At 40.2% G+C, this 483,557-nt stretch overlaps 8 protein-coding genes and 7 long non-coding RNA genes across 36 annotated transcripts; 8 read left to right on the top strand and 7 right to left on the bottom strand.

The window, feature by feature from the left end:
• Positions 1 to 38,099: 38,099 nt before the first annotated feature.
• Positions 38,100 to 46,287, bottom strand: LOC137236707 (uncharacterized). Its single transcript, XR_010948593.1, has 4 exons — positions 46,090 to 46,287; positions 45,727 to 45,963; positions 45,541 to 45,668; positions 38,100 to 38,521 (listed from the first exon to the last, which is right to left on the bottom strand). It is a non-coding gene; the product is annotated as an uncharacterized lncRNA (long non-coding RNA).
• Positions 46,288 to 46,625: 338 nt separating this feature from the next.
• LOC137236706 (uncharacterized) lies at positions 46,626 to 54,202 on the bottom strand. Its single transcript, XR_010948591.1, has 3 exons — positions 53,981 to 54,202; positions 48,386 to 48,566; positions 46,626 to 48,315 (listed from the first exon to the last, which is right to left on the bottom strand). It is a non-coding gene; the product is annotated as an uncharacterized lncRNA (long non-coding RNA).
• A 5,363-nt stretch (positions 54,203 to 59,565) lies between these two features.
• Positions 59,566 to 69,872, top strand: LOC137236705 (uncharacterized). 2 transcript variants are annotated; one of them, XR_010948590.1, is made up of 5 exons: positions 59,566 to 59,901; positions 60,297 to 60,470; positions 60,547 to 60,772; positions 67,914 to 68,094; positions 68,165 to 69,872. It is a non-coding gene; the product is annotated as an uncharacterized lncRNA (long non-coding RNA). The 2 variants fall into 2 exon arrangements; XR_010948589.1 differs by having other exon boundaries at positions 60,543 to 60,772.
• A 425-nt stretch (positions 69,873 to 70,297) lies between these two features.
• On the top strand, positions 70,298 to 71,251 carry LOC137237321 (uncharacterized). 3 transcript variants are annotated; one of them, XR_010948903.1, is made up of 3 exons: positions 70,298 to 70,561; positions 70,692 to 70,823; positions 70,886 to 71,251. It is a non-coding gene; the product is annotated as an uncharacterized lncRNA (long non-coding RNA). The 3 variants fall into 3 exon arrangements; XR_010948902.1 differs by having other exon boundaries at positions 70,667 to 70,823; XR_010948901.1 differs by having other exon boundaries at positions 70,298 to 70,609; positions 70,667 to 70,823.
• A 4,458-nt stretch (positions 71,252 to 75,709) lies between these two features.
• On the top strand, positions 75,710 to 102,823 carry LOC137236703 (beta-catenin-like protein 1). Its single transcript, XM_067759637.1, has 6 exons — positions 75,710 to 75,911; positions 76,023 to 76,091; positions 76,162 to 76,714; positions 76,834 to 77,702; positions 100,450 to 100,645; positions 100,892 to 102,823. Exons 2-6 carry the CDS (start codon positions 76,062 to 76,064, stop codon positions 100,978 to 100,980), a joined length of 1,737 nt encoding a protein of 578 aa, XP_067615738.1. The 5' UTR covers positions 75,710 to 75,911; positions 76,023 to 76,061; the 3' UTR covers positions 100,981 to 102,823.
• On the bottom strand, positions 102,355 to 298,274 carry ScsbetaA (Succinyl-coenzyme A synthetase beta subunit, ADP-forming). The gene is made up of 7 exons (XM_067759638.1): positions 298,018 to 298,274; positions 296,408 to 296,511; positions 192,550 to 192,702; positions 192,309 to 192,471; positions 133,919 to 134,183; positions 103,455 to 103,879; positions 102,355 to 103,402 (listed from the first exon to the last, which is right to left on the bottom strand). The coding sequence occupies exons 1-7, from the start codon at positions 298,081 to 298,083 to the stop codon at positions 103,229 to 103,231; spliced, it is 1,350 nt and encodes a 449-aa protein (XP_067615739.1). The 5' UTR covers positions 298,084 to 298,274; the 3' UTR covers positions 102,355 to 103,228.
• Positions 298,275 to 300,992: 2,718 nt separating this feature from the next.
• On the top strand, positions 300,993 to 362,109 carry LOC137237552 (uncharacterized). The gene is made up of 9 exons (XM_067761313.1): positions 300,993 to 301,037; positions 301,164 to 301,397; positions 357,244 to 357,470; positions 357,531 to 357,747; positions 357,820 to 358,160; positions 358,214 to 358,501; positions 358,561 to 358,739; positions 358,795 to 358,928; positions 360,568 to 362,109. The coding sequence occupies exons 1-5, from the start codon at positions 300,993 to 300,995 to the stop codon at positions 358,129 to 358,131; spliced, it is 1,035 nt and encodes a 344-aa protein (XP_067617414.1). The 3' UTR covers positions 358,132 to 358,160; positions 358,214 to 358,501; positions 358,561 to 358,739; positions 358,795 to 358,928; positions 360,568 to 362,109.
• On the top strand, positions 301,413 to 302,310 carry LOC137236700 (uncharacterized). Its single transcript, XR_010948579.1, has 3 exons — positions 301,413 to 301,445; positions 301,503 to 301,659; positions 301,722 to 302,310. It is a non-coding gene; the product is annotated as an uncharacterized lncRNA (long non-coding RNA).
• Positions 334,674 to 352,440, bottom strand: LOC137236701 (uncharacterized). 9 transcript variants are annotated; one of them, XR_010948584.1, is made up of 7 exons: positions 352,180 to 352,440; positions 351,833 to 352,029; positions 351,728 to 351,787; positions 351,104 to 351,236; positions 350,808 to 351,031; positions 338,569 to 342,165; positions 334,675 to 338,498 (listed from the first exon to the last, which is right to left on the bottom strand). It is a non-coding gene; the product is annotated as an uncharacterized lncRNA (long non-coding RNA). The 9 variants fall into 9 exon arrangements; XR_010948588.1 differs by having other exon boundaries at positions 334,674 to 338,498; positions 338,569 to 341,336; positions 341,394 to 342,165; positions 351,104 to 352,029; XR_010948582.1 differs by having other exon boundaries at positions 334,674 to 338,498; positions 351,104 to 351,787.
• Positions 362,110 to 362,570: 461 nt separating the features above from the next.
• On the top strand, positions 362,571 to 364,859 carry LOC137236699 (serendipity locus protein beta-like). Its single transcript, XM_067759635.1, has one exon. It carries the CDS (start codon positions 362,650 to 362,652, stop codon positions 363,964 to 363,966), a length of 1,317 nt encoding a protein of 438 aa, XP_067615736.1. The 5' UTR covers positions 362,571 to 362,649; the 3' UTR covers positions 363,967 to 364,859.
• A 6,292-nt stretch (positions 364,860 to 371,151) lies between these two features.
• Alg-2 (Apoptosis-linked gene-2) lies at positions 371,152 to 373,996 on the bottom strand. Its single transcript, XM_067759634.1, has 4 exons — positions 373,871 to 373,996; positions 372,259 to 372,376; positions 371,830 to 372,205; positions 371,152 to 371,778 (listed from the first exon to the last, which is right to left on the bottom strand). Exons 2-4 carry the CDS (start codon positions 372,312 to 372,314, stop codon positions 371,677 to 371,679), a joined length of 534 nt encoding a protein of 177 aa, XP_067615735.1. The 5' UTR covers positions 372,315 to 372,376; positions 373,871 to 373,996; the 3' UTR covers positions 371,152 to 371,676.
• Positions 373,997 to 425,922: 51,926 nt separating this feature from the next.
• On the bottom strand, positions 425,923 to 426,378 carry LOC137237314 (uncharacterized). The gene is made up of 3 exons (XR_010948900.1): positions 426,236 to 426,378; positions 426,047 to 426,171; positions 425,923 to 425,994 (listed from the first exon to the last, which is right to left on the bottom strand). It is a non-coding gene; the product is annotated as an uncharacterized lncRNA (long non-coding RNA).
• Positions 426,379 to 444,587: 18,209 nt separating this feature from the next.
• Positions 444,588 to 446,029, top strand: LOC137237306 (serendipity locus protein delta-like). Its single transcript, XM_067760784.1, has one exon. It carries the CDS (start codon positions 444,760 to 444,762, stop codon positions 445,948 to 445,950), a length of 1,191 nt encoding a protein of 396 aa, XP_067616885.1. The 5' UTR covers positions 444,588 to 444,759; the 3' UTR covers positions 445,951 to 446,029.
• An 11,466-nt stretch (positions 446,030 to 457,495) lies between these two features.
• On the top strand, positions 457,496 to 465,994 carry LOC137236692 (tRNA (guanine(26)-N(2))-dimethyltransferase-like). Of its 11 annotated transcripts, none has more exons than XM_067759628.1 (9): positions 457,501 to 458,299; positions 458,356 to 458,796; positions 458,865 to 459,213; positions 459,283 to 459,451; positions 459,931 to 460,166; positions 460,480 to 460,645; positions 460,708 to 461,684; positions 463,813 to 464,197; positions 464,257 to 465,994. In XM_067759628.1, the coding sequence occupies exons 2-4, from the start codon at positions 458,744 to 458,746 to the stop codon at positions 459,316 to 459,318; spliced, it is 438 nt and encodes a 145-aa protein (XP_067615729.1). In that variant the 5' UTR covers positions 457,501 to 458,299; positions 458,356 to 458,743; the 3' UTR covers positions 459,319 to 459,451; positions 459,931 to 460,166; positions 460,480 to 460,645; positions 460,708 to 461,684; positions 463,813 to 464,197; positions 464,257 to 465,994. The 11 variants fall into 11 exon arrangements, with proteins under 11 accessions (XP_067615734.1, XP_067615732.1, XP_067615733.1 ...); XM_067759627.1 differs by having other exon boundaries at positions 459,931 to 460,406; XM_067759626.1 differs by having other exon boundaries at positions 457,506 to 458,299; positions 459,931 to 460,406.
• Positions 465,995 to 478,258: 12,264 nt separating this feature from the next.
• On the bottom strand, positions 478,259 to 479,669 carry RpL32 (Ribosomal protein L32). The gene is made up of 3 exons (XM_067759589.1): positions 479,613 to 479,669; positions 478,689 to 478,788; positions 478,259 to 478,628 (listed from the first exon to the last, which is right to left on the bottom strand). Exons 2-3 carry the CDS (start codon positions 478,779 to 478,781, stop codon positions 478,317 to 478,319), a joined length of 405 nt encoding a protein of 134 aa, XP_067615690.1. The 5' UTR covers positions 478,782 to 478,788; positions 479,613 to 479,669; the 3' UTR covers positions 478,259 to 478,316.
• Positions 479,670 to 483,557: the final 3,888 nt, after the last annotated feature.

The following is a 483,557-nucleotide window of genomic DNA, read 5'->3' as shown; positions in this document are numbered from 1 at the left end:
GGCATTAAATATGCAGCATGTGCAGCTATCAGGCTGAGGAAACTGACCACATGGTCGCACTGCAAACATACTGAAATTCTCGACAGATTCTGCATACCAGAATGGACAGATTTCTGCAAACCACATATCAACTTTAACAATGGATACGAAATATTAATCGCTGAGAGGGAACAGTGGGTGAATGACCCTGATTGGCCCGCTAACAGCATTCAGATCTACACACATGGATCTAAACTGTATAACAGGGTCGGATGGGGTGCCTATTCGGAATGATTGGAGATACAAAGATCGTTTCGCCTTCCGGATCACTGTAGCGTATTTCAGGCCGAGGGTGCGGCCATACAAGACGCTGTGGACTGCCTTAGGGAGAAGACAGTCTCTCAGAAGCACATTTATATTTTCTCAGACAGTCAAGCAGCACTGAAAGCCCTTCACTCTGTCACAGCTAATTCTGAAACTGCACTAGGCTGTCGCAGATCACTTAACGTGATGGCTGAACAGTTTACTCTGCATCTGGTATGGGTTCCGGGACATAAGGGCATACCAGGTAATGAGATGGCGGATGAGCTTGCAAGAAAGGGTACCTCCCTTCCACTTTCGCCATCCTGGAAGAGGTTGGGCATGCCGCTCTCCACCTGCAAGCTCAAGATGAAGGAGGCTCTACTGATGGAAGCGGGAGCCAGGTGGAAGCATTATGATAGATGCCACACGGCAAAACACACATGGCCGGAATGGAATGAGAAGAGATCGCGAGAGCTTCTCACCCTCCGTAAGAGAGATATTTCCTTAGTTGTAGGTCTTCTTACGGGTCATGTTTGTATTGGACCGCATGCGGAAAGGAGGAAAAGTCCCTAACAGAAATGATTACGGAAGGGTCCCAAAATGATCCGGAAAAAACCCCGATGGGATCCCGCACGGATCCAGAAATGATGCCGGAAAAGTAACACAAAAATCCCGAAATAATTCCTACGGCATCCAGGACGGATCCAGAAATGATCTCGGAAGGGTCCCCAAATGATCCCGTATTAGTCACGAAAAAGTCCCGAAATGACCCCGACGGGATACTGGACGGATTCCGAAAACCATCTAGAAATTATCCCGATATAGTCCCGAAGAAGCCCCGAAATGACCCTGACGGGATCTCGAACGGATCCCTAAATGACCCTGACGGGATCCCGGACAGATGCCGAGTTCCATCCAGAAATGATCTTGGAAGGGTCCCAAAATTATTCCGAAATAGTCTCGGAAAAGTCCAGGACGGATCCCGAAAACCATCTAAAAATGATACCGAAGAAGCCCCGAAATCACCCTGACGGGATCTCGAACGGATCTCTAAATGAACCGGAAGGGATCCCGGAAAGGTCCCCAAATCCATCCAAAATTGATCTTGGAAGGATCCCAAAATGATCCCGAAATAGTCTCGGAAAAGTCCAGAAATTACGCTGACGGGATCCCGGACGAATCCTGAAAACCATCCTTAAATGATCCCGAAAAGTCCCAAAATGATCCCGAAAGAGTCCCAAAATTACCCCGACGGGATCCCGGACGTATACCGAAAACCATCCAGAAATGATGCCGGAAGATACTCCAAATGATCCCGAAATGGCCCCGACGGGATGCCGAACGGATCCCGAAAGCCCTCCAGAAATGATGCTGGAAAGGTCCTCAAATGATCCTCTAATAGTCCCAAAATGACCCTGACGGGATCCCGGACGAATTCCGAAAACCTTCCAGAATTGATGCCGAGAGGGCCTCAAATGATCCCGTATTAGTCGAGAAAAAGTTCCGAAATTACAATGATGCCGGAAAGGTCCCCAAATGATCCCCTAATAGTCCCGAAATAACCCTGACAGGATCCCGGACGGGTGCCGAAAACCATTTAGAAATGATGCGGGAAGGTACCCCAAATGATCCCGAAAAAGTCCTGAAATGACCCCAACGGGATCCCGCACGAATCCCGAAAACCATCCAGAAATGATGCCCAAAGGGACCCCAAATGATCTCGAAAGAGTCCCAAAATGACCCCGACGGGATCCCGGACGTACACCGAAAACCATCCAGAAATGATGCCGGAAGATACCCCAAATGATCCCGAAATAGTCCCGAAATGACCCCGACGGTATCCCGGACGGACCCCGAAAACCATCCAGAAATGATGCCGGAAGGGACCCCAAATTATCCCGAAAAAGTCCCGAAATGACCCCGAAGGGATCCCGGACGAATCCCGAAAAACATCCAGAAATGCTGCCGGAAGATACCCCAAATGATCCCGAAATAGCCCCGAAATGGCCGCGCCGGGATCCCGGACGGATCCCGAACACCATCCAGAATTGATGCTGGAGGGGACCAAAAATGACCCCGAAAAATTCCCGTAATGATCCCGGACACCATCAAGAATTTTTCTCTCAAAGGTACGCAAATGATCCCGAAAATACCCTGACGGGATGCCGGAAGAATCCCTAAACCCATCCAGAAATATTGCCGGAAGGGTCCCCAAATGATCCCGGAATAGTCCCGAAAATGTCCCAAAATAACCCCAGCTGGATCCCGGACGGATCCCGAAAACTATACAGAAATGATCCCCGAAGGGACCCCAAATGATACCGAAAAAGTCCCGAAATAACCCTGACTGTATCTCGGACGGATCCCGGATACCATCCAGAAATGGTGCCGAAAGGGTCCCCAAATGGTGCCATACTAATCGCGAAAAAGTTCCGAAATTAAACCGACGGGATCCCGGACGGATGCCGAAAACCATCTAGAAATGTTGCCGGAAGGTGCACAAAATGATCCCGAAAAAGTCCCGAAATGACCCCGACGGGATCCCGGACGAATCCCGAAAACCCTGCAGAAATGATGCCAGAAGGGACCCCAAATTATCCCGAAAAAGTCCCGAAATTACCCGGACGGATACCGAAACCATCCAGATATGATGCCGGAAAGGTCCTCAAATGATCCCCTAATAGTCCCGAAATGACCCTGACGTGATCCCGGACGGATTCCCAAAACCGTGCAGAAATGATGCCGAAAGGGTGCCCAAATGAACCCGTATTAGTCGAGAAAAAGTCCCGAAATGACCCCGATGGGATCCCGAGACCCATCTAAAATGATGCCGGAAGGTACACCAAATGATCCCGAAATAGCCCCAAAATTACCCCGACGGGATTCCGGACGGATCCCGAAAACCATCCAGAATTGATGCTGGAGGGGACCAAAAATGACCCCGAAAAAGTCCCGTAATGATCCCGGACACCATCAAGAATTTTTCTCTCAAAGGTACGCAAATTATCTCGAAAATACCACGATGGGATGCCGGCCGAATACCGAAACCCATCCAGAAATGATGCCGGAAGGGTCCCCAAATGGTTGCGAAATAGTCCCGAAAATGGCCCAAAATAACCCCGACGGGATCCCGGAAGGTTCCCAAAATAATCTCGAAATAGTCCCGGAAAAGTCCCGAAATTACCCCGGCGTGATCCCGGACGGATCCCGAAAACCATGCAGACATGATCCCGGAAGGGTTTCGATATGACCCTAACGGGATTAAAAATAAGGTTAAGATAATTATAAAACCATATTAATAAGGCAGCAGGCGCGTTGGAGCGAATGAAGAGTTACATAGAAACATACAGGTAAAGCTAATAAAAGCGTGCTAATGAAAACAATTGATGGAGAGCGGATGGCGGGAGGGGAAGGAGAGGACCACTGATAGTTTTTCCAAAATAGTTTAGATCTCGATCTATATGTGCCAGATACCAAAAACTATTGATTTAGGAGAAAATTTATATTGAGTTATAAGAATTTATAGATTTTACACCAGAGGGGGAGAGAAGGGGGGAGGGGGCGTAGGGTGTCACTGGTCACTTTGTAAGCCCTCGACTTATTTGGCACATTGAGTCTGTAATATTGGTGAAGGCCAGTATACGTAAATTTATAATGTGTAAAAATTATTAAAAAGTAATTGTTCGAAGGGGTCGTGGGACCCCTACCCCCTTTCCATGTTCGAAAAAAATTTCGCTAGTAGACTATTGTCTGTGTCCCAAATTTCATCAAAATCCGTGTAGCCGTTCTGGCGTGATTCAGTCACAAAGACGAAAAAATACACTAATTATATTATAACTGTTCCTAGGGGGCGGGGACCTCCACCCTGTTGAAAAATATATAGCTAGTAGATCCTTCTAGACGATTGGCTATATGTGTGCCATGTGTTTCATCCAAATCTGTCTAGCCGTTCTTGCGTGATTGAGGCACAAAGACAAACGTCTGGACATCCAAACATACAAACATCCAAACTTTCCCATTTATAATATAACTAGCGTTTACCCGCGGCCCCGTCCGCAAGGAGAAAATAAAATATATGTGCTATTCACGTTAGCCTGCCTATCAAGTTATCTGTTTAAACATTATTTTTGTCTAATGTATTTTATTTTTGTAATTTAGTAAAAAAAAGAACTAAATGAGAAGATAAGCTGAAAGGCACGCTTTCATGAATAGTACAATACAGTTCTTTCGATTTAAAAAAATACATTTTGTTTTTAAATTAAATTAACTGATATGAAAGGGGTGAAAGAATTACTACTCATAGAACAAAGGTGTGAAACTACAATTAGCTAAAACTAAAGAGAATTTTTTAGATGAAAATAGTGTTGCTTTTTCGGGTTTTAGTTGATTAAAATATTACAAAAAGTGTAATTATAGTTATAACAGTTCCTTACACTATTATAGAACGAAAAAGCTGTGTTAGATTGAAGATAAAACATACCGAATTTTAATTACGAATAATTAGCAGCAAATCCACGGCCATAAAAGCTCATAATTTAAAAAGGCATGTGTGCTGAACTACCGGTTGCGAAGGGACCTAAAATGATCCCGGAAGGGTCCCTAGATGATACTAAAATTCCAGGACAGATCCCGCAAATCATCCAGAAATTAACCAGGATAGGTCCCAAAATGATTGAGAAAAAGTCCCGAAAAAGTCCCGAAATTACCCTTATTGGTTCCCGTACAGATCCCGAAAATCATCCAGAAATGATACCGAAAGGCTCCCCAAATCATCCCGTATTAGTCCCGACAAAGTACAGGAATGGCCCCGACGGGATTCCGGAGGAATCCCTAAAACCATCCAGAAATGATGCCGGACGGGACCCCAAATGATCTCGAAGAAGTCTTGAAATTACCCCGACGGTATCCCAAAACCACCCAGAAACGATTTCGGAGGGGACCCCAAAAAATCCCGAAAAAGTCCCGAAATGACCCCGACGGGATCCTGGACGGATACCGAAAACCATCTAGAAATGATGCCGGTAGGTACCCCAAAATGATCCCGAAATTGTCCCAAAATGACCCCGACGGGATCCCGGACGGATCCCGAAAACCATCCAGAAATGATGCCGGTAGGTACCCCAAATGATCCCGAAAAAGTCCCAAAATGACCCCGACGGGATCCCGGACGAATCCCGAAAACCATCCAGAAATGATGCCGGAAGGGACCCCAAAAAATCCCGAAAAAGTCCCGAAATGACCCCGACGGGATCCTGGACGGATACCGAAAACCATCTAGAAATGATGCCGGTAGGTACCCCAAAATGATCCCGAAATTGTCCCAAAATGACCCCGACGGGATCCCAGACGGATCCTGAAAACCATCCAGAAATGATGCCGGAAGGGAACCCAAATGATCCCGAAAAAGTCTCAAAATTATCCCGGGGGGATCCCTAAAACCATCCAGAAATGATGCCGGACGGGACCCCAAATGATCTCGAAGAAGTCCTGAAATTACCCCGACTGTATCCCCAAAACCACCCAGAAATGATGCCGGAAGGGACCCCAAAAAATCCCGAAAAAGTCCCGAAATTACCCCGACGGGATCCTGGACGGATCCCGAAAACTATCTAGAAATGATGCCGGAAGGTACCCCAAATGATCCGGAAAAGTCCAAACATGACCCCGACGGGTCCCGGACGAATCCCGAAAACCATCCAGAATGCCGGAAGGGACCCCAAATGATGCCGAAAAAGTCGCGAAATGACCCCGACGGGATCCCGGACGGATACCGAAAACCATCCACATAGGATGCCGGAAAGGTCCTCAAATTATCCCCTGATAGTCCCGAAATGACCCTGACGGGATCCCTGACGGATTCCGGAAATCATCCAGAAATGATGCTATAGTTTAGATAAAACTATTTATTTTCAATAATTTATTTAAACTTTATTTACTTTAAAAGATATTTTTGATGACTAAAATATTTTCATTTTTTTGATAATAAAAAAATAACTAATATAATAAGAATAAATTTAAAATATAACAAGTATATTTGTTATAAGTAGATAACTCTACATATACTCCCCCTCCAGTGAAACGAAATTTTTTAAATGTTAATAATTTTGTGTTGATTGCGTAAAAAGTTTATGTTAGTATTGATGTAAGTACTCAATCTTTTGATGATTCGATGTACTTGATAGCTTATTTTATTTATTATGTTTAGTTATTGTATTAATATTTTATGTATATTAATATTTGGTTGTGTTATTGTTATGTTGTTGAGGTTAAAAATAACTTAATAGCTGTTTGTTAAATATTGTTAATTATAATTATGTTTTTCATGAACCTAGAATGAGGTTGAATTATAGTAGATGGCTACTTTGTTTGCACAATTACTCAAAAATTAAAAACTTGTATTATGCAGAATGTATGTTCAATATATAATTGTACTCTGCATAATGTATGTCCCAGTTGGTGATAAGGAATGAAAAGTTGATTCCTTAATTCGTTTGAGGGTGATATGAAATTGTCATATGATTTTAATTTCAATATGAAAGAATTGATATATGTCAATAAAAATTATTTTAAGAAATCTTTTGTGATTTTTTAAAATAGATTATAGTAATTAGTTTGAGTTTAAAAATTTAAATTTATTTCTTTGCTCTTTTTTTTGTTTTTTTGAATTGAAAATGAGGTTTGTTAAATATGAATTTACTTGTATTGTGAAGTTTGTATGTCTGTTGCAAAATTTCTTAAATGTGTTAATGATATATATTTTTGATTATAAACTGGAGAAAAAGTGTACATAATTAATATAAATAATAAATTGACTATTGTTTTAAACCAATTAAAATACATTTTTAAGTAATGTAACATTAGTATTATAAATGGAATTATTTTGTTTAGATAAAATTTTTGTTTCATAATATAACAAAAGATTGAAGAAACAAACTTTTAAAAATAAAATATAAATATTAGTTGTCGAAATATATAAAACTTTGAACAATATAGTTCACCAAATAGTCAGGTCATTCATTATACTGATACTATTAATTTTATGTGTTACATTTATTTTGATATTTTTTAAATTTTAATAAAGTTGAATTTTCAAAAAAAAATTGCTGTATTTTATATGACTAGTTTAGTAGAATATTAGTGACAATTAAAAAATAAATGTGGTCGTAGACTAAAAGAAATGGTAAATTCGTAATGCCAAACATATATATATATATTTAATTTTTGATTTAAGTATCTATATGATTGATACGATTATCACTGGCTAATAGGATTTCAAGATTTTTTTGTTTCATCGAGGCAGCTTTGTATGTGATCAAAACGATTATTGTATATTTTCAACTCCCGTAACGTATTCAGACACCCAATTCTTTCGGCAGATCAGAAAGTTGATTGCATGACAAATTCAGCAAAGTAAGGCGTGTAAATAGAGACACAAATGCTGGTATTTTAGTTAGTTGATTCTTAGCAAACACCAAATCACTAGCACAGTCCTTTTGAAGTTGAAACGATTCAGGCAATGTATCTTATCATGAATTATTGATAGATATTGTATTGTAATAGTAGATATTTTAATTTTATAATTGTTCACTATTGTATTAAAAATTTAAAGATTCTTGTTCAAATAATTTACTGCATATAAACTATTCTGTAAATAATAGTCTTTATTTTAGTCAAAATTCTTTTATATGTTTTTACAGTTAATTTAAGTCCAAATTCGTTCTACAAGTATGCACGTTCAAATAATTTTAGGTCCGTTGGTAGGATCGCCAATATAGTTTAGATAAAACTATTTATTTTCAATAATTTATTTAAACTTTATTTACTTTAAAAGATATTTTTGATGACTAAAATATTTTCATTTTTTTGATAATAAAAAAATAACTAATATAATAAGAATAAATTTAAAATATAACAAGTATATTTGTTATAAGTAGATAACTCTACAGATGCCGAAATGGTTCCTAAATTATCCCGTATTATTCGAGAAAAAGTCCCGAAATTACCCCGATGGGATAACGGACGGATCCCGAAAACCATGTATAAATGATGCCGGAAGGTGCACCAAATGATCCCGAAATAGTCCCGAAACTACCCCAACGGGATCCCAGAGGGATCCCTAAAACCATCCAGAAATGATGCCGGAAGTGACCCCAAATTATCTCGAAGAAGTCCTGAAATTACCCCGACGGTATCCCCAAAACCACTCAGAAATGATGCCGGAAGGGACCCCAAAAAATCCCGAAAAAGTCCCGAAATGACCCCGACGGGATCCAGGACGGATACCGAAAACCATTCAGAAATAATGCCGGTAGGTACCCCAAACTGATCCCGAAATAGTCCCAAAATGACCCCGTCGGGATCCCGAGCGGATCCCCAAAACTATCCAGAAATGATGCCGGAAAGTTCTTCAAATGATCCCCTAATAATCTCGAAATCACCCTGACGGAATCCAGCACGGATCCCGCAAACCATCCAGAAATGATGCTGAAAGGATTCCCAAATTATCCCGTATTAGCCGAGAAAAAGTTCTGAAATGACCCCGACGGGATAACGGACGGATCCCGAAAACCATGTATAAATTATGCCGGAAGGTGCACCAAATGATCCCGAAATAGTCCCGAAATTACCCCGAGGGGATCCCGGACGGATCCCGAAAACCATCCAGAAATGATGCCGGAAGGGACCCCAAATGTTCCCGAAAAAGTCCCGATATGAACGCGACGGGATCCCGGGCGGATACCAAAAACCATCCAGATGTGATCCCGGTAGGTACCCCAAATGATCCGGAAATAGTCCCGAAATTACCCTGTCGAGAGCCCCGACGGATCCAGGAAACTATGCAGAAATGATGCCGGAGAGGTCCTCAAATGATCCCCTAAGAGTCCCGAAATGATCCCTCGCGGATCCCGGAAGGATCCCGAAAACCATCCAGTAACGATGCCGAAAGGGTCCCCAAATAATCCCGTATTAGTAGAGAAAAAGGTCCGAAATTACCAAAACGGGATCCCCGACGGATACCGAAATCCATCCAGAAATGATGCTGGAAGGGACCCCAAATGATCCCGTATTAGTCGAGAAAAAGTCGCGAAATGACCCCGACGAGATCCCGGACGGATCCCGAAAACCATCCAGAAATGATGGCGGAAGGGACCCAAAATTACCCCGAAAAAGTCCTGTAATGATCCCGGAAACCATCAAGAATTTATCTCTCAAAGGTACGCAAATGATCCCGAAAATACCCCGACTGGATGCCGTACGGATCCCGAAACCCATCCAGAAATGTTGCCGGAAAGGTCCCTAAATGTTTGCGAAAAAGTCCCGAAATAGTCCCGAAAATATCCCAAAATAACCCTGACGGGATCCCGGACGGATCCCGAAAACTATACAGAAATAATCCCGGAAGGGTCCCAAAATTATCCCGAAATAGTACCGAAAAAGTCCCGAAATTACCCCGGCGGGATCCCGGACGGATCCCGAAATCCATCCAAAAATGATCCCGGAAGGGTCTCGATATGACCCCAACGGGATTACAAATAAGGCGAAGCTAATTGTAGAACCATTTTAATAAGGCAGCAGGTGCGTTGTAGCGAATGAAGAGTTACAAAGAAACATGGAGGTAAAGCTAATAACAGCGTGCTAATAAAAACAATTGATGGGGGCGGATGGCGGGAGGAAAAGTACCGCTGCTCGTTTTTCCAAAATTGTTTAGATCTCGATCATTATGTGCCAGATACCAAAAACTATTGATTTAGGAGAAAATTTATATTGAGTTATAACAATTTATAGATTTTACACCAGAGGAGTAGAAGGGGGGGGGGGGGGGGGGGAGCGGAGGGTGTCACTGCTCACTTTGTAAGCCCTCGACTTATTTGACCCATTGAATCTGTGATATTGGTGAAGGCCAGTATACGTAAAGTTATAATGTGTAAAAATAATTAAAAAGTAATAACTCGAAGGGGTCGTGGGACTCCCACCCCTCTTTCCATGTTCGAAAAAAATTTCGCTAGTAGACTACTGTCTGTGTCCCAAATTTCATCAAAATCCGTGTAGCCGTTCTGGCGTTATTTAGTCGCAAATACTAAAGAATATAATAATTAAATTATAACTGTTCGTAGGGGGCGGGGACCTCCCCCTTTTGAAAAATATATAGCTAGTAGATCCTTCTAGACAATTGGCTATATGTGTGCCAAATTTCATCCAAATCCGTCCAGCCGTTCTTGCGTGATTGAGTCACAAAAACAAACGTCTCGACAAACATGCAAACATTCAAACATCTAAACATCCAAACATCCAAACTTTGCCATTTATAATATACTAGCCTTTACCCGCGGCCCCGTCCGCAACTAGAAATTTAAATATATGGCCTATTCGCGTTAGCCTACTTATCAAGTTATATGTTTAAAAATTTTTTTTTTGTCTAATGCATTTTATTTTTGTAATTGAGTAAAAAAAAAGAACTAAATGAGTTGATAACCTGATAGCATCCCAATGATCCCGAAATTATCCAGAAAAGCTACGAAATGATCCCCACGCTATCGCGGACGGCTCCCGAACCCATCCAGAAATGCCCCGGAAGGGTCTCCAAAAGTTCCCGAATAGTCCCAAAAAAACCAGAAATGACAACCACACGATTCTAGACGTATCCAGAGAACCACACAGAAATGATCCTGAAGGTGTTCCAAAATGATCCCGAAAAGGTTACGAAATGACCATGACGGGCTCCCGGGCGGATCTCAAAAACCATCCAGAAAATATCCAGGAAGGGTCCCTAAATTATCCCGACATACTCCAGAAAAAGTTCCGAAATGGCTCCGAGGGGATCCACGACGGATCGCGAAAACCATACAGAAATGAACCCGGAAGGGTCCCAAATTGATCCCGAAATAGTCCGGAAATGACCCAAATGGGATCCCGCACAGATCCAGAAAAGATCCCGGAAGGGTCCAAAACCTATCCCGGAAAAGTAACAAAAAATCCCGAAATGGCTCCTACGGCATCGCGGACGGATCCAGAAATGATCTCGGAAGGGTCCCCAAATGATCCCAAAATGGTCCCGAAACGACCCTGATGGATCCGGCAAACCATCAAGAAATTATGCCGGGAGGGTCCCCAAATGATCCCGAAATAATACAGAAAAAGTCACGAAACGACCCCTAGAGGATCCTCAAATGATCCCGTATTAGCCCCGAAAAGGTCCCGTAATAACCCCGACGGGATCCCGAACAAATCCCGAAAACCATCCAGAAATAATGCCGGAAGGGATCCCAAATTATTCCGACAAAGTCCCGCATTGATTCCGACGGGATCCCGAACGGATACCGAAAATCATCCAGAAGTGATGCCGGAGGGGTCCTCAAATGATCACCTGATAGTCCCGAAATTAGCCCTAAGGGGCCCTTTACGGATACCGAAACCATCCAGAAACGATCCCGATATAGTCCCGAAGAAGTCCCGAAATGACCCTGACGGGATCTCGAACGCATCCATGAATGACCCTGACGGGATCCCCATCAGATCCCGAATCCATCCAGAAATGATCTTGGGAGGGACCCCAAATGATCCCGAAAAAGTCCCGCAATGAATCCGACGGGATCCTGAACGGATACCGAAAACCATCCAGAAGTGCTGCCGGAAAGGTCCTCAAATGATCACCTAATAGTCCCCAAAATGACCCTGACGGCATCCCGGACTGATCCCGAAATCCATCCAGAAATGATCTTTGGAAGGTCCCAAAATTATCCCGAAATAGTCTCGGAAAAGTCCAGAAATTGCCCTGACTGGTTCCCGGACGAATCCTGAAAGCCATCCTTAAATGATCCCGAAAAAGTCCCGAAATGACCCTGACGGGACCCCGAAAGGATCCCGAAAACTATCCAGAAATGATGTCGGAAAGGTCCTCAAATGATCTCCTAATAGTTCCGAAGACACTGACGGAATCCCGAACGGATCCCGATAACTATCTAGAAATGATGCCGAAAGGGCCCGCAAATGATCCTGTATTAGTCGAGAAAAAGTCCCGAAATGACCCTGACGGGATGCCGGATGAATCCCAAAAACCATCCAGAAATGATGCCGGAAGGGACCCGAAATGATCCCGAAAAAGTCCCGCAATTATTCCGTCGGGATCCGAAACGGATACCGAAAACCATGTAGAAGTGATGCTGGAAAGGTCCTCAAATGATCACCTAATAGTCCCAAAATGACCCTGACGGCATCCCGGAGAGATCCCAAAATCCATCCAGAAATGATCTTGGGAGGGTCCCAAAATGATCCCGAAATAGTCTCGGAAAAGTCCAGAAATTACCCTGACGGGATCCCGGACGAATCCTGAAAACCAATCTTAAATGTTGCCGAAAAAGTCCCGAAATGACCCTGATGGGACCCCGAAAGGATCCCGAAAACTATCCAGAAATTATGCCGGAAAGGTCCTCAAATGATCTTCTAATAGTTCCGAAAAGACCCTGACGGGAACTATCCAGAAATGATACAGAAGGGGCCCGCAAATGATCCCGTATTAGTCGAGAAAAAGTCCCGAAATGACCTCGATGGGATCCCGGACGAATCCCAAAAACCATCCAGAAATGCCGGTAGGTATCCCAAATGATCCCGAAATAGTCCCGAAATGACCTCGTCGGCATCCCGGACGGATCCCGAAAGTTATCCAGAAATGATGCCGGAAAGGTCCCCAAATGATCCCCTAATAGTCCCGATATTACCCTGATGGGATCCCGGACGGATCCCGAAAACCATGCCGAAAGGGTTCCCAAATGATCCCAAATGATCGCGAAAAAGTCCCGAAATGACCCCGACGGGATCCCGAAAACCATCCAGAAATGATGCCGGAAGAGCCCCCAAATGATCCCAAATGATCGCGAAATAATCCCGAAATGATTCCGGAATAGTCCCGAAAATGATCCCAAATGATCGCGAAATAATCCCGAAATGATTCCGGAATAGTCCCGAAAATGTCCCAAAATAACCCCGACGGGATCCCGGACGGATCCCGAAAACTATACAGAAATGATCCCGGAAGTGTCCCAAAATGATCCCGAAATAGTCCCGAAAAAGTCCCGAAATTACCCCGGCGGGATCCCGGACCGATCCCGAAAACCGTCCAGAAATGACCCCGCAAGGGTCTCCATATGAGGTGAAGCTAATTATAAAGCCATGTTAATAAGGCAGCAGGCGTAGGAGCGAATGAAAAGTTACATAGAAACATACAGGTAAAGCTAATAAAAGCGTGCTAATAAAAACAATTTAAGGAGGGCGGATGGCGGGAGTAAAAGGAGAGGACCACTGATCGTTCCTCCAAAATTGTCTAGATCTCGATCTGTATGTGCCAGATACCAAAAACTATTGATTTAGGTGAAAATTTATATTGAGTTATAACAATTTATAGATTTTACACCAGAGTGGGAGATAAAGGGGGGGGGGGGGGGGCGGAGGGTGTCACTGCTTAATTTGTAAGCCCTCGACTTATTTGACCCCTTGAGTCTGTGATATTGGTGAAGGCCAGTATACGTAAAGTTATAATGTGTAAAAATTATTAAAAAGTAATTGCTCGAAGAGGTCGTGGGACGCCCACCCCTCTTTCCATGTTCGAAAAAAATTTCGCTAGTAGACTACTGTCTGTGTCCCAAATTTCATCAAAATCCGTGTAGCCATTCTGGCGTGATTCAGCCGCAAAACAAAAAAATATAATAATTAAATTATAACTGTTCCTAGGGGGCGGGGACCACGCCCCTTTTCAAAAATATATAGCTAGTAGATCCTTCTAGACTATTGGCTATATGTGTGCAAAATTTCATCCAAATCGGTCCTGCCGTTCTTGCGTGATTGAGTCACAAAGGCAAACGTCTGGACAAACATCCAAACATCCAAACATCTTCACATCCAAACTTTGCCATTTATAATATATATATTAGATATTAGATTAGATATTAGATTGTAACGAATTTGCTGCAAATTCCTCTTATTTGTCCTTTTGCTAGGTTCGTATCGCTAAACTGTTGAATAAAAAACTCCAATATTGAATAATGGAAAAATGGCCTTTATTAAAATACTTCACAATAACACTCAAACTGTGCAACGAATAGCTGAATAACCAAACTGATAGCTCAAATGAAACTCCACTATTCAAAATAATACTGCTATTGCTCGCTAGATATCGTCTTAGTCGTAACTGCTTGACAACTCAAATCAAACTCTTGGCCGCCAGATCGCGTGCTTAATCAAACTGATCGATAGCTCAACTCAAACTGAATTACTTTTTACTCGCTTGTGCCGCTTTTATAGTTTACGCTGCATACATCTAGGCTCTTCTATTTCCAGAACTTACCAACTATTTCGAGTGTTTATAGTTCTCATATAGTTTCTACTTGTTTACAATTTTCTACTTTTCAGCGTCTCTCAGATATATGTGAGTTTGTAGTTTACAGTCTCTCGCACACACATAGGCGTATAAGTAAATGCATTTGTGTGTGACATATCTCGGCTGCCTTATATATGTGTATACATGATTTGATTATTGACGTAAACACTACTTAGCATGGCCTTAGTGATGGTATAGCTTAGTGATGCTAATATCCGCCCACCTAAGTCTGATCGTCCCGATCAGACAAATCTCCCGATCTAACTGCCGCTAGCAACTCCAAATGTACCACTCTTCTAATCCGTGGTTTCCCAGTGGTTTGTATGCGGTAGATGGTATCACTGATCTTCTTCACAACTTTGTACGGGCCTTCCCAACTGCACCGAAATTTGGCTGGAACACCTTTCCACCGGTGAGGGTTGCTTAACAGTACCAAATCTCCCGCCAAGAAACCTTCCGAATTAAAGTTCTTGTCATGCCAGTGTTTCATCTTACTACTCGTTACCCTGGGCCGTTCCTTCACACTCTGTTGTTTGGTCAATGAACCACTTCGTAGAGCTTGCGCTGGACGGATTTGCTTTGCATAATCGGTATCGTTCCCATATTTCACAACAGTAGTGTGCTCCGGCTTGAAACTACCCTCGCATTCTTTCTCGGAAATTCGTTGCTTCGTTTTCCTGCGTCTTTTAGGTTTTGTCAATGCCAGTGTTTCTCTCGCAGGTACTTTTGATTTTGATTTATTTGGCCCATTCGATTTATCAACCTTTGCCTTTGACTTTCGTGGTCTTTGTCGAGTCTTTTCCACCAGTACCCGATTACTGCTGAACCCTTTTTCCAAACTAAAGTTAAGTGGTATGTCCTGATTCTTATAGCGCATAATTTTTCTCCACATATCGATCCTGACGTCATGGTCAACCAAGAAGTCTACTCCCAATATGACTTCATAAACGATCTCCGCCACAACGAATTTGTGTAGAACCATGACTTTTCCAATTAATACCTCACATACCACTTCGCCTTCGACTTGATTATACTCGCCTGTGACCGTACGCAACCTCGCTCCAGGTAATGACTTTACTCTCCTGTAGACCAAATCAGATCGGAACAAGGAATGAGATGCCCCCGTATCTACAGTCAGTACACGCTCTTTACCATCCACATTCCCTCTGATGGTAAGACTGCTTGATTTCCTTCCAATCTGCGACACAGATATCACAGGACATTCAATAGCCGGGGCAACTTTTCGTTCTTTACATCCGACACGCTCTTGCTCATTTCCGCCAGCTTTGCGTTTACGGCCACCCACATTGTTGGAACTATTAGGACCAAGATCGCAATGACGTGCAATGTGACCTGGGTTGCCGCACTTGAAACATTTAATAACTCCGGCATTTTTCTGTTGTGATCCCTTCAGTGCTTCCAAAATTGTTTCTACCCAGTCTGGTCTCTCCACTTCCACACGATGAGCTTTGTATGCTGGTTTACTCAATAGTGAGGCCGTTTCCTGAGTCAATGCATGTGATACCGTTTCAGCAAATGTCAGCTTTGGGTTTGCGTATGTAGCTCGCTTCGTTTCCACGTCCCGTATGCCATTTATGAAACTCTGGATTTTTACCCTCTCGGTGTATTCCACGGGTGCGTACGCATTTGCGAGATGAGCTAACCTTTCAACATCCGAGGCAAACTCCTGCAAAGTCTCATTCGCTCTTTGGTGACGGTTTTGCAACTCAATTTGGAATATCTGTTTCCTATGCTCGCTTCCATAACGTCGTTCTACAGCAGCCATCAATGTTTCATAACTGTTCCGTTCGTACTCTGGAATCTTCTGTAAGATTTCCGCTGCAGGCCCTTTCAATGCCACGAACAGTGCAGCAACTTTATCTTTCGCATTCCAGTTGTTAACTGCTGCGGTCTTCTCAAAATGTAGCTTGAAGACCTGGAAAGGAACAGAACCGTCAAATGATGGTGTTTTACCTTTGGATTGCTTGCTGAAACAGCTGGGCGGTTTAGTTGTAACTGCTCCATACGACCTTTTAACGCTTCTATTTCGGTATCAATTTTGTCCTCGAGTTGTAAACTTTTTGCATCCTGCTCTTCCAGTTTCACAAAGAGCTGCGATGATACCTGTTCAGAAATTTGTGCCGACATTTCAGATATACGTGCCTCTTGCGCTTCCAGTTGAGATGCCAAATATGTCTTCTGTTCTTCCAGTTGTGATGTTATACGGGTTTCCTGCGATTCCAGTTGGGATACCATATATGTCTTCTGTTCTTCCAGTTGTGAAGAAATTTGTTTCCTGTGCTTCAATCTTCGATGTTATGCGTGTCTCTTGGGATTCCATCTGTGATGACATTGTCGATGTTTGAGCAGATATTGCAGCCAAAATCATGTTCAAGTCTGTGCTCGTAACTGTCTGCGATGTTTCGTTTTTCTCTTCAATTTTTGTTACTTCCTCGCCATCAAGATGAAAGTCATACTCTTCCACATCAATTCCTTCCGCTTCCATTGCCTCTCGTAGCTGTGCCTGAAGTTCAAGTTTAACGCCGCTTGTATTCAATCCACGGCTCTCCAACTCCTTCTTTAGTTGCTGGATCTTCAATTCACTGAACTTTGCCATGTCCTTGTTGTCCTCTGGAATTTATTCAACAATTCCTCTTCTGACACCAATTGTAACGAATTTGCTGTAAATTCCTCTTATTTGCCCTTTTGGTAGGTTCGTATCGCTAAACTGTTGAATAAATAACTCCAATATTGGATAATGGAAAAATGGCCTTTATTAAAATACTTCACAATAACATTCAAACTGTGCAACGAATAGCTTAATAACCAAACTGATAGCTCAAATGAAACTCCACTATTCAAAATAATACTGCTATTGCTCGCTAGATATCGTCTTAGTCGTAACTGCTTGACAACTCAAATCAAACTCTTGGCCGCCAGATCGCGTGCTTAATCAAACTGATTGATAGCTCAACTCAAACTGAATTACTTTTTACTCGCTTGTGCCGCTTTTATAGTTTACGCTGCATACATCTAGGCTGTTCTATTTCCAGAACTTACCAACTATTTCGAGTGTTTATAGTTCTCATATAGTTTCTACTTGTTTACAATTTTCTACTTTTCAGCGTCTCTCAGATATATGTGAGTTTGTAGTTTACAGCATTGTTTACTATATAGTTTGGCAGCTTAAGTAGAGGTTATGTTGCGAATAGAGTGGAAGGCAGTGGACTAGGCAGTCGAATGTCATATAATGAAGGAATGGTGTTCGGAGATTTTTCAAAGTTAAAAAAAAATGATAAAGGCTTTAATATAAATAAAACTATTGTTTTAATAACAACAAAAACCCCATATATATTCTGTATACATAAATTTGTAAGGATTATCTCACTTTAAAATTTGAATTAAATAATCTAAAGTTTTGTTTTGAAACTGAGTCGAGAACTGTGCGTGTGAATGTGCGAATTTTCACCGATCAGCTGTTAGTTGCGCTACTTGGTAAAATTTACAATGGTTTACAGTCTCTCGCACACACATAGGCGTATAAGTAAATGCATCTGTGTGTGACATATCTCGGCTGCCTTATATATGTGTATACATGATTTGATTATTGACGTAAACACTGCTTAGCATGGCCTTAGTGATGGTATAGCTTAGTGTTGCTAATATCCGTGACAATATATTTGATATTAGATTAGATTAGACTAGTCTTTACCCGCGGTCCGTCCTCAAGGAGGAAATAAGATATATGGGCTATTCACGTTAGCCTGGGCCCGTATTACGTGTTACGATCCGTGATCGAAACTCATTTTTTAAATCACAATAGCTCTTGAAAGGTGGATCGGATTAATGGCATATCTGAACTAGCGACAAATAGTACTCGTTAGATCCATTCTTTGTTATAATTTTCAAAAAAAGTTTGACAGTTGCATAGTTATTGCTTGAGTCAAAATGGTTTCCAGTCACTGATCGTAACACGTAATACGGGCCCTGCTTATCAAGTTATCTGTTTAAAAATTATTTTTTTCAATGTATTGTTACGAATATTAGCAACACTAAGGGGTACTGTCATCTCTAAGCGATACTAAGCAGTGACTTGTATGCACATCAATAGATCAATCATTACGTCTCCACATATGTACGTACATGCAGCGGACAAGAGACGCACAAACCCATGCAAATATCTTATCTGAGATGCTCCCAAAAGTATGCAATTATAATTGTGGAAGTGTCGCTCACAAATACACACGCATATGAGAAGCTATACACGTGCATCTGTAGTTATAATTATATAGCAGTAAATAAGTAAATTCTGGAAGAGCCTAGAAGTATGCAAACGAGAAATCACAGAGTATAAAAGGCCGCAACAGTAGAGGCGCGACAATCAGTTTCATTTAAGCAAGCTATTGGTTGTGAAGTATGTCAGGGGTGGGTGTTCCCCGCGTTGGGCGTACCTTGTCCCGCTCGAGGGATGTTAGAGGGTATAAAAGGGCCTAAAGCCGGAGGCCGCTCTCAAGGGTGTCAACGAAGTTCACCTGAAAGACAGAAGAAAAGTACCCTAAACTAAAAAGTTCTTATAGGCAGGGTGTAATTTATGTATGTATACTTCCCGTAAACTCAACAGTCCAGGGTTCCAACACCTCGCCTCCTAGTTCCGCACTGAAAAAGTAAAAAGAACAAGAAAATAATTTAAATTAGTTTGGGCATAAAAAGCGAAATCACTTATATAAGTGCACAAGTTTTTTCTGTTGGGTAAACAAACCCTCAAAAGTACAACAACCACATGCAAATTGCCCACCTCCACTATAAATAATCTTAATTAAAATTTCCATATTTATTACCTTTTATCACCAATCCTGAGGCTTTTGGTCGTTGATGGACGATGTCAGTAGTCAATCACTACTCCATACTAGTGATGGACGATATGGCGAATTTGAGCTATCAGTGAAAATAGATATGGCTATTTTTGAATATCGGCTATTTTTTATAGCTATAGCGATCGCTTTATTTCAACAAGCGATTCCATACAGAAGAGCGATTTTGAGCTATCAGTGAATATAGGTATGGCTATTTTTTACAGCTATGGCTATTTTTTACAGCTATGGCGATCGCTTTAATTTATCTTTAATAAGCGAATCTGCAATTATTTGTATACTTGCATATAAAAAATGAATGTTTAAGTCTTTTTACCAGAGTAGATTAAATGTTATACATTAATTTATACTAAATTAAATTTTATTAGAATATATGAACCAAAATTGGAATAAAAAGAAAAAAGTATGTACCTTTAATTGTAAACTAATGTAATGTGAAATTCTAATTTTCTGAGATGTTATGATATATATTATTAACTGGCTGACGACAATATGTTCAGACTCGTATTACACTCAATGAGATGAAACTAGCTGAAATATATGTAAATGCATCTTTGTTTTATAAATTTTGTTAATTGAAAATGCTTTGATTTTTAAATGTAAGATGAATCAACCCGAAATAAATCTGTATATGTAACACCATAAAAACATGATTTATTTACTATATTATACTACACCGATGTATTCAGAAATACTCCGTATGAATTTATTCTGAAAGTTGTATTTGGCTGCATAAATTTGTACAGTAAAGTGAATCAATTTTTAATGAAAAATACAGAGGAAAAATATAGCAAATTCTTCAAACTAGTATAAAAATATTCTTTAGCAGAAAATTAGCCACCCACTGCAGTGCCCTAGAAATTAGCCGGAGAATTCAACCATATACAAACCATATGACAAATCTTGAATTGCGTTCTCCCAAAAACCTTAAATTATGAGTTAATCTGTTTACAATAAGACGAGTGATATATGTTTCTATAATTCTTTTATTTTACCATCAAAAACACAAATTTTATAAAACTGTTACCGGCGACTGCCTAGAAGTATGAACTTATGAATAACACAGGCAATCAATCTTAGGCCAAGTCTAAAGACCCGTGTCTATTTGGCGTCACATAGTGTAATTAAAAACAAAAAAATTCAGTCATTCCATTTCTTTTATACAATTCATGAAATTAAAGGTTTAAAATTAACTTATATTGCTTGTTTAATATTTTGACAAATATTAATTATTTTATTATAAATACTTAAATTTTATAATTTATTTAATAAAAAAAAAAAAAAAAAGCAATATGGGCAATCCCCGATTATTAAAAATCATAAATACTTAAATATAAAATCAAAATATAACGAATTTTATATTTTATGATTGGCGTTTAAAAAGATAAGCATTTTAGCCTTTTCATCATCTAAGCGCATTCTTCTCTCGCTTAAAATAAGGCCGGCTTGAGAAAAAAGTCTTTCACAGGGAACCGATGTTCCTAAACACCCCAACTTTTCGCGAGCTATAGGAGATAGATTGGGATACTTGTAATTGTTTTTCTGCCACCATAAAAAAGGATCAGCTTTTCGTGCAATTACAGTTTCTTCTATATACCTCTGCACTTCGATAATTGCTCTTGAATGAGTTGTGCCTTGCGGTCTCTTTGATCTTTGCGTTGATTATTTTTGAATTCGATCTTTCGCTTGTCTGTAAAAATTACCCAAACCACGTGGCTGCTTTTCTAGCCGACTTCACAATGTCGTCGTTCTAGTTGTTGCACAAGTTTGCTTTGTTCCGTTCGCTGTTTCGGAAAGTAAAGCACACAGATGAGCAATGATGAACGATATCTCACTATCGATGATTGCATCGCTGCTATTAGTATTAGAATTTCATGCTGAAGGAAAATCGCCAATCGCTGCAATCGCTATAATCGCTATTGGCGATATTCTGCCAGAGGTGATTGTCATTCAAAAGAATCGAATGAAGGAAAATAGCCAATCACTGATATATTTGGATTGCAATAGCTATAGCTATTAGCGATTTGTCAATAGCGGCGATGCAATCACCAATAGCGAAATATCGAGCCATCACTACTCCATACCGCCATTTCCTTTGGGATATTCGGGTCTTCGCGCTATGGGACCATGCGAGTGAAGTGGCTTCTTTCGAGCCGCCCCAGACGCACAACGTAGTGCCTATAAAGGGTACTGAAGGGACTCGTTGCCTTCTTTCATAAAAATAACACTCGCGCACTAAAAGTATTTAATTTAAACGTCAAATTTATTTTTTTTCGTCGCGGACTTTAACTTGCACTCACGATGCAAAAAGGTAAACAAACGAGAAACGTCAAATTAAAGATAATAGCAAAATTCCCAATATGGGGAAATTTGTAAAAGCTTTTCGATGGAGGGTTGCCGGACCGCAGCGAAAGGGATGATGAAGGAAAATAGGATCAGTCCAGGAAAAGGATGGATATAGGGATATAGGGTAAAGAAAGTGCGATTAAGATTGGAAAGGAGGACAATAGGAAACGGTATGTAGAACCGGCGTTGCTGTTGGGTTCTGCTGGTATATATAGGGCATAACAGTGATAGAAGAAAAGAATAATTCTAACTGTGGGCACGTACACATCGTTAGTGCGCTGTGAAAATTGTTTGTAATAACCGATGTATAGAAAGTAAAATTTCAAAAATTCACGCCAACCCAATTTTCCCAATTTCTGTCAATAAATTTTTGCTAAAAATTCTGACCCAGCACATTGCGTGTATAGGAGCAGATTTCTATGAAAAGTATTCACGTCCTTAATTTTTCGTACATTATTTAATTTTTTCCTTATAACTTTCTTTTTTGACATACATACATGCATTTGCTTTTGTAGCAATGTAATCCACCTAATCTATGAGGCGTGAATGCCAACTTGGCGCTCAGGCACACCATTGTACCTTATGGTAAATTGTACCTTTTTGTTCCGCTAGCTGGGATACCTTCTCCCATAACGAAAGCTCTGCCGAGCACAGGGAAATTCTTCAAGCCGACACACTAGTATTCACCAAACCATGCTATAATTTTCACCCATAATTCGTTCAAGAAACATTGCCATTAAACTATTGCGTGCCGGAAGCCCAGCGAACAAACTACATTTGGAACCTCATTTGATTATATGTAAATTTATATGTTTTATGTATATTTCGTTTAGTTATAAGATTTGTATTTGATTATGTTGTCAAAATATTAAATTTTTGAATATTAATTCGTGGCGGACGTCCACGCGTCAACCGAAACGTTTACTCAAATATACCGTTTTTTTTTGTAAATAGCGGCGAGAAAGCCCATCCCCTAGGAGTCCCTTGACCACCAAAGAGAGCTCTTTTAGGTAGGATAGGACCCTGGTAGGTAATATAAAATTTTGTGCTCATATTGAGCGGTTCTAATGTTTGGTTTTTGGTAGCGGTGGCGGGAAGTCCCGAAGTAATTTGCGGAATTAATAATAATTAATAAATTTAGAAATGATTTCGTGTAAGCCGAATTAGGCAAAGTAAAAATTTCCAAGAAATTCCATGCCTTACTAATATATGCAAGAGAAAGTTTTTATATGAAATAATTACATGCGGCTGAGTCCAACATAAAGTCTAATTTTTTTTTGTCTTGTTAAACATTACATGTAAATCATACATCGAAAGTAAAGTTTAAGATATTTTTTTTCACAAGTTTGTCTAGACATTATATGTAGGCATGTATTTACCTATATTTTATTGAATTAAATATGTTACATTGAAATTAGAAAAAATTTAAATATGGTGTGCTAAATTAACAGAGTGGGGAGGGGAAGCTGAACGAAGGGTAGGTGGTTTGGAACGGAGTGGAGCAAAGGTAAGATAAGGAGACCTGCAGAGCGATGGAAAGCGAGCGGTCCAAGGAAGGGTGGGCTTCTTGTGAGGTGAGGTGAGAGAGGAAATGATTAATATGATTGTGACATCCGCCCTGCAGCAAGGTGGAAAAAGGGTTCAGAACCGCGACTCCATGTACTGAGCTAGCTGGGGCAATTCCACCTTGATCGCGCAAAGGGGCGGATCCACAAATGTACGTGTACGTGACAATCTTATTAATAATGGCGCCCAATCAAAAACATATAGAGGGGCCGCCATATTTTATTAATATGGCGCCCGAACAAAATGTTTTTCTTTTAGTGACAACATTAGCGCGGGTTGAAATTGGCGCCCACGCATGAGTTAAAATGTAAATCTGATTACCGAGATCTAGTCAGCGAAATAGTGTTCAAAGCTCATTTTTTTGTACAAATTATATTTCAACCCCAAGCTAATGTACAATAGTTGCAGTCATTAAACCAAACGGTTCTGTCTTTATGTGACCATCTTTCCTATTCGGTGCCTTGTCTATGGTGTTAGATCCAAAAAGTCAATTGCACCGATAGTGGAGGTTGGGATCATAAGGACAGATCCCACCAGTAGCCCATAAGATGACATAGCTAAACAATTTATGGTAAGCTATAAGCATTTGAATAATTTTTAATTTACAATTAACTTAATTCCTTTTTTTAATACCAGTTGCGGAGCTGTCCTTATGTAACCATCTCCCCTATTCGGTGACTTGTCCATGGTGTTAGATCCAAAATCAATTGCACCGATGGTCGGGGTTGGAATCATAAGGACAGTCTCTATCAATAATCTCAGGATGGCATAGCCAAACAAGTTATGCGAGGCTATAAGCATCATACATAAATGTTTATATTGTTTTTAAAATCGATTTCGATTTTTTTTCTCAACGCAAAAGACAATTTTTTTTTGATTTACAATGAATAGAAGTCCTTATAGTGCATTCGTATAAGACGCTTCTTATTGAAAATATAGCACTTATGGCCACAAGAAAGCTTCTATGCAATGCGTGTGTAGCATAAGTTGTTAGACATAATTAGTCAGATTTTTTTATTTTTTTTTTTTTACATAGATAATGTCTCACCTCACCACAGGAACGTTTACCGTTGCTCCAAGGATTCTTAACCAGTACAAATTTTTTTTTTCATGCCTGAAAGGTAATCTGAACCCCCCCCTCCCCCCACAATTATATACTGAATTTAGTTAAATTATACAACAAAAAAAAAAATTTTTTTTTTACATTCCGAGATTTTGAAAACAAACCAAAAATATATATACAACAAAATTGGGTCCCTAAAAGGAACAAAGTGTGCAAACCGTAGATCGAGTCCATATAATCCCGTTTTAGAAACAGGCACGAAACCATGGTTCCGATGAATATCTCCTACTCGAAGCATCCAAGCGAAAACGACTCTGCTTTTATTGATCTTTCGGGTCGGATAGGAGGGGGTAACCAAACTGCTGCCGGCGCATCGGGCGGGGAAATGAGAAAAGAAAATTCTAGGACTTCACCAGCAAAGCCAGCCAGCAACACAGGTGCCATTCCAAAGCCCCCGAAAGAATCCCAATCTACACAGCCTTTGACAGCCCCACCATCTACCTTAGCCTTTCCAAAACCCATTGCATCTAATAATAGTGAACCCAACAGGCAAGCTAAAGACAAGCAATATGATCTGCGCAACGACATAGTGCCCATGGTAAGGGAAATGATGGCCGAAGCAAAAAATGTCATCTTAACAGAAATCCGCGATACCTTTCCGGTAGTAGACGCAACGGGTCGAGGGGTACGCGAAGGGTTAGAGTTTTCGGGGGTTAACAATAATAACAATAGGTCGCGCAACCGTAATAAAAGAAGAAGGCACAACTCCAGCATTGAATCTCTCGAATCCAGGCGCTCTAAAAACGATTTAACAATTAACGAAAATTCCCACTACTTTGCCATGAGTAGACACAATAATGTGAACATACCCCATACAGCAACATATGCATTTCCGCCGCGTAACGATCAGCCACCAATTCGTCAAACCCCAAGTGCAGTAGAGGTATACCCGCAGCTATCTCGGGAGGACATCGTGGACAATCGGAGCGAGAGAGTAGGAAATATGGCGGATCAGACCTCAAAGTCGAAAAGTGGGGGATTAACTACCAAGGACATCGCGATGCAATGTCGGTTGAAGACTTCCTGTTTCGTTTGGAGTACTTGAGGGAACAGTACGGGTGCTCATGGGCAGATATAATACGCGATTTTCACAAGTTGTTGATTGGCGAAGCCCGCGAGTGGTATTGGCTATATATCCGTTCTCATGGTAGAGTGACTGGCCAAGTTTGCAGATGGCTCTTCGACGAAAGTTTGCCTCTCAACAAACAGACTTTGAAATTTTAAGGGAGTTAACCGAGAGAAAGCAAAGGGCGGGTGAAAGCATAGATGCCTACTTCCATGTTGTTGGCACGCTTCGTTCGCGACTGCGGAATCCAATTCCGGAATATGAAATTGTGCGCTTAGTAAAAGGTAACTTGCGCGAATCTTTGGCCAAGTTGGTATACCCTATGTCAACATATTCATTGGACCAGTTGAGAATGGATTGCAAAGAAGCCGAAAGATGTTTCCCGCGACGCGAACGGCCGCATGCCGATAACTATATGCCACGTCCACAAATCGAGGAGATCTGCGAGTTCGAATACCAAGAGGCGTTCACTCCCGGTGATGAGGATCAAGTCGCCGTGGAGGAGATACGTCAGCAGTCTTTGCCAAAAACAGGCAATAAGCCGAAGAAACGTATTATGTTGGAACTGTGGAGCCGATGGCCACTTTTTCACAGAGTGCATGTCACTCCAACGGCGAATCTTTTGCTACAAATGCGGGAAGCTGGACGTGATAACCCCGAAATGCCCCTTATGTAACAAAGCGGGAAACGGATCCCGGAGCGCGGTTGTGACGGGGGAATCGCGTGCCACACAAACCTCGCCAAAGTAGATGCGTCGACCAACACATCAACAGACGACGAAAATACATTCAATAAGGAAATTTGCATTTTTAAAAATAACACAGAAACTAGAAGACCACCAAAGGCCGCAAGGGAGAGCACACCATCATATGAGGAGAGATATAGGAAGTACCTCGAAAAGCGAGAAAGGATTTTCGCAGAAAGTATAGTGATGGGTCGCAGAGGAGTTTCACGGAGAATACAAAAAGCAAGGCAACGATTTCGTCAACGAAAACTTCTACGACAAAAATTCGTGGCCTCCGTCAAAAAAATAAGTAAGTCAGACCCGCGTGTCTACGCGGATATAGAAATCATGGGCTTTCAAACACGAGGTTTGCTGGACACTGGCGCATCAGTCTGTATTTTGGGAAGAGGGTGTAGGGAATTCGTTGATAAAATAGGGGTGCCGATTGAAAGATATGTGTCCTCTGTCAAAACAGCTGGCGGCCGGAGGCACAACGTTTTAGGAAAAATTACTACTTTTGTAAAATTTAATCAATTAGAACAAAAAGTTACATTCTTTTTATGCCCGTACCTAGAGCAAAATATCTACCTGGGAATAGATTTTTGGCGTACTTTTCAGTTAGCGCCGGAAGTGGTGGCTGCAGATGAAATTGATTTAAATAAATTAGAACAGGAAATGGTTTCAGCGGAAGACAAAAATGAACGGCGCGTTTTACATAGCCTAACATCGGAACAGAAACAGCGCTTAGAAGAAGTTGTTAGCGGTTTCAGAACTTTTGAGAAACACGGGTTAGGACGTACCAATTTAGAGAAACATACAATTAAGCTGGTTGATAAAGCGGTACCCGTAAAAGAGCGGCATTATCCTCTGTCACCGGCAATGTAGGCAATTGTGTATGAGGAGGTGGACAAAATGTTAGAGTTGGGAGTGATAGAAGAAAGTGACAGCCCTTGGAGTAACAGAACGACAGTTGTGCGCAAACCGGGCAAGAATCGCATTTGCTTGGATGCGCGTAAATTAAACGCCGTAACCGTGAAGGATGCGTACCCCTTATAAAATATCGAGGGCATCATTATCCGTATCGACGACACCCACTTTATAAGCAGTGTCGACTTAAAATTTGCCTTCTGGCAAATTGAGTTAGACGACAGTAGTAAGCCATATACCGCCTTTACAGTGCCCGGTCGTCCTCTCTACCAATTCGTCACCATGCCATTCGGGTTATGTAACGCTGCCCAGAGGTTATGCCGACTCATGGACCGGGTTATACCACAAAAGTTGAAATCGAATGTTTTCATTTATTTGGATGATTTACTAATCATCACGCCAGATTTCGATTCGCATTTGCGAATCTTAAAAGAAGTCGTCACTTGCTTAAAAGACGCAAATTTAACAATTGGATGGAGCAAGTCTAAATTTTGTTTTAAGGAGTTACCTTATCTTGGCTTCATAGTAGGAGGAGGGATGTTGAAAACAGACCCGGAAAAGATTAAGGCCATACAAAATATCCCTGTTCCCAAAACAGTTAAACAAGTTCGTAGTTTTCTAGGCACGGCCGGATGGCATAGGCGGTTTATAAAAGATTTCGCCACCATGGCAGCGCCGCTAACCGACTCTTTGAAAAAGGGAAGAAAATTTGAGATGTCAGACGAAGCAATAGAAGCATTCAATGGTTTAAAGAGAGCCCTGACAAGCGCTCCGGTTCTGAAACATCCGGATTTTTCCAAACGATTTTGGGTACAGTGTGATGCATCTGATTATGGTCTAGGTGCTGTTTTATATGAGAAAGAATGTGATGGTGGTGAAAAACCAATGGCGTATTTTTCTCAAAAATTCAATGAATGTCAGCGAAAGTACAGCACCACAGAAAAGGAATGCCTTGCAGCAGTAATGGCAGTCAAGAAATGTTGGCCTTATATCGATCTGATGCCATTTACAGTGGTGATAGATCACGCCAGTTTAAAATGGTTGATGTCTTTAAAAGATCTAAATGGCAGATTAGCTAGGTGGTCTCTACAATTGCAAGCGTTTGATTTTGAGATCGAGCACCGTAAAGGATCGGAGAATATTGTCGCCGATACTCTATCACGCTGGATAGAGGAAATAACGAACTCACCAATAGCTAATATAGACACCACGGAGTTTGAATCAGAAGGGTATTTAGAACTAATTAAGAAGATTGAAAGCAATAAGGAGCGGCTTCCCGACTTGAAGGTAGAGGATGGGATGGTTTTTAAGAAATTTTTGACCAAAGGACATTGAACTTGAGGAAAATGAATGTAAGCTTTGGGTCCCTGAAGCACTGACGTCAACTATCATAGAGAACGCCCACTGTCCAGAGATAGCTGCACATGGGGGTATGGAAAAAACACTACATCGCATACGGAGGCTGTGTTACTGGCCTAATATGGTGGTGCAGGTTCGGAACTTCGTGAGGGAATGTCTAACGCGATTTTAAAACCAGGGATTGGGAAAGAGATGGTTACTGTCCGTCCTTTTCAGAAGATATATATAGATTTTTTGGGGAAGTATCCTAGATCAAAGCGCGGAAATTGTTTCATTTTTATTGTAGTCGATCATTTTTCGAAATTTATTTTTTTGAAAGCGATGCGTGAAGCAACCGTAGGTAATGTGGTTAAGTTTATAACCGAAGAGATTTTTCACAAATTTGGCGTTCCGGAAATCATAGATTCAGATAACGGAAAACAATTCGTATCGAAACAATTCTCGGAATTGTTAGAATCATATGGTGTCATACACCTAAAGACCGCCTATTATGCGCCGCAGGCGAATGCTGCTGAACGCGCAAATCAATCGGTACTAGCCGCCATTAGATCATATCTCGAAAATGATCATAGGGATTGGGATTTGTACCTTATTGAAATAGAGTGCTCCCTGCGTAGCGCTGTACATTCGGCCACGGGAGTTTCACCATATTTTGCCCTGTTCGGACAGAACATGTTTACCAATGGTGCAGACTACGCATTGGCGAAGAAATTGGATTGCCTAACGGACAACGAATTGTTCATTTTAGATCCTAGCGATAAAATGAGACTAATGCGCGAGAAAATAAAAGAAAACCTACACGAGTCGTATGAAACAAACGCGGCACGATACAATACCAGAGTCCGCGAAACACGATTTACCCCCGGGCAAGAAGTCTACAAACGCAATTTTATCCTAAGCGATTTCAAACAGAATATAAACGCGAAATTCTGTCGAAAATTTACGAAATGTCGCGTTACTAAGGCTTTGGGTAATAACATGTACCTACTCGAAACCTTGGCAGGAAAGGGTCTAGGGGCATGGCACGCGAAGGACATTAAATACTAAATAACCCGATGATAAATAACTTAATACTAATTAGCTTAATACTAAAGGAATTAATACTACATAACTTAGTGTTAAATAACTTAAAACTACATAATTTTATACTCAATAACTTAATACTATATTGCCGCTTGGTGACCTGAAAATAACACAAAATGTAATTAACTTTACACAAAGATATTCCATTACTTGCGGAATACCATCTCGTCGATGAGGGTCAAGTCGGCGGGGGAGGGAACTGCCAAAGAGGAACTGCCGAAGTTTACCTAGAGAGAATACAAAAGAGAATAGTTCGTATACACATATTTAAATTTTGTCTTCCCGAAATAGCAAGGCGAATAAATCGCATTAGCATATGCCCGGCTCAGCTCTCGAGGCAGGAGACGTTGTCAGGGGTGGGTGTTCCCCGCGTTGGGCGTACCTTGTCCCGCTCGAGGGATGTTAGAGGGTATAAAAGGGCCTAAAGCCGGAGGCCGCTCTCAAGGGTGTCAACGAAGTTCACCTGAAAAAGACAGAAGAAAAGTACCCTAAAGTAAAAAGTTCTTATAGGCAGGGTGTAATTTATGTATGTATACTTCCCGTAAACTCAACAGTCCAGGGTTCCAACACCTCGCCTCCTACGCATCCTAGTTTCCGCACTGAAAAAGTAAAAAGAACAAGAATATAATTTAAATTAGTTTAGGCATAAAAAGCGAAATCACTTACATAAGTGCACAAGTTTTTTCTGTTGGGTAAACAAACCCTCAAAAGTACAGCAACCACATGCAAATTGCCCACCTCCACTATAAATATTCTTAATTAAAATTTTCATATTTATTACCTCTTATCACCAATCCTGAGGCTTTTGGTCGTTGATGGACGATGTCAGTAGTCAATCACTACTCCATACCGCCATTTCCTTTGGGATATTCGGGTCTTCGAGCCGCCCCAGACGCACAACGTAGTGCCTATAAAGGGTACTGAAGGGACTCGTTGCCTTCTTTCATAAAAATAACACTCGCGCACTAAAAGTATTTAATTTAAACGTCAAATTTATTTTTTTTGGTCGCGGACTTTAACTTGCACTCACGATGCAAAAAGGTAAACAAACGAGAAACGTCAAATTAAAGATAATAGCAAAATTCCCAATATGGGGAAATTTGTAAAAGCTTTTCGATGGAGGGTTGCCGGACCGCAGCGAAAGGGATGATGAAGGAAAATAGGATCAGTCCTGAAAAAGGATGGATATAGGGATATAGGGTAAAGAAAATGCGATTAAGATTGGAAAGGAGGACAATAGGAAACGGTATGTAGAACCGGTGTTGCTGTTGGATTCTGCTGGTATATATAGGGCATAACAGTGATAGAAGAAAAGAATAATTCTAACTGTGGGCACGTACACATCGTGAGTGCGCTGTGAAAATTTTTTGTAATAACCGATGTATAGAAAGTAAAAATTTTTCCCTGTGCGCGTAAGGTCTAGTAAAGACCAAAGTCGGAATTTCTAAAATTTTTGTTCGTGCTGTCGGGCAGAATGTCCATAAACCGAAATTAAGCGCTCGTATAATTTAAATTTTAATACCCGTGCAGCCAGTAAACTAGAGGAGACCATAAGTTCCGGATTTTAATGGTGGTAAATCATCAACTTTAAGATGGTAAGTCAATCTGAACCCAAAATCCGTTTTTCTTAGGCCCTTTTCAATTATCCTTTTTTTTTTGTATTGGCTTCGCGCTTTGGTGGTGATTCACGCCAACCCAATTTTCCCAATTTCTGTCAATAAATTTTTGCTAAAAATTCTGACCCAGCACATTGCGTGTATAGGTGCAGATTTCTATGAAAAGCAAAATTCGATTCACGTCCTTAATTTTTCGTACATTATTTAATTTTTTCCTTATAACTTTCTTTTTTGACATACATACATGCATTTGCTTTTGTAGCAATGTAATCCACCTAATCTATGAGGCGTGAATGCCAACTTGGCGCTCAGGCACACCATTGTACCTTATGGTAAATTGTACCTTTTTGTTCCGCTAGCTGGGATACCTTCTCCCATAACGAAAGCTCTGCCGAGCACAGGGAGATTCTTCAAGCCGACACACTAGTATTCACCAAACCATGCTATAATTTTCACCCATAATTCGTTCAAGAAACATTGCCATTAAACTATTGCGTGCCGGAAGCCCAGCGAACAAACTACATTTGGAACCTCATTTGATTATATGTAAATTTATATGTTTTATGTATATTTCGTTTAGTTATAAGATTTGTATTTGATTATATTGTCAAAATATTAAATTTTTGAATATTAATTCGTGGCGGACGTCCACGCGTCAACCCAAACGTTTACTCAAATATACCGTTTTTTTTTGTAAATAGCGGCGAGAAAGCCCAGCCTCTAGGAGTCCCTTGACCACCAAAGAGAGCTCTTTAAGGTAGGATAGGACCCTGGTAGGTAATATAAAATTTTGTGCTCATATTGAGCGGTTCTAATGTTTTGTTTTTGGTAGCGATGGCGGGAAGTCCCGAAGTAATTTGCGGAATTAATAATAATTAATAAATTTAGAAATGATTTCGTGTAAGCCGAATTAGGCAAAGTAAAAATTTCCAAGAAATTCCATGCCTTACTAATATATGCAAGAGAAAGTTTTTATATGAAATAATTACATGCGGCTGAGTCCAACATAAAGTCCAATTTTTTTTTGTCTTGTTAAACATTACATGTAAATCATACATCGAAAGTAAAGTTTAAGATATTTTTTTTCACAAGTTTGTCTAGACATTATATGTAGGCATGTATTTACCTATATTTTATTGAATTAAATATGTTACATTGAAATTAGAAAAAATTTAAATATGGTGTGCTAAATTAACAGAGTGGGGAGGGGGAAGATGAACGAAGGGTAGGTGGTTTGGAACGGAGTGGAGCAAAGGTAAGATAAGGGGACTTGCAGATCGATGGAAAGCGAGCGGTCCAAGGAAGGGTGGGCTTCTTGTGGGGTGAGGTGAGAGAGGAAAATGATTAATATGATTGTGACGTCCGCCCTGCAGCAAGGTGGAAAAAGGGTTCAGAACCGCGACTCCATGTACTGAGCTAGCTGGGGCAATTCCACCTTGATCGCGCAAAGGGGCGGATCCACAAATGTACGTGTACGTGAGAAGTACTTTAATAAAGGCCATTTTGCATTATTAAATATTGGAGTTATTTATTTAACGGTTTAGCGATACGAACGTTAGTAGAAGGTTGCGAATAAGAGGATTTGCAGTAAATTCGTTACAGTATTTTATTTTTGTAATAGAGTAAACAAAAATAACTAAATGAGCTGATTACTGAAAGGCACGCTGACGTGAATAGTTTTTTCGAATTAAAAAATAAATTTTGTTCCTGAGTTAAATTAATTGATATGACAGGGGTGAAGGAATCTATTCATAGAACAAAGCATGATACAAAAAATGGAGGTAGTTCCATTTAGTGTGACGTTAGCCACTTGACTTTTGATGACAATTTCACCAAAAACAAGCTACCAGATTGAAAAATGTTACGAATTTTTCTAATTTTGATGGATTTAATATTAACGAATACGACTGAATTACTTTCATAGTTATTTTAAATAAAAAAGAAAAAACAATGAGCGCCAAGCCTTGGAAATATTTTAATACCAAATATCAGCCTAGAAAAGAAGGTTTTTAATGAGTTTTCGAGCTCCCGAAATTTGTTTTGGTGGAAGAAACATGGATCGAAGTATGCACAGCAAGGGAATATAGCCCGTACGTTCCCAAGGCCGTCGATTCTATGTACCGGAGCGACTCGGGATTTTCCCGACCAAGGACTGCCATTTCATTGTAACCCCATTTAATTTGTTGCGTCCCTCCCACAAATTGTTCTCCTCCCAGCAGCTCCTTGCAGCGGAACTGCTCCATATTCTCTTGCTCCAGGAAGGTATCGAACCCAATCCGGGTCCGTCTCCTGACCCCGGTCCTGAGAAATGGTTTTGCTGCATCTGCCGGAAAAGAATATTTTTAGGACGGGCATACTCTTGTTAGTGTGTCTCGTGTAAGGGATGGTTGCATCGGACAGGTTGTTCTGGGCTAGACCCCAAAACCAGACGTCCACGTAACTTCCATAAATCTTTTGTGGCTCATTGCTGTTCACGTCCTAGGACGTCCCGTAGTCTGCGCTTTAGCGCCCCCCGCTACCTTCCAACAGCCCCGCTGCTCAGCAAGCCACAACAAGTACCCGCTGTTGCTCGCGCCCCACGGCGCCACCAACTCACACGGCTGCTCCCACTCATACCTAAAATCTCCGTAGTAGAGCCGGGAGCAATGCCGAGCATTAGCCCCTGCCCCCGTCTTCTTCCCCCCTCTTTTCCGACAGCAATTGTGTAGGTCAGGGAAACAGACTCTTAGTCCCTACCTCCCTTTGCACCGTTTGCCAGTACAGAATATATACGTTTGCGGCATCCGCCCAGTGCAGCTCCTGCCATGGACGGTGCCACTTTCCTAGATGTTCTGGTCTCCGCGACGGCAACCCCCCGACGGGTTTCATTGCGCCATGTTGCCAGGCCGCATACCCAAATACACCGGGTACCCCAATGCCTACCCAAGGACGTCTAGTCCCAGGGCCTCAACGGTAATCGCGTTCTGGCCTTCCACAACCCAGGCGTAGTCACCCGTCACTTACTCCCAGAGTGACGAAGTCTCCCCCTATGCACTTCAGAAGTCTGCAGTTAAACTGTAATGGATTAACTGGGAAGATCACGGAGATAGTCGACTTCATGAAGCGCACAACATCCGCATTGCTGCGATTCAAGAGACTAAACTCACAGCAAGATCTGCATTGCAGACCTGTTCTTGGTATAATGTCCACAGAAAAGATCGCGAGAGCGGAAATGGAGGCGGCCTCGCGTTTATCATACACCACACTGTGCAATATCATATATTTAATCCCAACATCGACCGCAGGGACAGTGTCTTAGAACGTCAAGGATTTGCTGTCCGGTCGAGCGATGCAAATCTAGAAATCATCAACATCTACATCCCTCCTGTCACCTGTTGCCCTAGTGCATACCGCCTTGATATCAGCGGCGTACTCAATGGAAACAATCGCATTATCTTAGGCGATTTCAATGCCCATCACGATCTATGGCATTCAAACTTGCGGGTGGACAGTAGGGGTGAGATGTTAGCGGATCAAATAGAAGAAACGACGTTCTGCACTAAAAACGGAGACGCCCCCACACGTATGGTAGGAAGCTGTCACAGCTGTCACGGATATTTCAATCGTGAGCGCAGAACTCGTAAACTGCGTCAACTGGCAGCCGATGGTAACATTGGCATCCGACCACCTGCCTATACTTATTTCGCTCGAGCGTCCCGCCGACTTCGTCGTCGCAGAAAAACGCATTTTCATTAACTTTAAAAAAGGAAAGTGGGATGAATACAAATCCTTTACAGACAACTGCTTTGCTGCCCTCCCTATCCCAACTGATGCCCGCCAAGGGGTCATTGAATCCGCCTCGGCTCGTTTCATTCCCGCCGTTAGAATTCTCGAAATTCGGCGCCACTTCCCGGCAGAGGCCGCAAGTTTAGCGAGAGAACGTGACCTTATAAGACAGCTCGATCCATCAGCACCCATATAAATTGCGGTTTAAATCAAAACCCCCACCATAGAACAGTACTCGTAGCGCTAGACCTATCAAAAGCTTTTGATACGGTCAACCATGGCTCGTTGCTGCACGACCTGGAAGGTTCTACCCTTTCCCCATGTCTTAAAAGGTGGACCGCAAATTATCTGGGTGGTCATTGTTGTTGTTGTTTTTGGTGGTCGGCAGGCATCGGTGCAATTCAGAAAAGAAATATCAAAGCCAAGAAGAATTAAACAAGGGGTGCCTCAGGGTGGTGTCCTATCCCCACTTTTGTTTAATTTTTACATATCAAAACTACCTTCGCCACCAGAAGGAGTTACTATCGCTTCTTACGCCGATGACTGCACAATAATGGCCACAGGCACGGGCCCAAAGATCGATGAGCTTTGCAACAGAATAAACGGCTACCTCCCTGATCTCTCCAGTTTTTTCGCCCGCGAAACCTGGCATTATCACCGACTAAATCATCCGCGACCCTATTTACAACTTGGACGTCCCAAATGTCGACAATTTTGAACATCCACGTCGATGGCACTACGCTACCGACTGTCCTACACCCCAAAATCTTGGGTGTGACGTTTGACAGGGTCTACATTTTGTGAGCACGCAGCCGCAATTGTTCCGAAAATCCAGAGCCGTAATAAAATCCTCAAATCCCTTGCTGGCAGTACTTGGGGAAAAGACAAAGAAACGCTTATTACCACATACAAAGCAATTGGCCAGCCGTTTGCGTGCTACGCGTCCCCTAAATGGTCGCCAAGCCTAAAAACTACCCACTGGAAGAAGCGACAGGCCTGCCAAAATACTGCGCTCAGAACCGCCACGGGCTGTCTTCTTATGTACCCAGAACAACATCTACATAATGAGTCGAGAATACTCCCCATCAGGGAGAGAAATGAGATGCTAACCAAACAGTTCCTGTTGAATACCGAGAAACCTGGGCATCCCAACAGACATCTGATTGATGAGCCAACACCGCCTAGGGACTTAAGGAGTCATCTTGGTAAGCATTTTGAGGAAATACGGCACCTGAGAACTCAGCCGTATGAAGCAAACACAAGCAGGTCCTTGGTGAACTCCACAAACAGGCGTCGGACCTTTATGCCGGGAATTGCCCGGTGAATCCAGTACTCGGGGAACAGTACCCAAAACTTGCGGAAGAGGAACGCACACTCCCCAGGGAAACGCGGGTCACTCTGGCTCAACTTCGTTCTGGATACTGTAACAGGTTAAACTCTTACATATCCAGAATCAACCTCGACATACAAAATGTATGCCCCGCTTGCAATGTGTCCCCACATAACACCAACCATCTCTTTAATTGTAATGTGGAACCAACGCTCCTAACACCCCTTTCATTATGGTCCACCCCTGTCGAAACAGCAAGTTTCCTTGGACTCGCGTTAGAGGATATTGATGACAATTTGTGATCGGTCGCAGCTATTAGGTGGGTCGAAACATTGCTACAACAACAACAACAGCCCGTACGTTTGCACAGAACAAACATACACGTTGATCAATTGCTTGCTCAAAGGTCCTTATAAACCGACACCGCAATTTCTTGATAAATTGGCCACAGGTCCACATTTTTTATTTTTTTTATTTATTGTATAATTCAAGCGTTGCGCTTTAGGAGGAAATCGTTAGTTCTTTTTTTAGGGAGAACATTACCCTGTAGCTCTGCAGGTTAGCTACTAATTATGAGAGTGTTTTTGCCCGTTGTACCGGAGGTCACCTTGGGGCAACCCCGCCTATACACATTCTGTGCCCTTTTAGCATTGAAATAGATGTGCAGACTTTGGAGGTACAACTTTTCTCAACATGCCTTGAGAAATATTCACTGTAGGGGCATGATGCTTAGCTGTAGAGGCCATGCTAGAACAATAGGATTTTTCATGTATTTTTTTCTGACTAGGGATCAAGCTGCCATAAAGATATGAGTCATTAACCAATGCATGAGTCATTATCCACTATTTTTCAATAAAATTGCATGTTTTACTGTATTCTCAATTGATATGTATGCACATAAATCGTGCTAAAGCATATTATTATTGTCTCAGATAACCATTGCGTTTTCATCCCAAAGGAATTTTCCATCCCGAAAAACCACAATTTCGCCTTAAACAGTAACGGTATGGCAACGCTTCTGGCAAAACAACAAACATTATGAAACTTCAGAAATCCCCAAATACGTCAAAAAATTTTGAGTGGAACTACCTTCTTTTTTGTATCATGGAACAAAGGAGTGAAACTACAATTAGCTAAAAAAACCAAAGAGAATTTTTTAGATGAAAATAGTGTTGCTTTTTTAAATACAATAAGAGCCGTCACTCGTTATTTTTTTGCCATTTACTCGATGTATACTGAGAGGTAGTCGCTACTTTTTTTTGGGGGAGATGTTTATAAATGTCTTCTATACATTTTCGTGGGGTATTTGTGTTTATTTTTCGACTGTATTTAATTAACTTATTTAATTCTCTTTCCAAAAATCACAGTTGCACAAGGGGCCTACACGGCATGGATAAATGCGAGACAATTAAAAATGTCCCTCTCAGAAAACATTCGGCATCAATTTTTTCAATTTCCAGCGAGATACTCGCCACAAAATAACGAGTGACGGCTCTTATTGTATTTATCCTCTTTGATTAGGTATGTTTTTGTTTTCGCTAACCAAAACATACGCAACAACAACCCGGGTAACTGGCTTGCCGGTTACCCGTACCGGTTACCTTCTGTCAAATCGCTTTTTGGATGAATGAAACACGGCCTTTTTGTTTAAATAATATTTAATTATTAATAATTCATATTTAGAATGTTTTTTACAATTTAAATTATTTCCTTATTACTCTAGTAAACTTTACATATGTGTATAATGATATGTACAAGCTATATAAATACATTAACGTCTATTTATAGTCGTGCCCTTTTTGAAACCTTTTTTCGAAGCTCAGAGTGATGCGGCTCAATTTGCCCTGCGCTGGTGGTGTCATTCAACATCAGTTTGCAGAGCAATATGAGTAGGTATAATACCGGTGATGTTGAGCCTTTGGTCTTGACCCTTTCCCATAATATACTTGTTAGGGCCTTATATGTCGTACTAAAAAGTCGGATGGATAGTTGTCGCAGTTTTCGTGTAATTTGAGCAAATGTATGTTCTTCTTACAGCCACAGCTTGAATATTTGGGATATTGCTATGCGCACATCGTCAAAATCAAATTAACTAGAATGAGAAAGAAACTAATATCAGTAAGGATAGATTAAAAGTTTTTAATATATGTAACCCGAAAAGTTTTCTATAAATAGGGCTCTAAAATTAGGTATTTGCTGAGAGGCCAATGGCACAAGGGACTCAAGGAGATTTCAGATAACCAGAATCAAGAGTACCCGAAGATATTTTGCTATTGCATTTATAGAGAACATAAAATTATACCAAGGGATAATTGATTGATGTTACGAAGTAAATTAGACGTGCTACAAAAACAAATAAATGCAGATGACTGTTTAATAAATTATCTGAAGTCCTTGAATGGATATTCAATTTGAAAAGGGCAGAGTACTGCTAAAACTGCTTTCCCCGAGTAACCCGGGAACGAATTGATATGACTACGCCTATCCTTCTTTAGCAGCAGGGTCGAGCACCAGTTCCGTGTTGGACATGAAAATAAACGTTTGGTTGTCTCCAAGTTGAAAATATGCTAGTACAGAATATACTTGTTTGATGCACCACCGAAAGGATTCAAGGGCTGCTAGCGCTATTTATAGCTTCTCTTTTCTGTTTCTTTAGTAGAACAGGCTCTGGCGACCCCAGGTTTCTGATGGAACTAGGGGGTGGTCGGGATGGCCAAGAAAGTTCAATGTGGCCATGTTAAATCGCTCGCGAGATGGTCGGGATTGCTTCTCAATGGTGCTTGTTACCGGAACGGATCAGATCTATATCTGGCAAAGGATCATCAACATCGATAAAACTTGAACCTTCTATATTATCCCACCCTATCCCACGCGTGGGCTACGCGTCACCCATATGGTCGCCAAGCCTAAAAATTACCCACTGGAAGAAACTACAGGCCTGCCAAAATACTGCACTCAGAACTGCCACGGGCTGTCTTCTTATGTCCCCAGAACACCATCTACATAATGAGGCGAGAATACTCCCCATCAGGGAGAGAAATAAGATGCTAACCAAACAGGTCCTGTTGAATACCCAGAAACCTGGGCATCCCAACAGGCATCTGATTGATGAGCCAAGACCGCCTAGGGACTTAAGGAGTCATCTCCGTAAGCATTTTGAGGAATGCACCTGAGAACTCAGCCGTATAAAGCAAAAAAACACAAGCAGGTCCTTGGTGAACTCCATAAACAGGCGTCGGACTTTTATGCCGGGAATTGCCCGGTGAATCCAGTACTCAGGGAACAGTACTCAAAAATTGCTGAAGAGGAACGCATACTCCCCAGGGAAACGCGAGTCACTCTGGCTCAACTTCGTTCTGGATACTGTAACAGGTTAAACTCTTACATATCCAGAATCAACCCAGAGATACAATATGTATGCCCCGCTTGCAATGTGTCCCCACATGACACCAACCATCTCTTTAATTGTAATGTGGAACCAACGCCTCTAACACCCCTTTCATTATGGTCCACCCCTGTCGAAACAGCAAGTTTCCTTGGACTCCCGTTAGAGGATATTGATGACAATTTGTGATCGGTCGCAGCTATTAGGTGGGGCGAAACATTGCTACAACAACAACAACAACAAGGCGCTTAAGTTACATTGTGCGCTGAGCTGAATCTTCAGCGCGGATACTCCAAAAAAACAATTGTCAAACTCAGTCAGACAGTCAGGCCCCACTAAAAGCAATTGCGGCGTTCGAAATAAATTCAGCATTGGTCCTTGAGTGCATAGAAAAGCTGAATCAATTAGGAGCACCCAAAGTAGTACTGTTGGCCTGGGTCCTAGGCCACAGGGGAACAGAGGGTAATGAGCAGGCGGACAACCTGGACAGGGAGGCAGCAACTGCACGACCCATCGATTCCGAGCCGTTCCTACCTGTTGGCTCACATGTGCATTTATTAGTAGAAGAGAGGGAAAGAGAAAATAACTGTACTGTTGTTGTTGTTGTAGCAATGATCGCCCCACCTAATAGCCGCGACCGATCACAAATTGTCATCAATATCCTCTAACGGGAGTCCAAGGAAACTTACCGTTTCAACAGGGGTGGACCATAAGGAAAGGGGTGTTAGAGGCGTTGGTTCCACATTACAATTAAAGAGATGGTTGGTGTCATGTGGGGACACATTGCAAGCGGGGCATACATTTTGTATGTCGGGGTTGATTCTGGATAGGTAAGAGTTTAACCTGTTACAGTATCCAGAACGAAGTTGAGCAAGAGTGACACGCGTTTCCCTGGGGAGTATGCGTTCCTCTTCCGCGAGTTTTGGATACTTTTCTTTAAGTACTGGATTCGCCGGGAAATTCCCGGCATAAAGGTCCAACGCCTGTTTATGGAGTTCACCAAAGACCTGCTTGTGTTTTTTCGCTTCATACGGCTGGGTTCTCAGGTGCCGTATTTCCTCAAAATGCTTACGAAGATGACTCCTTAAGCCCCTAGGAGGTGTTGGTTCATCAATCAGATGTCTGTTGGGAAGCCCAGGTTTCTGGGTATTCAACAGGAACTGTTTGGTCAGCATCTCATTTCTCTCCCTGATGGGGAGTATTCTCGCCTCATTATGCAGATGGTGTTGTGGGGACATAAGAAGACAGCCCGTGGCGATTCTGAGGGCAGTATTTTGGCAGGCCTGTAATTTCTTCCAGTGGGTAATTTTTAGGCTTGGCGACCATATGGGTGACGCGTAGCACGTAATCGGCTGGCTAATTGCTTTGTATGTGGTCATGAGCGTTTCTTTATCTTTTCCCCAGGTACTGCCAGCGAGGGATTTGAAGATTTTGTTACGGCTCTGAATTCTCGGAACAATTGCGGCTGCGTGCTCACCAAAATCTAGATCCTGATCAAACGTCACACCCAAGATTTTGGGTGTAGGACAGTCGGTAGCGTAGTGCCATCGACGTGGATGTTCAAAATGGTCGACATTTGGGACGTCCATGTTGTAAATAAGGTCGCGGAAGGTTTGGTCGGTGATAATTCCAGGTTTCGCAAGGCGAAAAAACTGGAGAGATCAGGGAGGTAGCTGTTTATTTTATTGCATAGCGCATCGATCTTCGGGCCTGGGCCTGTGGCCATTATAGTGCAGTCATCGGCGTAGGAAACGATTGTGACTCCTTCCAGTGGTGAAGGTAGTTTAGATATGTAGAAATTAAATAAAAGTCGGGATAGGACACCACCCTGTGGCACCCCTTGTTTAATTCTCCTTGGTTTTGATGTTTCGTTTCTAAATTGCACCGATGCCTGCCGACCATCCACATAATTTGCGGTCCACCTTTTAAGACATGGGAGAAGGGTAGACCCTTCCAGGTCTTGCAGTAACGAGCCATGGTTGACCGTATCAAAAGCTTTTGATAGGTCTAGCGCTACGAGTACTGTTCTATGATGGGGGCATCTATTTAAACCGCAATTTATCTGGGTGCTGATGGCATTTAGCGCGGTGGTGGTGCTATGGAGTTTTCTGAAGCCATGCTTATAGCAGGCTAGCTGCAAATTTGCTTTGAAGTAGGGGAGCAAAATGGCTTCAAGTGGCAGGCTAGCTGCAAATTTGCTTTGAAGTAGGGGAGCAAAATCGCTTCAAGCGTATTGGCTAATGGCGATAGGAGAGATATCGGGCGATATGACTCTCCTATGTTAGCTGGTTTTCCAGGCTTTAGTACCGGGACCACCTTGGCCATTTTACATTTTTCGGGTATGACAGAGGTGGAAAGAGACAGGTTGAAGACATGTGCTAAATATTTGCAACCCTCTTTCCCTAGGCTTTTAAGCATCGGCATGGCTACGCCGTCTGGGCCCACTGCTTTGGATGGTTTAGTATGACCGATGGCATCCACAACCTCTTTGGCGGTGATGGTAATTGGTGACGCGCTGAATTTATGTTTATGTGCGTGTCTGTTGGCCCTCCGTCTATCTTTGTCGACCGTAGAATGCATTATATATTGTCGGCAGAAAGCACTCGCGCATTTTTTCGTATCCGACAGCACTTTGTCGCAAAAGGCGATGGAAACTTTGTCATTGTGCCTAGACGGATTCGATAGGAACTTTACAGTGGACCAAAGTTTACCCACACCGGCAGAGAGGTTACAACCGCTTTGGTGCTGCTCCCATTTCCACAAGCAATCTGATGCGTTGGTTTATATCCCTTATTTGGGGGTTGCCGGGATCGAGCTGTCTTATAAGGTCACGTTCTCTCGCTAAACTTGCGGCCTCCGCCGGGAAGTGGGCCGAATTTCGGGAATTCTACCGGCGGGAATGAAACGAGCCGAGGCGGATTCAATGAACTTGCGGAAAACACGCTCTCCTTGGCTGGCATCAGTTGGGATAGGGAGGGCAGCAAAGCGGTTGTCTGTAAAGGATTTGTATTCGTCCCACTTTCCTTTTTTAAAGTTATTCAAAGTGCGTTTTTCTGTGACGATGAAGTCGGCGCAACGCTCGAGCGAAATAAGTATAGGCAGGTGGTCGGATGCCAATGTTACCATCGGCTGCCAGTTGACGCAGTTTACGAGTTCTGCGCTAACGATTGAAATATCCGGCGAACTGTGAAAGCTTCCTACCATACGTGTGGGGCGTCTCCGTTTATTGTGCAGAACGTCGTTTCTTCTATTTGATCCGCCAACATCTCACCCCTACTGTCCGCCCGCAAGTTTGAATGCCATAGATCATGATGGGCATTGAAATCGCCTAAGATGATGCGATTGTTGCCAGTGAGTAAGGCCCTGATATTAGGGCGGTATCCACTGGGGCAACAGGTGGCAGGAGGAATGTAGATGTTGATGATTTCTAGGTTTGCATCGCCTGACCGGACAGATAGGCCTTGACGTTCTAAGACATTGTCCCTGCGGTCGATGCCAGGATCAAATATATAATATTGCACAGAGTGGTGTATGATAAACGCGAGGCCGCCTCCACTTCCGCTCTCGCCGTCTTTCCTGTGGACATTATACCCACAGCAGCTCTGAAATGCAGATCTTGCTGTGAGTTTAGTCTCTTGAATCGCAGCAATGCGGATGTTGTGCCGCTTCATGAAATCGACTATCTCCGTAATCTTCCCAGTTAGTCCATTACAGTTTAACTGCAGAATTCTGAAGTGCATAAGGGGAGACGCCGCCACTCTGGGGGTAAGAGCCTGGACGCAATTGCTGTTGTGGTCCTGGGACTGGGCGTCCTTGGGCAAGCATGGCGACCTGGCAACATGGCGCGATGAAACCCGTCGGGGGGTTGCCGTCGCGGAGACCAGAACATCTAGGAAAGTGGCACCACCCAAGGCAGGAGCTGCATTGGGCGGATGTCGCAAACCTATATATTCTGTGCTGGCAGACGGTGCAAACGGAGGTAGGGACTAAGAATCTGTTTCCCTGACCTGCACGATTGCTGCCCGAAAAGAGGGGGGGGGGGGGGGGGAAGACGGGGGCAGGGGCTGATGCTCAGCATTGCTACCAACTCTACTACGAAGGTAGTAGTTATGAGTGGTACCAGCTGTTTGAGTTGTTGGCGCCGTGGGGCTTGTTGTGGCTTGCTGAGCAGCGTGGCTGCTGGAAGGTAGGGGGGGGGGGGGGGGGGCGCTTAGGCATAGACTACGGTACGCTATTGGGCGTGAAGAGCAAGGAACCACAAAAGATTTATAAAAGTTACGTGGACGTCGGGTTTTGGGATCAAGCCCAGAACAACCTGTCCGATGCAACCATCCCTTGCACGAGACACACTGAACAGACTATGACGTCCTAAAAAGATTCTTTTCCGGCAGATGCAGCAAAACCATTTCTCAGGACCGGGGTCAGGAGACGGACCTGGATTGGATTCGATGCCTCCCCGGAGTAAGAGAGTATGGAGCAGTCCTGCTGCAAGGAGCTGCTGGGAGGATGACAATTTGTGGGAGGGACGTAACAAATTAAATGGGGTCACACTGAAATGACAGTCCTTGGTCGGGCAAAATCCCGATTCGCTCCGGTACATAGAACCGACTGCCTTGGGAAGCGAAAGAACTGTACTGTTAGGCCTTAGAAACCTAACTGTACTGTCAGGAGGTTATAGCACAAATCGTTACAGGGAAATAATAGGCCTCTCGAAGGAAAACCAAAGAATCCTAACAGTTATTTTACAGGACATTGTAGAACTGAACGTATGCAGAAACTGGGCATACTATGGAATAGTACATGCTGATTTTGTGACCCATATCCTCCTAGAATGCGACGCAATCTCAAGACGTAGGGCTAAGTTTATGGGCCCACCATGGCCAGATCATTTCCACATTCAATCCCTCAAGCCAAGAGAACTTCTAGGGTCCATCAAGGAAGTAGGCTTGGATGAGGTGCTGTGAAGGAGATGAGGGCTTAATAGACGAGTGGTTGTTGTTGTTGTTATACAGTGCTTCGCCCTATCCAATAGGTGCGACCAATCTCAAATTGTCATCAATGTCTCTAACGGGAGTCCAAGGAAACTGCTGTTTCAACAGGGGTGGACCATAATGAGACGTGTTAGAGGCGTTGGTTCGACAATACAGATGAAAAGATGGTTAGTGTCATGTGGGGCCACATTGCAAGCGGGACATACATATTGTATGACGGGTTGATTCTGAATAGGTAAGAGTTTAACCTGTTACAGTATCCAGATCGAAGTTGAGCTAGAGTGACTCGCGTTTCCCTAGGGAGAGTGCGTTCCTCTTCTGGGAGTTCTTGGTATTTTCTTTAAGAACTAGATTCGCCGGGCAATTCCCGGCATAGAGGTTCGACGCCTGTTTGTGGATATTACTGAGGACCTGCTCGTTCTCTTTGGCACCACTCTGGATTTTCGGTACAATTGCGGTTGCATGCTCTCCAAAATGAAGATCCTGATCGAACTTCATACCCACATTTTCCTTGACTTGGACAATTAAGTTAATTATTAATAAAGTTTTAATTGTTCTACAGTCGAATAGTCGAGGAAACGATCTTCACTAAAAAACTAATCGTGACATTAATTAATTCTTAGTCCCAAAATAGGTTAAGTGTTTATGTTGCTAAAAAATAAAAAAAAATAAAAATATATGCAACTTTTTTACTTTCACCAACGATATGCATATGCGATAGATGTTTGGACTCACCAGTCAGTTGTTAGTATAACATCACCATCTGAAATTTTCTCTTGTGCAGAGTGACTAATAGCTTCGGCCGCTTTTCCAATTTGATTTTCTACGTACGTATTAATGAACCGGCATACATTCTCTTTCAACTGTAAATACAAGTATAATAATCACGTTATACTAATAAAAACAGATATCTAGGCTTACATCAGATTCCCATTGATCAGTTGGCACATAGTGTACTTATGCACAATGAGTTGGCAGCTGTGTCAATATATTCGGTCGACAGTTTTGTAAATGTTCAACACAATTTTTTTTTTTTATGAATGCGTGTTCTTCACTCCTGAAGACCTTATTATGATGATTAGTTCTTATACTACACAATCGCAAAAATTTTGAAGGCAGCTACATATCTTTTTTTATTTCGAATTTAAAACTTATCGCCTGCATAATATGGCGGTATGGTCGAGAAGGTTGGTAATAGTCTAGTTGAGGGGTCGACTGCTTTTGACACCTCTCTCGATATTTTTGGTAGCGTATTAGCAGTCGACCCCTCAACTAGACTATTACCAGAAGGTTTAATATGCTCATGCTAATCTTTCCCGAGATGGTTGGGCTGGTATAGCTATCATAGCTATAGCTATCATCCGGTGGCAAAATCCTGAGCCAGATAAATAATTTTGCATGTAAATGCAACAACAACGATTTGAGCCAGATAAATCCAGATATAAGTCTAGTTCAATTTGTGAGCCAGATAATTTCTCTACAAGTCAGGTACCCGTTACCTAATCGATTACTTAATCGTTACCAATAACTTGGTCACCAATTATCGCCTTAATGACTTGTACATTGCTGTCGGGAAAAAGGTAACGCATGCGCTCTCTCAAAATAGTGTACGTGTGACCCGCTTTCTCGCTCTTACCTATCGTGTTTTCAACATTCCTTCTCGCTCGATGTTGTTTACATTTTTAAGTTACTTCATTAGGTATGTTTTCGTTATCGCTAACCAAAACTATTCAACAACAACAACACGGGTAACTGGCCTATCGGTTACCCGTATCGGTTACCTTCTGTCAAATCGCTTTTTCTATGAATGAAACGCGTCCTTTATGTTCAGATAATATTTAATTATAAATTATTCATATATACAATGTTTTTTTACAATTTAAATTATTCCCTTATTACTCTAGTGAACTTTACATATATGAATTTTTATATTTATAAACTATATAAATACATTAACGTCTATTCATAGTCGTTCCCTTTCCGAAACCTTGTTTTGAAGTTCTTATTTTTCATATTAGTTTGGTAGGTATAGTAACATCAGACGTAGCGAAATTAGGAAGCATGTCAGGAGTATCATCAGAATCCAAAGAAGCATGGTGATTCATTTCGTCACCTCCGTTTTCTCCCATATCCGGATTCATTCCATACTAGTCATTATAAATAGCTTGTAGATGCCACATAGGTGTAACCATACCCTCAAGATCTTTCCGTTCAAATCTTGTGGTGTAAAATGAGCAAACTTTTCATAAACATGTACACGTAAACTTGTATTTGTTCTAAATTGTTCACCACATTCTAAACATAGAAAAGATGTTCTTTCATCCACTGATTTCTCATGTTCCTTTATTAAGTGTTTGCGTAAATACCATTGTGATTACAATATGGACAAACAGTCAATTCTAAACTTTTCGTTGTTACATCAATTGTTTCAGCGTGTTGTACACGTAAATGAAAATTCATACTTGAATGTATTTTCGTCTTCCAATCGCATAAGTTACATTTTAAATAATAACTATTAGGCATATGAGAAATCTCATGGTCCAATATCTTTTTGAAGCTTGGTGTAGCTGCTAGAATATCACAAAATTTACATTTTGCACCACGTTCGTTATATATAAATTGTAAATGTTCTGGTTTCTCTACACGATGCATAAAGTTTAGATGCTTTTTCCAACAATGTGGTGAATTTAATTGAAATACATACATTGGGCATTGTCTCATGAAAAATTTTCCATAAATATACTGAGCCTCTTTGTGTAGGCTCTTTTCTTAACATCTAATTCTGGTCGTACCGGATATGACAGTTTTGCTTCAGGTTATAATCCATACACATACTATTTTCATATTCTGTTTCATAATTTTCATCTTTTTCAACATTGGACTTTGCATCTACATTATTATCATCATCGTCATTTTTTGATAACTCTGTTTTAAGCTTCATATTTATCAAAGGTTCATCTTCCTTAGTTATAGAATTAGAAACATTGTCACCTTCGGTTAAGTTTTTATCAAGTTTAGCTTTTTTCCTAGGTTTAAATTCTTTACTATCCGTACTAGAATTAATACCATCATCTACATTTTTCGTGGTCTGTTTGAGTTTTTAAATTTGCCAATGGTTCGCCTTTATCATTATTAGAATCAGAATGGCCTTGGCCATCTTCAACGTGTTGCAAAGTAGGCGACATATGTTGGTGTTGATGTTTGCGCATATTGCGGATATGTTGGTGGTTCACTAGTCATTAATTGTTTAGAAGTTTCAACTTGTTGCGATTGTTGTTGTTGTTGCTGGCTGATGATGTGGTGTTAGCGTTTGTTGTACAATTTATTCGGGTGATTGCACATATTGCTGGTGTTGTTATGGTGCTGGAAAACCTTCCGATATTGAAAGTCCTTGATTAGTGTAATCCCCACGTAGTGAACTACTCCTGTGACCGCGTCCGCGGTAACTATTACATCTGAAGGCGCTTAAGTTACAGGCATAGCTGACATCGCTTATATAACAGGTTGACTCTATAGTAAAAACCAAAACAAAATATTAGAATCAGTGTTTATGAATAACATATTTAAAATAAGCTCTTACAACAACGTGATCGGTGGCTACATCCCCGTGAAAGTAGTGTGGTGTTCCTCCTTGTATAAACGTAGGTACTGGATGTGCTCAACCGTGCAGTTTTCTTCTAATTTGAGCAAATGTATGTTCTTACAGCCACAGCTGGAATATTTGGGATATTTCTATCCTCACATCGTCAAAATCAAATTACCTAGAATGAAAAAGAAACTCATATCAGTAAGAATATATTAAAAGTTTTTAATATAAGCCGAAAAGTGTTCCATAAATAGGGCTTCACACATAGCTCTTTTCTGAGAGGCAAAAGGCAAAAGGCACAAGAGAAATTTCAGATAACTAGAATCAGGACCTGGTAAAGTAACTTCAAATGAACCTCCACCATGCCTATGCATCTTCCGTTGGCAGGGGTACCCAAAGATACTTTGCTTTAGTCGCAACTACTTCGTATGCGCATTTCTCTGTGCTTCCTTTCGGCATGCATCAATTTCGTCATTACTATAAAGGCCATCTTGCTCACAGCAATCCAACAATCTATTTGTCCGCAAATTCGTGGAACTAAATTCCTAATGGAAGGTTCCTCTCCAAAAACTCTGTTTACAGACGGTCTTTCGCCGTGAAAACGAGGGCAGTGAAACATTACATGTTCTGCGCTTTCCAATTCGGATGGACAGCTTGGATAGAAAGGATGCTCCTCTACCCCACGCTTATGTAGATATTCCTTGAAGCCACCGTGCCCGCTCAATATCTGTGTGAGATGGTAATTTATTTCGCCTTGTTTTTGCTTGTACCATTACGCTATATTCCGGACTAGCATGAAGGTCCAGCGCTCTTTTCTCGAATCTTCCCACCGTTCTTGCCAACTAACTATTGTGCGTGACCTTGCGCTTTTCTTAGCATCTTCAGATGGTCGGCTGAATCCATTGCCATACAGATCGGCCATTTCACCTGAGATTAGATCTACTGGGATTTTCCTGGATAAAACTGGATCGCGTCGTGGGAACAGCACATGCTATTCGTATAGCAGTAATGCGGTAGGCTGCTAGTATAACTTTTTGGTGGACCATTTTAGATCTGTGCCATACTGGTGCTGCATATAATATTATAGAGCTGGTTACGTTGGATAATAGCTGACGGGTAGCTTCGCTTGGGCCGCCGATGTTGGGCATTATTCGCGTTAGGGTTCCACTAACTCCCTGAAGTGCTCCCTAAAAGTTAGTTTTGAGTCAATGATTACTCCCTAGATATTTCAAGGAGGGTTTTGAATTTATTTGATAATCTCCTATGGTGAGTTGGTCATCCACAGTCCGCTTTGAGCTCATCAGAACCACTTCTGTCTTATTGCTAGCCATCTCCAGCCACGTGTTCGTCAACCATTCCTTTATTCTTCCCACGGCGTCATTACATAATGCTTGGAGCAGATCAAGTTTTTTGGCCACTGCTACTACGACAATATCATCTGCATAGCCAACAATATCCGTGCCTCCGGGAAGGTCGATTTGTAGCACCCCGCCATACATCGCATTCCAAAGAGTTGGACCTAGAACAGATCCCTGAGGGACACCGCCCGTGGTGTTGTGCTTTCTTAGTCTCTCATCTGTATCAAAAGGGAGTACCTTGTCGGTTAGATAGCTACAAATTATTCGGAGCAGGTACGGAACTTGTCTTGGGACACCCAAAGTGCACTCACGCTTCTCATGGCTCCAGCGGGTTAGCGGCTTCCTAGAACTTAAGCCACTTGCTGCTTCTAGATCTGACAGCTGTCAGCTGGAGTCTTAGCTCGGCAAGCGCAGGGCACGAGCACAGAACGTAATCGATCGTTTCCTCCTCCAACCCACACTTCCTACATCTGCTATCATTGACCAAGCCTAATTTAAAGGCATGTGGCGCCAGAAAGCAGTGTCCAGTAAGAATACCCGTCATGAGTCTAGTCTACAGTTTAATGATAATGAAAATATAAGAATCAGTGTTTATGAATAACATATTTTAATTAATCTCTTACAACAACCTGATCCGTGGCTACATCGCCATGTAGGTAGTGTGGTGTTCCACCTTGTATAAACGTAGGTACTGTATGTGCTCAACCGTGCAAATTGACATTAGCAGTAATATTATTTACATAAACATAGCATGATATTTGTGCAGGCCTCAATATAGCATACATTGGTTCAGTTCGGTGTGCACCAGCCACTGGTACAAACACTTTTGAATGCATAGCTTTCATATAGGATGGATGTCCAGCAGTGCTCCGGTTGTGCCAATATGTAATGGGCTGCTCCGTGTCTTGGTACGGCTGTATAGGTATAGGCGGGTGCAATGTATTACTAGTCTGCTCAAGATCGTATGGTACATATATGGCTCGAAGACGCCAGAGGGGATTGGAGCCAGAGTTTTTGGGCTCAGAACCAAAATATCAGTAACTCTAAAAGCGCATCCGAGCATTTTCGAGCGGAAGTATTCGCCATAAGTTAGTGCGCTAAGCTGAACCTTCAGCGCTGATACCCCAATGAAACAATTGCCATACTCAGTCAGGCTGTTGTTGTTGTTGTTGTTGTAGCGATTAGGTTACTCCCCGAAGGCTTTGGGGAGTGTTATCGATGTGATGGTCCTTTGTCGGATACAGATCCGATACGCTCCGGTAACACAGCACCATTAAGGTGCTGGCCCGACCATCTCGGGAACGATTTATATGGCCACATTGAACCTTCAGGCCATCCCTCCCTCCCCACCCCCAAGTTCCATGAGGAGCTTGGGGTCGCCAGAGCCTCGTCTGTTAGTGAAACGGGATTCGCGTCTCTCCCACAAATTGTCAACCTCCCAGCAGATCCTTGCAGCGGGTCTGCGCCATACTCTCCTCTTCCGGGAAGGTATCGACCCCAATCCGGGTCCTTCTCCTGACCCCAGTACTGAGAAATGGGTTTGCTGCGTTTGTCGGTAAAGAATCTTTTTAGGACGGTCATATATATAAGGGCCTGAAATATTTCAATGAACTTCCTAATCACATAAAAAGTAGTAATAACTTCAATACTTTTAAAAAAAGTTTATTGGAGCTTTGTAAAACTCTTCCAATAAGATAAAGTTTTTTCTTTTATTTTTTTTACATGATATACCGATACTGGAGCGCGAAAAGGGAATGGTAATATTGGTAGCAGCAAAATACAATGCATCCGGCCCTAAGGAAAAGAAAATCGGTTGCCACCTGTAACTCCAGACAATTCCAACAACTAATTTCGCTGGAATTCGGTATTTCCAGCTGGTATTTACTGTTGCTGATCGGAATCACTCGCTATCCGACAGCATTAATATAACAATAAAATTATATAATGTGTAACAAAAATAAAGAAAATAAGGCCAAATAAAAGTTGCAGCGGGGGGGATTGGAAACACGCCCTTTTCAACCTCCCATTATATGTTGAGATGTGCTAATCGGAATCTTCATGCATTCCGACAGCGTCTTTAATAAACAAAGTTGAGGGGTTATTTTCAATTTCCAACATCCAAAGACATGTTTAGCTGCATTGATCGGAGACTAATACATTCCGACAGCTTAAAATACACATATAATTGAAAAATATAAGTTCCAAATTTTGTTGCCTTAAGCTGGGAGCACTGGAGGATTGGAAACGTCGTAATGAGTGGCTCCCAGACTCGTCCCTTTAATGTCACGCTAGTAAATATGCTGATCGGAATCACATGGCATTCCAACAGCATATTCAATAGAAATAAGTGATTATAACAATGAATTGTACTTAGTAGTTTAAGTTTTAGGCCTAAACAGCCGTAATAATAAATAAATTAAATTAAAAAAATAAATACTCTTGTCAGTGTTTCACGTGCAAGGGATGGTTGCATCGGACAGGTTGCTCTGGGCTAGATTCCAAAATCCAGCGTCCTCGTAACTTTTATAAATCTTTTGTGGCTCTTGTTGTTCACGGCCTCATTACATTATGAGGAAATACGGCACCTGAGAACACAGCCGTATGAAGCTAAAAAACACAAGCATATCTTCAGTGAACTCCACAAACAGGCGTCGGACCTCTATGCCGGTGATTCCTGTACTCAAAGAACAAAACTAGCAGAGGAGGAACGCACTCTCCCTAGGGAAACGAGAGTAGTCACTCTAGCTCAACTTCGAGCTGGATAACGTAACAGGTTAAACTCTTACCTATCCAGAATCAACCCCGACATACAAAACATTGTCCTGCTTGTAATGTGTCCCCACATGTCACCAACCATCTCTTTAACTGTATTGTGGAACAAACGCCTCTAACACTCCTCTCATTATGGTGCACCCCTGTTGATACAGAAAGTTTCTTTGGACTCCCGTTAGGGGACATTGATGACAATTTGTGATCGCTCGCACCTATTGGATGGGGCGAAGCACTGCTTCTACAACAATAGCAGGCGGACAACACGGAAAGAGAGGCAGCAACTGCATGACCCATCGATCCAGAGCCGTTCCTGCCAGTTAGCCCACAGGGGCACTTATTAGCAGAAGGGAGGGAAAAGAGAGAACACTGGCGCAATATGCCAGGCCTGAGTCAATCTAAGTTACTGTTAGGGGTTACAGCAAAACTCGAATTAGGGCATTAATAGGCCTCTCAAAAAGATAACCTAAGAACCCTAACGGCTATTCTTTCAAGACACTGTAGACTGAACAGTCAAATGCAAAAGCTGGGTATGTTGTTGTTGTTGTTGTTGTAGCGACTAGGTTACTCTCCGAAGGCTTTGGGGAGTGTTATCGATGTGATGGTCCTTTGTCGGACACATTTCCGATACGCTCCGGTAACGCAGCACCATTAAGGTGCTGGCCCGACCATCTCGGGAACGATTTATATGGCCACATTAAACCTTCGGGCCATCCCTCCCTCCCCACCCCCAAGTTCCATGAGGAAGCTGGGTATAATATCGAGCAACACATACCGATTTTGTGATGGATCAGCAGACGGTGGACCATATCCTTCTATATTGCGGCGCAATTTCAAGACGTAGGGCTAAGTTTATGGGCTCACCATGGCCAGAGCATTCCCACATTTAATCACTCTAGCAAGAACACTGCTGGGGTTCATCAAGGAAGTCGGCTAGGATGAGGTGCTGTGAAGGAGATGTGCAAGTCACTGTGCAATCTTCAATAAATTATCTATCTATCTACGTTCCGGTAACAAGCACCATTGTGGTACTAGCCCCACCATCTCGGGAACTATTGACATGATCGCAATGCGAAAGTCTGCTAAAATGTACCATTCTCCATGGAATGCTCGATATATAACTTTCCATGTTTTGAAACAGTGATGAAAAGAGCAAAATTTACAAAAATTTTAACTGGCTGTGGGTAGTAAGGTGTTGATGTCCTCTCTTAACGCAATGTAATGACAACTGCGATGCAGGGAAAATGACAAAAATCTTGCAAATCTACTGATAATAATTAATTTATGCCTCCCCTTCTATGCAGTTCTATGTATACATACATATGTATTTTTCTCTTCATACGCTAATTAAAAAAATTAATTGGTTTTCTCATGAACTTCGAACTCTGTCGTATTTGCATTCTTCAGTTGATTATCAACAAAAGCATGACAAATTATTTAATATGGTAGCCAATTTACTTACCCTTTCTGGTGCGATGATTCCTGGACAATCGGGCCTGACTAGACGCGATTTTTTTTGCCTTAAGAGAGCGTGCTTAACGCGAACCATATCATGTTATGGCACACCTTTGGTGATGCAAAAAATCAAAGCCATTTCTGCTTCTAATGCTTCTGGGATAGCAGCAGCAGCTCCCGGTGGCGCCACACAAATAACAGTTACATGCCGATCAGTTGCCTTTTTTGCTCCGGCTTCCTATTCAATTTTAATTCACATTACATTATCTACTAATGCAATTTTTAATCACTACAAATCAATATAAATTGCCGAAGCAAATACTGGCAAACCAAGATGCGTAGTTCCACCCTTTTTTAGGGAAATACATCCAACCAGTTTGGTACCGTATTCCAAAGCATGTTGCTTGTAAAGTACCTTGTATCCTTGGCAAACGACACGTGAATCTGCATTTAGTTGTAGATTTCCTCTGATTTTGGCATATTCTGAGCTGAATCGGAACCCGGCGGAGATGCTATCTATTAGAATAATATAACATTTTTTTTATTATTTAAAAATGCACATACGTATGAATGAAAATCAGAAGGTAAATAATGTTGTTGTAGCGATAAGGACACTCCCCGTTATCGACTTTGTTGGTCCTTTGCCGGATGCAGATCGGGTACGTTCCGGGAACCATTATGGTATTAGCCCGACCATATCGGGAGCGATTTAGTTGACATCAAACCTTGTAGGCCATCCCGTCGACTCTATACAACTTAATATGGTAACGAATTAAAAGACGGTGCACCACCTAATTTTTATCAAAAATTATCAAACGTGGAATCAAAAGGCGCGCCTCCATCTCCATTTTTATTATTATTTGATATTTTTAAATTAGGTGTACCGTCTTGTAAAACGTTACCCTTAATATTATTTTGGGCGAAGGCCGCCAACGCAAAAAGATGGTCTCTGCAGCAAAATTTTTAATTTCCGTCACATGTCACAACTAAAATTAACTTAATGTTATTTTGGGCGAAGGCCGCCAACGCAAAAAGGTGTTCTCTGCAACAAAATTTTTAATTTTGGTCACATGTCACGCTGATCAAGCGAGAAGTCGAGAGGAAAGGACGTGTTTAAGATCGCTCGTTGAATTTTGTTTGCAAAAATGGTGAAACGCTTTGAATAATTATTAAAAGTGACAAATATGTGAGATAGAGACTCTGTAAGATCAGTTCACTTTTAATTTAACAAAATCTAATATCAATAACGATTCAAAACCTAGTGAAATACCATATAAATATTTAAAAATTTTATACCGGTGAGAAAGTGACTCAAGTCTAGCGGTTAGAAACGCATACATATGCATATATAATTACAAATTAACACAAAACGAAAACGGCATAGTGAAAACGATAGCAAAGGCAATATGTCTGAAAGCGAAAATAAGTGTGACAAGTGCAAACTTGCAATTCGCGGGGAGACGGGAATTAGATGTGTGGGTGTGTGTGCGAAAGTATACCACTCGGCAGCAAAATGTTCCGGCTTGGATAGCTATAAAGCTACTGTAATAGGAACACATCCAATGGTGAATCAAATCAAGCTGAAGTAGTGGGGAGGGAGAATGAGAAATTTTGTAGTGAAATAAAAACAATAGTAAAGGAGAAAAACGATGGGATACCACAACAAACATATGCAAATATTCTAAGAACGGGTGAAAATAAAAACACAGCTAGGGCCGTTCCAGAGCTTAAGAAACGGGCTCCTATTATTGTTAAACCGAAGGCAAAACAAACTAGTGAAAGAACAAGGCAAGATCTAAATAATAAAATTAACCCTAACGAGCTAAAGATAACAGACATTAAAGCGGGCCAGAATGGTATTATGGTGATCGATAGTATTAATGAAGATGAAAGAAATAAGATTAAACAAATTATGGATAAAAAAATAAGTGATGAATATGAAATAAAGATACCACGTGACTATAAACCAAAATTATTTATAACAGGCATGCAGTTTGAAAAGAATAGAGATGACCTGATCGAGTGTCTAAGAAAGCAAAACAAATGCCTAGAACAGGGTGAAATAAAAATTATTAAGCAATATAATGTTAAAACTAGCAACAAAAACTATTACAACGCAATATTGGAGGTGGACGAGGAAATGTTTACTAATGCTTTAAAATTGGATAAGCTCAACGTAGGATGGGAAAGGTGCAAAGTTTACGATGGCGTTGATGTGACAACGTGTTTCAAATGCAGAGGATACAATCACAAGGCAACTGAATGCAAAAACGAGGAAGTTTGTACCAAATGCTTGGGTAAGCATAAGACCATTGAATGTAATGAACAACCAGCAAACAAGTGTATAAACTGCATAAAGGCAAATGAGAAGTTAAATCTAGGACTAGATGTCAATCACTCGTGCAATAGCAGACAGTGCCCAGTCTACCTAAAGCACTTGAATGCAAAAAAACAAAGGCTAGGATACTAGCAGCGAACACCCAACGCACTGATAAGCCCGCCACAATTCAATGAGATACCGCTGAAGAAAATTCGATACAAAGAAAGACTGCAGACTAGACACAATGAACTTAAGTGCATATACTTGAATATTAACAGCATAGTATCAAACAAATGTGAACTGGAAGTGTTGGCTGAAGTACATACACCAAGTATCATATTATGTTCGGAAACGTGTACAACGAAAGATGTTGAAGACAGCGAATTAGAAATAGCATCGTATAATATGGTTAGATGCGACTCGCACAGCAGGCATACAGGAGGAGTACTAGTGTATGTTCACAGGACAGTGGAGATAAATGTAATTTATAATGCTAGTGTCAATATGAACTTATGGTGCATTATAATAAAATTGAAAAAGGTCGATAAAAAGTGGCAAATATGGGTTCTGTATCATTCACCAAGCACAAGTGATGCAGCGTTTATCGAGTACCTAAATGAAATATTAATCGATAAATTTGAAAGAAGTAAATGTAATATACTAATCGGGGATTTTAATATAAACATGAACTACATATCAACATATAGTACAAAATTGAATGAGATATTTTCTGTGATGGGTATGACCCAAAAAGTAGAATTTAATACTCGAATTACAGATGCAAGTGCATCTAAAATTGATTTATTATATTCAAATTCAGATGAAATACAGTGCAATAATTTGCCTGCATACAAAATTTCAGATCACGAAACAATAATGTTCAATATTAAAACGTCTAAATCACACCAGATGAGAATGACCAAGAAAATCACAGCTTGGGATAAATATAATAGTGAAATCTTAATAAGCATCTTGAGATCATGTAACTTCAACATAAATGAAAACCTACTAATTGATGAGAAAGTCGAATTAGTGAACAACATAATAATGCAAGCTATGGAAAGTTTAACGTATGAAAAAGAAGTTCATATCAAGCTTATGAATAAATGGTACGACAGAGAACTGGCGCAAATGAATAAATGCAAATATAATAATTATAAGCTTGCGATACAAACAGGTGATTGGAACGAATATAAAAATATAAATCGTATCTACAAAAAGCTAGTAAAAATAAAGAAAGTTAAATATATGGAAAATAAAGTCGAAATGAATGAAAATAACGCCAGAGAAATGTGGAAACATCTTAAGCAAGCGGTTTGCTTAACGAGAGATAACGAAGGGATTAAAAAGGCGATAATAGATGGTATGATGGTAGAAAATGAAACTGAGCTGGCAAATGGTCTAAATAGGTTCTTTATAAATAGCGTAATAGAAATTAATAACATCATAGAACCTTGCCGTATAGCACTAAGTGATGTACAAGTCAATTCTAGATTAAAGTTTGCCAAAATAACAACAGATGAAGTTATTAATATTCTGAAAGAGTTCAAATATAAAATAGGCGGCAGAAAACTTATATCTGATGGAGTACTTAAAGACTGTATATCGTATACAGGATATTTCTACGCACAAATAATCAATAACAGCCTAGAAGAGGGTCTTGTACCAGAAAAGTGGAAAACGTCAACGGTGATACCAGTGGAAAAAGTTAAAAAGACAGTAAAACCTGAAGAACTTAGACCCATAAACACCCTGCCTAGTGATTGTAAAATACTTGAAGCTTATGTTAAGAACCAGTTAACGAAATACCTTGAAGATAATAATATACTAGCCCACCAGCAGTCAGGCTTTAGAAAGAAACATTCATGTGAGACAGCTCTTAATTTGGTGATACATGACTGGAAAGAAGAGTTAAATAAAAAAAAAGTGGTTGTTTCAGTCTTCCTAGACCTCAAACGAGCTTTTGAAACAGTGGATAGGGAGATCTTAATCAAAAAAATGGAACGTATTGGTATAACTGGTATAGAACTTGACTGGTTTCGCAGCTATTTGAAGCAGAGGAGACAGAAAACGGTTATAAATACCGTGATGTCTGATGAATTGGAAGTACCCATAGGGTTACCACAAGGCTCAGTTTTGGCACCGATACTGTTCTTAATTTATATTAATGATATAGTTAACGCTATTGAAGGTTGTGAAATTAAACTATTCGCTGATGATGCATTAATAATGATTAGTGAGAATAATATTAATTCTGCACTTTCTAAAATACAACATGAACTGAATAACCTGTATAAATGGTTGTGCGGAAATAGACTGAAACTTAATATAAATAAAACGAAATTTATGATAATAACAAGGAGGAACGTTAATGGGGATATAATTGGTTTAAAAATAAATGATGAAAGCATACAAAAAGTTGACAGTATAAAATATTTGGGAATTATAATTGATAACAAACTCAAGTTTGAAGAACATATAAACTACACAGTCCAGAAAGTTGCGAAAAAAATTGGGGTTATGCAGAGAACATCCAAATATATTCAAAAAAAGTACAAAATAATTATATATAAGTCCATTATAGAACCGCACTTTGTAAACTGCCCATCTATTCTATTCATTGTGTCAGACAAAGAAATAGATAAACTTCAAAAGATGCAAAACAGATGTATGAGATTTATTCTTAAAAAACCTAGAGATACTCGTACGGCTGATATGCTGAGAAGTTTGAACTGGTTAAGTGTAAAGCAAAAGATTTTTTTTCACGCTATGAAGTTTATATTTAATATTAAAAGTGAAAATGTACCTGAATATCTAAGTAAAAACGTAGTATTAGTTAAGCAAACACATAACATTAATACAAGGAATAAACACAATTTCAAACTGCCTTTATTCAGAACTGAAATAGATCAGCAAAATATTTTTTATAAAGGTCTAAAAAGTTTCAATGAACTGCCTATAGATATAAAAAGTTGTAATGAAATCGGGGCTTTTAAAGCAAAACTTTATGAATATTGTAAAACCTTAGCAATAAGATAGTAAATTGTAATATAATTTAATTTATGAATTAGGCTTTTTTGCCGTAATAAATAAATGAAATGAAATGAAATGAAATGAAAGCACAAGATATTTTTCGTTGTAAACAATGCTATTTTTTCTCCGTTTCAATGTTTTCCGGAATAATTAATGAACTGTCATTTCGATGACAGCATGAAACGTCGATGTGTCAGTGGAGAGCGAAAAAAGCTATGAATGTCCCTACAAGACGGAGGTAACCAGTTCACCCACACATTCAAAGCTTTTTTCGCTCTCCACTAACACATCGACGTTTCATGCTGTCATCGAAATGACAGTTCATTAATCATTCCGGAAAAATTGAAACGCAAAAAAAATATAAATTGTTTACAACGAAAAATATCTTGTGCTTTTAGTTGTGATATGTGACGGAAATTAAAAATTTTGTTGCAGAGAACACCTTTTTGCGTTGGCGACCTTCGCCCAAAATAACATTAAGTTAATTTGAGTTGTGACATGTGACGGAAATTAAGAATATTGCTGCAGAGACCATCTTTTTGCGTTGGCGGCCTTCGCCCAAAATAATATTAAGGGTAAAGTTTTACAAGACGGTACACCACCTAATTTAAAAATATCAAATAATAATAAAAACGGAGTTCGAGGCGCGCCTTTTCATTCCACGTTTGATAATTTTTGATAAAAATTGGGTGGTGCACCGTCTTTTAAATCGTTACCATATTAAGTTGTATAGAATCGACGGGATGGCCTACAAGGTTTTATGTCAACTAAATCGCTCCCGATATGGTCGGGCTAGTACCTTAATGGTTCCCGGAACGTACCCGATCTGCATCCGGCAAAGGACCACCAAAGTCGATAACGGGGAGTGTCCTTATCGCTACAACAACAACAACATTATTTACTTTCTGATTTTCATTCATACGTATGTGCATTTTTAAATAATAAAAAAAATGTTATATTATTCTAATAGATAGCATCTCCGCCGGGTTGCGATTCAGCTCAGAATATGCCAAAATCAAAGGAAATCTACAAAAACAAGGTACTTTACAAGCAACATGCTTTGGAATACGGTACCGAACTGGTTGGATGTATTTCCCTAAAAAAGGGTGGAACTACGCATCTTGGATTGCCAGTATTTGCTTCGGTAATTTATATTGATTTGTAGTGATTAAAAATTGCAATAGTAGATAATGTAATGTGAATTAAAATTGAATAGGTAGCCGGAGCAAAAAAGGCAACTGATCGGCCTTCAACTGTTATTTATGTGGTGCCACCGGGAGCTGCTGCTGCTATCCTAGAAGCATTAGAAGCAGAAATGTCTTTAATTTTTTGCATCACCAAAGTTGTGCCATAACATGATAGGGTTCGCGTTAAGCACGCTCTCTTAAGGCAAAAAAATCGCGTCTAGTCAGGCCCGATTGTCCAGGAATCATCGCACCAGAAAGGGTAAGTAAATTGGCTACCATATTAAATATATAAGCAACATGTATGAATTTTTTAGTGATATGCCCCTATTACCGTTTACAACTCAACTTAGTTGGGTTGTAATTAAAACAACTCAACTTTAAGACAACTCAACTCCTGTTTGGTATTACGAATTACAACTTATTTCAGTTGAAATTGAATTGAGTTGCCAACTTGAGAAAGTGATGATTTGACAGATAAATAAACAGCTGATCAATTTGTGGCAGATATTTAAGCATTTTCAAATGTGATTTTTTTATTAATATTATATGAAATCTATTTTATAATGACAAAAATGTTGGTGATTGACATTTCGCGAATACGGAAAACATTCGCGTGATCATTCCAATCCCTTGGAACTACCAAGCACCAGGTAAGAAAATGTTTAAGTGACAAACAAATAATGAGTTTCATATGAAGTTATTTTGCAGATTTGAAAGGAAGCATTTTACTCAGTACCAAACAAAATTAAGGACCATTTCCGCATACGCGTTCGTATTTTAAAATTATGCGCCATACTCCGATTCCTTGCTGACGACAGCTATCAAATATGATGTGGAAATGATTTTGGTGTTGGACTGGTTTTAGATATTATTGAGGAGAATATTTGTGTGAAGTAGATTAAAACCCAAACAGAAAAAACTGTATTTTACTCAAATAGGATTCCCAGGAGTAGTGATAAGTATCAATGGGACTCGCATATTTATTTCACCTATTTTGGCTGCATCCGAACTGCGGCCAGCCTCGTCCAACTAAAGTCAAAAAGTTATTCAATGTAATTCGTTTAAACGTTGTTTTTTCTAGAAATGTGTACAAAATTGTTGATTATTGTTTGATTAAAAAAGGTTTAACTACCGGCTTTAAATTTTTTGCTTTTTTTTGGTAACGTTTTATAAGCCCGTGCACCATCTAACTCTTATCAAAGGTGGTATCAAAAGACGGGTTTCCATCTCCGTTTTTAGGATTCGAGAGCGGAAATTAAAAATTTTATTTCTTTTGAAAGATATTTACAAAGACCCACAAAATGGCCCGAGAGGGTACGAAATATGAGGCCCGTTCCACAGTTTTTTTTGCACAGAACATCTTTTTGCGTTGGCGGCCTTTGGCCGCGATTCGTAAAAATAACTCTGGTTGGGTCCAACACCTTTCTGCATAGCTGTGTACAAAAAATCTGGCAAAATACAACAACCACATGAAATTAGATTTTATTAGAAAAACAATTTTTAATTTTTGTGGTAATTCTTTACGACAGCATGACACTGCTAATACGTGTCCAAAAATATCGAGAGAGGTATTAAACGATGCCTCTTGGCATCAGTATTAATAATCCGAAGGCGGAAAATAAAAATTTTAACTCCTTCAAAAGATATTAAACAAAACCCGAAAAAAGACAACAACATTACAACAACCACATGAAAATCGCCAACTTCAACTACAAATATCTCCGGACAAGAGATAAAATGTTTCTTTTCCGCCTTCGGATTATTGTTCTCGAGATTAATACGCGTCTCGATATTTTTGGACGCGTATTAGCAGTGCCATGCTGTCGCAAAGAATTACAATTTTTGTTTTCGGATTCTTAAATCGGAGGTGGAAACGTGTCTTTTGATATCAACTTTGAACATCTTTGTTAAAAATTAGGTGGTGAACCGTCTTCTAAAACGTAACATTTTTTCAAAACAACTGCAAAATTGCATGAGACAACTGCTAGTAAGCAGTTGTAAGATTTTGACGTCTTTGACAACTACACCAACACAAGGTTGTAAACGGCAATGCCACAAAAAGTTGTAAGACTAGACAACTCAACCGAATTTTTTTTTGACAGGTTGAGTTGTAATCTGTAATACCAAATTACGAAATTTCAACTCAACCAGAGTTGAGTTGTAAACGGTAATAGGGGCAATAATTTGTCATGCTTTTGTTGATAATCAACTGAAGAATGCAAATACGACAGAGTTCGAAGTTCATGTGAAAACCAATTAATTTTTTTAATTAGCATTTGGAGAGAAAATTACATATGTATGTATGCATAGAACTGCATAGAAGGGGAGGAAAAATGAATTATTATCAGTAGATTTGCAAGATTTTTGTCATTTTCCCTGCATCGCAGTTGTCATTACATTGCGTTAAGAGAGGACATCAACACCTTACTACCCACAGCCAGTTAAAATTATTGTAAATTTTGCTCTTTTCATCACTGTTTCAAAACGTGGAAAGTTATATATCGAGCATTCCATGGAGAATGGTGCATTTTAGCAGACTTTCGCATTGCCGGCATTATTAATATTCAATCCCTAGAAGGTTTAATGTAGTCATATCAATAGTTCCCGAGATGGTGGGGCTAGTACCACAATGGTGCTTGTTATCGGAACGTAGATAGATAGATCATTTATTGAGGATTGCACAGTGACTTGCACATCTCCTTCACAGCACCTCATCCTAGCCGACTTCCTTGATGAACCCCAGCAGTGTTCTTTGCTTGAGGGATTAAATGTGGGAATGCTCTGGCCATGGTGAGCCCATAAACTTAGCCCTACGTCTTGAAATTGCGCCGCAATCTAGAAGGATATGGTCCACCGTCTGCTGATCCATCACAAAATCGGTATGTGTTGTTCGATAATATACCCAGCTTTTGCATGTGACTGTTCAGTCTACAGTGTCTTGTAAGAATAGCCGTTGGGGTTCTTAGGTTATCTTTTTGAGAGGCCTATTAATGCCCTATATCGAGTTGTGGTGTAACCCCCTAACAGTAACTTAGATTGACTCAGGCCTGGCATATTGCGCCAGTGTTCTCTCTTTTCCCTCCCTTCTGCTAATAAATGCCCCTGTGGGCCAACTGGCAGGAACGGCTCGGGATCGATGGGTCATGCAGTTGCTGCCTCTCTTTCCGTGTTGTCCGCCTGTTGTTGTTGTAGTAGCAGTGCTTCGCCCCATCCAATAGGTGCGACCGATCACAAATTGTCATCAATGTCCTCTAACGGGAGTCCAAAGAAACTTTCTGTTTCAACAGGGGTGGGCCATAATGAGAGGAGTGTTAGAGGCGTTGGTTGCACAATACAGTTAAAGAGGTGGTTGGTGACATGTGGGGACACATTACAAGCAGGACAATGTTTTGTATGTCGGGGTTGATTCTGGATAGGTAAGAGTTTAACCTGTTACGTTATCCAGCTCGAAGTTGGGCTAGAGTGACTACTCTCGTTTCCCTAGGGAGAGTGCGTTCCTCCTCTGCTAGTTTTGTTCTTTGAGTACAGGAATCACCGGCATAGAGGTCCGACGCCTGTTTGTGGAGTTCACTGAAGACATGCTTGTGTTTTTTAGCTTCATACGGCTGTGTTCTCAGGTGCCGTATTTCCTCATAATGTAATGAGGCCGTGAACAACAAGAGCCACAAAAGATTTATAAAAGTTACGAGGACGCTGGATTTTGGAATCTAGCCCAGAGCAACCTGTCCGATGCAACCATCCCTTGCACGTGAAACACTGACAAGAGTATTTATTTTTTTAATTTAATTTATTTATTTTAATAATCGGGGATTGCCCATATTGCCTTTTTAAATGTATGAAAACATTTATTTGAAGCAATTTTTTAATTTTATAATTTATTTTAATAAAAAAAAAAGGCTTTGAAGAGATTTACAAGGTATAATCGAAACAACTGTCGCCTTGTCCGTCCTGATGTCACGTTGTTTAAATTTTTCCCAAATTATTAAAATTAATTTATTTATTATTACGGCTGTTTAGGCCCAAAACTTAAACTACTAAGTACAATTCATTGTTATAATCACTTATTTCTATTGAATATGCTGTTGGAATGCCATGTGATTCCGATCAGCATATTTACTAGCGTGACAGAGGGACGAGTCTGGGAGCCACTCATTAAAGGAAGGTTGGAAAGGACGCGTTTCCAATCCTCCAGTGCTCCCAGCTTAAGGCAACAAAATTTGGAACTTATATTTTTCAATTATATGTGTATTTTAAGCTTTCGGAATGTATTAGTCTCCGATCAATGCAGCTAAACATGTCTTTGGATGTTGGAAATTGAAAATAAGTGTATCCAATCACCCCTCAACTTTGTTTAGTAAAGACGCTGTCGGAATGCATGAAGATTCCGATTAGCACAGCTCAACATATAATGGGAGGTTGAAAAGGACGTGTTTCCAATCCCCCTTGCTCCAACTTTTATTTGGCCTTATTTTCGTTATTTTTGTTACACATTATATAATTTTATTGTTATATTTATGCTGTCGGAATGCGAATGATTCCGATCAGCAACAGTAAATACCAGCTGGAAATACCGAATTCCAGCGAAATTAGTTGTTGGAACTGTCTGGAATTACAGGTGGCGACCGATTTTCTTTTCCTTAGGGCCGGATGCATTGTATTTTGCTGCTACCATTATTACCATTCCCTTTTCGCGCTCCAGTATCGGTATATCATGTAAAAAAATAAAAGAAAAAAAACTATCTTATTGGAAGGGTTTTACAATGCTCCAACAAACTTTTTTTAAAAGTATTGAAGTTATTACTACTTTTTATGTGATTAGGAAGTTCATTGAAATATTGCAGGCCCTTATATATATGACCGTCCTAAAAAGATTCTTTTCCGGCAAACGCAGCAAACCCATTTCTCAGTACTGGGGTCAGGAGAAGGACCCGGATTGGGGTCGATACCTTCCCGGAAGAGGAGAGTATGGCGCAGACCCGCTGCAAGGATCTGCTGGGGGGTTGACAATTTGTGGGAGAGACGCAACAAATTAAACATGGAGTCCGCCTGCTCATTGCCCTCCACTCCCCTGTGGCCTAGGACCCAGGCCAACAGTACTACGTTGTGTGCTCCTAATTGATTCAGCTTTTCTACGCACTGAAGGACAAGTGCTGACTTTATTTCGAACGCCGCAAGTGCCTTTAGTGGAACCTGACTGCCTGACTGAGTATGACAATTGTTTCTTTGGGGTATCAGCGCTGAAGGTTCAGCTTAGCGCACTAACTTATGGCGAATACTTCCGCTCGAAAATGCTCGGATGTGCTTTTAGAGTTACTGATATTTTGGTTCTGGGTCCGAAAACTCTGGCTCCAATCCCCTCTGGCGTCTTCGAGCCATCTATGTACCTTCCGATCTTGAGCCTAGTAATACATTGCACCCGCCTATACCTATACAGCCGTACCAAGAGACGGAGCAGCCCATTACATATTGGCACAACCGGAGCACTGCTGGACATCCATCCTATATGAAAGCTATGCATTCAAAAGTGTTTGTACCAGTGGCTGGTGCACACCGAACTGGACCAATGTATGCTATATTGAGGCCTGCACAAATACCAAGCTATGTTTATGTAAATAATGTTACTGCTAATGTCAATTTGCACGATTGAGCACATACAGTACCTACGTTTATACAAGGTGGAACACCACACTACCTACATGGCGATGTAGCCACCGATCAGGTTGTTGTAAGAGATTAATTAAAATATGTTATTCATAAACACTGATTCTTATATTTTTATTATCATTAAACTGTAGACTAGACTCATGACGGGTATTCTTACTGGACACTGCCTTCTGGCGTCACATGCCTTTAAATTAGGCTTGGTCAGTGATAGCAGATGTAGGAAGTGCGAGTTGGAGGAGGAAACGATCGATTTCATTCTGTGCTCGTGCCCTGCGCTTGCCGGGCTAAGACTCCAGCTGACAGATATCAGATCTAGAAGCAGCAAGTGGCTTAAGTTCTAGGAAGCCGCTAACCCGCTGGAGCCATGAGAAGCGTGGGTGCACTTTGGGTGTCCCAAGACAAGTTCCGTACCTGCTCCGAATAATTTGATAGATAGATAGATTAGATATGGATCTGTTCTAGGTCCAACTCTTTGGAATGCGGTGTATGGCGGGGTGCTACAAAACCACCTTCCCGGAGGCACGGAAATTGTCGGCTATGCAGATGATATTGTCGTAGTAGCAGTGGCCAAGAAACTTGATCTGCTCCAAGCATTATGTAATGACGCCATGGGAAGAATAGAGGAATGGTTGACGAACACGGGGCTGGAGATGGCTAGCAATAAGACAGAAGTGGTTCTGATGAGCTCAAAGCGGACTGTGGAGATTTTCAAATAAATTCAAAGCCCTCCTTGAAATATCTAGGAGTAATCATTGACTCAAAACTAACTTTAGGGAGCACTTCAGGGCGGTGGGGGACAACGTTTCTAGAGTTAGTGGAACCCTAACGCGAATAATGCCCAACATCGGCGGCCCAAGCGAAGCTACCCGTCAGCGATTATCCAACGTAACCAGCTCTATAATATTATATGCAGCACCAGTATGGCACAGATCTTAAATGCAGCACCAGTATGGCACAGATCTAAAATGGTCCACCAAAAAGATATACTAGCAGCCTACCGCATTACTGCTATACGAATAGCATGTGCTGTTCCGACGACGCGATCCATGTTTTATCCAAGAAAATCCCAGTAGATCTACTCTCAGGTGAAATGGCCGATCTGTATGGCATTGGATTCAGCCGACCATCTGAAGATGCTAAGAAAAGCGCAAGGTCACGAACAATAGTTAGGTGGCAAGAACGGCGGGAAGATTCGAGAAAAGAGCGTTGAACCTTCATGCTAGTCCGGAATATAGCGGAATGGTACGAGCGAAAACACGGCAAACTAAATTACCATCTCACACAGATATTGAGCGCGCACGGTGGCTTGAAGGAATATCTACATAAGCGTGGGATAGAGGAGGATCCTTTCTGTCCAAGCAGTCCGTCCGAATTGGAAGGCGCAGAACATGTAATATTTCACTGCCCTCGTTTTCACGGCGAAAGACTGTCTGTAAACAGAGTTTTTGGATAGGAACTTTCCATTAGGAATTTAGTTCAACGAATTTGCGGACAAATAGATTGTTGGATTGCTGTGAGCAAGATGGCCTTTATAGTAATGACGAAATTGATGATGCATGCCGAAAGGGAGCGTAGAGAAATGCGCATACGAAGTAGTGGCGACTAAATCGCCTTGAAATTTCTCTTGTGCCTTTGGAAAAGAGCTATGTGTGGAGCCCTATCTATGGAACACTTTTCGGCTTATATTAAAAACTTTTAATCTATTCTTACTGATATGAGTTTCTTTTTCATTCTAGGTAATTTGATTTTGACGATGTGAGGATAGAAATATCCCAAATATTCCAGCTGTGGCTGTAAGAACATACATTTGCTCAAATTAGAAGAAAACTGCACGGTTGAGCACATCCGGTATCTACGTTTATACAAGGAGGAACACCACACTACTTTCACGGGGATGTAGCCACCGATCACGTTGTTGTAAGAGCTTATTTTAAATATGTTATTCATAAACACTGATTCTAATATTTTGTTTTGGTTTTTACTTTAGAGTCAACCTGTTATATAAGCGATGTCAGCTATGCCTGTAACTTAAGCGCCTTCAGATGTAATAGTTACCGCGGACGCGGTCACAGGAGTAGTTCACTACGTGGGGATTACACTAATCAAGGACTTTCAATATCGGAAGGATTCCAGCACTATAACACACCAACAATATGTGCAATCACCCGAATAAATTGTACAACAAACGTTAACACCACATCATCAGCCAGCAACAACAACAACAAACGCAACAAGTTGAAACTTCTAAACAATTAATGACTAGTGAACCACCAACATATCCGCAATATGCGCAAACATCAACACCAACATGTGTCGCCTACTTTGCAACACGGTGAAGATGGCCAAGGCCATTCGGATTCTAATACTGATAAAGGCGAACCATTGGCAAATTTAAAAACTCAAACAGACCACGAAAAATGTTGATGATGGTATTAATTCTAGTACGGATAGTAAAGAATTTAAACCTAGGAAAAAAGCTAAACTTGATAAAAACTTAACCGAAGATGACAATGTTTCTAATTCTAATACTAAGGAAGATGAACCTTTTATAAATATGAAGCTTAAAACAGAGTTATCAAAAAATGACGATGATGATAATGATGTTGATGCAAAGTCCAATGTTGAAAATGATGAAAATTATGAAACAGAATCTGAAAATAGTATGAGTGTGGATTATAACCTGAAGCAAAACTGTCATTTTTTTTTTTTTTTAAACTGTCATATCCTGTACGACCAGAATTAGATGTTAAGAAAAGAGCCTACATAAAGAGGCTCAGTATATTTATGGAAAATTTATCATGAGACAATGCCCAATGTATGTATTTCAATTAAATTCAGCACATTGTTGGAAAAAGCATCTAAACTTTATGCATCGTGTAGATAAACCAGAACATTTACAATTTAAATATAACGAACGTGGTGCAAAATGTAAATTTTGTGTTATTCAAGCAGCTACACCAAGCTTCAACAAATTATTGGACCATGAGATTTCTCATATGCCTAATAGTCATTATTTAAAATGTAAATTATGCGATTGGAAGACGAAAATACATTCAAGTATGAATTTTTATTTACGTGTACAACACGCTGAAACAATTGATGTAACAACGAAAAGTTTAGAATTGAATGTTTGTCCATATTGTAATCACAATGGTATTTACGCAAACACTTAATACATCTTTTCTATGTTTAGAATGTGGTGAATAATTTAGAACAAATACAAGTTTACGTGTACACCACAAGATTTGAACGGAAATATCTTGAGGGTATGGTTACACCTATGTGGCATCTACAAGATATTTATAATTACTAGTATGGAATGAATCCGGATATGGAAGAAAACGGAGGTGACGAAATGAATCACCATGCTTCTTTGGATTCTGGTGATACTCCTGACATGCTTCCTAATTTCCCTACGTCTGATGTTACTATACCTACCAAACTAATATGACTGCAAACTGATGAGCAACACTACCAGCGCAGGAAAAATAAGAACTTCAAAACAAGGTTTCGGAAAGGGCACGACTATGAATAGACGTTAATGTATTTATATAGTTTATAAATATAAAAATTCACATATGTAAAGTTCGCTAGAGTAATAAGGCAATAATTTAAATTCTAAAAAAACATTGTATATATGAATAATTTATAATTAAATATTATCTGAACATAAAGGACGCGTTTCATTCATAGAAAAAGCGATTTGACAGAAGGTAACCGATACGGGTAACCGATAGGCCAGTTACCCGTGTTGTTGTTGTTGCATATGTTTTGGTTAGCGATAACGAAAACATAACTGATGAAGTAACTTAAAAATGTAAATAACATCGAGCGAGAAGGAATATCGAAAACACAATAGGTAAGAGCGAGAAAGAGAGTCACACGTACACTATTTTGAGAGAGCGCATGCGTTACCTTTTTCACGACAGCAATGTAAAAGTCATTAAGACGATACCCAGCAAAAATCTAGTGACCAAAGATGGCGACCAACAACAAAATATCCCACATTGTTCCACAATTGTTAGTATGGCAGAATGAGATGGCCTAATTGAAATGCCCGATACATATATGCTTGCCTTTTCTTACATGCTATGTACCCCCAAATACGTCACAAAAATTTTCTGCGAATCAGCCATTCCGTTTACCATAGTTGCACGCAACATCAATTGATAATCTTCCAAAAATTGTATGCATAAATTGTACAGATAATTTGCAAGCAGCATATAATTTCAAACAAGTAAATTGTACAGATAATTTGCAGGCAGCATATAATTTCAAACAAGTAGCTCGTCGTTCAGATGAAGAATTTAAGAAATTGTCGGCTACGCAGAAAGTGGAGACAAAATTAATTTATGCTTCTGCTGAGACTTCTAATGCTTTGCAGGTAAGTTTGCTAAGGAATTTGGACTCAGATGATTATCAAGAATCAATGGTATTTTTGAATATTTTAAATTGTGTTTCATAACTTAAATTGGTGGTTTTCATTTAGAAATCATATATCTTTATGCTGAAAGGTGCATCATTAGACATTATTGGAGTAATGAGAAAACTTTTCTCTGACAACGTTCTTTTCAATTTTAACTGGGACGGAGTACAGGGCAAACGATCTTTATCTAAACTGAAACTCGTGAACAGCGTACTTTTTGGTAGTGTAATTTAAATAGTTTTAAAATGTTATTACTAACATTGTCCATTCCTATTAATTTAGACGTTTTCAAACTGCAAGGCAGGATCGACTTCGAAGACAGCATGAGACGGTGTTTAACGCTGAGCCACAATCGGCATAAACAAAGGCGGTATCTGACCCATAAATCCAGCTCTGAAACAGCATAAACCTACCTACAACAAACGAACAAGACACACTGAAATAATCTTGATTAAAAATTATATAAGAACCTAATAATTCTTTTTTTCCTACGTTCCTATTCTAAGCTTTTTATGCTCTTATTAAAATAATATTCAACAATCGCACAAAGTTTGCGAAGATTCTTAAAGCAATTTAAATGCAATGTATAACAAAAAAGTATTTTGACTATAAATATTTGTGATGAACTTAACTGAAATAATTCTAAGTTTTTTCTTACGTTACTAAGCTTTTTATGCTCTAATTAAAATAATATTCAACAATCGCACAAAGGTTGCAAAGATTTTGAAGGCAATTTAAATGCAATGTATAACAAAAAAGTATTTTCACTATAAATATTTGTGATGAACTTAACTGAAATAATTCTAAGTTTTTTCCTACGTTACTAAGCTTTTTATGCTCTAATTAAAATAATATTCAACAATCGCACAAAGTTTGCAAAGAATTTTAAAGCAATTTAATTGCAACGAATTTGTCAATAATTTTTAACCAAAAATTTATAAACTAGATGTATAAGAAAAAAGTATTTTGAATATAAATATTTGTGATGAACTTAACTGAAATAATTCTAAGTTTTTTCCTACGTTACTAAGCTTTTTATGCTCTAATTAAAATAAAATTCAACAATCGCACAAAGTTTGCGAAGATTTTTAAAGCAATTTAAATGCAATGTATAAGAAAAAAGTATTTTGACTATAAATATTTGTGATGAACTTAACTGAAATAATTCTAAGTTTTTTCCTACGTTACTAAGCTTTTTATGCTCTAATTAAAATAATACTCGAATTTCAGAACCTGCCTGAATATTCAACAATCGCACAAAGTTTGCAAAGATTTTTAAAGCAATCTAATTGCAACGAATTTGTCAATAATTTTTAACCAAAATTTATAAAATAGATGTATAACAAAAAAATATTTTGAATATAAATAATTGCTGATGAATTTAACTGACAGTACCAATACCATCAACTAAATAGTCCTTATAAATATTGTAATCACATAATTCAAAACAAAAAATTACTATGAGTACCTACGTTTATTATTGCAAAATCACGAAGAAAGAAAATTGCATGAAGTACATTCAATCTAAAATTATGCCACAGAATGCATATGTCGCATTTTAAACTAAAAAATATGAAAACTTAAAAAAATTTCAGATCGGTATTTAAGTGTAAATCGATCCATGAAAGCATCGTGAAATAACTTTTTTTTTGGTAGTTAACGTTATCGTTTAGCCTGGTTTTGTTACCAATTTTGTTATTTTCGTGGTATAAATCAACATTCAACACAAATCTTCTCTGATTATGAGTTGAAATACTTTTTGGTTTAGGTTGTGATATGTAAAATTACATATTTTTGTACACAGTTCTAAAATGTAAAGGGAAAAAATTTATATTTGTGTATTAATTGAATTATTAAAAAGATATTGTTATATTAATGATATAGAGAAGCGCCAATACGAATGTAAGTGGTTTCAAACCACTGGTAGGCAATTCACCAATTTAACTGTCAAAAAAATGTTAAATTGTTCATTTTATGTAAAAAAAATTTGAAAGTTGCAATTGAAGTTCTGAAAGCTCGGAAATTTCAATTGGAGTTCAAATAATTACAATTGAAGTTCACAATTTTCAATAGAAGTTCAGTAAATTATAATTGAAGCTCAGGAATTTCAACTGCAGTTCAGCAAATTACAACTGAAGTTCAGAAAATAACAATTTAAGTTCAATTATAATTTTCTGAACTACAAACAGAAATTTTGAACTTCAATTTTAATTTTCTGAACTACAAATTGAAATTCTGAGCTTGAATTTAATTTTCTGAACTTGAATTGAAATTTTTGAACTTTAATTGTAACTTTCGAACCTCAATTGCAGCTTTCTGAACTAAAATAAAAAAGTTATAGCATTAAAATTGGCGAATTACAAGTCAACTTACCCAAATTGTGAATTGCCTACTCACGATTTGATGGTTTACTGCAACAAATAGTTCTGTTAGTTCTTTTCTTTTGTTTTCTATATCATTAATTAATTTATTTAAGTTTCCCTTAACTTTGTATGCATACAATCGCATACAATCGCATACAATAAAATTTGTATTTATGGGTCACCAACAAGACTGAAAAACTATTCCTTAAGACTTATAGTTAATAATTTACAACTATTATAAATAATGTAATATATTGTAAAAATGTTTAATAAAAGAAATGTTAATAGATTTGAATTAAAGAAATATTTTATTTATATAGCAGTATAATCCAAGTAAAAAAACGGTCATAACACTAGTCAAAAGACGGTCATATTAACGTAAAAATACTCGTAAAGTTACAGGTATATAACTCAAAAAATGATTGCCAGAACGTGAATGTAAGAACAGTACAGCACTATAGTTTGTTTACTTTTCGATAACCTAAAACCGTATATGTGTGAGCAGTATGGACAATCACATAAATAGGTACGACGGAATGGACTGGTCACAAATGTTACTGCTGCCCTGTACAAATGCTACTTAGCGATTTACGTGTTCCATCGACACAGCTGTTAGTCATTTTCCTAGTCAATTTACGGGCACATTTTTGCTGGGTAATTGGTGAACAAGTTATTGATGACGATTAAGTAATCGATTAGGGAACGGGTACCTGTCTTGTAGGGGTGTGAGTGAACTGCCCTACAAGAACACTGACTATCATATGACTATCATCTGATTGTCAGCAATGTCAACCTAACGATCAGCGCCTCATACAAACTTTCTATCACAAACTTAAGGGGGTTTGCGCAAATGTGATGTAAACAACTGTGTACGTGTGAGTTTTTGTCTCCTTCATATACACCAACATGGCCTACTGATTAAGTATATAGCCGTACTGCTCACTCTCATTCCTTTTCCTGGATCAGTGCTGACACTCTAACTATCAAAAAGTGTCATAAATGATTGTTTACTGTAGATATCAGGTTTGACTGTTATACTATCATAAATGACCATTGTTATATTCCGCCAAAAATTAAACAATGCTTTTTGCTTTTTATTTACTTTATTTCATTACGTTTTTAATTTTGTACGTGATAAAAGCATACGTGTTTCTTATTTGTTTAAAATAAATAGTTTTATATATGTATATTATATTATAATTTAAATAGTTTTATAAGAATTCGAGTTCAAAATGTTCAATTTAAATTCAGAAAATAACAAAACAACAGAAGAGCGCTTTCCTTATGCGGAAACACACTTAAAAATGAATCACCACTAACCACTATTATTTTTCGCGTATCAATTTTTTGAGTGCGCCCCATACATTCCGCCATCTTTTGGTATTTTTTAATATTATTTTCGATTTTTCTTTTCTTTTAGCATGGAGCTTTGAAATGCTCTCTTTTTCATTTTTTAAACTTATTTTTTATATGGTTTTCGTCGGTTGAAAATGGCGGAATTTAAAAAATAACAAAACAACCGTGATAATCATTTGATTGTCATAGTGTCAGTAGTGACAACATGATTAAATCGGATAATCTGTTCTCGCATACATAAAATTCCGTTGAGAATTATGTATCTGTCTCATATGCATTATGGTATCTGCTGTATGTTCTTTTGTTCTGTACCAGGTGTCCGAAGCCTTCCCAGTTTCAGTCCTTTTTCATGATTATAGGCTGTCGTTGGGAACATGCGGACATGTGTGAGCGAACAAAGGAACATACATAAATTTGAGTATCAATGTTTACGTCATCGCAGGATCAGCATTGTCAATTACAAGTGTGAGTGTATTAGTAAAACTATCAGCGTTTCTTGTAGGGTGTTTACCTCCGTCTTGTAGGGTTGTTAATTACTTCTTTTTAGGTCGGCAGCGTGGCCTTTAATATACCTACTTTTTCAAAAATAGATGTCGCTGCTCAGCCTTTCGACGTATAAGTTGAATGAAAAACAGCGGCGACATCTGCCTATCACATTTCATGTGTGCGAAAATTTCACAACATCTGCTTCTCAAGTCTCTCAAGAGCATTCCCGTGAGAATTGAGCGTGAACTGGAGCTGTAAAACTCACTGAAAGACGGCATATGTGTCTTTGTTTCACCATCTACACTAAAGGTGGGGCCCCATTAGGCTGCTCTACGCAGCACTGCACTGCACTACAAACTATTTTTTGCATGTATTCTTATGAGGCAATTCACACCTAGCGTCAGCAGCACTGCGCGACCCGGCACAGCGCGGCAAATTTGATCAACTAGGCAAAAAAGCCGCGTTGGGAAGTGTCGCGCAGTGCTGCTGCCGCTAGGTGTGAATTGCCCAATAAGAATACATGCAAAGAATTTGGCACCATCTTTTTTCAATCTGGGCAAACGAGTGTGGAACTCTCCTTCCTCATATCTTTGACCCATAGCCACGACCTTTTTCTTTTCCTTTCCTCTTCTTCGCACAAAAATGAAATAATTACACCTTCAAAAACTGTGTCGTCCATTTTGCAAACAAAAATAAACACAAACTTTTGCCGCAATGTATCGCTCGATTGCCGCTAAATGTGAATTGCCAAAATATGTCGCTCTGTGAGGCGCCGCTGCCGCTACGTGTCGCGCAGCGTAATGTGCGCGTACCTTAATTCAATGTGTTCTATGTGTGTCCACAATTCATCGCAACTGATTCAGCTATATGTTATACTCTATGGCCATCAGAGGGTTGTGTCTCCGCTTTTCGGTACACCATGTGCTGTAGCTGTAGTTATTTAACCACTGCCGCTAGATGGGTCTCCTAAGCATTATCTAAGCGAGGATAGGCGTTTTTTTCACTCGCAAACGTAAACGTATACGCGTGTGAAAAAAACACGGATATTGACATTTTCTTACTACACGCAAATTTGGATCACAACGCTGTTGTTGCATTTGCATGTAAGAATTCTAACCATATCTTCTGGTTCACGCGTTATTGGAACGTACTAATGTATAAAATTTATTTAAACGCTTCTGTATGAAAAACTGCTTATGTGACGGGGCTTTTAGAAGTCACAATTTTCACAACATAAAAATATAAACATAAACATGGATGTCGGTGAGCTACTTTCTTTTAAGGTAAATATTTATAAATTTTAATATTGTGAAAATAAAATAAAAAATAATTCTTCATCACAATGCGTAACAGCCGGAGCAAACTCCCAAGCGACCACATGAAGATGATGATGATTTCTTCACAAATACTTCTGAAGAAAAAAGTTCCAGAGATTCAAAAAGAGATGAAAAAATAAAACGGATGCGTCGCATTGAGCAGGCCAAAGAATCTGCTGACATAGGAAGGCCTGGTCTTCCCTCTCTGGATGCCTTTTTTGGCCCCGAACTTACCGAAGAGGAGCGTATGAACATATTAAATTATGTGGAAAATGAAGATGTTGAAGGAGATGCACTTGATGATGTAGGCCTTAAAAAGCTATTGCTTGTTTTTGAAAAACGTATTCTAAAAAATCAAGAAATGCGAATTAAATATCCCGATAATCCGGAAAAATTTATGGAATCAGAAGTTGATCTACATTCAGTTATACAAGAGTTGAAGGGCGTGGCAACAGTACCGGATCTTTATCCTGTGCTTGTAGAATTGCATGGTATTCCGAGTATATTAGAGTTACTTGCACATCCTAATACAGACATTGCTGTCGCAATTATTGACCTTCTACAAGAAGTCACCGACGTCGATATATTAGGCAAGCACAACAAAAAACAACTAAATAAATAATAAATAATTAAAAAACAACAACAACAAATTATCATACTAACATACATGTGTACTTTTATACTATTTTTTTTTTTTTTTTCGTTATAGGTGAAACCAGTGATGGCGCGGAAGTATTAATTGAAGCTTTACGTAAACAGCAGGTTTGTGCACTTTTGGTACAAAATATGGAACGATTTAACGAAGAAATAAAGGAAGAAACAGATGGTGTTCACAATTCGTTAGCAATTGTGGAAAACCTAACAGAAATTAATAGTGACATCGTTCGAGAAGCAGCAGAGCAAGGATTACTGGCTTGGTTGTTAAAAAGGCTAAAACAAAAGTCACCATTTGATGCGAATAAACTGTATTGCAGTGAAATTTTGTCAATACTTATCCAAACAAACAACGATAATCGTCTCACGCTTGGTACACTGGATGGTATTGATGTTTTATTACAACAATTAGCTATATATAAACGACATGATCCATCAACTACAGAGGAGAAAGAATATATGGAAAACTTATTTAACTGTCTTTGCTCCGCCCTAATGGCTAAGGAGAATCGCGAGCGTTTCTTAAAAGGCGAAGGTCTACAACTTATGAATCTAATGCTAAGAGAAAAGAAAATGTCACGAAACGGTTCACTAAAAGTGCTAGATCATGCCATGTCTGGACCAGATGGGCGTGAAAATTGTAATAAATTCGTCGATATACTCGGGTTACGTACAATTTTTCCATTGTTTATGAAAACTCCCAAAAGGAATAAGCAACGTTTGTTGTCAGCAGACGAACATGAAGAGCATGTTTGTTCTGTGATTGCTTCGATGATCAGAAATTGCAAAGGTGCTCAAAGACAAAGATTGCTTTCAAAATTTACTGAAAATGATCATGAAAAAGTTGACCGTCTGCTAGAATTACATTTAAAGTACTGGGATAAAGTTGAAGCTGTAGACCGAGAGATTGATCAGCAAGACAAGGTACGTCCATATAGATTGCTTTAAAATATCAGCAGACCAATTCTAAATATTCTCGCCGAATTTTGTTCTCGCGGTTTTTTTTATTCCCTCGGAAAAATTCCTACAATTCTTTTCTCCTAGGGAGAAGAAAAATTGGGGAATAGGAATTTCGAATTTTCGAAGTCAGCTGTTTTGTCAATTGAAATTTCGTTGCGCATTTCTTATTTTGTTTAAAAAATTGAAAAGTTTAATTATTGTTGCGAATTTGTTTGAAATTAAGAAATAAGGTATAAACAATGCACATTATTGCATTTCATGTGGTATTCACTGAAATGAGTAATGAATTGGTGCCACAGCAACATCAACAGAGGAGCATAAGAAGAAGACGACGGGATAACAAATCCGCCGGAGTTGCCTGCTTTCATTCTGCAAAGCAATTTTCTGGCGGCCACGTCGAGTTGAGTTTGCCTTTCGCCATATGTCAAAATCTAATTAAGCCTTCGGTAATAGTCTAGTTGAGGGGTCGACTGCTAATACGCTACCAAAAATATCGAGAGAGGTGTCAAACGACGCGTCTTGACATCAGTATTAATAATCCGAAGGCGGAAAATAAAAATTTTAACGCGTTCAAAAGTTATTAACGAAAACCCGAAAAAAGACCCGCAGGTACCTCCGAAACCGGGGGTCGGATCCATAGTATTTTTGCGCAGAACATCTTTCTGCCTTGGCGGCCTTCGGCCACGCTTATAAAAAATAACCCTGGGCTACGCCATGCCAAGTCTGGGTGTGTAGTATAACCGTGGCTACCACCACGGTGATGCACAATTTTTTTTGTGGGTACGAACACAACAACAACCACATGGAAATCGCCAACTTCAACTGCAAATATCTCCGGACAGAGATAACAATAAACAACAAAAATTCGGATTATTGTTCTCGAGATTAATACGCCTCTTTTGACACATCACTTGATATTTTTGGTAGCGTATTAGCAGTCGACCCCTCAACTAGACTATTACCAAGCCTTCTTAAAAAATCCTTGCGCAATTTCTGGATGGCTGCATTAAATAAACAAAGAGCTCTTCCGTTGCTTATGATATATTTTTCGACTTAAAATAAAGAATATTGTGGTTGTTGTTGTATTAACAGTGAGAATATTGTGGTAGAATGTAAATACATATTTTAGCACAAATTTGTACAAATAAGTGTTCTTTCTTAAAAGAACCAATTTCCTTTAACTATTTTGATGCATTCCCTTTAATTTAACTAGTGAAAAAACTCCTATGAAATGGCAAAGAAATCTCCCTCACATTCATAATACCTACTTTTCTCCAATAACCGGTTTCCGCTTTTTCGAACATTGTTCAGAATAGGAGGAAAGGGAGAAGTGAAAAAACTCACAAGGAATTTTTATTTAGAATACGAGAAACGGGAGAAGGGAAAAAACTCGCACGGAATTTTCGTTTAGAATTGGGCTGCAGATAATACTCCGAACTAAGCCCACAAATCACTAAGTAGGTTGCTGAATTGGGCTTCGACTTTAATCAGACCAATTCTAAATATTCTCACGGAATTTTGTTCTCGCGGATTTTTTTATTCCCACGGAAAAATTCCTCCAATTCTTTTCTCCTAGGGAGAAGAATAATTGGGGAATAGGAATTTCGAAGTCAGCTGTTTTGTCAATTGAAATTTCGTTGCGCATTTCTTATTTTGTTTAAAAAATAGAAAAGTTAATTATTGTTGCGAATTTGTTTGAAATTAAGATATAAAATATAAACAATGCATAGTATTGCATTTTATGTGGTATTCACTGAAATGAGTAATGAATTGGTGCCACAGCAACATCAACAGAGGAGCATAAGAAGAAGAAGACGGCGGGATAACACAAATCCGCCGGAGTTGCCTGCTTTCATTCAGCAATACTATTTTCTGGCGGCCAAGTCGAGTTGAGTTCGCCTTTCGCCATATGCCAAAATCTATTTCAACCTTCTTAAAAATCCTTGCGCAATTTCTGGATGGCTGCATCAAATATACGAAGAGCTCTTCCGTTGCTTATGAAATACTTTTCGCCTTAAAATAAAGAATATTACGGTTGTTGTTGTATTAACAGTGAGAATATTGTAGAATGTAAATACATATTTTAGCACAAATTTGTACAAATAAGTGTTCTTTCTTAAAAGAACCAATTTCCTTTAACTATTTTTATACATTCCCTATAATTTAACAAGTGAAAAAACTCCTTTGAAATGGCAGAGAAATCTCCCTCTCCCTCACATTCATAATACCTACTTTTCTCCCATAACCGGTTTCCGCTTTTTCGAACATTGTTCAGAATAGGAGGAAAGGGAGAAGTGAAAAAACTCACAAGGAATTTTTATTAAGAATACGAGGAATGGGAGAAGGGGAAAAACTCGCACGGAATTTTCGTTTAGAATTGGGCTGAATATACATAATTGCTGTAGTAACTCTGTGAAATAGAAAAAGGTAGATAATACGGGTACTGCAGCTTACTATGGGAAGATATGATACGTGGTAGGGGCGCTACTTTACCGCAGCAGTCCCCAAAGAATTGAAACGATCACGCAACCATACGTTGGATAAAAAGATTAGTTCTTTCGGGGTTGGGAATAGGAAGCTGATGTTGTTGTAGCAGTGCTTCGCCCATCCAATAGGTTTACCACTCATAAATTGTCATCAATATCCTCTAACGGGAGTCCAAGGAAACTTGCAGTTTCAGCAAGGTTGGACCAGAGTAAGAGGGGTGTTAGAGGCATTGGTTCCACATTCCAATTAAAGATATTCGGTAGCGTAATGCCATCGACGTGGATGTCCAATTCTTGGTTTAGATGTTACCTTCCTAAATTGCGCCGATGCCTGCCAACCAGAGAGGTAATTTGAGGTCCACCTTTTGAGACTTGGAGGACCTTTCCAAGTACTGCAGTAACGTGCCTTGGTTAACTGTATCGAAAGCTTTTGCAAGGTCTAATGCTACGAGTACTGTTCTGTGGTGGGGTTTGTGCTTCAATCCGCAATTCATCTGCGTGTTGATGGCACTCAACGCGGTGGTAGTGCTATGTAGTTTTTGAAAGCCATGCTGATGATTGACAAGACGCAAGTTTGCAGTAAAGTAGGGAAGCAGGATGGCTTCGAGTGTCTTGGCTACTGGCGATAGGAGAGATATCGGACAATAAGATTCTCGTTTGTTGGCTGGTTTCCCAGGTTTAAGTAGCAGTACCACCCGGTCCATAGTAAGCTGAACCCCACTAAACCTGGGTATTGGGAGCTTTTTTTGTGGTATTGACACCATGCGAACAGCGCAAAGGCCGGTGTCAACTCAGTATAACACCAAGGGAATTTTTAATGCTACCTAGCATTGAGTTGGTGGCGTTACATACGCCATTAAGTCGAATGATATTTGTGTGTCAGACATGAGTTGAGTGCTATTGGCGCTACTGGCGGCCCTGAGTTGATGACGGTAACTGCTGGTAATACAGCTTGTGAACTTGAGAAAGCATTAATCGCCTGAGTTATATGTTATTAGTTGTGATTTTAACTATTGCGTAGCACTTTTTTATATTGTTACCAGACGATGCATTGCCGGTAAGTAAGGCTTTGAATCAGATAAAATCTGCGATAGTAAAAGGCAGAGCTAGTTTTGAGTTATAACCGAATAGAGCTGTTAATAGATTAAATAGCTGTTAACACAACAGCTGACAATAATGTCTCTTAAAGCTTTTAGCAGTCATAGGGGAAATAAGCTGAAGTGTTGCCAGCACATAAGGGGTATGTACTAGTCTGGCGTTAATGGCGCCATACTGCGCCATGGTTTCACGAAATAGTGAGTAAGCACCAGTAACTCCACCCTCGGTGTCATCTCAGTAACTCAACACTGCGCAGAGTTACACAGCCATAATCTCCACAAGGGCCAAGTCGGAGGACACTACGCTTGCTGGAGCTGCAGAACCCGATCATACTGTCATGGGATTGGTAGTTACTTCGCGTATCGTGGCCTACATAGGTCTCCGCTATATCCTAAAAATCAACAAGGAACATTGTCATGGAAAAAGAGCAGTACTTATTTGAGTCTAGGAACAGACGCTTCCCACGACAGCCGGTTCTAGATACCTGAGCTGTCATTTCAGTGTTATCCCATTTAATTGTATTGTCAGTGTCACGTTCAAAGAATGATTGCCCACCGCGTTAGGTTAGGTTAGGTTGAACTGGCTGACTGATTGAGTCCGTAGTGTTACCAAAAGTTTGTTTTTAACGAGCAGACTGAAAAACCCTATCAAAAAGCAGGACCTATGTTCAGGGCCGTAGAGAGAAAATCGGGGCCCGGGACTAAACAATTTACGGGCCCCTATAAAAATCCACTAATACATTTCATTAACTTGAAAAAATTACGTCTCATTCATGAATCATTATTGATAGATTACATAAAAAAAAATTTTTGCCACATCAACTAAATGATTTTTGGACTAAGAGCTGACAATAAAATTAACACAGAATATTTATTATTTATACTGTTTTATTGGTTGATGGGTCGACTGCTAATACTCTACCAAAAATATCAAGAGAGGTGTCAAACGATGCGTCTTGACATCAGTATTAATAGTCCGAAGGCGGAAAATAAAAATTTTAGCTCGTTCAAAAGATATTAACGAAAAACCGAAAAAAGACCCACGGGTACCTCCGAATCTGGGGGTGGGATCCATAGTATTTTTGCGCAGAACACCTTTCTGCGTTGGCGGCCTTCGGCCGCGCTTATAAAAAATAACCCTGGGCTACGCCATGCCAAGTCCGGGTGTGTGGTATAACCGTGGCTACCGCCACGGCGATGCACAATTTTTTTGTGGGTACAACACAACAACAACCACATGAAAATCGCCAACTTCAACTGCAAATATCTCCGGACAGAGATACAATTTTTCTTTTCCGCCTTCGGATTGTTCTCGAGATTAATACTCGTCTTTTGACACCTCTCTCGATATTTTTGGTAGCGTATTAGCAGTCGACCCCTCAACTAGACTTTTACCTTTTAATGTAACGTAGAAATAAAATTCTTTTTTAACAGCCACATATATTTTCAAATAATCTTTTTTTTTATTTGGGGTTAACACCCCGGGCAAAGCAACATCAAAATTTTACAAATAAGGTTTTTCAATTAGAAGAAAATTTTTCTAAGCGGGTGTATTTCTGCCATGAAAAGCCCTCTGCGAAAACTCATCTGCCTTGCAGATGCCGTTCGGAGTCGGCATAAGACATGTAGGTCCCGTCCGGCCAATTTGTAGGGAAAATCAAGAGGAGCACGATGCAAATTGGAGAGAAGCTCGGCCTTAGATATCTTCGGAGGTTATCGCGCCTTACATTTATTTTTATTTATTTAGATGGCATTTAGCAATTCCAATGGTGACAGACCTTTATCAAAATTTGCTTCGTAAATGTGTTTCAAGTGAATTATTTCGTATTCTAAGCTTTGAGAAATGTCCGACTTGTATTTTTCGACAAATTTTGCTGCGCTCACCCGAACCACAGTTTCATCCATGTCTTCAAATTGCCACAAAAAGGAAAACGTCTCGCTCAAATTTCTCATAGCTGCAAACCGTTCAGTAATGCCAGTGATTACCGAATCAACGATCTCCAGGAATGTATTGTTTTTAAAATCCGACTATGTATGAATCATCCGTAATCACCTCATTTAAATTATCTTCAGAATGTCTTTTGGGGTTTCTCTTTCGAATGTCCGGAAGCTTTGGAGAGATGTTCAATTGAATAGCAACTGTTTTGCATTCGTTTAAAATTGTTTCCCATTGGTTCCTGATCAACTTCAAATCAGCTAATAAGGCATCTAGATGTCGGACCTCAACATCTATGGTGGCGTATCTAGCTTGGAGGGCCACGTTTCTTTCATTAGTGGTAGTCAGTATTTTGAACCAAGTTGAGATCAGCGATTTTCTGACCAGTTTTTTTGATTACAATTCACGAAAGCCAAAAACCGTTCTTGAATTGTAAAATTTGTTGCTTTCGAATTGAAATAGAGTTAGCGCAAAATGAACGTAGGTAACGTGACTAGCATCAGGCATAACATCAACGATAATAGCAAAATACTTGGCTTTCTTGTCTTGATCTAATATAGTTTCCTTCACGTGCTTTGCACAAATTTCTATAAACTCGTTCTGAATATCTGGGGAAAGATAGTGAACTTGTAAAAATTTGTGCTGCTGTTGTGAAATCCTAACTTTCTCCAAATGATCTCTAAGTATCGGATCATAATGGCTTATGAGATCTTAGATGCCCAAAAAAATGTCCATCGCTTCGATCACCAAGATATACACCTTCGCCTTTGAAAGCTTGGCCTCTCTCATCCAAAAATAATATAGTGTCCAAAATTCTATATAAAATTTCTTTCCACTTTTGGGTTTCAGTGATTGGCTGTTCATTGGTAAGTGTATCAATTGTAGCCTCCTTTTGAATTAGATTTTGTAAAAATCGCCATTGAATATAACATTTAATGTGATCTTGAGTATTTTCGTGTACTGGCAGTTTAACGTATAGCTTCTTTCACACCTGCAATTTCGAATATCTGCCAGGACAACAAATTTTAGGTCGATTTAAAGTATTGGTGCTTAACAGACGACATGGTAGGCAATAAAAAGCATTGCTACTGGCACTCCACACCAACCAGTCACGCTCCACTTTCTCTCCATTTGGCAAGATTCTGTTTAACAACGAGGTAGGAAATGCCTCGTCATTACAATCACGTGGAAAAATAACAGGATACTTTTGATGACCTTGACGAATTATTTTGTTGACTTCTTCAGATCGAAAAAAACTCATTATTCACGGTACCGATATCGAAGTCGTTTAAATAATCTGGACTTTGATACAAGTTGGTGGTATTGTTGGAAAACTTTTTGAAAATTATGCTGTACTATAGCACTCAACAGCTTTCATTTGATATCCATATTGTATAAACATATTCTAGGGGTACCCGGGTCCACGTTGTGGCCTATATCTCGAGACCCTAGTCACCCAGGGGTATGAAAATTATCCTGTACTATAGCACTCATCAACAGCTTTCATTTGATATCCATATTGTATAAACACATTCTAGGGGTACCCGGGTCCACGTTTGGATTTCAAGACCCTAGGCACGTAGCGAAAAAAGGTAGACTTTGGCCGATTCTCAGACCTACCCAATATGCTCACAAAATTTCATGAGAATCGGTTCGGCCGTTTCGGAAGAGTTAAGCCTCTAAAACCGTGACAGAAGAATTTTATATATTAGATTGAATTTTTTCTAAAAAAAAAATCATAACTCAAGAATGGCTAAACCGATTTGGGATTTCAAAATCAACTAACCATCATCTCTCCTTGTATCTTTCCTGGCAATCTTTCTATCCGTTCTCGAGTTATGAATCAAAATGTACACTTCTTTTTATATATATAGATAATCAGCCCAATTCTAAACGAAAATTCCCTGCGAGTTTTTTCCCTTCTCCCATTCCTCGTATTCTAAATAAAAATTTCTTGTGAGTTTTTTCACTTCTCCCTTTCCTCCTATTCTGAACAATGTTGGAAAAAGCGGAAACCGGTTATGGGAGAAAAGTAGGTATTATGAACGAGAGGGAGAGGGAGATTTCTCTGCCATTTCATAGGAGTTTTTTCACTAGTTAAATTAAAGGGAATGCATCAAAATGGTTAAAGGAAATTGGTTATTTTAAGAAAGAACACTTATTTGTACAAATTTGTGCTAAAATATGTATTTACATTCTACCACAGTATTCTCACTGTTAATACAACAACAACCACAATATTCTTTATTTTAAGTCGAAAAGTATATCATAAGCAACGGAAGAGATCTTCGCATATTGGATGCAGCAATCCAGAAATTGGGCAAGGATTTTTTAAGAAGGCTTAAATAGATTTTGGCATATGGCGAAAGGGGAACTCAACTCGACTTGACCGCCAGAAAATTGCTTTGCAGAATGAATGCAGGCAACTCCGGCGGATTTGTGTTATCCCGCCGGTCTTCTTCTTATGCTCCTCTGTTGATGTTGCTGTGGCACCAATTCATTACTCATTTCAGTGAATACCACATGAAATGCAATAATGTGCATTGTTTATACCTTATTTCTTAATTTCAAACAAATTGGCAACAATAATTAAACTTTACAATTTTTGAAACAAAATAAGAAATGCGCAACGAAATTTCAATTGACAAAACAGCTGACTTCGAAAATTCGAAATTCCTATTCCCCAATTATTCTTCTCCCTAGGAGAGAAGAATTGGATGAATTTTTCGGCGGGAATAAAAAAATCCGCGAGAACAAAATTCCGCGAGAATATTTAGAATTGGTCTGAATATCTTGTAATAACAAAATCACTTTTGCAAATGCTTAAATTTTCGCCACAAATTGATCAGCTGTTCATTTATCTGTCAAATCATCACTTTCTGAAGTTGGCAGCACCAATTCAACTTCAACTGAAATAAGTTGTAATTCGTAATACCAAACAGGAGTTGAGTTGTCTGAAAGTTGAGTTGTTTTAATTACAACCCAACTAAGTTGAGTTGTATACCGTAATAGGGGCATAGATTTTGGCAACCAATTTGACAGTTCAAAATCTATTGAGCTAAAAATACGATCCAACCTAATGTGGATCGTAGAATTTATTGTGAATTGAAAATAAATTACGTTCCGTTTGATATCGTATGTTATAATCCCATTTAGTTTATACGTTTGACGTATCAGGTAATTTGCTTTCGTATAGTTGCCGATCCGTGATCGTATGATACGATTCGGGCCCAGCATAAACAATTTAAGCGTATATTTCGCACGTTTTATTGATTAATAAATTGAATCACTGAATTGAACACCTCACAGCTTAAAAACACGTATGTCTTCTTCAACAACTTTCACAAAATTTGTGTGTATACGTATTGTCAGTTTGTGTTCGAATGAAAGTGGAACGAACCGTATACGTTCAGTCACTCGTCACGTATATTGCGATTCAAAATTACGTTCACGTAGGTCATAATCCGAAAATAATGTTTTTACTTGACGAGTTATACGATCACGGATGTTACGATATGGCCCGTTTTATTGGCTGGTTGATGTCCTCGTGAAAGTAAAAGCCGACCTCACCGCCATCCAGGGAAGAAACAAAATTAGAAATCGTGACATTTACTGGAGAGCCCAAGTGAACCCGTGCGACACGGGCGAGCAGTGGGATCATATCTTTAAGGCAGTTCGTAAAGCCTTGAAGGAAAGGATTGGTTATCGGCGACCACGAAAAACAACTGGTTCTATGAAGATGCAGCGTTGCACCGAAAGGAAAATATGCTCCCTACAGGGCTACGTTAAAAGCGAGAGCAACAAGGAGAGTGCGAACGCTACCGCGAGTTAAAGGGAAGCGAGACGACCTTACAGGAAGAAAAAAGCAGAGGTAGAAAGGCGTGAGTGTGAGGAGTTTGAGCAGCTAGCCACCAGGAATAACACCGCAAATTTTATCAAAGGAGTTCGGCAACATACGTAAGGTTTAAAATCCGGGTCAAATTCCTGTAAGAACGAAAACGGCGACCTTGTGCCCTATATCCAGAGTGTACTTAAGTTATGGAAGGAACACTTCTCTGCTATCCTAAATGGAGACAACGGTGAACTGCCTAGGGATGATGAATCGATCCCGCAATCAGTGATTATGGAATTAATGTCCCTCACCTGATTATCACGAAGTCAGGATATCAATAACCAGATTTAAAAACAAGGCCGCGGGCGCTAATAGACTGCCTGCGGAGGTATTCAAATACGGCAGCGTTGGTAGTAGTTGGTAAGTTGCCACAGCTTTGCAAAATATGGCCAGACGATTGCATGCCTGACGATTAAAATCTAAGTGTCCTTTCCCTAGTTCACAAGATGGGGGATGCTGCAAACTGCGCGTATATGCAGCTATATCTGAATTTGTTTCCGCAAAACTTAAACTTATACTGTGCAAAATGACATTGAGTAACACCATCGGCTCTCAGAATTGGGAAGGACCTCTCCGAACCGTTCGAAACTAAACGAGGTTTCAGCCAGGGTGAACCCTCATAGTGAAATTTCTTTAATTTGATGCCAGAGGAAATAATACGAGCTTCAGAACTTAAGCCCTCTGGAACATTATTCTCTAAAAGCATGCAATCACTGGCGTATGCTGACGACATTGATATCTTCGCCTTGAAATCTTGTATCTCTATCCGGAGATATTTGCAGTTAAAGTTGGCAATTTTCATGTGATTGTTGTACTGTTTTGTGCACTGAAAATTATTTTGTGTACAAAGGGATTTTGCACGCATTTAATTTTGATCCCACCTTATTGGTGGACCGGCCAGGGTAATTTTTTATAAGCTCGGCCGAAGGCCGCCAACGCAACCCGGCTCATTTTTCGGTTGTTCGTCAATATCTTTTGAACGAGCTAAAATTTTTATTTCCGCCTTCGAATTCCCACACAGCATTTAGGTGATTCAATTTTGAATTTCCCTACAAATCAATACAATTTGATTACTCTTTCTGACTAAATAATGAGTTATCATACAATTGAACAAAAGAAATATTCAAATATGAATACTTTTGATGATCAAAAACTGAAAAGCATTTTTCGATCACTTTTCGGAATCATTTTTCAAGTCCTTTAATTACTAAGTTTTAATATTTCATAAAAACCAACAAAAAGAATAATCAAATATGCTTACCTTTGATGATCAAAAACCGAATATAGCTTTTCAATCACATTTTGGAATCATATATGAATCAAATGTGTTTACCTTAGGTGATCAAAAATTTATAACCATTTTTCATTCAGCTTTCTGAATCTTTTAAGAATATATATCTTGACTGAATAATGAATTTTATACTTGTTGAAATTTTACTTTTCATTAAAAATTTTATTTTTTCACATACACATATTTGTTCAATCATGAAGCTAAGAAAAAATATACATTTATTTTTATTTATTTAGATGGCATTTAGCAATTCCAATGGTGACAGACCTTTATCAAAATTTGCTTCGTAAATGTGTTTCAAGTGAATTATTTCGTATTCTAAGCTTTGAGAAATGTCCGACTTGTATTTTTCGACAAATTTTGCTGCGCTCACCCGAACCACAGTTTCATCCATGTCTTCAAATTGCCACAAAAAGGAAAACGTCTCGCTCAAATTTCTCATAGCTGCAAACCGTTCAGTAATGCCAGTGATTACCGAATCAACGATCTCCAGGAATGTATTGTTTTTAAAATCCGACTATGTATGAATCATCCGTAATCACCTCATTTAAATTATCTTCAGAATGTCTTTTGGGGTTTCTCTTTCGAATGTCCGGAAGCTTTGGAGAGATGTTCAATTGAATAGCAACTGTTTTGCATTCGTTTAAAATTGTTTCCCATTGGTTCCTGATCAACTTCAAATCAGCTAATAAGGCATCTAGATGTCGGACCTCAACATCTATGGTGGCGTATCTAGCTTGGAGGGCCACGTTTCTTTCATTAGTGGTAGTCAGTATTTTGAACCAAGTTGAGATCAGCGATTTTCTGACCAGTTTTTTTGATTACAATTCACGAAAGCCAAAAACCGTTCTTGAATTGTAAAATTTGTTGCTTTCGAATTGAAATAGAGTTAGCGCAAAATGAACGTAGGTAACGTGACTAGCATCAGGCATAACATCAACGATAATAGCAAAATACTTGGCTTTCTTGTCTTGATCTAATATAGTTTCCTTCACGTGCTTTGCACAAATTTCTATAAACTCGTTCTGAATATCTGGGGAAAGATAGTGAACTTGTAAAAATTTGTGCTGCTGTTGTGAAATCCTAACTTTCTCCAAATGATCTCTAAGTATCGGATCATAATGGCTTATGAGATCTTAGATGCCCAAAAAAATGTCCATCGCTTCGATCACCAAGATATACACCTTCGCCTTTGAAAGCTTGGCCTCTCTCATCCAAAAATAATATAGTGTCCAAAATTCTATATAAAATTTCTTTCCACTTTTGGGTTTCAGTGATTGGCTGTTCATTGGTAAGTGTATCAATTGTAGCCTCCTTTTGAATTAGATTTTGTAAAAATCGCCATTGAATATAACATTTAATGTGATCTTGAGTATTTTCGTGTACTGGCAGTTTAACGTATAGCTTCTTTCACACCTGCAATTTCGAATATCTGCCAGGACAACAAATTTTAGGTCGATTTAAAGTATTGGTGCTTAACAGACGACATGGTAGGCAATAAAAAGCATTGCTACTGGCACTCCACACCAACCAGTCACGCTCCACTTTCTCTCCATTTGGCAAGATTCTGTTTAACAACGAGGTAGGAAATGCCTCGTCATTACAATCACGTGGAAAAATAACAGGATACTTTTGATGACCTTGACGAATTATTTTGTTGACTTCTTCAGATCGAAAAAAACTCATTATTCACGGTACCGATATCGAAGTCGTTTAAATAATCTGGACTTTGATACAAGTTGGTGGTATTGTTGGAAAACTTTTTGAAAATTATGCTGTACTATAGCACTCAACAGCTTTCATTTGATATCCATATTGTATAAACATATTCTAGGGGTACCCGGGTCCACGTTGTGGCCTATATCTCGAGACCCTAGTCACCCAGGGGTATGAAAATTATCCTGTACTATAGCACTCATCAACAGCTTTCATTTGATATCCATATTGTATAAACACATTCTAGGGGTACCCGGGTCCACGTTTGGATTTCAAGACCCTAGGCACGTAGCGAAAAAAGGTAGACTTTGGCCGATTCTCAGACCTACCCAATATGCTCACAAAATTTCATGAGAATCGGTTCGGCCGTTTCGGAAGAGTTAAGCCTCTAAAACCGTGACAGAAGAATTTTATATATTAGATTGAATTTTTTCTAAAAAAAAAATCATAACTCAAGAATGGCTAAACCGATTTGGGATTTCAAAATCAACTAACCATCATCTCTCCTTGTATCTTTCCTGGCAATCTTTCTATCCGTTCTCGAGTTATGAATCAAAATGTACACTTCTTTTTATATATATAGATAATCAGCCCAATTCTAAACGAAAATTCCCTGCGAGTTTTTTCCCTTCTCCCATTCCTCGTATTCTAAATAAAAATTTCTTGTGAGTTTTTTCACTTCTCCCTTTCCTCCTATTCTGAACAATGTTGGAAAAAGCGGAAACCGGTTATGGGAGAAAAGTAGGTATTATGAACGAGAGGGAGAGGGAGATTTCTCTGCCATTTCATAGGAGTTTTTTCACTAGTTAAATTAAAGGGAATGCATCAAAATGGTTAAAGGAAATTGGTTATTTTAAGAAAGAACCCTTATTTGTACAAATTTGTGCTAAAATATGTATTTACATTCTACCACAGTATTCTCACTGTTAATACAACAACAACCACAATATTCTTTATTTTAAGTCGAAAAGTATATCATAAGCAACGGAAGAGATCTTCGCATATTGGATGCAGCAATCCAGAAATTGGGCAAGGATTTTTTAAGAAGGCTTAAATAGATTTTGGCATATGGCGAAAGGGGAACTCAACTCGACTTGACCGCCAGAAAATTGCTTTGCAGAATGAATGCAGGCAACTCCGGCGGATTTGTGTTATCCCGCCGGTCTTCTTCTTATGCTCCTCTGTTGATGTTGCTGTGGCACCAATTCATTACTCATTTCAGTGAATACCACATGAAATGCAATAATGTGCATTGTTTATACCTTATTTCTTAATTTCAAACAAATTGGCAACAATAATTAAACTTTACAATTTTTGAAACAAAATAAGAAATGCGCAACGAAATTTCAATTGACAAAACAGCTGACTTCGAAAATTCGAAATTCCTATTCCCCAATTATTCTTCTCCCTAGGAGAGAAGAATTGGATGAATTTTTCGGCGGGAATAAAAAAATCCGCGAGAACAAAATTCCGCGAGAATATTTAGAATTGGTCTGAATATCTTGTAATAACAAAATCACTTTTGCAAATGCTTAAATTTTCGCCACAAATTGATCAGCTGTTCATTTATCTGTCAAATCATCACTTTCTGAAGTTGGCAGCACCAATTCAACTTCAACTGAAATAAGTTGTAATTCGTAATACCAAACAGGAGTTGAGTTGTCTGAAAGTTGAGTTGTTTTAATTACAACCCAACTAAGTTGAGTTGTATACCGTAATAGGGGCATAGATTTTGGCAACCAATTTGACAGTTCAAAATCTATTGAGCTAAAAATACGATCCAACCTAATGTGGATCGTAGAATTTATTGTGAATTGAAAATAAATTACGTTCCGTTTGATATCGTATGTTATAATCCCATTTAGTTTATACGTTTGACGTATCAGGTAATTTGCTTTCGTATAGTTGCCGATCCGTGATCGTATGATACGATTCGGGCCCAGCATAAACAATTTAAGCGTATATTTCGCACGTTTTATTGATTAATAAATTGAATCACTGAATTGAACACCTCACAGCTTAAAAACACGTATGTCTTCTTCAACAACTTTCACAAAATTTGTGTGTATACGTATTGTCAGTTTGTGTTCGAATGAAAGTGGAACGAACCGTATACGTTCAGTCACTCGTCACGTATATTGCGATTCAAAATTACGTTCACGTAGGTCATAATCCGAAAATAATGTTTTTACTTGACGAGTTATACGATCACGGATGTTACGATATGGCCCGTTTTATTGGCTGGTTGATGTCCTCGTGAAAGTAAAAGCCGACCTCACCGCCATCCAGGGAAGAAACAAAATTAGAAATCGTGACATTTACTGGAGAGCCCAAGTGAACCCGTGCGACACGGGCGAGCAGTGGGATCATATCTTTAAGGCAGTTCGTAAAGCCTTGAAGGAAAGGATTGGTTATCGGCGACCACGAAAAACAACTGGTTCTATGAAGATGCAGCGTTGCACCGAAAGGAAAATATGCTCCCTACAGGGCTACGTTAAAAGCGAGAGCAACAAGGAGAGTGCGAACGCTACCGCGAGTTAAAGGGAAGCGAGACGACCTTACAGGAAGAAAAAAGCAGAGGTAGAAAGGCGTGAGTGTGAGGAGTTTGAGCAGCTAGCCACCAGGAATAACACCGCAAATTTTATCAAAGGAGTTCGGCAACATACGTAAGGTTTAAAATCCGGGTCAAATTCCTGTAAGAACGAAAACGGCGACCTTGTGCCCTATATCCAGAGTGTACTTAAGTTATGGAAGGAACACTTCTCTGCTATCCTAAATGGAGACAACGGTGAACTGCCTAGGGATGATGAATCGATCCCGCAATCAGTGATTATGGAATTAATGTCCCTCACCTGATTATCACGAAGTCAGGATATCAATAACCAGATTTAAAAACAAGGCCGCGGGCGCTAATAGACTGCCTGCGGAGGTATTCAAATACGGCAGCGTTGGTAGTAGTTGGTAAGTTGCCACAGCTTTGCAAAATATGGCCAGACGATTGCATGCCTGACGATTAAAATCTAAGTGTCCTTTCCCTAGTTCACAAGATGGGGGATGCTGCAAACTGCGCGTATATGCAGCTATATCTGAATTTGTTTCCGCAAAACTTAAACTTATACTGTGCAAAATGACATTGAGTAACACCATCGGCTCTCAGAATTGGGAAGGACCTCTCCGAACCGTTCGAAACTAAACGAGGTTTCAGCCAGGGTGAACCCTCATAGTGAAATTTCTTTAATTTGATGCCAGAGGAAATAATACGAGCTTCAGAACTTAAGCCCTCTGGAACATTATTCTCTAAAAGCATGCAATCACTGGCGTATGCTGACGACATTGATATCTTCGCCTTGAAATCTTGTATCTCTATCCGGAGATATTTGCAGTTAAAGTTGGCAATTTTCATGTGATTGTTGTACTGTTTTGTGCACTGAAAATTATTTTGTGTACAAAGGGATTTTGCACGCATTTAATTTTGATCCCACCTTATTGGTGGACCGGCCAGGGTAATTTTTTATAAGCTCGGCCGAAGGCCGCCAACGCAACCCGGCTCATTTTTCGGTTGTTCGTCAATATCTTTTGAACGAGCTAAAATTTTTATTTCCGCCTTCGAATTCCCACACAGCATTTAGGTGATTCAATTTTGAATTTCCCTACATATCAATACAATTTGATTACTCTTTCTGACTAAATAATGAGTTATCATACAATTGAACAAAAGAAATATTCAAATATGAATACTTTTGATGATCAAAAACTGAAAAGCATTTTTCGATCACTTTTCGGAATCATTTTTCAAGTCCTTTAATTACTAAGTTTTAATATTTCATAAAAACCAACAAAAAGAATAATCAAATATGCTTACCTTTGATGATCAAAAACCGAATATAGCTTTTCAATCACATTTTGGAATCATATATGAATCAAATGTGTTTACCTTAGGTGATCAAAAATTTATAACCATTTTTCATTCAGCTTTCTGAATCTTTTAAGAATATATATCTTGACTGAATAATGAATTTTATACTTGTTGAAATTTTACTTTTCATTAAAAATTTTATTTTTTCACATACACATATTTGTTCAATCATGAAGCTAAGAAAAAATATATAAAAATTTTATTATTTATGCAAAAGATATTCTTCAAGACAAAAATAATGTAATGTTATTCGTGAACGAATATTTCCGCAACCATTTCTTCCCTTCAGCTCCCCAGAAAATACATAATGATTGGTCAATACATATGTAGGTTGTGAGCTATTTGAACCCCAGGTAAGTGAAACTATCTTGACATACCTGGATACGGCTCCAACATCCCGTATCGTATCCGTATTTTAAGACGCAGACGATAATGCTGATGTTGGATGTTGTAGTCGCAGGTGTATATCGGTCAAGTTTGTTTGCGAGTTAGCTGTGGTTCGAATAGCTCACTTTCGCATGCTTTCTTCCCCTGGTGAAATAAGATTATTATGTAGTATCCCATTTTGAATGAGATATGAAGAATAAATGCATTATAATGTCATTCAAAAATGATTCAAAAATCTCAACCAAAACGATTGAAATATATTCACGAATATGATCAGAAAATGACTGTGAAAAGCAGTCAAATAATACTCTAAAACTATTAAAGCTCAATTTTAAAATAATATCAAATATGAATAAAAAGCGTTTCGAAATAGGAATCATAAATGATTATTCAAGAATAATCACATTTATGGTACATTTTTCTCCCGACGATACGTTAATTTTCGAACAGAAAATGCTTTTAAATTTGAACGTTTTTAATCATCTTGGGGTATGATATTTCAATATTTTTTGTTCAAAATTTTCAAAAAATGCTGGCTGGGTTATTGTTATCGAGGTAAACACGCGTCTTTTGACAGTTCTCTCGATATTTTTGGGCGCATATTAAAAGTCAACCTTCTGTTAGATTGAAGAACGCTTCATCTCAGAATGCTTTTCATTAACTCCCTCTTATGACAAAATGCACTGAACTTATGCTCATATAGTGAGTTTTTGAAACAAACTTTGAGATAGTGCATTTTTGAATAAAATTCTAACGTACGGCATTCTTCAAACAATTTCTGAAAGAATGACCAAACGAACGTAACTTTATCAATTCACGAAATAATCAGTAGAAAATGAATTATTTCCCCAAAAACATTTGGCATTTACAAATATATTATCACTACTAATATACTACCAAAGATACTTTTCTACTTCAATTTTCACTGAAGGGAAGTGGATTATTCCCCGTTTTCCTTACTTCGTAAAAGCAACCCGTCCAGACTTTTCAATTTGGGAGTCTCAAAGATCTGTCATCATTGGAGAACAAACCTATAGTAATTGAATCATGTGTGTGTTTGTATGAGATGGATTCAAGTGAATTACACCAAAGTTCATTTTCTTGGTTTGAAGAAGATAAGAAATTTAAATATAAGTATGTTCAATTTTGAACAAAAGAACAAGATACGGCTATAAGAAAGTTTTTGTTTGGGGTAAATTCAAAATTTTTGGAGGGGGTCCAACCCCACACTCTCCCTTCGCCTATACTCACTGAAGCGGGGTAAGGCATACGAACATATAAACTTGGTTTGAATGAAATATATTAATTTTTCAGTGAGTTATTAATTTTTCGCGTCTAAATCATGCAAAAATGCCACTGTGTGGCGGTGCTATGTAAGTTTTTAAGGCCATGCTGGTGGTTGGCAATCCGCAGGTTTCTGGTGAAATAAGGAAACGGGACTGCTGGTTGTTGTAGCAGTGCTTGGCCCCATCCAATAGGCGCAACCGATCACAAATAGCCATCAATATCCTCAAACGGGAGTCCAAGGAAACTTGCAGGTTCAACAGGGGTGGACCATAGTGAGAGGGGTGTTCAGGCGTTCGAGGTGTTCGAGGCGTTGGTCCCACATTACAGTCGAAGAGATGGTTGGTGTCATGTGGGGGACATACATTTTGTATGTCGGGGTTGATTCTAGATAGGTAAGAGTTAAACCTACCCAAATCGGAGTTGAGCTCGAGTGGCGCGCTTTTCGCTGTGGAAAGTGCGCTCCTCTTCTGCGAGTTCTGGGTATTTTTCTTTAAGAACTGGATTCGCCGGACAATTCCTGGCATAGAGGTCCGACGCCTGTTTGTGGATATCACTGAGGACCTGCTGGTGCTTTTTTGCTTCATACGACTGTGTTCTCAGGTGCCGTATTTCGTCATAATGCTTACGAAGATGAGCCCTTAAGCCCCTGGGAAGTGTGGCCTCATCAATCAGATGTCTGTTGGCATGCCCAGATTTCTGGGTTTTCAACAGAAACTGTTTGTTCAGCATTTCATTCCTCGCAAATGGGTAGTACTCTCGCCTCATTGTGTAGGAAGTGTTCGAGGACATAAGAAGACAGCCCGTAGCTGTTCTAAGGACGGCTTAATGTATGTTGGCTCCTTGGTTAGCTGTTTCCCAGGCTTTAGTAGGGGTACCACCTCCGTTTTTTTCCATTTATCAGAACAGATACCACGAAAAGAGGAGTCGTATCGATGTTAATAAGCCATTGCCGGTACGTTTCGAAAACTAGCACCACCATAGTACTAGACAGATCATTTCTATAACGATTTGATGAAAACAGGGCGGGATGCACACGTTTTATTGTAAACAGATGAAATGCAAAATCTAATTTTTCTGGAAAAGTCCAAAATATATTTACTTCTTAAGATGGCGGACAAAGTAGAACTACCTTTCACGTTTTAACACTGAAATAAAACACATCTGGTGTGCTAAATCGTAGCATTCCTTTTGAGGTCATTTAAAGGTCCGATATGAATGCATTTATGACACCTCATAAACAGCCTGTTTTTAGCACTTATCGGACTCCAAAAACACTAGGTCATTAAAAAATAATGTGGCAAATATTAGCAGTTACGATACGCCACTATTCTGCTAGTAAATAAATGCACAACAACGCAAAACAAGCATCCCCACATACATGTAATCAGCAGGCAAGAGTGCATCACATTACTCACGCATATACAAACAACTATACGAGAGGGCTGTTCGTCTAAATTCTGGACCCTGGGATAAATAGGCAAACAAGGCTACTGAAAGTATAAAGGCAGTATAGGCTGAGAAATAATCAGTCAGTTTAATTTTTAACGTTGTTAGCGAAATACGCGAGTAGTTTAATTGTGAAGTTGCATTGTTTTCTGGCTTATACCTCATAATGCTAATCATTAGGGCAACCGGAAACATGCCTCAAGAAGATTGTTTTAAGCGCTTAAAATATGCAAAAAAAATACAAAATTATGCCTTAATATGCACGAAAAATATAGAAACTAGCATAAATATGAACTATTAAAAACCACGCTTCACTCAAATGCATTTAAAAATATTAACACCTTCAGTTACTTTCAACAAAAATACTATATTGAATTTTATTCAGGAAGGTACAAAAACAGGTTAAAACAAAATATTTAGACAAATTTTAAAAATAATTGATTGCCTGTTATCGCAGAATATATTCTTAAACATAGAAAAGGGCCTGTCCAAATCTATGCTGGTATTAGGCGCGAACTTGAAAGGCAGAGATTTCAGTGATGGTATATTTTTCAAGCGGTTGAATTGAATTACCAGATTCAATGTGGCTTGCAATACTTTTTAAAACGGCAATCCCCTTGTTCTTGTTAAGAACCAAATTAAGCTTATCGCTTACATGTCAAAAATTTACAGCACTAATTTTATCTTCAGTTTTCACAGCAATGAACTTGCTTCTAATTTCGAAATAGATTCTGGCAAAAAATTGTAGTTACTGTAGATAAATAAAAATTGTAGTTACTGTAGATAAATAAAATCTGGCTAAGTAGTTTGTAATTGCTCAACAAATCCTGTGCTTCCTTAACTGCCTGTGAATCTAGACAATCAAGGGCGTTAATGATTTGACTTATGATATCGAAGTTTTGGGCTTAGTAGCTGACGGCATCCCCCACCGTGTTATTATTGGGCGTGGAGGAAGCGGTAGATTTGGAGCTACCTCTTTAAGTATTCCTAAACTAGTCGGAGATTTTAGAAACATTTTCTTTGCATTAGAAATAAAACGATCAACCAAAAGATGCTGATCTCGTATTTTCTCACAAACTCGATGAAGCCCATGAGCCACACAAGTTACGTGCGTAGTCTTAGGGAAAAAAATTCAATCGCCTTAGCTGCTTTTTTCATGTATGGTGCTGTATCTGTTACCAGTACCAACATCTTGTTCCTGTCGTAATCCACGCCCAAAATCCTTACAGAGTCGCCGAACAGCTTTGCTATAGAACTGTGGTCTGCCTTTTCCAAAAGCGCGGTGCTTAGCAAAAAACGTTTACTAGACATATGTTCGTTACAATCTAACACTCCTATTATGACATTGGCAATGTACCTGCCTAAAAAGTATCAGTGGTCTCGTCAATTGACAACCAAATATAATGGTTGTTTACCATTATCATCATTTATTGTTGACGAAAACAAACTTTAAATATTTTCCCGTCAAGTAGTTCCGCAAGGCGTTTTAAAATTGGTGTATTTATACAAAAAAAAAAAAGCTTAAAAATATTTGTGTCTCACTTTGTAGAGTGGAATATCAGCAGCTAAAAGTGCTTCGCACAAATCTTTATTAACACTGCCAAGCGGTAAGATTTCTTGCACGAACTGTTGCGTAGTGTCTCCAGGTTTTGGGAACCTTTTCGCCCCATTAATATGAGAAGCTGCTTGCAAATGCTGTTTAATAGAAAACAACTTAGTTTTACAATACGTTAGTGTATATAGCTGAAACTAGTAGGAATGGTATATGTAAATCCCAGTTCTAACTTAAACTTATTTTTTCCTTGTTAACTTCTAAAAGCTGATTTAACTTTCAACCTCGATAGTAGATAGTCCTGTATAACCTTGCGCAGCGTTGCGATGTTGCGCTTATACCGAGAGCAGCTTACTGGTGCTTATACACTATTTTGCAACAACAGTCACGCCAGTAACCCTAAAAATATTTGAAATGCAATCGCGAATAACGTTTCAAAAGCCAATCGAAATGTAACTTGACTTCTTGCAGATTATTTCTCATATCACTCTTTTATTTCTTTTTTTTTTTTTAATAATTATGTACCTGTGATATTATCACAGTGTAAAGATGTATGCCTATGATTTTATTTCTTTTTCTAACCTTGCGCATAAGTTTGTTTCAGCACCCGTTGTTTTTAAAATTTTTTTATGTAACAGGTCTTCCTTTAAGTCGAGTCTTGTAGGGTTTTTTCGTTTAATGTTTACTATGGTGATTTAATGCAAATGCATAACTTTCTGATCTCATATGAAATTAATGAAGTGCCTTATTGTAAACCTTCACAAGTAGCGCAACTCACAGCTGATTGCTCAAAATTAACACACACATAAACATCACTAAACTAAACTAAATCACCATGTTACGAAAAACTCTTAAGAAATTTTCAAGTTAAATATTAAGCAGATATAAACTTTGCCAATTTTGGAATGTATAGCATTTATAACACCTTATTTGGAGTAATTAAATGGAAGTTTTAGTTTATATTCAAGTATTTAATAATTTTTTTACTTATCTGTTATTTATACAAAGATTGAAGGTATATGGTGCAATGCAATTCTGTTCTTCCTGCTAGTCTTCATAATCTGAATTTAAGCTGAACAATGAATTATATTACTTATGCCGCAAATAAGCATTTATTTTTGAAATATGTAAAAAAATGCTTTTATTGCAAAATATACCGAAATATGCTCTTTTTTAAAAATAGCATTCCTATATTATATATTTCGTGATAGAGCATACGATAATAAACATGCTTGAGCATATTTTTGGTTACCCTGCTCATCATATTACAGTCCCAAAGGAATCATATGAAAGTGCAAAACCGCCTATAAATTTTGAAACAAAAAATTTCCCTATTTAGAGGCTATTATTTATTACATTGAACCCGTTCCCACCAAGTTATATTCTTTAAATATTTTAATAAACTATAAACTACCTCTAATGAGAATAAAAAAGTAAATCGTTATAGCGAGAGCATCAAACTTTTGATATTTATATTGCGAAATTTGCTATAAAGAAATGTATGTGCGGTTTTGCATTTTTACTGAAGTTAATCATATTTTTGAGGTTCAAATTTTTCACATATTTATTTTTACCATACCAGTGTCTTTAAGTCATAGGAAAGTTCAGTAAAAGAGCTCAACTTTAGTTGACGGGAAGATTTATTAGCTATAAGCGCCGTTTTGCTTGTACTGATACCTTTATTAATATTTTGGTTCTTTTTCAGAACCCTGACTCTGATGAAGATGAAGAAGCTGAAAACAACTATATAAAACGATTGACCGGCGGCCTTTTCACTCTGCAGCGAATCGACTATATAATTTTAGAAGTTTCCGCCACTGCCGATTCGGTGAAACAACGGGTTGTACAGATTTTAAACTTACGTGGTGCATCTATGAAAACCATCAGGAATGTTATGAGAGGTTCGATTGTAAATAATCGGATTGTCCCTTTTTCATCCAGAAATTTTCTTCTAAAGCTCTTCTATAAGAATACTTTTTTTGTAGTCCTCCGAAATTTATTTTTAAATATTATTTATCTTTCAAAATTCTGGACTTACTTGCGCAAATTTTGTTGAATTATTCGTAACAAAATCGGATGAATAGGGACATCTAAATAATTGCAAATATACCAACCGTTATACAAATAATAAGTAATATTATTTATAGAATACGCTGGGAATTTAGGTGACGATGGTGACGTTGATTGGAAGGAACAAGAGCAGTCTCATATTGTTTCACTGATTGATCGATTTTAACATAAGCATAAATTAAAATTAAATTTCATATTTATCTGGATTATTTGGTAATATTTTGTACAGAGCGCATAAGTGCTTATTTAATTTGCGAAGAATAATACATACAAAATAAAAACTTCACTGAAAATTTTTTGAAAAGGAAATATAAATATGATATTGAATATTCCGTTCAATTTTCTTTCTTGTTATCGCAAGTAATCTTTTTCTTGGGTTTACATAAGATACCATAGCCACCGCCGTTACCTCCTTTTGGGTCAGTTGTTTTGCTATTTATGAATTTAAATAAATAAAGGTTAAATTGAATATTTGTAGGTTCAGGGGATTTGAAAAAATTTAATTTAAAAACATACACTGATTTATGTTTACAACAGCTTTCGAGTTTAATAATAGAACAAACAAGATGCTTTAATCTATCTGAAGAAGAAAGCTAATTATTATATTAATTTGTTGTCTTCAAGACCAACTTTATTATTTTTGTAAAATGTATATTTTACAAGTTATATTATATTAAATATTTATACATAGAAAACGAGTAAATTAGAAAAAACGAAGTTCATAGACCGTATACCCGACTATTTCAAACCCATGACGGTTTATCATCACCGATTCACACATTGAAGGCTTGACGTTTTAACGCATCAGGCCATCAATGCACTTTGCATGTTTCTATTTATAATTCGTTTTCTACTCTTTGTTGTTTATATTCTTTACCACCGTCAATTGAGTGCGCCAATCAGGTGCTATTATCTCTTTAGACGAGGATTTTTGTTGCAGCCCACATGGTTTTCCTTCAAGCTCTTGCTTTTGTTATGATTCCAGGGTGCTTGCGTTAAAACGTCAAGCCTTCAATGTGTGGATCGCTTATGATAAACCGTCATGGGTTTTGAAATACTCGGCTATACGGTCTATGAACTATGTTTTTTCTAATTTACTCGTTTTCTATGTATAATTATTTAATATAATATAACTTGTAAAATATACATTTTACAAAAATAATAAAGTTGGTCTTGAAGACAACAAATTAATATAATAATTAATTATTTACAGACCAATAAAACCAAAACATAACATTATATAATTTCAGAAGAAGCCAACGATAAACAAAAATTACCTAAAACAATTATAAAATAACATTATATAATTTCAGAAGAAGCCAACGATAAACAAAAATTAACTAAAACAATTTTAAAATAATAGCATAACAATATACAAGTATACATAAATTGTATATTCATACTTTGGTGATATACTGTCAAAATAAAAACAAAGCTGCATCAGTTCGAAAGGATATATCACGTTTTATTGTAAACTGATGCATAAAAATAGCGGAAGTCTTTGCATATTTATTTTATAAATTTTGGTTATTGAAAATGCTTTGATTTTTGAATGAACATCACATAAATCTGTATTCCTTTATTAAAAAACTTATTTTTCTCTCATTTTTAATACTAAACAGATGTATTCAGAATTACTCCGTATGAACTTACTATGGGAGTTGTATTTGGCTGAATAGTTTTTTTTTTTGCAAGTGATCGAATTGTAAGCGAAAAATCTATGGCAAAAATAAAGCAAATTGTTCAATGTTAAACGAATTTTTTTAAACAATATGTTGAACTAATGATTGAAATTCGTCCTATAACCTTTAAAATTGGCAACTCTATCAGTGCCCTTGAAATTTGCCAGGGTAAGCTACTATCTAAAATGTCCAAACTTTAATTGCTTTTTTCTAAAAAAAAAATCGAAATTTTGCGCTACATCTGTTCACAATAAAACGTAAAAAAAAAATTCGAAGAAAAAACTAACTACCATGATTGCCAAACAAAATAATTCAAATAACAATAAATCATCGTTGAAGTTCTGAAACGTTTAACTATTTCGCATATTTTAACTTAAAAGTCGATTAAAATGTATATGTATTTAAAACCCATTGGTATGTAAGGCATACAAAGCTTCTAAATGTTGTGTAATTGTTGATAGTAATGCTATATTGTTTTATGTTTATATGCGCAAGAGAGATAAATGTCAGGCATTATGTACATCTGTATATACTAAGTAATTTGACGTTCTATTATATTACTTTTATGCAATAACTATTGGGATATTTACGTAGGCTTAATTATCATTTTATCTGGTACTATGGTTACATTTCGCCACAAGGAAAACAAAATATACTAGAAAGAAATAATTTTTAGCCAGATAAATTGATGACTAGCCTGAAGCGAATTCCCCATTTAATTATGTATGTTATCTACTTCACACTGTCAGGAATTTCAAAGCTGACATCCATATTCATTTCACGAGCCAAATGTACGATTTGTGCTAAATGTACCGACAAATTGGCTGCCTCGTCCAAATCATGTCGAGGTATAATCCTTAAACCAGATTGACGAATTAGTTCCCGCGCTTCATTGACATTTGTGCCCTAAAAATAAAAATAATTAAAAAATGAATAAAAAACAAAGTTTTTCACTTACCTGTAACCTAACCACAATTGGCATTTTCATATTCAAATCTTTGGCAGCGGCAATAATTCCCTCTGCAATAACATCACAACGCATAATACCACCGAAGATGTTAACTAAAATACAGTGAACTTTCGGATCGGCAGTAATAATCTTGAAGGCCTCTTTCACAGCCTGTGCAGTAGCACCACCACCGACATCAAGGAAATTAGCTGGGTCCCCACCATATAGCTTTATAATATCCATGGTAGCCATTGCTAAGCCAGCACCATTCACCATACAACCAATAGTACCATCTAAAGCAATGTAGTTTAGATCATATTTTGCTGCTTCTACTTCTTTAGGATCCTCCTGTGTCCAATCACGCAAAGCAAATAATTCCTTCTGACGAAATTCAGCATTGTCATCAAATCGGAATTTAGCATCCAACGCGAAAACTAGTATAGACAGTTTGAATATTAGCTAAGTACAGCTTTTTTGATGAAAAAGAACACTCAAAAAAGTTATAATAAAATATACAAAAGCGCTATATATAAACATATGCACATACAAGAATATTATATAGCGGCACATACGCAAAGGATAGTGTCGTAACCGAATTCCGATTTACAGACCACCTTTTTCAATCTACTAACAATATCCTGCGTTCTTTCACGTATGTAAACTCATCGGCTGGTATAATAGCACAATACTGGAAAATCTTCAGGTTTGTAAATTTTTTGCAAAGTGCTAATCCTGCTCCGTTAGAGTGGCGCATGAATCGAGACAATTAGAAAATGTATATGGAATAAAATTTGAAATGTGGATCCCCTAGGGAAATCTTACGTAGTTTTGAGTGAGCGTTAAACATTTTAGAAATAGGTGACAAGCCAATATAAAAGTAATATGAATTTCCAAAATGCGAGTCTATTTCACTAAAATTAATGATTTTTCGTTAAATGTACTCCAATATATCAGTCTGTAAAGAGCATTGTAGTACTAGGCAGTGCCATGCCGTTAATAGGAATCGGTCAAATTCTCAACACGTCCGTAAATATTTGAACCAGCTATCCAATATTTGGGCTAGAGATTGTGTATGTGTGGGAGTTGTGGCGAGGGGTAGGAGTGGGAATGGAATAGATGGTGGGTGTAAGAGAAGAAAAGAGCCTTTTTTAAATGTAGGGAACAGAGAACTGCAAAAATCACAATTTTCTTGATTTAATCAAACACTAAACTTGCATTCACATTCTATCATGCGAATTAACTCATAATTGAATAAACTCAGCATATGTCTTTACTAGACTCCGTTAGCATGATTGCGATCGAATGACCGAACAGGTTTTGCGTACGACTGTATTGATCAAACGAAGGCAAGCGGAGAATAAAATCAAAGCACGAGAATTAGTATCGTTTAGTTCGGCAAACAAACAGAATCGTAAGCAATGTTTATATGTAGCTTGCCGCCGTGCCGTAAGGGCAGAAGAATCATGCAAATATTCAGACGCATGGAGTTTTCATATTTGCCTTTTCATTCCGATGAATGTAATCGCTTTTGAGGCAAACGAGCAAAGGCCTGAATTGATTATATTCACGCATGCAATAAGTTGGTTGATTTTAAATCAATGTCGATTATGTTCGTTTAAGCAAGTTGGATAATTGCACACGATCATGTTGCCGAATGTAATCGAACGTTGGTGTGTTCGATTTTTGCTGTTCTCTGGTAGGGAAGCCAATTTTTGAAAAGACAATCCCTGCCGGTTATACCAAGCAATAAAACTATAAACCTTGCTTTTCGCACACGTAAGGCAGTTAACCAACCAATGTAAACAATTAATTAAAGTCTGAAATACGTTTAAAATTTCAAGTCCCACATAGAAGACCTTTCCCCGCCTTTTGTTGTATTGTCTATGTGTTACGTTTCAAATTTATTTGCTCGCAAGTTTTCCCTCCCCTTTTGTATTATTTTTTAAAACACCTCGATCCGTAAGCCAGCCAGTGACACTGTTTTTAAAGGATCCCTGTGGTCTCTGAAAGGAGTTTAAAATTTCAAAGCCCCCATTTTTCCAGGAAATTACACAAAAATCTATTTAGGGATTCTTAATCTCCACCTAGCGGAATTATTATTTCCTTTTGTTGCACTGCCTTGATTCATATTACTATTTTTAAGGCTTCTTTTTGCAGCTCAACGGGAAGTTTCTTAAAACTTTATCGTATAATATATAATCAGGTTTGTTATGCAATTGCTAAATATCTTCTCGCCTCGGTTGGCAGCTATCGGAAATATCCTCCTAATTTAATGCATTTCCATTGGGTTCGCAGCCACGTACCAGGTTTTAAGTTTTCAACATAAGGGAAGGCTTCCGGAAAATGTATCGCAAGATTCCATCCGACCCCGAAGTTGAAGCTCCGTGCTACACCTAGCGTTTTTTTTTGCCACATGTGTTAAACTGTTAAAAACCGATCCCAAAATTAAAAATGACCTAATTAATATCTCGACTTTAGCACCACCTTGCGGAAAATTTTCCTCCTTTTGTTACATTAGCCGTGTTTCGTTTTGCGCATGTAAAAAAACGCCTATTCTCGCTTAGATAATGCTTAGGAGACCCATCTAGCGGCTGTGGTTAAACAACTAGCTACAGCAACAGGGTGTACCGAAAAGCGGAGACGCAACGCTCTGATGGCCATAGGGTATAACATATAGCTGAATCAGTTGCGATGAATTGTGGACACACATAGAATACATAGAATTAGTGTAGAGGGTGAAACAAAGACACATATTTCAGTTACATCTGAGTATAATGCGTATTGAAATTTAGTAGGACAAAATTTATGCGCAACAATTTCAGAGGTGTATTTATAGTTTGTCGCTTAGCAGTCAATATAAAGTTTAAGCGTAAACGGATATACGCGTGTTAAAAAACACGGCTATTGTCACGGTGTCTTGAACTGAATGTATGCTTTCAAGCTCAATGAGAAGTTACTTGAAAATTGATTGCAAGATTCTACACGCTCTGAATGAAATTTGTTAATATCTCGATCCCTACCCCATCTAACTGGTATCAAAGAGGATAAATATAATAAGAGCCATCAGTCTGCTACGAGTGGCGAGTAACTCGCTGGAAATTAAAAAAATTGATGCCTAATGTTTTCCAAGAGGGACATTTTCAATTGTCTCGCATTTATCCATGCCGTGTAAGCACCTTATGCAAATGTGATTTTTGGAAAGAGAATTAATTAATTAATTAAATACAGTGGGAAAAATAAACACAAATACCCCACGAAAATGTGTAGAAGACATTTATGCACATCTCGCCCGAAAACAACCTACAACTACCATAATGAAAACATCATCAAGATTCCAATTTTGCATCAGTGAGCTGCAATTATTCATCTTTTAAGGTTATTAGTGGACTAACCAAAAAAAAGAGTATTAGTGCGTACACAAACAAAGAATATTTAGCACTTATATCCACTAAAACACATTTACATAGTCATGCTTCGTAAAATGAATAACCGCTCATAAACCACGAAGCAGTTCAGTACTCAATTGTCTTATTGAGCAAGAAAGTCAACTGTGTTATACGAAAACATTAATTGGAATAAGTAAGACTAACAGTGCAATAAAATGAATATAGTCATATCAGTCTTCTGACGCTAGCAACACAACGATGTACACGAAACTAAACTTAATACAGCGCTAAAGAAAAACAGCGCTAAAGAAAAACCGATAATAAACGAACTATACAGTGTATTACACACGAAATCAACGTGCTACTGAGTTAAAGCGACTATGATTTCAGTTTATACTCAACAATGTCATATATGTATGGGACATATCGCTCATTTACTTCAATAGTGTCATAACTCAAAAAACAAAATTTTCCAGGAGAGCCATTCAAAGATTTTAACTGCCATATGTTGCGCATATAAAGGCACATTTTCATTTTTATAGCACGTGGTAAATTTTTAACTGGTCACAAAGATTTTTTTATACAACATAGATCATGATGTTGGGTACGTTCATATATTATTAACTCAAAAGTCGTGTTTTTTGAGTTATGACACTATTGAAGTAAATGAGCGATATGTGTTGCGGGGCACTCGTATGTATGTATTTTCTATTTTATGTGCTAATCACTCATAGTATTTTTCTGTACTTGACTAAGTACACATTTAGACACAATTTGTTGGCTCATGACTAAATGCACTAATTTTATTAGTACTCAAAGCAGATCTCTGTTTTGCACTATAAATTTGCGGACAAACATGAAACCGACCTTACATAAAGAAGTTAAAATGGACGTATCAAACAATCAAATATATTAATTTTATATCAAAAGTTAAACGTAATAAGCACTTAAATTAAAGACTTTTTTAGTTTCTTAATTAAATGGCTGTGTGAAGTCGTTAAAAGGCTTTGTGTAAATAATAAGTAAAATACATATTTATGTTTGGAAAAGAGCTAACTACATTCAAAAAGATATAGAATATAGAATTGAAGAGTTGCGCGCAAAAAAGGAACTTCTATAAAAAATAAGCTTTCAGATATTCTAGTATGAAACATCTGAAGTACTACAACACTTATGTAATATTTAAAAAATTTCTAATGCAAAATAAATTGGAGAGATATTACCTCTTTGCATATGTAGAAGCAATAGTGATTTGATGTATGTATTTTTAGGTATCCCATTCCCTGCACTGAGGGAAATACCTTGGCCGCTGTGTCGAGCTCGCTATTGACACCGAGGTGTTTCATGCAATATCCATTTGGAATGAGCATGTTATCTTATTTTATGTGTATCCTATAAGGAGTCAGTTCGCACATCATCAATCCCATTTTGATAGTCTTATTTAAATATTAGTTCAACAACTTTATATTGAAAACGCCTAAGTATACAAGAAGCAAGCCCATGGACGTGGTAACAATATTTAAAAAAATGCAAGGCGCGATAACCTCCGAAGAGATTTTAGGTCGAGCTTCTCTTTCAATTTGCCGGAATGAATGTTTTAAGCCGACTCCGAACGGCTTCTTCAAGGCAGATGAGTGTTCACTGACAAGCTTTTCATGGCAGGAATACACTCCGAGTGCTTGCCAAACACTACCGAGGGGCGACCCCGCTTAGAAAAATTTTCTTCTAACTGAAAAAACTTGCTTGTGTTGCTTTGCGCGGGGCGTGAACCCAGGAACTTCGGTGTGGATGGCGTTTGTGCTATACAACTGTCAAATTTAATATCGGTCACAGAATTTTATATATTTCCAGACTGCATCAGAGTTCAATCAGAAACAGTTTGTCTGCCGATATTATACTGTGGCAAATTTTGACATGACCAGGCTAGTTAATAATCAAGCAACAACAAAAATATGAAGCAGCCATGTCCACATTAAAGCTAGCAACACATTCATAAAAGGCAACGAAGAGATACTCACAAACACATGTAATCATCAGCCGAAGTAGTTACTCACACATACACCCGCATATGGCTACAAGATAAACATAAACTACAAATATACATGTACATTTGTGGTAACCAAGCAGAAGATACAAAAGAAGTTCTGGAAGGCGAAACGTCTAGGCCTTAGGAGAAATATGCAAACGAAGCAACGGAGAATATAAAGCAGCGCAAGCTGAGTAATCAGTATTCAGTTTTGATTTAAACACGCTATTGGTTGTGAAGTATAAATGTGAAGGACTACGCCCAAAGTAATCTAAACAAAGATCAGTTTTCAATACTGAATATTGGAGTGATTTATTCAACAGTTTAGCGATTCGAACGTTAACAGAAGGTATCAAATAAGCGGAATTTCCCTAAATTCGTTACAATACCATCAATATAAAGTACATTTGAAATATTTTCGGTACAATGATTATATCAAAATATTGGATATTTAAAAAATTTCATACATAACTTAGAATAGTATCTTGACCCAAGGAATATTTTTATTGGAAGACAGAAATATTTTTTGAAAGCGTTAACTTTACAAATGCTCAACGTAGAACTGATATTTGTTAACTAATTTCTCGTATGTACATAGTTAACCCTCCGATTAGTGAGAAGGTCCCTAGGGACCTTTTTGCCTGTTCAAACTGAAATTACTTCTACTTCGGCCACACACACCCCCCCCCCCCCCCCCCCCCTGGTTATTCTGTATTCCAAGAGTATTTCGTTGCGCATCTTTTGGAGTTATTGAGGTTTTAGTGAGAATAGTACGCGGACGTGTGAATAGGTCCGTATGGACCTTGTACTGAATTTCACTAATAAATGCATGTTTTTGGGCATCATTATAATTTGTTTATTGTTTCAACACATAATTTACAAAGACATTAGAGATGATGATAAAAACAAAAAATTCTAAGAAAAATTCGAAGACATGAACTTTATTGATTTCAAGGAAAGGCACAATATTCTAATTTTATACTACTAGCAATAAACCAGTTCTTAGAATTTTTCGTTTTTATCATCATCCCTAATGTCTTTGAGTTCAGGTAGACGTACGAAAGAGTATAAAAGAAGTTGTAGTTTCGTAAACCAAATCAGTCAAAGTTTAGACAGCGAAGAGTAAAATCGCGTGTGATAGATAAATATGGCAGATGCAAGTAATTTGGACGTTGCTGAAATGGTTGTACGCCGTAGTAGACGTTACCAGCAAATGACTGCGGATGAAAGGCGTGCAGTTGATAGTAGATTTGCTGATTTTATGGACGAAGACATGGATGAAGAAATTGATATTGCTGCAATTGATAATTATGAAGTTGAGGATGATGAAGATCGCACATACCAACCTGCTGAAGAGTCAGATGCCGAAACTGAAGGATACGTCGAGCTAAATGAAGATACTGATGACGAAGATGATGAAGAGGAAGAAAGTGATGGACAGGAAACGAATGAAAGTTACTATATTGGTAAAGATGGCACCCAATGGATTAAAAAAGCACCACCAACATCACGCATTCGTAATCATAACGTGGTTGACTTCATAAGAAAGAAACCAGGACCAACAGGAAATATACACGACCCCTATACAATAAAGCGTTCAATCATGACACAGGAAATAATACACTTAGTGCTATGTGAAACAAATCGTAAAGGCAGGGAGGTTACAGCTGCATGGAATTTGGCGAATCCCACGAAGACAAAGGAGTGGAAGCCAGTGACAGTGAAAGAGTTTGACGCCTTTGTAGCTATTCTTTTGTATGCTGGACTCACAAGATCAAACCATGAACCAGCTATGGAATTATGGGCCACGACGCGTTGCCCAATATACAAAGCTGCGTTGTCGTACGATCGCTTCATGTGTATAAAGCAATTTATTCGATTCGACAATGGAAATACTCGACAACAACGAGTCATCAACAGCAAAACTGCGGCTATTGACGATATTTGGCAAATGTTGCAACATAACTTGGCAGCAGCTTACACTCCTCATGAAGCACTAACAGTTGATGAGCAGTTGTTCCCTTACAGAGGCCGCACCGCCTTCACACAATACATTCCGTCAAAGCCAGCTAAGTATGGTTTGAAAGTATGGTGGTTATGCGACTCACAGAGTTATTATCCTGTAAAGGGAATGATATATTCTGGAAAACTGGCAAACCAACAACGGGAGATAAACCAAGGGCAGAACGTAGTGCAGGATGTTGTGGAAAAATATTTAGATGCTGGCCGTACTATATACGCGGATAATTTCTTTACTACTCTTGACTTGGCGCGTATTTTGATGAGGAGGAAGACCGCATATGTTGGTACAGTGCGCTACAACAAAACATTCATTCCACAGGAGTTCAAGAATAACCCGAAGCGCACCATCAATAGTACATTATTTGGGTTCAACGAAGGGGATATAGCGTTATGCTCATACGTGCCGAAAAAAAATAAAGTGGTGCTCTCCACAATGCACTACACCTGCCGCGTTGACGAGCAAACCGAGAATCGGAAGCCCTATGTCACATTAGATTACAACGCCAACAAATGCGGCGTTGATACCATGGATCAAATGCTAGGCGCTTATAGCTTATAGTTTTATAATATGCTGGACGTCGCTGCATTGGCTGCTTTTACGATTTACAACGAAATGAAGCCTATAAAAAGGAGTGACAGACGGCGGTCGTTCTTGTTACTGCTAACGAAACAATTGGCCACACCAAATATCGAAGAACGTGCCCTGAACAACCATATAACCTCATATCCAAGGATACGCAATGCGATGGAAGCATTCGATGTCAGGGTAAGAAAAACATCTTCAAATTCAAGAATATAATACATATTTTTTTGTTTTTTATTTTTCTTTTCATTTCAGGTATTACCAAGACCGATGGAAGGCAATGCACCGTCGTTTGCGGCTAGGTCAAGTAGACCGACATGTCGCCTTTGCCGTTCTGAGTACGGGCGGCAGCGGAAAACGCGGGCATACTGCTTCGGCTGCGACAACGCTGTTTGCGGAGAACATATCACACTTTTACATCGCTTCAACACTTGCGCACAGGGCGGGGGACGAGAAGTGCACGCTCAACAACAATAATTTTTAAACTTTTTTATAATAGTCTTAAGAAAATTCAAGCAAAAAAAAAATTTTAAAAATTGAAAAAATAATTTTTGTATGTAGAATTTAGTTATAAACAATAAAAACAAAAAAAAATCAAAAAAAAATTTTTATATGAAAAAAAAAAACACGATTTACAAAAAAAGGTCCATAGGGACCTTTTCACACGGCCGTGAGGCACAGAATTGTCACTCATCGGAGGGTTAAATGTGACCAAAATTCCATTACTACACAGTTGAAACTTTTAAGACTTTTCAATGGTTAATCTGAGAGCTGTGGTTAGATTCAATAAAGGTGAGTTTCCAAATGTACATGTTTCTCTAAAACAAATTATATGGAAAAGTGTTCCTTTCCAAACTTGGACTTACTGAATCTAGGCAATAGATGGGAAAATTGAAGCGTAAGGGTGTATTGGTAAACAGTGGAACAAAGAATTAAATTTCTGCATCATTAAAAAAATTGGAACACCCAAGTATTGGAAACATTTTTTTTTTTTTAACGTTAGGACTGATTTTACGATAAAATTGATGCAACCGAGCTCTGGAGAAATTTAGTTTAAATATAAGATTTTTATGTAAATAAAATTGAACTTGTTTGGATTGCGGCACGTGTTTTCCTCTAAGTTTTTTTGTCAAAACAAATATTTATATAAGGCTTTTTGTTAAAATTAAAGTGTGTGTGACATTGTACTTTACGAAAGCAGACTAATCCCAGAGATGTAGAAACGTATTACCTAAAAATACACTTTATTTTTGTTTGTGCAATCTTTTGTTATTTTTAACATATACATATTTAGGCAATTCGCAAAGTTTTCTTTTCGTTTAAAAAAAAAATTGTAGGAAACCATGGAAGCAACCTGGAATTTAAGATTTTACAACGAATTCGACACACTTGTGAGTTGCCGAATTGTTGGCAAAGAATACACAAGTTTGGTCCATTTCTTTGAGATTTGGTCCTTTTTTTCGATGAATTTTGGTCCCTAATGAAAACATGGTGTGGCAACCGTGCTCATGAGATCTGTTAAATAGGTTGTAACTGAAATAAAAATTATTTTTGCGTCTTTATGTATGTGGCTCTGGGCGATTTAATTGCAACTCCTGTATACGACCTCTCAAAGCATCCACCTCGGCTTCGATTTTTTCCTCAAACTGCGTTATTTTCTCGTCCATACGCGCTTCGAGTTTTGATGATATACGCGCCTCTTGTGCTTCGAGTTGTACTGTTATGCGTGCCTCTTGCTCTTTTAGTTGTGTTTCCATCTTTGATGTTATACGTGTCTCCTGTGATTCCAGTTGGGATGCTATACTTGTCTTCTGTTCTGCCAGTTGAGATGTTATATTTCTCTTTTATTCTTCCAGTTGAGATGACATTTCGGTTGATATTTGTTTCAAAACTGCTAGTATCGCGTTAGTGTCAACATTTGCGAATGGATTCGGAGTCTCTATCTTCTCTATTTTAGTCGCTGGCTCTTCCACATCAGGATAAAAGACATACTCGTCTACATTAATTCCTTCCAACTTCAATACCTCTCCTAGCCGTGCTTGAAATTCGATCTTATTGCCGGTTGTATTCAATCCACGGCTCTCCAACTCCTTCTTCAGTTGCTGGATCCTCAATTCACTCAACTTTGCCATGTCCAAGTTGTATTCGCAATCTTCGGAATTTATTCAACAATTCCTATTCTGACACCAATTGTAACGAATTTAGTGCAATTCCTTTTATTTACAACCTTCTGCTAACGTTCGAATCACTAAACTGTTGAATAAATAACTCCAATATTCGATAATGCAAAATGGTCGTTATTAGACTACTTTCAAAATAACACTTCTATTGCTCGACAGATAGCGTGTTTAAATCAAACTGATTTTCGTGCCTCAACTGTTGCTGGTTTTATAGTGTTTGGTTTCCTTGTTGACATATTTCTAGGCGGTTCTATTCTAGAATTTACTAGTTAGTAAGCAGCTATAAAATTACCAACTATAACTACGTTTATAGCTTCTCATGTGCGCGTGTATATGTGAGTGTTACTTGCACAAATTATTGCCTACTTTTAAGCGCATCTCAGATAAGATATATGCATGTGTTTGTGCGTTTTCTCTCCGCTGCATGTACGTACATATGCGTACACATAATGATTGATTCGTTTATTTAGATACAAGTGACTGCCTGCTTTATTGTTGTTGTGGCTTCATTTACTTAGCATCAGACTAGTGATGTATCACTTAGTGTCGCTAATATTCGTCACAGTAACATTTAATATATAATGAAGTAGCATTCGTTGCGTGCAGACGTGTTTTTGATCGCTCCGTGTATCTATCTATTTTGCAACGCTTAAGTGTATAAGCTGTCATATAGAATTCGTGAGAGAAGATTTTATCTCATGTGATATCTGTGTTAATAATAAAGTACATTTATTATGTGTTAAATTAAATAATTCTGCAGCAAATCTTTTAAAATCAAACGCGAATCTAATGTTTAAATGTGACAATTGCGTGAATAGCACAATAACAATATGCCTCTCAGAGTTTAATAAAGTATGCTCATCATTGGCAGAAATCCAACAAATATTTGTTAGTGCCAATAACAATCATATTTCTATGGCAAAAAGATTGTGACAACAGCAATGCAATGAAAACGCGTTCTCGTGGTAAGTTCGTTGACTCGCCCAACTGCATTTCGCCTAATATACGAAATTTTAACAAGTGTACGAAAACTACACAACCAACACAAGGTGCTGCTGCTAGCGTCGCTAGTAAATCAAATGGTGATGCTGCTGAGTTATCATCGTGTTTATCTTCTTCTGTTTCGCACACCGAAACAACGGCTAAACGTTCCGTCACTGATGCTGAGCTTTCGCCTGCTAAGCCGGCTAAACGTTTGCCTTCTTATGCTTCGGTTTGTAATCAAGCAAATAATAACATCGATTCAAATGATAATTGTGATCGCCCTCTTGTACAAAATTCTGCTCTCGCTGGCAACAACAATTTTACGTCGTCTTCTAAAATTGTCGAACCAACTGATGCATGTGTTGTTATTGCAAACGATAATAACAATCCTAGTGATGTTGAAAATATTAAAACTGCTGATACTCGTACCGAGAACACTACCAACGAAAATGAGTCGCAACCTGCTCGTCAGAAGGTAGCTGCTGCAAAAAATAAATCTTACGATAAACATGTTCACATTGTTGGCTCAAATGCAAATTCTGAACTTTGTGTTGCCGCCACAACTAAGCGGCTGTACATTTCTTCTTGTTCGCCATCAGTCACGGAAAATGATATAATTGAATATGTTTCCAAACATTCTGGGATACAGAAAGTGTTGCTTTCATGCCACAGTCTTATTAAGAATGTTACTGCCGTGGAATCACTAAAACGAATCACCTTTAAACTAGGTGTTCCTGAATCCTGGTTCAACAGTATGCTCAAACCTGAGCTTTGGCCTGCTGGTGTGGCTGTTTGCCCTTTTCGGGTCCGCCAAAAACCGGTTCTTCTGAAATCGTAACCATTGAATCTAACGTGGGTATTCTTAGACCTATTGAGTTAAAATCTAAATATACGCTTTATTATCACAATGTAAGTGGAATGCGTACGAAATCATCGCAATTATATAGTAATGTCATTTCACATGAATATGATATAATAGCTTTGACGGAGACGTGGTTGACTGAAAAATTTTCATATAATGAGTTTTTGGAAAATTATTATTATGTATATCGTAATGATCGTTGCTCTAACGCCACCGGGCTTGAAAGGGGTGGTGGTGTCCTAATTGCGGTTAGATCTGATCTATGTAGTAGACAAATTAATATTGTTACGAATATTAGCAAAACTAAGGGGTGCTGCTATCTCTAAGCCGATGCTAAACAGTGATATCATCCACATCCATAGATGAATCATTATGTATCTACATAAACGAAACAATAATTGCGTCTACACATATGTACCATGTACGTATACGAGCAGCGGAGAAGCAATGCACAAACACATGCATATATCTTATCTGAATTGCTCACAATATAGGGCAATAATTTGTGCAAGTATCACTCAAATGAGAAGTTATAAACGTAGTTGTGGCTGGCGATTTTGTAGCTGAAACGAACTAGTAAGTTCTGGAATGGAAAAGCCTGGAAGTATGCAATGAGAAATCAAAAAGTATAAAAGGCGCGACAGTAGAGGCGAAGAGTGAGTTTCATTTGAGCTATCAATCAGTTTGGTTTAAGCAAGCTGCAGTTGCGAATTATAAGTGTTATTGTGGAGTATTTTAATAAAGGCCATTTTGCATTATTGAATAGTGGAGTTATTTATTCAACAGTTTAGTGATTCGAACCTTGGTAGAGGATTGCGAACAAGGGGAATTGCAGTAAAATCGTTATAATTGGCCTCAGAAGAGGAATTGTTGAATAAATTCCAGAGGACAACAAGGATATGGCAAAGTTCAGTGAATTGAAGATCCAGCAACTGAAGGAGGAGTTGGAGAGCCGTGGATTGAATACAACCGGCATTAAACTCGAACTTCAGGCACGACTACGAGAGGCTATGGAAGCAGAAGGAATTAACGTGGAAGAGTATGTCTTTCATCTTGATGTGAACGAGACAACAAAAATTGAAAAGAAAAATGAAACTTCGCAGACAGTCACGAGCACAGATTTGAACATGATTTTAGCTGCAATATCTGCTCAAACATCGACAATGGCATCCCAACTAGAATCCCAGGAGAACCGTATAACATCCAAGATGGAAGAACAGAAGACACATATTGCAGAAATGTCGTCAGAAATAACATCGAAGATTGAAGCACAAGAAACGCGTATTTCAGAAATGACGTCACAAATGTCATCTCAACTGGCAGAACAGAAGACAAGTATAGCATCCCAACTGGAATCGCAAGAGACACGTATAACATCCAAGATAGAAGAACAAGAGGAGCGCTTATCATTGCAGGTGGAACAAATGTCTTCGCAGTTAGAAGCACAGGAAGCAAGGGTAACATCAAAGCTGGAAGCGCAGGATGCAAAAATCGCTCAATTTCAGGCAGAAGTCGATGATTTGAAGGGTCGTATGGAGCAGTTACAACTAAATCGCCCAGCTGTTTCAGCGAGTAATCCAAAGGTAAAAACACCATCCTTTGACGGTTCTGTTCCTTTCCAGGTCTTTAAGCTACGGTTTGATAATACCGCGGCAGTGAACAACTGGAATGCGGAAGATAAAGTTGCTGCACTCTTCGTAGCATTGAAAGGACCTGCTGCCGAAATCTTACAGACTATTCCAGAGTACGAGCGGAACAGTTATGAAACATTGATGGCCGCTGACGAGAGACGTTACGGAAGCGAGCATAGAAAACACGATATTCCAAATTGAGTTGCAAAACTGTCACCAAAGAGCGAATGAGACTTTGCAGGAGTTTGCCTCGGATGTTGAAAGGTTGGCACATTTGGCAAATGCGGGCGCACCCGTGGAGTACACCGAGAGGGTAAAAATCCAGAGTTTTATAAATGGCATACGGGACGTAGAAACGAAGCGAGCGACATATGCAAACCCAAAACCCACATTCGCAGAAACGGTATCCCATGCACTGACTCAAGAAACAGCATTGCTTCTGTGTAAGCCAGTTTTCAAAGCACGCCGTGTGGAGGTAGAAAGGCCAGAGTGGGTAGACGTAATATTGGAGGCGCTGAAAGGATCGCAAAAGCGGAGTGAAAAAGTTATCAAATGCTTCAAATGCGGGAAGCCCGGTCACATTGCACGTCATTGCGATCTTGGTCCTGGTAGTTCCAACTTGGGTGGCCGTAAACGCAAAGCTGGAGGAGATGAGCAAGAGCGTGCCAGATGGAAAAATCGAGAGCTAGCTCCAGCTATTGAATGTCCTGTGATATCTGTGTCGCAAATTGGAAGGAAATCAAGCAGTCTTACCGTCAGAGGGAATGTGGATGGCAAGGAGCGTGTACTGACTGTAGATACGGGCGTATCTTATTCCTTGATTCGATCTGATTTAGTCAACAGGAGAGTAAAACCGTTACCTGGAGCAAGGTTGCGAACGGTCACAGGCGAGTATAACCAAGTCCAGGGAGAAGTAATATGTGAAGTCCTAATTGGGAAGGACACGGTTCTACACAAATTCGTTGTGGCGAAGATCGTTGAAGAAGTCATATTGGGAGTGGACTTCTTGGTTGACCATGACATCAGGATCGATATGCAGATAAGGGTGATGCGTTATGAGAACCAGGATATACCACTTAACTTCAAGTTGGAGAAAGGGTTCAGTAGTAATCGAGTAATGGTGGAGAAGACTCGACAGAGGCCACGAAAGTCAAAAGAAAAGGTTGATGGATCCAATGGGCCAAATAAAGCGATTAAAAGTACCTGCGAGAAAAAGACCGGCATCGACAAACCCTAATGGACGCACTAAAACGACTGAAAGAATTTTTCAGAAAGAATGCAAGGGTGGTTTCAAGCCAGCGCGCACTACTGTTGTGAAACGTCCAGACGATAATGATGATGCAAAGTCAATCCGTCAAGTGCAAGCTCTGCGAAGAAGTTCACTGGCCAAACAACAGAGTGCGAGGGAACGATCAAGAATAATGAGTAGTAAGATGAAACGCAGGTACAATGAGAACAAAAATTCGGAAGGTTTCTTGGAGGGAGATATGGTACTGTTATACAACCCTCACCGGCGGAAAGGTGTTCCATCCAAGATTCGGCGCAGTTGGGAAGGAGATGCTAGCGGCGTTTAGATCGGGAGATTTGTCTGGTCGGGACGATCAGACTTAGGTGGAGGGCAGTGTTACGAATATTAGCAAAACTAAGGGGTGCTGCTATCTCTAAGCCGATGCTAAAAAGTGATATCATGCACATCCATAGATGAATCATTATGTATCTATATAAACGAAACAATAATTGCGTCTACACATATGTACCATGTACGTATACGTGCAGCGGAGAAGCAATGCACAAACACATGCATATATCTTATCTGAATTGCTCACAAGAGAGGGCAATAATTTGTGCAAGTATCACTCAAATGAGAAGTTATAAACGTAGTTGTGGCTGGCGATTTTGTAGCTGAAACGAACTAGTAAGGGAGTTTGATCGTGACTCCGTAGCGAACAACACGTATTCGGATATAGTTCTTCTCGTTGCCTTGTGCAAAAATAGAAAATTTAATTATTTAATATCGTAATCATTGTTTCAAAAGTTGCAATAGTGGTTTAAAACCGGCGGAAATAGTGAGGCATAATTATGTGCGAGCGCAATGCGCTTGACTCTTTGCTAAATAAAATAATAAATACTGCAAATAATCACTTATCAAGAAAAAGAAGAAATGATAGTGTGACAGAAAACACGATGTCAAAAAATTGCAAAAACAATTACTATGCAATACTAGATGAAGATCTGGAAGAGTGTAATGATGCATTCCAAAAATTTCAACAATATGTGTATACCACCAAATTAAACAAAAACTGCGAAGAAACACGAGCTGATACTCAAAACAACGACTGTAACCCATCAACTAGCGCAGCAGCAGCCGAAGCTGCACCTGCAAGTGTAAATAACAAAAATGAAGCAAAAACAATTACAAATTCAAAAAACAAAAGCAATATTAAAAACATTCCACATATTAATACATTTGATGTAGAATCAAAACAAATAATTGAGCTGATCAAAGATGGTTTAAAGATAAAAAATGTTAAAATAAAAGAACACAACCAAAATAAAATATCGATTTACTTAACAAATCTCGAAGACTATAAAAGAGTTCGCGGATATCTTGAAAAATCCAATGTGAAATACTATTCATACACACCCAAATGTTTAAAAACTAAAACATACTTGCTGAAAGGCTTGAATGGAAATACCAAATGTGAAGAAATTTTTAATGAGCTTTGTCAATATCAAAAGGATAATCTTAAAATACTTAAAGTAAGTCAATTTACTACCTATATTCATGGTTCAAGTAAGCGCCCACAGCAACGTGAATGAATTAAAGGCCATTAAATGTATACTATACCATTGTATCAAATGGGAACATTTACGCAGACCCGAGATTCCACAATGTAGGAATTGCCAAAACTTTTTCCATAGCGCTGCCAATTGCAATATGGCAGCCAGGTGCGTGAAATGTAGTGGGCAGCACAACAGCAAAGAATGCCCTTCTCCTGGACGAGACTCTGCAGAAAAACCAAATTCTTACTGCGTACTATGCAAGAAGCATAGACACCCAGCATCCTACAAAGGCTGTGAGCGTTATAAAGAGCTACAGCATAAAATGAGATTGAGAAAACAAAGTTTAGCTACGGCTAAAACTACCCACACAACCAACTCTATGCAAACGCAGCTAGAGTAGCGCAGGTCAATTTTGACACTCCCAATAACCAAAACCTACAAAACTCATTTCTAGTAGAACTAAAAAATACAATATTATCTCTAAGTAAACAAATTACAAACCTTCAGAAACAATTAGAATTGCAGACTGCCAGAGTCGATGCAATTTGTGGCTTAATGGACTCTGTATGAGCGTTAGGCCCTCACAAACTTTGAATAAATATAATTTAAACATTATTTCTCTTAATGTTAACTCACTTATAAATTTAAGCAGAAGACTAGACTTAAGTAAATTTTTAAAGGAGAGAAATCCAGATATATTATTACTCAACGAAACTTAGTTAAACCCGAAACATAAACTAAAGTTTCTTGGGTACAACTTAACAAGGAAAGATAGGTTGGTAGGCATGAGAGGTGGTGGAACAGCGATACTTATCAAATATAACATAAAGTTTACGAAAGTTTTTAATCATAAAATTGATAGGTTAACAGTCTTGAGAAACTTTCAAAATTAAAATACACATGCCTCCAAATAACATTTTGTATATAATAGCAGCATATTATCCGTCGGGGAATAATAACGACGCATTTAAAACGGAACTAAATACAGTTTTCGAAGCTCTAAATCTTGAACAACCTAATCATTACTACATACTAGCAGGGCACCTTAATAGCAAGCATACGGACTGGGGAAATGCACAAGAAAATCCTAAAGGCAAATCACTTAGAAATTGGCTTATGTCAAATGAGATAAAATACCGATGCAACCTGTACGCTTCCGTATCTCCTTCATACTTTAGATCTAACTCGTTTTTAGACATCTGTATTGCCGATAACAGATTAGACATACAAAAAGACAACGGCACGGTTAACTGTCTAAGATGCTTTAACTATGACAGCGACCATAACGCCATAGAAATAATTGCACGCAGAGACAGCACGAGCTTCTTTACATTGCTGGATAACTCCGTTATAAAAACGTTGGATTATAAAAAAACCCACTGGAAAAAATTCAAAAACACCCTAAGTTCAGAACTGCAAAACCAAGCTCGGACACCAGACAATAGGAACTTGAAAAACGTTGAAATCGACCATCACTTAGACATACTAAACAAAATAATTCTAACCGCCATAGAAAGGAATGTGCCAAAAAGAAGATCTGGCAGCATCACTAACACACTGGCAAACACACCGATTTTAAAATCTCTACTTTTAGAAAAAAGTAGAACTTTACCATTATAAAAAATTATAACCGCCTACAAGTACATTGCTCTTATAGTGCTATACAACAAGAAAAAGCTAGACTAAAACTAATAAAGAAGCTAATTCAGGACAACATCAAAATTCATATAAATAAGCAACTCGAATTCAAACTATCTTATATCAAGACTGACGATCCCTCTCAAATGTCTTCTATTAAAAAATCATTTCTTCCAAATCAGAGTGAACCATCAGTCACCTTTGTATTCCCTTTACTTCATCCCCACTGATACAAGAAGCGGGACTAGATTGTAACTTAACTGAGAAGAACCTCACAACTAACAGATATAGTTGATATAATTGGCGTTCATCTTGAATCAATTCACTCTTTAAAAGAAAACAATCCTGACAATCTAATCCATTCACAGGTTGAAGAATGCTTCAATGAGTTTTTAAAGACTAAAACATTATTTGATAGCATCGAGGTAACCAAAACAACATTTAGCGCAGAAAAAAGGGCAAATAACCTTACCGAAGAACAAACCGAATGATTCTTCATTCCTACTAATGACCTCTCAGATGTATTTGCGAATTTGAAGGGAAAACTGTCATCAGGTTTAGATCAAATACCAAATATCATCCTAAAAAATCTTCCAACAGATATAATTCTAGAATATTGTACGCTTTTCAACAATGTGTTGAACAATGCATACTCCCCACCTATTTGGAAAACCGCCAAAACAATAGTTATACCCAAAAAGAACAAAGACAAAAACAGTCTTAAAAATCTTCGTCCGATCAGTTTGCTTCCAAACATTAGTAAAGTATTCGAGGCTGTCATAAATATAAATATCAATAGAATTATTGAACACAATGACTTAATAAGCCCCAAACAATTTGGTTTTAAATATGGACACTCAACTACTCATGCCATCAGCTTTCTCGTTTCCGAAATAAACTGGAACTGGAATAAAAAACACGTCACAGGAGCTTGCTTCCTGGACATAGAAAAGGCTTTCGATAAAGTGTGGATAAAAGGACTTATAACAAAACTCATTGGTTATAAATTTCCCCTTTAGTTAATAATATTAATTTATAACATGCTTTCTAATAGAAAATTCTCGGTATATACAAACGATATAAAAAGTACACGAGAATTTAATATAATAAATGGCCTACAGCAAGGTACTGTAAATGCCCCTCTTCTTTTTAACATCTACATACTAGACTTGCTGGATAAAATAGACAACATTATAGCCTTTGCCGATGATGTTGTAATTTATCACTCAGACAGTTCTATTGCTAATATAAACACAAATCTGCAAATCAAATATAATACTGTTGAAGAATATACAATAGATTGGCAACTCAAAATAAATGCCAACAAATGTGAAACTGTTCTGTTTCGCCCCCCTATCAAAAAATGCAACTCAAATATTAAAAAATACTGGAAAAGATTCAAAATTATGTCTAACGAATCTAACTGTATAATTAAACAATCCGATAGAGTTAAATATCTCGGCATATATCTAGATAAATTTTTGTATTATAACGACCACATTAACCACCAAATAAAGAAAACCACTAGGGCGTTCCATGCTTATAAAAAAATGTTCTCCACTAAATTTTTGGATAACAGGCTAAAAACGATCATGTATCAATCACTTTTAAGACCTATACTTACGTACGGATGTCCGATTTGGTATAACATGTCACCATCATACATGGAAAGAATGAGAAAATTTGAACGGAAATTCTGAGATCTTGCACCTCCTTGTATAGATCAGCAAGCAGTAACTATACCAAATACATATCAAATGTGAAGGTTTATAGTATAGCAAAAGTACCTAGAATTGACTGTCATATAATAAATCTGACAAGAAGACACATAATACGCTGTCTTGACAAGGCCAATAACACCTTGATAAGTGCACCCTTTTACGAAAGCGAAGAATACTTTTCGTTAACTGTAAAAAATGGATTTATACCCCCAGAATCATTCCTTTACCTTGACAGGAATGGATTTATACAAAATCAAGATCACATACCGATCATTTACCGTTTTTTAGAAGAGCCAACGTAAAAGCAGTGACCTCAAAAACACTTAACGCAGAAAACAAACGTTTTGATACATACGTTTCTGTCAGAGACAAATTAGAAGCAGCTGCCATCATAAAGCAATGCTGGTGGCTAAACAATATATAACCACAAACACTAACTCATGCCGGACATCCGACATAACTTTACCTTACTATCATTTTATCTTTTCCCATAAATAGCTAATCAGGCATTGTTTTTACATGTTTTTTCCTTTGCAATATAATTATAAAGGACCTAAAAAGCTTTAAGTTAAAGCAGTAACATTTAAATTGTATAAATTAATAAAATGTTATATTATATCAATATGAAGACCGTCAAGTACATGAGAACTCGTCTAGAGTCATTGTATAACTACATTAAACAAGACAACTGAAACTATTGTTTATTTTAGTATCTAAGCTCATGAATATTAAATAAATAAATATTATTAAAAAAAAAAAAAAAAAAACGAACTAGTAAGTTCTGGAATGGAAAAGCCTGGAAGTATGCAATGAGAAATCAAAAAGTATAAAAGGCGCGAGAGTAGAGGCGAAGAGTGAGTTTCATTTGAGCTATCAATCAGTTTGGTTTAAGCAAGCTACAGTTGCGAATTATAAGTGTTATTGTGAAATATTTTAATAAAGGCCATTTTGCATTATTGAATAGTGGAGTTATTTATTCAACAGTTTATTGATTCGAACCTTGGTAGAGGATTGTGAACAAGGGGAACTGCAGTAAAACCGTTACAATATTGATTATTATAACGGTGACATGGAACAAATTTGTATATGCGTTACGCTTACTAGTAATAAAAAATAATTCTTCTATTGTCCTATATTCCACCAAGTAGTGCCATTGCTATGTATCAGAAGCATATGGTTAATTTAAGTCGAGTTATCAATAATGCTAATCCGTCTGATGAAATTATATATTTAGGCGATTTCAATTTAAGTAATATATCTTGGTCTAATGATTGTAATACTTTACCTTCAAATATTAAATCCGACATCGATATGCTAGTTGTTAGCACCTTATTTTTATACGGTCTGAAACAATATAGCTCTCAACCAAATAAGAATGGTAGGTTCTTAGATCTAGTTTTTGGATCTGCTGATTTAAAAATATCATGCATTGAGTGTCCATTTCCAATTTTGGAAAATAGTTTTCACCATAGTGATTTGGCTATAAATTTTGATTTTTATGATTTTTATAAAAAACCTGCCGAATCTACATTAGAATATAATTATTTCAAGGCCGATCGTGTGGCGATAAACGAGTTCTTCGTAGCTACTGATTGGACCTTTCTTAACTTCTCCGGAAACCCCGAAGCCTCCTATGAAATTTTTAGGAGGAGGCTTTTACTAGCCCATTCGAGTTTCGTACTTCTAAAAAGTAAGGTCTTATTGAATAGGCCACCCTGGTTTAATCTAAAACTAAATAATCTTAAAAATAGAAAAAATAAAGCTTTTAAAAAACATAGGAAGAGATGTAAAGAAATTGATCGACTTAGCTATATAAGGCTTAAAAAGCAATTCGATTTCCTTAATAAGTGCCTTTTTAAGTTATATATGCTTAAACTCGAATCAAAACTAAAGTCAAAGCCGTCCAGTTTCTGGTCGGTTATTAACTCCAAAAGAAAAACCAATGGCTTTCCAACGACTATGGAGTATGATGGCGAAGAGTCCAGTAATCCACAGGATGCCTGCAACTTATTTGCTAAATCATTCCAAAAAGTGTATTCAAAGTTTACCTCTTCACCTTATCCTATATTTCACTCTGGGTACCAATGCCAATTTCTAATTTCGTTGTTACAGCAGATGATGTTCTTCTGTCAATCTCTAAATTGACAAGTAGTGCAAAATCAGATACTGAGGGGTTTTATCCGATATTTTTCAAAATATGCGCAAACTCCATTGCAGAACCCTTAGCTCATCTCTTTCAAAATTGCGGAATTTTTTTGGACTCGTGGAAATTATGCTCCATAAATCCCATATTTAAGTCTGGTAACCGCAATGAAATTTGCAACTACATACCGATTGTTAAACAGAGTACTCTGGCAAAAATATTCGCCCACGTACTTCAACGTAAATTGTTCGATTACGTAGGCAAGGCTATAGTGGAGTGTCAGCATGGATTTTTCCCAGGTAGGTCTACTTCCACAAATTTAGCTTTAGTTACTAATCAAATTGTGGGTGCTTTAGAGAACTCTGAGCAACTTGACGTCATATACACTGACTTCTCGAAAGCATTCGACAAGGTTGATCATACTATCCTTCCTAGTACGCAAGTTAGCCAAGTATGGAATCAATGGAAACTTGTTGAAATTATTCACGAGTTTTCTATCGAACAGAAAGCTCTATGTGGCAATTGGAGCCGACAAGTCATCTCTACATATAAACGCCTGGTCAGGCGCTCCGCAGGGTACCCATTGTGGCCCTCTATTATTCTTAATTTTCATAAATGATTTGCCCCAGCAATTCAAATTCGCAAAATTTTTGATGTTTGCGGACGATGTCAAACTATTTCTGACGATTCTTAATAGCTCTGACTGCACTAACTTGCAATCTGATCTGGACTCTTTTGCCGGTTGGTGCGCAGACAATAATTTGTTTTTAAATACAAACAAATGCTGCGTTGTGTCTTATTCCAAAAAAACAACTGCGTCATATTTTAACTACAAACTAAATGCTGAATCTCTTATTCGTTGTCAAGAGATTAAAGATTTGGGTGTCATTTTTGACTCCAAACTCTCTTTTTCCAGTCATATTGACTTAATTGTTGCAAAGTCCTTTGCAATGGTTGGGTCCATTAGACAAAATACCAGTGACTTTAAGGACCCTATGACGTTGAAGGCACTTTATATCTCCTTGGTCAAAAGTCGCCTTGAATATTGTTCAATAATATGGAATCCTTTTTATGAAAATTGAAAGAGTTCAAAAAGTTTTTACGAAAATTGCTTTACAGATGCTTCACTGGCCAGACGGTCTCCCATCGTATACCAGCAGGCGCAAATTGCTTGGTCTTCAGGCTTTGCACGTCAGAAGAACTTGTATCTCACTAATGCTTGCCTATAATGTAATAAACTTGAGCATAAATTGCTCCGATTTATCTAATTTGTTCATTCCATATATTCCACTGCGTGAGCTTGGGCATAATAGATTGTTCATCGAAATAACTCATAAAACGAATTATCCTATGAATGAACCTATAACTAGGACTATACATCTAGCAAATCGATTCAGTAATGTTCTTAATTTTAATAACAGCTTATATAAGTTTAAGCTTGAATTGTTTTCTATTTTTAACTAGTCTGTAAGAAAGCATGTACTTTTAGACTGAATGAATTAAATAAATAAATAAATAAATAATACTCTAAAAACTAATAATAATGAAATTTGGATGTTTTTGTGTAAACGTTCTTCTGATGATTCTTCCGCGTTGTTCGTTGAGTTTAAGTATCTGTCATTAGCCCAAAACGGGTTGCCGTCATGCAGAAAAGTGAGCATGTTGCCACAGTAGCCCCCCAGGAGTGACTTCGATGCACCTGAGAAGTCACGGATCGTTGCACAGCCGACTTCTGCAGTATGTGCGCGGTATATTTGGACTCCTGGAGTTGCTCGTTGATGGCACTACGGTTGAGTTACTTGTGCCATTCGTATTCTGATTTTCTGCTTCAATAAATGCAGGCTTAAGCCTTTCTGTAGATACTGTGGTTGCCGACGTCAATCTTGAATACATAGTCCGATATGCGCTCGAGCACTTCATATGGACATCGATACGGTTGTTCAAGTGGTTTTTTTACTTCGTCTACTCGTACGAACACATTAGTACAACTTTGAAGACTAGAATGTTTGAATGCTCGAGATCTATTGTGATGCGCGGTAGGTGACGACCGGACTGTACGTATGAAGTTTCGAAATTCTTCGACAAAATGTTGTGGCTTAGGCCCCATTTGGACCTCGATGAAGAATACCCCTGGTAACCGGAGTGTTGTTCCGTAAAGCAAATCCGCTGTACTGGCTTTAATGTCGTCTTTGAAACTTGTGCGTAGACCGAGCAACACCACTGGCAGTACATTTACCCAGTTTGATGAGGTGTGGCACCGTATTGCCGCTTTGAGGGACCTATGCCAACGCTCGACCAGACCATTCGATGCTGGGTGAAAACCTGTCGTTCGAATTCGGTTGCATCATATTAGTTGCGTGAATGCGTTAAAGAATTTTGACTCGAATTGAGATCCTCGATCACTGGTAACAGTAGCTGGTGCTCCGAAGCGGCTTACCCAGCCGGCGAAAAATGCTTTTGCTACTGTATCGGTATAGATGTCTTTTAGCGGTATTGCTTCGGGCCAACGGGTGAAGCGATCGATTATCGTCAGGCAGTATATGTATCCGTCGCAAAATGGCATGATTATGATGTCGACGTGAACGTGTTTGAAACGCTCACTCGGTACCTCGATGTGTTACGGAATGTTTCTTTCATAACGGTGTACCTTGCTACGTTGGCATTCCAAACATGTACGGACCCACCGCATACTGTCACGATTTATATGCGGCCACGCGTATTGTTGACTTACGAGCTTTTGTGTGGCTCGTCCATTGGGGTGCGAGATGTTTTGAATTAGGTCGAACACCTTTCGTCGAAGTGACGAGGGTATGAACGTCCTTACCTTGCCCGTCGATACGTCACAGTACAACTCGGCATCTGAATCATCAATTTTGAGTTTGCGTAGTTTCAGAGATGTTGAACTTGAACGTAGCAGATGGTGTAGTTCCTGATCGTTATGTTGTTCGTCTTCGATCTCTCTTGCTGATATGCTCACAGGGAGGTTTATGGTATTAATCCGCGACAGCGCATCGGATGCCGTGTTTTTATGTCCCGGTGTATGTACTATCGTGCTGGTAAACTGACTGATATACTGAAGTTGACGTTGTTGCCGGGGCGAAGCCTTATCAGAGTTTTGATCTAACGCAAATGAGAGTGGGCGATGGTCGGTAATAACTGTGACTTTTCGGCCCTCTAACAGATGTTTAAAGAATTGTATGCCTTTGAAGATAGCTAATAGTTCGCGATCGTAGGCGCTGTAGTTTCGTTCAGTCTTACTGAGTTTAGCCGTATAGAACCCTAAAGGTTGTATCATACCTTTGATAGATTGGTCCAGTGCCGCCCTATTGCCTGATCAGATGCATCGCAGCGAAGAGTTAAAGCAGCCTCCATTGCTGGGTATGCCAGCTGGACGGCATCTTTCAACGCCAGTTTACAGTCATCAAAGGCTTTTGATGTTGTTTCATTCCATCCCACCGGACGTTTGTCGTCCCGCGGTGAGGGCGATTAGTGGAGCCTGAATTTCCGAAGCTCGAGGAATGTTTAGCCTATAAAAGTTCCATGAGCCTAAAAAAAGCCGAAGCTCAGCAAATGTTTGTGGTTTCGGGTAGTTTCGCATTGCTTCTATGCGCTGAGTGGTTGGCTCAAGTCCTGCTCTGTCGATTGTATGTCCGAGGTAGACCACCTCTTGTTGTGCGAACGAACACATGTTGACATGAATTGAAAGGCCGTCCTGTCTGCGGCGGTCGAACACCATTCTTAGGTGTTTTTTGTGTTCCTCCATGGACTTATATGCTATCAAGATATCGTCGATGTAAGTATGACAAAACTGCAAGTCTCGAAATATCGAATCCATTAATCTTTGAAATGACTGTGCAGCGTTACATAAGCCGAATGTCATTATGTTGAATTCGAAGAGGCCGAAAGGTGTTATTACCGCTGTTTTCGGTCGGTCTTCAGGTGCTACTGGAATCTGGTAGTATGCTTGCGTGAGATCCAGTGTTGTGAACACACTGCAGCCATGCAGTAAGTATGTGAAGTCTCAGAGATGCGGAATGGGATACCTGTCGGGCACTGTGACTCTGTTTAGTCGTCGATAGTCACCACAAGCGCGCCAATTTCCTTTTTTTTCGCATGAGATGGAGTGGGCTTGTTTTAACATACTGTCGAATTCTTTTTTTGCTGCTGCTAATTTTTCTCCAGCGAGCCGACGCGCCCTCTCTGCGACGGGTGTACCCTGTGTAGTTATGTGGTGCTTTACGCTATGCTTAGGATTAGTCGGTTTGGTGATTCCCTCGAACTCCTGGAGGACGCATTCCACATAACTGTTATAAGTGGCGGATGTAACGTGTGCGGCCGTCATTTCTTGCATTGATGCTTGAGGTCGTGGAGACTGTGACCTAGTAACGTTTGAGTTAGAGTGCACCAGCCTCCGATTGCGTAGATCGACGAGCAGGTTGTTATGTTTGATAAAGTCGGCACCTAATATGGGATGCGCAACGTCTGCAACTGTGAATTACCACTTGAAAGCTTGGCCCAGACCAATGTCGAGCATTAGTTGGCGTAAGCCGTAAGTTTTTATTATAGACCCATTTTCTGCAAAGAGAGTGAAATCAGTTTTCTTTAAATTCTTTGGAATATTATTGAGAACTCCCCGGGGTAGCACCGAAATGTCGGCGCCGGTGTCGATGAGACGATTTTTTAAATCGGTTGTTTGTAGACGCGAATTGAACGGGCCGTCAGCTCTGCCTACGAAGATGACCGACGGCCTTGTTAGTTTAAATTGCTTTTGCGGAAATTACAGGGTTGTCGGCACTTCTTTGCTTGGGCACCGAATCGTGTGTGATAATAGCACATGTCCTTTCCCATCTCTCTCGCCTTTTCATCTTTTGTTGTTTTTACCGCCGTTGTGAGCGCTTGTACCTGAGCAGTTAATTCTTCGATATTATGTGCAAAGAATTTATGTGCTTCGTTGTATGCTACTGACCGTCAGCTGTTGGGGCCCCACTTTGGTAGTCACTGACATTATGTTGTTTTGCACCTCATAAATTGTGTCTGCTGCGAATTTGTGCTATTTCGAGTGCGGCCCCGACTTGTATAAACCATATTGCACAATTGCCTTTCCAGAAGGGGGGTAATTTAACTGCACGAGTGGCTGCACCGGGGCTTTCGCTGAATGCTGAACCAAATTCTGAAACACTTGAAGATGTGGTTGCCGTGTTTTCTGTGCTCGAATTTTGTGTTTGCGTGCTCATTTTGAGTTTGGGGTCACCAATGTAGTGTACTTGATTCTATCTATACTACTGTAGTCACGTTAGATTATACGTTTAAGAAAATTTATTACATAAATAATACTCCTACAACTAATAAATGAAATTTAGTTAAAAATTGAGATGTTGTTGCTGAAACGTGTTGCGCATCGTTCGTTGCTTTTAAGAATCTGTCATTAGCCCAAAACGGGTTGCCGTCATGCAGAAAAGTGAGCATGTTGCCACAAATGAAACACAACAACGACATCTACCTATCACAGTTCATGTGTACAAAAATATCACGACCTCTGCTTCTCAAGTTTCCCAATGATCCAGACCATTCCCGTGAGAACTGATCGTGATACGGAGCTAGAAACACACACGATAATGACTAATAACGAACAATAGGGTTTACTAATTGCTATTAGTTTTGAGCTTAAGACGGATGCCCACTAAATCTAACCCAACTAAATATTATGCAGCCACTTAGTTGGCACGTATGCCTGAAGTATTCATAGTTGCGGATGGTCGCACCATAGATTTCCCTCAGTGTGGGTAAAAAAGAATAAATGTTAAATTTTACCGATAAGCTTATCATACTCCCCATGAGTTACTTCTACAATTATTGTAAAACAAAGCAGAAAAACTAGAATTTTTGATGTCACGAAGTCAGTTTAATGCCGGGTTTTCAGTGCGACATGACTAGAGTTTAACCTTGCCACTTTGTTCGATAACATAGAATTTTGCTGATCATCACAACCTAAGCGGAAGACGTGGCAGGGTTAAACTCTAGTCAACTTTATTTTAACTGAGTTTAAACTGCGTGGACATAAATATGGGCCTGTTCTTTCTATTGAGCCGTTTTACGTAAAAAGGGAAAATCGACCCTTGACGCCTTTAAGAACGCAACTCTTCAATTATGTACACATAAAAATATTTAAGAGTACTACTTACAGGAGCCTGTGGGTGTTTTTGGCATAAATTAACGTACGATAAAACATGGTAGAATAAATAAAATATTGATAGGATTAGCACATAGTTAAATTTTAAATCTGAATTAAATGATGAAGTAATATTTTTAAATAGTTGTGTTGGTATTGATTTTAACGGTAGGTTAATAAAAAAATATTGTGTTATCTTAATCTAATGGCGTTTTCTATTCTGTAAATAATGTTCCATTTTCTTGGGTCTTTTACGTTTAGGTGTTTATTTTACAAAAGAAAGGTGTTTATTTAACCAAAATATATGACGCCATTATCCACATGTTCAGCCATTGCACAGATCGTCAGGCCATTTTGTTCAAAAGTTACAATGTAAGAGGCTAAAATATTTTCCAGATGAGAAAATGCCATAAGAAATATGTACAGTGTTCACAAAAACAACAGCGGAGAATCCATAAAGCCAAAGCCATTTACAGTTATAGCTAATTATACTGCACACTTTACTGTTCCTAAGCACCATTATAACGTTAGGTATATATGCATGGGCGGAAATGAATATTAAATACTTGTACGCAGTATGTTAATTGCGGCCATGATATAGAAACCTGTTCATAAAAATAAAAGCTTATTTTACGATAATTTCGTAAATAAGCTAATGATATAAAAAATAATTACAAGCCGCGATAACTTCCGAAGAGATTTTGAGCCGAGCTTCTATCCAACTTTTTTGAATTGAAAACACTTCTCAAAATTTTCGGTTACTCAAAGGATGGAGCTTGCCACAGCGAACGTTGATTGGCCGATAACGAATTGGCGCAATATTATGTGGGGCCACGGTATTGCAACAGGTATTGTTTGGATCTAGAGGACGCCGCGAATCCGTAAGAAGACCACTGAATACATACTACATTCGTAAGTACATTCTAAAGATCGTGAAACATAGTGGTGCTTCCAACATGGTTGTTGTTGTTGTTGTAGCGATAAGGACAATCCCCGAAGGCCTGGGTGAGTGTTATCGAGTTGATGATCCTTTGCCGGGTGCAGATCCGGTACGTTCTGGTGCCAAACCCGACCATCTCGGGAACGATTTGTTATGACCACATGCGACCTTCTAGGCCATACCGCCCTCCCACCCCCTAGATCCACGAGGAGTTCGGGGTCGCCAGAGCTTCGGCTGTTAAAGAAACAGAATTCGCCACGGATAGGTGAGGATGACAATTGGGTTTGTAGAAGCTATGTATTGCGCTGGCAACCTGAAACGGCTGCGCTACACAAACCCCATGAATTCGGTATTTTAGTCGCCGCTTACGACAGGCATACCTACCACGGGTATATTCTAACCCCAAACCCTCTGGGGGACTTCCAACAAGGTCTTGGCTCGTTTCTCATTCTACGGTTCGGGATCGATTTACGAAATTTGGGGAGTCATGGATACATTTTTTGATGTATATTGGAACGATTTTCCGTCATCCCTTGCCAAATTTGGTTTCGGGACAAACCGGTTTCGGTGTTGTGCCATCATCAGTGTCGATTTTCGTTCATACTGTGGCGAATTTTATGATCACTAGGCTGTTAGTAAATAATCACGCAACAACAAAAACATTAAAGCGAGCCACACATGTGTACATGAACACATCAATCATCATTTGCACACATATATAGAAGGCAGCGAAGAGATATTTCACGCACACACTTGTGGTCATTTAAACACGCTGTTATGAAGTACGTGATATTGAAGTATAATTGTACTACTCCCAAGTAGACCATATTGCAATACCGAATATTGGAGTGATTTATTCAACAGTTTAGCGATTCGAACGTTAGCAGATGGTGTGGAATAAACGGAATTTCTCAAAATTCGTTACAATACGTACATTTTTTAAATATGGATATCGTTAAGGGTAATATGCCTTACACTTTACTTTTATTCACTGCAAGTGAAGCGCTGCTATTTTTGTGAACACGAATATTAATATTAAGGTGACACGGATCCTTGAGACGAGGAAATATTAAATGTCACATAGCTACAAAAACTATTAATTTCAAGTTATGGTTTTCTAATGCCAATATTTTGCACAATTGTTTAGTTAAGTTTGTGATACGTTTTATATTTATAGCTTTGATATGTAATTTGGTTTTAAATTTTACAGAGCTGTCTGAAAGTAAAAACATAGCAGACAGTAAGCTCCATAGCATACAATATCACTTATAATTCAGCTAATATAAATTCGCAGTTGATATTTTTAACTTTATGTTCTACCTATCCTGTAAAAGCGTATTATTATTGGTTACATTAAAATTTCTGTTATGTCTAGATTTGCATTAACTATGTATATATACTTACACCCTTCGAGAGCATCCTCAGCATAAGGATTGATTTCGATAAGCAAAGCATCTTTCTTTACAAACAATTGATACATATTCATCAGCATCTTTACAGTTTCCTCTTGAAATTCACCCAAGCCAACAGATTCAACGACTTTAGTGGCTTGGTCAGGCGTTAACCCAATCTTAATATCGATGGGTTCGTAAACAATAGCATCAGGATTTTCGGCAGCAACTTCCTCAATATTTACACCACCTTGCGATGAAGCAATAATAACCGGACCCTTAATTAAAGATTTTTTATTTTAAAATTACTGAATTAATTATATCAACAAACATATCAAAATGAATTAAAATTATTATTTATTTTTTTTTTTGTATAAGCCTTACATTCCATTCACAGTTACTACTTATAAACGAAATCTCTCCGGAAAATAAGAATGAAATACTTAATTTCAAATATCGCACGCTTTATTGTAAACCGATATTATCCAATTTTTTTTTTTTTTTTGGAAAACGTAAGCTTTAATTTTTTCATAGAGTTCCGTTATAAAAATAGAATAAAAAGGTAAATATATCCGCTGTGTTTGTCTTTTTAAGTATTCTTTAAATGTCAGCATAATATTCAGTTAGTTATCACGGCGGCCACCGTGGTGTGATGGTAGCGTGCTCCGCCTACCACACCGTATGCCCTGGGTTCACACCCCGGACAAAACAACATCAAAATTTTAGAAATAAGGTTTTGCAATTAGAAGAAAATTTTTCTAAGCGGGGTCGCCCCTCGGCAGTGTTTGGCAAGCGCTCCGGGTGTATTTCTGCCATGAAAAGCTCTCAGTGGAAACTCATCTGCCTTGCAGATGCCGTTCGAAGTCGGCATAAAACATGTAGGTCCCGTCCGGCCAATTTGTAGGGAAAATCAAGAGGACGACGCAAATTGGAAGAGAAGCTCGGCCTTAGATCTCTTCGGAGGTTATCGCGCCTTACATTTATTTTTTTTATGTTCGTACTATCTCGGGTACTCCCCTTCACTTAGGGGTTATCTTTGACTCCTCGTTCTCTTTCAATAACCATATAACTATGTAATTTCAAGCGCGTATGCTTCCTTAGGTTTCGTGAGGCGTAATAGCACCAACTTCTCAGATCCCTATACCTTGAAATTGCTTTACTCATCGTTTCTTCGTTCCAAACTGGAATATGCTGCATTTATTTGGAGGCCTTATCACAAGTTTGCAATCGACAGGATTGAGCGAGTACAAACGATCTTCCTAAAATCCTTACCTTCGTTCCAAACTGGAATATGCTGCATTTATTTGGAGGCCTTATCACAAGTTTGCAATCGACATGATTGAGCGAGTACAAAAGATCTTCCTAAAATCCTTACATTTTTTAGACCCAGTCGCTTCTTATCATTCCCACTTGCTGCTAATTAATTTGAAACCATTAGAACTCAGGTCAACCCTTTCCTTGTCTTTCATTTTCGGAGTTTACTGCACGCGATTCATTTGCTTATTCTAAAGAGATCTCTTCGTTCTCATAACCCCTTCAGTGGCGTAACTATAGAATTGGGGGCCCCAGTCAGATTCTTACTAGGGGACCCTTACTAGGAAAATTTTTTGAATCATTTTATTTTTTCCTACTCCGCCCCAGCATTTTCAATAATTAACAAATTTGCAAGTCGCTTGACAGAACTGAGTCTTTTAATTTGTTTTTTGAGACATGATCGAAGAGATAACAACTGTTCAGGAAATTTGACGCCGATGTCTTCAGCATAAGTATCCGCAAGTATCACAACTTCCCTGTGCAGTTCTTGGTCCGTCATTTTTGTCATTTCCTTAGGTTGGAGTACTCGAAAACTTTTGATCACGTTCTTCAAACTTTCAAACCGAACTTTCAAATGATATCGAGACATCCATGGAAAATATTTACACGTAATCGTGCCTCTCCATCAGACAGTCTTTCGTCCTGGCACACTTCTTCGAAATATTTCTTGGTTTTCTTGATCCGCTTGTTCTGAAAAGCAACCTTGACTTTCCAATCCGCACTTATTTTGATGGCCTGTGATTTTGCTCCCTCGTAGTCATTTCGGATTCTGGTAGTTCTTGATACGCTTGCGCGAGTAAAACATTTGCTTGAGAAAGGTCGACATCTGGCTTTTGGAGAGATTTGTAACCAGGTTTGTTGTTGTCTGAACTTTTGTGTGCAAAATGACTTGAAAAACGAATTCGAAATTTTCCATCACTTGGCGTAGATAGGTTGCTTCATTTCGCTCGGTTTTCGAATTGCTGATAAGGATGATTTGGGACAGCGCCTTCAAAATATCACTATACCTGAATCGAACAGCTTGTAAAAAATCGTTTCGGGATCACCATCGAGTTGGACAGAGTCGTTTCAGTTTCAACGAAGAATTTTCGGAAAAAAAGTCGATAATAACTCCCATCTTTTTTATACTGTTCGCGAAAAAAACGCTCAATTGTTTCCCAGAATTTTTGGACTTCAGGTATTGCACCCATCGAGGCATCATTGAGAACAAAGTTTAGTCTATGTTCTGCACAATGAACATAATGATCTTTCCAAGTTCTAAGCATCAATCATTAAATTTGATTCGTTCTAGTTCCACCGAGCACCAGGCAACCTTACTACCTGAATCGAGTCGAAGAAAAGATCCACCAAAATAGTCCTTATAGCAGGCGACTGCTAACCTTCTTCTTTCATTCCAAGTCACATATATGCAACAACAAGGATTCTTCATGCAAATTTGTTTTTGTTAGATATTTGTCACTACTCACCTGATATTCAGTGTCACAAACTTCCTGAGCTTGAGCAAAAACAGTAAAAAAAGATTGTCAAGAATGAAACATGCTCATATGAAATTGCGCGAAAATTTGAAAAGAAGAACACTATAGAAATATAATATTAAGCTGGCAACGAATATTTATAACGAAAAAAACCAACATTTTAATTTTTTCATATTGAACATTTTTCTGATATAAAGATGAAAACAATTTTTTTTCTCTTGCCACTTTTGGGGGCCCCCTAGTGCTCTGGCCCCGGTTTCTGAGACCGGTAAGACTGATGGTAGTTACGCCACTGAACCCCTTTTATATTAAACATAAGTCTACAAACTATGCGATAAATGCTCCATTGTCGCACTCTCTACGTGAATTTAATTTAGCTTATACAATAGTAATTTGATAGCTGGTTGGCTCATCTCTACAGCAACAACATACCTTTGTTCAGACTGTCAAAATGTGCGTATTGGTATTACCACAGAGGATAAATATAATAAAAGACGTCACTCGTTACTTTGCGTAATGTTATTCGTTAGGGTACTCCCAGGTTTTTTTTTGGCGAGATGTGCATAAATGTCTTCTATACATTTCGTGGGGTATTTGTGTTTATTTTTCCAACTTTATTTAATTAATTAATTCTCTTTCCAAAAATAACATTTGCATAAGGTGCCTACACGGCATGGATAAATGCGAGACAATTAAAAATGTCCCTCACAGAAAACATTAGACATCAATTTTTTTTATTTCCAGCGAGTTACTCGCCACTCTTAGCAGACTGGTGGCTCTTATTTATTTGTCTACTTTGGTATTACGAGAATGGAATGGAATGAAAACATAAAGCTTTGAAATTTTTGTGTGTTGTAAGAAAATGTGTTCAATGTTTTGGTTTCATTTTGAGTTTGCCCTCTTCTTTTGACAATCCCTACTCCAGTGAAATGAAAAAAAATAAAATCAGCTGATAAGGTGAGCCAGCCATATAGTTGAGCCATGCGTAACTGACGTTTAAATCTACTCAATAAACACAATTTACAAGGTTGCATTTGCAGTTTGAAACAATTTATTACGCAATTTTTTTTAAATTGCCACTGGATCAGAAATTCCAATTTTTTTTCTGCACCAGAGACGCCATTATGAAATTCCTATGTAAAACCACGCCCTGATTCCGAAAATCAAGGTTACTTTTAATTCTATGGTAATGTTTTGAGATATTTACGAATTACCTGTTTTTCAAGTAAAAAGAAAATTCGGTCCACTTAATCATATATATCTCAAGAACGAATTGAGCAATTCCAAAGCTTTTAAAAGGTAATAAAATTTGCTATAAAGTGTGCATGCAACACTTTTTGCTAGGCCCTGCAGATTCTAAGATAACGAACCATCATTACGGATTTTTTAAATTTTTTTTGTAATAATATAAACAAATTTGTACTTTGTGTGGAAGGATCTCGGAAACTTTTTATTTTTTTGCAGATTTTTTTTCTCTCTAAGCTCTGTTGTATTACAAAAAAAATAAGCTTTCATTCATCAAAATCGATGGACTAAAACAAAAGTTATAAGAATTCAAATAAATATATCCATTTAATACTTAAGTACCCTACTGGTACATATGTGTTAGTATTCGTATATCAGTTAGTTAACAGGTAGATTTTCGAAGGGTTATTAGATACAAAAAACTGTTAGTGTCGTTTTCTCAAACCTAGGTACATTTCAAGCAAGAGCATATTTTTAAGGCAGGCAGTGTTTTCTTTGTAGAACTAGGGAACCTTTTTGTTTAGGTAGGCTTGAGTTTTTACTTGATCTAAGTATAAATAACTAGCCTTTACCCGCGGCCCCGTCCGCAAGAGATAATAAAATATATGAGCTATTCACGTGAGCCTGCTTATCAAGTTATCTGTTTAAATTATTTTTGTCAATGTATTTTTTTTTTTTGTAACAGAGTAAAACAAATAACTAAATGAGCTGATAACCTAAAAGGCACGCTTACGTGAATAGTACGTTCAGTTTTTTCGAATTAAAAAAATACGTTTTGTTTTTAAGTTAAATTAATTGATATAACAGGGGTGAAGGAATTACTATTCATAGAACAAAGGAGTGAAACTAAAATTAGCTAAAACGAAAGAAAATTTTTTGGATGAAAATAGTGTTACTTTTTCGGGTATTTAAAAAAAAAAAATAAATAAATAAATGTAAGGCGCGATAACCTCCGAAGATATCTAAGGCCGAGCTTCTCTTCCAATTTGCGTCGTGCTCCTCTTGATTTCCCCTACATATTGGCTGGACCGGACCTACATGTTTTATACCGACTCCGAACGGCATCTGCAAGGCAGATGAGTTTTCACTGAGAGCTTTTCATGGCAGAAATACACCGGAGCGCTTGCCAAACACTGCCGAGGGGCGACTCCGCTTAGAAAAATTTTCTTCTAATTGAAAAATCTTATTTCTAAAATTTTGATGTTGCTTTGCCCGGGGTTTGAACCCAGGGCATACGGTGTGGTAGGCGGAGCACGCTTTCATCACACCACGGTGGTCGCGGGTATTTAGTTGGCTAAAATTTTACAAATAGTGTAATTATAGTTATTATAGTTACCGGATTATTTTAAAAAAATCCAAAATACACAGAACGAAAAACATACCGAATTTTAATTACGAATAATTTGCAGCGAATCCATGGCGATGAAAGCTCACAATTTAAAAAGGCATGTGTGCTGAACTACCGGTTTCAAAGAGTCCTTAAATGATCCCGGAAGGGTCTCAAAATGATAACAAAATCGTCCCGAAATGATCCCGAAAACCATCCAGAAATGAACCCTGAAGGGTCTCCAAATGATCCCGAAATGACCCTGACGGAATCCAGTCCCGAAAAGTTTATTTATTTATTTAGTTAGTCTATGAACAAAAGATTCTTACAGACTAATATCAATTAACAATGAAAAATAAAAACTAAGACTAAAAACCTAGAATATAGTATTTAGAATCTTAGAATAAACACTTTTCGAAAATGAATAATCAAATTGGATAGAACTCGAGATTAAATTAAACTCAATCAGGGCTCGCACAAGAGGAGCATTACGTGAATAATCAGTTATATAATTAACGCCATAAAAAGGTAGAAAGCTACGAAGATTACGCTGAGGTATGTTAAAATTAATTGTCTCCAAAAGAAAAGAGCAGTCAATGTCGCCACTGAAAATATTATGAACAAAAGAAAGCGAGAGAACCGTTCGACTGGCTCCCAAAGTTTTTAAATTTATCAAAAGCAGGAGAGATTCATAAGATGGAATTGGTTCATCAAAATTCAAAGAGTGTAAAGCATATTTGAGAAAAACTTGTTGGACCCGTTCAATCCTGTTAACGTAGTTTTTGTGTCTTGGCCTCCATATAAAAGCAGCGTATTCCAATTTAGAACGAACAAACGCCGTGTACAACAACTTGAGAGTATAAGGGTCACAAAAATTTGAACTATTGCGCCTAACAAATCCAAATACTGAATAAGCTTTCGAAATAATGTGACTAATATGTCTATTGAAAGAGAAGTTACTAAAAAAATTTACACCAAGATCTTTAATTTCATCCAAACTTTGTAATAGTGAATGGAAAATGTGATACGATGCCAGCAAGATATTACGAGTTTTCGCATAAGTGACTTTAAAACACTTTTTGATATTTAAAGAAAGCTGAGAATTAAAGCACCATACTTCTAAGCTATCAAAGTCTTTCTGAAGCTTAACAGCATCATCCGGTTTTGCAATTTTCGAAAATACCTTTAAATCATCGGCATAGAGTAAGAACTCAGCAAAATTGAAGCAGCTGCTTATATCATTAATAAACAAAACAAACAGTAGTGGGCCTAGTATACTTCCTTGAGGAACCCCAGAACAGGCGAAGAATGGTTCAGAAGAAGTGCCGTCAACTGTTACCACACAATTTGTGTTACATAAATAAGACTGGATCCATTTCAAAAAAACTGAATGAAAACCTAAACGAGAAAGCTTATAGATCAATAAGGAATGTGAAACTTTATCGAAAGCTTTTGAGAAATCAGTGTAAACGCAGTCCACTTGAAGTCCCGAAGAGAAAGAAGCAATACAATACTCACTGAATACTACAAGATTCGAAACCGTAGATCGGTTTGAGACAAAGCCATGCTGGTTTGGCGAAATCAGACTCTTACATACAAAGTACATTTTGTCCTTAACGATAGTTTCAAAAAGCTTCGAAACCGTAGAAAGCTTTGAAATGGGTCTATAATTACAGACATCGTTCTTACAGCCTCCTTTAAGAATAGGACTAATAGAAGTAAATTTTCAATCATCAGCGAAAACTCCAGTTGACAATGACAAATTGAAAATTAGTTTAAAAGGCACAACTAAAGCAGGACAATTCTTGAATAGTAGAACTGAAAGTCCATCAGAGTCCGTTTTCGCAGATGGTTTAAGTTTATTAATGCCAGTAATAACATCTTTAGAAGAGAGGCTAAGAGAACCAAAACTGTAAGTAGATTTGCAGTTATAGTTCCAGCTAGGCGGAAGATTGTCATCGTCAACAACAAAATTTGAACTGAAAAAATCTGCAAACAAATTGGCCACCTTAAATGGGGTGCTAGCAAACTGCTTATCGTAAAATACAGCCGAAGGTATAGAAGAGTTCGACTTTTTAGACTTAATAAACTGCCAGAAGGCTTTTGGATTTGATTTAATATTCTCCTCCATTCCAAGAATATAGTTTCTGTACAAAAATTTATCTAAACAATTGAAATCTTTGGAGTATTGTTGATATTTGATAAAATAGGTTTGATTACCAGATGATTTAAATTTCTTGAAGAATTTATTTCTTATGTTCTTTAACTTTTTCAAGTTAATGTTATACCACGGAAGTTTGTAAGGCCTTTTCTTTACAGCCGGTATATTTTTTAAAATAAAGTCGGATTAGAGTTTTAAAAGTATGACAGCAACTAGAAGCATTAGGGCAGGATGATAGAATATCCCAGTCGTAATCCATTAAAGAAGCGTCGATTTTGTCATAATCGCAAGCTGCAAAATTAAAAGATACTTTTTCTTCAGGAACCCATGACGAGAATTCATAAAATTTAAAAGTAACGATCAAAGGCACATGGTGCTTATCGCAAGATGATATTGGAGAAAGGCATTCAGCTATATTAAATATCAAATTATCACTAATAAAAATTAGATCTAGAGTATGTAATAGAAATAGGCTGCAATGACCAAAATTTGTTTTAGTGCAAGTCAAAGGACGCTTCGCTAATCTTCTTAGCTTCTTCAGGGGCAGACTGCATTTATTAAATAATAGTATAATACACCACAAACAACAATGTTGAACATGAAACATGAAAATAGAAAATTATAGAACTTAAAATTGAAGAACTTTTTTTTCAATTTTAAGTTCTATAATTTTCTATTTTCATGTTTCATGTTTAACATTGTTGTTTGTGCTGTATTATACTATTATTTAATAAATGCAGTCTGCCCCTGAAGAAGCTAAGAAGATTAGCAAAACGTAGGGCTTGAATAGTGGAGTCCTTTGACTTGCACTAAAGCAAATTTTGGTCGTTGCAGCCTATTTCTATTACATACATATACAAAAAGTATTGATCAGCTTAATCAAATCTTAGATCTAGAGTTTTATCCAACTTGTTTACAAAACTATTGGCTTGTATCAAATTCAGACTTAAAAGACTATCAATGAAATAAGATTCATGACCAGAGTTAACGTTCAATGGCGTAAGACCTGATCTTGAAAAGCTACCAGACCAACTAACATTACTTAGGTTAAAGTCACCCAAGATACATATTTGATTATCACTTAACTTATTTACGACTATAGATGTAATATTGTCAGCATGTAGACAATAGAGAAAATCTCCACTATTTGGCGGAATATATGAAACCGCAAAAAATAATGATCCATGTGTTGATGTACTCTTTACAGAAACACACAGTTGATTAATTAGAGAATCATCATTCTCAAGTGATACTAAATAAGCTTGGTATTTACGTTGAACCGCGATGAGGACACCACCACCTCTTGCTAAACCCGTTTTTGTCATATCTCTATCCTTACGATAAACATTATATAGGTTGGCATCAAAAAATTCCTCATCAAAAAAATTTGAATTAAGCCAGGTCTCAACAAAGATAAATACATCATAATCAAAATCCGTGTAGCCGTTCTGGCGTGATTCAGTCACAAAGACGAAAATATATAATAATTAAATTATAACTGTTCCTAGGGGGCGGAGACTTCCTCCCTTTTGGAAAATATATAGCTAGTAGTTCCTTCTAGACTATTGGCTATATGCGTACCAAATTTCATCCAAATCCGTCCAGCCGTTTTTGCGTGATTGAGGCACAAAGACAAACGTCTGGACATGCAAACATCCAAATTTTCCCATTTATAATATACTAGCCTTTACCCGCGGCCCCGTCCGCAAGGAGAAAATAAAATACATATATGTGCTATTCACCTTAGCCTGCTTATCAAGTTATCTGTTTAAAAATTATTTTTGTCTAATGTATTTTGTTTTTGTAATTTAGTAAAAAAAAAAGAACTAAATTAGAAGATAAGCTGAAAGGCACGCTTTCATGAATAGTACAATACAGTTTTTTCGAATAAAAAAAAATACATTTTGTTTTTAAATTAAATTAACTGATATGAGAGGGGTGACAGAATTACTACTCATAGAACAAAGGAGTGAAACTACAATTAGTTAAAACCAAAGAGAATTTTTTAGATGAAAATAGTTTTGCTTTTTCGGTTATTTAGTTGGTTAAAATATTACAAAAAGTGCAATTATAGTTATAACAGTTCGTTACACGATTCATTTAAAAAACTCAAAAATAGAACGAAAAAGCTGCGTTAGATTGAAGATAAAACATACCGAATTTTAATTACGAATAATTAGCAGCAAATCCACGGCCATAAAAGCTCATAATTTAAAAAGGCATGTGTGCAGAACTGCCGGTTGCGAAGAGACCTAAAATAATCCCTAATGACCTAAAAGGGTTCCAAGATGATAATAAAATTCCCGGACAGATCCCGAAAATCATCCAGAAATTAACCAGGAGGGGCCCCAAAATGATTCCGAAATAGTCCCGAAATATTCGTGAAATGACCCTGACGGGATCCAGAAAACCATCTAGAATTGATCTATGAAGGGTCCGCAAATGATTGCGAAATAGTCCGGAAGGGTCCCGAAAAAACTCCGGCGGAATCCCGGACAGATCGCGTAAATCATACAGAAATTATCCCTCAAGGGGCACAAAATGATCCCGAAATAATCCAGAAAAAAGTCCCGAAATAGTCCCGAAATAACTCCGACGGGATCCCGGACAGATCCCGAAAAGGATCCAGAAATTATCCCGGAGGGGTCCCAAAATGATCCTGACGGGATCCTGCAGGAATCTCGAAAATCATCCAGAAATTATCCCTGAAGTATCTATCCTCAAATGATCCCGAAATACTCCCAAAAAAGAACCAAAATGTTTTTGGCGGAACCCGTTATACCCCTGAAAAAGTTCCGAAAGTACGCTGACGGGATTCCGTATGGATCCCGAAAAATACATCCAGAATTGATCTCTGAAGGGTCGGCAAATTATCCTGAAATAGTCCGGAATAGTCCTGAAAAGCTCAGACGGGATCCCGGACAGATCGCGAAAATCATTCATTCATTCATTATCCCGGAGGGGTCCCAAAATGATTCCGAAAAAGTCCCGAAATTACCCTGACGGGATCCCGGGCGGAATCCCGAAATACTTCCGGAAACGATGCCGAGAGAGTCCTCAATTGATACCGAAATAATACAGAAAAAGTCACTAAATGACCCCTAAAGGGTCCCCAAACGATCCCGAAAAAGTCCCGAAATAACTCCGACGGGATCCCGGACAGATCCCGAAAATCATGCAGAAATTATCAAGGAGGGGTCCCAAAATGATTCCGAAATAGTCCCGAAATGACACTTACGGGATTCCGGACGGATCCCAAAATAGTTCGGAATAGTCCCGAAATGACACTCACGGGATCTCGGACGGATCCCGAAAACCATCCAGAATTGAACTCTAAAGGGCTGCAAATTATTCCAAAATAGTCCAGAAAAAGTCCAGAAAAAACTCCGACAGGATCCCGGACGAATCCCGAATATCATTCAGAAACTATCCCGAAATGGTCCCAAAATGATCCCGAAAAAGTCCCGAAATTACCCTGATCCCGAACGGATCCCGAAAACTATCTAGAAATGATGCCGGAAAGGTCCTCAAATGAAAAACATCCAGAAATGATGCCGAAAGGGTCCCCAAATGATCCCGTATCAGTCGAGAAAAAGTCCCGAAATTACCCCAACGGGATCCCGGACGAATCCCGAAAACCATCCAGAAATGATGCCGGAAGGGACCCCAAATGATCCCGAAAAAGTCCCAAAATGACCCTGACGAGATCCCGGGCGGATACCGAAAACTATCCAGAAATGATGCCGGAAAGGTCCTCAAATGATCCCCTAATAGTCCCGAAATTACCCTGACGGGATCCCGGACGGATCCCGAAAACCATCCAGGAATGATGCCGAAAGGGTCCCCAAATGATCCCGTATTAGTCGAGAAAAAGTCCCGAAATGACCCCGACGGGATCCCGTACGAATCCCAAAAACCATCCAGAAATGATGCCGGAAGGGACCCCAAATGATCCCGAAAAAGTCCCAAAATGATCCCGAAAAAGTCCCAAAATGACCCCTGAATGACCTGAAAACCATCCCCAAATGATCCCGTATCAGTCGAGAAAAAGTCCCGAAATTACCCCAACGGGATCGCGGACGAATCCCGAAAACCATCCAGAAATGATGCCGGAAGGGACCCCAAATGATCCCGAAAAAGTCCCAAAATGACCCTGACGAGATCCCGGGCGGATACCGAAAACTATCCAGAAATGATGCCGGAAAGGTCCTCAAATGATCCCCTAATAGTCCCGAAATTACCCCGACGGGATCCCGGACGGATCCCGAAAACCATCCAGGAATGATGCCGAAAGGTCCCCAAATGATCCCGTATTAGTCGAGAAAAAGTCCCGAAATGATCCCGGACGGATACCGAAAACCATTCAGATGTGATCCCCGTAGGTAACCCAAATGATCCCGAAATAGTCCCGAAATGACCCCGTCGAGATCCCCTACGAATCTCGGAAACTATGCAGAATTGATGCCGGAAAGGTCTTCAAATGATACCCTAATAGTCCCGAAATGATCCCGAAAACCAACCAGAAATGATGCCGAAAGGGTCCCCAAACAATCCCGCATTAGCCGAGAAAAAGTACCGAAATTACCCTGACGGGATCCCGGACGGATCCCGAAAACCATCCAGAAATGATGCCGAAAGAGGGTCCCAAATGATCCCGTATTAGTCGAGAAAAAGTCCCGAAATGACCCAGAGGGTATCCCAGACGAACCCCGGAAACTATGCAGAAATGATCCCGAAATAATCCCGAAATTACCCCGTCGAGATTCCCGACGGATTCCGGAAACTATGTAAAAATGATGCCGGAAAAGTCTTCAAATGATCACCTAATAGTCCCGAAATGATCCCGGACGGATCCCGAAAACCATCCAGAAATTATGCCGAAAGGGTCCCCAAATAATCCCGTATTGATCGACAAAAAGTCTCGAAATGACTCCGACGGGATCCCCGACGGATCCCGGAAACTATGCAGAAGTGATGACGGAAAGGTCCTCAAATGATCCCCTAACAGTCCCGAAATGATCCCGGGCGGATCCCGGACGGATCCCGAAAACCATCCAGAAATGATGCCGAAATGGTCCACAAATAATCCCATATTAGTCGAGAAGAAGTTTTGAAATGACCCCGACGGGATCCCCGACGCATCCCGAAAACCTTCCAGAAATGATGCCGGAAGGGACCGCAAATGATCCCGAAAAAGTCCCAAAATGACCCCGACGGGATCCCGGACGGATCCCGAAAACTATCCAGAAATGATGCCGGAAAGGTCCTCAAATGAAAAACATCCAGAAATGATGCCGAAAGGGTCCCCAAATGATCCCGTATTAGTCGCGAAAAAGTCCAGAAATTACCCCGACGGGATCCCGGACGGTTCCCGAAAGCCATCCAGAAATGATGCCGAAAGGGACCCCAAATGATCCCGAAAAAGTCTCGAAATGAACCCGACGGGATCCCGGACGGATCCCGAAAACCATCCAGATATGATACCGGAGAGGTCCTCAAATGATCCTTTAATAGTCCCGAAATGACCTTGACGGGATCCCGGGCGGATCCCGAAAACCATCCAGAAATAATGGCGAAAGGTTCCCAAATGATCCCGTATTAATCGAGTAAAAGTCCCGATTACCCCGACGGGATCCCGGACGGATCCCGAAAACCATCTAGAAATGATGCCGGAAGGTACGCCAAATGATCCGGAAATAGTCCCGAAATTACCCAGAAATGATCCCGGGCGGATCCCGAAAACCATCCAGAAATGATGCCGGAAGGGACCCCACGTGATCCCAAAAAAGTCCCGAAATGATCCCCACGGGATCCCGGGCGGATCACGAAAACCATCCAGAAATGATGGCGAAAGGTTCCCAAATGATCCCGTATTAATCGAGTAAAAGTCCCGAAATGACCCGACGGGATCCCGGACGGATCCCGAAAACCATCCAGAAATGATGCTGAAAGGATCCCAAATGATCCCGGAATGACCCCGACGGGATCCCTGACGGATCCCGAAAACCATCGCAAATGATCCCGAAATGACCCCGACGGGACCCCGAAAACCATATAGAAATGATGCCGGAGGGTACCCCAAATGATGCCGAAATAGTCCCGAAATGACACCGACGGGATCCCGAACGGATCCCGAAAAGCATCCAGAAATGATGCCGAAAGGGTCGCCAAATGATCCCGTGTTAGTCGGGAAGAGTTACAAAATGACCCCGACGCGATCCCGGACGGATCCCGAAAAGCATTCAGAAATGATGCCGGAAGATACTCCTAATGATCCCAAAATAGCCCCGACGGGATCCCGGACGGATCCCTAAAACCATCCAGGAATGATTACGGAAAGGACCCCAAATGACCCCGATAAAGTCCCGTAGTGATCCCAGAAACCATAAAGAATTTATCTCTCAAAGGTACGCAAATAATCCCGAAAAAACTCCGACGGGATGCCGGACGGATCACGAAACCCATCCAGAAACGATGCCGGAGGAGTCCCCAAATGATCGCGAAATAGTCCTGAAATTATACCGGAATAGTCCCAAAAATGTCCCAAATTAACCCCGAAGGGATCCCGGAAGGATCCCGAAAACCATTCAGAAATTATGCGGAAAGGGTCTCCAAATGATCCCGTATTAGTCGAGAAAAAGTTACAAAATGACCCCGGCGGGATCCCCGACGGATCCCGAAAACCATCCAGAAATGATCCCGGAAGGGTCTCGATATGACCCTAACGGGATTACAAATAAGGTGAAGCTAATTATAAAATCATGTTAATAAGGCAGCAGGCGCGTTGGAGCGAATGAAGAGTTACATAGAAACATTCAGGTAAAGCTAATAAAAGCGGGGCAATACAAACAATTGAGGGAGGGCGGATGGCAGGCGGAGAAGGAGAGGACCCCTGATCGTTTTTCCAAAATTTTTTTAGATCTCGATCTGTATGAGCCAGACAACAAAAATTATTGATTTACCAGAAAATTGACATTGAGTTGTAACAATTTATAGATTTTGCACCAGAGCGGTAGAGGAGGGGGGAGGGTGGTTTCACTGCTCATTTTGTAAGCCCTCGACTTATTTGACCCATTGAGTTTGTAATATTGGTGAAGGTCAGTATACGTTAAGTTATACTGTGTAAAAATTATTAAAAAGTAATTATTCGAAGGGGTCGTGGGACCTCCGCCCCCCTTTCCATGTTCGAAAAAAATTTCGCCAGTAGAGTATTGTCTGTGTTCCCAATTTCATCAAAATCCGTCAAGCCGTTCTGGCGTGATTCAGTCACATATACGAAAAAATAGAATAATTAAATTATAACTGTTCCTAGGGGGTGGGAACCTCTCCGCTTTTCAAAAAAATATAGCTAGTAGATCCTTCTAGACTATTGACTATATGTGTGCCAAATTTAATCCAAATCCGTCCAGCCGTTCTTGCGTGATTGAGTCACAAATACAAACGTCTGGACAAACATACAAACATCCAAACTTTCCCATTTATAATATATACTAGCCTTTACCCGCGGCCCCGTCCGCAAGGAGAAAATAAAATATATGTGCTATTCACGTTAGCCTGCTTATCAACATATCTGTTTAAAAATTATTTTTGTCTAATTTATTTTATTTTTGTAATTTAGTAAAAAAAAAAGAAGTAAGTGAGAAGATAAGCTGAAAGACACGCTTTCATGAATAGTACAATACAGTTTTTTTCGAATTAAAAAAAAATACATTTTGTTTTAAATTAAATTAACCGACCCTCCCATGGTGAAAGAATTACTACTCATAGAACAAAGGAGTGAAACTACAATTAGCTAAAACCAAACAGAATTTTGTAGATGAAAATAGTGTTGCTTTTTCGGGTATTTAGTTGGTTAAAATATTACAAAAAGTATAATTATAGTTATAACAGTTCGTTACACGATTCATTTAAAAAACTCAAAAATAGAACGAAAAAGCTGTGTTAGATTGAAGATAAAACATACGGAATTTTAATTACGAATAATTAGCAGCAAATCTACGGTCATAAAAGCTCATAATTTAAAAAGGCATGTGTGCTGAACTACCGGTTGCGAAAAAACCTAAAATGATCCCGGAAGGGTCCCAAGATAAAATTCCCGGACAGATCCCGAAAATCATCCAGATATTAACGAGGAGGGGTCCCAAAATGATTCCGAAATAGTCCCGAAAAGTCGTGAAATAACCCTGATGGGATCCCGAACTGATCCCAAAACCCATCCCGAAATGATGCCGAGAGGGTCCCCATATGATCCCGTAATAATACAGAAAAAGTTACGAAGTGACCCCTGAAAGGTCCCCAAATGGTCGCTAAACGATTCCGTATTAGTATCGAAAAAGTACCGAAATGACCCAACGGGTTTCCAAACGGATACCGGAAACCATCCAGAAATGATACCGAAAGGCCCCCAAAATGATCCCGCATTAGTCCCGAAAAAGTACAGGAATATCCCCGACGGGATTTCTGACGGATCCGGAAAACCATCCAGAAATTATGCCGGAATGGACACCAAATGATCCCGAAAAAGTCCTGAAATCGCCCCGATGGGATCCCGAACGGATCCCGAAAACCATCCAGAAATGATGCCGAAAGGCTCCCCAAATGATCCCGTGTTAGTCCCGAAAAAGCACAGGAATAGCCCCGACGGGATTCCTGACGGATCCGGAAAACCATCCAGAAATTATGCCGGAAGGGACACCAAAAGATCCCCAAAAAGTCCCGGAATTACCCCGACGGGATCCCAGACGGTTCCCGAAAACCATCCAGAAATGATGGCGAAAGGGTCTCCAAATGATACCGTATTAGTCCCGAAAGTCTCGAAATTACCCCGACGGGATCCCGGACGGATCCGCAAAACCATCTTGAAATAATGCCGGAGCGTGCCCCAAATTATCCCGAAAAAGTCCCGAAATGACCCCGATGGGATCCCGGACGGATCCCGAAAACCATCCAGAAATGATGGCGAAAGGGTCCCCAAATGATCCCGTATTAATCCCAAAAAAGTCTCGAAATGACCCCGACGGGATCCCGAAAGGATCGCGAAAACTATCCAGAAATGAAGCCGGAAAGGTCCCCAAATGATCCCCTAATAATCCCGAAATTACCCTGCTGGGATCCCGAAAACCATCCAGAAATGATGTAGAAAGGCTCCCCAAATGATCCCGTATTAGTCCAGAAAGTACAGGAATGTCCCAGAAGGGTTCCCAAACTGATACCGGAAACCATCCAGAAATGATACAGAAAGGCTCCCCAAATGATCCCGTATTAGTCCCGAAAAAGTACAGGAATAGCCCCGACGGTATTCCTGACGGATCCCGAAAACCATCCAGAAATTATGCCGGAATGGACACCAAATGATCCCGAAATGGACCCGATGGGATCCCGAACGGATCCCGAAAACCATCCAGAATTGATACCGAAAGGCTCCCCAAATGATCCCGTATTAGTCCCGAAAAAGTATAGGAATAGCCCCGACGGGATTCCTGACGGATCCGGAAAACCATCCAGAAATTATGGCGGAAGGGACCCCAAATGATCCCGAAAAAGTCCCGAAATGACCCCGGTGGGATCCCGAACGGATCCCGAAAACCATCCAGAAATGATGCCGAAAGGCTCCCCAAATGATCCCGTATTAGTCCCGAAAAAGTGCAGGAATGGCCCCGACGGGTTCCCAAACGGATACCGGAAACCATCCAGAAATGATACCGAAAGGCTCCCCAAATTATCCCGTATTAGTCCCGAAAAAGTGCAGGAATAGCCCCGACGGGATTCCTGACGGATCCGGAAAACCATCCAGAAATTATGCCGGAAGGGACCCCAAATGATCCCAAAAATGTCTCGAAATGATCCCGACGGGATCCCGGACGCATCCCGAAAACCAACCAGAAATGATGCCGAAAGGGTCTCCAAATGATCCCGTATTAGTCGCGAAAAAGTCCCGAAATGACCCCGACGGAATCCCGGACGGATCCCGAAAACCATCCAGAAATGATGGCGAAAGGGTCCCCAAATGTTCCCGTATTAGTCGGGGAAAGGTCTCGAAATGACACCGACGGCATCCCAGACGGATCCCGAATACCATCCAGAAATGATGGCGGAATGGTCTCCAAATGATCCCGTATTAGTCGCGAAAAAGTTCCGAAATGACCCCGATGGGATCCCGGACGGATCCCGAAAACCATCCAGAAATGATGCTGGAAGGAACCCCAAATGATCCCGAAAAAGTCCCGAAATGACCCCGATGGGATCCCGGACGGATCCCGAAAACCATCCAGAAATGATGGCGAAAGGGTCTCCAAATGATCCCGTATTAGTCCCGAAATGACCTCGATGGGATCCCGGACGGATCCCGAAAACTATCCAGAAATGATACCGGAAAGGTTCCCAAATAGTCCCGAAATGACCCTGACGGGATCCCGAAAACCATCTAGAAATGATGGCGAAAGGGTCTCCCAAATGATCCCGTATTAGTCGCGAAAAAGTCCCGAAATTACCTCGGGGATCCCGAAAACCATCCAGAAATGATGCATGCCGGAAGGGACCCCAAAAGATCAAGAAAAAGTCCCGAAATGACCCCGACGGGATCCCGGACGGATACCGAAAACCATCCAGAAATGATGCCGGTAGGTACCCCAAATGATCCCGAAATAGTCCTAAAATGACTCCGTCCGCATCCTGGACGGATCCCTTAAACTATCCACTATGATGCCCGAAAGGTCCTCAAATGATCCCCTAATAGTCCCGAAATGGCTCTGACGGGACCCCGGACGAATCCCGAAAACCATCCAGAAATGATGCCGAAAGGGCACCCAAATGATCCCGTATTAGACGAGAAAAATTCCCGAAATGACCCCGACGGGATCCCGGACGGATCTCGAAAACCATACAGAAATGATGGCGGAAGATACCCCAAATGATCCCTAAATAGCCCCAAAATGGCCGCGAAGGGATCCCGGACGGATCCCGAAAACCATTCAGAAATGATGCCGCAAGGGACCAACAATAACCCCGAAAAAGTCCCGTAATGATCCCGAAAACCATCAAGAATTTATCTCCCAAAAGTACGCAAATGATCCCGAAAATACCCCGACAGGATCCCGGACGGAGCCCGAAAACTATACAGAAATTATCCCGGAAGGGTCCCAAAATGATCCCGAAATAGTCCCGAAAAAGTCCCGAAATGACTCCGGCGGGATCCCGGACGGATCCCGAAAACCATCCAGAAATGATCCCGGAAGGGTCTCGATATGACCCTAACGGGATTACAAATAAGGTGAAGGTAATTATAAAAACATGTTAAAAAGGCAGCAGGAGCGTTGGAGCGAATGAAAAGTTACAAAGAAACATACAGGTAAAGCTAATAAAAGCGTGCTAATGAAAACAATTGAAGGAGGGCGGATGGCGGGAGGAGACGGAGAGCACCACCGGTCGTTTTTCCAAATTGTTTAGATCTCGATCTGTATGAGCCAGATACCAAAAATTATACATTTAGAAGAACATTTATATTGAGTTATAACAAATTATAGATTTTACACCAGAGGGGGAGATAAAGGGGGGGGCGGAGGGTGTCACTGCTTACTTTGTAAGCCCTCGACTTATTTCACCCCTTGAGTCTGTGATATTGGTGAAGGCCAGTATACGTAAAGTTATAATGTGTAAAAATTATTAAAAAGTAATTGCTCGAAGGGGTCGTGGGACCCCCACCCCTCTTTCCATGTTCGAAAAAAATTTCGCTAGTAGACTACTGTCTTTGTCCCAAATTTCATCAAAATCCGTGTAGCCATTCTGGCGTGATTCAGTCGCAAAGACGAAAATATATAATAATTAAATTATAACTGTTCCTAGGGGGCGGTGACCACGTCCCTTTTGAAAAATATATAGCTAGTAAATCCTTCTAGACGATTGGCTATATGTGTGCAAAATTTCATCCAAATCGGTCCAGCCGTTCTTGCGTGATTGAGTCACAAAGACAAACGTCTGGACAAACATACAAACATCCAAACTTTCCCATTTATAATATATACTAGCCTTTACCCGCGGCCCCGTCCGCAAGGAGAAAATAAAATATATGTGCTATTCACGTTAGCCTGCTTATCAACATATCTGTTTAAAAATTATTTTTGTCTAATTTATTTTATTTTTGTAATTTAGTAAAAAAAAAGAAGTAAGTGAGAAGATAAGCTGAAAGACACGCTTTCATGAATAGTACAATACAGTTTTTTTCGAATTAAAAAAAATACATTTTGTTTTAAATTAAATTAACTGATATGGGAGGGGTGAAAGAATTACTACTCATAGAACAAAGGAGTGAAACTACAATTAGCTAAAACCAAAGAGAATTTTGTAGATGAAAATAGTGTTGCTTTTTCGGGTATTTAGTTGGTTAAAATATTACAAAAAGTATAATTATAGTTATAACAGTTCGTTACACGATTCATTTAAAAAACTCAAAAATAGAACGAAAAAGCTGTGTTAGATTGAAGATAAAACATACGGAATTTTAATTACGAATAATTAGCAGCAAATCTACGGTCATAAAAGCTCATAATTTAAAAAGGCATGTGTGCTGAACTACCGGTTGCGAAAAAACCTAAAATGATCCCGGAAGGGTCCCAAGATAAAATTCCCGGACAGATCCCGAAAATCATCCAGATATTAACGAGGAGGGGTCCCAAAATGATTCCGAAATAGTCCCGAAAAGTCGTGAAATAACCCTGATGGGATCCCGAACTGATCCCAAAACCCATCCCGAAATGATGCCGAGAGGGTCCCCATATGATCCCGTAATAATACAGAAAAAGTTACGAAGTGACCCCTGAAAGGTCCCCAAATGGTCGCTAAACGATTCCGTATTAGTATCGAAAAAGTACCGAAATGACCCAACGGGTTCCCAAACGGATACCGGAAACCATCCAGAAATGATACCGAAAGGCCCCCAAAATGATCCCGCATTAGTCCCGAAAAAGTACAGGAATATCCCCGACGGGATTTCTGACGGATCCGGAAAACCATCCAGAAATTATGCCGGAATCGACACCAAATGATCCCGAAAAAGTCCTGAAATCGCCCCGATGGGATCCCGAACGGATCCCGAAAACCATCCAGAAATGATGCCGAAAGGCTCCCCAAATGATCCCGTGTTAGTCCCGAAAAAGCACAGGAATAGCCCCGACGGGATTCCTGACGGATCCGGAAAACTATCCAGAAATTATGCCGGAAGGGACACCAAAAGATCCCCAAAAAGTCCCGGAATTACCCCGACGGGATCCCAGACGGATCCGCAAAACCATCTTGAAATAATGCCGGAGCGTGCCCCAAATTATCCCGAAAAAGTCCCGAAATGACCCCGATGGGATCCCGGACGGATCCCGAAAACCATCCAGAAATGATGGCGAAAGGGTCCCCAAATGATCCCGTATTAATCCCAAAAAAGTCTCGAAATGACCCCGACGGGATCCCGAAAGGATCGCGAAAACTATCCAGAAATGAAGCCGGAAAGGTCCCCAAATGATCCCCTAATAATCCCGAAATTACCCTGCTGGGATCCCGAAAACCATCCAGAAATGATGTAGAAAGGCTCCCCAAATGATCCCGTATTAGTCCAGAAAGTACAGGAATGTCCCAGAAGGGTTCCCAAACGGATACCGGAAACCATCCAGAAATGATACAGAAAGGCTCCCCAAATGATCCCGTATTAGTCCCGAAAAAGTACAGGAATAGCCCCGACGGTATTCCTGACGGATCCGGAAAACCATCCAGAAATTATGCCGGAAGGGACCCCAAATGATCCCGAAAATGTCTCGAAATGATCCCGACGGGATCCCGGACGCATCCCGAAAACCAACCAGAAATGATGCCGAAAGGGTCTCCAAATGATCCCGTATTAGTCGCGAAAAAGTCCCTAAATGACCCCGACGGAATCCCGGACGGATCCCGAAAACCATCCAGAAATGATGGCGAAAGGGTCCCCAAATGTTCCCGTATTAGTCGGGGAAAGGTCTCGAAATGACACCGACGGCATCCCAGACGGATCCCGAATACCATCCAGAAATGATGGCGAAATGGTCTCCAAATGATCCCGTATTAGTCGCGAAAAAGTTCCGAAATGACCCCGATGGGATCCCGGACGGATCCCGAAAACCATCCAGAAATGATGGCGAAAGGGTCTCCAAATGATCCCGTATTAGTCCCGAAATGACCTCGATGGGATCCCGGACGGATCCCGAAAACTATCCAGAAATGATACCGGAAAGGTTCCCAAATAGTCCCGAAATGACCCTGACGGGATCCCGAAAACCATCTAGAAATGATGGCGAAAGGGTCTCCCAAATGATCCCGTATTAGTCGCGAAAAAGTCCCGAAATTACCCCGGGGATCCCAAAAACCATCCAGAAATGATGCATGCCGGAAGGGACCCCAAAAGATCAAGAAAAAGTCCCGAAATGACCCCGACGGGATCCCGGACGGATACCGAAAACCATTCAGAAATGATGCCGCAAGGGACCAACAATAACCCCGAAAAAGTCCCGTAATGATCCCGAAAACCATCAAGAATTTATCTCCCAAAAGTACGCAAATGATCCCGAAAATACCCCGACAGGATCCCGGACGGAGCCCGAAAACTATACAGAAATTATCCCGGAAGGGTCCCAAAATGATCCCGAAATAGTCCCGAAAAAGTCCCGAAATGACTCCGGCGGGATCCCGGACGGATCCCGAAAACCATCCAGAAATGATCCCGGAAGGGTCTCGATATGACCCTAACGGGATTACAAATAAGGTGAAGGTAATTATAAAAACATGTTAAAAAGGCAGCAGGAGCGTTGGAGCGAATGAAAAGTTACAAAGAAACATACAGGTAAAGCTAATAAAAGCGTGCTAATGAAAACAATTGAAGGAGGGCGGATGGCGGGAGGAGACGGAGAGCACCACCGGTCGTTTTTCCAAATTGTTTAGATCTCGATCTGTATGAGCCAGATACCAAAAATTATACATTTAGAAGAACATTTATATTGAGTTATAACAAATTATAGATTTTACACCAGAGGGGGAGATAAAGGGGGGGGGGGGGGCGGAGGGTGTCACTGCTTACTTTGTAAGCCCTCGACTTATTTCACCCCTTGAGTCTGTGATATTGGTGAAGGCCAGTATACGTAAAGTTATAATGTGTAAAAATTATTAAAAAGTAATTGCTCGAAGGGGTCGTGGGACCCCCACCCCTCTTTCCATGTTCGAAAAAAATTTCGCTAGTAGACTACTGTCTTTGTCCCAAATTTCATCAAAATCCGTGTAGCCATTCTGGCGTGATTCAGTCGCAAAGACGAAAATATATAATAATTAAATTATAACTGTTCCTAAGGGGCGGTGACCACGTCCCTTTTGAAAAATATATAGCTAGTAGATCCTTCTAGACGATTGGCTATATGTGTGCAAAATTTCATCCAAATCGGTCCAGCCGTTCTTGCGTGATTGAGTCACAAAGACAAACGTCTGGACAAACATACAAACATCCAAACTTTCCCATTTATAATATACTAGCCATTACCCGCGGCCCCGTCCGCAAGGAAAATTTTAAATATATGGGCTATTCGCGTTAGCCTGCTTATTATCTGTTTAGAATTTTGTTTTCTGTCTAATGCATTTTATTTTTGTAATTGAGTAAAAAAAAGAACTTTATGAGTTGATAACCTGATAGGATCCCAAAATGATCCCGAAATTATCCAGAAAAAGCTTCGAAATGACCCCAACGCTATCGCGAACGGATCCCGAAAACCATCCAGAAATGCCCCGAAAGGGTCTCCAAAAGTTCCCCGAATAGTCCCAAAAAAACCCGAAATGAGAGCGACACGATTGTAGACGTATCCAGAGAACCACATAGAAATGATCCCTGAAGGTGTTCCAAAATGATCCCGAAAAGGTTCCGAAATGACCCTGACGGGCTCCCGGGCGGATCTCAAAAACCATCCAGAAAATATCCAGGAAGGGTCCCTAAATTATCCCGACTAACTCCAGAAAAAGTTCCGAAATGGCTCCGAGGGGATCCACGATGGATCGCGAAAACCATACAGAAATGATTCCGGAAGGATTCCAAAATGATCCCTGACCCCGACGGTATGCCGGACGAATCCCAAAAACCATCCAGAAATGATGTCGGAAGGGACCCCAATGATCCCGAAAAAGTCCCGCAATTATTCCGACGGGAATCTGGACGTATACCGAAAGCCATCCAGAAGTGATGCCGGAACGGTCCTCAAATGCTCACCTAATAGTCCCAAAATGACCCTGAGGGCATCCCGGACAAATCCCGAAATCCATCCAGAAATGATCTTGGGAAGGTCCCAAAATGATCCCGAAATAGTCTCGGAAAAGTCCAGAAATTGCCCTGACGGGTTCCCGGACGAATCCTGAAAGCCATCCTTAAATGATCCCGAAAAAGCCCCGAAATGACCCTGACGGGATCCCGAAAGGATTCCAAAAACTATCCAGAAATGATGCCGGAAAGGTCCTCAAATGATCCCCTAATAGTTCCGAAATTACCGTGAAGGGATCCCGAACGGATCCCGACAACTATCGAGAAATTATGCCGAAAGGGTCCGCAAATGATCCCGTATTAGTCGAGAAAAAGTCCCGAAATGACGCCGACGGGATCCCGGACGAATCCCAAAAACCATCCAGAAATGATGCCGGTAGGTATCCCAAATGATCCCGAAATAATCCCGAAATGACCTCGTCGGCATCCCGGACGGATACCGAAAATTATCCAGAAAATCACCCAGAAATTATGCCGGAGGGGTCCCAAAATGATTCCGAAATAGTCCCGAAAAAGTCCCGAAATGACCTTGAGGGGATCCCAGACCGATACCGAAAACCATCCAGAATTGATCTCTAAAGGGTCCGCAATTTATCCCAGATAAAGTCGCGAAAAAACTACGAAGGGATCCCGAACAGATCCCGAAAATCATAGAGAAATTATCCCGGAAGGGTCCCAAAATGATCCCGAAATAGTCCCGAAAAGGCGCGAAATAACCCTGACGGGATCCCGGACGGATCCCGAAAACCACCCAGAAATTATCTTTAAGGGCAACTGACCCCGAAATAGTAGTGAAAAAGTCCCGAAATTACCCCGACGGTATCCCGAAAACCATCCAGAAGTTATCCCTAAAGGATCCCCAAATGATCCAAGAACAGTCTCGAAATTCCCTGACATTTTCCCGAAAAAGTAAAAAAATAAACCCGACGGGATCTCGGACGGATCCCGAAAACGATCCAGAAATGATGCCGGAAGGGACCCCAAATGATCCCGAAAAATTCCCGAAATTCCCCCGATGGGATCCCGGACGGATCCCGGATCATCCAGAAATGATGCCGGTTGGTACCCCAAAATGATCCCGAAATAGGCCAGAAATGACCCCGTCGGGATCCCGGACGGATCCCCAAAAGTATACAGAAATGATGCTGGAAGGTGAAATGATCCCCTTAAAGAAAGATGAAAAATGAAATGATCCCCTTATAGTTCCGAAATGATCCTGACGGGATTCCCGACGGATCCCGGAAACTATCCAGAAATGATGCCGGAAAGGTTCCCAAGTTATCCCCAAATAGTCCCGAAATTACCCTGACGGTATCCCGGACGGATCACGAAAACCATCCGGAAATGATGGCGAAAGGGTCCCCAAATGATCCCGCATTAGTCGCGGGTTCCGAAATGACCCTGACGGGATCCCCGAAGGATCCCGGAAACTATCCAGAAATGATGCCGGAAAGGTTCCCAAGTTATCCCCAAATAGTCCCGAAATTACCCTGACGGTATCCCGGACGGATACCGAAAACCATCTAGAAAAGTGGCCGGAAGATACCCCAAATGATCCGGAAAAAGTCCTGAAATGATCCAGACGGGATCCCGGACGAATCCCGAAAACTATCCGTCTAGGTACCCCAAATGATCCCGAAATAGTCCCGAAATGACCCCGCCGGGATCACGGGCGGATCCCGAAAAAGTCCTGAAATGACCCCGACGGGATCCCGTACGGATCCCGAAAATCATCCAGAAATGATGAAGGTAGGTACCCAAATGATCCCGAAATAGTCCCGAAATGATCCCGACGGGATCCCGGACGGATCCCGAAAACCAACCAGAAATGATGCCGATAGGTACCCCAAATGGTCCCGATATGACCCCGTCGGGATCCCGAACGGATCCATAAAACTATCCAGAAATGATGCCAGAAAGGTCCCCAAATAACCCCCTAATAGTCCCGAAATTACGCCGACGGAATCCCGGACGGATCCGGAAACCATCCAGAAATGATGCCGGAGGAGACCCCAAATGATCCCGCTAAAGTCCCAAAATGACTCCGACAGGGTCCCGGACGGATCCCGTAAACCATCCAGAAATGATGCCGGTAGGTACCCCAAATGGTCCCGATATGACCCCGTCGGGATCCCGAACGGATCCCTAAAACTATCCAGAAATGATGCCGAAAGGGTCCCCAAATGATCCTGTATTAGTCGAGAAAAAGTTCCGAAATGACTCCGACGGGATCCCGGACGGATCTCGAAAACCATCTAGAATTGATACCGGAAGGTACCCCAAATGATGCCGAAATAGTCCCGAAATGACATCGACTGCATCCCGGACGGATCCCGAAAACCATCTAGAAATGATGCCGGAAGAGACCCCAAATGATCCCGCAAAGATCCCAAAATGACCCCGACAGGATCCCGGACGGATCCCGAAAACCATCCAGAAATGATGCCGGAGGAGACCCCAAATGATCCCGCTAAAGTCCCAAAATGACCCCGACAGGGTCCCGGACGGATCCCGCAAACCATCCAGAAATGATGCCGGAAGAGACCCCAAATGATCCCGCAAAAGTCCCAAAATGACCCCGACAGGATCCCGGACGGATCCCGTAAACCATCCAGAAATGATGTCGGAAGAGACCCCAAATGATCCTGTATTAGTCGAGAAAAAATTCCGAAATGACTCCGACGGGATCCCGGACGGATCCCGAAAACCATCTAGAATTGATACCGGAAGGTACCCCAAATGATGCCGAAATAGTCCCGAAATGACATCGACGGGATCCCGGATGGATCCCGAAAACCATCCAGAAATGATGCCGGAGGAGACCCCAAATGATCCCGCTAAAGTCCCAAAATGACCCCGACAGGGTCCCGGGCGGATCCCGTAAACCATCCAGAAATGATGCCGGAAGAGACCCCAAATGATCCCGCAAAAGTCCCAAAATGACCCCGACAGGATCCCGGACGGATCCCGTAAACCATCCAGAAATGATGCCGGAAGAGACCCCAAATGATCCCGCAAAAGTCCCAAAATGACCCCGACAGGATCCCGGACGGATCCCGTAAACCATCCAGAAATGATGTCGGAAGAGACCCCAAATGATCCCGCAAAAGTCCCAAAATGACCCCGACGCGATCCCGGACGGATCCCGAAAACCATCCAGAAATGATGCCGGGAGAGACCCCAAATGATCCCGCAAAAGTCCCAAAATGACCCCGACAGGATCCCGGACGGATCCCGTAAACCATCCAGAAATGATTCCGGAGGAGACCCCAAATGATCCCGCTAAAGTCCAAAAATGACCCCGACAGGATCCCGGACGGATCCCGTAAACCATCCAGAAATTATGCCGGAGGAGACCCCAAATGATCCCGCAAAAGTCTCAAAATGACCCCGACAGGATCCCGGACGGATCCCGAAAACCATCCAGAAATGATGCTGGAAGAGACCCCAAATGATCCCGCAAAAGTCCCAAAATGACCCCGACAGGATCCCGGACAGATCCCGTAAACCATCCAGAAATGATGCCGGAAGAGACCACAAATGATCCCCCAAAAGTCCCAAAATGACGCCGACGGGATCCCGGACGGATCCCGTAAACCATCCAGAAATGATGCCGAAAGGTTCCCCAAATGATCCTGTATTAGTCGAGAAAAAGTTCCGAAATGACCCCGACGACCTAATGATCCCGAAATAGCCCCGAAATGGTCCCGACGGGATCCTGGACGGATCCCTAAAACCATCCAGGAATGATTACGGAAAGGACCCAAACTGACCCCGAAAAAGTCCCGTAATGATCCCGGAAACCATCAAGAATTTATCTCTCGAAGGTACGCAAATGATCCCGAAAGTACCCCGACGGGATCCCGGACGGATCCCGAAAACCATCCAGAAATTATGCCGCAAGGGTCCCCAAATGATCGCGAAATAGTCCCGAAATGATTCCGGAATAGTCCCGAAAATGTCCCTAAATAACCCCGACGGGATCCCGGACGGATCCCGAAAACTATACAGAAATGATCCCGGAAGGGTCCCAAAATGATCCCGAAATAGTCCCGAAAAAGTCCCGAAATTACCCCGGCGTAATCCCGGACCGATCCCGAAAACCATCCAGAAATGATCCCGGAGGGTCTCGATATGACCCTTACGGGATTACAAATAAGGTGAAGCTAATTATAAAACCATGTTAATAAGGCAGCAGGCGCATTGGAGTGAATAAAAAGTTACATAGAAACATACAGGTAAAGCTAATAAAAGCGTGCTAATAAAAACAATTGATGGAGGGCGGATGGCGGGAGTAGAGGAGAGGACCACTGATCGTTCCTCCAAAATTGTCTAGATCTCGTTCTGTATGTACCAGATACCAAAAACTATTGATTTAGGAGAAAATTTATATTGAGTTATAACAATTTATAGATTTTACACCAGAGGGGAAGATAAAGGGGGGGGGGGGGGGGGCGGAGGGTATCACTGCTTACTTTGTAAGCCCTCGACTTATTTGACCCCTTGAGTCTGTGATATTGGTGAAGGCCAGTATACGTAAAGTTATAATGTGTAAAAATTATTGAAAAATAATTTCTCGAAGGGGTCGTTGGACCCCCACCCCTCTTTCCATATTCGAAAAAAATTTCGCTAGTAGACTACTGTCTGTGTCCCAAATTTCATCAAAATCCGTGTAGCCATTCTGGCGTGATTCAGTCGCAAAGACGAAAAAATATAATAATTAAATTATGACTGTTCCTAGGGGGCGGGGACCACGCCCCTTTTCAAAAATATATAGTTAGTAGATCCTTCTAGACTATTGGCTATACGTGTGCAAAATTTCATCTAAATCGGTCCAGCCGTTCTTGCGTGATTGAGTCACAAAGACAAACGTCTGGACAAACATCCAAACATCCAAACATCCAAACATCTTCACATCCAAACTTTGCCATTTATAATATATATTAGATACTAGCCTTTACCCGCGGCCCCGTCCGCAAGGAGAAAATAAAATATATGTGCTATTCACGTTAGCCTGCTTATCAACATATCTGTTTAAAAATTATTTTTGTCTAATTTATTTTATTTTTGTAATTTAGTAAAAAAAAAGAAGTAAGTGAGAAGATAAGCTGAAAGACACGCTTTCATGAATAGTACAATACAGTTTTTTTCGAATTAAAAAAAAAATACATTTTGTTTTAAATTAAATTAACTGATATGGGAGGGGTGAAAGAATTACTACTCATAGAACAAAGGAGTGAAACTACAATTAGCTAAAACCAAAGAGAATTTTGTAGATGAAAATAGTGTTGCTTTTTCGGGTATTTAGTTGGTTAAAATATTACAAAAAGTATAATTATAGTTATAACAGTTCGTTACACGATTCATTTAAAAAACTCAAAAATAGAACGAAAAAGCTGTGTTAGATTGAAGATAAAACATACGGAATTTTAATTACGAATAATTAGCAGCAAATCTACGGTCATAAAAGCTCATAATTTAAAAAGGCATGTGTGCTGAACTACCGGTTGCGAAAAAACCTAAAATGATCCCGGAAGGGTCCCAAGATAAAATTCCCGGACAGATCCCGAAAATCATCCAGATATTAACGAGGAGGGGTCCCAAAATGATTCCGAAATAGTCCCGAAAAGTCGTGAAATAACCCTGATGGGATCCCGAACTGATCCCAAAACCCATCCCGAAATGATGCCGAGAGGGTCCCCATATGATCCCGTAATAATACAGAAAAAGTTACGAAGTGACCCCTGAAAGGTCCCCAAATGGTCGCTAAACGATTCCGTATTAGTATCGAAAAAGTACCGAAATGACCCAACGGGTTCCCAAACGGATACCGGAAACCATCCAGAAATGATACCGAAAGGCCCCCAAAATGATCCCGCATTAGTCCCGAAAAAGTACAGGAATATCCCCGACGGGATTTCTGACGGATCCGGAAAACCATCCAGAAATTATGCCGGAATCGACACCAAATGATCCCGAAAAAGTCCTGAAATCGCCCCGATGGGATCCCGAACGGATCCCGAAAACCATCCAGAAATGATGCCGAAAGGCTCCCCAAATGATCCCGTGTTAGTCCCGAAAAAGCACAGGAATAGCCCCGACGGGATTCCTGACGGATCCGGAAAACCATCCAGAAATTATGCCGGAAGGGACACCAAAAGATCCCCAAAAAGTCCCGGAATTACCCCGACGGGATCCCAGACGGATCCGCAAAACCATCTTGAAATAATGCCGGAGCGTGCCCCAAATTATCCCGAAAAAGTCCCGAAATGACCCCGATGGGATCCCGGACGGATCCCGAAAACCATCCAGAAATGATGGCGAAAGGGTCCCCAAATGATCCCGTATTAATCCCAAAAAAGTCTCGAAATGACCCCGACGGGATCCCGAAAGGATCGCGAAAACTATCCAGAAATGAAGCCGGAAAGGTCCCCAAATGATCCCCTAATAATCCCGAAATTACCCTGCTGGGATCCCGAAAACCATCCAGAAATGATGTAGAAAGGCTCCCCAAATGATCCCGTATTAGTCCAGAAAGTACAGGAATGTCCCAGAAGGGTTCCCAAACGGATACCGGAAACCATCCAGAAATGATACAGAAAGGCTCCCCAAATGATCCCGTATTAGTCCCGAAAAAGTACAGGAATAGCCCCGACGGTATTCCTGACGGATCCGGAAAACCATCCAGAAATTATGCCGGAAGGGACCCCAAATGATCCCGAAAATGTCTCGAAATGATCCCGACGGGATCCCGGACGCATCCCGAAAACCAACCAGAAATGATGCCGAAAGGGTCTCCAAATGATCCCGTATTAGTCGCGAAAAAGTCCCTAAATGACCCCGACGGAATCCCGGACGGATCCCGAAAACCATCCAGAAATGATGGCGAAAGGGTCCCCAAATGTTCCCGTATTAGTCGGGGAAAGGTCTCGAAATGACACCGACGGCATCCCAGACGGATCCCGAATACCATCCAGAAATGATGGCGAAATGGTCTCCAAATGATCCCGTATTAGTCGCGAAAAAGTTCCGAAATGACCCCGATGGGATCCCGGACGGATCCCGAAAACCATCCAGAAATGATGGCGAAAGGGTCTCCAAATGATCCCGTATTAGTCCCGAAATGACCTCGATGGGATCCCGGACGGATCCCGAAAACTATCCAGAAATGATACCGGAAAGGTTCCCAAATAGTCCCGAAATGACCCTGACGGGATCCCGAAAACCATCTAGAAATGATGGCGAAAGGGTCTCCCAAATGATCCCGTATTAGTCGCGAAAAAGTCCCGAAATTACCCCGGGGATCCCAAAAACCATCCAGAAATGATGCATGCCGGAAGGGACCCCAAAAGATCAAGAAAAAGTCCCGAAATGACCCCGACGGGATCCCGGACGGATACCGAACACCATCCAGAAATGATGCCGGTAGGTACCCCAAATGATCCCGAAATAGTCCTAAAATGACTCCGTCCGCATCCTGGACGGATCCCTTAAACTATCCACTATGATGCCCGAAAGGTCCTCAAATGATCCCCTAATAGTCCCGAAATGGCTCTGACGGGACCCCGGACGAATCCCGAAAACCATCCAGAAATGATGCCGAAAGGGCACCCAAATGATCCCGTATTAGACGAGAAAAATTCCCGAAATGACCCCGACGGGATCCCGGACGGATCTCGAAAACCATACAGAAATGATGGCGGAAGATACCCCAAATGATCCCTAAATAGCCCCAAAATGGCCGCGAAGGGATCCCGGACGGATCCCGAAAACCATTTAGAAATGATGCCGCAAGGGACCAACAATAACCCCGAAAAAGTCCCGTAATGATCCCGAAAACCATCAAGAATTTATCTCCCAAAAGTACGCAAATGATCCCGAAAATACCCCGACAGGATCCCGGACGGAGCCCGAAAACTATACAGAAATTATCCCGGAAGGGTTCCAAAATGATCCCGAAATAGTCCCGAAAAAGTCCCGAAATGACTCCGGCGGGATCCCGGACGGATCCCGAAAACCATCCAGAAATGATCCCGGAAGGGTCTCGATATGACCCTAACGGGATTACAAATAAGGTGAAGGTAATTATAAAAACATGTTAAAAAGGCAGCAGGAGCGTTGGAGCGAATGAAAAGTTACAAAGAAACATACAGGTAAAGCTAATAAAAGCGTGCTAATGAAAACAATTGAAGGAGGGCGGATGGCGGGAGGAGACGGAGAGCACCACCGGTCGTTTTTCCAAATTGTTTAGATCTCGATCTGTATGAGCCAGATACCAAAAATTATACATTTAGAAGAACATTTATATTGAGTTATAACAAATTATAGATTTTACACCAGAGGGGCAGATAAAGGGGGGGGGGGGCGGAGGGTGTCACTGCTTACTTTGTAAGCCCTCGACTTATTTCACCCCTTGAGTCTGTGATATTGGTGAAGGCCAGTATACGTAAAGTTATAATGTGTAAAAATTATTAAAAAGTAATTGCTCGAAGGGGTCGTGGGACCCCCACCCCTCTTTCCATGTTCGAAAAAAATTTCGCTAGTAGACTACTGTCTTTGTCCCAAATTTCATCAAAATCCGTGTAGCCATTCTGGCGTGATTCAGTCGCAAAGACGAAAAAATATAATAATTAAATTATAACTGTTCCTAGGGGGCGGCGACCACGTCCCTTTTGAAAAATATATAGCTAGTAGATCCTTCTAGACGATTGGCTATATGTGTGCAAAATTTCATCCAAATCGGTCCAGCCGTTCTTGCGTGATTGAGTCACAAAGACAAACGTCTGGACAAACATCCAAGCATCCAAACATCCAAACATCTAAACATCCAAACATCCAAACTTTGCCATTTATAATATACTAGCCTTTACCCGCTGCCCCGTCCGCAAGGAGAAAATTAAATATATGGGATATTCACGTTAGCCTGCTTATCAAGTTATCTGTTTAAAAAGATGTTTCTGTCCAATACATTTTATTTTTGTAATTGAGTAAAAAAAGAACTAAATGAGCTGATAACCTGACAGGATCCCCAAATGATCCCGAAATTATCCAGAAAAATCCACGAACTGACCCCGACGCTATCGCGGACAGATCCCGAAAACCATTTAGAAATGCCACGGAAGGGTCTCCAAAAGTTCCCGGAATAGTCCCAAAAAACCCGCAATGACAACGACACGATTCTAGACTTATCCAGAGAACCACAAAGAAATGATGCCTGAAGGGTACCAAAATGATCACGAAATAGTCCCGAAAAAGTTCCGAAATTACCCTGACGGGCTCCCGGACGGTTCTCAAAAACCATCTAGAAAATATCCAGGAAGGGTCCTTAGGGGATCCACGACGGATCGCGAAAACCATACAGAAATGATTCCGGAAGGGTCCCAAAATGATCCCGTATTAGTCCCGAAAAAGTCCTGAAATGACCCGACGAGATCCCAGACGGATTCTGAAAACTATCCAAAAATGATGCCGGAAAGGTCCTCAAATGATCCCCTAATAATCCCGAAATGACCCTGACGGGATCTCGAACGGACTCCTAAATGACCCTGACGGGATCCCGGACAGATCTCGAAATCCATCCAGAAATGATCTTGGAAACCCAAAATAATCCCGAAACAATATCTGAAAAGTCCAGAAATTACCCCGACGGGATCTCTCACGGATCCCAAAAACTATCCAGAAATGATGCCGGAATGTCCTCAAATGATCCCCTAATAGTTCCGAAATGACCGAAAACCATCCAGAAAGTATGCCGGAAGGGACCCCAAATGATCCCGAATACCATACAGAAATGATGCCGGAAAATACCCCAAATGATCCCCAAATAGTACCAAAAAAGTTCCGAAATGACTCGGAAGGGATCCCGGACGGATCCCGAAAACCATCCAGAAATTATGCCGAAAGGGTCCCCTAATGATCCGATACCAGTCGATAAAAAGTCCCGAAATAACCCCGACGGGATCCCGGACGGATCCTCAAAATCATATAGAAATGATGCCGGAAGGTACCCCAAATGATCCCGAAATAGTCCCGAAATGACCCTGGCAGGATTCCGTACGGATCCCGAAAACCATTCAGAAATGATGCCGAAAGGCTCCCCTAATTATCCCGTATTAGTCCCGAAAAAGTCCCGAAATGACCCCGACGGGATTCCTGACGGATCCCGAAAAGCATCCAGAAATAATGCCGAAAGGGTCCGCAAATCATCCCGTATTAGTCAAGAAAAAGTCCTGAATTGACCCCGTCGGGATCCCGGATGGATCCCGAAAACTATCCAGAAATGATGCCGGAAGGTATCCCGAAATAGTCCCGAAATGACCCTGACGGGATCCCGGACGGATCCCTAAAACCATCTAGAAATTGTGCCGGAAGGTACCACAAATGATCCCGAAATAGTACCGAAATGACCCCGACGGGATCCCGAAAACCATCTAGAGATGATGCCGGAAGGTACCCCAAATGATCCCGAAATAGTCCCGAAATGACCCCGACGGGATACCGGACGGATCCCGAAAACCATCTAGAAATGATGCCGGAAGGTACCCCAAATGATCCCGAAATAGTCCCGAAATGACCCCGACGGGATCCCGGACGGATCCCGAAAACCATCCAGAAATGATGCCGAAAGCGTCCCCAAATGATCCCGTATTAGTCGAGAAAAAGTCCCGAAATGACCCCGACGGGTTCCGGACGGATCCCGAAAACCATCCAGAAATGATGCCGAAAGGGTCCTCAAATGATCCCGTATAAGTCGAGAAAAAGTCCCGAAATGACCCCGACGGGATCCCGGACGGATCCCGAAAACCATAGAGAAATGATGCCGAAAGGGTCCCCAAATGATCCCGTATTAGTCGAGAAAGGGCCCCGAAATGACCCTGACAGGATCCGGACGGAACCCGAAAACCATCCAGAAATGATGCCGAAAGGGTCCTCAAATGATCCCGTATCAGTCGAGAAAAAGTCCAGAAATGACCCCGACGGGACCCGGACGGATCCCGAAAACCATCCAGAAATGATGCCGAAAGGGTCCTCAAATGATCCCGTATAAGTCGAGAAAAAGTCCCGAAATGACCCCGACGGGATCCCGGACGGATCCCGAAAACCATAGAGAAATGATGCCGAAAGGGTCCCCAAAAGATCCCGTATAAGTCGAGAAAAAGTCCCGAAATGACCCCGACGGGATCCCGGACGGATCCCGAAAACCATAGAGAAATGATGCCGAAAGGGTCCCCAAATGATCCCGTATTAGTCGAGAAAGGGCCCCGAAATGACCCTGACAGGATCCGGACGGAACCCGAAAACCATCCAGAAATGATGCCGAAAGGCTCCCCAAATGATCCCGTCTTAGTCGAGAAAAAGTTTCGAAATGACCCCGACGGGATCCCGGACGGATCCCGAAACCCGTCCAGAAATGATGCCCGAAAGGTCCCCAAATGATCGCGAAATAGTCCCGAAATGATCCCGGAATAGTCCCGAAAATGTCCCAAAATAATCCCGACGGAATCCCGGACGGATCCCGAAAACTATACACAAATGATCCCGGAAGGGTCCCAAAATAATCCCGGAATAGTCCCGAAAAAGTCCAGAAATGACCCCGGCGGGATCGCGGACGGATCCCGAAAACCATCCAGAAATGATCCCTGAAGGGTCTCGATATGACCCAAACGGGATTACAAATAGGTTGAAGATAATTATAAAACCATGTTAATAAGGCAACAGGCGCGTTGGAGCGAATGAAGAGTTACAAAGAAACATACAGGTAAAGCTAATAAAAGCGTGCTAATAAAAACAATTGAAGGAGGGCGGATGGCGGGAGGAGGAGAGTACCACTGATCGTTTTTCCAAAATTGTTTAGATCTCGATCTGTATGAGGCAGATACCAAAAATTATTGATTTTAGGACAAAATTTACATTGAGTTATAACAATTTATAGATTTTGCACGAGAGGAGAAAGGAGGGGGGGGTGTATCACTGCTCACTTTGTAAGCCCTCGACTTACTTCTCCCATTGAGTTTGTAATATTGGTGAAGGTCAGTATACGTAAAGTTATAATGTGTAAAAATTGTTAAAAAGTAATTATTCGAAGGGGTCATGGGACACCCTTTCCATGTTCGAAAAAAATTTCGCCAGTAGCCTATTATCTCTGTCCCAAATTTCATCAAAATCCGTGAAGCCGTTCTGGTGTGATTCAGTCGCAAAGACAAAAAAATATAATAATTAAATTATAGGGTTCGGAGACCACGCCCATTTTGAAAAATATATAGCTAGTAGATCCTTCTAGACTATTGGCTATATGCATGCCAAATTTCATACAAATCCGTCCAGCCGTTCTTGCGTGATTGAGTCACAAAGACAAACGTCTGGACAAACATCCAAACATCCAAACATCTAAACATCCAAACTTTTCCATTTATAATATATACTAGCCTTTACCCGCGGCCCCGACCGCAAGGAGAAAATGAAATATGTGGGCTATTCACGTTAGCCTGCTTATAAAGTTATCTGTTTAAAATTTTTTTTCTGTCTAATGCATTTTATTTTTGTAATTGAGTAAAAAAAAGAACTTTATGAGCTGATAACCTGATAGGATCCCAAAATGATAACGAAATTATCCAGAAAAAGCCACGAAATGACCCCGACGCTATCGCGGACGGATCCCGAAAACCATCCAGAAACGCCCCGGAAGTGTTTACAAAAGTTCCCGAAGTAGTCCCAAAAAAACCCGAAATGACAACGACACGATTCTAGACTTATCCAGATAACCACACAGAAATGATGCCTGAAGGGTACCAAATTTATCCCGAAATAGTCCCGAAAAAGTTCCGAAACTACCCTGACGGGCTCCCATACGGATCTCAGAAACCATCCAGAAAATATCCAGGAAGGGTCCCTAAATTATCCCGACTAACCATCCAGAAGTGATGCCGAAAAGGTCCTCAAATGATCACCTAATAGTCCCAAAATGACCCTGACGGCATCCCGGACAGATCCCGAAATCCATCCAGAAATGATCTTGGGAGGGTCCCAAAATTATCACGAAATAGTCTGGGAAAAGTCCAGAAATTACCCTGACGGATACCGGACGAATCCTGAAAACCAATCTTAAATGATGCCGAAAAAGTCCCGAAATGACCCTGATGGGACCCGGAAAGGATCCCGAAAACTAACCAGAAATGATGCCGGAAAGGTCCTCAAATGATCTCCCAATAGTTCCGAAAAGACCCTGACGGGATCCCGAACGGATCCCGACAACTATCCAGAAATGATACCGAAAGGGCCCGCAAGTGATCCCGTATTAGTCGAGAAAAAGTCCCGAAATGACCCCGACGGGATGCCGGACGAATCCCAAAAACCATCCAGAAATGATTTTGGAAGGGACCCCAATGATCCCGAAAAAGTCCCGCAATTATTCCGACGGGAATCTGAACGGATACCGAAAACCATCCAGAAGTGATGCCGGAACGGTCCTCAAATTCTCACCTAATAGTCCCAAAATGACCCTGAGGGCATCCCGGACAAATCCCGAAATCCATCCAGAAATGATCTTGGGAAGGTCCCAAAATGATCCCGAAATAGTCTCGGAAAAGTCCAGAAATTACCCTGACGGGTTCCCGGACGAATCCTGAAATGATTCCGAAAAAGCCCCGAAATGACCCTGACGGGATCCCGAAAGGATTCCAAAAACTATCCAGAAATGATGCCGGAAAGGTCCTCAAATGATCCCCTAATAGTTCCGAAATGACCGTGACGGGATCCCGAACGGATCCCGACAACTATCCAGAAATTATGCCGAAAGGGTCCGCAAATGATCCCGTATTAGTCGAGAAAAAGGTCCGAAATGACCCCGACGGGATCCCGGACGAATCCCAAAAACCATCCAGAAATGATGCCGGTAGGTATCCCAAATGATCCCGAAATAATCCCGAAATGACCTCGTCGGCATCCCGGACGGATACCGAAAATTATCCAGAAATGATGCCGGAAAGGTCCACAAATGATCCCCTAATAGTCCCCAAATGACCCCGACGAGATCCCGCACGGATCCCGAAAACCATCCAGAAATGATGCCGGAAGAGCCCCAAATGATCCCGAAAAAGTCCCCAAATGACCCCGACATACTCCAGAAAAGGTTCCGAAATGGGTCTGAGGGAATCAACGACGGATCGCGAAAACCATACAGAAATGATTCCGGAAGGATCCCAAAATGATCCCGAAATAGTCCGGAAATGACCCAGATGGGATCCCGCACAGATCCAGAAATGATCCCGAAAGGGTCCAAAAACTATCCCGGAAAAGTAACAAAAAATCCCGAAATGGCTCCTACGGCATCCCGGACGGATCCAGAAATGATCTCGGAAGGGTCCCCAAATGATCCCAAAATGGTCCCGAAATGACCCTGATGGATCCGGCAAACCATCAAGAAATTATGCCGGAAGCGTCCCCAAATGATCCCGAAATAAAACAGAAAAAGTCACGAAACGACCCCTAGAGGATCCCCAAATGATCCCGTATTAGCCCCAAAAAAGTCCCAAAATGACCCTGACGGGATCCCGAAAGGATTCCGAAAACAATACAGAAATGATGCCGGAAAGGTCCTCAAATGATCCCCTAATAGTCCCGAAATGACCGTGACGGGATCCCGACAACTATCCAGAAATGATGCCGAAAGGGTCCGCAAATGATCCCGTATTAGTCGAAAAAAAGTCCCGAAAGGACCACGACGGGATCCCGGACGAATCCCAAAAACCATCCAGAAATGATGCCGGTAGTTATCCCAAATGATCCCGAAATAGTCCCGAAATGATCTCGTCGGCATCCCGGACGGATCCCGAAAATTATCCAGAAATGATGCCGGAAAGGTTCCCAAATGATCCCCTAATAGTCCCGAAATTACCCTAATGGGATCCCGGACGGATCCCGAAAACCATCCAGAAATGATGCCGAAAGGGTTCCCAAATGATCCCGTATTAGTCGCGAAAAAGTCCCGAAATGACCCCGACGGGATCCCGGACGGATCCCGAAAACCATCCAGAAATGATGCCGAAAGGGTTCCCAAATGATCCCGTATTAGTCGCGAAAAAGTCCCGAAATGACCCCGACGGGATCCCGGACGGATCCCGAAAACCATCCAGAAATGATGCCGGATGAGCCCCAAAATGATCCCGAAAAAGTCCCCAAATGACCCCGACGAGATCCCGGACGGATCCCGAAAACCATCCAGAAATGATGCCGGAAGAGCCCTCAAATGATCCCGAAAAAGTCCCCATATGACCCCGACGAGATCCCGCACGGATGCCGAAAACCATCCAGAAATGATGCCGGAAGGGTCCCCAAATGATCGCGAAATAGTCCCGAAATGATTCCGGAATAGTCCCGAAAATGTTCCAAAATAACCCCGACGGGATCCCGGACGGATCCCGTAAACTATACAGAAATGATCTCGGAAGGGTCCCAAAATGATCCCGAAATAGTCCCGAAAAAGTCCCGAAATTACCCGGGCGTAATCCCGGACCGATCCCGAAAACCATCCAGAAATGGTCCCGGAAGGGTCTCGATATGACCCTTACGGGATTACAAATAAGGTGAAGCTAATTATAAAACCATGTTAATAAGGCAGCAGGCGCATTGGAGCGAATAAAAAGTTAGATAGAAACATACAGGTAAAGCTAATAAAAGCGTGCTAATAAAAACAATTGATGGAGGGCGGATGGCGAGAGTAGAGGAGAGGACCACTGATCGTTCCTCCAAAATTGTCTAGATCTCGTTCTGTATGTACCAGATACCAAAAACTATTGATTTAGGAGAAAATTTAGATTGAGTTATAACAATTTATGGATTTTACACCAGAGGGGGAGATAAAGGGGGGCGGGCGGAGGGTGTCACTGCTTACTTTGTAAGCCCTCGACTTATTTGACCCCTTGAGTCTGTGATATTGGTGAAGGCCAGTATACGTAAAGTTATAATGTGTAAAAATTATGAAAAATAATTTCTCGAAGGGTCGTGGGACCCCCACCCCTCTTTCCATGTTCGAAAAAAATTTCGCTAGTAGACTACTGTCTGTGTCCCAAATTTCATCAAAATCCGTGTAGCCATTCTGGCGTGATTCAGACGCAAAGACGAAAAAATATAAAATTAAATTATAACTGTTCCTAGGGGGCGGGGACCACGCCCCTTTTGAAAAATATATAGCTAGTAGATCCTTCTAGACTATTGGCTATATGTGTGCAAAATTTCATCCAAATCGGTCCAGCCGTTCTTGCGTTATTGAGTCACAAAGACAAACGTCTGGACAAACATCCAAACATCCAAACATCCAAACATCCAAACATCCAAACATCTAAACATCCAAACATCCAAACATCTTAACATCCAAACTTTCCCATTTATAATATATATTAGATTAGATATATTAGATTAGATATATATTAGAATTAGATATTAGATATAAGATAGTACATGCGCCTTGTTCCTTCATAATATCTGCAAGGCTCGCCGGATACTGTTCGGTTTATAATTGCAGTTTATAACCCGTCATTTACTTAAAAATATAATATGAGAATAAAGGGCGCGAGAGTTTCGAGTGTACAAATGATCCAGATATGTTCTGTTTCATCTGCAGTCAATTTATCGTTAAAAGGATGCGACGTGTGTTTTCAAATCCTTTGAAAATTACATTCTATAAGTGTTTTGGAATGGAATAAAAATTTGGAATTTGCTCCCTTTTAATGCATAGCTGACTAATTTCTGAAATTATCTATTTAGGCGACATATGAAATTTATTACACCAATGAAGTGGAGGGAACCAACTTGCCATTCAACGGACTGCCATATTTGTACTAAAAAAGTACTTGTGGTTGGAAAGTCAAGAAAAGTAACCTATGCGAGCGTATCTACAGTGTCATTACCAGAACTAAATTCAACGGAAGCTACATTGCCAGAATCAAATTTAACTTTAGTTCCGGATCCAGTTTCATTGTCAACAGCAGTATCGTATTACGCGGCATCATGTTGTACTGGATTTCAAACGGAAAACGAAAGAAACTCTTTGTCACAAGCACAACTCAATGATTGGATAGGGGATTTGGAATTGTCAAAGGAAAAGGCCGAAATACACGCCTCTCGTATGCAACAATTTAAATTTGTTTCATCCGATGTTAAGGTAACATATTATAGAACTCGTCACGAACAATTTTCCAAGTACTATACGAAGGAGGACAGTGTTTGTTACTGCAAAGACATTGCTGGTCAATTCAAAAGAGTTGCTATTGTTCATAGACGGTAATAAATTAAGTTTAAAGGCCGTATTATTGCATATTGGCAACCAAAATCCATCTATCCCGATCGCGCATGCAGTAAATACGAAGGAAACGTATGAGATAATGCAAAAAGTGCTCAAATTAATCAAATACGAAGAACATGATTGGAAAATATGTGCCGATCTTAAAGTCGTTGGAATGCTGTTGCTTTCTATGCAAATGGGATAGCCGAGCTCGCATAAAATACTCCCCACTTATAAAGAAGGAAAAAATAATTCTATGTGCGCTCCACATCAAGCTCGGCCTTAACAAAAACTTTGTCAAGGCTTTGGACAAAGAAGGCGAAACTTTTTATCATTTAAAGACAATCTTTCCAGAGTTCAGAAGCAAAAATAAAGGAAGAGATTTTTGTGGGACCGCAAATAATGAAAATGATGACCAATAACCATTTCAAAGAACTATTGTCACCAGTGCAAGCAGCGTGGGATTCTTTTGAAAAGGTCGTTACTTCTTTTAAGGCAAACACAAAAGTCTTAACTACGAGATGATAGTGAACGACTTAATCAAAAACTATGCGGAAATGGGTAAATAAAGAAACATATTTAAGACCGTTTTCTCAGTTAACTTTAAAACCTATCTGCCCGATAAACAAAAAATTTGTATGAAATTTTTTAAATTTACATGAGAATATATAGCCCTAAATCTGAATTCATCGTCCAGTTTCGAACAAACAAGAACGAGAAAGATGTAAACAAAAAATTTGTTCTGAATTGAAAGATAAATCCAGCCTCAGAAAATTATATACTAATGTGTCACTTATGTATTTATCTAATATACTTTTTGATTTTCTTTCAGGAATAAATATGTCTTTAAAAATTCATTTTCTACACTCCCATTTAAATTTTTTCCCACAAAATCTTGGCGACGAAAGTGACGAGCATGGCGAAAGGTTTCACCAGCAAATGAAAATGATTGAAAGTCGGTATCAAGGATTCTGGGATGTAGCTATGATGGGTGACTACTGTTGGTTTCTTATAAGAGAAACCGATCCTAATCTAAATAAGCGTCAAAACAAAACTCATAACTTTTTCAATTATAAAATAAGATCATAGAGTTAAGATAGAATCATATGTACATATGCTATTATTTGTAGGGTACTTAAGTTTTACCATATAGATATATTTATTTGAATGCTTATAACTTTTGTATTAGTTCATCGATTTTCTTAAATGAAAGCTTATTTTTTTTTTGTAATAAAACAGAGCTTAAAGAAAAATCTGCAAAAAAATAAAAAGTTTCCGAGATCCTTCCTCGCAAAGTACAAATTTTTTTCTATTTTTAAATTGAAAAAATCCGTAATGATTGTTCGTTAGATTTGAATCTGCAGGGCCTACCTTTTAAAAGCTTCAAACCATTTTGGAATTACTCAATTCGTTCTGGAGATATATATGATTAAGTGGACCAAATTTTCTTTTTTTTTTTTTTTTGAAAAAAAACGGTAATTCGTAAATATCTCAAAAACGTTACCATAGAATTAAGATTTTCGGAATCAGGGGATGATTTTACATAGGAATTTCATAATGGCGTCTCTGGTTCATTCTGGCTGTAAACAAGTGTAATTATTACTATTTATTATATAACAAATTGCGCAATAAATTGCCCAAATGGTATAAATTGCAAATTTGGTGTATATAGTATAAAATATTAAAGTTTAGATTTGAGTTAGTTTGCAATAAAACGTGTGATATATGTATTAAGAAACAGTATATATCGCTCGCAGCATATTTTTGGACAACGCTGTAATAGGAAAAGTCACAAATCAGAAGTTTGCTGCGTATACCTGCGAAAACACTCTCACTACGGCAGGCAACTTGTCAATGGTGTAAAGGCTTAGACGAACTCCATAGCGTCCGACTATGTGGCTGAGTGGTTTAGGGGTTGCATCTACGCCGTTTCGCCTCATGGGAGGGCGGTGACCAAGGACTGCCAGTCCGCTAACCGAGGGTGTTATGCAGACCGTGCCTATTGGATGATTTGCAGCCAGGGGACATATTCGGGTGTTTTCCAACGGAGCCTTACCGATAACGGGCCACCTTGGGAATTATTGATGGCCTTACCACAGTAAGGGCGCTACTGCGGCAGACGGTTCTTTACCGATATTTAACACTGGACCGCTGAGCCTGCCTTGTCGGGAAAGTGGTCGTACGACCGAGATAAACGACTCAAGATTTTATTGCAAAAACGAGGATGAGAGATGGCGGAATCGCAAGCGAAGGAGGACAAAAACACAATAAGCGATGAGTCCGATTTGGGAAGCGAGAGTCAATGAGCTCCGTGATGGAAAAGCATAGCCCCAGGCGGTTAAGGGGCTTATCACTACAACAACAACAAATGGACTTAGAATATACCCGCGACAGGTATGCCTGTCGTAAGAGGCGACTATAATGCTCAAATTATTCAAGGGGTTGTGTAGCGCAACCCTTCCAAGGAGTTCCAAACTTTATTTATAGTTTCTCCAACCCAATTGACACCTCACCTACCCGTGACAAATCGAGTTTCTCTGGCGAGTATCTTATTCGCTACAACAACAACAAAAACAGCATGGAAAAGCATACAAATGTACACGGATAATAATAATAATAATAATAACTGAACTGCCTTCGACGTCCCCAGCAGGTTAGGGGGTTAGAATGTATCCGCGGTAGGTATGCCTGTCGTAAGAGGCGACTAAAATACCAGATTCAAGGGGTTGTGTAGCGCAACCTTTTCAGGTTGCCAGCGCAATATATTACTTCTCCAAACGCAATTGTCAACCTCACCTTCGAGCGGCGTTTCACTAACAGACTCTGGCGACCCCAAGCTCCTCATGGAACTAGGGGGTGCGGAGGGAGGGATGAGCTGAAGGTTTAATGTGGTCATATAAATCGTTCCCGAGATGGTCGGGCTAGTACCTTAATGGTGCTTTGTTACCGGAACGTACCGGATCTATATCCGGCAAAGGACCATCAACGTCGATAACACTCCCCTTCGGGGAGTGTCTTTATCGTTAATACAACAACAACAACAACCACGGAAGTGGGAGATAAGCCAAAGAGAGATAACGCTAAGACACAGTTTTTCTCGGAGGTGCCAAAGGGAGGTAAGCCTTAGACTCCGGCTGCTCCCGAGAAGATGAGTTATGCGACAAAGCAGTCCCTGACTGTGACGCTGGTTAATCGTAACAATCCTTTCGGACAGTTGCCTACTGAAAGTTGGAGATCTGTAGAAAGGGAGCTTATTAGCTCAATGCTCAAGACGATACGGGAAGAGCCAAGTAAGCCATCGCGAGCTAGCGGTGCCTGGATGAAGTTGCTCCAAACCTCCAAAAGCAAGGCACAAATCCGCGGTTTGATGTGGTGCATAAAGCGCTGACCAGTACGGTACCAAAAGTTTAAGTATGGATACAATGTGTGATGAAGTTGGAGAATACGCTGCGACTCCTGCAGTAAGAATTCGAGTATACCGACACAGCATTAGAAGGTACTTACTGTATATCAGCCTGTGGACGAGGGTTAGTACTACATCTCCTAATAAACAAGCAGGCGCTGGATATATTGTACACGCAGCTTTGCAAAATGTCCTGGGGTATAAGAAAAATATAGTGGGCGAAGTCGAACAGGACTAAGAAAGCCTTAAAGCAAGGGGGCAGGTGAAGGACGCAGACGACATGACGTGTTAAGAAGTCCCGAGGATAACAATAGCAATATGCAAGAAACGAGGACCTAGAAAGCCTAAAACCAAAAGGACAAGAGGAAGACGTAGACGTCTACGATGGTGTTGTAGAGGGACAAACAATCCAATTGTGATGCGAGTCTTACAGATAAATCTCCAACACAGTAAAGGGCCAATTATACTTACATAGCATAGCAGGGCACAGCAACATTGCTCTCACAAACAATATCTGTTCAATGGGATTTGCGTGTACGTGATTAGACTACGCAGTGCATTGCATTGCATTGCATGGAAGTCTGTTGAATTTTGATTTCCATGTATGCGCTATGCGCACGGCTCTCTCACTCTTCGTGCTGTTAACATTGTTATTGCAGAGTGGAAAAATGAGCATTACCCCACTCAGCATTTAGACGTTTAAATTTTCAATTTCCCTACATATAAATACAATTTGATTACTCTTCCTGACTAAATAATGAGTTATCATACAATTGAACAAAAGAAATAATCAAATATAAATACTTTTGATGATCAAAAACTGAAAAGCATTTTTCGATCACTTTTTGGAATCATTTTTGAAGTCCTTTTATGATTAAATTTTAATATTTCATAAAAACCAACAAAAAAATAATCAAATATGCTTACCTTTGATGATCAAAATCTGAATATAGTTTTTCAATCACATTTTGCAATCATTTTTGAATCAAATGTGTTTACTGAATAATTTTCTTCCGATCAGTATGACATATGTGGAGATTAAGTTTCCTTTAAGCTATTCTGATCTATTTCGTTGTAGTGCGAATAAAAACAAGGTTTATTCCACCTTACGGCCCAACGTTTCGCCAAATTTCCTTGGCATCATCAGGGCGTGATATTCTATTTATTATTGTATAAAATAAAAACAACAAGAAATGCAAAAAGTTACAATACTAAAATTTTTAAATGCTTATGAATATACATACATATATCCACAGACAAAACTCAGCGAAACAGATGACCAAATACAACATACTTCTGAAAATCAACTTACTTTAGATGTGGCGGTAGACAAAATTAAAAGATGAAAATAAATAAAATTTACAAAAATGACACCACTAATTACATGTACAGACCAATTCTAAATATTCTCGCGGAATTTTGTTCTCGCGGATTTTTTTATTCCCGCGGAAAAATTCCTCCAATTCTGTTCTCCTAGGGAGAACAATAATTGGGGAGTAGGAATTTCGAATTTTCGAAGTCAGCTGTTTTGTCAATTGAAATTTCGTTGCACATTTCTTATTTTGTTTAAAAAATTGAAAAGTTTAATTATTGTTGCAAATTTGTTGGAAATTAAGAAATAAAATATAAACAATGCCAGTATTTATTGCATTTCATGTGGTATTCACTGAAATGAGTAATGAATTGGTGCCACAGCAACATCAACAGCGGAACATAACACAAATCTGCCGGAGTTGCCTGCTTTCATTCAGCAAAGCAATTTTCTGGCGGCCAAGTTGAGTTGAATTCGTCCTTCGTCATATGCCAAAATCTATTTAAGTCTTATTAAAAAATACTTGCGCAATTTATGGATGGCTGCATCAAATATGTATACCAAGAGCTCTACCGTTGCTTATGATATACTTTTCGACTTAAAATAAAGAATATTGTGGTTGTAGTTGTTGTCGTATTAACAGTGAGAATATTGTGGTAGAATGTAAATACATATTTTAGCACAAATTTGTACAAATAAGTGTTCTTTCTTAAAAGAACCAATTTCCTTTAACTATTTTGATGCATTCCCTTTAATTTAACAAGTGAAAAAACTCCTATGAAATGGCAGAGAAATCTCCCTCTCCCTCACATTCATAATACCTACTTTTCTCCCATAACCGGTTTCCGCTTTTTCGAACATTGTTCAGAATAGGAGGAAAGGGAGAAGTGAAAAAACTCACAAGGAATTTTTATTTAGAATACGAGGAATGGGAGAAAGGAAAAAATTCGCACGGAATTTTGGTTTAGAATTGGGCTGATAAAATCGATACCATCGAGTTGTGGTATACTTTGTCACATTAAACACTATAAACATAATAAATAAGTTGCGGCAATATTGTCAGTATCTTCCTTCCTGTTGATTGTCTTTTCTCTATTTTGCGGTACTCGTAGGCTCTCTAAAGTGTATTGTTTTCTTTCTCTCATTTCTTTATCTATCTATCGCGCCTGCAAAGTCAGCTCTGTGATTATTTGTTATTGCATGCTGCGCTAATGCTGTGCTTTGTTTTTGTTTTCGTATATCGGCTTCATGTTCAGATAGTCGCGTACCTAAAGCTCGTTTGGTCGTCCCGATGTACACTTTGTTGCATTTTTCTTCGTCGTTTCCTTTGCATTGTATTTGATACACTACGTTGCTTTGTTGTTGGAGATCTACAGGGCTTTTTGTTTTTGTAAAGCAAGTCGCCAAAGTGCAATTTGATTTAAAAGCCAATGTCTTGTTTGATGTTTTTATAAGATCTCGCGCGAAGTTTTCTGTGAGCCTAGGTATATATGTGACACTGAAGTATTGCTTTGTTTGGTTTTTCTTGCCTGTGTGTGTTGTTTGAAGTCTAGTATTTTTGATGTCCATTTGTTTTTGCATGATTAGGCTTGATATCAAGTAGTCGGGGTAATTATTCTTTCTAAGTGTCATTTTGATTTTTCTTATATTAGCGTCGTGAAATGTTTGATGGCTGATTGTCAATATTTTGCTTATTAGGTTCTTGGCATTATTTATTTTATATTTTAAAGGTTGCGATGAAAAATAATTTATTAGGCCCCAAGAAGCAGTTGGTTTGGAATACCAATCTAATATTAAAACGTTGTTATTTCTATATATTCGGGTGTATAAGAAAGGGATACTGCCGTTTTCTTCTTTTTCTATGGTAAATTTTAATTTGTTGTGGTATTTGTTCAATGTATTTAAAATTATATTTGCGTCTTTTCTTTTGATTATGGCCAATATGTCATCAACGTATTTTATAAGGAACTTTATTTGTATGTTGTGTTGTTTTTGGAGTTCTGTGAGAGTGTAGTTAAGTAAATCGTCCATGACTATATCTGCGATGGTTGGAGAGAGGGGGTTGCCCATCGGCATTCCATGTGTTTTTGTGTATTGATGGCTGATTGTCAATATTTTGCTTATTAGGTTCTTGGCATTATTTATTTTATATTTTAAAGGTTGCGATGAAAAATAATTTATTAGGCCCCAAGAAGCAGTTGGTTTGGAATACCAATCTAATATTAAAACGTTGTTATTTCTATATATTCGGGTGTCTAAGAAAGGGATACTGCCGTTTTCTTCTTTTTCTATGGTAAATTTTAATTTGTTGTGGTATTTGTTCAATGTATTTAAAATTATATTTGCGTCTTTTCTTTTGATTATGGCCAATATGTCATCAACGTATTTTATAAGGAACTTTATTTGTATGTTGTGTTGTTTTTGGAGTTCTGTGAGAGTGTAGTTAAGTAAATCGTCCATGACTATATCTGCGATGGTTGGAGAGAGGGGGTTGCCCATCGGCATTCCATGTGTTTTTGTGTATATTTTGTCGTTGCAGGTGAAATAGTTGTTGTCTTTGAGACAGAAGTCCAGAGCATTCTTGAACTTGCTTCTGGTTATGCTCGTATTCTTTTCTACATCTTCCCATTTTTGCATTATTATTTTGGATGATAAATTTGTAGGTATATTAGTAAACAAAGAGACGACATCAAAAGACACTAACATATCTACATCACATACATTCAAGCTGTTCAATCTTTCCTTAAAGTTCAGTGAATTTTTAACATTGTATTCAGCCGAAATTAGTTGTTGTAGAATTCTTCCGATGAGTGTGGACAAATGGTAACATGGAACATTGGTGGACGAGACAATTGGACGTAATGGACATTCAGGTTTATGGATTTTTGGTAATCCATATAACCGGGGGAAGTTGCTGCTGAGCTGGTCAATTGTTGTTTTTTCCTTTATGCTTATGTGTTTGCCTTTCCAAAGCTCCTGTACTATGTTATTGTTTTTTCTCTGTAGTGTATTTGTCGGGTCACTTCTTATTGCTTTGTAAGTATTCTTGTCTCCTAGTAATTTGTCCATTTTCATATTGTAGTCATTTTTGTAGAGAACGACTGTTTTGTTACCCTTGTCAGCGTCTGTTACGACTATGTCCTCTTTGTGTGTTTTTAGAAAAACCTTTGTTTTGTTGCATGTTTCTAGTATAAATTTTTCTATCGGAGTATGTTTGATGTTTCGTTTAAATTCTGTGATTCTGTTACTTAATTTATTTCTTGCTAATTCTTTTTCATTTTGGTTTTCTAGGGTTTCAAATACTTGTTCCATTTCGACTATTGTGTGCACGGGTGAAGTTATTTTTTGTTGTTGGTACTGTAAATTTTTTACCTAGCGCAGCATGCAATAACAAATAATCACAGAGCTGACTTTGCAGGCGCGAAAGTTTTAGATAAAGAAATGAGACAAAGAAAACGATACACTTTAGAGAGCATACGAATACTGCAAAATAGAGAAAAGACAATCAACAGGAAGGAAGATACTGACAATTTTGCCGCAGCTTATTTATTATGTTTATAGTGTTTAATGTGACAAAGTGTACCACAACTCGATGGTATCGATTTTATATGTAATTAAAAAAATAAAAATAAATGTAAGGCGCGATAACCTCCGAAGAGATCTAAGGCCGAGCTTCTCTTCCAATTTGCGTCGTGCTCCTCTTGATTTTTCCCTACAAATTGGCCGGACGGGACCTACATGTTTTATGCCGACTCCGAACGGCATCTGCAAGGCAGATGAGTTTTCACTGAGAGCTTTTCATGGCAGAAATACAATCGGAGCGCTTGCAGAGGGGCGACCCCGCTTAGAAAAAATTTCTTCTAATTGAAAAATCTTATTTCTAAAATTTTGATGTTGCTTTGCCCGGGAGTTGAACCCAGGGCATACGGTGTGATAGGCGGAGCACGCTACCATCACACCACGGTGGCCGCCAATATGTAATTAATGGTGTAATTTTTGTAAATTTTATTTATTTTCATCTTGTAATTTTGTCTACCGCCAAATCTAAAGTAAGTTGATTTTCAGAAGTATGTTGTATTTGGTCATCTGTTTCGCTGAGTTTTGTCTGTGGGTATATGTATAAAATTTTAGTCTTGTAACTTTTTGCATTTCTTGTTGTTTTTATTTTATACAATAATAAATAGAATATCACGCCCCTGATGATGCCAAGGAAATTTGGCGAAACTTTGGGCCGTAAGTTTGTTTTTATTCGCACTACAACGAAATAGATCAGAATAGCTTAAAGGAAACTTAATCTCCACAAATGTGTTTACTTTAGGTGAACAAAAATTTATAATCATTTTTCAATCAGCTTTCTGAATGTTTTCTGACTATATTTGTTGAATGAATAATGAGTTTTATACTTGTTAAAACTTTACTTTTCACTGAAAATCTTATTTTTTCACATACACACATTTTTTCAATCATGAAGTTCAGAAAAAATATGTATATAAAATTTTTATTTTAAAAATATTTTTATTTGCCTTCAAATATTATAATTTAATAAATTTCGATGAGATCGAGGCAGTTTAAAAAATTTAAACACAGTTTAAATGTTTGTATTTCTAATTTTATTTGGTCGATATTTCGATCTCATTCTGATTATCGGTAAAACATATTCAATTGTTTCCTGAATATGATCTCAGAATGAGATGGAAATATCGACCAAATAAAATTAGAAATACAAACATTTAAACTGTGTTTCAATTTTTTAAACTGCCTCGAGCTCATCAAAATTTAATAAATTATAAAATTTTTATTATTAAGACATTCTTCAAGACAATGTAATGCAAATGCTGCTCGTGCCCGAAGATTTCCCCAACCATTTCTCCACCTTCGGCTTCCCAGAAAATACATAATAGTTGGACAATACAAAAGTTGTGAGCTATTTTACCAGGTAAGTAAAACTCTCTTGACATATGTACCTGGATATGTCTTCAACATCCCGTGCCGTATCGTATTTTAAGATATTGACGATCATACCTGATGTTGGATGTTGTAGTCGCAGGTGTATATAGGTCAATTTTGGTTCAAATAGCTCACTTCCGCATGCTTTCTTCACCTGTTGAAATAAGATTATTATGTAGTATCTATTTGGAATGAGATATGAAGAATAAATGGATCATAATCGCATTCAAAAATTATTCAAAAATCTCAACCAAAACGATTGAAATATATTCACGAATATGATCAGAAAATGACTCTGAAAAGTAGTCAAATATTACTCTAAAACAATTGAAGCTCAATTTTACAATGATATCAAATATGAACAAAAAGCGTTTCGAAATATGAATCATAAATGATTATTCAAAAATAATCACATTTATGGTACATTTTTCTCCGACGATATGTTAATTTTCGAACAGAAAATGCTTTTAAATTTGAACGTTTTTAATCATTTTGGGGTATGATATTTGAATATTTTTTGAAAATTTTGATCAAAAAATATTTAAATATCATACCCCAAACGTTCAAATTTAAACGCATTTTCTGTTCGAAAATTAACGTATCGTCGGGAGAAAAATGTACCATAAATGTGATTATTCTTGAATAATTATTTAAGATTCCTATTTCGAAACGCGTTTTATTCACATTTGATATCATTGTAAAATTGAGCTTTAATAGTTTTAGAGTAATATTTGACTGCTTTTCACGGACAATTTCTGATCATATTCGTGAATATATTTCAATCGTTTTGGTTGAGATTTTTGAACGTCATTATAATGTATTTACTCTTCATATCTCATTCAAAATAGGATACTACATAATAATCTTAATTCATCAGGGGAAGAAAGCATGCGAAAGTGAGCTACTCGAACCACAGCTAACTCGCAAACAAACTTGACCGATATACACCTGCGACTACAATATCCAACATCAGCATTATCGTCTGCATCTTAAAATGCGGATACGATACGGGATGTTGAAGCCGTATCCATGTATTTAAAGATAGTTTCACTTACCTGGGGTTCAAATAGCTCACAACCTATGTATTGACAATCATTATGTGTTTTCTGGGAAGCTGAAGGGGAGAAATGGTTGGGGAAATCTTCGTTCATGAGCAGCATTACATTACTTTTGTCTTGAAGAATATCTTTTGCATAAATAATAAAATTTTTATATATTTTTTCTTAGCTTCATGATTGAAAAAATATGTGTATGTGAAAAAAATAAAATTTTTAATGAAAAGTAAAATTTCAACAAGTATAAAATTCATTATTCAGTCAACAAATATATTCATAAAAGATTCAGAAAGCTGATTGAAAAATGATTTTAAATTTTTGATCACCTAAAGTAAACACATTTGATTCAAATATGATTCCAAAGTGTGATTGAAAAACTATATTCAGTTTTTGATCATCAAAGGTAAGCATATTTGATTATTCTTTTTGTTGGTTTTTATGAAATATTAAAATTTAGTCATTAAAGGACTTCAGAAATTATTCCAAAAATCGATCGAAAAATGCTTTTTAGTTTTTCATCATCAAAAGTATTTATATTTGATTATTTCTTTTGTTCAATTGTATGATAACTCATTATTTAGTCAGAGAGAGTAATCAAATTTTATTGATATGTAGGGAAATTCAAAACTGAATCATCTAAATGCTGAGTGGGGAGTAAAACATATTGCTTACTAGTGTTTGTGTATATTTTACATACTACTTTTATTTGTATGTGCGGTTGCCCTTGTCAGCGATAGTCTATGTACGCTACGTAAAGTATAATCAGCTTTTTGTTTCACATGCAATGCACATGTATGCAATGCACTGCGAACTCCTCTTCCTTGAGGAGGGTTCGTTCGACGTGGCGCTAATCTAGGAGCCATGGCTCTCATCGGGAGGAAGGGTTTCTGGGCTGAGCGCACGCGGATTTGACGTTTATTACGCCCAGTCAGAAGAAAGGGTGCCAGCTGCAGTATTGGTAAGGAAACAGCAGCATTCATATATACCTAACTCCAACTGAGGACCTCGCAGTGTTAGCCGTATGGCCTAGAAGGCTCGTGTGGTTATATTAAATCGGTTCCGAGATGGTCGGGCTGGTACCTTAATAGTGCTTGCTACCGCAACGTACCCGATATACATATATCCAGCAAAGGACCATAAACATCGCCGCGGGTATATTCTAAGCCCCTAACCCGCTGGGATACAGGCTCAGTACAGCTCAGGGCAGCTTGAGAACAGACCATACGGAAATAGTAGTATAGCATTACTAGATACCTGATCCCGTTGCGCTTCGAGGCGATCTTAGAGCACGGATGATTCTTAAATAGTGGAAGGTGTAGGGTCTGCGGTATGTTGTTGTTGTATTAAGTGGGGTCTGCGGTATAGTGTGCTGATCCGGAAATAAACAGATCGTACAAGCTTCCAGACCATTGTATCGTTTACCAGGCGGAATTAGTAGCCTTAACCAAAGCAGTAGAAACGCTGAAAGAAAATAGTGTGACGAATATTAGTAACACTAAGTGATACTCACATCATTCATCTGATACTAAGTAAATAAAGCCACAACAACAATAAAGCAAGCTGCCACACTTGTATGTACGTAAACAAATTAATCATCATGTACACACATACATACAAGCAGCAGAGAGATACTCACATCATCAGCTATTACTTCGCTCACATATACACACGCATATGGTTACACACTACAAATACACGGCGTATGGCTGGTGACCAGGTAGAGGATTCTAGAAGAAACGTCTAGACATTTGGGCAGAGAGTATAAAAGCAGCAGAAACTGAGTAGTACGTAATCAGTTTGATTTAAGCACGCTATCAGTTGCGAAGTATACGTGTTATTGTGAATTACTTTCAAAGTAGTCTAATAAAGACCATCTTGCATTTTTGAATATTGGAATTATTTATTCAACAATTTAGCGATAGGAACGTTAGTAGAAGGTGTAAAATAAGAGGAGGTTCCTTAAATTGGTTACAATAGCTTAAAATAGCAGCCGCGTCAACGTTTATTCGCATAACACAGCATTTTATAGTGTGCTAGAATGTAAGCATCCCTGGAAAAAATCGGGATAGGGCGAAGCATACATCTATATTGGGTCCCAGGGCATATGGGAATAGATAGAATGAAAAAGCGGGTGAGCTAGCTGAAAAAGGCGCATCCGTCGTTCTCCGTAGGCGTCCCAAATAGAATGGTTGAGATTAAGAAAAGGCGACAGTTGCAAATGATCGACCAGGCGAGAAAGGCGTGGACCCAAGCGCGGGGCTTTAATGCGTCGAAGATCATGTGTAAGTCCCACAACCTTAAGACTAACAAAGCTACCCCTATCATTAAAAAGAGAGGGCACCGTAGACTCATTACAGGTATTCTGACTGGACACTCCCTTCTGGCGTCATACATCTTTAAATTAAGCTTGGTCAATGATGTTAAAAGAGCGGGTTGGAGAAGGAAACGTTTTGTGCTCTTGCTCTGCGCTTGCCAGGCTAAGGCATCAGCTATTAGGAGTGCTACAGCTGTTAGATCTAGAGGCAGCAGGCGGCAAAGATCCTAGAAAGTTCTTTTATAACTGGGACTTGGTTTTTGATATGGTTTTTCAGTTTCAGCTGCCAGACCATTGTAGCGTTTACCAGGCGGAAGTAGTAGCCTTAACCAAAGCAGTAGAAACGCCGAAAGAAAATAGTGTGACGAATATTAGTAACACTAAGTGATACTCACATCACTAATCTGATACTAAGTAAATAAAGCCACAACAACAATAAAGCAAGCTGCCACACTTGTATGTACGTAAACAAATTAATCATCATGTACACACATACATACAAGCAGCAGAGAGATACGCACAAACGCATGTCATCATCAGCTATTACTTCGCTCACATATACACACTCATATGGTTACACACTACAAATACACGGCGCATGGCTGGTGACCAGGTAGAGGGTTCTAGAAGAAACGTCTAGACATTCGGGCAGAGAGTATAAAAGCAGCAGAAACTGAGAAGTCCGTAATCAGTTTGATTTAAGCACGCTATCAGTTGCGAAGTAGAAGTGTTATTGTGAATTACTTTCAAAGTAGTCTAATAAAGACCATCTTGCATTTTTGAATATTGGAGTTAATTATTCAACAATTTAGCGACACGAACGTTAGGAGAAGGTGTAAAATAAGAGGAGGTTCCTTAAATTCGTTACAATAGCTTAAAATAGCAGCCGCGTCAACTTTTATTCGCTTAGCACAGCATTTTAAAGTGTGCTAGAATGTAAGCATCCCTGGAAAAAATCGGGATAGGGCGAAGCATACATCTATATTGGGTCCCAGGACATACGGGAATAGATAGAATGAAAAAGCGGGTGAGCTAGCTGAAAAAGGCGCATCCCTCGTTCTACGTAGGCATCCCAATTAGAATGGGTGAGATTAAGAAAAGGCGACAGTTGCAAATGATCGACCAAGCAGGAAAGGCGTGGACCCAAGCGCGGGGCTTTAATGCGTCGAAGATCATGTGTAAGTCCCACAACCTTAAGACTAACAAAGTTACCCCTATCATTAAAAGAGAGGGCACCGTAATTTTACCACAATAATTCGTCAAGTAAAATTCACGTTAACTGATTTTCAGGAGTATCATAAACCCTGTTAAAGCTTAACAGGGACAAAAATACGCCTTTTTTGCATATTTGGCAGGAGCTGCATTGGGCCGATGTCGCAAACATATATATTCTGTGCTGGCAAACCGGGGTAGGGACTAAGAGTCTGTTTCCCTGACCTACACGATTGCTGCCGGTAAAGAAGGGGGGGGGGGGGGGGGAGAAGACGGGGCAGGGGCTGATGCTCGGCATTGCTACCGACTCTACTACGGAGATAGTAGTTATGAGTGATAGCAGCCGTTTGAGTTGTTGGCGCCGTGGGGCGCGAGCAGCAGCGGGTACTTGTTGTGGCTTGCTGAGAAGCGGAATGTAGTGGGGGGGGGGGGGGGGGGGGCGCTAAGGCTTAGACTACGGGACGCCCTTGGGCGTGAACAGCAAGGAGCCACAAAAGATTTATAAAAGTTACGTGGACGTCGGGTTTTGGCATCAAGCCCTGAACAACCTGTCCGATGCAAACATCCCTTGTACGAGACACACTGATCAGAGTATGACTGTCCTAAAAAGATTCTTTTCCGGCAGATGCAGCAAAACCATTTCTCAGGACCGGGGTCAGGAGATGGACCCGGATTGGGTTCGATACCTTCCCGGAGCAAAAGAATATTGAGCAGTCCCGCTGCAAGGAGCTGCTGGGAGGATGCCAATTTATGGGAGGCACGTAACAAATTAAATGGGGTTACACTCGCTCCGGTACATAGAACCGACTGCCTTGGGAAGGTGGTCCCGCTACTAAAGCCTGGGAAACCAGCTAACATAGGAGAGTCATATCGCCCGATATCTCTCCTATCCCCAGTAGCCAAGGCGTTTGAAGCCTTTTCGCTCCCCTACTTCAAAGCAAATTTGCAGCTAGCCTGTCATCAGCATGGCGTTAGAAAACTCCATAGCACCACCACCGCGCTAAATGCAATTAGCACCCAGATAAATTGTGGTTTAAATCAGAAGCTCCACCATAGAACAGTACTCGTCGCGCTAGACCTATCAAAAGCTTTTGATACGGTCAACCATGGCACGTTACTGCAAGACCTGGAAGGGTCTACCCTTCCCCCATGTCTCAAAAGGTGGACCGCAAATTATCTGGGTGGTTGGCAGGCATCGGTGCAATTCAGAAACGAAACATCAAAGAAGAAGAATTAAACAAGCGGTGCCACAGGGTGGTGTCCTATCCCCACTTTTAATTTCTACATATCCAAACTACCTTCGCCACCGGAAGGAGTTACTATCCTTTCTTACGCCGATGACTGCACAATAATGGCCACAGGCCCGGCCCCACAGATCGATGAGCTTTGCAAGATAATAAACGGCTACCTCCCTGATCTCTCCAGTTTTTTCGCCTCGCGAAACCTGGCATTATCACCGACTAAATCATCCGCAACCTTATTTACAACTTGGACGTCCCAAATGTCGACCATTTTGAACATCCATGTCGATGGCACTACGCCATCAGGATCTACATTTTGGTGAGCATGCAGCCTCAATGGTACCGAAAATCCAGAGCCGTAATAAAATCCTCAAATCTCTTGCTGGCAGTACTTGGGGAAAAGATGAAACGCTCATTACTACTTGCAAAGCAATTGGCCATCCGATTGCATGCTACGTGTCCATTATATGGTCGCCAAGCCTTAAAACTACTCACTGGAAGAAGCTACAAGCCTGCCAAAATACTGCTCTCAGAATCGCAACAGTGTAACGGCGCCCTAAACTCAAACACACCACATCAAACATGCATCAGCTGTTCATGTACGAGTTGACCGAATGCAACCCAGCGATTGGTTGGCTCGGCAATGATAATTTGAGACTTTGCTACAAGTGGTTGTGCCTAAGAAGATAATTTTACAATATAAGTTGGAAAACATTAAAGATAGATATTTAAATAAACTTTTAAATAAAGTTAAGTATTTTTAAGAAGCCGATTTGTGTATTAATACCACTTTGGAGATTTCAATAAATGCATATACTACAATGTGCTAAAACGGGCTGTCTTCTTATGTCCCCAGAGCATCATCTACATAATGAGGCGCGAATACTCCCTATCAGGGAGAGAAATGAGATGCTAACCTGGGCATCCCAACAGGTATCTTATTGATGAGCCAACACCGCCTAGGGGGTTAAGGAGTCATCTTCGTTAGCATTATGAGGAAATACGGCACCTGAGAACTCAGCCGTATGAAGCCAAAAACCACAAGCAGGTCCTCAGTGAACTCCAGAAACAGGCGTCGAACCTTTATGCCGGGAATTGCCCGGTGAATCCAGTACTCAAAGAACAAAACCAGAACCAGAACCCAAAACTTGCGAAAGAGGAACGCACACTCCCCAGGGAAACACGAGTCACTCTAGCTCAACTTCGATCTGGATACTGTAACAGGTTAAAATCTTACCTATCCAGAATCAACCCCGACATACAAAATGTATGCCCCGCTTGCAATGTGCCACCACATTACACCAACCATCTCTTTAATTGTAATGTGGAACCAACGCCTCTAACACCCCTCTCATTATGGTCCACCCCTGTTGAAACAGCAAGTTTCCTTGGACTTCCGTTAGAGGATATTGATGACAATTTGTGATCGGCCGCACCTATTGGATGGGGCGAAGCACTACTACAACAACAACGGCGCGCATGTCCGTAGTTTTTTAATTGTATAGAAATATTAAAAACAACAACACTGTGTAGCTAAATGCTTAGCGTAGCGTGCCTTAAACGTACTGATGATTAAGGCAACGTTCGAAATGGATCTATCATCTGCGAAGCTATGGTAGGTGTCTGAAAATTACAATCTTCTATTCCAATTAATAATTTTTCAATTACAGAAAAATTGAAAAAAACAGTAATTATCAAATAAATTATTGTTATAGGCCTTGAGCTCGAATTCGAACTAGGTAGATTTTTAATTAAAAACCCATATTATCACCATTTCTAAATAAGATAAAATAAAAAAAGATTAAATACAAACATTAAATGCGCGCTCCATCATAACGGCAAAATAGAATTCACGGCGTGGAAATTTTCGCTCGGCAACCATAACAGAATTACAAATGCGACCGGCTGCCCCTGTCTGTTTGGTAACTAAGAGTTGATTTACCATTTTATTGGCAATTTCTTGTGCTTCATCGGGTCTGTATTTGATTAGAATGTTTAATGATTTAAACTTTATTTTTGTATAGATGTAAATTTTGAGTTCATATCTTACTTACGTATTGACAATACGCACACCACCTTTCAAACCATTCTTGAAATGACCTTTACCTCGTCCTCCAGCTAGAACTTGAGCTTTCAGTACAAGATTGTTCGTGTTCAGTTTCTGGGCTATCTCCTTAGCTTCTTGGCCCGATTTCGCGACGCCAAATCTTAAACAATAAAATAAAATTAAATTAAATACTTACTAAATGTCATATTACTTTTAGTTAGAGTGTGTATAGTTGACAATAAAAATACGATTTGAATGAATCATTTACCATGTTGATTTCATATAATAAAAAACTTTTCGAACCGTCTTGAAAACTGTGCACGGTGGTCCCCGACAAACTTTAATTCTGACCAAAGCTGGGCAAATTCAATTCCATTACATTACCCATTACATTACTCAGTAATTGGGTAAAGAAATCAATTCCTTTCCTCCACAGCAAAGGAATTGATTACATATTAATTCCTCAAAAAAAATACCAAAAGCAATTTCGTTCGAGCCTCAATCGAGTACAAAAAATTTTTTGTTTGTAATTGAAAAAAAGAAAATACTTTGCGCAATTGTAATTTCTTTCCCAGTACTTTCGAAAGGAATGGGAAATGTAATCGAAATTTCTTTCATTTATATTACAAGAAATGGAAAAAGTACTTTCGAATTTCCCATTCCATTTCATTCCTCAAAGGAATTGCGAAAGTAATTGAAAAACTAAAAGTTAGTCTGTGTACAAGAACTTACTCCTGTTGATGTGGGTGACTTTTTTACCGCAGACGAGCATACTCTTGCCAGTGTTTCACGTGTAAGAGATGGTTGCATCGTCCCGGTTAATCTGGGTGACAACCCAACGTTCGCCATCCCCGTAATTTCTAAAAAACTTTTGTGGCTCCCTGCTGTTCGCGTCCAACGGCTCACGCTCGAGCGTACCTCCGCCACCTTTTAGCAGCAATGCTGCTCAGCAGGCCACATCAACCGCTCGCTGTTTCTAGCGAGCGAACGCCGCCTCCAGCTAACACGGCGGCTCCAACCCAACACTACAATCTACGTAGCTAGAAGCAATGCTGAGCACCTCTTGGATTCGCTTCCAAAGGCCGTCGGTTCTATGTACCGAAGCGACTCGGGATTTTTCCCGAACAAGGACTGCCATTTCAGTGTAACCCCATTTAATTTGTTGCGTCCCTCCCACAAATTGTCATCCTCCCAGCGGCTCTTTGCAGCGGGACTGCTCCATATTCTCTTGCTCCGGGAAGGTATCGAACCCAATCCGGGTCCTTCTCCTGACCCCGGTCCTGAGGTTTTGCTGCATCTGCCGGAAAAAAATATTTTTAGGACGGTCATACTCTTGTCAGTGTGTCTCGTGTAAGGGATGGTTGTATCGGACAGGTTGTTCTGGGCTAGATCCCAAAACCAGACGTCCACCTAACTTCTATAAATCTTTTGTGGCTCCTTGCTGTCCACGCCCTAGGACGTCACGTAGTCTGCGCCTTAGCGCCCCCCCCCCCCCCCCTACATTACAGCAGCCCCGCTGCCTAGCAAGCTACAACAAGTACCCGCTGCTGCTCGCGCACCACGGCGCCACCAACTCAGACGGCTGCTCCTACAATCTCCGTAGTAGAGTCGGGAGCAATGCCTAGCATCAGCCCCTGCCCCCGTCTTCTCCCCCCCCCCCCCCCCCTCTTTTACGGCAGCAAATTGTGTAGGTCAGGAAGACAGACTCTTAGTCCCTACCTCCTTTTGCACCGTTTGCCAGCACAGAATATATACGTTTGCGACATCCGCCCAATGCAGCCCCTGCCATGGACGGTGCCACTTTCCTAGATGTTCTGGTCTCCGCGACGGCAACCTCCCGACGGGTTTCATGTTGCCAGGCCGCATACCCAAATACACCGGGTACCCCAATGCTTACCCAAGGACGTCCAGTCCCAGGGCCACAACAGCAGTCGCGTCCCGGCCTTCCACAACCCAGGCATAGTCACCCGTCACTTACTCCCAGAGCATTGCTGCGATTCAAGAGACTAAACTCACAGCAAGATCTGCATTGCAGACCTGTTCTAATGTCCACAGAAAAGATCGTGAGAGCAGAAATGGAGGCGGCATCGCGTTTATCATACACCACTCTGTGCAATATCGTATATTTGATCATGTTGCCAGGCCGCATACCCAAATACACCGGGTACCCCAATGCTTACCCAAGGACGTCCAGTCCCAGGGCCACAACAGCAGTCGCGTCCCGGCCTTCCACAACCCAGGCATAGTCACCCGTCACTTACTCCCAGAGCATTGCTGCGATTCAAGATACTAAACTCACAGCAAGATCTGCATTGCAGACCTGTTCTAATGTCCACAGAAAAGATCGTGAGAGCAGAAATGGAGGCGGCATCGCGTTTATCACACACCAATCTGTGCAATATCGTATATTTGATCTCGACATCGACCGCAGGGACAGTGTCTTAGAACGTCAAGGCTTATCTGTCCGGTCAGGTGATGCAAAACTAGAAATCATCAACATCTACATTCCCCCTGCCACCTGCTGCCACAGTGGATACCGCGCCTTACTCACTGGCAACATTCGCATTATCTTAGGCGACTTCAATGCCTATCACGATCTATGGCAATCAAACTTGCGGGTGGACAGTAGGGGTGAGATGTTGACGGATCAAATAGAAGAAACGACATTCTGCACAATAAACGGAGACGCCCCACACGTATGGTAGGAAGCTTTCACAGTTCGCCGGATATTTCAATCGTGAGCGCAGAACTCGTAAACTGCGTCAACTGGCAGCCGATGGTAACATTGGCATCCGACCACCTGCCTATACTTATTTCGCTCGAGCGTTCCGCCGACTTCATCGTCACAGAAAAACGCACTTTCATAAACTTTAAAAAAGGAAAGTGGGACGAATACAAATCCTTTACAGACAACCGCTTTGCTGCCCTCCCTATCCCAACTGATGCCAGCCAAGAGGAGCGTGTTTTACGCAAGGTCATTGAATCCGCCTCGGCTCGTTTCATTCCCGCCGGTAGAATTCCTGAAATTCGGCCCACTTCCCGGCGGAGGCCGCAAGTTTAGCGAGAGAACGTGACCTTATAAGACAGCTCGATCCCGGCGACCCCCAAATAAGGGATATAAACCAACGCATCAGATTGCTTGTGGATGAACACAAGCGGACGAAATGGGAGGAACACCTAAGCAGTTGTAACCTCTCTGCCGGTGTAGGTAAACTTTGATCTACCGTAAAGTCCCTATCGAATCCGTCTAGGCATAAAGTTTCCATCGCCTTTGGCGATAAAGTGCTGTCGGATACGAAAAAATGCGCGAGTGCTTTCTGCCGACAATATATAATGCATTCTACGCTCGACAAAGATAGACGGAGGGCCTGCAGACACGCACATAAACATAAATTAAGCGCGTCACCAATTACCATCACCGCCAAAGAGGTTGAGGATGCCATCGGTCATGCTAAATCATCCAAAGCAGTGGGCCCAGACGGCATAGCCATGCCGATGCTTAAAAGCCTAGGGAAAGAGGGTTTCAAATATTTAGCACATGTCTTCAACCTGTCTCTTTCCACCTCTGTCATACCCGAAAAATGGAAAATGGCCAAGGTGGTCCCGCTACTAAAGCCTGGGAAACCAGCTAACATAGGAGAGTCATATCACCCGATATCTCTCCTATCGCCATTAGCCAAGACGCTTGAAGCCATTTTGCTCCCCTACTTCAAAGCAAATTTGCAGCTAGCCTGCCATTAGCATGGCTTCAGAAAACTCCATAGCACCCCCTCCGCGCTAAATGCCATCAGCACCCAGATAAATTGCGGTTTAAATCAAAACCCCCACCATAGAACAGTACTCGTTGCGCTAGACCTATCAAAAGCTTTTGATACGGTCAACCATGGCACGTAACTGCAAGACCTGGAAGGGTCTACCCTTCCCCCATGTCTTAAAAGGTGGACCGCAAATTATCTGGGTGGTCGGCAGGCATCGGTGCAATATATAAATGAAACATCAAAACCAAGAAGAATTAAACAGGGGGTGCCACAGGGTGGTGTCCTATCCCCACTTTTGTTTAATTTCTACATATCTAAGCTACCGTTGTTGTTGTTGTAGCGATTAGGTTACTCCCCGAAGGCTTTGGGGAGTGTTATCGATGTGATGGTCCTTTGTCGGATACAGATCCGATACGCTCCGGTAACACAGCACCATTAGGGTGCTGGCCCGACCATATCGGGAACGATTTATATGGCCACATTGAACCTTCAGGCCATCCCTCCCTCCCACCCCAAGCTCCATGAGGAGCTTGGGGTCGCCAGAGCCTCGTCTGTTAGTGAAACGGGATTCGCCGCTCGAAGGTGAGGTTGACAATTGGGTTGGAGAAGCTATATGTTGCGCTACACAACCCCTTGAATTGCAAAAGTTAATTTTCTAAGCTACCGTCGCCACCAGGAGTTACTATCGTTTCCTACACCGCCGTCGTGAATGTAGTCAGCCCTATTTGCTTTCGACAGTTGCTATACTTGTAGTTCAAAACTCTTTCAATTTTAATAAAGTTTATTGAAATAATAGCATTCTTGCTTAAGACTAATTTTACACAAGTTCTTTGGCATTAGATTTAGATTTAAATATTAAGATTGATATTTTAGGCTGTGCATATAATAAAATCACGTCCGATCGTCTCAAGTGTTTTTTAGAACTGTTCTTTCGGTAGAATTCAATCGTCCGTTCGTTAGTTGGCGTTGGTTAAACTTTCGTTTAGTGTCAGAGTCGCTGTCTGTCAGAGTCGCTTAAGGCTTGGTTTCCTCCAAAACCGGTACCGCTAAGTTGCGACCGCTAAAGAGCGGCCGGTATACTCACCATTTCTAGCGGCAACACTTTGTTGGAAGCTACGAACTGTTACGGCAGACGAGTTGCAAAAGTTAATTTTACATTTTTGCATGGTTTTTTTAGTTTTTTTATAATTTTTCTTTTAATAAACTCACAAGAAAATAATTTCAATTCAAAGATGTTAGTTATTTTATAAATAATTTGAAATATTTGACAAAATATTCACCGCTTTGACAATAGCGGTGGGAAAAACGGTGATGAACGAGTTTCTACCGTCATGACGGCAGGGTTGTTTTATGCCCGGCCGCTATATTACGTTACGATGAACTTCACCGTCATCTTAGTTTCCACATAATTACTTTTGGTGCAATATTTTTGACAACGTACTCTACCGCTATGTAACGGCCGCTATATAGCGGCACCGCTTTTTAGAAAACCAAGCCTTTAAAGTTAAGGCCGCGGTACAATGACATTTTTCATATAGATGCGTTTAACACAAGCTTATGCATTACAATAACATCGCCACAATCAACCAAGTTGTTGCGTTTGTAAATATGAAGGAACTTCAGACTTGGCAATTTAAGTTTATTACGCCTTGCGCATTCACATAAAAAATTTCGCTAAGCACTGTTATAATAAACATTCTCCCTATACGACAAAAATTCTTGCTAACATATTTTGTGTCGTATTCGATTGTTATATTGCAGTTTTAAATTGCGAAAAATGTTAGAAAATTTACCAACCAGTGGGAAAAATAATTTCACTTGCAAAGTGTGCTGTGATCTCAATGCTTATAGGTTATGTTGAGCTTTCCCAACCTGTTAAATCCTCTATAGCATTGAGCGTCTTGGAGGGCGCCGCCTCCAAATCTTCGCCAACTTGGTTGCTTTAAACAGGGTTAACGTGTCGGACGTTTTCGTTCCGTGTAAATTAAAATCGAAAGACACAACTTGATTTAATTTTAAAGAACTCTCTTTATTACCACAATCTTAACGATTAGCAAAAAACACAACCGAAGTTAAAGTATGCGAATATTGGAATGTCTATATCATTTTTTATCTCAGTGACGTCAGCCGTAGCTGCATTTGACATTCGCGTTGCCAACTGCCCGCGCCTGTCAAATGCAACTAAAGCTGCATGCACATAGCTTATATTATTTTAACGGATGTAAAGGTTAGTTTATCCTTACATCATGCTTCCTTACAAAAAAAGAATGAATTTGGCAAATGGATCGATCACATTTCATTTGTCACATTCATCTTTTTATGTTATCAATTGTTTCGAACGAACGATTATTAGGATGCACCTTCCTTTTTTGTAATTCGTTAGTTCGGACCAATTTTATGGCTAAGTAAACTTTCTTTTAGTATCTAACATTATATTGTGGTCTGTGTTTTTTTTTTTATGTCTGTTTTCTTTATATAATACAGTTTGTTTATGAATTTTCATTTTATTAAATTTATATTGAAAAAATAAACTACATGTTAAAAAATGGTTTTAAATATAGATTTTTGTTCTGCCTTATTGGCTGTATGCATGTTTCTTTTTTTTTCTTTTGTACATAAATCAATTTACTGGAATGCATATACATTATTCTATACATTTATTGTCGTTAACATTACATTGCATTAGTGTTTGTGGTTTTTTTTTTGTTGTTTTAATAGTTTTTTTGCCTTCTTGGCTATTTAACAATTCTTGCTATTTATGTTAGCAATAAAAATATTAGAAAATTTTGGATTTTCTACGTTGGTATAAAATATTACTCTACTTTTATAAGTCGATTTTTGTGTACTTCTTTTTCTTTTTTTGTAACTTCATCGAAAATAATTACGTTAGGTTCGTTAATTTTCGTTATAATAAACGGACCTAGATAAATATTTTCGTGTTTATGATGTGGTTCTTTCTGTAGAAGTACTTTATCTCCGGTTTTTACAATTAAAGGTCGTGCCGTTTTATCGTACAGATTTTTACTTTGTAACTTATTTTTATTTATTAGATTTTGTGCCATTTTGTGCGTTTTCTGCATCCTAAACTTAACTTCTTTGGCATAGATTTCGACGTTATAGATCGGGTCAATTTTTTCTTTACTTAATTCATTAGGCAAAGTTGCATTTTTCCCAAAGACTAACTCGTAAGGCGAAAATTGGTTGTCGAAAACTGTGCTGGTCGTAGTATTGTGTAGGAAAGTAAAGTATTTTAAATAAACATCCCAATCAGAAAAAGTATCTTGTAAATATGCACGTAAGTATTCATTAAAAACTCTATGATTACGATCAATCGTGCCAACAGTTTCATGATGGTATGCAGTTGAAAAATTATGTTGAATATTTAAAAGTTTAGTTAATTCTTCAAATAATTCATTTTTAAATTCAGTACCTAAAAATCTGATTTTATGGCATTCATTGTGCCGTAAGTTAAAATGAATCCTTCAAAAATTGCTGAAGCGATTGTTATTGCCGATTTGTCTGGTACAGCGACTGTTACCAGATATTTAGTCATGTCGCAAATCATGGTAAGTGCGAACTTGTTACCATATTTGGATTCGGGTAAGGGTCCTATTTTGTCAATTACTAGTATATCGAATGGTTTACAAGGAGTTGGTGTTAAAACAAGTTTTTCTTTTGTTTTAGGTTTAACCTTGTTTAAGAGACAATCTTTACAATTTTTGATATATTTAGATATATCACGAGTCATGTTCTTCTAATAAAATTTTGTTCGCAATTTTGCGTAAAGTCTTTTCATTCCGCAATGTCCACCAGAAATGGGATCATTATGGTAAATTTTCATAAGTTTTAATTTTGTATCTTCATCTGTTACTGTCTCCACTGGATCTGTTAATATAATTTCTAATGATTTTAAAATTTTATTTCCAATATTTTTGAAATTTGTAATAGTATAATGTTCGAACATAATATCGCTTTTAGGCCATTCAATTTGCTTAATCTTGTGTTTGCCGGCTTCTGATTCAAGCCTCGAAAGTAATTTCTCTAAAGTCATTATTTCGTTAACAAGCTCAAAACTAAGTAACTCGTGTTTCTTATGTTTAATATGCGCAAAAATTCTTAAATTTGTTGTTTTATTATTTTTATCGTACGTAATTGCAAATCTTATTCGTGGAACTTTTTTCGAAAAATTAAATGAAAATTTGTCGTAGACATGTAAAGTAATTTGTTTTTCGTTGTTTTTGTCTGTTTTCCTATGTAAATTTTTGTCGTTTGCCTTTTTTGTCATGGCTCTTGTCTGTAATGCCAAAATTTGTTTGTTAGCTTCTTTAATCTCATCGATTGTTATACGCGATAGTGCATCAGCACAAACGTTTGATTTACCTTTTATGTATACAATAGTAAAGTTATATTCAGAAAGTTCCAGTCTTATTCTTGAAAGTTTTGAAGATGGTTCTTTCATGTTGAATAAGTGTACTAGAGGTCTATGATCTGACTTTACAATAAAATGGGTACCATACACATATGATCAAAATTGCTTTATTGCGAAGTAAATAGTTAAAAGTTCTAATTCTATAATGGGTTTTTTCTGTTCGGCTTTATTAAATGCTTTAGAAGCGAAACAAATTGGTAGATCACTACCTTGTTGTTCTTGACTCAAAATGGCGCCACATCCAGTTGTGGAAGCAATAATGTAATAATGAATTGTTTAGTAAAATCTGGATATTGAAGTAATTTTGGTGAAAGCAACGCTGCTTTCAAAGATAAAAACGCTCTTTCGCACTCTACATCCCATACAAATTCAACTCTTTTTCTGCTTAATCGATTTAGAGGCGCTGCCAGAGACGCAAAATTAGGTATAAATCGTCTGTAATAGTTTGCAAACGCGACGAATCGTCGTACCGCGTCTTTATCAGTCGGTTTCGTATACTTTTTAACTGCGTTTCTTTTAGAGTCGTCTGGCAACAAACCTTTGGCTGAACATTTGTGACCTAAAAATGTAACTTCCGGTCGTAAAAAGTTGCATTTATTTGGGTTAAGTTTGAGATTAAAAGACCTACAAGTATCGAAAACTTTTGAAAGATTTTTAATATGGTGTGCTTCACTACAACCTATGACGATAATATCGTCGACGTACAAAAATGCGACATTGGGTGGTATACCCGAAAAAGCTATTGTCATCATTCGTGAGAATGAATTTGGTGCTATATTTAAGCCGAATGGAAGCACTTTCCATCTAAATGCGCCACGGTCAGTGCTGAAAGACGTAATGTCACGAGAGTCAGGATGCAATTTGATGAAATCCTGAAAAAAGATCTAATGTGGAAAAATATTTTGCTCTACCGAGATTGTCTAAAATATCGTCAACTCTAGCTAGTGGAAATTTATCAGCAATGAGTTTTTTGTTTACTGCGCGAAAATCTACGCACATACGATATGCTTTTTGACTATTTGTATCTTTCTTTGGGACTACAATCAAAGGACTATTGTAATTCGAATAACTGGGTTCATCAAATCATTGTCTAACAATTTATTTACTTGGCGATTTATTTCTTCGCGTTGAGAGTATGCCAATCTATAGTTTTTAACATATACCGGTTCGTTGTCTGTCAGTCTTAATTTTTGCTCGTAAAAGTTATTTAAAGTCATTTTGTCCGTGTCAAGAGCGAAAATGTCGGCATAATCTATGCAAAGGTCAATTAGTTTACTTTGAGAATGTTGAGGTATTTGATTTTTGAAAATTGAAATAAGTTTTTTCGTTCGTTTCTCTTCTGTTTCTGTCTTGTTAATTGTATAAACATTATAATTTGAAAGTTTTTCTGTCCGAATACTTTTTCTTTTGACATACTTTATATCATCCGTGGTATTTATGACTTTAATTATTGGGTTACTGGGGGTTAAGATACTTGGCTTGGATATCATACCTGGTTCCAGGCTCTGGATCAGGGACTGGTATCAGTCTTAGACCGGCCATAGTGACGAATTGTCACACGTGATTGGTTGTCACGTCCTGCACGAGGTGCCCCTGCTTCTACTAATAATGGCGGATCTAGAGAGGACAACTCGATAAAACCCGAACCCCTGAGTCATTGTGCCGACCTCAGGGGTGGGAGGACCCTGTTAAGGGTCAAGATCGGTACTCAACGGTGACGAACTGGATTGTTAGGGACTTGATTTTGACTATGGATAGGAATTGATGACTTTGGGCTAGTAGGTGCAGTATTCTGCCACCTTAGTAGGTCGGGGTGAAACCCTATCGAAATGGCTGGTAGGTTAATGCTGCACCTGCCCACGTCCCAATAAACCGTGGCGGGCCTCAAGGTACGTTCCGGCTCCGTCGCCGTTACGTTGGTGGTGCAGGTGCTGTTGAAGATTTTCCCGCTTTGCGTCCGGTCTGGCTCTGAACGCATTACCCATAAGGTAATGCGTCAACCCTCGCGTGGCCTTCCTGCGTAGCATAGATAACCACGGGACCGTTGAAGGGCGACTACACAATCGGCTCCGGATAGCGGCCTTGAGGGGGGACTTCTTAGAATGGACACGAAAACGAACAAAAAGGAGGGTAGGAGTGACGGCGAAGGTCGTCATGGTGCGAGGGACGCGACAGGTGCGGAGAGTGCTCTGAAGCAGGTCGCTACCAGCCGGGAAAGCTCCCGGCGGGTCAAAAGGGCTGATCAGACAGATCAGCGCAGGGGTTTGGTTTCAAACCCCGTAGGTACGGGTAGTTCGGGTAGTGGAGGGGTGTCGAAACCGACACCCAATGCAGGCCCATATGGGGCTGTGACAGGGAAAGGCAGAGGTCCGGCGAATGCGACGGACCAGCCCTGTACTAGTAAGGAAGCCCTGTCGCGAGGAGCTTTCCCAACGGGAGCCGTGGGGTCGAAGCCTGCCGGGAACGGTAGGCGATCGACGCCGCGTAGGAAAGCTCTGGGTGATCGGCGCCTAGCTGAGAAGATCCTGGAGCGCTACGGCGGAAGGGATGCAGCTCAGATTTCTGAGAAGCATTCCCGGACGCTGGAGTGGGCCAGGAGCGTCGTAGCTTGCGACGACCACACACCGGTGTCGAACGATGCGGGTGAGCAGCAGGGTTTGGGGGCTATGAAGCGGCAAAGGTCGGATGAGCGGAATGCCTCAACGACAAAAAGGGCCCGAGGAGGTGGGGACGCAATTTCGTTTAGCGAAATCGCTAAACGAGCGGGCTCCATCACCCTCGGGGTCCTGGATAGGAGTAGGGAGGATGGTGCCATCTCCCGAGAGGAGTGGCCGTGGGTCGCCAGCGCCATATCAGCGGCCTATATGACCGCTGTTATGGAGAGCCCAGGTACACGGCCATGCTTCGAATACTCGGGGTGGTATCATGGATTTAGACTGATTACTTGTGCTGACGAGCGGTCGGCCTGTATCTTTAAGAAGATAATTTCTTTGGTTGGGGAGGTCTGGAGGGGAGCCAGACTCGAGGGATCTCCCCCTTCGACCGAGGGCTCGGGTATGGTTGCCTGCCGGGCCATCTCAGCCGGAGAAAATACTTGAATTAATGCATTACTGCAACCCGAACCTTCCGACGCATAACTGGAGGGTCCTCAGAGTAGAGGAGGCTGTTGGGCCACGTCGGCAAGTGCTGATTCTGCTAAACGCAGAGTCCACCGGTCCTCTCTCTGACACGAGGGGGGTTATCTCCTATGGCCTCGAGCGTGTGGTTCTCAAAATCTACCACGCCGATTCCAGGGGAGATGGTTCCTCTCCCCCAGAGACTGTTCGGGAGGTGGAGGCGTCCGCAGGGGAGCCAGTACCCATGGTTGTGGATGCTGACCCCGCTAATTTGGGCAGCGAAAGCACTGTTGACGTCCCGTCAATAGCGGGATCTATCATCAGTGCTAGTCGTCTGGCTGATAGGGCAGAGGAAGAGCTCCTAGCCTCCGAGGGCGAATCATCGATGGCGGGATCCGTCATCAGTGTAAGTCGTCTGTTTGGGGGGAGGAGGATCTCCTAGTCTCCGAGGGCGAAGCCGCCAAGGATGGGGTCAGAAGAAGGGTGGTGTTGATGGAAATCCGTCAAATCAATTTCAGCATTCTAAGGCGGCTTCCGCAAACTTGTTGCTCTGTCTTGAGAAAGGCGGAGTGGATATAGTACTTGTCCAGGAGCCAAGGCTGAGTAGTAACGGCGGAAAAATTTCTGGATTAAGGACGGGAAAATTCAACACCTTGGTGCATGAGGAGACAGGTAGGCCTAAATCCTTTGTGCTTATTAAAAAGGAATTTAAAGCTTTTATTCTCTCTAATTTCAGCAATGCTGGCGTAACCACGGTCTGCCTCGAACGAGGTAGTAACGAATTGTGGGTGGTCTCAGCGTATATACCCCATTGTGACGTAACGGGACCACCGCCTGTGATACTGGGCGAAATAATCGCTGAAGCAAGGCGGAGAGGTGTTGGCGTAATCATAGGTGCCGATGCTAATGCACACCATAGCATATGGGGGAGCTCGGATACGAGCACCAGAGGTGAGTCGTTATTTACTTTTATTGTAGATGAGGTACTTTGTATATGTAATAGGGGAAATGACCCGACTTTTATTACTGCGGTAAGGGAGGAGGTCCTGGACCTCACCCTGGTTAGCAGAGAACTGGAAGATCGGATATCTGGCTGGAGGGTTCTCAACGAGCACTCTTTCTCTGATCACCGATATATTCAGTTCTCGGTGAATGAAGAACGTCCCGGTAAAATATCTTTTAGGAACCCTAAAAGTACCAACTGGGACTTGTATTGTAGGAAGTTGGGAGAGCTATTGCCTGAGGCGCCTATCGTTGGTTCGGACCTGTCCGAATCTGAAATAGACGGTCTGGTGGAAAACTTCACCTTGGCAAGCAATAGCGCCTTTCAACAGTCCTGCCCACTGAAAACTTACAGGGGGAAGGGCAAGCCGCCCTGGTGGTCTGATTCCCTTGACGACCTAAGAGCGTCCAGTAGGCGGCTCTTTAACAGACCCAGGAGGAGTAAACTACCCTCGGACTGGGAGCTCTAAGAGTCTGGGGATTTATAAATATGAAATAAGGATAGCCAAGCGAGATTCATGGCGAAGCTTCTGCGAAAAGGTAGAGGGCTGCAATGAATCCGCGAGGCTTAGAAAAATACTCTCTAGGAATCCCGCCCCTCGGGGGTATCCGAGAGATGATGGTGGGGACTGGTCGATGAGTAGCGAGGAATCCCTGAGACTTTTACTGGACAATCATTTTCCCGATGTCCCAGTTGCGCAGGGATCTTCGCTTTCGTTGTCGGCGGTTGCTGGCCATGCAGAAATGCCTGCCATCCCACTACGGGAAAGTCAAATATCCTGGGCTATAAATTCGTTCAAGCCCTATAAGTCACCCGGCCCGGATGGCATCATTCCTGCGCAACTTCAAAGGTCTTTAGGATTTCCTGCCGCTGGTTGGCCATCATCTACACTAACTGCCTCAGGCTTAACTATATCCCTAAGTCGTGGCACACGGTTAGGGTCATCTTCATTCCGAAGGCCGGCAGGAGCTCTCATGTGTCACCTAAGGATTTCAGGCCAATCAGTCTCTCGTCGTTTCTTCTTAAGACGTTTGAGCTGATTGACCTGTACCTACGGGAATTGTCACAGCGGAGTGGGGAGGGGCCATAATTAGGAGGAAGGTGTGCAGGGGCACGCCACAGGGGGGTGTCCTATCTCCTCTGCTCTGGGTTGTGGTAGTCAACGAGCTTCTTGTGGAGCTGGAAGCCAATGGTTGTCGGGTGGTTGCCTATGCAGATGACCTCGCTATCCTAGTCAGGGGCAAATTTCTGGGCACCCTGCGCGATGTTCTGCAGGGCTACCTGGATACTGTGGCTAGGTGGGCTGAATCATGTGGATTGGCGGTCAACCCGGGAAAAACATAATTGGTTCTTTTTACAAGGAGATATAAGATACCCGACTTCAGAACTTCTTCGATTGGAGGGGTACCGTTGGTACTTACTGACAGGGTTAAATATTTGGGAATTGTTCTGGACAAGAAGCTGTCCTGGAGGCTTAATGTGGAAGATAGCGCCAGGAAGGCCGCGGTTGCCTTGTACTGCTGCAGGGGGGCTATCGGAAAGAGATGGGGGCTCTCGCCAGGAGTAGTACACTGGCTTTATGAGATGGTGGTCAAACCGATTCTGCTCTATGGGTGCTGGTCTGGTGGAAAGCACTGGACACGGCGAGCACATCCAAAATGTTGGTGTCAGTGCAACGGACGGCGCTTATCGGTATCAGTGGCGCTATGAGAACAACACCTACCTTGGCACTGAATGTCATGCTGAATATACATCCAGTAGATATTGCGGGAAAGGCAGCCGCGGCCCGGTCGTTGGTCAGGCTTCGTGATATGGGTTATATGCTTTCTGATTTCGGACACTCTAGCCTTCTTACTAGTTTCGACTTTATCCCGGACAGGACGGACTATTGCATGCCGGTGGCCGCTCCCTATAGAACCTTCACCCCAGTCATTCCCCCGAGGGAGGAGTGGAGAAGAGGAATTATCTGGGGCATGGGACCGGTTAACTTGTTCACGGATGGGTCGAAGTTGGACAGAAAGGTTGGCGGGGGGGTCTTTTGTCAAGAGCTAAATGTAAGCCGCAAGTTTAAGTTGGCTGATCACTGCAGTGTATTCCAAGCGGAAGTTGCCTGCGATTAAGGATGCGGTGGATGAAAGCTATCCAGCGCTACTACGGTTAGGGAATTTAACATCTACTCTGATAGCCAAGCGGCTATAAAGGCCTTGAGCCCAACTACAGTGCGATCGAGGGTGGTCTGGGAGTGCCTGACCTCACTTGCGATTGCATCGAATTATTTTACAATTAAGATTATCTGGGTCCCGGGCCATAGTGATATTCCGGGTAACTGTCAAGCGGATCTCTTAGCCCGAATCGGTACAACTGAACCGGATGAAGATGACTGTAGGGATTTCGGGATTCCGCTAGCCACCTGTGGATTGCTCTTCCATAGCTGGGCCTCGAGTCAGCTTAGCAAACGTTGCGCGGACACTACGTCTTGCAGGATATCAAGATCTTTCTGGCCGAAAGTGGATGGCAGGAGGTCTGCTGAAATAATTGGGTTCACTAAGGCTCACCTATCAATGGTCATTGGGGTTTTGACAGGGCACTGTCCCATGGGTATCCATGCGGTACGTCTCAATATATTGGAAACTCCATCCTGCTGCAGCTGTATGGAGGATGATGAGGTGGAATCACCAAATCACTTTATGCTTGACTGCCCAGCTTTTGCCAGAACTAGGCGAAAGAATTTCGGTCGTGACTCACTTGGATCTCCCGAGGAGCTATCCAAGGTTGAGATCGGGATCATTCGGAACTTTATCGTTGCTACCCAACGATTCTCTAAGTAGTTATATCTACGTCACCGTTAGTTTAGTTTATTATATGTGGTATCACAACGGACCGTCATGATGTCCAAGTGAGCTTCCCCTATCAGGGAACCTACCACCCAACGTAACCTAACCTACTGGAATTAACAATGCACCTAGCTGTGATAACACCTTTTTCAATTTCCTGCGAGTCCACGAAAAGTGGTTCGGGTGAATCTCCTAAATCAAAAAGTCTGAATATTTCACATATTGGCGGAATGATACAACTGTCGCTTTCTGTTCCGTGCAGGATTGGTATCGCAACTTTTTCATTACCTACCCAAAAGGTAATACTATTTCTTTCATAGTTAATAATGCATTTGTTAATTTTCAGAAAATCTTTACCCAGTATGCCATCGGATGGAATATTAAAGTCTTCATTTACTACATGTAAAGTATGTTTAACAGAAAAGTTAGAAAAATTTAAATTTACGGTAATTTTACCTAAAGTCGAAACTGAATTGGAAGTGACACCGGTAATGTTAATAACGTCGTTCGTATTTAAGGAAATATTTCTGGCTAAACATGATATCTTTATTAAATAAATGTCCGCTTGAGTGTCTACTAGGAAAGAACAAAATTTGTGTGACTCGTTAAGTTGTAATTCTATGAAATCAGAGTAATTTAAATTTAAACAATAGATGGCTATTGGTGAGGGAAGTTCGCTTACTCGCTTAATTCGTCCTCCCTCAGTGTTCGCTCCTGAGGGGTGTAGCATTATACGTCATACCCACTGTAATGTAGCATTATGCTTCATACCCACTGTAACTCACTTGCAATAATACTCATCATAAACTCCAAATATATTTTAGTAATAATCATATTACAATATTGTCCAACATAAATTATTGAACTAACCCAGACGGTTAACCAACATCAATGGAATGCCGAATATGAGACCCATTTCCATTCACAGCTAATAAATTTTGAGTATACATACAAACATACAACCCATTGTGGGAAGATACCAAAACACTCAAATTGATCTGCTGACGTTGCTAAACAACATGTACAAACCTACATGTATGGCGCCATGCATACAAAGACTGTATACAAACGTACATGTATGCATACTCCATTTCCTATGTACTTATTTTTAGTTATTAGTATTAAGATATTTATGAATGTATAGGTTAAGTCAATTACTATAAAAGACAAGAATTTATTTAATAAAGCGGAAGATTTAATGTCGCACCATCAAACGTGCAACGGCTTTTAATTCCTAATACTTCATGGCGATCCTGCCAGGAGTCGAACCTGGAATCTTCTGAAAATGAAAAAATTCGATAGGAAAATAAGATCAAAGAAATAGCTGGAAAATATGAAATTATGGAAAAAAAAAGAACATTTAAAAATACGAAAATTTTTTTTTGCACCCACTGTACCTTCCACTTATCCATTAATGGAGCCACTACCAATACATAACTGGCCGCTCTTCCATCAGCAACCCCTCTATTTTTTATGCAATCTGTAATAAATTTACCTTATTATGAATGAAAAATGTCAATCAAAAAAAAAAAAAATCTTTTCCTTGAATAATATGCGGAATTAGTTTGATAAAATAAAATAAATACATTCATTTATTGCCTACGTCTAATAAGGCCATATTTTTACATATTAGGAAAATAGTTTACTTTAACCCCAATAGATTAGAAATTATTAATAGCAAAATTTCTTTTTCTCTAACCCTAGGTAGATAAATAATAAAAATTATTCAATAACTTATTTACATAGAAAAAATTCGATAGGAAAATATTTTGCATAAGTAATAGTAGGAACTATAAAAATAATTTAGAAAATAATGATAGGAACAATAAAGATAAGGATATAGTAGTCCATACATTCATAACTTAAAGTAAAGAATCGTTCCAATTTACGCAATTTGTAAAAACATGCCGATTTTTAAGTGAGTCGACGCTCTTAAAGACCGGCTATGCAAAAACAAATTAAAAAAATTCTCTATATGTAAAAACTCAAAATTTTTTTTTTTTTTTGAAAAAAGAACTATACAAAAAAATATATATATGTAAAATGTAAACATTTTTGAAAAAAAAGAGGATATGCACTAAAATATAACAATAAAAATAGCAAGGTCAGCAAATCGAAAACAAATCAAACAACCTCTTTCACTACAATATCAAGTAACAATAAAATATCAAAATCATTGAAAATATGACAAAGAGTCTTATACAATTGTTCACAAAACAATTATATAACATGGTGTAGCATTATACGTCGTACCCACTGTAATGTAGCATTATGCTTCATACCCACTGTAACACACTTGCAATAATACTCATCATAAACTCCAAATATATTTTAGTAATAATCATATTACAATATTGTCCAACATAAATTATTGAACTAACCCAGACGGTTAACCAACATCAATGGAATGCCGAATATGAGACCCATTTCCATTCACAGCTAATAAATTTTGAGTATACATACAAACATACAACCCATTGTGGGAAAATACCAAAACACTCAAATTGATCTGCTGACGTTGCTAAACAACATGTACAAACCTACATGTATGGAGCCATGCATACAAAACTACATGTATACAAAGACTGTATGCATACTCCATTTCCTATGTACTTATTTTTAGTTATTAGTATTAAGATATTTATGAATGTATAGGTTAAGTCAATTACTATAAAAGACAAGAATTTATTTAATAAAGCGGAAGATTTAATGTCGCACCATCAAACGTGCAACGTCTTTTAATTCCTAATACTGCTGTTTGTATTTGAATTGGAATTTGGACTTATATTATTATTGTTGTTATTTTGGTATCTATTTCTGTTATCATAGCGATATCTCTGATTACACTGGACCACGAATTTCAACTTTTTCTCTTTACCAGAAACGCCGTTATGAAATTCGTATGTAAAACCACCCCCTTATTTTGAAAATTGAGTTCATTTTTGATTCTATGGTACCGTTTTTGAGATATTTTCAATTTACCGTTATTCGAAAAAACCAAAAAGATGGCTCCCTTTAATTACGTATATCTCACGAAGGTGTTAAGCAATTGCAAAATGGAACACAGAATCGGAAAGACGATAAAATTTGCTATAAATGCATCATACATTGTTTTTTGCTCAACCAGATAGTTTTCGAGATATTAGCTTATCATTTCATATCTTTGTTTTTTTTTTATGAAAAAATATGAAAAAAATTACTTTTTGCGAGGGCAGCATTCCAAAACCACAACTTTTTTCCAAATATTTTTTATTTACGTAAAGCTCTGTTTAATTAGAAAGCTATCATCGAAGAAAATCGATGCAAAACTACGTAAGTTATAAGCGATCAAATAAAAATACCTAGGTTGCGCAATTTCAACGTATACCTCAAAACGTATGTATGGTATAAAGAAGAGTGAAATATCTAGCTATGCTCTGTTTCTATTTAGTTAAAAGTTCAATTTATGAATGAAATTACCCATATTTTTAACTTTTTTTTTTTAATTTATTTATGTTTGTACTATATTCTAACAATCTTTATCTTAATTTTATTTTACTATGTAGTCGAAATAATTATGTGTTCGACTTTGACGCTTATTCAGTTTAGGATCGGTTTCTCTTATGAGAAACCAGCAGTAATCATCCATCGTTGCGACGTCCCAGAATCCTTGATATCGATTTTCAATTAATTTCATTTGCTGATGATGATTGCCAGTTCGTCACTTTCGTCGCCAAGATTTGCCGGAAAAAAGCTCAAATGTGAGTGCAGAAAGTGAATTTTTAACGACATATTTACGCCTGGAAAGAAAATATTAGTTAGGTAAACAAGTTATAGAATTTTGGGAAATTAATTTTAATAGGCCTTTAATATTTACCCATTTTCGCATAATTATAGATTAAGTCATTCACTATCTGCTCGTTGTTAGGGCTTTTGTGTCTACCGAGAAAAGAAGCAACGACCTTTTCAAAGGAGTCCCACGCTGCTGCCTCAACTGATGAGAGTAGTCCTTTGAATTGATTATTGTTGATCAACTTTTTTATTTGTGGTCCGACAAAAATACCTTCCTTTATCTTGGCTTGAGAAATATCTGGAAAAATTGTTTTCAAATAGTCGAATGCTTCGCCTTCTTTGTCCAAAGCCTTAACAAAGTTTTTAATGAGACCGAGCTTGATGTGTAAGGGTGGAAGTATGATTTTCTCTTTCTTGACAAGAGGGGTGTATTTGATGTTATCCACACCAACGGTAAACTCGACTCTTTCCGGCCAATCCTTTCTGACGTAGTGGTCCTTACGAGCTCGGCTATCCCACTTGCAGAGGAAGCAGCAGTGCTTGGTGTAGCCACTTTGTAGACCGCATAGCATTGCAATGACTTTGAGATCAGAACATATTTTCCATTCATGCTCTTCATATCTGATAAATTTGAGTAGTTTTTGCATTTCCTCGTAGGATTCCTTTGTATTTACTGCATGTGCGATCGGGATAGAAGGCTTTTTGTTACCAATATGCAATAATACAGCCTTCAAACTCAGTTTATTGCTGTCTATGAACAATCGCCACTATTTTGAATCATATATTTGACCAAACTCTTTGAATAAACCAGGAATGTCGTTGCAGTAGCATATACTGTCTTTCTTGGTAAATGGTTCGTGACGAGTTCTACAATATATCACCTTAACATCGGATGACACAAATTTAAATTGTTGCATACGAGAAGTGTGGATCTCGGCCTTTTCCTTGGATAGTTCCAAATCTCTTATCCAATCATTAAGTTGTGCTTGTGACAGAACGTTTCTCTCGTTTCCCATGCGAAATTCAGTACAACTTGATTCCCCGCACTCAGATATTACTGTTGACAATGGAACTGGATCCGCAACTGCCGTTGAATGTAGTACTGGTAATGTCACTGTAGGTACGCTGGCATAGGTTACTCTTCTTGATCTTCCAACGCCAAGTACTTTTGTTTGACAAATATAACACTCTATTGAATGGCAAGTAGGTTCTCTCCATATCATTGGTGTATCAAATTTTATTTGTTGTCCTGATTCCGACTGAATCAATTCTACTCGACACGATGTACACAGTGTTCGGTGTCCATGGTTTTTCAGCATTTTTAGGCTCAATGCCAAAATACTTGGAGTATAAAGTTTTGATATGATCTGAGAACACTCGTCGTCGCCTTATGATAGTATATTGGCCACACATGAAACAGAACATATCTGGATTGTTATTACACTCAAATTCTCGCGTCCTTTTACTCATTTTTTTTTTTTTTTTAATAAATCACGGTTTTGTAATTTGACTTATGAACTAAACTATCTCCGGCGAGCCTTGCAGATGTTATGAAGTTTAAAGGCGCATTAACTCATATTTATACTCGGAACAAGAATAAAATTGAAAAAATTAAATCTTACCTAGACAGAAAGGTTCCTTTTTATACGAAGTCGGGAAAAGAAAATACTACCTGCTTTAGATGTAGGCTTTAAAAATTTTCTGTGTTTAATAATTTTGAAAATCTACCTGCATACTTACCCATAAGTGACGGAAATACATGTTTATAACTACATGCCTACAGCAGGTTTCGAACCCAACCACTCTTCCTTTCGATGCAACCACTCTACCTACTATAAAACAATTCGAGTATTAAAAGTACTATTTGATTTATTTAAAGAAAAAGTATTATCATTGCTATGATGTTATTCGTTTATCCGGATAATATCCCATTTGCACTTTATACCTTTTATATATGTATGTATACATACATTGAAGTTGCGCAACCTGGGTATTTTTATTTGATCGCTTATAACTTACGTAGTTTTACATCGATTTTCTTCAGTGATAGCTTATCTTTTTTCTAATTAAACGGAGCTTTATGTAAAGAAAATTTATCTGAAAAAAAAAGTTGTGCTTTTGGAATGCTTCCCTCGCAAAGAGTAATTTTTTTCATATTTTTTCATAAAAAAAAAACAAAAATCTGAAATGATGAGCTAATATCTCGAAAACTATATGGTTGAGAAAAAAAACAATGTATGATGCGTTTATAGAAAATTTTATCGTCTTTCTGATTCTGTAAACTTATTTGCAATTGCTTGACCCGTTCGTGAGATATACGTAATTAAATGGAGCCATCTTTTTGGTTTTTTCGAATAACGGTAAATTGCAAATATCTCAAAAACGGTACCATAGAATCAAAAATGAACTCGATTTTCGAAATCAGGGGGTGGTTTTACATACGAATTTCATAACGGCGTCTCTGGTAAATTTTGCCCGTCGACCAGTGTTATTGTTACCGTTATAGTTACTATTATATGAAAATGAACTATTATTTCTATAACCAGTATACCCGCGGTTTGGGTAAAAACCTCGATAACTACCACGTGGATTTCTGAATGTACTGTTACCACGTGATCGAAAAGCTAGAACCTGACATTCAGTTACTTCGTTGTTTTGTTCTACAATTAATTTTGCTACTACGTCTTTCGGATCAGTAAATGCTGTTGAGGCTAAAATGGTTTTTACTAAATTGGATTTTGTATTTAAACGACACACGTTAACAGTTTGTTCGACTGCCATTTCGTGAGCTTTTACCTGAGTGATCCCTTCAATAATAAGATACCGCTCAAGAGAGTCAGCTAAATCTTCAACTTTTTTGGCAAAATCTGTATAATTGTTACCGTTAACGTGCAACGCTGCAATTCTCCCTGCTACAACTTTCGAGTTGTCTGGTTTGATCCTATTACGTAGGGCTGTTTTAATTTCATTGACTGAAGTTACTTGTGTGTAATTTTGATTTTAAGAACGCTATAAAAGTATCATTTAAATCTGCAGTAGCGAATTGTTCAAGTAATGCAATTTTGTCTATAAAGGAATCAAGTGCTAGAGGATCACCACTGTAGTTTTCTCTAATAGAATTAGCACATGTGTTAATGAAAATTCTCTTTTCCTCAGGTGTCGCCATGATTTGATCGTTAAGATCTGGAGCTGAATTAGCAGAAGGTGAGGCCACGTTTGTACTATTTGGATCGTTAAGATCTGATTTTAAAGTAAAAGAAGTTGAAGTTAGTTTTGCACTACTTGAATCGTTAAGATTTGAATCTAGATTAGAAGTTGAATTTTTAATGGAAGGATTTTCGAAGCCCGGAAAATCTGTTGACAAAGAAAATCTATTTTCCTGGTTTGTGACTTCTTCTGTCGAGGATGAAGCTAAACTTTCGTAGCTTGAGGCTGAATTATCGGAATCGGATTCTGAAGTTTTTTGCACTTGCTTACCACTTCTAAGGTACATATGTAGCTATCAGAATAGCTCAAATAATTCAGTTCAAACTATGAAATTAATGAAGTACTTATTTTAATGTCTGAATTCTTTGAAGCTGAGATGTTGAGGAAAAGACAAATAAATGTTGTATAAGAGAACTGATTTGCAGGTGAATAGCCACTAAGGAAGTATTTAACAATTTATTTGAAGAATTAATTAAAACTGCATTATACTTGTATAGAAAAATCTTTAAGAAGTAATTGAATTTAAACTTTGCACAAAAGTATATAGGTATTAGTTGGTAAAAATCTCAAAATTGTTGTAACTTGTTCAAAAGATCCATTTATATTCACGCGTTGTAGAAAAATTCGTATATTTTCACGGATGCACCGCTTTATGTAAAAAAATCTCACTTGGCTTTTCACGGAACCACCGTTTATATCAAACAAATTTTTAATTGGTTTTTAACGGAACCACCGCATATTTCAAAAAAATTTACTTGGTTTTTAACAACCCACCGTTTATATCAAAAAGTTAATTGGTTTTTTAACAAACCACCGTTTATATAAAAATCCAAAATTTATAAGTTAAATGCAAACGGGCGCACCGCTGCTGTTCAAAAATTTAAAAAAAAAATTTTAGAAATTTATACACACGTAGAAAAACTATATACATATATATACATAAGGCAAAGCTACATCTACATAAATACTTATGACTGCTGCTGCCGGAAACGCTGCCTCTGTCGTAAACGCTGCCGCTGACGTTGCCAATGCCACTGCTGCCGGAGTTGGTTCTGCTGCTAATAGTATTCGTTACCCGGTGGAGTGGTAGTTGATGCCGTTACTGGTGGCATGGGTTGACCGTTAGGACAAATGCATGCAAGTTTTACCATAGTATTATTAGTAATTAGTTTTCTAGTATTATTTCTGTTATTTAGTGTTGAAAATTTTGTATTTAGTTTTTTTTTTGTTTTTTTTTATTATTATTTCCGTAGTATTTAGATTATTGAAGTAGATATTATTTCCGTATGTAATTAATGGTGAACATTTGGATTTTTAGTTTATTGTATTATTAAAGAAATTTCGTATTTGGTTTCTATTTTTATTTCGGTATATAATTAATTTGTAATTACATCTGTATGTAGTATTAGGTTTAGAAAATATTGTATTTGGCTTTCTGGTATTACTTCTGTACGAATTTAATGTAAAAATTTGCGATTTTCCGTATGTATTACAAATTCAAAATTTGGAAATTAATTATTTAGTGTGAAAATGCTTTTATTTTGCATGGGTCCGGTCGACCACGTTAACAACTGAGTTCACCGCAAGAAAATGACACCTTACCTCCACCGGCAAGCCTCACGGTCGCCATGTGATCTCAATGCTTATAGGTTATGTTGAGTTTTTCCCAACCTGTTAAATCTTCTATAGCATTGAGCGTCTTGGAGGGCGCCGCCTCAAAATCTTCGCCAACTTGGTTGCTTTAAACAGGGTTAACGTGTCGGACGTTTTCGTTCCGTGTAAATTAAAATCGAAAGACACAACTTGATTTAATTTTAAAGAACTCTCTTTATTACCACAATCTTAACGATTAGCAAAAAACACAACCGAAGTTAAAGTATGCGAATATTGGAATGTCTATATCATTTTTTATCTCAGTGACGTGAGCCGTAGCTGCATTTGACATTCGCGTTGCCAACTGCCCGCGCCTGTCAAATGCAACTAAAGCTGCATGCACATAGCTTATATTATTTTAACGGATGTGAAGGTTAGTTTATCCTTACAGTGCCAACACCCTTAGCCAAAGAAAATGTCAAATTCTTCTTCTAATGATTTGCTTGGAACAAAATTGGGGAGTTGGCTACTTTTCAATATCAGATGCCGCCAGTGTCGCTCATTCTACCATTTCCATAAAAATACGTGCAATCTACTCATAATGCATAAGCATGTGTTAAACTCATCTATATGAAAAACTGCTTATGTGTCGGAGCTATTATGGTCACTTACGTCAGGGTTGCATTCCCACATACTCTGAAGTGCTCTGCACTTATTTTGGATTCGATAAACAGACTACTACTACTACAACGAAATATTGACATTATTAACTTATTATTATTTTTTATTTTCCCATAATATAGTTTCTTTAGTAGTTATTACCGGCCTTACTGTTGTTGCTTATTAAAAAATTTTATTCTAGCTCTAAGCCACACAAATATAAATATAAAATTTCAAAAAAACCGATTTTGATTTTGCATATACTATATTTATTTTTGTCGATATTTCGACCTCAGTTTGAAGTCATCTTCAGGAACATATGATTGTTGCTTATCAAAACGGTTTTTGAAATTTTGATATATATATTTGTGTGGCCTAAAGCCCAATAAAATTTTTTAATTCCAATAATATAAAATAAATAATCCAGGACTTAGCTTTTTTATCATTATTTTGAATGCATTTTAATCTTTAATTTTAAAAAGATAATTTTATATTCTAAAAAATACAATAAAAATCCGTCTATTTTAACAATTTATTTTAGGATGAATTTTAATCTTTAATTTTAAAAAAGATAATTTTATATTCTAAAAAATACAATATAAATCCGTCTATTTTAACAATTTATTTTAGGATAAATTTTAATCTTTAATTTTAAAAAAGATAATTTTATATTTATTTATATTATTTTATATATGTAATTGCGCGTGGAGTTGATAAAATTCCGAAAGGTTTTACCGCAATTTGATACACACACACGTTTACGAAAAAAGACAACGTACATTGGCCGTATTAGAGTGTATAATTAGTGGTGGATGTCCGACACCAAACGGTACTTCCTAAAACCAAGGCGAACGGAAACTGTTCAAGACAGTGATTCCTTCGATAGTGCAACAAGTTTTAAGGATACAATGGTGAACACGCCAGAGCGGCCAGCTCAAGCCGGCGAGGATCATATATCAGGTATTATTGCAACTTTGAACGCCCTAAGACAATCGGTGGAAGAGCTGAGAAAGAGTACCGTGGAAAGCCAGAGGGGGACATCGCTAGGTTTTGGGAGGATTGTGCCAGCAACACATTCGGCGGTAAAATTGTACGATTTGCCAAATTTTGGCGGCAATGCCTAAGAGTGGCCGCTCTTTCAAGCCGACTTTAATGAAACAACACAAACATTCAGGTACAGCCAGCAGCAAAACTTAATGAGATTGCAAAAATGTTTAGTAGGGCCGGCCAAGGAAGCAGTGGTGTCGATGTTAATACACTCGAACGATGTGCCGAATGTGATGAATGAATTGCAGTTTAGGTTCGGTAGGCCGGACATTTTGGTAAAATGCCAGCTCAGTAAACTACAACAACTCCCGACGATATCCGAACACAAACCAGAGCTTTTGATAACATTTTCAACAAATGTGCGTAACGTTGTATAGTTTATTAAATCTGCGAATTGTCAGCAACACTTGGCGAACGTTTGTTGGTTGGAGCAAATGGTTTGCCAACTACCTCCTTGCAAGCAATTTGACTGGGCAAAGCATGCCACCACATTGACACAACATCCTACCATAGAAGATTTCTCCAAATGGCTTAGTGATTTAGCAAGGATCGTTTGTTTGATGCCGGTGAACAGCGTTAAGTATACTGCTCCAACTAATGCGCGTCGACTCATGCATATTCCAGATGAAAAGCCAGCAGAGCCTAATGCGTGTGTTCATTGTGGTGGTAACCATGTGATATTGAAGTGCGACGATTTCAAAGTTATAGGCGTGCAAGAGAGATGGGATCTGATCAAGAAGCACCGACTGTGTTTCTCCTGTCAGCGCAAAGGTCACAATACGTTAAAGTGTCGATCGAAGAAGTCTTGTGGCGTCCATGGCTGCAAAAAGCATCACAACCAACTTTTACATAACGACGAACAACAACAATCTACATCGCGACAAGTCACTCAGCGAGACGTTAGTAATCAGCCGTTGTTAAATTGTCGTCCCGTACAAGGTCCATCGAAACAACTTTTCAAGATTTTTCCAGTCAATATTTATGGTCCGAATGGCAAGTACAAAGTTTTGACAATGTTCGATGTGGGTTCAGCTATTACAATTATCGAGGAAGATACTGCTAAAATGATCGGGCTCAAGGGTCAACTTCACCCCTTAACTCTCCAGTGGTACAATGATAAGGTCGTAACCGAGGAATCATTTAAGGTAACATTTGAAATTGGAAGCTGTAGTGATAAAAAAGGGTTTTCGTTGCGATACGGTACACAATTTGAATTTACCTCAACAATCTTTTTTTAAAGATAATTTTCGCCATTTGAAGGACTACAGCATTCCGAAACCAGTTTTGTTAATTGGTCTAAATGAAGCACATCTAGGTATCAGTTCCAGCACAGTTCAAGCCGACCACAGTAGTCCGGTAGCCATCAAGACATCATTAGGTTGGGTAGCTTATGGACCGACTAAATTTGTGTCAACTACTGGAGTGCGAGTTCTACACGTACGTGAATGTGACCAACTACACCAACTGTTATCGGAGTACTTTGCCACGAACAACTTCGGTGTCAACACAATGTTATCCAAACTTGAATCTGACGCCAATAAGCAGGCGAACTGCATATTAGACACAACAACGCGGCGATTAGACAATCGTAATGAGGTTGGGCTGTTATGGAAGTCGTTTCCACCCCAACTACCACCCAGTAGAGATATGGCAGAAAAACGTTTGCTATCGGTGGAAAAGAGAATTTGCTCTACGGTACAAACGTGAAATGGTGAAGTATGTGGAAAAGAGTTATGCCAGAAAGCTAAGTGCCGAAGAAAAGACCTTGTCACATGCACACGTATGGTATCTACCACACTTTGCTGTCTTCAATCCGAATAAGCCGTCCAAACTCCGTATAGTATTTGACGCTGCAGCAGTAACCAACAATGTATCGCTCAATTCAGTTTTATTGAAAGGCCCCGAGCAGGCGCAACCATTACTACGTATACTTTTACAATTCAGACAAGGGAAGATCGGCGTGGCAGCCCACATAAGAGAAATGTTTTCGCAAATTAAGCTACGACAGATCGATCAACAAGCGCAGCGGTATTTATGGAGAAATGGAGACCCAAACGAACCGATACAAGATTTTTTGATGACATCGATGATTTTTGCCGCAATTTGCTCCCCTTGTATCGCCGAGCATGTAAAGAACAAAAATTCAAAAAAAGATTTGAAACTAAATTTCCGGAAGCAACAAACACCATAATCAATAATCATTACATCGATGACCTGGTGGCAGGTAGCTATTCAAATTTGTCAACAAATCGTGCATATTAATTTAGAAGCCGGGTTCGAATTGCGTAATTTCATATCAAATCACATTGACGTGGAAAGCGAGCTGAACAAGACACCACTAGTGGCGCGCGAGGCCATTAACATGGAGCGGAGTGAAGCCACCGAAAAGGTTCTCGGGATGTACTGGAACACCCAAACCGACACCTTCGAGTTCCATACAAACTTCCATCGCGTACCACAGCCAGTGCTATCCGGTGCGCGTGCGCCTACAAAAAGAGAACTGCTTAGCATCGTAATGGCGGTATTCGACCCGTTTGGTCTTCTGGCAAATTTTTTAATATCATTGAAAATCATGGTACAAGATACTTGTAAGCAGGGTATCAGTTGAGATGTAGCATTGCCGGCGGAACTAACAGCGGGATGGACACCTTGTTGGAAAGAGTTGCAACGTATCAAGGAATTTCACATCCCGCGGTATTACTCGCCTTACATTTCACGTGGTCTTTAAGTCGAGCTGCATATCTTCGTGGACGCAAGCCAAGTAGCGTTCGCAGCAGTTAGCTACTTCCGAGTGGTACATGAGGATGTAGTGGACGTAGCTTTCATAATGGCCAAAACCCGTACTGCTCCTAAGAGACTAACGTCCATTCCTAGACTGGAGCTGCAGGCAGCAGTGTTGGGTACATGGTTGAGTCAAACGCTATTCAACTATCATCAACTTGAGTTCAGTCGCATTTTGTTTTGGAGTGACTCGAGAGAAAATACAAACCATTTGTGGGTCACCGAGTTGCCCAAATTATAAGCACAACGAATCCTCAACAGTGGCGTTGGGTGCCCACTAAGCACAACCCAGCAGATGCAGCTACACGTCCTCCAAATCCACCTAAGTTTAATGACGACCAGCGTTGGATCAACGGTCCAGACTTTTTGAGGTACGAGGAGCATGGGCCAAGTAACCATTGTAGAGCGTTGAACATTCTTACCCGAAGAATGCCAAGCCAGTCGTCTACTTTATTGTCAGGCAAGTAAAATTTTCATTGATTTTACTAATTTTAATTCATTCTTAAAGATGAAGCGAATAATCGCCTGGGTGTTACGATGCTATTGCTCGTAAAAAACGAACCAACGTTGGCGCACTTACCGTAGCAGAAATCGATGAGGCAGAGAAATGTATTTGTAAGCAAGTGCAGCGAGTGTTTTTGGGAAGGAGATCGCCGATCTTTCGTCCTTACGCCAGCCATCTAAACAGAGCGTAGTGTATAGTCTCTCGCCTTGTCTGGACGCATATGGTATTTTAAGATTGAAAGGTCGCATCGACATAGCAACGTACTTACCATTTGAGGCCCGTCACCCGATTATACTGCCATCGAAACATAGTCTCGGAACTAATCGTTCAATACTATCATGAAAAGGGGCACCATCAGAACATCGCGGTTATAATCAACGAGGTACTAAAAAAGTTCTGAATTCCACATATAAAAACTCTGCACAAAAGAGTACAACGAAAATGTCTCAAATGTATAACCGATAAAGCCAATCCAGTAGCACCATTGATGGGACAGCTTCCTGCCGACCGCGTCACGCCTTACGTACGACCGTTTTCTTATACCGGCGCAGATCTGATTGGACCATTTAATGTCGCGGTAGGGTGGGGTGTCTTCTTCACTGTTTGACCATAAGAGCGGCGCATATTGAGCTAGCTGATGATCTGTCAACGGATTCCCCTCATCGTGTGCCTCCGAAATTTTGTAAATCGTCGTGGTACACCAGTTAGAATACGAAGCGATAACGGCACTAATTTTGTAGGCGCACGAAAGGAGTTGCGAAACTCGGAGCAACTACTTGACACAGACCGTATTCAAGCAGAAGCTACCAAGTATAACATTGAGTGGCTGTTCAATTGTCCAACGAACCCCAGCTCAGGCGGATGCTGGGAAAGGTTAATAAGGATTGTTAAATCCCTGCTGAGCAAAACACTGCGCGAGACAGCACCTAAAGTCGCTACCCTGCAATGTGTAGTCATAGAGGCAGAAAACATAAGCATAAATTCCAGGCCATTGACAGATCTGCCGTTGACACATGAAGACGACGAACCGCTTACGCCCAACCATTTTCTGCTTGGTTGCGTGAACTCAACACAAACACCGCATCCCGTCGATGAAAGAATATGCTTAAGAAAACAGTGGAGGATTGCACAGAACCTCAAAGATCGTATATGGAAGCGGTGGGTTACGGAGTACTTACCACAACTCATATGTCGCACCAAATGGCAAGATAAAACCACCCCACTCCGTGTAAACGATTTGGTCCTGGTCTGCGATGCATCCCAACCACGCAGTCAATGGCAGAAGGGTCGTGTCTTGAAAGTTTCACCAACGGAAGATGGTCAAGTACGAGTAGCAGAGGTGAATACAAGCGGAGGAGTACTGCGTCGCCCAGCCACACGCCTAGCTCGGCTCATGATAAATGGTGAATCCCATGGAGATTCACGGGGGGAGGGGTGTTAGGCACCCTGTGCCATTTCCCTCTATTTCGTTTACTCAACACTTCTGCTCGCCGACAACAGCGAGTAGGTCTGGCTAACTTGCAAAGAAAATTCTAAAAGTCATAGGCAAAAGGTAACCGGCGAAGGCAGACGTACTGATAACACAATCAACAAACGAATTAAAGCAATTCCTTTGCAATAATTGCCAATCAACCATACATTTATATATTTTCAATTCACATAATAAATACAGTAAATTTATATCTTATAATATATATAAATCTTATATATAAAAACAGACGCGTTTCACTAATTTTTACAAAGTGTAGGCTCCATGATGAACTACAGCGAAATTGCAGCACGACAAGTAGTTTTGGCCGCGCTTATATGGGATCGCGACACTGTGCGACATCGGTCCAATACAGTTCATGCCTTTTTCCGATGCCACGTTCATAGATGTTTTGGGCTTAAAAGCGGCAACCGCTCGACCGGCGCATTCGTTTTAGTCGGAAAGATCGCGGAGATAGTTGGCGATATGAAAAAATAATATCCGTATAGCCGCAATTCAAGAAACAAAGCTAACTGCCAGATCGGATCTCCGAACTTGCGATGGCTACAATATTCACAGGAAAGATCGCAAAAGTGGCAATGGTGTTGGCCTTGCCTTTATCACCCATCACACCGTGCCATATAGTCTATTTCAACCCAACATCAGTCGCAGGGACAAAACCTTAGACAGACAAGGTGTAACCATCCGGTCAGGTGATGTTGACCTAGAAATATTTAACATCTAGGTATATTCCTCCTGCCATCTGCTGTCCAAGTGACTATCGCCCTAATATCAACGTGCTACTCAGGGGCGGAAACTGTCTTATTCTTGGCGATTTCAACGCTCACCACGACCTCTGGCATTCCAGCTTGCCAGTTGACACCTGAGGCAGGCAGCTAGCACAGCGAACATACAATACGACTTTCTGCACGATAAACGGCGATGTCCCCACTCGAATTGTAGGTAACTGTCGCATCTCGCCAGACATTTCCACCGTCAGCGCAGGGCTCGTAAACTGCGCCCAATGGCGCACTTCCACTACTACATCCTTGGAAACCAGCTAACGAAGGCGAGTAATATCGACCGATATCACACTTTTCGCCTGTCCCGCTCCCTCATCAAAGCAAATCTTCATCTAGCCACCCACCAACATGGCTTCTGCAAAACGCATAGCATTACTACCACGCTGAACACCATAAACACATGTATACTCTCAGATAGATTGCGGACAAAATCAGGAAAAACATCATCACAGGATGGTGCTCGTGGTACTCGACCTCTCAAAAGCTTTTGACACAGTCAACCACGGCAAGCTACTCCAAGACATAGAAGGCTCCCCCTTGTCTAAAAAGATGGACCGCAAATTGATGACGCAAATATTGGATGTTCACGACGATAGTGTCACGCTACCGACTCTCAGTCACCCAAAGATTTTAGGGGTAACGTTCGGTAATACGCTGACCTTCAAGGTGCATGGCACCGAAGTTGTATCTAAAGTACAAAGCCGGAACAAAATCCTCAAGTCGGTTGCCGCCAGCACCTGGGAAAAAGATAAAGGAACGATGTTAACCACGCACAAAGCAATTGGCTACGCAATGAGCTACGCGTCATCAGTTTGGTCGCCTGGCCTTAAAAACACATACTGGAAAAGGCAAAAGGTCTGTCAAAATGGTCCAATCATGACTGCCACGGAATGTCTCCTTATGACCGCTGAACTAGAGATATACGCCGCCGATAAACGCAGCCGCCGCCGCCGATTTTTGTCGTTTTTCGCACGCCGCCGCTGAATGTCAAAAATATCGGCGCGGCGGCGGCGGTGGCGGCGTCCGGCGCGTTACTATATTTCTACTCGTTTAAGGCTGTTTAGGCCATTTATTGTTCATGTCGAAAATTGGTCGGATATGATCGAAAGTGGTATCAACGGATGCGCATCACTGCAGTTATAAGAAACTAATTGCGAAATGTAACTCTTTCTAACTGTTCAAAAGTTATTTAAAACAAGTAAGGAAGGTTAAGTTCGGGTGTAACCGAACATTACATACTCAGTTTAGAGCTATGGTGGCAACATAAGGGAGAATAACCATGTAGGAAAATGAACCGAGGCTAACCCTGGAATGTGTTTGTATGACATGTGTCAAATGAAAGGTATTAAAGAGTATTTTAAGAGGGAGTCGGCCATAGTTCTATAGGTGGACGCCAGTAGGGTATCGCCATAAAGGTGGATCAGGGTTGACTCTAGAATTTGTTTGTGCGATATGGGTATCAAATGAAAGGCGTTAATGAGTATTTTAAAAGGGAGTGATCCTTATTTCCATAGGTGAACGCCGTTTCGAGATATCGCCATAAAGGTGGACCAGGGGTGACCCTAGAATTTGTTTGTACGATATGGGTATCAAATGAAAGGGGTTAATGAACATTTTAAAAGGGAGTGGGCCTTAGTTCTATAGGTGGACGCCTTTCGAGATATCGCCATAAATGTGGACCAGGGGTGACTCTGTTGTTGTTGTTGTTGTAGCGATTAGGTTACTCCCCGAAGGCTTTGGGGAGTATTATCGATGTGATCCGATACGCTCCGGTAACACAGCACCATTAAGGTGCTGGCCCGACCATCTCGGGAACGATTTATATGGCCACATTGAACCTTCAGGCCATCCCTCCCTCCCCACCCCCAAGTTCCATGAGGAGCTTGGGGTCGCCAGAGCCTCGTCTGTTAGTGAAACGGGATTCGCCGCTCGAAGGTGAGGTTGACAATTGGGTTGGAGAAGCTATATATTGCGCTACACAACCCCTTGAATCCCTCTAGAATGCGTTTGTACAATATTGGTATCAAACGAAAGGTGTTAATGAGTATTTTAAAAGGGAGTGGGTCTTAGTTCTATAGGTGGACGCCTTTTCGAGATATCGCCATAAAGGTGGACCAGGGGTGACCCTAGAATATGTTTGTACGATATGGGTACCAATGAAAGGTGTTAATGAGTATTTTAAAAGGGAGTGATCCTTGGTTCCATAGGTGGACGCCGTTTTGAGATATCGCCATAAAGGTGGACCAGGGGTGACCCTAGAATGTGTTTGTACGATATCGGTATCAAATTAAAGGGGAGTGGTGGTAGTTGTATAGGTGGTCGCCTTTTCGAGATATCGGCATAAAGGTGGACCAGGGGTGACTCTAGAATGCGTTTGTACAATATGGGTATCAAACGAAAGGTGTTAATGAGTATTTTAAAAGGGCGTGGGGCTTAGTTCTATAGGTGGACGCCTTTTCGAGATATCGCCATAAAGGTGGACCAGGGGTGACTCTAGAACGCGTTTGTACAATATGGGTATCAAACGAAAAGTGTTGAGTATTTCAAAAGGGCGTGGGCTTAGTTCTATAGGTGGACGCCTTTTCGAGATATCGCCATAAAGGTGGACCAGGGGTGACCCTAGAATGTGTTTGTACGATATCGGTATCAAATTAAAGGGGAGTGGTGGTAGTTGTATAGGTGCCCGCCTTTTCGAGATATCGGCATAAAGGTGGACCAGGGGTGACTCTAGAATGCGTTTGTACAATATGGGTATCAAACGAAAGGTGTTAATGAGTATTTTAAAAGGGCGTGGGGCTTAGTTCTATAGGTGGACGCCTTTTCGAGATATCGCCATAAAGGTGGACCAGGGGTGACTCTAGAATGTGTTTGTACAATATGACTATCAAACGAAAGGTGTTAATGAGTATTTTAAAAGGGCGTGGCGCTTAGTTCTATAGGTGGACTGGACCAGGGGTGACTCTAGAATGTGTTTGTACGATATGGGTATCAAATTAAAGGTATTAATGAAGTTTTTAAAGGGAGTGGTGGTAGTTGTATAGGTGGTCGCCTTTTCGAGATATCGCCATAAAGGTGGAACAGGGGTGACTCTAGAATGCGTTTGTACAATACGGGTATCAAACGAAAGGTGTTAATGAGTATTTTAAAAGGGCGTGGGGCTTAGTTCTATAGTTGGACGCCTTTTCGAGATATCGCCATAAAGGTGGACCAGGGGTGACTCTAGAATGTGTTTGTAATATGGCTATCAAACGAAAGGTGTTAATGAGTATTTTAAAAGGGTGTGGGGCTTAGTTCTATAGGTGGACGCCTTTTCGAGATATCGCCATAAAGGTGGACCAGGGGTGACCCTAGAATGTGTTTGTACGATATCGGTATCAAATTAAAGGTATTAATGAGGGTTTTAAAAGGGAGTGGTGGTAGTTGTATAGGTGGTCGCCTTTTCGAGATATCGGCATAAAGGTGGACCAGGGGTGACTCTAGAATGCGTTTGTACAATATGGGTATCAAACGAAAGGTGTTAATGAGTATTTTAAAAGGGCGTGGGCTTAGTTCTATAGGTGGACGCCTTTTCGAGATATCGCCATAAAGGTGGACCAGGGGTGACTCTAGAATGTGTTTCTACAATATGGCTATCAAACGAAAGGTGTTAATGAGTATTTTAAAAGGGCGTGGGGCTTAGTTCTATAGGTGGACGCCTTTTCGAGATATCGCCATAAAGGTGGACCAGGGGTGACCCTAGAATGTGTTTGTACGATATCGGTATCAAATTAAAGGCATTAATGAGGGTTTTAAAAGGGAGTGGTGGTGGTTGTATAGGTGGTCGCCTTTTCGAGATATCGGCATAAAGGTGGACCAGGGGTGACTCTAGAATTTGTTTGTACGATATTGGTACCAAATGAAAGGTGTTAATGAGTATTTTAAAAGGGAGTGATCCTTTGTTCAATAGGTGGACGCCGTTTTGAGATATCGCCATAAAGGTGGACCAGGGGTGACCCTAGAATTTGTTTGTACGATATGGGTACCAAATGTAAGGGGTTAATGAGCATTTTAAAAGGGAGTGGGCCTTAGTTCTATAGGTGAACGCCTTTTCGAGATATCGCCATAAAGGTGGACCAGGGGTGACTCTAGAATGCGTTTGTACAATATGGGTATCAAACGAAAAGTGTTAATGAGTATTTCAAAAGGGCGTGGGCTTAGTTCTATAGGTGGACGCCTTTTCGAGATATCGCCATAAAGGTGGACCAGGGGTGACTCTAGAATGTGTTTCTACAATATGGCTATCAAACGAAAGGTGTTAATGAGTATTTTAAAAGGGCGTGGGGCTTAGTTCTATAGGTGGACGCCTTTTCGAGATATCGCCATAAAGGTGGACCAGGGGTGACCCTAGAATGTGTTTGTACGATATCGGTATCAAATTAAAGGTATTAATGAGGGTTTTAAAAGGGAGTGGTGGTAGTTGTATAGGTGGTCGCCTTTTCGAGATATTGGCATAAAGGTGGACCAGGGGTGACTCTAGAATGCGCTTGCACAATATGGGTATCAAACGAAAGGTGTTAATGAGTATTTTAAAAGGAAGTGGGCCTTAGTTCTATAAGTGGACGCCTTTTCGAGATATCGCCATAAAGGTGGACCAGTGGTGACCCTAGAATGTGTTTGTACGATATCGGTATCAAATTAAAGGTGTTGAGGGTTTTAAAAGGGAGTGGTGGTAGTTGTATAGGTGGTCGCCTTTTCGAGATATCGGCATAAAGGTGAACCAGGGGTGACTCTAGAATGCGTTTGTACGATATGGGTATCAAATTAAAGGTATTAATGAGGGTTTTAAAAGGGAGTGGTGGTAGTTGTATAGGTGGTCGCCTTTTCGAGATATCGGCATAAAGGTGGACCAGGGGTGACTCTAGAATGCGTTTGTACAATATGGGTATCAAACGGAAGGTGTTAATGAGTATTTCAAAAGGGCGTGGGGGTTAGTTCTATAGGTGGACGCCTTTTCGAGATATCGCCATAAAGGTGGACCAGGGGTGACCCTAGAATGTGTTTGTACGATATCGGTATCAAATTAAAGGTATTAATGAGGGTTTTAAAAGGGAGTGGTGGTAGTTGTATAGGGTGTCGCCTTTTCGAGATATCGGCATAAAGGTGGACCAGGGGTGACTCTAGAATGCGTTTGTACAATATGGGTATCAAACGAAAGGTATTAATGAGTATTTTAAAAGGGAGTGGGCCTTAGTTCTATAGGTGGACGCCTTCTCGAGATATAGCCATAAAGGTGGACCAGGGGTGACTCTAGAATATTTTTGAACGATATGGGTATCAAATGAAAGGTGTTAATGAGTATTTTAAAAGGGCGTGGGGCTTGTTCTATAGGTGGACGCCTTTTCGAGATATCGCCATAAAGGTGGACCAGGGGTGACCCTAGAATGTGTTTGTACGATATCGGTATCAAATTAAAGGTATTAATGAGGGTTTTAAAAGGGAGTGGTGGTAGTTGTATAGGAGGTCGCCTTTTCGAGATATCGGCATAAAGGTGGACCAGGGGTGACTCTAGAATGCGTTTGTACAATATGGGTATCAAACGAAAGGTGTTAATAAGTATTTCAAAGGGCGTGGGGCTTAGTTCTATAGGTGGACGCCTTTTCGAGATATCGCCATAAAGGTGGACCAGGGGTGACTCTAGAGCCTGTTTGTACGATATTAGTATCAAATTAAAGGTATTAATGAGAGTTTTAAAAGGTAGTGGTGGTAGTTGTATATGTGAAGGCGTTTTCCAGATATCGACCAAAATGTGGACCAGGGTGACCCAGAACATCATCTGTTGGATACCGCTAATTTATTTATATATATAATCCGAGAACAGTATTCTTGCCCAGATTTCAAGGGTTTTTTATTTCGCCCTGCATAACTTTTTCATTTCATTCTACTTAATATGGTAGGTGTCACATCCATTTTACAAAGTTTTTTCTAAAGTTATATATTGCGTCAATGAACTAATCCAAATACCATGTTTCATCCCTTTTTTCGTATTTGGTATAGAATTATGGCAGTTTTTCGTTTTTCGTAATTTTCGATATCGAAAAAGTGGGCGTGGTCATAGTTCGATTTCGGCCATTTTTTACACCAATACAAAGTGAGTTCAGATAAGTACGTGAACTGAGTTTAGTAAAGATATATTGATTTTTGCTCAAGTTATCGTGTTAACGGCCGAGCGGAAGGACAGACGATCGACTGTGTATAAAAACTGGGCGTGGCTTCAACCGATTTCGCCCTTTTTCACAGAAATAAGTTATCGTCCCAAGCCCCTACCAAATTTCACAAGGATTGGTAAATTTTTGTTCGACTTATGGCATTAAAAGAATCCTAGACAAAGGGTGGTGCCACGCCCATTTTGAAATTTTCTTTTATTTTGGCATTTTGTTGCACCATATCATTACTGGAGTTGAATGTTGACATAACTTACTTATATACTGTAAAGATATTTAATTTTTTTTTTTAAATTTGACTTTAAAAAATTTTTTTTTAAGTGGGCGTGGTCGTTCTCCGATTTTGCTAATTTTTATTACGCATACATATAGTAATAGGAGTAACGTTCCTGCCAAATTTCATCATGATATCTTCAACGACTGCCAAATTACATCTTGCAAAACTTTTAAATTACCTTCTTTTAAAAGTGGGCGGTGCCACGCCCATTGTCTAAAATTTTACTAATTTTCTATTCTGCGTCATAAGTTCAACTCACCTACCAAGTTTCATCGCTTTATTCGTCTTTGGTAATGAATTATCGCACTTTTTCGGTTTTTCGAAATTTTCAATATCGAAAAGTTATAGTCCGATATTGTTCATTTTAAATAGCGATCTGAGATGAGTGCTCAGGAACCTACATACCAAATTTCATCAAGATACCTCAAAATTTTCTCAAGTTATCGTGTTAACGGACGGACGGAAGGGCATGGCTCAATCAATTTTTTTTTCAATCCTGATGATTTTGATATATGAAAGTCTATATCTATCTCGATTCCTTTATACCTGTACAACCAGCCGTTATCCAATCAAAGTTAATATACTCTGTGAGCTCTGCTCAACTGAGTGTAAAAACAGACACTTTCAATGCCAGCTTAAGACGGACTTTGCATCACCAAATTCAAAAACAACAAACTAAAAGACACTAAAAGAAAAGTTTGATAATAAATTTTTATGCTCACTTTGCATATTTTTTTCAAAAAATTAATAATGAACAATGAATTCAAATAAAAGGACCCAAGGCGAACATGTTTTCAAGTTGTTAAAAAGAAGCAAATTACCCAAAAAAGGTGCCGATTTTTTAAAGAATTTTATATTGCGATTGGCTGAAAGAATACGCGATCAGTGATGCAAAATCCTTTAGTAGGTTCTAGGGGCAGAAACACTCGTTTGAAATTATTCTTACATCATACTTAAGTTGAGGATATATGTACGTATGAGAAGGATTTTAAAAATCACTTGGGCCTACATTCAAACATCTGTTGTTTATTTGCGAAACAATACAATAGCGTCTGAAATGTTAATTTTGATTTTCACACTTCATCCTTCAACACCCAAGTCTCCCGGTTTCACATTTCCTAAAGTTGGCGGCCCTATCCAAAACTAGTCCCTTGGAGTCAATCACATTGATTATAGCCTGTCAACCAAGTTTAAATATCACCTACACGTTACGGCTCCTTTTACAAATGGGAATACGTAGGAACATATTTTTACCAGATGAGGCTTTGTCCTTCGCAAGAACACTCAAAGTGGTGAAGCAAAATCTTTCCCAAGGCAGTCGAACTAATGACCGTGTGAGCTACTACCCTAAGGTAGTGGACAGTCGAACTAGTCATCCATAATGAGCTTTTATGGCATTAAGGCCGGAAAACAGCAGTTAACATCTTTCAGCTTAAAATCGTTCGACTTTCATTCTAAAATATCGTTTCGATTTAACGAAGACTATTGAAATCAATGTTGTGAACACAAACATCTGCAAACTTTGGTCTACATTTGTAAAATTTTAATTATGTAGATGCTCTGAGGATTATACGATTTTCACCCATGAGTTACGCAATGATATCCACTTGGACTGCTTATGATTTCGAGGCCGGTATCCTTGGCCGAATAGTTACAGCCCAACGTTTCAAGGTGTTTCTCTGGTGTAGCTCGGCAGCATAGCGCGACAAAAACATCCGTTAGAAAGTCTTCGAGGCTACACTTAGAGCTTCTAGGACAGTGAAGTCGCAGTCCTATAGCTTCTGTACTGGCATATTGAGTGAGGGTCAGGAGGCGTGGTAGCGACTGGTGGTCGCGATTGCTAGTGTTCGCACATCGGGAATTCTAGCTCCTAAAAACAGCCGAAAAACTGGAGGCTACCTGTGCCACGAGAGTCATGAGTATTAAAAGACCATTAATAGCAACCGTAAATCGCCTTTGTGAGTGACCGCCAAGGAGCCACAAATGATTTAAAGAAATTTTGTTCGCGACGATTATTAGGAGTTAACCCCAGATAAAACTACGCTTTGCACGAGATATACAGACAAAAGTGTGACCATTTTATGTATCTCTATTTCTTTTCAGCAGACGCAGCAGTGCCAATTCCAAAGACCGAGGGTAGATTCGAAGCCTCTCTGGAGTAAGTGAGCGAGGGACAATCCCTCCGCAAGGAGCTACTCGTGAAAATTTTTGAACAATCTGCGAGATTTTGAGGCGATTATTATGAGATTTTAAATAGAAAGATCAATCTTTTTAAGGTAAGAACACCGGCGCGCCTCCGCGCCGCCGCCAGTATATAATAGAGCCTACACCGCCGCCGCCGATAAAGTGATCGGCGTAAACCTCTACTCTGAACATTACCTTCATAGTGAGGCCAAAATGCTCAACATTAAACAGCATACCAATATGCTGAACAGACAGTTTTTTCTAAATTGTCACAAACCGGGACACCATAGAAAACAACTGCTTGATCAGCCCCGCCTCCAAGAAGGTTAATGAAACGTCTCCATAAGCACTATGATGAGATCCGGCACCTGCAAACACAGACGTTTGATCCAGACAAGCATGAGGAGGCCCTAGGCGAAATCCACACAGTACCGATAAACGCCTTTGCCAGGACACGCCCGGTGAACCCTGTTATCAATTTACAATATCCTACTTTTGCAGAAGAAATCACACTACCAAGGGAGACAGGAGTCACCCTGGCCCAACTTCGTTCTGAATACTGTAGCATATTAAACTCTTACTTGTCCAGAAGCAGCCCCGATTTCTTTAGTTTTTTCGCCTCGCGAAACCTGACCTGGCATTACGCTACCGGCTGTCTTACACCCAAAAATACTGGGTGTGACGTTCTAATGTGATCCACATTTTGGCGAGAATGCATTCGCAATTGTACCTAAAATCCAGAGCCGTAATAAAATCCTCAAATCTCCTGCCGGCAGCTCGTAGGATATGGTCGCCGAGCCTTAAGGATACTCACTGGAAGATAATACAGTCCTGTCAAAACCCCGCTATCAGAACCGCCACGGGCTGTCTTCTTATGTCCTCAGAACAGCACCTACACAGTGAGGCGGGAGTACTCCCCATTAGGGAGACAAATGAAATGCTGAACAAACAGTTTCTGTTGAATACCCAGAAACTTGGGCATCCCAACATACATCTAATTGAAGACGCCCCGCCTCCCAGGGACTTAGGAAGTCATCGCCGCAAGTATTATGAGGAAATACGTCACCTGAAAACTGAGCCGTACGTAGAAGAACACAAAACGGTCCTCAGTGATATCCACAGAAATCCATCAGACCTCTATGCCAGGAACTGCCAGGAATATCCAGGCGAACCCCGGTCTTGAAGATATATTTTTTTTTTTTATTTACTAATCTTGAAATTGTTACTTTTCTTACAGACTAATGACATATATAAAGACTTACGCACTAATTTAACATTTGGATAAGTAACAATTTAAAAGTATTTTCAGAGTAGGAAAAATCCAAAACTGACGAACTTGAGAGCAAGTTAAATCGTTTAAGAGCTCTGGAAAGAGGAGCATTTGCAGCATAATTAGTTCTTGCCAATCCCACAAAAAAATACGCATTATTTCTTAGGCATATATGTGGAATAGCAAGGAGAATACGTTCTAAAAAGTAGGGACAATCAACAGCCCCACGTATTAAATTATAAACAAATATTAAAGAGAGAAAAGCTCTCCTGCAGTTCAGAGTCTTAAGATTGATAAGCAAACATCTGGATTCATAGTGTTACGAATGTTGGCGGCTTTTAGGGGTACTGCCATCTCTAGGCCGATGCTAAGCAGTGACGTGAATTCACATCAATAATTCAATCATTATGTCTGCACATACGCGTGCACGCGGCGGAGAAGCAACGCACAAGCACATACAGATATGTTATCTGAAATGCTCCTAAAGGTATACAATTGTGATTGTGGAAGTGTTGCTCACACATACAAGCGCATGGGGTATGAGAGAAGCTTTAAAAATTATACATCTGTAGTTGTAGCTGAGAAATTTATAGATAACTAGTAAGTTCTGGAATTAGGAAAGCCTAGAAATATGCAACGAGGAGGTCGGACAGTATAAAAGGGCGACAACAGTGGAGGCGAGTAATCAGTTTCATTTAAGCTATCAGTCAGTTTGGTTATTAAGCTAGCTAGTTGCAAAGTGTAAGTGTTATTGTGAAGTACTTTAATAAAGGCCATTTTTCCATTATTCAATATTGGAGTTATTTATTCAACAGTTTAGTGATTCGAACTTAGCAGAGGGTTGCAAATAAGAGGATTTGCAGTAAATTCGTTACAATTGGTGTCAGAAGAGGAATTGTTGAATAAATTCCGAAGACTTCGAATACAACTTGGACATGCGAAAGTTAAGTGAATTGAAGATCCAGCAACTGAAGGAGTTGGAGAGCCGTAGATTGAATACAACCGGCATTAAACTAGAACTTCAGGAACGACTACGAAAGGCAATGGAATTAGAAGAAATTGACGTGGAAGAGTATGACTTTCATCTTGATGGCGAGGAAACAACAAAAATAGAAGAAACACCGCAGGCAGTTACGAGCACAGACTTGAACATGATTTTAGCTGCAATATCTGCTCAAACAACGACAGTGTGATCTCAACTGGCATCGCAGCTGGAATCGCAAGAGACACGTTTAACATCCAAGATGGAAGCACAGGAGGCAAGTATTTCAGAAATGTCATCGCAAATGTCATCTCAAATGGAAGAGCAGAAGACATATATGGCATCCCAGCTGGAATCACATGAGACACGTATTTCAGAAATGTCGACAAAGATTATATCAAAGATGGAAACATAACTGAAAGAGCAAGATGCGCGTATATCATCAAAACTCGAAGCGCGTATGGACGAGAAAATAACGCATTTGAAGAAAAATTCAAGGTAGAGGTGGATGCTTTGAGAGGTCGTATACAGGAATTTCAACTTAATCAGCAGGCTGCTTCAGCGAGTAATACGAAGGTAAAAACTCCATCTTTTGACGGTTCTGTTCCTTTCCAGGTCTTCAAGCTACAGTTTGAGAAGACCGCAGCAGTGAACAACTGGAATGCGGAAGATAAATTTGCTGCACTGTTCGTGGCATTGAAGGGGCCAGCAGCCGAAATCATACAGACGATTCCTGAAGGAGAGCGGTACAGTTATGAAGCAATGATGGCTGCTGTAGAACGACGTTATGGAAGCGAGCATAGAAAACAGATATTCCAAAATGAGTTGCAAAACCGCTACAAAAAAGCAAATGAGACATTGCAGGAACGTAGAAACGAAGCGAGCGACATATGCAAACCCAAAACCCACATTCGCCGAAACGGTTTCACAAGCTCTGATTCAGGAAACAGCGTCGCTTCTGTGTAAGCAAGTTTTCAAAGCACGCCGTGTGGAAGTAGAAAGGCCAGAGTTGGTAGACGCAATATTGAAGGCGCTGAAAGGATCGCAAAAGCGGAGTGAGAGAGTTATCAAATGCTTCAAATGCGGGAAGCCTGGTCAAATTGCACGTCATTGCGATCTTGATCCTATTGGTTGCAACAGCATGAGTGGTCTTAATAACAAACATGGAAGGGATGAGCAAGAGCGAGTAAGATGTAGAGATCGAGAGCTAGCTCCAGCTATTGGTAGAAAATCGAGCAGTCTTACCGTCAGAGGGAATGGATGGCAAAGAACGTGTACTGACTATAGATACGGGCGCATCTCATTCCTTAATCCGATCTGACTTGGTCAACAGGAGAGTAAAACCCTTACCTGGAGCAAGGTTGCGTACGGTCACTGGCGAGTATAATCAAGTCCAGGGAGAAGTGATATGTGAAGTCTTAATTGGAAAGGTCACAGTTCTACACAAATTCGTTGTGGCGGAGATCGTTGATGAAGTCATATTGGGAGTGGACTTCTTAGTTGACCATGACATCAGGATCGACATGCGGAGAAAGATTATGCGCTATAAGAACCAGGATATACCACTTAACTTTAGTTTGGAGAAAGGGTTCAGCAGTAATCGGGTACTGGTTGGGAAGACTCGACAAAGACCACGGAAGTCAAAGGTAAAGGTTGATGAATCGAATGTGCCAAATAAAGCGAAATCAAAAGTACCTGCGAGAGAAACACTGGCATTGACATACCCTAATGGACGCACAAAAACGAAGGAACGAATTTCCCAGAAAGAATGCGAGGGTAGCTTCAAGCCGGAGCGCACTACTGTTGTGAAATGTGGGAATGATACTGATTATGCAAAGCAAATCCGTCAAGCGCAAGCTCTACGAAGTAGTTCATTGGCCAAACAACAGAGTGTGAAGGAACGAACCAGGGTAATGAGTAGTACGATGAAACACAGGTACGATGAGAACAATAATTCGAAAGGTTTCTTGGCGGGAGATTTGGTCCTGTTATACAACCCTCACCGGCGGAAAGGTGTTCCACCCAAATTTCGGTGCAGTTGGGAAGGCCCGTACAAAGTTGTGAAAAAGATCAGTGACACCATCTACCGCATACACACCATTGGGAAACCACGAAGTAGAAGAGTGGTACATTTGGAGATGCTGGCAACGTTTAGATCGAGAGATTTGTCTGATCGGGACGATCAGACTTAGGTGGAGGGCAGTGTTACGAATGTTGGCGGAACTTAGGGGTACTGCCCCTCGCGAAGGGCAGACATCTTGCCGCGATGCGAGGGCTTAGTCGCTGACCACGGGACTATGCCACCCAGTAGGATGCAGGTTCACATGGATCTCCATGGCTGCGGTGGCCTAGTCCTAGGGTGAGCGATGACCAAGATCTGTCCCCTCCCAATCCAGGGTGTTATGCGGCACCGTGCCCATTGGATGGTTTGCAGCCGGGAGGTTAATCTGGCTGTATTTGTACGGAGCCTCTCTGACACCGGGCCGCCTCAGAGAGTAAAAATGGTCTTACCGCGGTAAGGGGCTCTGCTGCGGCGGACGACACTTTTCCCCCTTTCAATAAGGTGACCCTAAGCTGGCCTCGTCTAGCAAGGGGTCGTACGAACAAGATGAACAACAAAAACAAACAAAAAAAAAAACAAAGTAAAAGATAATTCGTGCTCATCCACAGGGAGAAGGATAACAGCATTGGCATCCATACGCCCTAGTGAACGAGGGAGGGCTACCAATGCTACCAACGCTAAAGGGAAGAGCGACTTGGTGGGGGTCGGCAATAGTATGGCGGCGAAGGGAGTTGCGCTGGCAACGGCGAATCCTGACGCGCCCGCTGTTGTCGGACACCGACCAAGCGCCGGAACGGCAACCTTTTTTCCCACGGCTGTGGCAGGGGTCTCTGGACCTGGCCACTCCTAGCCAAGGGAAAACGGGGCCGCAACAGCTACTTTCACCGGGGGAGCGACTGCGTTGGAAACGACGGGTCGGCTCCCCATGGACGACAAGAGGACAACCTCAGTCAGCACAGTCTTAGGTGATCGGACGAGGGCAAGCACCAGTATGGCGGCGAAGGTAGTTGCGCTGGCAACGGCGAACACTGACGCGCCTGCTGATGCTGGGCGCCCGTCTGACGCCGGTATGGCGACTGTTCTCCCCACGGCTGTGACAGGGGTCCCACGATCTGGTCACACTGAGCCAAAGGAGAAAGGAGCCATAATGAAGACATCATCCGGGGGTACGACCGCGAGGGCAACTACGGGTCGGACCCCTTCTCAAGAAGAGTCCCACAAGGGATCGTTCCACAGGAACAAAATAAGGGCTGCAAAAGTCCTGTCAAGGTATGAGGGTGTTCCGCTGGAAACGCTGTCAGAGAACGCCAGGAATTCGGTGGAAAGGGCGCGAGCTCTACTGCCGAATTTTCGGGGTTCTCTGCCAACAAGCGCAACCCCATATAAACGTCAAAGGTCCGATGAGGACATGAAACCACCGCCGAAAAGGTACCAGAATCACCCCGCGGTAGCCAAACCCAGCTTTGCCGAGGTAGCCAAGGGCCGGATCCTTATAGGAATCCTGGACCGAGGGAATGACCGTGGTGCAATCCCTAAAGACCAGTGGCCGTACGTCCGGAATGAAATCGGCAACGCCGTTCTCGACGTGCTGATGGAGTCTCCGGGTAGTCCGCCGCGAGGTTCTGATGCAGGATGGTACCAGGGCCAAATCAAGGTACTCGCTTGCGAGGACGCAAGGTCTGTTGCGCTGTACAAGGCAGCAGCCGCAAAGCTGGGACAACTCTATCCCGGGGCGATTATCGAGGTCGTTGACTGGAAGGACATTCCGGCTCGGCCAAGGGCCAGGGCATGGGTTCCAGCGGTTCCAGCAGAACCTGAGAGAATTCTCAGGATGCTGCAACTGATGAACCCGGCTCTCCCAACGCAGGACTGGAGTGTCATCCAAGTCGAGGATGCTGTAGGACCTAGGAGACAGGTCGTGTTAGCCCTGAATAAGGAAGCTCTCGAGCCCCTTAGACGGAGCAAAGGAAGAGTGTTTTACGGCCTCGGGGAGGTCGTAATTCACGTATACCGTGGGGACGCACAGCGCGCATCCGTTTCGAGTGCCTCTTTGGACACGGACATTGAGGCACCCGAAGTGGAGGCGGAAATCTCCGACGCCGAAAGCCTGGTTTCCGCCACGTCAAATTGCGCAGGGGCTCTGGGCAATTTGTCGATGGAGGATGCTCTGCTGGATTGCGACGGAGAGGATCCCAACATCACGGTGATGGAGGCAGGGGAGTCTGAGCAAGCTCATGCTGAGGTTGCTCCAGATAAACCTGCACAAAAGTAAGGCAGCCTCGGCTGCTCTCATCAGTCGCCTTTCTAAAGGCGACGTCGAAGTGGTCCTTATCCAAGAACCCTGGGTGAACAACTCAAGGATTTGCGGATTGGGGGCCACTGGGTTTAAGCTCATCCGAGCTGCAGATGAAGGTAAAGTGAGAACATGCATTTTAGTAAAGTCTGAGCTAAATATCTTTCTCTTGCCTAATTATAGCAATGGTGACGTCACAGCGGCCAGCTTGGCAAGCGGAGGCACCCAATTAACGCTAGCCTCCGTTTAAATGCCGTACGACGCAGAGGAACCTCCTCCGCAAAAGACGGTAAAGGATCTGGTGGCCGACTCACGCAAAGGCCATCTGCTAATTGGGACAGACGCAAACGCCCACCACGTGCAGTGGGGTAGTTCCGACATAAACACTCGGGGTGAGTCACTTTTTGAGTACCTTTTAACAACTAACCTTGTAGTTTGCAATGTAGGTAATGAACCAACTTTTATTACTAAAAACCGTAGAGAGGTTATTGACCTCACTGTTTGTAGCGAAAGCGTTTATGGGTGGGTTAAAAAATGGCGTGTTCTTGAGGAACATTCCTTTTCAGACCACCGTTATATTGAAGTAATGTTAGAGTTCTTCGTCGATCAGCCCATTGCGAGACGTAACCCACGTAATACAAACTGGGAACTACATAATGAGCTGTTAGCAAGAGAACTACCAGAACTGCCCCCACAAAGCCCCTCATCAACGATGGAGCTAGAGGGTCTGGTAGAAACCTTCACATCGGCTTTCTCAAAAGCCTTAGAACAGGCCTGCCCATTGCCAAAACCGCGCGGTAAGCGTAAACCTCACTGGTGGTCCCATGATCTGGACCTACTTCGTAAATCCTGTAGAGAACAGTTTAACAAAGCCAAATTCTTTGATAACGGGTCACAATGGCTAGAATACAAGGACAAACTAAGAACCTACAAAAAAGTCCTGAGACAAGCGAAGAGAACTTCATGGAGAAACTTCTGCACTGGAGTCGAAAGTGTCGTGGACACATCCAGGCTACGGTGCGTGCTTTCTAAGACGCAAACAGCTATTAGCTTTCTGCGGAGACCGAATGGTACCTGGACCAGCACAGAAGGGGAAACTCTAGAGCTGCTCCTGGATACACATTTCCCGGGAAATATGACCAACGCACCGGAAGTACCTGCAGCAAACCAAGCTGTGAATATACCCATCACTGAGGAGAGAGTGAGGTGGGCAGTCAAAAGTTTTAAACCTTTTAAGGCTGCTGGACCAGACGGGATTGTACCCGCTCAACTTATCTACTCTTTGGAGGTATCAGCCAACTGGCTGCGGCACATATATACCGCTTGTTTGGCTATGAACTATATTCCGTGTGCATGGAGGAGCGCCACGGTCATATTCATTCCTAAGGCAGGCAAAGCCTCTCATTACGATCCGAAGGACTATAGACCTATCAGTCTTTCATCCTTCGTACTCAAGACCCTAGAGAGTTAGCGATTTTCTCACTACAAGCATTGATAGGAATCTCATTTCGGACTATCAACACGCGTACACCAAAGGTAAATCTACGGAGACTGCGCTACACAGCCTAGTCTTTACTATAGAAACATCCTTGTTCGAAAAGGATTATTGTCTTGTGGCCTTCCTAGACATTGAAGGAGCATTCAACAACATAAGTCCAGACGCCATTAACATTGCTTTAACAGGGATTCAAGGGGTTGTGTAGCGCAATATATAGCTTCTCCAACCCAATTGTCAACCTCACCTTCGAGCGGCGAATCCCGTTTCACTAACAGACGAGGCTCTGGCGACCCCAAGCTCCTCATGGAACTTGGGGGTGGGGAGGGAGGGATGGCCTGAAGGTTTAATGTGGCCATATAAATCGTTCCCGAGATGGTCGGGCCAGCACCTTAATGGTGCTGTGTTACCGGAGCGTATCGGATCTGTATCCGACAAAGGACCATCACATCGATAACACTCCCCAAAGCCTTCGGGGAGTAACTAATCGCTACAACAACAACAACAACAACATTGCTTTAACTGATCTGGACGTAAATAGACCCCTAGTGGGACTAATTGATCAACTGCTCAGGGGAAGGAAAGTGCTTTCCTCACTGGGGAAGGTTGAGATAACACGATTTGTCGCAAGGGGCACGCCCCAGGGTGTTGTCCTTTCCCCCTTACTATGGAACCTAACGGTAAACTCGCTATTAAGAGATACTAGTTGGGGGAGCGGGAAGGTCGTGGTATATGCTGATGACCTAGCGATTATCTACAGAGGCAAGTTCCCTCAAACTTTGTGCGACTTGATGCAGGTAGCATTGCGAGAGGTTTCCTTGTGGGCTTCCCGATGTGGACTCAGCGTCAACTCCGATAAAGTAGAGCTTGTCTTATATACCAAACGATACAAAATACCATCGTTGAACCTACCAGAACTAAATGGGGTGCGCCTAAGCCTGGCAGATAAAGCCAAATTTTTAGGCGTAGTTTGAGACAAAAAGCTGAACTGGAAGGACAACGTTATCCAGCGACAAAAGAAAGCGTACATTGCATTATATACGTGTAAAAGAGCCATTGGCAAAAAATGGGGACTCACCCCCAACATATGCAAATGGATTTATACCGCGATTATCAGACCCATACTGCTGTATGGGGTAGTCGTATGGTGGCCAGCCTTGAGCAAGGCGTCAAACCTAAACTTGTTGGGTAAAGTCCACAGATCCAGCATGATAAGCATAAGCGGGGCTCTAAGAACAACGCCTAGCGAAGCTCTTCAGGTCATTCTTGACATCTTTCCACGGGATCTGGCTGGTCATCGAGCAGCGGCAACGTCAGCCCTGCGTCTAAGGGAGTTGTCGTGCTGGAACAACAGGACCACAGGACACTCAAGTATACTAAACAAATAGTTTTCTCCCTCCTAGCACGGATCGCTGTGCGACCACAACAGTTGCGGAAACCCACTTTAAGATAAACATACCCAGCAGGGATGACTGGACGGAGTCGGATAAGTGCCTTGCTATGGGCAACAGCATTTCCATATACACGGACGGCTCCAAGCTAAACGGGGGAGTTGGGGGTGGAGTATACTCAAGGGACCTTGACCTCCAGTTCTCATTCAGACTACCCGACCACTGCAGTGTATTCCAGGCAGAAGTTGCAGCCATAAAGGAAGCCGCAGCTAGGATAGGGACATACATTGTCGGCAAAGAAATTTTTATCTTCAGCGACAGCCAAGCTGCCATAAAATCTCTTGGCTCCCACTCGTTCAATTCTGAACTAGCACTAAACTGTCGCCGATCTCTTCAAGAGATGGCTCAACAGAACCGTGTACACCTCACATGGGTCCCTGGACATAGGGATATCGAGGGAAACTGCATTGCAGATGAACTCGCTAGGCAGGGTACAACCAAGCAGGTTCTTCCTGGACAAGAACGCTTAGGTATGCCCCTGTCCACATGCAAGCTAATGCTAAAAGAGCACATCTACCGTCAAGCCGACGAAAGATGGCTACAAACACCGGGATGTCGAACGTCGAAAGAAACCTGGCCTAAATGGGATCCTAAAAGGTCCCGTCACGTGTACAACCTAAGAAGGGATACAATTTCCACACTTGTGGGGGCACTAACGGGTCATTGCCTCATAGGTAGGCATGCAGAAAGGCTAGGAGCGCCTTATCGTCGTTGCTGTAGGAGTTGTAAAGAAGATGAGGAGGAGGAAACGGTGGTTCACCTCATTTGCAACTGCCCAGCGCTAAGCGGAGCACGGCAGCGCTTTCTGGGAGCTCCATTTCTTGATACTATTAGTCAGGTTGTGGAGCATGACGTCAAGGACCTGGTAGCTTTCATCAGGTCCTCAAAATGGTTCGAAGAGAGGTAACGGTGTTTTTCGTGGTATCACAACGGGCCTAGTACTACTGGCCTAAGTGTGCCCTCGGGCAGCCACCCCAACCTAACCTAACCTAGGGGTACTGCCATCTCTAGGCCGATGCTAAGCAGTGACGTGAATTCACATCAATAATTCAATCATTATGTCTACACATACGCGTGCACGCGGCGGAGAAGGAACGCACAAGCACATGCAGATATCTTATCTGAAATGCTCCTAAAGGTATACAATTGTGATTGTGGAAGTGTCGCTCACACATACAAGCGCATGGGGTATGAGAGAAGCTTTAAAAATTATACATCTGTAGTTGTCGCTGAGAAATTTATAACTAACTAGTAAGTTCTGGAATTAGAAAAGCCTAGAAATATGCAACGAGGAGGTCGGACAGTATAAAAGGGCGACAACAGTGGAGGCGAGTAATCAGTTTCATTTAAGCTATCAGTCAGTTTGGTTATTAAGCAAGCTAGTTGCAAAGTATAAGTGTTATTGTGAAGTACTTTAATAAAGGCCATTTTTCCATTATTCAATATTGGAGTTATTTATTCAACAGTTCAGTGATTCGAACTTAGCAGAGGGTTGCAAATAAGAGGATTTGCAGTAAATTCGTTACAATAGGAAGGAAAAGGAAGATCAAAATGAACGTAGAGCGTACTTAATAAATACTTTTTGAATTATTTCAAGATGATAAATATGACAAGCATAAAACGGCCGCCTAATAAATACGGCATATTCCAATCTCGAACGTACGAAAGTAGTATATAGTGATTTTAAAGTATATGGGTAGTGAAATCAGAACTGAATCGTCGAACAAAAGCCAACATCGAGTAAGCCTTAGCTACTGTAAAGTTTAAATGACTATGAAAAGAAAACTTGGAATCAAGGACCACCCCAAGATGAGTGACCTCGGAAATAGTGCTTAGTTGCGCGCCCCCAATGTGGTAGGAAGTAGGAATGAGTAAACGGGATTTATAAGAGACATGATATCATTTCTTAATATTTAACGCAAGTTTATTATTTTTGCACCAACTGTAATGTAGTTACTAGGTCCTTCTGAAGTTTAATTGAATCGGAGGGGCAAATAATCTTGTTGAAAATCTTCATATCATCTGCATATAGCAGGAAATGCGAAGATTCAAAACAGCTAGCAATATCATTAATGAAAATCACAACAGGAATAGGGCCCAGCATGCTTCCCTGAGGAACGCCTGAAGAAGCTATGACGGGATATGAGGTCACACCATCAACTACCACGGTACAACTACGGTTGGAGATATATGATTTAATCCATTTCAAAAAAACAGAATGAAAACCAAAACGATGTAATTTCGATAGTAGAATACTATGATTAACTTTATCGAAGGCTTTCGAAAATTCGGTATACACGGTATCTACTTGGGCTCGATTAGTAAAAGCGTCGATGCAGTATTCCGAAAACACTACCAGGTTAGACGTGGTTGATCTTCGCGACATGAAACCATGCTATATATTTGCTAAATATTTTTTTCTTTTACAATACATTCGAAATTTTTTGAGACAGTAGATAATTTAGAGATCGGTCTGTAATTAACTATATTGTTTTTATTGCCAGTTTTGAAAATGGGAGTGATAAACGCAATTTTCCATGCATCAGTGAACTCCCCTTGCGCGAGGGATTTATTAAAAAGCATCCATAAGGGGTAGGCGATAGCAGAACAGTTTTTGAAAAGTAGAGACGACAAGCCATCAACATCAGTCTGTGATGACAATTTTACTTGCTGAATCCCCCTTTCAACATCGTCTAAAGTGAGCTCGAGACCACCAAAATTTAACATAGAATCAGTAGGCGGAAACCAATTATTACTCACGCCCGAGTCTGGGTCAAAATTTTAACTAAAAAATCAGCGAAAAGATTCGAAGCATCTGATGAAGTCTGCTTGCTTATCATTGAACAACGCAATGGAGAGAATACTTGAACAGGATTTTATAGACTTAACATAACGCCAGAAAGCTTTGGGATTCAATTTTATATCTGCCTCAAGGTTACGCACATATTTCTTCTTCAAATCCTTGCTCAATGACCTAGGCTCTTTTAAGTACTGCAAATACTTTTCTTTGTGAGAAGACAAGTTTGACTTTTTAAATTTTTTATAAAACTTGTTCCTTAAATTCTTAAGTTTTTTCAACTCTTTAGTAAGCCAAGGAATTTTATAAGCCTTTTTTTGGCTCTCGGGATGTTGTCACTAGAGATAGTGCTTAAATTATTCTTAAATATATCAAAACAACCTGAGACTTCAACCCCAGTAAATAGCAGATCCCAGTCAATATAATCAATTGCCGTATTGACAACATCGACATCGCTGTTTTCTCTTTGAGGAAGGCAGACGTGTGTTTTCTTTTCCTGAGCCTAAGCAAAAACAAAACAGTGAAACGAAAAAATTTCAACCAAATTGAAGACGAAATGTCTTCAAGTAAATTGAGCAAGCTTTTGGATACTAATAGTGATAAAAATGATAACAGAAGAAACTATTGGACGCCCTTACAGGTTCTTGAAAATCAAGAAGATAATATGGAGTACAATGAAAGTGCTATAAACGATAAACCATCAAAAGTAGTGCTTCCGCCTATCAAGGTTTTAGTACAAGATAGTGACTTTGTAAAGAATATTTTGTTACAAAATGGTATATCCGACTTTTTCTTAAAAAAATATCCATTGGTGTTAAAATTCTAAGCGAATCAAGTGAAACATACAACAAAATAAAGGCACTGTTAAAAGAGAAGCCGTGCTAATTTTTTACTCATGATCTTAAAAACTAAAGGTCGTTTAGTGCTGTCCTCTTTGGCCTTGAAAATAAAACCACAGATGAAGTGAAAAATGAACTAAACTCTCTTGGATTCAAGTGCAAAGAAGTTAAGCTTGCTATTAAAACGTATGAGCATTACAAAGACAGTATTTACATTGTTCATTTTGAGCGCGGTTCGGTTAAACTGCACGATCTTAAAAGCAAAGTAAAATCCCTATTTCGTGTTATTGTAAGATGGGACTACCAACGCAAATTGAAAAACAGAATAGTACAACGTCGAAACTGTCAAATGTATGGGCATGGTGAACGTGGATGTTTTGTGAGACCAAATTGCGCAAATTGTGCTGGAAAACACAAAACATCTGAATGTTTCAATGCGAATATAGTGCCATGCGCAAACTGCAACAACCATAAAGCAAGCGACGTTACGTGTCCACCAAGTTTCATCGCTTTAGCCGTATTTGGTAATGAATTATCGCACTTTTTGAATTTTTCGAAATTTTCGATATCGAAAAAGTGGGCGTGGTTATGGTCCGATTTCGTTCATTCGATTAAATAGCGATCTGAGATGAGTGCCCAGGAACCTACATACCAAATTTAATCTAGATACCTCAAAATTTACTCAAGTTATCGTGTCTACGGACGGACGGACGGACATGGCTAAATGAAGTTCTTTTTTCGCCCAGATCATTTTGATATATAGAAGTCTATATCTATCTCGATTAGTTTATGCCGTTACGGATTACCGTTATGCAAACAAAACTAATATACTCTGTGAGCTCTGCTCAGCTGAGTATAACAAGTCTATCAGCATACCTGTCCTGATATATGGCTCTCGGTTTTGAGACATGATGAGATGACCTTTTGGAGTGTTTGAGAGAAAAGGAGAAGAGAAGGGGGTTCAATGATGTGGCTCCGCAGGTGTTCCAGCTCGAAGAGTATTCATATCGACGTCCGTATTTGGGCGCAAAAACCTTCACTGAGTTGGGAGAGGATGTTGAGGGAGTACGAGCGAGGTTTAACGCTTATTGCTCTCAATTTTTGTCAGTTTTCATAAAACAGGAACTGTCATGCTTTGTCACGTAGTTTTCAAATCTCCTAGGCGGTTTAGCGCTAATAATTGATGTTTATGGTCTATTATTAGCATTTTGTTTAAATTGTTATACTCAGTTGAGCAGAGCTCACATAGTATATTAACTTTGATTGGATAACGGTTGGTTGTACAGGTATAAGGGAATCGAGATAGATATAGACTTCCATATATCAAAATCATCAGTATCGAAAAAAAATTTGATTGAGCCATGTCCGTACGTTCGTCCGTCTGTCCGTTAACACGATAACTTGAGTAAATTTTGAGGTATATTGATGAAATTTGGTATGTCGTTCCTGGGCACTCATCTCAGATCGCTATTTAAAATGAACGATATCGGACTATAACCACGCCCACTTTTTCGATATGGAAAATTTCGAAAAACCGAAAAAGTGCGATAATTCATTACCAAAGACGGATAAAGCGTTGAAACTTGGTAGATGAGTTGAACTTATGACGGAGAATAGAAAATTAGTAATATTTTGGACAATGGGCGTGCCACCGCCCACTTTTAAAAGAAGGTAATTTAAAAGTTTTGCAAGCTGTAATTTCGCAGTCGTTGAAGATATCATGATGAAATTTGGCAGAAACGTTACTCCTATTATATGTATGCTTCATAAAAATTTGCAAAATCGCAGAACGATCACGTCCACTTTAAAAAAATTTTTTTTTTAATTCAAATTTTAACAAAATATTTAATATCTTTACAGTATATAACTAAATTATGTCAACATTCAACTCCAGTAATGATATGGTGCAACAAAATACAAAAATAAAAGAAAATTTCAAAATGGACATGATGGCAGATGATGTTCTGGGTCACCCTGGTCCACATTTTGGTCGATATATCGAAAACTCCTTCACATATACAACTACCGCCACAACCTTTTAAAATACTCATTAATACCTTTCATTTGATGCCCATATCGTACATACAAACTCTAGAGTCACCCCTGGTCCACCTTTATAGCGATATCTCGAAAAGGCGTCCACCCATAGAACTAAGGCCCACTCCCTTTTAAAATACTCATTAGCACCTTTCGTTTCACACCCATATTGCACAAACGCATTCTAAAGTCAACCCTGGTCCACCTTTATGGCGATATCTCGAAAAGGCGTCCACCTATAGAACTAAGGGCCACGCCCTTTTAAAATACTTATTATCACCTTTCGTTTGATACCCATATTGTACAAACGCATTCTAGAGTCAACCCTGGTCCACCTTTATAACGATATCTCGAAAAGGAGTCCACCTATAGAACTAAGGCCCACTCCCTTTTAACTCATTAACACTTTTCATTTGATACCCATATCGTACAAACAAATTCTAGAGTCACCCCTGGTCCACCTTTATGGCGATATCTCGAAAAGGCGTCCACCTATAGAACTAAGGCCCACTCCCCTTTAAAATACTCATTAACACCTTTCATTTGATACCCATATCGTACAAACAAATTCTAGAGTCACCCCTGGTCCACCTTTATAGCGATATCTCGAAAAGGCGTCCACCCATAGAATTAAGGCCCCCTCCCTTTTAAAATACCCATTAATACCTTTCCTTTCACACCCATATTGCACAAACGCATTCTAGAGTCACCCCTGGTCTACCTTTATGGCGATATCTCGAAAAGACGTCCACATATAGAACTAAGGCCCACTCCCTTTTAAAATAGTCATTAACACCTTTCATTTGATACCAATATCGTACAAACACAAATTCTAGAGTACCCCTGCTCACCTTTATGGCGATATCTCGAAAAGGAGTCCACTCATAGAACTAAGGCCCACTCCCTTTCCCAAATTAAAGAGAAATATAATCGCCCTCGTGCACTAACACATACTTTGCTGTATAAGAGAAACAATCAAGCAAATTTTGAATTTTCTGATTCACAATTCCCACCTATCTCTGCAAAAGAGCCGATACTAGCAATGAATACAACAACTAAGCCACATGTGCATGGTGCTCTCCTGATGGTGTTGCTGCAGAAACAGCTTGTAACAGCAACTTGTTTACAGAAAATGAAATTACAGAACTTACTTTTAAGCTTATTGCCCCTATTACGGTATACAACTCAACTTAGTTGGGTTGTAATTAAAACAACTCAACTTTCAGACAACTCAACTCCTGTTTGGTATTACGAATTACAACTTATTTAAGTTGAAGTTGAATTGGTGCTGCCATCCTGAGAAAGTGATGATTTGACAGATAAATGAACAGTTGATCAATTTGTGGCGAAAATTTAAGCATTTGCAAAAGTGATTTTCTTATTACAGATATTATATGATATGAAATATATTTTATAATGGCAAAAATGTTGGTGATTAACATGTCGCGAATACGGAAAACATTCGCGTGATCATTCCAATCCCTTGGAACTACCAAGCACCAAGTAAGAAAATGTTTAAGTGACAAATGATGAGCTTCAAATGAAGTTATTTTGCAGATTTGAAAGGAAGTATTTTACTCATTACTACACAAAATTAAGGACCATTTCCAGAAACGCTTTCAAGGGAAGGATTTACCCCTATTTTCAAATTATGCGCCACATTCAGATTCCTTGCTGATGGCAGCTATCAAATATGCTGTGGAAATGATTTTGGTGTTGGACTGGTTATTATTGATGAGCATATTTATGCGAAGTGGATTAAACCCCAAACAGCAAAAATTGTATTTTACTCGAAAACAGGATGCCCAGGAGTAGTGATTAGTATCAATGGGACTCACGTTCGCGTAATTTAACCTATTTTGGCTGCATCCGAACTGCGGTCAGCCTCGTCCAACTTCGGAATGTCGCACCAAAAATTCAAAAAGTTATTCAATGTAATCCTTCGTTTAAACGTTGTTTTTTCTATAAATGTGAACAAAATTGTTGATTATTGCTTGGTTAAAAAATATTTAACTACCGGATTTAAATTTTTTCTTTTTTTTGGTAACGTTTTATGAGCCCGTGCACCATCTAACTCTTATCAAAGGTGGTATCAAAAGACGCGTTCGGATCTCCGTTTTTAGGATTCGAAAGCGGAAATTAAAAATTTTATTTCTGTCGCAAAATATTTACAAAAACCCACAAAATGGCCCAGAGAGGGTCCGAAATATGAGGCCCGATCTACAGTTTTTTTGCACAGAATATCTTTCTACGTTGGCGGCCTTTGGCCGCGATTTGTAAAAATAACCCTGGGTGGGTCCAATGCCTTTCTGCATTAGTGTGTACAAAAAATTTGGCAAAATACAACAACCACATGCAAAATTGAACCGAAATGATATGACAGAAATTAAATTTTTAATTTTTGTTTTCGGATTCTTAAAACGGAGGTCGAAACGTGTCTTTTGATACCAACTTTGAAAATTTTTGTTAAAAATTAGGTGGTAAACCGTCTTGTAAAACGTTACCTTTTTTCAAAACAAATGCAAAATTGTATGAGACAACTGCTAGTAATCAGTTGTTAAAATTTGACGTCTTTGACAACTACACTAACACAAGGTTGTAAACGGTAATGCCACAAAAAGTTGTTAGACTAGACAACTCAACCGACATTTTTTTTGACAGGTTGAGTTGTAATCTGTAATACTAAATTGCGAAATTTCAACTCAACCAGAGTTGAGTTGTAAACGGTAATAGGGGCATAAAAGAATGTAAAACAAAACGAGCAATTTAATGTAATAGCAAAATTAGCGATTAAGTTTGTGTACTCTAATTCTAAATGAGCTACAACAAAACTAAAGGTAATATTTTGGAATTGTCGTAGTAAACGAAATAAATTTATGGAACTTTTTGATTATCTCGTTAAAAATGATATTGATATTTGCTTACTCTCTGAGACGTGGCTTAAATACACAGACAAATTGTATAACCCAAACTATGTTTGTGTACGTAAAGACAGAGAAGCAAATGCAGGTGGCGGTGTTACTATATTAATTAAGACGTGTATTAGTTTTAATATGATACCGCATATAAACACGGAGGTAGTGGAAAATATCGGAATTCAAATTATGTCTTCAGACAATAAAATAATTAAACTGTTCAGTACTTATTTTCCGGGTGGCGCTAATAGCTTGGAACTTAAGAACAAATATAAAAAAGATTTAAGAAAACTTTTCAATATCAGTGGAAATTTCCTATTTTGTGGCGATTTTAATGGTAAACATCGTAATTGGGGATGTATAAGAGCGAATAGCTCGGGTAACATACTAAATGAGTTTACCACATTCTTTCCAATAACAATATCGCATACAAACCAGCCAACGTGTATACCAACATCTAATACCTTTGCCCCCTCAAATTTAGATTTAGTACTCTCAAATATTCCCATGCATTTAACTCAACCAGTAGTTTTGAATGAATTTAATTCAGACCATTTGCCTGTAAAATTTTTACTGAATTTAATTTATTCCTACTGTAAAAACCTTGAAATGGATTACAGTAAAACAAATTGGAGTATTTATCGTCGATCAATCAAAAATGCATTGCACAGCTTACCAACAAATCTCAATGATATTGTCTTAACTGAAGAGGTTGACAAAAATATAGAAGTCTTCTATGATAGTATAAATGTTGCTGTGAGAAGTGCTGTTCCGCTTTAAGTGCCAAAAACAAATTTTTTAAAACTCCCTTATTTTATTATCAATATAATAAGGGTCAGAAATTACCATCGCCGACAGTGGAGTCGATATAGGCAAAAGTCAGACTATGTATGACCTTGTAAAATACTATTCTGCAAAAATTCAAAGTGAGGTTTTCAAATTTAGAAATGAATTGTGGAAAAAGAAGCTTAGCTCGCTCGAAAAAAAAAGCGAACCTTTTTGGAATATTTGCAAATTGCTACGAAAAAAGCACACACAAATACCACTGTTGCATGACCATGATAAAATCGTTTTCCCCGATGATGAAAAGGCAAACCTTCTTGCTTACAAATTTCTCAATAATCATAAAGCGTCTATTCACTTAGGTAAGTCACAGATAGAAGATTTAGTAGCCCAATCAGTAAGTCAAATTGATTCACAGTTTTTGGACACTCCCGAGTCTGAATACGTAACAGAAGAGTATGTTCAAGAACTAATATACCAGGCGCCATTACGAAAATCAGCAGGTCATGATGAAGTCAAAAATATTATGTTAAGGTATCTGCCTAGAGAAGCAGTGCTGTATTTCACGTATATTATAAATTCTTGCCTTAAATTGCAATATTTTCCCAAGACCTGCAAAACATAAAAATTATACCTATTTGGAAGCCAGGTAAACCAAACAATATTTCTGAAAGTTATAGACCTATAAGCCTCCTAAGTTCCCTATCTAAAATTTTTGAAAAAGTCATAAAACACAAATTATGTCTATTTATTGACTTATACCAAATTTTGCCAAATGAGCAATTCGGATTTTAGCAGTATCACAGTACAACGCATCAGGTAAAACGCATATCCAATTATGTAAAAACTAGTTTTGGTGACAGGAAGTCTACTGGTTTAATATTACTTGACATTGAAAAGGCCTCAATCTGGTATGATGGATTGATTCATAAGTTAATCAGCTTTAACTTTCCTCTGCATAACGTAAAGCTAAAAAAAGTTTTTTAGCCAATCGTTATTACAGTGTATGTTTGAATAATGAATACTCTGACTTAATTGAATTACCCGCTGGAGTTCCTCAGGGATCAGTACTTGGCCCCCTGTTATATATTATTTACTGTTCAGATTTTCCACAAGTTGAAAATTGCCAATATGCTATGTACGCTGACGATATTGGTATATTCTATTCGCATGAAATCGGCGATGAAATTGTAGCAAACCTGGACGGTGCAGTACGTAGTATTTCTGACTATATGCATAATTGGAAAATTAAGCTGAATGTTGGAAAAATACAAGCCATCTTTTTCACCAGAAAAAGAAGTCCTTGTTATCTACCTAGCACCAGGTTAAGGCTAGGCACTCATCAAATATCATGGGAGAAATCTGTTAAGTACCAAGAAAAAGTTAATATAGCTATCAAAATGCTATACCCTCTTATTAACAGGAACTCCAATTTGAGCAAGGAAAATAAATTAGTAATACACAATTCCATTTTCCTATCTATAATATTATATGCTTGACCAGCATGGAGCATAACTGCAAACTCGCATATTAAAAAATTGCAAATATGCCAAAACAAAGTTCTCAAAATGATGCTAGGGGCTACCTTAGGATTTTTCCACTAGAAGACTTCATAGCGAGTCGAATGTAAATATGATAAATGAACAAATTCAAAAAATGATTGAACGGTTTAAAATACGCTGTAGTATGTCTGACAATACTTTAATCTCAAATCTTTATAATTAAGGTAGAGTATTTTATGTAAAAATAATCAAACTAGCTTCTAAGATTTATAGCGGAGGTTTTTTCATAGTAGTTTTTTTCCTTCGAAATAGTTACCTATAAAAGTACCAAAAAATGTGTGATAACAAAAAACATGTTGTAGAATTAAAGTTTAGTTACCATATTCTAAAATTATAGATGTAAGATTTTTGTCTACTTAATACAACACAATTGATTGATTAAAACAAAAGTTTGAAAAAGAGTCCTCACAATAAGTATTAAACTCATAAAACTCCAAATGAAGAACAAGCGGTACATGATACAAACCAGGAGTAGACAAAGGGTCGAGGCACTCCTGGATAGAAAAATTTATATCGCTTAAAAAGGTAAGGTCCAAAATTCTATGAAACGTATTATAAAAACTGTTGACTTGACTAAGGTCACATTTTGAAAACCTGTCAATCAAGTATCTTTCAGCAAAAGTATTAGTAGATTTTGGGTAGAGCCCAGGGCCACCGTTTATATTAGACCATTCTAATTTGCTAAGGTTGAAATCTCCGATTACGCAAACGTTTTCGTGATCAGATGCTTAGGCTACAATATTACCAACATGATATTTGTAAAGCAAATCCCCACTAGTTGGCGGTATGTAAGAAGCACAAATTAATAGTTTGGAAGATCCATGTACTGTAATGCACAGCTGATCCAAGAGAGTATCTTCATTGGGTAGTCATGATGTTTGAACGATATTTTCGCTGAACAGCAATTAAGACGCCCCCTTCTCTTGAGAAACCAGTTTTAGAAAAGTCACGATGTTTACGAAAAACACAGTATAATTTCTCATCAAAAAACTCACTATCCAGGAAATTGTCATTTAACCACGATTCAACAAGAACACAGATGTCGTAATTCATATGGGAACTCATAGTATGAAGATCGAAAGACTTCGTCCTGAGGCCTAATACATTTTCATAATAAATTTTAAGATCCTTAGGAAGAATAATATGCGTCTCAGCGCTAACTACCGCACTTGACGAGGTGTCCCGCCCTTTCGAAAAAACCGGAACGGCCGAATTTGAACATTTGTAGGCCAGTTACTAGTATTAACTAATTTATTATAGTAGCAGTGCGGTACGTCAAGTTTAAAGTTAACTTTAATTAGTTCTTTTAAGCTGGTATCTTTTTTGACAAGTGCATAACACACGACAAATTTTTTGTCAATTTCAGCGTGCTTTGAAATATACGCTACAATTTCTGCACTGGTCACATTTAGAGAGAATGATGATAGATGCAGCCGTGTCAATCGGGGGGCAACAAGTAATTTTTGATTTTCACTATATCCAATCACAAGCGACTTACTTAAGGTTATTTATGAACTATGCACAGATTTCGTATTGGGCACTTTTGAAACAGAAGATGTAACCCAGGGATGGACCTATTTTCGGCTCCTAAATCAGTTTTAGTGCCAGCGAGTGCTAGGTGAGACGTTTGTGTGTGTTTGGGGGGTTAGGGGAGTAAAAAAATACATTGCAAATATCGTACGCTTCGTCCCAAACGATATTCATCGCAAGAAGCAAAGATGACTTGATACGAAACATTTGTTTACACTCTCATTTCTTCCGCTCTCACGAGTGATTTATCTGAAATTTGTGTTTGCAACAATCACAAATAAATCCCTCGCGCTATCTGAAACAGGTGCCAGAACAAACAATGTGTCAGCTAAAACCAAAAACGGGCCAAAAATTTCGGTAAACTTTAGTCTACTCTAAAACTGCAGAGATGCGTTCAAAAATTATGGGAGAAAAGATAAAAATACGTGTTTTAGTGTAAATATATTTAGTTCGAAGGCGTAGAGTAAATATTATTTCCCATTCAATAGTTATCACTAAAAACAGGTTTTGTAAATATGAAGTCCCGATGCAAGCAGTTGATTTTGATCACAGAACCTGGAACGTCAGACATGTAAGATAAGGCCGATCCACTAAACTATTAACTATTGTATCCTAGGTCTTATTTACTCCAATTTCAAAAGAATATTTGTTTCCACTGTGAGTTAAATGCGTTACAATATTTGACTAATTAATTTCATCAAAATGCAAATTTTACTTAGATTTGTTTATATTTAACTCTAGCTAGTCGTATTATTGTAAAATCAGTTTAAAGAAATGAATATTTTTCGACTATCATTTTATTAAATGATTGAAACTATAAAATCGCCGAAATGTATATCAAAAATTCCATATTCAGATCTATTCATTTTTGTTTGGAGTGGCATCATTGACAAATGTTATACAAAATGTGCATTTTGACAGCGCTCTCTCGAAACAAAGAGTCGCAAATCCATTCATAAATGCAAGAAGGTTGCGGAAACACTAAAAAACTGAAATGAACATATTCTCTCTCAACCTCGAAAACCAATTCCCAAACTGTGTTGCAATAGTACGAAAACAAAAACATACATTTTTTGGCTAGAAATACGAAAAACGGAATAACCATAGACTGAAGTCGACTTTATGTTAAGCAGCGAATATTGACATACATTTCGCCTTCACATACTTTTAATTATATGCAAGCCGATTTTGCAATATATGTATACATAAAAGTATTTAAAAAAGTATCTTTAAAGTAGTAGCATTAGAGGAAGTAGTAGTAGAAAAACGTACTAATGCACGTTTCGTATACAATCGTGGGAAAGCGAAACCCTTTTCAGACTTGTTGGCAGTGTTGCCGTGAGCCTAGAGAGAAATGTATCAGTTTACAAATAAAAAAGGTACCAATCGCATAAAAAACGACTAATTTTACCAGTTTTGTTATAAACATAACTGCTTTCATTTATAAATTTCAAATTATGGAGGAATTTTCAAATTTCTTCAGCTCACATACATATAACGTTAAATCCACACTGCAAAAATTGTTCGAGCATGTGTTGCATGTGTGTTTAATTTACGGCGACCATTTTTCTAATTTTAAAACTTGCTTTGTTTATGATTTGAATCATAAAGGAACTTAAAATTACAACTGAAAATTCAGTTCGTGTTGTTAATCACAAAAGCGACATTACATATTTGTGGCCTTTAGTGCGAGCGAAGCCGCCGGTAAAGGCTAGTTTATCCTAAATCGCTTAATAATTTGAACATAATAAGATCGGTGGCAGCTCTATTTTCCACATAAATGTATAAGGCCAAATACTCTCTTTATCAATCTTATGTGTGTTTGTATACACGGTTGCCACTTTGGGTCTATTTGGGCCAAATTTGGTCCGCTCCAACCCCGTTTGGTCCGCTGCTCCTTTTTTTTAATTTTAGTCCTTTTTGGGCGAGCCGTCACGATTTTGGTACTTTGATTTGAATTTTTGAATATTTTTACTTACATAACAATACGCAACACTGATACAAAAATTTGCTTGTTTGAACACCCTGTGAATGGCAATCGATTTTCAGTAACTCTCACCAGCAGAGCCGATAACTATTGGCCGGTTTTAAGCCGGAGTCAGCTGTTTATCGTTACGACTGTAAACCAAAACCCAATTGGTTGGCTACGATACGTTTACGACCTTAGCGGCACCAATAATCGATTGCATTGATTCTCATAAGGTTGGTCGAATCAGCTGTTATAAGGTTACCGATACGGTTACCGATAAAGCACCAATGTCTCCAGCTTAACATAGAACGCTTTGTCGTATAGCATTGTGCGTGTCTCGAAGTGGCGTTAGTGCAATACAATTAAAAAATTTAATGTCAGATCCCGAAATAAAAGCGTATATGATGTTTCTCGCATATATTCTTAAAATTATAAATACCTTAAATAAAGAGTCCCAATCAGAAAATGTTCGTCTGCCATTCCTATACCATCAAATTGAAGCACACTTCAAGCTTATCTTGAGCAACTTCATGCATAATGAGTACATAACAAATATTTCGTTGTTTTATAGCTTTTAAACGTTTAAACGGTTAAGCGCCTATTAAATAAGTAAGTAGGTAAGTGGTAGTGAACAGCGGAGGCATTGTTAAATAAAGCGCTGCTAAATATCCAATGTAACCAAATATTATCGAAAAGTAAAGATGTTGCAGGCGCAAACTTCGGTGGAAAGCAGCGGAGCATAACAAAATTCTAGTAGGTCACTTTCACCACACCAAAAACTTTAACATAATTTTTAATAAAATTTAAGCGCACAAATACACTGATTGGACTTTTAGAGAGTAAAAGTTAACATTCTGAACACATTAGCTGAATAAAAAGTGTACAAATAATTGTTAAATAACAAATACAGACAGTGGTAGTTTAACCAAAGAGGATAGATACAATAAGAGCCGTCACTCGTTATTTTTTTTGGCATTTACTCGATGTAAACTGTGAGGTAGTCGCTACTTTTTTTTTGGGCGAGATGTTTATAAATGTCTTCTATACATTTTCATGGGGTATTTGTGTTTATTTTTCCGACTGTATTTAATTAATTATTTAATTCTCTTTCCAAAAAACACGTTTGCATAAAGTGACAACACCGCACGGATAAATGGAAGGCAATTCAAAAATGTCCCTCATAAAACAAAAGTAGCGACTACCTCACTGTTTACATCGAGTAAATGTCTAAAAAATAACGAGTGACGGCTCTTATTATATTTATCCTCTTTGGTTTAACAAATTCTGCTGTGGTAGGTGGTGAATGTGACCTACTAGAATTGTGTGAAGCTTGCTTCACACGATTTTTCGTCCCTGCAACATCTTCTTTTTCGATAATCTTTGATGTAACTAGGCTCTGTTGATGCGCGCCTGTAAATATACCACACAATTTGGATCAAAAAACATGCTTTGTGGATTGCATTCCAAAAGCAATAGATATTTAGCATTGCATTCTCCAAAAAATTATATACGGCTTTGCATTTGCTACGTCATGGCAAATACGCAACCTCAAAAACCGTAGTTTATTTTTGTTGATGCGTTGCAAACATGTGACATAAGTTATATACATATATGACCGATCTCTACGATTTTTTTAGACAAAATTCGAAGCTTCTATCTTTTAAAATGGGGCAGAAATTACGAAAAGTACCAAAAAGTACCCTTATACTCCCTACTTTAGGGAGTTCAGAATTTTGTGTATTTGGTGTTGGAAACGTTGCTACAGCAAATGAAAGCTACGGATCCTGAAAAACTTTTTTTCGTTTTAGATTTTTTTGCATATTTTGCTTTGTTTTGACAGTTGTTAATTATTTGATATTTTAAATTGAAAAAATAAACTACGGGTTTTTATGTTGCGTATTTGCCATGACGTAGCAAATGCATAGCCGTATAATTTTTTGGCGTTTTGTGTAAAACTTCTACACTCCCCTATCGCATGCTTAAAAAATTTTGATTTAAGTGATAAAACTTACTACCTTGAATTAAAAGATATTTTTGTTGGAAGGAAAGCTGAAGTATTTCTTGAAAGCGATAACTTTACAGATGTACAACTTTCGGAAAAAAAAAATATTTCAGATTTTTATATTGAACTCTCAAAGCAAATGCAAAAACGCTTTGATTTTTCTAGATGTGATATACAAGTTTTATGTACAATTACTCCCGACTAGAGGTTTACGCCGATCATTTTATCGGCGGCGGCGGCGTAGGCTCTATTATATACCGGCGGCGGCGGCGTGAGCGGCGCGCCGGCGTACGCCGGTATTCTTACTTTAAAAAGCTTGATTTTTCTATATAAACAAAAAATAATATTTAGGAACATTTTTTTGTATGTATTTAATGAAGTCAACGTATTGACCATTTCGGAAGGATACGGGGTTTTTGCCTCAAGATCTCGCAGACCTTTCAAAAATTTGCAGGAGTAGCTCCTTGCGGAGGGATTGTCCATCTTTAACTCACTCCAGAGGGGCTTCGAACCTAACCCCGGTCTTTGGAATTTGTACCGCTGCGTCTGCTGAAAAGAAATAGAGATAGATAAAATAGCCACACTTGTGTCTGTATATCTCGTGCAAAGCGTAGTTTCACATAGGGTTAAAACCTAATAATCATCGCGAACACAATTTCTTTAAATCATTTGTGGCTCCTTGGCGGTCACGCACAAAGGCGACTTACGATTGCTATTAATGGTCTATAAATACTCATGACTCTCGTTGCACAGGGCGCCTCTAGTTTTTTCGGCTGTTTTCAAGAGCTACAATTCACGATGTGCGAATAGTAGGAGTCCCAACGACCAGTCGCTACCACGCCTCCCGACCCTCCTGACCGAATACTTTCCAACGGATGCTTTTGTCGAGCTATGCTTCCGAGCTATACCAGGGAAGCAACTTGAAACGATAGGGATTCACTATTCGGCCAAGGATGCCGCCCTCGAAATGATAAGCAGTCTAAGTGGATGTCATTGCGGAATGGGTTAAAATCGTATATTCCTCGGCGCACCTCAATAATTAAAATTTTACAAGGACCCTAGATAAGATTTTTAAAATGTAGACCAAAGTTTGCAGACGTTTGTGTTCACAACATTTATTTCAATATTCTTCGTTAAACCAAACCGATATTTTAGAATGAAAGTCGACCGATTTTAAGTTGAAAGATGTTAACTGTGGTTTTCCGGCCTTAGATTTTATATGAGCTCTTTATGGATGACCGCGTAGCTTCAGTTTTCAGACTAGTTCGACTGTCCGTAACGTTAGGGTAGTAGCACACACGGTCATTAGTTCGACTGTCTTGGGAAAGCTTTTACTTCACCACTTTCGGTGTTCTTGCCTCACCTGGTAAATATATGTGCCTTCGTATTTACATTTGTAAAAGGAGCCGTAACGTGTAGGTGATATTTAAACTTGGTTGATAGGCTATAATCAATGTGATTCACTCCGCCAACTTTAGGATATGTGAAACCGGGAGGTTTGGGTGTTGATGGATGAAGTGTGCAAATCAAAATTAACATTTCAGACGCTATTTCATAGTTTCGCCAATAAACAACAGATGTTTGAATGTAAGCCCAAGTGATTTTTCAACCCCTTCTCATACGTACATACATCCTCAACTTAAGTATGACTAAGAATCATTTCAAAGGGGTGTTTATGCCGCCAGAACCTACTAAAAGATTTTGCATCACTGATTTCGCTTATTATTTCAGCCAATCGCAATATAAAATTTTTTTAATCGGCGCATTTTTTGAGTATTTTTTTTTTTTAACAACTTTTAACAACTTGTTCATTATTAATTTTTTGTAAAAAAAATATGCAAAGTGCGCATATAAATTTATTATATAACTTTTCTTTTAGTGTTTTGTTTTAATAACTTGGTAAATTCGTGTTAAGCTGACATCGAAAACGCCTGTTTTTTAAATAACTTTTGAACAGTTAGAAAGAGTTAAATTTCGCAATTAGTTTGTTATAACTGGTAGTGATGCGCATCCGTTGAATCGACTTTCGACCATAACCGAACCATTTTCGACATGAACAACAAATGGCCTAAAGAGTCTTAAACGAGAAAATATAGTATCGCACCGGAAGCCGCCGCCGCCGCGCCGATATTTTTGACATTTGGTGGCGGCGTGCGAAAAACTACCAAAATCGGCGGCGGCGTTTATCGGCGGCGTATATCTCTACTCCCGACAAGGTATTAGCAGAAACCGAAACTTCTATAATACCGTTAATAAATAACTTTTCGTACTTGATAAAGTGTGATCAAGATACCATTGTTACACAATGGAAGCTTTTAAGACTACTAAATTGTGATTTTAAGGCTGATATAGACGTTTTAGCTTTTTGGGAAAAAGTAAGCTTTTATAGAAATGGTATGAACGAAGTGTTTTGAAGAATTTCTTGGTTTTGCATATGATTTATTGAGTCTGGCACATAGTTCGGCGGCCTCAGAGCGAAACTTTTTTGAATTGTCTCTTATTGAAACCAAATTACGTAATATTTTGGAGTTTATTTCAATCAACCACATAATGTTAGCCAAACAACTTTGTACCCAAAACCAAGGTCCTCATTACGTTTGGTCGGTGAAAGACAAAGGCTGGTCCTTGAAAAGTTATACAATGAACGATATAAAACTATTATACGTTTTTTTCGATGTAGTCCAGAATATATTATAAACACTAGAAGACCCGGCAGACGTTGTCCTGCCCTAAATTTGGCCTATCTGCATACATTTTAATTTTTCCGTCTGACTCTGCCCTCCCCCCTCTTCACTTTTTCCTAATCCTTTTATTCACTCCTCCCTCCGTCTTTTTCGCTTCATCTATTTCCATCTTCGTCTCATTCTATCCCTTTCTTAATCTCCTCTCTTTTCTCTTCTCTCAATTTCTTCTCATTCTTCTGCATCCCTTATTGCCTGTCCCAGAGGGTGGTATGTATTTTATTCCAGTCCCAGTCCCACTCCGAGTCTCAGTCCCTGTCCTAATCCCAGTCCCAGTCCGTCTGTGGATAACATATTACTCTGGCACTCATCAACAGCTTTCATTTGATATACATATTGTACAAACACTGTTTAGGCATTCACTTGCCCACGTTTTGGCCTATATCTCGAGATCCTAGTCACCCAGGGGTATGAAAATTACCCTCTACACAACTAAACACTCTCCTGAATTAAAAAAGTCATAGCACCTCTAAATCGCGGGCCCCCTCAGAAACCCTCCCCCCCCCCCCCTCTCGGCGGGCCTGGTGATGTACTATTCTTGATATCATTCGCTATAACATTTTTTATTGATAAGCAGGTTGTTCCAAGCAATTACACGGAACTATATCCGCCACTGCGTATACGTAACATTTTATTATTACGTATAAACAAATAAAAACATTTGCAATAAAATAATGTCACGGATATTAGCATCACTAAGCTATACCATCACTAAGGCGATGCTTAGGCCATGCTAAGCGGTATTTACGTCAATAATCAAATCATGTATACACATATATAAGGCAGCCGAGAGATGTCACACACAGATGCATTTACTTATACGCCTATGTGTGTGCGAGAGACTGTAAACTACAAACTCACATACATCTGAGAGACGCTGAAAAGTAGCCAATTGTAAACAACAGTGCTGCCAGGTTAGCCTTTTCGAGGCTAGATTTAGCCTTTTTTTTGCCTTTAGCCTCGAAATTTTGTGTTTAGCTTCGTGACTTTTTTCTAGCCCTTTTTACTCCGAATGTATTTTTAAAAATTTATAAAATAAAATAATTTCAATAGTTCCTGTGAACACCTAATACCTAATAATATGAGTTCTCTACAAAAGATTAATTCTTTTTCTGCTGAAAATTTGTTGAAAATTTCAAAGCCAGATGTATTTTCTTAATTTGAAAAAGGGAAGTATAGTTATTCTTCAAGTCAAATAGCATTAATAGAGTTGCAGTGGCGAAAACTTATAACTATACAATGGAAAATTGTACACTCCACCATGGAATTTTGGTCGGAAGTCCGAGAACATAAAAATGCATTAAACGAACCTCCTTTTTTAGAACTTGTCGAATTCATATTTAGTTTTTTAGTATTACCACTCAGTAACGCGGAGGTTGAAAGAGTTTTTAGTGGCATGAAAATTCTGAAAACTAAATTAAGGAACAAACTAAAAATTAAAATGCTTAATGCGCTGCTTAATGCTATATGAGAACTATAAACACACGAAATAGTTGGTAAGTTCTGGAAATAGAAGAGCCTAGATGTATGCAGCGTAAACTATAAAAGCGGCGCAAGCGAGTAAGAAGTAATTCAGTTTGATTTGAGTTGTCAAGCAGTTTCGACAAAGACGCTATCTAGCGAGCAAGAGCAGTATTATTTTGAATAGTAGAGTTTCATTTGAGCTATCAATCATTTGGTTATTAAGCAAGCTATTCGTTGCACAGTTTGAGTGTTATTGTGAAGTACTTTAATAAAGGCCATTTTGCATTATTACAAATTGGAGTTATTTATTCAACAGTTTAGTGATTCGAACTTAGCAGAGGATTGCAAATAAGAGGATGTGCAAGCAAATTCGTTACAATAATATTGCGACTATAAACTGAGATATAACATATCCTATCTCTCAAGTTAGATCCAACTACAGACAGGGTGCAAAACAAATTCAAAATCGGTTCAGTAGTTTAGGAGTCCATCGCGGCCAAAAATGTTCTGATGCGTGTTTTTTATATATTAAGATATATGCTTTAAGTTTTTAAATATATACACATACATATGTGTATAAGACTGAAAATTATGCCCATATATGATAAAATGTATTTAATTATCATCATCAATAATTATCATCAATTTTAATTGAAGCACTTTTTGTTTGTTTGCAACGAAGTGTTGTTTTGTACTTTTTAATTTGTTGATTATTACATTTTAAGATGCACACGGGGCTACGCGTCATAGACGTGTATTAGACGCTGCAGGCGAAATCTGCACGCTTTGATGTCGAACACATGTACTTGAATGGAGAGCTGCACACGAGGCGTAAGTTGGATGAAAGCGACACAGCATGAAAGCTTCATGTAGCTAAGCGTATATCAATGTTGGTCGCTGAGCATACGTACGCTTGAAAAAAGGAAGAGCAAGCTGTTTGTTTACATTTTTTTGTATGCAAATTTGTGTAATTAGTTAGAAAATGTTATTTTAGTTAATAAAAGTGCGTGAAAGGTATATTACCAAAGCGTAAAAGAGTGTTCAACACCACAAAAGCTTGGTTAGACAATGTTGAATCGATTAAAAGGCTAAAAAGTGTTGGAAACTAGAAATCACTTCTTTCTCTAGTACGCGGTGGTGTAAAGTTGCCTTTCATAATTTACAAAGGCACGGGGATGCAAACAACTTTTAATACCTATTTTCCTTTGGTTTCGGGGACGGATATACATACCTGAAGAATATTAATTCTTATTTTTTTCAATAATTTTTGTTTTTTGTAGCGACGCTCAAAAGTAGCTTGTTGTGCAGATCTTGAGGCGTAGAGAAATCGTAGCTACATACATGTCATATCTTGTACGCGCCTATGAAGCTACTCCTTGCATCTTGCCTTAATGAAAACAAATTTTGGTCCCTTTTTTTTTGAAATTTGGTCCTTTTTTCGACGAATTTTGGTCCCAAATGAAAACAGGATGTGGCAACCGTGTTTTTATATTATTATCTTCGTGTGTTCTTCGCCCCACATACCTGCACTTGATCGTCCCTCGCAAGTGTTGCCAGGTGATGAAAAAAAAGAAGCTAGATTGGCAAAAAAAAAGGTTAGAAAAAGCTAAATTTATAAAAAAAAGCAGCTAAAAAAAGGCCAGAAATTTTTTTGGTTAATTCATTAAATTTTTTTTTTATATTTTAGTTTACACATTTGAAAATAAAAACTTATAAAAATAACTTCTTGTTTCAAAACATACCAGGCACATTTTCCTTGACTAGCACATGGAATTACTTTAAATGATTGCATATGTGTATATACAAAAAAAAAAATATTACAACTAATTATTTATTATATAAAATATTCCCCGTCTGAAGAATCAGAAGAGCTTAGGTCTGCGTATAAAGTTTGGCTATTTACCATAGATATGAGATCATCGGTAATTTCAAAATCATTACAACATTTAGATAAGCGTTTTAACGAGCATCTAATATTAAGCAGCGCATTAAACATTTTAATTTTTAGTTTGTTCCTTAATTTAGTTTTAAGAATTTTCATGCCACTAAAAATTCTTTCAACCTCCGCGTTATTGAGTGGTAATACTAAAAAACTAAATATGAATTCGACAAGTTCTAAAAAAGGAGGTTCGTTTAATGCATTTTTATGTTCTCGGACTTCGGACCAAAATTCCATGGTGGAGTGTACAATTTTCCATTGTACAGTTATAAGTTTTCGCCACTGCAGCTCTATTAATGCTATTTGACTTGAAGAATAACTACACTTCTCTTTTTCAAAGTAAGAAGATACATCTGGCTTTGAAACTTTCAACGAATTTTCAGCAGAAAAAGAATTAATCTTTTGTAGAGAACTCATATTATTAGGTATTAGGTGTTCACAGGAACTATTGAAATTATTTTATTTTAGAAATTATTAAAAATACATTCGGAGTAAAAAAGGCTAGAAAAAAGTCACGAAGCTAAACCCAAAATTTCGAGGGTAAAGGCAAAAACAAAAGGCTAAATCTAGCCTCGAAAAGGCTAACCTGGCAACACTGTCCCTCACCTAGCACTTAAATGTGCAAAGCGTGCCCGTATGAGCAAAAGGCTCATACGGGCCGTTTTGCCCATCGCTGATGTAGCCGAATTCACTACGTTAGCATTCTCTACCGCATTCAGTTGAGCGGATGGATCAGGAGAGACAGGCATAACTGAGGCAGCAGAAGAGGTAGTCGGCTTCGACGTCAGCTTGCCTTGCGACGAAGCAGGGGCCAAAAGCGAATGCGCATTACCAAGAGAGCGCCGGTCACAGTAGCAAATGTTTGCATATTATTATTTACAGCAGCGACGCCGACAGCGGTATTAGCAACAGAAGCGATTGTAGTGTTAGCTGTAGACGGCGAAGGCAAACTTTGCGTATTTGTAACAGAAATGTCACTATCCACATGAATAGCTCCGTCACATAAGCAAGTTTTCATATAGATGAGTTTAACAGAAGCTTATGCATTATGAGTAGATTGCACGTATTTTTATGGAGAACGGTAGATTGGGCGACACTGGCGCCATCTACTATTGAAAAGTAGTCAACTCCCTAATTTTGTTCCAAGCAAATCATAAGAAGAATTTGACATTTGCTTTGGCTAAGGGTGTTAGCACACTTTGTAAGTGAAATTATTTTTCCCACTGGTTGGTAAATAACATTTTTCACAATTAAAAACTGCAACATAACAATCGAATACGTCACAAAATATGTTAGCATGTATTTTTTTTGTATAGGAAGAATGTTTACAACAGTGCTTCGCGCAATTTTGTATGCGAATGGGCAAGGCGTAATAAACTTCAATTGCCAAGTCTGAAGTTCCTTCATATTTACAAACGCAACATCTTGGTTGAATGTGGCGATGTTATTGGAATGCATTGTTGGGTTTTTTTGAACCAACACTGGATTTTGATGTTTCCAAATTATCACCATCAACAGCAGCAGTAGCTGGTTGAGGTGAGAAATTAACATTTCTCGTTGAGACACTAGCAGAATTTTCACTGCCTTTCACCATCGAGCGAGTAACAATAGTTTTTTTGTTGTTATATGCATTTACATCAGACAAACATCTCTCGCCAACACTCACAGACAATGATTTAAAAAAGCATCACATAAATTATTTAAGTTTGATAAAGTTTCTGCAATTGACTCTTTACTTAATGAAAACCCCAAACACTGGGCAGAACAATTAGAGCAAATTGACATTATTTTGAAATTTGTAAATATCAAAGTTTATTAAAAATTGGCTTCTAAATGGAGAGCAAAAAAACACACGTCCGTTCGCTACAAAACTCAAACTATAATATATATACCCTGAACTCGGAGAAGGGGAATGGGAATATGGAACCAACGCCTCTAACACCCCTCTCTCTCTCTCTGGTCCACCCTTGTTGAAACTGCACGTTTCCTTGAACTCCCGTTAGAGGATATTGATGACAATTTGTAAGTGGTCGCACCTATTGGATGAAGCGAAGCACTGCTACAACATCAATGAACAAAACTGTATACCTAAAGCTATTATCAATGTTTATTTATTTATTTACACGACAATGTGCTGCGAATTTGTAACGTACACGTTTAAAAGAATCCTACCCCTTTTGCACTATCAATACGTAATGCCCCCGCTAGATTAACATTCATGGCACGGTTCTCAACCCTTGTCCACATTGATATTAGGGGCGATGTAAAAATCAACTGTATTCCTTATACGCATGTATAAAATGTAAAAATGATGCTAACATTAAATTTTGGACATATTTTGTAAGATTTCTATGACGTTTGTAAATACAGTCAAATGTTTAGGCCTAAACTTGACTGTACTCTACATATGACCAAACCAAATTTAGTTTAAAATTAAGATAATACCGGTCTACGGGAAATTTTGTGCGCAGAACTGGGTTTAAATTTTAAACTAGAGAAGCAACAATCAATCCCAATATATATTAATATAAACCTTCTTAAAATGTGTAGAAGGTAATATTCTAAAACCTGTCAAGCAGGTACATTACAAATGAATTTCGCAAAAAGTACGAACTGACGTCTCTCATTATTATTATTCTTTGGTACGGTGCTTGGACGTGACGAAATCGGCTGACCGCCCGAGGGAAGAGTTTGCGCAGGTGGGCGGACGCTAATGATAGCTTTGGCTATCCGTTGACGCAGTTGATAAGTCCTGCGCTAACGATGGTAATGTCTTGGCTAGTAATGCGACGGGGGCACGTAGGACGGGGGCGCCAAACAACTTTTGTAGATTATAGTTACGTTCCAATGAAACTTGATCCATATACCGATAAAAATTTAACATGCAAATGCAACAACAACGCTCTGATCCTTATATCTATCTGGATCAATTTCGGATAAACGAGGCGGGTCTGTAGATTTGGTTTTTTGTGGAAAATTTTTGACAACATGCGCTCTGTACTTGGCAGCACTTACAGACAAATGCACTAGAGCATCCGATATTTAACAAATTTCCACTCGACAACCCATACATTTTTACATTAAGTCTGAAATCAAATTATTCCGGCTGTCAAATTATAACATTATATTCATTTTAAATGATAGAAAAACTTTTAATTTTTCCTACAAATTGGCGGGACGGGATCTACTTGTTTTATGCCGATTCCGAACGGCATCTGCAAGGCAGATGAGTTTTCACTGAGAACTTTTCATGGCAGAAATACACTCGGAGTGCTTGCCAATTTAAAATTTTGATGTTGTTTTGCCCAGGACGTGAACACAGGATCTTCGGTGTGGTAGGCGGAGCACGCTACGGCGGACGCATTATGCACAAAGCTCTTGATAAAAGTAAAAATATGGTTTAAAAAGCTTATAACATTAGTTATTAGTTTAATAATTTGTTTGAACTTTTTAAGTAAAATTTTATGGAGCTAATCGGAAACAAGGGTGAAAATAACAGGCACCCTATTATGTGTACACATCAGTTGAGTGCTGTCAACTCTCATGTACTGATCCGGATTGTTTCATCATTGTTTCTCATTGGTACGCCCTAATTATGTGGTCGAAAAAGTCGGCAACTTGTCGTTTGGATACAAGGATACAATATGTCTCAAATGGATACATTTTTAGGCTGGAAGGTTCAATGAAAGTTTGAAAACTGTGATGAAAAAGAAAATTGAGAGCCCTAAAAAATTTCTTTTAGTTTTGGATTTTTTGTCGAAGGTATTGTATATTTTTTCCCCCACATCGTATGAACGAAATACAATTTTTGTGTGGAAGTATTTATAACAAAATGCTTGACAGTCTTTCCAGAAAACTGTTAATATACTAATATTAAATTAGCTACAGCTGCACTAAATTATAGAAGTTCTAACTAAAAATTTCAAATATTTAAGGCAGTTCTTTAAACTTTTATTTATTTTTCTGTATATTTGCAGAAAAGTTTTCCTATATGTACCCTTTTTCCCGACCAAAGTCCGGGGTTTCCTATATAATGTAAACGTATTATAAGGGGACTCCGGACAGTGCACGCGAGAAGGCACTGCAACACATGAGGCCGAGCAAAAAGAACCCATCCGCCTGGAAATCAAGGCGGGGTGAGAGGGAAACGGCAAGAGGCGAGCACGCATCGCACCACCGCGGGTCACATAACCGCGGGAATCAACAAAGAAGCCGTAATGAGAAACAAAGCGCTCCCGCTGGCAAACGGAGAAGAGGTCAGGCACGACGGGAGAACGCAACACAGACCAGGGGACAGAGAGCTTACCCCACACCGTCTACCTCGAGAAGAGCGAATGCTGCCAGCACCTGGTGTATCAACTGCGCAAGGGAGGCCAAAAATCAAGGCTACTCGGATGCCTTAAAGGGCATACGGATGGCGGTGCTTCCAAAGCAATTCCCGGCGGAGGTCTTGAGCCAGGAAGAGCTGACGCGGCTGCAAGACACGATAATGATCGAGGTATCGAAGGGGTGGGCAAAGCAATCTCTGGCTTTCTGCGGCGTATATTTTAGGCCAGGATTACTCCTTGTAGACTGCAAGGATGAGGAAACAGCCGGATAGCTGACTAGAGTCACACCCACTCTACATATGTAGTTGGGAGGACCATGCCCTTATTACGAGGAAAGGGGATGATATACCGCCGACGCATACCGTCACCATGTATCTCCCCAGAAGTAGTGATAAAGAGTTCGCACTTAAACTGCTGAAGGCACAAGACACCTTCTTAAATGTTGGGATGTGGCGTATAATCAGCAGCAGTGCTGAGGAGGGGGGCTTGCTGGTAAACATGGCAATTGACGAGGCATCGTTCACCAAAATAAAGGAAGCTAGTTTTATGAATTTCCATATGTAATGAACACGCACTATTCATATATTTGAATTCAATTATATTTCTTCAATATCAATTCAAAAAACAATATAAACATTTTCACATCAAAAATAACATGAAATATAAAAACTTGAAACTCGATTTTTAAAGAAAAATTAAAGTTTTTAACAATAACAAGTATTTCATAACAACGTGTAGTAAATCCCTACACTACAAATTTTATGAAATTCCAGATATAATGAACACGCACTATTCATATATTTGAATTCAATTATATTTGTTCAATATCAATTCAAAAAACAATATAAAAATTATCACATCAAAAATAACATGAAATATAAAAACTTGAAACTCGATTTTTAAAGAAAAATTAAAGTTTTTAACAATAACAAGTATTTCATAACAATTTATGAAATTCCAGATATAATGAACACGCACTATTCATATATTTGAATTCAATTATATTTGTTCAATATCAATTCAAAAAACAATATAAAAATTTTCACATCAAAAATAACATGAAATATAAAAACTTGAAACTCGATTTTTAAAGAAAAATTAAAGTTTTTAACAATAACAAGTATTTCATAACAACGTGTAGTAAATCCCTACACTACTCCCCTCTTCCAAATTGTTCCATATTTAACAAATTAAATGTAACTCTTTTTGTTTTATCCAAACAACTATATTTACTCGCATCCAAATATGCAGGTTTAATTCTGTCTATAGAAATATTCATGAATTTATTATAATAATTAATTTTGAACCACTTTGGTGTTTTCTCTATTACCTCAAATGGTCCTTCATATGGCTCTTGTAAACCGGTTCTCTTTCTATCAACTCTAACTAATACAAACTTGCAATCATTTAAATCTTTTGGAACATAAACTAGTGAATTTTTATGATGAGATATGTTTGATGCACAATTCTTTAAATTTTGTTTTAATTTTAACAGAACATCAGATGAGTCAAAGTTATTTTCAGATCGAACTACCATTTGCGAAGTCTTAGATTTTCCCCATATACCATCTCTGCAGTTGTAGATTGAATGTCTTCTTTATAGGATGATCGCAAACCCAACAACACTATAGGTAACTCCTCATACCATTCAGCTGCACTTCCACTTGCCATAATTGAAGCTTTAAGTTGCCTATGAAAGCGTTCAACTATTCCATTAGCTTGCGGATGATAAGCAGTGGTTATGATTTTATGACTTCCTAATAGTTTTGAGAGCTCTGTAAAAACCTGCGATGTAAATTGCGCTCCCTGATCAGTTGCAATTGTCAACGGAACTCCAAATCGTGATATATACTCACGAAAGAAAGTTTCTGCCACATTTTTCGCGGAAATATTTTGAAGAGGATATGCTTCCGGCCAACGAGAATTCCTATCTATTAAAGTTAATATAAATCTAAAATCATGTGATGGAGGAAGAGGTCCAACGATATCTAAATGTACATGTTCAAAACGCCCTTTTGGAATTGGTATTTTCGAAACTTGCGATTTTGTATGTCTATAAATTTTACTTTTTTGACAATTAATGCATTCTTTCGCCCACTGGTTTACATCTTTATTCATTCCTGGCCAAAAATATCTATTAGTGATTAACCGGTGTGTTGCTTTAATACCAACGTGGGCTATACCATGTAATTTCTCAAAAACTAATTTTCTTAACACTTGAGGTATATATGGCCTTGTTAAATTAAGTGATGTCTCACACCAAATTTGAATATTTAAAAATGGAACTGATATTAGTTCTAATTTATGTCTACAATTTAGATTTTCTACTAATGATTTTATTTCATCATCTTTTCCTTGTTCAATAAATAACTCTTTTAAATTTACATCAATGGTTTCTAACGTTAAAACTTCGGGTATCCTTGACAACGCATCCGCAACACAGTTTAATTCCCCTTTTATGTATTTAATGTCACTAGTAAATTGAGATATGAACTCCAAATGTCTTGTCTGTCTGGGACTTCGATCTACCTTTGAATTCAATGCAAATGTAAGTGGCTTGTGATCCGTATAAACCGTAAAAGATCTACCTTCCAACCAATGTTTAAAGTGTTTAATAGTTAAATAAATAGCGAGTAACTCTCTATCAAAAGTACTATATTTACATTCAGACGGACTAAGTTTCTTAGAGAAGAAAGCTAACGGTTCTTTAGTATTGTTGATTTCAGCAACAGAGAGAATTGCTTCACTGTTGAAATGTGTTAACAATGTTTTCTTAGCAAAACTCTCTTTTACTTTCTCAAATGCCTGCAATGTTTCATCAGACCAATCAAGTACCTTATCTTTGCTCTTCGATGCCTTTGTTATCATGCTGTGTATTGGGCCTAGCATTTCAGCAAGCTTTGGTATATACCTATGGTAAAAATTAACCATTCCCACAAACTTTTGCATTTGTTTGATTGACATTGGCTGTCCAAAATCAAGAATTGATTGAATTTTCTCCGCTGATGGTTGAATACCTTCAGACGATATGTTGTAACCTAGGAAATTAATTTTGCCTACTCCAAAAACGCACTTAGATGGCTTGATATTCAATCCGTACTTATCTAAACGTTGAAATAGTATATTAAGATGTTGTAAATGTTCTGATTCATCTTTACTAGCTATCAATATGTCGTCCAAATAAACAAATATAAAATCTAAATCGTGTAACACTTCATTTATAAACCTTTGGAATGTTTGCGCTGAATTTCGTAATCCAAAAGGCATTCTGACGAATTCGAACATTCCAAAAGGTGTGGTTATGGCAGTCTTATGAATGTCCTCTTCCGCAACAGGTATCTGATGATAAGCCCTAACCAAATCTATCTTTGAAAATATTGTTTTATTTTTGAATTCAATATGTAAATCATGTATGTGTGGCAAAGGGTATCGATCAGGTACAGTGATTAAATTAATCCTACGATAATCTCCACAAGGACGCCAGTCATTTGCGTCTATTTTAGGTACTAAATGTAATGGCGATGTTCCATGTGATTTAGATGGACGACATATTCCTGATTTTAATAAAAAATCGAATTCAGTCTTTGCTATTTTAAATTTAACAGGATCTAAACGTCTTGGCCTACAAAAAGGTAATATTCCATTCGTTATAATATGATGAACTGTCGAATGATTAACCTTTTTATTATAATCTGGCTCAGAAGTTAAAGAAGGAAAATTTATTAAAAGTTTTGTATATTGATTTTCAACTGAAAATAATTTAGGCAATGAAATATTGCAAAACCCGGATATAGCATCTACAGATAAACTAGTTAGAGGATCTATTAATTTCTTATTCTTTATATCTATTAAAAGTCCATATTTTTCTAAAAAATCTGCACCTATGATCGGTTTTGAAATATCTGCAATAAGAAATACAAACGGAAATTCTCGACCGAGTCCCAAATTAAGTTTTAATAATTTTTTTCCATAAGTCGAAATCATGCTGCCATTAGCAGCCGTTAAAATAATATCTGAAGATTTTTTGTAAATTTTGAATTTAGATGAAGGAAGAACTGAAATCTTAGCACCACTATCTATTAAGAATTTTAGCTTGCTTTCTTTATCTAATACAAACAAGCGACGTGTTGAAAAATTCAAAATGCTGTTGTTAGTCGCTGCAACAACAGCGCTGTTTAGTTTGTTTGACTAGGACCATTTTTCTGGAAAGCACACGGTTCTTCACATTTACGAGCTTTACTGCCGAAACGGTAATGATACTTACATAACCAGTTTTGAGACTTCAATTCAATTATATTTTTTCAATATCAATTCAAAAAACAATATAAAAATTTTCACATCAAAAATAACATGAAATATAAAAACTTGAAACTCGATTTTTAAAGAAAAATTAAAGTTTTTAACAATAACAAGTATTTCATAACAACGTGTAGTAAATCCCTACAGCTAGCTTCAAGGTGAACTACCGGTTCAGCTTCGTCCCGGTCAGACCTTGGAAGCAAAAAGCCCCAACCAGTGGGGAACAAACCCACTTTCCAGGACAAGTCCAGAGCACTGGAAAGCAAATCGAGGAGGCAGCAACATCCAACCAGTGCCCAGCCAGTGTCTCGTCAGCCACAGGTTCAACACCCGGGTTAATCACCGGTCGAGAGCCTACGCAAGCTCCATCAACAGAGGAGCTACTGGAAGGTCTAAACTTAGAAGACCTAGGGTTGGAGGACAGAGGAGAAGAAACCCAGCGGCAGTCCGGTGAAGACGAGCCGTTAAGGCTTCAGCACTGACCGGCCCATACACAAAGGTTGCCAAGATCAACCTGCACCATGCCAAAGCTGCTTCGGCAGTAATAGCACGCAGGTTTGCCTCGGAAGATCTGGGCATAGCACTCATCCAAGAACCTTGGGTGTATAGGGGTCAGGTAGGCGGCCTAAAAGAGAGAAACAATAAGGTAATTCGGGATCTTTCTCAGGAAAGACCAAGAGCGTGTGTAGTGCTTAACAACTCCATTAACTATTTCTGCATTACAGAGTTTATGAGTCAAGATCTCGTAGCAGTTCAGGCGACGATGGTAATACAAGGAGAGTCAACGAACATCGTCTCCGCAGCGGCCTACTTTGCGGGAGACAACTACGAGGTCCCTCCAGAGGGTGTGAAGAAACTGACGGAATATTGCAGATGGGCAAAATTACCGTTGATCATGGGATGCGACGCGAATGCGCACCACGAGGTATGGAATAGCACAGACATCAATTCGAGAGGTGAGTCCGTTCTTGAATTTATTATTAGTAATGACCTATGCATATACAACGTTGGGAATTCACCAACCTTCATCACTAGGTCAAGAGAAGAAGTACTGGACATAACCCTGGGTAACGATCTGGCTGATGAGCTGGTCTCTGGATGGGGGGTTTCCTCTGAAACCTCAATGTCGGGCCATCTTATTATCCATTTCGTCATCGGGGCTATACCCATAGAAGGACCACCAAGGCGAAACCCCAGGAACACAAACTGGGACACGTTCAGGAATATAATACAGGGAAATCTTTCTATTATAGATAGTAGGAACAGAGGAACAAGTTATATGGAATTAGAGACCAGAGTTAATAACTTCAACCGTGTCATTATTGAAGCGTTTAACTCTAGCTGTCGAGAATCCAAGGGCCCAGGAAATAAAACCCCCTGGTGGTCGAGGAAACTCTCGGAAATGAGGAAAACCGTGCACAAACTCTTCAACCAAGCGAGGCGCAGGGGAAACTGGGAGCAATACACAGCGAATCTAACAACATGTAACAAAGAGATTAGAAAAGCTAAAAGAGAGCTTCAGAAAATTTTGCGAGGGTATTTCGGAGGTTCCAGAGGCGGCAAAGCTTCACAAGGCCCTAGCCAAGGACCAAAGGGAGACAGTACTATTGATTCAGCTCCCTGATGGAACCTACTCAAGGACTGAGGAAGAAAGAGCACGTGCCTAGCTTGCAGCGCATTTCCCGGACGCATCCTCGGATACCTCAACAGAGGAGGCTCGGAGAAGAGAGACGATGGCACAGTTAAGTGGGCAGTAAAGTCTTTCCAGAGCTACAAATCTCCGGGAGTGGATGGTATATATCCAGCCTTTCTGCAGCAGGGCAAGGAATTGATCCCACACCTGGTCAGGATTATCAGGGATAGCCTCGCACTGGCATACATCCCGACGGTGTGCAGAAGAGCAAAAGTGGTCTTTATACCTAAGGTGGCTAAAAAGGATTACTCCAGTCCTAAGTCCTTTAGGCCTATAAGCCTGACATCCTTTGCTCTCAAAGCAATGGAGAAGATTGTAGACCACGAGATTAGATCAAAGGCTCTCGATAGAGTGCCACTACATAAAGATCAGCATGCATACAGAACAATCAAGTCGACAGAAACTGCACTGTATCAGCTGTCCGCAGAAATCCAAACTGCGTTCGAGTGCGGGGAGATAACTCTATGCGCATTTTTGGACATAGAGGGGGCTTTCGACAACACGACACACGAAAGTGTGAATCGGGTACTCGAGAGAAGAGAGATACAACGGCCAATCCGTATGTGGATAAACGCCTTATTGCGTACGAGGATTGCAGAAACCCCAAGTGGGGACGGTACAGTAGAGATTAAAACAACGAAAGGATGTCCACAAGGGGGCGTCCTGTCACCTCTGCTGTGGAGCCTGGTAGTAGATGAACTTCTACAGAGGCTCACAGAAAACGGAATCCGATGTCAGGGGTAACCCCAGCGGGTCAGGGGATCAGAATATACCCGCGATAGGTATGCCTGTCGTAAGAGGCGACTAAAATACCAGATTCAAGGGGCTGTGTAGCGCAACCCTTCAGGTTGCCAGCGCAATATATAGCTTCTCCAAACCCAATTGTCAACCTCACCTATCCGCGGCGAATCCTGTTTCACTAACAGACGAGGCTCTGGCTACCCCAAGCTCCTCATGGAACTTGGGGGTGGGGAGGGAGGGAATGGCCTGAAGGTTTAATGAGGCCACATAAATCGTTCCCGAGATGGTCGGGCTAGCACCATAATGGTGCTATGGTACCGGAGCGTACCGGATCTGTATCCGGCAAAGGACCATCACATCGATAACACTCCCCAAAGCCTTCGGGGAGCAACCTTATCGCTACAACAACAACAACATGTCAGGGGTACGCGGATGATATTGTTATCATTGTAAGGGGCAAATTTGAGAGCACCCTTTGCGACATAATGCGCATTGAGGTTAACGAAAGAATGGTATACGGAGGTAGGGCTAAGCATCAACCCTAACAAGACATCCATTGTGCCCTTCACCAGGAAAAGAAAACTGGAAGGGATTAGGCAAATCACAATGGATGGAGTACAGATAGAGTACACGACTGAGGTGAAATACTTGGGAGTCACGTTTGACTCTAAGCTCTTATGGAAGAAACACGTCGACAACACCATATCAAAGGCCACAAGAACAATAATGGTGTGCAGACGTATTGCAGGAAGATCCTGGGGATGCAGCCCAAAGATCCTAAGATGGATGTACACTATAATAATGAGACCTATCATAGTGTACGGAGCAGTTGCGTGGGCATCAAGAACAACCATGGTGACCGTACAAAAATCGCTCACGAAGCTTCAACGCTTAGCGTGTGTCTGCATTACGGGAGCAATGCGAATATGCCCGACGGCAGCAATAGAAGTGCTGCTTGAGTTAACGCTTCTACATATAATAATTGAGCAGGCAGCCAGGAGTACTTTAGTAAACATAGCTAAAGAGGGATTTCTCTACCCGAGAAATGGAAAATGGCCAAGGTGGTCCCGCTACTAAAGCCTGGTAAACCAGCTAACATAGGAGAGTCGTATCGTCCGATATCTCTCCTATCGCCAGTGGCAAAGACGCTCGAAGCCATTTTGCTCCCTTATTTCCAAGCAAATTTGCAGCTAGCCTCTCATCAGCATGGCTTCAGAAAACTCCATAGCACTACCTCCGCGCTAAATGCCATTAGCACCCAGATAAATTGCGGTTTAAATCAAAACCCCCACCATAGAACAGTACTCGTAGCGCTAGACCTATCAAAAGCCTTTGATACGGTCAACCATGGCTCGTTACTGCAAGACCTGGAAGGGTCTACCCTTCCCCCATGTCTTAAAAGGTGGACCGCAAATTATCTGGGTAGTCGGCAGGCATCGGTGCAATTTAGAAACGAAACATTAAAACCAAGGAGAATTAAACAAGGGGTGCCACAGGGTGGTGTCCTATCCCCGCTTTTGTTTAATTTCTACATATCTAAGCTACCTTCACCACCGGAAGGAGTCACAATCGTTTCCTACGCCGATGACTGCACAGTAATGGCCACAGGCCCAGGCCCACAGATCGATGAGCTATGTAATAAAATAAACGGCTACCTCCCTGATCTCTCCAGTTTTTCGCCTCGCGAAACCTGGCATTATCACCGACTAAATCCTCCGCGACCTTATTTACAACATGGACGTCCCAAATGTCGACCATTTTGAACATCCACGTCGATGGCACTACGCTACCGACTGTCCTACACCCCAAAATCTTGGGTGTGACGTTTGATCAGGATCTACATTTTGGTGAGCACGCAGCCGCAATTGTTCCGAGAATTCAGAGCCGTAACAAAATCCTCAAATCCCTTGCTGGCAGTACCTGGGGAAAAGATAAAGAAACGCTCATGACTACATACAAAGCAATTAGCCAGCCGTTTACGTGCTACGCGTCACCCATATGGTCGCCAAGCCTAAAAATCACCCACTGGAAGAAGCTACAGGCCTGCCAAAATACTGCTCTCAGAATTGCCATGGGCTGTCTTCTTATGTCCCCAGAACACCATCTGCATAATGAGGCGAGAATACTCCCCATCAGGGAGAGAAACGAGATGCTGACCAAACAGTTCCTGTTGAATAACCAGAAACCTGGGCATCCCAACAGACATCTGATTGATGAGCCAGCACCGCCTAGGGGCTTAAGGAGTCATCTCCGTAAGCATTTTGAGGAAATACGGCACCTGAGAACCCAGCCGTATGAAGCGGAAAAACACAAGCAGGTCCTTGGTGAACTCCACAAACAGGCGTGGGACCTTTATGCCGGGAATTTCCCGGTGAATCCAGTACTCAAAGAAAAGTATCCAAAACTCGCGGAAGAGGAACGCATACTCCCCAGGGAAACGCGTGTCACTCTGGCTCAACTTCGTTCTGGATACTGTAACAGGTTAAACTCTTACTTATCCAGAATCAACCCCGACATACAAAATGTATGCCCCGCTTGCAATGTGTCCCCACATGACACCAACCATCTCTTTAATTGTAATGTGGAACCAACGCCTCTAACACTCCTTTCCTTATGGGCCACCCCTGTTGAAACAGCAAGTTTCCTTGGACTCCCGTTAGAGGATATTGATGACAATATGTGATCGGTCGCGGCTGTTAGGTGGGGCGAAGCACTGCTACAACAACCACAACAGGGATGTGGAAGAGGCAAAGTGATACAGTCACGGAGCATGGCGAAGCTGTAGGGGCAGATTCCACTTATCCAACTTCCCAGAGATGATACGAGGAAGATAATTAAGTTTGAGAAGCGCTTCAAAATAGAGCTGGGAACAAATGTACGTGGGACACCTCCAGGGTTGAAGATCTTCACCAGGAACACACTATAATATGCTACACTGATGGCTCGAAGACACCGGAGGGCATAGGAGCGGGGATCTTCGGCCCCCGAACCAAAATATCCCTACCACTCGGAAAATATCCGAGCATATTCCAAGCCGAAGTTGTCGCCATAAGCCGGTGTGCAGAGATAAACTTACAGCGGGGATATACCAACGAGAAAATCGCTATACTCAGCGACAGTCAAGCTGCACTCAAGGCATTATCTTCAGTTGAGATTAAATCATCAACAGTCCTTGAGTGTGTGGAGAGGTTAAACAGTCTAGGGGTCAATAACAACATCCGTCTGGCATGGGTACCTGGACACAGGGGAGTAGATGGTGACGAGCGAGCGGACCCCCCAGCGGGTTAGGGGATCAGAATATATCCGCGGTAGGTATACCTGTCGTAAGAGGCGACTAAAGTACCATATTCAAGGGGCTGTGTAGCGCAACCCTTCAGGTTGCCAGCGCAATATATAGCTTCTCCAAACCCAATTGTCAACCTCACCTATCCGCGGCGAATCCTGTTTCACTAACAAACGAGGTTCTGGCGACCCCAAGCTCCTCATGGAATTTGGGGGTAGGGAGGGAGGGAATGGCCTGAAGGTTTAATGTGGCCATATACATCGTTCCCGAGATGGTCGGGCTAGCACCTTAATGGTGCTATGGTACCGGAGCGTACCGGCAAAGGACCATCACATCGATGACACTCCCCAAAGCCTTCGGGGAGCAACCTTATCGCTACAACAACAACAACAACAGCGAGCGGACGAGCTTTTCAGGTTGGCAGCGGCCGGAAAGCCAATAGGACCCGAGCCTATGGTGCCAATAGGGTCACATACAATAAGGGAGGACTTTAGGCAAAAGGAGGCGTGCCTCAGAGAACAACAATGGCGCGAAAGTCCAGGACTTCGGCAGGCAAAGGCACTAATAGGAGGGTACAACTCGAAGCGATATAAGGCTATGATTAACCTCCCAAAAAGTAGCCTTAGGATTTTAACAGGTATACTCACAGGTCACTGTAGGCTAAAGAGCCATATGCATAAATTGGGCATATCAGCTAGTAGCCTCTGTCGATTCTGTGATGTCGAAGATGAGTCTGCAGAACACATTCTGAAGGAATGTGAGGCAGTCGCGAGACGAATACTTAGGATCCTAGGATCATCCAAACTAGAAAATAGTCACATACACTCTCTGAAGCCGAGAACCATTCTGGATTTTCTCAGAGAACTAGGCTTGGATGAAGTGTTGTAAAGAGAATGAGGGCACAATAGACCAATAGGTCGCAGTGCTTAACCTCACAACATCTATCTATCTATCTATGTAAACGTATTATAAGCTTATTTTGTAAGTCTAGTATAAACTTTTTACAGGGTGACCTGTTGTGTACCTTCGGTTGACTGTTTGTGGTCTTCGGATGAACGCCATGTGGCGTTCCCTGCTCGGATATGGCTATCTTGGAGGACGCCGCCTCCATATCGTAGCCATGGCGTAAATTGCCACTAGATCAATAATATTTGCCTATGTGTCGTGGAGGCCGTCTCCGCCACACTTTCACTTCCATTAAAACAAAGCAAGAATTGAATTTAAATTTAAGTTTTAATGATCACTTTATTTTTAAGTAACTTGGAAAGTCTCTATGGAAAAATAGTACTCCGTTTGTCACGGCTGCCGAAAATTATATGATGGCGGTGAAACATGAAAAATGCCGATGTCACTCTTGCATGTCGTTTTTCATGTTTCACCCCACATATATCTTATTCTCTCTTACATACTATATTACAATGTATCATGCCATAATGTGTTGTGTTGTATTCATTTTATGTGTAACATTCACAATTAAATATTATTGTGAGCAACAATGTTGAGATGTTGCCAGATGATTATTAAAAAGTTAAATTGGGGGATTTTATCCTTACATCACCCTTTTTGGGGAAAAGAAGAATTGACAAAGTGATCAATTTTGTCACATTCTTCTTTGGCCATAACTTATAAAAATTGTTGCGAACAAACGAATATATATTTATATTAGGGTGTACCTTCCCTTTTTTTTTTTTCGTTGGTTCGGAACCATTTTTATTAATAATTGAAAAAAAAAGATTTTATACATTGAGTAGTTAGATTTTAGTTAAATTTTATAGTTCATTGTAACTTAAATGAAAGGTATAAATATTAATAAATTTTTTTTTTTTTTTTTTTTTTTTTTTTTAATTTATGACAAAATATGTTGAATGTTTCTCTTTTTTTTGTAAATATTTGTGTTTTACATATTTAATTTAAAGTTTTATATTTTGTATTAGATACTAAATATGTATTTTTTTTTTTTTTTTTTTTTTTTTTTTTTTTACGGACCATTTTATAAAAAGGTTTATTTGAATATACAAATTTTGTGCTTTTTTTTGTTTTTTTTTTTGTTTTAACAATTTTTACGCCTTCGTGGCTGCTTAAATGATAGTAATTAAATTTTGGATTTGCTTTTTAATCAAATTTAAAGTTTAGTGAGACTATTAAGGTAATATTAATTTACTTTACTATGTCGGTTTTTATGTACCACTTTTTCTTTGTTTTTGACTTCATCGAAAATAGTTACGTTGGGTTCGTTAATTTTGGTTATGATGAACGGACCTTGATACATTTTTTCGTGTTTATGATGTGGTTCTTTTTGTAAAAGCACTCTATCTCCGATTTTTACAATTAAAGGTCGTGCCGTTTTATCGTACAAATTTTTACTTTGTAATTTATTTTTGTTAATTAGGTTTTGTGCCATTTTGTGCGTTTTCTGCATCCTAAACTTAACTTCTTTGGCATAGTTTTCGACGTTATAGATCGGGTCAATTTTTTCTTTTGTTAATTCATTAGGCAAAGTTGCCTTTTTTCCAAAAACTAACTCGTAAGGCGAAAATTGATTGTCGAAAACTGTGCTACTCGTAGTGTTGTGTAGGAAGGTAAAATATTTTAAATAAACATCCCAATCAGAAAAAGTATCCTTTAAATATGCACGTAAGTATTCATTAAAAACTCTATGACTACGTTCAATCGTGCCAACAGTTTCATGATGGTATGCAGTTGAAAAATTATGTTGGATATTTAAAAGTTTAGTTAATTCTTCAAATAATTCGTTTTTAAATTCAGTACCTAAATCTGATTTTATGGCATTCATTGTGCCGTAAGTTAAAATGAATCCTTCAAAAATAGCTGAAGCGATTGTTTTTGCCGATTTGTCCGGTACAGCGACTGTTACCAGATATTTAGTCATGTCGCAAATCATGGTAAGTGCGAACTTGTTACCATATTTGGACTCAGGTAGGGGTCCTATTGTGTCAATTACTAGTATATCAAATGGTTTACAAGGAGTTGGTGTTAAAACAAGTTTTTCTTTTGTTTTAGGTTTAACCTTGTTCAACAGACAATCCTTACAATTTTTGATATATTTCGATATATCGCGAGTCATGTTCTTCCAATAAAATTTTGTTCGCAATTTTGCGTAAAGTCTTTTCATTCCGCAATGTCCACCGGAAATGGGATCATTATGGTAAATTTTCATAAGTTTTAATTTTGTATCTTCATCTGTTACTGTCTCCACTGGATCTGTCAGTATAATCTCTAATGATTTTAAAATTTTATTTCCAATATTTTTGAAATTCGTAATTGTATAATGTTCGAACATAATATCGTTTTTAGGCCATTCAATCTGCTTAATTTTGCGTTTGCCGGCTTCTGATTCAAGCCTCGAAAATAATTTCTCTAAAGTCATTATTTCGTTAACAAGCTCAAAACTAAGTAACTCGAGTTTCTTATGTTTAATATGCGCAAAAATTCTTAAATTTGTTGTTTTATTATTTTTATCGTACGTAATTGCAGATCTTATTCGTGGGACTTTTTTCGAAAAATTAAATGAAAATTTGTCGTAGACATGTAAAGTAAGTTGTTTTTCGTCGTTTTTGTCTGTTTTCCTATGTAAATTTTTGTCGTTTGCCTTTTTTGTCATGGCTCTTGTCTGTACTGCCAAAATTTGTTTATTAGCTTCTTTAATCTCATCGATTTTTATACGCGATAGTGCATCAGCACAAACGTTTGATTTACCTTTTATATATACAATAGTAAAGTTATATTCAGATAGTTCCAGTCTTATTCTTGAAAGTTTTGAAGATGGGTCTTTCATGTTGAATAAGTATACTAGAGGTCTATGATCTGATTTTACAATGAAATGGGTACCATACACATATGGTCGAAATTGCTTGATTGCAAAGTAAATAGCTAAAAGCTCTAATTCTATAATAGGTTTTTTCTGTTCTGCTTTATTAAATGCTTTAGAAGCGAAACAAATTGGTAAATCACTACCTTGCTGTTCTTGACTTAAAATAGCGCCACATCCAGTTGTGGAAGCATCAACTGTAATAATGAATTGTTTAGTAAAATCTGGATATTGAAGTAATTTTGGTGAAAGTAACGCTGCTTTCAAAGATAAAAATGCTCTTTCGCACTCTACATCCCATACAAATTCAACTCTTTTTCTGCTTAATCGATTTAAAGGCGCTGCCAGAGACGCAAAATTAGGTATAAACCGTCTGTAATAGTTTGCAAACGCGACGAATCGTCGTACCGCGTCTTTGTCAGTCGGTTTTGTATATTTTTTAATTGCGTTTATCTTAAAGTCGTCTGGCAACAAACCTTTGGCTGAGCATTTATGACCTAAAAATGTAACTTCTGGTCGTAAAAAGTTGCATTTATTTGGGTTAAGTTTGAGATTGAAAGATCTACAAGTATTGAAAACTTTTGAAAGATTTTTAATGTGGTGTGCTTCGCTACACCCTATGACGATAATATCGTCGACGTATAAGAATGCGACATTGGGTGGTATACCCGAAAAAGCTATGGTCATCATTCGCGAAAATGAGTTTGGTGCTATATTTAAGCCGAATGGAAGCACTTTCCATCTAAATGCGCCACGATCAGTGCTGAATGACGTAATGTCACGAGAGTCAGGATGCAAGGGGATTTGATGAAATCCTGAAAAAAGATCTAATGTGGAAAAATATTTTGCTCTACCGAGATTGTCTAAAATATCGTCAACTCTAGCTAGTGGGAATTTATCAGCAATGAGTTTTTTGTTTACTGCGCGAAAATCTACGCACATACGATATGCTTTTTGACCATTAGTATCTTTCTTTGGGACTACAATCAAAGGACTATTGTAATTCGAATAACTGGGTTCAATCAAATCGTTGTCTAATAATTTATTTACTTGGCGATTTATTTCTTCGCGTTGAGAATATGGCAATCTATAATTTTTAACATATACCGGATCGTTGTCTTTCAATCTTAGTTTTTGCTCGTAAAAGTTATTTAAAGTCATTTTGTCCGTGTCAAGAGCGAAAATGTCGGCATAATCTATGCAAAGGTCAATTAATTTACTATGAGCATGTTGAGGTATTTGATTTTTTAAAATCGAAGTTAGTTTTTTCGTACGTTTGTCTTCTGTTTCTGTCTTGTTAATTGTATAAACATTGTAGTTTGAAAGTTTTTCTGTCTGAATACTTTTTCTTTTGACACACTTTATATCATCCGTTGTATTTATAACTTTGATAATTGGGTTACTGGAATTAACAATGCACCTAGCTGTGAAAACACCTTTTTCGATTTCCTGCGAGTCCACGAAAAGTGGCTCGGGTGAATTTCCTAAATCAAAAAGTCTGAATATTTCGCATCTTGGTGGAATGATACAACTGTCGCTTTCTGTTCCGTGTAGGATTGGTATCGCGACTTTTTCATTACCTACCCAAAAGGAAATACTATTTCTTTCATAATTAATAATGCATTTGTTAATTTTCAGAAAATCTTTACCCAGTATGCCATCGGATGGAATATTAAAGTCTTCATTTACTACGTGTAAAGTATGTTTAATGGAAAAGTTTGAAAAATTTAAATTTGCGGTAATTTTACCTAAAGTAGAAACTGAATTAGAAGTGACACCGGTAATGTTAATAATGTCGTTCGTATTTAAGGGAATATTTCTGTCTAGACATGATATTTTTATTAAGGAAATGTCGGCTTGAGTGTCTACTAGGAAAGAACAAAATTTTTGTGACTCGTTTAGTTGTAATTCTATAAAATCAGAGTAATTTAAATTTAAACAATAGATGGCTATTGGTGAGGGAAGTTCGCTTACTCGCTTAAATCGTCCTCCCTCAGTGTTCGCTCCTGAGGGGCACTGGCGTTTAAAGCGCGAACGTTTGCGTTTCGACCTCTACCATTGGCTGATCTCGAATTGCTGTTTCTATTGTTACTATTGTTTGGATTAGAGTTGGTATTTGGACGCGCATTATTATTGTGATTATTTTGATATCTATTTCCGTGATAATTCCTGTATCTTTGATTATTATTACCGTTATAATTACTGTGGTGTGAAAATGAACTGTTATTATTTCTGTAACCAGTATAGCCGCGGTTTGGGTAAAAACCTCGATAACTACCACGTGAATTTCTAAATGTACTGTTACCACGTGATCGAAAAGCTAAAACCTGACGCTCAGTTACTTCGTTGTTTTGTTCTACAATTAATTTTGCTACTACGTCTTTCGGATCAGTAAATGCCGTTGAGGCTAAAATGGTTTTTACTAAATTGGATTTTGCATTTAGACGACACACGTTAACGGTTTGTTCGACTGCCATTTCATGAGCTTTCGTTTGAGTGATCCCTTCAATAATAAGAGACCGCTCAAGTGAGTCAGCTAAATCTTCTACTTTTTTGGCAAAGTCTGTATAGTTATTATCGCTAACGTGCAACGCTGCAATTCTCCCTGCTACAACTTTCGAGTTGTCTGGTTTGATCCTATTACGTAGAGCTGTTTTAATTTCGTTGACTGAAGCTACTTGTGTTGGTATTGCTTCACGAGCTTTACCCTCTAATTTTGATTTCAAGAACGCTATAAAAGTATTGGTTAAATCTGCAGTAGCGAATTGTTCGAGTAATTCAATTTTGTCTATAAAAGAATCAAGTGCTAGTGGATCACCACTGTAGTTTTCTCTAATAGAATTAGCACATGTGTTAATAAAAATTCTCTTTTCCTCTGGAGTTGCCATGATTTGATCGTTAAGATCTGGAGCTGAATTAGCAGAAGATGAGGCCACGTTTGTACTAATTGGATCGTTAAGATCTGGGTTTTCGTTGGAAGAAGGATTAACTAAGTTTGCACTATTTGGGTCGTTAGGATTTTGTTTTAAAGTAGAAGAAGTTAAAATTTCACTATTTGAATCGTTAAGATTTGGAGCTAAATTAGAAGTTGAATTTTTAATGGAAGAATTTTCGAAGCCTGGAAAATCTGTTGATAAAGAAAATCTATTTTCCTGGTTTGTGACTTTTTCGGTCGAAGATGAGGCTAAACTTTCGTAGCTTGAGCCTGATTTGTCTGAATCGGATTCTGAATCTGAAGTTTTTTTCACTTGTCTACCACTTCTAAGGTTGTACATATGAAATTACTAAAGCACTTGCTTGAATGTTGAATTTATATTCGAAGTTAAATTGTTGAGGAAAAAGAGCGAAGAAGAAAAAAGTAAAGAAATATTTAACAATTTAGTAGAGGAACTTAATTGAAACTGCAGTGAATTTTTATGAAAGATCTATGAAAGTAATTGATATTAAAATGGCTCAAAATGATGTATATGAATAGGTAAAAATCTTAAAATGTACTCACGGACGCACCGCTTTATTCAAAAAAATCTCAATTTGGTTTTTCTCGGAACCACCGCATGTAATAAAAAAAAATTTTGGTTTTTAACGGAACCACCGCATGCACCGAAAAATTGATTGGTTTTTCCGAAAACCACTTATGTATTGTCAAAAAAAATCCAAAATTTATATTTAATGAGAAGTTAATTTAGTTGGAATACGGAGATATTTAATATGAAATTTTAATTTTTAATATACATACATATATAATTTTAAAAAAAGTACCCGTAGGCAAAAGAATGTTTAATACATATATGTATACTTATTTTTGTCACTGCGGCTGCTGCGCTGGCCGACCTGAATCGCTGCTGGTGTTGTTGCTGGTGTTGTCTTCGATGTTGTTGTTGTATGCTTAAAGTTGGTGGTGGAGAATTTTGTATGCTTCTGGGTGCCGTTACCTTCGCCGTTATGCGTGGCGTGGTGCGAGTGCCGTTATGAGAATTTATGGAATTTTATAAAATTTTCGTTAGATTTTATTTATTAAATTGTATTTTAGTTTTGTTGAATTTGATTAGTAGAATTGTTTTTGCGGTTAATTAATTTAATGTAGAAAATTTGTATTGTCGGTTTTAAATATGATTTGTAAAATTGAATCGTAGAATTGTTTAAATTTGTACTAGAAGAACATATTTTAGGTTTGTTATATTTTATTTTAAGAAATTATATCGTAGTTTAGTACAATTTAGATAGAAAATTATGTAGGAAATTATATCGTACTTTGGTAGAATTTTATTTTAGAAAATTGTGTATTGAGGTTTTATTGAATTTTAGTTTGGAAATTGCACGGTAGTTTATTAAAAATGTATTTGGAAAATTATGTGTTGAAAATTAGTTGAATTTCATTTAGAAAAATATATCGTAGATTAGTGAAATTTTATTTTAGAAAATTTTAGGTTGAATTTTAGTTAGAAAATTGTGTTGTAGTTTATTGAAAATTTATTTAGAAGATATTTAGTTGAATTTATTTAGAAAATTAAGCCGTAGGTTAGAATTTTAATTAGCAATTTAAGTATTGGAATTTATTAGAAATTGAATTTTTAATTTTGCACGTTTATCGCACCACACACACACTTTTGCCTTCTGTCCACTTGAAAAAAAATTCTCACTCACCACTTCCTAGACGTCCGGCTCGTTCCGATGTTAAAATAAAATGCAAGCCAAGACCGGGCTCCAGCCTCACGGTCGCCATGTTGTGTACCTTCGGTTGACTGTTTGTGGTCTTCGGATGAACGCCATGTGGCGTTCCCTGCTCGGATATGGCTATCTTGGAGGACGCCGCCTCCATATCGTAGCCATGGCGTAAATTGCCACTAGATCAATAATATTTGCCTATGTGTCGTGGAGGCCGTCTCCGCCACACTTTCACTTCCATTAAAACAAAGCAAGAATTGAATTTAAATTTAAGTTTTAATGATCACTTTATTTTTAAGTAACTTGGAAAGTCTCTATGGAAAAATAGTACTCCGTTTGTCACGGCTGCCGAAAATTATATGATGGCGGTGAAACATGAAAAATGCCGATGTCACTCTTGCATGTCGTTTTTCATGTTTCACCCCACATATATCTTATTCTCTCTTACATACTATATTACAATGTATCATGCCATAATGTGTTGTGTTGTATTCATTTTATGTGTAACATTCACAATTAAATATTATTGTGAGCAACAATGTTGAGATGTTGCCAGATGATTATTAAAAAGTTAAATTGGGGGATTTTATCCTTACAGACCCAATAACAATAATCTTCTTATTATTAGTGTTATGCCAATTTCACACAGAGGCTTAAAGAAATATTTAGTCAAGTTTTCTACATTATAGCCCTAATTGAACTCAATCTTCCATAAAAATTCTTAATTATCTCATTATCGCTTTATTGAATGCCCAATAGAGTAAAAAATCCAGTCGGCTCTGCTTGGTGCTTCGAATTTTATTGACAATATAACAAATGACAATCAAAAATAAATTATTTTCAATAATTTACGAAAAAATAGAAAAACACGAAATTCAAAATTTAATTTCCGCTGCATTTGCTGCAAAAGATAATATGGCTTTTTCGAAAATAGGCACATATGTATTTGGTTAGGTGCCACATCTATGGATAGTTCCGCATGCATTTTATTTTGACTGTATTTATAGTTAAGAAGAAAACAGCTGGGGCTGCTGACGGATGTTCGCTTAATGAAGCAAACGCCCCTATATGAAAAGGGAAAACTTAATTATTTCATTAAATAGAATTGTTATTCGATTAAGTTTCTGTGTGAAAACGGTATTAAGTTGGTAAGACTGCAAAATAAAGATTGGAAGATACTTCCGGTACGAGTGACAAAAAGATAAGACGTGCTAATTTCTTAATCATAATATAAGAAATCACAGCCTTTTGTAACTTCAGGTGTGGAGCCAGCAGCACTTGAGTTTCATAAAATATTGCAAATATTCGACCGGACAGAATAAATGGCCTTTCCGACGCCCAGGTGGAGTTTCCATCTTCTGCCATAACGGGTCAGCTTCGCAATTTGTTACGCAGCGTTGTAGGCGAGCCAGTCCCGAAACCTGCTTAGGTGCATGAATCATGTTGCTGCCGCCACCGCCACTGAAAATTCCAATACTGCTGGTGTAGCAAATCTTGACACTGCTGGTACTGAAAATGCCGATACTCCCAATGTTGTAAATACCGACGTTGCCGGTGCTAATGCTGTTGCTGCCGAAAATTCCGAGACTGCCACCACTGTAACCAAAAAGGAAACCATGCTGAACCTACTAACGCCGCACAGTGGCATTTCTGCTTGGTTTAGACGCGAAAAAGTAAAAATTTTCAAGTCATTTTTGTTTAGTTTGAATGCAGTTTGCTTTTAAAATGTCCACAGTATATACCGGTAATTATCATTTATTACAATTATTGTTCATTTATTGAATAATCTGCTGTCAAACTGTGAGTTGGTGATGACGCGCCAAGTAGTACAATTTACAGAAGTGAAATAACGCGTGGTTTAAAATTAAATAAAACTTTGTGGTGAAACAAAAGCTAAAATATTTTTTGGTTATTGAAAGTCTACACATAATTATATTATTTTACAAGTGTTCGAAAGTTTTTTGGTTGAGTATTTTTTTACGAAATTATGAGTTTTTTAATGTGTATTATTTTTGTGCTGAAATATATATAACCGTGAAAATAAAAGCCTGCCAAAGTTTGAACAACGCTGTACCACAATAATTTTAGAACTTCTACAATAATTCAATATTATTGCATATAACTCGAATGATTCTTCATCCCCGTAGGTCCCCCTTTTGATATAATGACGATCACTAAGAGGGAGTTGTATGAGGTGTGGGCTGTAGAACGTGGCCAAAAGCAGAGGGATAAAACCGTTTTAGACCACGTGTGTACTGTTTTAGGAAGGGAGTAAATAGAGACGAAGGATTGTATGATGAATGCTGCAGTAAAGTTCGCATTTTTTATCAAACTTTGTATGAGATGGATTCAAGTGAATTACACCAAAGATAAGAAATTTAAATAAATGTATGTTCAATTGTGAACAAAAGAACAAGATAAGGCTATAAGAAAGTTTTTATTTGGGGTAAAATCAAAATTATTAGAGGGGGCGGTCCAACCCCCCAAACCCTGTGAAAGTCAACGTCGCCTGTACTTCGGCAAAATCGAACAGCATTGCCAATTTATGCGTGATTTCGGCGACATTTTTTAATCATCATGTGCTAATAACCATTTTAAGCTTCTTGCCCTCTGTCGCTGTTTAACCGGCAAAGGGCGTTTGTGAATACAACTACTGCTCTTGGTGACATGATTTTAAAAAGCTAATATTAAAGAGTTTGATTTTACGGCCTGGCGGCACAAAGTTTATGGAATGTTGGCCCAGACGAAGTGGAAAAAGAAGGATGAGACACTACATGGATATGTTTTCAATATGCAGGCATTCGGAAAGCGAGGAAACATTTGACAGGCAGAAGTAATTGACTTTGTAATCGACCTTGCAGGGAACGCCGTATCAAATGTGCACTTATTGCTAACAGCGCGTAGTATTGACGAACTCTAAATGTAACAGTGGTTTTGAAAACCCAGCAAGGTGGCCAGCAGAAAATAGAAGTGAATTCCCAGTGTTTCAATTGTTCACAGTACGGGCATATAAAGCCGAACTACGCATTCCAATAAGGCCAGAAGGTTCCTGTTTTAAGTGCTGGAAAATGTGGCACGATCATAGCGGTTGTCCCAATCCAAAAGTGCTGAAGCATAAGGATGAAGTTTCTGTCGTATCTGTCGAAGGACCTCATTGAAGTGGACGCCTATAATTATGTAAGCATAGTATATAAAATAGATTGTAAAGTACTACCTAATATAGTTTTTACTCTTTTTGATACCGGTAGTCCGAATAGCTTTATTCGAAAATCTGACGTCCCAAAACACCAGACAAACGAGAGAATGGAAAAACCCATTTCTAAGTACAAAGCGATCGAAGGAAATGATTTGGAGATTCTTTGATTTATTAAAGGAAAAAAAAAAACTGTTGAACTTAAATTGTTTTAGATGATGCCTTTGCTAGTTATTTTTGGACGTGATTTTTTACGCCTAATTAATATAAAACTAGTTAAGGTTGAGTTCGAACAGTCAACTAAAATGCAATTTAATGTGAAACCATATTCCGAAGAAATAATCAATTTTGTAAGTGTCCTTAATAAACATGCCGCAATTATAAAAATGTTATGCTGAAATATCGATATTGGTTTGAAACTACTGAAAAACCGCCAGTTAGAATTAAATGGAATAATTTATTAGGCTTATCTCAACAGATCTGTTAAGGTGGAACCGTATAAGTATGAAATGACCAATTTCCCATTCAATTGTTATCTCTTACTCAAAACGAAATGAGGTTCAATCAATGCTTCTGCAACTGTGCTAGTGAGGAAGAAAAATAGTAAGACGTGCGTCGGTAAGATGTGCGTCGATTAGAGGTTAGTTAGGGATAACTATCCTTTGACATTGATCGATGACTGCATTAAATTTCGCATTGCTTTATCGTATCTGGCTTTCATATTGTCACTCATAATATTTGTTCGTTGTCTTACAAGATCGTGTATTTCCCTCATCTCTTCTTCCAAGACACCAGTGGATTTCTTGACATTTTTCTCCGCATCGCCATTTATCTCAAACTTCAAATCAGCTGGCAGTCGAAGGTCATTGCCAAAAATTACCTTTGCGGGAGTTTTGCCCGTTGTCTCATGCACTGCCGATTGATAAGTCATCAAGAATAAGGATATGTGTGTATCCCACTCTTTATGGAATTTGTCCACTACTTTTCTTAAGTGCTCCTCTAAGGTTCTATTGAATCGTTCCACCATATAATCGAACTGAGGACGCAATGCAGTTGTTCGTGTATACCTCTGGCCATTTTCTGAAATAATCCGCGGCTACTAGTAGGAAATGGACCTGCGACATCCATGGCGATCTTTTCAAATGGTTCACCTGAGTTATATTGCTTCATCTGGACAACACTTCGGGTTTTGGGCCCTCTCGCTCTGCTGCAAACCTCGCAACTGGCAATCCACTCAGTGACCGACCGACTGACGGCAACCAAACCAATAGAATCTACAAACCTCCACTAGGACCATTAGGTAGCTCGCTGAGAACGTCTGGAATCCTTTTCCTGGGAAACTCTTCCAGTTTCTTCTTGCATTGACCATCCTCACTCTCCCATATTTGATGCAGGCAACCGGATATCAACTATTCCACTGGGCCCAATATGACTCTCTGCTGATATCTCCCCTTTTTTGGTCTTTCGTTTCGTTCGAGCCATTGAATAACTTGTGACAGATCTGTATTTTCTAGCTGACACTTCCATGTTGTTCCATGTCCCATTCATCCGAACACGTTATAGTCATAAGCCGGACATCTATGATGTTTTTCTTAACCTCAGCTTTCGGATAGTGTTTGCATTCCAAATTACATGGTCTTCGTGACATTGCATCGGCATTCCCATGGGTGCTACCTTTCCGATGCTCAATGGAAAAGTCATAGCTTTGGAGTCCCTCGATCCCCCGTGTCAATTGACCTTCTGGGTTACGGAGCTGCAGGAGCCATTTCAACGCTGCGTGATCTGTCTTGACACTGAATCTCTGCCCGTAGAGGTACTTTTCAGCATGTTTTGTATTTGTTTAATGCACTCTACCAATGCGAACAGCTCTCTCCGTGTAACGCAATAGTTCCTCTCTGGTTCTCCAATTGATCGGCTGTAATATGCAACTACCTTCTCCTGTCCATCGACCAGTTGTGATAAAACGCCTCTCATATCCACTCGCATCTGTATCTAGAATAAACGTTGCTCCTGGAATCGGATATGCCAACATTGGGGCAGTGCACGAACTATTTCAATGTTTGGAAAGTCACTTCTTGCTACTTCTTCGAAAGCTTTATTTTTTGTTGTTGTTGTTGTTGATGTTGTAGCGATTAGGTTACTCCCCGAAGGCTTTGGGGAGTGTTATCCATGTCATGGTCCTTTGTCGGATACAGATCCGATACGCTCCGGTAACACAACACCATTAAGGTGCTGGCCCGACCATCTCGGGAACGATTTATATGGCCGCATTAAACCTTCAGGCCATCCCTCCCTCCCCACCCCAAGTTCCATGAGGAGAAGAACTTCCTCCAAATTCTTAAGATGTTCATCAAAGTTCTTTTCCAATACGATGATGTCGTCAAGGTACACCAAGCATGTTTTCCAAAGTAGTCCTTTCAATACCTGATCCATGAGTCTCTCAAAAGTAGCTGGTACATTACAAAGTCCAAAAGGCATCACTGTAAATTGCCAAAGACCATGTCCGACGCTGAAGGCTGTTTTCTCATTGTCTTCCTCCTTCACATCCACTTGCCAGTAGTCGCTTTTACCCCAGCGGGTTAGGGGGTCAGAATATACCCGCGGTAGGTATGCCTGTCGTAAGAGGCGACTAAAATACCAGATTCAAGGGGCTGTGCAGCGCAACCCTCAGGTTGCCAGCGCAATATATAGCTTCTTCAAACCCAATTGTCAACCTCACCTATCCGCGGCGAATCCTGTTTCATTAACAGACGAGGCTCTGGCGACCCTAAGTTCCTGCTGGAACTTGGGGTTGGGGAGGGAGGGGATGGCCTGAAGGTTTAATGTGGCCACATAAATCGCTCCCGAGATGGTCGGGCTAGCACCTTAATGGTGCTGTGGTACCGGCGCGTACCGGATCTGTATCCGGCAAAGGACCATCACATCGATAACACTCCCCAAAGCCTTCGGGGAGCAACCTTATCGCTACAACAACAACAACAGTAGCCGCTTTTCAAGTCCAATGTGGAAAACCATTTCGTACCAGATAGCGAGTCCAGAGTGTCGTCAATTCTTGGCAATGGGTAGCTATCCTTTTTAGTGACGTCGTTCAACTTGCTGTAGTGCACGCAAAACCTCATTTTTCCGTCCTTCTTTACAAGTTTTGCTCTCTTTCTCTTTCGTTTTTCGCTCTCACTTAAATATTTTCTGGAACTAGAAATTTTAATATCAAATTTGTTTTTTGTTGTTGTAGCGATCCCCGAAGGCCTTGGGGAGTGTTATCGATGTTGATGGTCCTTTGCCAGATGCAGATCCGGAACGACCATCTCGGGAACAATTTGGTATAAATTACCACATGCGACCTTCTAGGCCATACCGCCCTCCCACCCCCTAGATCCATGAGCAGTTCAGGGGCGGCTGTTAATGAAACAGGATTCACCACGGATAGGTGAGGTTACAATTAGGTTGGAGAAGCTATATATTACGCTGGCAACCCCTTGAAAGGGTTGCGCTACACAACCCCTTGAATCTATTTGGTATTTTAGTGGCCTCTTATGACAGCCATACCTACCGCGGATATATTCTAACCCCTGTCTAAGCCTGTTGGGAGGAAATGGCAGCTCTTATATAATTCTTTGGGAAAAAATGTGTGAAAATTGACTTGGAATCGCTTAGTGTTTTCAATTGGTGTCGGGGTAATAATTTCCAATAAGAGGGTACTATTAATAAACGTACAAAAGCCGGCAGAGGTGTCAAAAGACGCGTATTGATCCCTGTATTAATAATCCGAAACCAGAAATAAATTTTTTTTATATCAAAAGATATGAGACAGTAGTCGACCCATGTTGCCTAGCTAAGATTCGGAGTCAAAAAAAATCGGAGCGCTTACGCTTATTTAACAGTCCGAAATGAGTGCATCTTCCGATATGAGCTTTATTACATACATTATGAGAGCCTTAATAGGTGTCCGATTAGATTCCTAAATAGTAGTCCGTCGATACCAATTTAAAAAGGGAACAGGAAGAAACGTGATTATATCGAAAATACACAAAAATTTACGAAGTTGCTTTGTTTTCTGAAGACTCAAATTTTTTATCACATCCGAGATATAAAAGACTCCTATTTTTCACATATTTCGGACTCTTATTATTATTTATTATTATCGAACTTATGAGCGCTCCTAAATAGGAGATCGATCAGACTTCTACTACGCTCATAATTTGTTTCTTATTCCCTCAAACATTCTCGGAGCGCTCATAATTTAGAAACCCGATGAGTCCGAAATATGGGAAATTTATATATATAAAAATCAAATTCTGTGTGTGTATTACCTATGGAAACGTATTTCCCACACTTCAATCATCACCAAATTTTGGCTATAGGTTTCTTCGATCAACGGGAAGGTTTTAGGCTAAAAATAATTTGGATATATAAAAGTGGCGTGGCACCTCCGATACAAATGAAATCTTTGGTACTGCATAACTCTGAAGGTATAAATCCCAGAACATTGAAATTCAGTAAGGAATTATATGAGGTCAATCCCTAAAACCACCAACAAAATGTGGAATTGGGAAAAAGAGGACGTGGCACCTCCCATACAAATGGAATTTATCATACTGCATATACTGGATGTAGTAATGGTAGGATAATGAAAATTGGTAAGGAGCTATATGACGTTAAGTCCTAACACCTTCAGTAAAATGTGGAATTGAGAAAAAAGGGGCTTGGCACCTTCCCTACAAATGGGATTTTTCCGAACGAGCAATCTTAGCTCCCAAATATGATCATGTTAACAAAATCAATGATCGCATCAAAACCAAATTCCTGACGAAGTGGCGAAATATAAATAGATCGACAGATGAAGATCAAATTGTGCATTATCCAATTGAATTTCTAAACTCTTTAGAACCACCTGGAATGCTTGCGCATATATTAACTTTGAAAATTGGCTCACCAATCATGCTTTTTCCGAATTTAGACCCACCAAAATTGTGCAATGGAACCAGACTTTGCGTTAAGAAATTAATGCCGAATGTAATCGAAGCAACAACCATCAGCGGTAAAAGCGAAGATGAAGATGTGCTCATTTCACGGATTCCAATGATTCCTACAGTTTTGCAATTCAATTTTAAGCTCTTACAATTTCCTGTACAGTTTTCCTTGCTTTTGCAATTACAATCAACAAAGCACAAGGACAATCGCTTACTGTTGCAGGATTAAATTTAGACAGTCTGTGCTTTTCCCATGCCAACTATGTGTTGCTTGCTCTAGAGTTGGAACGCCAAAAAATTTGTTTATCTTTGCACCGAACGAAAAAACCAAAAATATTGTGTACCCACATGCATTACAATAAGATACAATAATAAAATGTTCTAAACGAAAATTTCGGCAAATATGCGTACAAAATTCAATTCAATTTACAGAACAATAAACTAAATTATCAACAAACAAAACAGAAAAAATAACGCAAAATTCATTCGATATCGGGCGTTACAACGTACGCCGGGTATAGCAGTATACATATAAGCCTCAGATACATATATGATCATATAATAAGCTTTTATGGATCCGTTATCATGAAATTAGGAAGCCTTGCTGGAAAGTACGATATTTGGAATGGAACCCTTCAAAGTTGGGCCACACCAACGTCAGAGCTAATTTAAGGCATAGGAAGGATACACACAGCAACCGGGGTACACCGCCGAGGCTACTTGTTGTTGCAATGAAAAAAGTCAAAAAATCTTACGATGATTTTTAACATGCGGATACTTAAGAAATTATTAGGTTAAGCATTCATGAAACAAAAAACATCGTTACCAATTTACAAAGGGAACGGGAGAAAACGTTATGATGACATCAACAATAAATTTACACTAAAATGCACAAAGTTGCTGTTTTCTGAAGACTTGGCACAATGCTCAAATTTTCCATCACATTCGAGACATAAGACTCCTATTTTTCACATATTTCAGACTTAATACGATCCCTAACTGGTGAGCGGTCCTAGAATGTTTAGAGGGGTGTAAATTATTACCCAAATATAGTCCTGACAACTTGAAAGCATTTCTATAACTGTATTTCAACTTACTTTGGCGTTGGAATACCTGCTTCATTTAAAAGGGTGTAAGAGACGTGCTCCTGAACATTCAGATTTCTCTTCTGTAGGTTTCCACTAGTAGCAAGCGCGACAATCTAAAATAAATTACAATAAATGCATGGTGTCTATAATACAAAGTAACATGGTGTCTAAAATATAAATTTTACAGGGAGTTTTCCGGGTTGGTTTCTATTGCAAACTTACTATTTTTCCTTTTTGTAGAACTATACTATTTTTTATACAAATTTAGTATGTATGTCTGGAGCTTCCACCCTTTTTGACATAAAATAAAATAAATAGGTAATTCTATACGGGAGTGCTGTCAAAAGACACGTTTTGGACCCAGAATCGCGATTGCGAAAACATATATTAAAAATTTTGCGGTAATTCTATACGACAGCATGACACTGCTATACGCGTCCAAAAATATCGAGATAGGTGTCAAACGACGCGTCTTGACGTCAGTATTAATAATCCGAAACCGGAAAAGAAAAATTTTAAGTCGCTCAAAAGATATTAACGAAAAACCCAAAAATGACCCGCGGGTCCCTCCGAAGCGGGGTGTGGGATCCATAGTATCTTTGCGCAGAACACCTTTCTGCATTGGCGGCCTTCGGCCAAGCTTATAAAAAATTGGTAAAAGTCTAGATGAGGGGTCGGCTGCTAATACGCTACCAAAAATATCGAGAGGGGTCAAAAGACGCGTATTAATCTCGAGAACAATAATCCGAAGGCGGAAAAGAAAAATGTTATCTCTGTCCGGAGATATTTGCAGTTGAAGTTGGCGATTTTCATGTGGTTGCTCTTGTTTGTACCTACAAAAAAAATTGTGCATCATATACCACACACCCGGACTTGGCATGGCGTAGCCCAGGGTTATTTTTTATAAGCGCGGCCGAAGGCCAAAAAATTACCTTTGGTGGGTCCAACACCGGTTTGGAGACCAAAACTATAACCGCCCAAAACACTTATTTTCACAATTTTTTTGTGGGTACCCCACCATTACAACAACATGAAAATCGCCAATTTCAACTGCAAATATCTGCGGACAGAGATAAAAATTTTCTTTTCCGGTTTCGGATTATTAATACTGATGTCAATAGGCGTATTAGCAGTGTCATGCTGTCGTATAGAATTACCAATTTTGCTTCTGTAAAGAGATATTTGCAAAAGAAATGATATTTCATGTGGTTGTTGAACGAAAAATTTTTGGGTAATTTTGTATAACGGCCGAATACCGCCAACGCAGAAAGGTGATGTGTGCAAAAATACTATGGATCATACCCCCGGTCATAGTACAGGTTTACCTGTACTATGCCCCCGGTTTCGGAGAGACCCAGGGTCTTTTTCGTTAATATCGTGTATAAAGAGGGTTATGATATCGTATAGAATTACCAATGAATGTTAGAAGTTTGAAAACCTAGATGCCCAGTTTTAAATTGTTTACTATTATGTCAGCAACATCCAAACGAAAGCTTCCTAAACAAGAGCCCAACCCTGACAAATCACCTCCATAATTTTCCCCACCTTCACCGTGAGAACCTAAAAAACTATAGCAAAATCTCACCATTATGTAAAGAGTTGCAAAAAATTTATCATACCTTGTGTCCAACTTTTGGGTTAACAATTTCCGAGAATAAACCAGTACGAACCAATAAAGAAGCCATTTCGACTGTATTTGCTACTAAAAAATTAAATATTTATTACTAGGCGTTTCTATTAGTAGCAAGATTACAAAGGCAAATATTATTTATTTCCGACAGAAAATTGCTCCAATCTGAGAAAATTGAGTACACAGTAGCTTCGTATAAGATGATTTTTTAAATCATAGTGTACTTATACCAAGTGTGTCAACTAAGCGATAAACGTCAAAACTACAAACAGCCTCGCTCACCTGATGCAAATCTCAGGTCTAGAGTTGCATTTTTGGTACGTAAGAGTACTTCAAGCTGAGTTGCATTTAATAGTTAAATAAAACTTTGTAGTATTTACAGATGTAATAGTTGCATATATTTCCGCGGAAATAAGAATACTAGACTTGTAGCCTGCAACAATGCGGAAACATACGGAAAGCAAAATTTATTTAAATTAGAGTCAAAATATAAAGCGCCACACGTGTAACATGGAAAAATTTCACTTCTAAGGCTGTTTACACAAATGCATAAGGGCAAAATTATAAAAAACGCTTTGGTCACTTCAAAATCATATATGACACTACTTTATTTTTGCTTGGATTTCAAGCTAAAAAAACGAACGAAACTTTATCGGAACTTCAAAACACAAAAAAAATTCTATCATGAAAAAGCGAGGCCACTATTCCCCCATAACTAGCGAGTTTGTCATGTTTTTGTTTATGTTTTACATTTTATTTTTACATTAACATTTTTAACAATAAAATAATGCAAATAACACGCGCAAATTATTTCTTTTTCTAATGGTTCACTTTTTTTACAAGAAACTTGATTGTAATTGTGTTTTTATGCACCAAATTTTCAAAGTAAAAAAAAAAACTTTCATTTGTCTGAAAAAAATAAAGAAAAAACGGCCGAATGTCAAAAAACTTATCGAAAAACAAACTGGCTCGTTTGTTTTTAATTAAAGGTTGTATTTTTCTTATATTTCGTTAGTTTTTCGAAATATAGTTTAGCGTAGGCACGCAACCAAAGCATTTATGTAGATTTTTCGATACTTCGCCCGACAGATGAATTAATGAATGCAACACAACCAAAGCGTCTGTTTAAATCCGCCTTAATTTTTGTAGCTGTGAAAGCCACCTGCAAATATAATGGTGCTGTAATTGCAAACAAATCGAACTCCTATATGACGCTACTTTATTTTTTATGTATTTTTCTTGTATTTTCTCTTATATTTTTTGTCGAGGGAGCCAATAAGGTTTCAATACTAGTGAAAGAATGTGAACTATAATTGAAAAAACTAACGAAATACAAGAAAAATTCAACGTAGTTCATTAAAAACAAACAAGCCTGTTTGTATTTCGATAGGGTTTTTTGACATTAGGCAGTTTTTTCTTTATTTTTTCTGACAAAAGAAAATTTAGTTTTTTGTTTCAAAATTTTGTGCATAAAAACACAATTAAATTCAAAGTGTAAATTGTGTGTGCAAATGAGTTTTCATTAAGTGTACAATTTTCAGTTTTTCATAGTGAACTTGGGTACAGAAATACAAATTAAAAAGTTTTCCACAATAATTTGAAAAACTCTACGTTTTCTCTGCTTTTTACAATTAAAGGAGCAACCCTCCGTAATAAATTAAACTTTTAACGAAAATCAATAACTCTGAACTTAACACTTTTTGCCATGATATAAAATTAAAATGCTGTGGAACAGGAGCAACACTTTTGTGACTACATAAACCCTGTTTCAATCTTTTACGTCTCTGCACAGAACCCTAATTGACCTTTTTCAACCGAAACAACCACTTAAAGCTGGAGACATTGGTGCTTTATCGGTAACCGTATCGGTAACCTTATAACAGCTGATTCGACCAATCTTATGAGAATCAATGCAATCGATTATTGGTGCCGCTAAGGTCGTAACCGTATCGTAGCCAACCAATTGGGTTTTGGTTTACCGTCGTAACGATAAACAGCTGATTACGTTAGGGATACGGATACAGCGATACGATATACGGCACCAATGACTCCAGCTTAAGCGAGTGCCTGTCAGAAAGAAGTCAACACACTTGTACTTGTACAATATGTTTTAAATGTCAAGTTGAGTAGTACTGCCAAGTTTATTTGAGACTGTCATGGTTCAACTATATGGTTGGCTCATCTGTACAATAACAAAAGATGTCTGTTCATTGTCAAAATCTGAGTGTTGGTATTGGCGCGAATGGTATGGAATCGAAACATAAAACTTAGCAGTTTTTGTATGTTTAAGAAAATAGCTACGTTTTTTTTTACTTCTATATACGTTTACGCATAAACTTTATATGGACTGCTAAGCGACAAACTTTAAATACACCCCTGAAATTGCTGCGCATAAAATTTGTCCTACTAAATTTCAATACGCATTATACTCAGATGTAACTGAAATATGTGTCTTTGTTTCACCCTCTACACTAATTCTATGTATTCTATGTGTGTCCACAATTCATCGCAACTGATTCAGCTGTATGTTATACCCTATGGCCATCAGAGGGTTGTGTCTCCGCTTTTCGGTACACCCTGTGCTGTAGCTGTAGTTATTTAACCACTGCCGCTAGATGGGTCTCCTAAGCATTATCTAAGCGAGGATAAGCGTTTTTTTTACGCGCAAACGTAAACGTATACGCGTGTGAAAAAAACACGGCTAATGTTGCCAACGTGTTGGATTCGTTTTGAGTTTGCCATCTCCTTTTGACAATCCCATCGACCATGCAATGAAATAAATAAAATCAGCTGATGAGGTGAGCCGGCCATATAATTGAGCCATGGATAGTGGCCGTGTTTTTTTTCACACGCGTTTACGTTTACGTTTGCGCGTGAAAAAACGCCTATCCTCGCTTAGATAAAGCTTAGGAGACCCATCTAGCGAAGATGGTTAAATACCCAGCAAAAGTCTAGTGACCAAAGATGGCGACCAACAACAAAATATCCCACATTGTTCCACAATTGTTAGTATGGCAGAATGAGATGGCCTAATTGAAATGCCCGATACATATATGCTTGCCTTTTCTTACATGCTATGTACCCTCAAATACGTCACAAAAATTTTCTGCGAATCAGCCATTCCGTTTACCATAGCTGCACGCAACATCAATTGATAATCTTCCAAAAATTGTATGCATAAATTGTACAGATAATTTGCAAGCAGCATATAATTTCAAACAAGTAAATTGTACAGATAATTTGCAGGCAGCATATAATTTCAAACAAGTAGCTCGTCGTTCAGATGAAGAATTTAAGAAATTGTCGGCTACGCAGAAAGTGGAGACAAAATTAATTTATGCTTCTGCTGAGACTTCTAATGCTTTGCAGGTAAGTTTGCTAAGGAATTTAGACTCAGATGATTATCAAGAATCAATGGTATTTTTGAATATTTTTAATTGTGTTTCATAACTTAAATTGGTGGTTTTCATTTAGAAATCATATATCTTTATGCTGAAAGGTGCATCATTAGACATTATTGGAGTAATGAGAAAACTTTTCTCTGACAACGTTCTTTTCAATTTTAACTGGGACGGAGTACAGGGCAAACGATCTTTATCTAAACTGAAACTCGTGAACAGCGTACTTTTTGGTAGTGTAATTTAAATAGTTTTAAAATGTTATTACTAACATTGTCCATTCCTATTAATTTAGACGTTTTCAAACTGCAAGGCAGGATCGACTTCGAAGACAGCATGAGACGGTGTTTAACGCTGAGCCACAATCGGCATAAACAAAGGCGGTATCTGACCCATAAATCCAGCTCTGAAACAGCATAAACCTACCTACAACAAACGAACAAGACACACTGAAATAATCTTGATTAAAAATTATATAAGAACCTAATAATTCTTTTTTTCCTACGTTCCTATTCTAAGCTTTTTATGCTCTTATTAAAATAATATTCAACAATCGCACAAAGTTTGCGAAGATTCTTAAAGCAATTTAAATGCAATGTATAACAAAAAAGTATTTTGACTATAAATATTTGTGATGAACTTAACTGAAATAATTCTAAGTTTTTTCCTACGTTACTAAGCTTTTTATGCTCTAATTAAAATAATATTCAACAATCGCACAAAGGTTGCAAAGATTTTGAAAGCAATTTAAATGCAATGTATAACAAAAAAGTATTTTCACTATAAATATTTGTGATGAACTTAACTGAAATAATTCTAAGTTTTTTCCTACGTTACTAAGCTTTTTATGCTCTAATTAAAATAATATTCAACAATCGCACAAAGTTTGCAAAGAATTTTAAAGCACTTTAATTGCAACGAATTTGTCAATAATTTTTAACCAAAAATTTATAAACTAGATGTATAAGAAAAAAGTATTTTGAATATAAATATTTGTGATGAACTTAACTGAAATAATTCTAAGTTTTTTCCTACGTTACTAAGCTTTTTATGCTCTAATTAAAATAAAATTCAACAATCGCACAAAGTTTGCGAAGATTTTTAAAGCAATTTAAATGCAATGTATAAGAAAAAAGTATTTTGACTATAAATATTTGTGATGAACTTAACTGAAATAATTCTAAGTTTTTTCCTACGTTACTAAGCTTTTTATGCTCTAATTAAAATAATACTCGAATTTCAGAACCTGCCTGAATATTCAACAATCGCACAAAGTTTGCAAAGATTTTTAAAGCAATCTAATTGCAACGAATTTGTCAATAATTTTTAACCAAAATTTATAAAATAGATGTATAACAAAAAAATATTTTGAATATAAATAATTGCTGATGAATTTAACTGACAGTACCAATACCATCAACTAAATAGTCCTTATAAATATTGTAATCACATAATTCAAAACAAAAAATTACTATGAGTACCTACGTTTATTATTGCAAAATCACGAAGAAAGAAAATTGCATGAAGTACATTCAATCTAAAATTATGCCACAGAATGCATATGTCGCATTTTAAACTAAAAAATATGAAAACTTAAAAAAATTTCAGATCGGTATTTAAGTGTAAATCGATCCATGAAAGCATCGTGAATTAACTTTTTTTTTGGTAGTTAACGTTATCGTTTAGCCTGGTTTTGTTACCAATTTTGTTATTTTCGTGGTATAAATCAACATTCAACACAAATCTTCTCTGATTATGAGTTGAAATACTTTTTGGTTTAGGTTGTGATATGTAAAATTACATATTTTTGTACACAGTTCTAAAATGTAAAGGGAAAAAATTAATATTTGTGTATTAATTGAATTATTAAAAAGATATTGTTATATTAATGATATAGAGAAGCGCCAATACGAATGTAAGTGGTTTCAAACCACTGGTAGGCAATTCACCAATTTAACTGTCAAAAAAATGTTAAATTGTTCATTTTATGTAAAAAAAATTTGAAAGTTGCAATTGAAGTTCTGAAAGCTCGGAAATTTCAATTGAAGTTCAAATAATTACAATTGAAGTTCACAATTTTCAATAGAAGTTCAGTAAATTATAATTGAAGCTCAGGAATTTCAACTGCAGTTCAGCAAATTACAACTGAAGTTCAGAAAATAACAATTTAAGTTCAATTATAATTTTCTGAACTACAAACAGAAATTCTGAACTTCAATTTTAATTTTCTGAACTACAAATTGAAATTCTGAGCTTGAATTTAATTTTCTGAACTTGAATTGAAATTTTTGAACTTCAATTGTAACTTTCGAACCTCAATTGCAGCTTTCTGAACTAAAATAAAAAAGTTATAGCATTAAAATTGGCGAATTACAAGTCAACTTACCCAAATTGTGAATTCCCTACTCACGATTTGATGGTTTACTGCAACAAATAGTTCTGTTAGTTCTTTTCTTTTGTTTTCTATATCATTAATTAATTTATTTAAGTTTCCCTTAACTTTGTATGCATACAATCGCATACAATCGCATACAATCGCATACAATAAAATTTGTATTTATGGGTCACCAACAAGACTGAAAAACTATTCCTTAAGACTTATAGTTAATAATTTACAACTATTATAAATAATGTAATATATTGTAAAAATGTTTAATAAAAGAAATGTTAATAGATTTGAATTAAAGAAATATTTTATTTATATAGCAGTATAATCCAAGTAAAAAAAACGGTCATAACACTAGTCAAAAGACGGTCATATTAACGTAAAAATACTCGTAAAGTTACAGGTATATAACTCAAAAAATGATTGCCAGAACGTGAATGTAAGAACAGTACAGCACTATAGTTTGTTTACTTTTCGATAACCTAAAACCGTATATGTGTGAGCAGTATGGACAATCACATAAATAGGTACGACGGAATGGACTGGTCACAAATGTTACTGCTGCCCTGTACAAATGCTACTTAGCGATTTACGTGTTCCATCGACACAGCTGTTAGTCATTTTCCTAGTCAATTTACGGGCACATTTTTGCTGGGCATTTGATATTTTTGATATTTTAAATCATTGATTTAAGAATGCCTTCTCTTCATTCGTTCAATCATTCTTTGCTAAGGAATATGGCTTAAAAGTAAACCCATTCTTCATTCAGTAGTGGAAAAAAAAGAATGCACTCCTTAACTCATTCGAAGAAAGAATGAAGTAATTGAATGAAACGCAAACATTTTTCAACACAGAATAAGAATTCAAATGAATGCAGCCTTTGGTGAGTGTGCACACACTTTTCTAGTACCAATCAATTATGAAAAATGTCGTACATGCATAAAACCCGCCAAATATCACATGGTTGCATTTAATTGAAGCCACTTCAAAATATCACCACAAAAATTTAATTATTGTCCGTGATGATCAGTTTTTCCCATATTTAAATAACAATTAAGTACGAAGAAGTTAACTGGAAAAGTATTCATATTGAAATTTTCCTAAAAATTTTATAACAAAAAAAGCTAATTACAAATATTTCAAAATCTCTGTTCCGAAAATTGTCATCGTTCTAAATGAGTGTTGCCAATGTGCCATATAAAAGGCTTGCATTAAAAAGTACTAGCATACATTTGCACGTCCAAAATTGGTGATTAAACAATTGAAGAAAAGGCAATACATTATAAAAGCTCGTAAGTTCCTCCATATATTCTTCCCAGCGGTATATGGTCAAATGCTGTATCTATACTGGTTTGTGAGTTAATTGCAATAGCAATATCCTATTTATACTATTATATATTATTTATATTCTTCTAAACACAATAGTTTGTAATTACAGCCATTTAAAGTAGGCTCTATAGGTAGTTAGTTGTGACTTTTTTGATAGCAAGGAAATTAACTTTGAATACAAATCTGCTCAAGTAAGATAGAATTCAACCAAAACAATTTTAGTATTTTACCAATGCCGTGCAAATAGGCAGAGAGACTATTCTCAACCACTCGGGTCCTATATTTACCGTCAAACACTGTTAAAATATCAGCTGTAAAAAACTGTAGTCCGATGCAAGAGTTTCTCCCAATGGAACATTTTTTTGAGGCAGGGATGAAGCAAAACGGGGAAGGCGAATCAGGTGAATAGAAAAAGCCTGAATCACCGTAGAACGATGCAATGGAAATAGACATATGTTTATCGAAATTCTCGGAATTATGAAGCTCCAACGAAATCGCCGATGGACCTATGCACTTTGATGTATTTAAATAACTTAAACTCAAGTATCTGCTTTTGTTACATTATCGAAAAAAAATATCCACAATTTACTCTATTTGGTCAATGCTCAATGTGTGCACTTACAAAATCCATTTTACAACAATAGCAAAATAAGTAGTAACATTTTCACATATAGCAAGAAAGCAATAGATTGTCTTTGCGAAGTTTCAGCCAAATTCGACTGTATCTTCATGCCTTTTGAATACTTTATATAATCAAGAGCCCTATAGTTTTATGTAAGCGAGTTATCCGCTAGATTTACCTAAAACGGAAACCAATCAACTCACAAGAGCCAAACATTTTTTGATCTCACACGATTAATTAAAAAAATCAACCCAATTACGAGGTATACAAAATCTGCTATGAAGTACTATTTCTTGTATGTCTTATGTTCGGACACCATGAAAATGATTTAAGACTTTCCTGGTTTATAATTAACTACTTGTTTTCGAAATGGTACCGTCGCAATATACCAGTAAATGCTTCTTTCTTTTCAGTTGCTCTTAAACAAACATAATAATTCATATTCAATAATTATAAGCCGGCGTTAAGCTCATAAATTCTTAAATATTAAACTACTTGAATAATTAGAAGGGGATATTTTTGCTATTGACCAATTTTACGCCTTTTTTGCACCCAACTCCTAAATTGATTTAACATATCTGATGGCAATGAAAGTACACAAAAAATAACTTTGGGGAAAAAGTATTTAGTACTGAATGGAAAAAAAAGTGTGCATTCATTTCAAGTTTACATTCATTAAAATTGGGAATGGTTCTTACATTCACACTCTATATTGAATTATATTTTACCATTCAATAACACACACACTTTAGCTTTGAGTTAAAGTATTTTAAGCTATTCAGGAATGGAGATTTATAATATGCAACAAAAAATCACAAATTTTTAAAAGAATGCTGAGAGAATGCACCCTCAATTGATTCAATCTTTTTACAGCTCTGCCATGGGGTATAACATATCGCTGCAGTTGCGATGAATTGTGGACACACATACGGCCCGATTCTGTGCACTTGAAAAATTTTCAATAAGTTGACAAGTAATCAAGATTTTTATCAAGTTGACAAATATTTCTATTCTGTGCATAACTTGGCAACTTTAAAAGGATCTATGACCTATGCTTTTCACCATATTGTGGTGACCTAAATATAGTAAACCGAAATCAGCTGTTTAGTGCAACAATCGCGAAATGGAATAACGTAAGAATTAAACATTGCTCATTATTTTTTGTAACAAATATTTTAAAATCATGTTTTTTTTCAAGGAAATCAAAAGTGGAACGTGCTACGCATGAGCAATTGGAGCGATATGTCTCATTGTATGCTGCTAACCCCGAAATGGGAATAGGAAAAAATAATCCGCGGGGTTTTTTCAGGATCATTTCGGCATGGCTTTGGAAACTCACTCGGGGTCATTCTGGAGGGTTTTGGGGACTCCATCGGGTCCTCCCGGGGTAATATGGGGGACATTCTGGGATGGTTTTGGGGACTCCATCGGGGTAATTTGGGGGACATTCCGGGATGGTTTTGGGGACTCTCTCGGTCGGGTCCCTCTCGGATGACCACTATATGACTCCGGGACGACGCGATGGAGTCCCCAAAACCATCCCGCAATATCCCCCAAATTACCCGAGGGAGTCCCCAAAATTATTCCGGATTGTCCCCCAAATTACCCCGAGCGGACCCGATGGAGTCCCCAAAACCATCCCGGAATGTGCCTCAAATGACCCTGAGAGAGTCCCAAAAAGATCCCGGAATTATCCCCAAATGACCCCGAGAGAGTCCCCAAAACCATCCCAGAATGCCCCCAAATAACCCCGAGGTAGTCCCCAAAACCATCCCGGAATATTGTACACTATGATATCTGCATAGAAGGGGAGGCATTAATTAATTATTATCAGTAGATTTGCAAGATTTTTGTCATTTTCCCTGCATCGCAGTTGTCATTACATTGCGTTAAGAGAGGACATCAACACCTTACTACCCACAGCCAGTTAAAATTTTTGTAAATTTTGCTCTTTTCATCACTGTTTCAAAACGTGGAAAGTTATATATCGAGCATTCCATGGAGAATGGTACATTTTAGCAGACTTTCGCATTGCCGGCATTATTAATATTCAATCCCTAGAAGGTTTAATGTAGTCATATCAATAGTTCCCGCGTTGGTGGGGCTAGTACCATAATGGTGCTTGTTACCGGAACGTAGATAGATAGATAATTTATTGAGGATTGCACAGTGACTTGCACATCTATGTGGGAATGCTCTGGCCATGGTGAGCCCATAAACTTAGCCCTACGTCTTGAAATTGCGCCGCAATATAGAAGGATATGGTCCACCGTCTGCTGATCCATCACAAAATCGGTATGTGTTGTTCGATATTATACCCAGCTTTTGCATGTGACTGTTCAGTCTACAGTGTCTTGTAAGAATAGCCGTTAGGGTTCTTAGGTTATCTTTTTGAGAGGCCTATTAATGCCCTAATTCGAGTTGTGCTGTAACCCCCTAACAGTAACTTAGATTGACTCAGGCCTGGCATATTGCGCCAGTGTTCTCTCTTTTCCCTCCCTTCTGCTAATAAATGCCCCTGTGGGCCAACTGGCAGGAACGGCTCGCGATCGATGGGTCATGCAGTTGCTGCCTCTCTTTCCGTGTTGTTCGCCTGCTGTTGTTGTAGAAGCAGTGCTTCGCCCCATCCAATAGGTGCGACCGATCACAAATTGTCATCAATGTCCTCTAACGGGAGTCCAAAGAAACTTTCTGTTTCAACAGGGGTGCACCATAATGAGAGGAGTGTTAGACGCGTTGGTTCCACAATACAGTTAAAGAGATGGTTGGTGACATGTGGGGACACATTACAAGCAGGACAATGTTTTGTAGGTCGGGGTTGATTCTGGATAGGTAAGAGTTTAACCTGTTACGTTATCCAGCTCGAAGTTCAGCTAGAGTGACTACTCTCGTTTCACTAGGGAGAGTGCGTTCCTCCTCTGCTAGTTTTGTTCTTTGAGTACAGGAATCACCGGCATAGAGGTCCGACGCCTGTTTGTGGAGTTCACTGAAGACATGCTTGTGTTTTTTAGCTTCAAACGGCTGTGTTCTCAGGTGCCATATTTCCTCATAATGTAATGAGGCCGTGAACAACAAGAGCCACAAAAGATTTATAAAAGTTACGAGGACGCTGGATTTTGGAATCTAGCCCAGAGCAACCTGTCCGATGCAACCATCCCTTGCACGTGAAACACTGACAAGAGTATTTATTTTTTTAATTTAATTTATTTATTATTACGGCTGTTTAGGCCTAAAACTTAAACTAATAAGTACAATTCATTGTTATAATCACTTGTTTCTATTGAATATGCTGTTGGAAGGCCATGTGATTCCGATCAGCATATTTACTAGCGTGACAAAGGGACGAGTCTGGGAGCCACTCATTACGACGTTTCCAATCCTCCAGTGCTCCCAGCTTAAGGCAACCAAATTTGGAACTTATATTTTTCAATTATATGTGTATTTTAAGCTGTCGGAACGTATTAGTCTCCGATCAATGCAGCTAAACATGTCTTTTGATGTTGGAAATTGAAAATAACCCCTCGACTTTGTTTATTAAAGACGCTGTCGGAATGCATGAAGATTCCGATTAGCACAGCTCAACATATAATGGGAGGTTGAAAAGGACGGTTTCCAATCCCCCCTGCTGCAACTTTTATTTGGCCTTATTTTCTTTATTTTTGTTACACATATAATTTTATTGTTATATTAATGCTGTCGGAATGCGCGTGATTCCGATCAGCAACAGTAAATACCAGCTGGAAATCCAGAATTCCAGCGAAATTAGTTGTTGGAACTGTCTGGAGTTACAGGTGGCCATCGATTTTCTTTTCCTTAGGGCCGGATGCATTGTATTTTGCTGCTACCAATATTACCATTCCCTTTTCGCGCTCCAGTATCGATATATCATGTAAAAAAATAAAAGAAAAAAAAACTTTATCTTATTGGAAGGGTTTTACAATGCTCCAATAAACTTTTTTTAAAAGTATTGAAGTTATTACTACTTTTTATGTGATTAGGAAGTTCATTGAAATATTTCAGGCGCTTATATATATGACCGTCCTAAAAAGATTCTTTTCCGACAAACGCAGCAAACCCATTTCTCAGTACTGGGGTCAGGAGAAGGACCCGGATTGGGGTCGATACCTTCCCGGAAGAGGAGAGTATGGCGCAGCCCGCTGCAAGGATCTGCTGGGAAGTTGACAATTTGTGGGAGAGACGCAACAAATTAAACATTGAGTCCGCCTGCTCATTGCCCTCCACTCCCCTGTGGCCGAGGACCCAGGCCAACAGTATTACGTTGTGTGCTCCTAATTGATTCAGCTTTTCTACGCACTGAAGGACCAGTGCTGACTTTATTTCGAACGCCGCAAATGCCTTTAGTGGAACCTGACTGCCTGACTGAGTATGGCAATTGTTTCATTGGGGTATCAGCGCTGAAGGTTCAGCTTAGCGCACTAACTTATGGCGAATACTTCCGCTCGAAAATGCTCGGATGTGCTTTTAGAGTTACTGATATTTTGGTTCTGGGTCCGAAAACTCTGGCTCCAATCCCCTCTTGCGTCTTCGAGCCATCTATGTACCATACGATCTTGAGCAGACTAGTAATACATTGCACCCGCCTATACCTATACAGCCGTACCAAGAGAAGGAGCAGCCCACTACATACTGGCACAACCGGAGCACTGCTGGACATCCATCCTATATGAAAGCTATGCATCCAAAAGTGTTTGTACCAGTGGCTGGTGCACACCGAACTGAACCAATGTATGCTATATTTAGGCCTGCACAAATATCATGCTATGTTTATGTAAATAATATTACTGCTAATGTCAATTTGCACGGTTGGGCACATACAGTACCTACGTTTATACAAGGTGGAACACCACACTACCTACATGGCGATGTAGCCACCGATCAGGTTGTTGTAAGAGATTAATTAAAATATGTTATTCATAAACAATGATTCTTATATTTTCATTATCATTAAACTGTAGACTAGACTCATGACGGGTATTCTTACTGGACACTGCTCTCTGGCGTCACATGCCTTTAAATTAGGCTTGGTCAGTGATAGCAGATGTAGGAAGTGTGGGTTGGAGGAGGAAACGATCGATTACGTTCTGTGCTCGTGCTGACAGCTGTCAGATCTAGAAGCAGCAAGTGGCTTAAGTTCTAGGAAGCCGCTAACCCGCTGGAGCCATGAGAAGCGTGAGTGCACTTTGGGTGTCCCAAGACAAGTTCCGTACCTGCTCCGAATAATTTGTAGCTATCTAAGCGACAAAGAACTCCCTTTTGATACAGATGAGGGACTAAGAAAGCACAACACCACGGGCGGTGTCCCTCAGGGATCTGTTCTAGGTCCAACTCTTTGGAATGCGATGTATGGCGGGGTGCTACAAATCGACCTTCCCGGAGGCACGGAAATTGTCGGCTATGCAGATGATATTGATCTGCTCCAAGCATTATGTAATGACGCCGTGGGAAGAATAAAGGAATGGTTGACGAACACGGGGCTGGAGATGGCTAGCAATAAGACAGAAGTGGTTCTGATGAGCTCAAAGCGGACTGTGGATGAGTTGGTCCTAACCATAGGAGATTATCAAATAAATTCAAAGCCCTCCTTGAAATATCTAGGGAGTAATCATTGACTCAAAACTAACTTTTAGGGAGCACTTCAGGGCGGTGGGTGTGAAAGTTTCTAGAGTTAGTGGAACCCTAACGCGAATAATGCCCAACATCGGCGGCCCAAGCGAACCTACCCGTCAGCTATTATCCAACGTAACCAGCTCTGTAATATTATATGCAGCACCATTATGGCACAGATCTAAAATGGTCAACCAAAAAGTTATACTAGCAGCCAACCGCATTACTGCTATACGAATAGCATGTGCTGTTCCCACGACGCGATCCAGTTTTATCCAGGAAAATCCCAGTAGATCTACTCTCAGGTGAAATGGCCGATCTGTATGGCATTGGATTCAAGGTCACGAATAATAGTTAGGTGGCAAGAACGGTGGGAAGATTCGAGAAAAGAGCGCTGGACCTTCATGCTAGTCCGGAATATAGCGTAATAGTACAAGCAAAAACAAGGCGAACTAAATTACCATCTCACACAGGTATTGAGCGGGCACGGTGGCTTCAAGGAATATCTACATAAGCGTGGGGTAGAGGAGCATCCTTTCTGTCCAAGCTGTCCATCCGAATTGGAAAGCGCAGAACATGTAATGTTTCACTGCCCTCGTTTTCACGGCGAAAGACTGTCTGTAAACAGAGTTTTTGGAGAGGAACCTTCCATTAGGAATTTAGTTCCACGAATTTGCGGACAAATAGATTGTTGGATTGCTGTGAGCAAGATGGCCTTTATAGTAATGACGAAATTGATGCATGCCGAAAGGGAGCGCAGAGAAATGCGCATACGAAGTAGTTGCGACTAAATCCCTTGTTATAATTTTATGTTCTCTATGAATGCAACAGCAAAGTATCTTTGGGTACCCCTGCCAACGAAAGATGCATAGGCATGGTGGAGGTTCATTTGAAGTTACTTTACCAGGTCCTGATTCTAGTTATCTGAAATTTCTCTTGTGCCTTTTGCTTCTCAGAAAAGAACTATGTGTGAAGCCCTATTTATGGAACACTTTTCGGCTTATATTAAAAACTTTTAATCTATTCTTACTGATATGAGTTTCTTTTTCATTCTAGGTAATTTGATTTTGACGATGTGAGGATAGAAATGTCCCAAATATTCCAGCTGTGGCTGTAAGAACATACATTTGCTCAAATTAGAAGAAAACTGCACGGTTGAGCACATCCAGTACCTACGTTTATACAAGGAGGAACACCACACTACTTTCACCGGGATGTAGCCACCGATCACGTTGTTGTAAGAGCTTATTTTAAATAAGTTATTCATAAACACTGATTCTAATATTTTGTTTTGGTTTTTACTATAGAGTCAACCTGTTATATAAGCGATGTCAGCTATGCCTGTAACTTAAGCGCCTTCAGATGTAATAGTTACCGCGGACGCGGTCACAGGAGTAGTTCACTACGTGGGGATTACACTAATCAAGGACTTTCAATATCGGAAGGTTTTCCAGCACCATAACAACACCAACAATATGTGCAATCACCCGAATAAATTGTACAACAAACGTTAACACCACATCATCAGCCAGCAACAACAACAACAATCGCAACAAGTTGAAACTTCTAAACAATTAATGACTAGTGAACCACCAACATATCCGCAATATGCGCAAACATCAACACCAACATATGTCGCCTATTTTGCAACACGGTGAAGATGGCCAAGGCCATTCTGATTCTAATACTGATAAAGGCGAACCATTGGCAAATTTAAAAACTCAAACAGACCACGAAAAATGTACCCTACAAGAAACGCTGATAGTTTTACTAATACAATCACACTTGTAATTGACAATGCTGATCCTGCGATGACGTAAACATTGATACTCAAATTTATGTATGTTCCTTTGTTCGCTCACGAATGTCCGCATGTTCCCAACGACAGCCTATAATCATGAAAAAGGACACAAACTGGGAAAGCTTCGGACACCTGGTACAGAACAAAAGAACATACAGCAGATACCATTATGCATGTGAGACAGATACATAATTCTCAACGGAATTTTATGTATGCGAGAACAGTACATTTGCAGCTAGCCCCTCATCAGCATGGCTTCAGAAAACTCCATAGCACTACCTCCGCGCTAAATGCCATTAGCACCCAGATAAATTGCGGTTTGAATCATCCCCACCATAGAACAGTACTCGTAGCGTTAGACCTATCAAAAGCTTTTGATACGGTCAACCATGGCTCGTTACTGCAAGACCTGGAAGGGTCCACCCTTCCCCCATGTCTTAAAAGGTGGACCGCAAATTATCTGGGTGGTCGGCAGGCATCGGTGCAATTCAGAAACGAAACATCAAAACAAAGGAGAATTAAACAAGGGGTGCCACAGGGTGGTGTCCTATCCCCGCTTTTGTTTAATTTCTACATATCAAAGCTACCTTCACCACCGGAAGGAGTCACAATCGTTTCCTACGCCGATGACTGCACAATAATGGCAGCAGGCCCAGGCCCAAAGATCGATGAGCTATGCAATAAAATAAACGGCTATCTCCCTGATCTCTCCAGTTTTTCGCCTCGCGAAACCTGGCATTGTCACCGACTAAATCTTCCGCGACCTTATTTACAACATGGACGCCCCAAATGTCGACCATATTGAACATCCACGTCGATGGTACTACGCTACCGACTGTCCTACACCCCAAAATCTTGGGTGTGACGTTTGATCAGGATCTACATTTTGGTGCGCACGCAACCGCAATTGTTCCAAGAATTCAGAGCCGTAATAAAATCCTCAAATCCCTTGCTGGCAGTACCTGGGGAAAAGATAAAGAAACGCTCTTGACCACATACAAAGCAATTAGCCAGCCGATTACGTGCTACGCGTCACCCATATGGTCGCCAAGCCTAAAAACCACCCACTGGAAGAAACTACAGGCCTGCCAAAATACTGCTCTCAGAATCGCCACGGGCTGTCTTCTTATGTCCCCAGAACACCATCTGCATAATGAGGCGAGAATACTCCCCAACAGGGAGAGAAATGAGATGCTGACCAAACAGTTTCTGTTGAATACCCAGAAACCTGGGCATCCCAACAGACATCTGATTGACGAACCAGCACCGCCTAGGGGCCTAAGGAGTCATCTCCGTAAGCATTTTGAGGAAATACGGCACCTGAGAACCCAGCCGTATGAAGCGGGAAAACACAAGCAGGTCCTTGGTGAACTCCATAGACAGGCGGCGGACCTTTATGTCGGGAATTGCCCGGTGAATCCAGTACTTGAAGAAAAATATCCATAACTCGCAGAAGAGGAACGCATACTCCCCAGGGAAAAGCGTGTCACTCTTGCTCAACTTCGTTCTGGATACTGTAACAGGTTAAACTCTTACCTATCCAGAATCAACCCCGACATACAAAATGTATGCCCTGCTTGCAATGTGTCCCCACATGACACCAACCATCTCTTTAATTGTAATGTGGAACCAACGCCTCTAACACCCCTTTCCTTATGGTCCACCCCTGTTGAAACGGCAAGTTTCCTTGGACTCCCGTTAGAGGATATTGATGACAATTTGTGATCGGTCGCGCCTATTAGGTGGGGCGAGCATTGCTACAACAACAACAACAACAACTGACTGTCATATGACAATCAAATGATTATCACGGTTGTTTTGTTATTTTTTAAATTCCGCCATTTTCAACCGACGAAAACCTTATAAAAAATTTGTTTAAAAAATGAAAAAGAGAGCATTTCAAAGCTCCATGCTAAAAGAAAAAAATCGAAAATAATATTAAAAGATACCAAAAACTGTCGGAGTGTATGGGGCGCACTCAAAAAATGGATACGCGAAAAATAATAGTGGTTTCCGCATGAGAAAAGCGCTCTTCTGTTGTTTTATTTTCTGAATTTAAATTGAACATTCTGAACTCGAATTCTTATAAAACTATTTATTTTAAACAAATAAGAAACACGTATGCTTTTATTACGTACAAAATTAAAAACGTAATGAAATAAAGTAAATAAAAAGCAAAAAGCATTGTTTCATTTTTGGCGGAATATAACAATGGTCATTTATGATAGTATAACAGTCAAACCCCATATCTACAGTAAACTATCATTTATGACACTTTTTGATAGTTAGAGTGTCAGCACTGATCCAGGAAAAGGAATGAGAGTGAGCAGTATGGCTATATACTTGATCAGTAGGCCATGTTGGTGTGTAAGAAGGAGACAAAAACTCACACGTACACAGTTGTTTACATCACATTTGCGCAAGTCCCCTTAAGTTTGTGATAGAAAGTTTGTATGAGGCCCTGATCGTTAGGTTGACATTGCTGACAATCAGATGATAGTCAGTATTCTTGTAGGGTAGATGATGGTATTAATTCTAGTACGGATAGTAAAGAATTTAAATCTAGGAAAAAAGCTAAACTTGATAAAATCTTAACCGAAGATGACAATGTTTCTAATTCTAATACTAAGGAAGATGAACCTTTGATAAATATGAAGCTTAAAACATGACGATGATGATAATGATGTTGATGCAAAGTCTAATGTTGAAAAAGATGAAAATTATGAAACAGAATATGAAAATAGTATGTGTGTGGATTATAACCTGAAGCAAAACTGTCATATCCGGTACGACCAGAATTAGATGTTAAGAATAGAGCCTACATAAAGAGGCTCAGTATATTTATGGAAAATTTTTCTTGAGACAATGCCCAATGTATGTATTTCAATTAAATTCACCACATTGTTGGAACAAGCATCTAAACTTTATGCATCGTGTAGAGAAACCAGAACATTTACAATTTAAATATAACGAACGTGGTGCAAAATGTAAATTTTGTGATATTCAAGCAGCTACACCAAGCTTCAAAAAATTATTGGACCATGAGATTTCTCGACGGCGGCCACCGTGGTGTGATGGTAGCGTGCTCCGCCTATCACAACGTATGCCCTGGGTTCAACTCCCGGGCAAAGCAACATCAAAATTTTAGAAATAAGATTTTTCAATTAGAAGACAATTTTTCTAAGCGGGGTCGCCCCTCGGTAGTGTCTGGCAAGCGCTCCGATTGTATTTCTGCCATGAAAAGCTCTCAGTGAAAACTCATCTGCCTTGCAGATGCCGTTCGGAGTCGGCATAAAACATGTAGGTCCCGTCCGGCCAATTTGTACGGAAAAATAAAGAGGAGCACGACGCAAATTGGAAGAGAAGCTCGGCCTTAGATCTCTTCGGAGGTTATCGCGCCTTACATTTATTTTTTTTATTTATGAGATTTCTCATATGCCAATAGTTATTATTTAAAATGTAAATTATGCGATTGGAAGACGAAAATACATTCAAATATGAATTTTCATTTACGTGTACAACACGCTGAAACAATTGATGTAACAACGAAAGGTTTAGAATTGACTGTTTGTCCATATTGTAATCACAATGGTATTTACGCAAACACTTAATACAGGAACATGAGAAATCAATCGCTATTTCATAAACATCAACATAAGATCCCTACAAGACAGGTACCCGTTACCTAATCGATTACTTAATCGTTACCAATAACTTGGTCACCAATTATCGTCTTAAGGTGCGTGTACACTTAGCGGCGCGACATGTAGCGGCAGCGGCGCTTCACTTTTTTGCCTATTTGATCAACATTGCCGCTCATGGCCGCGTCGCGTAGTGCTGCTGCCGCTAGGTGTGAATTTTTCCATAAGAATACATGCAAATAATATTTTGAAGCGCAGTGTAGTGCAGCTCAGTGTGGCCTTAGCTTTAATGACTTTTACATTGCTGTCGGGAAAAAGGTAACGCATGCGCTCTCTCAAAATAGTGTACGTGTGACTCGCTTTCTCGCTCTTACCTATTGTGTTTTCGACATTCCTTCTCGCTCGATGTTATTTACATTTTTAAGTTACTTCATTAGGTTTGTTTTCGTTATCGCTAACCAAAACATATGCAACAACAACAACACGGGTAACTGGCCTATCGGTTACCCGTACCGGTTACCTCAAATCGGTCAAATCGCTTTTTCTATGAATGAAACGCGTCCTTTATGTGGTTCAGATAATCTAATCTAATATATATTATAAATGGCAAAGTTTGGATGTTTGGATGTTTAGATGTTTGGATGTTTGGATGTTTGGATGTTTGTCCAGACGTTTGCCTTTGTAACTCAATCACGCAAGAACGGCTGGACCGATTTGGATGAAATTTTGCACAAATATAGCCAATAGTCTAGAAGGATCTACTAGCTATATATTTTTCAAAAGGGGTGTGGTCGCCGCCCCCTAGGAACAGTTATAATTTAATTATTATATTTTTCGTCTTTGCGACTGAATCACGCCAGAATGGCTACACGGATTTTGATGAAATTTGGGACACAGACAGTAGTCTACCAGCGAAATTTTTTCAAACATGGAAAGAGGGGTGGGGGTCCCACGACCCCTTCGAGCGATTACTTTTTAATAATTTTTACACATTATAACTTTACGTATACTGGCCTTCACCAATATCACAGACTCAAGGGGTCAAATAAGTCGAGGGCTTACAAAGTAAGCAGTGACACCCTCCACCGGCCCCCCCCCCCCCTTTATCTCCCACTCTGGTGTAAAGTCTATAAATTGTTATAACTCAATACAGATCGAGATCTAAACAATTTGGAAAAACGACCGGTGGTGCTCTCCGTCTCCTCCCGCCATCCGCCCTCCTTCAATTGTTTTCATTAGCACGCTTTTATTAGCTTTACCTGTATGTTTCTTTGTAACTTTTCATTCGCTCCAACGCTCCTGCTGCCTTTTTAACATGGTTTTATAATTACCTTCACCTTATTTGTAATCCCATTAGGGTCATATCGAGCCCTTCCGGGATCATTTCTGGATGGTTTTCGGGATCCGTCAGGGATCCCGTCGAGGTCATTTCGGGACTATTTCGGGATCATTTTGGGACCCTTCCGGGATAATTACTGTATAGTTTTCGGGCTCCGTCCGGGATTCCGTCGGGGTTATTTTGGGACATTTTCGGGATCATTTCGGGACTATTTTGCGATCATTAGGGGACCCTTCCCTCATCATTTCTGGATGGGTTTCGGAATCCGTCCGGCATCCCGTCGGGGTATTTTCGGGATCATTTGCGTAACTTTGAGAGATAAATTCTTGATGGTTTCCGGGATCATTACGGAACTTTTTCGGGGTTATTGTTGGTCCCTTGCGGCATCATTTCTGGATGGTTTTCGGGATACGTCCGGGATCCCGTCACGGCCATTTCGGGGCTATTTAGGGATCATTTGGGGTATCTTCCTTCATAATTTCTGTGTGGTTTTCGAGATCCGTCCGGGATCCCGCCGGGGTCATTTCGGGAATTTTTCTCGTCTAATACTGGATCATTTGGGTGCCCTTTCGGCATCATTTCTGGATGGTTTTCGGGATCCGTCCGGGATCCCGTCAGGGTCATTTCGAGACTATTAGGGGATCCTTTGATGAACTTTCCGGCATCATTTCTGGATAGTTTTCGGGATCCGTTCGGGATCCCATCGGGGTCATTTCGGGACTAATACGGGATCATTTGGAGACCCTTTCGCCATCATTTCTGGATGGTTTTCGGGATCCGTCCGGGATCCCATCGGGGTCATTTGGAGACCCTTTCGCCATCATTTCTGGATGGTTTTCGGGATCCGTCCGGGATCCCATCGGGGTCATTTTGGGACTTTTTCGGGATCATTTGGGGTCTCTTCCAAGTTCATTTCTGGATGGTTTTCGGGATCCGTCCGGGATCCCATCGGGGTCATTTCGGAACTTTTTCGCGACTAATGCGGGATCTTTTGGAGACCATTTCGCCATCATTTCTGGATGGTTTTCGGGATCCGTCTGGGATCCCGTCGGTGTCATTTCTAAACTTTTCCCCGACTAATACGGGATCATTTGGGGACCCTTTCGCCATCATTTCTGTATGGTTTTCGGGATCCGTCCGGGATTCCGTCGGGGTCATTTCGGGACTTTTTCGCTACTAATACGGGATCATTTGGAGACCCTTTCGGCATAATTTCTGGTTGGTTTTCGGGATCCGTCCGGGATCCCGTCGGGATCATTTCGAGACTTTCGGGATCATTTGGTGTCCCTTCCGGCATAATTTCTGTATGGTTTTCCGGATCCGTCAGGAATCCCGTCGGGGCTATTCCTGTACTTTTTCGGGACTAATACGGGATCATTTTGGGAGCCTTTCGGTATCATTTCTGGATGGTTTCCGGTGTCCGTTTGGGAACCCGTCGGGGCCATTCCTGCACTTTTTCGGGACTAATACGGGATCATTTGGGGAACCTTTCGGTATCATTTCTGGATGGTTTTCGGGATCCGTTCGGGATCCCACCGGGGTCATTTCGGGACTTTTTCGGGATCACTTGGGGTCCCTTCCGGCATAATTTCTGGATGGTTTTCCGGATCCGTCAGGAATCCCGTCGGGGCTATTCCTGTACTTTTTCGGGACTAATACGGGATCATTTGGGGAACCTTTCGGTATCATTTCTGGATGGTTTTCGGGATCCGTTCGGGGTCCCATCGGGGCCATTTCGGGATTTTTTCGGGATCATTTGGTGTCCATTCCGGCATAATTTCTGGATGGTTTTCGGGATCCGTCAGGAATACCCTCGGGACTGTTCCTGTACTTTTTCGGGACTAATACGGGATCATTTGGGGAGCCTTTCTGTATCATTTCTGGATGGTTTCCGGTATCCGTTTGGGAACCCTTCTGGGACATTCCTGTACTTTTTCGGGACTAATACGGGATCATTTGGGGAGCCTTTCGGCATCATTTCTGGATGGTTTTCGGGATCCGTTCGGGATCCCAGCAGGGTAATTTCGGGACTATTAGGGGATCATTTGGGGACCTTTCCGGCTTCATTTCTGGATAGTTTTCGCGATCCTTTCGGGATCCCGTCGTGGTAATTTCAAGACTTTTTCGGGACTAATACGGGATCAGTTGGAGACCCTTTCGCCATCATTACTGGATGGTTTTCGGGATCCGTCCGGGATCCCATCGGGGTCATTTCGGGACTTTTTCGGGATCATTTGGGGTCCCTTCCGGCATCATTTCTGGATGGTTTTCGGGATCCCATCGGGGTCATTTCGGGACTTTTTCGGGATCATTTGAGGTACCTTCCGGCATCATTACAAGATGGTTTTGCGGATCCGTCCGGGATCCCGTCGGGGTCATTTCGGGACTTTTTCGGGACTAATACGGTATCATTTGGAGACCCTTTCGCCATCATTTCTAGATGGTTTTTGGGATCCGTCTGGGATCCCGTCGGGGTAATTCCGGGACTTTTTCGGGATCTTTTGGTGTCCCTTCGGGCATAATTTCTGGATGGTTTTCCGGATCCGTCAGGAATCCCGTCGGGGCTATTCCTGCACTTTTTCGGGACTAACACGGGATCATTTGGGGAGCCTTTCGGCATCATTTCTGGATGGTTTTCGGGATCCGTTCGGGATCCCATCGGGGCCATTTCAGGACTTTTTCGGGATCATTTGGTGTCCATTCCGGCATAATTTCTGGATGGTTTTCCGGATCTGTCAGCAATCCCGTCGGGGCTATTCCTGTACTTTTTCGGGATTAATAAGGGATCATTTGGGGAGCCTTTCGGTATCATTTCTGGATGGTTTCCGGTATTCGTTTGGGAACCCTTCGGGGACATTCCTGTACTTTTTCGGAACTAATACGGGATAATTTGGGGAGCTTTTCGGCATCATTTCTGGATGGTTTTCGGGATCCGTTCGGATCTCAGCAGGGTAATTTCGGGACTATTAGGGGATCATTTGGGGACCTTTCCGGCTTCATTTCTGGATAGTCTTCGCGATCCTTTCGGGATCCTGTCGGGGTCATTTCGGGACTTTTTCGGGACTAATACGGGATAATTTGGAGACCCTTTCGCCATCATTTCTGGATGGTTTTCGGGATCCGTCCGGGATCCCATCGGGGTCATTTCGGGATCATTTGGGGTCCCTTCTGGCATCATTTCTGGATGGTTTTCGGGATCCGTCCGGGATCCCATCGGGGTCATTTCGGGACTTTTTTGGTATCCTTTGGGGTCCCTTCCGGTATCATTTCAAGATGGTTTTGGGGACCCGTCCGGGATCCCGTCGTGGTCATTTCGGGACTTTTTCGGGACTAATACGGGATCATTTGGAGACCCTTTCGCCATCATTTCTGGATGGTTTTCGGGATCCGTCCGGGATGTCGTCGGGGTAATTTCAGGACTTTTTCGGGATCATTTTGGGTACCCTCCGGCATCATTTCAAGATGGTTTTGGGGAGCCGTCCGGGTCTTTTCGGGACTTTTTCGCGACTAATACGGTTGGTTTTCGGGATCCGTCCGGGATCCCGTCGGGGTCATTTCGAGACTTTTCCCCGACTAATACGGGATCATTTGGGGACACTTTCGCCATCATTTCTTGATGGTTTTCGGAATCCGTCCGGGATCCCATCGGGGTCATTTCGGGAATTTTTCGGGATCATTTGGGGTCCCTTCCGGTATCATTTCTGGTTGGTTTTCGGGATCCGTCCGGGATCCCGTCGGGGTCATTTCGGGACTATTTCGGGATCATTTGGGGTTACCGGCATCATTTCTGGTTTGTTTTCGGGATACCGTCGGGGTCATTTGGGGACTTTTTCGGGATCATTTGGAGACCCTTTCGGCATCATTTCTGGATGGTTTTCGGGATCCGTCAGGAATCCCGTCGGGGCTATTCCTGTACTTTTTCGGGACTAATACGGGATCATTTGGGGAGCCTTTCGGTATCATTTCTGGATGGTTTCCGGAATCCGTTTGGGAACCCGTTGGGGTCGTTTCGGTACTTTTTCGATACTAATACGGAATCGTTTAGCGACCATTTGGGGACCTTTCAGGGGTCACTTCGTGACTTTTTCTGTATTATTACGGGATCATATGGGCATCATTTCGGGATGGGTTTTGGGATCAGTTCGGGATCCCATCAGGGTTATTTCACGACTTTTCGGGACTATTTCGGAATCATTTTGGGACCCTTCCTGGTTAATATCTGGATGATTTTCGGGATCTGTCCGGGAATTTTAGTACCATCTTGGGACCCTTCCGGGATCATTTTAGGTATCTTGTTGTTGTTGTTGTAGCGATTATTTACTTCCCGAAGGCTTTGGGGAGTGTTATCGATGTGATGGTCCTTTGTCGGATACAGATCCGATACGCTCCGGTAACACAGCACCATTAAGGTGCTGGCCCGACCATCTCGGGAACGATTTATATGGCCACATTAAGCCTTCAGGCCATCCCTCCCTCCCCACCCCCAAATTCCATGAGGAGCTTGGGGTCGCCAGAGCCTCGTCTGTTATTGAAACGGGATTCGCCGCTCGAAGGTGAGGTTGACAATTGGATTGGAGAAGCTATATATTGCGCTACACAACCCCTTGAATCCCTTTTAGGTCTCTTCGCAACCGGTAGTTCAGCACACATGCCTTTTTAAATTATGAGCTTTTATGGCCGTAGATTTGCTGCTAATTATTCGTAATTAAAATTCCGTATGTTTTATCTTCAATCTAATACAGCTTTTTCGTTCTATTTTTGAGTTTTTTTAAATGAATCGTGTAACGAACTGTTATAACTATAATTACACTTTTTGTAATATTTTAACCAACTAAATACCCGAAAAAGCAACACTATTTTCATATAAAAAATTCTCTTTGGTTTTAGCTAATTGTAGGTTCACTCCTTTGTTCTATGAGTAGTAATTCTTTCACCCCTCCCATATCAGTTAATTTAATTTAAAAACAAAATGTATTTTTTAATTTATTTAATAATTTGGGAAAAATTTAAACAACGTGACATCAGGACGGACAAGGCGACAGCTGTTTCGATTATACCTTGTAAATCTCTTCAAAGCCTTTTCTCCCGGGAGTGGGAGTCGAACTCGCACCCCTACGATAGTTGAAATGGTTGTAAACGCATTCAGCTACGTCATGCCTGTTGTGAAGTCTTTCCCAATTGCCTTCTTTATGCATATTTTAATCTTTTACACATTGCATACTTCGTATGCAATTATGTGTTAAAGCTATGCTTGGTACGGCGGTTTTCAAAGAAACTTTTGGTTTTTGTTGCTGTTTTCGTTCTATTTATAGAACTACAACGAATTAACCAATTTTGTCTTTTTGTATGATTTTTTAATAATCGGGGATTGCCCATATTGCTTTTTTTTAAATGTATGAAAACATTTATTTGAAGCAATTTTTTTAATTTTATAATTTATTTAATAATTTGGGAAAAATTTAAACAACGTGACATCAGGACGGACAAGGCGACAGCTGTTTCGATTATACCTTGTAAATCTCTTCAAAGCCTTTTCTCCCGGGAGTGGGAGTCGAACTCGCACCCCTACGATAGTTGAAATGGTTGTAAACGCATTCAGCTACGTCATGCCTGTTGTGAAGTCTTTCCCAATTGCCTTCTTTATGCATATTTTAATCTTTTACACATTGCATACTTCGTATGCAATTATGTGTTAAAGCTATGCTTGGTACGGCGGTTTTCAAAGAAACTTTTGGTTTTTGTTGCTGTTTTCGTTCTATTTATAGAACTACAACGAATTAACCAATTTTGTCTGTTTGTATGATTTTTTAATAATCGGGGATTGCCCATATTGCTTTTTTTTAAATGTATGAAAACATTTATTTGAAGCAATTTTTTTAATTTTATAATTTATTTAATAATTTGGGAAAAATTTAAACAACGTGACATCAGGACGGACAAGGCGACAGCTGTTTCGATTATACATTGTAAATCTCTTCAAAGCCTTTTCTCCCGGGAGTGGGAGTCGAACTCGCACCCCTACGATAGTAGAATAGCTTTAACACATAATTGCATACGAAGTATGCAATGTGTAAAAGATTAAAATATGCATAAAGAAGGCAATTGGGAAAGACTTCACAACAGGCATGACGTAGCTGAATGCGTTTACAACCATTTCAACTATCGTAGGGGTGCGAGTTCGACTCCCACTCCCGGGAGAAAAGGCTTTGAAGAGATTTACAAGGTATAATCGAAACAGCTGTCGCCTTGTCCGTCCTGATGTCACGTTGTTTAAATTTTTCCCAAATTATTAAATAAATTATAAAATTAAAAAAATTGCTTCAAATAAATGTTTTCATACATTTAAAAAAAAGCAATATGGGCAATCCCCGATTATTAAAAAATCATACAAACAGACAAAATTGGTTAATTCGTTGTAGTTCTATAAATAGAACGAAAACAGCAACAAAAACCAAAAGTTTCTTTGAAAACCGCCGTACCAAGCATAGCTTTAACACATAATTGCATACGAAGTATGCAATGTGTAAAAGATTAAAATATTCATAAAGAAGGCAATTGGGAAAGACTTCACAACAGGCATGACGTAGCTGAATGCGTTTACAACCATTTCAACTATCGTAGGGGTGCGAGTTCGACTCCCACTCCCGGGAGAAAAGGCTTTGAAGAGATTTACAAGGTATAATCGAAACAGCTGTCGCCTTGTCCGTCCTGATGTCACGTTGTTTAAATTTTTCCCAAATTATTAAATAAATTATAAAATTAAAAAAATTGCTTCAAATAAATGTTTTCATACATTTAAAAAAAAGCAATATGGGCAATCCCCGATTATTAAAAAATCATACAAACAGACAAAATTGGTTAATTCGTTGTAGTTCTATAAATAGAACGAAAACAGCAACAAAAACCAAAAGTTTCTTTGAAAACCGCCGTACCAAGCATAGCTTTAACACATAATTGCATACGAAGTATGCAATGTGTAAAAGATTAAAATATGCATAAAGAAGGCAATTGGGAAAGACTTCACAACAGGCATGACGTAGCTGAATGCGTTTACAACCATTTCAACTATCGTAGGGGTGCGAGTTCGACTCCCACTCCCGGGAGAAAAGGCTTTGAAGAGATTTACAAGGTATAATCGAAACAGCTGTCGCCTTGTCCGTCCTGATGTCACGTTGTTTAAATTTTTCCCAAATTATTAAATAAATTATAAAATTAAAAAAATTGCTTCAAATAAATGTTTTCATACATTTAAAAAAAAAGCAATATGGGCAATCCCCGATTATTAAAAAATCATACAAACAGACAAAATTGGTTAATTCGTTGTAGTTCTATAAATAGAACGAAAACAGCAACAAAAACCAAAAGTTTCTTTGAAAACCGCCGTACCAAGCATAGCTTTAACACATAATTGCATACGAAGTATGCAATGTGTAAAAGATTAAAATATGCATAAAGAAGGCAATTGGGAAAGACTTCACAACAGGCATGACGTAGCTGAATGCGTTTACAACCATTTCAACTATCGTAGGGGTGCGAGTTCGACTCCCACTCCCGGGAGAAAAGGCTTTGAAGAGATTTACAAGGTATAATCGAAACAGCTGTCGCCTTGTCCGTCCTGATGTCACGTTGTTTAAATTTTTCCCAAATTATTAAATAAATTATAAAATTAAAAAAATTGCTTCAAATAAATGTTTTCATACATTTAAAAAAAAGCAATATGGGCAATCCCCGATTATTAAAAAATCATACAAACAGACAAAATTGGTTAATTCGTTGTAGTTCTATAAATAGAACGAAAACAGCAACAAAAACCAAAAGTTTCTTTGAAAACCGCCGTACCAAGCATAGCTTTAACACATAATTGCATACGAAGTATGCAATGTGTAAAAGATTAAAATATGCATAAAGAAGGCAATTGGGAAAGACTTCACAACAGGCATGACGTAGCTGAATGCGTTTACAACCATTTCAACTATCGTAGGGGTGCGAGTTCGACTCCCACTCCCGGGAGAAAAGGCTTTGAAGAGATTTACAAGGTATAATCGAAACAGCTGTCTGTCGCCTTGTCCGTCCTGATGTCACGTTGTTTAAATTTTTCCCAAATTATTAAATAAATTATAAAATTAAAAATATTGCTTCAAATAAATGTTTTCATACATTTAAAAAAAAGCAATATGGGCAATCCCCGATTATTAAAAAATCATACAAACAGACAAAATTGGTTAATTCGTTGTAGTTCTATAAATAGAACGAAAACAGCAACAAAAACCAAAAGTTTCTTTGAAAACCGCCGTACCAAGCATAGCTTTAACACATAATTGCATACGAAGTATGCAATGTGTAAAAGATTAAAATATGCATAAAGAAGGCAATTGGGAAAGACTTCACAACAGGCATGACGTAGCTGAATGCGTTTACAACCATTTCAACTATCGTAGGGGTGCGAGTTCGACTCCCACTCCCGGGAGAAAAGGCTTTGAAGAGATTTACAAGGTATAATCGAAACAGCTGTCGCCTTGTCCGTCCTGATGTCACGTTGTTTAAATTTTTCCCAAATTATTAAATAAATTATAAAATTAAAAAAATTGCTTCAAATAAATGTTTTCATACATTTAAAAAAAAGCAATATGGGCAATCCCCGATTATTAAAAAATCATACAAAATGTATTTTTTTTTAATTCGAAAAAAACTTTATTGTACTACTCATGAAAGCGTGCCTTTCAGCTTATCTTCTCACTTTGTTCTTTTTTTTACTAAATTACAAAAATAAAATACGTTAGACAAAAATAATTTTTAAACAGATAAGTTGATAAGCAGGCTAACGTGAATAGCAGATATATTTTATTTTCTCCTTGCGGACGGGGCCGCGGGTAAAGGCTAGTATTTAATTATAAATTATTCATATATACAATGTTTTTTTACAATTTAAATTATTCCCTTATTACTCTAGTGAACTTTACATATATGAATTTTTATATTTATAAACTATATAAATACATTAACGTCTATTCATAGTCGTTCCCTTTCCGAAACCTTGTTTTGAAGTTCTTATTTTTCCTACGCTGGTAGTGTTGCTCATCAGTTTGCAGAGTCATATTAGTTTGGTAGGTATAGTAACATCAGACGTAGCGAAATTAGGAAGCATGTCAGGAGTATCACCAGAATCCAAAGAAGCATGGTGATTCATTTCGTCACCTCCGTTTTCTTTCATATCCGGATTCATTCCATACTAGTCATTATAAATAGCTTGTAGATGCCACATAGGTGTAACCATACCCTCAAGATCTTTCCGTTCAAATCTTGTGGTGTACAATGAGCAAACTTTTCATAAACATGTACACGTAAACTTGTATTTGTTCTAAATTGTTCACCACATTCTAAACATAGAAAAGATGTTCTTACATCCACTGATTTCGAATGTTCCTGTATTAAGTGTTTGCGTAAATACCATTGTGATTACAATATGGACAAACAGTCAATTCTAAACTTTTCGTTGTTACATCAATTGTTTCGGCGTGTTGTACACGTAAATGAAAATTCATACTTGAATGTATTTTCGTCTTCCAATCGCATAATTTACATTTTAAATAATAACTATTAGGCATATGAGAAATCTCATGGTCCAATAATTTTTTGAAGCTTGGTGTAGGTGCTTGAATATCACAAAATTTACATTTTGCACCACGTTCGTTATATTTAAATTGTAAATGTTCTGGTTTCTCTACACGATGCATTAAGTTTAGATGCTTTTTCCAACAATGTGGTGAATTTAATTGAAATACAATGCTGCTTCCAGCTCCACCTACACTGGTGGTGATTCTACCTCCGCCGCTGTGCGTTTGCCAAATGTTGACAATGCGCAACCGAGGCAGGTGACTGCCGTGCCGCCTCGCAGGACAATTTTTGTATCTCGTCTTCATTCTTCGCTTATGGAAAATGATATTATTAAGTATATAGAAGATAAGCTAGACCTTTCACAACCTATTAAAATAGGCGTTTATAAATTTAATTTTAGATATGATAGGGATATTTCATCATTTAAAATATCAGTGCCAGATGCTTATTTTGATAGAGTTCTTGAACATACATTCTGGCCGGAACATTCAGTTGTGCATTTGTTTACAAAAAAACCTAACGCCGCAGGAGCTTCAAAAAACTCAAAAATCCCTGCGGAAACAGTGAAAAAATAACCATCACGTACCAAAATGTTCGTGGCCTAAGATCGAAATTAAGTACCTTTTATCTGAATAGTTTTATTTTTACTTCTCAAGTTATAGCTTTTACTGAAACCTGGTTAAAAGCTGACAATTTTAACTCTGAACTCTTTTCACGTAAATATGTAGTTTATCGGCGTGATCGTGAATCTAGAGCAGGTGGTGTCCTTATTGCTGTTGACTCGACGCTTCCATCTGAGTTGCTGCTATTGGACACCACAAATGACATTGAATTTATAGCAGTAAAGCTTGCGTTGCACAATTTTAGTTTGTTTATCTGCTGCTCATATATACCGCCACGATCGGATATACACGTTTATACATGTCATAGCACTGTTATTTGTAGTTTGTACTCGCAATTGCGAGACAAAGACTGTTCACGGAGTAAGAGAAAGAATATTGTTTTCAAGCAAGCTAAATTTCACGTTATTATTTATTAATTGACAATATAATTAATAGCGCAGCAGGCTTTAAAAATTTTAATTTATCTTCCCTCTCTTCTCTGTTTTTATCAAGTAACGATGACAATTACCAACTCTTGCCCGAATATGACATTCGTTCAGAGTTGCCTGAGAGAAGATAGACTTTTAGGGTTTCCAAGCCTGCATTAAATAAGTACAATGTTTAATATTACAAATGAGTTCAACTAATATCATGTTCACATTAAGTGTTAATTATGGCGGTAACATTCCCCCCCTCGTAAGTAGCCCCGGTGCTTACTAAGCTATTACCGACATCTAACTTGGCTATCTTCGTCGCTGGTCGCTCCATTATCCCTAGAGGGGTCTTTACCGTCACTCGCCGAACTTGTCCGTCTTTGGCTACTATGGTGCTGATTACTCTTCCTTTCGGCCATAAGTTACGAGGGAGAGTTTCGTCGATTACATTAACCACATCATCGATTACTATGGGTGTAGCTTTTTTCAACCACTTGGCTCGCCTGGTCAGTATCGGCGTATACTCCTTCACCCAACGTTGCCAAAAGACGTCTGCAAAGAGTTGCGTTTTGTGTCACCGTTGCCTTAGGTCCATACCGTCGCTGAACGCGGGTTTATGACCATCTGCCGACCCCAATAACATGTGGTTCGGTGTGAGAGCAATATCATCCGACGACTCAAGACTAACGAAAGTAAGCGGTCTCGAGTTTATGATGAATTCTACTTCCATCAGTGCGCATCGCAAGCTTTCGTCATTAAAAGAGTATGAGGGGCATATGCTTCGCAAGATGTTCTTAGTTGTTCGTACGAGACGTTCCCACGCGCCTCCCATGTGGGGTGCGCCTGGTGGATTGAAGCGCCACTTAATACGGTCATATTTCGCTGTAATTCGATCGAAGTCAGTCGTGATCAGTTTTTCTCGGACGAGTTTCTCTGTCGCTTTAAAATTGGTGCCGTTATCGGAAAAGATCTCCGCTGGAGTACCACGACGTGCCATGAAGTTTCTAAGAGCCATAATACAAGAATTTGTATCGAGACTATGAGCGATTTCAAAATGTACTGCCCGGAGTGTCAAGCAAGTATAAAGCACTCCCCATCTTTTCTCCTTATGTCTCCCTACGTTGACAAGCACTGGACCAAAATAATCGACGCCTGTGAATGTGAAGGGTCTAGTAAAACTGGCTAATCTTGCAGCTGGTATCGGCGACATTTGTGGAGGTTCTGGTAAGGCGTTGTTAATTTTGCACCTTTGGCAAGATTTTCGTATTTTATTGTACAATACTCGTAGACGCGGAATACAATATTTGCCTTTAACATTATTAATGACTGTTTCGTGTGCCATATGATGGTTCTTTTCGTGGTAATCTCTAACGATCAAAAACGTTATGTAGCTTTCTCTCGGCAGTACGATGGTATCCGTGTGCTCGTTAATTGAATCTAATCTGCTTCGTATGCGCAGAATACCTTTGTCGTCCACATAAGCGTTAAGCTGATATAATTAGCTTTGCTTGTTCAGCGTGTGACCCGCATACAGTACATTAATTTCCGATGAGTAAATTTCAGCTTGTGCTTGTTTGAACAGAATATTTTCGGCGATCTCAATCATATCTGGTGTAACTTCTTTTGGCATGATGCGCCTTACTCGTCTGGATTTTAACTTGAATATGTACAAGATGAAGGTCGCAACTGCTCTATATAGATTGCGCCACTTTGAAAAATACTCAACATTGAGAGCTATTGGTGCGACTTTATAGTTTACGCATACTCGCTTTCGAAGCTCGGTGGTATCTAATACCTCGCTATGCATATCGGAACTCGGCCACATGCTACTATGTAGAAATAAGAAGTTAGGCCCTTTCAGCCACTGTTTGTCATCGACCGCGCTGTTGATTTTTGTGGCTAGATCGGCTACGTTCAGCTTCGTAGGAACCCAGCGCCACTGTTTGCTGTCGGAACTCTCTAGGATTTCCCCGACGCGATGCATTACAAATTGCTGAAAGCTGCGTGGGTCCATATTAAGCCATTGCAGTACGGTTTTGGAATCTGACCAATACGTGGTGTTTCGGTGTTCAAGCCCACGCATTTTTATTACCTTTTGCGTCAAGCGTACTCCCACTACGGCGGCTTGCAGTTCCAAACGAGGAATAGAGATTGGTTTTAATGGAGCGACTTTACTTTTTGCCGCTATCAATGACACGTCGACGTCGTCTCCTTGGCGTACCCTCACATAGCAAACTGCAGCATAGGCATGTTCGCTGGCATCAACGAACGTATGAATGCCGACGTCGGTAGCGAATTTCAGATTACGTGAGTAGCATCTCGGAATTTCCACCGCTTCAATCAGTGGTAAAAGTTGCCTCCATTTTAACCAGTCTTCGTATAGTGTCTCGGGAAGTTCTTCATCCCACCCAATATTTGCTCGCCAGACTCGTTGGATCAATATTTTTAGCCCCACTGTATAGCGTGCTAACAGCCCCAAGGGATCGAAAACCGACATCAGTACTTGGAGTACTTCCCTTTTAGTTGGAACTACGTCCTGTGTGAACAGATCTCGACGCAGTCGGGTGAACCTGAGAATAAATTTAAAAACGTCAGACTGTGGTTCCCAATACATACCTAGTATTTTTTCGGTATCTCCAAACTGGACTGATGTTTGCACGCCTGGGTTGCCGCCAAGTAGCTTTGCTAGAACAACTACTGAATTTGATGCCCAATTACGTATTTCGAATCCGCCGGCTAGATGGACTTTACGGACTTGTTCCGCTACCTCCAAGGCTGCCTCGTCGTCGTCTGCCGTGTCAATGTAATCGTCGACATAATGCGCATTGTTGATGGCTTCATATGCGCGTGGATATATGTTGCGATACTCCTCTGCATTTTTATTTCGGACATAATGGGCGATACAGGGCCCGCAACTTATGCCGAAAGTCATTGCGCGCATAACGTATACCTTTGTTTGGTTGTTCGACTTATCGTACCACATGAACCGTTGGGCGTGCATGTCTTCATCGCGGATGTTGATTCTGTGAAACATCTCCGCGATGTCACCGCACACGGCCACCTGACCAACTCTGAATGCTAGAAGTACCTCGACAAGTGGTTTTAGTAAATCCGGCCCGGTTAGCAAAAAATCATTTAATGATTTGCCATGAGACTTTGCGGCAGCGTCCCACACAAGTCGCACCTTATTTGGTTTGTTGGGATTAAGAGCTATAAATATTGGTAAATACCAAGTGCGGTCAGGCTTAACTGCCATTTCGTTTTCTGATAGTTGTAGCGCATATCCCTTTCGAATTAGATTGTCTATTTGATCGTTGATTTTATCATACATTTCTGGCTGTCGACTGATTTTTGTTTTTAAACATGTAAGACGGTTGAATGCGTTCGTGTGGCTTTCGGGTAGCGGCTCGTTTTCGTTGCGCCACAAAAGGCCAATTTTAAAACGTCCATCTGTTTTTGTGCAAGTTCGGTCTAGAATTTCCATAGCCTTCTTATCATCATTAGACTGCAGATTGTGTGGTTTTACTGCGTCCAGATTAAAACTGTCTTTAACGACGTCGTTGAGCTCTTGCCACCCACAATCACAGTGATGCATCGTCACGTAGCTCGCTGCATTCGAAGTGCCTTGAACGCACCATCCCAACAAACATTTTGATGCGATAGGTTCGCTTCGCTTGCCTTCGCGTATTTTACGCGGAACAGCAATTTTCCAATTATCGGTGCCGATGAGCAGCATCGGTCGAATGTCCGAATATGACGGAAGAGGAATACCTCTTAGGTGCGAATACTTAGATTGAAGCTCTTCTGCGTTCATGGATTGCTTGGGCAAAGCGATGTTTTCAACCGTATGCACGTCATTGAGCCAATACAGCTTACTACTATTTAGTGCGGAAATTTGAATCGACGCTCGCACTGAATTATTTTCATTACGCGTAGTATTGCTGGTCCATTGCAAACATATCGGCGCTGGAACCCCTTTAACACCGAGCTCTCGGAACATCGACTCGTCTATAAGCGTTACGGAAGACCCTTCGTCAAAAAATGCAAACACTTCGACAGTCTTTCCAGCTGAATGTAGATTTACTGGCATAATACGAAAGTATTGTGTACTATGCTTGCCGCTCTGATGCGTACTTACAACTGCTTCATCATTGGTCTTGTTTTCAGATTTTTGTGTACGATCGCTGTGAAGCAACGGGTGATGTTTTAACATACAGCCATTTACGCCGCACTTCCTTTTTGAAAAACAACTTTTGCGGTGACTTTTGAGACACGTATAACAAGCCTTATTGGCCTTCACCATGTTCCACCTTTCTTTTTCCGATGCGTTTTGAAATTGTGTACAGTGCGCAGCGGAATGGTCCGATGCGCCACACGCAATACATTTCGTGGTCTGCTTTGGTTGAGACTCGATAACGTTGCTTTGAACCTCTTTAGACTGAGTCTTTGATCCGCAGCTGTCGTTGCTACTGTGCGTATTTATTGAGCCCGTTTTGTACATAAACGCTGGTGACACAACTGTTGATGCCGCTTCGGCCATACGATACAACCAATCGCTGAATACCTTGATGGATGGTGAAACATTGTCGCGAGGATACATCGCCCAGTTGAGCTTGTGGTGATTTGGCAATTTGTCTACAAGTTCTTTTACCAGCATGGGGTTGTTTAGATGTGCTTCGAGTTTGCACGTCTCCATTGTCGCGCAGATGTTACGCACCGCGAGTGCAAATTCTATAAGTGACTCAAGTTTATCCTTCGGACCAGGAAGCTTTCGTACCTTGTCGATCATCCTCTCCAAGATATGTTCTGGCCTACCAAAAAACATTTTTAATGTGTTTATGACATCCGGAACCATCGCCGGCAAGAGAAGTTTATCTTTCACCAAATCACGTGCCCGCCCTTTTAGACACCTTTGTAGCCGGAGCATGTTTTCGACATCTGAAAACCCAGCGACAGATGTGCTGTGGTCGAATGTACTTATGAACATCGGCCACTCTTCCGGGTCACCACTGAACGTTGGTAAGTCTTTGGGGATGGCTTGCCTTGCAGCTATTTGAGCACTTGATGGCCCATTGTTTGATGCATGTTGCATCGATGATAAAAAATTCGACGTTGATAACCCAGCGTTGTTCATCTGTGAAAGTATGTTATATTTTTGTTCTATAAATCGTTCCTCGGCGGCTCTTCGAGCATGGCCAGCATGAGCCTTTGTTGATCACCAGGTTCGTTCATAGCATTGCGTGGTACTGCGGTTAATTTTAGTGAGCTAGTATCGCTCTGATTTTCGAGGTTGGCATTAACCGATGTGGTCGCTGGTGCTGGTGTAGCAGCCGATGTTGTTATTGTTGTAGTTGCTGGCTGCATTGCGTTTGCAGAAGTGTGTGGTGCGCCCACACTAGGTGCCTGAGTACAGGAAGCACAACTCCAGTCGCGATCTTGCACGCTAGCGTCTACTCCAGCACATCCGAAATGGAACCATAGTTCGCAGCTGTCGCACTGCACCCAATCCTCAGTACCACTAGCATCTGCCTTTTTTCCGCAGACATTGCAAATGCACATGTTTGATGATGAAGTATATTAAGTTGAGACTCCTGAAATACGACCACGCGTTTACAAGCGTCAAGTCGCAAATGGATCGATTCGCAAACAAAATGTACGCTTTTAAATGCGGATGCTGTTGATTTTGATGGATTTTATTCTTGCGAATGCCTTCGTCGTTGCCGCTTTTTCTCTCAAAGTTTTGGTGGCACGTGCGTTACCGAAGATTTGTCGGTATAGCTAATCCAAGTAATAATCTCCAATCGCAATTAAAATTTTTAAAGAATTGTTCACGGAGTAAGAGAAAGAATATTGTTTTCAAGCAAGCTAAATTTCACGTTATTATTTATTAATTGACAATATAATTAATAGCGCAGCAGGCTTTAAAAATTTTAATTTATCTTCCCTCTCTTCTCTGTTTTTATCAAGTAACGATGACAATTACCAACTCTTGCCCGAATATGACATTCGTTCAGAGTTGCCTGAGAGAAGATAGACTTTTAGGGTTTCCAAGCCTGCATTAAATAAGTACAATGTTTAATATTACAAATGAGTTCAACTAATATCATGTTCACATTAAGTGTTAATTATGGCGGTAACAAAGACCGCCTAGTAGTTCTTGGTGATTTCAATTTATCATCAGTAAATTGGATCAATACCATCTACTCAAATTTTATGACTCCCACTACTCAGCACGAGTTTTTAAATAGCCTGCTAGATACATCTCTTCTCCAAATTAATAATGTTTTAAATTCCAAAAGGAAAATCTTAGACTTAGTTTTTACAGATGACTCTACTCAAATTTTATGACTCCCACTACTCAGCACGAGTTTTTAAATAGCCTGCTAGATACATCTCTTCTCCAAATTAATAATGTTTTAAATTCCAAAAGGAAAATCTTAGACTTAGTTTTTACAGATGACTCTGCGGGTATTACTCTAACCCGAACTCCCCCATTATCCCTTCCTGAAGACCCTCTTCATCCTACGCTTGAGATAGTACTGGATGTTGTTCAACCTGTGATGCTCGATGTTTCTAAGCCCAATTCCCGACCCTGGTCGAGATGTTTTTCAAAGACGAATTTTAGTGAGCTCAATAATTTGATTTCTGCCCATGACTGGTCGAGTCTTTATGCGTGTACAGACGTTGAAACAGCGACTTCCTTGTTTTATAGTTCTCTTGATGCTTTGTTTGAAAGATGTGTCCCCCTTCGTTATTCCAGTACCACCACGGGTAAACCACCCTGGTTCTCAAAGCAACTATTAAGACTTGATAATATTAAATCTAGACTCTATAAGCGTTTCAAAAGATCTGGTAAAGCTATTGATTTATCTAAATATTTAGTGGCGCGCTCCAATTTTCATCGTCTTAACCAGCAGTGTTATAAAGGTTACTTATCATGTTGCAAATTCCAATTTACTAATAATCCGAAACGTTTCTACAGATTTGTTAATTCCAAAAGGAAAATTTCTGGTTTCCCATCTACTTTTATTTATGGGTGCAAAAACGCAAATTCTGATCACGAAATCGATGACTTATTTGCTGAATTCTTTAAATCAACCTATTCATCCCAATGTGTCCAGTCTAATCTTTATCCATATTGCTTGGAAAGTTCTAATAATATTTTAAACCCATTTATTGATAAAGATACTGTTCTTAATAAACTTCTTGCATTGAAACCGATATCTTCGCCGGGTCCAGATGGTGTTCCTAGTTATGTACTTAAGTACTGTCCTGTCAGCTTATCAGAGCCTATCTTTAAATTATTTAAACTGTCTCTGGAATCCGCATCATTCCCATCTATTTGGAAACAATCGTTTATTATACCTTTGCATAAAAAAGGTAGTAGGTCTAATATTGAGAACTACAGAGGCATAGCTAAGCTCTCAGCTATCCCTAAAACTTTTGAGCAGATAATTACATACCAGCTTCAATACTTGTGTAGCTCTTTAATATCACCTTGTCAACATGGTTTTGTTCATCGGAGATCAACTACTACCAACTTGCTTGAATTTACGTCTTTTGTTATGAATGGTTTTTTAGTTTGCAAACAAACAGATGTAATTTACACCGACTTTAGTAAAGCATTTGACTCTGTTAATCACGAGCTCTTAGTTACCAAACTTGATCTTCTGGGTTTTCCAGCGCCTTTATTAAGTTGGATTTCAAGTTATCTTGAAAATAGGACTCAGCGAGTTTTCTTTAACAACAATCTTTCAAAGTCGTTTGATGTAACTTCTGGCGTGCCCCAGGGTAGCCATTTGGGTCCATTACTCTTTAACCTGTTCATTAACGACTTACCAAAGGTTATATTACATTCTAGAGTTTTTATGTATGCAGATGATGTAAAACTTTGTTACACATATCTGCCTTCGAACTTGTTCTGTTTTAATCAGCTTCAGGCCGATCTTGACTCATTTCAAAGCTGGTGTACTGCAAATTTACTTTTTTTGAATTACTCCAAATGTAAGCAAATAACTTTTCACCGTGTGAAGCCGGTCCTATCATCTTATACACTTAACGGCGACCCCTTGGAGCGGATATCTATTGTAACTGATCTAGGAGTTATTTTTGATCCGAAATTAAGTTTTACCACACATATTTCAACCGCTATAAACAAAACAACTGGTGTATTAGGTTTTATCAAACGTTGGGCTAAAGAGTTTGATGACCCTTATTTCACAAAGATCCTTTATACCTCGCTGGTACGTCCTATTCTCGAGTACTGTTCATGTGTCTGGTCTCCGATCTATCAAATCCATGTTGATCGGATCGAGTCGGTCCAGAGACGGTTTTTAATTTTTGCATTACGAGGTCTCAACTGGGAATCAAGTACTCATCTTCCACCATACAGGAATAGACTTCTTCTAATTAATTTGCCATCTCTAGAGAATCGTAGAGTATTACTTGGCGTTATGTTCATTCACAAGCTCATCATTGGTGTGATTGACTCCCCTGACCTAATCAGTCAACTAAATTTTGCGGTTCCTGCTAGGGCGTCCAGGCATTTTGTGCCTTTTCATTTACCTCTATGCCGGCAAAATTTTGCTAGAAACAGTCCCCTGCGCCATTGGTGCTCGCGGTACAATGATTTGTATAACTGCATTGGCTTTGAATGTTCGTTTGCTGCTTTACATACTGCTATACTCTTATGTTTAGCCTGATATTTTAATTTTATTTTTTCTTATACAATGCGATGTCAAATGTTTATAACATACAAATTTTCTATGTACCTTTTTTGAATTTTTTAATTTTAAGAATGGCTCTGTATTTTACATATATATCTGTCTATTACTATAATTAGTCGACCGCTTTGTGTTTGCGTCGACTTTAAATAAATAAATAAATACATTGGGCATTGTCTCATGATAAATTTTCCATAAATATACTGAGCCTCTTTATGTAGGCTCTTTTCTTAACATCTAATTCTGGTCGTACCGGATATGACAGTTTTGCTTCAGGTTATAATCCACACACATACTATTTTCATATTCTGTTTCATAATTTTCATCATTTTCAACATTGGACTTTGCATCAACATCATTATCATCATCGTCATTTTTTGATAACTCTGTTTTAAGCTTCATATTTATCAAAGGTTCATCTTCCTTAGTATTAGAATTAGAAACATTGTCATCTTCGGTTAAGTTTTTATCAAGTTTAGCTTTTTTCCTAGGTTTAAATTCTTTACTATCCGTACTAGAATTAATACCATCATCTACATCTTTCGTGGTCTGTTTGAGTTTTTAAATTTGCGAATGGTTCGCCTTTATCAGTATTAGAATCAGAATGGCCTTGGCCATCTTCACCGTGTTGCAAAGTAGGCGACATATGTTGGTGTTGATGTTTGCGCATATTGCGGATATGTTGGTGGTTCACTAGTCATTAATTGTTTAGAAGTTTCAACTTGTTGCGATTGTTGTTGTTGTTGCTGGCTGATGATGTGGTGTTAACGTTTGTTGTACAATTTATTCGGGTGATTGCACATATTGTTGGTGTTGTTATGGTGCTGGAAAACCTTCCGATATTGAAAGTCCTTGATTAGTGTAATCCCCACGTAGTGAACAACTCCTGTGACCGCGTCCGCGGTAGCTATTAAGTTACAGGCATAGCTGACGTCGCTTATATAACAGGTTGACTCTATAGTAAAAACCAAAACAAAATATTAGAATCAGTGTTTATGAATAACATATTTAAAATAAGCTCTTACAACAACGTGATCGGTGGCTACATCCCCGTGAAAGTAGTGTGGTGTTCCTCCTTGTATAAACGTAGGTACTGGATGTGCTCAACCGTGCAGTTTTCTTCTAATTTGAGCAAATGTATGTTCTTACAGGAGGGTGGGGCCGTGTGTAGAAGTCCACGAAAGTGGGGAAAGCTTCTGACCGCCATCCACCTGGGAATGGCCAGAGCGATTCTTTTGCATGCGGTTCAAGCAGCTCACTACTGCCGGTCGCTTGCGGCCAAGTATCATCTGGGTAGCCGCTAAACACCCGTTTAGCGGTGAGCTAATGTGAGAAGGCGACAACCTGGCTAGGCCACTCTGACATAATCGGTTTAAGGGCTAGCCGGGGGAGATTTCATCGGCAGCGTCTGTACACTTCTGCGGGCGTCTGTCTTGGAGCAAGCGGCTCGCTATATAAGCGTGCCAAGTAATATTTTCACCCCCGCTGAGCGGGTTGTGCGCTGGGCTTGGGACCCGCCACGTAAAACCATACTCCAATGAAATATAACAACAAGCCTCGGATAAATACACTCTCTATTGATGACGACCATGGCAAACGTTTGAAGGACAATGAATTGAGGGCATGCAACTGGAACGTCCGCTCCCTGAATGGGATTGGTGGAGATGCCCGGCTGGTTGATGTCCTCGTCAAAGCAAAATCTGACATCACCGCCATCCAAGAAATGCGTTGGACGAAGCAAGGAAGAAAGAAGATCAAAAATTGTGACATATATTGGAGTGGCCATGCGAATAAGCGCAGTTTCGGCGTCGGATTCGTGGTGGGAGAGAGACTTTGTCACCAAGTGCTGGCGTTCACGCCTGTGGACGAGCGTCTCGCCGCTATTCGAATAAAAGCAAAATTTTTTAATATATCATTCATCTGCGCCCATGCGCCGACAGAGGAGAAAGACGATGAGGTGAAAGACACTTTTTATGAACAATTAGAACGCACATACGAGCGCTGCCCCCGTCATGATATAAAAGTCGTGCTTGGCGACTTTAACGCCAGGGTGGGCAAAGAAGGTGTTTTTGGCCATACAGTCGGAAAGTTCAGCCTACACAATGAAACTTCTCCTAACGGACTGAGGCTGATTGACTTTGCCGGTGCTCGAAACATGGTCATATCAAGCACGAGGTTCATGCATAAAAAGATACATCAAGCTACATGGCTGTCTCCTGATCGAAATACTCGCAATCAGATCGATCACGTTGTGATAGACGGACGGCATGCCTCCAGTGTTTTAGATGTGCGAACGATCCGAGGACCTAACATCGATTCGGACCATTATCTCGTTGCAGCCAAAATACGCACCCGCCTCAACGCGGCTAAAAACAAGGAACAAAAAACACAAGGAAAGCTAGACGTCGAAAAGCTTCAATCACAACAGACTGCCAATGATTTCGCAACTCGACTCTCACACCTGCTCTCTGAGGGCACAACTCATCCTGATGGAATACAGGAGCAGTGGGAGCATATCTCCAAAGCACTTCATACTGCCGCCGAGGAAAAAATTGGTTACCGGCGGCCACGAAAAAACAACTGGTATGATGAAGAATGCCGCGTTGCAACCGAAAGAAAAGACGCTGCCTACAGGGCTACGTTAAAAGCGAGCGCGACAAGAGGAGTGTGTGAACGCTATCGTGAGTTGAAAAGGGAAGCGAGACGCCTTTTCAGGAAGAAAAAAGCAGAAGCAGAAAGGCGTGAGTGCGAGGAGCTTGAGCTGCTAGCCACCAGGAATAACGCCCGAAAATTCTACCAAAAAATACGGCGACAGACGGAAGGTTTTAAGACCGGGGCAAACTCCTGTAGGAATGAAAACGGCGACCTTGTAACTGATGTCCAGAGAGTGCTTAGATTATGGAGGGAACACTTCTCTGCTCTCCTAAATGGAGGCAGCAATTCACCGCGTAGAGATGAAGAACCCGATCCCGCAATCGATGATGATGGTATATATGTCCCCCCGCCCGATTATGACGAAGTTAGAATAGCAATAACCAGATTGAAAAACAAGAAGGCCGTGGGCGCTGATGGATTGCCGGCGGAGCTATTCAAGTTCGGCGGCGAGGAGTTGGTAAGGCGCAAGCAGCAGCTTCTTAGCAAAATATGGGCGGACGAAAGCATGCCCGACGGTTGGAATCTAAGTGTTCTTTGCCCAGTCCACAAGAAGGGGGATACTGCAAAATGCTCCAACTATCGTGGAATCAGCCTTCTTAATATCGCATATAAGGTCCTTTCAAGTGTATTGTGCGAAAGATTGAAGCCCACCGTGAACCGGCTGATTGGACCTTATCAGTGCGGCTTCAGACCTGGTAAATCTACCATGGACCAGATTTTCACAATGCGCCAAATCTTGGAAAAAACCCGTGAAAAGAGAATCGACACACATCACCTCTTCGTCGACTTTAAAGCCGCCTTCGACAGCACGAAAAGGAGCTGCCTATATGCCGCTATGTCTGAATTTGGTTTCCCCGCAAAACTTATACGGCTGTGCAAAATGACGTTGAGCAACACCATCAGCTCAGTCAGAATTGGGAAGGACCTCTCCGAGCCGTTCGAAACTAAACGAGGTTTCAGACAGGGTGACACCCTATCGTGCGATTTCTTTAATTTGATGCTGGAGAAAATTATACTAGCTGCAGAACTTAACCGCACTGGAACAATATACTATAAAAGCGTGCAATTACTGGCATATGCTGATGACATTGATATCATCGGCCTAAACACCCGCGCTGTTAGTTCTGCTTACTCCAAGCTGGAAAAAGAAGCGGTAAAGATGGGTTTGATGGTGAACGAGGACAAAACGAAGTACCTGCTGTAAGCAAAGAGTCAGCGCATATGCGCCTTGGCAACCACGCTACTGTTGGCAGCCATAATTTCGAAATAGTAAAAGACTTCGTTTATTTGGGAACCAGCATCAACACTAGCAACAACATCAGCACTGAAATCCAGCGAAGAATCAATCTTGCCAATAAATGCTACTTTGGACTAGGTAGGCAATTGAAAAGTAAAGTCCTCTCTCGGCGAACGAAAATCATACTCTACAAGTCACTTATCGTACCCGTCCTGCTATATGGGGCAGAAGCATGGACCATGACAACAGCAGATGAAGCGGCTTTGGGAGTGTTCGAGAGAAAAGTTCTTCGAAAGATTTATGGACCTCTACGCGTTGGCGATGGCGAGTACCGAAGAAGATTTAATGATGAGCTGTACGAGCTATACGCAGACATCAACATAGTCCAGCGAATTAAAACGCAGCGGCTGCGCTGGCTAGGCCATGTTATGCGAATGAAAGATGATGCTCCGGCCAAGAAAGTGTTTCTATCGGAACCCGCCTATGGAAGCAGAGGTAGAGGGCGGCCCCCACTCCGTTGGAAGGACCAGGTGGAAAACGATTTAAACTCCCTTGGTGTGACCAATTGGCGCCGGTTGGCGGAGCGAAGGAGCGACTGGCGCGCCTTGTTGGACGGCCATAACCGTTTAGACGGTTAAGCGCCAATTAAGTAAGTAAGTAAGTATGTTCTTACAGCCACAGCTGGAATATTTGGGATATTTCTATCCTCACATCGTCAAAATCAAATTACCTAGAATGAAAAAGAAACTCATATCAGTAAGAATAGATTAAACGTTTTTAATATAAGCCGAAAAGTGTTCCATAAATAGGGCTCAACACATAGCTCTTTTCCAAGGCACAAGAGAAATTTCAGATAACTAGAATCAGGACCTGGTAAAGTAACTTCAAATGAACCTCCACCATGCCTATGCATCTTCCGTTGGCAGGGGTACCCAAAGATACTTTGCTGTTGCATTCATAGAGAACATAAAATTGTAACAAGGGACAATTGATTGATGTTACGAAGTAAATTAATTAGACGTGCTACAATAACAAATAAATACAGATGACTGTTTAATCTATTATGCGAAGTTCTTGAATGGATGTTCAAATTGAAAAGGACAAATTAATGCTAAAATTGCTTTCCCCGACTAACCCGGGAACGAATTGATATGACTACGCATATCCTTCTTTAGCAGCAGTGCCGTGCACTAGTTCTGTTTTGGACAGGAAAATAAACGTTTGGTTGTCTCCAAGTTGATCATATGATACAGAATATACTCGTTTGCTACATCTTATTTTCCCCTGAAAGGTGCATTTGTTGCACCCTGCTGTCTGGCCGCTCACCCAACAACACCAGGCACGACGGAACTTGTCTTTTTTTATTGGACGTTGTGGTAGCGCACTACCCTCAAGTGGCCCAATGAAACCAGGCTAATCTTGTTCACGGGTCCTCACCCCGTGGGACCGCCGTTAGGCATAACGTCACGGGTGGGAAAGGCGATTTAGTTGCCACTACTTCGTATGCGCATTTCTCTGCGCTCCCTTTCGGCATTCATCATCAATTTCGTCATTACTATAAAGGCCATCTTGCTCACAGCAATCCAACAATCTATTTGTCCGCAAATTCGTGGAACTAAATTCCTAATGGAAGGTTCCTCTCCAAAAACTCTGTTTACAGACAGTCTTTCGCCGTGAAAACGAGGGCAGTGAAATATTACATGTTCTGCACTTTCCAATTCGGACGGACAGCTTGGACAGAAAGGATCCTCCTCTATCCCACGCTTATGTAGATATTCCTTGAAGCCACCGTGCCCGCTCAATATCTGAGTGAGATGGTAATTTAGTTTGCCGTGTTTTCGCTCGTACCATTCCGCTATATTCCGGACTAGCATGAAGGTCCAGCGCTCTTTTCTCGAATCTTCCCACCGTTCTTGCCACCTAACTATTGTTCGTGACTTTGCGCTTTTCTTAGCATCTTCAGATGGTCGGCTGAATCCAATGGCATACAGATCGGCCATTTCATTTGAGAGTAGATCTACTGGGATTTTCCTGGCTAAAACATGGATCGCGTCGTCGGAACAGCACATGATATTCGTATAGCAGTAATGCGGTAGGTTGCTAATATATCTTTTTGGTGGACCATTTAAGATCTGTGCCATATTGGTGCTGCATATAATATTATAGAGCTGGTTACGTTGGATAATAGCTGACGGGTAGCTTCGCTTGGGCCGCCGATATTGGGCATTATTCGCGTTAGGGTTCCACTAACTCTAGAAACTTTGTCCCACACCGCCCTGAAGTGCTCCCTAAAATTTAGTTTTGAGTCAATTATTACTCCTAGATATTTCAAGGAGGGCTTTGAATTTATTTGATAATCTCCTATGGTTAGGACCAACCCATCCACAGTCCGCTTTGAGCTCATCAGAACCACTTCTGTCTTATTGCTAGCCATCTCCAGCCCCGTGTTCGTCAACCATTCCTTTATTCTTCCCACGGCGTCATTACATAATGCTTGGAGCAGATCAATATCATCTGCATAGCCGACAATTTCCGTGCCTCCGGGAAGGTCGATTTGTAGCACCCCGCCATACATCGCATTCCAAAGAGTTGGACCTAGAACAGATCCCTGAGGGACACCGCCCGTGGTGTTGTGCTTTCTTAGTCCCTCATCTGTATCAAAAGGGAGTTCTTTGTCGCTTAGATAGCTACAAATTATTCGGAGCAGGTACGGAACTTGTCTTGGGACACCCAAAGTGCACTCACGCTTCTCATGGCTCCAGCGGGTTAGCGGCTTCCTAGAACTTAAGCCACTTGCTGCTTCTAGATCTGACAGCTGTCAGCACGAGCACAGAACGTAATCGATCGTTTCCTCCTCCAACCCACACTTCCTACATCTGCTATCACTGACCAAGCCTAATTTAAAGGCATGTGACGCCAGAGAGCAGTGTCCAGTAAGAATACCCGTCATGAGTCTAGTCTACAGTTTAATGATAATGAAAATACAGTGTTTATGAATAACATATTTTAATTAATATCTTACAACAACCTGATCGGTGGCTACATTGCCATGTAGGTAGTGTGGTGTTCCACCTTGTATAAACGTAGGTACTGTATGTGCTCAACCGTGCAAATTGACATTAGCAGTAACATTATTTACATAAACATAGCTTGGTATTTGTGCAGGCCTCAATATAGCATACATTGGTCCAGTTCGGTGTGCACCAGCCACTGGTACAAACACTTTTGAATGCATAGCTTTCATATAGGATGGATGTCCAGCAGTGCTCCGGTTGTGCCAATATGTAATGGGCTGCTCCGTCTCTTGGTACGGCTGTATAGGTATAGGCGGGTGCAATGTATTACTAGGCTCAAGATCGTAAGATACATAGATGGCTCGAAGACGCCAGAGTTTTCGGACCCAGAACCAAAATATCAGTAACTCTAAAAGCACATCCGAGCATTTTCGAGCGGAAGTATTCGCCATAAGTTAGTGCGCTAAGCTGAACCTTCAGCGCTGATACCCCAAAGAAACAATTGCCATACTCTGTCAGGCAGTCAGGTTCCACTAAAGGCACTTGCGGCGTTCGAAATAAAGTCAGCACTTGTCCTTCAGTGCGTAGAAAAGCTGAATCAATTAGGAGCACACAACGTAGTACTGTTGGCCTGGGTCCTAGGCCACAGGGGAGGGCAATGAGCAGGCGGACTCCATGTTTAATTTGTTGCGTCTCTCCCACAAATTGTCAACCCCCCAGCAGATCCTTGCAGCGGGTCTGCGCCATACTCTCCTCTTCCGGGAAGGTATCGACCCCAATCCGGGTCCTTCTCCTGACCCCAGTACTGAGAAATGGGTTTGCTGCGTTTGCCGGAAAAGAATCTTTTTAGGACGGTCATATATATAAGGGCCTGAAATATTTCAATGAACTTCCTAATCACATAAAACGTAGTAATAACTTCAATACTTTTAAAAAAAGTTTATTGGAGCATTGTAAAACCCTTCCAATAAGATAGTTTTTTTATACTCAGTTGAGCAGAGCTCACAGTGTATATTAAGTTTGATTGGATAACGGTTGGTTGTACATATATAAAGGAATCGAGATAGATATAGACTTCCATATATCAAAATAATCAGGATCGAAAAAAAATTTGATTGAGCCATGTCCGTCCGTCCGTCCGTCCGTCCGTTAACACGATAACTTGAGTAAATTTTGAGGTATCTTGATGAAATTTGGTATGTAGGTTCCTGAGCGCTCATCTCAGATCGCTATTTAAAATGAACGATATCGGACTATAACCACGCCCACTTATTCGATATCGAAAATTTCGAAAAACCGAAAAAGTGCGATAATTCATTACAAAAGACAGATAAAGCGACGAAACTTGGTAGATGAGTTGATCTTATGACGCAGAATAGAAAATTAGTAAAATTTTGGACAACGGGCGTGGCACCGCCCACTTTTAAAAGAAGGTAATTTAAAACTTTTGCAAGCTGTAATTTGGCAGTCGTTGAAGATATAATGATGAAATTTGGCAGGAATGTTACTGCTATTACTGTATGTACGCTTAATAAAAATTAGCAAAATCGGAGAAGGACCACGCCCACTTTTAAAAAAAAATTTTTTTTAAAGTAAGATTTTAACAAAAAATTTAATATCTTTACAGTATATAAGTAAATTATGTCAACATTCAACGCCAGTAATGATATGGTTCAACAAAATACAAAAATGAAAGAAAATTTCAAAATGGGCGTGGCTCCGCCCTTTTTCATTTAATTTCTCTAGGATACTTTTAACGCCATAAGTCGAACAAAAATTAACAAATCCTTTTGAAATTTGGTAGGGGCATAGATTTTATGACGTTAACTGTTTTCTGTGAAAATGGGCGAAATCGGTTGATGCCACACCTAGTTTTTATACACAGTCGTCCGTCTGTCCTTCTGCATGGCCGTTAACACGATAACTTGAGCAAAAATCGACATATCTTTAATGAACTTAGTTCACGTGCTTACTTGAACTCACTTTATCTCGGTATGAAAAATGAACGAAATCCGACTATGACTACGCCCACTTTTTCGATATCGAAAATTACGAAAAATTAAAAAAATGCCATAATTCTATACCAAATACGAAAAAAGGGATGAAACATGGTAAGGTAATTGGATTTTTTTATTGACGCGAAATATAACTTTAGAAAAAACTTTATAAAATGGTTGTGACACCTACCATATTAAGAAGAAGAAAATGAAAAAGTTCTGCAGGGCGAAATAAAAACCCCTTAAAATCTTGGCAGGTACTACATATATAAATAAATTAGCGGTATCCAACAGATGATGTTCTGGGTCACCCTGGTCCACATTTTGGTCTATATCTGGAAAACTCCTTCACATATACAACTACCTCCACTCCCTTTTAAAACTCTCATTAATACCTTTAATTTGATACCCATATCGTGCAAACTCATTCTAGAGTCACCCCTGGTCCACCTTTGTGGCGATATCTCGAAAAGGCGTCCACCTATAGAACTAAGCCCCACGCCCTTTTAAAATACTCATTAACACCTTTCATTTGATACCCATATCGTACAAACATATTCTAAAGTCACCCCTGGTCCACCTTTATGGCGATATCTCGAAAAGGCGAACACCTATAGAACGAAGGCCCACTGCCTTGTAAAAATACTCATTAACACCTTTCATTTGATACCCATATTCCACAAAAGCATTCTAGGGTCACCCCAGCTCCACCGTTATGGCGATATCTCGAAACGGCGTCCTCCTATGGAACTAAGGATTACTCCCTTTTAAAATACTCATTAACACCTTTCTTTTGATACCCATATTGTACAAACAAATTCTAGGGTCACCCCTGGTCCACCTTTATGGCGATATCTCGAAAATGCGACCACCTATACAACAACCACCACTCCCTTTTAAAACCCTCATTAATACCATTAATTTGATACCCATATCGTACAAACACATTCTAGAGTCACCCCTGGTCCACCTTTATGGCGATATTTCGAAACGGCGTCCACCTATAAAACTAAGGCCCACTCCCGTTTAAAATACTCATTAACACCTTTCGTTTGATGCCCGTATTGTACAAACAAATCCTAGGGTCACCCCTGGTCCACCTTTATGGCGATATCTCGAAACGGCGTCCACCTATGGAACTAAGGATTACTCCCTTTTAACATATTCATTAACACCTTTCTTTTGATACCCATATTGTACAAACAAATTCTAGGGTCACCCCTGGTCCACCTTTATGGCGATATCTCGAAACGGCGTCCACCTATGGAACTAAGGATTACTCCCTTTTAAAATACTCATTAACACCTTTCATTTGATACCCATATCGTACAAACGCATTCTAGAGTCACCCCTGGTCCACCTTTATGGCGATATCTTGAAAAGGCGACCACCTATACAACAACCACCACTCCCTTTTAAAACCCTCATTAATACCTTTAATTTGATACCCATATCGTACAAACACATTCTAGAGTCACCCCTGGTCCGCCTTTATGGCGATATTTCGAAACCGGACTCCCTTTTAAAATACTCATTAACACCTTTCGTTTGATGCCCATATTGTACAAACAAATTCTAGGGTCGCCCCTGATCCACCTTTGTGGCGATATCTCGAAACGGCGTCCACCTATGGAACTAAGGATTACTCCCTTTTAAAATACTCATTAACACCTTTCATTTGATACCCATATCGTACAAACGCATTATAGTCACCCCTGGTCCACCTTTATGGCGATATCTCGAAAAGGCAACAACCAAACTCCCTTTTAAAACCCTCATTAATACCTTTAATTTGATACCCATATCGTACAAACGCATTCTAGAGTCAACCCTGATCCACCTTTATGGCTATATCCCTAAATGGAGTCCACCTATAAAACTATGTCCCACTCCCTTATAAACTACTCTTTAATGCCTTTCATTTGATACACATGTCATACAAACACATTCCAGGGTTTCCCTTGGTTCATTTTCCTACATGGTTATTTTCCCTTATGTTGTCACCATAGCTCTCAACTGAGTATGTAATGTTCGGTTACACCCGAACTTAACCTTCCTTACTTGTTTTCTTTTATTTTTTTACATGATATACCGATACTGGAGCGCGAAAAGGGAATGGTAATAATGGTAGCAGCAAAATACAATGCATCCGGCCCTAAGGAAAAGAAAATCGGTCGCCACCTGTAACTCCAGACAGTTCCAACAACTAATTTCGCTGGAATTCGGTATTTCCAGCTGGTATTTACTGTTGCTGATCGGAATCACTCGCATAACAATAAAATTATATAATGTGTAACAAAAATAACGAAAATAAGGCCAAATAAAAGTTGCAGCAGGGGGGATTGAAAACACGTCCTTTTCAACCTCCCATTATATGTTGAGCTGTGCTAATCGGAATATTCATGCATTCCGACAGCGTCTTTAATAAAAAAAAGTCCAAAGACATGTTTAGCTGCACTGATCGGAGAATAATACATTCCGACAGCTTAAAATACACATATAATTGAAAAATATAAGTTCCAAATTTTGTTGCCTTAAGCTGGGAGCACTGGAGGATTGGAAACGTCGTAATGAGTGGCTCCCATACTCGTCCCTTTGTCACGCTAGTAAATATGCTGATCGGAATCACATGGCATTCCAACAGCATATTCAATAGAAATAAGTGATTATAACAATGCATTGTACTTGGTAGTTTAAGTTTTAGGCCTAAACAGCCTAAAATAATAAATAAATTAAATTAAAAAAATAAATACTCTTGTCAGCGTTTCACGTGCAAGGGATGGTTGCATCGGACAGGTTGCTTTTGGCTAGATTCCAAAATCCAGCGTCCTCGTAACTTTTATAAATCTTTTGTGGCCCTTGTTGTTCACGGCCTCATTACATTATGATGAAATACGGCACCTGAGAACACAGCCGTATGAAGCTAAAAAACACAAGCATGTCTTCAGTGAACTCCACAAACAGGCGTCGGACCTCTATGCCGGTGATTCCTGTAATCAAAGAACAAAACTAGCAGAGGAGGAACGCACTCTCCCTAGGGAAACGAGAGTAGTCACTCTAGCTCAACTTCGAGCTGGATAACGTAACAGGTTAAACTCTTACCTATCCAGAATCAACCCCGACATACAAAACATTGTCCTGCTTGTAATGTGTCCCCACATGTCACCAACCATCTCTTTAACTGTATTGTGGAACCAACGCCTCTAACACTCCTCTCATTATGGTCCACCCCTGTTGAAACAGAAAGTTTCTTTGGACTCCCGTTAGAGGACATTGATGACAATTTGTGATCGGTAGCACCTATTGGATGGGGCGAAGCACTGCTTCTACAACAACAGCAGGCGGACAACACGGAAAGAGAGGCAGCAACTGCATGACCCATCGATCCCCAGCCGTTCCTGCCAGTTGGCCCACAGGGGCATTTATTAGCAGAAGGGAGGGAAAAGAGAGAACACTGGCGCAATATGCCAGGCCTGGGTCAATCTAAGTTACTGTCAGGGGGTTACAGCACAACTCGAATTAGGGCATTAATAGGCCTCTCAAAAAGATAACCTACGAACCCTAACGGCTATTCTTACAAGATACTGTAGACTGAACAGTCATATGCAAAAGCTGGGTATAATATCGAACAACACATACCGATTTTGTGATGGATCAGCAGACGGTGGACCATATCCTTCTATATTGCGGCGCAATTTCAAGACGTAGGGCTAAGTTTATGGGCTCACCATGGCCAGAGCATTCCCACATTTAATCACTCAAGCAAAGAACACTGCTGGGGTTCATCAAGGAAGTCGGCTAGGATGAGGTGCTGTGAAGGAGATGTGCAAGTCACTGTGCAATCCTCAATAAATTATCTATCTATCTACGTTCCGGTAACAAGCAATGTTGTGGTACTAGCCCCACCATCTCGGGAACTATTCATATGACTACATTAAACCTTCTAGGGATTGAATATTAATAATGCCGGCAATGCGAAAGTCTGCTAAAATGTACCATTCTCCATGGAATGCTCGATATATAACTTTCCACGATTTGAAACAGTGATGAAAAGAGCAAAATTTACAAAAATTTTAACTGGCTGTGGGTAGTAAGGTGTAGATGTCCTCTCTTAACGCAATGTAATGACAACTGCGATGCAGGGAAAATGACAAAAATCTTGCAAATCTACTGATAATAATTAATGCCTCCCCTTCTATGCAGTTCTATGCATACATACATATGTATTTTTCTCTCCAGACGCTAATTAAAAAAATTAATTGGTTTTCTCATGAACTTCGAACTCTGTCGTATTTGCATTCTTCAGTTGATTATCAACAAAAGCATGACAAATTATTTAATATGGTAGCCAATTTACTTACCCTTTCTGGTGCGATGATTCCTGGACAATCGGGCCTGACTAGACGCGATTTTTTTTGCCTTTGTGCTTAACGCGAACCATATCATGTTATGGCACACCTTTGGTGATGCAAAAAATCAAAGCCATTTCTGCTTCTAATGCTTCTGGGATAGCAGCAGCAGCTCCCGGTGGCGCCACATAAATAACAGTTACATGCCGATCAGTTGCCTTTTTTGCTCCGGCTACCTATTCAATTTTAATTCACCTTACATTATCTACTAATGCAATTTTTAATCACTACAAATCAATATAAATTACCGAAGCAAATACTGGCAAACCAAGATGCGTAGTTCCTCCCTTTTTTAGGGAAATACATCCAACCAGTTGGTTCCGTATTCCAAAGCATGTTGCTTGTATAGTACCTTGTATCCTTGGCAAAGGACACGTGAATCTGCATTTAGTTGTATATTTCGGTAGTAGTGCAGTTTACGGTACCCACCCTAAAGTTGGGCCAAGATTTTCGAGTGAGGTATCAAAAGACGCGTATTAATCTCGAGAACAATAATCCAAAGGCGGAAAAGAAAAATTTTACCTCTGTCCGGAGATATTTGCAGTTGAAGTTGGCGATTTTAATGTGGTTGTTGTTGTGCTTATACCCACAAAAAAAATTGTGCATCGCCGTGGCGGTAGCCACGGCTATACCACACACCCGGACTTGGCATGGCGTAGCCCAGGGTAATTTTTTATAAGCGCGGCCGAAGACCGCCATCGCAGAAAGGTGTTCTGCGCAAAAATACTATGGATCCCACCTCTGGTTTCGGAGGGACCCGGGGTCTTTTTTCGTTTTCGGATTCTTGATCTAGACGTGAATACGCGTCTTCTGATACCTCACTCGAAAATTTTGGCCCAAATTTCGGTGGGTACCGTAAACTGCACTATTACCTAGATTTCCTCTGATTTTGGCATATTCTGAGCTGAATCGCAACCCGGCGGAGATGCTATCTATTAGAATATAACATTTTTTTTATTATTTAAAAATGCACATACGTATGAATGAAAATCAGAAGGTAAATAATGTTGTTGTTGTTGTAGCGATAAGGACACTCCCCGTTATCGACTTTGTTGGCCCTTTGCCGGATGCAGATGGGCTACGTTCCGGGAACCATTAAGGTACTAGCCCGACCATATCGGGAGCGATTTAATTGACATGAAACCTTGTATGCCATCCCGTCCATTCTATACAACTTAATATGGTAACGAATTAAAAGACGGTGCACCACCTAATTTTTATCAAAAATTATCAAACGTGGAATCAAAAGGCGCGCCTCGATCTCCGTTTTTATTATTATTTGATATTTTGAAATTAGGTGGTGTACCGTCTTGTAAAACGTTACCCTTAATATTATTTTGGGCGAAGGCCGCCAACGCAGAAAGATGGTCTCTGCAGCAAAATTTTTAATTTCCGTCACATGTCACAACTAAAATTAACTTAATGTTATTTTGGGCGAAGGCCGCCAACGCAAAAAGATGGTATCTGCAGCAAAATTTTTAATTTCCGTCACATGTCACAACTAAAAGTACAAGATATTTTTCGTTGTAAACAAATATATTTTTTTTGCGTTTCAATGTTTTCCGGAATAATTAATGAACTGTCATTTCGATGACAGCTTGAAACGTCGATGTGTTATGCGGCAGTTACTCACGAACGTACGTAGAAAAAACGTGTCAGCTGACACGACCTATCTTATGAGTGTGCAATGTAAACGAAAACTCACCGACGTGCAACGCCCGTACGTACGTAGCCCGGAACGTAGAAATCAAAACAATTTTGATTTTTTCCGTAAGAACGTGTCAGCTGATCGCTCTCTCACTAGACAGAGTTGCCTAGTAAACTTTTGTGCGCTAATTTTTGACCGTTTGCAGTTTTATGCAAAAACACCTAATAACAGTTTGAAAAATTGTGAAAATAATTCGAAATAATTATGTAAAAGTGCTGATAATAAATATTTAATCTATTTATACTTATTTAATATGTATTCCGGCCTTTTACAATATCAAAAATTTAATTGGAAAAAGTTGATGTTTCCATAAGCATACATGCAAAATGGTCAATGGCAACAGTGCTTATCTGTAAACAATACACACACAAATATGTTATGTACATGTACACAGACGCACACATTGATTCCTACGGGCTTGAGAGTTCGGTCAAACGTGCTTCGTACGACAAACGTCCTTACGTACGGCACACGTCGGTGGGTAACTGCCGCATTAGTGGAGAGCGAAAAAAGCTTTGAATGTGTGAATGAACTGGTTACCACCGTCTTGTAGGGGTGTAACAGTACTTAAGGGCAAATTAATGGTGAGTTATAACCATAAAACTATAACCAGATAAAGCAGCTGATCGAACCTACCTTAAGCGTCAAATACACGACACGAAATTTCCGCGAACATTCCGTTATGTCATGTTTCTGCGACCTTTTCTGTCGTGTATGGTGGTGTTTGCCAGTTCGCGCAAATGTTCGCCAAAAATCAAAATATTTTAATTTTTGGCGAACATTTTCGCGAACTGTTCGTGCGTGTATGGCGAAATAGCTCATAATCGTAGTAATTTCTGAACGGAACAGACGTGCGCGGAAAAGTAAAATGGACAATAAAAAATTTCTGAGTGAATTTATTGAAATGTATAAATCTTTGCCATCTTTGTGGCAAGTAAAAAGCAAAGATTATTGTAATAGAATTAAAAAGAATAATGATTATGCGACTTTAATCTGCCACAGCGAGCAATATTGCTGCAGCACAATTGTTGTCCGTATTCATCGCTGTCTGAAAGAGAACTAATGTTCGGCCAAAAGTTCGTATGGTGTATGGAAAAGCTGCGAACAAGATTGCGGAATGTTCGTGTCGTGTATTTGGTGCTTTATGGAAATCAATGTAATCGATTAATGGTGCCATACCATAACGCTAAGTCGATTACATTGATTTCCATAAGGTAGGTGAGATCAGCTGTTTTATCTGGTTATGGCTTTAGGGTATAAGTCAACATTAATTCGCCCTTTAGGCCGTGTTCACATATGTATAATTTAGTGTACCTTACGCCATAACTTAATGCCATAAGTATGTATTCCTACAATGTTATATTGTATTCCTACACTATGGTTCCATAGTCTGGTGGGAAGCTCTAAGTAAGAGCTACAATCTCATCGGCCTGCAAAAAGTCCAGCGCACTGCGTGTGTTGGTGCCATGGGGGCCGGACGCACTTTCCCCACAGCTGCTTCAGACCCCATTTTGCACTTGCTTCCGATCGACTTGCATATACTTTGTACATCGTCACAAACCGCACTGAGACTCAGGGAGTCTGGGTGTTGGAAGGATACTCAACAAGGGCATAGTAGTATCCTAAAGAAACTTCCGGATGGTACATGTAGTACCGAGACAAATTACTACCCTCGCAAACTGAAATTTGAGTACGGTTGTAATACCGCCATTCCAAGCAGGAACGAGTGGAAGAGAGGGTCGACGACATCCAAAATTGACCCTGACGGCTCCAAGATGGAAATAGGAGTAGGGGCGGGAGTCTGCTCTGAGTCCCTAGATTTGTCTGCATCAATCAGACTCCTTCGCACTGCAGCGTGTTTCAAGCAGAAGTCCTCGCGATTTAGCAAGCCTGCAAATCACTGGAGGGCTTGAACGTAGCTGGTAAAGTTTGCATCCTGTCGGATAGCCAAGCAGCAATAAAAGCGCCTTCCCCGCCGCACATTAACTCAAAATTAGTGTGGGCTTGTAAGCTACTCATATCCCAGTTAACCACCAATCTAGAACTATACGTTATCTGGGTCCCGGGTCATAGGGGGATAGAGGGTAACCCGAAGGCCGACGAGCTGGCACGCAGGGGCTCATCGGAGATGAGCGAGGAAACAACCAGTGTCGAAGTAGGCATACCCTTAGCAGTAGCCAGGGGGAATATCCAAAGCTTCTACTTGAAGAAAGCACAAACAAAGTGGAATATCATCACCACCTGTCCATTATCAAAATCCATTTGGCCAAACTATGATGGAAAGAGCACCAGAAGTCTTCTGAACAAATCCAGGGCCAACACACGCAAACTGATAGCAGTCTGCACCGGTCATTGGGCAGTAGGTACGCATGCGGAAAAGATAGGCATTCCGTATAATGACTACTGCAGAAGCTGCAAAGATCCAAATGCCAGGGAGACAGTAGAACACTTTATGGTAAATGCCCGGCTCTAGCTCGAGCCCTACTAAGGTTTCTTGGAACTCCGTTTATAGAAGACCTTAGAGGTTTATCTGTGATCGCAATCCCGAAAATATTTTTTATTAAGGTCTAAAAAGTTTCAATGAACTGCGTATAGATATAAAAAGTTGTAATGAAATCGTAGCTTTTAAAGCAAAACTTTATGAATATTGTAAAACCTTAGCAAAAAGATAGTAAATTGTAATATAATTTAATTTATGAATTAGGCTTTTTTGCCGTAATAAATAAATGAAATGAAATTAAATGAAAAATATTCTTAATTTTATTTACAACTCTGGCTCGTTGTAGTACATTGACCGTAGCATTCCGTAAGTTTTAGACGAGTTACATGGCATCAAAACGGCTTTAAATAGCTACTTGGGTCGCAGCCATTTCACCTACCTACCTTTATCTTAATCTCGATCATCTTTCGTTAGAACGCCACTATTGTTATTTACTAGTGATGTGGTGCTAGTTATCGCTACACTAATATTCGACATTATCAATAGTGTATCGATATTTTGCAGAGCTCTATGATAAAATATTCGTCATTTTATTTGTACCATAGTGTACAAGTACAAGTGTGTTGACTTATCTGTCAAGCATTCTGACAGGCACTCGCTGGATTCGGAATGACAGCGAATTCAAAATGGATACCATTACCGAATGCTCCGAATGATTGAAAAATTGAAAAAGTCGAGGCGATTGGTAGACAAAAATGTTGTCGTTGAGACCAAACCCTGCAAAAATCGTGTGACCAAAAACGCACACAGCCACACGAATTTTTGACAGGGGTGACGATTTGGAATGAAAAATCCCCCAAATGAAATAGCATGTTGACAAATTTAGCTTTCCCACAAGGTATCGTGCTCTCTCGCACCTATTATTTTTATAGGGATAGCAAAATACGTCATTTTTGCGTTCAAAAAAATCCGCCATTTCTAATTCAGCAGAGACAGCAAAACATTTGGTGGTGGAAAATTTTTTCAATTTTCAGAGTTTTAAGTGTAATATCTCCGGAAAGATTTAAACTTAAGAGGGAGTTCTCCAGATCACAAATATATATATTTTAAAGTGCGCAAACTTATAACTTAAAAGTTATTTGGTGTTAAAGTTTGCAAATTTCTATACAAATTTTATATGTGTATACGTATATATATGTGGCAGAGCACAGCTTTGTAATGTCATCAATAAAATATATATATATATATATATATGCATGTTGCTACAAAAGCGCGATTGATTTAATAAAAACATTTATAATTAGTAAAAACAATGCAAAAATGAAATGTGAAATATACAAAAATGCAATTTAAGTTTATCGTTGCTAATTTATATAGATATGTATGTGGATTAAGGTTTTGAAAGATGTGTAAATTGTAATTTAAAGTGCTATAGGAATTTGCTAAATTTGCAAACTTTAACAACAAATAACTTTTAAATTATAAGTTTGCGCACTTTAAAATATATATATTTGTGATCGGGAGAACTCTTTCATTTGATACCAAGTTTTACCCCGAACTCGGGGGGTGCTATTCTAAAATTTTCCCAGTCTTTAATATACAATGATTTTTGCTGTTTATTTCGACAAACATTTTTGATTTGATTTTTGACGCGACTGGTTACTCTTGGCCGTTTATTAACTAAATTGATAACTTTCAGGATGAAATCCTCAAAGCAGCTGTAATGAAATATGGCAAAAACCAGTGGTCACGTATTGCATCACTGCTGCACCGCAAATCTGTCAAGCAATGTAAGGCACGCTGGTACGAATGGCTTGATCCTAGCATAAAGAAGGCAGAATGGTCACGGGAGGAGGATGAAAAGGTTTTTATTTTGCCAAATTAATGCCAACACAATGGCGTACAATGGCGCCGATTATTTCAGAGGGTTAACTGGCACCAATTGTTCACACCAAATTGTTAGTTACAGGATTCGCCACGGGTAGGTGAGGTTGGCAATCACAACCCCTTGAATCATTTTGGTCGGCAGGTATGCCGCGGATATATTCTTGGCACTTGTTATTGATGGCTTTTATGATGCCACAAACACAACCTGGACAGACGCCAATGCTCAGTCAACCACCCAAGCCGGGTCAACCCCCAATACCCGGACACGTCCGGACGTCCCAGTTATAATGTATGCTAATACAACTAATAATTTACAAATTTGCTGATTATTATTTTTGTGTTATTTTCTTTAGCAACCACCTGCACCTGTTACTGGTAAATATCAACAGCCGCAACAGTATGATCAAGCCCAACGCCGTTTAGATCCCGATCAGATGCCAAATCCGATAAGCATTATCATTGAAAATCAAAATAGCGCTGGTGGTGCTTTTATTATTAATGAACAGGGTTTATTACCACCATTGGTGACCACAAAATATGTGGTAGAAGATCAGGGTAACTCCTCGCCACGTTACGTTAGGTATCGATAATCGAAATTAATGTTTTGTTTGGCAATTACATTGATCTTTCTTCTTTGCAGGTCGTCTTTGTATTGCATACCTGCAACAGCTGATTTATTAAAAACAACAGCTTTGTCCATTACACTTACCGCCTCACCAATGGTACGAACGGAAGAGGGTGAATATGAGCCACCCATTGTAAATTTTGGTGAATTGGGTGCAATTAGATGTAATCGTTGCAAGGCTCATATGCAACTTGTAGATGCTGGTCGTCGTTTCCAATGTCTAATGTGTAAAGTAACAACAGATGGTAAAAAAAAAATCTTTCACTTTTACTTGTGTTCATTGATCAATATTTTTTCTCAACAGTGCCAACTGCATATTTCCAACATTTGGGCCACACCGGACAGCGTGTCGATAAATATGAACGTCCTGAACTTGTATTGGGTACATGAGTATTTGTGTAAAAAATGTTTGGGTACCGATAGCTCTCAAGGTAAACCTCAAGTCATATCCAACATCAATGCCTCGCATTCAATTGTGGACGCTGTACGCACTACATTGGGTTCACGTAGTATGGACAAGCATATTGTTGATTCCAGTGGTAAGGCCACAATTTCAAATGATGGGGCAACAATTATGAAACTATTGGATATTGTGCATCCAGCCGTAAAACTCTAATCGACATCGCCAAATCTCAAGATGCTGAGGTAAGTTTTTTGTTATATTAGAATGTGTAGAATAAAAATTTTTCTCTTATCAGGTCGGCGACGGCACCACTTCAGTAGTACTTTAAGCAGGTGAAATCTTAAAACAAGTTAAACCAAATTTTGAGGAAGGCGTGCATGCACGTATCATCATTAAAGCTATACGTAAAGCATTATAATTATGCATGACCAAAATATGACATGGCTGTACATGTCGAAGCGCCAATCAAAGGAACACCAAAGTGCTTTATTGGAAAAATGCTCTGCCACAGCAATGTCCTCCAATGCCCAAGAGTATCAGAAAATTGTTAATGCTGAATGGCGTCTCCTGTACAATAAACTAGGTAAGTAAGGCGCCAATGTTGTGTTTTCTAAACTACCAATTGGTGATGTTGGTACACAGTATTTTGCAGATCGTGAAATGTTCTTTTGGTGTACCAGAAGAAGATTTGAAACGTACAATGAGAGCTTGTGGTGGTGCTGTTATGACTGAAGCTAATGATATTAATTCAAGTGATTTGGGTCAATGTGATTACTTTGAAGAACGTCAAGTTGGTGGTGAACATTTCAACATTTTCCAAGGTTTGATAGTGGGTTTGACATTAATTTCATTTTTATAGTTTATAATTATTTAAAGGTTGCGTTAATGATAGAACATATACATTGATTTTACGTGGCGGTGCCGAACAATTTTTGGAAGAAACTGAGCTTCGTTACATGATGCTATAATGATTGTGCGGCGTACAATTAAACATGATTCTGTTGTTGCTGGTAAGTCAAAATACAAATTGAAAAAAATGTATAATCTTAAATTGTTAAGTAATATTATGAAAAGATTGTGTCCAACTCCGGAAGAAAAAACTATAAAATTTGTGTCAGTGAAATGATAATTATTGCTTTTGGTTGTAGTTTTGAGGCATCGTCTTCGAGTGCCTTCTGGTCGTATATGCCGTTTCTTTTGCCAACTACCTGTAAGGCGTTAAACTGATCAGTAACGTCGCCGTGGTCTCGTTCAGTGTAATGTGTAATGGCGACCCCAAGTTCCTCGTGTAAATAGGGGGTGGGGCGGGATGGCTTAGGAGGTTTAAAGTGATGATATTAATCGTTCCCGAGATGGTTGTTGTTGTTGTAGCAGTGCGTCGCCCCACCTAATAGCCGCGACCGATCACAAATTGTCATCAATATCCTCTAACGGGAGTCCAAGGAAACTTGCCGTTTCAACAGGGGTGGACCATAAGGAAAGGGGTGTTAGAGGCGTTGGTTCCACATTACAATTAAAGAGATGGATGGTGTCATGTGGGGACACATTGCAAGCGGGGCATACATTTTGTATGTCGGGGTTGATTCTGGATAGGTAAGAGTTTAACCTGTTACAGTATTCAGAACGAAGTTGAGCTAGAGTGACTCGCTTTTCCCTGGGGAGTATGCGGTCCTCTTCCGCAAGTTTTGGGTACTGTTCTTTGAGTACTTCACCGGGCAATTCCTAGCATAAAGGTACGACGCCTGTTTGTGGAGTTCACCATGGACCTGCTTGTTTTTTTGCTTCATACGGCTGAGTTCTCAGGTGTCGTATTTCCTCATAATGCTTACGGAGATTACTCTTTAAGGTCCTAAGTGGTGTTGGATCAACAATCAGATGTCTGTTGGGATGCCCAGGTTTCTGGGTATTCTACAGAAACTGTTTGGTTAGCATTTCATTTCTTTCCCTTATTGGGAGTTTTCTCGCTTCATTGTGCAGGTGGTGTTCCGAGGACATAAGAAGGCAGCCCGTAGCGGTTTTGGGGGCAGCATTTTGGCAGGCCTGTATTTTCTTCCAGTGAGTAACCTTTAGGCTTGGCGACCATATCGGAGACGCGTACCATGCAAACGTCTATTTATATTTACCCCCAGTACTGCCGATTTATCGAATTATATTAAATGTTTGTTACAGCTCTGGGTAATGTCATATGGTCGACATTTGGCGCGGCCATGTTTTAAATAAGGTCACCAATGATTTGGTTGGTGACAATATCAGGTTTCGCGAGGCGACAAAACTGGAGAGATTGGGGAGATAGCTGTTTTTTTTTTTTTATTACAAAGCTCATCGATGTAGGAAACAATAGCATAGGCGTAGAAGCAAAAGTGACTACTTGTGGTAAAGGTAGCTATTGATATGTAGAAGTTAAGCAGAAGTTTGAATATGAGTTTTTTAAGTTATTGCAAAAAAACCGTTGAGGATTTTTATTATCTTACCAGGTACCTTCGTACATGTTTCTATGAATGAAGAATAAAACCTACTCAAACTCAATTTTGACCAGGACAAAGCCGCTGAGACTTCGCTATACTTTAACATACAATACGTTACCCCATTTTAGCACAACTATCATTTTTTGATTTTATTAAATTTTATAAAATGTTTCTTCATCTACAGTTCCATTTCGGTATTGGATGGTAAATATGTGGAAGAAATCTATGCGCGTAAATCGCAACATATTATCTTGGTCGAGCGTTTCTTCAATAGCTCTCTAGTGGTGATAGTGACAGCAGAGAAACCCAACTGTTTACAAATGTTACACTTCAAAAAGAATCAAAATGTCTGCCATTGCGTCTACGGCTCAAATACCCACAGTATATAAATGAATCGAACGCACTTAATTGTCTGCCTAACGGATAGTATACACATTCATCAAATCGAAAATATTGCACCAAACGAACTGGGTCTGAATACTGAAACAGTACACATATTCAAAATCGATGAGAAGGCCGTGATGATGGTATAGGGTACAGCTAAAGCTTTACAAACAGCAAAAATTGCTGGCGCCAAGCAATTGGAAAAGGCAGTGAAGCATTCATCACACTGTACGGATGGTGTAAAGTTAGAAACTGCTGTTGTAACAGCTGCCACCGACACAACGGTCATCTCTACTTCGCCGAGTAACGGCTCGTCCGACTATCTATCGAAGACAGTATAATCATATCTTTTGCCAACACAGGTTAGCGATGTGCTTGCACAGGAAAATATTTCAATTGGAAAACAAAAACCAATTAAGAGAGTTTATTTATTATTAAAGTATTTACTTTTCTTTATATCAACAGTATTAATTTAAGTTGCAATATCACGTACATATATAATAAGGGATGTGATACGATTGCTGTCGGAATTAGATTTGAAACCAATCAATACTCCTGCTAAGGGTTGTAGAATTATTGCTTGAATAATTAGATTTAGAACAATAATAAGTCTGACTTAATTACAAGTCGTACATTTTTAAATTCATCAATTACGACAGCAATCGGATTCTACGACACCTTTGAATATTCTTGATCTGAAAAAAGAGTAAACCTAATCTGAATTTCTACTAAGCTTTAAGTTGTAGATTATTCAAATAATTGGAGTTTTTTCTAAAGCTTAAAATTATTTTCTGCTCGCTTAGAAAAGATTTCAATTGGAAAACAAAAACCAATTAAGAGAGTTTATGTTATTATTAAAGTACTTACTTTTCTTTATATCAATTGTATTAATTTAAGTTGCAATATCACGTACATATATAATAAGGGATGTGATACGATTGCTGTCGGAATTAGATTTGAAACCAATCAATACTCCTGCTATGTGTTGCAGAATTATTGCTTGAATGATTAGATTTAGAACAATAATAAGTCTGACTCAATTACTAGTCGTACATTTTTAAGTTCATCAATTACGACAGCAATCTGATCCACGACACCTTTGAATATTCTTGATCTGAATTTCTACTAAGCTTTAAGTTGTATATTATTCAAATAATTGGAGTTTTTTCTAAAGCTTAATATTATTTTTTTGCTCGCTTAGAAGAGATTGGAAAACAAAAACCAATTAAGCGAGTTTATTTATTATTAAAGTTCTTCTGTTTTATATGAACTGGATTAATATAAGTTCCAATTTCATGTACATATATAATAATATTGAAAATAATAAATATTGAAAATTCAATTTTTTTGGTTCATATTTTATTCATATGGCTGCTCCAGGTAAAGTAAATCTGCAGGTAAAATTCACGTTATATGGCGGTTATATAAATGGTAAAACCGCAGTAAAATTGATTGTCAAATGGCTCGAAAATGTAGAGTGAAATGACGGAAAAATGACCGCCATTTGACGAGCATTGTGACGTGTGTGAGCAGCACAGTGCTATGCTCACATCCTATAAGTGGGAGCGGAATGCACGATCACATTAATAGGAACGAAACGGAAAATTTGGTCACAAAAGTTCATCACGCCCATGCAAACGTGACTATGAATATAACCGCTGCAGAAAGTCACAATGACCGTAAAATGACTAGTAAAATGACGTGGAGCGTTTTTGCAGGGAAAATGCGACTCTAGACCTGAGATTTCCATCAGGTGAGCGAAGCTGTTTGTAGTTTTGACGTTTATCGCTTAGTGAACACACTTGGTATAGGTACACTATGATTTGTACGTTTGGTGAAAAGTAGGCAAAATCCAGTAAGAAATATCTATTACTATTTTAAAATGGCTACACTCCTGACAGAAATAAGTCGGGTAAGATGTTTTCTGTGTCGACGCAAAATTGCAGCACCTCGGGATAAAAAGCACATCGACAATAGTACATGCCCAACATCAAAAAAATCCTTTCGAGAGGTATTGCTTTATTTGGCTAAACACGCTAATTCAGAACTACACATTGCCACAGGCGAATCGGTTTGTTCGTCTTGCCATTTTGAAATAGTAGAATACGACACATATCTTATGAAAGCGCTAAAGAAACAGCGTATTCTTCTAGATTTAATCGACAAGGCCATTACAGGATTTGACTCGGATTTTGAAAATGATATTATTCCAGACACGAGTGCTTTGGATGAGCTTACTGATGACCACTTTTTTGATGATGCAGATGTATCGGACAATGAAATCGAAAGAACCATAGATGATGCTATGGATGATGATGATGATAGGACTGAAGCTATAATTGGTAGACCTCGGAAGGATCGTGAATATAAAATAAAATGCGACTTTTGTGCAATGAAATTTCGTACGAAACAAAATTTGCACAAGCATGTATCCAACGTACATAAAAAATTTACTTGCGAATTGTGTCCCTACAGCCATAGAAATGAAGACTATGTTAAGTTGCATATGAATACTCACGAAGGTAAAAATGAGAATCAATGTCGGGATTGTGGCAAAGAATTTACCTCGAAAATGAGCGTCATTCGTCATATGGAAGCCCATTACGATTCAAGAAAATACCAATGTGACAAATGCGGTCTTTGTTTTTCACAAACGACTGTTTTATACAACCATAAACTTCAGCACGAAGCTGAAGAGCAACCCCTGCAGTGTGACATATGTACTCAGGTATTCAAGACAAAACGTACTTACCGTCGTCATATGATAACTCACCGTGCGGATCGACCACGTTATAGCTGCGATTATTGCTCCAAAACATTTACCGAAAAATATACTCTCAAAATTCATAAACGTACACATCCTGAAGCTGTGGAATCTAGTGAAGTGAAGCAACCGCAACAGCAAATATCATCACAGGAGAATGATGAATCAACATACGCTCCACCGAAAACACCACCGCAAGAATCGAAATTTAATTGTATAATATGTGAACAAGTGTTTACCGTAAAGGATCATCTTAATAAACATATGGAGAAAGAACATGATGTTATCCTGAAGTCTTTGACAATAAACAACTTTACAGAATATGATGAAGTCGACGAAAGCAGCAAGAAGTCGTGCAATATATGCGGACAAATTTTCAGTGCTCAACCAAACTTGGATTATCATTTAAAATACGTTCATACTAATACATTTTAGAGATACTTGCAAAAAGTGGTGCGGCAAATAACTTTTAAAATTGTATTAAGGTATTTTTAGATGTATTACATATGGGAGTTTCCGTATGTATCAACCAAGAGCAAAAAAATTAAGTTTTGCCTAGGATAATTTTATAGATGTCAATTGAAACACTATTAAGGACTGTTCCAAAAAGAAAGTGCACACTTTAATTTGCTTGTAATTCGACGAGTTTGCGACTTTATCATTAAATTTTTTTCTAATGAAAAATAGCATATTTAAACTGCACCTTTTCCAGATTGAAATGAGAAGGGGGTAATTGTATTTCAAAAAAGGTACCAGGATTTTGGAAACTGTCGTTTGGACTTAAGAAATGATAGTTGGCTTTCAGAATATGTTAATAGGAATTCAGAAAGGAATTGAATTTCAAAATTGGATTTCAGAAAGACTAAGCAAATTTCAGAATATGTAAATTGGATTTCAGAAATTTTTAGAAACAAGTTTTTTCAATTAGAATAACATTTTTCTAAGCGAAGTCGCCCCTCGGCAGTGTTTGACAAGCACTCTGAGTGTATTTCTGCTATGGAAAGCTCTCAGTGAAAGTTCATCCGCCTTGCAGATGCCGTTCAGAGTCAGCATAAAACAAGTAGGTCCCGTTCCGCCAATTTGTAGGAAAGATTAAAAAGCACGACGCAAAGTGGGAGAGAAGCTCGGCATTAAATCTCTTCGGAGGTTATGGCGCATTTCGTTTTTTTTTTTAGGTTGATGAATCACCTTTATTATTGCGTTATGATAAGTACCATTCAAGTTATCGATTAATTTAAACTGTTTGATATGTGTGTACAGTTTAAATAATGTGTAATAATATAAGTTAAAATAAGATGTATATATGTAAAAAAATTTTTTGAAAACAATTATTCTCAAACTGTCATATCTCGCATTGCTTCTGCACCTACATTGAAGGCTAAAGCTTATTGGGTTCCTGAGCACAGCCCATTCCTGGTAACTTTTGCTTCGTCCATTTTTCTCTCTAGGTATTGCAGCAGTCGCACCGAAACATTTAGGCCTTGTTTTTAAGGACTTCTTTAAAAATAACGAAGAATTCAAATGGAAAAGGCATTTGCAAAGTATTTTTGAAAAAACAACTGGAAGATGTCGACGCTACTTGGAAACCTCCTCGTTTTATACTTCCCGGATAAAGCGGCCTAATGTGACAACTACAGGTTCTTTCAAAGCCTCTTATTCAAGAATTTCTCCCTGAAAGGAGCTCTAAGATTTGCTATTTAAATTGGTCACACGATCCGTCGAATTATTGAATAGAATAGACCACACCATCAAATAGCGCTGTTCCCGCAGTGATCCGACACAACGTATGAACTCTCTCTTCGGAACAGTTTTTATGTCGGCCTCTACCTTCAGTTAGTTCAACTATGTTTCTTTTTTTGGCAATTGTACCATTTTTGGTTAAGCTCAACAAATCGTCCATAATTTTGAAGTATACTTCTACCAGACCTGTTGTTGTTGTAGCACCCCTCCTAATAGCTCCGACCGATCACAAATTGTCATCCATATCCTCTAACGGGAGTCCAAGGAAACTTGCTGTTTCGACAGGGGTGGACCATAATGAAAGGGGTGTTAGAGGCGTTGGTTCCACATTACAATTAAAAAGATGGATTCAAGGGGTTGTGTAGCGCAATATATAGCTTCTCCAACCAAATTGTCACCCTCACCTTCGAGCGGCGAATCCGTTTCACTAACAGACGAGGCTCTGGCGACCCCAAGCTTCTCATGGAACTTGGGGGTGGGAAGGGAGGGATGGCCTGAAGGTTCAATGTGGCCATATAAATCGTTCCCGAGATGTTTGGGCCAGCACCTTAATGGTGCTGTGTTACCGGAGCGTATCGGATCTGTATCCGACAAAGGACCATCACATCGATAACACTCCCCAAAGCCTTCAGGGAGTAACCTAATCGCTACAACAACAACAGATGGTTGGTGTCATGTGGGGACACATTGCAAGCGGGGCATACATTTTGTATGTCGGGGTTGATTCTTGATATACAAGAGTTTAACCTGTTACAGTATCCAGAACGAAGTTGAGCCGGAGTGACTCGCGTTTCCCTGGGGAGTATGCGTCCCTCTTCCGCAAGTTTTCGGTACTGTTCCCAGAGTACTGGCTTCACCGGGCAATTCCCGGCATAAAGGTCCGGCGCCTGTTTGTGGAGTTCACCAAGGACCTGCTTGTGTTTTTTTGTTTCATACGGCTGAGTTCTCAGGTGCCGTATTTCCTCAAAACGTTTACGGAGATGACTCCTTAAGTCCCTAGGCGGTGCTGGCTCATCAATCAGATGTCTGTTGGGATGCCCAGGTTTCTGGGTATTCAACAAGAACTGTTTGGTTCGCATCTCATTTCTCTCCCTGATGGGGAGTATTCTCGCCTCATTATGTAGATGGTGTTCTGGGGACATAAGAAGACAGCCCGTGGCGGTTCTGAGCGCAGTATTTTGGCAGGCCTGTAGCTTCTTCCAGTGGGTAGTTTTTAGGCTTGGCGACCATATAGGGGACGCGTAGCACGCAAACGGCTGGCCAATTGCTTTGTATGTGGTAATGAGCGTTTCTTTGTCTTTTCCCCAAGTACTGCCAGCAAGAGATTTGAGGATTTTATTACGGCTCTGGATTTTCGGAACAATTGCGGCTGCGTGCTCACCAAAATGTAGATCCTGATCAAACGTCACACCCAAGATTTTGGGGTGTAGGACAGTCGGTAGCGTAGTGCCATCGACGTGGATGTTCAAAATGGTCGACATTTGGGATGTCCAAGTTTTAAATAGGGTCGCGGAGGGTTTAGTCAGTGATGCCAGGTTTCGCGAGGCGTAAATCTGGAGAGATCAGGGAGGTAGCCGTTTGTTCTGTTGCAAAGCTCATCGATCTTTGGGCCCGGGCCTGTGTCCATTATTGTGCAGTCATCGGCGTAAGAAACGATAGTAACTCCTGGTGGCGAAGGTAGTTTTCATATGTAAAAATTAAACAAAAGTGGGGATAGGACACCACCCTGACACACCCCTTGTTTAATTCTTCTTGGATTTGATATTTCGTTTCTGAATTACGCCGATGCCTGCCGACCACTCAGATAATTTGCGGTCCACCTTTTAAGACATGAGGGAAGGGTTGGTTGTTCTACCAGACCTGTTAAATAGTGATTACTAATGGCAATGATTACCCGTTCAATTGATTATTTTCTTTAAAAGCCATTTACAGCCTGATTCTAATGTGGTAACAACTTTCTTCACCACGGCAACTTTCTTCATGTGGTAACTTTTGTGCCCTTTTGGTATTCTGCTCACGAAAGTAGCCGGATAATTGTTTACCCACAAAAGTAGGTGGTTACATCGAAATAACCACACAACAGCTGTTGTCTAGAAAAAGGCAAAACTGAAAAATAAAGAATTGTGAGCGCAAATAAGTAAACATAATAGTAAAAAAGTGTTGCCTCTTGCTATACATTTTTGTTTCCATGTACTTTCACAGTATATATTACAATATAGCTATGTAAAAACGTATGCATGTATGCACATATGTATATACACATCGTCCCGTTTATTCGTTAACATCGTATCTACGAGTGACACATTTTCGGTAAAGCCATGGCTGAACCATACACGGTGGCAGCATGGTGACATACCTACAAACATAAATAAAAATTCCATGTACTTCGTTTTTGTAAATTCGATGGACAAATGTCAAAATCGTACTGCGCCGGAAGTTGATGTATCAAATTAAATAAAAAAAGTTTATATTCAGCTGTCCCATGCTGCCACCTTGTATCGTTCCGCCATGGGTAAAGCGAAGAAAACCAACTTTTAAATTTCACCACAGACACTGGTGAGTTTTTCGGTGATGACAGCGTTTGCACTTTGGACAGAATCGCGAATAAAACAACTGGTAACGATTTTCGATTACAAAATGTTCTGGGTACTATTTTACCGGTAACGCTAAGAATCGGGCCGTTAATGACTACTTGCCATTATTTTCTATTTTTACAGCCTGATTCTAATGTGGTAACAACTTTCTTCACCACGGCAACTTTCTTCATGTGGTAACTTTTGTACCCTTTTGGTATTCTGCCCACGAAAGTAGCCGGATAATTGTTTACCCACTAAAATAGGTGGTAACATCGATGTAACCACACAAAAGCTGTTGTTTAGAAAAAGGCAATACTGAAAAATAAAGAATTGTGAGCGCAAATAAATAAACATAATAGTAAAAAGTGTTGCCTCTTGCTATACATATTTGTTTCCATGTACTTTAACAGTATATATTACAATATAGCTATGTAAAAACGTATGCATGTATGCACATATGTATATACACATCGTCCCGTTTATTCGTTAACATCGTATCTACGAGTGACACATTTTCGGTAAAGCCGTGGCGGAACCATACACGATGGCAGCATGGTGACATGCCTACAAACATAAATAAAAATTCCATGAACTTCGTTTTTGTAAATTCGATGGACAAATGTCAAAATCGTACTGCGCCGGAAGTTGATGTATCAAATTAAATAAAAAAAGTTTATATTCAGCTGTCCCATGCTGTCACTTTGTATTGTTCCGCCATGGGCAAAGCGAAGAAAACCAACTTTTAAATTTCACCACATACACTGGTGAGTTTTTCGGTGATGACAGCGTTACCACTTTGGCCAGAATCGCGAATAAAACAACTGGTAACGATTTTCGGTTACATAATGTTCTGGGTACTATTTTACCGGTAACGCTAAGAATCGGGCCGTTAATGATTACTTTCCAACAGGGTTCACAGAATGTTTGAAATATACATTTTGTTTTTTTTTTTTTCAAATTATTTTTATAGCAAACACTTGCTTCGAATTTTTTGCTCTTATCATTCCAAAATTTTTGAAGGTAATTCTTTACTTTAAATCACAACTGCTAAAACTCGTCCAAAAGTATCGGGAGAGGTGTCAAAAGACGTGCTTTGGACCCAGGACCACGAATCCGAAAGCGGAAATTGAAAATTGTATATTTTCCCAGTTGTTTGGAAACAAAATTAAAAATTTTCATGTGGTTGTTGTAATTTTGATGAATTTGGGTACCCACAAAAAAAGCTGTGGGTAAAAGTGTTTTGTGCGGATATAGTTTTTGTCTCCAAACCGATGTTGGACCCACCCAGGGTAATATTTTAAAAGCGCGGCCGAAGGCGCAAATGCAGAAAGGTGTTCTGGACAAAAATACTATGGATACCACCCCCGGTTTCGGAGCGCTTCGGGGCCATTTTTCGATTTTTTGGAAATATCTTTTGACAGAAATAAAATTTTTCATTTCCGCCTTTCGATTCATGGTCCCGGGTTCCCGGTGTCTTCACACCTCTCCTGATATTTTTGGACGAGTTTTAGCAGTTGTGAGCTAAAGTAAACAATTACCATCTCTTCAATTGTAATGTGCAACCACCGCCTCTAACACCCCTCTCGTTATGGTCCACCGCTGTTGAAACAGCTAGTTTCCAATGAAGCATCCAATGACACACCTTCTAGCTTTGTAAATATATAGCCTGATGTCCCGTATGGAGATTTAGAGGTATTATACAATCTACAAAAAAGTCATACAATTGCAACATACATAACCAGTGGGCAGAAACTGAAGAATTTGGCTTATTATGAGAGGACTCCATTTCATACCAATTTTCTCGAATACTGCAAAGACTAAGAAATCCGTGCATTAGTGGAGATAGCATTGGCAGGTCCCTCTAGTCAGGTGTCTGTTGAGAGAGCCCTCAGTGCTATACCAACTATCCTTACACAACAAAGGGCAAATGTAAGTGGCAACTCAATCAACAATCTCTTAACTATTAAATTGAATGAAAATTTGTCACATCTTGCCCAATTTTAAACAAATTATAGTGTTTATAAATAAAGTCGGGTGACGAAACCAAAATTCAGCCGTACGCTGTGTACATTTTCTTCTCCTTTGGTACTTAAAAATGAAGATAAGTGTTTCTTACATAGCTCACAGGTATGGAACTTGTCATCAAATTGCACATAGCAACACTTTATGATCGCTTTGTGCAGCTGTGAGGTATCGTGACATGGCGCGAACCAAAATACTTGTCGGCAAGCCTTTATCCCAATACAAATCAAGCACCAGAAATGCTCTCATTTACATGAAGACTGTGATAAGAGAGTGATATCAGCCTTTGTTTAAACTAGGAAATCAACGATGTCATGGCATCATATGCTTGTCATAGTATTTTTACGTTTCGCAATTCATTGCAACTGTTTTCAATACTGCAAGTCCAAAACCTAAGGGAGAATTCTGTAATACACACCTCACTTTATAAAGCAAACCACTTATGCCCTTACAGACGCCCATCGTGGTGAATATTTCACTAAAATCCGAATCTCCACACCTTTAGGTTATCGTGTCTCAAAAATTTGTTGCTTATGTTCCTCACGGCGCGGGATCGAGAACGCAATAGTCGGGATTGACCATGCCCTCGCAACACATATGTACATATATCTGCTGAAATACCTACTTATAATAAATAGGGAATGTATAAAAAAAATCATTCAGTTGTATAATGGAATGGGAGCAGAATATTTGTCAAAATCGTGTAGACATAAATGAATGTAAAAAAAAATAGTTTTTTCCGAATTTATAGAATATTTAATTATTCGTCAGTATCAAATGAAAGCAAATGCTTGTTTTAAAATTGATTCGCAGACGGTATAAAAAAATGAAATGAATGAATTTTAATTTTGTATAAGAATTTTTCTGAACCCTGGTTTAATTGCTCTGGGCTTAGATGCTACGTTCCTGAATTGCACCGATGCCTGCCTACCAGACAGCATACTATCGAACAACACATGCCGATTTTGTGATAGATCAGCGGAAACTGCAGACCATATCCCCCTGGATTGTGACGTAATCTCAAGACACAGGGCTAAGTTTATGGGCTCACAATGGCCAGAGCACCATCCCTCAAGCCAAGTGAACTGTTAGGGTTCATCAAGGAGGTCGGCTTGGATAAGGTGTGTGGTGTGAAAGGATGAGGGCATAATAGACCAATGGTCGCGGTGCGATCCTCAACTAATTAGCTATCTAATCCCATGGTTATGCGTCACTATGTATTGTTTCCCATTGTTTGTTCTATTGCGTGTTAACAGGCTTCTAATTAATTAATGTTAGGGGATTCAACGCGTAAAAAGTAATTTTTTTTTATTAAACGGCACGGTGGATACCGCGAAATAATGGTATGGTAGGTAACATGCCTTAAATCTTATTATGCAGCGGTAAAAGCTGTTATCTCCATCCAACAACTTTAATTTTACTGTTATGTGCTGAAATCCTTTATCGTGGCTTTGATGATATGAAATTTTATGTACAGCAATAATCACTAACAAACAGCATTACAAAATATATGTACACATATTATTATTTAAATACCCGCAACATTATATAAAATTTGTGCTATTACACTACACTAATCCGAAAATTGCTAGTGTAATAAGTTACTTAAAAAAGTTGATTTGAAAATTTGGGAATGAATAAAGAGAAACTTCCGGTGTCACATGGGTATTAACAAATGTTTCAGTGAATTTTTTACAGGTGGATATTATGATTTCAAACATTATACTGATATAGCTCTTGCGCTTCTCGCTATGCCGCTTTAGGGATCAATGCTTTAGGACTCTTTCTTAAAATTGGAAATATGTACTCATATTTTCAATGAAAATACCATATTGAGAAATTGCTCATAATTAATCGAAATAACTCCATCCATATCAGTATCGTGCTGTCTGAACGCCGATGTAAGGGTCTAGAAAAGCCGCTCATTAGCAATTACAAAAGAAACTAATTGGACACTCACATATAATACAATGCAACATTGTATAAAATCATCAAAAAGGATGGTTCCTTTTCCGAATCGGTCAAACTTCCTAATAAGAACGTCAATAAGGTTGTCAGACAGGCGATACCCAAAGGAAAATAGTGCAGTTCTCAGCTCTTCTTTATCAATATTTCCAGAGTTATCCCGGTCGAAGGACTGAAAACAGCTTTGCCAATCAGTCACATATTTCCAAAGAGCTCCAAAATCTTGAAATGACACCGTGCCCCGATTTTCACGATCAAACATACCAATCATTAAACGTACTGTTTCTGGGTTAAATGGGCTCCATGTACCGTTAGACAGAGCCAACTGCAGTTCGTCAGCAGATATATGGCCGCTACGATCTTTGTCAACCCTGGAAAAAGTCTAAAGTTTTTAAATACTATTGAAGTATTGGGAAAATCCGACCTTTGGAATACATCCCACAGGAATTGCTGATCAGGCATTGATGCCCTGTACGCCATGCTATGAGCGCCTGTATATAATGAAAGCAGGAACAGTCCTGTTGGTAATTACTTCCGTCAACCTTCAAATGAAAGCACAGCGTGTTGGCTAGTTAAATATTCAACGGCTTGAAAAATATGTGTATTCTACTTCCTATACGACAGCATGACACTGCTAATACGCGTCCAAACATATCGAGAGAGGTGTGAAACGACGCGTATTGACATCAGTATTAATAATCCGAAACCGGAAAAGAAAAATTTTATCTGTTCGGAGATATTTGCAGTTGAATTTCGCGATTTTCATGTGGTTGTTGTAATGTTGGGGTACCCACAAAAAAAATTGTGAACATAAGGGTTTTGCGCGGAAATAGTTTTGGTCTCCAAACCGGTGTTGAACCACCCAGGGTAATTTTTTATAAGCGCAGAAAGGGTAGTAGTGCAGTTTACGATACCCACCCTAAACTTGGGAAGATTTTCGAGTGAGGTATCAAAAGACTCGTGTTAATCTCAAGAACAATAATCCGAAGGCGGAAAAGAAAAATTGTATCTCCGTCCGGTGATATTTGCAGTTGAAGTTGGCGATTTTAATGTGGTTGTTGTTGTGTGTGTACACATAAAAAAAATTGTGCATCAACGTGGCGGTAGCCACGGTTATACCACACACCCGGACTTGGCATGGCGTAGCCCAGGGTTATTTTTTATAAGCGCGGCCGAATGCCTCTAACGTAGAAAGGTGTTCTGCGCAAAAATACTATCGATCCGACCCCCGGTTTCGGAGGTACCCGCTGGTCTTTTTTCGGTTTTTCGTTAATATCTTTTGAACACTTTAAATTTTTATTTTCCGCCTTCGGATTATTAATACTGATGTCAAGACGCGTCGTTTGACACCTCTCTCGATATTTTTGGTAGCGTATTAGCAGTCGATCACTCAACTAGACTATTACCCAACTTTCTACGTTACCGGCCTTCGGCCGCGCTTATAAAAAATAACCCTGGGCTACGCCATGCCAAGTCCGGGTGTGTGGTATAACCGTGGCTACCGCCACGGTGAGGCACAATTTTTTTTGTGGGTACAAACACAACAACAACCACATGGAAATCGCCAACTTCAACTGCAAATATCTCCGGACAGAGATAAAATTTTTCTTTTCCGCCGTCTGATTATTGTTCTCGAGATTAATACGCGTCTTTTGACACCTCCCTCGATATTTTTGGTAGCGTATTCTGCGCAAAAATACTGTGGATCCCACCCCCGGTTTCGGAGGGTCCCGCGGGTATTTTTCGTTAATATCTTTTGAACGGGTAAAAAAAGTTAACTATCAGACTCTTGATCTAGACGTGAATACGCGTCTTTTGATACCTTACTCGAAAATTTTGGCCCAAATTTCGGTGAGTACCGTAAACAGCACTATAACCGCAGAAAGGTATTTTGCGCAAAAAGACTATGCCACCCCCGGTTTCGGAGGGTCATTCGGATTATTAATACTGATGCCAAGACGCGTCGTTTGACACCGCTCTCAATATTTTTGGACGCGTATTAGCTGTGTCATGCTGTAGTATAGAATTACCATTACCCTAATTTATGCACGTTGGAACTTCCAACGTTTAGCAAGCTCTATGTTCAGTAAATCAAGCAAAGCCATACACGTCGTAGAATATACCACTACTTAGTGATACGAATAACTACGAGTGCATACTCGATTACCTTAAAGCTGGAGACATTGGTGCTTTATCGGTAACCGTATCGGTAACCTTTTAACAGCTGATTCGACCAACCTTATGAGAATCAATGCAATCGATTATTGGTGCCGCTAAGGTCGTAACCGTATCGTAGCCAACCAATTGGGTTTTGGTTTACCGTCGTAACGATAAACAGCTGATTACGTTAGGGATACGGATACAGCGATACGACATACGGCACCAATGACTCCGGCTTAAAGGCTCCATTACTGATACTTAGCATAGACTGGACTTGACTTGAGAACTGTCACTTACAGTTCTGTTAAATGAACTTTGCATGTTACTGATTACTCAAAACTTGGCAACACTTAACTCGACTTGGTGCTTCACAAATCACACACAGAAGATTGCGTATTCACGAGTTCAAAATTGCTTCGTTCTGCGCAACTACGTCACACTTGGCTGCTTGAGCGAATGAAAGAAAGAGAAGGAAAAACTAGAGCTAAAGGAAAATGACGTAAAAATTGCACATAAAAAACAGCTCTTCTTTTCTTTACATGCGCAATGCGCAATCTTGTTTGTGTGATTTGTAGTGGTGCTTCCTTAGGTATCATGATGGAATAAGAGAAGGTGGCGCATTGCTCATGTAAACATTAGCTCAGCTGTTTTTTATGAGCAATTTTTACGTCATTTTCCTTTAGCTCTTGTTTTTTCTTACTTTATTTCATTCGCTGAAGCAGTCAAGTGTGACGTCGATGTGCAGAACGAAGTAATTTTTAACTCGTGAATGCATAATCTTCTGAGTTTGATTTGTGCTCAGAAATCACCTATCAAGGTTGCGCATTCGAGAGTTCAAAATTGCTTCGTTCTACTCACCTACGTCATGGTTGACCTTGAGTGAACAGCTTATATGCTGTTCTATAGTTTTTCTTACAAAATGTCTTTTATTTTAATGAATAAATTAATTATTTAACTAAAATTTTTTTACGGTTAAAACAAATGTATAGGAAAAATGTCAACTCTACTAAACAATGTGCGAGATGAGGGAAAAACCTGGAAAGTATTGTAATCCAGCTCTAGTTGTAAAGCTATCGAAGTGGCTTTCCAAGGCAGTCGGCTCTATATACCGGAGCGACTTGGGAATTTTCCCGACCAAGGACTGTCATTTCAGTGTAACCCCATTTAATTTGTTGCGTCCCTTCTATAAATAGTCATCCTCCCAGCAGCTCCTTGCAGCGGGACTGCTCCATATTCTCTTGCTCCGGGAAGGTATCGAATCCAATCCCGGTCCGTCTCCTAACCTCGGTCCTGAGAATTGGTTTTGCTGCGTCTGCCGGAAAAGAATCTTTTTAGGAGGTCATGCTCTTGTCAATGTGTCTAAATATAATAAGATAAATATAATAAGATAAATATAATAAGAGCCGCCACTCGTTATTTTTTAGGCATTTACTCGATGTAAACTGTGAGGTAGTCGCTACTTTTGTTTTATGAGGGACATTTTTGAATTGCCTTCCACTTATCCATGCGGTGTTGTCACTTTATGCAACCGTGTTTTTTGGAAAGAGCATTAAATAATTAATTAAATACAGTCGGAAAAATAAACACAAATACCCCATGAAAATGTATAGAAGACATTTATAAACATCTCGCACAAAAAAAAGTAGCGACTACCTCATAGTTTATCGAGTAAATGCCAAAAAATAACGAGTGACGGCTCTTATTATATTAATCCTCATTGGCTGAGCGTACGTACGCTTGAAAAAAAGGAAGAACAAGATGTTTGTTTACATTTTTTTGTATGCAAATTTGTGTAATTAGTTAAAAAATGTTACTTTAGTTAATAGAAGTGCGTAAAAGGTATATTACCAAAGCGAAAAAGAGTATTAAACACTACAACAGCTTGGTTAGACATTGTTGAAGCGTTTAAAAGGCAAAAAGTGTTGGAAACTAGAAATTACCTTTTTCTCTAATCCGCGGTGGTTTAAAATTGCCTTTTATAATTTACAAAGGCACGGGGATGCAAACAACGTTTAATACTTATTTTCCTTTGGTTTCGGGGACGGATATAGCTGAAGAAATTTAATTTTTTATTTTTTTCAATAATTGTTTGCTTTTTGTAGCGACGCTCGAAAGTAGCTTCGTGTGCAGATCTTGAGGCGTAGAGAAATTGCAGCTATATAGCTATATAATATATCTTGTACGCGTATATGACGTGTAGCCTCGTGTGCACCTTGCCTAAGCAAATAAGTACGTTCCGGAACATCCATACCGAAATCGTGCGGTCTATGAAAAACTGACCCGTGAAAACGAAAAAGGAAATATCGGAGAACATGGTGGAATATCGCGCAACTGGTTGAGGACCAAACAGACTGAATATATATACGCACGCAGAAGAGGCTATAATGGGCTTACTACAGCTTCACACCAGCGTAGATCCACCTGGAGAAGAGCATGGGCTAAATGCAAGTGAGGTCGTCGAGTGTGAAGTTAGCATGAATGACGAGTGATTGGACGATGAGAATACAGAACCTATTGAAGATTTGGAGGTAATGGAGCATAGTGTTGCTGTTGTCGAGGAAAGGCCATTGAAGTGATATTTTTTACCTAGTTTAGAACAGAGTTAAGCTTAGCTTTTAAGTGTTATCAATGAATTTACCAAATATTTTTTTAGTCTAAGTATATACACATGAATTTAAAACGAGGAATATAAGTGCATATATAAAAAAATATATTTACAGGAATAATAGTTTTATATTTCAATAAAACTGATTGACTACAAAGTTCTTAATATTTGATTTCTGATTTCTTCTGCTTCTGAGTTCATGGTTGATTCGATTTCGGCGAGTGTGATATCATGGTCGTGCTCCTCATCTGAAAGTTCTTCTACAGAAATTTCTACTTTGTTAAACATGCAAATATTGTGCAAAGCTGCACACACGTTTTTAACTTTTGTTGCTTTTTCTGGTGTGTAGTGAAGGGCTCTTGCCCGCAACAAGCACCTAAACCTATTTTTTAAGACTCCAATTGTTCGCTCTATGATATTTCTACCTTTCGCATGCTGTGTGTTATAAATACGTTGTGCAGATCCATCTTCAGTATTTCTGAACGGCGTCAGTAAGTATGACTTTAATGCATATCCAGCATCACCTGCACGGGAAAACTTATGTTTTATAGGAATACATTTAATCTGTATGTAAAAAAAAGCATATACCAAGAAGCCAGGTGTTTCGAATACCATCTTGATGTTGCTGTTCTAAATGTGATTTCAATGCCTACATATTAAACACCATAGAATCATGTGTTGCTCCCGGATATTTTGCATTTATGTACCGTATAGTCATGGAATGGTCGCAAACCTTAAAACATATAAAGATAAATATTTATGCATTTACAACCTGAAATTAATACCACATTGGTATACTTACAATCATGGCATTAATGCCGTAGAATCCTTTTCTGTTGTAGTACAAATGTTGTAGTTCTTTTTTGGGAGCAACAATTTTAATATGCATGCCGTAAACACAGCCAATAATCCCTGGAATTCTGCTAATGTTAAAGAAATACAATTTAGCTTGTTGCAGTTCAGCTTCGTCGTAATTGAACTTTATCCATCGTTTACAAAGTGTTACGGTCTGCTGCTACGGTCTACGGCTACGATCCACTTGGGAGCGTGTTCACGCGAACACACCTAGCGATGTGGCGAAAGTTGCGATAAAAAAATATCGAAAAACAAGGAAAAGACAGACCGGCCATCACTAGCAAAAAAGAAAGGCATCGAGTTTCCGGCTGCATACACACGAAGAAAGATAAAAAATTTTTTGGTAAGAAATAAAAATCGAGAAAAATCGCCGAGTTTCCGGCCAGATCGACACCAAAAAATATGATGGTGGTAAAACGTATTTACCCAGTGTGTTTATAAATGATTATTGGAGCTTACAACGTGAACATTTTCCCATCAATGAAACAACGCCAGGATTAGATTTGCATTTAACCTATCAACCATTAGGCATGTTCAAGTGGCAATTGTATGCAGCGCAGCAAATGTAAAAAAATTGGGTGGTAATAAATCTTAACCTAGTGAGGACACTACCGCCGGCGCAAAGGCCAGCACGAAGCTTTATCGCCACCTGGGCCATTTGGTCACCTCGGGCCATAGCGCCAACCGCCACCAACGGTGCCTACTATTACCACGGGCATCACCATCGGTAGTACCTCCCCCAACTCCTTCATAAGCGCAACCACGAGCGCAACAACCATCAGACGTACCACCACACCAGTTGCAACGCACGTAGCGGGGCCACGTACATAGGCTTGCGGCCACTAATGGTAACACCAACAACAGGCGGTACCACCGACCCAAATACTAGCCGCATCTTTATTGGCTGCGTCCATACCGGCAACAATACTACTAGCGCATCCTTATTGGCTGCGTCCATACCGGCAACAACACTACTAGCGCAACCCGTATCAGCTACGACCAGATGGGCTACAATAAACCAGCTGCAATGACGACCACAGGGCAGCGAATATAGGCCTGCAGGCACTCCAATTGCGATAACGAACATCAGCGGTTAAAGCGGTGAGTTCGTTCCACTACTGAACTAAAGTTATGTATTTGTAGCCTTAACCCTATCTTTTAAAATTATAATTTTGACTCCGCAACATTATGTGATGTTAATGTACCACCATACTCGAATTTAGGGCTATCACCCTATTGTAGAATCAAAGCAAATGTGAATACGAATGCAATATGCACAATGACCGGAGGAAATGAAAAGTTAAAAAGAAAAGAAGCAATTCTTATTGTACGTTCAAGTTGTTGCATACTGAAAAGAAATTTTAACCAACACAAACAAAGCATATTTTAATGGTCATAGGTGTGCAATTTATACTGCCTGTGAAACAAAGAAAAAGGTGTTTCAGGTATTAAAATTTGCTTTGCGTTGTGATAGAATTTTACTATTACATTTTTTTTATTGATGCCATCGTGGCGAATATGATTTTGGAGCGAGCAAAAGTGTTGATATTGTTTCGGTAAGGAATAAAATTTTATTGGTAATTCAGGTTCAGTTGCATTATCAGTAAAATGCATTAACTCTATATTGAGAGACGCAAATAACAAGTAATGCGGGTTAGCTTGCGTTATCAAAACAAAACTTTTTGTTGTATACATTTTTTGGTGACTGAGTCGAACTAAACCCGAAACAATACCAACCCTGACTGTTACATGTAAAATAGTTAACGTTTCAACTGAATAAGTAAAACAATTTCTTAATTGTACTATAAGTTTAAAGGGTTAATGTTTTACCTGAACAGGTGAATGACTTCGGTAATTTTTCCATGAATCTAAAAGCTTACGTTTTACTTGAGCTTGTGAAACAATATTTTTTGTGGGGTAGGATTTACCCAAGTTTAGTGCTAGTAGCGTTTATAACTAATTTCCTAGTGCATAGTACATATTACTGTCATTATACTATGTGTAATACCGAAATGATGTTCAGTTAAACTCAAAGTAAGTTTAATACAACAACTATTAATTTTATTAATTTTGTAAGGGGGCCCCAATTATCAGAAGTCGTATCCAAACTGTACAGCCCTAAGATAGATTTGTAAAACAAAAAAAAGAGAAAAGGGCATTTATCCAAATTTCTGAAAAAAAAAGATTTTTTTTATTACATATATAGTATATTTTTATTTTATTACATATATAGCCTTTTTGATTGCCATAAATTAAAAAAAAAAAAAAAATTATTTATAAGCTTAAATATATTCAAAACCCTTGTAGTAAGAAGTAAGAGAAAAAAAGGAGAAAGCTATGTTAGTAGTAATAATGAATTTTGAATAAAAGTTGTTAATAATATGGGAATGCTGGCGTCGCCAATGATTTAGAAGGCATAGGGTAAACCAGGTAAGGGGCCACCGAAATTTAGGTGCGGGTTTTGAGGGTGGGACAAGCACCGGGCGTCGCCCCTCTATATATTCGGCCCTTTTTGTTTTTCACCTTTTTATTTTTACTTTTCAGCTTTTTTTATTTCAGCAGTTAGTAACCGGTCGTTTCCGGTTCGGTTAGTTGTTTTTGCGTTTAGTTTATTTTGAGTTCTTTTTTTTGAATTTGAATTTTTGAATTTTTAAATCTTTGAATGTCAACGGTCTGTCCGTGACATCCGGTTCGGCCGGATGTTGTTTTAGTTTGAATTTATAAGCGTTTTGAGTCGGTCTCTGCGCTTCTGTCAGGGTTTTTGATTTTGACAGCTTTCAGTTTTGATAGGCATGATAGGAACTTTTTTTCTGTTTAAGGCGCAGGAACAGTAAGGTTGGCAAGGACCCGCCCCAGCCGACAATGACTAGCCACTGAGCACCAACACATTATGCCGACCGCCTTCCTTACTGCTTCCCTTGTAAATGCGTTTCCATAACAAAAGAGAGTTTTTCAATACATTTAACACCTATGATAGCACCACAGACACCGTTGGTTGTGCCAGTTGGAATGTATTCTCGTTCGCAATGATCAATTGGTAGGATCCCTGAGCACAAAATCTGAGAAATTTATGATTTAGCTCTTGAGCATTGCTGCAGAAGATTGTCTGTACTGGACAGCAAGTCCATGAAAGCTTCCTTGGACAGCCTGAAATTTTTGATAAATCTATAAACAAAATTTCCATTGTTACACATTCAATAACTTGTTTAAAACGCTACACTTACGCTGCGTAATTCATTTCTAAAGGATTGGAAGCATCCCTCAATAGTTTTCTACTTCTGGCTAATTCCAATATGCTTTCCTCCTCATCTGACGAGTCATCGAACCAAAATTTCGTTGAAGTCTTGTTTTTATATATCAAGGCTTTTTTTGTGTTAATTTTTAGGTTTATTTATATTTTCATTACTTTTTTGCACTTTTGCTTATTTATTTTTTTTTGTTTCACGGCTGATAGAAATAAGCTATTGTGAATAATTGAAACGATCGAAATTCACAATGACGCTAGTCTTCATCGAACACGCGTCATAATACCAAATTAAAATTCGTTCGATGAACTCCCCTACAAGAAACGCTGATAGTTTTACTAATACACTCACACTTGTAATTGACAATGCTGATCCTGCGATGACGTAAACATTGATACTTAAATTTATGTATGTTCCTTTGTTCGCACACGCATGTCCGCATGTACCCAACGACAGCCTATAATCATGAAAAAGGACTCAAACTGGGAAAGCTTCGGACACCTGGTACAGAACAAAAGAACATATAGCAGATACCATTATGCATGTGAGACAGATACATAATTCTCAACGAAATTTTATGTATGCGAGAACAGTTTATCCGATTTAATCATGTTGTCACTACTGACTGTCATATGACAATCAAATGATTATCACGGTTGTTTTGTTATTTTTTAAACTCCGCCATTTTCAACCGACGAAAACCATATAAAAAATAAGTTTAAAAAATGAAAAAGAAAGCATTTCAAATATCCATGCTAAAAGAAAAAAAATCGAAAATAATATTAAAAAATACCAAAAGCTGTCGGAATGTGTGGGGCGCACTCAAAAATTGATACGCGAAAAATAATAGTGGTTTGTGGTGATTCATTTTTAAATGTGTTTCCGCATGAGGAAAGCGCTCTTCTGTTGTTTTGTTATTTTCTGAATTTAAATAGAACATTCTGAACTCGAATTCTTATAAAACTATTTATTTTAAACAAATAAGAAACACGTATGCTTTTATCACGTACAAAATTAAAAAACGTAATGAAATAAAGTAAATAAAAAGCAAAAAGAATTGTTTCATTTTTGGCGGAAGATAACAATGGTCATTTATAATAGTATAACAGTCAAACCTGATATCTACAGTAAACTATCATTTATAACTCTTTTTGATAGTTAGAGTGTCAGCACAGATCCAGGAAAGGAATGAGAGTGAGCAGTACGGCTATATACTTAATCAGTAGGCCATGTCGGTGTATAAGAAGGAGACAAAAACTCACACGTATACAGTTGTTTACATCACATTTGCGCAAGTCCCCTTAAGTTTGTGATAGGCGCTGATCGTTAGGTTGACATTGCTGACAATCAGATGATAGTCAGTATTCTTGTAGGGTCGTTCGACCACAGTCGAAGATCGAATTTTTCTCATAAGAGGGGCCTAAATAAAGACCGTATTGCAAAACTGAATATTGGAGTTATTTTTTCGACAGTTCAGCGATACGAACGTTAGCAGAATGTTTAAAATAAGCGGAAATTCCCAAAATTCGTTACAATTGGTGTCAGAAAAGGGATTGTTGAATAAATTCCGAAGATTTCGAATACAACTTGGACATGGCAAAATTAAGTGAATTAAAGATCCAGCAACTGAAAAAGGAGCTAAAGAACTGTGGATTCAATACAACCGGCAATAAGACCGAACTTCAAGCACGGCTACGAGAGGTTATGGAATCGGAAGGAATTAATGTGGACGAGTATGTATTCCATCTTAATGGGGACGAAATATTAACAATATTGAAAGAGCAGAACGTAAATCCGAATCCAGTCCCAACCGACGAAAATAATTTGATATTGGCTTTGAAACCCATGAAACACGCATAACAGAAAGTATAAAATCTCAACAGGAATCACAGGAGAACCGTATAATATCCAAGATTGAAGTACAAGAGGCACGAATATCCAAAATGTCGGCACAAATTTCAGCACAGGTATCATCGCAGATCTCTGCACAACTGGAAGAGCAAGAAGGATGTATTACTTCGAAGTTGGGGCGTTGCACCTAAATCGCTCAGCAGTTTCAGCGAGTAATACTTACTTAATTGGCGCTTAACCGTCTAAACGGTTATGGCCGTCCAACAAGGCGCGCCAGTCGCTCCTTCGCTCCGCCAACCGGCGCCAATTGGTCACACCAAGGGAGTTTAAATCGTTTTCCACCTGGTCCTTCCAACGGAGTGGGGGCCGCCCTCTACCTCTGCTTCCATAGGCGGGTTCCGATAGAAACACTTTCTTGGCCGGAGCATCATCTTTCATTCGCATAACATGGCCTAGCCAGCGCAGCCGCTGCGTTTTAATTCGCTGGACTATGTTGATGTCTGCGTATAGCTCGTACAGCTCATCATTAAATCTTCTTCGGTACTCGCCATCGCCAACGCGTAGAGGTCCATAAATCTTTCGAAGAACTTTTCTCTCGAACACTCCCAAAGCCGCTTCATCTGCTGTTGTCATGGTCCATGCTTCTGCCCCATATAGCAGGACGGGTACGATAAGTGACTTGTAGAGTATGATTTTCGTTCGCCGAGAGAGGACTTTCCTTTTCAATTGCCTACCTAGTCCAAAGTAGCATTTATTGGCAAGATTGATTCTTCGCTGGATTTCAGTGCTGATGTTGTTGCTAGTGTTGATGCTGGTTCCCAAATAAACGAAGTCTTTTACTATTTCGAAATTATGGCTGCCAACAGTAGCGTGGTTGCCAAGGCGCATATGCGCTGACTCTTTGCTCGATGACAGCAGGTACTTCGTTTTGTCCTCATTCACCATCAAACCCATCTTTACCGCTTCTTTTTCCAGCTTGGAGTAAGCAGAACTAACAGCGCGGGTGTTTAGGCCGATGATATCAATGTCATCAGCATATGCCAGTAATTGCACGCTTTTATAGTATATTGTTCCAGTGCGGTTAAGTTCTGCAGCTAGTATAATTTTCTCCAGCATCAAATTAAAGAAATCGCACGATAGGGGGTCACCCTGTCTGAAACCTCGTTTAGTTTCGAACGGCTCGGAGAGGTCCTTCCCAATTCTGACTGAGCTGATGGTGTTGCTCAACGTCATTTTGCACAGCCGTATAAGTTTTGCGGGGAAACCAAATTCAGACATAGCGGCATATAGGCAGCTCCTTTTCGTGCTGTCGAAGGCGGCTTTAAAGTCGACGAAGAGGTGATGTGTGTCGATTCTCTTTTCACGGGTTTTTTCCAAGATTTGGCGCATTGTGAAAATCTGGTCGATGGTAGATTTACCAGGTCTGAAGCCGCACTGATAAGGTCCAATCAGCCGGTTCACGGTGGGCTTCAATCTTTCGCAAAATACACTTGAAAGTACCTTATATGCGATATTAAGAAGGCTGATTCCACGATAGTTGGTGCATTTTGCAGTATCCCCCTTCCTGTGGACTGGGCAAAGAACACTTAGATTCCAACCGTCGGGCATGCTTTCGTCCGCCCATATTTTGCTAAGAAGCTGCTGCATGCGCCTTACCAACTCCTCGCTGCCGAACTTGAATAGCTCTGCAGGCAATCCATCAGCGCCCACGGCCTTGTTGTTTTTCAATCTGGTTATTGCTATTCTAACTTCGTCATAATCGGGCGGGGGGACATATATTCCATCATCATCGATTGCGAGATCGGGTTCTTCATCTCTGCGCGGTGAATTGCTGCCTCCATTTAGGAGAGCAGAGAAGTGTTCCCTCCATAATCTAAGCACTCTCTGGACATCAGTTACAAGGTCGCCGTTTTCATTCCTACAGGAGTTTGCCCCGGTCTTAAAACCTTCCGTCTGTCGCCGTATTTTTTGGTAGAATTTTCGGGCGTTATTCCTGGTGGCTAGCAGCTCAAGCTCCTCGCACTCACGCCTTTCTGCTTCTGCTTTTTTCTTCCTGAAAAGGCGTCTCGCTTCCCTTTTCAACTCACGATAGCGTTCACACACTCCTCTTGTCGCGCTCGCTTTTAACGTAGCCCTGTAGGCAGCGTCTTTTCTTTCGGTTGCACCGCGGCATTCTTCATCATACCAGTTGTTTTTTCGTGGCCGCCAGTAACCAATTTTTTCCTCGGCGGCGGTACGAAGTGCTTTGGAGATATGCTCCCACTGCTCCTGTATTCCTTCAGGATGAGTTATGCCCTCAGAGAGCAGGTGTGAGAGTCGAGTTGCGAAATCATTGGCAGTCTGTTGTGATTGAAGCTTTTCGATGTCTAGCTTTCCTTGTGTTTTTTGTTCCTTGTTTTTAGCCGCGTTGAGGCGGGTGCGTATTTTGGCTGCAACGAGATAATGGTCCGAATCGATGTTAGGTCCTCGGATCGTGCGCACATCTAAAACACTGGAGGCATGCCGTCCGTCTATCACAACGTGATCGATCTGATTACGAGTATTTCGATCAGGAGACAGCCATGTAGCTTGATGTATCTTTTTATGCATGAACCTCGTGCTTGATATGACCATGTTTCGAGCACCGGCAAAGTCAATCAGCCTCAGTCCGTTAGGAGAAGTTTCATTGTGTAGGCTGAACTTTCCGACTGTAGGGCCAAAAACACCTTCTTTGCCCACCCTGGCGTTAAAGTCGCCAAGCACGACTTTTATATCATGACGGGGGCAGTGCTCGTATGTGCGTTCTAATTGTTCATAAAAAGTGTCTTTCACCTCATCGTCTTTCTCCTCTGTTGGGGCATGGGCGCAGATGAATGATATATTAAAAAATTTTGCTTTTATTCGGATAGCGGCGTGACGCTCGTCCACAGGCGTGTACGCCAGCACTTGGCGACAAAGTCTCTCTCCCACCACGAATCCCACGCCGAAACTGCGCTTATTCGTATGGCCACTCCAATATATGTCACAATTTTTGATCTTTTTTCTTCCTTGCTTCGTCCAACGCATTTCTTGGATGGCGGTGATGTCAGATTTTGCTTTGACGAGGACATCAACCAGCCGGGCATCTGCACCAATCCCATTCAGGGAGCGGACGTTCCAGGTGCATGCCCTCAATTCATTGTCCTTCAAACGTTTGCCATGGTCGTCATCAATAGAGAGTGTATTTATCCGAGGCTTGTTGTTATATTTCATTGGAGTATGGTTTTACGTGGCGGGTCCCAAGCCCAGCGCACAACCCGCTCAGCGGGGTGAAAATATTACTTGGCACGTTTATATAGTGAGCCGCTTGCTCCAAGACAGACGCCCGCTTGCAGCCGCACCTAGAGGTGTACAGACGCTGCCGATGAGATCTCCCCCGGCTAGCCCTTAAACCGATTATGTCAGAGTGGCCTAGCCAGGTTGTCGCCTTCTCACATTAGCTCACCGCTAAACGGGTGTTTAGCGGCTACCCAGAGGATACTTGGCCGCAAGCGACCGGCAGTAGTGAGCTGCTTGAACCGCATGCAAAAGAATCGCTCTGGCCATTCCCAGGTCAATGGCGGTCAGAAGCTTTCCCCACTTTCGTGGACTTCTACACACGGCCCCACCCTCCATCAGCGAGTAATCCATAGGTAAAGACACCATCCTTTGACGGCTCTGTTCCTTTCCAGGTATTTAAGCTTCAATTTGTGAAGGCGTCAGCACTAAACAACTGGAATGCTGAAGATAAAGTTGCTGCACTGTTCGTGGCATTGAAAGGGCCTGCAGCTGAGATCTTACAGACCAAAGTACGAACGGAACAGTTATGAAGCATTGATGGCCGCTGTCGAGAGACGTTATGGAAGCGAGCATAGGAAACAGATGTATCAAATTGAGTTGCAAAACCGCTACCAAAAAGCGAATGAGAATCTCCAGGAGTTTGCCTCGGATGTTGAAAGATTGGCTCATCTAGCAAATGCGGACGCACCCGTGGAATACACCGAGAGGGTAAAAACTCAGAGCTTTATCCACGGAATACGGGATGTTAAAACGAAGCGAGCGACATACGCAAACCCAAAGGCACATTAGCAGAAACGCTTTCAAAGCACGCCGTGTGTAAGTAGAAAAACCAGACTGGGTGAATACAATATTGGAGGCACTGAAAAGATCGCAAAAGCGGAATGAAAGAGTTATCAAATGCTTCAAATGCGGGAAGCCAGGCCACATTGCACGTCAGTGCTGGTCCCAACAGCATGGGTGGTCTTAAGTACAAAGCTGAGAATGGCGCATAAAAATAGTCAAAATAAAATAGATTTTAAATTTAGTTGCAGCTTTTGACATAATTTTCTATGAGCTATCTGTCAAAAAAGCTGCAACTAAATTTAAAACCAATTTTATTTTGACTATGACTATGCGCCAAAAGGATTTATGTTTAGTTGGTGCTTTTTTGACATGACTATAAGCGGAGTCATTGGTGCCGTTTGTCATATCGCTGTAGTCATATCGCTAACGTAACCCTATACGATATATTGTGGTCGATTAATGGTGCCTTAACCTAAAAATCGTGAAAATTTCATAAAAATGAAGAAAATGCAAAAAATTACAAACATATTCCACAAAAAATAAGTCTCTTACTCATAACGTATCCAAAAAAATAAATAAAATCTACAAAAAGTTATTAAACTCACCAACTCAAATATTTATAGGTTGTGGATATGGCGAGAATCCAAAAACCAATTCGATACGGTTACGATCTTAAGGGCGAATTAATGGTGACTTATAACATAAAGCCATAACCAGATAAAACAGCTGATCACACCTACCTTATGGAAATCAATGTAATCGAGTTAGCGTTATGGTCATTGTGAATCAAACTAAGTGTGATATCTTCTGCATAGACGTCAAAATTCCAAAGTGATTGGATCACCTGATTTGTAATTGTCTATCGCTGTCTCATTCTGTATCTCTTTCTGCCACCCGCTGAAGATAGGCGCCGCCATATTGAACACGCTGTCAAAACGCTAAAAAGTAGCCATATTGAACATCCTGTCAGGCAGTTGACAGATAAGATATCACACTTAGTTTGATTCACAATGGTTGTGGTATGGCACCATTACTCGATTACATTGATTTCCATAATACTGTTTTCACACAGAAACTTAATGATCTCATTTCACCTGCTAATGAAATCGTAAATTTTTTGCTTTCACACTGAAGTAACTGTTCGATTAGTATGAAGGAAGAGACAGACAATCATGGCGGAACGATACAAGGTGGGAGCATGGTGACATACCTACAAACAAAAAAAATTCCATGTACTTGTAAATTCGATGGACAAATGTCAAAATCGTACTGCGCCGGTAGATGATGTATCAAATCAAATAAAAAAGGTTATAATCAGCTGTTCGATGCGGCCACCTTGTATCGTTCCGCCATGCAGACAATGACATTTGCTTTGAAAACTAAGAAGCGGAAACGGAAGGGGAACGCTGCCAACAGAGTTGCATTGTGCTTTTGACTTCATTAGGCATTCGATTAGCTACTAATGAAATAATAATAGATTCGAATTTTGTAGAGAAGATTGAGCTCAATAAGCGTCTTAATGTAGAAAACTGACTTTAGTATTCAATAAGCCGTCTGTGTGAAAACAGTATAAGGTAGGTTCGATCAGCTGTTCGTGTTCTTTGCAATACTCGTTGTGAAAATGTAATAAATGTGAGTAAAAAAAATGATATTTTCTGTCAAAAAAACCAAAACAAAATTAATAAAAGTAGTAAATATTTTCAAATTTTCAATAACAAAATAGGAAAATGCCCAGTATTGGCCTTTTGATCTCTTTTAATTCTCATCTAGAATATCAAAGGTAAGTGCATTTATTGCCATTTATTATTTAAATGTTCAATCTAAATTATATAAATAAAAAAAACGTCTCCATATAGAAATCATCTCAGAGTTACTAAGCGTTAACTGCGGGACTCACAAGATCCCTTCACAATGATATCGGAGGAAAGCTTCATTCATTTATGTAGATTTTATGTGCTTTGGGTTTTTTTTAGCACTGGAAGTTTTCAGCGGGCAGTTGGTCAAGGTGCACTGTCTGCTCTATCGCACTCTTCCGTTAGTCGAGTCATAATGGAAGTAACTAAAGCATTTAATAGAGTTCAGCAAAGTCACATTAAATTTCGAAATAGTGGCGAATTTATGGCAACCAAAGCTGACTTCTATCAAATGAATGGTTTTGCTGGAGTTAAAGGACTCATTGATGGGACGCATAGGATAGATAAAAGGGAGAAAAGAGGATAGAGAGAAGGATGAAAATAGGGAGAGGGAGAATGAGAAGTAGAGGGAAAGTAGGGAAATACGAATGGTGAGGAAGAGTGTGGAAGGAGATGGCCTTCGTATGGGGAGGAGTGGAAAAGCATGGAAGGAGAAGAAAAGGATCAGGGGAAGGAAAAGGAGAGAGGAGGGGAGACGGGGAAGACGCTGCGGTATATAGATATGTTGGTAGGTTAAGCGACCTATTGTTCTATTGTGGCCTCATTCTGTTCACAACACCTCGCCCAAACCGAGTTCTCTGAGAAAATCCAGAATGGTTCTCGGCTTCAAAGAGTGTATGTGACTACTTTCTTATTTTGGTGATCCTAGGATCCGAAGTCTGCCTCTCGCGACTGCATCGCATTCCATAGGTCTAACTATAGTAGTGTACATCCATCTTAGGATCTCTGGGCTGCATCCCCAGGATCTTCCTGCAATACGTCTGTATACCATTATTGCACTTGTGGCCTTTGATATGGTGTTGTCGACGTGCTTCCTCCTTAAGAGTTTAGAGTCGAACGTGACTCCCACGCCCCACAGCAGGGGTTACAGGACGCCCCTTCGTTGCCTTCATCTCTACTGTACCGCCCCACTCGAGGTTTCGGCAATCCTCGTACGCAGTAGCGCGTTTATCCACATACGGATTGGACATTGTATCTCTTTTCTCTCGAGTGCCCGATTCACACTTTCGTGGGTCGTGTTGTCGAATATCCCATCTATGTCCAAAAATACGCATAGCGCAACCTCTCCGCATTCGAACGCACTTTGGATTTCTGTAGACAGCTGATACAATGTACAGTTTCTGTCGACCTGCCTGTCCTATATGCATGATGATTTCGATGTAGTGATATTCTATCGAGAGCCTTTGATCTAATCTCGTGGTCTACAATCTTCTCCATTGCTTCCATTCCGTCCATTTTCGACCCGCCCGTGAACAAATAAACCGGTCCCCTTTCCCGGATGAGTCCTCTTCCCCATTCACCATGACTGGGGTGAAGGTTGCACAGGGAGCAGTTATCGGCATACAATAGTCCGTCCTGTCAGGGATAAAGTCGAAGGCTAAGGTGTCCGAAGTCAGAAAGCCCATAGCCCATATCACTAGATATCCTAGAAAATAATAGACAACTTTTTAAAGAATTTGGGCAATTAGTGCGTCTAATTTATTATTAGTTTCTTTTTGGGCATTTAGCATTTCTTTAGCTATATCAAGCCTTCGCCGTTTTATGTCGAATGCCTCTCTTTCAATTTCAAGAAACTGATTCCAATCTGGCGCGCTGCGTGCAGCGCGAACTCTCCTTCTCCGCTCCCTTTCTACTCGATCAAGCTCCTCCGAAGCTTCGGGATCAGGACCACGCCTAACCGAGGTTTGGCCCATGTTAGTCAGGGTTGGATCAGAATTCGCGCTTGATGATGTCGTATTTATAGATACGATTTCTTCGTTGATCTGAAAAGGTATAAAGAAACAATGACATTTACTCATATGTGCAAATTATAAAATAAGCACGTTGGCATGTTTTTATAGACTGCCCTCATCCTCATTCTTATGGCTCTTCCTCTTCTCTATCTTTTTATCTCCCTCCCTCTCATTCTCCTTCCCATTGGCCTCCCCCTCTCCCTCCGCCTTTCCTCTCCACCCCTTTCTTTTCCCTCTTCCTTCCCCTTTTCCTTTCCGTTTTCCCTCCCTTTCCCATTCTCCTTTTCCATTCCGTTTTTGTTCTCCTCTCCTTCCCATTATTTTCGTTTCCTTTTCCCTCCCCTTCTCCTTTCCTTCTCCTTTTCCTTTTCTTCTCCTTTACCTCTCCATCCCCCTCTCCTTCTCTTCCATCTTTTTATCCCTATCCTTCTCATTATCCTTTCCCACGGCCTCCCTCTCGTTCGCCCTCCGGATCTCTTACTCTTCCCCATTTCCTTTTCCCTTTACTTGTTAATTTTCGTTTCCATTCCCTTTTCCTTCTATGCCTTCTTCCTCTCCCTATTCCTATCCTTTTCTACCCTTATTTGTATTCTTCAATCTATTCTTATTCGTATTCCTACCCCTATACAAATTTCTAACCAAAACAAACATTTCTTTCATATATAATATGCTAGCCTTTACCCGCGGCCCCATCCGCAAGGAGAAATTTAAATATATGGGCTATTCGCGTTAGCCTGCTTATCAAGTTATCTGTTTAAAATTTTGTTTTCTGTCTAATGCATTTTATTTTTGTAATTGAGTAAAAAAAAGAACTAAATGAGCTGATAACCTGATAGGATCCCAAATGATCCCGAAATTATCCAGAAAAAGCTACGAAATGACCCCCACGCGCTCGCGGACGGATCCCGAAAACCATTCAGAAATGCCCCGAAAGGGTCTCCAAAAGTTCCCGGAATAGTCCCAAAAAAACCAGAAATGACAACGACACGATTCTAGACGTATCCAGAGAACCACACAGAAATGATCCCTGAAGGTGTTCCAAAATGATCCCGAAAAGTTTCCGAAATAACCATGACGGGCTCACGGGCGGATCTCAAAAACCATCCAGAAAATATCCAGGAAGGGTCCCTAAATTATCCCGACATACTCCAGAAAAAGTTCCGAAATGGCTCCGAGGGGATACACGACGGATCGCGAAAACCATACAGAAATGAACCCGGAAGGGTCCCAAAATGATCCCGAAATAGTCCGGAAATTACCCAAATGGGACCCCGCACAGATCCAGAAATGATCCCGGAAGGGTCCAAAAACCGGAAGGTAACAAAAAATCCCGAAATGGCTCCTACGGCATCCCGGACGGATCCAGAAATGATCTCGGAAGGGTCCCCAAATGATCCCAAAAAGGTCCCGAAATGACCCTGATGGATCCGGCAAACCATCAAGAAATTATGCCGGAAGGGTCCCCAAATGATCCCGAAATAATACAGAAAAAGTCACGAAACGACCCCTAGAGGATCCCCAAATGATCCCGTATTAGCCCCGAGAAGGTCCCGAAATAACCCCGACGGGATCCCGGACAAATCCCGAAAACCATCCAGAAATAATGCCGGAAGGGATCCCAAATGATTCCGAAATAGTCCCGAAATGACCTCGTCGGCATCCCGGACGGATCCCGAAAATTATTCAGAAATGATGCCGGAAAGGTCCCCAAATGATCCCCTAATAGTCCCGAAATTACCCTGAGGGGATCCCGGCCGGATCCCGAAAACCATCCAGAAATGATGCCGGGACCGCATTGATTCCGACGGGATCCCGAACGGATACCGAAAATCATCCAGAAGTGATACCGGAAAGGTCCTCAAATGATCACCTAATAGTCCCAAAAAGATCCTGACGGCATCCCGGACAGATCCCGAAATCCATCCAGAAATGATCTTGGGAGGGTCCCAAAATGATCCCGAAATAGTCTCGGAAAAGTCCATAAATTACCCTGACGGGATCCCGGACGAATCCTGAAAACCAATCTTAAATGTTGCCGAAAAAGCCCCGAAAAGACCCTGATGGGACCCCGAAAGAATCCCGAAAACTATGTAGAAATTATGCCGGAAAGGTCCTCAAATGATCTCCTAATAGTTCCGAAAAGACCCTGACGGGATCCGTTCGGCACAACTATCCAGAAATGATACAGAAACGGCCCGCAAACTAACCCGTATTAGTCGAGTAAAAGTCCCCAAATGACCCCGACGGGATGCCGGACGAATCCCATATACAGAAATGATGCCGGAAGGGACCCCAAATGATCCCGAAAAAGTCCCCCAATTATTCCGACGGGATCCTGAACGGATACCGAAAAGCATGCAGAAGTGATGCCGGAAAGGTCCGCAAATGATCACCTAATAGTCCCAAAAAGATCCTGACGGCATCCCGAACAGATCCCGAAATCCATCCAGAAATGATCTTGGGAGGGTCCCAAAATGATCCCGAAATAGTCTCGGAAAAGTCCATAAATTACCCTGACGGGATCCCGGACGAATCCTGAAAACCAATCTTAAATGTTGCCGAAAAAGCCCCGAAATGACCCTGATGGGACCCCGAAAGAATCCCGAAAACTATCCAGAAATTATGCCGGAAAGGTCCTCAAATGATCTCCTAATAGTTCCGAAAATACCCTCACGGGATCCGTTCGGGACAACTATCCAGAAATGATACAGAAAGGGCCCGCAAATGATCCCGTATTAGTCGAGAAAAGCCCGAAATGACCCCGATGGGATGCCGGACGAATCCCAAAAACCATCCAGAAATGATGCCGGAAGGGACCCCAAATGATCCCGAAAAAGTCCCGCAATTACAACGACGGGATCCTGAACGGATACCGAAAAGCATGCAGAAGTGATGCCGGAAAGGTCCTCAAATGATCACCTAATAGTCCCAAAAAGATCCTGACGGCATCCCGGACAGATCCCGAAATCCATCCAGAAATGATCTTGGGAGGGTCCCAAAATGATCCCGAAATAGTCTCGGAAAAGTCCATAAATTACCCTGACGGGATCCCGGACGAATCCTGAAAACCAATCTTAAATGTTGCCGAAAAAGCCCCGAAATGACCCTGATGGGACCCCGAGAGGATCCCGAAAACTATCCAGAAATTATGCCGGAAAGGTCCTCAAATGATCTCCTAATAGTTCCGAAAAGACCCTGACGGGATCCGTTCGGGACAACTATCCAGAAATGATACAGAAAGGGCCCGCAAACTATCCCGTATTAGTCGAGTAAAAGTCTCGAAATTACCCCGACTGGATGCCGGACGAATCCCATAAACCATACAGAAATGATGCCGGAAGGGACCCCAAATGATCCCGAAAAAGTCCCGCAATTATTCCGACGGGATCCTGAACTGATACCGAAAACCATCCAGAAGTGATGCCGGAAAGGTCCTCAAATGATCACATAATAGTCCCAAAATGACCCTGACGGCATCCCGGGCAGATCCCGAAATCCATCCAGAAATGATCTTGGGAAGGTCCCAAAATGATCCCGAAATAGTCCCGAAATGACCGTGACGGGCTTCCGAAAGGATTCCGAAAACTATCCAGAAATGATGCCGGAAAGGTCCTCAAATGATCCCCTAATAGTCCCGAAATGACCGTGACTTGATCCCGAACGGATCCCGACAACTATCCAGAAATGATGCCGAAAGGGTCCGCAAATGATCCCGTATTAGTCGAGAAAAAGTCCCGAAATGACCTCGACGGGATCCCGGACGACTTCCAAAAACCATCCAGAAATGATGCCGGTAGGTATCCCAAATGATCCCGAAATAGTCCCGAAATGACCTCGTCGGCATCGCGGACGGATCCCGAAAATTATCCAGAAATGATGCCGGAAAGGTCCCCAAATGATCCCCTAATAGTCCCGATATTACCCTGATGGGATCCCGGACGGATCCCGAAAACCATGCCGAAAGGGTTCCCAAATGATCCCGTATTAGCCGCGAAAAAGGGCCGAAATGACCCCGACGGGATCCCGGACGGATCCCGAAAACCATCCAGAAATGATGCCGAAAGGGTTCCCAAATGATCCCGTATTAGTCGCGAAAAAGTCCCGAAATGACCCCGACGGGATGCCGGACGAATCCCGAAGACCATCCAGAAATGATGCCTAAAGGGACCCAAAATAACCCCGAAAAACTCCCGTAAGGATCCCGGCAACCATCAAGAATTTATCTCTCGAAGGTACGCAAATGATCCCGAAAGTACCCCGACGGGATCCCGCACGGATCCCGAAAACCAACCAGAAATGATGCCGGAAGGGTCCCCAAATGATCGCGAAATAATGCCGAAATGATTCCGGAATAGTCCCGAAAATGTCCCAAAATAACCCCGACGGGATCCCGGACGGATCCCGAAAACTATACAGAAATGATCCCGGAAGGGTCCCAAAATGATCCCGAAATAGTCCCGAAATTACCCCGGCCGGATCCCGGACCGATCCCGAAAACCATCCAGAAATGATCCCGGAAGGGTCTCCATATGAGGTGAAGCTAATTATAAAACCATGTTAATAAGGCAGCAGGCGCAGGAGCGAATGAAAAGTTACATAGAAACATACAGGTAAAGCTAATAAAAGCGTGCTAATAAAAACAATTGAAGGAGGGCGGATGGCGGGGGTAAAAGGAGAGGACCACTGATCGTTCCTCCAAAATTGTCTAGATCTCGATCTGTATGTGCCAGATACCAAAAACTATTGATTTAGGAGAAAATTTATAGATTTTACACCAGAGTGGGTGATAAAGGGGGGAAGGGGGTGGAGGGTGTCACTGCTTACTTTGTAGGCCCTCGACTTATTTGACCCCTTGAGTCTGTGATATTGGTGAAGGCCAGTATACGTAAAGTTATAATGTGTAAAAATTATTAAAAAGTAATTGCTCGAAGAGGTCGTGGGACCCCCACCCCTCTTTCCATGTTCGAAAAAAATTTCGCTAGTAGGCTACCGTATGTGTCCCAAATTTCATCAAAATCCGTGTAGCCATTCTGGCGTGATTCAGTCGCAAAGACGAAAAAATATAATAATTAAATTATAACTGTTACTAGGGGCGGGGACCACGCCCCTTTTCAAAAATATATAGCTAGTAGATCCTTCTAGACTATTGGCTATATGTGTGCAAAATTTCATCCAAATCGGTCCAGCCGTTCTTGCGTGATTGAGTCACAAAGGCAAACGTCTGGACAAACATCCAAACATCCAAATATCTAAACATCCAAACTTTCCCATTTATAATATACTAGCCTTTACCTGCGGCCCCGTCCGCAAGGAGAAAATTAAATATATGGGATATTCACGTTAGCCTGCTTATCAAGTTATCTGTTTAAAAAGATGTTTCTGTCTAATACATTTTATTTTTGTAATTGAGTAAAAAAAGAACTAAATGAGCTGATAACGTGATAGGATCCCCAAATGATCCCGAAATTATCCAGAAAAATCCACGAAATGACCCCGACGCTATCGCGGACAGATCCCGAAAACCATCTAGAAATGCCACGGAAGGGTCTCCAAAAGTTCCCGGAATAGTCCCAAAAAACCCGAAATGACAACGACGCGATTCTAGACTTATCCAGAGAACCACAAAGAAATGATGCCTGAAGGGTACCAAAATGATAGTCCCGAAAAAGTTCCGAAATGACCCTGACGGGCTCCCGGACCGTTCTCAAAAACCATCCAGAGAATATCCAGGAAGGGTCCTTAGGGGATCCACGACGGATCGCGAAAACCATACAGAAATGATTCCGGAAGGGTCCCAAAATTATCCCGTATTAGTCCCGAAAAAGTCCTGAAATGACCCCGACGGGATCCCAGACGGATTCCGAAAACTATCACAGAAATGATGCCGGAAAGGTCCTCAAATGATCCCCTAATAGTCCCGAAATGACCCTGAAGGAATCTCGAACGGACTCCTAAATGACCCTGACGGGATCCCGGACAGATCTCGAAATCCATCCAGAAATGATCTTGGAAGGGCCCAAAATAATCCCGAAACTATCTCTGAAAAGTCCAGAAATTACCCCGACGGGATCCCGCACGGATCCTAAAAATTATCCAGAAATGATGCCGGAATGTCCTCAAATGATCCCCTAATAGTCCCGAAATGACCGAAAACCATCCAGAAATTATGCCGGAAGGGACCCCAAATGATCCCGAATGCCATACAGAAATGATGACGGAAAATACCCCAAATGATCCCGAAATAGTCCCGAAAAGGGTTCCGAAATGACCCGGAAGGGATCCCGGACGGATACCGAAAACCATCCAGAAATTATGCCGAAAGGGTCCCCAAATGATCCGATACCAGTCGATAAAAAGTCCCGAAATAACCCCGACGGGATCCCGTACGGATCCAGAAAACCATCTAGAAATGAAGCCGGAAGGTACCCCAAATGATACCGAAATAGTCCCGAAATGACCCTGACGGGATCCCGGACGGATCCCGAAAAACATCTAGCAATGATGACGGAAGCTACCCTAAATGATCCTGTATTAGTTGAGAAAAAGTCCCGAAATTACCACGACGGGATCCCGGACGGATCCAGAAAACCATCTAGAAATGAAGCCGGAAGGTACCCCAAATGATACCGAAATAGTCCCGAAATGACCCTGACGGGATCCCGGACGGATCCCGAAAACCGCCTAGAAATGAAGCCGGTAGGTACCCCAAATGATCCAAAAATAGTACCGAAATGACCCTGACGGGATCCCGGACGGATCCCGAAAACCATCTAGCAATGATGCCGGAAGCTACCCCAAATCATCCCGTATTAGTCGAGAAAAAGTCCCGAAATTACCCCGACGGGATCCCGGACGGATCCAGAAAATCGTCTAGAAATGAAGCCGGAAGGTACCCCAAATGATCCCGAAATAGTCCCGAAATGACCCTGATTGGATCCTGGACGGATCCCGAAAACCATCTAGCAATGATGCCGGAAGGTACCTCAAATGAACCCGTATTAGTCGAGAAAAAGTCCCAAAATTACCCTGAAGGGATCCCGAACGGATCCCGAAAACCATACAGAAATGATGCCGAAAGCGTCCCCAAATGATCCCGTATTACTCGAGAAAGTCCCGAAATGACCCCGACGGGATCCCGGACGGATCCCGAAAACCATCTAGAAATGATGCTGGAAGGTACCCCAAATGATCCAAAAATAGTACCGAAATGACCCTGACGGGATCCCGGACGGATCCCGAAAACCATCTAGCAATGATGCCGGAAGCTACCCCAAATGATCCCGTATTAGTCGAGAAAAAGTCCCGAAATTACCACGACGGGATCCCGGATGGATCCAGAAAATCGTCTAGAAATGAAGCCGGAAGGTACCCCAAATGATCCCGAAATAGTCCCGAAATGACCCTGATTGGATCCTGGACGGATCCAGAAAACCATCTAGAAATGAAGCCGGAAAAGTCCCCAAATGATCCCCTAATAGTCCCGAAATTACCCTGATGGGATCCCGGCCGGATCCCGAAAACCATCCAGAAATGATGCCGGGACCGCATTGATTCCGACGGGATCCCGAACGGATACCGAAAATCATCCAGAAGTGATACCGGAAAGGTCCTCAAATGATCACCTAATAGTCCCAAAAAGATACTGACGGCATCCCGGACAGATCCCGAAATCCATCCAGAAATGATCTTGGGAGGGTCCCAAAATGATCCCGAAATAGTCTCGGAAAAGTCCATAAATTACCCTGACGGGATCCCGGACGAATCCTGAAAACCAATCTTAAATGTTGCCGAAAAAGCCCCGAAATGACCCTGATGGGACCCCGAAAGAATCCCGAAAACTATGTAGATATTATGCCGGAAAGGTCCTCAAATGATCTCCTAATAGTTCCGAAAAGACCCTGACGGGATCCGTTCGGGACAACTATCCAGAAATGATACAGAAACGGCCCGCAAACTAACCCGTATTAGTCGAGTAAAAGCCCGAAATGACCCCGACGGGATGCCGGACGAATCCCATAAACCATACAGAAATGATGCCGGAAGGGACCCCAAATGATCCCGAAAAAGTCCCGCAATTATTCCGACGGGATCCTGAACGGATACCGAAAAGCATGCAGAAGTGATGCCGGAAAGGTCCGCAAATGATCACCTAATAGTCCCAAAAAGATCCTGACGGCATCCCGAACAGATCCCGAAATCCATCCAGAAATGATCTTGGGAGGGTCTCAAAATGATCCCGAAATAGTCTCGGAAAAGTACATAAATTACCCTGACGGGATCCCGGACGAATCCTGAAAACCAATCTTAAATGTTGCCGAAAAAGCCCCGAAATGACCCTGATGGGACCCCGAAAGAATCCCGAAAACTATCCAGAAATTATGCCGGAAAGGTCCTCAAATGATCTCCTAATAGTTCCGAAAAGACCCTGAAGGGATCCGTTCGGGACAACTATCCAGAAACGATACAGAAAGGGCCCGCAAATGATCCCGTATTAGTCGAGAAAAAGTGCCGAAATGACCCCGATGGGATGCCGGACGAATCCCAAAAACCATCCAGAAATGATGCCGGAAGGGACCCCAAATGATCCCGAAAAAGTCCCGCAATTATTCCGACGGGATCCTGAACGGATTTCGAAAAGCATGCAGAAGTGATGCCGGAAAGGTCCTCAAATGATCACTTAATAGTCCCAAAAAGATCCTGACGGCATCCCGGACAAATCCCGAAATCCATGCAGAAATGATCTTGGGAGGGTCCCAAAATGATCCCGAAATAGTCTCGGAAAAGTCCATAAATTACCCTGACAGGATCCCGGACGAATCCTGAAAACCAATCTTAAATGTTGCCGAAAAAGCCACGAAATGACCCTGATGGGACCCCGAAAGAATCCCGAAAACTATCCAGAAATTATGCCGGAAAGGTCCTCAAATGATCTCCTAATAGTTCCGAAAAGACCCTGACGGGATCCGTTCGGGACAACTATCCAGAAATGATACAGAAAGGGCCCGCAAACTATCCCGTATTAGTCGAGTAAAAGTCTCGAAATGACCCCGACGGGATGCCGGACGAATCCCATAAACCATACAGAAATGATGCCGGAAGGGACCCCAAATGATCCCGAAAAAGTCCCGCAATTATTCCGACGGGATCCTGAACTGATACCGAAAACCATCCAGAAGTGATGCCGGAAAGGTCCTCAAATGATCACATAATAGTCCCAAAATGACCCTGACGGCATCCCGGACAGATCCCGAAATCCATCTAGAAATGATCTTGGGAAGGTCCCAAAATGATCCCGAAATAGTCCCGAAATGACCGTGACGGGCTGGATTCCGAAAACTATCCAGAAATGATGCCGGAAAGGTCCTCAAATGATCCCCTAATAGTCCCGAAATGACCGTGACTTGATCCCGAACGGATCCCGACAACTATCCAGAAATGATGCCGAAAGGGTCCGCAACTGATCCCGTATTAGTCGAGAAAAAGTCCCGAAATGACCTCGACGGGATCCCGGACGACTTCCAAAACCATCCAGAAATGATGCCGGTAGGTATCCCAAATGATCCCGAAATAGGCCCGAAATGACCTCGTCGGCATCCCGGACGGATCCCGAAAATTATCAAGAAATGATGCCGGAAAGGTCCCCAAATGATCCCCTAATAGTCCCGATATTACCCTGATGGGATCCCGGACGGATCCCGAAAACCATGCCGAAAGGGTTCCCAAATGATCCCGTATTAGCCGCGAAAAAGGGCCGAAATGACCCCGACGGGATCCCGGACGGATCCCGAAAACCATCCAGAAATGATGCCGAAAGGGTTCCCAAATGATCCCGTATTAGTCGCGAAAAAGTCTCGAAATAACCCCGAGGGGATGCCGGACGAATCCCGAAGACCATCCAGAAATGATGCCTAAAGGGACCCAAAATAACCCCGAAAAAGTCCCGTAATGATCCCGGCAACCATCAAGAATTTATCTCTCGAAGGTACGCAAATGATCCCGAAAGTACCCCGACGGGATCCCGCTCGGATCCCGAAAACCAACCAGAAATGATGCCGGAAGGGTCCCCAAATGATCGCGAAATAATGCCGAAATGATTCCGGAATAGTCCCGAAAATGTCTCAAAATAACCCCGACGGGATCCCGGACGGATCCGAAAACTATACAGAAATGATCCCGGAAGGGTCCCAAAATGATCCCGAAATAGTCCCGAAATTGCCCCGGCCGGATCCAGGACCGATCCCGAAAACCATCCAGAAATGATCCCGGAAGGGTCTCCATATGAGGTGAAGCTAATTATAAAACCATGTTAATAAGGCAGCAGGCGCAGGACCGAATGAAAAGTTACATAGAAACATACAGGTAAAGCTAATAAAAGCGGAGGGCGGATGGCGGGGGTAAAAGGAGAGGACCACTGATCGTTCCTCCAAAATTGTCTAGATCTCGATCTGTATGTGCCAGATACCAAAAACTATTGATTTAGGAGAAAATTTATATTGAGTTATAACAATTTATAGATTTTACACCAAAGTGGGTGATAAAGGGGGGAAGGGGCGGAGGGTGTCACTGCTTACTTTGTAAGCCCTCGACTTATTTGACCCTTTGAGTCTGTGATATTGGTGAAGGCCAGTATACGTAAAGTTATAATGTGTAAAAATTATTAAAAAGTAATTGCTCGAAGGTCGTGGGAACCCCACCCCTCTTTCCATGTTCGAAAAAAATTTCGCTAGTAGGCTACCGTATGTGTCCCAAATTTCATCAAAATCCGTATAGCCATTCTGGCGTGATTCAGTCGCAAAGACGAAAAAATATAATAATTAAATTATAACTGTTCCTAGGGGCGGGGACCACGCCCCTTTTCAAAAATATATAGCTAGTAGATCCTTCTAGACTATTTGCTATATGTGTGCAAAATTTCATCCAAATCGGTCCAGCCGTTCTTGCGTGATTGAGTCACAAAGGCAAACGTCTGGACAAACATCCAAACATCCAAACATCTAAACATCCAAAGTTTCCCATTTATAATATACTAGCCTTTACCCGCGGCCCCGTCCGCAAGGAGAAAATTAAATATATGGGATATTCACGTTAGCCTGCTTATCAAGTTATCTGTTTAAAAAGATGTTTCTGTCTAATACATTTTATTTTTGTAATTGAGTAAAAAAAAGAACTAAATGAGCTGATAACCTGATAGGATCCCCAAATGATCCCGAAATTATCCAGAAAAATCCACGAAATGACCCCGACGCTATCGCGGACAGATCCCGAAAACCATCTAGAAATGCCACAAAAGGGTCTCCAAAAGTTCCCGGAATAGTCCCAAAAAACCCGAAATGACAACGACGCGATTCTAGACTTATCCAGAGAACCACAAAGAAATGATGCCTGAAGGGTACCAAAATGATAGTCCCGAAAAAGTTCCGAAATGACCCTGACGGGCTCCCGGACGGTTCTCAAAAACCATCCAGAAAATATCCAGGATGGGTCCTTAGGGGATCCACGACGGATCGCGAAAACCATACAGAAATGATTCCGGAAGGGTCCCAAAATGATCCCGTATTAGTCCCGAAAAAGTCCTGAAATGACCCCGACGGGATCCCAGACGGATTCCGAAAACTATCCAGAAATGATGCCGGAAAGGTCCTCAAATGATCCCCTAATAGTCCCGAAATGACCCTGACGGGATCTCGAACGGACTCCTAAATGACCCTGACGGGATCCCGGACAGATCTCGAAATCCATCCAGAAATGATCTTGGAAGGGCCCAAAATAAACCCGAAACAATCTCTGAAAAGTCCAGAAATTACGCCGACGGGATCCCGCACGGATCCTAAAATTTATCCAGAAATGATGCCGGAATGTCCTCAAATGATCCCCTAATAGTCCCGAAATGACCGAAAACCATCCAGAAATTATGCCGGAAGGGAACCCATATGATCCCGAATACCATACAGAAATGCTGCCGGAAAATACCCCAAATGATCCCGTATTAGTCGCGAAAAAGTCCCGAAATGACCCCGACGGGATGCCGGACGAATCCCGAAGACCATCCAGAAATGATGCCTAAAGGGACCCAAAATAACCCCGAAAAAGTCCCGTAATGATCCCGGCAACCATCAAGAATTTATCTCTCGAAGGTACGCAAATGATCCCGAAAGTACCCCGACGGGATCCCGCACGGATCCCGAAAACCAACCAGAAATGATGCCGGAAGGGTCCCCAAATGATCGCGAAATAATGCCGAAATGATTCCGGAATAGTCCCGAAAATGTCCCAAAATAACCCCGACGGGATCCCGGACGGATCCGAAAACTATACAGAAATGATCCCGGAAGGGTCCCAAAATGATCCCGAAATAGTCCCGAAATTGCCCCGGCCGGATCCCGGACCGATCCCGAAAACCATCCAGAAATGATCCCGGAAGGGTCTCCATATGAGGTGAAGCTAATTATAAAACCATGTTAATAAGGCAGCAGGCGCAGGACCGAATGAAAAGTTACATAGAAACATACAGGTAAAGCTAATAAAAGCGGAGGGCGGATGGCGGGGGTAAAAGGAGAGGACCACTGATCGTTCCTCCAAAATTGTCTAGATCTCGATCTGTATGTGCCAGATACTAAAAACTATTGATTTAGGAGAAAATTTATATTGAGTTATAACAATTTATAGATTTTACACCAGAGTGGGTGATAAAGGGGGAAGGGGGCGGGGGGTGTCACTGCTTACTTTGTAAGCCCTCGACTTATTTGACCCTTTGAGTCTGTGATATTGGTGAAGGCCAGTATACGTAAAGTTATAATGTGTAAAAATTATTAAAAAGTAATTGCTCGAAGGTCGTGGGATCCCCACCCCTCTTTCCATGTTCGAAAAAAATTTCGCTAGTAGGCTACCGTATGTGTCCCAAATTTCATCAAAATCCGTGTAGCCATTCTGGCGTGATTCAGTCGCAAAGACGAAAAAATATAATAATTAAATTATAACTGTTCCTAGGGGCGGGGACCACGCCCCTTTTCAAAAATATAAAGCTAGTAGATCCTTCTAGACTATTGGCTATATGCGTGCAAAATTTCATCCAAATCGGTCCAGCCGTTCTTGCGTGATTGAGTCACAAAAGCAAACGTCTGGACAAACATCCAAACATCCAAACATCTAAACATCCAAACTTTCCCATTTATATTATACTAGCCTTTACCCGCGGCCCCGTCCGCAAGGAGAAAATTAAATATATGGGATATTCACGTTAGCCTGCTTATCAAGTTATCTGTTTAAAAAGATGTTTCTGTCTAATACATTTTTGTAATTGAGTAAAAAAAGAACTAAATGAGCTGATAACCTGATAGGATCCCCAAATGATCCCGAAATTATCCAGAAAAATCCACGAAATGACCCCGACGCTATCGCGGACAGATCCCGAAAACCATCTAGAAATGCCACAAAAGGGTCTCCAAAAGTTCCCGGAATAGTCCCAAAAAACCCGAAATGACAACGACGCGATTGTAGACTTATCCAGAGAACCACAAAGAAATGATGCCTGAAGGGTACCAAAATGATAGTCCCGAAAAAGTTCCGAAATGACCCTGACGAGCTCCCGGACGGTTCTCAAAAACCATCCAGAAAATATCCAGGAAGGGTCCTTAGGGGATCCACGACGGATCGCGAAAACCATACATAAATGATTCCGGAAGGGTCCCAAAATGATCCCGTATTAGTCCCGAAAAAGTCCTGAAATGACCCCGACGGGATCCCAGACGGATTCCGAAAATTATCCAGAAATGATGCCGGAAAGGTCCTCAAATGATCCCCTAATAGTCCCGAAATGACCCTGACGGGATCTCAAACGGACTCCTAAATGACCCTGACGGGATCCCGGACAGATCTCGAAATCCATCCAGAAATGATCTTGGAAGGGCCCAAAATAATCCCGAAACAATCTCTGAAAAGTCCAGAAATTACCCCGACGGGATCCCGCACGGATCCTAAAAATTATCCAGAAATGATGCCGGAATGTCCTCAAATGATCCCCTAATAGTCCCGAAATGACCGAAAACCATCCAGAAATTATGCCGGAAGGGACCCCAAATGATCCCGAATACCATACAGAAATGATGCCGGAAAATACCCCAAATGATCCCGAAATAGTCCCGAAAGGGTTCCGAAATGACTCGGAAGGGATGCCGGACGGATCCCGAAAACCATCCAGAAGTTATTCCAAAAGGGTCCCCAAATGATCCGATACCAGTCGATAAAAAGTCCCGAAATAACCCCGACGGGATCCCGGACGGATCCCGAAAACCATCTAGAAATGATTCCGGAAGGTACCCCAAATGATCCCGAAATAGTCCCGAAATGACCCCGACGGGATCCCGGACGTATCCCGAAAACCATCCAGAAATGATGCCGAAAGCGTCCCCAAATGATCCCGTATTAGTCGAGAAAAAGTCCCGAAATGACCCCGACGGGTTCCCGGACGGATCCCGAAAAGCATCCAGATATGATGCCGAAAGGGTCCCCAAATGATCCCGTATAAGTCGAGAAAAAGTCCTGAAATGACCAAGACGGGATCCCGGACGGATCCCGAAAACCATCCAGAAATAATGCCGAAAGCGTCCCCAAATGATCCCGTATTAGTCGAGAAAAAGTCCCGAAATGACCCCGACGGGTTCCCGGACGGATCCCGAAAAGCATCCAGATATGATGCCGAAAGGGTCCCCAAATGATCCCGTATAAGTCGAGAAAAAGTCGCGAAATGACCAAGACGGAATCCCGGACGGATCCCGAAAACCATCTAGCAATGATGACGGAAGCTACCCTAAATGATCCTGTATTAGTCGAGAAAAAGTCCCGAAATTACCACGACGGGATCCCGGACGTATCCCGAAAACCATCTAGAAATGATGCCGGAAGGTACCCCAAATGATCCCGAAATAGTCCCGAAATGACCCCGCCGGGATCCCGGACGGATCCCGAAAACCATCCAGAAATGATGCCGAAAGCGTCCCCAAATGATCCCGTATTAGTCGAGAAAAAGTCCCGAAATGACCCCGACGGGTTCCCGGACGGATCCCGAAAAGCATCCAGATATGATGCCGAAAGGGTCCCCAAATGATCCCGTATAAGTCGAGAAAAAGTCCCGAAATGACCAAGACGGGATCCCAGACGGATCCCGAAAACCATCCAGAAATGATGCCGAAAGCGTCCCCAAATGATCCCGTATTAGTCGAGACAAAGTCCCGAAATGACCCCGACGGGATCCCGGACGGATCCCGAAAACCATCTAGAAATGATGCCGGAAGGTACCCCAAATGATTCCGAAATAGTCCCGAAATGACCCCGACGGGATCCCGAATGGATCCCGAAAACCATCCAGAAATGATGCCGAAAGCGTCCCCAAATGATCCCGTATTAGTCGAGAAAAAGTCCCGAAATGGCCCCGACGGGTTCCCGGACGGATCCCGAAAAGCATCCAGATATGATGCCGAAAGGGTCCCCAAATGATCCCGTATAAGTCGAGAAAAAGTCCCGAAATGACCAAGACGGGATCCCGGACGGATCCAGAAAACCATCTAGAAATGAAGCCGGAAGGTACCCCAAATGATACCGAAATAGTCCCGAAATGACCCTGACGGGATCCCGGACGGATCCCGAAAACCATCTAGCAATGATGACGGAAGCTACCCTAAATGATCCTGTATTAGTTGAGAAAAAGTCCCACTATCCCGTATTAGTCGAGTAAAAGTCCCGAAATGACCCCGACGGGATGCCGGACGAATCCCATAAACCATACAGAAATGATGCCGGAAGGGACCCCAAATGATCCCGAAAAAGTCCCGCAATTATTCCGACGGGATCCTGAACTGATACCGAAAACCATCCAGAAGTGATGCCGGAAAGGTCCTCAAATGATCACTTAATAGTCCCAAAATGACCCTGACGGCATCCCGGACAGATCCCGAAATCCATCCAGAAATGATCTTGGGAAGGTCCCAAAATGATCCCGAAATAGTCCCGAAATGACCGTGACGGGATTCCGAAAGGATTCCGAAAACTATCCAGAAATGATGCCGGAAAGGTCCTCAAATGATCCCCTAATAGTCCCGAAATGACCGTGACTTGATTCCGAACGGATCCCGACAACTATCCAGAAATGATGCCGAAAGGGTCCGCAAATGATCCCGTATTAGTCGAGAAAAAGTCCCGAAATGACCTCGACGGGATCCCGGACGACTTCCAAAAACCATCCAGATTTGATGCCGGTAGGTATCCCAAATGATCCCGAAATGACCTCGTGGGCATCCCGGACGGATCCCGAAAATTATCCAGAAATGATGCCGGAAAGGTCCCCAAATGATCCCCTAATAGTCCTGATATTACCCTGATGGGATCCCGGACGGATCCCGAAAACCATGCCGAAAGGGTTCCCAAATGATCCCGTATTAGCCGCGAAAAAGGGCCGAAATGACCCCGACGGGATCCCGGACCGATCCCGAAAACCATCCAGAAATGATCCCGGAAGGGTCTCCATATGAGGTGAAGCTAATTATAAAACCATGTTAATAAGGCAGCAGGCGCAGGAGCGAATGAAAAGTTACATAGAAACATACAGGTAAAGCTAATAAAAGCGTGCTAATAAAAACAATTGAAGGAGGGCGGATGGCGGGGGTAAAAGGAGAGGACCGCTGATCGTTCCTCCAAAATTGTCTAGATCTCGATCTGTATGTGCCAGATACCAAAAACTATTGATTTAGGAGAAAATGTATATTGAGTTATAACAATTTATAGATTTTACACCAGAGTGTGTGATAAAGGGGGGAAGGGGGCGGAGGGTGTCACTGCTTACTTTGTAAGCCCTCGACTTATTTGACCCCTTGAGTCTGTGATATTGGTGAAGGCCAGTATACGTAAAGTTATAATGTGTAAAAATTATTAAAAAGTAATTGCTCGAAGAGGTTGTGGGACCCCCACCCCTCTTTCCATGTTCGAAAAAAATTTCGCTAGTAGGCTACCGTATGTGTCCCAAATTTCATCAAAATCCGTGTAGCCATTCTGGCGTGATTCAGTCGCAAAGACGAAAAAATATAATAATTAAATTATAACTGTTCCTAGGGGCGGGGACCACGCCCCTTTTCAAAAATGTATAGCTAGTAGATCCTTCTAGACTATTGGCTATATGTGTGCAAAATTTCATCAAAATCGGTCCAGCCGTTCTTGCGCGATTGAGTCACAAAGGCAAACGTCTGGACAAACATCCAAACTTTCCCATTTATAATATACTAGCCTTTACCCGCGGCCCCGTCCGCAAGGAGAAAATGAAATATGTGGGCTATTCACGTTAGCCTGCTTATAAAGTTATCTGTTTAAAATTTTTTTTCTGTCTAATGCATTTTATTTTTGTAATTAAGTAAAAAAAAGAACTTTATGAGCTGATAACCTGATAGGATCCCAAAATGATAACGAAATTATCCAGAAAAAGCCACGAAATGACCCCGACGCTATCGCGGACGGATCCCGAAAACCATCCAGAAACGCCCCGGAAGTGTTTCCAAAAGTTCCCGAAGTAGTCCCAAAAAAACCCGAAATGACAACGACACGATTCTAGACTTATCCAGATAACCACACAGAAATGATGCCTGAAGGGTACCAAATTGATCCCGAAATAGTCCCGAAAAAGTTCCGAAATTACCCTGACGGGCTCCCGGACGGATCTCAGAAACCATCCAGAAAATATCCAGGAAGGGTCCCTAAATTATCCCGACTAACTCCAGAAAAAGTTCCGAAATGGCTCCGAGGGGATCCACGATGGATCGCGAAAACCATACAGAAATGATTCCGGAAGGATTCCAAAATGATCCCGAAATAGTCCGGAATTGACCCAGATGGGATCCCGCACAGATCCAGAAATGATCCCGGAAGGGTGCAAAAACTATCCCGGAAAAGTAACAAAAAATCCCGAAATGGCTCCTACGGCATCCCGGACGGATCCAGAAATGATCTCGGAAGGGTCCCCAAATGATCCCAAAATGGTCCCGAAATGACCCTGATGGATCCGGCAAACCATCAAGAAATTATGCCGAAAGGGTCCCAAAATGATCCCGAAATAATACAGAAAAAGTCACGAAACGACCCCTAGAGGATCCCCAAATGATCCCGTATTAGCCCCGAAAAGGTCCCGAAATAACCCCGAGGGGATCCCGGACAAATCCCGAAAACCATCCAGAAATGATGCCGGAAGGAATCCCAAATGATTCCGTAAAAGTCCCGCATTGATTCCGACGGGATCCCGAACGGATACCGAAAATCATCCAGAAGTGACGCCGGAAAGGTCCTCAAATGATCACTTAATAGTCCCGAAATGACCCTTAAGGGGTCATAGACGGATCCCATAAACCATCCAGAAATGATCCCGATATATTCCCGAAGAAGTCCCGAAATGACCCTGACGGGATCTCGAACGTACCCCTAAATGACCCTGACGGGATCCCGGACAGATCCCGAAATCCATCCAGAAATGATCTTGGGAGGGACCCCAAATGATCCCGAAAAAGTCCCGCAATGATTCCGAGGGGATCCTGATCGGATACCGATAACCATCCAGAAGTGATGCCGGAAAGTTCCTCAAATGATCACCTAATACCAAAATGACCCTGACGGCATCACGGACTGATCCCAAAATCCATCCAGAAATGATCTTGGGAAGGTCCCAAAATTATCCCGAAATAGTCTCGGAAAAGTTCAGAAATTACCCTGACGGGTTCCCGGACGAATCCTGAAAGCCATCTCTAAATGATCCCGAAAAAGTCCCGAAATGACCCTGACTGGACCCCGAAAGGATTCCGAAAACTATCCAGAAATGATGCCGGAAATGTCCTCAAATGATCACCTAATAGTTCCGAAAAGACCCTGACGGGATCCCGAACGGATCCCGACAACTATCTAGAAATTATGCCGAAAGGGCCCGCAAATGATCCCGTATTAGTCGAGAAAAAGTCCCGAAATGAACCCGACGGGATGCCGGACGAATCCCAAAAACCAGCCAGAAATGTTGCCGGAAGAGACACCAAATGATCCCGAAAAAGTCCCGCAATAATTCCGACGGGATCCTGAGCGGATACCGAAAACCATCCAGAAGTGATGCCGAAAAGGTCCTCAAATGATCACCTAATAGTCCCAAAATGACCCTGACGGCATCCCGGACAGATCCCGAAATCCATCCAGAAATGATCTTGGGAGGGTCCCAAAATTATCCCGAAATAGTCTGGGAAAAGTCCAGAAATTACCCTGACGGATACCGGACGAATCCTGAAAACCAATCTTAAATCATGCCGAAAAAGTCCCGAAATGACCCTGATGGGACCCGGAAAGGATCCCGAAAACTAACCAGAAATGATGCCGGAAAGGTCCTCAAATGATCTCCCAATAGTTCCGAAAAGACCCTGACGGGATCCCGAACGGATCCCGACAACTATCCAGAAATGATACCGAAAGGGCCCGCAAATGATCCCGTATTAGTCGAGAAAAAGTCCCGAAATGACCCCGACGGGATGCCGGACGAATCCCAAAAACCATCCAGAAATGATTTTGGAAGGGACCCCAATGATCCCGAAAAAGTCCCGCAATTATTCCGACGGGAATCTGAACGGATACCGAAAACCATCCAGAAGTGATGCCGGAACGGTCCTCAAATGCTCACCTAATAGTCCCAACATGACCCTGAGGGCATCCCGGACAAATCCCGAAATCCATCCAGAAATGATCTTGGGAAGGTCCCAAAATGATCCCGAAATAGTCTCGGAAAAGTCCAGAAATTACCCTGACGGGTTCCCGGACGAATCCTGAAAGCCATCCTTAAATGATCCCGAAAAAGCCCCGAAATGACCCTGACGGGATCCCGAAAGGATTCCAAAAACTATCCAGAAATGATGCCGGAAAGGTCCTCAAATGATCCCCTAATAGTTCCGAAATGACCGTGACGGGATCCCGAACGGATCCCGACAACTATCCAGAAATTATGCCGAAAGGGTCCGCAAATGATCCCGTATTAGTCGAGAAAAAGTACCGAAATGACCCCGACGGGATCCCGGACGAATCCCAAAAACCATCCAGAAATGATGCCGGTAGGTATCCCAAATGATCCCGAAATAATGCCGAAATGACCTCGTCGGCATCCCGGACGGATACCCAAAATTATCCAGAAATGATGCCGGAAAGGTCCACAAATGATCCCCTAATAGTCCCGAAATTACCCTGATGGGATCGCGGACGGATCCCGAAAACCATCCAGAAATGATGCCGGAAGAGCCCCCAAATGATCCCGGAAAATCCCCAAATGACCCCGACGATATCCCGGACGGATCCCGAAAACCATCCAGAAATGATGCCGGAAGAGCCCCCAAATGACCCCGACGAGATCCCGCACGGATCCCGAAAACCATCCAGAAATGATGCTGGAAGAGCCCCAAATGATCCCGAAAAAGTCCCCAAATGACCCCGACATACTCCAGAAAAGGTTCCGAAATGGCTCCGAGGGAATCAACGACGGATCGCGAAAACCATACAGAAATCATTCCGGAAGGATCCCAAAATGATCCCCAAATAGTCCGGAAATGACCCAGATGGGATCCCGCACAGATCCAGAAATGATCCCGGAAGGGTCCAAAAACTATCCCGGAAAAGTAACAAAAAATCCCGAAATGGCTCCTACGGCATCCCGGACGGATCCAGAAATGATCTCGGAAGGGTCCCCAAATGATCCCGTATTAGTCGAGAAAAAGTTCCAAAATAACCCCGACGGGATCCCGGACGGATCCCGTAAACTATACAGAAATGATCCCGGAAGGGTCCCAAAATGATCCCGAAATAGTCCCGAAAAAGTCCCGAAATTACCCCGGCGTAATCCCGGACCGATCCCGAAAGCCATCCAGAAATGATCCCGGAAGTGTCTCGATATGACCCTTACGGGATTACAAATAATGTGAAGCTAATTATAAAACCATGTTAATAAGGCAGCAGGCGCATTGGAGCGAATAAAAAGTTAGATAGAAACATACAGGTAAAGCTAATAAAAGCGTGCTAATAAAAACAATTGATGGAGGGCGGATGGCGGGAGTAGAGGAGAGGACCACTGATCGTTCCTCCAAAATTGTCTAGATCTCGTTCTGTATGTACCAGATACCAAAAACTATTGATTTAGGAGAAAATTTAGATTGAGTTATAACAATTTATGGATTTTACACCAGAGGGGTAGATAAATGGGGCGGGCGGAGGGTGTCACTGCTTACTTTGTAAGCCCTCGACTTATTTGACCCCTTGAGTCTGTGATATTGGTGAAGGCCAGTATACGTAAAGTTATAATGTGTAAAAATTATGAAAAATAATTTCTCGAAGGGTCGTGGGGCCCCCACCCCTCTTTCCATGTTCGAAAAAAATTTCGTTAGTAGACTACTGTCTGTGTCCCAAATTTCATCAAAATCCGTGTAGCCATTCTGGCGTGATTCAGTCGCAAAGACGAAAAAATATAATAATTACATTACAACTGTTCCTAGGGGGCGGGGACCACGCCCCTTTTGAAAAATATATAGCTAGTAGATCCTTCTAGACTATTGGCTATATGTGTGCAAAATTTCATCCAAATCGGTTCAGCCGTTCTTGCGTTATTGAGTCACAAAGACAAACGTCTGGACAAACATCCAAACATCCAAACATCCAAACATCTAAACATCCAAACATCCAAACATCTTAACATCCAAACTTTCCCATTTATAATATACTAGCCTTTACCCGCGGCCCCGTCCGCAAGGAGAAATTTAAATATATGGGCTATTCGCGTTAGCCTGCTTATCAAGTTATCTGTTTAAAATTTTGTTTTCTGTCTAATGCATTTTATTTTTGTAATTGAGTAAAAAAAAGAACTAAATGAGCTGATAACCTGATAGGATCCCAAATGATCCCGAAATTATCCAGAAAAAGCTACGAAATGACCCCCACGTTATCGCGGACGGATCCCGAAAACCATCCAGAAATGGCCCGAAAGGGTCTCCAAAAGTTCCCGGAATAGTCCCAAAAAACCAGAAATCACAACGACGCGATTCTAGACGTATCCAGAGAACCACACAGAAATGATCCCTGAAGGTGTTCCAAAATGATCCCGAAAAGGTTCCTAAATGACCATGACTGGCTCCCGGGCGGATCTCAAAAACCATCCAGAAAATATCCAAGAAGGGTCCCTAAATTATCCCGACATACTCCAGAAAAAGTTCCGAAATGGCTCCGAGGGGATCCACGACGGATCGCGAAAACCATACAGAAATGAACCCGGAAGGAAGGGTCCCAAAATGATCCCGAAATAGTCCGGAAATGACCCAAATGGGATCCCGCACAGATCCAGAAATGATCCCGGAAGGGTCCAAAAACTATCCCGGAAAAGTAACAAAAAATTCCGAAATGGCTCCTACGGCATCTCGGACGGATCCAGAAATGATCTCGGAAGGGTCCCCAAATGATCCCAAAATGGTCCCGAAATGACCCTGATGGACCCGGCAAACCATCAAGAAATTATGCCGGAAGGGTCCACAAATGATCCCGAAATAATACATAAAAAGTCACGAAACGACCCCTAGAGGATCCCAAATGATCCCATATTAGCCCCGAAAAGTTCCCGAAATAACCCCGACGGGATCCCGGACAAATCCCGAAAACCATCCAGAAATAATGCCGGAAGGGATCCCAAATGATTCCGACAAAGTCCCGCATTGATTCCGACGGGATCCCGAACGGATACCGAAAATCATCCAGAAGTGATGCCGGAAAGGTCCTCAAATGATCACCTAATAGTCCCGAAATTACCCTTAAGGGGCCCTGGACGGATACCGTAAACCATCCAGAAACGATCCCGATATAGTCCCGAAGAAGTCCCGAAATGACCCTGACGGGATCCCGGACAGATCCCGAAATTCATCCAGAAATGATCTTGGGAGGGACCCCAAATGATCCCGAAAAAGTCCCGCAAGGAAAACCATCCAGAAGAGATGCCGGAAAGGTCCTCAAATGATCACCTAATAGTCCCAAAATGACCCTGACGGCATCCCGGACAGATCCCGAAATCCATCCAGAAATGATCTTGGTAGGGTCCCAAAATGATCCCGAAATAGTCTCGGAAAAGTCCAGAAATTACCCTGACGGGATACCGGACGAATCCTGAAAACCAATCGTAAATGATGCCGAAAAATTCCCGAAATGACCCTGATGGGACCCCGAAAGGATCCCGAAAACTATCCAGAAATGATGTCGGAAAGGTCCTCAAATGATCTCCTAATAGTTCCGAAAAGACACTGACGGGATCCCGAACGGATCCCGACAACTATCTAGAAATGATGCCGAAAGGGCCCGCAAATGATCCCGTATTAGTCGAGAAAAAGTCCCGAAATGACCCCGACGGGATGCCGGATGAATCCCAAAAACCATCCAGAAATGATGCCGGAAGGGACCCCAAATGATCCCGAAAAAGTCGGAAAAGTCCAGAAATTACCCTGACGGGTTCCCGGACGAATCCTGAAAGACATCCTCAAATGATCCCGAAAAAACCCCGAAATGACCCTGACGGAATCCCGAAAGGATTCCGAAAACTATCCAGAAATGATGCCGGAAAGGTTCTCAAATGACCCCCTAATAGTCCCGAAATGACTGTGACGGGATCACGAACGAATACCAAAAACCATCCAGAAATGATGCCGGTAGGTATCCCAAATGATCCCGAAATAATCCCGAAACGACCTCGTCGGCATCCCGGACGGATACCGAAAATTATCCAGAAATGATGCCGGAAAGGTCCACAAATGAGCCCTAATATATCCGAAATTACCCTGATGGGATCCCGGACGGATCCCGAAAACCATCCAGAAATGATGCCGAAGGGGTTACCAAATGATCCCGTATTAGTCGCGAAAAAGTCCCGAAATGACCCCGACGGCATCCCGGACGGATCCCGAAAACCATCCAGAAATGATGCCGGAAGAGCCCCAAATGATCCCGAAAAGGTCCCCAAATGACCCCGACGAGATCCCGGACGGATACCGAAAACCATCCAGAAATGATGCCGGTAGGTATCCCAAATGATCCCGAAATAGTCCCGAAATGACCCCGTCCGGATCCCGGACGGATCCCGAAAACTATCCAGAAATGATGTCGAAAGGGTCCCCAAATGATCCCGCATTAGTCGAGAAAAAGTCCCGAAATGACCCCGACGGCATCCCGGACGGATCCCGAAAACCATCCAGAAATGATGCCGGAAGAGCCCCAAATGATCCCGAAAAGGTCCCCAAATGACCCCGACGAGATCCCGGACGGATACCGAAAACCATCCAGAAATGATGCCGGTAGGTATCCCAAATGATCCCGAAATAGTCCCGAAATGACCCCGTCCGGATCCCGGACGGATCCCGAAAACTATCCAGAAATGATGTCGAAAGGGTCCCCAAATGATCCCGCATTAGTCGAGAAAAAGTCCCGAAATGACCCCGACGGCATCCCGGACGGATCCCGAAAACCATCCAGAAATGATGCCGGAAGAGCCCCAAATGATCCCGAAAAGGTCCCCAAATGACCCCGACGAGATCCCGGACGGATACCGAAAACCATCCAGAAATGATGCCGGAAGAGCCCCAAATGATCCCGAAAAGGTCCCCAAATGACCCCGACGGCATCCCGGACGGATCCCGAAAACCATCCAGAAATGATGCCGGAAGAGCCCCAAATGATCCCGAAAAGGTCCCCAAATGACCCCGACGAGATCCCGGACGGATCCCGAAAACCATACAGAAATGATGCCGGAAGAGCCCCCAAATGATCCCTAAAAAGTCCCCAAATGACCCCGACATACTCCAGAAAAAGTTCCGAAATGGCTCCGAGGGAATCAACGACGGATCGCGAAAACCATACAGAAATGATTCCGGAAGGATCCCAAAATGATCCCGAAATAGTCGGGAAATGACCCAGATGGGATCCCGCACAGATCCAGAAATTATCCCGGAAGGATCCCCAAATGATCCCAAAATGGTCCCGAAATGACCCTGATGGATCCGGCAAACCATCAAGAAATTATGCCGGAAGGGTCCCCAAATGATCCCGAAATAAAACAGAAAAAGTCACGAAACGACCCCTAGGGGATCCCCAAATGATCCCGTATTAGCCCCGAAATAGTCCCAAAATTACCCTGACGGGATCCCGAAAGGATTCCGAAAACAATCCAGAAATGATGCCAGAAAGGTCCTCAAATGATCCCCTAATAGTCCCGAAATGACCGTGACGGGATCCCCACAACTATCCAGAAATGATGCCGAAAGGGTCCGCAAATGATCCCGTATTAGTCGAGAAAAAGTCCCGAAATGACCACGACGGGATCCCGGACGAATCCCAAAAACCATCCAGAAATGATGCCGGTAGGGATCCCAAATGATCCCGAAATAGTCCCGAAATGACCTCGTCGGCATCCCGGACGGATCCCGAAAACTATCCAGAAATGATGCCGGAAGGGTTCCAAAATGATCCCGTATTAGTCGCGAAAAAGTCCCGAAATGACCCCGACGGGATCCCGGACGAATCCCGAAAACTATCCAGAAATGATGCCGGAAGAGCCCCAAAATGATCCCGAAAAAGTCCCGAAATGACCACGACGGGATCCCGGACGGATCCCGAAAACCATCCAGAAATGATGCCGGAAGGGTTCCAAAATGATCCCGTATTAGTCGCGAAAAAGTCCCGAAATGACCCCGACGGGATCCCGGACGGATCCCGAAAACTATCCAGAAATGATGCCGGAAGAGCCCCAATATGATCCCGAAAAAGTCCCGAAATGACCACGACGGGATCCCGGACGGATCCCGAAAACCATCCAGAAATGATGCCGGAAGAGCCCCAAAATGACCCCGAAAAAGTTCCCAAATGACCCCGACGAGATCCCGGACGGATCACGAAAACCATCCAGAAATGATGCCGGAAGAGCCCCCAAATGATCCTGAAAAAGTCCCCAAATGACCCCGACGAGATCCCGGACGGATCCCGAAAACCATCCAGAAATGATGCCGAATGATCCCGTATTAGTCGCGAAAAAGTCCCGAAATGACCCCGACGGGATGCCGGACGAATCCCGAGGACCATCCAGAAATGATGTCTAAAGGGACCCAAACTAACCCCGAAAAAGTCCCGTAATGATCCCGGAAACCATCAAGAATTTATCTCTCGAAGGTACGCAAATGATCCCGAAAGTACCCCGACGGGATCCCGAAAACCATCCAGAAATGATGCCGGAAGGGTTCCAAAATGATCCCGTATTAGTCGCGAAAAAGTCCCGAAATGACCCCGACGGGATCCCGGACGGATCCCGAAAACTATCCAGAAATGATGCCGGAAGAGCCCCAATATGATCCCGAAAAAGTCCCGAAATGACCACGACGGGATCCCGGACGGATCCCGAAAACCATCCAGAAATGATGCCGGAAGAGCCCCAAAATGACCCCGAAAAAGTTCCCAAATGACCCCGACGAGATCCCGGACGGATCACGAAAACCATCCAGAAATGATGCCGGAAGAGCCCCCAAATGATCCTGAAAAAGCCCCCAAATTATCCTGAAAAAGTCCCCAAATGACCCCGACGAGATCCCGGACGGATCCCGAAAACCATCCAGAAATGATGCCGAATGATCCCGTATTAGTCGCGAAAAAGTCCCGAAATGACCCCGACGGGATCCCGGACGAATCCCGAAAACTATCCAGAAATGATGCCGGAAGAGCCCCAATATGATCCCGAAAAAGTCCCGAAATGACCACGACGGGATCCCGGACGGATCCCGAAAACCATCCAGAAATGATGCCGGAAGAGCCCCCAAATGATCCCGAAAAAGTCCCCAAATGACTCCGACGAGATCCCGGACGGATCCCGAAAACCATCCAGAAATGATGCCGAATGATCCCGTATTAGTCGCGAAAAAGTCCCGAAATGACCCCGACGGGATGCCGGACGAATCCCGAGGACCATCCAGAAATGATGTCTAAAGGGACCCAAACTAACCCCGAAAAAGTCCCGTAAGGACCCGGAAACCATCAAGAATTTATCTCTCGAAGGTACGCAAATGATCCCGAAAGTACCCCGACGGGATCCCGGACGGATCCCGAAAACTATACAGAAATGATCCCGGAAGGGTCCCAAAATGATCCCGAAATAGTCCTGAAAAAGTCCCGAAATTACCCCGGCGTAATCCCGGACCGATCCCGAAAACCATCCAGAAATGATCCCGGAAGGGTCTCGATACGACCCTTACGGGATTACAAATAAGGTGAAGCTAATTATAAAACCATGTTAATACGGCAGCAGGCGCATTGGAGCGAATAAAAAGTTACATAGAAACATACAGGTAAAGCTAATAAAAGCGTGCTAATAAAACCAATTGATGGAGGGCGGATGGCGGGAGTAGAGGAGAGGACCACTGATCGTTCCTCCAAAATTGTCTAGATCTCGTTCTGTATGTACCAGATACCAAAAACTATTGATTTAGAAGAAAATTTATATTGAGTTATAACAATTTATAGATTTTACACCAGAGGGGTGATAAAGGGGCGGGCGGAGGGTGTCACTGCTTACTTTGTAAGCCCTCGACTTATTTGACCCCTTGAGTCTGTGATATTGGTGAAGGCCAGTATACGTAAAGTTATAATGTGTAAAAATTATTGAAAAATTATTTCTCGAAGGGGTCGTGGGACCCCCACCCCTCTTTCCATGTTCGTAAAAAATTTCGCTAGTAGACCACTGTCTGTGTCCCAAATTTCATAAAAATCCGTGTAGCCATTCTGGCGTGATTCAGTCGCAAAGACGAAAAAATATAATAATTAAATTATAACTGTTCCTAGGGGGCGGAGACCACGCCCCTTTTGAAAAATATATAGCTAGTAGATCCTTCTAGAATATTGGCTATATGTGTGCAAAATTTCATCCAAATCGGTCCAGCCGTTCTTGCGTTATTGAGTCACAAAGACAAACGTCTGGACAAACATCCAAACATCCAAACATCCAAACATCCAAACATCTTCACATCCAAACTTTCCCATTTATAATATATATTAGATTAGATACTAGCCTTTACCCGCGGCCCCGTCCGCAAGGAGAAAATAAAATATATGTGCTATTCACGTTAGCCTGTTTATCAAGTTGTCTGTTTAAAAATTTTTTCTGTCAATGTATTTTATTTTTTAATACAGTAAAAAAAAGAACTAACTGAGCTGATGGGCACGCTTACATGAATAGTACAATACACTTTTTTCGAATTAAAAAAAATACATTTTGTTTCTAAGTTAAATTAATTGATATGACAGGGGTGAAAGAATTACTACTCATAGAACAAAGGAGTGAAACTACAATTAGCAAAAACCAAAAAGAAGTTTTTAAATAAAAGCAGTGTTGCTTTTTCGGGTATTTAGTTGGTTAAAATATTACAAAAATTTGAATTATAGTTGTAATAGTTCGTTACAGGATTCATTTAAAAATAGAACGAAAAAGCTGTGATATATTAAAGATAAAACATACCGAATTTTAATTACGAATAATTTGCCGTAAATCCACGGCCATGTGTGCTGAATTACCGGTTTCGAAGAGACCTAAAATGATCCCGGAAGTGTCCCTAAATGACACCAAATAGTCACGAAATGATGTCGACGGGATCCTGGACAAATCTCGAAAACTATCCAGAAATGATGCCGGAAGGGTCCCAAAATAATCCCGAAGTAGTCACGAAAAGTCCCGAAGTGACCCTGACGGGATCCCGGACGGATCCCGAAAACCATCCAGATTTGATTCCTGAACGGTCCGCAAATGATCCCGATATAGTCCGAAAAAGCCCCGAAAAAACTCTGACGGGATCCCGGACAAATCCCGAAAATCGCCCAGAAATTATCCCGGAGGAGTCCCAAAATGATTCCGAAATAGTAGTCACGAAAAAGGCCCGAAATGACCCTGACGGGATCCCGAAAACCATCCAGAAATGACTCTGGTGGGATCCCCAAATGATCCCGGAAAAGTCCACAAACCATCCAGAATTGATTTCTGAAGGTTCCGCAAATGATCCCGAAATAGTCCCGAAAGTCACGAAAAACTCAGACCCATCCCGAAAATCATGAAGAAATTATCCTGGAAGGGTCCCAAAATTACCCCGAAATGACTCCGACGGGATCCCGGACAGATCCCGAAAATCATCCAGAACTGAGCTCTGAAACGTCCGCAAATAATCCAGAAATAGTCCGGAAAAAGTCCCGAAAAAACTCCGTCGGGATCCCGGACAGATCCCGAAAATCACCCAGAAATTATGCCGGAGGGGTCCCAAAATGATTCCGAAATAGTCCCGAAAAAGTCCCGAAATGACCTTGAGGGGATCCCAGACCGATACCGAAAACCATCCAGAATTGATCTCTAAAGGGTCCGCAATTTATCCCAGATAAAGTCGCGAAAAAACTACGAAGGGATCCCGAACAGATCCCGAAAATCATAGAGAAATTATCCCGGAAGGGTCCCAAAATGATCCCGAAATAGTCCCGAAAAGGCGCGAAATAACCCTGACGGGATCCCGGACGGATCCCGAAAACCACCCAGAAATGATCTTTAAGGGCAACTGACCCCGAAATAGTCGTGAAAGTCCCGAAATTACCCCGACGGCATCCCGAAAACCATCCAGAAATTATCCCTGAAGGATCCCCAAATGATCCAAGAACAGTCTCGAAATTCCCTGACATTTTCCCGAAAAAGTAAAAAAATAAACCCGACGGGATCTCGGACGGATCCCGAAAACGATCCAGAAATGATGCCGGAAGGGACCCCAAATGATCCTGAAAAATTCCCGAAATTCCCCCGATGGGATCCCGGACGGATCCCGGATCATCCAGAAATGATGCCGGAAGAGAACCCAAGTGATCCCGCAAAAGGCCCAAAATGACCCCGACAGGATCCCGGAAGGATCCCGTAAACCATCCAGAAATGATGCCGGAAGAGACCCCAAATGATCCCGCAAAAGTCCCAAAATGATCCCGACAGGATCCCGGACGGATCCCGAAAACCATACAGAAATGATCCGGAAGAGACCCCAAATGATCCCGCAAAAGTCTCAAAATGACCCCGACAGGATCCCGGACGGATCCCGTAAACCATCCAGAAATGATGCCGGAAGAGACCCCAAATGATCCCGCAAAAGTCCCAAAATGACCCCGACAGGATCCCGGACGGATCCCGTAAACCATCCAGAAATGATGCCGGAAGAGAACCCAAATGATCCCGCAAAAGGCCCAAAATGACCCCGACAGGATCCCGGAAGGATCCCGTAAACCATCCAGAAATGATGCCGGAAGAGACCCCAAATGATCCCGCAAAAGTCCCAAAATGATCCCGACAGGATCCCGGACGGATCCCGAAAACCATACAGAAATGATGCCGGAAGAGACCCCAAATGATCCCGAAAAAGTCTCAAAATGACCCCGACAGGATCCCGGACGGATCCTGTAAACCATCCAGAAATGATGGCCGAAGAGACCCCAAATGATCCCGCAAAAGTCCCAAAATGACCCCGACAGGATCCCGGACGGATCCCGAAAACCATTCAGAAATGATGCCGGAAGAGACCCCAAATGATCCCGCAAAAGTCCCAAAATGACCCCGACAGGATCCCGGACGGATCCCGTAAACCATCCAGAAATGATGCCGGAAGAGAACCCAAATGATCCCGCAAAAGGCCCAAAATGACCCCGACAGGATCCCGGACGGATCCCGTAAACCATCCAGAAATGATGCCGGAAGAGAACCCAAATGATCCCGCAAAAGGCCCAAAATGACCCCGACAGTATCCCGGACGGATCCTGTAAACCATCCAGAAATGATGCCCGAAGAGACCCCAAATGATCCCGCAAAAGTCCCAAAATGACCCCGACAGGATCCCGGAAGGATCCCGTAAACCATTCAGAAATGATGCCGGAAGAGACCCGAAATGATCCCGCAAAAGTCCCAAAATGATCCCGACAGGATCCCGGACGGATCCCGAAAACCATACAGAAATGATGCCGGAAGAGACCCCAAATGAACCCGCAAGTCTCAAAATGACCCCGACAGGATCCCGGACGGATCCCGTAAACCATCCAGAAATGATGCCGGAAGAGAACCCAAATGATCCCGCAAAAGGCCCAAAATGACCCCGACAGGAACCCGAAAGGATCCCGTAAACCATCCAGAAATGATGCCGGAAGAGACCCCAAATGATCCCGCAAAAGTCCCAAAATGATCCCGACAGGATCCCGGACGGATTACAGAAATGATGCCGGAAGAGACCCCAAATGATCCCGCAAAAGTCTCAAAATGACCCCGACAGGATCCCGGACGGATCCTGTAAACCATCCAGAAATGATGCCCGAAGAGACCCCAAATGATCCCGCAAAAGTCCCAAAATGACCCCGACAGGATCCCGGACGGATCCCGAAAACCATTCAGAAATGATGCCGGCAGGTACCCCAAATAATCCCGAAATTGTCCCGAAATGACCCTGACGGGATCGCGGACGGTTTCCGAAAACCATCCAGAAATGATGCCGATAGGGTCCCCAAATGATCCTGTATTAGTCGAGAAAAAATTCCGAAATGACTCCGACGGGATCCCGGACGGATCCCGAAAACCATCTAGAATTGATACCGGAAGGTACCCCAAATGATGCCGAAATAGTCCCGAAATGACATCGACGGGATCCCGGACGGATCCCGAAAACCATCCAGAAATGATGCCGGAGGAGACCCCAAATGATCCCGCTAAAGTCCCAAAATGACCCCGACAGGGTCCCGGACGGATCCCGTAAACCATCCAGAAATGATGGCGGAAGAGACCCCAAATGATCCCGCAAAAGTCCCAAAATGACCCCGACAGGATCCCGGACGGATCCCGTAAACCATCCAGAAATGATGTCGGAAGAGACCCCAAATGATCCCGCAAAAGTCCCAAAATGACCCCGACAGGATCCCGGACGGATCCCGTAAGTCATCCAGAAATGATGCCGGAGGAGACCCCAAATGATCCCGCTAAAGTCCCAAAATTACCCCGACAGGGTCCCGGACGGATCCCGTAAACCATCCAGAAATGATGCCGGAAGAGACCCCAAATGATCCCGCAAAGGTCCCAAAATTACCCCGACAGGATCCCGGACGGATCCCGTAAACCATCCAGAAATGATGCCGGAAGAGACCCCAAATGATCCCGCAAAAGTCCCAAAATGACCCCGACAGGATCCCGGACGGATCCCATAAACCATCCAGAAATGATGCCGGAAGAGACCCCAAATGATCCCGCAAAAGTCCCAAAATGACCCCGACAGGATCCCGGACGGATCCCGTAAACCATCCAGAAATGATGCCGGAGGAGACCCCAAATGATCCCGCAAAAGTCTCAAAATGACCCCGACAGGATCCCGGACGGATCCCGAACACCATCCAGAAATGATGCTGGAAGAGACCCCAAATGATCCCGCAAAAGTCCCAAAATGACCCCGACAGGATCCCGGACGGATCCCGTAAACCATCCAGAAATGATGCCGGAAGAGACCCCAAATGATCCCGCAAAAGTCCCAAAATGACGTCGACGGGATCCCGGACGGATCTCGTAAACCATCCAGAAATGATGCCGAAAGGTTCCCCAAATGATCCTGTGTTAGTCGAGAAAAAGTTCCGAAATGACCCCGACGGGATCCCGAAAACCATCTAGAAATGATGCCGGAAGGTACCCCAAATGATGCCGTAATAGTCCCGAAATGACATCGACGGGATCCCGTACGGATCCCGAAAACCATCCAGAAATGATGCCGGAAGAGACCCCAAATGATCCCGCAAAAGTCCCAAAATGACCCCGACAGGATCCCGGACGGATCCCGTAAACCATCCAGAAATGATGCCGGAGGAGACCCCAAATGATCCCGCAAAAGTCTCAAAATGACCCCGACAGGATCCCGGACGGATCCCGAACACCATCCAGAAATGATGCTGGAAGAGACCCCAAATGATCCCGCAAAAGTCCCAAAATGACCCCGACAGGATCCCGGACGGATCCCGTAAACCATCCAGAAATGATGCCGGAAGAGACCCCAAATGATCCCGCAAAAGTCCCAAAATGACCCCGACAGGATCCCGGACGGATCCCGTAAACCATCCAGAAATGATGCCGGAGGAGACCCCAAATGATCCCGCAAAAGTCTCAAAATGACCCCGACAGGATCCCGGACGGATCCCGAACACCATCCAGAAATGATGCTGGAAGAGACCCCAAATGATCCCGCAAAAGTCCCAAAATGACCCCGACAGGATCCCGGAAGGATCCCGTAAACCATCCAGAAATGATGCCGGAAGAGACCCCAAATGATCCCGCAAAAGTCCCAAAATGATCCCGACAGGATCCCGGACGGATCCCGAAAACCATCCAGAAATGATGCCGGAAGAGACCCCAAATGATCCCGCAAAAGTCTCAAAATGACCCCGACAGGATCCCGGACGGATCCCGAACACCATCCAGAAATGATGCTGGAAGAGACCCCAAATGATCCCGCAAAAGTCCCAAAATGACCCCGACAGGATCCCGGACGGATCCCGTAAACCGTCCAGAAATGATGCCGGAAGAGACCCCAAATGATCCCGCAAAAGTCCCAAAATGACCCCGACAGGATCCCGGACGGATCCCGTAAAGCATCCAGAAATGATGCCGGAGGAGACCCCAAATGATCCCGCAAAAGTCTCAAAATGACCCCGACAGGATCCCGGACGGATCCTGAACACCATCCAGAAATGATGCTGGAAGAGACCCCAAATGATCCCGCAAAAGTCCCAAAATGACCCCGACAGGATCCCGGACGGATCCCGTAAACCATCCAGAAATGATGCCGGAAGAGACCCCAAATGATCCCGCAAAAGTCCCAAAATGACCCCGACAGTATCCCGGACGGATCCCGAAAACCATCCAGAAATGATGCCGGAATGGACCCCAAATCGTCCCGAAATGACACCGACGGGATCCCGGACGGATCCCGAAAACCATCCAGAAATGATGCCGGAAGAGACCCCAAATGATCCCGCAAAAGTCCCAAAATGACCCCGACAGGATCCCGGACGGATCCCGAAAACCATCCAGAAATGATGCCGGAATGGACCCCAAATGGTCCCGAAATGACACCGACGGGATGCCGGACGGATCCCGTAAACCATCCAGAAATGATGCCGGAAGATAACCCTAATGATCCCGAAATAGCCCCGAAATGGTCCCGACGGGATCCCGGACGGATCCCTAAAACCATCCAGGAATAATTACGGAAAGGACCCAAACTGACCCCGAAAAAGTCCCGTAATGATCTCGGAAACCATCAAGAATTTATCTCTCGAAGGTACGCAAATGATCCCGAAAGTACCCCGACGGGATCCCGGACGGATCCCGAAAACCATCCAGAAATGATGCCGGATGGGTCCCCAAATGATCGCGAAATAGTCCCTAAATGATTCCGGAATAGTCCCGAAAATGTCCCAAAATAACCCCGACGGGATCCCGGACGGATCCCGAAAACTATACAGAAATGATCCCGGAAGGGTCCCAAAATGATCCCGAAATAGTCCCGAAAAAGTCCCGAAATTACCCCGGCGTAATCCCGGACCGATCCCGAAAACCATCCAGAAATGATCCCGGAGGGTCTCGATATGACCCTTACGGGATTACAAATAAGGTGAAGCTAATTATAAAACCATGTTAATAAGGCAGCAGGTGCATTGGAGCGAATAAAAAGTTACATAGAAACATACAGGTAAAGCTAATAAAAGCGTGCTAATAAAAACAATTGATGGATGGCGGGAGTAGAAGAGAGGACCACTGATCGTTCCTCCAAAATTGTCTAGATCTCGTTCTGTATGTACCAGATACCAAAAACTATTGATTTAGGAGAAAATTTATATTGAGTTATAACAATTTATAGATTTTACACCAGTGGAGTGATAAAGGGGGAGGGGGGTGGGGCGGGCGGAGGGTGTCACTGCTTACTTTGTAAGCCCTCGACTTATTTGACCCCTTGAGTCTGTGATATTGGTGAAGGCCAGTATACGTAAAGTTATAATGTGTAAAAATTATTGAAAAATAATTTCTCGAAGGGGTCGTGGGACCCCCACCCCTCTTTCCATGTTCGAAAAAAATTTCGCTAATAGACTACTGTCTGTGTCCCAAATTTCATCAAAATCCGTGTAGCCATTCTGGCGTGATTCAGTCGCAAAGACGAAAAAGTATAATAATTAAATTATAACTGTTCCTAGGGGGCGGGTACCACGCCCCTTTTCAAAAATATATAGTTAGTAGATCCTTCTAGACTATTGGCTATGTGTGTGCAAAATTTCATCCAAATCGGTCCAGCCGTTCTTGCGTGATTGAGTCACAAAGACAAACGTCTGGACAAATATCCAAACATCCAAACATCCAAACATCTTCACATCCAAACTTTGCCATTTATAATATATATTAGATTAGATATTAGATTAGATTAGATATATGATAGTGATAAAGACTGATGCATACCACTTGAGGTAAACCAACTTCTTGGGAATGGTCCCCATCCACGGCTGCCTGATTTCCAATTTTTAGGATTCTCTCCTCCATATCGGACAAAGGTTTTTGCCGTGGGCCGTTAATGCCACTGTGGCTCTCTGTTAGATCCGTTAATTAAAATCAAATATGTATAATAGCATAAAATACTACCTTAGATCACACCAATATTTGCGCCACTTTGCGCCGTCTTTTTGAGCACCACCTAAAGCGCTTACATGGTTGGCCAGTGACTGCAAAGATTTCTCCTTCTGCTTGCCACCATTGCGGACATAAATCTTAGTTTTGAAATAAAAATATTAATATGCAACTAATCCAAGTAATTTAAAAACTTATTCATACCTTTCATTGGCAAAATCTGCGTTTGCCTCCAAATGCTGCACCAAATATTCTTTTTGGCATTCCGATGCCTTAGCGCAATTTTTTTTTTCATTTTAAAATTTTTTTCGTTTAATTTAAATTTATCACGAGCAAATTCAACTTTGAAAAAATACTCGTTAAATGAAAAAAGTTTGACAGTAAATATCACTTTTTTTTAACTGAATCGCATATCAGATGAAGTGGTGAAAAATGCTTTCATTTCGCCACTTCATAGAACGTGAATTGACCCCCAGCTGTTATAAAGCGAAGTCATTGGTGCCGTTTTTCGTATCGCTATAGTCGTATCCCTAACGTAACCTTATACGATATATTGTGATCGATTAATGGTGCCTTAACATAAAAATCGTGAAAATTTCATAAAAATGAAGAAAACGCAAAAAATTACAAACATATTCGACAAAAAATAAAGTAAGTAAGTAGCCAATTGGTTGGCTACGATACGGTTACGACCGTAGCGTTACCACAATTCACCCACAGAAGATTTGGCATTCACGATTTCAAAATTGGTTCGTTCTGCGCACTGCGTCACACCTGACTGCTGAGCGAATAAAGAAAGAGAGAAAAAACAAGAGTTAAAAGAAAATGATGTAAAAATTGCCCATAAAAACAGCTGATCTCTTGTTTACATGCGCAATGCGCAATCTTGTGTGCGTGATTTGTGTAGCGTTACGATATCCCTTCAAAAACGCGAGTGCACCATAAATAGTGTAAGGAATACTCCTTTAGGAGTATAGGAGTGGCCCAAAACTAATCTGTATTCATACAAAAAATGTGCTCCAATTAACATTGCGATGTCCTAGGAGAGGAGTAGGTGATCCCACTCTCGCTTTGTTTGTGAGTATTCCATAGAGTACATACGTGAGAGTACTTTCCAAAGTACTTTCACTGTAGTACTCCATGGAGCACCCACAGAGGATCATATGCCAAAGTACTAAAGAGGAATTGCGTCGGAAAGAATTGTCGAAGTGAATTTAAGTTAAAATGAAAGTAAATGAAGAGGGGCAATACAACTTTTATATTTTATACTACGAATAGTCTTATGTTATTTAGCATTTGCGTGAATAAAGAAACTAATATTTCTCTATACATACTATAGAATGTATACATAAAACCAGTGCGCGGTTGCATTTTATCAGAGTTGCCATAGTAAAATTTTATTATCAGTTATTTGCATGCAATATTTTACTTTTGGCAACTCTGTTCGATCGTCATCGTGTCGTGATTACTGTCGTTAAAAAACGAACAATGATCGGCTGATGGTGGTCCGCAAACGCATTGCAAAGGTCCCTACATATGACTATCATCTGATTGTCAGCAATGTCAACCTAACGATCAGCGCCTATCACAAACTTAAGGGGACTTGCGCAAATGTGATTTAAACAACTGTATACGTGTGAGTTTTGTCTCCTTCTTATACACCAACATGGCCTACTGATTAAGTATATAGCCGTACTGCTCACTCTCATTCTACTATCAAAAAGAGTCATAAATTATAGTTTACTGTAAATATCAGGTTTGACTGTTATACTATCATAAATGACCATTGTTATATTCCGCCAAAAATGAAACAATGCTTTTTGCTTTTTATTTACTTTATTTCATTACGTTTTTAATTTTGTACGTGATAAAAGCATACGTGTTTCTTATTTGTTTAAAATAAATATTTTTATAAGAATTCGAGTTCAGAATTTTCAATTTAAATTCAGAAAATAACAAAACACCAGAAGAGCGCTTTCCTCATGCGGAAACACATTTAAAAATAAATTACCACTAACACTATTACTTTTCGAGTATCAATTTTTGAGTGCGCCCCACACATTCCGACAGCCTTTGGTATTTTTTAATATTATTTTCGAATTTTTTTTCTTTTAGCATGGAGCATGTTACGGTCTGCTGCTACGGTCTACGGCTACGATCCACTTGGGAGCGTGTTCACGCGAACACACCTAGTGATGTGGCGAAAGTTGCGATAAAAAGTATCAAAAAAGAAGGGAACAGACAGACCGGCCATCACTAGGAAAAAAATCGCACGAGTTTCCAGCACTAAGTCGAAGACGAAAAAAATAGAAGGGAGGTAAAAAAAAATCGCACGAGTTTCCGACACTAAGTCGAAGACGAAAAAAAATAGAAGGGAGGAAAAAAAAAAGAATCGCACGTTTTCCGGCCGTAGACACACCAAAAAAAAAGACGGAAAAAATTGAAAGAAATAAAAGAAAAAGGCCACGTGTTGATGTACATAAAATATACATAGATGTGACCCGACTGCAAATCCTGGGAGTCGAACAATTTCATAGCAGAGGTTATGAGCTGCTATTTGGCCACATAAAAACGTTTTTATATACTAAATACATTTGGCTTCGAAAACAGGACTTTTCGCAATAAGTAGTGAAATTAAGTCGACTAAGCTTGTTCAGACTGTTTTAATAAATCATCACCGACCAGAACGAAGAAGATTTTATTTTGCACCCAAAGAAACGTATATATATATATACATTTATGTGCGCAGATATGTCTATTAACTTGCATTTACGTTAATAAATAAAACGAGAAGACGCAGCAACAGCAATGGAAGCGGTCTTTCAAAGATCCCCCTAGGATCCTTCAAACGAGAAGGGGTGAGAAGGGAATACGCCCAAATCAACAGTATCAACAAGAACAGCCACCACCAGTACACCTCGGACCAGAGCGCAACAACCATCAACAGTACCAGCACAGCGCGCACAAGACCGCGCACCACAACCAACATCAGCGTCAACTTCACCGGCAAAATCAACATCACCAGTAACCACGCCGGCAGAGGCCCATGGTACGTACTCTGGCGGCCATGTAAGTAACAGCCTTGTATAGACTTAAAACTAATTACCCTACAAAAAAATTCTGGTCACGAAACTTACCCACGCCCATGCAAATGTGACTAAGCATATAACCTATGACTGTATAATAACTAGTCCAACGGCGTGGAACGACGAGAACATTTTTGCAGGGTAGTTAAAGGAACTTCCAAGTGGTACTTAGAGGGTTTTATATACCCCGGGTAAACCATTCGACAAGGATCGATCTTTTTGTCAAAATTACGACATTTTTTTTTATAATTATCAACATAAAAGATGAAAGGATAGTTTAACGTATTATAGAAAAAAAAAGTTACACATAAATGATTGCCACTATTTAAGTTTAGCTTGTATTAATTATCTAACCAAAAGAATTACTATGTGAACACTCAGGTTTTGCAACCTGACAAGATGTTAAAGAATGCAACAACAGTTTAATATGCAAAATTATTTACAAATTTTAAAGGTTTGTTCACAAATAAACAGGCAGTTTTGTCTCAGTCGGGTTAAGCAGCATTTACCTGTTAGAACGCTCAACACTAATTCCAACATACTCCGTTTATTTGTGAATGCATCTTATATATAATATATCAAACAAAACTCTTTAAATATAACTAAAATTGTATTCAGCAATTTACTAGATAATTCCATTTACCTAATACCTACCTAAGCATTAGGTTTACAAAAAAAAAAAAAAAGCATACATCTTTTTTTTTGATCATTTTAAGAATATATTTTGTCGCCTTAAAACGTTTGAAGTTAGCTCTATGAATTTTATTGATAATAAGCCGTCGCTATCACGCGAAACATTTTAGCGATTCATTTTGGAAGCTTAACCATAAATTTAATGAAACTTTTTTTTTACGACAGCAGCCATTCGTCGATTGTCGATTGTGGATTTTGAATTCAATTTTTTTTTTATATCTTACAAATGCAAAAAAAAAATATATATATATATATATATATATATATACGTATGAATCCCTATTGCGGGCAATATCTTTCGAACAACAAGACGAAAGTGATTTACGTGCACGTAATACATATTGCTATCGCAATTTCATCTTTATTGCTTTTGGTAAACACTCTTTTAGTACATATTAGATATTATTATCATTATACTATGCGCATTAGCATTATACCGATTCGATATTAGGTTACCCTCAAAAATGAGTTCTACTATACCATCATAACAATTTTTGTAAGTGGAGAAAAAAACAGATAACAAGTGATTTTCGTAATGATGTACTTTAAGGGCAACCCTTTATGATAATAACGAAAACAGAACTTTATATATATTTTTTTGTTAACCAAACATAAGCAAATTAATTTAAATACCTTTGTTGTTAGAGAGCATAGTTTATATTTCGAATTTAGCTAATGCTCCAATCATTTTTCAAAGACAAGCTCTAAAATATTAATAATGAATGATAAATAAATTGTAATTAAAATGGGAATGCTGACTTCCTTGTTCATTTGGAAGGCATAGGGTAAGGCAGGTAAGGGGCCACCAAAAATTAGTTGCGTCGGTGGCCATGGTTTTTGAGGGTGGGCTAAGCACCGAGCGTCGCAACAACACCCGCGGCGCCCCTCTATATATTCGGCCCTTTTTGTTTATTTTCCTTTTGGTTCTTTTATTTTATTTTCAGCAGTTTTTTTTGAATTTTGATTTCAGAGTAGTAATCGGTCATGTCCGGTTCGGTAATTTTTTTTTGCGTCAGCTTTTTTTTTTGAATTTTTTGAATTTAGATTTTGAATGCCAACGGTCTGTCCGTGACATCCGGTTCGGCCGGATGTTGTTTTATTTTGAATTTCAAGCGTTTTGAGTCGGTCTCTGCGCTTTTTGACAGCTAGTTTTGATAGGCATGATAGGAATTTTTTTCTGTTTATGGCGCAGGAACAGTAAGGTTGGCAAGGACCCGCCCCAGCGAACAATGACTAGCCACTGTGCACCACAAAATCATGCCGACCGCCTTCCTTACTGCTTCCATCGTAAATGCGATTCCATAACAGATGGCGCCCAACGTGGGGCCTGAGGCGTCGGGTGCGAGGGTCACTCCTGGTCAGCTTGTGACGTTGACCATCCCACCAGTCCGGGGTGAGCAGCCGCAGGAGCAGCCACCTGCGTTGCGGTGGGATGGTTCGACGGATCGGGGTGTCCGGAGTGATCATCGTCTCCGGTAGCTGAGGGATCCACGCGACTTAACGTCAAGTTATACGGAACTTTTTTTTTATTTCACCCGATGAGGCAGTGCTGCACGCACTTGATTTTTTTGTAGCGGGGTTTTTATGTTTCCGGATCTTGTCCGCTTTGGAGAATTATATGTCCGCTAAATTGGGTTTTCTTTGTAAATTTTTTTTTTAGTTTTCTTTTGTTTTAGCCGAATTTGTGATGTTAGGATGAGTGCGTGCGTGGCAAGCCCCTGGAGACTACCCCTGCGTTGCGGCTGGGCGTGTTGAGACCTACCCGTGTGTGTTTGTAACCGACCCTGGTGGCCCCAACCAGTCTCGGAGCGGGCCCTAAGACCCCTTCGCACTGCGGTTGGGAGCACTAGGGCCAAGTATGAATGTAATTGTATTTAATTTTTTTTTGGTAGCCCGAGTGCCTTCGGCGAAAGGGATGTCAGCATTCCCATCACTACCTAATTCTACGCAACTAATAGTTTTTTTTTCAGCCTTGAGTATTTCTCGATACGATTATCGAATAAATACTTCCGTAATTACTTTCGCGCAACATTCTATACATTTTTTTTTAATCAATCACCGGTTAAAGGGGAGGTGATTTTTAACCTGGTTTTCTTACCCCCAATCGTTGTACGTGGCAAAGTTTTTTATCTAAGACGTGACTTTTTTTTTGATATGTCGCGCGACCAATCATTCAGGCAACAGGGCCGGACCACACCGTTCGGGAGTGCGGGGAATATCCGGGGAAACCAGAGCCGGGGCGGTAACAATAATAGAGGGGCCTTCTCCAAGGCCAGGCGTCCCTTGGTGGTGCACACCCCAGTAGGAGGACTCTACGGAGATCCCGCGGTGGTGAACATGGGCTTGGACCCGAACGACCCTCACGACAAAATGGACAGACCTGTAAGCACCAGCAACTTAAATGCGCCGCTACTAAATGCACAGGACATGTCGGGGCTAATGACCAATGTGTCGACCTATGCACCAGATGGAGCTGGTGCTTTACCACCAAATTATGAAGTTGGAAACTTTGGAGACGCTGCAAGCGAAGGGCCAAATGCCGCAGGAATGCGTAACGAAGCTAATCAGGGAGACTCGTGGGTGACAGTATTGCACCAACTGTTCAGGACCTCACAGGAAGAGATGCGGAGGGAGATGGGGTCAATTCGAAGCAATATGGACCAGCTATACGCCGCTCTCTAATCTGCGCAGCAATCCAATCAGCAACACAGGAACGCAAGTAGGATGGACCGTAACCCATTGCCATCGGTAGTACCACCAATGTACCCGACTCCGAACAGCATAGCAGTGAAACCGCAGGAGTGGAAGATCTCGTTCGACGGCACTGGGAGCGTGGCCGATTTCCTTTTTAAACTGAACACCTTGTGTGAGCGCACACAGTGCACGGACGAACAACTAATGGCTAGTTTCCACCTGTTTCTTTCCGGGCGAGCCGAAGAATGGTACTGGCTTTTCACGAAACAAAACCCAAACGCGACCTATGCCTTTTTGTGCTACTCATTGAAAAGAGAGTTTGGCACCTTGAAAACTGACCACGAGATCATGATGGAGATCTCCATGCGGAAGCAGAAAGCAAGTGAGTGTTATGACGTGTTTCACACGGACATAATCTCCTTGAACGGGCGCTTAAGAGAGCCAATGTCAGAGCTTCTACTCATTGACATAATAAAAAGGAACGTCAACAGTAGCCTTAAGCTAATGCTTTTTAATGCGCACGTAAGGACCCTTCATGATCTACGCGATGTAGCACGCAGAGGTGAGCAAGTGCTGAAAGAAAGCAAGCTGCTGGGAGCCACTTACCCAGGTCGGCATGTAAGCGAAGCACGCGTGACAACCCCGGACATGAGGATAGAAGACGAAGACGGCGAGATGGATCCGCAGATAGAGGCGCTGGAAAATCGACGCAGCAGGCGACCGGACTATTCCGGAATCCAATGCTGGAATTGCCAGGCAATGGGTCACTCATATATTGCGAGGAACCCATTAGGAATCCATTTTGTTTAGATGCGGGTATAAGGGTGTATTTACCCCGAAATGCCCTAGGGACCATCGCAGACAGGGAAACCAGTACCCGAGCGAGAAGGTGGGGGAACCTCGTTCGGCTTCATAGCTCCCACACCAGCCAGTGCTCGAGGCGTCGTCCCGTGCACCGAAACAGAGGGCGAGTCTCTGCACGGAGATGGTGAGCTTTCGAGGGGCACTAGTACCCTGGCGAAAAAACCCGCGAATGTATTAATAACTTACCCTGACAGTACGGACAATTCGAATAGTTCTGAAGCCAAGAGTCAAACGTCTTTCTCCGCGATGGGCGAGCCGATTAAAATTCTGCGACGCCGGAATAGGGGTGTCGCTTGCCAAACGCAACTTTCACCAAACCTAGAAGAAAGGGAACATAGGTATGAACAAATAAGACATACCATTTTTGAACACTACCCGGTATCGGATAATATTTTGAAGTGTAGGAAGAGATACCACAGGAGAGTACAGGAGCGTAGACTGCTGCAAGCCACCACATTAACGTTTACAGAGGACGAAAGGCCTTTAGTAAAGGCTAAAATTAAAGATAGTTTTCTTGTAAGGTTGTTGGACTCGGGAGCAAACGTCTCCATCTTAGGAAAAATGGAGTAGAATTCCTAAAGGATAATGGCTTCGAATATCAGCCCTTACACGCGTTCTTATATACAGCGGGCGGCAACAAGCAAAAAATTTTAGGCTCAGTATCCCTACCAGTCACCTTCAAAAATATCACAAAGGTTATTCGTTTTTACCTTGTTCCCTCATTGCTCCAAGAAGCATACTTCGGGGTAGATTTTTGGAGAGCATTTGCGTTAGCTCCCGAAATATTCCCAAGCATAGAGTGTTTAGAGATTAGGCTTGAAAAGGAAGAGGAACTTAACCTCCATGAATTGTCACCAGACCGGAAATTAGAATTACAAAAGGTCATCGAGACGTTTCCTTCATACGAGAAATTAGGCCTAGGGCAAACCAAATTAGTGGAGCATCACATCGACACCGGTGATGCTGTACCTATAAAAAGCAAACATTTCCCTCTTTCGCCACCGAGGCAAGCCGAAGCTTTTAGAGAACTAGACCGGTTACTCGAATTAGGGGTTATAGAAGAATCCAACTCCCCGTGGTGTAGTCCTGTAGTACTGGTCCGGAAACCAGGTAAAGTTAGGCTGTGCATAGATTCGAGGAAGGTCAACGCGCTGACTAAGAAAGACTCGTACCCCCTGCCTCATATCAACGGCTTATTGAGCAGACTGAAAGATGCGCATTTTATTAGTGGCATTGATCTGAAAGACGCGTTCTTCCAGATCAAATTGACAGAGTCCTCTAAGGAAAAAACAGCATTCGCAGTTCCGGGGAGGCCTCTGTACCACTTCAAAGTAATGCCATTTTCCCTGTGCAATGGACCGCAGACTATGAGTAGGCTGATGGACAAGGCAATCCCTTCGCGTCTGCGAGAGAACGTCTTTGTCTACCTGGACGATCTGATGGTATGTAGCACTAATTTTGAGGATCACCTAAAATTGCTAGCGGAAGTGGCCCAATGTTTGAGAGACGCAGGGCTGACAATAAACGTGGAAAAAAGTAAATTTTGTCAGAAGGAAATACGCTACTTAGGGTACTTGATAGGCAGCGGGTGTCTGAAAGTGGATCCGGGAAAAATAGAAGCAATGCAAAACTTCCCGATCCCTAAATCCCCTCGGCAAGTGCGTAGGTTTGTGGGCATGGCGAATTGGTACAGGGCGTTTATTACCAATTTTGCTGACTTGGCAGGTCCCTTGACCGACTGTCTCCGTAAGTCAGCAGGCCCGTTCAAGCTTACCTCTGAAGCTATAGAGGCCTTCGAAAAGCTAAAAGTAGCTTTGAGTTCCGCCCCTGTTTTGGCCCAACCAGACTTTTCAAGGGAATTCGTGATACAATGCGACGCTTCCAAAATAGGTGTTGGCGGAGTGTTGTTCCAGGTCGATGACGAGGGCGCTGAGCATCCGATCGCGTTTGTGTCGAAAAAATTGAATAATGCTCAGCGTAATTACACGGTAACCGAGCTGGAATGTCTTGCAGCCATAATAGCGTGAAGCGTTTCCGACCCTATGTCGAAGGATTACCTTTTCGGATTATTACGGACCACTCCAGTCTTAAGTGGTTGATGACACAAAAAGACTTGAGCGGGAGGTTGGCGAGATGGTCACTCTTACTGCAAAGATACGATTGTAGAATGGAACATCGTAAGGGCACCCTGAATGTAGTACCAGACGCGCTGTCGCGTTTTGATGCCGATGAGTTGTCTTTCACTACCACACCCGGAGAAATAGATTTAGTCTCTCCTGAATTTAGCAGCAACGAATATTTAGACTTACTTCGGACCGTCACCGAAAACGAGGAATCACTTCCGGATTTACGAGTTGTGGACGGTGTAATTTTCAAAAGAGTTAAGTTTCGTAAGGGGATGGAAGGGGAAGAAGACTCGCTGTGGCGTTTATGGTTGCCAAAAGGGTTGACTAAGGAAGCAGTGAGATTAGCACATGACGCTAACCGGAGTTACCATGGCGGATGGCAGAAAACCTTAGAACGTGTCAGGCAGAAGTACTTCTGTCCGCAGCAGGCTAAGGACGTCAGGGACTACGTCCAGCGTTGTGACACCTGCAAAACGGTAAAACCCACCAATCAGCAGTCGAGACTACCTATAGGGAGTACCTTTGAATCCGAAAGGCCATTTCAGCGGTTATATTGCGACTTTCTAGGGCCGTATCCAAGATCTAAGCGGCGTAATCAATTTCTTTTTATAGTATTAGACCATCTTTCAAAATACGTTTGGCTAAAGCCCATGCAAAGAGCCACCACTGGTAACGTTATAAATTACTTCGCCTCCGAAATTTTTCCGACTGTAGGGGTTCCTGAATTTATCCATAGTGACAATGGTAAACAGTTTATCTCGAAGGAAATGAACCATTTTTTAGTAAATTACGGGGTGACGCACGTGAGGACGGGGCTATATTCTCCCCAAGCGAACGCATCCGAACGCGTCAATAGAGAAATTGTTTCTAAGATTTAGATTTTCCTGAAGGATAAGCCTGACCACACCGATTGGGATAAGCATATACCCGAAATTTTATCAGTTTTGAGAAGTGATTTTCATACGGCGATTCAGTGTTCTCCATACTTTGCATTATATGGCCAAAATATGGTCCAACATGCCGCAACGTACAAAATTTTAGCGAAGCTCGGCAGCCTTCGGGAAGACCAAGTTACGATAGTAAGCAGAACTGACATGTTGACTAATATTCGTGAGCAAATCCGTAAAAATTTAGATCAGGCTAAGGATAGGGGAGTAACCAGCTATAACAAGCGCTCTAGGCAAGTCAACTATAAGGAAGGTCAGGAAGTTTTTCGGAAAAACTTTGCCTTAAGTAACTTCAAACAGGGTATTAACGCCAAATTCCTGCCGAAATACCTTAAGTGTCGCGTGCTCCGAAAAATAGGCAATGCACTGTATGATCTCGAAGACCTAAACGGGAAATTGATAGGCCGCTTGCATGCTTCGGACATTCGTCCGCAATGAACCAAAAAGGGCGTTTCTTTTGCTAAATTACAATTTGATCTTTTTTTTTATATCTACCAATCGGACTTTTTTTTGTCTGGGCGTTTTGGCGGTCGGGGACATCTCGCCCAGTATTCTCCCCGAGCACTGACCTCATAGGATGTTCACGCGCGTACTCACCGAGGACCGTGAACACCCTGGCAGTCCACACTTAGGTCGGACTAGCCTTTCGGAGTTTTGACGAGTTCTCCAGATCAAAATGTCTACACCTTTTTTTTTTTGATTTTGCATTCCTGTGGGAGCGTTACCCACTAGAAATCATCTTTCGGAGTTTTGACGAGTTCTCCATAACAAATGTCTAATTGCCGCAAAGCCCTTTTAACTAGGAAACAGAAATTATTCCCAACTTGACTTAAATTTTTTTTTGATAGACCTATGTTGCCCGGCTAGCTTCGTAGTAGAACTTTGAGACTCTTATCTCAGGGGTGAGTCGTGCCCCACGTTGCTTGTCGTCGGAGATCCCTGGAAGTGGTTTCCCACAGATGATCCGGTTTCCTGTTCGCTTCATCGCCAGGTCTTCAAAGCGAAGCAGGTTTGTTACGGTCTGCTGCTACGGTCTACGGCTACGATCCACTTGGGAGCGTGTTCACGCGAACACACCTAGTGATGTGGCGAAAGTTGCGATAAAAAGTATCAAAAAAGGAGGGAACAGACAGACCGGCCATCACTAGGAAAAAAATCGCATGAGTTTCCGGCACTAAGTCGAAGACGAAAAAAATAGAAGGGAGGAAAAAAAAATCGCACGAGTTTCCGGCACTAAGTCGAAGACGAAAAAAAATAGAAGGGAGGAAAAAAAAAAAGAATCGCACGTTTTCCGGCCGTAGACACACCAAAAAAAGACGGAAAAAATTGGAAGAAATAAAAGAAAAAGGCCACGTGTTGATGTACATAAAATATAAATAGATGTGACCCGACTGCAAATCCTGGGAGTCGAACAATTTCATATCAGAGGTTATGAGCTGCTATTTGGCCACACAAAAACGTTTTTATATACTAAATACATTTGGCTTCGAAAACAGGACATTTCGCAATAAGTATTGATATTAAGTTGACTAAGCTTGTCCAGACTGTTTTAATAAATCATCACCGACTAGAACGAAGAAGATTTTATTTTGCACCCAAAGAAACGTATATATATATATACATTTATGTGCGCAGATATGTCTATTAACTTGCATTTACGTTAATAAATAAAACGAGAAGACGCAGCAACAGCAAAGGAAGCGGTCTTTCAAAGATCCTCCTAGGATCCTTCAAACGAGAGGGGGTGAGAAGGGAATACGCCCAAATCAACAATATCAACAAGAACAGCCACCACCAGTACACCTCGGACCAGAGCGCAACAACCATCAACATTACCAGCACAGCGCGCCCAAGACCGCGCACCACAACCAACATCAGCGTCAACTTCACCGGCGAAATCAACATCACCAGTAACCACGCCGGCAGAGGCCCATGGTACGTACTCTGGCGGCCATGTAAGTAACAGCCTTGTATAGACTTAAAACTAATTACCCTACAAAAAAATTCTGGTCACGAAACTTACCCACGCCCATGCAAATGTGACTTAGCATATAACCTATGACTGTATAATAACTAGTCAAACGGCGTGGAATGACGAGAGCATTTTTGCAGGGTAGTTGAAGGAACTTCCAAGTGGTATTTAGAGGGTTTTATATACCCCGGGTAAACCATTCGACAAGGATCGATCTTTTTGTCAAAATTACAACATTTTTTTTTAGAATTATCAACATAAAAGATGAAAGGATAGTTTAACGTATTATAGAAAAAAAAAGTTACACATAAATGATTGCCACTATTTAAGTTTAGCTTTTATTAATTATCTAACCAAAAGAATTACTATGTGAACACTCAGGTTTTTCAACCTGACAAGATGTTAAAGAATGCAACAACAGTTTAATATGCAAAATTATTTACACATTTTAAAGGTTTGTTCACAAATAAACAGGCAGTTTTGTCTCAGTCGGGTCAAGCAGCATTTACCTGTTAGAACGCTCAACACTAATTCCAACATACTCCGTTTATTTGTGAATGCATCTTATATATAATATATCAAACAAAACTCTTTAAATATAACTAAAATTGTATTCAGCAATTTACTAGTATAATTCCATTTACCTAATATCTACCTAGGCATTAGCTTTACAAAAAAAAAAAAAACAGCATACATCTTTTTTTTGATCATTTTAAGAATATATTTTGTCGCCGTAAAACGTATGAAGTTAGCTCTATGAATTTTATTGATAATAAGCCGTCGCTATCACGCGAAACATTTTAGCGATTCATTTTGGAAGCTTAACCATAAATTTAATGAAAATTTTTTTTTGCGACAGCAGCCATTCGTCGATTGTCGAGTATGCACGAATTGGCAAAAGGATTTTGAATAAAATTTTTTTTTTATATCTTACAAATGCAAAATATATATATATATATACGTATGAATCCCTATTGCGGGCAATATCTTTCGAACAACAAGACGAAAGTGGTTTACGTGCACGTAATACATATTGCTATCGCAATTTCATCTTTATTGCTTTTGGTAAACACTCTTTTAGTACATATTAGATATTATTATCATTATACTATGCGCATTAGCATTATACCGATTCGATATTAGGTTACCCTCAAAAATGAGTTCTACTATACCATCATAATAATTTTTGTAAGTGGAGAAAAAAACAGATAACAAGTGATTATCGTAATGATGTACTTTAAGGGCAACCCCTTATGATAATAACCAAAACAGAACTTTATATATATTTTGTTGTTAACCAAACAAGCAAATTAATTTAAATACCTTTGTTGTTAGAGAGCATAGTTTATATTTGGAATTTAGCTAATGCTCCAATAATTTTTCAAAGACAAGCTCTAAAATATTAATAATGAATGATAAATAAATTGTAATTAAAATGGGAATGCTAACTTCCTTGTTCATTTGGAAGGCATAGGGTAAGGCAGGTAAGGGGCCACCAAGAATTAGGTGCGTCGGTGGCCATGGTTTTTGAGGGTGGGCTAAGCACCGGGCGTCGCAACAACACCCGCGGCTCCCCTCTATATATTCGGCCCTTTTTGTTTATTTTCCTTTTGGTTCTTTTATTTTATTTTCAGCAGTTTTTTTTGAATTTTTATTTCAGAGTAGTAACCGGTCATGTCCGGTTCGGTAATTTTTTTTTGCGTCAGTTTTTTTTTTAAATTTTTTGAATTTAGATTTTGAATGCCAACGGTCTGTCCGTGACATCCGGTTCGGCCGGATGTTGTTTTATTTTGAATTTCAAGCGTTTTGAGTCGGTCTCTGCGCTTTTTGACAGCTAGTTTTGATAGGCATGATAGGAATTTTTTTCTGTTTATGGCGCAGGAACAATAAGGTTGGCAAGGACCCGCCCTAGCCGACAATGACTAGCCACTGTGCACCACAAAATCATGCCGACCGCCTTCCTTACTGCTTCCATCGTAAATGCGATTCCATAACAAGCATTGAAATGTTCTCTTTTTCATTTTTTAAACTTATTTTTTATATGGTTTTCGTCGGTTGAAAATGGCGGATTTTAAAAAATAACAAAACAACCGTGATAATCATTTGACTGTCATATGACAGTCAGTAGTGACAACATGATTAAATCGGATAAATTGTTCTCGCATACATATAATTCCGTTGAGAATTATGTATCTGTCTCACATGCATAATGGTATCTGCTATATGTTCTTTTGTTCTGTACCAGGTCAAAGAGGATAAATACAACAAGAGCCGTCACTGGTTATTTTTTAGGCATTTACTCGATGTATACTGAGAGGTAGTCGCTACTTTTTTTTTGGGCGAGATGTTTATGAATATCTTCTATACATTTTCGTGGGGTGTTTGTGTTTATTTTTCCGACTGTATTTAACTAACTTATTTAATTCTCTTTCCAAAAATCACAGTTGCACAAGGGGCCTACACGGCATGGATAAATGCGAGACAATTAAAAATGTCCCTCTCAGAAAACATTCGGCATCAATTTTTTCAATTTCCAGCGAAATACTCGCCACAAAATACCGAGTGACGGCTCTTATTGTATTTATCCTCTTATACCAGGTGTCCGAAGCTTTCTCAGTTTGGTCCTTTTTCATGCTTATAGGCTGTCGTTGGGTACATGCGGACATGCGTGTGCGAACAAAGGAACATACATAAATTTAAGTATCAATGTTTACGTCATCGCAGGATCAGCGTTGTCAATTACAAGTGTGAGTGGATTAGTAAAACTATCAGCGTTTCTTGTAGGGGAGTATCGTTAGAGAAAATGGAGCATGTACCCTTCAAAAAATGCGAGTACTCTATAAATAATGTACGGATACTTCTTTGGGAGTATAGGACTGCTCCAAATCTAATCTGTATTCATACAAAAAATGTGCTCCAATTAACATTGCGGTGTCCTAGGAGAGGAGTAGGTGATCCCACTCTCGCTTTGTTTGTGAGTATTCCATAGAGTACATACGTGAGAGTACTTTCCAAAGTAGTTTCACAGTAGTACTCCATGGAGCACCCACAGAGGATCACATGCCAAAGTACTGAAGAGGAATTGTGTCGGAAAGAATTATCGAAGTGAATTTAATTTAAAATGAAAGTAAATGAAGAGGGGCAATACAACTTTTATATTTTATACTACAAATAGTCTTATGTTATTTAGCATTTGCGTGAATAAAGAAAGTTACATAATACGCATACGCATAAGTGAATAAAGATACTAATATAATATGTATATATAAAACCAGTGCGCAGTTGCATTTTATCAGAGTGGCCAAAGTAAAATGTTATTATTAGTTATTTGCATGCAATATTTGACTTTTGGCAACTCTGTTCCATCGTCATCATGTCGTGATCACTGTCGTTAAAAAACGAGCAATGATCGGCTGATGGTGGTCCGCAAACGCATTGCAAAGGAGTGTTGTTAGAGTACTCCAAAATGAAGAAAATGGAACACGTATTGCAACAATTTTTGCAGGGCAATGATCGGCTGATGGTGGTCCGCAAACGCATTGCAAAGGAGTATTGTTAGAGTACTCCAACATGAAGAAAATGGAACACGTAATCCAACAATTTTTGCAGGGCAATGATCGGCTGATGGTGGTCCGCAAACGCATTGCAAAGGGTATTATTAGAGTACTCCAACATGAAGAAAATGGAACACGTAATCCAACAATTTTTGCAGGGATGGCACCAATAATCGATTACATTGATTCCCATAAGGTTGGTCGAATTAGCTGTTATAAGGTTACCGATAACGCACCAATGTCTGCAGCTTTTGACTATGTGCCAATGGTTTAACCCACAAATCACATTCAGAAGATCGCGCATGTAAAGAAAAGATCAGGTATTTTTTATGGGCAATTCAAACGTCATTTTGGTAGTAGTGCAGTTTAGGGCCTCCAACCTAAGGTTGGCCAAGATTTTCAAGTGAGGTATCAAAAGATGCGTATTTACGTCTAGATTACGAAATCCGGAAGTTAACCTTTTTCACCCGTTTAAAAGTTATCGACGAAAAACAGGTTTGTGTGATACATATTGTTCCCGCACGTTTACAATCTTTTAAGTGCACACATCACTTTACTTTTTATATTTAGTATATTAACATAATCTAACTTGGACGAATTAATGAAAAAATTATGTTAAATTTCACTATTTTACTTATAAAATATCAACACAGATATTGCAAAAAATGAAAACACATGAAAGTGAACAGTGTTGCCAACTCAGCAACGATGGAAATTACCTTTGTTGTTCTTTGTTAGGATTAATACAGGGCGCTGGCGGCTCAACATACATTTAAATAAACATACAATTACATTGTTTTTGTAATTTACTGAATATTTTGCAATTTAATATATTCAAAGAGAAGAGAATACGTCTATTTATCCAATTAAAGTGATGCTGGCAAACATTTGGAATTTTCATTTTTATTTAGGCGCGGTCTTTTCTCATCTTCTCTTCTCTCTTCTCTTCCCTTTTTTATCTCTTCTCTTCCCCACCCTTTCCTTCTCTTCTCTTCCCTTTCCTTCTCTAATCTTCTCTCCTCTTCTCTTCACTTCAATTTTCTTCGCTCCACCCTTTCGTTCTCTTCTCCTCAGTCCTCTTTCTTTCCTTCTCTTGCGCGATTTTTTATTCCAAATTTTCGCTTGCGCCGCTTTTTCCGTTAGTTGAAAAAATCTCTGGGCTTCTTTTCATTTCGTATCATAAAATATGAAAATCGCGCGATTTTTTATTCCAAATTTTCGTCTGCGACACTTTTTCGTTAATGAAAATATCTCTTTGATTCTTTTCATTTCGCATCATAAAACATAAATTTTCGCCTGTAAGGTTTTTTTAAGTTTAATGAATAGGTTTTCGGCTGCGGCGCTTTGCTTCGATAATTTAAAAACTTATCTCCTTAAATATGTATATTAATTTGTAAATTCTTCAACAAAAGCAAAATCATAGAGCATGTATGTTTATCTTAATTTATGTCAAGCCGCCACCACCTTGCATTGTTCCGACTAGAGAAAAGCATAAAGCATCTATTGCTGCTGAGCTGTCATCACTATTCACCTCTATTCGTATGTGTTCGTGTGTTTAACTGCAACAAAGAAATATGCGACTTTTTTGATATTTGGGTTTCCTTATTAAGAATAAATACGTGAAAATCAAAGTCATTTTATCATTAATTCGTGTATATCAAATTACATTAATATACCAAACATCGGTATTGAGTTGATTCATGTGCCTACAGTAACGTAATACTATTTTCACACAGACGGCTTATTGAATAATAAAGGCAGTTTACTACATTAAGACGCTTATTGAGCTCAATCTTCCCAACAAAATCCGAATCTATAATTATTTCATTAGTAGCTAATCGAATGCCTAATGAAGTCAAAAGCACAATGCAACTCTGTTGGCAGCGTTCCCCTTCTTAGTTTTTGGTGTGTTCAGTGCTTAAAAATGTCATTTGTCAAAGTAAATGTCATTGTCTGCATGGCGGAACGATACAAGGTGGCCGCATCGAACAGCTGATTATAACCTTTTTTATTTGGTTTGATACATCAACTACCGGCGCAGTACGATTGTGACATTTGTCCATCGAATTTACAAGTACATGGAATTTTGTTTGTTTGTAGGTATGTCACCATGCTGCCACCTTGTATCGTTCCGCCATTTCATCCTTCATACTAATCGAGCAGTTACTTCTGTGTGAAAGCAAAAAAATTACGATTTCATTAGAAGGTGAAATGAGATCATTAAGTGTCTGTGTGAAAACAGTATAATTGTGCCGAAACAAAACGTGCCCAATAGAACAATTTTTTTGCGGATAACTTTTAAACGGTTAAAAAAATTAACACCCGTTTCGGTTTCCTGATCTAGACGAGAATATGGATCTTTTGATACCTCACTCGAAGAAAAAGGATCAATTTTAGGGTGGGCCCCTAAACTGCACAATTACCGTAATTTTCCTTTAGCTCTTGTTTTTTCTCTCTTTCTTTCATTCGTTCAAGCAGTCAAGTGTGACTTTTTGTTGCTCCGAAAGAGGATTTTTGAACTCTTGAATGCGCAATCTGGGTATGTGATTTGTGGGTTTAACCTTCTCGTATAATCGAACAATCGTTTCTTTTTGTTTTGGAATAGGAACAGATTTCTGCATCCCTATAATAGATAAACCATTGTGAATTCACAATCAGATAAGCAATTTATTTTTCGAACTCTAGTTCATCTATGCTCTGAACATTGCCAATATTTAATATCGAGAGTTATTTTCTGTTGGAATCCAATTTAACCACTGCTGACATCTATAACAATCATCAAGTATTGAATTATGCACTGTGTGGTGTGTAGTGCTATAGCTGGTGGTCAGCATGGACTTGAAAATATTGATTTCATATCTCCTTTTTCTAAAAAGTCTGTGTCTTCAATAATTACGTATTTAGGAAAAAAGGCATCACCTTCAATTGATATAACGTGGGCTGAGGAATCTTGTGAATGGAAAATTTGTAAACCATGCTTGGAAGATGTTATCACTTTTGATGAATGCATGGTAAAGCTGCTTGAAGTGCAAAAACGAATTGTTTCTCTTTTACGGAGGGCAGCTATAAAAGAAGAATCTATTGAATTTGAACCTGTAGTTGATGTTTTACCAAAAAATATTTTATCAAATTCGAAACATATAGATAGTGGGGATGATGAAGGAAATGATCTATCTGTTCTAGAAAGTGATATGAAAGCTGAGAGTAGCTTCGAGGATAACGAATTTTGTGAGGATTCCGAAGACTTTGGAAGTGATAATGAGGAATCCGAAAAAATAAATAAGGAATCCAACAGAAGCTCACAGAAGTACACAATTCCAAAAAAATGTAACATGTGCACTAAAGTTTTTAAAAATGATTCTTTATTACAAGAACATATAGAACTTAAGCATAACCCATCTAAAAAGATTTGGAAATGCGAGATTTGTGGAGCTAGAGCAAGGTCTGAAGAATATTTGGAACTACATATGAATGTTCATGAAGGAAAATCCGTTTTGGAGTGCAAATACTGCAACAAACGATATAAGCGTAAAATTAACGTCATTATACATATGCAGAAGCATTGGGACAAAAAGAATATTCAATGCGAAAGATGTGGACTGACGTTTTCGGAACAACCCGCTTACTATAATCATAAATTGCTACATGAGGCCGAAGATGATCCTCTTATATGTGCTACTTGTCATCAAATCTTTAAAACTCGACGCACGTATAGAAGTCATTTATGGACACATCGTGAAGATAGACCGCGTTTCAGCTGTGAGGTTTGCGGCAAAACATTTGTTGAAAAGTACACCCTTAAGGTGCATAGTAAATGCCACATAGGAAATGAAAGCGATAATAGGGAATATCGTCAGAAAAGTATTAGTGCTATAGAAGAGCCTAAACCAAAATCTTTTGAATGTATTATTTGTGGCGATAAATATCAATCCAACGATTTACTCGATCAACATATGAAAGTTCAGCATGACGTAGTTTTATAAGTTGAAAACGTGCGTGGAAAATTGGTTTTGTATTAGGCAAATAAAATCTTATTAAAAAGTTAAATATTTTAAGAAAAAAGTGAGTTTTTACATTGCTAAAACTAATTAAATATTTTGAATGCACTAACATCTGATAGTCCGGGCGACAGGTTTTCTTGTATAATAAAGTCAGGCAATTTTGATATGTTTATCTTGTAAAGATAAGGACACTCCAGAAAGTAGTACAATTAAGGCTCTAGCCGGACCATCTTGGGGCTTATTTGATATGCCCACGTTGAAGCTTCTGGGTCATCCGATTCCAGCTTTCGTGCGGAACTTTTGGTCACCAGAGCTCCGCCTGCCAAATATACAAGATTCACCACGGGTAGGTGAGATTGACATTTGGGTTGAAGAAGCTATGCATTTCTGGTAATTCTACACGACAGCATGACACTGCTAATACGTTATTTAAAAGGAAATTTGCAACTAGCCTGTCATTAGCACGGCTTTAGAAAGCTTCATTGCACAACCACCGCGCTAAATGCCATTAGCACGCAGATAAATTGCGGTTTAAATCAAAACCCCCACCATAGAACAGTACTCGTTGTGATAGACCTATCAAAAGCTTTTGATACGGTCAACCATGCCACGTTACTGCAGTGTTAGGGGTCAGAATATGCCCGCGGTTGGTATGCCTGTCGTAAGAGGCGACTAAAATACCAGATTCAAGGGGTTGTGTAGCGCAACCCTTCAGGTTGCCAGCGCAATATATAGCTTCTCCAAACCCAATTGTCAACCTCACCTATCCGCGGCGAATCCTGTTTCACTAACAGACGACGCGCTCTGGCGACCCCAAGCTCCTAATGGAATTTGGGGGTGGGGTGGGATGGGTGGCTTGAAGGTTTCATGTGGCCATATAAATCGTTTCCGAGATGGTCGGGCTAGCACCTTAATGGTGCCGTGTTACCGGAGCGTACCGGATCTGTATCCGGTAAACGACCATCACATCGATAACACTCCCCAAAGACTTCGGGGAGAAAGCTTATCGCCACAACAACAACAACAAGCAGGTCCTCAGTGAACTCCACAAATAGGCGTCGGACATCTATGCCAGGAATTGGCCGGTGAATCCTGTACTCAAAGAACAGTACCCAAAACTTGCGGAGGAGGAACGCATACTCCCTAGGGAAACGCGAGTCACTCTAGCTCAACTTCGATCTGGATACTGTAAATTCTTACCTATCCAGAATCAACCCCGATATACAAAACATATGTACTGCTTGTAACGTGTCCCACATGACACCAACCATCTCTTCAACTGTATTGTTTTCATTTCATTTCATTATTAAATTAAATTAGATTACAATTTACTATCTTATTGCTAAGGTTTTACAATATTCGAAAAGCTTTGCTTTGAAAGCTACGATTTCATTATAATTTTTTATATCTATAGGCAGTTCATTTAAATTTTTTAGACCTTTATAAAAAATATTTTGCTGATCTATTTCAGTTCTGAATAAAGGCAGTTTTAAATTATGTTTATTCCTTGTTGTTGTTGTTGTAGCAGTGCTTCGCCCCACCTAACAGCCGCGACCGATCACAAACTGGCATCAATATCCTCTAACGGGAGTCCAAGGAAACTTGCTGTTTCAACAGGGGTGGACCATAATGTAAGGGGTGTTAGAGGCGTTGGTTCCACATTACAATTAAAGAGATGGTTGGTGTCATGTGGGGACACATTGCAAGCGAGGCATACATTTTGTATGTCGGGGTTGATTCTGGATAGGTAAGAGTTTAACCTGTTACAGTATCCAGAACGAAGTTGAGCAAGAGTGACACGCGTTTCCCTGGGGAGTATGCGTTCCTCTTCCACAAGTTTTGGGTACTTTTCTTTGAGTACTGGATTCTCCGAGCAATTCCTGATATAAATGTCCAACGCCTGTTTGTGGAGTTCACCAAGGACCTGCTTGTGTTTTTTCGCTTCATACGGCTGGATTCTCTGGTGCCGTATGTGCTCAAAATGCTTACGGAGATGACTCCTTAAGCCCCTATGCGGTGTTGGCTCATCAATCAGATGTCTGTTTGGATGCCCCGGTTTCTGAGTATTCAACAGGAACTGTTTGGTTAGCATCTCATTTCTCTCCCTGATGGGGATTATTCTCGCCTCATTATGTAGATGGTGTTCTGGGGACATAAGAAGGCAGCCCGTGGCGATTCTGAGAGCAGAATTTTAGCAGGCCTGTAGCTTCTTCCAGTGGGTAGTTTTTAGGCTTGGCGACCGTATGGGTGACGCGTAGCACGTAAACGGCGGGCCAATTGCTTTGTATGTAGTAATGAGGTTTCTTTATCTCTTCCCCAGGTACTGCCAGCAAGGGATTTGAGGATTTTATTACGGCTCTGGATTTTCGGAACAATTGCGGCTGCGTGCTCACCAAAATGTAGATCCTGATCAAATGGCGCACCCAAGATTTTGGGGTGTAGGACAGTCGGTAGCGTATTGCCATCGACGTGGATGTTCAAAATGCTCGACATTTGGGACGTCCATGTTGTAAATAAGGTCACGGAAGATTTAGTCGGTAATAATGCCAGGTTTCACGTGGCGAAAAAACTGGAGAGATCAGGGAGGTAGCCGTTTATTCTGTTGCAGAGCTCATCGATCTGTGGGCCTGGGCCTGTGGCCATTATTGTGCAGTCAGCGGCGTATGAAACGATAGTGACTCCTTCTGGTGGTTTTGATGCTTCGTTTCTAAATTGCACCGATGCCTGCCGACCACCCAGATAATTTGCGGTCCACCTTTAAGACATGGGGGAAGGGTAGACCCTTCAAGGTCTTGCAGTAACGAGACATGGTTGACCGTATCAAAAGCTTTTGATAGGTCTAGCGCTACGAGTACTGTTCTATGGTGGGGGTTTTGATTTAAACCGCAATTTATCTGGGTGCTGATAACATTTAGCGCGGTGGTGGTGCTATGGAGTTTTCTGAAGCCATGCTGATGAGAGGCTAGCTGCAAATTTGCTTGGAAGTAGGGGAGCAAAATGGCTTCAAGCGGACGATACAACTCTCCTATGTTAGCTGGTTTCCCAGGCTTTAGTAGCGGGGCTACCTTGGCCATTTTCCATTTTTCGGGTATGACAAAGGTGGAAAGAGACAGGTTGAAGACATGCGCTAAATATTTGAAACCCTCTTTTCCTAGGTTTTTAAGCATCGGCATGGCTATGCCGTCTGGGCCCACTGCTTTGGATGGTTTAGCGCGACCAATGGCGTCCTCAACCTCTTTAGCGGTGATGGTGATTGGTGACGCGCTGAATTTGTGTTTATGTGCGTGTCTATTGGCCCTCCTTCTATCTTTGTCGACCGTAGAATGCATTATATATTGTCGGCAGAAAGCGTTCGCGCATTTTTTCGCATCCGACAGCACTTTGTCGCCAAAGGCGATGGAAACTTTGTCTTAGTGCTTAATCGGATTCGATAGGGACTTTACGGTGGACCAAAGTTTACCCACACCGGTAGAGAGTTTACAACCTCTTGGGTGCTCCTCCCATTTCGCCCGCTTGTGTTCGTCCACAAGCAATCTGATGCGTTGGTTTATATCCCTTATTTGGGGGTCGCCTGAATAAAGCTGTCTTATAAGGTCACGTTCTCTCGCTAAGTTTGCGGCCTCCGCCGGGATTCGGGAATTCTCCCGGCGGGAATGAAACGTGCCGAGGCGGATTCAATGACCTTACGGAAGGCACGCTCCCCTTGGCGGGCATCAGTCGGGATAGGGAGGGCAGCTAGGTGGCTGTCTGTAAAGGATTTATATTCTTCCCACTTTCCTTTTTTGAAGTTTATGAAAGTGCGTTTTTCAGTGACGATGAAGTCGGCGTTACGCTCAAGCGAAATAAGTATGGGCAGGTGGTCGGATGCCAATGTTACCATCGGCTGCCAGTTGACGCAGTTTACGAGTTCTGTGCTCAAAATTGAGATATCTGGTGAACTGTTACAGCTTCCTACCATACGTGTGGGGCGTCTCCGTTTATTGTGCAGAACGTCGTTTCTTCTACTTGATCCGCCAACATCTCACCCCTACTGTCCACCCGCAAGTTTGAGTACCATAGATCGTGATGGGCATTGAAATTGCCTAAGATAATGCGATTGTTGCCAGTGAGTAAGACTCTGATATTAGGGCGGTATCCACTGCGGCAACAGGTGGCAGGAGGGATGTAGATGTTGATGATTTCTAGGTTTGCATCGCCTGACCGGACAAATAGGCTTTGACGCTCTAAGACATTGTCCCTGCGGTCGATGCCAGGATCAAATATATAATATTGCACAGAGTGGTGTATGATAAACGCGAGGCCGCCTCCATTTCCGCTCTCGCGGTCTTTCCTGTGGACATTACACCCATAGCAGGCCTGAAATGCAGATCTTGCTGTGAGTTTAGCCTCTTGAATCGCAGCAATTCGGATGTTGTGCCGCTTCATGAAATCGACTATCTCCGTAATCTTCCCAGTTAGTCCATTACAGTTTAACTGCAGAATTTTGAAGTGCATGAGGGGAGCCGCCGCCACTCTGGGGGGAGACGTCATCACTATGGGAGTAAGTGACGGGTGACTACGCCTGGGTTGAGGAAGGCCAGGACGCAACTGCTGTTTGGCCCTGGGACTGGTCGTCCTTGGACAAGCATTGGGGTACCCGGTAGATTGGGGTTTGCGACCTGGCAGCATGGCGCAATGAAACCCGTCGGGGGATTTCCGTCGCGGAGACCAGAACATCTAGGAAAGTGGCATCGCTCAAGGCAGGAGCTGCATTGGGCGGATGTCGCAAACATATATATTCTGTGCTGGCAAACGGTGCAAACGGGGTTAGGGACTAAGAGTCTGTTTCCCTGACCTACACGATTGCTGCCGGAAAAGAGGGGGGAGAAGACGGGGGCAGGGGCTGATGCTCAACATTGCTGCCGACTCTACTACGAAGATAGTAGTTATGAGTGGTAGCAGCTGTTTGAGTTGTTGGCGCCGCGGGGCGCGAGCAGCAGCGGGTACTAGTTGTGGCTTGCTGAGCAGCTGGGCTGCTGGAAGGTAGGGGGGCGCTAAGGCGTATACTACGGGACGCCCTTGAACGTGAACAGCAAGGAGCCACAAAAGATTTACAAAAGTTACGTGGACGTCGGGTTTTGGGATCAAGCACAGAACAACCTGTCCGATGCGACCATCCCTTACACGAGACACACTGAACAGAGTATGACCATCCTAAAAAGATTCTTTTCCGGCAGATGCAGCAAAACGATTTCTCAGGACCGGGGTCAGGAGACGGACCCGGATTGGATTCGATAACTTCCAGTCCCGCTGCAAGGAGCTGCTGGGAGGATGACAATTTGTGGGAGGGACGCAACAAATTAAATGGGGTTACACTGAAATGTTAGTCCTTGGTCGGGAAAAATCCCGAGTCGCTCCGGTACATAGAACCGACTGTCTTGGGAAGCGTTATTATTCCTTGTATTAACATTATTATTCCTTGTGCGAACATTATTATTCCTTGTATTAATGTTATGTGTTTGCTTAACTAATACTACGTTTTTACTTAGATATTCAGGTACATTTTCACTTTTAATATTAAATATAAACTTCATAGCGTGAAAAAAAAATCTTTTGCTTGACACTTAACCAGTTCAAACTTCTCAGCATATCAGCCGTACGAGTATCTCTAGATTTTTTAAGAATGAATCTTATACATCTGTTTTGCATCTTTTGAAGTTTATCTATTTCTTTGTCTGACACAATGAATAGAATAGATGGGCAGTATACAAAGTGCGGTTCTATAATGGACTTATATATAATTATTTTGTACTTTTTTTTAATATATTTGGATGTTCTCTCATAACCCCAATTTTTTTTCGCAACTTTGTCGACTGTGTAGTTTATTGCCCCTATTACCGTTTACAACTCAACTTAGTTGGGTTGTAATTAAAACAACTCAACTTTAAGACAACTCAACTCCTGTTTGGTATTACGAATTACAACTTATTTCAGTTGAAATTGAATTGAGTTGCCAACTTCAGAAAGTGATGATTTGACAGATAAATAAACAGCTGATCAATTTGTGGCAGAAATTTAAGCATTTTCAAATGTGATTTTTTTATTAATATTATATGAAATCTATTTTATAATGACAAAAATGTTGGTGATTGACATTTCGCGAATACGGAAAACATTCGCGTGATCATTCCAATCCCTTGGAACTACCAAGCACCAAGTAAGAAAATGTTTAAGTGACAAATAATGAGTTTCATATGAAGTTATTTTGCAGATTTGAAAGGAAGCATTTTACTAAGTACTAAACAAAATTAAGGACCATTTCCGCATACGCGTTCGTATTTTAAAATTATGCGCCATACTCCGATTCCTTGCTGACGGCAGCTATCAAATATGATGTGGAAATGATTTTGGTGTTGGACTGGTTTTAGATATTATTGAGGAGCGTACTTGTGCGAAGTAGATTAAAACCCAAACAGAAAAAATTGTATTTTACTCAAATAGGATTCCCAGGAGTAGTGATAAGTATCAATGGGACTCGCATAATTTCACCTATTTTGGCTGCATCCGAACTGCGGCCAGCCTCGTCCAACTATGGAATGTCGCTACATAAAGTCAAAAAGTTATTCAATGTAATTCGTTTAAACGTTGTTTTTTCTAGAAATGTGTACAAAATTGTTGATTGTTTTTTGATTAAAAAAGGTTTAACTACCGGCTTTAAATTTTTTGCTTTTTTTTGGTAACGTTTTATAAGCCCGTGCACCATCTAACTCTTATCAAAGGTGGTATCAAAAGACGGGTTTCCATCTCCGTTTTCAGGATTCGAAAGCGGAAATTAAAAATTTTATTTCTTTCGAAAGATATTTACAAAGACCCACAAAATGGCCCGAGAGGGTCCGAAATATGAGGCCCGTTCCACAGTTTTTTTGCACAGAACATCTTTCTGCGTTGGCGGCCTTTGGCCGCGATTCGTAAAAATAACTCTGGTTGGGTCCAACACCTTTCTGCATTGCTGTGTACAAAAAATCTGGCAAAATACAACCACATGAAATTAGATTTTATTAGAAATAAAATTTTTAATTTTTGTGGTAATTCTTTACGACAGCATGACACTGCTAATACGTGTCCAAAAATATCCAGAGAGGTATTAAACGATGCGTCTTGACATCAGTATTAATAATCCAAAGGCAGAAAATTAAAGTTTTAACTCGTTCAAAAGATATTAAACAAAAACCGAAAAAAGACACCAACATTACAACAACCACATGAAAATCGCCAACTTTAACTGCAAATATCTCCGGACAGAGATAAAATGTTTCTTTTCTTGTTCTCGAGATAAATACGCGTGTTTTGACACCTCTCTCAATAATTTTGGATGCGTATTACCAGTGTCATGCTGTCGCAAAGAATTACAATTTTTGTTGTCGGATTCTTTTAAATCGGAGGTCGAAACGTCTTTTGATACCAACTTTGAACATTTTTGTTAAAAATTAGGTGGTAAACCGTCTCCTAAAACGTAACATTTTTTCAAAACGACTGAAAAATTGCATGAGACAACTGCTAGTAAGCAGTTGTAAGATTTTGACGTCTTTGACAACTACACCAACACAAGGTTGTAAACGGCAATGCCACAAAAAGTTGTAAGACTAGACAACTCAACCGAAATTTTTTTGACATGTTGAGTTGTAATCTGTAATACCAAATTGCGAAATTTCAACCCAACCAGAGTTGAGTTGTAAACGGTAATAGGGGCATATATGTTCTTCAAACTTGATTTTGTTATCAATTATAATTCCCAAATATTTTATACTGTCAACTTTTTGTATGCTTTCATCATTTATTTTTAAACCAATTATATCCTCATTAACGTTCCTCCTTGTTATTATCATAAATTTTTTATTTATTTATTTATTTATTATTTAAAGTCGACGACAAATTATGGTCAACTGCATAATATAAAAGATATATATGTAAATATACAACTCAAAAGATAAAATTTAAGATATATCGAGATTTCTGCCCCTATTACCGTTTAAAACTCAACTTAGTTGGGTTGTAATTAAAACAACTCAACTTTAAGACAACTCAACTCCTGTTTGGTATTACGAATTACAACTTATTTCAGTTGAAATTGAATTGAGTTGCCAACTTCAGAAAGTGATGATTTAACAGTTAAATAAACAGCTGATCAATTTGTGGCAGAAATTTAAGCATTTTCAAATGTGATTTTTTTTATTAATATTATATGAAATCTATTTTATAATGACAAAAATGTTGGTGATTGACATTTCGCGAATACGGAAAACATTCGCGTGATCATTCCAATCCCTTGGAACTACCAAGCACCAAGTAAGAAAATGTTTAAGTGACAAACAAATAATGTGTTTCATATGAAGTTATTTTGCAGATTTGAAAGGAAGCATTTTACTCAGTACTAAACAAAATTAAGGACCATTTCCGCATACGCGTTCGTATTTTAAAATTATGCGCCATACTCCGATTCCTTGCTGACGGCAGCTATCAAATATGATGTGGAAATGATTTTGGTGTTGGACTGGTTTTAGATATTATTGAGGAGAATATTTGTGTGAAGTAGATTAAAACCCAAACAGAAAAAACTGTATTTTACTCAAATAGGATTCCCAGGAGTAGTGATAAGTATCAATGGGACTCGCATATTTATTTCACCTATTTTGGCTGCATCCGAACTGCGGCCAGCCTCGTCCAACTAAAGTCAAAAAGTTATTCAATGTAATTCGTTTAAACGTTGTTTTTTTCTAGAAATGTGTACAAAATTGTTGACTATTGTTTGATTAAAAAAGGTTTAACTACCGGTTTTAATTTTTTGCTTGTTTTTGGTAACGTTTTATAAGCCCGTGCACCATCTAACTCTTATCAAAGGTGGTATCAAAAGACGGGTCTCCATCTCCGTTTTTAGGATTCGAGAGCGGAAATTAAAAATGTTATTTCTTTTGAAAGATATTTACAAAGACCCACAAAATGGCCCGAGAGAGTACGAAATATGAGGCCCGTTCCACAGTTTTTTTTTGCACAGAACATCTTTCTGCGTTGGCGGCCTTTGGCCGCGATTCGTAAAAATAACTCTGGTTGGGTCCAACACCTTTCTGCATAGCTGTGTACAAAAAATCTGGCAAAATACAACAACCACATGAAATTAGATTTTATTAGAAATACAATTTTTAATTTTTGTGGTAATTCTTTACGACAGCATGACACTGCTAATACGTGTCCAAAAATATCGAGAGAGGTATTAAACGATGCGTCTTGGCATCAGTATTAATAATCCGAAGGCGGAAAATAAAAATTTTAACTCCTTCAAAAGATATTAAACAAAAACCGAAAAAAGACAACAACATTACAACAACCACATGAAAATCGCCAACTTCAACTACAAATATCTCCGGACAAGAGATAAAATGTTTCTTTTCCGCCTTCGGATTATTGTTCTCGAGATTAATACGCGTCTCGATATTTTTGGACGCGTATTAGCAGTGCCATGCTGTCGCAAAGAATTACAATTTTTGTTTTCGGATTCTTAAATCGGAGGTCGAAACGTGTCTTTTGATATCAACTTTGAACATCTTTGTTAAAAATTAGGTGGTGAACCGTCTTCTAAAACGTAACATTTTTTCAAAACAACTGCAAAATTGCATGAGACAACTGCTAGTAAGCAGTTGTAAGATTTTGACGTCTTTGACAACTACACCAACACAAGGTTGTAAACGGCAATGCCACAAAAAGTTGTAAGACTAGACAACTCAACCGAAATTTTTTTTGACAGGTTGAGTTGTAATCTGTAATACCAAATTACGAAATTTCAACTCAACCAGAGTTGAGTTGTAAACGGTAATAGGGGCATTCATCAATGTTATATTATAAACAAAGAAATATTAATGAACATTACTCTTTAATTTCAGAATATAATAATAATAAGAAATATGAGCAGAAATAAGTGCCCCTATTACCGTTTACAACTCAACTTTGTTGCGTTGTAATTAAAACAACTTAACTTTAAGACAACTCAACTCCCGTTTGGTATTACGAGTTACAACTTATTTCAGTTGAAGTTGAATTGAGTTGCCAACTTCAGAAAGTAATGATTTGACAGCTAAATGAACAGCTGATCAATTTGTGGCGGAAATTTAAGCATTTGCAAACGTGATTTTGTTATTAAAAGCAAAACGGATATTATATGAAATCTACATATTTTATAATGGCGAAAATGTTGGCGACTGCTATGTCGCGAATACGAAAAACATTCGCGTGATCATTCCAATCCCTTAGAACTGCCAAGCACCAAGTAAGAAAATGTTTAAGTGACAAATGATGAGCTTCAAATGAAGTTATTTTGTAGATTTGAAGGAAGCATTTTGCTCATTACTAAACACAATTAAGGACCATTTCCGCAAACGCGTTCGAGGGAAGGCTTTATCCCTATTTTAAAATTATGCGCCACACTCAGATTCCTTTCTGATGGCACCTATCAAAAATGCTTTGGAAATTATTTTGGTGTTGGACTGGTTTTAGATCTTATTGAGGAACATATTTGTGCGAAGTCGATTAAAACCCAAACAGCAAAAATTGTATTTTGCTATAAAACAGGACTCCCAGGAGTAGTGAGTAGTATCGATTGGACTCACGTTCGCATAATTTCACCTATTTTGGCTGCATCCGAACTGCGACCAGCCTCGTCCAACTTCGGAATGTCGCTCCATAAAGTTATTCAATGTAATCCTTCGTTTAAACGTTGTTTTTTCTATAAATCTGTACAAAATTGTTGATTATTGCTTGATTAAAAAAGGTTTAACTACCGGCTTTCAATTTTTTGTTTTTATTCGGTAATGTTTTATGAGACCGTGCACCATCTAACTTTTATAAAAGGTGGTATCAAAAGACACGTTTTGACCTCCGTTTTCAGGATCCGAAAGCGGGAATCAAAAATTTCTGTCGACAAATATTTATAACAACCCACAAAATTGCCCGAGAGGGTCCGAAATATGAGGCCCGATCCACAGTTGTTTTGCACAGAACATCTTTCTGCGTTGGCGGTCTTTGGCCGCGATTTGTAAAAATAACCCTGAGTGGGTCCAACGCATTAGTATGTACAAAAAATCTGGCAAAATACAATCACATGAAAATTCGAACCGAAATGATGTGACAGAATTAAATTTTTAATTTTTGTTTTCGGATTCTTAAATCGGAGGTCGAAACGCGTCTTTTGATACCAACTTTGAATATTTTTGTTAAAAATTAGGTGGTGAACCGTCTTCTAAAACGTTGCATTTTTTCAAAACAACTGCAAAATTGTATGAGACAACTGCTAGTAATCAGTTGTAAGATTCTGACGCGTTTGACAACTACACCCTGCAAAAATCGTGTGACCAAAAACGCACACAGCCACACGAATTTTTGACAGGGGTGACGATTTGGAATGAAAAATTGTCCAAATGAAATAGCATGCTGACAAATTTTGCTTTCCCGCAATATATCGTGCTCTCTCGCACCTATTATTTTCTTAGAGATAGCAAAATACGTCATTTTTGCGTGCAAAAAATCCGCCATTTCTAATTCTGCAGAAAAGTGGAAAATTTTTTCAATTTGTGTGATTTACATTTTGCAGAAATTAATATACGGATTCTTTAATATTTTTTGGTCTACTAAAGTGTGTTTTAGCAAAAAAAACTCATATCAATGTGTGCATGTTTATAAAGAAAGAAAGTGAAATATGTAATTGCATAGTATAAATAATCGTGAGCAATTTTAATGCAGAATAGTAAATTTTGATTTCCACATACATACAAGAAAAAAATTCTTGTTACCATTAAGATTTATTATCCAAAATTGAAAAAAAAAAGATTAGAAAATTCGGTGTAAAAAAACGGCTATGTGTGCAATAAAATAGCCTCTCTTGTTGAGATACCCCTCCATGGTCTCCATTAATTATTGTGACGGAGGTGTGTTTGCAGCAGCAAAGTGAACCCAAACAGTGTAGGTCGTGGTGGTTGTTGTTCGTGGTCCGCATCAACTGGACCAGATGGGGCAATGACGCCACATCCAGTTATACCAAGGTATATACCACAACAGCAACCGGGTAATGCAAGGCCAAGATAGCAGCAACAACCTCCCAAGGCTGGCTATCATCGTTGATTTATAAAAAAACAGTGTTGTGCATCTGTAATGTTTAAATATTTCCTCTGTTGAAACAGTTTCCACGATTCACTGTTCAACGAAAGCAGCAGCCAGCGTATGCCACCACCGAACAGCTGATAACAAAAACTGGGATGCACAGCAGTTTAAAGCCAAAATGGAAGTTGAGGAAATATCTGAAAATAAGGTAAATATATGTTTCGCGTTATTAACAAAATCGCCCTAAATTTTATGAATTAACAGATCGCTACGACCGACAAAGCACCCGAACGTGTGATCAAAGAAAGCACTACAGAAATTATTGCCGGCGGGGCCGTATTCTACAATCCAGTACAAGAATTTAATCGTGATTTAAGTATTTCAGTACTTAATGTATACACAAAGCGGTTGATAAGAGAGCGGGAAGCGGCGGCGCATAAAAATCCACAAAATACAAAGGAAAGCAAGCAATGCTAATGACAAGAAACCATACACGGCTGGTGGTGTAAAATACGACGGTGGACTGCGAATATTGGAAGCGCTTGCTGCAACAGGTTTACGTAGCATAAGTTATGCAAAAGAAGTACCAGACGTGCGTGAAATTGTTGCAAATGATCTATCTAAGGTGGCAGTAGAATCCATTAGCGTAAATATGCGACACAATGGAGTGGAACATTTAATTGTGCCAATCGAAGGGGATGCAATGTAGGTTTGATATACGAATCAATAGCTAGTGATTTAACTGTAATAATCAATAATAAAATTCGCAATAGGACTCTCATGTACCTTTCAACTTCATATGAGAAGCGTTTCGATGTTATAGACCTAGATCCTTATGGTTGTCCGAATCGCTTTCTGGATGGCGCTATACATTCACTGACGAGTGGGGGTTCATTACTTGTAACTGCGAATGATATGGCTGTGCTGGCAGGCAATACGCCTGAAGCCTGCAATGCCAAATATAGTTCTGTGCCTTTGCGTATGAAATGCTGCCATGAGATGGGATTGCGTATACTATTGCATTGCATTGAAACGCACTCTAATCGTTATGGAAAATATATTGAGCCACTTTTGAGCATTTCTGCCAATTTTTATATACGCGTATTTGTGCGTATGCATGAGGTTGGTATACAGCATTTTGGCCTTTTACCACAATCCATTACTTACCATATCTTTATATTATGAACACAGCAAACAATGAATGGTATTTCAATGCACTGGTTGTGATACCTATACGCTACAGCCTATGGGTATTGTAAAAAGCAAGATCTCAGATAAAGGCAATGCGGAAGTAAAATTCGGTATACCAACTGGACCAAATGTTAATACAAATTGTGCGTATTGCGGTGATAAACATCATGTAAGTTTCAACTATCCCACTTAAGTATTTAAACTCGAATAAATCAAATTATTTCCTTCTTACTTAATTGGTGCTTAACCGTTTAAACGGTTATGTCCGTTCAAAAAGGCGCGTCAGTTGCTTTTTCAGAGGGTTAACTGGCACCAACTGTTCACACCAAATTGTTTCTTATATTCCCAAATATAGATGGGCGGTCCACTTTATAATATATCATTAAAATTGCATGCTTGTTTATGATGAGCCATTCGAGTGAGAATGGAGATGGATGTTTTGAATACTGTAGAGTAAATTGGCTTAATATATAAGAATTTGAAAATTTTCCAAATCTTTTACTAAAAAGTAGCTACTAGCTTGTAGAACTTTATTACTTTACTTTTAAAAAGATAAATCACTTTAGCATGGGTAATATATACCTATTATTAAAAATTAATACAAACAATATCTTCAACATTTTTTTCTCGATTCACGAACACATTTAGAAAGGCTACAACGCCTGCTAAAGAGCCGGTATCTTGCCAACGCTTTAGCTTGGATTTAGAGGAGGATCTACAAACTTTGCTAGAAGCACGCGCAGCTCCTCGTGTAGCGAATGTGGATCAACACGAGAGTAACGTTGCTGTTAGCGGAAATGCAATGAACAAAATATTTGAAATGGAGGATGAAAATAAATCCAACAATGCAAACACTATAAAGAGGATTCCTTATAATAATAAACGTACGTCTGATGAAAGTTTTATGGCTTTGGAAAAAATGTGGGATAAAACAGCATCCGATCCTGACAGCACACTATTTAAGTACATACATAGCGAGAACAAGGATATGGTTAAAGAAGATGCTAAAAAGCGCAGCGCCGATGAAAATTCGGTAATAATGAAGATTTCAGGATGATTGGCATATTGGAGCAAATAACTATTGCTTGGCTACTGACTGCAGCCGCCGCCTTGTGGTTTATCAGGTAATCATGAATACGCACATTTGAAATATTTAAAAATAAGCTGTATGAACTAATACCATTTGTCTCTGTGTAGATCCTATATGCAAGGTGGGAAGTATCGAAAGAGTACGACGGCGTTAGGGAAAGTTGTTCTTATTACTAGAGCAAATACCATCATATGAAAGGAGACAGCCGGGGAACTAGCTAAACGTGGAGCCACAATTTATATGGCGTGTCGTGACATGGAAAAATGTGAAAAGGTATCAACAAAAATAAACCAGATAATAATTGTTATACAAATTTTGGTAATTCTTTACTTTAGCTCACAACTGTCAAAAATATCGGGAGAGGGTTCAAAAGACGCGTTTTGATCCCTGGACCACGAATCCGAGAGTGGAAATTAAGAATTTAATTTCTGTCACAAGATATTTCAAAAACCTGCAAAATGGCCACGGAGCGCTCCGAAACCGGAGGTGGGATCCATAGTATTTTTGTGCAGAACAGCTTTCTGCATTGGGGGCCTTCGGCCGCGCTTATAAAAAATTACCCTGGGTGGGTCCAACACCGGTTTGGAGACCCAAACTATATCCGCGCAAAACACTTTTACCCACAGTTTTTCTTGTGGGTACCACAAAATCATCAAAATTACAATATCCACATGAAAATTTTTAATTTTGTTTGCAAATATCTCCGAAACGAAATAAAATTTCCAATTTCCGCTTTCAGATTCGTGATCCTGGGTCCAAAGCGCGTCTTTTGACACCTCTCCCGATATTTTTAGACGAGTTTTAGCAGTTGTGAGCTAAAGTAAAGAATTACCCAAATTTTTTATTATGATGTCATGGATGATGTCATACTGCCGACGTCGGAGTTAAAGCTGCTGCAAACCTTTGGGGGTGTCTTTACCGTTAATACAACAACAACCTCAAATAAAGCCGTAACATCCGTGATCGTTGGACTTTTACGTAAAAATATGGGTTCGCATAATAACATATCGCTCATTTACTTCAATGGTGTCATAACTCCAAAAACACAATTTTCCAGGAGAGCCATTCAAAGATTTTAACTGCCATATGTTGCCCATATAAAGGCTTATTTTCATTGTGCTATAGTGGTAAAGTTTTAACTGATCACAAAGATTTTTTTATACAACATAGATTATGATATTGGGTACGTTTATATGTTATTAACTCAAAAGTCATGTTTTTTGAGTTATGACACCATTGAAATAAATGAGCTATATGTACGTGCTCCTACTACTTTGTTCGTGTTCGGCACGATGTGAACGTGTGATTGAAGGTAATTTTCCTTATCGTATTCTATCGGTGACTATTCGGCCCCTTAACGCATGACACAAATCAGGACTTAACAAAAATATTCTTACCTTTTTCCTCTCCATTTTCTTAACTTTTTAAATGAATAGATTTCTTAACTCATGTAAGAAGACCTTCAAATCAGGCATTTGCACTCCTTATCATATTAGACTAACAAAGTTGCTCTTGCCTCTGAAGAAAGAAGACTTGAGGCTCATGAGGCGAGTGTTTACGAGGACATTCCCTCCGGGGGTTTCATGCTTAGTGCATGCGTTCGTTTCTTGCGCGCGCGTAGCTAAGGCTCCGTTCCCTCGAGGAAGCATAGTTATCAGACTTAGAGGCAGGATTTTAGTTGTTACCTTGAAAACTTCTAGTATTTGCCAATCGGGCTTTTCCGTTTGGTCATCACACCGATTCTGGTAACATTGCGGACACATACACCCTATATGAAGTGCTTTGACCGGCCAGCTCAAGTAAACCGTTTACATTAAGGCTCGTCAAGAACTAATTAAAATTATGTAGAAAAGTAATTCATCTGAAATGAAATGTACAAATGAAGCTCATGTTCGGTTACACCCGAACTTAGACACCCTTACTTGTTCTACCTGTTTCAGAAGTTATTTTATTCATGACTTACATTATTGGGCGCTAAAGTAAAGAATTACCTTTATATTTTAATTGCCTGATTAAGAGAATGCGAGAGGTACACATGATCTACCAGCAGGAAAGGCGCGGATCCAAGCACGGGGCTGTAAAGTGTCGAAGATTATGTGTAGGTCTTACAACCTTAGACAAACAAAGTTACTTATATCATTAAAAAGGGAGGCCTGTAGACTCATGACTGGTATTCTGACTGGTCACTGCTTTCTGGCGTCACATGCCTTTAAATTAGGCTTGGTCAGTGCTAGCAGATTTTGTATGTCGGGATTGATTCTGGATAGGTAAGAGTTTAACCTGTTACAGTATCCAGAACGAAGTTGAGCCAGAGTGACTCGCTTTTCTCTGGGGAGTATGCGTTCCTCTTCCGCGAGGTTTGGATACTTTTCTTTGAGTACTGGATTCACCGGGCAATTCCTAGCATAAAGGTCCGACGCTTGTTTATGGAGTTCACCAAGGACCTGCTTGTGTTTTTTCGCTTCATACGGCTGGGTTCTCAGGAGCCGTATTTCGTCAAAATGCTTACGGAGATGACTCCTTAGGCCCCTAGGCGGTGCTGGTTGACCAATCAGATGTCTATTGGGATGCTCAGGTTTCTGGGTACAGGAACTGTTTGGTCAGCATCTCATTTCTCTCCCTGATGGGGAGTATTCTCGCCTCATTATGCAGATGGTGTTCTACGGACATAAGAAGACAGCCCGTGGCAATTCTGAGAGCAGTATTTTGGCAGGCCTGTAGCTTCTTCCAGTGGGTAATTTTTAGGCTTGGCGACCATATGGGTGACGCATAGCACTTAATCGGCTGGCTAATTGCTTTGTGTGTAGTCATGAGCGTTTCTTTATCCTTTCCCCAGGTACTGCCAGCGAGGGATTTGAGGATTTTGGTACGGCTCTGAATTCTCGGAACAATTGCGGCTGCGTGCTCACCAAAATGTAGGTCCTGATGAAAGTCACACCCAAAATTTTAAGGTGTAAGACAGTCGGTAGGGTAATGTCATATGGTCGACATTTGGCGCGGCCATGTTTTAAATAAGATCACCGATGATTTGGTTGGTTACAATATCAGGTTTCGCGAGGCGACAAAAATGGAGAGATTGGGGAGATAGCTGTTTATTTTATTACAAAGCTCATCGGTGTAGGAAACAATAGCATAGGCGTAGAAGCAATAGTGACTCCTGGTGGTAAAGGTAGCTATTGATATGTAGAAGTTAAGCAGAAGTTTGAATATGAGTTTTTTTAAGTTATTGCAAAAAAAGCGTTGAGGATTTTTATTATCTTACCAGGTACCTTCGTACATGTTTCTAAGAATGAAGAATAAAGCCTATTCAAACTCAATTTTGACCAGGACAAAGCCGCTGAGACTTCGCTATACTTTAACATACAATACGTTACCCCATTTTAGCACAACTATCATTTTTTGATTTTATTAAATTTTAATAAATGTTTCTTCCTCTACAGTTCCATTTCGGTATTGGATGGTAAATATGGCTTTCGCATTTTCTCCATCAATAATTGTGACGAGGTGGAACAAATCTATGCGCGTAAATCGCAACATATTATCTTGGTCGAGCGTTTCTTCAATAGCTCTCTACTGGTGATGGAACAGCAGAGAAACCCAACTGTTTACAAATGTTACACTTCAAAAAGAATCAAAATATCTGTCATTGCATCTACGGCTCAATTCCCCACAGTATATGAATGAATCGAACGCACCTAATTGTCTGCCTAACTGATAGTATACATATTCATCAAATCGAAAATATTGCACCAAACGAACTGGGTCTGAATACTGAAACAGTACACATATTCAAAATCGATGAGAACGCTGTGATGATGGTATAGGGTGAGTTGTTGAATAACATACGAAAACCACTTTAACCCATCTATATATTTGCATTACAGCTAAAGCTTTACAAACAGCAAAAATTGCTTGCGCCAAGCAATTGGAAAAGGCAGTGAAGCATTCATCACACTGTACGGATGGTGCAAAGTTAGAATCTGCTGTTGCAACTGCTGCCACCGACACAACGGTCATCTCTACTTCGCCGAGTAGCGGCTCGTCCGACTATCTATCGAAGACAGTATAATCATATCTTTTGCCAACACAGGTTAGCGATGTGCTTGCACAGGAAACGATTTCAATTGGAAAACGAAACCCAATTAAGCGAGTTTATGTTATTATTAAAGTACGTACTTCTTTTTTATATGAACTGTATTAATTTAAGTTACAATTTCATGTACATATACAATAAAGTATGTCGTGTTACGATTGCTGTTGGAATTAGATTTGAAACCAATCAATATTTCTGCTAAGGGTTGCAGAATTATTGCTGGAATGATTAGATTTAGAACAATAATAAGTCTTACTCAATTACTAGTCCTACATTTTTAAATTCATATTTTACTTTACTTTATTACTTTCAAATTCAATTACGACAGCAATCGGTTTCCACGACACCTTTGAATATTCTTCATCAGAAAAAAAAGAGTAAATCTAATCTGAATTTCTAATTAGCTTTAAGTTTTAGATTTAAATTGATTCAAATAATTATAGTTTTTTCTAAAGCTTAAAATTATTTTCTGTTCGCTTGGAAAATATTTCAATTGCAAAACGAAAACCAATTAAGCGAGTTTATTTATTATTAAAATACTTACTTTTCTTTATTTGAACTGTATTAATTTAAGTTACAATTTCATGTACATATATAATAAAGTATGTCGTGTTACGATTGCTGTTGGAATTAGATTTGAAACCAATCAATATTTCTGCTAAGGGTTGCAGAATTATTGCTGGAATGATTAGATTTAGAACAATAATAAGTCTTACTCAATTACCAGTCCTACATTTTTAAATTCATATTTTACTTTACTTTATTACTTTCAAATTAAATTACGACAGCAATCGGTTTCCACGACACCTTTGAATATTCTTCATCAGAAAAAAAAAGAGTAAATCTAATCTGAATTTCTAATTAGCTTTAAGTTGTAGATTTAAATTGATTCAAATAATTGGAGTTTTTTCTAAAGCTTAAAATTATTTTCTGTTCGCTTGGAAAAGATTTCAATTGGAAAACGAAAACCAATTAAGCGAGTGTATTTATTATTAAAATACTTACTTTTCTTTATTTGAACTGTATTAATTTAAGTTACAATTTCATGTACATATAAATAAATAAATAAATAAATAAAGTATGTCGTGGTACGATTGCTGTTGGAATTAGATTTGAAACCAATCAATACTTATGCTAAGGGTTGCAGAATTATTGCTGGAATGGTTAGATTTAGAACAATAATAAGTCTGACTCAATTACTAGTCGTACATTTTTAAGTTCACCAATTACGACAGCAATCTGATTCCACAACACCTTAAATATTCTTGATCTGAAAAAAAAATAAACCTAATCTGAATTTCTACTAAGCTTTAAGTTGTAGATTATTCAAATAATTGGAGTTTTTTCTAAAGCTTAAAATTATTTTCTGCTCGCTTAGAAAAGATTTCAATTGGAAAACAAAAACCAATTAAGCGAGTTTATTTATTATTAAAGTACTTACTTCTTTTTTATATCAACTGTATTAATATAAGTTCCAATTTCATGTACATATATAATAATATTGAAAATAATAAATATTGAAAATTCAATTTTTTTGGTTCATATTTTAATCATATGGTTGCTCCAGGTAAAGTAAATCTGTAGGTAAAATTCATGTTATATGACGGTTATATAAATGGTAAAACCGCAGTAAAATTGATTGTCAAATGACTCGAAAATGTAGAGTGAAATGACGGAGAATATGACCGCCATTTGACGAGCATTGTGACGTGTGTGAACAGCACAGTACTATGCTCACATCCTATAGGTGGGAGCGGAATGCATGATCACATTAATAGGAACGAAACGGAAAATTTGGTCACAAAACCTAATCGCCCCATGCAAAAATGACTATGAATATAACCGCTGCAGAAAGTCACAATGACCGTAAAATGACTAGTAAAATGACGTGGAGCGTTTTTGCAGGGCACTAACCCAACGTTGTAAACGGTAATGCCACAAAAAGTTGTTAGACATTTTTTTTTGACAGGTTGAGTTGTAATCTGTGATACCAAATTGCGAAATTTCAACCCAACCAGAGTTGAGTTGTAAACGGTAATAGGGGCAAAGATCTTATGCCGAAATCTTATAATGGCGGAATGCATCAGATTCCGCTCGGCATGATTTCGGAATGCAGCGGATTCCAATCTTCCTGTTGGAATGCAACAAGATTCCAATCAGCATGTCATGGGAATCCGGCAGTGCTAAGAGTATTGTAGTGAGGATACGCTATCACAAGGCATAAAAAGTAACTTGACCTGTGTTGTTGGAATGCACCGGATTCCAATCAGTTCGATGCCTGACCCATAAGATTATACTGCCGGAATGCATACGATTCCGGTCAGTGACTCATGAAAAAGCATGTTTTTTACGTTGTTGGAATGCACCAGATTCCAATCGACACAGTACTGTTTTGTTCCTTCTTAATGATACATGTTGATAAATGTTCCTCCATCCTTAAGCGAGATAGTTCCTGTTTTTTTATGGAAGGAATAAAATGCCGGCAAATTAAATTAGCTTGTATCTCTTAAATTAGATAGGCAAGTATTGCATTACGTATAGTGGCAAAAGTACATTCAAGACTGATACAGCTATACAAGTCATTGTAGTGCGCGCACCAGATAAGAAGAGGATTATTTTTAGCAAAGTTTCGTCGACAAAGGGGTAAATAGAAAGGAACGTATTGTCTGGATACTCTAGGGGGAACCGCAAAAAACAAGCGGCTGAGGAGGTCCGCAGAATCAATTTCTCCAATAATGAGCTTATAGATGAACAATACCCCCAGTAATATTCTCCGATTTTCCAGAGTGGGTAAGTTAATAAGAAGAGGTCTACTTCTGTATGGAGGAAGGTGGAGACGTGAGTCCCTATTAAGGCCGCGCAATGCAAATATCAAAAATTGCTTTTGAACTGAATCAAGACGCTTTATATGCTTTTGAGAAACAGGGGACCAAACGCATGAGCAATACTCGCGTATTGGACGAACCAGCGATGTGTAAAGAACCTTAGTGAGGTACGGATCATCGAACTCTTTAGCCCATCTTTTAACAAATCCAAGTAAACCCAACGCTTTGTTGGCTATGGATGAAATATGCATGTTAAAATTCAATTTCGGATCAAAAAGGACACCTAGATCATTTGCAATAGATATACGCTCCAAAGGCGTACCATCTATTACATAAGATTTCAATGCTGGCTTCACTCGGTGAAATGTCATATGCTTACATTTAGAGCAATTTAAAGTTAGTAAATTTGTTGTGCACCAACATTGGAACGAGTCCAAGTCGGCCTGAAGAAGATCCAAGGAACTCCCTGGAGTACGCCGGAGGAAGCTCCGAACGATTCCGACAGATTGCACTTGAACAGGACTTTTTGGGTCCGGTTAGAAAGATAGCTTTTCAGCCACATTAATAGGTGAAACGGAAAGCCCAGTAAATCAAGCTTATGAATAAGCAACTCATGGTTGACGTTATCAAATTCTTTGCTGAAGTCCGTGTAGATGACATCCGTTTGCTTGTTCGCTAAAAATCCTTCCATAACTATAGAGGTGAATACAAGCAAATTTGTAGTGGTTGACCTTTGACGAATAAAACCGTGTTGGCATGGAGACAAAAGACTAGAACACTGATATTGGATTTGACTGGTAACAATCTTTTCAAAGACTTTAGGAATGACTGAAAGTTTCATTTTATTTATATTAAGTTTCAGTCTATTTCCACACAACCATTTATACGGGTTATTCAGTTCATTTTATATTTTAGAAAGTGCAGAATTAATATTATTCTCACTAATCATTATTAATGCATCATCAGCGAATAGTTTAATTTCACAACCTTCAATAGCGTTAACTTTATCATTAGTATAAATTAAGAACAGTATCGGTGCCAAAACTGAGCCTTGTGGTAACCCTATGGGTACTTCCAATTCATCAGACATCACGGTATTTATACCCGTTTTCTGTTTCTGCTTCAAATAGCTGCGAAACCAGTCAAGTTCTATACCAGTTGTTGGACCAACGCCTCCAACATCATAATGGTCCTCCCTGTTGAAACAGCAAGTTTCCTTGGACTCCCGTTAGAGGATATTGATGACAATTTGTGATCGGTCGAACCTATTCGACAGGGCGAAGCACTGCTACAACAAGGCAGTCGGTTCTACGCTTCCCAAGGCAGTCGGTGATCCATTTGGTTTCCCCCCAGCGGGTTAGGGGTTCAGATTAATCCCGCGGTAGGTATGCCTCTCGTAAGAGGCGACTAAAATACCAGATTAAAGGGGCTGTGTAGCGCAACTCTTCAGGTTGCCAGCGCAATATACAGCTTCTCCAAACCCAATTGTCAGCCTCACCTATCCGCGGCGAGTCCTGTTTCATTAACAGACGAGGCTCTGGCGACCCCAAGCTTGTTCGTTAAACATACCTATAAACTCGAGTTTTTTGACAAAAACAATACAAAATAAAGTCAAAAACGTCCCATAAACAATAGTTTATGACTCAACTTGAATATAGTCTAATAGTTTCAAAATTCAATTATGCGAATATTGATACTTGCATATTTTAGTTCATATGATATTTATTCATAGAAGGAATTTACATTGCCCAACTTAGCAGTCCTGTTGAGTTTTAAAATTGCCTAGTGTAAACGGGTCGTACAAAAGCAAGAATACCTTATCAGATGCCGAAAAAAAAAAAAAAATAAAAGTTGCAAAGTTGAAAAATTATATAACGAATGGAGATCACTTCAAAGGAATTCAGCAATGAAGACAAAATGCCAGGAAGGAAGGAATCTTGCATTCAAATCCAAGCTGCCCGACCTTTTTGATGTAGCAGTGTGTAATGATATTTGAATCCGGGGTAGCTACAGTCGGGTTTGCTTGCTTACAATCAACTCAATTTTATTTCAAACGCTGAAAATCTCATTTACAATTTAACAAAAGAATATTAGATATTAAAAGTATTTCATGAAATAGCAGAACAAGTGTAATTATGTGAAAGTATTTCACATTTCCTCCCTTCTTCCGGAAACAAAAGCTTTTAATTGCGATAAATGGCCAGTCCGAAATTTCGACTCAGTTTCCTTCTTCAATTTCACAATTACAGGTGAAACAAACCCAGTTACTGTAAACGGGCCATCATACTTAGGTGCAAGCTTGGCGGAAAAATTCTCTACTGCATTCGAAATATGATGTTGCCGAAGTAATACTTGATCTCCAATTTTTGGTTTCCATTCACGATGTCGAAAGTTATATGATTTGGCTTGCGTTTCTGCTGCTTGTTCCAAATTTCTACAAACAATTTGGAATATCTCTTTAAGTCGAGTTACTTTTTCATTAATTGTTTCCATATAAGACGGAAACGGCTGTACGTTTTGATCATAAATAGAGGCTGGCAGTCGTGGCTCTCTACCTTGAACAATAAACGCAGGACTATATCCTGTGGAGTTTGAAACCGCAGTATTGATGGCCAACATAAATTCGGGGAGAAGTTCATCCCAAGTCTTATGTACACCGTGAGTAAATTGCGCAATCATTGTTTTGATTGTTCTATTAGCCCTCTGTTGGATTTTCTTGGGGCATATATGGAGCTGTATACCGTTGACGAACGCCTAGTTCCACTAAAAATTGCTTGAATTTACGACTAGTGAATTGAGTACCATTGTCGGATAAAAAAGTTTTTGGAACTCCAAATCGTGAAAGTATACGTTCTCGAAATGCCTTACACAAGTTGCTTGTGGTTGGAGAACGTAAAGGAACTAATTCTACCCATTTCGAAAATTTGTCAAAAAATACCAAAAGTGTCGAATTACCATGTTTAGATCGGGGTACGGGACCGATAAAGTCAGCACATAATACCTCCCATGGTTCTTTAGGTATCTCCGAATGCATCATTCCCGCAGGACGTTGTTGTGATATTTTATATTTTTGACATGATTCACATTGCTGAACGTAACGCTTTATATCACGATGCATACCTGGCCAATAATATCGATTTTTGAGCCGAATAATTGTTTTCCTTATTCGCAAGTGACCTGCTGTAGGATTGTCGTGATTTTACTTCAGAACTCGAATCCGATCAGGTTTATCAACGCATGATTTCCATGGAATGCAATCGTCATCAACTGTCCGAGCAGAGAAACGTCGATAAAGTTTTCCATCTTCGATACAAAATCCCGGATTGGCTTGCCCATTTTCACGAACTTCTTTCATTTTCTTCTTCAACCAACTACACTGTTGATCATCAGATGTTAAACACAAATCTTCTATTGGTTGCCGTGACAACGCGTCAGCGACTGTATTTAGCTTACCTCGCCTATAATGCATATCAAATTGATACTGCTGTAACTCTAAGGCCCAACGTGCAACTCGGCCGGAAGGACTTTGAATAGAGTTAAACCATTTTAATGCTAAATGGTCCGTTACAACTATAAAGCGGTATCCTTCAAGATAATGCCTCATTTTCCTGATAGCCCATATAATAGCCAAGCATTCCTTCTCCGTTGCAGAAAACTTTAATTCAACGTTGCTCAAATGTCGACTGGCGTATGCAATAACTTGTTCTTTTCCATCAATGTTCTGTGTTAAAACAGCTCCTAAACCATAGTCGCTGGCATCAGTTTGCAGAATGAATTTCTGAGTGAAGTCAGGACATGCCAAAACTGGTGCTTCTGTGAGTTTGTTTTTAAGGTCATCAAAAGCCTTTTGATGTTCCTCCTTCCATTCCCACTTTGACTCTTTCCGCAATAAATGATTAAGGGGGTGAGCAATTTTAGCATAATCTGGTACAAATCTTCGATACCATGAAGTGATACCAATAAACCGACGTAATTCTCGAATATTTTCCGGTACATTCAAGTTTGTTATAGCATCAATCTTTTCAGGATCCGTATGAACTCCATCTTCACTAATCATATGACCAAGATATTTAGTTTTCCTAGTGAAAAATGAACATTTGTCGACGTTAATTCTCAAATTAGCTGCTCGTAGCCTGCGAAATACTTCCACCAACATAGCTTTATGCCCTTCGAACGTTTTACCAGTGACAATGATATCGTCCAAGTAAGCGAAAACAAAAGGCTCAAGATCAGCACCGATTACTTTGTCCAATGCTTGCTGAAAGGTGGCCGGAGCTGAATGTAAACCAAAAGGCATTACACGCCACTGAAAAAGTCCACGACCAGGTACAGTAAATGCAGTAAAGTGTTTACTATTTTCATCCATCGGTATTTGCCAGTATCCATCCTTAAGATCAATGCTACTAAAGTATTTTGCATTACGCAGTCGATCAAGGATGTGCTGAATTCGTGGTAAAGGGTATGCATCTGGAATAGACTTTGCATTAAGCTGTCTATAATCGATACACATTTGCCATTGTCCGTTTTTTTTTTAACCAACACAATGGGTGCACTAAATGGGCTCTGCGAAGGTTCTATACAACACTTTTCAAGTAATTCGTCCACTTTTCCATTAATTATACTTTGCATTGCAGGATTTCTTGGAAAATATCGCTGCTTTATTGGCCGATTATCTTTCATAACAATTTTGTGGGTTGTAACATTCGATGGTCCCTGTACTTTTTCAAACTTTATTAACTCGTCTTGCAAAAAATCTTTAATCAATGCCTCTTCTGAAATATCATCTGTCAATGTACACTGTTGATATTTCATTTGCTTACTTATCGTATCAAATGAAGATAGTTGTAGTTTGGCATTACCAATGCATATGTAAGTATCCATTCTTTTCAAAAAATCCATACCAAGGATGATGTCATCTATAACCGAATCCATAACCATCAATTGAAAATTTCGTAACATTTTATTACATTGCAAATCCGCATCTAAAACAAATTTTATTTGTTCAGTAATACCATTAGCCATCCGAATTTTTATATTGAATGGTTTAAGTTTGTGATTTAAATTAAAGCGAGTAATAAACCGTTGACTGATAAAACTGCGTGAAGATCCTGTATCAACAGTGGCTTCAGTTTTAATTTGTTCAACTTGAATAATAGTTGTTATTTTTTTTTTACTATATTGGAGAGTGCCTATTGCTGTATCTGGGACTCCGATTCCCCTCCATTCAATCGAAGTCTGACATGGTTTCCCGAATCTTTTCTGCAACAATCCATGGTTTTTATGTTACGACGACCACAATCCCAACAGAAATATATTTGTGGTTGCCTACAATCCTTTGCATAATGGCCTTGACCACCACAGCGATGACATACGTTCCGCAAAAAAGTTGGTTGATGTTGTAAAGAATCAACAGGTTCCTTTACGTATTCAGATTGATTAGTTTTTATAACTCGCCGATTTTGATTAATCATTATTTCTTCAAAGTCTTCAGCCAAAGATGTAAGTTGCGTTAGAGAACCAAAGTCGCTTCTCTTAATATAGAGTTGATAATCAGGCTCACAATTGCGATAGATTCGTTCCAATTTTCTGTCCTCAGGAAAGCCCGCATGTCGCATCAAATCACTTAAACTTAACATGTAATCCTTGAAAAGTTCATTTGGGTTTTCACGACGAGTTCTAATTTGTTCATCTAAAGTCTCAAAATAACGTGGTGGAAGAAAGAATTTCAAGAAATCGTCCTTAAAATTTTCCCAAAATAGCCAGTTTCGCTTGCAAATCCGATACCAGAGCAAACCCTTATCTTTGAGTAGTTCCGGCATCGTCTTCACCACCATATCCTGTGGCAGTGCAAAAACTTCAATCAATTCCTCAACTCGTTCAATAAAAGAGATAGGATCCTTCGTACCATCAAACTTGATTGACCATTTGTGTACTTGGTCAATAACTGATAAATATGGAATATGTCTGTTAGCTATTAAGTTGATTTTCTCCGCTTCGACAGGGATCGCAGAAGCATTTTCACGTTGTCGATGTTCCTCGTTCGATAATTCCTCTAAATGTTGTTGCTCCACTTCGATGTCTCTGGCTGGAATTGAAATTAGATCATCTGCAATTTGTTGTTCGTGAGAAGTTCCTTCTGAATATTGTCTCTGAAATTCTTTCAATTGCCGTCGAGTTTCATCAGTATGTTCATAGTCGGTGACAAATGCCGATAAACGCTTGCGCATTTCGGCAACGCTACCACAATCTTGAATTTCAAAATTTTGTAGGATACCCACAATTTCGTCCCTATGTAAATTATAAATCCAGCCAGTCCTTATTTCCACGTTGGGCGCCATTTGTAATGATATTTGAATCCGGGGTAGCTACAGTCGGGTTTGCTTGCTTACAATCAACTCAATTTTATTTCAAACGCTGAAAACCTCATTTACAATTTAACAAAAGAATATTAGATATTAAAAGTATTTCATGAAATAGCAGAACAAGTGTAATTATGTGAAAGTATTTCACAAGTGGAAGATGCCATTTCCCAAATGTTCGAGTTTTGGAAAGTCAGAGAATGAAAGGTCGCAAAAGTCACATGGAAGGTGTCGATAGGAATACTGCTGGAGCTGATGAAGTGAAGAAAAGTAGAAAGAGAGAAAAGAAGAGAAGCAATAGAATCTAAGGAAGAACAGCGCAGACTACAAATTTCACTATCAGATGCTGGTGAGTTTATATTATATTTTTATAATTTAAGCCAAAAACTATGTTCTTAGAAGTTATAGCTTTTATTTTTACCAAATTCAACAGTAGATTCCTCCTAAAAACCTTAAACTTTATCTTCTTTTATCACTGCAGCGGAAAGTATGCAAGATAATTCAAAGTATTTTGAATCCGAAGTAGAAGAAATGAGTTCTCGTGAAGAATTTATTTACGATAAGAAAATGCACAAAGCAAATGCAGCGAAAAAAAAAAAAGAAAACAGTACATAGTCGTGGGCAGAAGGAAGTAATGACGAAAAGTTGTCGATTCTGCTAGAGAGATATAGAATTTCTGATAGAAATGCTGTGCGAATAATTTTCGCAACAGCTGAAGGTCTGGGCTCTAACGTGGACGAACTAGCACTTAGTAGAAGTACGATAAGAAAGCGTAGAACATCATTTCGGGAGCAAAGGGCACAGAAAATCAAGGCGAGATTTAGAAAAGGGCTGTGTTGTTCGTTGGGATGGAAAACTGTTGCCATAACTTTTCCAGAAGGACTGTACTGAAAGGCTTGCAATCTTAGTATGCAAAGGAGATGAGGAAAAACTACTGGCAGTCCATGAATTAAAGAATAGCACAGGTTTCTGTCAGGCAGAAGCTATTAGCGGTTGCCTAAAAGAATGAGATATTCGCGATAAAATTGTTGGCATGTGTTTTGATACTACAGCTTCCAATACCGCTCGAATTAAAGGCGCTTGCACCTTGGTAGAAACAGAGCTGGGTAGAACTCTGTTGCATTTAGCGTGTCGCCACCACATTTTAGAAGTCGTTTTACGGTCAGTGATTGAGTACAAAATGGGATCAACAAATGCACCCCAACCCGATATTTTTAGAAAATTTCAAATTCATTGGCCTAACATAGATCAGTCTAAGTACTTGGAAGGGTAAAAGATGATTCGGTAAAGAGATCAGTGAAAGAATTCGAAAAAGACGTTTCGGAATTTCTTCGCCTTCAGTTAACTGAAATAACTGCCGAGAGTTACCTAGAATTTATCAAGTTATGTTTGATATTTCTAGGAAAACTCCCTTCTCTTGATGTTTAATTTCGCTCTCTTGGTGATTATCATTACGCTCGTTGGATGGCTAAAGCCATTTACTCTTTAAAAATTTTAATTTTTAGGGAGCAATTTCCTATGTCCAAAGAAGAGTTCAGTTCATTAAAAGTTATTTGTTTATTTATTGTCAATCTATATGTTAAAATGTGGTGTCAAGCTTCAAACGCTATTATAGCGCCCAATAATGAATTAATGTTTATTCAGAACGTCATTAAGTACAAACGTTTTGATAGAGGTATATCAGAAGAGGTATTGAGAAAATATTTGCATCACTTGTGGTATCTGAACCGGGAATTGATTTTCTTCAGTCTGTTGTTTAGAAAAAGGCAATACTGAAAAATAAAGAATTGTGAGCGCAAATAAGTAAACATAATAGTAAAAAAGTGTTGCCTCTTGCTATAAATATTTGTTTCCATGTACTTTCACAGTATATATTACAATATAGCTATGTAAAAACGTATGCATGTATGTACATATGTATATACACATCGTCCCGTTTATTCGTTAACATCGTATCTACGAGTGACACATTTTCGGTAAAGCCATGCGGAACCATACACTGTGGCAGCATGGTGACATACCTACAAACATAAATAAAAATTCCATGTACTTCGTTTTTATAAATTCGATGGACAAATGTCAAAATCGTACTGCGCCGGAAGTTGATGTATCAAATTAAATAAAAAAGTTTATATTCAGCTGCCACCTTGTATCGTTCCGCCATGGGTAAAGCGAAGAAAACCAACTTTTAAATTTCACCACAGACACTGGTGAGTTTTTCGGTGATGACAGCGTTACCACTTTGGCCAGAATCGCGAATAAAACAACTGGTAACGATTTTCGGTTACATAATGTTCTGGGTACTATTTTACCGGTAACGCTAAGAATCGGGCCGCTAATGTTAAATATCTTATCAACTGTCCAGAAAGGTTATTATATACATTAAAGTCTATTAAATTTTATTCCTTTCAAAAATGCACCTGTTGCAATGCGGATATCTTATCGCAGGTTAAAACAAAAAATTTTCGAGTTTTCGGTAAAAATTGGGATTTTGTCGAACTTCCAGGCTCTTTAGGCACGGGAAGGCGAATTCCGATTGAGCTGAAACTTTTAAAATTGCATTTTTATATCTAATAGAAAATTTCTAGAAGTGAGCACATACAAATTTTGGAGAAAAAAAAAACTACCCTGTATTGCAAAACCACCCTATTATACAGTTAATATACTGAACTTTTGTGATCCTAAACATGTAGACCATAGTGTACCTATACAAGTGTGTTCACAAAGCGATAAACGTCAAAACTACAAACAGCCTCGCTCACCTGATGGAAATCTCAGGTCTAGAGTCGCATTTTTGGTCTCAACGACAACATTTTTGACTACCAATCGTATCGACTTTTTCAATTTTTCAATCATTCGGCGCACTCGGTAATGGTATCCATTTTGAATTCGCTGTCATTCCGAATCCAGCGAGTGCCTGTCAGAATGCTTGACAGATAAGTCAACACACTTGTACTTGTACACTATGATGTAGACCAGCGGCACTTGGTAAAGTATCGATACTTCACCAAGTAACTTGGAAAAAAGCATCGAGTACGAAATGCTCGAGTATTTTTTGGAAAAGTATCGATACTATTCACTCAGTACTCGTATCTTTTTATCACTAAATTTGGGTTGCGGAAGTTTGAAGCTATAACGCTTTGTATTGCGCTTATCAGCCGCTTGAATCCGTAATTTTAATCGTCCCCGATATGGTCGGGCGAGTACTTTAATGGTTCCTGTTACCTGATCTATAACCAGCAAAGATCATCAACATCTATACAACTTCATAAAACCTTCGGGGTGTGTTTTTGTTGTAGCGATAAAACACTCTCCGAAGAACTTGGAGAGCGGTATCGATATTGATGGTCCTTTGCCGGATGCAGATCCGGTACCAAGCCCGTCCATCTCGGGAACGATTTGGTATGACCTCAACTGTAAATGAAACAGGATTCGGCACGGATAGGTGAGGTTAACAATAGGGGGGTGTCTTTATCGTTAATACGACAACAACCGGGCCCATAGACGCCTATCTCTTGCACCCAGCGGGTTAGGGGTCACAATATACCCGCGGTAGATATGCCTGTCGTAAGAGGCGACTAAAATACCAGATTCAAGTGGCTGTGTAGCGCAACCTTTTCAACCAAGCTCCTCATGGAACTTGGGCGTGGGGAGGGAGGGATGGCCTGAAGGTTTAATTTGGCCATATAAATCGTTCCCGAGATGGTGGGCTAGCACCTTAATGGTGCTGTGTTACCGGAGCGTACCGGATCTGTATCCGGCAAAGGACCATCACATTGATTACACTCCCCAAAGCCTTCGGGGAGAAACCTTATCGCTACAACAACAACAACGCATATATCTTATAATCTTCAGATATGGACCACAACAGAGTGTCAATTAAGACAATTTGCGAATGTTGTATAAAAAACATTCCGGTGGACACCTGTGATTTGCTCCTGCATAGATGGGCCTCGAGTCAGCGCATCAAGCGTTTAGTGGACACCACCTCGTGCAGGATAGCAAGATCTTTCTTGCCGAGAGTAGATGGTAGGTCTTGCTAAAAATTGGGTTCACTAAGGCTCATCTATCAATGGTCATTGGAGTTTTGACAGGGCACTGTCCAATGGGAGTCCATACGGTACGTTTCAATATGCTGGAAACTCCATTCTGCCGTAGCCGTATGGAGGATGCTGGGGTGGAATCGATTCACTTTAAGCTTGATTGCTCAGTTTTTGCCAGAATTAGGCGAAAGTACTTCGGTCGCGACTCACTTGGATCCCCGGAGGATTAATCAAAGGTTGTAATCGGTCTCATTCCAAACTTTCTATGATTCTCTTTAATAGCTATACCTACGTCACCGTTTATTATATATGGCATCACAACGAACTTTTATGTTGTCCTAGTGAATTTCCCCTACCAGGGCAGCTACTTAACCTTAACTGGAATTACGACCACTGGCTTCCCTCTGTAAACTACGTTCAGGTGAAATTAGAATCGTGCTTCGCTCTTTTGGTGATATGCCTGAGCCATTTACATTAGCAACATCTTTCACTTTATTTTGCAGTGACGAAAGTCTGGTGTTTTGTTATACTAAAGATCCACTTCTTACGACTAAAGTCAAAACACATTTTTCATAGTAATTAATCTTTTTTTTTTGTTGAAAGAATGACAAAATACAAATTGGTTTATTCGTTCTCCTGTGAGCGAAGACGACTGTTCGGGTTGGTAAGACGAATCGCCAGTTGCTTCGCACGTTCAACAATTTCCTTTCGTTTCTTTGATGATACACCGTGCGCGATTTCCCCACAGTATTCACGGTTTTGCATCATAATTACTTCCAACTCACGAACATTATGAACCAAAAATTTTTTAAAACCTGTTGGGAGCATATGACGTGTGCGTTTGTTTGAGCCATAACCAATGTTGGGCATCAAGTACTGGCCCTTGAAACGGCGACGTACTCTGTTGTCAATACCTTTAGGTTTGCGCCATTTGTGCTAAGGGGAAAACACGTTTAAATTAACAACCACTATCAATACACATCAAGTTATTTTTACCGATAGTTTCGCATACCGATCCGATTGATGGCGGATGAAGTGTTTGGTGCGTTTCTTCACAATTTTCGGTCTATAGGCTGGACGAATCGTCATCTCTCCCCTGCAAAGTTAAAAAAATATATTTAGCACTATTCCAAACCAATTAAGTCCACTGTCAACATAATAAGTCATTCATTATATCGCACACCTAGATCAAAGCAGTGACAAACTCAGAAAACGCTAAAAACTGCCTCTCCCATATGCGCCTATGCAACTTTTGGTAACGTTTTACAAGACGGTGCACCACCTCATTTTTATCAAAAATTATCAAAAGTGGTATCAAAAGACGCGCCTCGACCTCCGTTTTAAGAATCCTAAAGCGGAAATCAAAAATTTTATTTCTGCCGAAAGTTATTTACAAAATAACGTAAATTACCCTTATAAGGTCCGAAATATGGGGCGCGATCTTTTTTTTTTTTGGCATTGACCACCTTTCTGCGTTGCGGCCTTCGGCTACGCTTATAAAAACAAAACAGAACACCTTTCTGCATTAGTGTGTGTGTGTACAACAAATCTGCCAAAAAAACAACCACATGAAAATTTGACCGATTTTTTGCTTATATCTTCTGACAGAAATTAAAATTTAAATTTTCGCTTTCAGAGGTCGAGACGCGTCTTTTGATGCCACCTTCGATAATTTTTGATAAAAAGTAGGTGGTGCACTGTCTTGTAAAACGTTAACCAAATTTTTATTTTTGGTAACGTTTAACAGTCTTCTTGCTTTTGAGTCGGTTTATTGTTCTAGGCTTGCGATATGCACAATAAGGCGATAAATTTGCATATAAAAGCCATGGAAGAAGGTTTATCTCAAGGGCATTTATTACGTATATTTGTTTAACTATAAGATGTTAGATATATTTAAAGATTTTTTTAGCATTTACACACCGATTATTCTAAATGAGCACGTCAAAAACAAAGAAACCAGAAGTTGGCTGCGATTTAATAAATGTCATTTTGATAAGTTGTCATTTAACAGTGCTTACCATTAGGGGATTGTCAAACGTTTGCTAAGTTTCAATGAAGCCTGTACCAGGGGCTGGGGCTGATTCTCTGTGAGTTTTATAAGTGTACACTGTAAATTGTGTAAGCTTTAAAATTCTGATTCTGCAAAGAAAAACTATGAACAAGAAAACATACTGATGAAAATTTCGTGAGTTTGGAAAAATTTTAGAATAGCACCCCCTTCATATAAAAAAATTTTTTTTTTTAGGGTGAAGGAGGGAGCTTTCCCGATCACAAATATATATAACTTAAAGTACGCAAACATATAGTTTAAGAGTTACTTGTTGTTAAAGTTGGCAACTATGAAAAGAAAAAGACGTAAATTTTGGATGCTCTTGCGAAAATTTTGTTAAATCTAATTATATATTATAAATGGGAAAGTTTGGATGTGAAGATGTTTGGATGTTTGTCCAGACGTTTGTCTTTGTGACTCAATCACGCAAGAACGGCTGGACGGATTTGTATGAAACTTGGCATGCATATAGCCAATAGTCTAGAAGGATCTACTAGCTATATATTTTTCAAAAGGGGCGTGGTCTCCGCCCCCTAGGAACAGTTATAATTTAATTATTATATTTTTTTGTCTTTGCGACTGAATCACGCCAGAACGGCTACACGGATTTTGATGAAATTTGGGACAGAGATAATAGGCTACTGGCGAAATTTTTTTCGAACATTGAAAGGGGGAAGGGGGTCCCACGACCCCTTCGAATAATTACTTTTTAACAATTTTTACACATAACTTTACGTATACTGACCTTCACCAATATTACAAACTCAATGGGTGAAATAAGTCGAGGGCTTACAAAGTGAGCAGTGATACAACCCCCCCCCCCCTCCTTTCCCCCCTCGTGCAAAATCTATAAATTGTTATAACTCAATGTAAATTTTGTCCTAAAATCAATAATTTTTGGTATCTGGCTCATACAGATCGAGATCTAAACAATTTTGGAAAAACGATCAGTGGTACTCTCCTCCTCCCGCCATCCGCACTCGCCAATTGTTTTTATTAGCACGCTTTTATTAGATTTACCTGCATGTTTCTTTGTAACTCTTCATTCGCTCCAACGCTCCTGTTGCCTTATTAACATGGTTTTATAATTATGTTCACCCTATTTTTAGATGTCAATCACTCGTGCAATAGCAGACAGTGCCCAGTCTACCTAAAGCACTTGAATGCAAAAAAACAAAGGCTAGGATACTAGCAGCGAACACCCGACGCACTGGTAAGCCCGCCACAATTCAATGAGATACCGCTGAAGAAAATTCGATACAAAGAAAGACTGCAGACTAGACACAATGAACTTAAGTGCATATACTTGAATATTAACAGCATAGTATCAAACAAATGTGAACTGGAAGTGTTGGCTGAAGTACATACACCAAGTATCATATTATGTTCGGAAACGTGTACAACGAAAGATGTTGAAGAGAGCGAATTAGAAATAGCATCGTATAATATGGTTAGATGCGACTCGCACAGCAGGCATACAGGAGGAGTACTAGTGTATGTTCATAGGACAGTGGAGATAAATGTAATTTATAATGCTAGTGTCAATATGAACTTATGGTGCATTATAATAAAATTGAAAAAGGTCGATAAAAAGTGGCAAATAGGGGTTCTGTATCATTCACCAAGCACAAGTGATGCAGCGTTTATCGAGTACCTAAATGAAATTTTAATCGATAAATTTGAAAGAAGTAAATGTAATATACTAATCGGGGATTTTAATATAAACATGAACTACATATCAACATATAGTACAAAATTGAATGAGATATTTTCTGTGATGGGTATGACCCAAAAAGTAGAATTTAATACTCGAATTACAGATGCAAGTGCATCTAAAATTGATTTATTATATTCAAATTCAGATGAAATACAGTGCAATAATTTGCCTGCATACAAAATTTCAGATCACGAAACAATAATGTTCAATATTAAAACGTCTAAATCATACCAGATGAGAATGACCAAGAAAATCACAGCTTGGGATAAATATAATAGTGAAATCTTAATAAGCATCCTGAGATCATGTAACTTCAACATAAATGAAAACCTACTAATTGATGAGAAAGTCGAATTAGTGAACAACATAATAATGCAAGCTATGGAAAGTTTAACGTATGAAAAAGAAGTTCATATCAAGCTTATGAATAAATGGTACGACAGAGAACTGGCGCAAATCAATAAATGCAAATATAATAATTATAAGCTTGCGATACAAACAGGTGATTGGAACGAATATAAAAATATAAATCGTATCTACAAAAAGCTAGTAAAAATAAAGAAAGTTAAATATATGGAAAATAAAGTCGAAATGAATGAAAATAACGCCAGAGAAATGTGGAAACATCTTAAGCAAGCGGTTTGCTTAACGAGAGATAACGAAGGGATTAAAAAGGCGATAATAGATGGTATGATGGTAGAAAATGAAACTGAGCTGGCAAATGGTCTAAATAGGTTCTTTATAAATAGCGTAATAGAAATTAATAACATCATAGAACCTTGCCGTATAGCACTAAGTGATGTACAAGTCAATTCTAGATTAAAGTTTGCCAAAATAACAACAGATGAAGTTATTAATATTCTGAAAGAGTTCAAATATAAAATAGGCGGTAGAAAACTTATATCTGATGGAGTACTTAAAGACTGTATATCGTATACAGGATATTTCTACGCACAAATAATCAATAACAGCCTAGAAGAGGGTCTTGTACCAGAAAAGTGGAAAACGTCAACGGTGATACCAGTGGAAAAAGTTAAAAAGACAGTAAAACCTGAAGAACTTAGACCCATAAACACGCTGCCTAGTGATTGTAAAATACTTGAAGCTTATGTTAAGAACCAGTTAACGAAATACCTTGAAGATAATAATATACTAGCCCACCAGCAGTCAGGCTTTAGAAAGAAACATTCATGTGAGACAGCTCTTAATTTGGTGATACATGACTGGAAAGAAGAGTTAAATAAAAAAAAAGTGGTTGTTTTAGTCTTCCTAGACCTCAAACGAGCTTTTGAAACAGTGGATAGGGAGATCTTAATCAAAAAAATGGAACGTATTGGTATAACTGGTATAGAACTTGACTGGTTTCGCAGCTATTTGAAGCAGAGGAGACAGAAAACGGTTATAAATACCGTGATGTCTGATGAATTAGAAGTACCCATAGGGTTACCACAAGGCTCAGTTTTGGCACCGATACTGTTCTTAATTTATATTAATGATATAGTTAACGCTATTGAAGGTTGTGAAATTAAACTATTCGCTGATGATGCATTAATAATGATTAGTGAGAATAATATTAATTCTGCACTTTCTAAAATACAACATGAACTGAATAACTTGTATAAATGGTTGTGCGGAAATAGACTGAAACTTAATATAAATAAAACGAAATTTATGATAATAACAAGGAGGAACGTTAATGAGGATATAATTGGTTTAAAAATAAATGATGAAAGCATACAAAAAGTTGACAGTATAAAATATTTGGGAATTATAATTGATAACAAACTCAAGTTTGAAGAACATATAAACTACACAGTCCAGAAAATTGCGAAAAAAATTGGGGTTATGCAGAGAACATCCAAATATATTCAAAAAAAGTACAAAATAATTATATATAAGTCCATTATAGAACCGCACTTTGTAAACTGCCCATCTATTCTATTCATTGTGTCAGACAAAGAAATAGATAAACTTCAAAAGATGCAAAACAGATGTATGAGATTTATTCTTAAAAAACCTAGAGATACTCGTACGGCTGATATGCTGAGAAGTTTGAACTGGTTAAGTGTAAAGCAAAAGATTTTTTTTCACGCTATGA

The sequence above is a fragment of the Eurosta solidaginis genome, chromosome 1 (assembly GCF_040869045.1).
Source record: "Eurosta solidaginis isolate ZX-2024a chromosome 1, ASM4086904v1, whole genome shotgun sequence".
Lineage (NCBI taxonomy): Eukaryota > Metazoa > Arthropoda > Insecta > Diptera > Tephritidae > Eurosta > Eurosta solidaginis.
This window is presented reverse-complemented; position numbering and strand designations above follow the sequence as displayed.

Bases quoted from the DNA above. Each gene is read 5' to 3' on its own strand.
- LOC137236703 (XM_067759637.1), top strand. From the start codon at position 76,062: ATGGATGTCGGTGAGCTACTTTCTTTTAAG. The intron at 76,092-76,161 runs GTAAATATTTAT...AATGCGTAACAG, and splicing joins GTGAGCTACTTTCTTTTAAG to CCGGAGCAAACTCCCAAGCG. The intron at 76,715-76,833 runs GCAAGCACAACA...TTTTCGTTATAG, and splicing joins CACCGACGTCGATATATTAG to GTGAAACCAGTGATGGCGCG.
- ScsbetaA (XM_067759638.1), bottom strand. From the start codon at position 298,083: ATGGCTTCTTTATTGGTTCGTACTGGTTTATTCTCGGAAATTGTTAAC. The intron at 134,184-192,308 runs GTTTGTATTTAA...TCTTTAATTAAG, and splicing joins TGATGGAGCGCGCATTTAAT to GGTCCGGTTATTATTGCTTC. The intron at 103,403-103,454 runs GTAAGTGAAAAA...TTTTATTTTTAG, and splicing joins CAATTGTGGTTAGGTTACAG to GGCACAAATGTCAATGAAGC.
- LOC137237552 (XM_067761313.1), top strand. From the start codon at position 300,993: ATGGCGACCAACAACAAAATATCCCACATTGTTCCACAATTGTTA. The intron at 301,398-357,243 runs GTAAGTTTGCTA...TATTTTCTTTAG, and splicing joins AGACTTCTAATGCTTTGCAG to CAACCACCTGCACCTGTTAC. The intron at 357,471-357,530 runs GTATCGATAATC...TCTTCTTTGCAG, and splicing joins TCCTCGCCACGTTACGTTAG to GTCGTCTTTGTATTGCATAC.
- LOC137236699 (XM_067759635.1), top strand. From the start codon at position 362,650: ATGGCTACACTCCTGACAGAAATAAGTCGGGTAAGATGTTTTCTGTGT.
- Alg-2 (XM_067759634.1), bottom strand. From the start codon at position 372,314: ATGGCGTACAGGGCATCAATGCCTGATCAGCAATTCCTGTGGGATGTA. The intron at 372,206-372,258 runs GTCGGATTTTCC...GACTTTTTCCAG, and splicing joins CTGTGGGATGTATTCCAAAG to GGTTGACAAAGATCGTAGCG. The intron at 371,779-371,829 runs GTGAGTGTCCAA...CGGCTTTTCTAG, and splicing joins AATGTTGCATTGTATTATAT to ACCCTTACATCGGCGTTCAG.
- LOC137237306 (XM_067760784.1), top strand. From the start codon at position 444,760: ATGCACTGTGTGGTGTGTAGTGCTATAGCTGGTGGTCAGCATGGACTT.
- LOC137236692 (XM_067759623.1), top strand. From the start codon at position 458,744: ATGCGACACAATGGAGTGGAACATTTAATTGTGCCAATCGAAGGGGAT. The intron at 458,797-459,930 runs GTAGGTTTGATA...GAACACATTTAG, and splicing joins CCAATCGAAGGGGATGCAAT to AAAGGCTACAACGCCTGCTA.
- RpL32 (XM_067759589.1), bottom strand. From the start codon at position 478,781: ATGACGATTCGTCCAGCCTATAGACCGAAAATTGTGAAGAAACGCACC. The intron at 478,629-478,688 runs GTAAAAATAACT...TTTTCCCCTTAG, and splicing joins ATCGGTATGCGAAACTATCG to CACAAATGGCGCAAACCTAA.